The sequence below is a fragment of the Tamandua tetradactyla genome, chromosome 1 (genome assembly GCF_023851605.1).
Source record: "Tamandua tetradactyla isolate mTamTet1 chromosome 1, mTamTet1.pri, whole genome shotgun sequence".
In the NCBI taxonomy this organism is placed as follows: Eukaryota; Metazoa; Chordata; class Mammalia; order Pilosa; family Myrmecophagidae; genus Tamandua; species Tamandua tetradactyla.
Window position 1 is genome coordinate 93433328 of NC_135327.1, and position 491707 is coordinate 93925034.

General features: G+C 41.1%; 2 protein-coding genes, 2 long non-coding RNA genes, 1 other non-coding gene and 2 pseudogenes across 11 annotated transcripts; 4 read left to right on the top strand and 3 right to left on the bottom strand.

Moving 5' to 3' along the window:
* Window positions 1-65063: 65063 nt before the first annotated feature.
* LOC143653699 (small nucleolar RNA SNORA42/SNORA80 family) lies at window positions 65064-65194 on the top strand. Its single transcript, XR_013161486.1, has one exon. It is a non-coding gene; the product is annotated as a small nucleolar RNA SNORA42/SNORA80 family (small nucleolar RNA).
* A 406-nt stretch (window positions 65195-65600) lies between these two features.
* LOC143650264 (uncharacterized) lies at window positions 65601-89480 on the top strand. Of its 5 annotated transcripts, XR_013159482.1 has the most exons (7): window positions 65601-65822; window positions 68179-68338; window positions 68918-69012; window positions 82610-82700; window positions 87476-87589; window positions 87846-87932; window positions 89239-89480. It is a non-coding gene; the product is annotated as an uncharacterized LOC143650264 (long non-coding RNA). The 5 variants fall into 5 exon arrangements; XR_013159483.1 differs by lacking the exon at window positions 87846-87932 and having other exon boundaries at window positions 68921-69012; window positions 89239-89472; XR_013159481.1 differs by lacking the exon at window positions 87846-87932 and having other exon boundaries at window positions 89239-89471.
* PRR15 (proline rich 15) lies at window positions 89028-92121 on the bottom strand. Its single transcript, XM_077120837.1, has 2 exons — window positions 91830-92121; window positions 89028-90145 (listed from the first exon to the last, which is right to left on the bottom strand). The coding sequence occupies exon 2, from the start codon at window positions 90005-90007 to the stop codon at window positions 89618-89620; it is 390 nt and encodes a 129-aa protein (XP_076976952.1). The 5' UTR covers window positions 90008-90145; window positions 91830-92121; the 3' UTR covers window positions 89028-89617.
* Window positions 92122-92314: 193 nt separating this feature from the next.
* Window positions 92315-96100, top strand: LOC143650269 (uncharacterized). The gene is made up of 3 exons (XR_013159486.1): window positions 92315-92577; window positions 92726-92833; window positions 94771-96100. It is a non-coding gene; the product is annotated as an uncharacterized LOC143650269 (long non-coding RNA).
* A 24637-nt stretch (window positions 96101-120737) lies between these two features.
* CHN2 (chimerin 2) lies at window positions 120738-425099 on the bottom strand. Of its 3 annotated transcripts, none has more exons than XM_077120879.1 (13): window positions 424685-425099; window positions 271676-271714; window positions 258648-258703; window positions 235215-235246; window positions 231277-231390; window positions 229290-229575; window positions 146819-146896; window positions 134965-135049; window positions 131540-131713; window positions 127035-127112; window positions 124951-125088; window positions 123229-123334; window positions 120738-120987 (listed from the first exon to the last, which is right to left on the bottom strand). In XM_077120879.1, exons 1-13 carry the CDS (start codon window positions 424731-424733, stop codon window positions 120816-120818), a joined length of 1407 nt encoding a protein of 468 aa, XP_076976994.1. In that variant the 5' UTR covers window positions 424734-425099; the 3' UTR covers window positions 120738-120815. The 3 variants fall into 3 exon arrangements, with proteins under 3 accessions (XP_076976994.1, XP_076977000.1, XP_076977012.1); XM_077120885.1 differs by lacking the exon at window positions 424685-425099 and adding an exon at window positions 375256-376391; XM_077120897.1 differs by lacking the exons at window positions 229290-229575; window positions 231277-231390; window positions 235215-235246; ... (1 more) ...; window positions 271676-271714; window positions 424685-425099 and adding an exon at window positions 155443-158972.
* Window positions 281973-282718, top strand: LOC143685195 (ferritin light chain pseudogene; annotated as a pseudogene).
* Window positions 425100-450693: 25594 nt separating the features above from the next.
* Window positions 450694-455864, bottom strand: LOC143681030 (thioredoxin domain-containing protein 17 pseudogene; annotated as a pseudogene).
* Window positions 455865-491707: the final 35843 nt, after the last annotated feature.

The window sequence follows — 491707 nt, forward strand, 5'->3', positions numbered from 1 at the left end:
ACTTAGTTTTGCATCTAAAGCCTCCCAAGACCTGCCCCACGTCCCCATGAACACCTCGTCCTCAACACCCCATCCGTATCACACTGTGCTTTGCTGCCCCAATGGACCTGGAACTCCTTGGATTCAACATATGCTTTTGTGATTGGGCTTTCACAAAAGCTGTTTTCTTGACTTAGAATGCCTTTCCCCTCCTCTGTTCTTGGAGAATTATCTTCTTTTAATATCAAAGCTTGCCTACTGTTTTAGTTTGCTAAAGCTGTTGGAATGCAATATACCACAAATGAAACAACTTTGGAAAAGGGAGTTTATGACATTGCAAGTTTACAGTTCTAAAGCCATAGAAATGTCCAAACTATGGAATCCAGATAAAGATACCTTAACTACAAAGGAAGGGCCGATGACATTTGGAGTTTCTTTCTCAACTGGGAAGGCACATGGTGATGTCTACTAATTCTCTCTACCAGCTTCTCCTTGGCTTCTCCTTCAAAGAACTTCCCCAGGGGTATTTTCCTTCTGCATTTTCAAAGATCTCTGGCTGTGTGGGCTCTGTAAGTTCTAAAGCTTTTTCCAAAATGATTCTTTTTTTTTTTTTTAGTATTTTTATTGAGAAATTTTCACACACAAACAATCCATACATACTATACATTCAATGGCTCACAATATCATTACATAGTTGTGTATTCATCACCATGATCATTTTTAGAACATTTGCATCAATCCAAAAAAAGAAATAAAAGGGAAAAACTCATACATCCCATGCCCCTTACCTCTCATTGACCACTAGTATTTCAATCTACCAAAATGGTTCCCTCTTAAAGGGCTCCAGTAAGCGACCCCACCTTAAATGGGTGGAGACACATCTCCAGGAAACCACCTAAGCAAAAGGTACCATCTACAATTGGGTGGGTCACATCTGCATGGAAACAATAAAAAAGATCCCACCCAGCAATATTGAATAAGGAATAAAGGACAGGGTTTTTCTAGGGTACACAATAGCTTCAAACCGGTACATCTACTCTAAGAAATCTTTCTGAACCCTCAAGGTAGACTAGGGGCCGCTGTTGTGACTATTTAACACCCTTTGTCCGTCTTTGTACGGTAGTATGTACAGCATGATGTCACAGCCCTTGGCTTACTAACATACCTCTTAGGGCAGAATCAGTGTCACTGTTGCAGGACACCAGCACCCAGGACCTTTCAGGGGTCACATTGTAAGTGAGCTCTCAATAATTGATAAATTAACAACATCAAAAAAGGTATCTAGTCCTCTTTTCCTCACCTATCCATGGAAAATTCCTCCCCAGAAAGACCACAGCTGAGAAACAATTCAGTTAAAGCGCTTTATTTCTCTCTGGGTGAGAAATGACTCTGACCACATCCACATGTAAAATCACAGAGCAGTTTGTGACAAAATGAAAGAACTTTCTCAACAACTCCTGAGTCAGATCTCTACTTTGTTGCTTTGCTATTTTGTTTGAAGTGGTTCGAACCTTTGAACAACAGCCACACACATTTCAAATGTTAAAACATAAGTAGTCCAAGGTTAAGTACATGTGTGCTTTCACTCTATGTGCCACTTTGGGCTCTCTGCACTTCTACTCCCTAAAGGGACCTGCCATGTGCAAAGAGGATCAAGATGGGCATTTCTCCCAAGTCCTGGAGTTCTGCACATTAAGGTGATAACAAAGGTGTTAGGGGACATGGTGTTAAATTGCCACTTATTGGCATCAAAGGACTGTGATAGCCCTCTGTCTGAAAGCCAGATCAGCCAGGTGACATAGGAGAACTTAATCAGCCAATTCTCAAAAAAAGAGAAATCTTTGTCTTCCTTTTTCCAAATCTAAACTTTCTTCTTGTAAGAGGGATAACTCGATGGACCAAGTGCAAATATAACATTAGCTGTACTTCCCAGTCATTAAAAAGGCTGGCATATTCACTTTGAGACTGGTATTTTTTTAAATTTATTTTATTTATTAAACATACCAACATACAAACACAAACATTCTTACCATATGATCATTCCATTCTACATATATAATCAGTAATTCACAGTATCATCACATAGTTGTAGATTCATCATCATGATCATTCCTTAGGACATTTGAATCAATTCAGAAAAAGAAATTTAAAAAAAACAAAAAAATTCATACATACCATACCCCTTACCCCTCCCTTTCATTGATCACTAGCATTTCAATGTACTAAATTCATTTTAACATTTGTCCCCCCTGTTATTTATTTTTAATCCATATGTTTTACTCAGCTGTCAGTAAGATAGATAAAAGCAGCATCAGACACAAGGTTTTCACCATCACACAGTCACATTGTGAAAGCTATATCATTATACAATCATCCTCAAGAAACATGGCTACTGGAACACAACTCTACATTTTCAGGCAGTTCCCTCCAGCCTCTCCACTACACCTTAACTAAAAGGGTGATATCTATTTAATGCATAAGAATAACCTCCAGGATAACCTCTCGACTCTGTTTGGAATCTCTCAGCCATTGACACTTTATTTTGTAAGACTGATATTTCTTGATCCGAGACAACATAAAGATGAAGGGGGATACTGTGTTGTGGGGTAAAAATAGCATGCTTTCCTAATGGCCTTGCTGCCAGTTCCCTACAGCGTAGCAGGAATAAAAGACTGCGTCTTGAAAACTCGTGAAAAGAGATGATCATAAATCAAAGTACATCTTAATCAGCTTGAAGCATTTATACTTCTTCTTGGCTATTCAAGCAAAACAGTCAGGAAACATTCAGTGGAGTGGAAGGAAGGAATGACATTGGAAAAAGGTTGCTGAAGAATGAAACGCCACCATTGAGACCTATGTAATCCCAGTCCAGAAAAACACATCGGAATTTTAAGATATAGCTTCTGGCATTTCCCCCACATGCATTATAGCATAGAAAACAAACACAGGTGGAAAATATTCTTGGGAGCTCCTTTAGGACAATAAACAATTGCTCATTGCCTTGGATCCAGAGGAGAGGAACTGGAGGGGTAGGGGGAGACCAGAATCACTGAGCAATATTAATAATCGCTAACATTCATTAAACCATTCCTGTGGATATGCCAGGCACAGTGCTTCACTCGTGTCAGTGTGTTTCGTTCTCAGGATAACACCACCGAGTCTCACTCTCTGGCCTCAGTGCTTATCTGCCACCGCGCCTTTCTCTGAGACCAGACTTCCTGGCATGGGCTGTGCTTTCTTTTGCTTCAAACAGTAGAAAATGAATTTTGTCCAAGGTTTGTTTTATTTTGCTTTTAATGATGATAAAAATAATGCATGTTCCTTGGCTCTCTGTAGAGAATTTGGAAAATATAGAAAATTACCAATAAAAACATTTGCAAATCACCCGTAATTCCACGGATAACCATAGATAATATTTTGCTGTGTTTATCTGAAATATGAACACACGTACCATGTGTACACACGTGTTCTGCCCATTTCACTTACCATTACATATGAGCATTTTTCTGTGTCAGTAAATATTCCAGTGGTAAAAACGGAGGGACCTGGTTCACTTCTAATTTGACACATCACCCTGAGAATGACATCACACTTGAGAGCACCTTGGTTTCAAAGGCCAGTGTTTAACTGGACTTAGACTGAGGGTTAGCAGCCACTAATGAATGGAGAGTCTGCATCTGTAAAATGAAATGACGCTTCACTCAGGTTGAATCAGAAGTGACTACAGAGAGGAAAGCCATGGAGCTAGTTATGGCAGAATTGAACCAGCCCTGCTTTCTCTCCTGCTTGGGGCCAAACTGGAGCATGGACTTACCTTTCTCCCTTGGCCAGTGGATCCAAGGGGAAGGACTTAATAGGTTCTTGTTTTGTTCACCTCTGTCCTACACACTGAAAAGGCCCATTAACTTTTCCAGTTTCTATCTAAAGAGAGAAAAGCTTCCTAGGATTCTTAAATCAAGTCCTCTTTCAGAGAGAGAGAGGGAACAAAGGAGAAGGTGTGACTACTTTGGCATGTGGGAAATAACATGGTACATATGTTTCTCTTGTCTTTGTCGACCTAGTGAAATGCTTCTTTAAGTAGCTGGATTTCCTAGTGACAAACTTGCACTGTGAGTTTCCAAATATCACTTATCTTTGGAGACATATTATGTTAGCTGTCTCCTTCCTTGTTTCAGTTTGACAGATTCTTTCCCTCTACAATTTATCAGTGCATTTTGGCTCTTTTCTTCAACAGTTAAAATTGGATTTCTAAGGGCTCAGGGATCTAACTGACTGGTACTTGGTAAACCTTCCAGTGGCTCTTTTGTTCTAAAGCCTTTCCTATTGAATCAGTGAAACCCAAGCAGAAATTCCATTTGTGTGTGTCTGCTTCCGTGTGCACACATTTGCACGTGCATGCATACGTGTGTGTTTGCGTGTGCGTGCATATGTGTGTGTTTGCACGTGCATGCATACGTGTGTGTCTGCCTGCCTGATATGAAACGGCATTTCTCGTATGTGGTAAGATTGAGATAAATAGGCCTTGATCATAAAAACCTTGATTTCTAGAATCCATAGGATTAGTTCATAGAAGTATCATATTCCTAAAAAAGGTTAGATTAATCTAGATTAATGTATTTTATTTAATTTAATATTTTATTTCTCTAACTTCAATGAAGGATACCACTGAAAGAGTGTGGAAAATTTAGTAAAGGCAAAACAATGTGGATATTTGTTTTCAATTTTTAAAAATTGGTTGATTTTTAAGATCAAAGTGATCATATGCACAATTTTTAAATAGTGCTAAAAGGCTTATATGAAAATTAAAATTTCCTTTCTCCAGTTCTTCCTTCCTCCCTCTTCTTCAGGGGAAACCACTCTCTACTATTTATTGCTGTTTCTTTTGTCATCCACATTTTAAATCATACCTGTGAACTGCTATTTCTCGATTAGTTTATTTTAGACATTATCTTCTCACTTCCTATCATGGTAGAGGAGGATTTAGCTCTTGTAATTGTTTCATTTTTTTTAAACTTTTTTTATTGTGAAAAATAACGTATATACAAAAAAAGCTAGAGATTTCAAAATACATTGTAACAAATACTTGTAGAACAAATTTCAGTTTGCCGTGAGTTACAATTCCACAATTTTAGGTTCTTATTTCTAGCTCCTCTAAGGTACTGAAGACTAAAAGAAATTTCAATATACTGATTCAGCACTCATACTCATTTGTTAAACTCTACCTTCTTTGTATAACTCCACCATCACCTTAGATCTTTCTCCCACTCTTTAGGGGTATTTGGACTATGCCCCTGCTAACTGTTTCAGGTTGGAAGGGGCTGTCGATAATATGGGATGGAGGATGGAGCTAGATGACGTTCTGGAGAGGCTGGCACCTCTGCATTTCAGAAATTACCTGGCCCAGGGACCCACCTGGAAGTTGTAGCTTTCTGGAAAGTTACCCTAGTTCATGGAACATTCGTAGAATCTTATATAATGCCCTAGGTATTCTTTAGGCTTGGCAGGAATGATTTGGGTTGGGGGCTTTATTTTGTATTTGTTCACTTTTCTTTGTACCTCTTGCAGAGGTTTCTTACTCTATCCTACAGCTTCTCAATACAAATTTCAGGTAATCTATACATTCTGTCTTCCTACTCTAAACTGGGCTGGTTACTCCTGGGTCTGTAGACAGCTGCCTTGCTGGGAATTCTCTCTCCCTTCTCCCATGCCGACTGCTCTGTTCTTTGGATTGCATATTTTTCTCTGTCTTGGTTTCTTCCCAAATACATTCTTTATGGGCTGAGACGTTCCACACACTTGATTGCTAGTTTTGTAAGGCATGGAACCCCAGGATGCAAATCATTTTCCTCAGAATGTTGAAAGTGCTGTTCCACTGCCTTCCTGTGTCCAGTGGTGTGGTTGAGAAGTCCACTGACATTCTTAGCCCTGATCCGTGTTTGGTCAGTAGTCTGAAGTCTTATACGATGGGCTTTGGTAGGATCCTTTCTCATTCATTATGCTGGGTACTTGACAGTCCCATCAACCTGGAGACATAATTTCTTTGTACTAATTCTGAGTAATTTCCTCCTATCCATTTCCTATATTCATTCTTTGTAGACTTCCTTTAATCATAAATTGGACACCAGAACAAAGACTGCTAGTTGCCTACATCCCCCTTCAGATCCCAGCATCTGAAGATATTTTTCTCCAAGTCTATTATTTACACCTTCCCCTTCTTCCTTAGTAGAAAAATCCTTGCTGGCCAGGTGTGGTAAAGTACCCAGATAAAAGATTACCTTTCCCAGAACACGTACTTGCGTCTCAATGGGGTCAAAGGACTAAGTTCGTGCCAATGAAGTATAAATGTTGAGTAGGATTTCTTGGAAAACTGCTTTTGAAGCTGACTTAACTGGGAGGAGTACCCTCTGTTCTCCTTACCGCGCTCTTTCAGCGTGCTAGGATGCAGATTGGATGGTTGGAGCTCTAGCAGCTGTCATGGACATGATGTAAATTTGAGTATAGATGCCACACACTGAAGAAGGTAAAGCAAAAAGATAGAAGGTGTCTCACTGGAATTGCTATACAAATATTAGCTTGCCTACCTTCATTTATGAGAGAATGAACACTTGTACATTTAAGCCATTATTATTTTAGATTTTCTGTTCTATATAGCGAAATCTAAACTTATCTGATATATACTTCCTAGATTGTTACTGTGATTTTAATATTTTCTTTCTTATTTTCCTTTTCTTGAATTTTATTGGAGGTTATACCTGAAATTTTCTTTTTAATCTTGGCTTCCTTTTTATAATTTCTAAGAGCTCTTTCTTGTTCTGTGATTGTTATCACTTCATGGATGCAATATCTTCTCTTACTTCTGCACTTTGTTAGGGGAAGTGTTCTCCCATTTCTCGAACTGTTTCTGTTGTTTTCAGGTTCCTTGTTGTTATTTGTTCAGTTCTCTGTTTTTCATGTTAGAGGCTCTCTTTTTTTAGTGGTCTTTAGTGGTCAGTTATTTCTAAGAAACCATCCTCAGTTGGAAGCTCGATGAGGCTTATGGATTGGCAGATTCCTCTGGGGGTGAGGAAGTGGACTAGGAGGAGAAGTGGCTTGTGTACTGGATAATTCCCTGACCTCAGCATCTGATAATATTCTTCTCTAACTATATTGAGTTTTTCCAGAGAAAGGTCTTCCAATTTTTTGCATGATCATTATAAACCTGACTGGGAAATTCTGGGAGCTGGACAGGGGAAAGGAACTTCACTCTATGAAATTCACATTTACAGTTAATCCTGAAATTTTCAATCCCTCACCTTCTCCCTGACCCTGTTGTCCCCAGTGCTGCAATGTCTCTGACTTATTTGGTTACTTTTTATTAATTTTTTTTTTTTTTTTTTTGCATGGGCAAGTACCAGGAATCGAGCCTGGGTCTCTGGTATGGTAGGCAAGAACTCTGCCTACTGAGCCACCGTGACCCAGTTAGTTTTTTTAAAGGAAAAAATTAAATATTAGTGTCCTCTCTTGATCTGGCTCTGGAGGTTGGTGAACAATTCATTAAATGCCCAGCGTGTGCTTGGCTGGTAAAGTGCAGTAGCTTTTTTACCTCTGCAAAGAGATAAGCCTGAAAATAAGTAGACAGGAACCAAGGCACAGCAAAAGGCATCTGTGCCATCCCTCCCATCTGCTGTTGGCTCATGCAGGATGGGTTGAGAGCAGGTTGCCATCTTTCTCCTTCCATGTAACTGTGGTCTCAGCTATGCTCTCAACTTTTCTTTTGGGGTCGAGAGAAGGATAAGGAAGCCAAAGTTCCAGTTCTCACATTTCCTGTGATCAATACTACTGATTTTGCCATTGCAGCCAGCTGTCCCTTATGCCTGCTGGTGAAAGTAGGCTACGGTGTAGCGCTATACAGCTCACAGAAATGCAAATTGGGGGGAAATAATAATAAGAAATATAACTGATAGCTAATTGAGTGCTGGACCTTATATAAGCATTATCTCATTTACTCACCATAGGAAGACTGTGATGTACACACTATGATCACCACTTGACAGGTAAGAAAACTGAAGTACAAAGGGGTGAAATAATTTGCCCCAAATCGCACAGTGGGTAGTGGAGGAACTGGGATTTAAATCCAGATCTGTTTGTTTCCACTCATAACTCTTACATGAGGATGCTGCATGTTTTGTTTTCCATTAGGTTTTTCTTTTTAATCATGTGTCAGTTGTTAAAAAACTGGTGTGTATTTTCCCTTATGCATATACATTATTGACATGTTTTGAAATTAGGATATAATGTTTAAAAATAAAATAACCATATTTTGTAATTACTAACCAGAAATGCATTCATTCATTCAACAACAAAGGTTGACAGACAATCCTCTTTGACAGGCAACCAGAGTCTAAAACACCAAGTCTAAAAACTCAATGAACAACAAACCCCATAGATAAAGCCAGATTTTGTATAAATCAAAAGACAAGATGGGGAAGCAGGAAAGCAAAAGAAAACACCATTCAGGCTCAGAACACCAACTGGCTACATTCTCCTGGAGGAGCCAAATTTTCTTTCTTTGAAATTAACTGGGAGGAAAAACAGTGCTGCCTGATTTGATGTCTGCCCCCTGCTGTGACGTCCACCCCACCTTCAGGGTAGGAAGTATGTCCTGGTGTCCCTTTATGGACCTTTGAGATCACAGGAACTTGGTTGCACGTCAGGAGTAAGGAAAAAAGAATTTAAAAAGCTTGCCCTTCCTTTTTTTTTTCCTGGTGTCTTATTATCTTCCTTCCTCTGAGGACCTCGGCACAGGCTCCCAGCTCTAACATCCATCTTTATTTTGCTAATATCGCTGCTTGGACGCCCTTGGAAGATGGGATGTTGGCTCATTTTCAAAGTTTGAGTAATGACAGGATTCACCATTTCCCACCACACTAGTTTCCAGGAGCTTTTAAAGAAATCGTTACAGGTTAAAAAACCAAAGGCAAGGGCCTAAGTGCACTCTCGTTGGAGGCTGCTCTTTCTCCAGCCCCGGAACCAAACAGCACTTTCTTTCCCCTTCCCTACAAGTGCATTTGAGAATATTTTCTATGTGGTCAAGGAATGTCAAATTTTTATAACACCCTGAGAGAGGAGATGCAAAATAATCGATCTTTGCTCTAAAATTGAAAGCTTTTCAGATTTAGTAAACTTAAATAGAGCCCATGAAAAAATCTCTTCCCTTTCATTTTAAGCACTTGGAGCTGCCCAGGGAATGGTCCCTGAAGAAGCTTGATGGCCTGGCCAGCCCTACAGAAGAGGCCCCACTTCTGCTCTGTATTCACACAACAGCCTTAGAAAGGAAAAGGAAAACCCTCTTAAGAAACCCTCTTGCCGGTGGACTCAGGGGAAGTATCACGGGCCTTGGAATTGCAAGCCCTGAGTTCCTGCCCTGGCTGCCACCGACCTACTATGGGATCTCAGGTAAGTAGCTTCAACTTTGGATAAGTTTCCATTTCTTTATCTGGACTTCCGGGGATGATTGGCATAATGACACTTCCTAAGGCTGAGTATGAAACAAGTTAATGATTAAGAAGTCCCTTGAATACAGGAGGTGCCCAATTAAGGACCATGGCTATTATTATGATGGTTGTTTTGTCATTTGGCTGCCCTCTTAGCATCCATTTGGATGTTTAGTAAGCATCTCAAACATAGCATGTCTAAATTCTGCCCCCCTTCCATGTACCCTGCCCCAAACGATCCAATCTAGCCTTCTCTATCCTGGAAAATGGTGCCACCATACCACCAGGTGCTCAGAATTACCTTGGACTACTCTTAAAGTTCCACAAGTAATCCCAAGTCTAGCCCTGTTACTGCGCCCTGAATCTACCGCCTTGCCAACTCCACTGCAGCCACCCTGAGCCACCATTACCCTTGCTTGGATTACTGCAATGGCCTCCTAACAGGCTCCCTGCCTCCACTCTTGGTCTCACCATAGTCCATTCTCCACACAGCTGTAAAGGGGCTTTGAAGATCAGTCACTTCCCCTGTGTTAAACCCTCCAATGCCTTCCAAACTCTTTTCCACAGACCATAAGATCTTGCCTGATCTGGCTTTTGTGACTTTCCAACTGCATCTCCTACCCCCTGGCTCAGTTTGCCCATGTCACACTAGCCACACAAGGCATTTAATCTCATCTCAGGGACATTGCATGTGCTAGTCCTGTTCTCTGGAACATTATTCCCCAGCTCTTTGCATGCCTAGCTCATTCTTCTTATTCAGGACCCTGCTCAAATGTTGCCTACTCACAGAAGCCTTGCTAACTCCCCCATCTGAAGTCAACAGGGTGCTTCTCTATTTGTAACTTTATTTGTTTCCATAATATTTATCACTATCTGAAATAATAAAAATGTTATTGATAAAATTATTGTATCAAGGAGACATGCTGCAACATGGAAGAACCTTGAAAACCTTATGCTCAATGAAATAAGCAGGCAAACAGGCAAGAACATTGCATGACATTACTTCTGAGAGATAAGTTACCTCTGCAAATTCATAGCCATAGAAAGTAGATGAGGGGGTGTTATGGGTGCTTCAGTGGTAGAATGCTCGCCTGCATAGACAGGGGTTTGGTTCCTGGTTCATGCAAACCTCCACCCTCCCACCCCCACCCTCCCAAAAAAAGAAAAAAGAAAGTAGAGAGGTTACCAGGGAATGGGGAAAGGGGTGGGGGAAGGAGGAGTGCTCATTTGGGGAGAAAAGAGGCAGTTACCTATGTTTTCCTCATGTGTCTCTCCATTCTAGCATGTAAGCTTTGAGAGGGCACAGACCTTCCCTGTCTTATTCACAGCTCTATATTTAGCACCTAGAATAGTGCCTGAAAATATCTATTGTATGAACGAATGAAAGCATTATACTGAACTGTTCTGACGCCATCACTTGTCCCCTTTTTCCCCGGCTTCAAGCACAGAACCTGTACACAAGCTGTGAAAGGAGGCTGGGATTCAATATTGCCAAATTGTCCTTGGCAAACGATGCCCTTGGCTGAATGAGAAATGCATGTAACTGCGAGCAATGTTGCATTGTAAAGGCCACAGCAGGAGGGCTGGATGTCATGAAGGGGGAAGGATGAGACTCCATGCACACAAGTGAATAACCAAGCAAGATCGGTGTGAACAACGATCAAGGATAATTTACTAAATAAGATGATAATCATGAGCATTCATGCTTAATAAAGAGTAATTACAATAAAGACTACATTTAAATCTACAGTAATCCCTAGTATCTTCTACCAAAGAAACCCTTATGGTCACGAGAAGTCTGCCTTTTGCAGCCCCAGGGAGTGAATTCATTAGCCTGCATTGTTTGCTTCTTTTTTGATTTGCTCTGAAACTGGGGTCAGGAAGACCAACCTTGAGGAAACCTCAACAGCCAGAGATTTAAACTGAAGGGAAGGAAAGAAAGAAAAATGTGACAAAAAGAGGACCTTATTAAAGGCACATTTCTTTGAACCCCTACTTCCAGGTATCTTCATCTTCATAGGGGACTTTTGTGAAGATGTTTGAAACAAGTTACAACCCTTTCCAATACTGCATGAGGTACCAGTTGCCTCATATCTTTTATGAGTACCCACACTTGGTACTGTCAGTTTTGTAATTTTAGCCATTCTGGTGGGTGTTTAGAGGTTTCTCCCCGTGTCTTTAATTTACATTTCCTCTGATGACCTGTGATTTTGAGCACCTCTTCGTGTGCTTCTGGCCGTGTGGATATCCTCTTTTGTGAAGAGACTTTTCAAGGCATTTGACCACTTAAAAACTTTATTGTCTTTTAAAAGATAAATTAGGGGGTGCAAGGGTAGTTCAGTGGTAGAATTCTTGCTGCCATGCAAGAGACCTGGGTTTGATTCCCGACAAATGCACCCCCCACACACACACTAAATAAAATAAAATAAAATAAATTAGTTAGGGTCCTTTATCATTGCGAGATGTGAGTTCCTTGTCAGCCACTGGTGTTGCCCTCTCTGGGATTGCCTGTTAACCCCCTTAATAGTTTCCATTGATGGACAGAGGTTCTTACTATTAAAGAGAAATGTTTTATCACTTTTCTCCTTTTATGGTTAGTTTTTGTATGTGTGCTTTCCCCAAGGTCATAAAGGTCTCCTCCTCTATTTTCGTTGAGAAGCTCAATGATTTTGCTTTCACATTTAATTCTATGATCTGTTTCAAACACATTTTTCTCATTTAATTTTCCCTACCTCCCTTTTTAACACCTTCCAAATGACTGGAAAATATTCTGAAATCTTTTGGTTCATAGATTTAGACATTGCTTTTAAATTGAGATTTTCAGGGAGGATATATGCTATTTGTTTCATCTTGGTGGAGTTTCAGAAACACTCGAGGCAAGTTTCGAGACCCACACCAATGGGCAAGGAGCACCCTTCTCGGTCCCCCCACCCCCCATCCCTTTTTCTTGTTCACAGAAGTACCAGAAACAGAGGGTGATGGCAATAAACAGCCAGTCATTATGCTCTTTGATGCCTTGCTTGACCTTCCGGGATAAAGGTATTTTTAAAAACCTTTCATTGTAGAAATATATTTGTCCTGAGGTTGCATTTTTTTTTTTTACCAAGGACTTCAAACAGGGCTTGTAAGCAAACCTTTTGGGCTCTCTGGACCTTCTAGAGCTTTTCAGTCTAACACTGAGGGTACAGTCTAACCCTGAGTGTATTTTCCTGGGGATCTTAGAAGATGTGATGCTCTGCCACAGCTGCTCACCCAGGGCCTGCAGAGTGCCAGACCTTCAACTGGCCACAGCCAGGCCAGCAGGCAAGCCAGACAAGGCCCAGATGACTCGGACCCATGCACAGATCTCCCATTCCAATCAAGAATCATTCCTTTTGAAAGCCTCTGCAGTGTTCCAAAGTGGAATGATAGGATCTGGTCTGCCAGCATTGACAGAGAGCCTACTTGCTTTGCCCCACTGAATTCTTGACACAAGCCAAAGGATCACCAAATGTTACCACTTGAGAGAGGCTGAATAAGAGGCCTACATTCGTGATCCTGGTGAAGGCTGGGGGCTGGGATTTGAATCCAGACCTTCTCATGGACATCAAATGTCTTTTTCACCAAGCAGTGCCACCTCTCGTTTCTCTGCAGCCCTTGAACAGCACTCTTGCTCTGCATGCTTCTAGGTCGGTCATTTTTAATCAGTGGTTTGCTTTTCCTACTTCTGGGAAACCTGTGAACCCCTGAAATTTTTAGGAAATGACATTCATTTGTGTGACTGCTCTTCTTCTTTTTTCCTTCCTGGAAACTGAGGTCTGTGTTTCATCAGACTCGGACTATGAAAAGGTTCCATGAAATAAAAGCGTTTCCGAATGGTGGTGTTGGGTGGTGGGGCAGGAGGGGCCCCGTGGTGGCCTCGTGGCCTCTGCAGCCCCGCCCGGAGGCGGTGGAAGCGGTCCGTCTTGGTGAACGTGACAGTCCTGTTCCGGCTGTTTGTGAGCCCCCAGGGCTTCCCCAGCGCTCTGCAACTCTTCCTCGGCCTCAATTATATGCTTTCTTTTGTGATTTCAGGAAAGAAGAATAGCGCTCATAACAAATAATCAGCACAAAATAGTGAAACAAAATATCAAGCACAGAATGTTCTGAGCTTTTTTCTAATTCTCTTCTACGTGTTTCCCCTGTGTTGTACATGCGTCCCACAGCAGTGAGCAGCCTTCACTGTTTTAAAACTGTACACAGACGTTATTACTATAATTACAGAATCTCTGGGCAGCAAGAAACGCACGCTGCATTTGTTTAGTTAGGAGCCTAATGATAAGAACGGTAGTGAAGGTTATTTAACTGAGGCTGTTATGGGTCCAACAGAGGAGAAATAAAAAGTAGGGAGAAGAAGAGAGAGCAAAAGAGCTGAAATAAGAGGAAGCTCTGAGCCAGCAGGACAAGGCACGAGGCAGCAACCGAGATGGCAGATTTTTCTTGAGCAAGAAGGTTCCGGTAGGTGTAATGAGGGTAGATCCAGAGAGGACCTGTCCTGAAGCCAGCCCAGTAACTGTGGCCCCAGGAGAGGAGATAGAGCTGGCATCTGTTATAGCCAGAGGCATGTTTGGTTGAGTTTGCTCAACAAGATCACAACCCTGGACCAGCGGTCATTCTGTTACCTGGTAGTTTGTTAGAAAAGCAGACCCTCAAGCCCCACCCCAGCCTTACGGTATCAGGGTCTGCATGTCAGCAGGGCCCCCCAGAGATGCACCAGCATGTTAAACTGAGACTCACTGACCCAAGAGACAGCAGGGCAGGTGGCCGAGGGGTGGGTGATGTAGGTTTCAGTGAGACAACGAGAGCCGTCACCGGAAGAAATCAGAAAACGAAATGACTGGATAGATTCCATTGACAGAAAAAGCCAACAGTTTTAGTTGGCGTATCAGTCAGACACTGGAGGTTGTATTGATCTGTTTGCTCAGAGCATCTTAAAGGCACTTTACCCTTTAAAAGGACTGCAAAGTATTTTACTAAAGTAGATGTAGATTCTCACCATTCCAGCTCCTGAAGAAGGGCCAGTTATCTACAGCCTGAGGGAGAGGGGTGCAGATTAGTGTGCTTTAAATGTGGGGGACCAAAAATAGCAATCAGAACCAAGGAGAAGATAGGAGCAGCGAACAAGTATGAATTGAATGTCGCCTGGAATAAAGCATTGCCCCAGAGTAGAGAGAGCAAGTGCACCACCGGGTTGAGAAGAGGATGAGCTAAGGTGCCAAGCAAAGGGCTGGGTCAAATACGTGCAAGGATATTGAGTGTATGTGCAAATTCAGAGGACACTGAGTAGCTCCGTTTGGCCAGAGTGGTGTTGCAGGTGTTCAAGAAATCAGACGCCAGGTTGGACATTAGCATTACGACAAGGTCCCAACGTGAAAGCACCTTGCTTCCTGACTAGGGAACTTGGATATTGTTTTGTGTGAATTATGGACCCAGGGTTAGTTACACACCCAGTGAAAGCAAAGTTTTAGGAGGCTATAAAATTCAGGCGGTATAGCAGAGCGGATAGAAATAGTATACGGGTTCAAATCCCAGCCCTGCCACTCACCAGCTGTGTGGTCCTGGGCAGGAGACTTAAACTTTCTGGGTTTCAGAATCTTCATCTGTAAATCAGGGACTGTCACAGGGTGGTGGTAAGGTAACATGAGCTTCTCCATCCAGAGATCGGAGAACTGTGTCTGGAATGGCTAGTTGTGATGATCGGTCAGTGTTGTGATGGTCATTATCTGGCTACAGCCAGTAGACTGAGAGCAGAGGAACTGGAGCAAGGAAGGCAGTTTCCAAGTTTCAGGGAGAGCCAGATCGCGTTGGAAAGACAGCAAAGGCAGTCCTCTTTGGACCTTGCCCGAGTGTAAAAACAGCTGATTTCGTCCCTGTGGGAGCAGCTCTCCTGTGTAGCGAGAGCACTAATAATAACCAGCCCTCCCATCTGTTCCGCACCCCCCACCCCCGCCAGCTCATGAGCGCTGCCCCGTGGACATCTCCCCACCGCCTCCTTCCCAGCCACGGGCCCTGGATCGGGTCGAGCATGCCCTGGACAGGTGGGCAGGAGGATCAGCAGCAAAGCATGCGACCCCAACTCCAGGGGTCAGAGGGAGCCCTGGTTCTGCCCAGGCCCCTGAGACCACAGGCATTTCTTTGTCAAGCAGCTGCTCACCTGCTTAGACCAGCTGGATGTCTGGAGGCAAATCACGGGTCAACTCCAGCGCTCTCTGGCATTGGCCTGAGTTCCAAGCATCACTCAGTTCCTGCTTCCTACAGCTCAGTCTTGAATTTACAAGGATTTAAAATGAAATTTCAAATATCCGTGTGCTTTTTTTCCCACCAAAACCTCAAAGTGGCTTGTTTGACAGGAGGCCTCCATGTCGAATTCTCTAGTTGCATCCATAGATGGGCCCCTAAGAGTTGTGTCTTGGAGAAGCTAAGTGGAAGCCCATAGATGCGTAGGGAGGAAGCCACTGACAACAGAAGCTGGGAGCAATGGAATCGGGAATGAGAACCAGCAGACACCAGCCACGTGCCTTCGCAAGTGACAGGTGTCAGCACTTCCTGCATCAGGGTATCTTTCTTAAAACTTGTAACTTAATAAATTACCTTTTTAAAAAGCCACTCCATTTCTGGTATATTGCATTCTGGCAGCTTTAACAAGCCAATATAGTCCCCATCAGGACTGGTCTTTAGTGAGAGGGAAAGAAGAAAGAAGTGAGAGAGAGAGAAAGAGAAAGAGAGAGAGAGAAAGCCATGGAAGCAAGAAACTGAAATCAACAAAACCCAGAAGACAAGAGAGAGACCGGCAGATGCTGCCATGTGTCTTGCAGCAGAGGAACTGAGGATTGCCGGCAGCTGGTCTTTGGAAAGAAAGCATCACCCTGATGATGCCTTGACTTGGACATTTTTTCCTGCCTCAAAACCATGAGCAAATAAATTCTCACTGTTGAAGCTGACCCATTTCATGATATTTGCTTTGAGCAGCCTAGGAAACCGAAACACGTAAGAAGCAAAGTCAAATGTACCAAAAAAAAAAAAAAAAAAAAAAGGGCACACACCAAAAAAGGCTGACACTAAAAGAGCAGGAGGCAATGGCTGCAATGCCTGTTGTGGAGCACCCCTTCACTGAGCGCTCAGGCCCTAATGCAGTGTAGGGTGTGATAACCTTCAGCTCTGCCCTACGGTAGAGCCCACCGGAGCCAAGGAGGCAGATGGAAACCGCCCCGTGGAGGCCTCCCACAAGACTGGGAGCCTGTCTGGGGAGATGGAAAAGTTTTTGTGATGGATGGTGGTGATGGGAGCACAACGTTGCAAATGTAATTAATGCCACTGAATTGCACATTAAAAAGTGGTTAAAATGGGGGGTGGTGGTGCAAGGGTAGTCAAGTGGTAAAATTCTCGCCTGCCATGCAGGAGACCCGAGTTCAATTCCCAGCCCATGCACTTCCCAAACAAACAAACAAGCAAACAAACAAAAATTCAACAAATGGTGCTGCAATAAGGGGATACTCACATGGGAAAAAAATGAAATGTGATCCCCACCATACAGCACACACATACACACACACACAAAATGGTTAAAATGGTAAATTTTATATGATATATATGCTATGACAATACTTTTTTGTTTTGTTTTGCATGGGCAGGCACCAGGAAATGAACCCGGGTCCCCGGCATGGCAGGTGAGAACTCTGTCTGCTGAGCCACCGTGGCCCGCCCACACATTTTTAAAAGTATGCAACTACAGATGGAGACATTTAAAATCATATGGCAATACTATGAACGATTTTATGCCAATAAGTTTGAAAAAATTTTAAAGTATTCAAAAATAACATAGTCTAGGGAGTAAATCCACGGGATTCTATAGGCAAACTGTTAAAACACAGGAGAGGACTTAGTCGGATTACTGTCCATAAGATCAATATACAAAAAGATCAATAACTTTTCTATATACCCCAATAACCAATTAGAGAATATGTAAAAAAACAAAATGAGGGATGATATCAGTAAAAACTGTGAGCAAACTTGGAATAAGTTAGCAAAGATGTTCAGTAGTTTTATGGAGAAAACGAGAAGTGTTACTTAACAAACTTAGCAAAAGGCATTATCAAACAAATTGCATTGTTAGTGGATTAATGGACTCAATACTGCAAAGATACCACTTCTCCTAAACGAACTATAAAAATAAAGGCAATTCTGATAAAAATTCCAGTAAAATATCTCAAGCCACTAAAGCAACTCACTGTGAATTTATATGAAAAAGTAAAGATCCAAGAATAATCAAGAAATTTCTAGGCATAGAAGGAAGGAAAGTTGGAAAAAAACAGAGAGAGAATTTTCTTCCAGGGATGTTAAATCTAATAATAAGTTATAGTAATTAAAACATAAATTAAAAGCTAGGGAGCCTCCCACAAGATAGAGTGTGAGATGAAAGAAAGGTCTTGGGACAATTCCTTATCTTGCTGTATTTCTGAGCAGAACTCAGCGAATCCATCCGGGCTTAGTGCAGGCTCTGATTCAAAGCTTGTCCACAGGGCCCTGAGGATTTCTCCCACACTGCCAGGGGCCCACTGGGACATTCCTCACAGGAAAAAAAAAGAGGTTTATGACACTCGACCCCTAAAATAGCCCAAGAAAGCCTTATTGTTTTTAGAGTATTCCGATTAAGAAGGCAAAGGTAATAAGTTATATTTCTCAAAAGATTTTTTACCTAAGTGCTTAAATTTATAAAGTTTCATAGCTTAATTTACCTTTATAATAAAAAAAATCTGGCCAAGAAAGTTTCAATTTATAAAAATTTTAGTACTTACAGTAAGTCTAAAATAGTACGTTCCCTATTGCAGAATATCGTATTTCTTCTTCTCTGTTCAAGTTATGCTGAGCTTTATAACATTTCCCATAACTCATGAAGTTTTTCCTGACGGGTCTCTAAAATTTTGATTGGGTTTTTTCTTCCCACTGATACTGTTCTGGTTTAGGCTTTTATTTCCTTGCAATAAACCACTACCACTAAGACAACTGCAACAGATTGCTGAGGGAGTCAATCCAAATTGCGTATCACATCTTCTTTCCCTACTTCCCTACTAAGGAGTCCTGATTTGTTTGGGGAGACAATGTGCCCTCATAAAAAGCATTTGCTTCTCAGGGTGCCTTGTAGTGACAGTTCTGGTCAATTAGATGTAACCTGAGGATATCTGGGAAAACTTTTGCTCTCCTGCTACAGATGCCATCCCCTCATGGTTCCTCCTTTTTGTTGTCTTCCTTTCTGGAATGTGGTCACAATGCCTGGAAGTTCAGCAGCCATTTTGTGGCTAGCATGAAGATAAAGGTATAAACATTGAGAGGGCAGAGCAGAAAATGCAAAGGTCCTATGTTCCTGAAGGTGTTGTTGAGGTGCCACACCAGCCCTGGACTTCTTGTTGTATAAGATGAAAGTGTTTGTTACTTGGGTTTCTGTTGTTTGCATGTGAACACATTTTCCTAAGGTATACCTAAGTCCAAATAATGCCCATTGTAGTTGCTACTGGCAAACTGTCTTCCTAAAATTCACTCTCATCATATGACTTCCATACTCAAAAATTTCCCATTGTTCCTGGTGCCTAAAGCAGCACTGACAACTTTTCCAAAGTCGTTGGCTCTGGGAAGTTGAGCCATCCTCTTTGGTAGTTTGAGGGAAGAGGAAGTAGCTCAAAAATTTCCTTCCCTCCCTCCATTGTTTGAAGTACAATTGGTTAACAAGCATCTCTCTCTCTCTCTCTCTCTCTCTTTTTTCTGTACGCTGTATGGTGGGGTCACATTTCATTATTTTTCCAGCATTATTGCAGCATCATTTGTTGAATTTTTTGTTTGTTTTTTGGGAAGTGCATGGACTGGGAATCAAACCCAGGTCTCCCTGGGTAAGCAAAGGCAAGAGAGAGCATGGCGGTTTGGAGACCCCAATGTAGTATGGGCAGAATGCAGAGTGTGAAAGAGAAAGGAGTAGAGAAACAGCTAGAGAGGTAAGTAGGAAGCAGATCCTGCAAGGCCAAGAAAAGGGTGCCTGAACACTATTTTAATACTATTTGGGAGTCACTGAAAGGCTTTTAACAAGGAAGGATCTTTGCTGCATTTGATGGATGGATAGGGAGATGGCAAAGCTAAAATCAGGGTGATTTCCAGAAGGCTTGTTAGCCCTCAGGTGGGAGCTGACAGCAACCTGGACTAGGAAAGAGGAACTGGGAAAAAATGGAATGGATTCATGGGATGATTAGAACATAGAAGTCATACAACTTAGTACTTGAATGTAGAGCATGAAGAAGCAGGTGGAGGCAAAAATAATTTTTTTATCTTCTTTGGTCTGGGAAAATAAATACAGGGTTATATTGACTGAATTAGAGAACAATGGAGAAGGCAAGGTTTTGCAGGAAAATGATGAATTCTATTTTACCCATGTTGAATTTGAAATGCTTATCAAAATGTCTTTCTGTTGACAGACAATAGCATTTAGGAGGGCTTTTGCTTTTTCATCCCCCACAAAATTTAACAGACATTAATGTTTTCAGGAATTAAAAACTGCAAACAAGTCAAAGTTAACCTTCTTTTTATACTTTGAGGCAACCTATTTTTTTTTTTCTGGAAGTGTGTAGGGCTTTAAATTATATTTCTCATTCAAAAGTTTTGCCAAGCAACACAACAGAAAAAGATATAGAATGTTAATATAGAGAAAAAAAATAAAAGTAATAATAATAGTAAAAAAAAGTTTTGCCAAGACCTAGGTGTAGTTCTCTGGTCACTGACTATGGTCACTCATTATCATTTCTAGTCTGGGTTCTTTCGCTTTTTGTTTCAGTTGAGTATATCACTTTTGCTCAAGTTCTTACTTTCAAAACAGTTGCAGAATAAGTTTAAATATCCACCTTCTCTCTTTACTCTCTTCTTTCTCCAAAAAAAAGCTTAGTCAGGATTCAGGACTAATACTCAGGACTAATATTAGGAGCCCTGGGTGACAACTTCTATGGGGGTTAGACCTATACTGCTGGACTGTAGTTATGATTTTTCAGGCTGCATAATTAGAGTGGACATTCTTAAATACCAGCCCCAAGAAGGTGCATGGATGCTGGACGGACACCCAAGATTATAACTTTTGTTGCAGCAGCTGCAATAGGGGTCTGGTTGCATGCCCGGGAGTCACCTGCACCTCCTGAGTGACATTCCAGGAGGAAATAAAGAAATCATTTTCATCAAACCAGGGTAAATGCAGGCAGAGATGACATGCCCACCACCTACCAGTTCCATAGTCCAGATTTCTGAACCAAAAGACTGGGGCTAGCTGGATGCCGGACTGTAGATACTTAGGACTAAATAAGGAGGTGGTCGTAGAGCAGTGATGGAACTGTTTGTACTGCTCTCTGCACTTGGTACGTGCCTCTAGGTATTGTTAGATTTTGTTAGATATTGTTTCTGCTTCTTTGTGTTTCCATAGGAATAAGACCAAGTTTGCTTTTACGTAACAGGGCATGCTGCACATCTTTTACTATCCCATTGGAGGGGTATGTGAGCTCCTTAGAATTACAGTCTCAGTCTCTAGCATGACAGGAACCACTTACTGGGATTCAAATATTCCATTAGTGTGACGGCATCTTGGACATAGCTCCAACTAAGAAAAAGGGCGTCACTGCACTGCATGCTGAGACGATGCTGCCCACAGACAGCGGGGTCCCGAGTGAGGACGGATCCCAGAGTCCAGAGCCCCATGCCCCATTTCTTGAGGCAATACCTGGGAACGGCCCAAAGAGAGATGCCACAGCTTGTCGAAGACCCACTGCCGACCTTATGGCCCCAGGCGATGATGAGAGAGGCCCGGCACCTCACCTGCCTACTGGGATGCAGCACACCCCACCCAGACATTTCACAAAGCTTCCGTTATACTTCTCCAGACAGGCAGGCCTATTTAAGTGGTGCTTGCTCCTGCAAGAACCTGGAAGCAGTCTGGGGAGTGGTAAAACAATGTCTGCTCTTGGGCCCCTTATCTCCTTCAGGGCCCGAGAGATTACACGTGTTGGTGAGTGATCTCACAGATAATTGGAGTTTTTTGTTTTCCAGAGCCAAGTCTTTGAACCATTTTTATTTGCGAAAATGAGTTTGATATTAGATTGAAGGAAGGAAAGCACCAAGGTAAAAGAACAATCCCTTTGAGATTGCTTAGGCTTTCTGGGGGAAATAGGAAGGGACCCTGGCAGAACTCTTCACTGGCTCCTTAACTCAGCAGGGTGAAGGCTGAGGTCGAGAGCTGAAGGCCCTCCCTTCAGTGCCCTCCTGCCGCTGAGAGGCAGCGTTCGGACAGCATGCCTACCACAGGGTAAGTCCGGTCCTTTCTACAGAGAAGCGGAGGACCCTGGGGACCTGTCCACATCTTTTGCAACATCTTGGGGGCTTGTGTCCCAGCTCCTTCCCCTCCATCATTGAAAAGTGAAAATTAGAATATATAACTGGGGAGAAAAGAGAGAGGAATGTTCTGTTCTTGCTTTAATCTGGATGTAAATATCCTTTATTGAAATATCTTGGAAGAACCTCATCTCAACTTATGAAATATATTCAGTGTAATTTATAACTGGAGTTTTTGACAATGAGGCTTTGCTAGTATTTTCTGGTTTAAATGTTTGGGCTTTGGATTTCCCTCCACAGCTGTATAGTTTACCTCTGTTTCTGAGCTCTGGTAGGGAAAGATTGTCTCACTGAAGAAAGAAATGTGACTTTCTGACCTAATTAACATCCCATCTCATTCTCCTGAACTAGAATACCTATGAAGAGGGAAAATGCCAAGAAAATTCCATTATGAAATGGAGATGGCACATCCAATTGAAGGCCAAATCCAGTCCTCAAGGCCTCAGCCAAATCCGTGGGCAAATGGCTGCTGACCGGATAGGTATTTGCTGCCTTACCTGAGTGGCTGGTTCAAGGGAGCCTCGATGTCTCAATAGGAGAGCCTGTCTCAAGGCAGACAGGACTGACAGTTGCCGCCTTGGCTGCTCTGGAAAATGAGTAGAATTTTTGGTGGTGCTTCTAGCTCCATGGCCTTCTGTCCTGAGATTGATAGGTTCATGGTTTGTTACTACCTGGACCTACACAACCAGGTCGTAACAATCGCCTGCGCAGATGGTGTCAGTGCCAAATGGATGCAGAGGGTCACCATGAACCAGATCAAGTGGGATGCTGTGTGATGCCAGGACTGGTTTTTCTGAGAGGTAGGTAGGCTCTTCCCTGCTTTTCCTTGGGTCTAATACTACTTGTTTCCTCGGAGTGCCACATGATCATTTGAGATCACCCCAAATCCAAAGGTAGCAGCAACAACCTCAGCCTCTAGCACCAATGTCAGGAATTCCCTGGAGAGGACAAGGACAGTTTCAACCAATTTACCCATATTTTCCTCCCAAGTGCATGATACGCCATCTTCCAGTCACCCTAGGATGATGAAATCTCTTCTTGTCAAAGAGATCAACTTTTACTCCAGAGTTTAGGCATGTTGAATAACTACTTCCTCTGCATTGTTTATTAGTTGGTCAGCTCGTGTCTTCATAATGGCCAACATCTTCTACTGCTTCTGGACTAATATCTTTGGCTGAGTCTAGCCATATTTACAGCAGTTTAGGGGCCAGACAAATACTCCAGGTCACCTCTCAATCTGATCCTTGAGACTTTTTCCTCCTGCATTGGCCTGGGATCCGTGATGAAGCATTCTGGGAGGTCCTATGGGTCTTCATGAGGAGCTTCGTACTTGGGGGTCTCTCTGCTTATGAAGTGACTCTCCTCCAGTGGTGTCAGCAGATGCTGCAAATGCCACTAAAAATGCAATCAATTTCTGCCCGCAGTGGGTGGACTTATGTTTCATGAGTCCACACGGTCAGAGAGAAAAGCAGGGTTGTGTTGAATGATTCCAGAAACTCAGGCTGAGTGGTTGGGGGGAAACTGCTTGGTCCTTATGCCCCAATAGCTTATGCTTTATAGACAAGGTTGTCCCCACCTTTGCACTATGAGATGGGGTAGCAGAGAGGCAGAGTTCCTCCTCTGGACCATAAATCTGTGGTATGTCCAGCAGCCTTGCCTCTCTCCATGGGGTGATGATAGAACAGGGGACTGATGTTTCTTGCTAGTGTTGACATTTTAAAATTTCTCCTTATAAAGTCTGTTCATTGACCCAAACCACAGGGTGCTAGATATTTACCTTCATCCTATTGTTTTCCCTTTCCAACTGACTTGAAACATTCTTAGCCTAATTCTCAGAATTTAACATCTCTATCAACGGCGACCAGGATTCTTCCAGGTCAATCCCACAACTACTGGACATAGTTTCTAGGCACATTCAAAACTATACTTCCCAGGATGTGATGTGCCAATGCTGGTGTTTGCAACTTTCTGTGCTGTTGGTTTTCTTGGGGTTGCAATGCCAGATGCATTTAAAGGCTGGGTTGTGATGGGTAGGAAAGGCGTCCAGCACCCTCCCCATATCTAAACCCAGGAGAGGGGGCTACCTAGATCTTGTGGGGTCCCTGATCTGGTGCTTCTGGTTCTCAGGGGCATGGAAGGGACACTCCTTCTTTCAAGGTGGGCTGGCTTTGCTCTTTCATGCAGTGAAGCATAAGAAGGCAATTAAGAGCTTTTCTGATTACAGATTTTCCGTTATTTTCTGTAATTCGAGAATCATATTTTGGAAAATTGTTTTTCCTGGTGTAATGAGTTTTCACCTTTTCCTCTATCTTCACAGGCATTATAGCTGGAAATTTAGAAAGGCCTCATCAGAGACTGTCATATGGACGCCTATGGAAAAGGAGATGTCCCTTACTAGCTTTTCACGTGTACGTATTTTGTTTCTCAGATTACATTAGAATTTTTTTGAATCCCTTGTACAGAGCAGGTGTTTAATATATATATAATAGATATTCACTGATTAATTGACTGGCTATTGATTGACCATTTTTTATTGTAGATAATGTTTTTCAAGAAGCCTGACTGTTTTCCTAAGCGCAGTAAAGAATAGCAGGTTACAGGTAGATTTTAGGGTGGAAAAGAATCCAGTGCTTTCCCCAGTCTTCAGATACATTTGCACTATAACCAGCTCAACAATAAAAGCATTTCCTAGAGGAGTCTGTTTCCTATTTATTTTCTATGAGAACTTTGATTCTGGCATTGCGTTATTTAAAATTTCACAGCAATACCCTATGCCTAGCCCCTGAAAATATTCACAGAATTAATTTTCTAACTGTGCAACTCCATAATTTAGGCACTCTTGTTCTAAAGAAGTGCACGAAATATCTGTTCTCCGGAATGAAAGAGTTTTGTGACAGGTCCATCTGATTGCATGATTGAGCCCACGACTCAGTTGAGCATTGTGTAGGATTATGTTCTGCTTATGGAGCTCATTTAACTTTTTTCCAACTGTTGGAAACTAGCTTAACTTCTGTCCCTCAATTGGGAGAAGCCCTATGTGAAGTTCTATTTCAGTATCAGTTGTTCCTGAACTGTCAGAAAAATAGAAGTTTTATGGCCTAGAAATAAATATAATAAGTTTCCTTATTCAAAAATGTTAGAACAGATTTTGCACAAATGTTCCACCAAATTTACTGCATGACATTGGGTTTAGAAAGTTTGAGCACCCAGAATAATACCATGGAAACTCTGGGATATGAAAACAAGGGCTCAAATGGAAATTACTTCTTTTCCTTCCTTGTGCGGAGAGAGATAACATTAGCTCTGTGAACCAGCCAAGTGAAAAGCGAACATACACGGTGTCTCTGGATTCTTCATAGGACCAAAATAACACAACAGCAAAACCCAAAAACCAAGCGAAACAAAAACTTTCAGGAATGCAAAGGCGATTAATCTGCAGTTTTCCTTGGCCATTTCCCAAGCTTCCCAAGAAGAGCTTCTGTCCACATGCAGTCAGGCTCTCTCACTTACTATCACTATTCAAATTATTAGACCAGTGTCTAATAATAACAAAGTGCTTCAGGGTTTTAAAAAGTTTACAGAATACTGATCTAAACGAGGCTTTATAGGTTTTTTTTTTTTTTTTTTTTTAACTTCAGGACCTGATAATGAGCTCTTATGTGATATGAATCACTAACAGCAAGCTAAAGAATGCAGTTCGGGATTCCATTTTCCGGGAACATTGTGAACTAAACAGCCCGAAAAACCTTGCCTTTACAAAACACCTAGAAATTCTGTATATAATAACATAAATACACAACTGAGCAACATCAAGGAAATCCTCAGGGCAAATAGAAAAAGGAGACAGGACACTAGACCAGTGAACTTGTGTTGAGCCTACAGCTGAATTGGGAGCATTTTCCATCATGGAATCCAGTACTTTGTATTGATTAGTTGTGTGAGGGGCAGAGTTTGGGACTGAGACCCTTGCATTAAGTTTGTATCCTTAAATGGCTACTCTATTAGGTGAAAGTACAGACTAGAAACAATCCATTCAGAGAAAAGAAAGATGACAAGGAAATGTTTCTATCTTGATCTATGCTATGTATGTGGGAAAAAGTCTTCCATTGAATTTCTTAACCATAGATTGTTTTATCACCTGAGACAGCACAATGCAACAAACTGACTTTTGTTAGTGTAAGATTGGGGAGTCCTATGGTCTCTGGAATAAGCAAGTAAAATCCTTTCTGGGGTGATTCACTCTCTATTTCAGCCCTTCAGCATTCCCACATAGAAAGCCCACTGAATACGAGTTCAAAATCCAAAACTAGGAAAACACATAAGGAAACAATTATCATGAGTTGGTTGGGACACAGTGTCAAAGTTTTATCCCAAAGGATTTCAGATATTGGAATTATTGGATAATGAAACAGAAAATGAAAGTATTTAAATCACTTAAAGGGAGAAAGGAAAGACTCAAAAATCATGAGCAAGGTCTGAGATGCTCTAAAAAAAGAATGGGCAGATTTGAAAAAGAAAAATATATTATTTCTAAAAATAAGAAACATCATCATTGAAATTAGAAATTCTTTATTCAGATTAAATAGGAGATAAGACATTGCTAAAAACAGAATGGAAACTAGGCCAGAGAACTGAAGAAATGACTGAAATATCTGCAATGTAAAAGGACAGAAATATGGAGAGTTTAAAAGCAAGAATAGATTGTGCAGCTCTTACTGTGACCAATGGGCGATCCAGAAGTTGAGAAGAAGAATGAGCAGAGATAACAAATGAATAGATAATAAAAGGAAATAGTCAGAATTTATGGAAGAAATAGATTGATAGATTTAGGAATCACAATAGATCCTAATTATAATTAACAAAAAGAAATCGTGTCTAAACCTATTGTAATGAAACTACAAAGACAAAGAAAAGAGCTTTTTATCATGTCAGAGAAATGCCAATCAGACCAACACCATGAGAAAAGATTTTTCAACCCCAACATCAAATTTGGAAAAGAGTAGAATGTTGGGTGTTATGCTAGGAGAAAGTAACTGTTAGCTTAGAATTGAAAATTCAATCAAACTATAAAATAAAGAAATTTCCAGATAAACAAAACCCAAGAGTTTGCCACCAATAGATTTCACTAAAAAGATGTTATTTAGGAAAGGAAAACTGATTCCAAGAGGAAGGTCTGAACGGTGAGCAAAGAATTGGTTTCAAAATGTGGTAAATCTAAACAGACTTTGTACAAAATACCACTATTTGAAATATATATGCACTTATTATATAGATAGTACACATGTAATAGATCCATGTTATATATTTTTATATATTATGGATTATATACATCAACACCATTATATAGATAATAAAACAAGAGTAATGTATGCAGTGGGATGGAAGTAATTGGAGTTAAAGAGATTGCCATGGTTCCCAAAATTATTTGAGCCCAGACATCTAATCTGCAAGCACACTGTGGGGTTATTGTTGCCTGGAGACCTACTCTGTGTTTGGCTTGGCAGACACAGTTCAAGTGAGCCAGCATCTTAGCATCCTGGAGCTCAGATAGGGTAACTCGTGGTGCCAGGTTTGAACCCAGTCAGTGTGGCCCCAGAGCTGTGCTCTTCAGGACTCGTCACACCTGCTCTCAGTACATGGCTGACTGCTAAGCAATGGCCTGGCCTGAAGTGCTGGACAAAATGTAGGTGACAGCAACACAGGCAGATGCTAAACTTGAAGGCCCATTCTGGCTACATTTCCTCCGAGCTCTGCTTCAGGCAAGTTATATAGGTATCATCTCTCTGATTCACAGGCCCACATTTTTCAGCAAGTGGATTAAGGTAATTTGCTTTTTAAATGTACAAAGTACTTAATATTAAGGAAGTGGCAGAGTCAGGATAAAACTTGATTCAGATATACTGCATCAGCCATCTCACATCATGTTATGCATGCAAAAATACTTTGTAAATGGCACAGTTCTAGAGTGAGCATTTACTGGTCTTACCAGCATCTGTCCTCCCTCCTTCTGAACTAGCATCCCAGTTTTGCTTTGGGGAACGATCAGATATAGTTTTGTTGGCGCTATGTGTCAAGGTGCCAAGGTGCAGGCATGTGAATTCAATAGAGCCTTTTACCACGGAACGTGAGCCTTGGGTGTAGGATCACATCATCTCAAAATGATGGAAGCAGACTCACATTTAGGGAGATTCTGCAGCATTGATCTTTGTAGGTGCCAGGCCTGGCACCTGTCCTTTTTGAGGCCACAGCTTTCCTTGGATTGCATGACTACTCCATATGTTTTCAATAACTTATTTTATTAACTTAGCCCGAGTTTATTTCTGTTGCTTGCAACTGAAGAATCCTAAAGGTACAAAGTACTATATAAATGTTAATTATTGCTGTTAAATGTTAGTGCAAGTCATTTAATTTTTTCCCCACTTGTCTTGTACATTACAGAATTGTAGTATGCTGCAATGCTCTCATGGGGCAAGGCAGCTGAAGAGTCTACTTACATCCTATAGTGATCAAGAACTTAGGTTTCAAAAGCTGGTTGTTTCCTTTTTGCTGTGTGACAAGTAAATTATTGTTTCCTCTTCTAAGCCTTATAGTATTCCTGTGGGGATTTTGTGAAGTATTAGATGTAAAGTGCCCACACAGTGTCTGGCATGCGGTAAGTTAGCCATCATTTTCATCACAGTATCACCCCCATGATGAAGTCAGGACAGGAGACTGACCTAACAAGACACCAAGGTTCTTGTGAATCTCAGGCCACTGGTGAAATAAGGAGTGTATCTTCAGGCAGATGCCAGCGAAACATGTAGGCTTTTGTGGCTGTGGACCCTGAGAGTGAGTGTGCATTTTTCCCCTGGTGAGGCACAAAGGCTTCTCCTGGGGCAGCTGCCCGTGCACGGTTGCTGCTTTGGGCTGTGGGTCCCGAGCCAAGGGCGGCCGCCCCGTTCTGCAGAGCAGGGTAGGGGGTGAGGGCGGTCGGTCACTCTTGCCTCAGGGCAGCTCTCTCTGGGCTTGCTTTTGCTTTTTCAGCTTGGATCTCCAAACCTGGGTCCTCAAGTCCCAGAGGGTATCCAGGCAGACCTATCCCTTTAATGCCATCTGGCATTCTACAGAGGGGAAGGGTGATGAGGGAGTCGCAGAAATCCCTGGGGTGCCTGGCCCGTGCAATCTGTCAGCTGGGCTGAGTGGAATGATAATTACATTGTCCCAGCGGCACCTGTTAGGCATATTATATTCCAGGCCCATGTTTAATACTCGTACACCCTACGAATTAAGCATTGTCATTATCTTTCATTTCACAGGTGAAGAATCCAAGGTTCAGGGCTGTATCCACATAGCTGGGAAGAAGTAAAACTGACATGTGAACCGAGGAGCTCTCACCCTAGACCATGTGCAACAAGCCACGTGCTCTGTTGACTTATAGTCTCTCTCTCACTCGATCTTTACATTCGCGTCCGTGTCCGTGTCCATGCCCACGGTCATATTCGTTTTTATATCCTCGAGGGAACTTGTGGAACACAGTGGTCCCCTGGATCTGTGGCCAGGGTTTGAAGAGGGAGAAACACACCAGAATGATCCTTTCCTACTCCCCCATGAGGAAGGCAGCACGCTCTGCGTGAGGAAGTGCTAACGGGAGAGGTGAGGAGGGCAGAGGCAGAGAGGAGACAGTTTGACTGAGTCCTTTGTGAAGGCGGTTATCTATTTGGAAGGCTCTTCGCTTGATAACTAGCTCTTGAATCCGTTCAATAAGCACTCACCAAACACGACAGAGGCAGTGGCCCTGGACACCCTGCAAGTGAATTTGGGAAAGTTTCATAACATGTCCACATGTCAGTTTCCTTTAATAGCCCCTTCCTCACTTTGATGTGAGGATTCCATGAGTTAATTAATGTAAATATCTTAGAACAGTGACTTGCTGGCAGTCAGTGCCCCGGTAATGGTTAGTGGCACCTGTGCTGTTGTGGGGCCTGAATCTGGTAGGCCCCAGAAAAGCCATGCCCTTTGGTCCTCATTCAGTACTGCTGGGTGGGAGCATTTTGATTGTTTCCATGAAGATGTGACCCACCCAATTGGGGGTGGTAACTTTTGATTAGATGATTTCCATGGAGGTGTGTCTCTACCCACTGAAGGTGGAGTTGCTTGCTGGAATCCTTTAAAAGAGGAATTTAATAAGTTGCTAGTTTACAGCTCTAAGGCCGAGAAAATGTCCCAGTTAAAACAAGTCTATAGAAATGTCCAATCAAAGGCATCCAGGGAAAGATATCTTGGTTCAAGAAGGCTGACGAAGTTAGGGTTTCTCCCTCAAGTGGAATGACACATGGCAAGCACAGTCAGGGCTTCTCTCTCAGCTGGAAGGGCACATGGCAGACACAGCGTCATCTGCTAGCTTTCTCTCCTGGCTTCCTGTTTCATGAAGCTCCCCCGGAGGCGTTTTCCTTCTTCAGCTCCAAAGGTCGCTGGCTGATGGACTCTCTGCTTCATGGTGTTGCAGCATTCTCTGCTATCTGAATCTTTCTCCAAAATGTTTCCTCTTTTATAGGACTCCAGTAAACCAATCAAGACCCACCCAAATGGGTGGAGACAGGTCATCACCTAATCTAGTTTAACAACCACTCTTGACTAAATCACATTATCCAGGGAGACGATCTCATTACAGTTCCAAACATACATTATTGAACAGGGATTATTCTACTTTTCTGAAATGGGATTTTGATTAAAACATGGCTTTTCTAGGGGACATAATCCTTTCAAACCAGCACAGCTGTGTTCTGGGCACATGGTGAAATCTGGGCACATGGTGAATTAAGCAGTGCCTGACCTCAAGAAGTTCAAAGTCTAGTATGGAAGATGACAAATTAAGAACTGCACTGTGTGTAGTGCAATAGAGGTGTTCAGGGTGGGGTGAGCGCCTGCCGCAGAGACACCTGTGGGTGTCCTGGCAGGTGGGGTGTCACATTGGCTTTTGCAAGGCTGTTTTGTTTGGGCTGAACCTTGCAAGATAGGAAGTTAGCCAGGGGGAGCTGTGGTGATCCAGGGAGGGGAATGAGCATGGAGTTGAGCTAAAAACCATTTTGCACCTGTACGGTGCTAAGTCTAGCAAATAAAAGGACAGAATGCCCAGTTAAATTTGAATTTCAGACACAGCGAATAAATACCATGCAATATGTTTACTATAAGTATGTCCCAAACATCACACAACAACAAAAAGTATTCATTGTTTATCTGAAATTCACATTAACTGGGCACCCCGTATTTTACTGGCAATTTTATCCCTCCATGCCCAGGGAAGCGTGATGAGTTTCAGTCTTGCTGGAGAGATGGGGGAAGGAATGGAGAGTGGGTGACGCTGGGAGGCACACAGGAGTCAGATCATGTAAAACCTCATGCAATGTCAAGGGATTTGGCTTTTATCCTGCAATGACTGATGAGCCACCGTACAATTTTAATCCCAAGGACGATAAGCCACCAAGACAGCAGTGTTAAATGTGTCAGCAGGCAGGATGAAAGGGGTTAGTTTTCTATTGCTGCAAAACAAATTACCCCAACCTTATCATCTTAAAACAATAAACAGTTTTTTTTCATCTCACAGTTTCTGTGGGTCAAGAATCCAGAAATGACCTAGCTGGGTAGTTCTGGTTCAGGGTGAAGACCTCTACCACGGCTGCAGCCACCTGAAGGCTTGATGGAGGCTGGAGGAATTGTCTCCCAGGTGGCTCACTCTCACGGCTGGGGAACCAGGGCCGGCGTTGGCAGGAAAGCTGCTTGTTCTCACACGGACCCTCCATGGGACCACGGAGAGCCCTCACGGCACGGCAGCTGGTTCCGTGAGCCGAGAGAGGGCGAAGCGGGCCCCAAGGGACGGTACCGAGCCTGGAGAGTTGGAATGGCAGTGCCCGGCCGCCCTAGCTTTTCTGAGCCCAAGCTTGAAAGTTTCCATGGTGAAACAGGAAGCTAACGTGCTTAAGGAGAAATACATGGTAATCATTCAAGGAAACAGAATCACACACATTCAGTATTTATGAAGAAGGGATTTGCAATTAAGACAAAATCTATCTATTTTTAAATGGGGAGCCATAAACTCGTTAGCATACATAAAGGCATTTCCATAACCACCGTTCGCTTTGAGAAGCTAAACTCTGATAGAGACAAATCTGTAAGAAGAGCGCCCTCTGCTGCCACTTGTTCAAAACAGCGCTATCTGCTAAAACCAAGAAAAATAAGTCAAAAGTTTTTTGGGCTAAGTAGCTGCTCTCTATAATTTAAAAAAATAACAGGGAGGTGCAACAATGGCTCAGCAGGCAGAATTCTGACCTGCCATGCCAGAGACCTGGGTTCGATTCCCGGTGCCTGCCCATAAAGAAAAAAAAAGGAAAAAGTACCAAACTGAAATCATATTTAAATGAGTGGCTTTTGCCTCTTCAAATTTCCTTAAGATTTTTTCTGCTTTGTAGAAAGCTACATCTTTCTATTTCACTTTCTTCTTTCAATGATAATTGTAATGTAAATAAAGCTGTGAAACAGAGACTGAGGACTATGAGGCCATTTTCACTTTTTGTTTCTTTAAAATATCTAACTAAATAAAATAAATCTCTCTCTAGATGCAAAAATCCGTAGGTCAGACATCTGATCACCCCAATAGGAAAAGGTGATCCTAATGGGCAGGAGGAAATGCCTTTGTTTTCTCTCGAGTACCCAGGAAAAGAAAAGGAACTGACCTTGACAAAGTAGCCCTACAGACCTTTCCTGGGGAGAGCAGTCTGGGGATGGGAAGGAATGACCAATAATGGTCTACAACAATTCCATGGCAGCAATGACACAAGAAAATAAAGAATGTATTTGCTTGACATTCTGTGCTAAGGAGTGTATTAAAATGGATTGGTTTTGGGTCCTGATTGCACCACCCACACCTGGCCCATTTGGGCTGCTAAATGCAGGCATGGGTGACACTACTGTTCTAGGTTTTAACCCAGTAACTTCCATCCCTTCTATGTGTTCATCTTCCTAGTTTGCAGCTTTCCTGGCTCTGAGGACCAGATTCTGAGCTTCCTGCTTCCCTCTAACTCCCTCACTGCACCTGCCTTTTTCACTCTTGGCTCACTGCTTTATTTAGGAATTTCCATGGCTTTCTTGATTCTAAGATGCTTTAAACCTCAGGGAGCAGAAGTTTCATCTCAGACTCTTAGTGAGGAAAAGGAATTGGACATTGCTACATCTTTGAACAAGTAATTTTCTCCAAGCCCCAGTTTACTCATCTGTAAAATGGGTACAATAAAAAAGCCCACTTCATCAAAGTTTTGTGAGAATTATAAGTGATAAAATACTTAGTATAGTGCCTGAAATATAGTAAGTGATCAATAAATGCTAATTGTTTATTAACAATTGGCTATTATTATTTAGAGGTGTTATTGAATTTTTCTGAGCAGAGGACAAATAATAATGAAAGGACATCGAGGGGCTGCAAGGGTAGTTCAGGGGTAGAATTCTTGCCTGCCATGAGGGAGACCAGGGTTTTATTCCCAGTCTACGTACTTTCCAAAAAACAAATAAACAAGCAAACAAAAAACAAACAAAAATTCAACAAGTGGTGATGCAATAGTAGGATACTTACATGGAAAAATAATGAAATTTATTGGTGACTTTTTTCTTCTTTCTCTATTTTCCAAATTTTCTACAATGAGCATATAATACTTTTTATAATAGAAAATATGCATTTTTAATGTTTAAAAGCCATCATAGTTTCTTTTATTCATTAACTTTGCTTGCACAATTAATATACTTTCTCAATTTGAAACTTAGACATGAGACATAAAGCCAAAATTCCTCATGGATACACACACATGATGCAATTGTCACACTAAAGTCAGTCTCCTCCCAGAGGTACCATGGGTAATAGTTTGCTGTGCGCCCATCCACATATTTCCTATTCATTTACATGTTGCTGGTTCATCGATCAAGCACACTTTGTGGCATGATCAAACACTTTGATTCTTTTCCCATCGTTCCTTTAAAATTGGTTCAGTGGGGGAGGGAGTATTCAGCTGCAGCCCCTCTATGAAAAATCAGGCCATTCTCAACTCTTCTGACCATTCACAGTTAATAGACACTTCTATACTCACTGTGTATTAAAACAGAGGGTCAATTTGGAAATTTAAATTATCCGGTCTAAAATACACAACAAACATCTCCCATAACCAGAGGAAAATAATTGAACTTAATATAATCAAGCTCCAGATTAATGTTTTTCAATTTTGGTTATACGTTGAGATTGTTTTAGGAGTTTCAAAAGGTCCAATATCTCCGTTTTACCACCCCCCCCTCCCCCAGCATTTGTGATGTAATTTGGCTGGAATTGACCTGGCCTTTGGGATTTTTAGAAGCTCCTCAGGTAATTAGAAAGAGCTACCTTTTGAGAACCACTGCTCTAGATCTAGCTTCCAATATGCAGGAAATATTGGGAACAGAAGAACTAGTTAAATAGGACCGCAGGGATGCAACCAGCAAAGACCAGAACGTGGAACAAGAGCCAGTGCGTTTAACAAATAATTGTAAGGGGAAAAAAATAGTGGAAGAGGGGAGATGATTCTGCAGATTAAAAGAGACTCTGGAGAAATAGCAATTAGTTGCAATGTGTCATTCCTATTGGATCTTTATGTTAACAAAGACAATATACAAAAAATTTTATATGACACACAGGGAGACTTGAACATTCGGGAGATATTGAATGGCATTAAGAGATTATTTTAATTGTGAGGGTATGGTCATAATATTGTAGTTATGTTCAATTTTCAAAAAGAATTTTTATCTTTCAGATGTACATGTTGAAATATCTGTGCATGAAATCATATATCAGGATTTGCTTCAAAATAATCTGTGTGACTGGGGAGTGGATAAAGGTGCATGACGGAAAAAAAAAGAGATTGGCCATGTGTCAAAATTTTCCAAAGTAAGTTTTTAAAAACGCCCCATCAGCACTTTTATCTTCACTCAAATATAACATTTTTTCCCCCCACCAAGGCTTGTAGGTAGCGGCATCTGCTTTTGGGGGAAGAGGCACCACCCCCTGTCCTGTCCTCACCTAACTCCCTTTTCCCTCTTGCCTGCTCTGGCTTCTCAAGGCCAAGGTGGGAGGAGGGAGAACAGATGGGGGATTAGCTGGCTCTCACTCGCTGGGTGGCCTTGGGCTCTCTTGGCATGGCTGGTTTTCTTCCTGTATTATACTTGAAAGGTTTTCATCTATATTGCCAATAACTCTCTAAAGTGACTGCTTCAGCTTTATTCCCTCCTATTATTGGCCTCCCATCAGTAGGGTACTTCTACATCTCAATGTAATGCTTCTGATTGTTGTGGATGGATACTAATACCAATCAACCAACTGGATCAATGAATTCCTGTACCTTGAAATTGTTAACTGATGCTCAGGGTTCATTCCCTCCTCATTTCAGTGCACCTTCCAGTGCTGTAGAAATTGGATGGCTTTTAAAAACTACATCTGTACACTTCCCTGCAGATAAGGTTCTGGGTGCAAACTTACTTTCTGCCCAGGAGCTGCATTCATTGGAAATCTGAGGGTAGAAATGAGGTGGAGACAACTTCCTGTTGATTTAGGCTGTTTTCTGCTGTCAGATCTGGTCATGGAATGTGGGTTATGTTGCAGTTTTTGTTCTCTTTCAGAAGTCTTCCAGTGTCCAAGTCCCCGGATTTTGGATGGTGAGAAGCACTTACAGAGGTGCCTGGGACTCGTGGGAACCAGCTGCTTGGTCGTCAGTGGTAGCTGCATTGGCATTTGCTTGAACATAGCAATTGCAAGAGTCTCCTGGTTTTCCACCTTCCCGGCTGGGATAGATGTGACAGTTTCCCTGGCATGTCAGTTCTCAGAGTTCTAGGCCTCATTTCTGAGACCTGGCCTGGAGCCCACCCCAATTGAGTAAGCATCTAATTCCCTATATTGAACTCTGTTCTGAGGGAAATCCCTATAACTGTCTCTGTTTCTTAGACTTGAATGCTGGCTGATACAAGCTTGATACATAGTTTCTGATTTTACTTCTCAGTTGTAGGCAATGGCCCAATTAACCATGATTGATTGCCTCAGTTTCCTTGTTGGCAGACCAGGTAGAGAAACTCTTGGTATGTGGTACAATGTATTTCCACAGAAATTATTAAGCTCTTGTGCTGGTTTGAAAGGATGTATATACCCTAGAAAAGCCATGTTTTAATCTTAATCCCATTTTGTAAAAGTAGCCATTTCTTCTAATCCCTATTCAGTATTGTATGCTTGAAATTGTAATTAGATCATCTCCCCAGAGATGTAATTTAATCAAGAGTGGCTGTTAAACTGGATTAGCTGGACATGTGTCTCCACCCATTTGGGTGGGTCTTGATTAGTTTCTGAAGTCCTATAAAAGAGGAAACATTTTGGAGAATGAAGGAGATTCAGAGAGAGCAGAGCAGAATGACATAGCCACGAGAAGCAGAGTCTGCCAGTCAGCAACATTTGGAGATGAAGAAGGAAAATGCCTCCCAGGAAGCTTCATGAAACAGGAAGCCAGGAGAAGAAGCTAGCAAATGACACATGTTTACCATATGCCTTTCCAGATGAGAGAAGAACACTGACCGCGTTCACCATGTGCCTTTCCAGATGAGAGAGAAACTTTGACTGTGTTTGCCATGTGCCCTTCCACTTGAGAAAGAAACCCTGAACTTCATTGGCCTTCTTGAACCAAGGTATCTTTCTCTGGATGCCTTAGATTGGACATTTCTGTAGACTTTTTAAAATTGGGACATTTTCTTGGCCTTAGCCCTGCAAACTAGCAATTTATTAAATTCCCCTTTTTAAAAGCCATTCTGTTTCTGGTATACTGCATTCCAGCAGCTAGCAAACTAGAACAGCTCTTAAAGATAACACAAAATAGGCAATGTCATGCTGTAAGTAAAAAGAGCCCCTGGCGTAAATTCAGTATCCTGTGTTCTGATCTTGGCTCTGTTGCTTACCAGCTGATTGACTGTCATTAAATCTCTTCCCTTCTATGGAATTGAGATTCCCTGACTTTAAAATAAAGGATTGTAGATGAATTTTAAGGTCCATTTTAGCTCAAAGACTCTATGGTTCTATAAAATCATTATTCAAACATAAGCATGAAATGGTTAACTGGTAAATAACATCATATCCACTAAATATTCAAACCTTTGCAAATGACATGTTTACTCCCGTCCTCCTTGTTTTGTTAGTCAGTCTCAGGCCCTAAGGCTTCTCTATTCTGTCTGCTTTCCTTTCTTTGGTTTTCCATTAATAGTTGTGTAAAATTGCAGCTCTGGAGAATTAGAGGTGTTGCTATGGAAACAGCCTTGATTCATCGATGTAAACATCAAGCTGTTGATGCTAATTTCTGAGTGAGGTGTTGGTAAAAAGAAAAAATACAGAATAAATGTTATAGTAAGAATGACATCTTGGTCTCAGAGAAAAGGGGCTACTCTGAAGGTATATGTGGCACACTGTTGCAAAGACGTGAATATATTCCAGGTCAAATGATTCTCCCTGACTCACCCTGGTTCCTGGAATGAGACTGCAACATGGATGTCAGTCCTATCCCTGCACCTGTTTTACAAAAGAATCTTGGATTTCATTGCAATCAACATAAAATGAAAATACCTCCATTGCAGGCTTATTTGTTGTGGCCCTGTGAAATTTTATTTCTTCCTTTCAAACCATCTCATTTACTTTCAGAATTTAAGATTTTCTGTCCTTGGCCTTCTTTTCTTTTCTTTTCCTTTCTCCTTTCTTTCTTTCTTCCATGGAGGTTTAATTAACATACGCTGAAATTCACTCAGTTTAAGTGCAAGGTTTGATGAATTTTGATGATTGCATATGGTCAAATAACCTTCACCAAAATCAAGATATAGAAGAGCTCCATCATTCTAGAAAATTCAATCAGGTCCTTTTGCAATAGATCTCCTCCAGCCCCAGGCAACCACCAACCTGCTTTCTGTCACTATATATTTTTCTTTAATAGAATTTAATAGATATGGACTAAGACAGTGTGTAGCCTTCTGTGTTTGACATCTGTGCTAGTTTGAAACTGTTATGTACTCTAGAAAAGCCGTGTTCTTCTAATCTAGTCTTGTAGGGGCAGACTTATTACAGATGAGACCTTTTGATTAGGTTGTTTCCATGGAGAAGTGACCCTGCCACTTTCTTTCTCCAGGAAAGGGTCTTAATCCTTTCTTGGAGCCCTTTATGAGAGAACTGAGAGCTGACACAGAAAGCAGAAAGATGAAACCAGGGCACAGACGTTTAGAGATGCTAAGCTAAGAGATGAAATCCAGAGTTTACCCTGGAGAAGCTTAAGTGAGGACCCACAGATGCTTAGAGTGAAAGCCACTGGAAACAGGGGCTGAGAGAGCCGCGTGACACCAGAAGCTGGGAGAGAAGGACAGCAGACGTCACCATGTGCCTTCCCATGAGACAGAGAAACCCTGGACACCATTACCATCGGCCTTTCTTTAGAGTCAGGGCATCTTTTTCTGGATGCCTTAATTTGGACGTTTTCATGGCCTTAAGACTGTAAATTTGTAACTTAATAAACGTACCTATTGCATTCTGGCAGCTTTAGTAAACCTACACAATGTCTTTCATTTAAATAATGTTTTGATGCTCATCCATGTGGTTGTATATATTGATAATTCATTCCTTTTTATTAGCTGTATAGTATTCTATAACATGGATATACCACAGTTTATTCATTTATAAGTTGGTGGTCATTTGGATTATTTCTGGGTTTTGGCTATTATAAATGCAGGCGCTATATACAAGCTTTTGTGTGGACATGTTTTACTTCTCTTGAATAAATACTTGGAATTGGGATTGTTGGGTTATATGATAAGTGTATGTTTCATATCATAAGCTGCTACTGTACTGTTTTCCAAAGTGGCTGCCCCATTCTGCACTCCCACCAGCAATGAATGAGGATTCTGGTTGTGCCCCATCCTTGCCAACAGCAGATATCATCTCTCAATTTCTGTCCTTATCTCATTTGGACCAGCACCAATTTGTGCACCATACTTTGAGCTCTAAGCCATTTATAGGAATATGGCTGTGGCCACAAATGTAATAATGAAAAATCACAAGGCATCCAGCCAGAACAATAGGCACTAATGCAACACTCCCCCAGAACCAAGAAAATGAAAATTATGCAAGTCTAATTCTATAGCTTTTTATGGATCCTACTTTAAATACAAGCACTGGCATATACTTTTTCTTTGAGAAGCACTTTGAACTTAAAGAATGGGAAATAAACATAATATTTGTTAAATAAAAGGAATCTAAATCTAGCTCCAACATGAGTGGTGCTCTTGTAAACATGCCCAGTAGGATCATCTCTGATCTCTGTAGCACATTTGGATTTAGCTCAGATGAGCCAGACTAATGGACAGACACACAGCCAGCCTCAGGAACAGAGGCAGTGCCACAGGTCTTGGATGGGCGTGGACAGAATCACTGAAATGGCCTTGAGCTAGGGTGGGAGTGAAATCAAGTCGAACAGTAATTAGGATCCCTGGAGAGTGAAACATGATTCCAGAGCAAGTAGCTGAAGCAACTTTTTCAACTCTGGTGAGTTTCTTAACATTTGGTGGCAAAAGGGAGGAAACGTACCACTGATCAGAGAGGTAAGAGCAGCCTGTTTGCTTCCTTTATGTTCTGCCCCCTTAAAAGGCAAATTTGAGTCACTGCAAAAGCCAAGTGGTTCAACTGCCACAAATTATGTGTGTCACTTAAAATCTGGACCCATCAGCCCCAAGGGCAGGTTGATTCAGCTGCTTATTTATGACTGAAGAGTACATTAGAGTAAAATATTAAGTACTGCATTAAACTAGATTTATCTCTACTTCCTTGTAGAGAGTGGAATAAAGCTGAGCAGGGCTGCTCTGCTAAACAGCGGAGAGCAGTGCTGCTGCTAATGGTTTATTTTTGGCAAACTGGTCAATTACATGGGATGGGACACAATTACTGAAGTCATATGAGGAATTAGATTTGCATAGAAGAGAACACACCTTTTTTATGCGAAAAATAAAATTTTGGAGAAGTTTTTGTCAAAAAGCAGGTTTGGATAAAAGAAGCCATTAAGAAATAAAGTATATCATCATTTTGAATTTAGAAAGTCTTCTCTTTTTCCCCTATGATTTAATTAACCTTAAGTATTGACGGTGGCTGAAAGGATTCGAATGGGCTTATCTTTTAGGCAAAAACCTCAGGTAAGAAATCTGACGCTTATGAATAGTGAAGCAAAGTACCGTAAGGAATTTAGCAAATGCATCACGTAATCAATGGCTCTGCAGGTATGAAGTCCTCTGACTTGATTCAAGTGAAATAAATACTGTAAGTATGAAAATGTTACTGGACAGGTGGGTTAAGGAGGGCTGCTTGGCTGAAAGGTACCTGACTTACCATGACCTTCTCCAACATACACACGTCTAAACCTATTCATGAAATTAGAAGAAGGCAGGCAAATTGCAGCTGTCCTGAGGATTGAACACACTGATCAGCTCTCTGTCACATTCCAGAAGTTTTATTAACCCAAGTGTCTAAGAAGCCCTGATCTGGATGGTAGAGGAGGCACTTGGGCCTTCTTCGATGCGCAATCATCAATAACCCCTCTATTGCACAGGGACTGCCGTATGAAGTGGCCAAGGGCGTTCACCCCAAATCAGTACCCCTCTCTCTGTTCCTCCTCAGTGGCCGCAGTTTAAAGCAATGCAGCCCTCTTGGAGGTGGACAAGGCGGCCAGAGGCTCACTGCAGCCAAGAAGAAGAAGGCAATACAGATGTGAAACCAGGAAAGGCAAGGGGAGTAATGGTGGCCAGAGATTTTAACAAACTACTACAAATTATTCGGGAAGAAAGAATCCTCTGAATGGTCTAATGATGGTTCAGCAAACCCCTGTAGATGTAATTATACACTATCGTAGTCGTTGGCTAAGTAGTCAGGGAAAAAATAATTCAAAGCTTTATCTCATGTATACACCAAAATAAGTTACAGGTAAACTAAAGAATTAGATGCAAATTATAAAGCCATAAAACAAAGAAGAAAAAATAGTTGACTTTCTGAGTTTGGGATGGGAAAGGACTTTTTAAGCAATAATATCAATGGAAAAATATTACAAACAAAAATTTGTAGGTAGAATTCTCACTTGCCATGCAGGAGACCCGGGTTCAATCCCTGGTCCATTCATTTCCCAAAAAACAAACAAACAAACAAGCAAAAAACACAAAAATCCAACAAATGGTGCTGCACCATTACAGGATACTCACATGGAAAAAAAATGAAACGTGACCCTGCCATACAGCATACAAAAAAAAATTTGCAATAGATATGACCACATAAAACACGTATTTTTTCCTGTATATACTTTTTTTTTTTTTTTTTTTTTTTTAAAGGAAAGACAGAGAGAAGGAAGGAAGGAAGAAAGGGAAACATTTTTAAACATTTTCTTGTATTCTGTTTCTCCGTTTTTGTTACATGGGCTGGGGCCGGGAATCGAACCGAGGTCCTCCGGCATAGCAGGCAAGCACTTTGCCCGCTGAGCCACCGCGGCCCGCCCCCCTGTATATACTTTTAAGACCCACTACAAACAAAATAAAAATACAAAATTGAGGAAATATTTGCAACAGTTATTATAGAAGTGAATTTGTGGCCTTATTATAAAGATTTCATAAACGTTAGCAACCTCTCCCTGACAATTTCAATTAAACTGAAAAAAGGATATGAAAAGGCAATTCACAAATGTATTATTTTATGAAAACTGCAAATAACCTTAAAAATTTCAGTCTCACTAGGATTTAAACAAATCCAAATAAAACAAGATTGTTTCTATTTACTTGTTACATGACAAAAAAAAATTTTTTTAAAAAGGTTATATTCAATATAACTAGATACAGATTCTCTCACATTGTTGATGAGAGTGAATTTAAACAGCATGGAGCAATTTGGCCATATATTTGTCAAATTTATTTTACTTCAGTGAATCTGCCTCTATAGACTAATGAACTAGTCAGAAATTAGGATTTATGTATCAAGGTATTCATTCATTTGTCAAAAGTTTGAAATGACCCAAATGGCTAACACTAGAGAAATCTTGAACTATAGTGCAATCATACAAAATATTCTTTTTAAATTATTTAATTTTTAATTTAATGAAGGCCTGCACAGTAAAACACCAAATTTTTATCTTGCATGGCATGACAGACTGTTTATAATCTGACCTACCTGCCTCTCCTCCCTCTTCTTCCACCACCCCTTATTATGTATGCTACCAAACTTGACATTCCCTTCAAACTCTCTTGACTTTGAAACATTTTGTATCTCTGCTTAAAGCTTTTTTAAATGCAACTTTATTGAGATATAGAACATCTAACTTACTCCAAAAAATAAAAATAAAAAAGAATACCTAAAACATCCCAAACCCCTTATCTTCTTCTCTTGTTTATCTATTTTTTTTGTCTTTATTTTCTTACTCATCTGTCCATACACTGGGTAAAGGGAGTGTCAGTCACGAGGTTTTCATAATCACATGGTCGCACCATAAAAGCTCCTTAGCTATACAATCATCAAAAAGAACCAAGGTGGGCCATGGTGGCTCAGCAGGCAAGAATGCTTGCCTGCCATGCTAGAGGACCCGGGTTTGATTCCTGGTGCCTGCCCATGTAAAAAAAAAAAAAAGCAAAACCAAGGCTACTGGATTATAGTTGAACAGTTTCAGGTATTTCTGTCTAGCTATACTAGCGTGCTAGTAACTAGCAGGAATATCTATAAAATGCATAAGAATAACCTCCAGAATGACCACGTATGTTTATTTGAAATCTTAGACACTGAAACTTTACATTGTTTCATTTCTCTTCTCATTTTTGGTTAGGAAGGCTTTCTTAATCTCAGGACGGCAGGGCCAGGCTCATTCCTGGGAGTTACATCCCACCTTGCCAGGCAGATTTATACTTCTGGGAGTCATGTCCCACCTAGCGGGGAGGCTAGTGAGTTTATCTGAGAGAGTGTGCTCAAAGTTTTACCTTTACCTAGAACAGGGCTTCTCAACCCTACCTTGTCATTTGAATCACCTGGGGGAACATTTTTTTCCATTACATCTTATTATTTATTTTAAAAAATTCTTGAAATGACTTTAGATTTACAGATAAGTTGTGAAGATAGTACACAGAATCCCACTAAACCTTTCTCCAACTTTCCCTGGTCTTAACATCTTACGTAATCATGGTACATTTAACTGGTTTGGGTACAACACTAGTAACGAAACTACTGACTTCACCTGGAATTCACCAGTTTTCCTAATGGCCTTTGTCTATTCAAAGATCCAAACCAGTAACTCACATTGCATTTAGTTTTCATGTTCCGTGAGTCTTCCTCAATTGGTGAAAGCTTCTTTTTCCCTTGTTTATCAGAATCTTGACCTATTTAAAGAGAATTGGGGCAGTATTTTGTTGACTGCATCCCAGTCTACCTGTTTTCTGACGATTAAACTGGGGTTGTGGGTTTTTGTGAAGAATCCTACAGAAGTGAATGCCTTTCTCATTGCCTCATATCAGAAGGAACATGGATGGACACGACTTGTTGCTGATGCTGTTAAACCTCATCACTCAGTCAGGTAGGATCTGCTAGGTCTCTCCACCAAGAAGTCGCTTCTTTCACACTCTGGGCACCAGTTAGAAAATATTATGAACCCCAGAAAAGCCGTGTTTTAATCCTGACTTAGTCTTGTGGAGGCAGCTTTTTTCTTTTAATCCTGATTTAATAATGTAGGTTGGAATGTTTTGATTAGATTCTCTTCATGGAGATGTGACACACCCAACTGTGGGTATTAACTTTTGATTAGATGGAGCTTTGACCCCACCCCTTCCAGGTGGGTCTAGATTAGATTTCTAGAGTCTTTAAAAGGGGGAACACTGGAGAAACACCAGAAACGACAGAAGTCTCAGGGTCGACAGAAACTTCACAGCAGAGCTGACACAAATGAACAGGTGGAAAATAAAGACACAGATGTTTGGAGATGCTTGGAGCCCAGCAGATGTCGCCATGAGATGTTAGCAAGCCAGAACCTGGAGAGGCAAATGCCAGTCTCGTGACTACCCAGCTGACAGAGGTGCTCCTAACCCATGGACCTTTCTTGAATTAAGGTAACCTCTTGTTGGTGCCTTTATTTGGGTGTTTTCATTGCCTTAGAGATTAAAACTTGTAATGTATTAAATTCCCATTTTATAAAAGCCATTCCATTTCTGGTGTGTTAGCTTCCAAACTAGCACACTCTGTTACTCTATTTCCATACTCTATTAATCAGAAGCAAGTCTGTAAGAGCAACCCACACTCAAGGGCAGGGCAACTGAACACCACCTCTTGGACGAAGTATAACAAGTTTTGTGGTTAAAACTGCTACCATAATTAATAAATATTTGGGGATACATTTTATGAAAATATTCTGTTTTTCCTTAAAATGTGCCCACTGATTTAGCATTCATCTGTAGGTCTCACCTTCGGCAATTACTAGGGTGTTCTAAAGGTGATTTTCTATATCCCTCCTTCCCTTTACATTCATAAATTGAAAATCTTCTCTGAGAAAGATTTGTCCCTTCTCCGTCATTTATATATTTATTCAACCATGTATTTAATGTATTAAACTCATGAATATTTATTTTAAGCTTTGGATATTTATTTTATTCATGAGTCTGAGCTCATGAATATTTATTTTATGTTTCAGGTTTTAATCCAATACTATCCTTATATATTTTGTTCCAGCTCTGATGACTGGGAACTCTTTCAGGCTGGTTTTTATGCCTTTCTGATGTGGCCCCCAGGTCCCCGCGTTTCCTTTCTATTTTTCACTTGCTTACTTTCTAACACACATGGATTCATACTGTCTTTGGCTCTAATCTAGCACCACAGCTTCATTGTAACCTTCCCCTGGAGAGCATTTTTAAATGTCCTTCACTGGGCCCCAAACCAGCCCAATTAAATCAGAACCTCTAGAGGTTGGGCCTTCATTGGGTTTTGATTTTTGTAAAAAGTCCTCAAGTGATTTTAATGCTTAAGCAGGATCGAGAACCACTGGTCTAGAATGGCCTTTCCCAGCTTGTCCTCTGAGCAGGGCCTACTCTCCACGACTTAGCCGCTTCTATCTTCTAGACTCCAGTGACCTTTATCTCTGTCCTACTTAAAGCTCACTTAATTGCTTTGTTCCAGAATCTTCTGTAGCCCTTCCTACCTCGTCCTGTACTTGACTCTTACTCTTCAGGCAATGAGCCCCTCCAGAGCAGCTGATTGTCACCCAGGCTGGTGTGGTCTGGGAAGCTAGAATTACAGAAGCAAAAACTACGTACAAGCCCAAAGATCCAAACTTGTAATAAAAAGAGTTGTCATATTAAGGAGAAAGAGCTAGACATGCACTCTTTAGTTGTTGAATGCATAACATTCTTTGGATAAGAAATATTACTTTTAATGTATTTTTCTTTGCAAAATTTCTTCCTTCGCTTCTAATGTAATGAATTCCATATAATAAAACCCACTAAACCTTCAGAGGTTGCCTTGGCAATATCTGATTTAATGGATGAAGAGAGTTTTTGAACCTCTAAAGCGATCTTAAACAGATAAGGCAACGGTTGGCTTAAAGGAAAGAATGGTTAAGCAATAGAAACGTGGGCACCAGCAAGGAGGGAAGAGACTGTTTTTTGGTAATGGCGTTTTCCTTTACATGCCCACCACTGTCATTGAGCGCATTCTCAGAGAATGCAGTCAAAGAAAACGTAAAGCAGCACGTGGTAGGCGGGCCACGGTGGCTCAGTGGCAGTTCTTGCCTGCCGCGCGGGAGACCTGGGTTCATTACCGGTGCCTGTCCGTGTAAAAAAAGAAAAAACAAAACAAAACAGCATGCACTGACTTACAGAGACATACGCGAACAGTTTATGGACATGTAACATTTTAGGGAGTCTCGCTTGAATGGTGGCTAGAAATCTCCCACTGGAAATGCACGATTTCTACAGAATTTATATTTCTAATTAAATACCTGTGGACATAGCCATTCCACAGGATGATCAATATTTGGAGGAACAATAAAATAAGCAGACAAAGGAAAAGCAAGTGCCTTTTCAAGGATCCCCTATTTTGTGCATTTTTATTGATAGTTTTCTTTTGAAGGAATTCAGCCCCAGCCCTGCTAAGGTTGGCGACTGGGTATTTGTCTCTGACGTCCCCATTTCCACCACAGCACCTGGTACACAGCCAAGCGATTTTTTTCTAAAACTTTTTTATTGTATAGTATAACATACATATAAAGCAAGAAATAAAGCAATAGTATTCAAAGCACGCTTCAAAAAGTGGTTACAGGACAGATCGCACAAGTGAATTTTTAATATCTAAGATCCTAGCAGCACGTTTTGCAGTGAGTGTTGAATTTTTCGTTCCTTCTCCACACATAGAGGGGACAGAGACCCTGCGAGGTTAATGACCTTGCTTGAAATTATTGGAAAATCAATAGCAGGCCCAGGCACCGAAGGCATAATTTCTTCTCCCGCTCCTCAGTCATTCGCTTGCAGGAAATCATTAGCCAGATTTTCCTTAGGGATGGGCTGGTTCACCCCAGGAACTGAGTTTTCCATGAGGCCCGGCAAGCACAGCGCTCAGGGTCCAACAGCACATTTAGGGACCCACAAATATATTTTAATTTCTTCTAAAACCAGAAGGAAAAAAAATGTGTATGGTTCAGTTTGGATCATATTTATCTTGACATCAACACAATTGTAAAATATAATATTTTATTTTTTGTAATGAAAGAAGGGGCTCACCCAGGCAGAAGTTTTAGAGTCACAAAAGTCAAAATAAGGCCCTGCTGGCTCCTATTTCATTCCATACAACTCAGCAAGCAGACTGACGGGTCTCTCTGCAGGACTACTGGGATTGTGGTTTGAATTTGTCTCCAAAATATTCAGTCCATCGGGAACCTCAGAATGTGATATCATCTTGGATTGAAATCATCCTGGATATAGGGTGGGTCCTAATTCAATAACTGATGTTCCCATGCAGCATTCAGAACTTCAAATGTAGAACAGAATATAGGGCAAAACTACGTGCTGTACCAAAAATTTTGTCTCACCAGCAAATAAAATGTAGGCTATGCACTCAGTCACGTGAGGCACAAGTTCAGTTGTACATTAACCAGATGTTATGTTAAGCTCGAGAATATATGATGCTATCAGCTGTTGTCTCTGCAGCCTCATCCTTATCGCCCTAGACGAGGAGGCACTATGTCCCGTGTATTTTAAGGAATGTAATCTTAAAGGATGGAGTAAATAATGAGATAAGAAGCTATCGAAACTCTCCAGACCCCTGCTCAATGTTACTCAAGATGATTAACTTTTCTTGTTACCGGTGAAATAAACTCTTTCCCTTCCTAGCTGCATTTGGTGTGTCTGTAAATTTAGCCATGGAGATCAACGAACCCTGTTTTGGGTGTCTCACCTTTACTCATAAGAAGAGGAGAGGACCCGGGGAGACACAGAGAAGACGGCTGTGTGAAGACGGAGGCAGAGCTCAGAGCTGCATCTACAAGCTAAGGAATACCGGGAGCCAAGGAGGCTGGAAGTTGCAAGGAAGGAGTCTCCCCTAGAGCCTTCTGAGGCAGCGCGGCCTGGCGGGCACCTTGATTTCAGACTTCTGGCCTCCGGAACTGTGAGAAAATAGATTTCTGTTGTTTTAAGCCTTCTGGTTTGTGGTCATGTGTTACTAGCAGCCCTAGGAAGCTAAAAGAACTGGTGTAGGGCAGAGACAAATTTTGCAAAATTTGCAAACTAACACATTTGAATACCCCCCCACCCCACTTTCTTTTTAAATTCAGGCTTATGGTGGTCTAATTTATATGCAGTGAAATTCCCCCTTTTCATGTACAGTTCTATGAGTTTTGACAAACATAGGTAGTTGTGAAGCCACCACTATAATCAAGAAACCATTTCCCTCACCCCCAAATGTTCCCTATGCCCCTTTGTAGTCACCCCCGGCAACCACTGTTCCATCCTCTGTCTGTGCAGTTCTATCTTTTTCATAATACAGTATGAGTGGATTCATACATAGAGTATGTAGCCTTTTTAATTGATATATGTTATATTTTCACACACCATGTAATCATCCAAAGTGTACAATCAGTGGCTCACAATATCATCACATAGCTGTGCATTTATCATCACAACCATTTTTTTCTTTTTTATGAAAAATAATATATATACAGAAAAAGCAATAAATTTCAAAGCACATCACAAAATCAGTTGTAGAACAGATTTCAGCATTTGGTATGGGCTACAATTCCACAATTTTAGGTTTTTACTACCAGCTGCTTCAAGACAATGGAGACTAAGAGAAATATCAATACAATGATTCAGCACTCATACTCATTTCTTAAACCCTACCTTCTCTGTATAACTCCACCATTACCTTTCATCTTTCTCCCACTCTTGGGCTATATCCATTCTAACTTTTTCACGTTGGAAGGGGATGTCAATGATATGTTATAGGGGATGGAACTAGTTGATGTTCTGGAGAGGCTGGGCCCTCTACATTTCAGAACTTATCTGGTCTAGGGACCCATCTGGAAGCTGTAGGTTTCTGGAAAGTTACCCTAGTGCATGGAAACTTTGTAGAATCTTGTATAATGCCCCAGGTGTTTTTTAGGATTGGCTGGAATGGTTTTGGTGAGGGGTTGGCAAGCTATAATAGGTAGCAATGTCTAACTGAAGCTTGCGTTAAGAGTCACCCTTGCGTTAAGAGTCACCTCCAGAGTAGCCTCTTGACTCTATCTGAACTCTCTCAGCCACTGATACCTCATTTGCTACACTTCTTTCCCCCCCTTTTGGTCAGGATGGCAGTATGTAGCCTTCTGAGTCTGGCTTCTTTCATTCCACATAATGCATTTTAGATTCATCCATGTTGTTGAGTGCATGGATTGTTCATTCCTTTTAGTGCCGAGTAGCATTTCACTGTACTGATGTACCACAGCTTGTTTATCCATTCACCATTGAATGAACATTTGAGGGTTATTTCCAGTTTGGGGCAACTACAAATAAAGATGGTATAAACATTCACATACATGTTTTTATCTGAGCATAATTTTTATTCTCACTTGGGAAAGTACCTAAGAATGGGATTGCTGGCTACGGCAGGCAGAATGACGGTCCCCCAGCAATCTCCGTGTTCTAGTTGCTGGACCCTGTGAATATGTTACACGTTAAAAAGGAACTCAGGTTGCAGATGGAATTAAGTTGCTCATCAGCTGACCTTAAAATAGGGAGAACATCCTGGTTCAATCTAGTCACATAAGTTCTTCAAAGAACCATGCCTCCCTGTGGTCAGACAGAGACGTGACAGCAGAAGGAGGTTCAGAGAGACGTGATGTTACTGGCTTTGAAGATGAAAGGAGGCATCATGAGCCAAGGAAGATGGACAACTTCTAGGCACTAGAAAAGACAAGGGCATGGATTTCCTCCTAGAGCCTCGAAGGGGGCACCTTGATGTTAGTCCTAGCGAGACCGTTGTTGAACTTCTGACTTCCAGAACAATAAGATAATAAATTTGTGTTGTTTTAAGCCACTCAATTTAGCCATGATTGCAGAATGTGACTTTAATTTGCATGTTCCTAATGACTCATAATGTTAAGTGCCTATTTACCATCCATACAACTTCCTTGATCACGTCTCTATTCCAAGTTTTTGCCTGCTTAAAGAAAAAACTTTTTGTCTTTTTATCATTTTCTCTAAATCTGTGGCCTGTCTGAGCCTTGTCTTTTCATCTTCTTAATACTGTCTTCTGAAGAAAAAATATTTTTAACTCTGCAAAGACCAATTTATTGATTTTTCTTTTACAGATCATGCTTTTTTTTTTATTAATTAAAACTAATAAATCTTTGCCTAATCCAAGGTCATGAAGATTTCTCTTAAGTTTTCTTCTAGAAGTTTTATGGTTTAAGGTTTTCACAGGTTCCTTTCCAACTAAAGATCTCGAGAAGACTAACTTAAAAAAGATATTAAACTATAAGTACATATAGCAGCCAGATTAAAAATGTGTTGTTATAAACTTTTTCTGCCCCACCCTGCAATATGATTGACATCACCTCTCAGTGTTTGCCAAGCCTTGAGCACAACATGCAAAGAATTTATAACCATTATATGTAAGGCACTAACTGTTCACAAATCCGCTTCACGTACAAGGTCCCCAAGTTCCCCGAGACCAATGGCTGCTTGCCCCATATTCATACCCTGACCTGTCAATGGGGTAACCCACTCATCCTGAGAATTTCCCAATCTTGGCATTGAAACTCCCACATCCCAGGAGCTCCCTTAGTCTTAGGTACACTGGGATGGTTTTGCATCTTACTTGGTATACACCAACATTGATGAATGAATAAATGCCCAACAATAGACTGTGAACCATAGAAGATTCCTTAGAATGTCATTTCTGAGAGCAGGTTTTGCTTTAACCAGATAAATTCCCAAAGAGCTTCCACCAGTGAATCCAAGAATAAGGAGAAGGAAGTCCAGGTTATTTGAAGTAAGAAGAACATGCATTGCCCTGGCTTCTCTGGTGGTACAAATTTATTAGACAGATGCAACCTCTTTTTTGGCATGGGAAGGAGGGGTATTGAAAATATCATTTCAGAATTCAAGACCTAAAGCACATGTGGGGATTGAAGAAAGTGGAAACAGCACACCACACTAGATTTAGACTTGTGGGACAGCCTGGGGTTTATTTCTGGATAATGATCTTAAACTCTGGGCCTCCATTTCTTCACCTGGCAAGAAAAGACTGTGCATCCTTTGCCCGCTGAGAACTTACTGAGAACAAATGAAATCTTACACTCAAAAATGCTTTGGCAAGGGAAGAGGAAAGTATTTATCTTTCTTAGTTACCTTAAGTAACTTTTCCTTGCCTCAGTTTCCCCAACTACAAAGTGAGTGTTGATTCATTCATTCAACACATATGTATTGAGCATCTTCTATGAGTCAGCTGTCTTTTGGCACTGGGACACAAAAGTGAGTATAACAGACAAAATCCTTATTCTCACTGCAGTTACACTGTGGGACAGGAGACCATCAATAAACTAATAAATATATGCTGGGGGTGATAAATGCTAAGACAAAAATAAAATAGAGTAAGGGTGTGCAAGGGTAGTTTAGTGGTAGAATTCTTGCCTGCCATGCAGGAGACCCGGGTTCGCTTTCCAGACCACACACCCCAAAACGAATAAACAAGAAAAACAAGCAAACAAAAAATTCAACAAATGGTCTGAAATAATGGACTCACATGGAAAACCAATGAAACGTAACCCCCGCCATACAACATACCAAAAAAAAAAAAAAAGTAAAAAGAAGAACAAGAAGGATTAGAATGACTGGGAAGGTTCTGTCTTATTAGAGAGGGCAGTTTGGAAAGACGAGATTTGAGTAGACACTTTGGTGAACTGAGGGAGAGAACCATGAAGCTAATTGGAAGAGTGATTCAGGCAGAGGGAACAGCAAATTTTCTGCAAAGGCCCTGGGGTAGGGGGTGTTTGTTGTTGCCACTGAATGGAAGGAAGGCCGAGAGGAGCTGAAGTCAAAAGAGGAGGTATGGGATGAGACCAGGGAGTGAAAGCAGAGTGGGATGACTCATGACGGCTGTAGTGTGTGGTAAGAAGGACTTTGAATTTTAATTTAGCCAGATGGAAAGCTTTTGGAGAAGTTTGAGAAGAAGAGCAACATGAGTTGATTTTCCTTTAAAAAAAAAATCATGCCAGTCACTGTGAGGAGATGGATAGAGAGGGCAGGGCAGGAGCAAAGAGACCAGTTGGAAGACTTTGCAAATATTAGGTTAGATCAAGGTGGGAGAAGTGGAGGCAGTGGGAAATGGTGGGATTGGGGCTATAGGTGGAGCTACACAGAACTTGTCAATCGATTGGATTTGGGAAGGGTTGCCAGATAAAATACAGGACATCAGTTACATTTGAATTTCAGATGAACGACAAATAATGTTTTAATATAAGTATACCCCATATAATATTTGGGGCATATTTTTACTAAAAAATTAATCATTGTTTATCTGAAATTCAAATTTAGGTGGATGCTCCATATTTTTATTTGCTAAATTTGAAAACCCTAAATGTGGGGTCTGAGAGAAGACAGGAATAAAGGATGACTCCCACATTTTCAGCTTGAATAGTGGAAGTTGGATAATATTCAGCCTGAATAATGGAAGAAGAATGAATTTGCCCTTTCTGAGAGAGAGATTTAGTGGTGAGGGGCACACTTCAAGGGTTTGATTTTAGACAGCCTAGGTTTAAGATGCTTATTAGACATCTGAAGAGATATATTGAGTTGGCAGTTGGATAAGCAAGGCTGGAGTTTAAGGGACAGGCCTAGGAGGGAGATGCACATTTTATAATAATCAAGGTATAAATGATATTTGAGGCCAGAATATGGGATGAGCTCTGCTAGGAGCTGAGGATGGTTACAGAAGAGAAGAGGTTCAAGGACTGATCCGTGCGACCTAGCAGTGTTCAGAGAAATCAGCAAACGAAAGGGAAATAATAGATCTTGATTCATTTCAGGAGTAAATGAATTAATACAAATCGGTATAAGTTCTTAGAACTGGCTAGCACCTAGGAAGGGCTTTAAAACTGTGAGCCTTTAATTAATTAATTTCATATCACCTGGTTTCCCAAGGACCTAAGTACAACATAAAGCATGACATAATTATAAGATTCATTCATTCAACACGTATGCATCGAGTGCCTTCTGTCTGCTCTGCACTGTTCTGGGGGCTGGGGAGATGGCAGTGGCAAAACAGACAAAACTCTTTGCCCTCATGGAGCTCTTATTCTAGGAAGGACAGACAGACAACAAACAACATAAGTAAAATCTATAGTATATCAGACGGAGATGAGACATGCAATTGAAAGTAAAAGAAGAAAAGGAAATGGGACTGTTGGGGACCAGGGCTGGAGTAGAATGATTTCAAATATGATGCTCAGAAGAGACGTGACTGAGGTGATGACCTTTGGAAGTGAGAGAAAAGTGTGCATGGGGGAAGAGAATTCTGGGCAGTGGGGACAGCAAGTGCAAAGGCCCTGAGGTGGAAGCCTGCCTGGTGTGTTCAAGGGAGAGCAGGGAGCCAGAGTGACTTGAGTAGCACGGCTAAAGGGAAAGAGTAGCAAGAGATGAGGCAGAGGTGGGGGCATTGGCTTTGGCTTTGTTTTTTTGGTGAAATAGGTGCCGATAGAGGGTGAACTGATCTTTACCCCTTCCCATTTCTATAAGAATTTTTGCCATTTGCCAAATGTCCCTGTAAGGAAACCCTAACAGCAGCATGCAAGGCCACTAAAAGTAAATAATAGAATGCAATTTGGAATGTCGTTGCCCTAGGAAAATTTTCATTCATTCATTCTTTCATCCAACACACATCTATTGATTGCAGGAAATGCAAGCAGGCCTTACAATATTGTTTGATAAAAGTGATGGCATCAAGACTAAATATTTAATATTTACATAATAATTATAATACTCCATCCCAGATTAATCTCAGTTTAAAGTAGTACTGCCCTTTGGTGCTGAAGAAGTATGGAATGTGCAACAGGAGTGATTGTAAGCATTCAGAAATGGATACCACAATACTATCTGAGGGTAGTACAATAACATAAGCACTGAATGAAGTTGAATGTGAGTATGGTTGAGGGAGAAGGGCAGGGGGTATGTATGACCACCAGAAGGAAAGACAGAGGATAAAAACTGAAATGGTATAACTTAGGAATGCCTAGAGTGGACATGATGTGGATTGAATGTACAAATATAAGAATGTTTCTGCATGAGGGAGATCAAATGAATGTCAAAATTGCAAGGTGTTGAAAATGGGATGGTATACAGGAAAAAATACAACCAATGCAAGCTAGGGTCTATAGTTAACAGTAACGCTGCAGTATGCTTCCACTGAATGTAACAAAGGCAATATGCCAAAATTAAGTATCAATGAGCCGGGGTGGGGAGCTGGGGAGAGGGGTATGAGATTCTTTGTGGAAGAAAAGAGAATGTCCTCACTTAGATTGCTGGTGGTGAAGGCATGGCTATATGATTACCCCAGGAACCATTGATATTTTACTTAGGTTGGATTATACAGTGTGAATAAAACTGCTAAAAAATGAAAAAAAAAAAAAAACAAAAACCAAAAACTGTATTGCCCAAGTAGAAATTCCAATCCCTTCATGTTATAAAAGAGGAAGCTGAGACCAGAAATGACAGGCAGCATCCTCCAGGCCAGAGAATGGTGAAAGTGGTGCCAATGTCTCCAAGCCCCGGGACATCACCTCTTTTATTCTGTACCTCCAGCAGCCCCTGAAACAATGTTGGTAAAATAATACGGTTGAATTGAAAAAGGGCAGACAGATTCCCATAACGTTCTGCTATTAAAATAAAAAGTCAGCAGTGAATAGGCCATACCTTCCCCTTCTTCCCTTCCCCAGTATCAAAATGCAGGAAGTGGTTTCTGTAGGAATTTACCCCATTGTCACGGCACACAGAGCCATTCAGTTGTCTGGGTCAGCGCAACTCAAGGAGTGCCCCGCGCAAGTGCCAGCATCGTGCAAAGCCTGCTCAGCCATGGGCAGGTGATTTAATCCACTGACCTCTTTATCCACATCCTGAAAATGAAAGGATTTGAATAGATGATCTCTGAGGGTCTTTCCAGCTTAGAAATTCTAGGTTTCTGATGGGATTCACTGCACAAAAGAGACATAAGTAGAGAAAAAAAAAATTGCCCTTTTCTCTTGTTTTATTTCGTATGTGGCTAAATACGGTGTCTTTGATTCTTTAAAAACAAAACAAAACAACTCCCTCTCCTTTAACCTATCTCCTTCCTAATATCTTTTGTTTCCTCTGATTCACAGCCAATTTGGGTTTCTAATAAACTCTTCAAGAGCTTGAACCAAGCATTCTCATAAACTGGTGGGGAAGGGTTCTCATGGAAAGAAAGAAACGAAAAGAAAGGTTCCTGTTTCCATACAAACTGCCACAGATTGGCATCTGTCCTCAATTTTGGCAAAGCAAATGAGAGGGGAAAGGAGTTCTTATTGATTGGAAGAAAACAAAGCCAGCAGAGCCCAGAAGCTTCTCTGTGGTCTGCTCGCCATTGTGTCTCCCCGTCTTCCTGGCCTCCCGAGGGATAGACATCCGACGCTCCACGGAGTTTCTCAGGGCATTGGCAGTTGAGCTGGAAGCCCAGGCCTCGCTCCTGGGGGAGTTCTCACTGCTTTCCCACAGACTATCCAACCTGCAGCGAGTGTGGAAGGGAGAGGGCGCTTGCAGAGGGAATAAGGGCCAGGCTGTGACAGCAGGCGCTGCGGCCGGCAGTGAAACCAGAGAGCAGCTGGGCTGTCCAGTGCGTACAGACTTGCAGACACCCCGACTTACCACTATGCAGTTGGGGTGCTGGGCCCAGCCGGGGCGCTGCTGCATGTGGTCGCTCAGGGACTCCTCTCTCCTTAAAGTGGGGCTGGGAACACGGATGTCTCTGGCCTCTTGATGCTCTCCTCGCTTCTCCTTTTCTTTTTGTCTTCTTTCTCAGCAACCTCTCTCTTCACCTGCTTTCCCTTCCTCATACTCTCTTTTCCATCTTTCTTTTTTTGATTCACCCTTTCCCTCCCCCTTCCTTCACCCTGCCATTCTCTCACCCCCGGCCACCTTACGTTCTCCTCATCTCTCCCACCTTTCTCTGCTTATTCCATTTTCCTTTCCTTTTTCTCGCTGCAATTTCCTCTCCAGCATGATTCATGTGCTGAAGGGCTCCCCAACCAGCTACTGACAGACCAGGTGTCCAGGTGACCAGGTGTCCAGGTGGGTTTCCCCATCTCACTGAAGCTGTAGAGGATTGGAAGAGGGGCAAGATATTTTCTGTTCCTGCAAAGACATTTTTTTTTAATCTCATGAGTCAGCTACATTACTGACTTTGAGTATTCTCTCTTTCTCTCTCTCTAATCCCCTAGTTAATCTAAAGTGAAACACTGCTGGATCATTATTAAATAAGGACTGAATTTCACAGGGATTTAGGAAGTAGAAGTTTTCCTGTACCTCTGATTTCATTACTCAGGTAGGGAGTCCTAGAAAACTAGATCCCAAGAAAAGCCCATCTTAAAAGGAATTTTTTCCATAGCCAGTAAAAGAATCTACAAGTCTGGGTCTCTGGGCTCTGCTCTGAGGAGGACGTTTCTACCCACCAAGGCAGGAAAGAGACAGTTATAAATTCATACTACAGGGCCCAGGAGGTCTTGCTATGATGCTGGATGGAAGAAAGTACCATCTCAGCTCTGCCTGGACCTGGACTAATAAGTGTTACCCTGTTCGGAGCCACCCAGAGCTGCTGCTGCTTCTCCTTCTTTGCCATAAGACCATAAGAGAAATGGTCCTTGAGGCAAAGGGCTCAAGAGGTCAGGAGAGACACTGGAAATCTTAGAGTGTGCATTCTCAATCTCTTTCTTGTAGACAGGCCAGTTCCCTGGAACAGTGGTTCCTATGTTTGGCCCCAGGACTGCTATGTCCTTGGACTCTACCAGTTCCCTGTGTGAGGGTCTTCTGAGGTGGTCTCTACTTTTGCTCATGTAGATTTACATGAGAGACTTCTGCTGTCTACATTTAATAAGTGTCAATGGTATTTCATCAAAAGCAACCAACCTTCTTTTTCTTTTCTTTTTTTTTTTTTGCGGTTCTTTTGTCATATTTGTTGACATTTGAAATGAATAGCTTCAAGAAGCATGATGGTGGAGCTGGTGTTTTGTTTACACTGTTGATGATAAAAAGAGCTTAACACAGTTGTCGGAAGGGAAAATGTAAGCACTCTTCCTATTTGAAAATCTGAAGAATTAGGGGAGGTAGTCTCTATCACAAATAGTAGTGGCTCTTATAAAGTCTTGTTTAACAATGGAAATAGAAACCTGACAACCCAGCAGTGTACCTAAAACACATATTACTGCCTGACTTTTTAAGACAATGAAATCTTCCTCTTCCTCCATTTAAAATATCTTAGAATCTACTAAAAATTATGAATGAGTGAATATCACCCCCACTAAATTCTGGTGCCCAAGTCAGATAAACTGCATGTATGCACACCATTGTTTCTTTGGTGCATTGTAGAAAGAAGCCTTTGAAATCAGAAAGGCTTGGGTTAGAAACTCAACCCCACTCATTACAAAATCCATCAGTGCCTCACTTGGAGGGATGAAAATGTCTACATCACAGGTTGCTGTGAGGATTCAACAGGACAATGACCCAAAGTGTCTTGCAGGGCCCAGGCCTGCTGCCCTGTGGGTGAGCAATGCACTCACGCTCCCTACTCCCTTCTGCTGCTAAAGCTGGGAAGAACCCTGAGCCACAGGCCATACCCCTGAAAACCACTAGGTGGCACTGATTCTGGGACTCCTTTACCCTTCACCTCAAAGCATCCTAAATTTACCACCACCCCACCTCCTGAGTAACTTACCTGGGTGTGGATGATCCAAAGTGTGGATTCCACTCCTACTGGCTTAGGCCCAATCATTTAGGGATGAGTTATTTGGGTTGACTTTATTCTATCACGAAAGCACACATTGCGCCCAGCCCTGCAGGATAAATAACACAGAGGGTAGTCAATGGAAAGAGAGAAGTGGAAAGAGAAGAAAAGAAAGATAAGGGGAGTGAGAGAGAAGCAGTAAAGAAAGTGAGGGGCGAAGAAATGGGTGGAGAAGGACAGAATAAGAGCGAGGGTGACAGAGAGAAAAGGAGGTAAGTTAATATTTGACTAAAAAAAGGATGGCTATTTTTTAAGTGCTGAAAAGCCAAAAGAGATTGTGCCTCTCTTTTGGGAACCAAGAGGCTTTGAAAAGCATGCTGATGTATCTGGCTGCCCAGCCTATGAATTCCAGAGATAAAAAACTCTGGGCAAAAAATAGGCATACCACCTGGATATCTTCTCCTCCTTAAGTTAGAGAGGTAGGAATAAATGAGAACATAGCATAGGATTACTGAAAGGTCTAGTGTTTGAGGGAAGCTACCCACCATTGTTTTTCACTTTGATAATTCTGAGAAGACCTTCATGGGATGTGAGAATGTGTTTATGCAAAGGCTGATTCTTAAAGACTGAGCTGTCTTGGGCAAGAGGCAGGCAGAGGCACCTTTCCACCTAGGAGGATGCTGTTGGAGTGGGGTAGCTCTTGCCATCAGCAAAAGGGTCTCCTGGATGATCCGCAGGGTCCTTTCTGATGTTACCTGTTTCTCAAAAACACAAAAAGCAGGACAAGCCATGGTGGCTGCCTGACCTTCTTAACCCACAGCTTGCCCACTGCTGTGGTTTCAGCTGGGGGCTGCAGGGGGTCCTGCAAGAAGAGGCAGAGACCAGGGAAGGTAAAAGATAAACATTTCTGCTTCTTGTATCAACATTTGTTGATTTCACCCCCTCAGCCATTTCCTACTGGGAGTTGGAGAAGAGAGGAAGGGCTGGGTATGCCTTGGCCACGGAAGGGAAAAATAGAAAACTAGCAAACCTTCTGAGAACTTGCCGCTTTGAGAAAGTGATGTCCTAGAGACCATCTAATTAAATATTTGCAACTGACTCACTCTTAGAACATGGCAGTCCCACATTCTCCTGAAACTGAGGGCAACTGTAACACACTGTGTCAGAGCATGAGTGACCAAAGCTCTTCTTTCCTTCTCCAGTATCATCCCCTTGTGTAGAAGTTACTGTTTCGGGGTATCATTGTCATTGTGAAAGCCGGCACAGACATCAGGGAGGAACTTTCTGGAATGTTTATAAAGGAGCCTGAAGGCAGGCAGCTGGGTTTGCGTCTTGGCTTGGCGACTTCGGCTCTCTAAGTCTCAGTCCCTTCATCTGTTAGGTGGAGCCAATGTCAGTCCATGCCTCAGGGAGCACCATGAGAAGTGGGTGAGAGAATACAGAGCACTTAGCCCCCTGCCTGACACTGAGCTATCTGTGTTACGATTATTGTAAAATAGAAAGCTGCTAAGGAGGCTTGGTGAATATAGTAGTCCATGAACTGGTGTGGATTAATTCACGTGCTTTGTTGTGGAGATCAATTTACTACTGATTTTGAAGGGTAGTTTGCAAAAGAGAGATGGGAAATTGTAAAGTGTGATGTAAACAAACACAAGAATTACAAAAGTGTTGAGTTAGTTGGAAGCTAAAGCAGAGAAAAGAAGAGAAGAGGACGAGAAGAGGGAAGCGGGAAGAAGGAACTGCCACCTCATTGCAGCAGTAACCAGCACAGCCCACAGCCTGCAAACTGTTTTACAACCACCATGCTCTACGGGAAAGTCGCCATCTCTTCAGGAAAATATCTACTTAGCAGGATTCTGGTACCTCAATATCTGAGTAGGTTGGAACTAATAAAACACTTCTTAGATTGCAAGTCTGGTAATAATTTGAGGAAAACAAAGCACATTTTAAATCCTTTTTTTGGCACTATTTCCAACATTAAAACAAAATCTTGTGATAGAAGGTTTTGAATAATACTTTGTGAATTGACTTGGAAACTGAATGCACACTTTCCATCTTCTAGTCCAGCCGAGACAACTCATGAGAATACTTGTTGGTGGGAAACCTCCGAATGGTTATCTGTCGTTCAAGTTTATTATTAAAGATACATTTTCCAAGCCATCTAGAAAAGCAGGGTTCATTTTATTTTCAGTGGTTAGCGAATGCTTTCCACGTCAAGTTGTTTCACGGTCTCCTACATAATGTGCATGATTTTTGGCTTCCCAGCGGCTCTGTTTCCCTGTTTACCACTTTGGCTTGTATGCTCAGAGGAGGTGACAGGACACATAAAACCAAGCAAAAGCCTCCACAAGTCCCATTCCTCTGGTCTCTGTGGTTGACTCAGAGATGGTCAAATGACGGAGACAGGATGGCATCACTTGGAGATCTGGGAAAGATTGCTGACCCCTTCTGCTTCACTGTGTTGAATGATGAGAGCCAGAAGCCTCTGTGCCTGCCCTTCCACCCCTGTCATCCCCAGCCTTGGAGAGAGCTACTCCATGGAGGCTGAGTTAAGAGATGGCAAGAGAGTGGTTTCGTACTACAGCATTGGAGTCACTGCTTTCTTGGGACTTTTCATTTAAGTGAGACAATAGCTATTTTTTATGCTTTAATCCAGTTTGAGTTGGGTTTTCCATCACTTGCCACCAGGATATCAGCACCTACCACACAGGACTGTTGTGGAGAGTAAATGCACCAGTCCACAAGGAGACACACAGAGCGTGGCACAGGAATGCCCTATGAGTTTCATCTGTCTGTCTCAGTGATGGTGGGCACAGGTGCAGCGCTTTTAGCATTGTGCATTGGGATGCTGAAGGAAAGCTTTACAAAGGGTGCTGAGCTGGGTCTAAAGGTTTGGAAGGGCCTGGAAACATGGAAAGGAGGGGGAGAGAAGGGAAAAAAGGGGGTGAGGGCTAGGTAGAAATGTATAATGTGCACTTGGGGCATCTGAGAAGACCAATCAATAGAATAGAGGAAATTTACTGGGATTACTCCAAGTCTTGGGTGACGCTAAAGAACTTGGACTCTGCCCTACAAGGGGCTGGGAGATTCTGACTCTCTGGCTCAAGGTGACTAATCAGCATTAATCTGACATATCCCTGCAATAAAAGATGTTGCAAGGGAGGCCATTCCCGGGGCTTCTACCGTGATGCTGCTAGAGGTAGCGCAGGCCTGAACCAGAGGCTGGCAGAGCTACGGAGGGGAAGGCAGCGGCAGGTGTGAATATAATGGGCCCAGGCTCTTCTAAGCTTGACCTCTTCCTTTCAGGGGATGAAATATCAGCCCCAAAAGACCAGATTCCTGTTAGCCTTTGTCTCTGAGTAGGAATGGCGATTCTGTGGCATTTGCTTTATTTGGCTTGTTCAGTGATTATCCGTTTTCTATTTCTGCTCCCTCACCACACCCTCTGACTCACCTGTGTGCTAGAGGTGTGTACTGCCTTCAGAGCTGTATAATAAATGTCTTTTTAGTCTACAAAGATATCATTTTAAATAGTTTATATTGCTTAATACCTATTTTTTGTGAGATTGCAAAGTAGTTCTGGTAGACTCTTGCTCACTAAAGAAAAAAGGAATTAAGCAATTAGTTGTTAATTTGACATGCAGGTTTTGTGAAAATGCCAAAGACAGAACAAAGCAAAAGGTTACTTTTCATAGCTATTAACGTAGTATTGTGGAGGAATCCTGAATGAAAGCCAAGAGGCCTGAATTCTAGTATTATCTCCTCTCCCAACAGTCTTGTGGCCTTCCATATGTGTTTAAGTATTTCTCTTCTCGAATTTTCTCATTCATAAAATGAAATAGCTTTATTCAAGGATAAAGTGGATAGATAGCTTTATTCAAGGCTCTCTAAATTTCTTTCTGGATCTATCACTCAAAACATATTCCCTGATGGCCAGTAATTGGGTTCCATTCTCTAATGGAATAAGGCAAAGGACTTAGCTCTGTGGAGAATCTGAGCACCGCAGGTGCAGTTACACCAAATGAGCTAGCTTTCATGGTCTGCGGCAAAGGAGCCTTAATAGAACAAATCTTACCTTACTTTTTAGAAGCACTACATGTTTTTCAACTTTTATTGGGCGCAGATATAAAACAGAGCCCCCACTACATATTACTTCCAGAGGTAGGTAGGGACACAGTTTAAAGAGGCTTGATGGTATGCTGGAGGGAACCCCTAAGGAGTCATGGATAAGAACAGCTCCAGTTCCCACTCTGCTGCTTCCAGGCTGCACGAACTTGGAAAGACATTTAACTTCTATTGTAACTGGAGCGCTGCTGACAATAGAGCCAGCTGAACCCTGTTCCAGGTTCATGACTCTCATCACAGAAAGAATTCAGACAAGATGGGCCAGTAGGAACAAGTAGTAAAGTTTATTAAAGACAGAGGGAGTACATATTGAAGGGATAATGTGGACGTGCTCAGAGTCACGCACTGAATGGAGTGGGTGAGCTTGTTTCATAGGGAAGTCTTGTTGATGGCAGGTTTCCACAGTGACCTTTGAACACTAAAGGTTTACATGGTTTGCATTGTTTTAGGAGGAGATAGCTATTGGTGCTTGTGAAGTTCTGTCATGCTCTCAAAATTTGTCTTTGGGCAGATGTTTAACAATTTTTATGACCCTGCTTTCTGTCATTAACCAAGAATCCACTCTGGGTCCATGGCTTTATAAGCTGTGTGATTTGGGGAGGTGGGGTTTTAGGGGAAGTTCTTGCTTTAGGGAGTTTGCAGTTTGCTTTAATTCTTTTGGAGCTGAATAAGAAGCTAGGGATATGCAGTTGTCCATGAGCTCTTTAAGAGCTGTATAAGAAACCAGGGACTTGTAGATGTCTTATTCTATCTGGCTTTAATATGAGCCTTAATTTCTTAAGGGGATAATATTAAATATTAAATTCTAAGGGGATAATGAAATGGGGATAATAATACAAATCTCAATCATAATACAATACAAAGAGTACAAATATAAATATCTAATGATAAATATCTCTTTGAGGATCAAACGATTTTATTTAATGCTTAACATGTGGACACTTAGTGAGCACTCAATAATTAGTAACTAGGAAAAGCCATAGTCAAAACTGTTTATTTCACAGCCTTATCTGTTACATCCTTAGTTCAATCATGGAGCTGATCTAAATATTTACAACTCCTATAATCCACACACTAATTAAAAACTTTGATCAATTAGATAATAGTCATCTACGTGAAGCAAGGCAGTGGGCCCTGGGAACCTGGGGCTTGCCCTAGGATTTTCTTCAATACCTAAATTTGCACATGCAAAGATTTTTATGCAAGCTCCTGTATTTCTCATGTATCATGCGTCCTTCACATGTTTTCTTTGCATACTTCACATCCCAGGCCGCTTAAACTATTGCTAAAATCTTCTCTCTTATGTAATGGCAGGGTTTTTTTTCACAAAGAAGTACAATTTTTAAGAAATTTCAGCTGAAATGCTGATTATGCATCAGCAAGTAGCAAACAATAGAGTCACAGTGAGCTGTGAATGCTGGACAGTCACCCAATTCGTTCAGTAGCTGTGTTACATGCTCCCACACACCAGCTTGGCAGCAGATAATTCAAATTTATGCCTCAGTAAAATGACAACTATCTCTGTGTCATGTAGCATTGGGATAATTCAAAGGAAAAATGGAAACTATTAATATAAAATGCGCAAATGCCAAATCCATGGACCCCAAGACACTTAAACCATTGATGGGGCCCAGGACAGATGTCATGAAATCAGATAATAGACCCCTTCCAAAACAAAGGAAAAGAAGTCTTCATTTAAAATGCCTGGAAGTCCCTGATGCATTCTTGCTCCAGTTCCCATTAAAAAAACAACCAAAAGCTAAGTTCTAAAAATTAAGAATATGTTCTAGAATATGTACTAACTGCAAGGTCCATTGAGCTGTATTATCTGACCAGGGTAAAACCAGCCAGCCTAAAATGAAGCAGGAGGCACTTCCAGTCACATCTCTAGTCTTTGCCTCCAACTCAGAAAACCAGTTGGTACCAATGATAAATTCAGGGGACAGCTCTCTGTTGCACAGGTAGTACTTTAATAGATGAAAGCAAGTGTCAGAACCAGGGCAGTTAGTCAGAGGTCCAGTAGAACTCATAGGATATATATGTACAAGGAGCAGGAGCTGTGAACATCAATAACGAGCATCGGCAGCGACACCGAACAGGCCCACGCTCATCTCTAGTCTTATTCATTTGCAAATACCCGACCCAAGTAGATGTCTCATAGTTCATTGATAAATGAGCATGAAGATTGGAGGCCATGAAAACACACTGCAGCATAAGAAAAGAAAGCATATTTCTGAAGAGTCTGTAAAACAACTTTGCTTTGAAAGTAATACATGAAACAGGAGAAGATCCCAGAAAAATACTTGACAGGGTCCCTATGAGAGAGGGGTGGGAAAGTAGTGCAAAGAGAACTTGCCAAGATAAAAAGATAAAGAAGGAGATGAAAGGATAATAGGCTCCATTAATTGGGATAGGAAAGGATGGTATTTAAACAATATTTTTAATTAAAAAAACAAAAGTCTCTTTAAGGAGTAGAGCTGACAAGTTGGAAAACCAAACCAGTAATGGAAAGAATAAACTTGAGATGCTGTCTGATAATGAGGAGAAATCTCAATAGCATATGTGGGGAAACAGGGTGGCACTGCTTCCGATTGCTGGACAGCAGGTCCACAGGAGTAGCTCTGTTCTACATGTCTCTCATTCTTCTGGAGCCACCTGGCCACCTGGGACATGTTCTCACAAAGGTTGCCTAAATCTAAACTCCACCCAAGAACATTCCTAGGCCTTTGCCATGTGTCACATCTATTATCATCCCATTGGCCAAAGTGAGAGGTCACATGACTGAACCCAACATCAAAGGGGCACAAAAGTATGATATATCCCATAATGGGCAAGCAAGGGGAATGGATATTTGCTGAATAATCATCCAAAACATCCCATTCTAAAATCTTAAATGTGTTTCACCTGGTCCTGGTAGCCCCTCACCTGATTCCACTCCCCAAGTACACTCTGCATTCAGTCCAAGAGGCCCCCTTTCAGTCCACAAGGCACTCTTATACTTCTCAACTTAGGGCCTTTGTGGAGTCTGATCCATCTTCCAGGGATGCTCCCCGTTCTCTCTCCCCATCTCTTCCACCAATGGGTTCTTGTGGCACACTTAAGTTTCCTTCACAGTGCTCGTCACAGTTTGTTATTGCAGATCCATTTGATGGACACCTGTAGAAGCTGGGAGGGCAGAGATCACATCTGGATTGCCTGCTGTGGTTCTCCCAGCTCTTGGCAGTGTAGCAGGCACATCAGGGGGACAATAAATATTTTTTTGGATCCAGGGATAAATGAATGAATTGATAACTGCTGATAAAAGTGTAAATTGGTCAATATTCAGTAGCTTTATACGATCGTAGGTCATTGACCTCAAGTTTTTTTACTCTTAGGACTCTATCATGGAAAAATAATCAGAAGAAAACACAAAGATGTATGCAAAGTTCACTAAAATTTTTGAAGAATATCATTGCTTTTTGAGCTTCAAAAATAAACATGTTCACTATAAGATATTCAAAGAGCACATCAATGTAGAAAGCAAAAGGGATGCATGGGTTTAGATTTATGGCAGGCCTGTCCCCCTGGGTCTCTCATAGTGTCCCATGCCACAGCCAACTCTAACTCCAAACCATTGTTTGGCCTTATCCATAGGCTTTGGCACTGAAGGGGTTGCACAGTGCAAAAAAAAAAAAAAAAAAAAGGAAATAAAGAAAACAAAAGGTTCTCATATTCCCACTGCCCAGAAGATAATGTATCTGAATTGGCTGGCATAATTTTCACCAAATAGTTTTCTTTGCATATATTAACAATATGACTAACATAATAGTTTTTTTTGTTTACCAAAAAAAGAGATCATAGAAACATATCCCATTTAATCCACCTTAATAATGCTTTGAGATAACGTTATTTATCTCTCAGATACTATCTGAAATATACATAAACCCGTCACAGAACACCACGGTATGCTTTCCTCACACCCTGTACTGTTCCACGCCCTCAACCAATGAGCACGCTAGATTGTACATTCTTGGCCAATGAGAGTTTGCGCTTCATGTTGCCACAGCTCTAAGCCAATGAGAGTTCTATGGGCCGTTAACAATCGTTACTTTACATAGTACATACTGTTGGCTCCTGTGGCTGATCTTTATGCTACTTCGTTTGAATCCCGGCAGAAAGTTTAACCCCCTATTGGCTAGCAAAGAGTTTACAGGTGATGTTGTACCTGGTCCAAAGAAACAAAAGAAGAGAATCATGCTGGATATTAAAATTCAAGTTTTATGAAGACTCAAGGAAGTTTAATGAAAATGGTAAAGGAGGCAAAGGATAAAGATCGACAGGCAATTAGACGTTGTGGAAAATTTTTGACATTATCAAGGGCATCACAAATACCAATCTAAACTGGGGGAATGGACCTCCTTATAAGTAAACTGGGGCTGGAATCATTCCACTGATCCAAGAAATTTAAGAAGCAAGGACAATCCTTTGCCAATGTGGAATGTAAAAACTGTATGTCTGTGAGGGCAGGGGTGTGACAGCCTGTACTACTGGCTGACTCAGCGCGAGAGCTCCCATTTCCAGGACCAAATCAACCCCCACATTAACTGGTATAGGTGTGGAGAGTCCAAAGTATTTAACTCTTTTTTTTTTAATTTTGCAATATAGCAATGTGTTCTGGACATCATTCCATGTCAGTTCATATATAATCTAACTTATCCTTTATAAGGACTCCATAATATTCCTTTGTATTAATTTACCATAATTTATCTGATTAATCCCCAATTAATGGACATCAGGATTATTCCCAATTTTCAATATTACAAATAATACTGCAATTGCCATATTGCCTCATTCTGTCTTGAGGTGACTGTAATTTTTGATTGATGATCTGCTTTTTAAATGATAAATTTGTTACTGTAATAATAGGGTTTGGCTTGTTGTAGGTAGTTAGGCCAACTCAACATTGGGTAGAGGTGAATATCTTTATCGGAATTATTTGGGGTCTGTCATTTTCCAATAGCAAGAAGTTTGAGACACATGTATTATATTTCATGTAAGAATCATCTAATCCTCTATTATTAGAGTAGATGGACACATATGTCATTGTTTCCCGTTCCATTTGTTTATACAAAACTCTCCATTGTTTTCATTGAGTTTCTTTCAAAAGGTATGTGGGAGTAGGTGAAAGCAAGTTTGAATCACTGGTGTAGGTACAAATGATATTTAAAATATTTAGCAATTGGTGAAACAGGGGCACCAATCAATTGGAGGGATTCTTGCTGAACTTAGAGTCCCCTGGCTGGGCCAGATGGTCCTGGAGAGGACCAGGGCTCCAGGGAAAGGGGACAGATGGTGACTCCAGAGCAGTTGGTCTTTTACCAACCCAAATGGAAATATTTCAATATTTTAACAGCTAATAGGGCCATACCAGTGCATACCTGCTAAGCATCAGCCTTGGATGTAAAGATACAGAACCAAAGAATCCCCAAATTGGGAGATGCTGGAAGAGCTAAAGAAATGATCTAAGTGATGCTTCTATACCATGAGCTCCTCAAAGGCGAAGACCACTGTGCCTCATGGAGTGACTGCCCACTGCAGAACCCCTGTGCGTGACTGATGAGTGGGTGGGCCAGCACTTGCTGCCATGTACCTGACAAGTTGCCATCTGACCTTTCCCTACCATCTCAAGTGATAAGAAACTTATCATCACGCAAAACTGCTGATTTTGTTTGTGGATCCCTCTCATCTTGTGTAGGAAAAAAGTAACTTAGAGTAACTTTTTTTTTTCTTTTTTTAATTACATAGGCAGGTACCGGGAATCAAACCCGGGTCTCCAGCATGGCAGGTGAGAGCTCTGCCACTGAACCACCGTTGCCCAGTTGACTTCAAGTCATTTTAATTTTCTTTTCTTTTTTTTCTGATAAATGCCTCCATACACCAAAGATGCTGCTCTCTTTCTATATGTCTATTATATATGTTTTTTTTATATGAATTCAGCCTTTTCTTGGGCAATCTTCTCCTCTGTCACTACTCCTTAGTCTCAAAATCTTCCACTCTTCGTGCTTTAGCAATAGCAGATGAAAAATCAACATCTGGGAAATGGTGATGTGGATGCAAGAGACACAGTAAAAGCAAGAAGAGAGGAGGAACAGAGAGGAAGCCTCACTAGTAGTGGACACGCCTTCCCTTGGCCTGAGCTACGATCAGCTCTCTTTTTTGTGGAGTCATTTATGTGGATCTTGATATACACATAGACCAGAGCTCTGCAGAGGGTGGAGCAGCTTGCTCTTGGGACTTGCTCTTGGAATAGTGTCGGCTTTTGGCAGCGTTGAGTGCTCAGGGCACAAGTGTGCTGAAGGGATTAAGACCTGCCACTGGTTCAAGATTATGACAAGTTTCTGCAGAGACATACAAAGAAAAAAACATGTATTTTTCAAGGCAACAGATCAGAATCTAGTGTGACCAAGGGAGGTGTCTATTTTGTCAACTTGCCTTCAGATCTTATTTGGAATGGAACTTGATATATTATTCATATTTAATACAAATAGGATTGTCATGGAACCTATCAATGCTAATTAATGATAAAATGCAAAGTACTTAATATTATATTATTTCCACTTCTCACAACAACACTGTGAGGTGGACATACTTATTCTCATTTTACAGATGAAGATTGCATGAGGAGTAGAGCCAGGCAGTAAGGCGCTCTTACGTCCGTATACACATCCCTCTTCATTTGGATTCACACCAAGCAACGGGAACACAGGTCAACATGCTCAGCTGATAAGACCAAGGATCTTGCTCAACTCTGCACAACTCTTAACAGGTAGAGGAGGGTTTAAAGTTTCAGGTTTCCTTCTCCTTTCCAAAAGAGAAAACGTAGCGTTCTCATTTCAAGCTTATTGAAGAGAACAGGTTGGTCTTTGAAGACTCCAAGAGAAAATACAGGTATAAGAATCTGCAGGAATAGGATGAATGGAAAATTTGTAGCTGCCCAACCATCCAAAAACCCAGGGGACCTAAGTATTCCGCCTGTGGTATGTAGGAGCAACATGCTCTTGTTACATTTTAGAAATGACTTTGTGGCTGCAGTTAGCCACAGCTGTCAACATTGCTGGCCCAAACTTATTTGGTTTTCAGTGAAATGCACATATGCACACAACGATGCACACATATCGCATATAGTATGTGTGTATATGTATATTCATAGTATGCATGTGTATAGATGTGTGTGTGTGTGTATTTGTGGAGTGCCTTATTCTAATTCACTGAGGCCCTGAAAACTTAATTCTATATTATTCAGTGTTAAATGATACTTAGAACAAACTATTGCTGTTATATAAAATACCATTTCTTAAGTTAGAGTTGAAAGGTCCTATAATTAATCGATCTTTTGTTTGGTTAGCAGTGTTTCTGAGCACCAGTAATCTGACGACTCCGATGTGATAGGTTGCTCCACTGCTTCTCGGAAGAGTGGGAGAATGTGGTATATAATAATTTGTGAGTATTACTGCAAAACACTTACTTGGCTTGTGATTACATTCCAAGACGTATTTTCACTCCAGAAATCTATCCATGAGTTTGTTATCTAGTTGATAAATAGACTTTTGAACTTAACATTCTGTCCAAGTCTCTCTGACCATGTGAATTTAGCCAAAACATTTAACAACCTCAAACTGACTGAGGCAGAACCTCCCAAAGACGAATCTTACCTTCCTGCCAAAACTGAACCCAGACTCTCCCAGATCCATTCCCCACCCTGCTGCCGTGTGAGGGCACAGTAAGATGTCTGTCAGTCCCATTTATCTGGCTGCAGCATTTGCCTTCCAGAAGCTTCCCAGCAGTTCTCCATATTTGTCCAGGTCCACAGTTTCTGCACAACTTGAATTAAGGAAAGAAGTGAACAAAAATAAACAGTAAAAAACAAGAGAAAGTTGTTACTTCTTATTTGATCACCTCCATAATCAAATTATCTTAGGGAAAGCACCATGGTGTGACGGAAGGAACCCTAGACTGGTAACCAAATATTATTTCCATTTATAACATGTACTAGCTATGTCAGCTAGGCAAGCAGCTCAACTAGGCCTGAATTTCCTGTAAAGGTTAAAGTGGGACCAAATAGTGCTTAGAGTCTTTTAGGTGAGAAACTCTTTATACTTCTAGCTGGAATACTCAGGATAATCTTGAAGTTTTCTAGATCATCTCGACATTAGACTTCTTGAATGCTTTAAACCCCAAAAAGCATTAAAAGATGGCAAATCATATTTGATCTGACAAATATTCCCATCCAGTCCAGTTTGGCTGAAGAAATTGGATTTTGTCAATGTCATCCTCGGAGATGACTAATTTGTTACTCCTTGTATTCAACAAATATTATGGAGCCCCTGTGATATTCTAGGCACTTGATAAACAAGACATGGTCACTGCTTTAGTTTGTTAATGCTACCAGAATACAATATACCAGAAATGGATTGGCTTTAAAAAAAGGGGATGTATTAAGTTACAAGCTTACAGTTCTGAGGCCTTAAAAATGTCCAAACTCAGGCATCCAGAGACAGAAACTTTGACTCCGAAGAAAGGCAGTGTTTGTCACATGGGAAAACACGTCACTGGGGTCTGCTGGTCCTTTGCTCCCAGATTTCATTGCTTTCAGCTGCTGGTTCTAGTGGCCTTCTCTTTGAGCTTCTGTTTCCAAACATCTTCCAGTGTCTGTGTCTATGTCAGCTCTGACTTGTCTCTTTCTTTATGAGTTCTTTTAAGGACTCTAGTAAACTAACCAAGACCCACCTTAAAAAGACAGAGTCAAATAGCCATCCCATCAGAAAGTCACACCCACAATTGGGTGTGTCACTTCTCCAGGTAAACAATCTAACCCAAGATTCCACCCTAAACAATAGGTCCCCCCTGACAGGTGTGGATTAGGATGGAAAGATCATAGCTTTTCTGGGGTTTGTAACAGTTTAAAACCAGCACAGTCATCTATCCTTGGTTTAGACTAAGATACATGGGAGCACTGAGTTTGATGACGATTTGGTGCTCAAAGTAGCCTCTATCCTATCAAATAATATTCTTTTAAAATATGCTCAACATTTTTAAAAAATGAGAATGGTCAGCACCATAGAGAAATTTTTCCTAACGTATAGAACTAATTTACATTTTACCAACTAAGTGAGGAATTGTGTATGGAGACCTGAGTTATTTGGCATCATATTTTTTTTATTTATCGCAGAGATATTTTAAAGACTAAAAACTGTCCCCCTTCCCTATGGCAGCTGGTCCTGGCCTACCCCTGAACACTTGCGGAAGCTACAGACTTTTTTTTTTTTTTTACTTTTGGTAATGAATTATTAAATTAAATCAGAAAATATTTGTGACCTCCTGTGAAGTTATAGTTTCTTTTGCTCTGAGTTCCTAAATATTAACTTTTATTGCTTTTGTAATTTGTATAAACCCTTTGACATCTTTTGTGAAATAAGTTAAAGTAGAGGGTGGTGCGATGGTGGCTCAGTGGCAGAATTGCTGCCTGCCATGCTAGAGACCTGGGTTCAATTCCTGGTACCTGCCCATGTTAAAAAAAGAAAAAGAAAAGGTAGAAATTAATTATTAGCTTAATTAATTAACATCATGACATTTCTGTACATCAGTTTAGCTAAACACATCTAATACCACTTATATTTTACCCTAATTTTGGGAGGGGGAGCAAATGCTTCCAAATATATAATCTGCTATGAAAAATATTACTTACTTCATTTTATTAAATTTTATATCATCTCCATATATAAATCAATGCTTCGCAAAGTTGGTCCTATCTTTCCATTAGTTTTCATTAGAATGTCAAACTATTTTACTTTACTTAGAAATTATTGATAAATTATAAATTTATCTTCAATTTGTGGCCTCATTATCCTTATTTTGGTGTCTTCTCCACAGCTTCTTCTCTGAGCTGTTAATGGACTACACTTATGGTAGTCCAAATCTCAAAATATTTTCTATGAATCTTTTTGTGAAAAAGCAGGGGTTTTTTGGCATTAAAAATAATTTCTGTCTGTAAGCCATCTATTCAGTCACACTTTTCTTAACTCACAGTTCATTAAATTGGGAGATTCCTATAGATAAATGACTTTGGTAAGTGATATTTCTGGAGAGTTTTGAAATTCCAAACTTAAGATTTCACAATAGAAATATTTTAATATTTGGGAGAACAAAGCTATGTATCTGAGTAGGTTTGCTTCATGGAATAAAGTAAATAAAAACAGAAATTTTCTTAATAGTCAACATATGTTTTTTGTGTGAAATAAAATAAATTAGCTTTCCATAGAAATAACCTTTCTATGACTTATTTTTATCATTGAAATCTGTGGATTGGGGAAAAAAAAAGATGATAGAGTTCACTGTGAATCTGATTTCTTTCTTTTTATCCCCCATAGAAAGAAAGTTAATTTATCTTAAGTATATTTTCAGAATTAACCTACAGAAAATAAGATTTAACTAAACAATTTAGCTGATATTTTCCCCTCAGAAAGTCAATATTTTAAATCAAGCGTCCTTTACTGCAGTCTTGTATTATCTTAAAACTCAGTCATAATTAGCTTGCCTTTTCCTACTTAGTAGAAGAGCCAGCAATTCTTACAATAAGACCTTTGCCATTTCATACTGTGTTCAAACACAAGTTGAAGAATTCGTAAAGATAAGAGCCCGATTACAAGCTGTTCATCAGAAAGAATGTATCTGTTCTTGGGTAATTAAGGTGTGTTTGAAGATAAAATCATTTGTTCGAGGAAAGAAATGTTTAAAATACATTCAGTAGTCTTTGACCTTTACTGCATTGACTCAACAGAGTCCAGGAGTAACATCCAGTAATTATTTTTGCTCCTTTTCAAGAACTTCAGAGGTTTTGAGGAAAAAAATTCATTAGAAAGTCCAAGTGTATGTGTGGATGCTAAGTATCTTTTACTTTTATTACTTGTTATTGTTAGGAAGACAGGACACCAAAGAGAAGGAACTATGCTATGCTTCAGGTTGAGCCTTGTTAGAGGTTATGTGCTCAGAAATGTTAAATGTGGGAGAAGTTATTATAATAATTTTTTTGTTGTTATCAACCAGGTTCACCATTTCATGTGAGCCATGATTTTTTTAAAAATAATAATGATGATGATGATAATTGTTAACATTTATTAGGCACCTATTATGTGCCAAGCATGTGCTAGGAACCTGAGAAACAGTAGCTCGTAGATGAGGCACAGACCCTGACCTTGTTAGTGTAAGGCCAGTGGTGATGTACAGGCAAACCACTAGCTTTCACTTAGGCTGGCAGGGCCTGTGATGGGTGCTATAGAGCCATACAGGAGGGGTGCCTAATCCATATTTATGTTGGGACAGAACAGGAAAGTGCGTGTCACAAAAGTCTCCCTGGATGAAATGATGCTTAAACAGACCTAAAAGGATGAGATAGACACAGGGAGGCCAAGAGTATTCTCAGAGAAGAGCTGAGAGCAGAGAGCACAGAAATGGGAATGGCGAGACACAAATTTGGAAGGAAAGATTGGGCTGCTTATAAAAGTCACACTGAGGAGCTTAAACATAAGATCAGGGACTCTATGAATTTGTTTATTCTAATTATTTCATATTAGTGAATTCATATAAAGTTTGTCCTTTTGTGTCTGGCTTAGTTCACTCAACATGATGTCTTCAAGGTTCATCCATGTTGTCACATGTATCAAAACTGTGTTCCTTTTCATGGCTGCATAATATTCATTTTTACTTATCCATTCATCTGTTGCTGGACACCTAGGTTGCTTCCATCTTTTGGCAATTGTGAATAATGCCACTATGAACATTTTACTCCCTGCTTTCAATTTTTTTGAATATATATCTAGAAGTGGGATTGCCGGATCATATGGCAATTATGTATCTAACTTTCTGAGGGACCACCAAACTGCACCCTGGGAGTGGAAGGCACATTGGAGGAGGAGAGCATGAGTATGTATCCCTAGAAAAGGCTCACTGGGAGCCTCTAGACCAGATGATCTCAAGGTTCTTTATACACCCTAAGATTTTTTTTTTTTTCTCATGGGCAGGTGCCGGGAATCAAACCTTGGTATCTGGCATGGCAGGCGAGAACTCTGCCTGCTGAGCCACTGTGACCCGCCCCACCCTAAGATATTTTTAAAAATCTGTCATTACAAGTCAACTTCCTTAAGTCATCAAAAGAATCATACTTTTGCTCGTTTTCTTGCTACATTTTCTTTCATTTAACCAAAAAAGATACCGAATCCTTACTCTGTGCCAGACCACACTGGAGGCACTTAAGAGACAGCAGTGAATGAGAGAAGCGTTTTCACAATCTAGTGGGGAGGGTCAGATAATAAACACACAGATCAATAAAAATATCAGTTGGTAAGCCTCACTCAGAGAACTTCGACAGGACAAAGTGATAGCGGCGGGGTGGTGACTTATAAATTGAGGGTTCAACAAAGGCTGCTCTGAGGTCAGTACCTTTAAGTTGAGATGTGAAAGACAAGAAGGAACCTGCTATGCTAAGATCAAGGAAAGAGTATTTCAGGCAGAAGGGAAAAAATGGTGCAAGAGTCCTAAGATGGCATATAAACTGTTATGATTTTTGCCTCCATGTAAGGGAAACCCCAGATCCACCTTGTTCAAACAAATAAGGAAACATGTAACATAGTGTTACCAGAAGTGTTTTCAAGGACCAGCACTGCAACCACAGCAGTAAATCCTCTTAAGCTGGTGGGCAGAAAGCAGGTCCTCGTAGCAGCTGGGGCTGCATGATTTCTTGTCCTGGTCCATACAGTGAACACAGAGAGGCTTTCCTCGGACCATGGACTAAGGTGCGTGTGCTCATTCCTGAACCAGTCATAGTTATCTGGGAAGTATGCTCCATGACTTCGCTTTAACCTGGATTTCTGAACCAGTTATTGGCAAGGGTAATTAAGTTAGATTTTAATCTGGGCCCATCCCTTTATGTGGGGACATGGTCAACTTTCAGTGTTTTTTTTCTTTTAGCCTTTCAGATATGCTGTTCCATTATATCCTGGCTTGCATCTGCTCTATGAACTGTCAGCCATCACTCTTATCACTGTTCCCCTGTATGTAATGTCCGATATCAGAATATCTCTGGATTATATAAAGAGAATGAGCCCAGAATGCATGTTCAATAAGAAAGCCACAGCAATGAAATTTACTCTTATTCCTATTCTGGGTTCATTAATACACACATAGTCTTTGGGTTTTCTGGAAATCCATCATGATTTCTGGATGACAGATATATCTTTTCTTCTCCTTCTAACTACTATTATGAATTTATTCCCCCTTGTACTTCTTTACAGCCCCCCCCCCTTTTTTTTACATGGGCAGGCACAGGGAATCGAACCCGGGTCCTCAGGCCTGTCAGGCAAGCACTCTTACCTGCTGAGCCACCGTGGCCCACCCTACAGCCCTTCTTGCATGACTTTGGAGGAGATGGCAGATAAAATTGTTAGCTTCATCTATCATTTTTAGGCAGAAGTGTTAGATATTTCAAAAAGAAGCTTATTAAAAATAAAGGAGTACATGGACTTCCATTTCCAGTTAGAATGTAGAAGGATGTAAAAATACTTTTGCTTTCAAGGTAGCCAAAAAAATCTAGAAAAAAATTAAAATGGTAATTTTCTGCAAGGCTAAGGAAGAGTGACTGACATGAGGAATCCTTGATGAACTGATTCCAGAGAAAAATGAGACCTTTACAAATGAGCAGTAGCCACAACAGCTTCCATTAGGAGAGAATATATGAAAATCATATATTTATTAAAGGGATTGTACCCAGAATATATAAAGAACTTTTAAAACTCAATAATAAAAAACAAAGCCTAAAAAATTGGGAAAAAGATTTCAACAGACACTTCACCAAAGAAGATGTACAGATGGCAAATAAACACATAAATACATTCTCAACATTATTAGTCATTAGGTAAATGCAAATTAAACCAGAATGCAATTTACATACCTTTTAACTTAGCTATTATAAAAACTGAGAACAAAAATGGACAATACCAAAAACAACAACAACAAAAACAAATGGACAATACCAAGTGCTGACAATGCTACGTGCAGCATCTGGAACTCTCATTCGTTACTGATGGGAATGCAAAATGGTACAACTGCACTGGAAAAAAGCTTGGAAGTTTCTTATAAAGTTAAATGTATAATTTGCATGAGATGCTGCAATCTCACTCGATGCATTTGCCCTAGAGAAATGGAAATTTTTGTTCACCCCAAACCTTTATGCAAATATTTATAACAGCATTGCTGAAAATTGCAAAAATCTGGACACAACCCAAGTATTCTTCTTTGCGTACTTAAGGAGAATGGACAAGCAAACAGTGGTATACAACAGTTAAATGAAATACTATTCAGCAATGAAAAGAAATGAACTACTGATAACAATAACTATAACAACATAGATGCATCAAGATTCAAAAATTTACATACTGCGCTGTTTCATTTATACAGCACTAAGGAAAAAGCAACACCATAGGGACAGAAATACTATCAGCACTTGCTAGCATCCAACAGTGAGGGGACGGTTTTATTACAAAGGTACAGCCTGGGGGAAGTTTTTGGAACTTTTTGGAGTGAGGGAATTGTTCTGTAACCCGATTGTATAAGTTATTATGAGTTTGTCAAAACTCACAGACCTGTGCACCAAAATCAGGAATTTGGCCATATGTAAATTTAGAAACAATTTTTAAAAATCGTGGAAACGATCACAAATGAAAAATAATAAATGGAATTTATTCTAAAATGCCTAAAGATCCTCTGTGAAAATGATAAAAATTTCTAAATAAGACACTGAGAAAAATTTTAAAATATGAATGGGGAATGTGCGAGCAATGATGAGGTGGACAGGCAGAGGATGGCAAGCGGGTGGCCCAAAATGTTGTAAGCCGTCAGCCAGCCACCACTGCTCCCGCGTTGCATTAGGGGCGCGTTACTACCAGTTACCACTAGAGGCAGCACAGAGATGCCTAGAACCCTTCAAACCGAGAAGATACAACAGCAAATCAAGACCTCCTCCCGGCCTTTGGAATTTTTTCGGAAGGCACACTTTGCAATTCTGGATTATTTCCTTTGTTTAATTCACTTGTGATGTGGGTGGCAGGTCTAGTGGGGCGATGTGACCGCAGAAGCATTTCAAGTGGGTGCTTGAGGCGGCTTAAGTTTAGCGTGACTGCCCGGGAGGCCGGGGTGGTAGAATGGCCTGGGGGGTGGGGGGTGGGTAGGATGGGGGGACTCTCTTTAGGGCGGCCAGGGTGGGGATGGTGGAGCTGGGGATGCTGCTCAGGTTTCCAGCCCTCTCACTGGTGCCTGCAATTCGAAACCGGAAATGTGGGATGGGACGGAAAATTTGAACAGCACAAAAATGGAGTTGCTTAGTGAGGCAGAATGACTGAGGGGCCTGGGAGATGTTGAGCAAGACAGGCTGTGTGGAGAAAGGAAAGTAAAGAAACGCACAAAATGTCTCAGCAGAGGCTGACCCATTCTTACCTAATTTTTCTCTTTCCTAAATTTTTTTTTTTAATTCTAGTACCATATATACAACCTAAAATTTTCCCCTTGTAGCCACATTCATATATATAATTAGGTGCTATTAATTACATTCACGGTGTGTTTTTAACCATCACCACCAACCATTACCAAAACTTCTTCATCACTACAAATAGAAACTGTACAATTTAATATTAAGTCCCCATTTCCTATTCCACCCCCACCCTTGGGAACCTGAATTCTATGGATTTGCTGATTCTAAATAATTCTCTCATTTTATTTTGCTTTGTCTTTTCTTCCTCTTTCCCTTCTTTTCCTTACTCCTTTCTCTCAACCCCCTTTCTTCTGCTTTTCTGTGTCTCCTTTCCTTCTTCCTCCTCTCTCCCAACTTGTCAACTGATTAACATATATTTACTGAATGTCACAGAAGGGAGACATAATCATGTATCTCATGATTAAAGTGTAAATTTAACGAGTAACATGATAGAAAAATGGGCAAAGAATGTGAAGAAACGGTTCACACAGGAAGATACAGAAATGAAATGTTCCAAAAGATGACCAAGTTCACCCATAATAAGAGACATGGAAACTAAAAGTGCTTTGAGATATATTCCATTTCTTACCGACTCCGTGGCTAAAACCCTAGAGGATAAGTCTTTCGGTGAGGCAATGAGGAAACAGTCACTTCCCCACGTTATTGGTGAAGTGTAAATCGGCCAGCCCCTACAGAGGCCTATTCAACAGTATCTATAAAAAATTGTGAGGTATATATATCCTGTGACCCAGCTTGCCCACTTCTGGGGCTTTATTTTAGTTCCATATGCTAGTCTTGTGTCTACGCTAGATTTCTCTTGGTCGTATTTTATGTTATGACCTTAGTGAACTGTGGTATTCACTATTGCTTTACTTTCTATCTTTTTAGTAAGATTTATTGTGAAATTATTCTACATAGGATTGTCTTAAAGAGAAAAATATTGGGAATAAACCAAAGATTTCACAATAGGAGGCTGGGGGATATGATTGTTGCCGAACAAAGAGGTTCCTGTGGCCTGAAGCACCCGAGAAGTCTTCAGGGAGCTCCCAGGACTCAGGATCTCCCGTCCTTGCCCTTGTCCATCACTCTTCTCACAGAGGGTTCTTAACCTCAGTTTTGATGACAGTCTTTGGCATGGCCTGGAAAAGGTTGAGAAACCCTCGCTTTGAGGTGCATAGATAAAGGATTATATCGAAGCACATGCCTTCCTCACCCAGAGGCTGGCCTGAGACAGGAACATGCAGGAAGCTAATCTTTCACAGCCCGTGCAGGGCGGGGCATGAACCAAGAGCAGTGGGGGCCTCCTGCACTTGGGATAAACTCCGGATCTGTACCCTTCAGAGGAAGCATAGGTACATGCACACACATACTTACTCTAAAATCTACCCCCATTAGAATGTGATTTACCAAGAAGGGCCTCTCTAGAAATTGCCCCATTTTAATGTTATTCTGTTTTCAGAATCTGAGTCCATCTTTCCTGGGATAATGAAGAAAGCAAAGGATTTGAATTCAGAAGACTCAGCTCTTTAGGGTTTATAAGCCATAAAACCTTGAGACATCATGTAATTTCTTTGAGATTCAGTCTCTCATCTACAAAGTGGGGATAAAAGTGATATCTTCTAGATCAGTTGGACTTTGTTGCATAACGAATCGCCCAAAATGTAGTCACATTAAGCACAAAGAATTCATTTTCCTCATGATTCTCTAGGTCCCCATTTTGGTCTGGGCTCAGTGGGTGGTTCTGGTTTCATCCAGCTCATATCTACAATCCGCTGCCAGGTTGGCTAGTGGCTGGCTGGTCTCGATGGCTTCACATAGCAGCTCGTCATTGCTTTGTGTGGTCTCTCTCCTCCAGCACGCTAGCCCTGACTTGTCTCAAGTTGGAAGTAGAGTTCCAAGAGAGAGTGGAAACTCACAAAAGCCCATTGAAGTCTAGACTGGGACTTGAGTAGTATGCACACAATTTTTGTATGGATCACATACAATTCTGGACATGAAAGCACTTTTTAAACTTAAAGCCTTATGGAAATGTTGACTGTTGGTAGTATCCTGACCTGCTTTGTAGCAGCTGTGACTATTTCTTAGCTATTAGGTAATGTGATACGGTTATGTAGAAGTACCTGGATGGCACATTTCTCCCTGGGAGTTAGTAAATGCTGGTTTCTAATGATGAAACCCTATAATCCTTATAATTAATCAGAGAGGTAGTCATGGTTTAGGTAGCAACACTGTCTTTTGATTGCTAGAAAACCTGAAAGTAAATATTGGAATGCATATCCCACTCAGTGAGTGCAGGAAGAGGAAGTTTGGTGGCTGCATGAATAGTAGAAAAGAAGGATGCAAATCATGTTGGTTTAGTGATCATGGTCATCCACATGCATTACTTCCCTGAGATCCCAAGGGAAGAAGTAGGCTCTTGAATTAATGGGGGTACCACTGGGCAGGTAGATCTCTTCGCATTGAAAGAGCTGCCTGTGAATCTGAAAGTCTATGTCTGCCTTTCTTCTCCGTAGGCTGCCAACCAAAGGAAAAGCACATTATCACCTCCCCGATTATCTTCTGTTCTTGCAGAGACCTGCAAGCAGAATCCCCACTGACAGTTGTGATAAGGAGTGGTCATTCTGTACCAATAGATGGACTGGCCAGTTTGTGCTTCAGTTCCAACCGAGAATAAATTAAAAATTATACAGCATGGCACATTTTGACATCTGCCCATTGGTGGGGATAAACGTGGCACTCTGGTTTTAGGGTGGGGGCATAATGGTCCCCAGGCAGTGAATTGTATTAGATTTGTGCCTTGAGGCACTGAGGAGGTTGGGAGGAGAGGAATGAGTCTTGCTGAAAAGAAAATCCTGATTTGGGCATGAATGTTGGGCTTCCAGGGAGATCCCCTCTCCCATTTCTTGGTACCTAATAGTCAAATTGAATAATTAAAGCAATGACTGATGTCAATAAACATTTGTTGAATGAATGAATAAATAAGTAACTCAGTCAGGATTTAAATTTGTGAAGTGTGTGTGCAGCTCTAAAAACATCTGTGCCTTCCTCATGTTTTTGTCCCAAGGTGTTGCTGGGGGATGGGGATGGGGAGTGGGGCTTATATGTAATTTGTACCGAATAAATAATTGTTGATTTGCATTTAAGTTATACAGCCCAGAAATTAAATATGAAATTACAAAAATGAAACTGTTAGGTCTCCCCAAAATTAAATGGATATAATTCTATCTTCCATTCCTGGAAAGCCCTCGCTCTGTTTCCCTATAGATTGGAAAAAACTGCCTTCTCTCCAAAGACTCCTTGGGGCTTCTAGTCTTGGTTATGCCAGGGTCAGCATTAGTAACAGGCACCATTTTCTGACTGGAGGAGGTGTGGGATGCCAAACACTCCTGCAGAACTCTTATGCCTGTGGGGATCCTCCTCAAGCTACATTTTCTGTGTAGCTGCCTATTCCCCTGCCTCAACTTCTCCGTGTAATTCCTGACTGGCTATAGGAGAATTGGCCTCCGTGCAAAAGAAACTTAGTGGGTGTTCTAGGGTGAAGATGTGAGCAGCTGACTTCAGTCAAAACACATGCTTCTGCAAACTCAGTCTGAGACAGACTTTCTGGGACAGATAGTGCTCCCAAGCTCCTGGCTTTGAAACAATCCAATGAGCTGCCAATGAGCTACCTAAAGCCTGCCTCAACTTTTCACTGTTGTTGCCTCTGCAAAAGTTGTCCTAACGTCAGCCTCACACCCTTATTAATACAGAAGTGGACAGCATAAGCCATGTGGACTGGGGGGATGAAGCTGTTCCCTTGTCTTTCTCCTGTCCCTAAGGATCAGAAATGAAGAGAGAATGGTCATTCCCAGGCCTCTAGAGATTTTATTGGTGCCAAAGTGATGTCCTCATAAATTCCCTGAGCCAGGCTTAGGCATTCCTGAAACTCACCATTGCATTTCTCCACCAAGATAGTGGCTTCTCCATTTCCCTTTTTCACCCCCTCCTCCCATGCCCCCAGCCTCTTTGAGGGATCTGGAAACATTTTAAATGCAGTCACGAAATAATCCCAGGCTCAGGGTAAATTCTTGAACATAAAGATGAAGGACAGAGTCCCTCTCTCCTTTCTTGTCATTCCCTGCGCGTGGGAAACTTTCTTCTTCCCCCTCTCTTAGGCCCTCCCTCATGCCCACTTATCCTTGGGTGTTTGAAGCAAGAGCATAAAAAAAAGCAAACTTCTTGGGATCCTCAGGAAGTGGGGGCCTTCAATTTCAGTTTTTAAAGGAAACCACTGATTAATTCCTTCAGGCTGACCTCAAGCCATTACTCCATAATAAGAATTAAAAACAGCTAATGTTACTGAGTGCTTACTCTGAGCTGTACAGTTTATCCCTCTGAGAGATAAGTTTTGTGTGCACTTAGTTCACACAAAAACACCATGGACTGGTATCATCATCTCCATTTACCAACAAGGAAAGCTAAGTCAGAGAGGGAAGGTAATTTCACTGAAGTTCCATTGAAGTATGGTTGCTCAAGCAGCAGAAGTATCTTCAAAATCAATGAAGTCTGAAAAAAAAGGCAATCTAAAAGGTTCACCAAGCTTTTGGACTCTTAGAAAACTTGATCTTCTGATGGTTTCCAGGCAGGAGGCAGAATATATTCCAAGACCTGGAGGCAGAAGGGAAAATGATGTGCTCCATGAACTGAAACAACTCAGATTTGTCTGGAACAGATGGGGTTGGAGGCACATCAGGGAGAAGCCTGCAGAAACGGGTAGAGATGGATCAGCCAAGGCCCTCAAGGCACTTTTCATGATTTCAGACTTTATCTTGAAGGCATTGCCTCCCCGGAAGATTTTAAATGGGGAGCAGATTACATTGGGGATAAGAGTAAACACACAGAGAGAAAACAGCGAGTGATTGGGCTTGTCCAGGCAAGAGGAAATAGTGGTTTAGATTATATTTGTGGAAGAGAAGATGGAGAGAAGTGGGCAGATTTGAAATTTATTAAAAATATAGAACGAAGCTGATGGATTTGATGAGACCTGGGAGGGGTGAGAAAGAAAGAGGAGCCAAGAATTATGCCCTTTTTTTCTGGCTTAAGCAATTGGCTGCCCCAAACCCTTTCTTCTCTTCCATTCTTCATGCAGCTGTAATATTCTGATTTAAGGAATATGGGTTAATGATAGCAAGCAGGTGCCAAATTGTGAAAAGATATTAAAAAGCCCTTATCATAGAGTTTTCAAACAAACACACACACACTCTCATGCATATCATATATGCATAGAAAACTTACAGGATGAAAATATGCTCAAAAGTGCTTACTGAGGGTGATGGAGTTATGAGAAAATTTTATTTGGTATTTTCCAAAGGGTTGGTGATGAATTTGTATGAGGAGCATGATAAGAAAAACAAGTCAGCAGTTAAAAGAATATCACAACTTTGAAGACTGCAGTAGTAGAGCCGTAGTTGAATGCTAAGAACAACTTTTCCTTCTAGACAGGGAAGCTGAATTATATCTGTGATTTTTCTCATCTCTAAGGTGCAACAATTCTAAAAACTATGACTGTTCCAGATTACAGCCAACTATTAGAATGAATTGACCTGAGCTCCTTTGGATATGTAAAATATAGGTAAGGACTTGAATTTCTGAACTGCTTTTAGGATCTTCTCTAAAGTCATTTATGGGGCCTGAGGCAAACTGCATTTTACCTTCCCACTTCCTCCACACAAAACATTACCTTTAGTAGAAGTGAATTTTGATGGTAATAATAGCTAATATTTAAAGGTTTACCATGTATAGAGGGCAGTTTTGTGTACTTTCCATGCAATCTTCTTAACAAACCAACAAATCGGGTGCAATCATTTTTAAAGATGTGGAAATTAAAGCATAGCGAGGTTGCATAAGCCGCACAGGGTCACACAGATAGCAAATGGCAAAGCCAGGATTTAAATCTAATCATTCTAACTTCAGAGCCTTCTCTCTTAACTGCTATGCTATTACGCTTCTCCTGAAAGAAATGTGATTTAACTCCTCATTTGCTCAGTAAACATTTACTGAGTACCATATGCTAGGCACTGTCCTGGTTACAGGAGAACCAGCAGGGAAGTTCCTGCCTTTTCAGAGTTTCTTATCAGGTGGGGGAAAGAGGGACGGTACTGTCCCTAGAATAAGTCAGGAATCCTCGCCACAGACTGCAGAAGCACAGACAAGGGATACCTAACTCCCTCTTGGGGCTCTCTCTGGAGCAACTGTTTGTTAAAATATAAAGGAAAAGGAGTTATGAATTTTTGTAGTAAATACAAAGGAGAAATTTCAAGTTAGCTGGCAGACCTGGTATTGGCAGATCTGATCCCAGCCAGGAAAAATATCGAGCAAGGTCAGGGGGCACCATTTGAACGTGATCCTATTCTGGAATTTGTAGCATGTATTATTAGGGTCTGGGCTTTTTAATTATTATTATTTTCATTGTGGTAACACACATACATCACGATTTTTCGCATTTTACCCACTTCCATGTGCACAATTCAGTGATATCAATTACACTCACAGGGCTGTGTCATCATCACCACCATCCACTTCCAAACTTTTCCATCACCCCAGATGGAAACTTTGTATCTCATAAGTAATAACTCCCACTTCTTCTCTGCTCCACCCCCCGACACCTGGTAACACCTAATCTACTTTCCGTCTCTGTGAATTTACTTATTTTAGATATTTCGTATAAGTGAAGTCGTATAATATTTGTCCTTTTTGTGTCTGGCTTATTCCACTCAACATGATGTCTCCAAGATCCATCCATTCTGTGGTACATATCAGGACTTCACTCCTTATTATGGCTGAGTAATATTCCATAGAGTAGATATATCACATTTTATTTATCTCCTCACCTATTGATGGGGAACTGAATTGCATTCACTGTTTGGATATTGTGAATAACACTGGTGTGAACATTGGTGTACAGACATAGGTTCAAGTCCCTGTTTTCAATTGTTTGGGGTATATATCTCGTCTGTTTTTAAAAAAATATAATTTTGTAGACATTTACAAAGACATTAAAATAATTGAATTTTGGAAGTGAGTGTCTGAATTTATTTTAAAGGTGAAAAAAGGAAAGTGCATAGAAGGCAAGTGGTTTGCCTGAGCCTACAAAATTAGTGGTCAGAAAATGAGTCCAGAACCTGGTCTTATCTGTCAGCCTGTCCTTTGGTCCTTTCCTGAATCCCTTCAGCTTCAAGGCATGGTTCCTTCTATTCATGAACCCGAGAGTGCTGAATAAGGCTGTGTAGGTTGTTTTCTATACAAGGGACCTGCAATGGATGGGACAGAGGAGGCTGGGAAGTCTACTAAGAGGAACGGGCCCCTTTTCCTATCTTTCACAAAGGCAATTTCACAAGCAATTGCCCTCTTTGAACTGATATAGTCCATTCTGTAGAAACGCAAACTCCCACTCCCAAACTGTATTAAGATAGTGATGTTTCCTACGCTATTTTGCACTCATGAGGTTCAAACCACTTAGTATCAGTGTTGTGGTATCTGACTGGCATACAGTAGACAACACCAGAGGGTGAGTTTCTAGCAAGTTCCACAGCTTCTCTGCTGATCAGTGAGCCGTGGCCATGCCCTCTTCAGTAAGGCCTGGTTCTTAGCCCTGGGCACTTTAACTCAGCCCCTGTGGGCGTGGCTGCTCTGCATGTGCTGCTCCTACATTCTTTTGGGTTCATTTTACTTCCTACTAGTTAATCCCTTGTTAATCCAGTTCCCCATATAAGCAATGGTTCTTTATATTAAATGTTTCTGTTCAAATTACCATGTGGTTTCTCCCTCCCAATTGGACTCTGACTGATACACAACCCTCAGAAATTTTGCTATAAATCAGACAAGTCTGCTTAAGCCAGGGGAGGAAAGATTGAGGTCTTACCGAGAGCTACATTTTAGCTGTACCTGCTAAATAGGGGGTCTGCGGCCCTACTCATCTGAATACCCTTGTAGATTAGTGAGGATTTCATGAAAGTACACGGAGAATCTGAATTTCCCTGAGCTCCCTGACTAAAGAGACAAGTTATTTTAGTTTTCTAGGTTGCTCAGAGCAAATAATATGAAATTTGTTGTATTAAACAATGGGAATTTATTCACGCACAGTTTTGAGGCTGGGAAAATATCCAGATTAAGGCAGTGCTTTCTTCCTGAAGACTGGCTGCCAGTGAGCCTTGGCTCCTCTGCCACATGGCAAGGTACCTGATGGCGCCTGCTGGTCTCTCCCTTCTCTGCTGGGTTTTGTTGGTTTCAGCTTCTTGCTTCTGTGGTTTTCTCTCTTTTTGTCTGAATTTCATTCTTTTATAAAGTCTCCAGTAATAGGATTAAGACCCATCCTGAGTGAGGTGGACCATGTAACTGAAGTAGTGTCACCAAAGGGTACTACTTACAGTGGGTTTATGCCCACAGGAATGGATTAAATTTAAGAACATGTTGATCTGGGGTACATATACCTTCAAACCACCACACATGTAGCCACATATATAGAATATTTTCAGTGGTGGTGGACAACATAGCCTAATATGGCACTCATAGATGTGTCCCAACAGAGTGATCAGCTCTGTTTGGGGGTAGGAGACCCAAGACAATTCATGGGAAAAGACTCTTGAGTCCTACGGATTGATGAACAGCAGTAGTGTAGCAAAGTCAACAGGCATGGAAAGCATAGCCACTTTCACGAACCATAAACCATAAGGAATAGCTGGACATTGGATGGTAGGCATTGTGAAGTTGGAACTCATTTTCAGGTGATGGGGAGCTCTTACAGGGATTTAAACTGAGTATGGAGAAGTGCTAAGAAATGATCATCAAAACCTTCTAGACCAAAAGGGGGAAGAACGAAACGAGACAAAATAAAGTGTCAATGACTGAGAGATTCCAAACGGAGTCTAGAGGTTATCCTGGAGGTTATTCTTACGCATAATATGGATACCACCTTTTTAGTTAAGGTGTAATGGAGAGGCTGGTGGGAACTGCCTGAAAATGTAGAGCTGTGTTCCGGTAGCCATGTTTCTTGATGATGATTGGACAATGATATAGCTTTCACAGTGTGACTGTGTGATTGTGAAAACCTTGTGTCTGATGCTCCTTTTATCTACCTTATTGACAGACAAATAAAACATATGGATTAAAAATAAGTAAATAATAGGGGGAACAAATGTTAAAACAGATTTAGTAGATTGAAATACTAGTGACCAATGAGAGGGAGGGGTAAGGGGTATGGTATGTATGAATTTTTTTCTGTTTTCTTTTTATTTCTTTTTCTGAATTGATGCAAATGTTCTAAGAAATGAGTGTGATGATGAATACACAACTATGTGATGATATTGTGAATCACTGATTATATGTGTAGAATGGAATGATCATATGGTAAGAATATTCGTGTTTATATATTTAATAAATAAAATTTTAAAAAGCCTCATCTCCAGCTCCTAGAGGCACTTTCTGTTCATGTTTATTATTTCTTTATTTCAAAGCTCCAGAACTTTCTTCTGTGCATCTTAGGAAAAGAACTATTTCTGACAAACTTTCACCAAGGCTACTGTTCTTTAGGCTTATGGTAAAGATCTAAGGATTCAGCAAGGCCAGAGTTGCTAAGTTTTCATGATATGTTTCAAAACAGTACAAGTATTTCCAAGTATTCTAGTTTCCTAAGTGCATGAGCAAGACAGTCCCTGCTCTTGAAATACAAGTCAGAATGGGATGAACGATGAAGTGTGAGCACGGAGGCATGATCAGGTGACTGGCAACGAGGCGCTATTTAACCACTGACTTGGCTGAAAATCACTGAGGCCAAAGCTACTCTGTTTGTGTGTATAATTATTGTGCTTATTGAAGTATTTAGTGAGTACACCAGGAGGGTGTACCATACATAGTATTAAACTTCTCTCTAGTGTTTTCCAAATTTGTGAGTGCAATTTCATTTGTAAGGGGTTTACAGAAAACGAAAGTCTCTACCCTAATTAACTCCAGATTTAATTCAACATTTGCCTTTTAATTACCATAATTGATCTTGAGGTTTAAAATTTTTAAAAATCCGTATACAGGTAATGGGAATATAATTAATCATTGGTGAAGTACATAAAGCCCAGCAAGATACTTTATCAAGTTATCTTTGCCCACTTATCTTTTCTTACTCGTGGATATTTTTGTTCCACCAAATTGTTTGGTGTCCGATTTCAGCATGTTTGGATTAAATCAGTGCTTTAGAAACTATATAATTACAAACCACCACAGCAGACTGTTAATTGCATTCACTGTCAAAATTGTCCCTGGTGTGGTTTTATACTCTTTCAGAACAGTGGAGTAAAGGTGTCACGTTAGTAAATTCCACTACTATATTCCACTATTGATTATCTGCTGTAATTATAGATTTGAATCAGATCCAAAACTAGATGTGGAACGTGGGAAAATGCCAATGGATTGTGAATTTGAATAGATTTCTAAGGAAAAAAGTTCTTCAAAACAAGGGAATTGCAGACAAGAGTAAGTATAAGATTTTAAAATTATGCAATTGCAGGCTTAATTTTATACATGGGTGCAGTCCAATCTTTGGTATTCCAGGAAGAAAATATTTTTGGATAGTTAACCACTCTAATGTTTATTACTGTCTGCATAAGGAATTAAAATATTTTATGAAGGTATTTCAAAGCCTTGTTTGGCAACCACTGCTCTATAAACTCTCATTGTCCTGCCAGCCCACAATCCATCCCTTCACCATGAACATTTTCTTGCCTCAAAGTTCTCAACCGTCTTCTTCATCTGAGTGCAGAGATGGCAGACCCATTTAAAATGAATGTAAAGTCTTCCTCATCCTGGAAACACCCTGGTAAGATGCTTATTATGCACTTCCTGCTTCTGATACACAACCGAAAGGTCTTTTCATGAACAAAAAAGGACACCCATAAAACTTTCCCTTTTTATAATCCCTTTTCCCTTTTCATAATCCCCATGTAAGCACTTTTCTTTGGCACAAGCTTTTTGGTGTGTGGAACTCATGTATGGTAAACTCTTACATTCTGCTGCTACCCAAGCTAGGTCCTTGATTCACTAATTTAAATCCAGGTCAGCCATTCTAGGCTTCCGTGTGAAATTTCTCTAGACAATCTACATGTTTTACTATTTTACAAATAACTAATTTGAGAGAAACAAAAAACTGCCTCTCTCCCTATAGCAAATTCAGAACCTCCAATCAACTTCTTGGTTGTAATCATCTAAAAAAAAAAAGTGTTCACTTTTATCAACATAATTTCCCATCTATGCATTTCTGGGTGTTTATAAATGGACTGAATTTTGGTGGAAAAAGAGCCCAGTGCCTCTCAAGGACAACAATAACTCTCTTGTCATTTGCTGAAAGCAAGTGGTATTAGTTTACTCTTTTTCTTGAAGTTCATAGTAAAGGCAAACAGGTAGATTTTTGTTAAGAATCTTTAGGTTGGTAGATCTAAAGGCTTTGAAACTGGATAAATACCTACTTCAGCCTAAAGAAATAAGCTTTTCAAGCCAAAGTTTGGGGGGAAAGACGGCTTTTCACAAACCAATAGAGTTTAGTCCTGCTGTGTGAGTAAGTATTTCTGAGCAATTGTTAGTCACTAAGGAGATACCCTGAAAAGAATGTGTTTCTAGCACTGTGACTTATCTACTCTATGAAAATTCACTGGAGTAAATGGGAGAATTTAGGGATAATGAATTGGTACCTTATCCTCCCTGCCTCCAATTTGGATAGTAAATAGTGAAATTGGGCTAACTGGTTCCAGACTGCGTGTTTCAGGTTTCTGGAAACATCCTCTTCCTAGAAGCTTTCCAAGAGTAGATGTTATGTTTTGTGGCTAATGATTAACTCTGTCACCTCGGACTTTGCATGCCTGCTTTTAAGTATGATGGGTTTCAGTCTTGCAATGGAAAAAATACAAAAGTCACCTTAAGTCTTTTAGTGCAATATTTTTAATAGCCCACGCTAAAATGGGTGGTACAGTTTAGTAGTTCAACATAAAAGCAATGCTGTCTCAAATATTTCTACTTAAAAATGCTTCCATCTCTCCCCTAACCCTTCACTTAAGTCTAAGTCTACAGAAGTACTTCTAAAGTGCATTTTTCAGGCATTAAAAACAGCATTCTGATTTGCTTTCCAACAGTGAGTCCAGAATCAGAGCATGCCTTCCTCATCTGAGTGAATGTGCAATTCAAGTTCAGCTACAGGCTCTTAGAGAAGTACCCGTCACACTCCCAGAGGCCACAGAACAGCTCTTGGAAAAAAAAAATAATTATACCAACTTCCTCTGTGATGGGTATCTTCTCTTACCACAAATAAATATTTAATGCATCCTTGACTCATGAAATATTGAGAACTCAATTGATACTTCAATTTTCAGAAAAATTAAATAGTGGACGCTTTGGATGAACATTCTGAATTTGGTGGGATCAAACAACAAGTTCGGGGTGGGTGAGATTTCTCAGGCTTAGAACTGGAGGTGGGGTAGCAGTGGCGGGAGGAGAAAGTCCTGGAGCGCGGGGCTACTGCCTTTCCTCGCGGAGGTCACCAGGAATGCTGGCCTCCTCCGGGGATTTGTCCCCCTCAGGGAGTAGAGTGGCACGCACCTTCCTCTTCTCCTTGAAACGGCCGGAGCGCGAGATCTTCAAATTACGGCGGCTGTTGCCCGATTTCTCTCCGCATAACTTGTCTGGCTTAGGGGGCTCGCCCGAGCTCCCAAGGAGACTGGGGTGCTGGGTCTCCCGGGAAATGCTAGTCCAATCAGGGCTGGGCGGCGTGGCGGGCGTGGGCTCAGCCGGGGCAGGCTCGGCTGGAGGCTGCGCCCCCACGGGGGCTTCCTTGCTCTTCTTCCTGCTGTTGGTTAGTGATTTCCACCAGGAGCCCGAGCTGCCCGGGCCACCGCTGTCCGCCATGGTCTGCCTGCTGGAGGCGCCCTGGACGCCGTGGGTGAGGAAGGGCCTCGGCGGCAACGGCCCCTCTTTCCTCGTGGTTCTCTCCACCCTTTCCACGCGGGTGAGGGTGGGTGGGGGGAGCCGAGGCAGCGCCCTGTGCTGGGGGAAAAAAACAAAACCTGGTTACTGGGTTTGTCGAAATCACGTGCGGCCCAATTCCATTTCCTCTCCTGCGCTCCCGGCGCACTAGGGCGACTGGAGTCCAGGCGCAGGGAGCCGGGAGACGCACAGTCCCCGGAGGGCGCAGGCGGAGGAGTGGCCTCTAAGAGGGCACCCCCAGCCGGTGCCAAGGCTGCGCCCTGGAACTCCAGATCTCAACCTTTGCCTTGCCTCGAGGGGAAGTGCGGAGGTCAGCGCTCCAGAAGCAGTTGGAGGAGGTTATCAGTCATCTTAGATTAACTAGACCCCGAGAGGAAAAACGGCATGTCTTGTCCTCTCTGCCTGGCTGTACAATAGACGCCCAAAGGTGACCCATTGGACCCATACGGCCTCTCCTCGGATTGGCACCTGGGAACAGGGCGCTCCGACCTAAGCGTGTCCCAACTATATACAGGCAATCAATGAATAATAGATCACTGTCAAACATCCCTGAGATTTACCCCCAGAGGTTCATTACTGCATAGATTTCTGTCCCAGGATCTTTCCAAATGCAATACTTGGGGCAAATCAAAGGGACCATAGGGTTCACGGTGGTGTTTTGTTTTGAAACTCTGCTTTTAACGTAACTTCTGCCCCACGACTTTCAGAGAAGCATGTCTAGACTTGAATTTCCTGGAAAAGTGCCATCCTGCTCGTCTGTGGTCAGAGACCAACCTTGTGTCTCTACCAAACCACTCCCCGCCGACGGTTGCGATGCGGTTAAGTGGCAAAAGGACCCTTCACTTCGTTCTGTATTAAGATATGCACACAGTCTGTTTGTACCAAGCAAACGTCTTCTGCTTACAAGTTAAAAACTTTTAAACTTCCTCCGGAGGAGAAAAGGGCTCAACCAGGACCCTCAAACCACACGGATTTTAACTTGCTTCTTCCCCTACGTTTTAAAAATCCCTCCGAAAAGCGGAAGGACTGCTTATTAGCACTTAAGATACTAATATCGTTAAATGAGGCTTCTCCGTCCACGTTCTGTGCACTTTTTGCGCCCTAACATCACCAAGGCGCTTCACAGAGCTCCTTCCTATCCCACGCTCCCGGGATTTACGAGCTCGCCGGAGAGCTAAACTTCAGCGGCATTTGTTGTCTGAGGTTTTCCTCCCGGAACCACCAGGGAGAGGAAGTCCGAGCGCCTACCCGAGGCGGAACAGCGGCCTCGGCTGTACCGCGAAACCTCGGCCGGGGCACCTCCCCAGGACGCCTCGAGGGCATACTAGGGCTGCCTCCTGAAAACCACGGAGGAAGAAACAGCCAGAAGTTCTTTTGGCGCAGAAGGCACCCACGCCCCCAGGCTCAGTATGCAACTGCGTTTGCAAGTGTCCTGCTGCCTCCCACTTTGCAGCTCCGAAAAACATCTCCCAAGCTATTTACTGATTGGGGGGGGGGGGGGTGTCCGGATGCAGCTTTCTGTCTCTTCCCCACACTGAGCAGCGTGTGCGCGCGCGACGTTTTGTACGAATTGCGCAAAGTAAAGATCGTCTTCATTATCAAAATTACAGGTGCACAGTCCTGGAGCACCTTTCTTCTCACGCACCGGAGGCCGAGGACCGGGAGGCCCCCAGCAGCACCCTAGGTTGACACCCCGGCGCCAGGCTCTGTCACGGAGGACGCAGAACCACCCCCCGTCGCTCACCTGCTCGGGGTTCCCGGGACCCTGCGGCCCCGCGCGGTGCTCGCGACCGAGAACAGAGAGGGGGCGCGCTCCCGGCTCGGGGATAGACAGGAGCTGCGTCTCCCGGCACAGGCTGGGGAGGTCGGGCTTCTGGAAGGTGTGCCAGACGGCGGGTACTCCGAGGCGAGGAGGGAGCCGTGTGCGCCCCGCACAAACCGAGGGCTGCTGCTGTCTCTCCCCCGGCGCCGCCAACTTCCCGCGGAGCAGCTCGGCTCCGGCCGGAGGGCGGCGCGGTTCCGGAGCGCCTGGCCGGCTCCCCCAGGTGAAAGCCCACGCAGGCGCTAGCGCTTAGCAGCCCCTCGTTCTCGGGCGCGTCCCTCTTCCCTGCTTAGCGCTCGCGGGGGCCGCCAGAAGATGGGACCGGGACTGCCCACTCTGTCGCATTGGGCCTTCTTGCGCGTCGGGTCTCGGGGCGGGAAGGGACATCTGCCCACCTGCTGGTTGTTCGCCAAGTGCTTGGAGAAGCCAGAACCCCAGGGCAGCTGGGGGAAAAAAAAAACTATTCCTAGAGGCGGCCCCAGCTGCCACAGGTGCAGGTGGGAACTTCGCGTGCCCGCCCTCCGGAGGACGAGATTGGATCGGGTCGGAGACGTGGCGCCAGCCTTTGGGGCGTCTGATTGGAGAAAGGTTGTGTTGCGCCGCTCGCCAGACCTACTCCTGGAGGAGAAATCGTGGCGGAGACCCGAGGCAAAGGAGACCGAGATTTTAGGTGGGCTCCTCTGAATAAAAAAGTCGCCGCAGCAATCCCACTGCCGCCCACCTGGACTCCCCCCCCACCCCCACCCCCCGCTTCCCCGTCCCAACCCGGCTCGCGGGCTCCCAAGTTTTGCAACTCACAGGAACTGTTTAAAACCCAGGCAAAATGTGGCAGAGGTTCAGGAGCCCTTGGTCTGGAACGCTGAGACTTACAAGCTCGCCGTGTGCCAGCCAGGCTTTCCCTGGTCTCCTCACAGCCACCCTAGGAGGTAGGTCCTGCTATTAACTTGGGATTCCGTGTTAAGGTTCCCCGAAGTTGCAGGCTAGAAAGTGGCAGAGCCAGGACGTCTGCCTCCGGCTCCCAGGGTTTTAACCACCACGCTGTGCCGCTTCTCAGCCTGCCAGTCTACGGCTCTAAACGCGATTCTGTGAGCGTGTGAATTTCCTCCTTTCCTTCTGGCGGGTCTGGGAGTCCAGGGTTCTGCATCCCCCGGGTGTATAAATATAACCCTGCGCCGCTGCACGAAGTAAACCAGTGAGGCATCGAAGTTCAGAAAGCTTTTGTTCTCGGTGACATATTGGTGCCCTTTATTAGTTTGAAATAAATATGTTGACATAGGGCATGTTCCCTAAGGAAGGCAGAGGTGCAGCTTGCTTTGACTCCCAGGAAGCTCTCTTCTTTCCAAGGACTATTAGATCCCCGAGGAACTATTTTGATGTTCCCTGAATTCAGGTATGAGCGGAACTCTCCTGAAGGACTGCGCGTGGATCAGTCAGCTGATGTTTGAGCGTCTTTGTCTTGAGGCTTTCCGAAGTGTAATGCCTACCTCCGAATGCCCACAATGTATAATTAGTAGAAAAATTATCAACACTGTATTTCACTGCATGAAATATGATAAAATATGAATGCTTTGTATGGTTAGCATCTTAGTATGGGACTTTTTGAGATTTTATGAGATGCGTAGGATGTGTTTTCATATATTTTGAGAGAGCGTTTCTAGAGCAGAAATGTTGAATTATAGCATCAGGACTGAACAGAACCACCGCCTCTGAGGGGCGGAAGGGATAGGTCATGAGAATGCCACCATATTGAAGGTGAAGAAATTGGATCCAGGGGGAAGGTGGTTATAATAATTGAGGTATCTCACCACTAGGAAGTTGTGGAATGGGTTGCTATATTGTTGGCCTAATGGGTGAAAGAACAAAGAAAGTTAGAAAAAAATACACTGCCAAATGGGTCCTCCTTTAGAGTTATTTAACAAAGGGGCAGCATTTTCTCAGGAAATGAATCTCTTCTGAAAGCTGAAATAGAGAATTTATTCTCTTATTGCCTTCCCCCAATGTATATTCAACAATTTTGAATATTTCTGTTGTGTCATTGACTTAAGAACACCTTACAAATAACCCTTGCATGCATTGAAGACATTTAAATGGAGGTTGAAATTAGCCTGGAAGAGGGGAGGAGGGTGATGGTGGAGAATGGGGGAGCATTCCAGACAGGGGGATGGGGTGGGGAGGGGGGTGGGTTGCATGCCTCAAGGTAAATCTTGAGGTGTGAAGGAGCTTAGGATTTTTGAGGCACAAAGAGAAGGCCAATGTGATCAGAGCATAGAGAGTGAGCTGAAGCACTACAGGACTTTTAAGGTAGACTGATGGGTATGGCTGGACCACTCAGTGCCTTATAGGTCATAGTAGGGTTTCTGAATTTAATCCATGGAAGAGGGTGGAACATAGATTTGCATTTTAAGATAGCTCTGTAGTTATATGTGAAGAGTGGGTGGTATGGGGGACAGTATAGGGCTATGGTGAAATCAGAGCCTTTGGAGTGGTCAGGTGTGATAGTTTGATGGCTTGTATTACAGTGGTGGCATTGGAGAATGAAAAGCAGACAGGTTAAAAAGAGATTTTGGAGGTAGAATCAACAGGGTACTATTTCATTTAATTTATGCAAAAGAAGCAACTGAGTATAACTAGAGGTTTAAAAGGGAGATACTTTCACAACCTTCCTTGCAATTAGGAATGATCATGTGATCCAGTGCTTCCCTTTGGGGCAGTAAGGCAGACTTCTGGAAGTCCTCCTTCCCTAATTAAGGACAGAGTCTTCTGGAACAAGAATATCTTTAGCCACATTCCTGATTCTTGCATTTAAACACAAAGTGAAGATGTGATGTCTGGAGTTGCAACAGCCATTTTTTTTTTTTTGCAGGAATGAGGCAGAAGGCATGAGCCTAAAAGCCAACATGCTAAGATGATGATATGGGGGTGCGGTAAGTATCTGGGTCCTCAATGATCCCTATGAGTTCCTGAAAGAACCCTGACACTACCTACCTCCAGACGTCTAGTTCAGTGAGATAATACACAAACCTAGGAGTTGACTACAGTGGCTTGAGTTTTTCTGTTACTTGCAGCCAAAAACATTCCTACTTGATACAAATAATTATTGTTATATTAAAAATGATATTGTTCAAAAGTGGAAAAAGGTAGGATTATCATATTTTTTGACTGATACGAAAAGTTCTTCACAGTAAAAGTAGGATTTAGTGAAATGTTTAAATGATGGAAAGTTTCTAGAGGCAGGGAATACATATTTAAAATGAGGCACCTTTATTAAAATGGCTCAAAGTTAAGGGGATGAACAGATAAAGATATCTGTGCAGTGCCTGGATGAACAAGCTGGGATAAATCCAAAAGATGAGCATAATTAGATTATCTGAAATATCACAGCACATTGACTTTTAAAGATAGAATTTAAAATCAAAACAATTAAGATTTATTTCCTTCATTTTTGGTAAGTTAGGACTGTTATAATCTATAAAAAATTATCCTAACCTTCCCTGCAAAAAATAAAAAGGAAAATAAAAACCCACACAAAGAATGTTAGCTTTATGAATATAGTTGTGATCTGGAACTATTGATCCAGGTATCAGGCTACTTGGTCCTATAAGGGACATGGTGTGGTGGTCTACAGTTCTCACAGCTCTGTTGGTAAGCTGGACATCATACAGTAAAGATGTAGTTAAGAGTTGATTTAACTGTTGTTTCAGTTTGCTAAGTTGCCGGATTGCAATATACCAGAACTAGAACAGCTTTTAAAAAGGGAATTTATTAAGTTGGAAGTTTACAGTTCTAAGATCAGAGAAATGTCTAAATTAAGGCATCCAGAAAAAAGATACCTTAACTTCAGAGAAAGGGCCAATGATGTTCAGGGTTTCTCTCTCAGCTGGGAAGGCTCATGGCATCTGCTAGCTTTTTCTACCAGCTTCTTCGAACGGCTTTCCTGGGGGCGTTTTCTTTCTTCATCTCCAAAGGTCTCTGACTGTGTGGGCTCTCAAGCTTTTTACAAAATGGTTCCCTCTTAAAGGACTCTAGTAAGCAACCCCACCTTGAATGGGTACAGACACGTCTCCATGGAAACCACCTAAGCAAAGGGTACCACCCACAATTGGGTGAGTCACATCTCCATGGAAACAATTAAAAAGATCCCACCCAGCAATACTGAGTGAGGATTAAAGAACATGGCTTTTTGAACCAGCAAAACGATCTAATGAACTATTTAATTTTTATTATATTAAGTATTAATATAATTTAGCTGAATAGGTAATTTTACATTATAGAGTTTTAGTATTGATACTTAAACTGAACAATTCTTAACATTTGTTATTTTGTCATTTTTATTTTTCAAAAACGTGTTGATTTGGGTAAGGATGCTTTTTTTTCTTTTTAAATTAGATTGCTGTTTTTTTGTTTAATTGCAATAAATGGTCCCACTCAAAGACAATAGAGAATGAGGGCAAGAATTGAACACTAGAAATCAAAATTAGATCTTTAGAGGTTAAGCCAAGGCACTGCAACCCTAGCTCTTTTCTCATGGAGAACTGGGGCTCAAGGCCAAACGTCTCTCTGGGTGGCTGGGAAATTACCTTTCTTTTAAGCATTTGTGGTGGGAAGCGGGCAAAGGAAACAAAGTTAGGATGAGAAAATTTAAGAAATAGGACTAATCAAAGAGAAGAAAATAAAAGTGCCTTTATTCTTCTCACCTAGCGATAACCATAGTTAGTGTTTTGGTTAGGTAGTGCTTGCATTCTTTTTGGCCTTTGTTTCACATGTTGATTCCATTCAGCTTTTCTCTTCTCTTCCCTCCTTCTTTCCTTTCTTTTATGGACTCTTCTACCCTTTGATGCTTAGATATATATATCTACCATGGCCTTTTCCCCTTATAGTCACCTATGCACTTCTAGTTTACTATTTCTTTTCTTCTTTCTATATATTGATATTACTGATATTGGATTTCATTTTCATTTTTTAGAGTGGACATCATACCCATGCATGAAATTGAAGTCCTCTTTGTAGTGTCTCAACTTGTACCCTGCCAGGTTAACATGAATGTATATATCTAGACATAAAAAATATTATGGCCACAAAATTTCCCTGATAATTTTAATTTCACACATTTTCTCTCTGGACTGACCTAAGCAAGGCTGATTTGTATATAGTACAGCCTCTCTCTGCAATTCAGACAGCACAGCTGACTTTCCCTAACTTCCCACACCTGCCCCTTCTCCCATTAGCCCCTTTCAGTGAATCATAGGTTTGAAAGTCATCAAAATTTACCAATGACCCTCCTTCAACAAATGGTTGTTAAGTTTCTATGTGAGCACGAGGGATGAGGAACTCGCTATCTCAAGTCAGCTCATCCTACAGGAGAGCAGTAGGAGATACCTGTTGACAAAGCTTTCTTCCAGTACTAGTACTCCTTGACTCTTCTAGAGAATAACTGGCCTTTCTTCTCCCCTTGTTAGTCAAGCTCTCAAAAGTGTTGTCTGTACTTGCTGTCTCTATTTTCTTACTTCAATCTGGCATTTGCCTGCTTCTTCCTCAAATATGTCCTCTCTAAAATCACCAGATTTAGAAGACATTTTTCAATTCTCATCTTTTTTTTTTATTGTATGCTGTATGGTGGGGGTCACATTATATTCTTTTTCCATGTGAGTATTCCATTATTGTAGCACCATTTGTTGAATTTGTGGGGGGGGGGGGGGGGGGGGCGGGGGAGAAGTGCACAGACCAGGAATAGAACCGGGGTCTCCTGCATGGTGGGTGAGAATTCTACCACCGAACTACCCTTGTGCTCCTTAATCCTCATCTTTTTGACCTATCAGCAACATCAATATTGTTGACTCATTCTTAAAACATTCATAGTATTGTAGTTTTTCTTCTTTTTCTTTCTAGCTGTTCCTGCTGTGTCTTGTTGCTAGCTTATTCTTTTCTTCCTAGTTAGCATTGGCAAGACAAGTGTACATATTTTGAAGTGTTACAGAGGAGGCAAATAACACTCAGAGAGGGCAAAACAACTTGTGGCGGTAGAGCCAGGATTCAAAATCAGGGAATCTCATACCAGAGCCTGAGCTTTTAAAAATACTTTATGATGTTAGAGTTCTTGAGAGTTCTTGAGATACAGTCCTACGTCTTCTTGTGATTATCTTTGGCATGCCCTTTGCCTTAGGTACAATTTATAGGAAGATGACTTTTGAATTTACATCTTTAGCTCAGTCAGACCTCACCTCTGAATTTCACACTTGAATATTTAACCAATTTTTTTTTTTACATCTCTGCTGGGATATCTTAAAAGATACATCAAATTAAACAAGTATAAAGCATGATCTTCTCTAATCCTGTCTCCTGTTTTACCTTCCCTTATTCCAGGATCCTCTGACTCAGTGACTGGCACCACATATATACAGTAGCAAACTAGAAGCCAAGGTGTCCTCAATTCCTCCCTCCTGCTCACTATCATATCCAATGGGTCTCAAAGTCTGTCAACTTTATCTCCAAATGCCTTTTGAATCCATCGGCCACCCTCCATTTCCATTGTTCCACCAAAATCCAAGCTGTCATCATCTCTCAACTGGAAACCCAAGAACATCCTAACTGGTAACCCTCTCTGCACGCTTGCCCTGCTTCAGTTTATTCTCCATACCATATTCAGATAATTGTTTAAAAATCATCTCCCTACTTAAAACCCCACAGTAATGCACTTGGGATAAGGAGCTAAGCCCTGGTCTTGACCACAAGGTTCTGTATAATAGACTTCCTGACCTAGTTCTTCAGTCCTATCTCATTCGCCTTCCTTGTCATTCCTGCCCTTCAGCCAACTGGCTCTTGTCATCCTCTATGGGATCTTCCTGGACAATCCCTTCATCCCCAACGAAGCCATATTGTATTTTCAAAGCTCAATTATTTAAGATTGTTGTTTTATACAGTCAGTGGTTTGCATTTATTCTATTCTTTACTCTTTATTCCTTCTTGTGTCTTTGACTTTCTATTTAGGAACATGTTTCTCTGAAATATATTCTTTATATTCTTCTAATGAGGATCTGTTGGTGAACACTCTTAGTTTTTGTCTGGTATTTTAATTTGTACATTTAATCACCATCATTGTATAGTGTAGGCATTCCTAAATTATACCATTTCAGTCTTTATTGTCTGTCTTTCCTTCTGGTTTCATATGTGCCCCCAGCCCTTCTCTCTCTATCATTCTCACATTCAGCTTCATTTGGGTGTACTTACATTATTGTGCTACAGTCAGGTAGTATTGTGTATCCATTTCTGAATTTTGTCTGATATTTTGCTCTAATTTTTGTATAATATTTCTGCTGGATAGAGAATTTTAGATTGGCCATTTTTTTCTTTCAGCCCAATGAATATATGATTCTACTCTCTCTTAGTATTCGTTGTTTCTGTTGAGAAATCATCTGCTGGTCTTTTGAAAGTAACATGTCTTATTTTTTTCCTCTGTTGCTATTAAGATCTTTGTCTCTGGTTTCCTTCAGTATTATAGTGATGTGACTAAGCATGGATTTCTTTTTCTTTTTATCTTATTTGGACTTCTTAGTTTTAGACTAGTCTCAGCTATGATCTATTCAGGTATTGCCTCTGCTCATTCTTTCTTTTCTCTTTCTAGAACTCCAGTTAGGCCTTTTCAGTCTGTTCCACCATGATTCTTTCCCAGTGTTTTCCATTTTTTTCCCTCTGTGCTTCATTCTGGAGTATTCCTTTTGCTTTATATTACAGTTCATTCGTTTTCTCTTTTGCTGTTAAATCCCTCCATTAACCTTTACATTTCTGTCTTTTTCATTTCTAAATGCTTTACTTTGTTTTATTTCACATATGTTAGGTCATTTTCTATAGTTTTCTATTTCTGGAATATATTTTTAAACATATTTTTTTCTTTTTTAAATGTAATGAATGCAATTGTTTTATAATTGCTACCCTGATAACTTGAAAATCTACAATCTTTGCAGGTCTGTTTTTCTTATATGTTTTTTCTGTTGGTTCTCACTCATTGAATGAGATAGTGTTTCTCATTATCTTGGATATTATTGTGTGCTTCTAATTTTCTTTAAAAGATTATTTGTAGGAAACCTTAGGGCCTATGATAAAAGTTACTTACTCGAGAACAAATTTGCAAGAACTTAGGGACATTGTAAACTCAGTTCATCAGTTGAGGTTTTTTTGACAGCAAAACAAGAGCACTATGCGAATGTTAGCCCACAGTCCCAGGCTCCCAGGGACATGGCCATTAATTATTTCCCTCTTTATCTCTCAACACTTTACTGTGACTGTAATTTAACTGTCCATTTATACTTGTAGGGTAGACATGGGTAGAGTCTACTTGTGGTTTGCTCATACCTTGAGGGTAGGACTCTTTGGGGCTCCCACTTAATTAAGGGAGGGTCTCCTATTAATTGCTCTATTTTGGGTGAGCCGCAGGCTTAGAATTCTGTCCCTTTTGCTCCAGGAGACTTTTCAAAACTGATATTTTGCTTCTCAATTGTTTTTAGCAGGAGAATTAACCTAAATAACCTAACCTGGCATTGACAGAAGTGGGTGTCCTTTAGTTATACGGTAAATTGTTTGCTTGGTGTTTGTACCCTCAAGAGACTATCATTTTATTGTTTGCTATTGCCTAAGTCCCGCATTAGAACATGAGTTTTGCTTTATTTAACAATCACGTAAATAACCCTAAGTACTAGGTACAGTTCTGCTTTATAAATATTAACTCCTTTAATTTTCCCCCCAAATCCTGTGAAATAGGCACTATAATCATTATAGATGAGGAAACCAGGACACTAAGAGCTTAAGTTATTTAGCCAAGGTCAAGAAGCTAAGTATCGGAGCCAGAATTTGACTCCAGGTTCAGAGTCCAGGACCTAGTTACTATGCTATATACCACCATGGGACTAGGAGGTATCGCCGATGCATCTTTAGGGCTTAGCATGGTACCCAGCTAATCACTCAGAGTGATTATAGGATGCATAAATGTGTATGCCCTGTTGGTGATAATATTACTGACTGTAAAAACAAATATAATGAAAATGGCAATGAAGTAAAATCTTAAGTCCATTATTATATGTATTAACAGTCTGATTTTCTTTTAATTTTGATATGTGAGTAGAGTAGATAGGTCAAATTATCTGATGATTTTTGTTTTGTCATTGCTAAATTGGAAGGACACTATCACCTTGAACCACCCTTTGTAGGAGAAGGAGCTAGGTGGTAGGATAGGGGTGGGAAGGAATAATGAAATACCACAGCGTGACTGCATACGTTTTTTATTAAGTATTATGCTTACAGAATAATGGAATGATCCAGGACATGAAATCTTGGAACAAAGCTCCACAACACATCTTGACTCAGGAGACAAAGATAATTCAGCTTTGTTCTTTGTTAGAAAATCATTGACATAAATACAAGTCATGTGTTACTATCCGAAGTAACGTTCTCTGGCTGGCCACGTGGGTCCACGACAGGACTGGGGTAGAAGGTGAACTGCTCTCTGCTGTTGTTGCTTTCCCATTTTCAAAGAGTTGATTCAGTTATGTTCCGTTTGCCAGGTTAAGGATTGCTATATATTTTCTCTTGCGGTTTGTCAGTCTGTCAGCTCACTACATCATATGTGTACGAGGAGGAGGTGGTAGCTGAAGGAAGAGTAACACAGGTGCGGGAAGTGAATCTTTTAGTTTCGTCACCTGTATCAAAATCACTGTCAAACTCAAGGAGTTAGCCATCCATAGAAATAGCTGCTTTCACAAGTCATAGGCTCTTGGGGGAGGCACAGTAAAGTTTTGGCAGATCAGCTCTGCTCCGTGCTAATACAGGTAAATCCCACATGTATACTCTCCCTTGTGAATGAGCAAGCGTATGCATTTGATGCAATTTTATGTATGTCATAGAAGCTGCTTCAGCTGCAGCTATAAATTCTTTATAATAATAATGAATTTTGGATTTTTACTATGGACTTTTCATTTTTAATGGCCTGAGACATCCTGAGTGATGGGTTCTACAATTTCACCTTACAAAGTTGAAGCTATTTTCAAGGTCACCGGACAATAAGAGGTGGTGCTGCTTTGATTCAGTTTAAGTTACTCTCTCCCTAATACACTGTTCTAACATTGCTATTTAAATCTCATATTGCCATTTAGTTACTCATTAGATCAACAAACCTATGGGTACATCAAAAGAGACAGTCATATTTTTAAAATTCTAAATTTTCCTACTTAAAGCAATGTTAAATCTTATATGGTTGCTTAAGCACTTAAAGCCCTATGGAGTCACAAGCACTCAAAATAAAGCTCAAATTAACTCTGGGATCTGGAATTATATACATTTCTTGTGAAAAGCCTTGACGGTTGGTTTGAATTACTACCTATGAGGCTTTGGGAAAATTACTTAATATCTTTAGGCTTGGGTTTCCTCATATGTAGAGTGGGGATAATACTACCTATTTCTCTGTGTGGTTGCAAGGATTAAAGCAGACAGTACACTTATTAAAGCCTCTAGCACAGAACTCGACACGTAATAGGCACTCCGTAAATGTTAGTTTCTCCTTGACTAATTTCTTTCACTGGCTGTGTGGGAAAATAGTGTCAACAAACTCTACCAATCAATCAATTCTGAGTGCTTTTTGAAAGTAATATTAGAGAGTCCTTGGGACCACTGTCATCATTACTGGTTGGGGCTAGTTTTTCCTTTTCCCCAAGAATGTAATAATGAAATTTACTGGAGAATATTTAATATATAACAATTTGCTATGAACATAACTTTTTTTTTCAGGGACATACTTAATGTTTAAATCAAATCAAGCAGAAGTTTTTTGAGTGTGATTCAAGAATGTTCTTCATCCTTTCAGCACCCAAATTGCATTACCTGCAGTTGAAGGAGGAAGTGTGCTCAGTTAAGCTTGAAAATAATGTTACAAGAAAAGGATTAACAAATCATAAGGCAAAATCCTTAGAAGTAAGGTTAATACCAGACTGTGGATGAGGCACAAAGCAAGGAATATGCTTAACATGCCCTGCTCCATTAGTTCCTGGAATCTTCATATATAACTTGCATCACTGAGACCTGCAAGGCAGAGGATGGACAAAACAAGACATCCTATCTCTTATTTTAGACAATATAGCACTATTCCATCTCAAAAATTAGTTTTTATTTTATTAGGGTAATTAATATGTACACCTAGTTTAAAAGGCAAATGATTTTAGAGGGCTTGTAACAAATGCCAAGCCTCCTACATTTGTCCCCTTCTACATAAGAACCACTTCCTACAATTTTAGCTGTATCTTCCTGGCATTTACATATCTCCATATTAGTACACTAAATAATATGTGTATTATGCTCTCTTTGGATTTGTCAATATTAGGCATTTTTTTTTTCCTATTATGGTATCAGAGGATTTAGTTGTCTTATATTACCATGCCTTCTGTTTCCCCTCTCCTATCTTCTCCCTAGGGTCATATTATAGCTTCTGTTTAAATGACTATTCCAGTGTTTATGTTATTGTGCCTTTGCAAATATTGTTCAGGCTAGACATTGGAGTCTGCAGATGGTTGCATTTCTGTTGTGTTCTACTCATTCCGATGGCTTCTTGGTACCCGTTTCTACATATTCAGTCATATCAGTAACATATCTGTTCCTGGACACCTCCCTTCTTCTTCAGTGTGGACTGATTTTTCTTCAGCCTCCTGCAGAACTTCTTCCTGGGAATGTCGGGCCCCTCTCTCTCCAGTTGGATTCCCGAGTTCCTAGAAGTTTTAGTCTCCTTTCTTGGTCAATGTGCTTGTCTCAGTGGAGCCATGGTGCAGGTGGGGCAACAGCAGAAGGCACGGTGGTAGCCTGTCGGCCTCTTAGGGCACCAGCTCCAGCCTAGACGGGCGGGCCTCCCTCTAGTAGCTTCCTTCACCTTACTTTCTAGCTCATTTTCCCAGACCTACCTCTTAGTTAACGTCAATCTTTTGCTTACTCTGTATATTAAATATTTAATTTTACTCACTGTTTTTAAAATTTATGTTTGTTTTGGTCAATTCTGCCCCTCTCTGCCACAACTTTTATTCTTTTTGTATAGTTTTTTATTATTTTATTTCTTTAATCATTTTGATATGCCTATCTTTCAATGTATTAGATTATTGTTCCAATAACTTCAGTTCAGTGAGGGCCAGTCCTACTACTTACTGCATCTGTTTATTCTTGCTCGTTTTACATATTTTTCTTCCATGTAAATTTTCGTTGTTAGCTTATCTTCAGTGAGGCTTATTTTTCCTGTGGGAATTTTGTGTGGTGTAGATTATAAAGTATCCCTCCCTAGTGATTTGCATTTCTTTCTGCCGAAACCCAGAAATATCATCAGGTCAGAGATAATTCTTGTGTTTCTCCACTTGGGTTTTCCCCTACAAAATGTGCAGTATATTTGGACTTCATACCTACGCAAGTTACAAGTTTGATTTCATATGATGAAGAATTTTTATTTTTTTTAACTCACCTACTCCCTTGTCAGTGAATGAAGTTTCTCTGGTCTTCATTTACCTGATTAACAGTTCTTTTTGAAGGTCCTGGCCTTATGCAGCATGCTCAGTTCCATTTTCATACTTTGTACAAACCTAAGTCTCATCTATTAAAAACTAAGTTCTTAAGTCATTACTGGGTTCAGAACTGCCTGTCACCCCTCCCTGCTGCAGAGTCAGCACAGCTATCTTCCATTCTGAATTTTAGTTCCCCCTGGAATCTGGAGTTTTGCTTTCTTTCTTGTTAGAATTTTTAAAAATCTAGGGTGAGATTGTGGGAAGGTGGTAGAGTAGGAAGCTCCAGGAATCAGCCCCACCTACTGAACAGGCAGGAAATGTCTGAGCCAGTTATTTGGGGGAGGGGGTGGGAGGGTTGGGCAGTGCTGTCTGATTGTGGATGCACTGCCTTTGATTAGCAACTACGGAGGCTGGGGGCCCAGCTCTGAGGGTGTCCATCTTTCCAACCCATCCAGATAAAGGCAGCAGAGGAGACTTAAAGACAGTAGCTTCCTCAGAGCTGCAGAGGTCAGTTGAAGGGCTGCATATGCTGGGCAAGTGCCAAGTCAGGAAAGCATTGCTTTGGGAAGTCATGGAAGAAACTCGTAGCATCCTTCCTGGCCTCTCCTTCAGTCCCTCCCCAGGGCAGTTTGGAGCTGGCCAGCACTCCCTTTGTGGGTCCCTGGCCCTGTTCTGGGAAAGAGGGTCTTGGGAAATTCCTCTCTGGTGTGACCTCTCTTAGGATATGGCTTCAGGCAAAAGTAGCTTGAAACAGTGAAAGCAGTGTCAGAAACCATTGATTGAGTGGCCTAGAAAAGCTTACTTGCCCTGACTCCAGTGGTGGAACACCTGGGAAAGGGAGAAGAACTATTTCCTGGGAAGCAAAGGGGGCATTCAAACGCTTGTAATCTGAGGAACTCCCAAGGCTACTAGCAAGCACAAGCTCAGAACAAGACAGAGGCCCAGAAAAGACAGGGAGAACCCTGCACATTGCATTCACTTTGGGCTGATCTTCCTGATAGGAGGGCTGAACTCTGACAGAGAGCACCAGCCAGTGCAAGGCCCATTTGCAAAGATGGTGAAAGGTTGTTTTTGCTTAGGTTTGTTTGGTTTTATTAGCTATGACACTCAAGAAAATCTGTGATATCACAAGCTGGGTATAAACTCAGGAAAGAGACATCTAAAGGAATAAATCCCAGAATTAACATTTTAAAATATTAAAATATACAGTGTGTAGCAAAAGATTATATGACAACCAAAGAAACAGAAAAAAAAGGCCCATCCAAAGGAAGAGGGTAAAAATTCAGAAAATATCAGTGAAGAAGACCAAACTGTGGATGTACCAAAGACTTAAAAAAATGATTTTTCATATGTTCAAGGAGATGAAGGAAGATACAGAGAAAGAGCTAAAGGATATCAGAAAAATAATGAATGACCAATATGAGAATCTCAGTAAAGACATAGATATATTTTAAAGGAACCAAACAGTAATACTGGAATTGAAGTCCAAAATAACTAAAATGAAAAATTTCCAGGAGGGTTTCAACAGCAGATTGGAGCTAGCAAAAGAAAGAATCAGTGAACTTGGAGGCAAGACAATTGAAATGAGTCAGGTTGAGGAACAGAAAGAGTTATAAAAAGTGAAAATAGCCTAAGAGACCTCTGGGTCACTATCAAGTGTACTAATAAACACATTATGGAAATCTCAGAAGGAGATTCATAAGGAGAAGAAAGAAAGGGGAAGAAGGAATAGTCAAAGAAATAATGACAGGAAACTTACCAAACTAAGCAAAAGATGAGGATATTTCTTGGGCACATCTAAGAAGCCCAGAGAACACCAAGCAGGATAAACTTGAAGAAAAGAAAAGATCTCTGGTAAAGGTAACCATTTGGGTCATTATAAATGCCAATACTATTGTATTGTATTGTTTGGTATTTAATACCACTTCTTACTTCCCACAAGTGCTAAAATGCAAAAGTAATGATAAATCAATGGTTTGCAACATATAGTACACAAAGATGTAATTTAAGTACAGAAAAGGTGGGGGGACAGAGAAGTATAGGAAGAGTGTATATGTATGCTATTGAAGTCAAGTTCGTGTCAAATCAAATATGATTGTTATATATTTAGGATCTTAAATTTTAATCCCATAGGGAGAATAGATGAAAAAGATATCCAGATAGAGATGAGAAGGGACTCAATATGATACAATACAAAAAATCAAATAAATATGAATGTAGGCATTAATGGAAAAATTGAAGGTATAAGACTTACAAAGATTGTATAGGAAAATGACAGAAGAAAGTCTTGCATTATCAGTAGTAACGTTAAATGTAAATGGATTAAACCCTCTAGTCAAAAGGCAGATATTGGCAGAATGGATAAAAAAAGTCTGATCCAATTATACACTGTTTACAAGAGACTCACTCACCTTGAATTCAAAGATAGAAGTAGGTTGAAAGGGAAAGGATGGAAGAAAATATACCATATGGGTAGCAACCAGAAGAGAACTAGGATAACTATACTAGTATCAGATAAAATAGGCTTTATGTAAAAAGTTCTTATGAGGGACAAAGATGGTTGTTATATACTGATAAAGAAGTCAATTCAACAAGAAAACATAACTTAATTATAAAAATACACATACCAAACAGCAGAGCCCCCCAATATATGAAGCATATACCGACAGATTTGAAGGAAGAAACAGACAGTTCTATATTAATAGGAGACTTAAAAACACCACTTTCAACGATAGATAGATCTAGACAAAAGATCAATAAGGAAATGTAAGATTTGAACAATACTCTAAATCAACTGGACCTAACAGACAGATATAGAACATTCCACCCAACAAAAACAAAATACATGTTCTTCTGAAGTGCAGATGAATCATTTTCCAGAATAGACCATATCATAGATTATAAAATGAATCTCAATAAATAAAAAATATATAGAAATCATAGAATATATCTTCTTGGGCCACAATGGAATGAAGCTAGAAATCAGTAATAGAGGGAGAAATGGAAAAGTCACAAATATGTGGAAATTAAACAGCGTGCTCTTAAACAAACAGTGGGTTAAAGGGGAAATCACAAGGGAAATTAGGAAATATACTGAAGTGAATGAACATGAATATACAACATACGATAACTTATGGGATGCAGCAAAGGCAGTGCTGAGAGGGAATTTTATAGCTCTAAATGCTTACATTAAAAAATGAAGAAAGATTTCATATCCAAGACCTAAACTGTAAAGTAGGAGAACTAGAAAAAGAGGTACAATTTAACCCCCAAAGCTAGTAGGATGAAGGAAATAACAAAGATTAGAGTGGAGATAAATGAAATAGAGTATATATATAAATAAAAATCCCAACAAAACCAAAAGTTGGTTCTTTGAAAAGATCAATAAAATTGACTAGCATTTAGCTAGATAGATACAGAGAAAAGAGAGAGGACATAAATGACCAAAATCAGAAATGCAAAGGGGGACATTACTACCAACAGCCCTGAAATGAAAAGGACTATAAGAGGATACTATGAAAACTGTTTACCAACAAATTAGATGACCTAGATGAAATGGACAAATTCCTAAAACCACATAAACTACCAACACTCTACACTAACTCAAGAAGAAACAGAAGATCTCAAATCTTCTAACAAACTAATAACTAGTAAAAAGATTGAATCAGTAACCAAAAACTTCCCAACGAAGAAAAACCCAGGATCAGATGGCTTCACAGGGGAATTTTACCAAACATTTGAAGAAGAATTAGCAGCAGTTCTGCTCAGACGCTTCCAAGAAATTAAGGAGGAGGGAACACTACCTAATTCATTCTATGAGGTCAACATTATCCTCATACCAAAGCCAGATAAAGATACACAAGAAAAGAAAATTACAGACTAATATCTCTTATGACTATAGATGCAGAAATCCTCAATGAAATAGTATCAAACTGAATCTAAGAGCACATTAAAAAAATTATACATCATGATCAAGTGGGATTTATTTCAGGTATGCAAAGGTGGCTTAATATAAGAAAATCAATTAATGTAATACACCACATTAACAGAATGAAGGTTAAAAAAAAAACACCCCAACAGAAAACAGATGATCATCTCAATTGAAGCAGAAAAGGCATTGACAAAATCTAGCACCCCTTTTTTATAAATACATTAAAAAAAAAAAAACAGGAACTGGAGAGAAACTTTATCAACATGATAAAGGGCATATATGAAAACCCCACAGCTAACATGATATTTAATGGTGAAAGACTGAAATGAAAACTTTCTCTTTAAGATCAGGAATAAGACAAAGGTGCCCACTATCACATTATACAGAAAGTTCTAGCCAGAGCTATTAGGCAAGAAAAAGAAATAAAAAGCATCCAAATTGGAAAGGAAGAAGTAAAACTTTCTTTATATAGAGGTTATATTACCCTACATACAGAAAATCCTGAAAAATCCACAGCAGAACTCCTAGAACCAATAAATGAATTCAGTAAGTTGATGGGGTACAAGATCAACACTCCAAATCATTACTGTTTCTATACATTAGTAGTGAAGAAATCTAGAGAAAAGATCCGTTTAAAACAGCAACTAACATAATCATACACCTAGTCTTATCTAACAAAGGATGTAAAAGACTTGTGTGCAGAAAACTATAAAACACTGCTGAAAGAAATCAAATAATAAACAGAAGAACATTTGTGTTCATGAGTTGGAAGACTAAATATCAATGATGTCAATTCTACCCAAAATGATTTACACATTCAGCACAACCCCAGTCAAATTCCAGTAATCTTCTCTGCAGAAATGGAAAAACCAATAATCAAATTTATTTGGAAAGCTAAGGGGCCCTGCAGCTATCTTGAAAAAGTAGAACAAAGTCAGAGGATTCACAATTTCCCATCTTAAAGGTTATTATAAAGCCACAGCAATCAAAGTAGCGTGACATTTGCACAAGGACAGATACATAGAACAATGGATTTGAACTAAGAGTTCAGAAATCAGCCTTCACATTTATGGCCAATAGGTTTTTGACAAGAGGACAAAGACTACTCAACTGGGAAAGAATAGTCTCCTCAACAAATGGTGCTGGACAGACTGGCTTTCCATATGCAAAAGAATGAAGGAGGACCTCTACATAATACCACATATAAAAATCAACTCAGAATGGATTAAAGACTGGAATATAAGAGCTAAAACTCTCAGATTCCTAGAAGAAAATATAGGGAGGCATATAAGAACATGTGTTAGGCAATGGTTTTTTAGACTTCACACCCAAAGCACAAGCAACAAAAGAAAAAATAGATAAATGGAACTAATCAAGCTTAAAAACTTTGTACCTCAAAGGAATTTATTATGAAAGTAAAACAAAACCTACACAATGGGAGAAAATAATTGGAAACTACATATCTGATAATGGTTTAATATCTAGAATCTCTAAGGAAATCCTACAACTCAACCACAAAAAGACTAACAAACCTAATTAAAAAATGGGTTAAAGATTTGAATAGACGTTTCTGCAAAGAAGATAACCAAATGACTAAAGAGTGCATGAAAAGGTGTTTCACATCATTAGCTGTTAGGGAATGCAAATGAAAACCAAACTGAGATACCATTTCACACCCACTAGAATGGCTACAATTAAAAAAAAATTACAAGGTTTGGGTGGAGAATTAGGAATATTCATTCCTTGCTGTTGGGAATATAAAATGGTGTAGCTGCTGTTGAAGACAGTTTGGTGATTCCTCAGAGTTTAGTACCATATGACTCAGCAATCCCAATTCTAGGTGTATACCCCAAAGAATTGAAAGCAGGGTTCAAACAGATATTTGCACACTGATGTTCATAGTGACGTTATTCACAATTGCCAAAAGATGGAAGTAACCCAAATGTCCATCAACCGATGAATGGATAAACAAAATGTGGTATATACATACAATAAAATATTATTCATCCATAAAAAGGAATGAAGTTCTGACACATGCGACAATAAGAATGAAACGTGAGGACATGTTGAATGAAATAAGCCAGGCACAAAAGGACAAATACTGTATGATCTCAATGATGTGAAATATTAGAACAAGCCAACTCATAGAGTCAGAATCTAGAATATAGGTTACCAGAGGACAGAATGTGGGGAGGGGATAGGGAATTAAGAATTAACATTTCCAAAGGTTCCACTTTGGACAATGGAAAAGTTCTGGTAATGAATGGTGGTGATGGTAGCACAACATTGTGATGTAATTAATAGCATTGTATTATACATTTGAGTGTGGTCAAAAGGAGAAATTTTATGCTATGTATATGTTATTTAATAAAAATTAACAAAAAAATCCAAGGAATTGCAGAGCACAATGAAATCTAAATTAAATGGTATACTATAGTTCATAGTACTATTATTAAAATATCCTTTCATGGGCGGGCCGCGGTGGCTCAGCGGGCAAGAGTGCTTGCCTGCTATGCCGGAGGACCCCGGTTCGATTCCCGGCCCCAGCCCATGTAAGAAACAAACAAACAAACAAAATATAATAAAACAAGAAAATGTTTAAAGATGTCTCCCTTTCTTCCTCCCTTCCTTCCTTCCATCCTTCCTTCCTTCTCTCTGTCTTTCCTTCCCTTCCTCCCTCTCTCTTAAAAAAAAAAAAAAAAAAAAAAAAAAAATATCCTTTCATGAATTGTAACAAATGTACCACACCAATGCAAGGGGTTAATAATGGAGTGGTATGTGGGAAACCAGTTTTTATGCATGATTTTTCTGTAAATCCATGACTTCTCTAACTAGAAAAATTTTTAATTATATTTTAGATAACATGCTCCATGAACAAGCAGTTCTACTACCAGCACATGGAGCTTTGTTTTCAAAAGCATCTACCAGTAGCAAAAGGAATAAATACCTTAAAGTATGTTAGAACAGTTAAGTGGATGAAGGCTCTAAATGTTTTAATGTGGATGTATTTCAAAACCGTCATAGTGAGGAGAAAAAGGTGAGTTGTAGAAAGAAAGTGTAGAGTATGATACCATCTTTATAAAACATGGTATGCATTGAACTTAGGTAATGGGAGTATAAAAATGTGCCAAGGAGTGAGGAAGAAGAAAGAACAATGGAATCAAGGCTTTTAATTGATTATGAATTTTTTAATTGTTTTAATAGAATGCAGTACAGCAGACATGAAGATTTGAGAGAACTGAGTGATGGAATCCTGGGCATATTCATCAGGGACTTTGGCCATGGGCAGTCCGTCACATGCTGGCTAGTTTCAGCAGAAGAGGATTTATTACAGGGTATTAGGTAGCTTACTGAAGCGTAGGAATGATTTGGATTTGCTGACAGTATTGGAAGCCAGACAGCTGACAAGGTTGCCTAGGGAAAGAGAAAAGAGAAGGGGGAGAAGCCCCTCCAGGACCCGGGCAGTAGGTGTGGAGGTAGGGTGGCTCGGTGGAGGAGTCTGAGCAGAGGATGGAGAAAAGGCTGTCCTCCTAGCAGCCAAGAAAGAGGGGTTAGGGAGTAGTCAACTGTTTACTCTACAAAGAAGGCAGATAGATAACTGTACTGGTTGGAAGCTCTACATAACTCAGAAAAAAACATGTTCTGAGACCTAATCCATTCCTGTGGGTGTGAGCCCATTTTACTAGGACTTTTGATGAGGTGTGTCCCAGCTCATTCAGGATGGGTCTTAATCCTCTTAGTGGAGAAAGGAACAAGGTGGGGGGAGAGAGAGAGAGAGAGGGAGAGAGAGGGAGAGAGAGAGGGAGGGAGGGAGGGAGGAGAGAGAGAGAGGGAGAGAGGGAGAGAGAGGGAGAGAGAGGGAGAGAGAGAGAGAGAGAGAGAGAGAGAGAGAGAGAGAGAGAGAGAGAGAGAGGGAGACCAGCAGATACCACCATGTGCACCGTGTGCCTGGCCATGTGGCAGAGGAGCCAAGGATGGCTTTTCCCCACTCTCAAACCATAAACTGATACCTTCCTATTGTTTAGGCTGAACCTGTTTATTGTATGTGCTTTGAGCAGCCTAGGAAACGAAAACACCAAGCATGCAGAAACATGAAGCCAGGAGGAGGCTGCTGGTGACGGTGGGAAGAGCACCCGCGGGAAGTGTGGCCACAGAAGCCCAGCACGGTGGTGTAAGGTGTGGGACAGGGCTCCTCTTCTGCTCCCCTGCTGGGCTCAGCAATAACCCTGTGAGAGTGCTGGGGCAAGCAGGCAGTATTTTTCATGTTTCAAAGCTTCAGGCCCTGAGGCTCAGAGGTGTTGAAAGCCTAGCTCTGTGGCTGAGCCCGGCCTTGGGGCTCGGACCCAGTGCTCCCGTAGCGATACCCTGCTGCCTTTCCACTGTATCACCTGCACGTGACAGCTACGGCTCTGCATCCAAAGCTCCTTGGGCAGTAAACTGCTAAAATTGCCATGGCTCCCTTATTTGCTACTTCCTGATAAGCAATGGTGCCTTAAAATTGCTGAAACGTATACTAAGTGTCCAGGCAGTCTCATAAACATTTCCATAAACTGTTGATTTTTCTAAAAACATTTGCCTACTTAACTCTGTGCCCAAATGCTGTGCTGAGCGATTTATGTAGATTATCCCATTTAAGTCTCATAATAATTTCATAAAATAGGAGCTAGTATTACTTCATTTTAATGACAAGGAAATTGAAGCTTACGCAGTAAAATAACTGTCCTTAAATGACACTGTTACAAAGTGATGGAGCCAGGAATTAAGCAGGGGGGCTGTCTGGATACTGCATATGACCTCATATCTGCATTGCCCTAGATCCTAGACAAATAAAGTTAGCACTAGCTGAATAAACTTTAAAGTAAACCAAATTGAGTTATTTTAAGGATTCATCATTTCTGCAGGGTTTAAGGAGAAATAATATGGTGAAAATTAGGTGTGTTAAGGATCTTTACCTCCAAAGATGAAGTCCCTGCCTAAGGAAGAACCTTCAGTTACTGAGGGGAGTCTGATAGTGGGCATGGCTGCAAATGATTTATGAGAGTCCACATGCAGTTTCAGTCTATATTGCATTTCAGTCACTATGTCTCCACATTTGGGCACCTGAGTATTTGTAGAGGGATTATGTCATTGGTTTAGAACATTGAGGTGCCTATTGTGGGCTAGGCAATGAGCTGGTTAGGTGCTGGGGCAGAGTGAGGAGAATAGAGCAGATTCCTGCCATTGTGAAGCTGACAGTTTGGGCAATATTATATTAGGACATAGAGTAGGATATTAGGTTAGGATAGAGTTAATACAATGATCATAGGGGGTGAGATCTATGGAAACCGTGGTCACTGAGGGTCACATGGGGAGGGATTTATGGGTGTGGGGGGTCTCGTGCAGCCTCTGAGTGTTTGAACAACCTCCACAGTGCTGCAAAGTTGTTGCCTTCTGCTTTGCTATTAAATCCTGATTTTCTTCAGATATCCAAATATCTTGGAGAAGGTGCATTGCTCGCCAGCTCAGGCATAAATCCTGCTTAGTCTAACCCAGTTGGCGCAAACTGATGCTGCATCGGAGTCACCTGAAAGATTTGTTAAAAACAACAACAATAACAATATACAAACAGACTGTAGGGATCTACTTCCCGATTCAGTAAGTCAGACCCGAGTCTTTTCCTTTCAACAAGTCTCAGCTGAGGCTTTTGCTGGTCAAACGCCCACACCTGGCTAACTCCTGATCTAAACAAATCCTGGTAACCCATTTCCCTTGATAGTGAATGGTTTAGCTTTGAGGATGCACTGTGATTCTGGCCCATGAGATGTGAGGTGATGGGTAGTGGGGAACTCCTGGGGAGGCTTCCCTTGCTGTTAAATGGTACCCATAGAAGAGAGAAACACTGGCCTGCTTGTCCTGGAAACATCTTCTTGTAACCATGTGAGTCAAAACCTGAGGGAGATGCCAGTCAGCTGACGATGGTGGCATGGGAAGAAAGAACCAACCTTGGATTCGTCCTACATTTAGACTTGTGAGAATAAATGTCCTCATTGTTTAAACCTTTTGTGTCAGAGTTTTATGTTATGTGCAGCAGGAAATATCCTGACTCGTGCATTACCACTTCCTATGCTAATACTTGTCTCCTTATTGTTGTAAGCCATGCTGAAGAAGCATCTACGTGTGCTACTGGCATTATGTTGGCCTTGCCACACTGAGATTGTACTCGAACATTGTGGAAACGGGAGGAGTGGTCACCCTGACCCATTCAAGAGCTGTGAACCAGTTGGCTCAGGAATACACCAAGGATTTTAGCAAAATCCCTGGGAAAGAACGCTATTCGGTTTCCCCCTTCAAACACACATACGTTTCACCCATATATGTATGTGCATTCCTAGCTTCCCTCTTATTGTGTGCCACTGAAGTCTGGCCTTAGGAGGGCTCTTTTGGTCATGCCACAGGTCCTTTCTGCTTGGACTTTGGAGTCTGAACTTGCTTTCCTCAGTGGACTCTTACTTGACCCGATTCTCTGAACCCCATATTTCCTGATAGAAACCTTTCTGCTCCAATTCTTTGGCTTCCCATCCCCCAAACCTGCCGATGGACGGACTAAACTTGGCCTCCTTCATCTGACAGGGGATTGGTTTTGGAAGCATGGGTCTGTTAAGAATATTCAACATTTGTACATTACTGGGCAGTTTACACTGAGTTTTTTTCACATCTGGCTCTCAATTGATCATTACAAGAAGTCTGAGAGGGTAGGAGGGCAGGTGTTCTTGTGATTTCCATTTTCAGATTAGGGAACTAGAGCAAATTAAGACTGTAATTATTTTACATTTTAGGATATAGGAAAAAAATGGTATCATGCTTATCAACTACAGTGACCAGTTACAGTTATACTTGCTTAACTTTGAAGAAGGTTTTTAAGCATGAGATTTTACAAGAAAGTCTATAATTTTGGGGGGCAACAATGGAAATAATGAAAAATTTTCCCATAGATGATATACTATACATACGAAGTTATAAGCCTATGAAATGAGAGCTTCAAATCTTTTTCTTAGTCAGGCCTAATTATAGGTTCTATCTTTTTTTTTTCCTATTTTTTTCTCATCCCGTTCACCCGGGAGTGTTCAGCAATGTGTCCTTTTCACCACACGCTCTCCACTGAAATGCTTTCGCTAAATTACCAGTGATGTCTTATATTGCCACATATATAAGGAGCTCATCACCTGTCATCTTTCAGCAGCATTTGGCTGTGGCCCTCCAGCCCTGAAATTGGGTCTTTCCTGCTTTCACCTTACAGTTCCAACTTTCCTTCTCTGATCATTCCTGATCTTTAGGAAGTTCTCTAAGTTTGCCTGTTCCTTAGATTTTGTTCTTACTCAGGGACCTTCCTTGGTCCTTTCTGCTTTAACTGTCCTTATAATCTGACTGGGTCACAACCTCTCCACCTTATCCCTCTCCCTTGAGCTCTGAAATCACATGTCCAACAACCTACCAGACATTTCCACCTGGGTGAGCCAGTAGTACCTAACTCACTATGCAAAATGAATCCATAATTTTTCCCTGCTGCATCTGCTCCTCTTCCTATATTCTCTTACCTTCCTAAATATTAATTTAATTGCAAAAAACAAAACAAAGCAAACAACAGAAATACAGAGTCACCATGACTCTTGCTTCCTTCTAATCCTTACTTCAAGTCCATAAGTCCCAAAAACTTCCTAAATTCCTTTCACATCCATGCCTCTTCTCTTTCCCTCCTGTCATGGACCAAGTCCACACTCACTGCCTATAATAGCTTCCTGATTAGCCTCAGTGCCTCTAATTTTACATCATCTGGTTCCATCCTTCACATGCCACTAGACAGATCTTTCTATGTCTGAATGTTCTAAGTTTATACTTTTGCTCGGCACATAAAGTTTCTTATTCTCTTGCCCAGGCTTGCTTGTTTTGTCTCAACCAATTCTTTGCCCTTACACTCTGTATTCTGGTTTTACCAAACTTTCTAGTTTCCCAAGCCTGCTATGCTTCCCACCTTTAGCTTGTACCTGCTGTTTTCTGCCTGGGGAAGCCAGAGAGTCTCAAAAGGGAGGTAGCAGTTGAGACTTGCAGGATGGATCAGATTGCCTGACCAGTCTTTGGTCTCCAAGGTTCTTGATCTCAAGAAATCTGTTCTTTAGTGGGAGACATATATAAGCAATTGCAGTATTTTGTGATACCTGCTGTATTAGAAGCATGTATATATTATAGTAGGAAACAGGAAAGCAGGTTTTTGATATGATAAAAGTCTTTTCATTTCAACTTAGAAAACATAATGACACTGATTCATCTGACTAAGCAAACTCCTCCAAAGCCCAAGGTCTAAGGTGGTGCCTTGCATGTAGCAAAAGAAATCTAAGTGAAACCAGTAAATGGATTAGAAAATTTTGAAGTGGATCTGAAAAAAGGAAAGACTTTTTGAACTGCACTCATGAGATAGTCTATATTTTATATTAAAATGGACTTCATTTGCACTCTCCTCTTTCTCTTTCCCTTTCTCCAGAGATTATCTGAACCAGGCCTTTCCTGCGATTCTCTGTTCCAGGTTCCTGGGTAATCTTATTCAGTCTCATGGTTTCAACTGTTGTCTCCAGTGGGTCACTGCTAAGTCCTAATCTCCAGGCCTGGTCTGTTGATGCAGTTGCTCATAAAACACCTCTGCTTGGAAATTTCACAGGTACCTCATTTCATCATGTCTAAAATAGAACTTATCTTCCCTACCTCTTCCGCCCTTTCACAATAATCTCTAGCTTCTCTTTCCATGTTCTTCATTTCAGTAAATATTACCCAGTTGGCAAATTAAGCAACCTTGAAACCATCCTTGATTCCTTAATCCAATCCATAACCAAACTTTTTTTCAGTTCTACCACCTAAAGTATAACTCAATTCTGCTTATCTCTGTGCTGTTGCTACCCAAACTAGGCTACCATCATCTCAGTCCTCCATTACAGCAATAAACATCAACTTCCCACATGTACTCTCACTGCCCTCAATCCACCAACATATTTTCTGATCAATCCACAATCAAGCAAGCTATCCTTTAACAATGTAAATCAAATTGTGTCATACTGCCCCTTCAAAACTTCTAGTGTTCTGTGGTACCCGGATGTTATCCTGGACGAGAAAAAGAACCATCAGTTGGAAAACCAGTGAAATCTGAATAAAGTCTAGAGTTTAGCTAATAATAATGCACCAATTCTGGTTTCTTTATTTGACATATGTACTGCGTTTATGCAAACTTAACATTAGGAGAGCCTGGGTCGGGGTATATGGGAACTCTGTACTACCTTTGCAACTTTTCTACAGATCTAAAATTACTCCAAAATTATGTTTGTTTGAAAAGAACAAACCCAATAGTTCCTATTTCTCTTATGTTAGAGTCCAAAAATCTTAACATGATCAGCTTTCTCTTTCCAGCCAGACTAAACTTACTTTTTATTTCTTCCAGTGAGATAAGCCTCTTTCTTGACTCCACGTTTTCAGTGTCTGGCCCATTTATAAGTGCTTGACAAATATGTGTTGAAAAAGTAATACATATTAAAATTTTAAAACCAAAAGTTTTGGGATTGATAGCTCTTGAGAACTTATATGCCAACCAGGTTGGGATTGAAGTAGGAGTCAGGCAGCCTGTGCACACCAGCAACTGTATGGTATGTTTCTTTCCTGGGCTCTCATTGCTGCCCTTTCCTTGGCCTCATCTTCTCCCTCTGCCCTTCCAAGCTCCCGTTTGAAATTCTGCATGAACCTGCCAGCAACCCAGCTCCTTTCCCCTACAGAAATGTGCACGCTTATTTCCTGCTGGCTGTCCAGACTTCCTCATGTCTTCCAAACTGTTGAAACAGGTAAGGTGATCTGAGATGCCCATTTATGTTACGGGAGAAAGCAAAGGAGTTTTCTTTTTTCCTCACACTATCTTCTCCCACTTGCCTGCTCCTGTCGGCCCACCCTGCCCCCACCAAGCCTCTTGTGGATTTAACAGGGAATTTCTGAAAATAATGCTGTCACCTTTATGGTCTAATGACTAGTGTCATTCCAATGGCAGGATTTCAAGCCAAGTAAGAGTTGCTGTGTCAGGCTGCCAGATGGGGCAGGAGCTAGGTGTGGGTGAGCAGCCTCAGGCTACAGCAAGGCAGAGGGGATCAGATGCTGTGATCACATTGGAGCAAAGGAGTCAAGTGAACCTCACTCAACATTATAGAATGCTGTTACCATATCGCTCATTATTACTTGGACTTGGATTTAACCTGGGACAAACCCTTTCCTTCTCATGCGTCTTCCACCCCCTCCCCCAGGTTATAGCCCTTCCTTTCTAAGCCATCACTCTTAAAATAATGAGAAACAATGATTACTGATGAGTTCATAATTTAGTTCATAATTTCATCTCAGATATTACAATCAGGATATTAGCCGCAGCTTTTCAGATGCGGATACTCATAGCCAAGGCCATGTGCAGCTGGCAACACAGGCAGGGCTGGCCTTTCATGTCTGGGTCTCAAACTCTCACAGTTGTCCTAAAAATGGCCCGGTGGGATTTACTCAAACCCCACCCTCTCCAGGGAGGGCACAAATGCACTGGGCCTTACAGAAAGTGAGCCTGGAGCCTAAGACTCTTTGACTCTGTAGGAGGAAGCTGGTGGGGTGGTGACGTGGGGGCGGGCGCCTTTGGGGGTGCTTCTGTTACTCATGGTATTCTGGTAATGACAGAAAATCTGTTGTCAAAATCATCCTGGGAACAAAGTTTTGAAGATTCCTTCCCTACCCCCAATACCATTTTCATGTGCATTCTGCAAAGTAATAGGCAGAAGAATTTAATACATTTAATGCTCTTCCTTCCATTTACACCATCATAAATTACAAAGTATTGTGCACTTCACAAAATAAAACCATTTCCAGATAGTTTGTGACAGTATCAAGAAGTACATAAGCTACAACAAACAGTTCTGTACAGTGAGAAGAACAATCATAGCAGGGACCAAGGAGGACCATTTCCAAACCCTGGGGGCGATGGAGTCCATCGGTGGAGGCCCTGGGACGGGCTGGTCCAGGACGACGCACTTCCTCCTGTCAGCTCCACTTAACACACTCAGTAATTCTCTTCCGGTCACTCTGAAACAAGGCTAGCCAGTAATATATGAACCATCTCAGACAATCAGAGGAGGAGACATTGTACTTGGATTAAAAAAAAATCTAGATTTACAGCTTTTGATGTTTTAAATATTTTTCAACTGTGTTACAAAATATAGAAATTTTGGTGTGAAAAGGTCATGCCAAGATCAATACAACTAATAGGATGGAAATATAGTCACAAGAGCATATTAAATGATTATTCATATAGAACTACTTTCATTGAGGAGAAACAAATATTTGCTAAGAATCAAACTTTTAATTCTTTCTTTTAAAAATAGGCTGGTTTATAAAGTAAAAAGGAAAAAACATCTCAACAAAATTATTGTGCAGATTCACTTTTCATAAATACAGAAATGTGGCGAAGATACAACTTGCCATTACAGATGGATTCAGACAGTCTGCCCAAAGAGAAAAGAGGAAAAAAGTGCTAACTGTTTACACGGCTCAGATACATCCAGTGTCCCCAAATCATTTTAAGTGAAACGACCACATTCTCTATGTTCCAAGATATACTCAACGTGATATGGGAAGATTATGACCAATTCCAAAACATATGTTAGGAATTCACAAAAATTCTATGTAAAGAAAATACATGGACATTTCATACCATCCTGGAATTGCTATAAACAAATGCCGCTTGAAAGGAGAATGCCAGTGCATAGAGCCAAAACTATCAAAAGCGGGACACAAATGGCAGGTGAAATTTCCTTTGAAAGCATCGAGAAGGACAGAGGTATGTCAAGGTAATACTGCATTCATGGTAAACTTTTTCAGGGCATCACAGCAAGAACGCAGGACAAGGTACTCGGGTAATAATCAATGCACTGCATTGAGTTCTATTTGCTAAAATAAAATAACATTCTTGCAGGTAAAATAAAAATACATTTTACAATATAGGTTTCATTTACCATTTAACATATAGAATTGTTCTCTTGTAAGTGGAAAATGGGTAACTGAGTCAAGTACCTCTATGAATTAAATTTCCTTTTATTACTGATAGGACTGAAGTTGAAAGGTCTACATTGGCATTTAATAAGTTAAAGAAAGATTTCTTAATCACTCTCCCAGCAAAACAGACATACAGACGAGGCACAGCAAAAGACCCAAGGAGAGGGGCTTCTCTCACCCCCACCCCTTGTGGTTCTCACGTGGAGGAAGCACGTGACTACGAGACACAGGCCCCGACTTGGCAGTCCCCTGCAGTCCAGGAAATTCTGTCACTTGTTTGAAAAAAAACAAATCAAGTGTAAGAAATGTTTTTATTCCTTTAGCCTTATCAACCTTAGATGGGGCTGGGGCCATTCAGCTCATTTCCCTGATGGATTAAAACAAAACATCTTCGTTTTCTATTAAAATCTGCACAATCAGCTTTTGGTACCGCATGTCATGGAGTGTGGTGAGAGTGCTGTCTTCGGGGGGCCTCATTAGGGTGGGCCCAAACACAATCCCGAGATTTTCTGCATTCATGAAATTGTCCTTTTCATTCATAGTCACCCTGCAAAGCAAACACACACACACACACAGATTATATAGACATGTGGACAAAATTATATACTGGTGATGTACTTATGTCCCCTAAATGTTCTCTGGTTTGGGAAACTGCAAAATAAAATGAAAAAGTAGTGGGGCGGTGGGGGGGAGTAAGAATTATAAAAAAGTAGTAAAATGTCTTGTTGATTTGTTTTTCTTTTTAGATTGTTGACTCTGCCTTCAGCCAGAAGAAATAAATTACTAAGTGAACCTACTACATGCATGATCTTTAAAATTAGAAAATTAGTCCCTCTCACTAAATCAGCATGGAACTGACATTTAAGGAATACAGGTTTAAGGAGGCAGGGCAGCTGGCCCATGGTGTGCATGTATTTCAGCCCAGCTTGATATGGTAGTCTTTTTTTTTTTCTCACATTGCTGCTTCTTACCTGTCTGCCTGTTTGTTGGCAAGCAGGGAAGCTGGGGGCAGGTTCCCGGTCAGATGGCAGAGCTGGTGTCCGAAGGGAAGGGTTAAGGGTAGGCTGGAGCTGCTACAAGTTTAGGAATAGCCAGGCCATTATCAAGGAACAGGGAGTGGCTGGCATGGGGCCAAATGGGAAAACATTTGGACATTATTTCTAGCTCCCACAGGATGAGGTCTAGAGCAATAATTATTGTTGGAATTGAAAACCCTCATTTCAGCATCCACGTACAAATTGCAAAGCCTTTAAGACTGAAATGCAAATTCCAAAGTTGTTTTAATACCTTTCTAGTAGGAGTAAAGGTACAATCTAGGTTTTAGGAATTTAGGTTTTACAATGTTCATAATAGATCTAAAAGCAAGTAGGTTTTCCAAAGAAAAGCAAAATATAACTAAAATATGGTTAAGCTTTGCACAAAAGGCCATGTCTTTGTGTCTAGTTTTTTGGAGCAAATTAGGATTAGTCATTTAACATTACTTTAGGAAAGTCAATTCAGCCTATTATTTTCATGCTGTAAAGCTAAAAAGAAGTTAGGAAAGAGGATATTCTTTACTATCTAAGTGCTTACATTTCCCTATCAAGTTAGGCATTGCACTTGGCTCACTAACCCAGCATAATAAAAAGACTTTATCATTGTCATTTAGCATTCAGCTGGGAGGTGTTAGCACTTTTCCTAATAGTGGTACTTTGCTCTCCAAACTATAACAATTAGACATTCATCACAGTGAAAGAAAGAATTCAAAGCCAGGTTTGAAACTTATGGTCTATTAATTATCCAAAAAATTACTTCTGCACCTAAATCAACTAATCAAAAGGAGAATCTTCTGAGCTACATGTTGCCATCTCTGATCATCCTGAATCTAAGCAACAGTATTTGTATGTCTTAAAAGGCATATGAAAAATAAAAACCCCAACATCTCCTGTTTACACATTATTTGCATCTTCCTTCTTGTCATTTGCTGAATAGATCTGTAAATTGGGTAGTGTAGGCTATTTCTCTTTCATTTTATCTAAGAATAGGACACAGCTATGCATCTTCCAAAAACACAGAGGGAGGCGCATTGATGTTTGCTCCTCTCCAGACACCTCCAACAGTTCAAAGCAAAGGGAAGAGACCTAAGAGTTGGGGTGTTAATAGGATGCTCGCTCACATGCTCTCTCACATAACCACATACACATAAAGCCCAGTGGGGTGGGCACCCTCTGAGATAGCCCTCAAGGATCCCCCACCTTCTGGAATTTACACCATTGTGCAATCCCCTCCCTTAGTGGAACCCGATCTGGTGACTTGCTTTCTCATAAATAGGCAAGAACAATGGGATGTCATTTCTGAGATCCCATTTTGGAGCAATCTGTTACAATAGATTAGTCATGCACCTAAAAAAGATAAGAGACCAAGGAACATGCGTGCCCAGAGGAAGGCAGGATCAAGAGACTGGTATTGGGTGAGCTCTAGAACAGAACAGAATACAGGGCCTTTGTTGGAGGACAGAGACGGAGGCAGTGTGGACAGATGGTTGAGGTAGGGTGTGAACTCTGGATCAAACCCTCGAGCTTCAGCAGTCTCCTCTGGGACATGAGGGTGCGAGGGTACTCAGCACGTGGGAATGATGCCTGCTCTGTGCACGGAACAGGAATGAGTGGGGCTGGCCCAGAGAAGGCCATGCTGTGTGCTATAAAGGAGTGTCTGCTCTCTTAGTGGGCTGGGGAGGAAGGCTGTATAACTGTCCTAGTGTACTAACGGCCGCGGGGCAGGGAATGGGTCATGGCAGATATCAGCTTACTTCTTGAGGTGGATCATTAGGTATCGGAGGGTCTCATAGTGGGCAGGAGGCAGCAGCAGCAGCACCTCATGGACTGCTTCCAACCTCTCATCTGCATGGGAGATTTCTGCGGAGATCGCATATAATGAATTTTAGTACAGAGTTAAAACATCAAATTAAGGTTTTCAGAGAAGTAACAAGAAGTCTAGCTTGTTTTGGCTACAGATAGGGGGAAGTTCTAATAAATTTGTACAATTCTGAGTAAAATTTCATTTTTATCACTTTATTTGTGTCCCATCTCGTTCCATAAAGGATTTGAGATCTGAGTGCCACATTATAATTGAAAGTCGCTTGGACGAAATTCCCTCTGGGAATTTTGCAGTCCAGTCTAATGCTTAACAGTCTGGTGGCACACACACAGCCTGTGTCCTGCCCATCTTCCGAATGCTGAATTGACTAAAAATCTCACTGACAAAGCTTTAATTTAAACGTTATTGCACTTAGCAGTATTATCTGGAAGATGTCTCATAATGATCTCCCTGGCAGGCTTCCATAACTGAATATATTTTGCAACTGCAAGGCACGAGCAGCGGAGGCAGCCAGCTGAGCCCGCACTAACGGCACTCTGCACCGAGGGGCGGCATGCTTCGCCCTGGCGGACAGCCGGGTGAGGAAGCAGATACGGCACACACAGACAATGGGAGGAAGCCTGCATCCTTCTGCCCTCTGGGGCTCTGATAGCTACTGGCAGCCACTCAAAGCAAGCCCTCCTCACTCTTCCTCCTGAGGTGGAGGGGCCCCAGCTCCCAGAGCCATCACTGTCAGGCTCCCCAGGACCCATGAAAGAATGCCCTTAGCAGGGAGAAGGCCCCTCTCACACCACTCCTGGCCTGCCCGAGGCTCCCCTCCCCATCAGATATTGAATGACTCTGCCTAGCCGCATACACATAAATCTGTCAACCTTTAAACATTATTTCCTTTTTAAAAAAGCTTCCTCAAAGTGGCTGTGACTTCTGCACGCATCCCAGCATCTGAATTTCCCCTTCTGACAATAGCCTCTTCCTGGGCAGGGGTAGCCCTGGCTTCTCCTCCCATGAGGGCACAGGGCCTGACGGACTGAGCACCTGTGACCCGAGGGAGGACAAAGGCAGATGCTTATTCTTGGATGCATGGGCTCAGCTGTCCAAGCCTGGTCTTCCTCTTCTGTAAAGTGGGGATTGTAATATTTGCCTCGTGGGACAGATGCAGGGGTAAAACTGCAAGTCGTGTGGCGAAGGCTCCTCGACTAGTACTTGACAGCATCATCTTGGCATATGATCAATGGGCAAAACGTGGAGTGTGACTTCAATCAGTTGGCACTGAGAGTATGCCTAACAGGTGAAAGCTAACCTACACAGTCCTTATTAACACCATCTGATTTTTTACTACAGAAATATTCATGTTTTCAACATATAACTGAGTAGGTCTAACCGTGCCTGTTCCCAGCACATAACAGACGATGGGGAGAGACAGAACTGGCTGGCATGCAGTCTCAGCCCCGTCTGGTCAGCCTGGTACTGGCTTAACACCGCTGGAGAGCAAGGCCTGCTTTTCTGTTAACTGTGCCACTGCTGTGCTCTCATCTGGCAAAGCAAGCAGCCTCATGCAATATGTTAAACGGTTCAGAGTTCCCTAATTTTCTTGAGATCAAAAGCATTTTATGAAAAATTTGGTACAGTCGGAAAGTTAGTTCTCAGTACTTACTTGCCGCTTCTATGAATTTGGAATAGGTGTCATAGGTGATGACGGGAATGGGTAAGTCTCTGAAGTACAGCTTAAGGGCTCCCGTGATGATGTTTATGTCGGGATAGATACTGGCAGATATATCTGCCTTTTCACCATCTGAAAGAGAATCAATGATCCAATTTCTAATTAGTTCTTTATTTCACCCAGAAAACTATCCAACAATGAGTACCCTCTTACACCTCTCAGCTAACTACTCTGGCTTCTAACCACACTGAAGTGCAGGAGGTAAAAAAAGGAGTTTGATGAGAGTGAGGTTGGTTCTCATGGTCCATGTAGCCAAAAAGGGTGGCAAAATAGACTTGAAATAGTTCTTTGCATCCAAGCTCCTGGTCATTTGCTGAGTAGCAATTTAGTATAGTAATGTGTATTATAGACACAAAGGTCAGTAATAGGATAACAATCTCATTTGCAATGAAAAACTGTCAACAAATTCTTATATCTCCATTAGTATTCTTTGGACTTGGATTTGTAGGTCTCTGAAAAATAACTGTCAAATCTCTTTGTCTTTTTTAATTTTTTTATTTTTACATGGGCAGGCACTGGGAATCAAACCCGGGTCCTCGGGCATGGCAGGCAATCATTCTTAACTGCTGAGCCACCGTGGCCTGCCCTGTCAAATCTCTTTGGTTTCTATTCTCTTTCAGGCTCTTTGAGGTTTCTTTTTAACTTAACTCTTCCTCCTCAATCCCTAAGACTTAAATCTTAGGGAAACCTTCCCTCATGTGTAGGTGTATTTCTTAACATTTATACACTCATTCTCAAGACATTTTTGACCCTTTAACATCATTATTTAATATCAATCCAATTTAACTGTCACAGAGTATAGGGTTTTTTTGACTGAAAATGTTACAATCACAGAGGATGTATTAACATTGAAAGAATAAAATGTCTCAGCAGAAAACACTAAGTGGATAGCAGATATAAAATACTGATCCCATTATTTACCTACCTAACATTTATTGAGAATCTATCACATGCCAGGCACTGCTACGCCCTGGCGAATCAAAGAAGAAAAGAGATACTCCTTGTAAATAGCTCTAGTCATATTGGGAGTCAGGCATGCAAGTATACAATTACAAGGAAAGGGGAAGACCGCTGTACCTGCAGCATCTGAAAAGCCTGGGGAGATATGGGAAAAGGAAAGGAACTCTTAGATCAGCTCGGGGAGCTCAGGGAGCCTTCATGAAAGAGGCAAAACTGAGCTGACACCTGATTAATACGTGTTGCCATGCAGAGAGATGAACAAACCCCATATGGAAAGAATGATATGATCCCCAAACAGAGAAGGTATATTTCAGTGTTGCTGGAGGAACGGGTTGGGCATGAATACACAGCGAGGACCAAATTATCAAGACCTTGTCTAGTATGTGACAAAGTGGAGGCTTTATCCAGTGGACCAGGGGTTCCATCCTTTGACCGGCTACATCACAATTACTTAGGCTGTTCATTAGAAATTCAGGTCTTTGGGTTCACCCAACTCTACCGGTGATCTGTATTTTTAATGAGTTCCCAGGTTAGCTTATGATACCTTACCTAATAGACAAGCTGGCTTGTAGAATGCATGTCATGGTCACAGAGAACAAAAGGGGTTGCCTCCTAAACTTCTTCAGACTTCCCTACTTCAGTGCTGGGGTACTGCCCCATCCCTATGCTCTCTCATTTGGAGCTATAGAGGAAGGCAAGGAGTCAATGGGATCCTGAGATGGGGGTGCAAGAGTGTACCCAGTGTCGTATGCACTGGCCATGAATGTTGGACAACCAAGTCAAGAATCTTAAATGGCACCAATTCTGGCTGCCCATTCAAGTAGTAATTTGAACTCACCTCCCAGTGTGATTGGTTGTCCACAGCTTTGAAGGAAGCTCACAGAGAGGCAGAATTATAAGATTTTTAAACTATTATTCCTTAGCTTCCTTAAACTATTATTCCTTAGAACATCTGTCAGTAGCTGTGGAACGTCATGCAAGACCGTGAATAATATCTGGTTCCAAAAGAGAGGGTGCTAAGGATAAGTCAGGTGGCATTAAAAGAAGTGTAAGCCTACCTCTGTCAAATGCCATTTTGACATCTTCGATGTGTTCGGTGAACCCAGAGACTCTGTAAAGACCTTCTGACTTTAATCCTGTTTTTAAAAAAAGAGACATACTTCAACGTTAGCTGCCCCAAACATTTAAAAGACTCTAATTTCATATCTACACTGTATGTTATCAGGACATGAGAAAATATGGTCAGTGCTCTCATGAACTGTACAAGGTCATGTCAGAACTTGGACTCTGTTTCATTTTCAGGATAGTCTGTCTTCATTTGCTTGTATGGCCACCGATAGAGAGCCACTTCTTCCTGCCTGCTGTCTCAAAGCTAGCCGATGTTTAAGATACTCTTCAACCACAGTCTTCTGCTTTCTTTGCTCTTCAGGCTACCTGGACACACATTTTACTGCCACGGGCAGCAACCCAGCTTTCGCCCCCAAATCATCTTAGTACTTGTGTTATATGTAGTACTGTGCTAGGTACATGCACATATGCGCATGTGTAACACATATTATCTTGATTTTAGTGGAATAATCCAAATTTTACAACCTTTTATTTTATTTTATTTTTTGTATGCTGTATGGTGGGGTCACATTTCATTCTTTCTCCATGTGAGTATCTCATTATTGCAGCACCATTTGTTGAATTTTGTTTGTTTGCTTTTTCTTTCTGTTTGTTTTTGTTTTGGGGAAGTGCATGGGCTGGGATTAAACCTGGGTCTCCCACATGGTAGGTGAGACTTTTACCACTGAACTAACTTTGTACCCCCACAACCTTTTATTTTTATCATAAATAAGCCAATATGTTAAATGTTTAAATAATATTGTTGATTTATACTTTGAAACAGTTATACAAATCAGGAAAACAAAGTTCTGATTATTGATTTTGAAAACTTGATTGCTGCTTTTATTGGCTAAAACTATAACAACAACAACAACAACAACAACAACAAAACAAACCTGGTTTCTGTTCCTAGAGTTTACTGATTTGTTCATATATTCCTTCATACCAAGCCAGGTCTCAAAACCATCAGAAGGGACAGAGGCCCAGTGTTTAGAACTTTGGTGTCAAACATCAGCTCTTACCAAACTATGACTATCACAAAAATACGCAAAAGTAGCTGCTATTAAAACTATAACTATCACAAAGATAAGCAAACAACTCTTGTTGCTGCAGCTGTAGTATACTCTGTCACAGTCTTGACAACACTTGACTCTTAAAAACTAATGTGCGCTCTTGTTCTTTCATTTGGCAACCATTTATTGAGTGTATGATCTGCTATGTATAAGCGTCTGTACTACTAGGTCTGGAGCTGAGATGACATACATACACGGTATATATACTGCTCTCCTCTCTCCTGTGACCCTGACAGATACTCTTAACTGAGCTCCTCTCTCTTTCCTATTGAGCCCTACCAAGCCTCAGAAGTCGTCTCAGTCTAGTTGTCCAGGTCGCCACTACTGACCAGTTGGAGCTGGCCCACGAGATGAAGCCTGTGTGTCGTCAGCCCTGGAAGGCGGTGCACGTAAGGAAATGCAGTACAGCTGTGAACATGTACTGCAATTGACGCAGGTGCAGAGCAGTACATGGGAGGACAGACAAATACATGGGAGGACAGACAAATGAACAATTAACCCTGCTGTTGATAACAGAGAAGCTAGAACGGTCTGACTAAAGGGCTGGAAGGAAGGAAGTCATGAAGGATGGGCTGGAGTTTGCCAGAGTAGTAGAGGCTGCTAGTGTTTCTTCTAACATCTATTCTCCTTTTCTCCTGTGGTTATAGAACCTTCGATTTTTAGAATCTATTTCCTTGCATCCCAGTGTGATTAAATTCTGGCCAATGTGAAGAGAGTGGAAGTGATATGGACAACTCCTGCATTGTGCTCTTGTAGGGAAAGAGCATGCTCCCTCTCCCTTCCGTGTGTTCCCCTTTCTGTTGGTTGAATGCAGATGAGATAGTGGTGGCCATCTGGAGCCACGGAGACGAGGCAGCACTCTAGGATGATGAACAGCAAGGTGGCAGGGTCTGGGTTCCTGCTACTGGAGAACTGCTTGGCTCCTCTCTGGCATCTGCACTGCCACTTGAGAAAGGAGTAGATTTCTATCTTGTTGAAGACACTATCATTTGGGAGTCTCTGTGACAGCATCCAAACCAAGAGACTAAGTCCTACAGTTAGTCAGATTTAGAGGTGGAGTTAGGGGAGATGGTCACTCTCACAAAAGGTGAAAAGAAATAATGAAGGTTGAGCTCCACAGGGTGGGCACTTGTAGTGGCGTGGAGCTATGTACCCCAGAAAACCATGTCCTTAAACTCAATCCATTCCTGTGGGTATAAACCCATTGTCAGTAGGACCTTTTCATGAGGTTGCTTCAGTTACAGTGTGGCCCAACCAAATCGGAATGGATCTCAATCCTAGCTGAAGGCTTTATAGGGAATGAGGAGGAGGAGGAGGAAGAGGAAGGAGAGAGAGGCACAGGTGGAGGAGGCAGAAGCCAGAAGTCAACTAAACCTAGAAGAGAAGCCAGATGACTGTGTGCATTGCCAAGAGACGGAAAAGCCAAGGACCAACGACTGCTGGCAGTCAGCCCCAAAATGCCACAGTCTTCTGAGAGAAAGCCTCACCTTGATGGCGCTTTGATTTTGGACTTCTCCTAGCCTCAAAACCATGAGACAATAAATTGCTGTTATTTAACCAACTCATTGCATGGTATTTGCTTTTGCAGCCAGGAAACTAAAAGAGCACTCCACTAGGTCGTTTATATTATCAACTTGTTTTAACCCTCGCAACTGTTTTATGAGGTACAACTGATTCTGTTCACCTTATAAATGAGGAAACAGAGGTTGAAATGAGGTAAGTGAGTTCCCAAGGCCATAACTACAGCCAGAGAGACAGGGCTGGGATTCTAAATTCAAGTCCAGGATCTTTTCACTCTGCCATGTCATATAAAGACAAATAGGCATGAAAGGAATTTTCTATAAGACAGAGTACAATGTTGACAGTGGTGGCAATAAAGCTGGAAACGTAAGCATCATGTTCACTTTCTTCCAGCCCATTCTCTGCTTCTCCTCATGTCTTCAGGCCCCTAATGTCTCTAGCTCCAATCCCTTTGCTGTGACTCCCTGACATACATTCCTGATATGTGCTATTCTAACTCTTATGCTAGGCTTCCTTAACCCTGAACCCCCCAAGGAATTTGTCCCTAAATGTCAGACACAGCTGTGATCTTACCTGAATCAGTCCTTTCTGATAAGGATCAATATGGGCTGATCTCAGCCTTCCCAGAGAAGCCTAAGTCTTGTTCTTGGGCCTGATTTCAGGCTCTAAAGATGCTGCTGATGTGACCCTAAATTGAAGCACCCTCTAAACAACAGCACCCAGGGACACTTGTCCAGGTACCTTCTCATCTTACTCAGGTCTTTACTATCACTCAGATCCCAAAGCACCACTTAAGCTTTGACAGCCCAGCAGTCAAAAGATATAAGGTATTTCTTAGACTCTGAGATTAAATGAGCAAGTCCTAAGGTAACAGAATAGCTATAGCTTTCATCATCCATGGGAAAGGGAATAATTTCCTATCTATCAAAGGCTTAACAAGATATAATGTCCTCTTGTTTTCTATTGGAAAGATTAGAACAGTTGGCCAATGAACAAATAAATATAAAATAAGCTAATCTGTACCCATTAATGGATTCTAGGCATAGCAGAGTACATATGTGGCAAAAATGGGTTAACCCTTATACAGGCTTTTTCCATGGCCCCATTATCCCAGCTGTTTGCAGCAATCCAAGTTCTCCCCAACTAGACCCAGTCCACCACATCGCTGCACATTTTATACTGAACAGTGACCAAAAATGTTTAAATAGAGGAAAGATGGCTCAAGCATAATATAAAAAACTCCTTCTTTGAAATGTTTCTATCTTCTTTGCATCTTTGATTTTTCATAGCATAGGTCCTTTTAATCTTTTAACTACTCTGTGATATAAATGGAACCAATAATAGGAGTGAATTTTTACATGGCAAGAGATACATGTGTTGATCACCAATTTCTTTACTTATTTAATAGGAGCACTTTTTAAGACTCCATTCAAGCCTTACCTCTGCTATTAACCCTCAAATAAGATTACTATATCTTCCTCTGTGACTCCGTGGTGCTTTGAATATGCACACCTACAACCCTGACTTATTTCCCTTTTGACTCTTTACACTGCAGTATGAATTTCTTGAAGGTGAGTACTGTGACTTTTAAATCCTCAATGCCTAGCACGTCATAAATGCTAACTAAACATCTGTTGAATACATATATGCATAGCTTATGTAGGAAATGTAAAATGTTATAATTTAGTTGGACTTAGCTTATATGTAATCCATGTGTGTGCGTGTGTGTGTGCGTGTGTGTATGGGCCACTTTCTCAGCAACACTAGTGGAGAGTCAATTTAACAACTATAAGAAAGTATCCTTGACAACTGTAAGAATAAACAATAAAACAAATCCCTGTAGTGAGGAGCGTTTTCCAAACCTCTTGCTTCAATTTCCCGAATGCATATGTCTACCACCATGGGCCTCTGAGTGTTGTGAGCCTTCACGAGGGTTGTCAGGTCACAACAGTACACTTTCTTGATCCTCTTGAGATCAGGTTGGCAGTCATTGGGAACGTGCTTGGAACACTGTTTGTGTACATTCAACCCACAGTCTGCAAACAAAGAAGCCACATTAGCTTTGCCCAACACAAAAGTTCTATTACCAAAAATATAAATACCCCCCCCCCCAAGATTTTGATCTATTTCTCTGGAATATCCCATTCAGAGGCAGCACTTCCTACAAGATGAGTATGAAAAATCATCTTTACTCACTACACTCTTCTAGAATTCCATCTTTCTCATTAACCACCTCTGTTGTTGGACCGTGAGAATGGATCGGCTCACTGAGATTGCTTAGGTAATTAGCCAGGTTGTTATAATTTTTCCCTTTATGAACTGGAATCCATAAGTAGGCTTTTGGGTTTAGATCCCTACAGCAAGCCATGGCTGTAACGGGCGCCCTGGGACCTTCACTAGGGTGTTTTCCTTAAGCCCTTGAAGCTCCTTTTATGTGCCCATGGCCAGCCTCTCTTTAGGAATCTCCAGTCTTTGGTTCTGAGGGGCCCGTGATTATTGGCATCCTCTTGCCATTTCCTGGAGAGTTACCCCATAGTTTCCAATCCCTTCCTCCTCGTTGGGCAGTTCTAGGCAGGACAAATTCCTTTCCACTCATCTTATTTTGACACCTGTGAGATGGAGATAATACCTAACTGGACACCAGCGAGACTACCCGAGAGTTTACAATTTATAACAATGCTGTGTAATGTGATAATTAGAGTAATTATTTATAAAGCACATATCAAGATCCAAAGTTGAAAAGGTGCTTTTAAGTTCAATGAACACCTTAAAAGCCTTGTTAGCAGTTGGTATCCACTGACAGAATTTCTCTGACAATAACAAAGCACAGTCTATGTTCTGGGAAATGAAAATTTAATGCGGAAGTTGTTCACAGTAAATGTGCTGCCTACTCAAAGTTCAATCTAATATTGTATATCTCGGTATGAAAAATAATATTGTATGTATACACTACACACATACATATGAGACTGAATATTGTAGTAAGCTGCTTTACCAAAAAGCACTTAACCACGCCAACAGTTTTAGAGGTTCTAAACTTCTATAAAATCATCACTGGTGATTTCTAAATGACTTTAGTGCAATGTTTATTGGCTAAATGCTCTGTTTACTCTTCTTTCAAAGAAAATGCCAGTTCTAATTCATCTTTCTTTTACTGACTTGAGAAATTTAATAAGTTCAAGGAAACATCTATAGTATGGCTACAGATATATTTAGAGAATGATAATTTTGGTGAACTGGATAAATAAAATAGGCTCCTCTTTTACAAAAGGGGGACAGTAATAGCACCTACCTCCTGAGGTTTTTTACGAGGATCAGATAAGTTAATCTATGTAAATAGTATGTGAAATACTGTATAATGCTACATATACACTGAGGCAAATAAAAACACAAATACAGTGATAGATAAGGATACTTGGGCAACTATTCTTAAGTATTTATTATTAGTAATTCTGATTATGTTCACAAACTTTACCTTAAGATCTGAAGCAATAGTGTGTAAACATTAATACTTTATTGAAATGAAGATGTTTTATAATAAATATAAAAATATTCACTTTTTGCAAACTAATAGAACTCCATATGCTACAAATAAAGTTAGTTCATTTTAAAAACACATATAAGATATGGAAAGACAAGAGGCAAGGTGGTTCCTCCTAACCTTTAATAATCAGCTTGTAGCTTTCCTGTCACTTATAGGAAACACGAAAATAAGCAGTGGCCACTGGAGAATATTTATAATATAGCCTTAGAACATGTTTTATTTTAAAAAGCAAAAACTAACACAAAATAAACATTAAAAACCTCCTTCATCCCAGAGAAAATTCCTGCTCCCAGCTGATGAAAAGCTTACGGTTTTGTTCTAATTGTGAATTTGGATAAATCTCCTGCTGAAATCAAGTAATACCAACAATTAAGGATATTTTTGGTTGGTATGATATGGATGGCCAAATTAATGACCACTGGGTAATTCAGCTATGCTACCACTTTGCTCAGTGTTTGAGCTCTGGAATACAGTGTGACTGCCAGTGAATCAGTCTTTTAAGCTAATGGGGTACCTGGAACATTTCTGGAGAGGCTGCCTCCAAGCCTATGTTTATTCTTGTTTCATGGACTTGGGGTGGGAGCAGGTAAACAGCAAAACCCACAGAGTTACCCAATACCCTCGAGAATGACTTGACCATCCCCAGAACCCTGGGGATGGCTGTATCTGTACAACAGAAGTTTCAGAAGCTCCTTCCAGCCAAAGAGGAAACTGTAAGGCATCAAGGCCCTGGGAACCGACCTAGGCAGCATTGGATCACCTTAACGTAGTGCAATTAGCTTATTTTATCTCACAAGCTTCGTAAGACTTATTTTTAAAAAATCATACCCACTAGCAAGTTGGAAATCAGTCATGGATTTGGTAGAAACCTGATGAATTATCACAGAAGGCTGTTCTTGCTGTAGGCCCCAACTATTTGCCAGTAAAAACATGGCAAGATGAATTACGAAGCCGTTATACATTAAATTGGCAACTGTTTACTGTTTTATTAGATGTATCTCAAACAGATGTGTTGTCTGCTGTTGGTAATGGGTTTGTGTGTCTAGCTCTAGATGGAAAAATACCGAGGATTTCAAAACAGTTTGAAATATGTGATAACAAATCACGGTGTGTGGGTTCATTGCTAATCTGATAGTAGAAAAAACCAGTATGGACTCTAGGGACAGACTTCCTTTGAATCAATGTTCCACCATTTACTGTGCTGCCAAAGGCAATTAACAATGATCTCTAAGTTTCAGTTTCCTATGTATAATGGTAAGTATAATTGTACCAGGCCTGTTGGTAAGGTTAAATGGCATGATAAATATAAAGTGTTTAACTCAGAGTCTGGTAGATAATAAATGGTCATGGGGATTACTATTTTATGTTCTATCTTTTGTAGTAAGGTGAGCATGGGGAAGAACTGTAGTTTCTCTGCCTATGCAGTTCCATTGGAATTGATTTTTTTCTTTTAAGGAAAAGAAAGTACAGTATGTCTATTTTGGGATACAGGTAGATGCCTATGGAAATGTACTGGCTTGTTCTTTTTTTCTTTCCTTTCTTTGCATAAACATGAGATAATCCTTTTCATTCTTGCAAAACCTAGAACAGCATCCCCATTAAGCACAGAAATGTCTTGAGCCTTCTAGAAAGCTAAACTTTGGAGCTCCGCTGGGCATATTTCCCAGTTCTGGAGAGATGCCTCCACCTCAACATGGTGGCACTATATGCAACTGGGAAAGGTAAAGATGGTTCCACGTCTACCTGAGCACCGGACCCCTTGGGCGATGAGTCCCCACATGAAGTTAGCACAGTATTCACACCAGTGCGGCCCTCGGAACGTGTGGACCTGTCATCCAAAAGAAGAAAAACGTCAGCAAGCTGGGAATCATCAGAGGCAGGTGGCCTCGGGCATGAAGCCCAGAGATGAAGCTAAGAGACAAAGGCCTTAGCGGGGGTAAGCGTCCCTTACTGGGGCTTCCCTTCTCAGAGGCATGTAATAGGATGTAATAGATCCTAGCAAAACACAGATATGTTTTGATCTTTGAAAATCCTCCAGCGATCCACTGTGCCCCCCACCAGCGACAGAAAGGGATGCGGAGAAACAGTAAGATTATAGGGCAATGCTGAAGAATGAGCCTCTCACCATCTGAAATAAGGCACTGAGTGGAAAAACCTAAGTAGCCGGAGCCAGTCACTATAACCCAACATTTAGCTCAGCGAGTTCTAGAAGGCAGAGCTCAATTATTGTTGTCTTTTGACTGAGGTTGCCCCGTCTATGGAGTATCCAGACAGGTACAAATAAGATATGATCATGGGCTACTTAAAAGGTCCCAAGGCTTTAAGCTACTTCCAAAAGAGGCATTAAGAAAAACACTGGAGTTCGCTGAAAATGCAGGCACAAGTAGGGCCTTGTGGACTGGCTTTCCCCAGAGGCAAGGTCTCTGTCAGCAAGCCCTGGGGTGGCCTGCAGGTTTGTAGGCTGGAAGTCCCTGGGACTGGCCCAACCACCAGTCTTACTAGTCGGGCTCTAGCCAGTTGTTAAATAATTTTGAAAATTACCAAGTAAGGATTGTCTTATCTCTAACTATTCAGGTCATCTGGTGACAGGACCATGTATTAAGTCATAATTAAAAACAAACTAAAAACAATCCCAAAAAAACAAAACAAAATTACATATTCTCTGGCACAAAAGAACTCCAAGAAACAGAGCTAGAGGATTCCTTGCAAGCAAATGTGGTCATGATAGGAGAAAAATTATCATAAACAGTCTAATTTGAGGCATAAAAAATCTACATGGGAAGGGTTTAAATTTTTTGCAAAATTAAAATAAGATGTTATGTAAGGTCTTTCAAAATTTTAAACTTCCATCAATAAATTAAAGAAGTATAGGCAATAATTTTTTTTTAACAGACTGAGAGGACTGATACACTACTTTGATAAAAAACAAACAAACAAACAGGTCAACATATATGTCACACTTTGGGAAGAAGCAATTCAGTGTTCTACCTGAGTAAAAACAGTTTCATAGTTTCACTTTGAGTTCTTTCTTTATTCAGACATGCTAGAAATTGGGTATACATCAAGGGGCAGATAAAACAGACATGGATCCTACCAAATGGAACTCAAGTTTCACCAAAAAATGGAAAGAAAGTAAGCAAGTTAATAAATCAAAAAGAGCAATTAATGACCATGGCTTCTGTACAATAAAATGAATTAAGTTATAACAGTCTTTGGCATTTTAGCTTATCACATGCAAACCACCTGTTATATTATTTCTACTATGAAAAGCAATGGAAGTAACTCAAGTTTTCTTACTTAAATGGAGAAATGTGCTCAGGGGAATGATCCTAACACACAACAAAGCACTCCTTGTAGGAGTACAGGGAACACGGTCTCGGAGAGCACTTGGCATTCTTATATGGCCAAAATGCCAGGATTCATTTACAGGCCCACTCATATTGACTTGGTATGAATAGTACACTTCAGTATAGTGTACAATTAAAAGTCGAACATTTTGTAAAGTCAGCAACGTAGGTTTCTTAACATTTTACTGGAGATACTCTACAAGGGTCGTTGGTTAACTATGGCAGCAAAGTGAACTGTTAACATATTACTAAAACTGTAAGATCAATTAAATATAATAAAAAATAATATGTAAAATAATACAACTCAAAAAAAGTTGTGAAAAGGGTTACAGAGGAAAAAGATGAGGCTGCTACTGGAGAAAATAGGAGAGGCTTTGATGTTACACAGGATGGTTAGAAGGCCTTTCTTGGAAGGTGACCTCAAGTTGCCTGAAGGAAGAGTTGCCCTCTTTGGGGAGGGTGAGAACTTTTCAGGTAGAGGGAATGCATGGAGGCTTTTCAGGAGCAAAAGTGCTTGGTGTGACTGAGGAACTGGAGGGCCAAAAGAAAAAAAAGAAGCAATGAAAAAGTACACTAAATAAAGAAAATATGAAAAAAATCATTATAGCTTTAATAACAATAAATGTAAATGGCTATAACTCTTCAGATAAAAGACAGAGATTGTCAGATAAGATGTTAAAAATCTTTGCAAAGGAACACTCTAAAACATAATGTGATAGACATGTTGGAACTAAAAGAAAAGAAAAAGACGTACCCAACAAATGTTAGCCAATAAGACACATGCCATAACTATACTGATACTAAAATATATAAAATCAGCAAAAAGATAAGGTTGCCTGTTATCAAAGGATCTTGTAAGCACTATATTGCAAGTTTTAGTCAAAATAAAATGAGAAAATAGATACAAGATATAAAGATTGGAAGAAGAAACAAAAATGTCTTTATTCAGATATGATATAATTGTCTACTTCAAAAATACAACAGACTATATGGACAAACTCTTGGAACTAATAGAGGCCATCAAGTTTGTTTAATATAAGAGCAATCTGAAGAAATATATACAGTTTCCATACATAAGCAGTTAACTAATTTATTAAAATAACAAAAATTGAAGACTGCCTTCAAAATAGCAACAAAAATCTAAAGTAATTAAATAAAATATGTTTTCAGGGGAAATGAGAAAACTTTCCTGAAGGAAATACATAAGAGGAGAGATATATCATATTCATGGATGGGAATGTTCAAGATTGTAAAAATATCAATTATCTGACAGAAAAATCTATAAATCCAATGATAGTTCAATCAAAATTTCCACTGGGCTTTTCATAAAACTGGACAAGATGGTCTTAAAATTCATATGGAATAACAGAAGACCAAAGCACAGCTGGGAAAATTTTAAATATTGTAGGAAAACATGCTACCAAATATTAAGATTTATACAGTTACACAAAGTAGAATGCTATAGTAGTACGGAGTGGATTGATAAAAAAATCAAGTCATCCATTCATGGGAAGGATGATAAAGAGATTAATTATTTCCTATTTCATCCACCCATCCATCTCTTTGTTCATTATTTGATAATTATATGCTGATTGCCTATTTTGAACCTGGCACTACACTAGTCCTTGGATACATAGAGTTGATAAATATTGGAGGTGCACAGAACTCCCTGTACTCAAGAATCTCATTTTCTACAAGAATAAACAGACAACATAAGCAACCAATTATATGTCAGGTTTGTATCAGGTGATGCCCCAGAGCATGGGGGAGCTCCTATGGTAGTAGAATGAAGGGACTAATACATTCCTCCAGAGAAAGTTGAGGAAAATGATATTTGAACTGGGCTTTGAAGCATGGATAGGAGTTTACCAGATTGGGAAAGACTGAATTAGTGGGAAAGTGATGGTGTTGTTGACTAGGAGGACATTCCAAGAAGAGAGAACAGCATGAGTAAAGGCCCACTGAGGTGGGCCTGGTTTTGGAAAGGCATTCTTTATTTGTAGGTCATACAAAAGCATACAATTATGCTTTGAAACATCCAGTGGATAAAATAATCTCATGGGAAATCTCTCCATACTACAGTGTAAAAATGAAAATGCAATGCTCAGAAATTAGGAGAGTAGCAACCATGTTTACTCTACCCATGCTGGCAAAATAGAAAATGGCCTGGGGACTGCTTCAGGAAATACAGGAAATGCAAATCACAGAAATTTCACTTCTTTGCCAATAGTTAAACAAATAACTAAGCCCATCTGAACTGCATTTAATTTTCATTGGATCCGCCCATATTTACCAACATCTTTCCCCATAAAATATCCCCAATGCCTTTATTCTCATTTTCCCAGCTAAACAAAGGCAGGGAGACCTCTTCAAATAGCAAGTAATTCAGAGTGTCCCATAAACACACATTTCCACAGAAATAAAACAAAATGGGAACAAAAGAGAATGTAAAGTTGGTTAAACATTATTTTAGGCCCATTGCCTAATTTATTTTTTATGATGGGCCACTGTTTATTTTCATATACTATCCAATTTTCTTTTGCATCCACGAAGAAAATCTAAACTGTATGTAAATGTGGAGAGCACTCTCTGTATCCTTTTTATTTGGGGTTTTGAGTTACTATGTCTGCCCTCTCAATAACCATGCCCCCTATCCTGAAAAATCACTGATCCGCTTTTGCCATTCTCTTAAGTTTACTGATTTTCAAGAATATCTTTTCAGAGAAAGAACATTTTGCAAACTTTAGGGCAGTAACTAAAATACCCTAGACAGGAAGAAAATACACCAGACAGGAAGAGTGTCTGTCCAAGACTATTATACTGGGAATGGTCTGCCTGGAATTCAAAAACCACACCAAACAGAATACGATGATATTATAAGAGATAAGATATGTTTTACAAATAGCCCAGGAATGGCCACTTAGTACAAACAAGAGCAAGAAAAGTTGTCAGAGTAAAAACTCAGGCGTTCAGTATCGCCTGACTTGCATCTGTCTAAATGAGCAGGATGTTATTTGTCTCACATCTGCTGGATCTGGAAGGAAATATTCTCTGGTGGTTTTATAACCAATATGTTTTGATGGGTCAGTGTAGACACCACCCAAACGTACAACCGGCTCAGCCCTGATTCGAGACTTTAAGAAACAGAAAGTGCTATTTGTAATATGCTACAGTTGAAAATTTTTGCCTTTTTCTTATTCTAGACTAGAGTTTCTCAATATTTGCTCTCTCCTTTTTTTTTTCTTTTTTTTTTTACATGGGCAGGCACTAGGAAACAAACCTGGATCTCCGGCATGGCAGGCGAGAACTCTGCCTGCTGAGGCAAAAAGGCCCGTCCAATCTCTGCCCTCCTGACCTTTGGGCCAGATAGTTCTTTGTTGTGGGAGTTGTCCCATACACTGTAGAGTATTTAGCAGCATCCCTGGCTTCTACCCACTAGATACCAGTAGCACCCACCACCATGACAATCAAAAACTGTGTCCAGACATTGACAAATGATCCCAGTGGGGCAAAGCCATCCCTGTTGAGAGCCAGGAGTAGAGGAAGAGAGCATGTTCTTGTATTAACAGTGTCTCTTTTGCACTTGGCGGTCCCTGGCACATAACAGACTCCTGATCTGTACTTGCCGAGTCAAGGAATGAATGCCTAGTTTCCCTTGCTTACCCAACTAAAATGTGCAATGATCACTAGTGCTTTTTTCCCTTCTCACAAAAGGCATGTTACTCTGGACTAAAATCCCAGAATTAGGCATTTAGTGTTCTTGGGAATAAAACACCTTTGGTATGGCATTAATAGCTGCTAAGGACACCTTAATAGATGATTCACATCTGAGAAGGAACCTGGCCAGGCCACTTGGCTGGTGTGTCACAGTAAGGTTTGCTGTCAAAACCCATTCTCTCTCTACTGGGTTCTGCTGATTGGTGAAGGATTTACAATGACAAGAAACAGTCATATCAAACTATGCCAAGGATATAAAAGATAAGCATCATCTCCTTCACAATTTTTTTTTTTTTTTTTTTTTTTTTTTGCTTGGGCGGGCTCCAGGAATTGAACCCGGGTCTCTGGCATGGCAGGTGAGAATTCTGCTATTAAGCCACCATTGCATCATCCCACAATTTTGCTTTAAGTCAGACCCTTGTAGGCAGAGAAGTTCCCACCTATGCAAGGCCCCTTGTCCAAACATCATCGCCTCACTTGCCAGAAATCGGTGCTGGGAGTGTAATTCCTTTGGATGAAGACATCATTGGTATTAGGATTAAGGAGCCATTTAAAAACATGACTACTAGATTAATCTGTCATTTTCATGAACAAGCATTTTTAAAATTGAGTGTGCACTATATGTGGAGCAATATCAAATCTTGATGACTCACAGAGACCTAAGAAGGACTTGTGGCAATTTACTACACTGGTTTGTCTGAAAGCAGGTGATATTTCAAATTAACTGTGATGTGTTGCACATCTGCAGGATGGGACACCTTGAGGAATGAAGAGGAGAAGAAGGAGAAGCTAGTTCTAGAAATCAGGGCTGGTGGGTCTCAGTGGGGTGGTAACCCCACAGACAGGAGCAATGGCAGGGGGTGCATGGGGATCACTTCAGGGGTAGAGGGCAAAGGGTTTGCGAGAGATGAACCTTAGTTACTTCCCGATTTTGCTGAGGTCCAGTCCTCGCCCCATAAGGGGAAACCAGCAGTGCGTATACTTTATAAAAGACTGATGTGAAAGAACAGAGACTCCTTACACACAGGCAGATGGCAAAATGACCTGGACTGCAGCATACCCAGTTATTGTTAATATAAACATTTATATTTATTTATATTATTATCTATATTAATAATAACATTAACATCTAGGCTGAGAGTGGCAATGTGACTCCACAGCAGAACCCAGGGGAAAGAGAATGGACTTTGTCGTGAAACTTCAAGGGGAATCCTTTAAGACTCCGAGGGAAGGAATGTAGCTGAAGTTGCATACCTTCCCCGGAGGATTCCTTTCTTTCACTTGTCATCTGGTGTAGCCCATCCCCCAAGCAGCCCTGGCGCTCCACCTACTGGCCTAAGGGGTGAGCTCCGCGGCCACAGTTAACTGAAGCAGGAAAGAGACAATTCTGATGGTCTCTCTGGGAAATTTTGAACTGGGACTGTGTGGCTGCCTCTGTGACCTGTAAATGGGGAGCTACTGGCAGTATTCTATCCACCACACGGGCTAAGATGCTGTTGTTCAGGGAGAGAAAATGAAGTTGATACCTAGAGAGCAGGGCCAGTGGCTACAACTGCAGCAGCAGGAGAGGGAGAGAGGGGAGAGGAGGGATGGAGGAAAGAGGGAAGGAGTGAGGGAGGTAGAGAGGCTCAGAGGGAAGGAAGGAGATAAAAAGAGAGGAAAGGAGCAGCGTCTGAGAACCCGGATCCCCCAGGTGAACTTCCAGTGCCTGTTTTCTCCTGAGATCTGTGCAGTTCTGGGGGCACGATGAGACACTCCGGTATAGTAATCAATATAGTTTAAGACAGTTTCCAGGAGTTCTAATACTTGAAGGTAAGGAGTTTCTAATAATTATCATGGTGGAACCAGAGTTGAGTAGCAGGCAGATAAAAATGATCACTCTCCATAGCACTCTGGGAGCAAAGACTATATTTTCTTTAGAAACCCAATAATTTCAAGCATAATTATCCAGTCTCACACTGAGCCACTTTTTTTTCATATTCAAGGAGTGATTTATTTTTCCCCTTCCTTTGATGTGTACCTCATAGACTTGTTTCTGGTAGAAAGAGCCTTTTCTAATTATTTACCAAAACAATACAAAGAACTCAACCATTTCTGGAGTGGAGTCTGCTGTGCTGAAGTATTGTGCAGCTCCTCCCCCACCCGAGTCCCTGCTCCCCAGGGGCCAAGATGTGGGACCAGGATGATACAGACAGGGTGATGGGCAAATGCAAGCCCAACTGGAAGCCAAGTCCGACAAGAACTAGGGGAATGGTGGGGTTCAACCACTATTATGAGGTGAAGGAGGCTGATGAAGAGAGAGGGGCTTGCATGTGGGAAGCAGAAATGGCTAGTCCCAAAGCAAATCGCTAAGAAGACTGCTAATGGCAATGTCAGGGATAGAAACCCTAAATGAGCCACAAAACCCAAATGGTGAGATGCAGGTGCTGTCACAACCTGGACTGGCATTTTAGGGGCAGCGCTGTGACATAGACTCAGCCTCCTCAGCATCCTGCCTGCACCCCAGGAACGCTAGGGGATGGCGAGGCATGTTTGGGAGGAGCACACTGGCGAGGCATGTTTGGGAGGAGCACACTGCGAGCACTGGGAGGGAACAGGATGCTTAGACACAGCCTTGCTCCATGGGTAAGACAGGGAGCACTGAAGGCGTGAGCAGGCAGCCACTGAGCTTATGTCCAGATTGGGACATCTTGAGAATCACCACTCAGGATGCCGGCACAGAGGAGATTGGGGCATGTGGGTCCCCCCCCCACCCCGCGCATATAAACCGGGGGTTGCCCTGCATTGCCAGCACTCCTGGCCGAATGGAGAGTGAAGGTAACATACCTCATAGGGCCTTGGTCTCTCTGGCATGGTCTGATGACCCTGCACCTAAACCATGGATGAGGGCAGGTGGGTGCCAAGTGAGCGCAAGGCTCAGAAACTGCAATGTTAGGTGGACAGGGTTGCGTGAGGTCTGCTATGCATGATTTTAGCCAATATTCACTGACAATCTGCTGTGGGCCGGGCTGGGTTTTCTGCAGTAAGTAAAACAGATAGGAAGCCCTGCCCCAGGGAGTTCCAGCTATTCACAAGAAGTAACAGGTAGCATGTCAGCTTGTGCTCCAGACTGGAGGAAAGCAAATATGGAAGGGGTGTGGAATAGGGAGAAGAGGGTAGAGTGAAGTGGGGGCCTGATGAGGTGAGGGATGGCGAGTGTTGGGTGAGGTGGTGGGTGGCCCCTTGAGCCTCAGAGCTTTATGGCCCTCTGTTCTCCATCCAAATTCCAGACAGTGAGGGCAGGGTGTCTTTGAAGTGTCTGGGTGGACAGAGAGAATTAGGTAGAGGGAAAGTAATGCAGATACCCAAAGGGGGAGGCTAAGCAAAGGAGGGGCCCTGCTCAGAAGCCCACAGCATTGCTCAATCTCACCCCAGTTGATTATCTAAATGGGAAGTGCACCCCTCCTCTCTCCTAGAAGTCTCCTCTCTGCACCCCATTCACCCCAGCCTCCTCTCTGAGCCCAAGCTTTCACTCATGCCATCTGCACTGCCCAGCATGCCCTCTCCTCTGCAGAACCAAAGCTGACCATGCATTATCCAGGTTTGGCTGTCTTTCCACAATTAGAAAGGCCCCGTGCTTGGATTAATCCTCAAATCCTCTGTTGGTGCCGAATTGAAGTTCTTAATAATTTTTAAATACGAGTTCTCACATTTTTATTGTGTGCTGGGCCCCACAAATTTTTTGTCTGGTCTTGCATAACCATATGTATTAATGTTAACTAATACCTATATTATAAACTCAATTATAAAGTGTTCTGTAAATACTCTAAATTTGAATCAGCCAGAGTAAACAGATACTCCTTTCTTATTAAAAATGGAAGCTCAGCAGCCATTTTAAAGTTTTTTTTGATGCTCTTGCCACACCTCTTTTAATGAAGAAATAGTAAAGATAAGAGACCCAAAAGTGACTATATCTCATCATTTTCTGTCAAAGCAAGGAAGTTATTCTTGATCAGTGAAAACTTCTTTTTAAAGAAGTTGATTCAGTAGCCACGGAAGCTAGCAGGAACCTGGACCCTGGGACAGGCGGAGATGCATCCCTGAGCACGAGGCCCGAGAGCCTTCACATTGAAGGCTTATGAAAATTAAGTGCAGAGAGGGTCTCCCAAGGCATATTTGCTGACAAACATTCAAACGTGTTTATTTCTTCCTTTAACTGAACACTTACTCTAAACCATGCACACTATTCAAAGATAACCCAAATCACAAAGCAAGAATGTTTCCGGATAAAGCCTATTGGAAGTCAAAAATAACTAAAACTCGAATGTAAAATTACAATCTAAAACACAAATTCTAAGCAGCTGACAGAGGCCTTTGATAAGAGTTTTCTTCCTTCAGTTAGTCTGATGGCTTGTTTCTACAAACCCGCTGCTCTATTTATAGCACGGACCTCTTTTAGAATGCTTTTCCAAGACTATGTTAAGTTCCCAGCTAAAGTTAGTTGGTGGTGAGCAGAGGGCTGGCTGGGAGCAGAAGGGGCTATGAATGACAGGGTCCCCTCCCCCGCCACAACCCTCCAGCCACTTATTCTTAAGGACAGTGGCACGAGCAGTACCATTGACAGCCACAATCAGCTGCTGCAGCTACTCAAGTGGCTTCACCCTGATGCTCAACGATGTCTATTTAAATGCAGAAGAGAGACACTCCTGTCTGGCTGACATATTCCTCTCTCACAAATTGTACTAGTCTCTGACTTTCCTTCTATAAATGATCACACTGAATAGATATTGAGCTTTTAAGCAAACATTTCAAAAGCTGCTTATGTTTTTCTGTGATAAATAGCCATGTATCATGTTAGCCACAGTAATATTTAAGAAATAAGAGTCAACTATCTCTTTTCATTTTAAAATGTCTTAAGATTAATTGTCTATTCCAAGATCTAAAATTAAAAAGACTGAAATTAGTTTTAAAAGTATCAATCCAGCAAATCTGCGTGTGTGTTTTTACAGAAGTTTGTGATATGCACATAGAGAAGCCATTCCATGCAAACCCATATCATGGCAGGGCACAATCGCAATTGTTTCTTCAGGGCAAAAGTATTGGAATTTTCAAGAGGAAGGAAAAGAATTTGCAAATCCGAGGAGATTCATCTTCTCATCTATGTAAATACATCCACAGGATGCAAAAAATCTGGGATTTCTGCCAAAAGTCAGGAAAACACTGTCTTAAGGCAAAAAATAAATGAATAAAAACTAAACAAGAAAGAGAAAAAACATAAAGGCTTTTCATGTTCTAAATTAGAACTGTCACTATTCATGATGGGAGAAAAATCAAGAGCTCTGTCTTCAATGAGGACCTATATAATGCAGTATTTCACCCTAATCCTAAATAAGTAGAGCTGAAAAATTCCATTCCTCGGTTCAATTATAGCATGCAAATGCCAGAGCCGTCGACTTTCTAAAAACAGAAGCAGAACAAACAGATCAAACTAACATGAATGTTACTTGATAGAACTACATTAGTGCTTTTACGAAGGACTGGAAAGCAGCAGAATAAAACGTTTCCCTGTCTCCTCCGACTAGGGGTTATCTAGTGCCAATAGTCACTCGGGTTACTGGACCTAAAGGAAACTGAGTTTTAAAAAAGCTAACTCACAGTTTGCTTCCCCCACCGCTTCTCCTGGATCTTTCATCCCTGCTCTCCCCCTCACTTCCAAACTGCCAGCCCATTTGCTGGAGGAAAACCTCTAGCTCTCTCCTCCTCTCAACGGCATCTCAAGCAAGGTCATTCGAAAGCAGAATCCCCTCCCAGCCCTTCTCAGAAAGCACAGTAGGGCAAAGGAATGCAGACATAATTTTCTGACAGCAGATCATTCTTACAAGTGCTACTCTGAAATGAAGATAACGGTCTTTCCACTTTAAAAATACACACAGGAAAACCCACTTAAACTCCCACTAGACTTCCCTATCTTTTTTGTTTGGTCTCCTGAAGCAGGATCAAGGCTGTGACTGGCGGGAGCTTGGCAAACGGAAAGGGTGCTCCCTGCACCCAGAGCACAAACAAAAGCTACTGGATGGCATCTCTTGTCATCATTGGGTTTCACAGCTGTCTACCCGTAAATGAAACCAGTTAGCATCACTGCAAACAAAAGACAAAGCACTAAATTACTTTCACTTGCTCAGAGATAGCAATTATTTTTTACAGCCACCCTGAATGGAAAAGTACAGAAGATCTTGCAATGTGACAAATTGGACATGCTCTGTATTTCTTTCATTGGACCTGGGCAGACTAAGAGGAAATGAGCCCAATTCTCTAGAACTGAGTCAACATACAGAGAGGTATTTCTAGGCATATACATCAAGCAATCTGCTTTCTGAGGTCTCCAGTCTGAAGCGATACAAAGCAATGATTTTAAGCATGCAGCTAAATGTGGAAAGCAATTTGCTGTCTCTTTACTTGACGATCACAGGATCTTACACAGACCAGATGGAAACCATAAACTATACCTCCCCACCTGTCCTACGACAGAAGAAAGAACGCGGAGATCTGCTTACCTTAAAGTTGTGTGTCTTCTCATAGTTGAAGTGGTTGTCGTTGTGGGTGAGGGCGGCCCTGCGGACCAGGGAGGAGATCTGTGGACAGGCAAAGAGTTTGAGAGGGGGCCAAAGCCAGCCGCCTTTCACTCCCACCTTCACCCCCAGGGCTACGGCCAGCAGCTCTTGGCGTTTCCTGCCTTGCTTAGACTTCCGAACCACAGCACACTTTTTCTCATTTTCCAGCCACAGTTCTTCGGAGAACATAGTGCCCGGATTCCAGATCTTTCTGATTTCCTCTGCGGAGCCTGGGAAGCTCAGCGCTGTGGGGTTTTTCGAACCACTGCTAATGTAAGGCAGCAGATTTGAGGCAGCTGTGCCCTGTCTGCAGTGGCCTTGGGCATGTGACCTGGAAGGGCCTTTTGAGTGATGGAAGGGGCTCTGCATCTGAATAAGGAAGGGCCTGTTCGGTGCTAGTTCCTATAGCCGTCGTGTGCCTGGAACAATAGCACACATTCATATGCTCAGCAACCCCCAGAAGCCCTGTCCAGTCAGCCACTGAGGGTACTGGAGGAGCCAGGGATATAGAGGCAGACAGCTTTTTCTTCTTGCCACAACACTGCAAAGGAGAGATCTCTCCTACTTGTTAGCAGATTGCACACACACACACACACACTCACTCTCACCCCCACATCCCAACTAGCTCTGATGTTCAAAGCCTGATGCTGCATCCAATTATTCTGGGGCTCTGAACCCCATCCTGGGCTGGACTCTAGCAGATTAAACCCTGTAAACCCTGATGATTGCTTAATCTTACAGGGATAAAGCCTGCCTCTCCTTTTTTAAAATCTGCCCTTGCACTTAAAAGATTGATTTTCATTCTCTTACATGCCTTAAGTTAGAAAGTCTGAGCACTGAACGGGGCACTGAAGAAGCGTAAAGCATTTCAGCTCTCTGAATTCTATAGTCACAGTCTCAGTATAAGAGGCAGGATATCAAGCTCCCAGATATGCTGTCTCTTGTCTTCCCTCCCTACTGTAAACATCCTCCATCCTCAAACAAAACAAAACAAACAAACAAAAAACTCCACCACAAACAAGACAATATTCCTTAACTAAAAGCAAAATATATATCATAGTTACTTTTCTTTTAAATAAAACATCTTCAATGTCCATTCTGTTAATACCCAAGTCTATAAAAATGTTCTCCTTTCTCTCAAAAGCATCGTCTATTTGATGGTTATCCTGTGGGACCAACAGTCTTTTTGGCCCCAGCTCTTCCCGGTAATAGAAACAGGGACATCACGTGTCTTAGGAGTACTTGTGAGTTTTCAGAGAAGCTTAATGCAGTCCAGTCAATTCTGGTTTTGGAACTAGAATACAAGAATGCAGATGGTTGGGCCATTTCGTAGATGGAGACGCCGTGCATTTCACACTGTCTCCTATTTAGACGTGCCTCCCGTTTCACCTTCTACAAGTGAATTTGTGGTGAATAACAAAACGATAGATCCTTTCCTTGTGTCATTTTTTATTCCTGGCAATCACGGCATTCCAAGTTGGTTCAGTAGTCAGTCTTCCATTTCATCCTCTTGGTTGCCTTCCGTAACAATAACTGCCAGTTTTTATATCGAACTATTGAGCAGGATGTCTTTTGTTGAGCGGGGTGTTACTGAGAATATGTTAGATGTACCTACTCATCTAACCTTTTGAGAAGTGAACTTTTTTTTTTTTTTGGATGAAGAGTGTGAGGTACTGAGAAGTGAAGTAATATGCCCAACTGGTCTAAGGGGGAGAGCCAGGACAGAGCCCAAAGCAGCTGTGTCCAGAGCCCATGCTCCTAAACGCTATGTGCTGCTGCCTCTCTGAATAAGCTGGCATGACGCTGCACCCTGCTACCATGTCCCGCCAGGTGCTTCACCTAAAATATTAGCCAAGTCTGCCGCCTCCTAACCCATGAAAACTCACACCCTCATTATTTCTCAAATTTACCTTACACATGCCCAGTCACCACTCTCACTTCTGCTCAGAAAGCGTCAATGGTTTCCCACAGCTGAAACACATCCTGGCATGACAGATTATTCGTAGGCTAGTCCCACTTTATCTAGCTCATCTTATTTCCCTACACTGCCCTCCCTCCCCAAATCCTATAAAAACAACTTCTCTGACATACTCAACTTCTCACCTTGGAAGCTTGCTCTGTTCTTTAGAATATTCCACCATCATCTCAACATGTCTACATTTTCACCAACACTCACATTCAAACTCAATGCCACTCTATCCAAAAAGATTATTCCAAACTCCCAATGGAGGCAAACTCTCTCCTCTGAAATACCATAGCACTTTATCTACATTTTTTTTTTATTATTCCATTTATCATTTTCTCTCTTGTATTAGAGTGAGTTAACATGTCTTATTCCCCTGCCAGCCTGGGATCACTGCTTGCAATATGCTCTGTGTCTAATTTGCCTTTGTTTCCTCCTATAAGAGTGTCTAACAAAATCCCCTGCCATAGTGGCTGCTCAATAAATATCAACTTCCAGGGGTCTACACTTCCCCTAATGGGCTCCACAAGCCTCCTCAACCCTTCTTCCCACAGCCCATCCTTAAGGACAATTGCCACAAGCAGGGAAAGTGACTTGACATAACTTTCAAAAAGCTTTCAAATCTCAGCCTAAAGACAAAATGACAGAGTGGAGGGAAAAGGTCCTCTCCCAAACCTGTACTGCTAACAATCCAGAAAGACATTTTAATTTTTAAAAAATTATTTTAAATTGAGGTAAAATATACATAACATAAAAATCATTTTAACCATTTTAAATGGCCAATTCCTTGACATTAAGCACAGTGACAATTAATTATCTATAACTTTCACCCTATTTCCAGACCATTTTGATCATACCAAACCAAAATCACACTCATTTAGCAATAACTCCCCATTTCCCCCTTTCCCCGCCCCTGTAACTACTATTCTGCTTTCTGTGTCTATGAATTTGCTTATTGTAAGAATTCCATGTAATATAAATCATGCAATATCTATCCTTTTGTGTCTAGCTTATTTCACTCAATATAATGTGCTCAAGATTCATCCATGTTGTAACATTCTCACTACTTTTTTTTTTCGCATGGGGAGGCACTGGGAATCATCAAACCTGGGTCTCCTGCAACTTTGCTAGTGAGCCACTGTAGCCTGCCTACTTCCCTTCTTTTTATGGCTGAATAATATTCCATTGTAAGGATATATCACTTTTTGCTTAGCCGTTCATCTACTGATGGACACGGATTTCTTCCACATTTTGGCTGTTGTGAATAATGCTGCTTTGGACAATGGTGTACAAATATCTGTTTGAGTCCCTGCCTTCAGTTCCGTGGGTATACCTAGGAGTAGAATTGCTTAGTCATATGGTAATTCTATGTTTAATTTTCTGAGGAACTTCCAAACTGTTCTCCACAGTGGCTATACCATTTTCAATTACCACCGACAGTGTACGAGGGTTCCTATTTTTCTGCATCCTTACCATCACTTATTATTTTCAGCTTTTTAAATACTAGCCATGCCAGTGGTGTCAAGTGGTATCTCACTGTAGTTTTAATTTGCATTACTCTAATGGTTAATGATGCTGAGCATCTTTTCATATTCTTATTGACCATCTGAATATCTTCTTTGGAGAAGTCTATTCAAATCCTTGACCCATTTTTTTTTAACTGAGTTATCTTTTCTTGTTGAGTTGGAGGAGTTCTTTTATCTTCTGAATTTAAAAACCCTTATATAGTCTGGATATTAAACCCTTATCCAATATATGGTTTCTAAATACTTTCTCCCATTTTGGTACATTAATATGTCCCTTTGATGTGCCAAAGTTTTAAATTTTGAAGAAGAAAGACCATTTAATGGTGAGCCATTTTGTGAGAGAATAAATTCTGTGATTTCAATTAGACTAATTGTATGAACATATAAGTTGTAGAGTCAGATAAAATAACTGTTTAAATAGAAAATGGGCAAAAAAGGGGGACTTTATCCTTTGGTTTAAGGTTGGTTGAAGAGAGGAGATTTAATATTTTCTCTTGCGTATGTGCCTTTACTTATTATAACAAGTAATTTTTATTTCCATTTGTGACAGTGATTTCATTTTCAGACAGCCATTCAATAGAATTTACCCAAACACAAGACACATTCAGACATATGAAGGACCGCACACTGTTCCCTTAAGATGCTTCATCACAGGGAGTGTAAGTGCTGGCACTTGAGAGACCACTATTGTGCATCATGTAAATGACCCCAGATCCCCCTCACCCTCTTATTAAAGGAAAAATGACTATAAAAATCTCTTCTTTCAAAGTTCCCTCTTAAATTGTCCAAACTACACAGAGTTCTTCTCTAAGCGCAAGGACAGCCCCTTGGTTTCTTTTCAGTCCCCCACAGTGTCTAAGACAGTGTCTCTATACACAATAGTCATTTCATAATTTTGCTGCAGGCTTTTTCTAATAAAAATATTGGTGTGACCTATTTTTATCTGTACATTCAGTTGATGAAGCACATTTCTCTCCATGCTCTGTTGAATACAGAATTCCCACCCTTGGCACTCCTGGAGATTTGGGCTGGATAATTCTTTGTTGTGGGGTTTGTCCTGTGCACTGGAGGACGCCCAGTAGCACCCCTGGCCTCTTCCTCCACTGGCTGCTACGCTAGTAGCCACCTCCCCCGCTCTCAGCTGTAACAGCCAAAAATGTCTCCAGACATTTCCATATATCCTCAGAGGGTGAAAACTGCCTGACTGACAATAACTGGGTTCAATTAATGACAACTAATACTTTCAGAATGTTTACCATGTGCTGGGCATTGATTATACTAAGCACTTTGCATATCTCGGCTCATTTAAGACTCACAACAAACTTCCAAGGTTAGTCTTGCCCTACTTATTCCCATTTTACGATTGAGGAAACTGAGGCACTAAGAGTTTAATAATGTGCCTAAGGGCCCATAGTTGATAACTGGTGGTGCTGAGATTGGAACCCAGGCATGCCTACCTATGCTTTTAACCCCCCTGTGAACTGGCTCTTATCCAAATGATGTTCACATTTAAAAATACCCGGGAGGTCAAGGTCAGAATCACGCTCCCTTTGTTACCCTATTTCAGCTCACAGCACTGGTGTCCCATGGTCCAGCTTTTAAAGAGGAGACTTTTTACCCTCCCTGGGCCCTCTACCAAAGCAGGCACCACCGATAATATTTTTGGAAGTAGGTGGGATTATAAATAAATGATTTATTAATCACTTCCCTTTTTTTTTTTTTTAATAAATCAGGTTTGGGATTCTATTTTCTAAGTCTTCCTGCTATTTTCCTTCTTTCTCCCTATAACTTGACATATGGAACCAAAGAGGAATCACGTTACTAGAAGGTGATGATGATGTCAGGTGAAGACAAGGAGGCAAGGAAGAGTGAATAGACCGTAAACCATAGGAGAACTAAGTCCTCTGTGATACCTGTAGAGATGTAAATGCCCAGGAAAAAAGGACGGTGGGAAAGGAATATCACACCTAAAGGAATTATTAAAATGACTTTAACGATTTAGCATTGTAAGTCCATAAGGGACCTAGAAGTTCATCTAACTGATATCCCCTTCTCTACCACTTTTGGCCTCTGGGGACCATGACAATCTGCTCATTAGCACCCATCTCTAGAGAAGGTGATTTATCATCAAACCACAATTCTTCCTGGGACTTCAAGTAAATTCCAGTGCTGCACTTTAAGGAGGGTCTACTGTTCATGAATCACTGAACAGTCTCTCCCTGCTGCTCCAACCCCAATCCTCACGCTCCAGGCTGCTTTCGCTTCTCTCTCGTTTCTGAAGCCCCTTAGGTGTTGGTGGCCTGAGCGATCCACCTCATGTACACACTGCCCTGAAGATGCAGCCTTCTGCTTCCTTGTGACAATAGCTGAAATGAAAATCAGTTATTACTAATGCTGCTGAGGGTGCAGTGAGGAGAACTCTCTAACATGCTGCCAGTGTGGTGGTGAATTGGTTTGTGGCTGGAAAAAAAGTTGGCAATGTATCAAAAACCTTGAAAAAGTTCATGTGCCTTGATCCAATGAATCTATTTCTAGTATTCTCTTAAGGAGGTCTCCAGACAAAGATATACATAGATATAGAAATGTATCATAACTACAATATCAAGAAATAAGAAGAAGCTTCCACATTCAGGACAGGAGAAAGGCTAAATTATGATACAGATGTATTGAAGTATTATGTAGATAACTGAGAAGAGATGTTTAAAGTAACTTTTGGTGATAGGCGTATATGCATTTGATGTAATGTTAGGTGAGAAGTAGACTCCTGAACCTTCATATAATGTGATTCCCAGTTTTGTAATTATATGTGCCCTGAAAACAATGGAAGATAACACCAAAATGTCTCTAAACACATCGAACTGTCTAGACAAACAAGAGTTATCTCCAGGTGGAGAAATTTCAGTTGACGATCATTTTCTTCTTTATTCCTTTCTGTATTTTTCAAATTTCCTGTAATGACTATGCTCGAATTCCACTATATAAAATTAAAGACTTTTAAAAGATCAATATAAAAACTTTATTAGATTTGATTAGATGATAGATTCTTAATATCTGTTTTAGTTTCCCAGTTGCTAAAAACAAATACCATACAGTATGTTGGCTTATTGGCTCACAGTTTCAGAGGCTAGGAGGCGTGCTTCCTCCTGGGGTCGGTATCTTTCAGCCAGCTGGCAATTTTTTGGGTTCCTTGGTTTTTCCATCACATGGCAATGCACATAGTGGCATCTTCTCTTTTCTTTTCCAGGTCCCGTGGACGTCCTGCTTCAGCCTGCTCCCCAGGGTTCTCCTTCCTTGTGGGTCCTCTAGAAGACCTCCAGTAAATGGGACTCAGACCCACCCTAATTCAGTTGGACCAGACCTTAACTGAAGTAAGGGCATCAAAAAGTCCTATTTGCAATAATTCATACTCATTGGACTGGATTAAGATTAAGAACATGTTTTCCTGGGTATATAACTCTAAGTCATCACAACATCATTGTGCTGGGTTGAAATGATGTATGTCCCCTAGAAAAGCCATGTTTTAATCAAAATCCCATTTCATAAAGGCAGAATAATCCCTATTCAATACTGTATGTTGGAAACTGTAATCAGATCATCTCCCTGGAGATGTGATTTAATTAAGAGTGGTTGTTAAATTGGATTAGGTGACGACAGGTCTCCACCCATTTGGGTGGGTCTTGATAAGTTTCTGGAGTCCTATAAAAGAGGAAACATTTTGGAGAATGAAGGAGATTCGGAGAGAGCAGAGAATGCTGCAGTACCATGAAGCAGAGAGTCTACAGCCAGCGACCTTTGGAGATGAAGAAGGAAAACGCCTCCTAGGGAGCTTCATGAAACAGGAAGCCAGGAGAGAAAGCTAGCAGATGACACCGTGCTTGCCATGTGCCCTTCCACTTGAGAAAGAAACCGCGAACTTCATCGGCCTCCTCGAACCAAGGTATCTTTCCCTGGATGCCTTAGATTGGACACTTCCTCAGACTTGCTTTAATTGGGACATTTTCTGGCCTTAGAACTGTCAGCTAGCAACTTATTAAATTCCCCTTTTAAAAAGTCATTCCGATTCTGGTATATTGCGTTCTGGCAGCTAGCAAACTAGAACAATCCTCTATAAACTTTGAGCTCATTTAATCTCATTTGTCCTTTTTATGTAAAGAACCAGAGGACCTGAGAGACTCAGTGCTTTGCCTACTATCACAGCACTGTCCTGCAATCGGATCTAGAATCTGATCTAGACTCCAGGCTTCCTGCCTGCAATTCTCTAGAACCAGTGCTTCTCATACTTTAGGGGCCATCAGAATCACCTACAGGGGTGGTAAAACCATGGGGTCCCACACCCCATGGTTCTGGTTCAGTCAGTATGTTATCAGACCCAGGGATCTGCATTTCTAACAAATTAACACATGACCTTGATGTTACTGGTCCCAGGACCAAATGTTGAGAACTTTTGTTCTATGCTTTCCACCAAGTCAGTGGATCTCAACCTTGACTGCTGATTAGAATCACCTCGGGAATGTATCTCGAATAAACAGAGAAACACCCATGCCCACACTCCACCTTATACCAATGAATCCAAATTTCTGGAGATGAAACCCAGACCTTGGTATTAAAAAAAAAAATCTCCAGGAAGTTCTACTGTCCTCCTTCAATCAGGAGACACTGCAGTAATCTCAAGAACCTTGATTCAGTGGGACTGTGAGGGAAGAATGAGGTATAATGTGATAACTGCCATACAATATGATTCCCAGTTTTAAAATGGATGCACACAGAAAATATCAGAAGAAAACCCACCAAAATATCTCACACTCACTGAACTGTTGGGTATAAACAACAACTATCTCTTGATAGAAAATTTTTAGTTATTTATTTTCTCCTATACTCCTTTCTGATTTTTTGTTTTCTACAATGATTGTGTTCTAGTTCCATTAGATAAAAATAAACATTTTTTTCCCCAAACACACAAAAAATTGTATTTTTTCAAACATAAATGTAGTCATGTCTCTATTTATGCTCAGCCCCACTTCCCATCATGCCACTGAAAACCTTCCAGAGATTCTTAAGCTAAAGACAAAACTGCATACCATAGCCTGCAGGGGACTGTGTGGTCTGGTCTCTGATACCCTTCAACCTCACCTGCCACCACTTTCTTCTTGTCTCCTTGAAAATTTGTAACCATATATATCTCAGTGTGATTTTGAAGTTATTACCTATGACCCTGTTGGAATGTTAGCTTTATGAGATGAGGTACTGTGTGTGCTTTTCATCATAATTAAAATCCCAGTGTCATGCCTCAGCCTTGGTACAAAGTAGGTGCTTAGCAAATGTTTCTGACTCAATGGACGAATGTCCACAGCTATACAATATCTTGAGGTCAGAGGACTAGCCTAGAAGGTTGTCGTCATTGCTACCACTTACGTAGTAAATTTACTCACGTCAGCCTCCAATATAAAATCCAGGGGTTTCAGTGTTTCCAGGTTTCTGGCGTCACAACAGGGAACAGGTAGGACCGGGCTCTGGGGTCAGCCCCAGAGTCACATCCTAAGGGTCCTGGCCGGTTTGGGCACTAGAATAATATTTCAATGAACACCATATATTTGTGGGGTGCATTAGATGATACACTATCTTAACTTTATGAGGTAGACAGAGCAGGGGTTATTATTTGCACTTAACAGAGAAGGACACGGAGTTCCTAACAGAGCTGTCCTGGGGACTAGAATCAGGTTTCCTGATGTGCTTTCCGTGGAAATCCCTGGCATCCGAGTGGCAGTGGATCAGCAGTGGTGGCCCTAGCAGCCTCAGAGACGACTCACGCCTCTCTGTTCCTAGAATACTTTTTACAAACTGTTCAAGCGAAGCTCTACCCATAGTTCCTCCATGGACTCCATCTCCAGCGAACAGCATGAGGCCAACACTGGCTTGGCATTCATGAAAGTTCTGTTACATTAAAAATAGCACGCCCTCTTGTGGACAGTCTTTCTATTTTCCTGGCCTTCCATCAAAATCATCTCTAACTTGAAAAAGAGCATGCACTTTTTTTTTAGGCCATCAGTTCATTTCCCACACATAATATGGGCTTGGGAGATAACTCCGGACTACACAGTGTTTCCCCAAATCCATAAAACATTAAATCCTGCAGAGATCCAGAGATGCTTCACAAAGTGGTACATCAGTCAATCTAGGAGAGTGGTGGACAATCTGTTCATTCCTTTTGTTTTCAATCTCTGTGGGTCATGCTTAAATACTTTTAATGGGTGGTACTGGTATATTGAGTGTATGCTTACCACCTATTACTTCAGTGTCTACAAAAATTATATATATGAAGGGTTTACTATGCAGATTTTGAGGGGTTTGGTGAATAAGGAGGCAGAGGGATTCTCATTCAGGTTTGCAGTACAGCATCCTAGACTTGATTCTCTGTTTCTGTTGGCAAGTGGAAAATTAAAAAAAAAAAAGAAGAAAAAATGCTAACTGAAACAGTCCAAATTGCTGAATGACAATCAAATGGTTGATTTTCTTTTATAGATACTACTATACCTATCCTGTTTGATCCTATTTGTTCTGAACACGTTTTCCTACCGTCAAATGCATCTTCCTTTCCCTTCCTAGGAATTTCCCCATGAATGTTTGCTATATTCTTTACCTGTGGTTTTCAGTCCTGAAAGAGGAGGAAGGCAAAAAGAGGAAAGAACAAACTGTATTCTCATTGCTATGATAGCTAAAGAAATATGACAGAGCAGGGCAGGACCCTGGCGTCTTTCCAGTTAATGTGCTAGTTAAAGCTGTATAATCCTGGCTTTATTTGAGTCATCAGGTGTCAGTGGTTGACCTGGCTCACTCCTAAAATCCCCAGTGACCTCCAAACCTGCTGCTTTCTGGCCAGAAGTAGAGAGGCCTTTGTCTCCGATGGCACAACATGCCCAGTTGCTGCTCCGATTGTTCTCCAGGGGCAGATGGCTACCATGAGCACAATTCAGCAAAAGGGCTGAAGACTAGGTCCTTACTTCGTCACTTCATTCATTCACTCAGCATTTCCCTGAACCAAAGGGCTTGTGTGGGCTCCCAAAAACGGAGCAAAGTACTTCGTTTAGAAGCTATTAAACAATCTGATGTTTTTGGGGTCAACTGTAGAATGTTAAAATTGCTGCCCTTCCACTATAATTTATCCAGCTGTTTTTCTGAGACTGATGGCAATCTTTTGGCTAATTACCGACAGACTGCTTAGATGTTGAAAAAGAAGACACTCCACGTGATAGAGACTTTTTTAGGTTGCATTAAGAACGTGTCATTTATCTGACCACATGTAGTTGATGCTTATTTGCTGTTTGTTTTTTGTGTGCAGCTTTTGAAAGAACAACAAAAAAGTTGTGCATCAGAGAGAAATAATCCATTTCTTTAAACAAGAACCTTGAAAAAAATCTTAGATTTCTCAAATGCTGAGCTTAAGAAAGTGTGGCAGGGTTATTTTTGAGAGAATGGAAATTTGTCAAATTGAGCTGCTCAAAACTGCTTTGCAATATTTTAGGAAAACCTTAGCTAAGCTAAGATCCAAATAAACAATACAAATTTTAAGGAAGAAGTAACTATTACAAAGTTTCCAGCTGCTATTTTTCAAACTCTTTCTGTGTGTCATCACTCTCTTCTCGGATTTCCTAGTCATCTCCTTTTCTTACTATTTTCCTTGCTGTCACCTGCTTTCCTGTCTGTGGCCAAAGAAGTAAGTGCCAAACACATTCAACCTTCTGGTTTGTGCCATCTAACTCTACAGAATCCAAGTGTACTTCTCTCTTGCCCCTCCCAGCCACTGTCCATCACTTAGTGGAGCATGAGGAATCTCGGCCAGAAGCTCTAAGTTTGCCGAGTGGCATTTTGTGTCACACTGCACTGTGGAACAGTTTGCAAGCACCACTGGGAAGGCAACAAGCAGGGCATCGAGTAGCTTTTCTACCATGTTCTTTGGTCAGCAGTTGGTATAAGGTGCATCTTTACCTAAAGATAAAATCCAATTTAATCAGTTGTTTTCTGCATGCAAACTGTTCCAAGTTGGAAACCACATGCAACTTTCTAAATGCTTTTATTTTTTTAGATCTCAAGTCCCCTACTGTGCCTTTACAGTGAACAATCACGCAAACAAAATAATCCTTGATGCCATTCAACAGCTGTGCAGTTGATATTGCCCAAAATAGTTCTTGGAGAAATTTAAAAACTCAGTGGTTCTGACATATAGATACTTGCATATTCCAAATGTGAATCTAAATTTATTTCTGGTCTCCTGTGTGAGTGGTGACTTGGAATTTCAAACTTTACAACTGGACCTCATACTGGTGTATTGGGGAAACCAGCTTATGCCAAGAAAATGGCCCTGTTGCCCCTTCCCAGGTGGAATGGCTAAGCACCCTAACAGCCACCAAAGTCTCATTAGCATATTTCATTAGCAAATGCCCAGACTCTCATTCATTTGTGCTAACGTGTAGGCATGAATACTCTGGGGGAGATCCAATTTGGTCTGAACTGACTAATCCAATTTGACCTCAGGTCTGTTTTAATGCAGTAAGATTATTCTCAGACATGTTGCAAACATAAGCAGGGACTCCCCTCTCTCACTCCCTCCTCCTCTCTCTCCCTCCCTTCCTCTCTCTAGGGTCTACCCATCAGTTCCTCTTCCAGCAATATTTATCAAACATCTATTATTACCGGTCACCGAATTAAGCCGTCGGGACAAGCAGTAGACAACTGACAAAAATCTCTGCTCTTGGAGAGCAGACAATAAAGATGACTAATAAGTAAATCATATATGATTTTAGAAAAAATAGAAAGCAAGAACACAGGATGGGGAGTGACAGGGAGGGAGGTCACAACTTAAAATTGGGAGATCAGGAAAGAGTTCACTGAGAATGTGATATTTGGGCCAAGACTGACCGGAAGTGAGTCACAGTCACCTAGACAAGGGCGGTTTTCAGGAGGACTAGTGAGCAAGCTCGGGGTAGGTACTTTAAGAGAGAATAGGATGGGAGCAATTAGAGCAGAGGACTTAGAGGTACTACAGGAGGTCACTGGAGGGAAAGAGGGAGCAGGAAAAAAGGGGAAGGGAGGGGTGGGATCCAGGTAAAGAGTTTGTTCTTTTGTTTTCCCATTTAAGTAAGGAAGGCCGTGTCTGGGATTTCCTTTGCCCATCAGAGAACCGTACCCCATTATAATAAAATCTGACTCCATTTTCGAAGTTTGCTGACAGCTTTCAAGCTGATAAGGAGGCCCACAAACTCTCTCCATTGGTGCTAGTAAGAAATGCAAACCACCCAGACTGAACCCTCACTCCAGCCCCATTCCCTAAACTACCATTAAACCCCAAGCCAGTTGCCCTTCCTGGCCTTTCAAGCCATTTTTGGATCTGCTTGGGAGTCTGTCCTGCTTTCCCAAGAAAGCTTCTTTATGTGAGTGATAAAACTTTTCACATCCTCTTGGTGGGTGTGTGCTGTCATCAAATATCAACACTGAGCCACATTTTGAGTCGAGGAGAGTCCACTCTCTATTTTCGGGGTGACCACAACAGCCCGTTCGATATTGAAAGCACCTTTGATGTGTCTTCCTGCTCCCACACATTTCCTCAGTGCTCAGACTTCTACCCCATTCTGTGAACACATGACACTTTCATGAAGCCACATGCCTCTGCATACATGGTCCCTACTTCTAAAACTTATCAAGTGCATTGGAATCACATCAGCAACAAAACAATAAAATGAACCATTATCAAGTACATTAACCACTATCTCATTGAATCTGCACAACAATCTGGTAACACAGGTGTTATGGCCCCCATTTATTCACGAGGAAATTAAGGCTAAGTGAGCTTACATTAGCCAGCTAATACAGCTAATAACTAGGATTTGAATTCAGATTCAGCTGCCTCCAGAGTCCATCCTCTTAATCATCATGCGATACTGCCTCCATACATCTGTCCCCAACTAGGGGGTAATATCCTGAGAAAGGACCCTGAATTCACATTTTATGATTTCTCTGGTACCGAGCACCATAAAGAGTATTCAACAAGTAGTTTATAAATAAATGACCTAATCTCCCCATTTTACAAAATGCAGGAGGGCAAGTGACTTGCTCAGGTTCTCAAAGCCAGTTGGTAGCTGAGCCAGAACGAAAAGCCAGTTCTTGACCTTTTTGCTGAGGTCCAAATTCTCTCCACTGAGCACCAAAGGATCTGGTTAATAGCTGAGTTTTCCCAGACTGTGCAAGTCAAACAAGCCACACACACAGATGCATACACACATTAAAAAGTCTATCAACCACAGGCAGGAAATTGCCAGAGGATGTTCATTACTAAAATCATCTCACCAAGTAATGTAGCCACGTATATCAAGAGTTTCAAAATATGAATATCCTTTGAGATTCATTAACTCAATTTCTAGGAATCTATCCTGAGGAAATGATCCTAAATACAGAAAGTTCATGGCCACGTTATTTCTAATATAAAAAATGTAATATATTGTGCAAGTACTAACAGTAGGAAATGGCTAAATGATGCATTCTCATGTAACAATTTAGAATGATGCTTGTGCAGAGTATACAATAATATGGCTATAATATGCTTTTAATTGGAATGAAAAAAAGCAAAACTTCATTACAAAGAAACGAAACTTTTTTGTCTTTACTGTAGGGAAAAAATTAGAAAAGGTTTGAAAATAACTAGAAACCACATAAATCTGAAATATTAGAGGCTTCTGTGGTCTGGATTTCACAGAAGAGATATATTTATAAAAACAGATGTGCAAAACGTGGATGGAAGTGGAAATCTTCATCTAGCAGGTACTAAGGAAAATTTTCTTTCTAGGGGCCAAAACCATGCCATTCTATGGTCTCAACTGACAGAAATTAAAATCCCTCCAAAATATAAAAGAAATCATTATTTCATTAAAAATGTGACTTTGGTTAAATCCTTGAAAAGATTTTCACCTTGAGCCGAGAGCTAAAATTTTTCAAATGAAGATACTTTGTTCTATGCTGCTTTTATCATATATATATATATCAAAGTTTATAAGAGCCAGGAGATAGAAGAATAAAGAATAAGTATCATTATGTTCATCTAATACAGATCCCCTCCAAATAAATTTATCCAGACTCAGAAAATTATAACTTAATTTGTATAACAGGGCTATGAGAATTTTTAGCGTGTGCAATAAAGTATTTGGGAGGGAGGAACTTCTATTTTAAGTAACTTTTAAAACCCCAAGTTTTATAGTTCATTTTGTTTCCTTTAGTTTCATAATAATAAAAATGAAACATGGGTCAGTCTTTTATTTTTATCAGAAACCAAAGGTTTCTAACCATCACCTGAGGAGCTGTGTCAGAAGCTAACACTGTAATTGGCCATGTGCTATTTTAGTTGAAAATGCTGCATGCTTATTAAACCCTTGGTCCTGGAAATGGCAATTATACTCTAAAAATGGTGAAAGATTTTTGTTTGCTTAGAATTCCTTGCAAAGAGTGAGAACTCTGGACCCAAGCTGCCAGGATTCAAATTCCTGATCCAACCTTTTCCAGCTGGGTCATCTTGTGTCAAATTTTCTTCGACTGTGAAATGTGGATAATAATAGTTGCTACTCCATAGGGAATTAAATGTATAATTTAAGTTCTAAGTTGTAAATTGCTTAGACCCTTGCCTGATGCCCTTTTATATGTGCATATGTACGTGTAATTTAATGAATAGATTAATTCCAATGATTATCCAGGATGCTTTCAGAGTAAAGCCTAATCTTAGGAAGGTGTTGACATCTGAGTTTCAATAAGACTACCTTTGCTTTATGTGATATGGAAAAAATAATGCCCTTCTGACACACCTCAATTCAAAAACAAATGGTCATTTTAATTTGAATAGAACCGCCAGAGAGCTAAAAATCAGTTGGAAATACTTTAATTCCAAATGGCAATTCTTCAGAGGAAAATGGAGGAACGGATATGAAGTTGCATTAGACATATATAAATGCAGCAAAAGCAGGTTTGTCTTCTAAAAATACTTTGATCATATCAGAAGGAAAAAAGGTTTAGAGTGCAGATTTTTAAAAACAGACCAGTAGAATGAAGAGACTGGAGCTTGCATCAGGCCCAGGGGTGAGAACGTGGCCGGCAGTGCTCTTCCCGGGCTCTGGCTGCGTCTGGGGGAGTAGAAGGGCCTCCCAGACTTGGGGACATGCTGGACAGCAACAGGGCAGCCTGTGGAGGCCTGAGTGGGCTCAGGATGGGCTTCACGCTCAACCTGCTCACTCTTGCGCACGTATATGACTGGGGACTGGAAGCAGACAGAGCTCCTGCTCCTATTACACGGCAGGCTTTGTTTGGAGAACTGTGGAACGCATTGGTACATTTTGAAGAACAAACCATTAGCAGCTTTCAGGAGTCACTGAGCCCAGCCTAGTAGAGTCTGGGTAATGATTTTCGAAATGGTCACACCAAACCCAACTACGATGGTTTTAGACTTCAACCTATTTCCACGTGGTTCCTGGACTAGTCAAAGGTCCTGAAGCCTATTTTGTGCTGACCCACTTCTATGCCATCCTCTCAGGTTTCAAACTGATGTTCCCTAAAATACCAGTTCTCTCAGTTCTGTGAGGAAATAAATTTGGAAGTTTCAACATACATTGCTTTCTTGGATAACTACTATTTACAGCACTGTCTAGAAAAACCAGCATTTTCTAAACTTATTTGTAACCATGCTAAGTCTAGTGGGTTATCTAACAGTGCTAGTGTTTGGGAAACAGTGACTAAGACTTGGTTTATAACCTCAAGATTACTGACAGGATTAAAACCGAAGATCCATGTAGTTTGCAGTGCTCAATACTCAGTAAGGACCCAATAGAGGATAACTATAATCATTATCATCAGTTATAACCACTCTTTTAATAAGCTTAGGTAATGGTCCTGCTGTATCTCAAACGAGGCACACATCAGCCTGGTTCTAGTTCTCCCAGCTGGGCCTTGGTGATGTTGTGGGGAGGGGAGACAGCCTTTACATGTCCTTATCCTTCCACATGGAGAGGCGTGCAAGGCCAGTGGCCAAGGCGACATGAGTCAAAGGAAGCACAGCAGGATTCACTGGTCACAACTGATGGCTGAAGGTGCATCTTAGATATGTTGGTTCCAGGCAGGCAGGGCAGGAAGCACCACCTCATTCCCAGGTTTGCGCATTGACTGAGCACGGACACATCTCCGGTTCTTGTGGGTCCCTCAGAGTTGCTGTGATCCTTCACTGCACACAGCCCAGGGTGTCATCTGAATCCTGGCGTTCCACATCATGACCTCATCAGCCCCTTGGTGCCAGGGAGTCTGAAGTCCCAAGATCTGTCGGGCCCCAATCCAAGGTCCTGGCATCCACCCTCTTTGTTTTCCAAAGCCCCCTGACAGATAAGAAATAGTCTCTTAAAGGAGTCCTTTAGTCCCAAATGGCGTGTTTGAAACAATCTGAATCCATCTTGATTAAAAATTGGCCACACCTTAACTGAAATAACCTCAGTGAACGGTTTTATTTACCGAGTTCAGACCATCAATAATAGATTAAAATTAAGGACATGTTTTTCTGGGGTACATAATTCCAAGCCTCCATAGCATGCAAGCCTGGCTGCAGGCTGTTATTATTCTCTGTTCCACTGACCTGATCGCCCTGGACATGGGTTCTATTGTTACACTGGAAGGCTCCCTGCCACTGGCCAACAAGCAGCAGGTACCAGAGGAGGAATTCTTCCCTCAAAATTGGCATACTCCAAGACAGAGCCAAGTGCGGGAAAGGAGGGGAGAAGAGAATCTGCTTGCTTCCAGGGTGCCAGCACATTCCAGGCATGATGGGAAGCTGGAGATTTGATTCTACCCTTACAAAAGGTGAATAAAATATGACAACAAAAATGATGCTAGAAGAGTGATGAAATGCATTACAGTGATATTTCCTTCTGTTGGGATTCTGGAGCTCATTTTCTAAGAATTAGTGTGGTGTTTGGAAAATGGTGACAAAACCATCTTACATTCTTCCCATCAAGGTATGGAGTCTATGTCTCCTCCTCTTGAACCTGGGAGGGCTGGGTCAGAAAAGGCAATGTGGCTTCTGCCTTGCCCACTGAAACCTTGGGTTGTAAGAAGTTCCATCAGCCTGAGGCTGCCATGCTTTGAGGAAGCACAAACCACATGGAGTGGCCTCAGGTAGGCATTCTAACTCACAGTCCCAGCTGGGAGCAGCATTCAAATTATTCCAGTGTAGGTGCCAGATGTGTGAAGGAAGGAATCCCCAGGTGATTGTAATCTTGAGCATCACCTCACAGCAGCCTTTGACTCTTCCTAGGTGAGGACCCAGACAAGGGTGAAGCACAAACCAGCCATACCCACTGCAAACCATAATTCCCGACCCACAGAATCTGTAACCCTAATGCAACAGATGTTTCATATTACTAAGTTTTGAGGTGGTTTGCTATACACTTAAGAGTTTTGGTGACATGGCCTGTGGAAGCCCCTTCTACTTCCAAAGTGAAAAGGCTGATGTCCTTGAGGACCAAGCACATGCGTTTATGTCAAATCAGGAAGTTTTTAAAAAAGCATAGATGCTCAGCAGTGTTACATATGCAGCAGGTTTTAGGCATGCTGCATATGTTTCTTTGCATTTTGGTTTGTCTGCAAAAATAAAACCTATGTGAAACAATGGGTATATTTCTCCATTGAGAAAAATACCGTGTTTCAGGTACAACATTAAACTGGGTTAAATTAGTGGGGATTTTCAGGCATAAATGCTTTAGTGAATATGAGAAATAAATTATTTCTATACTGTAGGTCAAAAGAAATATATGGCTACTATTTATTATGTATATGTGTCAGACACTGTGCTTGGCCCTTTGCACAAATTTGAACTTGTTCCCAAGTTATGGCCAAGATCAGAGTTCAAGTAACTTGTCCAAGGCTATGGCAATTAAGAGGCAGAGTGGAATTCGAACTCAGCTCTGCTTTTCCCTCGATGCCACACTGTCCTCAATGCAATAGAAATCAAGTGGCTGTGGCAATGAAGGCAGCATCGTGACAGCTGAGTCCTCCATCTCACCTCTTGGTCTATAGAATGGGGGTCGGGGAACTCTTTGGTACTGTGCCACAAGTAACCAAGGCCTCCCTGGTTGAGAAATCAGTTAGAGCTTATTCCTCTTACTCCTTCCTTACATCCTTCCTTCTCTTAGTCATTGGAATCACATAGGCACATACACCATATTGAACTAATAGGCCCACAGGTGAAATAATATTCTATAAATACATCTGGCAAAAGATGGCTGCTGTTCTTGTCATAGCAACTCCGTTCTTTTTTGTCCTTTAAGAACAAGTTTCAATTTCACTTCATTCATGGAATCCTCCCCCAGTGATGTCAACTCACCGAGCTCTACTTTGAATCAACTTTCCATTCATGAGGAACCTGCTTGCATAAAGCACTGCATGGGAATCAAAGAAGAATAAGATCTATAGCAACCGCAGGAAGTTTCTATAGCAACCTCAGGAAACTTATATTTCTATTATTGATAAGTACATACTCCAATTATGCACTACACTTCCTGGTTTTTCCATCCACCCATCTACCAACCCATCCACACTCACTCTCTCCCATCCACCCACCTCTCCGTCCACCTGTTCAGGTGACCATCTATCCATCATCCATCCATCCATCCAATAAATCAACCAAACAATTAAACCACAAACTGATTGGCCAACCAACCAACATTAGATGAACACCTCATATGTGCTAGGTGTCGAAGTAGGCTCTGGGTCTGAAAAATCAAGTAAGACTCAAACCCAGTTCTTATTCAAGGCAGTGAAAAGACAAGCAAAGAGTCTACAGAGAGGAAGTTTGACAGGATTTGGCATTCTGTTACGTGCAGGATTTTGCTGTTCATCATTACTGTGTTCCATTCACACAAGTCTCTGTCCTTCTGGGCCTATTTCTTCATCTTTGGCTAATGGCCACCCTCGGCATTCTCCTGAGAATTCAAACCTTTATTGCCTGAATATTAAGACACTCTTCTGCTCAATACATAACTTAAGCTTGAAGTTTACAAATCTATATGCATGCAATCCTGATAAGCTAGGGCCATAACTGTGAACTTGAACCTCCTCAGAACACACTCCATCCCACCCACCATCATCCTTCTCTTTTGCTCACCTGGTAACTCCTATTCATCCTTCCAACCTCGTCTTCTTTCTCCAGGAAGCTTTCTACTGGGTATAGCTTCATGTCATCTTTTTCTTTTGACTCCATTTGATCCTAAGCTCTACAGGTCTGTCTGTCCTGCTCAGCACTGTATACAAATCATTAGCAAACTACCTGGCCGTGTAACATTCAATGAAGATTTTCTGAATGAATGAATGTATGAATAGATGAATGAGCAAATTAAGGGCAGGTCTTATAAATACTAGATTGGCTGCTTACATGGTTTCTCTTACAATTCATTACTATGGCCAGCAAAAGAGGGATGGGAGGAGTATGGTTTCAGGTGCTCTATAGGAGAAAAGAATCAACAATAATGATTTATTCTACAGCATAAAGTAGAGTAAATCATCATTATGACATGGAACAACACAGTGGAATTTGATCGATTACTGTTTCTGGTAAGTAGCTACCTGTGCAGCTCTCTCATCCTACAGAGGAGGAAACCAAAGCCCACCCAAATGAAGTAGCTTCTCCAGGGTCTCCAAACAAGTTGGTGGCAAAGTAGTGCCACCGGACACACCTTCCTAAATCCTAATGCATTGTTCCTTTTGCTTCCCCAGACATACGTAGCCAAAAAGAGGCTCTGCTCCCTGCTCTTACCAGCCAACAGCAGCTGTTTGCTTCCCTCTACTGTCAGGAGATGACTCAGTCCAAAACAGCCACAGCTGGAAAGGTTTTCAAATCGAAGAATTAACCATGCTCTAACAAAAAATCCTGAAGCCAAGATTATTACAAATCAGTTATTATTGCTCTTACAAAATAAATCAAATTGTGACATTTGAAAGTACAGGATGTCTCCCAGAGCTTCAGATGATCACATTTACATCCAAAAATACGGAAGGGAGAATAACAAAAGCAACTTACAAACCTGAAATTGAACAAAAAATTTCTGTTCAAAGTTTTTATTTCCAGTGCTCCCAACAGGAGAGACATGGTTCAGGTACACAAATCACCACTGGGGCTGGGCAGGGCTAAAGACCAACTCTCAATGATGCCCCTTTATACTGAAGTGAAACATCATAATGACAAGAATCACTGCTACAACTTAGACAAAAACATACAAGACGTGGGAAAATGAACACATAGGGATTATGGAAAAGGGCACAAGTGTCTGTCCTTAAGGCCGAGCAGCTGATGAACATTTTCAACCGTCATTTCCTTAAGCTGCATGCCACAATACTGATATTGATGACAAATGATAACAATAAAAGATTACATTTATTGAGACACTGCACTTTGCACTTTACATACATTATCTCATTCTACCTTCAAAACAACCCCATGAGGTAGGTATTGAAATGTGAAAACTGAAGCTCAGGGGGGTAAATAATTTGTTTAGCCTTACAACTACTAAGTGACAGACCTGGCATTTAAAACCAAGACAGGTCAGTCTGGTGTCCTTGTCTTTAAACACTACGATTTTTCACTTTTCGTAAACAGTTAGTGGCTCCAAAGTTTGCACAGAGGTTTTAATTCAATGTGAATGGGATGAGCTCCTGGGATTTTTGCTTCTTGCAACCCTGCCTTTTGAAAAGCATTTTCCTCATGTGTGAACAAGTGGCGCCTGTGAAACACCTGTAAAGGTGAAGAAGCAGTGAGCCATCGAACATAAAGATGGTTTACACTTAAATCACAAACAGCTGTTGCCTTTAGAAACCTGAGCTGAGTTTGCGAGTTAAAACATGTATGAAGGCATTAGTGCAGGGCATGGTACACAGTAGGTGCTCAATAAGTACTGGTTGGACTTCAATTGGCCCAAAGTTACTATTGTTACAAAGGATGATGGTTTCCCTGGAGGAAATGGAGCCTCTTGCAGATCTCCAAGACCTGTTCTGAGGGAATAGAGGGCACTGACCCTAGGTCTTACTTTGCTAATAATTCAATGGCTCCCAAATTTTGCTGCACATTAGAATCGCCTGGGGAGCTTTAAAAATGCAGATGTCTAGGTGGCACCCCAGATCAATAAAATCAGAAGGTCTTGGGGTGAAAACCAGGTATCAATTCTTTAATTAAAGATACATTAATTCCAATGTGCATGTGAAAAGGATAATTTGCCTTAAAAGACTAAGGGTCACAGTGAGATTGTGGCTGGTGGTATGGACAGGGGCAGCTGTAGTGACAGTATGCTGTGTTCCAGTGTGCCAGAGGGAGGAGGCTGGAGGACAGCTAAGGATGGACTGGTGCTCACCTGATCTGCTGACTGTGCTCTATTGTATTCATGGCTCCTTCCTCTCCTGTCTATCCATCCACTCCTTCCTTCCTGCCTCTTTCCACTGCTGCCACATTGGGTGCCTGTTTTCAACGGTAGCAGTAAAGTCTAAAACTTTGGAAAACAGGGTACACATGCTTCTAGAAGCTTCTCCTCCTCCATTTGTGGGTGTGCTGGAGGTTCATCCTTGATTTTCTGGATATCTATGAGTCTGACGCACAGAAAGGGAGGATGGGTGACAGGTGCTCCCCGGGCTGCAGCTGACATCACACTGGCCAGCAGAGCAGCTGTGCCGGGTGCTCAGCGAGGTTGGGTCAGCTCCTGGAATCGGCTGGTTGACTTCAGAAGAGAATCCTTTGTTCCCTCCCTGGACTGCACAATTAAACAGACATTTTATTGTGTCCTGAAACAATCTGGACCTCCCTGGCTGATGCAAAGAGGTCTCACGTACTGAAGTGCCCTGGTGGGAAGGTCAACAGGAAAAGTTCAATATGTGCTGGAAGATGGAGAAGGAAACCTAAAATTCACCCTGCTTTCTCTAAGGCTGCATTCCTCTTTTGATGGAGAAGGAAACCTAAAATTACAAATTTAATGAAAAACTAGGAAAAGGGGGTTACAGATTGAATCATGTCCCTCACAAAGACATACTCAAGTCCTAACCCTGGGACCTGGGATGTGAACTCATTAGTAATTAGGATCTTTGAAGACATTATTAGTTAAGGTGAAGCCAAAATGAGAAAGGGTGGGGCTTAATCCAATATGACCGGAGGAGCACTTATAAGTAGAGGAAATTTAGGTACAGCAGGAGAGAGGTGGGAGAGAGAAGGCTGTGAAATGGAAGCGAGGCTGAGTTATGGATTACCGGCAAGCCACCACCAGCACACTGGAACAGAGAAAGCATGGCCTTGCTCACACCTTGACTTCTAACTTCCAGCCTCCAGAACTGCAAAACAATAAATTTCTACTATCTGAGCCAACTCGTCTGCGGTGCTTTGTTACAGCAGCCCTGGCAAACAAAGACAATGAGGAATGAGAGTGAGAGAATCACGTGAGAAAGAAGTCAGGATAAAAACACATGAGGGAAGAAATACGACAATTCTTTCAAAATCCCTAAGCCTTTGAAAATAAATTTTTTTAATTAAAATGTATGGATCCAAGCCTTTCCAGGCCTGCAGAGAGAGAGAAAGAGAGAGAAAGAGAGAGAGAGAGAGAGAGAGAGAGAGAGAGAGAGAGAGAGAGAGAGAGAGAGAGAGAGAGAGAGAGAGAGAGAACCTGACCTTTAATCCACCGGGTTCCTGGTAATGAGCACCGTTATGGGAGGGGACACCAAGGATTCCTGAGAAAACCTGAACCTACATAAAAGAGGAAAAGGAACCATTCTCTTCTATTCAGTGTAACTTAATGCAAAAGCAGGAGATGCTTTTTTGTGAAAGAATCACTGTCCAATTCAAAGCAACAAAGTTCATAACTGGTTGAATTTCACAAATGAGTCTTCTAGGTATCACATTTGCCTGTTCCTGAATTCTGATATTTAGATCACACCATTGGATCATTACAAAAAGAACTTTACAAATGAGAATGGCAAAAGGGAAGGTCAGGGAAAAATGTCTTATTTTCTAGGGTGTATTTGCCATTTTCAAAACACACATATCCAGGTGATTGTGGGAAACTGAGAATTTTGATAGATATTTGATAAACATTTTGATTTGTTGAAAAGCTTCTGGTTATTACACATGACTTTAATTTCTCGCTCTGACTGTACAATCTTGTCCAAGGAATCTAATGTATTTGGGCCTTGGTTTATTTACTTCCAAAATGATGGCTGAGCTGAGACCACTTTTCCTCTTCAAATGTTCAACAAACATGAACGATTTCAGGCATTAGGAATACAGAGGCCCTTGAGAAGTCAAATGTTGGGTTGGGGGTGGGGGTAGGAGATGAGGAACCAGATAATTATATAATATTGGAACTATGGGAGAACAAAGGTGGGGCAACAAGTATTGGAATCCTTTATCTACTTGTGGTCTGGGGTGTGTGTGTGTGTGTGAGTATGTTTGTGTGTGTATATGTGTGATGTTATACAAACAGCTGCTATGGTATTCTCTTAGTAAACCTGTCCAGGTGTGGAACCCAAGAGAATCAATGTATCTGACTACTTCTAGAATCTTTACCACCTGAAAACTGAGATCTATGCTTCAATTATACAGCGAATTTCCTTAACCGTAGTCCGTGAAAACCACCAATTACTGTGTCTGCATTCCACTGGGAAACTTTGAAATTAATCACAAATGAAAAACGTATCATTGCTTTTTGTGATAAATAGACTCTAGAAAAATGAATGAGGGATCTATGAATATAGCACACTTAAAGTCTAAAAAAGAAGGGGTGCAATAGAAAGCATAGCATTACTACCATTTATTTGTAAACTTCAGGTAGAGTAGCATGTGAGAATTCAAAAATACATGCTATTTTATAAAACAAAGGCCACTGACTCACGGGCGAGCATTGCATTCAAATAGCTGCAGCGCTGAGCAAAAAGCTCGCTCTCGGAGAACAGTGGCACAATTCATTCTCTTGCGCTCTGAGTTCTCTCTGGGTGACCTAGCTGATTCCCACGCACAGAACTGGAAGCACACGCCTCAGGCAGGGATGTTCAAGCATTCCAAAGGCGGCCCCTCTCAACACTTGGTTTCTCCTCATAATTACTTCTGGTGTTTCCCTCCTGATACTCATTTAAATGCTAAATAAAGGGAGAGAGTTCTCTAAGGCTAGAGACTTCATAGTTGTAACCAAGAACTACCTCAGAGTAAAAATTTAAATCAATTATACCCCATCTCACTATAATTATAGCAACTTAATGAGTAGGAAGAGGAAGTGAAATCTCCTGGGATACAAATATACTTGGGTGCGTGAATGAGTGTGCTACGTACTCTGCAGCGCTTGTCAGATCCTTTCTAGAGTTTAATTCTGAGATGCTCTCGGGTGGGGCTTGCTGGGCATGTGGAGTGCTTGGAGGAAACCTCAGGGGTGATGAGAAGGCTGGGAACTCAGTCCTTTCCAGGAAAGTTACAACCGCTGTTATCACTCAGCTGCAAGGACAGAAGAGACTACACTATGCATATGGCAGCGTCAAGGGTTTGCGTCCTGTGACTCAAGGAGACTGAGCTACTCTGAGACCAGTGCAAGATCGCCGGCCCAGTGCTCCAACGGTGGCTCTGCACCGGCCTCCTGGGGCCTGGAGCCCAGGGTCCCTTTCCACATTCCTGAGCCATGAACCATGGCGAGTACAAGGATCTGCATGGCTATGCCAGGGCCCAGAAAAGAAAAGAACTAATTAGAATTGAAAATGTTCAGGAGATTTACCCCTAACGTGGTATAGGTTGGCCCAGTTTTCTGGAAAAAGTGGCATATCAGCGCTGCTTCTGTGTGACTGTGGCCCAAGTGGGCTGGGAAGTGTCTAGCCCGGGGGTCCGGGAGGCAAAGGGCTACTGCCCTAGGACTGCTGGTGCCCTGTGGTTATGATTTAGAGAAGCTGCATGCCGTGGAGCACCCTCTGCCATCCCGTTGGGAGCAGTGCTGGATTTGAGTCTGCACAGACCTCCCAGCTGCTCCCCTTTCCCTTTCTTCTGGAACCATCTGACCAGTCTTTTCCAGGTGGCCTCTGCAGACCTCCTGGATCAATTAAAATCACCTGGAGTACCTGTGAAAACACAGATTTCTCTGATATTTGCTACAATATGGATGAAACTAGAAAACATTATGCTGAGTGAGATAAAAAGACAAATATCGTATGATTCTACTGCTCATATGAAATATTTCAGATAAGCAAATTCATAGAGACAGAAAGTAGATTAGAGATTACCAGGGGATGGGGAGAAGGGGAAATGGTGGGGTGTCAATGCTTTAAGGGGTACAGAGAAAAGATTTTTTTAATGGATGATGGTAATGGTAGCACAGCATGGTGAATATAATGAACTAAATTATACACTTAAGAGTGGTTAAGGGGATGCAAGGGTACTTCAGGGGTAGAATCCTCACCTCATTTCCAGTCCATGCACTTCCCAAAAAACAAACAAACACAAATTCAACGAGTGGTGCTGCAGTAATGGGATACTCACATGGAAAAATAATGAATGTAATTCCACCATATAGCACACCAAAAGAAAAGATTAAAATGACAAATTTTATGTTGTACATATATAAGAATTTAAAAATGCATACTAATTCATGGACTACATAAAACTAAATAATAAATAACTAAAACTAAAACAACCATGAATCTCAGAATGGAGAGGGGCATGGAACAGGGCAGCAGGACTCTGCATTTTAAAAAAAGACCCCTTGGTGATGCTCACACAGAGTAAGATTGAAGCTTACTGCCCTGGTGTTCATCTACATAGTCATTTGGGGACTCAGCGTCTGAAAAGGGAATGAACATGACAAGAAACTCTTATGACCTTCCTTTCTCCCTCTACCTCCCCACCATCCTTTCTGTCCTCCTCTTCCCCCACCCTCTTCTTGTTGGTGTCTACTATGAGCCAGGAACTACGGTGGGGGTAGTCCACAGCTGGACCTTGATCTCCAGGACAAACCTGCAGTCTAGCCAAGGAAGCAGACATCTGAACAAATTAAAACACACTCTGCGATATGAGCTGCAGTAAAGGTAGGTTCAAAGTGTCCAGGGGGCAGGGCCGAAGGAATGATAGGGTCAGAGGGAGAATGGGGAGGTACTCCAAGGTCAGAAAACCTTCAAAGAGCACATGACATTGAGATGGGCCTTGAAGGAAGAGAACGGATTTGTTAGATTGAGAAAGTAGAAAAAGCAGTGGGGAGATCAGAAAGAGGCATGCAAGTCTGAGACACATTAGGTGACAAGTGTGTTTTGGTCCCCCAATAGTCATTATTATGATACAGTTATTGTCATCGGTTTTGTGTCTACGTTCAGAGCAGCAGAAGGGACTCATCCTTCCAAGGACTCTTCCCAAGTGCCCCAAAGCTTGGTTTAGACTGGGAAACACTTGATGCCCTTGCTTTCAACACTTGGTTCTTAATATGGGTGAATTGGGAAGTGGGGGCACCCCACGCCCAGGGAAGCCCAAACTGGCTCCTGTGTGGGTGGAGGGGTGAATGGCAATCCTCAAAGCATCATGTTACTCGATGTTTTCTTGAGGGCAAAATGCATTGTTTGGCTCCATAGCTATCAAATACCATATGACACCCTCCTCACCCCTCCCCTCCCCGCTACTTATTCAACATAGACTCAGGTTAGCAGAATGTTTCCCGTCTTAGAAAAATAATACTTACGAGATGGATATCAGAAAGTGGACTAGAAACAATGATACCTATTCAAAAACTGGAGCCCCACCGTTTCTGCAGTGATTAGGGAAACCACACACAGACTTTAAACAGGAAGTCAGGGAGCCAGGATTCTGGTTTCAGTTCTGCCACCAGCCACCTGGATGACATTGGGGCATATTTTCTCATTTTTGGGTGTCTTGATTATGAAAAGACCAGATGATCTCCAATGTTCTGTCTGGCTTTAAATTTATAATCCTTCTGGGATATTTTTCAAAACGGAAATATCTGCTTGGCACTATGATTACTGTTATTATTGTTCTTCTTATTATATTATCACTACTACGATTGTGTTACTAGAAAACTGAGAATTTGCACAGGGCAATCCAAGCACATCATGAGGACAGTCATTTCCTTGCTGCTTATTATAATGTCAAATTATAACACATTTTTAGTGGTGTGCTGAAGCTGGCTCTTAATGTGCACATCTCTTCTCAACTCGGACTAAGTGACATCACAATGGTAGCGGTGGGAGTATTTACACCACAGAAACAGGCAAATGCTAGGAATCAGAAACTTGACTGTTCTAGGAGGGAAAGCATTCCAGACTGTTAAATATTTAGCAGGAGACCACAGATTATGATTAAGGCATAAATTAATTTTTATAATGCAAATACAAATATGATTCATTAAGTGGCTAAACGAATTATGATTTAAATAATTTTTAAAAGTTACTACTTAAAAATGCACAGAAGTGTTTTAAAGGTCAAAATTACTGAGGCATAATTGACATACAGTAAAACTTATTCATTTTAAGCATACAGTTCTATCAGTTTTGACAAATGTAACCACCACTACAGTCAAGATATAGAAAATGTCCATCGTTCCTGAAAGTTCCCCCATGCCCTTTTGTAGTCAACACCTTCCCCTCCCTCTAACCCCTGACAACCTCAGAACTGATTACTGTTCCTATAGCTTTGTCTTTTCCAGAATGTCATACAAATTGAATCACACAGCCTTCTTTAATTTAGAATAATACTTTCGAGATTTACCGAATTTATTGTGCATGCCACTAACTGCATATTGTTGCATGGATCAGTAACAGATAACAATAAATTTGTAACATATGTACGTGTAGCCTTGGATTTTGCTGATTGGGTGGTCATTTTCTTTTTTCTTTTTTCTAATGTGGTGCTGTTCTTGGTAGCTCTGTCAAGTAGTTTTTAAGAAGCATCACTCTAATTAAATGATCGTTAGACCCCAAAACCTGAGTGGAATTCAGCCAATTGTAGCAATCAGTAGTGCTGTTCATCAAATATTTCTAGCTCTCTGCCTTTCAGGAACATAGTGGGAAAGTTTTCTTCGTGTTCCATTTGGTGTTAGGCATGGCCACGTGACTTCCTTTGGCCTAGGCACTGGAAGTGTTGATAGGTGTCACTTTGGAGTAGAGCTTTAAGCAATAATGAGCAGTTCACATGTTGGGGTCTGAATCATGTCTCGGAAAAGATGCATGTTCATGTCTTAACCTCAGGACCTAGGGGTGTGAGCCCATTTGTAAATAGCACCTTTGAAGATGTTATTGGTTAAGGTGTGGCCAAATGCAATGAGGGTGGACTTTAATCCAGTATGGCCGAAGTCCTTATATGCAAAAGAAATTGAACACAGATAGAGAAGCCACAGTGAGCAGCGAGAAGCTGGAGGTCAATGAAAGCCGGAAGAGAAAAGAGAAGACTGCTATGTGCATTGTTATGTGATGAAAAAGCCAAGGAACCCTAAATATTGCAGAAGACCAGCTCCGGGGAGAAGCAAGTCTTTTAGCCTCTGAAACTATGAGCCAATAAATTATTGTTGTTAAGCTTACCCATTGTATACTATTTATTTTAGCAGCTAGGAAACTAAGATACCATGTTCTCTCTTTTCCTCATGGGGAATGGTGATTTTCCAGGTAATGGCTGCCCATCCCTCTGGGTCATGGAGAAAGGACAATACTGGGCAAAGCTTGCAGCTGTCCTGAAAAGGGCATGTAGCATGGGCAAGAAATAAATATTTGATGCTTTAAGCCACTGAGATTTGAGGATTACTTGTTATCACAACATAACCTAGCCCATACCCACTGAAAAACTGATGATTGCCAATGAATGACAAAGCATGTGGGTCAACTGGTGACCCACAGAATCTAAAGGAAATCTAAACCTTTAAGCATACTACCCAAGGTCCTTTAGAGAAAGAACTCAAAAAAACTCTCCATTTTCATTTTCAGACCTCCCCCTCACTGTAGTCTGAACATACTGGGCTGTTTGAAATTCCTTGAAAATATAACAGCAACAACAACATTTATTGAGCAGCTCCTATGTGTCACACATGGTTCCAAACACATTACATGCATTATCTCATCTTTGTTCCCTATTTCCTCTACCTAGTATGTCTTGCTCTCCTTTATTTGCCCTAAGAACTCCTACTTATTCTTTATGATACAGTTCAAAAGCCATCTTCTTGTAGATGTCCCTTGACAGTACTTTCTGACAAAATTAATTGCTCACTGCTATACTCCTAGAGCGCTTTGTGCCAAATTTACATTTATTATGTAAATTTACCATTATCTGTCTATTTCTGCAATCCCCCCAACCCCTGCCACCGTCCCTGTAACTGGAGTGCGCCCCTGCCGAGGGCACTTACATAGGTGGGGGTTTCAGGCCAGGAGGGAGGTGGAAGATCACATCAGGATGGAAAGGATGAGGAAGGACAGCATTTTAGAGCGGGCAACGTCTCAGTATCAGTCACGGAAAAGAAGGTTCAAGGCTGGTTAAAAGAATCAACTGCAATTACAAGCCTGAAGGATTTGAGTGAATCTTTTAAAATAGTTGGAATTCTCTCAAAATAGTGCCTCAATGGATAGATTTAGCTTATGTAGACCCTGATCTCTCTATCAAATCTAAAACAATTACCAATACACCCTGAGTGCCCCCATTCACCTTTAACATTGAGGTTTGTACTGATGGCCTCTATTTCCAAAATTTAATGGTGCTCCTGCAATACAAGGAGCAGGATGGTCTGAACATGTGCCTGTGTGCGTATCCTGGACTGTCTGATTAAAGAGCTGTTAAAGCAGGGGTCCTAACGCTCTCTACCAGCTGGAGAGGCTGTGCCCAAGCTCCTCTTCCCATGTGACAAGTAGCTTCCACCCCACCCCACCCCGGCCACCCTGGGGTAACATTTCCTGAGTCCCAAGGTCCCCAGGGGCTGGGCAAATTACACTCCCAGACAATTCCTACGAACAGCTGGCACGTAAATCCAGATTGCCTGGTGCCAAAGTAATCTCATTATCTCCCCACTAACAGAATTGCTCTCACATTTGCCCTATAAAAAAGATTACCGGGGATAGGGTGAGGATGAGGGAGTGGGAGGTTGTGTGTGTGTGTGTGGGGGGGGTGGGTTTCCCCTCTAGACCACAAATCTGTTCAGCAGAGCATGTTGGCCTCAGCATGCCTTTTCACCATCTCTCATCTTGCTGACCCAGGCATTATAAATTTCTTCTTTTCCTCAAAACAAACAAACAAACAAAAAAGAAGCCTATTTCAAAGGCTTAACCCATATTGAATGATGTGGAATTCACCCCTAACCTTGGTATATGACAGGTGGCAACTTAGCATGGACCCATCTTGCAAAATAACTCCCCTCCAAAAACTGAATGGTATTGTCAACAAACAGCTGGAATTTTATACTTTGCAAAGCATGTTCAGGCACATTGATTCATTGGTTGCTCACAATAATCATGTATGAGAAAGAAAGATTTTTTAACAGGTGAGGAAACTGAGGCTGAGCAGGATGAAGTATCACCCAAGATTACGTGGCTAATAAACAGTGGCATCAGAACCAGAACCCAGGTTTTCTGGCTTTCTCGCCACTTGCTCTTTCTGTACATTGCACCGTCTCTTGCTCTGTGTGACACAATGACTGTGACCACCAGTGCCATCTACAATTTCACTGTCCCTATAAAATGTTTCATGGTATTGTTAACTCAGCCTTATATCAAGTTACATTTACACACCAGGCAACCATGGTAAGCCTTGTAGGAAAAGGAGACATACAATTCTGCTTCAAAAAAGACTGAACAAATAAAGAACACATTCAGAAAGACCTAAGGGAAAGTCAAGGGGGTAGGTTTCTGTAGGCCATCTGATCTGGATGATGAAATCCAATGACCAGAGAGGCACATACTAATTTCCAGAGAAAATGTCTCAAATTCTGTGAGAAAGCAGGAGAGAGCAGTGCACTGCAGGCACACTGCTGGGTGAGATTAGGGAGAGGCAATGAGGGAGCACAGTGAGCAATATTTAAGGGAGCACTAACTCTCAGGTGCTGACCTGCTTTTGCACAACCCTGAGAGAAAGGGCATCCTTAAATTTTCTAGGAGCAAATTTTTCTATGAGCAAACTTTGCTAGGAGCAATGCTGAAGGCTGTAACTATGAATGAAAGGAAGAGCAAACTAGCAAAAACATGAAGTGGAATCCAAATTGTCTTCCCCAGACAGGACCAACTACGTAGTTTGCAGAACCCAGTGTGAAGTGAAAATGTTTGTTAAAAGGATATTTAAAAATTAAAAAAATTTTTTAAAAAATATTTTAAAATTTAAGCAGATAGCAGAGCATTAAACCAAGGATGGGACCCTTCTAATCGCAGAGTCCCGTGCAACTGCCCAATGCCCACATCCTTGAAGTGGGCCCTGTGCCCGGACATCCTTTCTGTCTTGCTGGCCTCCTTAGGAAGCATGGAGTCATGTCAAGTCTTCCTCCTTTAGCTACTAAGGCCAGAGACAGGTCTATGAGTGCACTCTAGATTGCCTAAAAGATAGCACAAGGAAATCACTGAAAATTCTCATCAGGGGCTGTTGGACTTTCCTGGCTGCTAAAATAAATACCATGCAATGAGCTGGCTCAAACAAGGGGAATTTTTGAGGCTCATGGTTTTCAGGCTTGGAGAAGACAAAATAAAGGCATCTCCCAAAGACTTCGGAATTCTGAGACTGGCAGCCAGAGACCCTTGGTCCTTGGCTTTTCTGTCACATGGCAGGGCAGATAGTGCTGTCTTCTTTCTCTGTGGGGTTCAGTTGACTTCTGGTTTCTGGAGGCTCTCTGGGACTTTCTCTCTTTGTGGCCTTCCCTATAACGCCTTCAATAATAGGATGAAGACTCATTTTGATTAAGTTGAACCACACCTTAACTGAAGTGACTGCATCAAAAGGTCCTATTTACAATTGGTTCAAACTCATAGGAATGGATTAAGATTAAGAACATTTTTTTTGGGGATACACAGCTTTAAGTCACTACAATGGCTATTAAAATAGGAAGAAGATGGGATTCAGAAGAGGCAAGTCCTGGATAGGTCCTGGCTTGGATGCTCATTAGACTATAAAATCACAGGCAGATCATAGAATGCCTAAATGCCCCAATTTTCTTGACTGGGTGGGATAATAATTTCTGATCTTCAGGTTAAGGACTCCCAGGAAAGTACAATTATTATATATGGTAGAAGAACAGTCAATTTGGAATAAATATGGCTTCCAAAATTATTTGTCTCATCCTTACATATATGACCATTCCATAAGTTGGTATATAGAAAATCATTGTAAAAAATATTGAATTTACAGTAGCTTTTTATCAACTATGTCATTTATTCAATCAGTGGACAACAGTCCTAAAAAGTCATAGTTTCTGAAGGCTTCTGTATTTAACTTGCCATGGACAGGCAATAAAGAGTTCTCAAGCAGGCAGCTGTCTGCGGACCACACCTTGAGCAGCTCTGCTCTTAGGTATCCATGCCCTTGAATACGGTGGTCTGCTCCCCCTGCCATCAGCAGCCAGGAAAGTTCCCAGGCAGCTCAGTCCATCCCCAGGAAAGCTAGATATGTTCTAGACGCCATTCCTTCTACACTGTTTATTCCATCTGGGATCCTTAGATATTTTAAAAGAAGTCATGCCTCAACACTTTAGCTGAGTCTGAACTCCAAGATGCATCAGGCTCTGACCTTCCCAGCACAGCACAGTGTGGGTTTCCAGGGCTGTAAAGGTCAGTACTGGTCTCCTGCCTCAAGGACAGGCACTGCTGCCTGATGGCATTTACTGCATGGATGATGGAGCTTTGACAAGCAAAGGCCACCTGCTCAGCACCTCAGGGTCTGTGATTCCAAGCCCCCACATCTTACATGAGGAAAGCAAAATGTTAAAATTAAATTGAATTCGACTCCCGGAGCCTGCCCATGCCAAAACAAAACAAACAAACAAAAACAACAAAAAACAAAGAAAATACTAATTTGAGCAACTCGTTACAGATAAGTCTGTAAAGAATGGTTTCTTCCTAAAACATTTTGGTTCAATTGATGTCCTTATCTGTAGTATGGCTGAGGTTCAAAGTTTAGAGATTCTTAGATGACTAATCTGAACATTAAGGTCATAATTATGCTTAGGTCATTGACGTAGCTTTGAGAAATGTTTTACGTGCATTCAAAACTGATAATTACTGGACTTTGGTGGTATTATGGCACTATTAGGTTGCAAATTTCTGTCTTTCTAGGCTACAATTTTTTCTTACACCCAATTTCTACTGTTTTTTAAAAATTAAGTTAAAAATTATTCCATTGGATTTTGAGCCACACTGTCTGCTCCTTTTGGAAAATTATTTTCTAATTCTTCTCATAGAGTAGTGCTCTGAGAATACTGGGTGGTTAGCAGCCCTTGCTTTCTAAAATTTTCCCTTGGGGTAACTCAATTCATTCAACAACCTTTGCTGATGCTTCTGCTCTATCAGGCATCCTTGGGGCAATGCGGATACAGGAGGCGGTTCCTGCTCCCAAAGCTCACTGACTAATGTAGGAGACAGACACGCCAAAACCCGTGCTCCTACAGCAGCCACCACCATTTCTTTATGTGTTCCTACATACCAGGCACCATGCCATCAACTGCTTTGCATACATTTTCTCATTTAGTTTACACAAAAATTCTTCAGAGATGGTACTGTTAATCCATGTCGCAAGTGAGACATAGGACTTATTGCCCAAATTATTTAGCCAGCGAGTCTGAATACAAAGCCTGCCCTCTCTAAGTTATAGTTGCTTCAAAGGAAGTATTTATAAGATATTCAGGTAGTACAAAAGGAGGAGTAAAAGCATAAGATGGGAAACTGCTGACAGCAACGCCCCTTGGAGGTGATGATAGAAGATGCGTTTTGAAAGATGAATTAGATATGTTTTCTGCGCAAAGTCCCAAATTTAGGCCCAGTATTATTGTTTGAAATTCTCCATTTTCTTCCAATAATTTACCTTTGATCTGAAGTACTAAGAGCTTTTTAAAACGATGGTGCTAATCTTGGGTCCTGATATAATTATTAACTAACAATTAATTTGAAACTTTATTTGCCTTGAATTTATTGATTGATTCAATAACTATCTACTGAGCACCATACTATGTTCCAGGTGCACTGGGGAAAAAATGAACATAATAAACAAAAAATTTGTCCTCATGGAATTCATACAATGTAGGGAGAGGCAGACCGTAAACAGTAAGTAACTGTGTATAGTAGATGCTATATGCTATGGAGAAAAATTAAAAGGAGAAGGGAGAGGGCTAAATCATGACTCTCTGCCCAGCCACTGAGAGCTTCACTGATTTTCTTCATTTCCATGTTCCCCATGATCTCCATGTAGATTTATTTCCCTCTCTCAGGCTCTCTTCCATTCCCTATTTACCACTGTTCCCTATTCGTGTGGATAAAAAACAAGTAGGGGGCCCACTGTTTCTCTATCTCTAATTTATCATGGAGCGAAAAAGTAATGAAGTAACGCATATGCTAGTCTATGATGACTGTATCTGTACTCGTGTCCTGTGGCTGCTGTGACAAATGACCACAAACTCGGTGGCTTAAAACAACAGACATTTATTCTCTCACAGTTCTGGGGGCCAGAAGTCCAAAATCAGTATCACTGGGCCAAAACCAAGGCCATACTCCTTCTGGAGGCTCTCTGGGGAACATGCTTCTTTTATCTCCCAGCTTCTGGTGGCCACCGGCATTCCTTGACTGGTGACTGGATCCCTCCAGCATCTTCAAATATCTCTCTGCTCTACCTTCACATAGACTTTTCCTTTGGCCTGTCTGTGAAATCTCTCTGCTTCCTTCTTATGACACTTGTGATAGCATTTAGGGCCCACCCAGAGAATCCAGGATAATCTCTTCATTTCAAGATCCTATATTTAAGCAGATCTACAAAGACCCTTTTTCCAAATGAAGCAGCACTTCCAGGTTCCTGGGATTAGGACATGATATCTTTGGAGGGCCTTATTCTGCCTACCACAACACTTTTAAGAACCTACTCACCCTTACATGCTTTCTGCAGTGTTAACTCGAGCTTTCTTCCTTCTCGGGTTTCTGGCTCTTACTGAGGAGCTTGATGATTCAAGCTCCAATGCAAGCAAGCCTGGGCAATGCCAACAGAGGAAATGAACCTTACTTCTTGCCTGAAAGATACTACTCAAGTGGAAATAACATGCACACCCTGGATTTCTTAAACTTCTCCCATATCCGCTGGGGAAGATCCTGGAAGCTACTTCATGGAACTCTGAGTGAAACAGTGACCGTTCACAAATTGAGCTCAGCCCTAGGTCATTTTCTCCAGAGCTGAAGGTAGACAAAAGGAAGTGATGTAAAAACTCCCCAAGAGTGATTTTCTTTAGAGCAGAGTTAACAGCAAGTTACCACCCATGTGCAGTCCCTCTTTTCTCTTGACTTGGCCTTTGCCCAAACTACTGCACATGTAATGGACATTTGTGCTCCTGCTTTTTTTAGTTGGATCATGGACCCTGCCCTGGCTTTGCATGAAGCCACGAGCTTGCTCATCAGTGCTTGACTGCCATGGTATTAGTCACAGCCGATGTTTATTTGGTTACACTTGTGCCAGGCACTGTCATCATCATTTTACAGAGACCATAAATGATTCTAATAAATGTAAGTGAGCCATTCATTCTCTAGGCCAAACACAATAAAGTGTCAAAAGTAAATATTTTAGGCCATGCAGGCCATATGTTCTCTCTCTTTGTACTTGACTCTGCCATTATAGCCTGAAAATAGTCATAGTCTATACTTGAACAAATGGGTGTGGCTGTATGCCAGTAAATTTTATTCATAAAATAAAGTTTTTTATTCTTGTTCTAGGTGCTCAGGACAGATTCCGACTTATTTCCCAGCTATAATTAGTTTAACCACTCCTTCTTATTTAAGGACAACTTCAGATTTGTGTTCTATTATTACCTCTCCAAACTATATTTCCTGATACATTCAGGTACTCACTGGTTATATATATTTCTAATAAAAGATAATTTTTATATACTCCCATTTTCATGTAATTCTCAAGTTGTTTGCTTTGATCCCTGTGTGAAATAATGGGGAAATATTTCATACCACCACCCCCACCTCCCTACCCCTTGGCCTCTGAACTGGCAAAATCTCTACTTGGCAAAGTTATCAAGTGTCTCTTGTAGTATGAAGCACCTATGACTGAATTTCAGGGGGAACTGCCAGGACACTGGACTGGTGATTTTGTGTATCAAAAATGCTAGGTTTGATAAAGTTCTGGGTAGCACTACTTTTATAGTACATTCAAATCAACACATATTTACTGAGCATTTAGAATGGGCCAAGTACTGTGCTGGATGCTAGGACTGGTTCCTGACCTCGAGGAACTTACAGTCAAGTTGAGGACATGAGTTGACAGGCAATTATGTACAGGGACAAGTGCTAAAGTGGGATTGGTGTATTGTGTTCTGGGCACACAGAGCCTTCTTTGACTCCCCAAAGAAAGTGACAGCTCATCTGAGACCTGAAGGATGAGAAGGAGATTGCCAAGCAATGAGAAAGAGCCCAGGGAGAGTATTAAAGGCAAAGAGAACAGAATGTGGCAGACTTGGAAGCGAATTATAGAGTATGACACATTCATGAAAGCGAAAGTTCAGTAGAGCAAAGACAAGGGAATGAGTGATGATCCAATGAGATGGGCAAACATTTGATCATCTAGAATCATATAGGATATATTAGGGAAATTGAGTTACATCTAAAAACTTGGGGTGGCTGGGAAAGGACTGTAAGCAGGGAGGGACAAGCCACGAACATGCTAATGTATGAACTAACATAAGAATTCAGAGAAAGCTGTTGTAGGCTTCTGTGCTGGTTTGAAAGGATGTATGCCCCCCTAGAAAAGCCATGTTTTAATCAAAATCCCATTTCATAAAGGCAGAATTATCCCTATTCAATACTGTGTGTTTGAAACTGTAATCAGATCATCTCCCTGGATGATGTGATTTAGTCACGAGTGGTGTTAAACTGGATTAGGTGATGACAAGTCTCCACCCATTTGGGTGGGTCTCGACTGGTTTACTGGAGTTCTGTAAAAGAGGAAACATTTTGGAGAATGGGAGATTCAGAGAGAACAGAGAATGATGCAGCACCACGAAGTAGAGAGGTCCACCAGCCAGTGACCTTTGGAGAGGAAGAAGGAAAACGCCTCCCGGGGAGATAGATGAAACTGGAAGCCAGGAGAGAAAGCTAACAGATGACACTGTGTTTGCTATGTGCCCTTCCAGATGAGAGAGAAGTCCTGACTGTGTTCGCCATGTGTCTTCTCACTTGAGAGAGAAACCCTGAACTTCATCGGCCTTGTTGAACCAAGGTATCTTTCCCTAGATGGATGCCTTTGATTGGACATTTCTATAGACTTGTTTTAATTGGGACATTTTCTTGGCCTTAGAACTGTAAACTAGCAACTCATTAAATTCCCCCTTTTAAAAGCCATTCCGTTTCTGGTATATTGCATTCTGGCAGCTAGCAAACTAGAACAGCTTCTTTAAGGAGATTTTGGAATTCATCAGGTAATTCACTCTGGACTTGCCACACCAACAATATATTTCTAAGGAGTCACTTCTTAGAGGTAATAATCAAAGTGTCCAATTTGAGCATGATAATATAGAGCTCTGGGAATATTAGAAATTATTAATTTCTAAGAGAAAAAAAAGGAGAAAATTTAAAAAATAAGAGTGCTCAAAATCCCACCCTTCAATAAAATAAGGTATCATATGCTTTTGAACAAAAGACTATATATAGAAAACTCAGAACTCTGATATTAATGTTTATATCAAGGAGCCATACCCCTGAAATACAAAGCTACTCACTCAGACTAAAGGTCATTAAGTAGATTAGATTAATGGGGGAAGTTTTTGCAATTTCCTGTTTGCAGTGGTTCTAAAATCTGCTTGCCAAAAGGCATTGTCCTCCAAACTTTTAAAATATGGATGCCTGGGGTCTATTTCAAAATAACTGAACCAGAACCTCTGAGAATAGAGACTTGCTTTTTTATTTTTATTTTAATTTTATATTTCCTCCTGCTCATCTTTATTTTTTTTATCATCACAATCGACTTGTTTTTCCTTTTTTTGTGTGAAAAATAACATACACAAAAAAGCAATAAATTTCAAAACACATCACAACAAGTAGCTGTAGAACAGATTTCAGTGTTTGGTATGGGTTACAATTCTACATTTTTAGGTTTTTACTTTTAGCTGCTCTAAGACACTGGAGACTAAAAGAAATATCAAAATAATGATTTAGCAATCACACTTATTTGTTAAACCCGACCTTCTCTGTATAACTTCACCATCACCTTTGATCTTTCTTTCACTTTTGTAGGGGTATTTGGGCTATGCCCACTCTGACTTTTTCATTTTGGATGGGGCTGTCAATAATATGGGAGAGGGGGATAGAAATAGTTGATGTTCTGGAGAGGCCATCTGCATTTCAGGACTTCCCTGGTACAGGCCCATCTGGAGGTTGTAAGTTCCTGGAGAGTTACCCTAGAACATGCAACTTTTGTAGAATCTTACATAATGCCCCACACATTCTCTAGGATTGGTAGGAATGGTTTTGGTTAGGTAGCAATGTCTAACTGAAGCCTGCATAAGAGTGACCTCCAGAGTGTTCTCTTGATTCTCTCTGAACTCTCTCAGCCACTGACACCTTATTTGTTACACTTTTTTTTCCCTTTTTGTTCAGGATGGAATTGCTGATCCCACAGTGCCAGGGCCAGGCTCATCCCTGGGAGTCATCTTCCATGCTGCCAGGGAGACTTTCACCCCTGGATGTCATGTCCCATGTATGGGGAGGGCAATGGTTTCACTTGCAGAGTTGGGCTTAGAGAGGGAGAGGCCATATATGACCAACAAAAGAGGTCCTCTGGAAGTAAGAGGCTTGCATTTTTCACAAAGGTTTCCAGGTGATTCAAATGTGCAACACGGGTTGAATTATTCTTTTTAATTTTAATATAACAGCTTTATTGAGGTAAAATTGGCATATAATAAATGGCACATATTTAAAATATAGAATTTGATAGTTTCTACATATATATACACCTGGGAAACTACCATCACAATCAAGATAATAAACATATTGATTATCCCTGAAAGTTTCCTCATGCCCCTTGGTTATTCCCTCCTCCTTCCATTGATTTTGAGCAAATTAATTACGATGTGCCCCTGTATAGTTTTTGTGCTTGGGGTTTAAGATTCTTGGATCTCTGAGTTTATAGTCTTCATCAAACATGGAAAATTTCTGGCCATTATTTCTTCAAATATGTTCTGCTCTATTCTCTCTTATCTCACTGGAGAGTCCAAATAGATGCATACCAGACCACTTGAAATTGTCCCACACCTCACTGATGGTCTGTTTTGTTTTTAAAATCCTTTTAGGGTAGTTTATATTGCTGTTTTTAATCTCACCAATCTTTTTTTCTCTGCAATTTCTAGTCTACCATTAATCACTTCTAGTGTATTTATCATCTCAGACATTGCAATTTTTGCCTATAAAAGTTTGATTTGATTTTTGATGTTCCATATCTCTAACTTTTTGAGTCTATGAGATACAGTTATAACAACTGTTTTAATGTCCTTGCCTGCTCATTTTAATATCTCTGTCAATTCTGGTTGGTTTTGATTAGATTGTTTTGTTCCCCCTCACTATGGGTTGTGTTTCCCTGCTTCTTTGCACCTCTAGTAATCTTTGATTGGAAGCCAGACATTCTGAATTTCATCTTGTTGGATGGTGGATATTTTTGTATTTCTATAAATATTCTTGTGCTTTGTTCTGAGACACAGTTAAGTTACTTGGGAACAGTTTGATCCTTTTGTGGCTTGCTTTTATGATCTGTTAGGCAGGTTTAGAGCGCTCTATCCAAAGCCCTGTGCATCGTGAGGTTTTCAGTCTGGCTGGTGGAGGCAGGCACTCTTCCCGGCCCCGTGTGAGCACAGGCACTGTTCTCCTTAATCCTTCTGGATAGTTCTTTCCTGAGTCCCAGCTAGTGTCCTCACATGCTTGTACTCTGCGGGATACTTGAGAAGAGGCCTCTGCAGATCTCCGGGGTTTTCTCTCTGGGCAGCTCTCTGCTCCATTATTCTGCTTTGTGAGCTCTGACTGCTCTTGTCCTCCCAGAGTCTCAGAGCTATCTTTTCAACTCAGGAAGTCCTCTGGGCTCCTCCTGGGTTTGCCTTCCCTGCTCCTCTGCCTGGAAACTTTCTCAAGGCAGTAAGCTTGGGCAATCTAAGGGCTCATCTTGTTTGTCCTTGTTGTATCAGGGGTCACTGTCTTTTGTTGCCTGATGCCCAGTGTCTTAAAATTGTTGTTTCATATATATTTTTCCTTTTTTTTTTATTGTTTCATGCGGGAGAGTATATCTAATCCCTTTTGCTTCATCTTGGCTAGAAGGGTTAGTCTAGAATAGTTATTCTTAACCTTTGGGGTGTACATTGAAACCACCCACGCAGCTTTAATTAATACTATCTGTTCCTTTCCAACAGTTAAGGGCACAAATTCAATAGAATATGCTGAATAGTTTTAAACGATTAATTCAATAATGCACAACCGATTTTTTCTAATATTACTCTTGCTTCTCCCTAGGGTATTTTCTTTCTTAGCTTCTCTCAGCTCTCTCTCATAAAGGGCTCTAGGAAAAGATTAAGACTCACCTTGAATTGGGTAGGTCACATTTCCATAGAAACAGCCTAATCAGAAGGTCACACCCCACCACATCTGTCCCCACAAGGCTGGATTAGAAGAACTTGGCTTTTCTGGGGTACATAGCTGTTTCAAAGCAGCACAGGTGGGTTCTCAAAGATTATCATTGTTTTTTGCTTATCTGTATCTTCTTATTATTCAGTGAGCATATATCATATATTAATAGGATCAAAAAGTAAAATTTATTTTTATTATTAATTTTTACAAGAAGCAACTATCTGAAATCAAACTTTAGATTAAAGTGTTCTTCACTCCCCCCCCCCCCCCCCCCCAAAAAAATAGTTGGGATTGGGATACGATCCTTGAAGCACTGGGAATTCAATCTGAATGTGTTTTGGAGTCCAAAACCTAAGAACTGATTTCAGTTCATATTCATTTGAAATTAAATTGCATTTCAATAATCTCCTTCTGCCCACTGAAGAGAGAACTGGATGCCTTAGAAGTGTATTAGATTGTATAGATATAACTGCTTAATAAGTTTGGATAAAAGTGTTCTATATAGCGTTATTAGCCAGACTGCCTTCTGGACAACTAGGACACTTCCTTGGGGTGCCCTACACGGTGTGTCACCAGGCCCAACCCTGCTGACCATTTGATACCAAATGTGATTCAGCATCTGAAAGAAGAGCAGCCTCTTTTTATCCTGTGGTGACTCTCTTCACAGGGCAACAGGGGACACTTGGGGCCATGGAACTCTGAGGTCCAAATTCCACCTTCTCAAATGCTTGTTCAGTGTTTAAACATTAATAGCTTTTTTTTTTTAGGACTATCATATGAAACATAAATACAAATATATAAAAATTAATTTACCCACTTAAAAAATGTGTGGGTAAGTACTCTGGTCCTTATGATGCTGCCTGCCTTAATATCCAAAGGGGGGGTCCCTGGCCAGCAGCCTCAGCATCTCTGGGAGCTGGTTGGGATCTTGGCAACTCATTCAGAATTTGCTCTTTTGGGAGCTCTCCGGTGATTTGGGGGAATATGAAAGTTTGGGGCGCACTGCTCTAGAATTCTACAGCCTCTAACCCAGGGTCTCGCCATCAGGCTCATACACAGCAGCATTTGCTTTTGCAGTATAGATGCTAAGTCTTTAGGGCAAATAGAAGCTAGTGAGAGACCATTTCATTCTACACTTTAGTTAATGTGCTGGACTGATTGGCTCTAATCTAGAATTAACCAAGCCACCTTTCACTCCTCACCATTATCCAAATCATGGAAATATATGGGAGGCTCTGCTGGTAGGATTTAGAGAAGCTTGCATAAATTCTCTTAGCTTAACGATCTCCTAGAGTGCTGCAGTTTGCCTAGTCACTCCAGCTTAGACTGAGGCATGTCTCTGAATTCTTAGGCCACTGTTCTTTTTTTTTTTTAAACAAGCAAATGTTGTTTATTGTAAAATGTAACATAGGTACAAAGAGAAGAAAGAAAAAAACAAAAATATTCAAAGCACACTTTAACAAGTAGTTACAGAACAGATCCCAGAGTTCGTCATGGGCTACTGTCTCACCGCCTAAGATTTTTCCTTCTAGATATTAATATGGTGATTCAGCAGCCATATTCATCGGTTAAATCCCATTTTCTCTGTTATACCTCCTTCTTCTCCTTTAATTCTTCTCCTAAGCTATAGGAATCTTTGGGCAATGCCTGTTCTGACTTTTTCATATTGAGAAAGGGTGTCCACACTAAAGGATAAGGGGATGTAATTAATTGGTAATTTTGGAGAGGCTGGTCCCTCTGAGTTTCAGGATTTATCTTATTTAAGAACCCCCCAAGAATTATATGTTCCAGGAAGGCAAACCCAGTGCATGAAACCTTTAAAGAGTCTCAGTTCGAGCCCTAGGTATTCTTAAGAGTCAATAGGAGTGGGGCTGGTTGGGGTTTAGCAAACCATGACAATTAGCACTATTTAGATGAAACTTGGAAAAGAGTAGCCTCCAGAATAGCCTCTTGACCCTATTTGATCTCTCTTAGCCACTGAAGGCCACTGGTTCTTAACCTTTAGCTTGCACCAGAATCACCTGGGCATATTAAAATATGGGCCCTTCCCTAGAGTATCTAATTTAGCGGATTTGAGGTAGAGCTGGAGAATCTGCATTTCTAACAGGCTCCTAGGCAGTGCTGATGCTTTTAGTCCGAAAGCCATGTTTTGGAAACCAATTTCCTAGAGCATTCAGTTTTGGCTTCTCTGAAATGCCCTTAATTAAAAATAGACGGACAGATGGACTGTCAGACTGATATGCTTATTAGTTTATATTGTTGATTCTCTTGTTAAGGTTCTGTTTATATTTTCCAAATACTGTAAATGGAAAATTTCTGGAAGGGAGGGACTGTCTTTAAGGTGCTTGCATCTCCCAGGACAGAATATAAGCAACAGGTGCTCAGTAACTCTCAGGATGAAGATGAGGCACTGAGATGATCAGAACCACATTGGCAGTACAAGCTGACCAGGGTGGGGGTAAAGGGCAAAGAATAAAAACATTTAAGAAATGGGGTTCAACCATATCGCCTTTTCTGGTGAGAAAAAAGCTCTAGCTATTTCATTCTCTCAAGTGCATTCTTCAATTTATCAGGGAAAAATAACACCAGATTTGAATAAAGAGAAAAGATGGCCAAGAGGGAAGATTCTCAGCAGTGAGAAGGCTTGATACACGGGTGGAAAACCACGCTTTTCTTTTTAATGTGGTGTCAACAGAGAGTCCTAAAGGTGGCACTTAGTTTCCTTCTAAATCAGGAGAAACTACATCTGGGTTTGTCCAGGACACTTCTGGTTAACTTCTGTAAACTATGCCTTATTCTACTCTTAAAAGTCTACCTTTGGATATATTATATGGTTACCACAAGATAACTAATCATTTATGGTCAATACCAGGAAAATAACCTGCTACTTCCTGCTCTCATGCCTTTGGTACCTAACAACCCCCTTCAGTCCAGTCTTTTCAAAACCTATACTTGTTTCAAATCTCATTTCATACCTACGACTTTCCAGTCAAAGTCCTTTTTAGGGCTTCCAGACCTTATTTTTATCATCACAGAACATGAGTCAAATATTACCTGGAATTTTGCTTTGCTTTACTATGTGCACATTATTTCTTGACAGAGTACTTAAAAAAATGCACTCCCATAGTTCACAGCAGTGGGCATTTGGCACTATAAGTGCACAATATATATTTACTGACTTAAACAATGAATAGGAGAAATAGCCCTAAATACAAAACCTCTCCCAGTAAAGACTGGTTCCTCTGATGGAAAAACTATTTCTATACAAGGGCTGCAATTCTTGACCAGTTTTTGGATGTCTCTTTATAAACCAGGAGTTACAAAACTGTCAGCTAACAGAGGGATGTCAGAGCTCCAACCTACTTCCAGTAGCCAGTTCTGATTCCACATACTTTTTTCTTCTGGTTGCAAAAGCCAAATTATAGCTCAAGAAAAAAAAAACATAATTATTTTCCAAAAGGCCAGAAATACCTGCTGAAAATACCTCACTGTGAACAAAACAGCAAGGAGATAGAGTAGGATTACCCATGATGCATAGCTAATCCAAAATATTCTAGGGACTACTATAAAAATGATTTTACATTTATTGTCTTCTGTTCTCTGGCTTAAAAATATTAGCTTTATGTCAGTCTGGCTGATTGCAATGTATGGTTAAAGCTAACATATTTTTCTATGCATTTTACCCAGTGTTGGTTCCTACAACACATAAGCATGCCCCCATTCCTATTCCTACATTCACACAGATAGCCAGACCATTTCTTCTGGTAGCCTCCCCAGTCAAAGAGCAGAACTAATTCACCATTACGTGTTTGTATGCACAAGGATCTCAGAAAAATTCCTGCTGACTTATCTCCATTTTGGGTAAGGCATCAAGCTGTAATTATTGCTTAATTTATCTGATGGTAAGAGTTCAAGCAATGTCATCTATCTAAATCACATAGAAAAAAAAACCCAAGAGGTGATAGCCTCTCAGAAATGAAATGTACCACAGTCATGATTTAAGGGGTGAATAAAATGCAGACTTCTGACTTAGGGTCTTTTAATTAGATTGCTTTGGCTAGAGGAATAAAGATAATGAATCTGTGGGGAAAGAGCAGTGGTGGGTAGAGTTCACAGCTGACAGCAAAGAAAGTGGCAAAAACCACTGGGCTAAGAAAACTTATTAGCCTGGGGGCTGTTCACTGAAGGAACTTGCAGCCCTATGAAAACCCAAAGGCCTTTGTGATAATATGAGATTATATTACAACATATACGTCATGCTTCTGGGTCAAGGTCTTCTCGTTGAATGTTTCCCCTGAAGAACAGATATGGAATTTCCAAAGTGAGGTACGGCATCGAAGAGCAGAGAGTCAAAGGACCTAGTGATAACCAGTTTCAAGACGCTCAGATTCCACATTCACTAATCAACAGGGTAAGAAAAGGGAAAGTTGTTGAATATCAGGAAAAGATTCTTTAGGAGATTGGGGCCAACTCACTCGTGAACCCCAACCCCTGAAACGGGAGAGGTGGAGGGTGCGTCCTCCTTCACTCCATACAGAGTGAGGTGGACCTTCAGAGGCCCCTTTGAAGAGCAGCACGTGTACGTCCACCGTAACGGAGGCACGTCTGGTGTTGACGCAACCTAAGGAATCTCAAGGAGAGAACCTGTGGCTGAAGCAGATGAGAGGGCTGCTGGCATTTCCATACAAAGCAGGGCAAAAATAAGTACATGGAACCTGCAGACAAGAGACAAGTCATATAGGAGAGAGAACTGTCCAAGAGTTTTTCAAATTTGGGACCATCTGGAAAGTTAAGGGGATATGGAAAGATAATCCTTTACAAATGGGTTCACTGGAAAAACAGAGGCCGAGGGGGAAGTAAACACTGGAGGGACATGTGCATGGCAGGGGGAACCCTTCTCCCCACTACCCAGATGATCCCAGTACATGCCTGTTGCCCTGTTGAAATTATTAATAGTGTGCCGTTCACTATCACTTCCTGGATTGGATGATAAATTACATGGTCACCCTATGTATCACCCATGTCATAAGAACTACAATTAAAAAGGGGTCCAGTGGAGCAACCTCCTAAGAACCCACAAATACACTTGCCAGGCCCAAGAAGTGTGAAGCCTTCTGACAGTAACAGTCAATTAAGAATCCCCCCGCTCCGCCCCGCATTCCTACTCTATGGGTAGTGAGTTGGGGAACATGAGTGAAAATAGAGGGAAGAAATGATCCCAGTCCATTGCCAGGTAGCAGGTTCCTTCCTTTCTCTGTCAGCCACAGCTGGGGGAAGAGATATTTAACTCTATATCAAGTTTGGATATTTTAGTATTATTCAGGACTGGGAGTTCTAATGACCAAACTAAGCGGTATTTTCAGATTGCAATTAATGTATTAGCTATAAGTAGCCAGCAAAGGCAGGAAGCATGCCAGAGCTTTTATCCCAGTGGCAGAAGGGAAACTTCCCAAACTCTAAGAATGGTAATGGCACAGTGGTAGAAAAAAATGATGTTGCAATTTGATCATTTGAGCCATACTTGTTCCACATACCAGGTATATTTATATTGGTTACTCTTTGTGGCAGATCTAAATTCTGTGCTCCACATCCACTTTCCCTTCTTTGTCAATAGGACCCTGATTTGAAACCCAGACTTAAAGAACTGATTGAGACTCGTCAGAGTCAATTATGGCCCCCTTGCTCCCTTTTGTCAAATACCGGTCTACTGGAGGGCAGGCCAACCATTATTGGCTAATAAGATGTGATGGAAAGTCTGTTGGGGAGACTATCCTGGGGAGGAAGGAATGGAGAAGGCCCTTTTGCCATCAACTCTCTTGTCCTTTGGACACTGTCATTGATACTCTGCAAAAGAACAACCAATTTATTGAGCACTTATTGACCAGCCCAAGAGAGAAAGTCATGTGGGAGGTTATCAGAGGGAGAACGAAAAAATGAAAAAATTCCGGGTCCGTGGTGAAAGCACTGGTACCAGAGCCACCTGAAACCACCAACCTTGGCTTTGCAGTTAAGAAAACAAATGTCCTAACGGTCTAAATCTCTATTCTCAGAACTCTGCAATTTACAAAGAATTGCTACTTTTAAATACCAAGAAAATATTAAGCTACGAGTTACACACAAAGCATGATTTGTGTTAAGTACAATACAAGTGATTTTATAACATGGAGAGTCCTAAACATAGAATAACGTACTATGCTCCTTACCTAAGTCTTATACCCCCAATAAATCACATATAAAAGCAAAGATACAGCTATGAACCTTTACACAACTTACTAATTTTACATGGGTCCTTAGAACAAGATAGAGCATTTTTAGCACAAAAGCATAGCCATACTGTTAGATATACCTTTTTAAATGTGTATGCAAGATAAACATCTAAAATTAACCTAATCATAGCGAACCTAAAAATCAAATTTCTATCTTAAAATTTTGTCTAAGCCTAAACTAGTACAAACACCAAAGTCTTGCTCTTGCTCTCAAAGTTTTAGTGCTTTAAAACTTTGTAACTCATCTCAATTACACTCCAGACAACGGTGTAGGTGTCTGTCTCTCTGGATGTGTGTGTGTGTGTAACTCATGTTTTGTTTCAAAAAGTGTTAAGCTGGCTGACCTGTGAAGTAGTTTCCAAGGGCCATCAATTTCTCAACCAAAAAGCAGATTTTGTGAGGGGTTTAGGATATCAAAGCAAAAACCAAAGTAAATCAAAGGAAAACAAAGAGCCTCTCATTTTAGCCCCAGTGATCCTTCACTGTTGCTTTCAAAAGAGATCACAAATGTTTACAGAACATTTCATTTTTATTGTTTAATCACCTTATTGGGTTTGGTTCTAAAAAGACTCATAGCTCTTCTTTCACTCCTTTGGCTAAATGCACAGCTATTTCAGATAAGTCTCTGCCAGCTTCTAAACTACTGATGCAAAAAGGAGGCTTGTGTTACAATTCTGAAATTTTTGAAGTTGTCTGAGTACTTTTAGCCAAAGATTATTGCCCTTGAAAAACACAAAGAAAGACATTAAATACACTTATACCAGACAAAGTTCAATGGTGACCTCATCCATTTCCACCTACTCGTGCACACATGACCAGCAATGTTTCCAGCTTCCCTTAGTAGGTATGAGCGTGTGACCGAGTGCCACCTAATGAAATATGAGTGGAAACTATGACATTTTCCAGGACTGGTCCATGGAAACCTCCCCCACATGATCCTCCAGGCTCATTCTGCTAGCTGAATGGAAAAGTCTCTGAAAATCTATATGACTGGTCCAACGTTTGGTTTCAGAATACTTTTAAATTTAAGATTTCCAAAAACTTTTGCTTCTGTGGTTTATACCTATTGATATTTACCAAGAAAATTTTTGAATGTTCATTAATTTGTTAAAAATAATATAAATGATAAATCTTAAATAGTAACATAATATATTTATGAAAAATAGACATATTGCCCCAAATCAAAAATGGCATTATGTTTTTACAAATCTCTTTTATGTCTAGCTTAATAGAATACAGCTGGATTATCGCATCTGCTTCTGTATTCAATCTGTTGTGATATACTATTTTGGGTGAAATATAGGAAGAAAAGCAAGCATTTCACAGATATAGTTAGAAAAGGGGCGGCCTTGCAGACTCTGACATGGTCTCAGAGACCTCTGTGAAACTTGCATCATACTTTGATAGGCACTGATTTAGATAAAGGCACAGAGATTACAGTAAACCACAAGGATTTGGGGGGTATATGCCTTATAACAGTTAGCTTGATCCTAATTTTAACACTAACTCACTAGCAACTCTATGCCAGGGTCTATTCAAGCACTTACATATATTAACTCATACAATCCTCATACCCAGCCTATGAAGTTGCTTTTCATTCTCATTTTGTAGATGAGAAAACTGAGGCACAGAGAGGTTAAATGCTTTATGCAAAGTCATACAGCTAGTAAAGAAGTTTGGCTCCAGAGTTCTTATTCTTGATTATTTCACCATACTGCCTACTGAGCTTACCCAAACATTTCCCATCACCATCTTATACTTTATACTCCAGATAAGCAATGCAGTCATGAGCAAAAAATATCTATTTACACTGAAGATTTGCTTGCTTGGAACCGATATATTGGGTAGCAGCTAGGAGAGTGTGGTGGGCAAATTTCTAGATAGTCCCCATGATTGATGTCCCCTGATTACGTCACACTGTAAAAGCGATTTTGAAGATGCAATGAATCAGTTGAATTTAAAATCAGTTGAATTTAAAAAAAGGAAGCCTATCAGATAGGCCTAATCTAATCCACGAGCCCTTTAAAAGCAGAGAGGGTGCTAGTAGAAGCATAAGAAGGACTTAACACTCCAATGCTGGCTTTGCAGATGGAGATGGCCATCTGAGAAGGAATGCGGTGGACTCCGAGAGCAAAGACCAGATCCCGGCTGAGAGCCAGCAATGAAATGGGGCCCGCAGACCTACAAGTGCAAGGAACTGAATTCAGTCAATAACTTGAATGAGATTGGAAGTAGTTCTTCCCCAGAACTTTTAGATAAGAACCCGCCCGGAATATGCTGTGATTTTGGTCTTGTGATATTTGAGCAAAGAACCCAGACAAGTCTACCTGGACTTCTCATACAAAGAATAGTGAGTTGATAAATGGGTGTTTTTAAAATTTTGTTGAAAATATTTTTATTGACAAATCTTCACACACATACAGTCCATAATGGTGTACAATCAATGGCTCACAATATCATTACATAGTTGTGCATTAATCACCATGATCATTTTTAGAACATTTGCATCACTCCAGAAAAAGAAAAAGAAAAACCAAAAAACTCATACACATTCCATACTCCCTACCCCTCCCTGTCATTGACCACTAGTATGTCATTGACTGTTTACCCAATTTATTTTACCCCTTATATCCCTTATTATTTATCTATTTTTTAAATTCATTTGTCCATACTCTGGATAAAAGGAGTATCAGACACAAAGTTTTTGCAATCACACAGTCACACTGTAAAAGTTATATCATTATACAATTGTTTTCAAGAATCAAGGCTACTGGAACACAGCTACACAGTTTCAGGTACTTCCCTCCAGTCACTCCAATACACCATAAACTAAAAGGGAAATCTATATAACGCATAAAAATAACCTTCAGGATAACCTCTTTACTCTGAAATCTCCCGGCCACTGAAACTTTGTTTTGTCTCATTTCTCTCTTCCCCCTTTTTGTCAAGAAGGCTTTCTCGATCGCATGATGTCTGGTCCCAGCTTATCCTGAGAGTTCTGTTCCATGTTGCCAGGGAGATGTACACCACTGGGAGTCATGTCCCATAAAGGGGGGAGGGCAGTGAGTTCACCTACTGAGTTGGCTTAGAGAGAGGCCACACCTGAGCAATAAAAGAGATTCTCTAGGGGTGACTCTGACGCATAATTTTAAGTAGGCTTAGCGTGTTCTTTGAAGAAATAAGTTTCATAGGGGCGAAGATTGAGGGCTTATCCTATTTATTTGGTTTCCCAACTGCTTGCGAGAATTTCAGAAATTCTCCAGATGGGGAAGTTGAATATTTTCTCCTCTCTCCCCATCCCCCAAGGGGACTTTGCAAATACTTCTATTTTTCACTGCCCAAATTATTCAGGGATATATTGGAGCATTACACTAACCTGGACAAACCAATAAGCTCTCACACCCTATTCAAGATTTCGTGGACTTATGGTGTTCAACTAAACTGACCATACAATTTAAATTAGATAACACACTACCCAAAATATAAATTTTGCACCAAATAAACATCTCTTCTTTGAGTCTCAAACAGAAGTTGAAGTTTTAAAATATGGACGATATCATCCATCACCCTTTATTTCTGATCTACCCCAGTCCTATCCAGATCAGCTTCATTTATATCTCTAGTCAACATCTGATTCCTTTTTCAACTTTTTAAACTGTTGCTGTATGGGGTACTGCTGATTTTCATAGCTTCAGAGCTCTAACTCTGAGTCTCAGGTGTCACATAAATACCCAAAGTTTTAGGGAATGATCAGGTTATATACAAATAGCTCAGTATATTAGAATTTGGAAAATTCAGTTAGAATTCCTAAATACGTGTGATTGGTGTAAGAGTTTACAATCTAGGACCCTTTACAATAGGCCCCAACCTGATAACCCATGCTCTCGACTTCAGTTCACCGAGAGTTTATATTATACTTACTTTATATGAGTGAGGCACGATAATATTTGTCTTTTTGTTTCTGACATTTCATTCAACATACAAGCCCCTAAGGTTCATTCTCATAGCTGCATGCCTCACAACTTCATTCCTTCTTTCAGCTGCTCAGCAGTCTATTGTTAAGTACACACCATAGTCCTCCGTTCCATTCCTCAGTCGTTGGACCCTTAGGCCACCTACATCCATTGTGAATCGTGAACACGGCTGCCAGAAACACCAGTGTGCAAATGTCCATTCGTGTCCCCACACTCAGTTCCTCCAAGTATATGCTGAGCAACAGGGTTGCAGGATCACAAGGCAACCCCACCCCTAGCAGCCTGTGGAGCCACCACACTGCCCTCTAGAGGGAGCACCTCTCATTTCCCTACCAACAGTGAATAGGTGCACCTCTTTCTCTGCATTTTTTCTAGCACTTGATTCTCTCTGTTCACTTTTAAACAATTTTAAACATTAAAAATTAAACAATTTTATTCACACATCATACAATCCAATCTAAGAAAATTGACATGCTTTCACTACCGTAATACATGAAGACATTTCCTTTTCTTCCACAAAGAATCTGGATACCCATCCCTGATGCTCCCCACCTGCTGACATTTATTTTTGTCATAATGCCTTTGTTACATTCAGTGGAAGCATATTACATTGTTACTGTTGACTACAGACCCTAGCTTGCATTGATTGTACTTTTCCTGGTATACCATCCACTTTCAACACCTTGAAATGTTAACATTCATTTGTTCTCCTTCATGCAAAAATGATTTTTTATTTGTACATTTAATCGCCATCACTGTCTACTCTAGGCATTCCTAAATTACATCACCTCAGTCTTTATCCTCTGTCTTTCCTTCTGGTTTCATACGTGCCCCCAGCCTTTCTCCCTCAATCATACTCATAATCAGCTTCAGTCAGTGTACTTATATTATTGTGCTAAAATTAGGTAGTATTGTGCTATCCATTTCTGAATTTTTACAGTCAGTTTTGTTGCACAATCTGTATTCCTTCAGCACCAAATGCCTAACCTCCACCCTGTTTCTATCTCCTGATAATCTGTGTTCTTAACTTCAGCTCTCAAGGTTCACTCATTCAAGTTAGTTCATATTAGTGAGACCATACAGTATTTGTCCTTTTGTTTCAGGCAGCTTTACCCAGCATAATGTCCTCAAGGTTTATCCACATTGTTACATGCTTCATGACTTTATTCTGTCTTACAGTTGTGTAATACCCCATCTTATGTATATACCACAGCTTGTTTAGCCACTTGTCATTGATGGACATGTGGGCTGTTTCCATCTCTTGGCAATCATAAATAATGCCGCTACAAACACTGGTGTGCAAATGTCCATTTGTGTCCTTGCCTTCAGTTTCTCTGAATATATACCTAGTAACGGGACTGCTGGATCATATGTCAATTCTATACTCAGCTTCCTGAGGAACTGCCTAACTGCCTTCCAGAGCAGTTGTACCATTTTACATTCCCACCAACAGAAGATAAGTGTGCCACTTTCTCCATATTCTCTCCAGCACTTGCTGTTTTCTGTATTTTTGATAATGGCCATTTTAGTGGGTGTAAGATGATATCTCATTGTGGTTTTGATTTGCATTTCCCTAATAGCCAGTGAAGTTGACTATCTTTTCATACAAATGCCTTTTGGCCATTTGTATTTCCTCTTCTGAGAAGTATCTGCTCAAGTCTTTTGCCCATTTTTAAATTGGGTTGTTTGTCTTTTTGTGTTGAGTTTAGGAAACTCTTTATATACTCTGGCTACTAAACACTTATCTGATATGTGGCTTCCAAATATTGTCTCCCATTGCATAGGCTGCCTTTTTACTTTCCTGACAAAGTTCTTTGATGCACAAACGTGTTTGATTTTCAGGAGATCCCATTTATCTATTTCTTTTTTCAATGCTCATACTTGGAGTGTAAGGTCTAGGAAACTGCCTATTACAAGATTTATAAGATATTCCCCTAAGATTATGAGATTTATAAGATTTTCTTCTAAAAGTTTTATGGTCTTAGCTCTACTGCCTAGGTCCTTGATTGATTTTGAGTTAATTTTTGTATAGGGTGTGAGATATAGATTCTCTTTCACTCTTTTGCATATGGATATCCAGTTCTCCAAACACCATTTATTGAAGAGGCTGCTCTGTCCCAGGTGAGTTGGCTCAACTGCCTTATCAAAGATCAATTGCCCAAATATGATATGGTTCATTTCTGAACACTCAATTTGATTCCATTGGTCAGTGTATCTATTTTTATGCCAATACCATGTTGTTTTGATCACTGTAGCTTCATAATATGCTTTAAAATCACTTCATTTTTTTCTCAAGATATTTTTAGCTATCTGGCGCACATTGCCCTTACAAATAAATTTGGTTATTGGTTTTTCTGCTTCTGTAAAGTAAATTATTGGGATTTTAATTGGTATGACATTTAATCTATAAATCAACTTGGGTATAATTGACATCTTAACTATATTTACTCTTCCAATCCACAAACACAGTATGCCCTTCCATTTATTTAGGTCTTCCATGATTTCTTTAATAATTTCTTGTAGTTTTTTGTGTACAGGTCTTTTGTATCCTTAAATTTAATCCTAAATATTTGATTCTTTTAGTTGCTTTTGTAAATGGAATTTTTTTCCTTGATTTCCTCCTCATATTGCTCATCATTACTGTATACAAACATTATTGATTTCTGGATGTTGATCTTGGACCCTGCCACTATGCTGCACTCATTTATTAGTTTTAGTAGATTTGCTGTAGATTTTTCAGGATTTTTGACATATAGTATCATATTATCTGCTAACAGTGAGAGTTTTTTTTCTTCTTCCTTTCCAATTTGGATGCCATTTATTTCTTTATCTTATCTAATTCCTCTGGCTAGAACTTCCAGCATAATGTTGAAGAACAATGGTGACAGTAGGTATTCTTGTCTTGTTTCTGATCTTAGAAAGTTTTCAGTCTTTCCCCATTGAGGATGGTGTTAGCTGTGGATTTTTCATATATTCCCTTTATCATGTTGAGGAAGTTCCCTTCAATTCTTACCCTTTGAAGTGTTTTCATCAAGAAAGAATGTTGAATGTTGTCAAATGCATTTTCTGTATCAATCAAGATGATCATGTTTTTTTTTCTGCTTTGATTTGTTGATATGGTATATTACATTAATTTATTTTCTTATGTTGAACCATCGTTGCATACCTGGAATAAATTCTATTTGGTCATGGTGTATGATTATTTTAATGTGCTGCTGGATTTGATTTTCAAGTATTTTGTTAAGGATATTTTTGTCTATATTCATTAAAGAAATTGGTCTGGAATTGTCTTTTCTTGTAGTATCTTTGTTTGGCTTTGCTATTAAGGTGATGTTGGCCTCACAGAATGAGTTAGGTAGCTTTCCATCCTCTTCTTTTGTAGAGCTTGAACAGGACTGGCACTAATTCTTGAATGCTTGGTAGAATTCATATGTGAAGCCATCTGGTCCTGGACTTCTGTTTGGGCAGTTTCTTGATAAGCGATTCAATCTCTTTACTTGTGATTGGTTTGTTGAGGTCATCTATTTCTTCTCGAGTCAATGTTGGTTGTTCATGCCTTTCTAGGAAGTTGTCCATTTCATCTGTGTTGTTGTCTAGTTTATTAGCATAAAGTTGCTCATAATATTCTCTCATTACCTCCTTTATTTCTGCGAGTCAGTGGTTATGTCTCCTCTTACATTTCTGATTTTATTTGAATTCTCTCTCTTTTTTTGTTGACCTTACTAAGGGTCCATCGATTTTATTGATTTTCTCAAAGAATCAACTTCTGGTTTTGTTGACTTTCTTGATTGTTTTCATGTTCTCAATTTCATTTATTTCTGCTCTAAGCTTCATCATTTCTTTTGTTTTGTTTGCTTTGGGGTTAGTTTGCTGTTCTTTCTCTAGTTCTTCCAAGTGAACAGTTAATTCCTCAATTTTCACTCTTTCTTTTTGATATAGGCATTTAGGGCAATAATTTTCCCTCTCAACACTGCCTTTTCAGCATCCCATAAATACTGACATGTTGTGTTTTCATTTTCATTTGTCTCAAGATATTTATCGCTTTCTCTTGTAATTTCTTCATTGACATTGCTTAAGGGTGTGTTGTTTAGCCTCCATATATTTGTGAATTTTCTGGTTCTTTGCCTATTACCGATTTCCAACTTCATCCCATTATGGTACAATAAAGTGTTTTGTGTGATTTCAGTCTTTTAAATTTATTGAGACTTGCTTTATGAACCAGCATATGGTTTATCCTTGAGAATGATAATGAGCACTTGCGAAAAATGTGTACCCTGCCGTTGTGGCATGCAATGTTCTGTAAATGTCTGTTCAGTCTATTCCAATTTCGTATTGTTCAAAATCTCTGTTTCCTTATTGATCCTCTGTCTAGATGTTCTATCTACTGATGATAGTGGGGAAATGAAGTCTCCTACTATTGTAGTAGAGTGTCTACTTTTGCCTTCAGTGTTTGCCTCATGTATTTTGGCTTAATTCTGCCCTTGCCTGGGGTAGTGCTGGAGCCTGAGAGTGTTTCCAGTTCTATCTAATGAACTGTATAAGGAGTGAAAAAAAGTAAAAATGTCTTTTCAGAGCTGGACTCTGCTCATCGAGTTTGTCAATCAAGAGCTTGAGTTGGTATGTAGCTCTATGTATCTCCAGATACATATTTATGTACTCTGGCTCACTGTATAAATATTCATGATTGTTACATCTTCTTGTTGAATTATCCTTTTTGTTAGTACATAGTGACCTTTTCTCTTCCAAAAGTTTTACATTTGGGGTGCACGGGTGGTTCACTGGTAGAATGCTCGCGTTGGATATGGGAGACCTTGGTTTGATTCCTGGACCATTCACCATCCTCCAAAAAAAGTTTTATATTTAAAGTCTTATTTGTTGGATATTAGTATAAAAGAGCTACTCCTGCTCTTTTCTGATTGTGATTTGCATGAAATGTCTTTTCCCAACCTTTCACTTTCAACATGTTTTTTTTCCCTAGGGTCTAATGAATCTTCTATAGACAGCATATAGATGGGTCCTGTTTTTTAATCCATTCTGTTGGTTTATGCCTTTGGCTGCAGAGTTTAATCCATTAACATTTAATGTTATTACTGTAAAGGTAGTACTTCTTTTACGATTTTGTCTTTTGGTTTTGTGTCATATCTAATTTTTTTCTGGTTTTGACAGCGAGCTGAAGGCAGTTTCTGGGGAGAGCCACTGAAATTGGGACCTCACAAAACCAACAGGGCGAGCGAAGGGTGAATGCCATCTCAGTGCTGGCCCTGAATGCTGAAATCATGGCTGAAGAGTTCCTGGTTCTAGAGAAATCAAACTCCCACTAAGAAAACTCCAGGGAGAGAGATTCTAAACTCCATGAGGTCCAGAGTTTTTCCTGATTTTTTTTTTCATCACTGTGTTCCCAGAAACTTGAACAAGATTTGGCAAATAGAAGGTATTCAATAAAAATTTGCTAAATAAAAATTTGCTAAATTAATGTGATCAGTTTGTACGGAACTGATTCAAAATCTGTTTCTGCAGAAGGAGGACATGTGTTTAGGCTTTTTTTTCACCCAAGGATACTAAAAAAAAAAAATTATTCTTCAGGACATTTTACATAGCCCTAAAGCATTTGCTGTGAACCGAACCTACAGTGGTAAACAATAGAACTAGAATAACATGGTGCTTTTTTTGCCCCATAAAAATGATTTCTAGTAATAGCAAATTAGGCATCTGCATGCAGTCCCCACGTAGCCCAGACAGGGTAGTAAAGAGAGGCCCTTTCCTTCCCGTGCAGCTGCAAGTGACAACATAGGCACTGAGGAGGCTGGCCAGGAGGAAACAAGAGGACGCTGCCACAAAAGAGGGGTGGGCCACAAGCCAGAGAGAGGACGAGGTGTCACAGAGAATTCAGGCATGGAGAGGTGATGACTCCTGAGGTCCCACGGAAAGAAGATGTGACTCCGGGAGGAGAGGGGAGGGGGAAGTCTCGGAGCTGAACGAATTTACCCTGAATTGACAAAGATTAAGGCATGATCATGAGAGGGAAATTATAATCAATTAAAAAGAAAATAAAGTGACCACTTTCCTGCCCTTGGTTTGTAGCCTGGGAACTCCTACTGTCTGCAGTAGTTTTACATGTCAGGTGCCCTGGGAAGCAGACTCTGAGGTGGGTATATGGGGCAGGAAGGAAATTAACCAGGGGTCCCGTCAGGAGTGACACCTGTGGGAGGAGGGAAGGAAGCCCGATCCGGCAGAGGGAGATGCTGGGCTGGGGTGCAGATAACAACCTTCATAGCTCACGGAAACACTATGATTTCCAAAGTGTATACATGTGAAGCAAGCAGTTGAATAATTGGTTTTCTTTTTCTAAGTAAATGTCCCTTTACGACAACATCAGTAATGATGTGGACTATCCCCTTAGTTGCTTTCTTTTTTAATCTGTGCAGGAATATCTCAGCTGAGGCTATTTAATTGCATAATGACTGTAGCAACACCAGAGAGGCCATCTATTAGGGGCGGAAAAGACTTTAAACATTTTCCTTAACCATGCGGGTACTCTCACAGGCAGTTAGAGACTCCATCTTCTACGAAGATTCTGGACCTGTTCTGAATTAGCCGTCTCCTGGTGCCCGGGAATTACAGTGCACCTGCCAGCCGCTGCACCTGTGTGGCCTTTTCATCCATCCTGCGGCTGCGGAGGCTGAGGGAGGTAAATGGGCTGCCCCAGACCCCAGCCGGCGGGCAGAGCTCAGCCTGCACAGTACGGTTCCTGAACTCAAGCTTTTAGCCCTTCTATTCCACCCCCAATCTCCATGTACCCACCATTTTCTTAACACAGATCAATAATTGCAAGGAAGTGCTCAAATAATGCTTTAAATAAATCTGACAAACATAACTCCAGAGACAAAGCCACTTAAAAAGATCTTCGCTTGGGACACTAATACAAAAATTACATGAATTCCAACTTGTCATACGTGCTGATTTTTTAAAAAATCGAGTATAGATAATTTCAAAAGGAACTGTACACAATTTTCCCATACTAGTAGGGGATGTTATGCCCGTATGTGGTGTAAAAATATACCCATATTTTGGAGTCTCATGCTAATAGCCACCAGATATTTGACTGAAAATTCTATGTTTTGCTTGTATGATAGTGTTTTAGTTAAGAAAAAAAAGATGTTCATTTTTCCTGAAGGCACTGGAAAGAGAAGATAACAACTGGCAGGTCCTCACATAGCTCTGTTTACTTTTCCTTGTGGCCGTGGCAGGGGCCTGGACGAGAGGCGCTCCCCCACCGGCCAGCAGTCAGCCCCACGCCGGGCTCCCCTCCTCACTACCTTCCCCCAGCGATTTAGACTCCCAGGCAAGAACTTTCCTCACGGCATCTGCATTCATTCGATCCACAGTCACTCATAAGCACGTCTCTCTTTGGCTTTTTTCTTACACAGCAATTTTTTAAAATGTTCAGCTCTCCTTCTCTGAGCTAGAACGAACATTCCTGCCAAAACAAATCAGCAGGCGACTCCCCAGTGAGGAAAAGCAGAAGCGAAGCTGTGATGAGCACGGCCACTAAGGAGATGCTGCAGACAGGACGGTCACTTCTCTTCTGCGCGGTCAGGGCAGGGGGACTTGAAACCCAGTGATTCTCAGCCAGCAGCCTCAACTCCCCCCACGTACAGACCCTTTTCCCAGCACTGCTGTGACTTCCGCTTCCTTCTGGAACCCTTTCCCAGGTGACAATTCCTAAGGTCACTAAAGTAGCCCAGAGGCGGGAAGGTGAGGAGGAATTTATAACATGGGGTGCCTACCCCTGAACAGACTGAAGATCCCCGAACAGGTGCTGACCCTGCCGAGAGCCCTTGGATAAGCAGGCTTTGGGATGACAATTATCTATACAAGTGAAATACTCCCAGTTTGACCTTCATTGAAAGCACAGGCAAAGTGTTGGACCCATCTGCTTCTCTAGATAGAGTTTTAATCAGATAGTGGCTTCAGAACATTATGCTGGCTTCAGAGCTAACTAACCAGTCAAGTCACCTAGTAACAAACCAACCAACCCTCCATGTGTCTGGCCCTTAAAAGCTGATTTATGGTTCTTTATGGATTTGACACACAGGCACTCACACACACACACACACACACACACACACACACACAAGAATGGAATGGTAGCTGCCAGTGCTCACAAAATTTAACAAGAACCCCACCTAGTGCCCAGTGCCTGCTAATACACCGATCAAGCCTCCTGACTGGCCCCTGGGCATCCAGGATTTCAGTGGGTCAGGTCCCTCCTTAGCTTGCCAAAGACTATTCATAGTGAGTATCTGTCAAGCACCAGGCTGGGCTGGCAAAGCTTCTGGAGACATAAAATGCCAATCAGTACATCCTGTGTTTGTCAAATTTGCTTTTAAAGTACTTGGTTTTAAACACTTAAATTAGACACGCAAGTGTGTGTGTGGGGGGGGCGGGAAGCAGTATCGTTGCAGGTCTGTTTGTGGCACATTCCAGAATCAGCAAAGGAGACCACGCGTCCTTGGCCCTTGTTCTGTAGCTCCCTTGCTCTGCTCGCAAGGCAGAAGCAGAAGAGTTACTAGACCTCGATTTAGCACCCACGAAATCTTCCTTCATTGCTTCGGGAGAGTTGGCAGATGGGGTGTGTAAACACCTGGACAAAGGATAATGGCAAGGGGAGAGAAGGGATGAAGCTACAACCCAGGACATGCAGCTGGAAGGTGTTTATATTCTAATTAAGTCCAGAACCAGGATAAGCCGAGATTCTAGATTCCAGAAAAAAAAGAAAATAATTGGTTTCCTGGAGAGTCCCTCCTAACACAGGAACATGCATCTGCTTGGCTAACTATGGAGTTAAGATTTCTTTAAAGCATCCCAATTAAGGGAAAATCATACTATAAAAGTACTTTAGAGGTGTGACAATTCTCTCCAGAGCCTCCTCCCCAACTTTTTTCTGCAAACACTGAGAACTGGGAGCGTGGAACCCTTGTTTCCGCCACGTGCTTCCTTTTGCAGGGTTTATCAAGTCTTCACTCTTGATCTCTGCTTCTGAGATTGCTCACCATGACTTAAACTTACTTAATTAGCTACCCTTCTGCTCTAAAACACTTCCTGGGAGGGAAAAAAACATGAAATTTATGCACACAGGGTTTTCAATGAAAGAACAAAATGTCTGCATTTTCAACCAAAGAATGGATAAACAAAATATGGTACATACATGCAATGAAATAGTATCCAGCCTTAAAAAGGACACAGTCTGATAAATCCACAAATGGATGAATTTTGAAAACACGGTTAGTGAAATAAGCCAGGCCCAACGGGACAAATATTGTATGATTCCACTAGTCTGAAACATCTAGAATAGGCAAACTTATCAACACAGAAATTCGACTGGAGGTTAGCAGGGGTTCAGTGGAGGGGAATGGGCAGTTATTCCTTAACGGGTACAGCATTTTTGTTTGAGGCAATAAAAATTTTAGAAATTGATAGTGGTAATGACTATAAAATATTGTCCGAGTGTAATAATTGTTAGTGAATCATAAACTTAAAATGGTTAAAATTTTCTGTTATGTATATATATATATATTTTTTTTCACCACAATTGAAAAAATAATAACATGAAACGAAATGGAACAAAACAAAACACATCTGCTTTTAGAAGCCTGTCTGATCACATTGTTTTGCAAACATCACTTGCTCTAAAACCTATGAGATGGCCCAACAATCCTTCAGTCTCTCCACTTCACTTAGCCCTGTCCATATTATCTGGCACCCAGTCATCTGACAGAAGCGTGCGCTCTTCCCATTTATGTTTTTCAGAAACTACACTTCAAGTTAGTATACCTTTGTTCTAAGTAGCTGCTATCTTCAACCCAGGCCACTTGGAGGCGCCCTGCTCCAGCCTCCTGGGATTCCTCTGGGGCTAATGAAGCTAAGGAGGCAGGCTCTGGCTTCAGACTTCCTCACTTGCTTGGCACCTTCTAAGACTCTAGACATAATTTTGTATTAGTAATTGTTCCTAACAGAGATCTCCTAGACTGTATAACCTTCAAGCCCTGCCTGATCTGTAACCACTCCTAGGGGTCTGTGTTATAAAATTAAGAAATTTTGTTACACTTACCAGCTTTCAAAAGCACTCATATTACTATACAGATATGGGTGGAACCAAATGAAATTGTCTTTTTTGAAGATCAAATACTGCAAAATATCAATAATTTCCCATGGTTCAACCTAAATAATAAGGATGTTTCCTACCTCATGGATATTCCTCTAGCTTTTAAAATTATAGAAAACATATTATGCAGACAATGGCAACTTGGGAAAATTCCTTCCTTGACCAAAGTCACTAAGCTGTATGAAGTCCTGTGAGGTCACGGGATGGCATAAGGCTCAGCCCTTAACCTTGAGTGGTTCATAATCCAGTAGGGAAGATGGACAGGAAACAACACAGCAGAGTAAAGCCGGTGCTCCAGAGGCAGTACAGGTGAATGCTGAGGGGAGAGCAAAGGCAGGAGAGGGCATTAAGGAGAGCTTCGAGGATGGCTCAACAGTTGCCACCTTGGCTGCGAGCTTACGAGGTGCAGGCACTGCATGATGTTACAGGAATGCTGCGCCCTGAAGGATGTTTGTACCGGAGAGCTGGTGGGTGGGAGGCAGGTGCAGTTAGGAAGAGAAGGTATTTCTGGCCGAGGAGATCACAATGAGGAATGGCATGGAGGCCAGAAAGTGCATGGCATGTTGAGGGGTTGTGGGTGACTGGAGAAACAGACTTGAGTGCATTAACCGCTAGTCCTTCATCGTATGTCAAGTACTGCTCAAGAAGCTTTGCCTGTATTAATTTCCTCACTGTACACAACTTCCCTCTGAGGTAGTTACTATTGTTTTCGTGTAAGAAAGCAGACACAGAAGCCTTACTTGATTAGTCCAATTCTACAAAGCCAATGAGATGTGAACCCAGGTAGCCTGGCCCTGAAATCCACACCCTGAGCCACTGTGCTGTTACTTCCTCTGCAGGAGAGACCCCCCTTTAGCAGCCACTGAGCTTCATAACAGAAGGGAACATGTGATATAAGAAACAAGCTTCAGAGAATACCTACGATGCTATGTGCTTATATTCTAGGAAGTAAACAAAAAAGGCTGGGATATACATTTATAAAATGTTATTCATCAACTAGTAATTAATAGTCTGAGTCTGGTCCCTGGATTAACTGTATCAGCATCTCCTGGGAAGCCAGCGCCCACCCTGTATGTATTAGAAATTATGGGATTAGGGACTAGAAATGTGTGTTTTAATGAGGCCTCCAAGTGAGTCTCACGTGTGCTAAAATCTGAGATTCACTGACTTAGATAAAGCATGATTAGCAGCCTAAATATTGCTGACCTTTGTTAATTTTACCCCATTTTCAGCTATATATTTTCATTGTGGGAAGAAAACCTTTGCTTTCTTAAATAATCATCGTTTCCTTGTCAACATCTTTAAATTATTTGCTTGGTAAATCCCTTTTAAAAGTAAATATTAAAGGTTAAGACTTATGCAGTCCAAGTAAATAAGTAAGTATTTTTAATTTTATTACCAAATTCAACCTTGCTTATTTAAGAAATTCAAAGCTTTTCTAAGAAAAGCTTTACATCTCTTTCTCTGCAGGCCAAGTGTGGAATAAGAGAAGCATATAAATACATCAATTCATTAAACAAATATTTATTCTGAGTTTATGTTTAAGGGACACCGGCAGGGGCTTTGGAAAATGAAGCGTGTCTTTGACACATGAGCAGATCAAGAAAAACTTGTAAGAGACAATTTACCAAACTTAGTCCTTCTGAAATCGGGAAGATGAGGGTATTAATTATCTTTGGTAATAGTGCCATCATTTAAAGATGAAAAAGGTAGGCTTTTAAAAATTTGCTACAGCAACTAGATTTCAACATAAAAAAATATAGATGCCCCAGGATTACTGTATCTGTCTCTTAGCCTTGATCCAGTCTCTATCTTCTGCAGTTTATCCTCCACATCATTGTCAACGCATTTTTCTAAAACTTACATATTAGGAAGTTCCTCAAAGCTTTCAAGGTATAAAGTCCAAACTTCTCAGCCAGCTTTATGTGGCCTTTCTGAGGCACATTCACCAATCTCACCAGCCTCTTCTCCCCTTCCTTGATCCTATTTAACCCATCCTGTCACCCAGGCAGCTGCCTCCGCTACGCCTTTCTCTAGAAAGCCCTTCCGTCTCCACCCAATGGGTACCTGCTTTCTTTCAGAACTCTGCCTGTGCTCTTCTGGTTGCAGGAAACAGAAGCTCTACACAAATGAGCAGTAGGGGGAGAAAAGGCAGAGATGTATGGTAAATAAAACCATAGCTGGGTTGCTCAAATGATGCTCTTAGCCATCACTCTCAGCTTTACACACTCTCTATCTCTTGATTATGCTCTTCCGGGGCTTTGTTCTCAAACAGATGCTGCCCAAGTGCTGGTGTGGCCACCACCCTCAGCTCCATGTTTATAGTTTATTCCTAGCAAGTTCAGGCAGAAAGGGTGCCCTTACTTCTTAATCTTACAATAAAGTCCCAGAGTGTGACTTCTACTGGGTTACCAGCCCATTCCGAGGTAGCTATTCTAAATATGATAGGCCAGCGCCAGAGACAGCGTCTGGCACAGCTTAGGTGCTCACTCAATGAATATATTTATGTATTTTAATTTTAACTGCAGATTTTATTAAGATATATTCATATACCACATATTCTATCCAAAGTACAATGTCTCACAGTATCATCATCGAATTGTGCAATCATCACACTCAATTTTAGACCTTTTTTTTGTAAATATGGGCAGGCACTGGGAATCGAACCCAGGTCTCTGGCAGAGCAGGTGAGAACTCTGCCACTGAGTCACCATTGCCCACCCTAGACCATTTTTATTGCTCCAAAAAGAAAAGTGACAGACAGACATAAAACAGAAAACCCCAAACACCCCATATCCCTTACTGACCCCTAGTATTGGTGTGATGGACTTGTTACTGTTGATGAAAGAATATAACGATATTACTGTTAACTACAGTCTATAGTTTGCAATAGGTAACTTTTCCCCATATATCACTCTATTATTAACTTTGTACAAGTGGTGTATACTTGTACTAGTTCATGCAAGAACTTATTTATATATTTGTGGTGTTAGCCAGTGACATACTTGAAACGAAACAAGCCCTTTCAACCAAATTTACCTGAAATAGAGCACTATTACTCATAATCCTAACAACAACCTAACCTTACCTCTATCCATTTCCAAACATTTATGCTCAATATCTTTAAAATTTCTGTGCATATTAGGTAATCACTTTTCCTTCTCTAGCTTCTATATCTAGGTACCCTACATTCTACACTTTATGACTATGAGTTTACATATCCTAGTTGGTTCATATTTGTGAAATCATCCAACATCTGTTCTTTTGTGCCTGACATTTCACTTTGCATCATGTCCCTGAGGTTCGTCTATGTTGTCGCATGCTTCAGAACCTCATTCCTTCTTACTGATGAATACTACTCCATGATATGCATATACCGTATTTGTTTATCCACTAATCTGTTGATGGACACTCGGATTGTTTCCATCTTTTGGCAACTGTGAATAATGCTGCTGTGAACATCAGTGTACAAATATCTGTTCATGTCCCTGCTTTCAGATGTTCTGGGTATATACTGAGTAGAAGAATTGCTGGGTCATAGGGAAACTCAATATTTAGTTTTGTGAGGAACTGCAAAACTGTCTTGCACAGTGGCTGTACCATTTTACATTCCCATCAGCAGTGAACACATGTTCCTATTTCTCCACATCTTCTCCAACATTTGTAGTTTCCTGTTTTGTTATACAGGCTATTCTTATAGGGGTGGGGCAATATCTTATTATGGCTTTGATTTGCATTTCCCTAATAGCTAATGAAGATGAAGATCTTTTCATGCACTTTTTAGCCATTTGTATTTCCTCTTTGGATAAATACAAAAATGGCTGTTTGTCCTTTTATGGTTGAAGTTGTAGGATTTCTTCATATATTCTGAATATCAAATCTTTACCTGACATATGGTTACCAAATAATCTCTCCCATTGAGTTGGCTGCCTTTTCACCCTTTTGACATAGTCCTTCAAAGCACAGAAGTGTTCAACCTTGAGGTGTTCTGTTTATATATTTTTTCTTTCATCACTTGGGCTTTGGGTATAAAGTCTAAGAAGCTACCTCCTATCACTAGGTATTGAAGAGGTTTTCATATATTTTCTTCTAGGAGTTTTATGGTACTGGCTCTTATATTTAGGTCTTTGGTTTGCTGTAAGTTAATTTTTTGTATAGGGTGTGAGGTAGGGGTTCATTTTCATTCCTTTGGATATGGATTTACAATTTTCCCAGCACCATTTATTGAAGAGACTATTCTGTCCCAGTTCAGTGGGCTTGGGGGCCTTGTCAAAAATCATTTGATCAAATGTCTTTTTTGCCAGTACCATGCTGTTTTGACCAGTGTAGCTTTATAACAAGCTTTAAAATCAGGAAGTGTAGGTCTTCCCACTTAATTTTTTTTCCAGGAAGTTTTTGGCTATTCAAAGCCCCTTTCCATTCTAAATAAATTTGATAACTAACTTTTCCAATTCTGAAAAGTAGGTTGTTGAAATTTTGATTGGTATTGCATTGACTCTGTAGATCCATTTGGGTAGAACTGACATCTTAACGACATTTAGCCCTCCTATCCATGAACACAGAATGTCTTTTCACCTATTTAGGTCTTCCTTGATTTTTCTTTTGGCAGTACTTTGTAGTTTTCTGTGTTCAAGTCCTTAACATCCTTAGTTAAGCTTATTCCTAGATACTTGATTCTTTTAGTTGCTATTGTGAGTGGAATTTTTTTTTAATTGCCTCCTCGGTTAGCTCATAACTAGTGTATACAAATACAGCTGATTTTTGCTTGTTAATCTTGTATCCTGTCACTTTGCTGAATTTATTAGTTCATGTAGCTTTGTTATAGACTGCTAGGAGTTTTCCAAATATAGGATCATACCATCTGCAAAATAATGAGTTTTACTTTGTCCTTTGCAATTTGGATGCCTTCTATTTCTTTTTCTTGCCTAATTGCTCCAGCTAGAATTTCTAGCACAGTGTTGAATAGCAGTGGTGACAGTGGGCACTCTTATCTCATTCTTGATCTTAGAGGGAAAGCTTTCAGCCTCTCCCCTTTGAGTATGATGTTTGCTGTGGGTTTTTCATATATTTCCTTAGTCACATTGAGGAAGTTTCCTTCAATTCCTATCTTTTCAAGTGTTTCTATCCAGAAAGGATGCCAAATTTTGTCAAATGCCTTTTCAACATCAATTGAGGTGATCATGTGGTTTTTCCCATCTGATTTCTTAATATGTTGTATCATATTAATTGATTTTCTTGTGTTGAACCACCCTTGCAAGCTTGGGATAAACCCCACTTGGTTGGGGTATATAATTCTTTTAATATGTCATTGGATTTGACTTGCAAGTATTTTGTTGAAAATTTTTCCATCTCTACTCATTAGGGAGATTTGTCAATAATTTTCCTTTATTGTGGTATCTTTTTTTTTTTTTAAAGGAAAGACAGAGAGAAGGAAGGAAGGATAGAAGGAAGGAAGAGAGGAAGAAAGGGAAACATCTTTTAAACATTTTCTTGTTTTATTGTATTTTGTTTCTCCGTTTTCGTTACATGGGCTGGGGCCGGGAATCGAACCGAGGTCCTCCGGCGTAGCAGGCAAGCACTTTGCCCGCTGAGCCACCGCGGCCCGCCCCTATTGTGGTATCTTTATTAGTTTTTTTTATTAGAGTGATGTTAGCTTTATAGAATGAGTTAAGTAGTGTTTCCTTTTCTTCAATTTTTTTTTGTAAGAGTTTGAACAGGATTGATATTCTTGGAATAAATGATAAAATTCCACTGTGAAGTCATCTGGTCCCCGGCTTTTCTTTGTAGGGAAGTTTTTGCTGACTGGTTGAATTTCTTAATTTGTGATTGGTTTGTTGATGTCTCAATGAGTATTTGTTTTTTTAATTATTAATATCTTAGAATGAATGAATAAATGAATGAATCTTTTGGTGCAGTGTGGTAAAGTCAATGAGTTATGTCAAAGCGGAAGGAAGGCATACTCAACTTTTCTTGAGTAGGATTAGGGAAGATTTTACTGGGAATGAAATAAATACCTGTGCTTGGTCTTCAAAGATATGTAGGTGCTCCCTATGGCAGGGCAGGGGGCTGGGTGAAAGGAGGAGTGGATTCTGCAAAAAGTAGGATGAGCCTGTGTAAATGGCAAGAGGCATGAAACCAGCCTCCGTGCTCAGAAAACTTTGTTCAGATTTGCTGGCTGCTTGGACACACCTGAGAAGAGGAATCTGTAAGTCTCACACGGGTGTGCAAGGATTGGGGGTTGGAGGGCAGGTCATAAAAGACCCTGTATGCCACTTTAAGGACTTTACTCTCAGGTATCTGGGAGCCCCGGAAGAAACTTGAATCAAGATGCCAGGGCTTTGGTGTCCAGCTCACTTACTGGCTGGGAATAGTGACTAAATTACTTTAGCTACCTGAATTCTTCCCTCCTGGGACCATAGTGAGGGCTAATGAGATGACAAATTGAAAGCCCCTGCTACAGTTCCCGACATATGGCAGACACTTAGTGAATGACAGTGCTTCTTCTTTCATTGTGTCCCAGGTGAATTTTAGATTTAACTTACTAGCGGGAGGCAGAGGGTAGGGGAGTCAATGAATTAAAAACTTTCTGCATATCATTTTACAATTCCAGAGTTCAGTGGGTGCTCCAAAGCACCAGCGAGGGAGAACTGGGCCACACATTATTTCCTACCAATCATTAAGAAAACTAAAGTTTCAATTTCCTCTCATCCCAATTGATTCCACCATGATTGGAAGGAATAAGATGCATGCTTGCAGCTGAAGACATTCATTTCGTACCTGTTACCTTGGGATTTCGTAAAGGCACACAGAGCTTTAAAATACTGTCAGATCCTTTTAAAATTCAAATAGCTCAAGGCTAAAGTTGCACATAGGGATTTTCTTTTAGAAATCACAGTTAGGCATGTCTGTCTGTAATGAAACTTTTCTTCTTAAGGAATTCCCTTAGCCATACATGTTTGTTCATAAGAACAAATTAGTCAAGAGGAGAAGATGATTAAAAGCACACCACAGAGAGACCAAGGACTGATATCTGAAGAGTGAAATAATTCTCATTACGATGCTTTGTTGAGAAGCTTTAAAATTAGACACAAGGCAAACCTATTTACTTTGTCAGTGTGGTATAGTAGAAAGAGCAGCTAAAGGTAGACAAGCCACATTCTTGTTCCTAGGAGCTAGCTATATGCCTGGGAAAATCACTTGGCAGCTCCAGGACTCGGTACTCTTTTCTTCCTTTTTTTTACATGGGCAGGCACTGGGAATAAAACCTGGGTCTCCGGCATGGCAGGTGAGAACTCTGCCACTGAGCCACCGTGGCCAGCCCTAGGACTCAGTACTCTTGCTAGTAAAGAGGAGGAACTCTAAACTTACAAGATTGTAGGAGGCTAAAGGAAAAAATGTAGGATTATAATGGATCGAAAACTATGACATGCTTGATAAACATAAAGGTTATTGTTATTTTTAAAAACATCAGTTTCCTAAAATCATCTGAGACATAGAAATAATATAAGTCCTATATACCACGAATTATTTTACATGGAATTTATATATACAGTGGTAAGATCATATCTTTAAAATGTAACTGCACAGACATGTCATTGTGCGTCTTATTTTTGATTCTCAATTTGAGTATTGAAGGATCTGCTGCAAGTGACAGTGTTTTGACTTCTTACTTTTTTGAAACCACCAAATCATATGAGAACAATAAAAGTTGCATTTGTAAACTTTAGCTTATTCTTCTAAATGTTGAACTTTATTAGCTTCATAAGTGGACATGATGGACAAAGTGAAATATTAATTTTCTAGAAACTTCAAAGTGATTATGTGCAAAGACAGACAAAAGGAGTGGGGATATTTATAAATTATCATAATAAAACCCAGTCAGACATTTCATTATTGAGAAAAGAATAATGCAAGTTCTGCAACCTGCTCCAGGGGCAATGCAAAGAAACTAAAATATAGACTGGACAGTCTATTTTCCATTAATGCCAATGGAAATGACTTGAGAGACAAAGTCTTTCCTCTTCACCACAGTTCATCTGGGAAAAAAACCCCAAATCCTCACAGACTACACTTTGAATTCATAAGGACTACATGGGGTTTTTACTGTTGTTTAGCGTCAGTAAGTTTCTAACTTACATCTTCCGTTTCATTGATCACCTGGAGGAAAGTATATTTAACAGGGGGTTCTCTCTGCCCACGTGCAATGCTGCAGCTGGCCCACACTCCCTCCCATTTTCGTTAAAAAAGATGCCCTCCATGTAACAAGAGTAGATGTGAAGTGGCTTATCAGAGTTCACCAAGACTCTTCATGACATTGCCTTCATGTTATTTAAGTTCATAAAATTATTACAAGGTCTACAAATATCCTTCTTCTGAGCCAGGAGGCAAGGGACGGAGGAACACACTAAGAAGTGCTTTTGAGTTGTTTCCCTGGATCAACCTGGTAAAAATCCAGATACTACATTCCTACCCATTTCCGGAAGCATTAACTGTCCCCTTCACTGATTTAACATCACCATTTTACAGAAGGATCGTATGGATTATTTGACTGAAATTAAAAGGAACCTGAATTTGAATGTGACCTTTCTCAATGACAGCGACATGTATGGTGAGGAATGAATGCAGGATAAAAGAGGGGGCTGGGGAGCTGGCTGGGGTGGTATAAGTTACAGTTCTTCTGGTTATAAAGGCAGAATAGCCAACTTAAAATCAGCACAAACAGTACCCCACCACAAAGAAAGATGAGAATTCCTTGACTGACACATGTCTGAAATGTCCGGGAGAGCGGGGACTCCAGGCACAGATCTCTTACAGGCCTGGACCGTGGCCTCAGGACTTAGCTTCTCTCTCTCCATTTTCAGGTCCTTCTTTCTCAGGGCCCCATTCTCAGACTCTAGGTGGTGGTGGGGCGGCTGCAGAAGCCCAGGCCTGAATTCAGCAGGCAGGAAAAGGGCGAAAGGTCCCCTTCCCAGAATTCACAGTGAACATATACTGTGTGTCAGCGGTTCTAACTTGATAACATGTCCACGCTGATGCAATCACAGTGGTCGAGGAAACACACCTTTCCCCCATCAGCCTCAAACCACAGATCTATGCCTTCCCAGAATTCACAGTGAACACATACTGTGTGTCAGCGGTTCTAACCTGATAACATGTCCACGCTGATGCAATCACAGTGGTCGAGGAAACACACCTTTCCCCCCATCAGCCTCAAACCACACATCTATGTTTGGAATCAGGAGGGTGTATCTGACTCCACCAGGAGCAAATAAACTGAGAGTGGGAGTGGGGGAGGTCCAGGTGCACTTTCCAGAGGAGGGTAAATGAACTCCGGTTGGCAAAAGCGACAGCTGTTCACTATCCAGATGGCAATGAGAGGACCCCTGTGTCCTGGCTGAGTAGATACAAAGAACGATGGAAAGAGAAGAATGAGGGAAGAAAGAGGGTGACACCCTGGAGGAGGTCAAACAAAGGAAACAGTGGGAGTCACGAAAATTGAGTCATGTCCCATCAGTGTCTGAGTCGCTTTGTTACCTTGGGCCTGTTTCTCAAATGTACAGGGAGAGAGTAAGGGCAGTTCAGGGCTCTTTATTTGGAGTGTCCATCAGAATCACCTGGGAAGCTGTATTCAAATTATAAGGGCCCGGGATGAGTTCTGCTGCCAATCTGCAATTGAGAACCTTTGGGAAGAGCTTTGCCATCACAACCAGGGCAAACACCACGTGAGATGGGTCCAGGATAATGCTTACCCCACACCGCTGCACAGTCTCTGCAGGTGGACAACAGTTCTGGGTGGGACAATCATTTACCTCCTGCAGTCAACGGGGATAATAGTGGTACAGCCCCTCCCCGAAGGCGTGCAAATATAAACACCTCAAAAGAGTGCCCTTTCCAGCCTTCAAATGTCCACCTAGAGGAGTAGTTCTCAAAGTGAGTTCTATGGATCTTTGGGGGAACCCAAGACCCTTTCAGGGGGCCCATTATATAAAAAACTATTTTTATTAGTTGCCCTTTTCATTGGTTGACATTGCAACTAACCTTGAAGAAACTATCAGTTGTTAAGTTTGGGTCTGTATAAAAAAAATAATATCCACATTCGCCTGAAAAGGCTATTTAAAAAATCCTCTTTTTTCCCCCCCAATTACATATCTGAATTAGGCTGGATTTCCTTCATGTATTTCAACCAAACAACATATCACCACAAGGTGAATGCAGAAGCAGATGTGAAATTCCAGCTGTCTTCTATTAAACCAGACATTACAGAGATTTACAAAAATGTAAAATAATGCTGTTATTCTCATTATTTTTTTAATTTGGAAAAAAGGTTTTTTTAAATAAAAATGTGTTATTTGTACTATCACATTATTTATTACTATGATTTCTAGAGAAATAATACTATTTTAGAGGAATTATACTATTAATTTTAGAGGAATTAATATTTAAAATTTTTCTCAGTTTTATTTTCTCATACAGTAAAGGTCAGTAGACATAGTCCACATAAACAAAAACTCACTGGAGTCCCCAGTACTTTTAAAGAGTATAAAGGAGTCCTGAGACCAACAAGTTTGAGGCTCTCTGGACTAGATCACTGGGACTATTTTCTATTAAATCATCCCAGGCTTATGGAGCTGACATAGATAATTAGCACGAACTATAAAACTGACACCCTAACCATTGCATATCCTGATTTGTGCTATAAAACCTGAGGAAATAGGGACGATTCAATGGATTCATTGCTGAACATTTGTTCTTGCTCATTACTTCCACATCTGTCAGGTTTGGCCCTTTGAGAACGTTGCCAGTTTGCAACTCTCAGTTTAGCCATTAGATGGCACTACTTGTACAGAAAATACTATAGAAGCTACAGTATCTCTAGCTGATTCCTAGAGATTTTAGATGGGACAAATAAGGAGGGTTTGGTACATCTTAAAACAGCACACACTGAATTTATTATGGTACCTTTCTTTTTTGTGCTTGTATGGCTGTAACTTTGAAACCAGTGATAGTGAGAGATTGATAAAGATGCTTTCTGTTAGGAGACAGAATGGTCTCCTCTAATATTCCCTATGTTTTTTTTTTTTTTTTTTTTTTTGCATAGGAGGCACCGGGAATCGAACCCAGTCTCCTGCATGGCAGGTGAGAACTCTGCCACTGAGCCACTGTCGCACCACCCAAATTTTTTTGGTTTTTTTTTTTTTTTACTTAAATATTTTCTACAGCAGTGGTTCTCAACTTTGTCTGCACATCAGAGTGACCTAGAAGCTTCTAAAATTCAGACGTCAGGTCTTTCCCAAGCAATTACAACTGAGTCCCTGGGGATGAGGCCCAGGAATCACTATTTTTGAAAACTCCCCAGCAGATTGCAATGTGCAGATGATAGGTTGAGAATCATAGTCCTAGAAGCTGTGTCATTAAGAAACCACCCACTGCTGTTAAAAAACAGTTTGGGGGTTCCTTAAAAAGTTACACGTAGCATTTACCATATGATCCAGCTACTGCACTTCCAAGTATAAACCTCAAAGAACTGAAAGAAGGGATTCAAACATATATTTGTACTCTAGTGCTCATAGTGGTATCCACTATAGCCAAAAGGTGGAAGCAACCCAAGTGCCCCAAAACAGATAAAGGATAAACCAAATGTAAAAAGAAGTAGAGATGGTACATGCTACAACGTGGATGGTCCTGAAGATATCGTGTGAGGGAAATAAGCCAGACACAAAAGGACAGATATTGGATGAGTTTACTTATACAAAATTATCTAGAATATTCAACCCCACAGAGATAGAAAGTAAATTAGAGGTAGGAGGGGGCAGGGCAGAGGGAAAGCAGGGAAGTTAATGCTTACTGGGTGCCGAGCTTCTGTTTGGGATGATGGAAACACGGTAATGGATGGTGATAACAGTAGCACAATATTATCAATATAACTAATGCCACGGAATTGTATGTTTGAAAGTGGGTAAAATGAGAAATTTTATGTTGTATAAATCTTATAGCAATAAGGATAAAAATGGTTGAAATGGTGAATTTTTTGTCATGTCTGTCTATCTATCTATCTATCTATCTATCTATCTATCTATCTATCTATCTATCTATCTATCTATCTATCTATCTATCTATCTATCTATTTGGGGGCGGGGCAGTCAGGAAAAATAAAAGCCACCAAATGGTCCCGAGGAAAAGGCAATGACTTTTCCTTCTTCCTTCATTAAATTTTCTTAATTCTATTCCAGTGAATGGTTTCCAATCATTTAAACATCAGCCAGTACTGTGGGAAAAGGAGCCAGGAAGAAAGGATCAAAGCAAATCCCTGAACCAATGCAAGTAACATACTCAACAGAATTTACTATCTTAAAAATATTTTCATAGAGGACTTCATCGTATATGTAGAGGCAGAGAGAAACGCCAGAGTCTAAAAAAAGGACATGCCAGAGTCTTAGAAATGTAACAGGCATAAAGAAGAGTGGAACAGGTGTCCTTAAAAGAAAATGTTTCCCCAAATGTCTGATCATCTTTATTTCGCTGTCTGGCCTCTACTTTAACCCAGGCTCAAAACCCCTGGCTATGCTTTACAATCACTGGGGGAGCCTCCAAACATACAGGTGTCTGGACCTCACTGGTGGAGATTTTGATTCAATACATCAATTTGGGTACAACCTTAGTACTTTTTAAAAGCTCCCAGGATGATTCTAATGTGCAGCCAGTTTGAGAACCGCTGATCTAACCGAATCAGCTATTTTAAAAATTGCATGAGAAATCCCGCCCCATTAAGGGAATCTGTCTTAAAATAACACTTGGTAAAATCCAGTCTCATGAACAAATGTAATCTACGTTCAAACCCATCCTTACAGCTTTATGACTGTGAGTGCTGGGGCAGGAACATGGGCCATCAGAGTCATTACTGTACCTGCCACTTTTGCTAGCTAAGTTCCGCTCCTCTTCATTTATCCTTGACTCCCCAGGAAAGGCTGGAGTGTCAGTTACATATTATTTCCAGGTACCTCCTGCAGGGAAAATCTACAGGTTTTCCAGACTTTGTAATATAAGTGTATCGTCTGCAGTTCCTCTCTGTTTTCTACATTAACAATTCAGGCTCTTCCTTTGGCTCATGAATACTGTGTCTCTGCTTGGAGAAGGGCAATGAGCAACACTGATAATGGGTTTCAATCAACTGTCCTTGAAGTCACAAAGCCTCCTTCTCCTCCAGGGCCAAGAGTCCCTCTGTAATGGGGACGTGGGGCCCATCTGGGAAAAGGGCTTGCTCATCTTTCCCCGTTTCTCTGGAGCTGGTTAACTCTGCTCAGGCAAGTAGAAAAACACTAACACAAAGGGCAGTGGAGCCACAGTGCCCCAGGGTTGTGTCCCATTCTCCCCTTGTACCAGTTTCCTGTCTGCTACGCACCCTTACTCCCGATTCATTTTCCGCCCTGTTTTGTGTCTGGAGTGGACAGCAGGCTCCTTTGCTCTTTGGCTTCCAGATGAATTTGTCCAATGGGAGGGAAAGGCAGGAGATCCACGGGTGGGAGGAGAGAGAAGCCCAGTATTTCTTCCTGTTCTCTCCTCTTGGTGGTAATGCAGCATTCTGATCCCTGCTCCACGGTGGGAGCCCCCCTCCTATAGGAGACCACCCAAGGGGGAGATTCACCTCCTGTAGGAGACCCCCCCTATGGACAAACCCCTTCCTGTGCGAGACCCCTCCTGGGGGATCTCCCTCCTGTGAGAGCCCCCTTCCTCTGCAGCCCCCCTTCCTCTGGGAGACTCCCCTCCTGCAGGAGACTCCCCCGTCTTGTGCAAGACCTCGTTCTTCCGGGAGATAACCCTCTGTGTGAGCCCCCCTTCCTGTGAGAGCCCTCTGCTTTGGGAGAACTCCCCCCACCCTGTGTAAGAACGCCCTCCTGTGTGAACCCCTCTCCTGGGGGGAGTGCCTAATCCAGTGCTCATTTGGCTGCAGCAACCCTAGAGCCTTTTCCTTGCCATTCAGCCCTGCAGTGGTACTGCTTCCTTCTGCTGCAGCCCCTGGGAAGGATCCCTTCTTAAATTAAGTTCTCTTTAAAATCCAGGTTGAACGTGTCTTCTGCTTCCCACTGGGGCCCTGACTGCTGGGACACCTTCTAACCTAAGCTCTCTGAATTAATATTTTACTTTTCAGTTATTCACATTGGAATTATGTAGGTAAAACTTATATGCCTCAAAGATCCCAACTTAAAAAGAACCCCTAAGTACCAGGTTACTTTAAGGCATCTTGTTGTATATGAGCCTCCCTGTCATTCTACACATCTCCAAAACACCCTTTACACTAATGGGCAGGTGCTTCAGTATCCTGCTCCAGGAACCAAAGGGGTTGCACAAGACGATTCCCAAGGTTCCCTTCTCCAGGCTCGAGCTTCTTTCAACATTATGATGAGACCATGGGTAGATTTTAGCCCGGTGAGGAAGGAGCCTACCCAGAGAATGGGCAGGAGACACTTACACAGTGTCCTGGTGTATTTGAGAAATGCTGTTCTTTACAGTGAATGTGTGGCAGTCATTACACATTTTAAGTTATTAATCCATTCGTTACACAAGCGTTTACTGTACCAAATCCTCGATGTGCTCGGCTTCAGAGCTGGTAAGTAAACTGAGTTGTGACCTCAGCTTCAAACAGACCAGAGTCTGGGGAGGGGAAAGGCACCTAAGCCACAAGTTCCCAAACTTTGATGGGCATCAGAATCACTTGTTAAAACACAAATTTCGAGGCAAGACCGTCAGCGTTCTGACTCCGTAGGTCTGGGGTTCTGAGATTTGCCTTTCTACAAGCTCCCAGGTGCTGCTGCTTCTCGAGGATCAGGCCTTGAGACCCACTGATGCACCTTATCTAGGACACAGCTGCTAAACTAAGTAGAAGTTATGTACAAAATGCTGCGGGAGCTGTGAGATGGGAGCAATTCCATTCAGGCGGGTGGGGATCGGTGCATCTTGGCAGGTGTTACTAAGGAGAGGCCTTGGGGCTGGACTTCACAGGTGATCAGGAATCCACCAGTCACAGCAGGGAAGGCATTTCGGGCAGCGTCTGCAGTGTAAGGAGCATGGAGGGGTGTGAAAGCACATGGACTGTCTGAAAAATGGTCGTTGTGTGGTATGGCTGGCTGTGGACCCACCCCAGGCAGGAGAAGGAGGCCAGCAGCAGGAGATGCTGGGAAGGAGTGAGAGTAGCCTGTACTGGGTTTATTCCTGTTTCTTCTTGAATCCCCATCACAGCCTCTTGGCCCACGTTCTTCTCTAGACATCACTGTGGCCCCTGGCGTCTGCCAGCATGGCCTGACAGCACCTGTCCTCAGTGTGTCTTGCTGTCTTCCCGGGACTTCCCTGAACACCGCGGCCTGGGAGGCTCAAGGGCACCCACCTTGCTCTCAGCATGCATTGTCCGCAATGTATGCAAATGCATGCAATGATGCAAATGATACAATGATGCAAATGCATGCAAATGCATGCAATGATGCAATGATGCAAAGGACTTAGCAGCTTACAGGCAACCCTGGCCAATGGGGAGCAGGAGGTAGTGGATAAATCCAGTTACTCTCAGGATTGATTCTGCACGGGTCCTTCTCAGGCGACCAGCTCCATAAGGCATGCCTACCCTGGCTTCTCTCCTCCTCTCCCTCCTGCTCCCTGGGATGCCTTCCCAAAGGAAACCACCTGCACAGAGCCCGAATCTCAGGCTCTACTTTTCAGGGAACCCAGGCTCCTAGGCCACAAATGCCATGCTCGGGAGTTTGAAGTTTGTCCTGGAGACAAAGCACACCAAAACTTTTCCAGGATTAACAAAAGAAAAAAAAAAAACTCTGATAAAACTAAAAAGCACAAAGGGGGCACTAGTCATCAGGTACTATGGAGGAACTAAGCAGCCAGTCACAATGGACTCACTATAGAGTGAGGCTTCTGTTGGTGGCTATTCTAGGGCTGGTGGTAATGCCTTGGCAATGCCATTCCCTCCTGTTCAAGGACAGTGTAGGAAAATGTAGTAACTTTCCTAGGCAAAGCTATCTGTCCAGAGGCCAGTCCCTTCATATGGTGGGAACAGTGAAGTGAACAATGAAAGGATCATCCTCAATGTAAAGACTGGTAGCTGGAAAGGAAAATAATCACTCCAAAAAGAAAAGGAAAAAAAAGGAAGGGAGACTATTATTCTCTGGAATAGACATAGTTATAGGAGGACATCTGAGGAGGGTCAAAGCATTTCAATACGGAACAGAGAACTCTCCCTGGTCTCTTCCTCCTCTGACCCCTTGCCCCCACAACGGGTTCAATAAGGAAAGTAGAAACCAAAGGGGGCTCCATTGCTCAGAATAAGAAGAAAGTCTAAGGGGAGCAGAAAAGGAGTCTGTGGGTGGTCTCCTGATGTATATATACTTAGAAAGTGACTTCTGCTCTGTGCTATAATCACCTGCCATAGCCCCCAACATTTAGTCAAAGGCTGCTAAATGAGGACTTTTTATTAATTCCACACCATGGGGAAATAAAGAAAAAAAGGTGACATTAGCACCAGCGAAAAGACAAAACAGCCAGGTTCCAGGCCAGGTGACTCAAGGAGAGGGTGTGCTTCTTCCATCCCCAAGGAGCGCCAGAGATCTGTGGGGCAGACCACGGGGGCTGGGGGCGGTGGGCACAGCGGGGGCTCTAGTAAACATCCTGCCAGTACACAGAAGGAATGACACCAGAAGTCAGGGAACTCTGGGGACTTCTGTATTTCACTTAGACACAGTAAGTCAGCATGATGCTGGTGAAAGACCTACCCAAATGCAAGCGTGTCAGGCATGCTCCCTTTATTGAAACGGTGTGGCAGCTCACCACACCCGTGAGGGTTTGGAAATGCTGCGTGTGTATGGAGCTCTGAAAACGGCTCACTCAGCGCTTCTTTAACATGGAGGAATCTATGACGTATTGCATTCTTTTTTTCTTATCTAATATTTTGAATAGGATAAGGCATATTACATAGTTCAAAATTCAAAGAGTATAAAAATTAGCAGTGGGTGGGCCACGGTGGCTCCCTGGCAGAGTTCTGGCCTGCCATGCCGGAGACCCGGGTTCGATTCCCAGTGCCTGCCCATGCAAAACAAAGCAGCAGGGAAAAGTCTCCTCACATTTCTAACTCTAATACTCAGTTCACAACCAACGATCCTAGCTGGCTCTCGTATTTTTTGAGGGATATTTTATGATTTTACAAACAAAAACATGTACAAAATCCTTTTCTATCCTATTTTACACAAATTATACCATACTATACACATACTATTACAAATTATGTTTTTCACTTAATGATGCCGGGAGAACTTTCCGTATCTGCCCATATAATATATTCCATCTCTTTTCTATGTTTGCATGATATTCTTTTGCAAGGGAAATTCATTTAAGAAATCAGGACATTTAGGCTGTTTTCCAATTTTTGTTTTTATATAAAAATGAAATGAAAAAACCATTAAGATGTAATATATTCTTAAATGTGCTTTTATTACATCAAGAGTAGAGATGACTTCTTTCCAGTAAAACATGCATGCAAATGAATATGGTAAGCCAGAGTTATTTAATAACAATATGTTGTTGTGATATATATATATATTTATTATTTATTTCAGTAGGGTATAGTTTATAAAGAGGTTTGGTTATCATAGCTAGTAAAAGTGGTATGTTTTCGAAAACAGATCATGCAGATAATGACTGCTTTTTAGCAACCACTGGTTTAGAGAGTGAAAACCAGTGATGTTTACTTAAAGCAATAAGGAAGGCTATTTGCAAAATGCAGAATTAGCCCTGCCCCCTCAAGCAGGTTTTAAAGTTCTGAGCCTGGAGTTAGAAGTCTGGGCTTGATTCCTAACTGTGTCCTTGTGACCTTTTCAATAAAGTGGAAGGTGATGATTCCTGCCCTATCTGTACTGGCAAAGCTGCTATGATGATAAGTGGGAAATCACTGCACATCTGTGAAGTCCCTTTATAAACTAGAACCGTCTGTACCAATGTTAAATACTGTTGTGATTCTCGTTTTGCTTACATTGGCATTTTTGAAGGTCAGTATATAATCTGTGGAATAAATTCTGAAATACATTTCATAAAAGAAAATACACTGGGCATGGCCAATTTAATTAAACGTACTCATTGGTGGCCCTTATATATCATACTGTGTTTTAAAGCAATTAAATGAAGAATCAGAAAGGAAACAGATTGCTATTGGTTATGCTACCACCACTTAAAAAAAATAACTCTCCTCATCTCCCCACCTCATCTGCAGTTATTAAAATCAAGTTCACTCCTAACAACCCTGACAGGAGATAAATCTGGAAGCCACTCAAATCTGATGGTGTAGGTAACATCTTTTGGCCGATTCACAAACTGCCAATATTGTTTGATTCAAAAGCATCTGTAGTCTCTCTAGATTCATTTGGAAATGATCAACAAAACAAATGGGCGAACAAAATGTAAGTACTCTGGAAAATGAAATGCTTAGCTGTCTGGATTTGAGGAATATTAGGACACCTCCCCATTTCACTCATCAAAACCTCCAAGACACACCATTACCGAAGCAGACAGGTGCCCTGGGCCATACCGAGTCCGTCCATTCAAGCCTCCACTCCGGTCTCTTTTCTTTTCTCTGCCACCATGGCAACAGTCCACCCACCTGCCCTTAGGCGGAACAGGGCATCTAGAAAGACTGAGACTTTTAATAATTCCACTTGTCAATACAGGCCAGGGAGAAATGGATGGATTTGTACCAAGTTACCTAACAAACCTGGTAACAAATGGAGCGGACTCCAGCTAGCGAACAAACCCTGCATCCGGAGTGTCCCCCAGGAAAGCCAGACATCCCATCACCAGTGTCCGAGAAAACCTGCCCCACGACGCCTGTCCATCAGAACCCTTAATGAGGTTTGGACTTCTTCGCCAATATTTTACCTGTTCACCCTTTCCCAAAGACAAAACTGTACCGGGTGGCTCACTCAAAGTGATTATTAATCTGATTATTAATTTCCTCCAAAATTTAATTTTAGTAAATAAATACAACACTAGCTACCAGAAAGAACATGTTACACGAGTTTCTTTATAGGAATATTATCCAGAAATATCTGCTTCTATTTCTAAACTTCCCTCTGGAGGAGGATATGAGTCTAGAAAAATCAATTTCAAAACCCAGGATCTGAACTCTCATCGTAAACACAGAACAGATGCTCTTTCTACTTATCACTTTTCCTTGAAATGTTCTACCGCATAGCCTGTAGTTTGGAACAGATTGCCTTTTTGGTGGCAGTGCTCTCAGATTTGGAAATATAAATACTGTTTCAGAGATTTACTTTATAATTCATCTTCTGATTTGTCATGGCTGGGAAGGTCAGCTTCCAGATTTTCTAACCTAAATTACTTTTCAACAGATTCTGCAAACAGACTAAGGACTGGCGGTCACCTGGACCTGAACAAACTCTTCAAGCCCCCTCCCTCTCTTGTTAAAATGTAAACCGTCAGAAATCTCATAATGTCCCAAATCAATTATTTGAAAAAGAATAAGCAGGTGCTATGGAGATACTGGAGTTATAAAAAGAAAATGGTAATTTATTTTTTCATGGGCCAGCTGCTCAACTGATGTGATTCCGGGAAGCTTCTCCGAGGCCCTAAAGCTCAATTAGCAAATTGGTTAAGATCATCTTGCTCTGATGCTGAGAGGACCCCATGGCTGCCCTCCTCCACCCCCTTACTTCAGAGCTTTCCCAAGTGTCCCCATGGCCAACGCTGAATAATCTGGTCAATCGTAGGTTCCTTTAAGTTTCCACTAATGGTGGACAACAGGGTGGGGGGTGGGTTTCCGGTTTAATTAACAATTAGCAACCACCAGAAGGAGTGGTGCCCGCATATTTATATCTGTCCCAGTCCTCCCTGCTTTAGAGGCTGAGCTTAGTAGGGGCCGAATGGCATAGCTGGCTGTCACTTTCAGTGGAAAACAGACAGGACCAGGCAAAGCAGATGGTTCCTTAAGGGGCACATCCAAAAAAAGATCTGCTAGCAAATTCTGGAGGTGTCTTTAAAAAAAAAATGCAACTTACTGGAAAGGAAAATCGCTATATCCTACAACAACCCAGACATCTCCCAGAATCAACCACTTCGGAATTTTCTATTTTTGTGCAAGGCATCCTAAACTTCATCTGCAGGCTAAGGCAACCTGTCTTCCTAAGCCTCCTGGAGACAGCCATTGTTACCACTCATATTCCCTTACTTTTGGGTGAGTCTGTTTTCTAGGTAAGAACACCTTCAGAAGATATGCTGTGGCAATATGGAGGCTCACCAGTCCTAAAAGAAGAAAATACAAACGCCATCCCTTTGGTTTGTCGGATGGAACTACAGATGGAGAAAATAATACCTCAAATAGCAATTAACAGGTGACTATATTCATCATAAAATATTAATGGAGCTTTTTCCCTCCAAACTCCAAGTAAAATCTTGAAGATAATGAGTTTCTTGTGGACGTCCTGGCTCTGACTGTCCGAGTTTGGGCAAGTCATTCAACATATTTGGGTTTCAGTTTCCTCATCTATAAAATGAGATTTCTAAGGTCTCTATTAGCACCAAAATTCTAGACCTGTCCAGATGGGGTAGTTCTCCTCAAACATTTTGGCAAATCACATAGATAATTCATAACAGTTGTTCAGTGTGGATTAGAAATTGGAAGACCCACAGCTTACCTTTTCAACTGCTGCATGTTCTTCACTTGCAACGCTTGGTTTTCTTGACTCACTTTTAGACTTGCTCAGCCTTCTGGATACTTTCTCTCTGAGTAAGGTGGCATAACCAATGTGTTCGTAAATGGGGTTTGTTGTCATTTTTGAAATGTATTCGGAAGCTTTTGTTTCTATGTACAATGTGATCAAGCCATCTGTTACCAGATCGTGAATGGATTCGAACCTCTTCTCTCCAACAAAATGTTTCCCATCGTAGAAGAGCCTGTAGTTTAAGGTCTGGTTTCCAAACCTACCCATGACAGAATGAGAGATTACAACACTGTTAGAACTAATAACAGTCAATAACAATGAGAACAATAGCTAATGTTTGCTGAGCATGTACTGTATGCCAGGTACTAGGCCAGGCATTTCACGTGGTTTTATTTTTTTCATTTACTTATCATAGAGACCCTTTGAGCTGGTTATAATTACTATCCCTGTTTTAAGGCTGAGGAAACTGATATTTGAAGAGATGGGGATACCTGCTTGATGTTACACCAATGGAAAAAGAGGCAAAGGTAGGATTTGAGCCCAGGCAGTCCTAAGGGGTCATATGATTCTAGAAATCACTAAGGCCACTGGATCATTCTCATCCTCACTTATAAAATGAGAACAGTCAGAGAAGGGTAGTGACTGATTTACAAATATCTTACTTATAAACTTACTTAATAGGAACTAGCCACACCTCACAGCCCTTCTTCTATACTTGGCAATTGCCTCTGCGCGGGATGCCACCACCCCTTATGTCCCATATGATTGCATTTTTGACAGCCACCTGCAGAGCGCCTCACACCTCCATTCCAGCTGGTGTAGCCCTAAGGGACATACAGATTGCTGCCTAAAGCTCCCTGCTTGAGCCCACAGTGCCAGAGTCCCAGCAACCTGACCTATAGAGCCCTCCCTTAGGTGCTGCTTCTCCCCTCTTGGCCTTTGGTCCTGTATCTCACAATCACTGTGTGCCTCCCCCTGGGCCGGCCAGTTCCTACTGCTGGGGTACTGGGAACGTAGGAAAACCCTGAGCACTTGCATTCCTAGTTAGTACATTCCTAGAGCACTCGATAACTTTTGAAGTACTTTCTCATAATTATGTCATTTAAGAGAGGTTTGGACATTTCCAGTTGCAATTTGGAAAGCACCTCTCCATAGTCACATATCAAGATGGTGACCTGAAGACACCTTTGTGAGGGCCGGGGAAAGGTTTCCTTTCTGTGAGAAAAGACTTTCCCATTCCGAAGAGTTCACAAATGAACTTTTGGAAGACAACCCAATTCTTAAGTTGGATACCTTCCCCAAACCTTATGGGATTGCTGTGAGAATCAAATGAAATATAAAATTTGATCAAGGTTAGGAAAGTGCAGTAAATGCAACTGCCTGACTCGTGCTGTGATTCTCCACTGGTAAAGGCTCAGGAGAGCCCTGCTCTCACACCCTGTGGGCATGGGGTGTTGTGACTGCTATTTGGAGTTCTTTGGGTCACTGTGCCCTCTAAGGGAACCTCATGAACAAACTACACTATCCTTTCAGGCACACACATGGTGCATGAGGTAGATAACTACAGCAGGGCAGCTGGGAACTGAACCAGAGGTGTGTCTTCCCCAATTAGCTTTATATTCCATGGAGAAGCGGCTATAGGAACACCAACTTTTCAAATAATTCTTGAGTTTACTTTGTGTCCATAAACAGAGCCTGAGTGCCCACACATACAGATAACATCTGGGGCCGAGGAAATGTGTGTACAGCTTCTGATTTACTGCTGGTGCTTTGTGAACAAAGTGAAAATAACAATTGTCAAGTCACTTGCAAAAAGCAATTAAAATAGGGTGGGCCACGGTGGCTCAGCAGGCAGAGTTCTTGCCTGACATGTCAGAGACCCAGGTTCAATTTCCAGTGCCTGCCCATGTGGAAAAAAAAAAGAAAAAGCAATTAAAACAATGAACAAAATCAAGCTCACCTTAGAGCTAATGTGTAGCATCCTGGCTGGCGCTGGCTTTCTCTAAGGATGTATGCCCCCTCCACGCCTCCAAGAAGCTCATCTGCCTGCTCCCTGGAGATGATCCCGTGAAACCTATGGGGCAACAAGAGCTTGCTGCAATGAACAGATCTCATGCAAAGCATGGCCCACAAAGAGCTAGGACAAAAAGCACGGTGGGGCCACAGAATCTACAGCCCCAGCGGAATGGAGAGGGGCCCGATGACTGCACACCTTGAACATGGACATGGCCCCGCCTCTCAGCATGCACTCAAACAGGTAGTAAGACAAAAGGAAGGATGCCCAGTCCACCTGGCTTTCTGCGATTGTTTTACTCTCAAGCTGAAAATTAGCTGGAACTAAAAGCCAGGTATGACTCCCTTTTTAACCATGGGGAATATAACAAAAGGGCAATTGCCAATTTAGCCCTCACTCAAAGAGAACTATGTATTAACCTGATTGCAAATGAACACTTATTGATTATCAGCCCAACTTGCTGAAGGTGCAGGGTGTTTTTAGAGGTTCGTTGTCTGGAAAGAATTGTGAGCTGTTATCAACTTTCTTCCAATTCTTTAAATTTTAGGAGCAGCAGCTTAGGGAAATGTTTGGAAAATGCACCTGTTTTTCTTTTTGAAGATAAAGATTATTTTTTTTTCTATGACTCAAAAAGTACTACGTGTGCATGCAGACAACATGGTGTACCCTGGGGGTTGGAGGTGGGGGTTGGTCAGGGGCCGTTTTGCTCTGGAGGCAGATGTCAGAAGCCTAGAGAATGAAGCCAGGGAAGGAGAAGGTGAGGTGGGAGTTTGGGGTAGGGAACAGCCCACTTTCCCTGTTGCCTGTAGGTGAAGACAACTGCTCAACCCACCAGTGGCAGTGGCGGCCTGATCAGTCGGTGTTTGAGAGGAAGGTGAGGGAGCTGGGGTGGGAGGAAGGTCAGCGCCGAGAAAGCCCAGGCTCCTGGGGAAAGGGAGTCACACCACCTTCCTAGGATTACCCATAAGTCTTGGAGAACTTCAGGGAACAAATTAGAGAAGAAATTTTCTGGACAGAAAATTGAAAGGGGGAAGGGGCCAGGGAGGTTAGCTAGATTAAAAAAAAAAAAAATTAGCCCAAGAATGCAAAGGTTAAGTTAGAAGAGAAATGTAGCAAGATTTGTAAAAATATACCTACTACAACATTTATTTCCAATTCCCTTTCTTCCTAACAACTGAAAAAGTATACCTTCGAAATGAAGCTTTTGTCCCAGGAGGGCCAGAAAAAGCTGTGGTTTGGGGTTTCAACATCAGCTCTTAAAATTCTAAGGCCGTGATAGCTTGGGAGAAAGAGGTTTTCTGGCTTCTCCAATCTTGTTTTTAAATGTTGAGAGCCAAATTCTAGAAGGCTTAGAGCAGAACTTTTATGGAGTGAGGATAATGTGCCATGAAACAGGAGCAACTCTGTCCTCCAGTTATTAAGGGCGGGACATGTGGAGGGGTTTTGCCAGGCCTAGACCCCAGGGGTCTAATTGTGCCGCCCGCAGCATGGACAGGCTTGGATTTGGTGGATCAGTTTCTAAGGATCCCGGAGCAGAGTCATTTGGGGCTGTGCTGCTGAGTGTGGCCATGGGACCGGAGGCCTTTGTAGAGGAGCCTCCTGTGTGGCACTAGGCTGGGGGTGGGGGAATAATGGACAGAGACCAGGCCCTGTGAGTGTGTGCACATGCAGAGGGCATCTGAACACTTCCCATACTTGAGTAGGAAAGGACAAAGGTGGTGCCAGAAGAGGTTTGAGCCAGTATGTGCAGGTCTCAATCTGACAGTAGGCCAGAGCAGGGCAGGGGGTGACACGGTGGAGCTGAGGCTGGACGAGGTGAGCCTCATACGGGCTGGGGAGACACAGCCCAAGGAGGGCACAGGAACCTGAGGTCCCTGCCTCAGGTCACTCCAGGGTGAGAAGGAATGGGAAAAGGGGTGGAGGCAGTTAACCTTTAAGGGGCTAAGTTTTAAATCTCCAGAAATGGCAAGTTTAAGTGATCTCCATCAGCAGGGAAAGACAGTCAAGAACTAAGCTGAATTTAACTGTACACAAGAAGGGCCATGTGCCCATAGACCCAGTCTGTAGAGCATCAGTCCCTTTAAGCAGGCTTTAAAAAGTCTGAGTAGCTATGATAAATGTGTCTTTTGCTAACTTAAAAAGAAGTCATGCATAGACAAAAGACCAGAAGGAAATAGATGAAGGGGAAAAATCAATCATGATTCTTTTTCATGGTAGGACAGGATGAAAATCGACTCCCTTCGATTTTCCTATATTTTCCAGTTTTCCCATATTAGTGCATATATGTTTATTAAATTTTTTTAAAAATAAAAATAATATATATGCGCAGTGGGAAATTCAAAATTTTAAAGTCAAAAGGCACAAAATAAATAATAAAACTTTAAACAGCAGAGAAATAAAAATTATTTCTCCCTGAAGATAACCATTGCCAACAATTTCTTATGGTTTCTTCTAGGAAAAATAAATGTATAAGTATTTCCTGGATGTAGCATGCCTTAATTTTTGAAAGGAATAAAAGTACCATTCATATTTAATAAAAAGTAAAAGGGAAACACTGAATCTGAAGATTTTAAGCTAATTTTCCCTTAATATAAATGTTCCCCTTCTTTATGATTAAGAAAATGTTTCCTTGGCCTCCTCTGATTATGTATTTTGCATGAACCAGGGATTGGAAGACAAGAACTGGTTTATTCAATAAAACTTTAATGCAAAAAAGAAAACACATGATAAATAAAATGTCTTTTAGAATTAATGCAGATGAATGTTCCATTTGGAAAGTATAGAATAGGTTTTAATTTTCTCTTTTATTAATTGTATTCTCTGTAAGCAAAATGAAAATCAGTACACTTCGGGGAAAAAAAGTGATAATACAACAGAGATTAGACATTAGATATATGGGGATAGAATGAGAGATGAGGGCCAACTTTCCAGTGCAGAAATTGGAGATTCCGGCTGAATTCCCAAGGCCAGGCAAGGAAAACTCAGAAATGCATCCATTGCAATTAGGAAGGAGCTGCTGGGCTGGGACAAATGAGAGGGTCATTAATCAAGAAGATGAGGCTCTGATGGGTGAGGGAATAAGAGGAAGCAGGTTCAGGATTGACCAGGAGAGTATGGGAGGTGGACTTGAAAGAGACATTGGCTTCTTCCACCTCCAGACGGGACTTTGGAAGAAGACTGAGCTGTGCGTTCACTCTTTCCCTCTGGATTGTCCTGCCTGCCCTCTGTGAGTTGTTCCACATGCCACAGCCTTACACTGTGAATTATTTTTATTGTAATGCGTTTTTGCTTTGCAGTAGGTTTCTGAGAAAGTAAAACAAAACAAGAGTTGAACTTAAGAGGAAAATGGGGAGAAATAATAATTATGGTATTAAGGCAATTTGGCTAAATACTTCCAAGTCAAGGGAAATCATCATTTTGGTTTTATGGAACTGTGCGGAAATAGAATGGCTTTTCTGAGTACTGCATTTACTGAGGTGCATAGAAGTCAGTAATTCAGCTACGGTTTACAATCTTTGACACCCTAAATGTTTATATTGCATTTAGGTAGAAAAGAAAAGAAAATACTAACAGAATCTCAATTATAGAAAATGCTGCCTCACATTTCAAATACTTTCCAAGCACTCAATAGCTCCTCTTGCCGAGGGGAACAGCAGCATAAGACACTTTCCCTCCCACATTAATGGAGAAACCAAGCACCTCAGTATTATAAAGAAAATTTAATGCAAAGGGGTCTGATTGCATTTATTCTTATTATTAAACTCCTGCACAATGGACAGTTGATGAAGACCATATATTAGAGAATTTTTGCTATTTAATATTTAAATGACACATGAAGTGATTACTGATTAAATTATTAAAACAAAGAATAGCATAATACATACTCTCTTCCATAATATTTTGGTCTGTTTTCCACCTATATTAAAAAGAAGAAAAATATTAATAATGCATTTGAATTCAAATCAGCTAGATAAAAATACTATTCAAATAAACAGAGTGAGAGTCCTGCTAGTAATTTTATTATAGCTTTTATTCCCCAAATCAGAGATGCATGAAGCTAGAATTAACCCATTCATTTTCTAGCTTGGGTAGGAATGATGCAGAATTGCCACATTTCTCATTGCCCACCTGTTCCACTCTCCAATAAAAGGAAGTTTCAAAGGAAGCCAAGTGATGATTATCTAAATATGAAGAAATTTCTAAAGATATCATAAGGCTTCATTCTGAAGGCTAAAACAAATATTTCTAACATGAATAAAATATAAATATTCATTATAATCTTCATCTATTTGTTTCATTTTGTATTTATAATAAATATGAATAGCACACCTGTTTTGAAAAATAAAACAAGTTTCATTTGGCCTCTTTCCAAATAAAAGAGATATTCTAACATTCTTATGTTTCCAACAGATGGCCAAAGGGCTGAAATTCATTTGACACCAGAGGTACAATATTTAGAGGGACTGGATCTGTGATGACCAAAATCACAAATATTTCAGGAAAGACTTTTCAATCACTGCTTCAGTCTCCGATCTACTTCCATAAAAATTTTATTTTCTCATGGTGTTGTCACGGGTGAGAATTTGGCAGGAAGTTTTTGTTCTGGTATAACCACAGGGATCCTTAAAATAAAGTAGGGCCATATTATGCATGGATTTCCGTTAATGGTTATAAATAAGCCAGAAAGTTTATGTTTATTTAGTAGAGCAGAACACAAACCTTGCAACTGCTCCCTGTGCAGTCATTTCAATCTACAGGGCAGGTTTCTTAGCAGGGCTCGCAGGTAAACTCAGTGGTGGGATTTCTAGGAAATGGGCAGTCTCAGCCTGCCTCCACCCTCCAAAGGATGCAAAGAATCGGAGTGTGTGGTTGGATACTATGGACTAGGAGAAGAGGTTAAAAAAGGGGGAGGTGAGGCTTTGAGGACCACACTCCCAATCTTGCCCAGGACAGCCCAAACTGGAATAAAAGTAATCACTTAGACACTTAGAAATACATGTTTACTCCTCTACACATTTTATGCCTGAAAAGCCCTGAACCAAGAAGCACTCATAACTCTTCAACTTCAAGGACTGAAGCTTGCTGAGTGTCCATTTGTGAAAGAAGATCTAGATAATATCATTATGTAAAAGGATGCAAAAAGGCTACCTGATTTCCAGCTACCTGATCTCCTCTCCTTAAACGATGTATGTTACTATTCTACACCTAGTAAGCTTTTAAAACATGGATCGAACATTTTGTCATTTATATCATTCTATTGGCTCTCAAAGACTTTTCATATTTTTATGACACTGTAGATATGTAAATGCAATGCCTACATGCCATAGTAAAGTAATCATGTTAAAACACTGAATGAAGCTGCATCTGAGCTATAGGGTTTTTTTGTTTGTTTGTTTTTTACTATTATTACTACTTTTATTTCTTTTCTCTATATTAACATTTTATATCTTTTTCTGTTGTGTTGCTAGTTCCTCTAAACCAATGCAAATGTACTAAGAAACGATGATCATGCATCTATGTGATGATGTTAAGAATTACTGAGTGCATATGTAGAACGGTATGATTTCTAAATGTTGTGTTAATTTCTTTTTTTTTTCTTTCTTTCCGTTAATAAAAAAAATAAAAAAATAAAAAATAAAAAAAACAAACTTATTTACTCAAAAAAAAAAAAAAAAAAAAAGCCAATGGAAGTAGGGTGGTGCAACAATGGCTCAGTGGCAGAATTCTCGCCCGCCATGCCAGAGACCTGGGTTTGATTCCCGGAAACTGCCTATGCCAAAAAAAAAAAAAAAAAAGCCAATGGAAGTAGATAACACATAATGGGCAGGATATCTCTCCATTCTTTGAAAGTCAATATTCTAAAATTTGAAGTGATTCCCAACAAGAACAATCTTATTTCCATCTTTTTACCCAAGCTGTAATGTAAATTTGCAAGTCTGGGTATAACTCCCAATCCCTTCCCTTTCTCTATCCTTTTATCTTGCCCCAAAGGAAAGAGTAATTAATCTAACTCCACAGGCTGACAGCATGGTAGACAGAGCCTACTACTAACTCCTGGCATGCAGCTAAGTGTTTAATAAGTGTTGAATTTAATTGACTCTTAACAAGACAACAAATTGCTTTTAGTTCCTCAATCCATCATCAAAATGTATGGTGCATGTATCTTGCTCAGGGCTCCCTGTGCAGTCCTTTAATGTTTGTGAAGAGATGACCTCGCAGGTGCAGCGGAGGGAAGGTTTGAGGAGCTCAGTGGTGTCCTGTGCTTGCAGCTGGAGAGAGACACTTAAAAAGCAAAGAAACCCAGACCTCAAATCTGGGAGTTAATATTTACAGTGCCTTGAGGGATTCCTCATAAGATCCTCCAAAGGAGAGTTTGATCCAATTGAGGGGCAAATCTTCCACGTATAAAAACCACTGGACAATACAGCAAGGGCACTGAACTATGTGGTACAGACTCTATATGCAATGGGGCCTGGGAAAAGGGACATACACATGGTACATATGCAAAAAATGCCATCTATTGTTTATCTGAAACTCAAATTTAATTAGGCCTCTTGCTTCTATTTCTTTTTTCTTAAATCTGGCAGTCCTACTGAGGGGAAAAGGAAAGACGGAAGTAGAAGGGAGCAAAGACTGAGGATGTAGGCAGCCATCTCATCCTTGCTCCCCGATTGGGGCTCTTTTGACAGCAGCAGTCTGATCCAATCTCTCTTCTCCTTGTTGCCTCTGTAGCTCATTAAAAACAAAACAAAACAACATAGTTGTCCTTGTTAATGTTAAAGAGAGAGAGAGAGAGATAATGACTGGAATATAAAAACCAAACCAAACCAAAACTCCCCTCTCTTTCTAAACTTTTTGCTCATGGAATCTAAACACAGTGCCCATTTCTATACTTCACGGAGCTTTAAATCAGCTGAGAGTTTAATTTTCATTTTTTACCCTGAAAAAAATCATAGGACATTCACATTTTTTCCTCAAGCTGTATAATAATAGTGGATCCTCAGAACCCTATAAAATACAGTCAGCCCAGTGTCAAGGCTGCTGGGGACAAGGAACCCATCTAGAGAGACCAGTAAACTATGCTGTGACCCAGGAGTGCCCTCAAGAATGCTCACTTTCCAGGCACGATCCCTGCCAGCCCCTCAGGAGACTCAGGGCCCACCTCTGGAATGTGGATTTGGTTTATAAAAGAAGCTGTAGCACTGAATTTCAGTTTTGCATTGTATGAGATTCTTTGCAGTAATATCCATGAATGTGAGTGAGAGGACAGTTGGTTAATAAGGCAGCTCAGAAGCTCCTCTTGCATCCTCACTGGGAATTATGTTTGTTAAGTCAGGTAACTTGATTCAAACATGACGGAATAATGTAGGCTATCACATGGATTCAGGAAAGGACTGAAAAGATAATCTATCCCTGCCACTGGGACAGTGGCATATCTCAGGACAGTAGCTGGAGTTGGACAGCCCATCACCACGGTTGAATTTCTCAAAGTATGATATGGGATCTTTCAAAACAGAAATTCCAGGATGCTGGTTAAAGATTGCCGTTTCCTGAACCCCACGCTGGACCAACGGAGTCAGAATTACTGAAGGTGCAACTGCAATGTGCTATTTTATCAAACCCTGGGTGATTTTTAAGCAAGCTAAAGTTTCAGAATCATTGGTATATGGAAACATCTGCTTGTTCTTTGAGAGTGCATGTTATTTCAGCAAACAGGCAAAAGTTATTCAGAGCCAAGACCAGTAAATGGGGTAAGTGCTCAAATGAGAAAATATATTCGAGAAAAAAATGAGACATGGCCATAAGATAAGATTTTCACTGTGACTTGTTCCAAAGATATTTTAGAAGAGATATTCCCAACATACTCTGAGCAATGGGAACTTGGCAGAAATAAAAGAAAAGCTCCCAAAGATGACTGATTGGAGATAATACTCATGTAATGCATGTGTCATAGTAAATTTCATTTTATGACTTTATAGTTGTATCTCAAACATTATTAAATTGCCGGTACTGTGACAACCTCACCTATTGAAGATGATTTGAGTCCTGTCTCGTCCTGTCCATGCAAAACGCACACTGTGCTTCCATCAACGTGAAGCCAATGTCAATGCAATGCAGATGCAAATATTAAGGCTTCCAGCCTACTGGCCTCATCATCACATATTAATCCTAAACTACAACCAAGACAAATTACTTATAGTTTCAGAGGTGTAGCCCTTTTAACATGACCATAATTTTTCTTGGGTTCTGAACTCTCTGTCAATAAGGTCCAGATCATGTGATGGTTGGGAGGGGAGGTTCTGGGCTCAGACCACCTGGCTTTGAGGTCAAGTTTGGCCACTTATTAGCTGTGGGCTTTAAGAAAGTTTCCAATTCCCCTAAAAAAAAACAAGAAAGTTACCAATCTTTCTGGTCCTCAACTTCCTTATCTTTAAAGTGGGGGATGATGATAAAGGTACATGCCTCATTGCATTATTATAATAACTAAACGAGTCAATACATGTAATGTGTTTGCAACAGTGCTGAATCGCAGAGATAATCAATAACTGTTAGCTATTACTGCTATCCAGAGAAGGCCTTCACTGTATGCCTCAAAGCCCCTTTTACATATCTCTATTAGAAAACTTACTGTCACACCACGGTTGAAATGTTTACTTGCCAGCTATTTCTCTAACTACTCTATGAGATTTCAGAAGCGGCTGTCTCATCTCCATCATCACCACATTCCCAGTATCTTGCCCAATGCCTGATAAGCACAGGCACCCCTTAGCCGAACCTAATCCATGCTTGAAGACGTGTTAGGCAGCAAATTTTCAAATAGCAAGTGCTTATATTTAATTATTTAAAATGGAAACAATAAAAGTTCTTTCTTAGTGCATCTCCAAATATCATTTTCCAAAATATTATTAAAATGCTCTTTAAATAATTATATAACAATCTAATAAGAGTTTCTGCATAATATGAAACATTTAAAACACCAATTACCCAATTATTAAACATTTTATGGAGTAATTAGTAGGTGTGTTTGTGTGCAGTCCACAGCTAAATAGAACAGCAATTCCATTTTCCTTCTACACTAAACTTGTACTAAAATAAAAATAAACAAGGATATAATATTGCCATAGATATGAAAGTTGCTGGCTAAACTGCACCTGAATGGTAGTGTGCCCAGCTACCTGACATAAAAAAAAATATATATATATATATATCTAAGGGCTGACCGTCCAGGGAAAAGGTGGGCTAATGACAGATGTGATGTGCAATACACTTAACCATGGGGCCACAGGAGAAGAACACTGAGATATGAGAGAAGTCCCCCCTACACTGCTAGTCTAGTCTAGCAGAATCACCTTAGAACTTGTTTTAAAGGCACAACCTGCATTTTAATAAGATCCCTAGGGGATATGTATGTGTAGTAAAGCTTGAAAAGCATTGTCACACACATGAGAACTTGTGATAGCAGGTTTCTAACTGGGATGGTAAGTTTGGCTAAAACTTCCTTTAATATATTACAGCCAATATTTGGATAGTGAACATTCGGTTAGCAAAAGGGGCCTGCAGTCATCACACATCTGCAGAATGCGGGGAAGAACGTGGATTCAGAGCCTTGCCTGTCAATTCAATCGCTGTGTGGCCCTGAGTAGGCTACTTTCCTTGTTTACATCTCATATTCTTCAACTTTCAATAAAACTGGAGTTACACAATAATGTCCTATTATTAAGGATGTTTTAAAGTTTGGATGAGATAATGCATGCAAAAAAAGTGTGGGACTTGGGTTTATTAAGTTAGTACTTACTGAGTGGCAACTCAGTAATTTTCAGGAACTGTCCTTGGGGTTTCACATTTACTCTTATTTAATATTATCTCATTTAAGTCTCCAAACAACCCTACTGTGAGTGCTATTATTTTACAGACTTTACATACCCAGCTGAAGGGCACAGAGCTAGAAAGTGGCTGATCCTGGACTGGAGACCCAGATTGCAGGCTCCAGCACACACACTCAACCACCGTGCTCCACTCCCTCACTTGCAAATTCCAACCAACGTGGGTGCCTGCAGTGGCTGCCAAAGCTCTACAGTTTGTCTAAATATTAGGTTGCCTGCATTTCCCCTAATTATACTTTACCTGGACTGAACACCTTCTCTTTGGAATGAACTAAGTTTCATTGATGAGTTAACATATGAGAACCGGGGGCGCATTTTCCTAGATGAAGTGATGTGTTGGGTCTCTCAAATATATCCCTGTACTTCATCCAGAATGATACATTTTCTCAAGCTATATAGTTTACTTTTCAATTGATTTTTCTCATTTGAAGGAAGAATTTTCACCTCCTGCAAAGCTTGATAGAACCACAGTAGGGTGACAGCTGTGCAACGAGAAGCATGAGGCATGATCTTTAAATGAGTTTGCTTTATAGTTAGATTATCATTGCCTAGACAAACACGAGTTCTTTTATATTTAGCACAAAGACAATTAAAGAATATTGTGAGTCCTCTGTAAACAAGATTTCCAATTATTGAAAAAAAGAAAGCTTTTATAATCTCTCAGCAGTTGGTATACATTAAGGTTTTACCTAACAGAAATAATTTAAAAATCCAAATTTGCATCCTCTTACACAGAGCAGCTAGACAGCTAGATTTTTTTTTTTCAGATATAGATCAAGTGAGGGAGAAAAAGCTTTTCATGGAGGATCTGTATTGGTGATATTGAGGCAAATTCATCCCAGAAAAAGTAAATATGGGTAATTCCTTTCTAATTAGAAATTATAGATCTCTATTGAAAGGGAAAGAAAGGAATTGCAAGAACTGATGTTTACACCCTTTTAATCACTGTGGATAGTACAGAATGAAAATTAAGCAAACTAAAATTCTCTGTTTCTTTTCATCCAGAACCTAAAGCTTTATTTTTCCCATGGCATTACTTTAATGCTTCTAGAACTCTAATGAGGCGGATTCCTTCCAGTCTTAATTAGAATGTGTAATAAAAACCTCCTGGTCATTCAGTTTGCAATAAACCTCCTTAAAAGGTTACCAATAGGATGGGCTAAATTCTGGGAGTATATAAGTCATGCATTGCATGTCTTTGTCATCTGGGCACTTTGCACTGGGCCTAAACATTCTGCCAACTTATAGACGCATGCAAGTACATAAGGCTGGAGCTGCTCAGGACTAAAGCAATTTCCATTCATTTGGTTGCTTTTCTGCCTTCAATTTTTTCAGATTTTTTTCAGGAATTATGTCTTAAAAACCAGTTGAAAATAGTAGAGCAAATAATAAGTAAGGCAGTTCTTCAGATTAATTGTTCTCAAGTGGGAAGAGGGTGATTTTGCGTATCCCCGCAGGGGGAGATGTTGGGCAATATCTGGAGACAGTTTTGAATATCATGATTGGGAATAGGTGGAACTTGGCATTAAGTGGGTAGAGGCCAGGGATCCTGCTAAACATCTACAATGCACAGAGCAGCCCCCCACAAAGAATTATCTAGCCCCCAAAATCAATAGTGCAAAGGCTGAGAAGCTCTGCTTTAAATTAAACAACTTTGAATTCTATACTATTTTTAAGGAAGGTACTTATGTTTTTTAAAAACCAAAATGCAAACAAGTAACAAATACCTTAAATACCTGCGGTAAAATGGAGTAAAAGAAAGATCAGAGGAAATACCCTTTTTGAATAATACTGTTAATAATTTCATAATGTAGCCTCTATATAATGATAGTGCTTGTCTTTCCCAAGAACCCTGCCCCCCCAACCCCTGAAAATAATTTAAGCAATGCAAACTGTATAAAGATTAAGTTATTACTTGAGAATAATCAATTGCAATATGCATACATTTGAACTAATGTTTACATCCCTTACTGCTCTGGGACTCTGCACCTTACAGCATGTTGCTTTGAACTTTATCTTAATTACAGGGTTGGAAACAACTTCAACAGTTCACAGCATTCCCACAGCAGAGAATGCACCCAGGAGGTGGCTGAGGCATTACCTGGATAGCTCTCTATAGGGACCTCAGTGGGGCTCTGATTTCTTAGGTCCCATTATATAAACAGCTACACAAAATAAGCACCATAAAAGAAGGCGAATAGCCTAAATGACTTTGGATCTGAAAAGGAATGGAAAGGCACCTACACTCAGAGACACATTCACATAGATAAATGTCCAGGCCTCGTATACTATCCCTTCTGTTTCTGGTTCTGGGCTTCTCCTGGTTCGGTCCTACGGACAGTGAGGCAGAGCCCGCTAAGGGCAGAACCCGGGAGGAGTAGAGGAGGAGTCAATGCTTCATAAGGGCCTGCAGGGTGTGTGCTTGATTTTCCCAAGAAGCAAGACTCTGAGAGATTGTCATTCCCACTCTACAGATAAGGAGCGGAAAGCCGGCACTGTGAATGGTGGAGAGGAGACCCTGAGCAGGGCCTGACAGACGCCACAGCCCACAGTCTTCCCCTACACCAAGATGAAGGGAGACTGTCCAGGGGACAACAGAGATGGTGATGCACTCATGGAAGACGCTGATTGGGCTGCAATAGGTGGCTGGTTCATCCAACTGTTAGAACCTAAATGGGCTTGTCTTGGGCCCTTATTCCTTGTCTCTGGGCCTGGTACCACCCCGGGCATCACCCAGCCAGTACCCTCTCATCCCACATTCTTCCTTCTCTCCAACCCTACTTGGAATCTATCATGAAGTCCTGTCCGTTGTGTGCAATTCCTTAATTACTCCTAAAATTGACTCTTTCTCTCCATCTCCACTGTGTTATCCATTCACCTAGACCACTGAAATGGCTTTTCGCTGGTCTCTTGGCCTGAAGTTTTGTCATCCTCCAAACTAGATATTCTGTCACACTGAGGTCAGAAAATGCAAATCTCATCATGTTGCTCTTTCCCCATTGCCACACGCTCAAATCCAAGGACCTTAGTGGGGCCATCCCAGGCTACCCTACGTAAATTGCACCTCCTCCCCTTGGCACATTCTATCTCTCTTCTCTGGTTTATTTTTTCCATGACCTTTATAATCTTCCGAGATACTATATAGTTTACTTGTATGTTTTTTGTTTGTTTGTTTTTTTTGCCAATCTCTCACATTCAAACATAAACTCCACTATGGCAGGGATTTTTGTGGGTGTGTGTGTGTATGTTTAATGTTATATCTCCAAGGTCTACAATACAACTGGCACATAGCAGATGCTCAACAAATACTTACTGTATGAAAACATGAATGGCATACATTACCTTTCTACCATGATCCCTGTTTATGTGTCCAGAATTTTTCCTGAACTGCACACATACCTTTGCCCCTCATTTTTTATGTTCCTAATACATAGCTCCTTGTGGTTTCTGAAACATACCTTGGGTATTCATCTGTTCATCCTTTTGTGCCATTCCTTGATTATGTTAGTTCCTCTGTGTGGAATTTTAACACCTGCCCTTCAATTCCTCTACCTACTGGGTAGTGGTAAGGCAGAGCCAAATTATCTTCTTTGTCACCACCACCATCACCATCACCATCATCATCACTGCTAGTGGTTATGGAGAACTTATTCTGTCCTAGGCATTGTTCTAAGATCTCTAGCAAAATCTCACTGATCTTAAAAAATAAGAGCTAAAATGTTGCAGTCTTGGGATCATCATTCCTGACTGCCTCCAGCAGGCCTAAATATGGCTTCCTATATCTCCTCTGAGATTCATAAAAATCTGGCTTAGGGCCATGAACTCACTGAGATTTTGATTTTGACATTTTCACCCTGAATTTTGAGCTCCTTAAGGGAAGGGCTCCCGCTTTTTCATCTGTTTCCTCAGCTCCTAACAGCATACCTTGTACAGAACATATCTTCAATGGCAGTAACAGACTGACAGGTAAGATAGTTAAGACAGGTCTGCTTAACGCCCTAACGTCCCCTTTCTGGGGCTCACTGATATTTCAAAAGTTGCCTCCATGGGAAGGTTGGCAGTATTGACAGCAGATGTCTTGCTGCTTTATACTACCAACAAAACTTGTCCCCTCCTCACTTTCTGAATCTCTAGAGTGAAGACTGGAGCCACAGGGGGCAACCATGGCTTGTCATCATATTGATTCTGTGAATCAAGGCCTCACACTTCTCGACAAGGGGAGAACACGTCAATCAATTTAAGCAATTCTGATGCTCTATCCCTGCAACTTGCAACTGGAGCAGAAACCATTAGGAGAAACTCTTAGAGTTGATTCATATGCATGGCAGAGCCAAATTATCTTCTTTGTCACCACCACCATCACCATCACCATGATCATCACTGCCAGTGGTTATGGAGAACTTATTCTGTCCTAGGCATTGTTCTAAGCATTCTCTCTACATACATTGACTCATTTAATCCTTACCACTACCCAGTAGGTAAGATCTACTATAATTCTTTCCAAAAGACAAAGTGCAACACAGAGAAGCACAGTGTAAAACAGGTGGTGCTACCTGGGATCTCTGGCTCCCTACATACCCACTCCACATCCCAGAGGTGTGTCAGTCCTGCTTCCTGGATCTCTGGACATGCCCGACTTCACATCCCTCCCAAAGCCCTTCATTCAGCTTTTCTTTCCATTCAGTGAACTTTATCATATACTTCCAACAACTTCCCCATCCTCCCCCACTTTTTTTGGGCTAAATATATTCAGAATTGGTTTCTGTTACTCCCAACAGAACTCTAAGTGATATACCTATTAAATCAGAATCTGCAGCGCTGGAGCCAGTTTCCCAAGCTCCACAGGTGATTCTGGCACATACCCAGTTTTGGGAGGTAGACTTTAGGCAGCAGTTTCAAGGCAGTGAAATAATGAGCATATTCTTAGAAGGAAGGGACCTCGAAATGAATTTTGATCCACTCTCATGACAGGTTTCCAGGAACATCCAAGAGCCGACTATGGGTGGCACTAGCCTCTCCAGCTGGCCCCAATAATCTTCCCCAGAGCTCATTTTACTTCAATCTTCCTTGCTATGTCTTTCCTGGCACTGTGATTCCTTAGCATTCCATGATGGCTCCCAACACCCACTGTAGGCCCTCCTTGTCTGAACGACCCAATGAGGTATACTGTCCTCTGGCTCTGACCTGGCTTTTCCTTGGCCCATGCTTTGTACTCATCCTCTGGCATCCTGAAGCCACAGCTCAGATAAGTTGGGCTCTTTCCTTCCAATAAGCCAGGTCCCATGGGGCCACGTTGGCCAGGGTGGCTGGCTTGCCTCCTACCAGGGCAGGGGAATCGAATGTGATGAGTCAACCTGTCCATCTTTCTTAATTTCCTACAGAGATGAACCTTATTTTAAAGAAAAGAAATCCTGTAAAGTACAATCAAAATCCAGGATTTAATCATGGTCAGAAATTTCATCTTAATATCTAAGCGCATATTCAAAACATGCTTCTTACCTTCCTTTGGGGTTCAGCTGAGCCGAACGCCTGAGAACATCATCAGTAGAATAAGGCTTTAAACTCCATCTTTGTGCCCCTCATCATCTGTTCTTCCCCTAACTAAATAATACTTATTATAGACCCAATTTTCCAATCCTTAATTCATCTTGATTATTCTCCTGGAAATCTCTTTAAGTTCTCCACATACCTCTTAAGGAGAATAGAATCAAATCAAGGGAAAATTAATGCTGTTGTTAAATTTCAGGGGTGATGATGGGGGAAGGACTGGGTGAGCTTACTCATTCAATTCCTCATTCTTGTTAGTAAATTCCTTCCTTTGAAGCTGAATGGTATTTGGGTTGAGTGGCACTAAACGCACTTTGGAAAAGGCAAAACACACCCGTTATTCTCATTCTTCTCCCTAGAAGTTGACTTTTCTCCATCCCACCACCTGGAAATGTAAGAGTATTAAGTGTTCAAACTGATGGGTAAAATTAAACTACTTAAATAGAAAGAAAGGAGTACAGAACACAGGACATGGTAGAAATTAAAGACCAAAACTTCCATCTGGTACAGTGTTTCACATTCTTTTCTGCATTATCCACCCCATGGAATGTTTTTAGATATTTTTCCCTAATCCCCTTCCCCAATGAAATTTAAATACCACAGAGGTATTCTATACCTGTTTATGTTCTGTATGTATATCTGTGCTTCCTATACAAAGAGTAAGCTTTTTTTTTGTCATACTCCTGACCTCCACGAAGCATTTTTCATCTCTTTGGGGATGATATTGTTTCAATTGAGAAGCCACAGTCTAGTGAGATCTTCATGGCATTCAAAATGCTGTTCCATATATTCTGCCACCAGGAAGGTAGGTTATGTGTCTTTACCTCCTCCTTAATAGGCGAGGTAGCTGTGTATCAGAGCAATTAACTTGCTCATGGTCCCACCCAGGGCTAGGCAGATTTGGGTTTGAAACCCAGTCCCTGACTTCAGGTTTAGTACTCATTTCTCTATATCATAACGATGCTATAACATTAGAAAGCCTGTTTTCTGCTTAAGAAAAAAAACTAATTTAGCATTCTTGAAAACAGCCACCTCCCCCAAAATGATTCCCATCATGGCAGAAAATAAAAGAACAAAAGTGCTTTATTAATGCTTGTCCTTGTTTTCAACTGTTCTTTTTCTGAAAAATTGTCTATTTCACATTAAAAATTCTTGAGCAGACCCTACGGTGCCCCCCAGCAACTCTGCCATAGGAAAACCCTCAGGCCATTCAGGAGTGCGCACCCAAGAGGATGTTTTGTTCCCTGGACCAAAGTATACCCTGCCATTTCTCCTTTTGAACAAACAGACTTCATTTTTTCTTCCTGACATTTTATTATGAAAATGTTCAAATACAAAGAAAGGTTGAAAGAATTTTACAGTGAACACCCATATTCATCCCATGTAGATTCTATACCTAACATTTTCTCTATGCTTGTTTATGGCACATCTATTTTTCCACCCATCAATCCAGCATTTTTTGGATGTATTTCAAGGTAAGTTTCAGGCATAGCTCTCTTCCCCACAAATGCTTTAGCATGCAAATCATTAATTAAAATTTAATAACAGGGACACTTTTTGTCTGAGAAATTAAAGAAAGCAAGTTTAGTTTACATGTTCAGATGTTGTTACCAAACACGCAGATCCTACACTCCTTTAATCTCCTGTTCATGGAGCACCATGGCACCTCTTTCAAGAGGCCACCATTTCTTGATAGGGAGAGAGTGGCCAGGAGAATGCAGGTAAAAGAAGACCTGCTTCTTGTAAGTGCCTTGGCCTCTCCTATCAATTTACACTTGTTAAATATGAAGACCCAATGGGTTTTCAAGAGTGGGTTGGGATCAAATTCACCCTAAATGACTCCCTTATATTGGCTTAGGAGAAATCAAAGACCAATATTTCTCATATGTAACTGTCAGACACCGTTTTATGAGCTTTACACGTAATAACACATTCTTCATAATTACTTTTAGTCCAAGACCAAGGATCCACACTCTTTTTTTATGTCAAGGGCTAGACAGAAACTAGTTTAGGCTTCCTGAGGTATTCAACTTTACCACTGTGGCTTGAAAGCTGTCACAGACATGCTGACAAATGAGCATTACTGCGTTCTAATAAAACTTTATTTACAAAAATAGGTAGCAGGCCAAAATGGACTAACGTGAGAGTCCATTCTCAAAAATCGGTTTTAGGGCCTCTTATGGTTAGCTCAAATCACAGAGACTGCCAACACCTCAAAGCCCATTTTATTTCATGGTGGATCAAATCATCTCTAAATGTCCATGCCCTTCCATCTCTTACTACACTGGGAGGAGGGAATCATATTAATTTTTAAACTAGGGTATACTGATGCCAACTTAAAAAAAATCAGAATGGACTAAGGCACAAAGTAGTTCAGTAATATTTTTAAACTACTGAGAGTACTGAGGCACTAAGGGGTCTGCTCTGTGTTGCTGAATTGAACGGTACTGCTGAAGCAGCCTTAACATAGTTGTGAAAAATTATGGAATCCTGAGGGCCACACAGAGCAAAGGGACAACTGGAGAAGTGTGGTTACAGACTTTGTAGAAAGTAGGAAGACACAAGGACAATTCATCAAACAATCGATACGTAATCACCTAAAAGGGCACAAGGTGCTGGATGGCAACCAACACACCTGTGTTGGGCTGTGCCAAGGCTATTTAATTTCCTTCCACAGTAAATGGGAATATGACACTAGCCATGTAAATCAGGAGAAAGAAAGAGATAACATCACTAAAGCAAAGCTTGCTATTCTGTACAACAAGACAGGGAGCTATGATGTACTTGGAGGTAATGGTAAGCAAGGCTATGATTTGCTGAAGGACACAGCCTAAGGTGATCGATTGCCAATGGCTCATGTCAGCCTGACCCAATGCGTGGACTTGTAAACTGAGGCCAGGAGGCGCTAACCAATTCCCCTAAATCCAGGCTTGAGACATGCTCATTAATTCCACAGGTGCTCCTGGGAGCCAAGGAACTAGCACCCTGGAAAACAGAAATACAACTCAAAGTAATCTGAATATAATGCTACTGAATTTTATATTTTTTATTAATGCAGAGGTCCATTTATAGCAGGAAGAAATCTAATAAGGATTTTTGCGCAGTTACAGGATGGGGAAAATACTTTTTAAAACCTGGAGTTCCTACTACTATATACACTATATAAATGAACATGAATATGAATAGTTTCATTATTGTGAAATGCAAGCACAGCACTAAGAAGTAGTGTACCAGAAAAGCTAGAGGGTGGGAGGAGGAAAGTAGGCTAAATTAAGCACCAATCATATCCTTAAAAGAAGGACTCAAAATTGGCTTCTAGAACAGAAGAGAGTGTGACAAAGTCAGAGCCACGTGCTTTTTCAAGGAGGGGAAATAACACGATGCAGAAGTACATCCCCCCAATAAAGCTGTTCTGGGGTGATGACAGGTGATTTGAAATCTATGAAAAGTTTAGCACAGTGCTGGACAACCAGTGAATATTTTCAGGAGGCAAAAGTGTCATGGTTCTTTTTATTCTGAGGGCATAAGGATGGTATAGAAAGCAAAGACAGGAGAGCAAGGGTGCTTGGAACAATGAACCTCACACAGGTGGGCACCTAAACCACTGCAGGGCCTGTGAAAACACAGATTGCTGAATCCCCTCTCTGTAGTTTCTGAATCAGTGGGTATGGGGGTGGGCCCAAGAATCTGCATTTCTGACAAAGTTCTCAGGGGATGCCTTTGCTGCTGGACTTGGGAATCACAGGGTCAGAAGCCCAGTCTTGGATTCTGACTGAGTTTGAATCTGGCCTTTCTCCCTCCTGTGCTACTTGTCTTAAGCCTAATTTCCTCTTGTGTAAAATAGAAGACATAGTTAGAAATAGTACTTACTCCAAAGGATTGTTGTGAGGCAAAGCATACATAAAGCACTTAATCCAGTGGTCAGAGCACAATAAGTAAATAAGTACTCCATCTGTGTTAGTGTTAGACCTTGTTACTACTAAGGGGCTGACAAGCAAATCACTGTAACATCATTTAGGTGGTCATATTAAAATGGGGACTGAGATTGTTCCAATTATATCATTCTGATGGAAAACAGAATCAAGATTAGAAATCTGCTCTTTCATGGCTTGCTGGTTGGTTAACCAGGTCACATGTGCTGGTTTGAAATGACGTATGTACCCCAGAAAAGCCATGTTTAATCCTAATCCCATTTTGTAAAGGCAGCTGTTTCTTCTAATCCCTATTCAGTATTGAATGTTTGAAACTGTAATTAGATCATCTTCCTGGAGATGTGATTTAATCAAGAGTAGCTGTTAAACTGGATGAGCTAGAGGCATGTCTCCACCCATTTGGGTGGGTCTTGAGAAGTTTCTGGAGTCCTATAAAAGAGGAAACATTTTGGAGAATGAAGGAGATTCAGAGAGAGCAGAGCAGAACGACATAGCCACAAGAAGCAGAGTCCACCAGTCTGCAACCTTTGGAGATGAAGAAAGAAAATGCCTCCCGGAGAGCTTCATGAAACAGGAAGCCAGGAGAAGAAGCTAGCAGATGACACCATGCTCGCCATGTGCCCTTCCAGATGAGAGAGAAACCCTGACTGTGTTCACTATGTGTCCTTCCACTTGAGAGAGAAACCCTGAACTTCATCGGCCTTCTTGAACCAAGGTATCTTTCCCTGGATGCCTTAGATTGGACATTTCTATAGAATTGTTCAATTGGGACATTTTCTTGGCTTTAGAATTGTAAACTAGCAACTTATTAAATTTCCCTTTTAAAAGCCATCCCATCTCCGGTATATTGCTTTCTGGCAGCTAGCAGACTAGAACATCATGCTACCCTAGGGGGCATGGCTTGCCTGGGGGGCAAAGTGTAATTTGCCTTTATTAGCACTAGTTCTCAGTTAAAGTTTAAGCAGGTGAGCAAAACGTGAAGCTTGTCTTAAAAACCTCCCCGGTGAACCCAGGGTTAGGAATCGCTCCCTTTCCTGGATGATCTTGGCCACACCTGGCACTTTTTGGATCTGACTTCCTGGAAACACAGAGCAGGCACAACTGTAAGTGACTCTAGGTGGTACCTGCTGTGAAGGGGCAACACTTGCTTTCTGTTTGAATTTGCAAGACTGGCCTTTCAAAAGCAAGTGACTTCCTTAAAACCACTGCATCCACACTTTGGGACACTCCATTCTTTTGGCACACCAATGAGTAATGCCATCTTCGGTGATGCCTGTCAGCAAACAGGCTAGATGAGGATAACAGCCCATACATTGTAACACATGATGCTATTGGTTATTCTTTGTTTCTAAACTAACTACATAATGTAGTATTTCATCTCTGATAATTATATAAAGGAATGCACATTCTCAAGTTAGATTTTAAGGAATAAAATCGCCCATAGAGATTAAGGAACATTCTCAGAAAAGTACCTATTTTCATCACTCTCATGACTTTAGAAACATACCTTGTCTAGGTGACTTGAATCAGTAGAGATTTTTCCATTTATTCACAAAGACATAATCATGCTTGCTCTCACCTGGGGCTTCCTGGTTCTTTTTAAGGAGAAACCTCCCACTTTGGGCTCAACTTATGTTTTGGGAGGTTTACTGTGCCTCAGTGGCTCCATCCAGCTCACCCCACCTGCTTCTGCGGGCTCTGAGCTGTTAAGTGCAGGCAGCTTGTCCTCAAGAGCCCGTACCCACTGCTTATGATATTACCTTGGAAAAGACTAAATATTTTCTAGGAGCAAACTTGTAGAGTCTGTATTGGGTTACAAGAAATTCCAAGTATCCCAAAGGGAGTGAATTCTTTCTTGGGGAATGTATATTTTTATAGAACATAGCATTTGTCAATGTGAAAGAAAACTTTTATTTTTAAAAGTACAAGACTTTCGATGCTATCTTTGGAAAACATAACAAGCATATGTCTAAATCTTTTTTTCTAACACTGGTTTTACTTGGAGCTTCTCCCCTTATACTTCAGCAGGTCTAAAACCAAAGCTCTGGACAAAACTGCATTAAAAGAAAAGCCTGACTGCATTAGTGAGAGCGATGAGAGTCTGGGAAGAATAATGATGCAAAAGACCTTTATTCTGGGTTGTGACAATATTAAGGGGAAATAAAGGAGACCAGTGGAGAAAGGCTAGGATGAAAAGAATAGAAATATTTCTCACTAGGGAAGAAATTGCCTTCTGATTACTACCCAAAAGCCAATTAAAAGGTAATGGGATTGATTTTTGTTTGTGGCTTGTAGAATCAAACTCATTACTTTAGAGATGGACCTTGATTAGGTGTCTTGAACCAGTAGAGTTTTCCCATTTCCCAAATGCAAATTTATTTATAAACATTTATATTCAACAAATAAATGAACAGTAGAATGGAACAGTAGAAAACCTCTCTGAGTTTATTTAAAATCTGTGATTAGAAGTGTATTGAGTTAGTTGAGAATGATATGGTCAATCAATCTGGCTGGGTAAGATGTTTCAGGCATGTATAATACAAGATAAATGCCTAAAGCTACAAGACTGTGGAAATCTAGGTAGGATTAATAAAAATTTAAAAAGCATAATGATAAAATGAAATGTTTTTAAGCTTAAAATAACACAGTTTTACAAATAAAGGTAGAAGAGGGTGAAGTGGGTAGATATTTGTAAAAAGAAATGCATAAAAAGCGGGGTTTCAAGCTGTTTAAAAAGTGAATATAATTCACTAGTGAGATGTTACTGCAATTTCATATGGGCAGCTGTCACCCACACCGGGCACAACCACAGACAATCAAGACAAAAGCTGATTCTGATCAAGAATGCTAGAAGCCTTGGTTCAACAATTAATTTTCATATATTTCTTTAAAAATAATTCTCCAGAAATAGATAATTCCATAACAAGGGAGAGAGGAAATGAAGCTGCAGAAAAATAGAGAACAATTTGAAATAATAGCATGTAATTTTATTTCCCGTTTTCGAAATTGCTTTTTATAATCTCATATTCACTACAGCAATTTCAAAAAAGACAAGCGACACCAATCATTTATAGTCACAAAAGAGTTTCTACTTATTGTTCATCCTTTAGGTAATTCTAGTGGAATTTGACTTTAGTCATGCAAGTAAATTGATGTTTGGGCTTTTTGGAAAGGCCAAAAAGAAATTAGGATTAGTCCAGGAAAAAAATTCAGTCTGTGTCCAAGCACCTTAATGACTACCAAAAGTCCAACTCACAACCCTAATAACAGCATTGAGTAAATCTGAGGTGCTATTAGTAACAGTTGGAGAATTAATTGTTCCTTACACTATCTCCTATTTGTCCTTCCACTATTTATTAACTGACTGACCATGATGCTTGCACTCTGCTCAATTCTATAGCTGTTCCATTACTAAAACAGATGACGTTTCTACAGCTTGTATTCTACCAGAGGGAGACAGACAACCAACAGTTAAATAATTCAATATGATAATTAGAACATATATTAAATATATAAGCAGAATGAACAGGGTGACAGGATGCAAGATCTGAGGTTTGAGGAGATGCTAAATTTTATGGGTGGTTCAAGAATCAACCTATTCTTGAATCAAATGCGGTCTGCAACCTGGACCTGCAGAGAACCTAGGGATGGGAACTCCAGGCAAAGGTCAAGCGCAAAGTCCCCCTGGTAGCAACATTTTGTTTTGTGCGATGAATGCGAATGGAGGCTAGTGGAACTGAAAGGTAGCATTTCAAGATGAATCATACAGACAGGGTAGAGACGAATGTAAGAGGCATACTCAAGCTTGTAGGCATAGGAAGAAGTTTTGGTTTTATTCTATGAGCAATGGAAAGCTACTGAAGGGCCCAATTTATATTTAACAATGATTATTTGGGTTGCTGTTTGGAGAATGGACTGTATGTGCATGTGTGTGAAAATGCAGCCTGGAGGGAGGGTGCCAAGAGTGGAAGTAGAAAGATTATTGCTGACTTATAATAATCAAGGCAAGAAATGATGATAGCCTGAATGACGTGATGGTCATGGAGATGGAGAGAAGAAGGCAAATGCGTGATATATTTGGATGTAAATTCACACTCGTTATGCAATGGGAGAGAGGGGTAAAGGAGAGAAAGAGAGGAGTCCAGTGCGGAGCGAGCTACCATTTAATGGATTGGGAACAAGTTCTATTTTGACCTTCAGGCTGAAGTTGGCCAGTCACACATTTTGTTGAAGTTGTCAAGAGAGCAGATGAATCAAGGTGTTGGGAGCCCAGGGAGAAGTCTTAGCTAGAGACATAAATTTGGGAGTCAATATGCTACACGGTTCCTGGCAGAACATGCAGGAACACATTTGGCGATTAATAAATGTTTATGAAATGACTAATAAATGACAGAAAGGGCAAGTGAGAGGTTTGCACAGCAAAGATGTTTTGAATCTCCTGGCAAGGTGCACTCAGGAAATGCCAGTAGAGCACCAGGTGCCAGCGGCTGCTCAATAAATATTAATTTACAGTGACGAATCTCAAGAAAGCAATGGACTGTTATTTCAGTAACTGACCCTGCCTGGTTTAACTGGTGCTAGAGCCGCTGTTCAGCTGCTTGTACCTTCTGTTCTTCAACCTCAGTTCTTTCTTCCCGGCAGCTTGATTCCTAACCTGGGCATCTTGTTCTGTTCTGATCCCTGCCTTTTTGCCTGCACATTCAGAGAACTCTGTCATCACTCCTACTCCATCCCTAATGAATGTCTCAAAGCCTGCTCTTCAATGGTCCCAAATCTGCTATGAATCATTAGCTTTAACTGAGCACCTATTATGTGCCATACTAGACACTCGACACATAAATCCCCTTTACAGCAATCTTGCAAAGCAGATGTTCACCCTCAGGCTAGACCTTAATCTCCCTGAGAGAGTGAGCGGTGGACTCTATGTCATGTAGCTCGGAAGCGGTAGAGCAAGGATTCAAAACAGTTTCAGGTGTCTTTGTAGAGAGGTTTCCCTGCCTCGTGGGTTTGCTAAACTTGTTGGACTTGGCCAGCCTGTTCAGATTTTTGCCTTCTGGCTGCAGATACCAACCATGCATTCATGTCAGGTTCTGGGTCTGTATCCTTGAATGCCAGTGCTCTCTGCTGGACATCATTTTCTCTGTAACTGTGGACTTCACTTGGTGTTCTGATGCGAATATTTACCATGATGAACTGGAGGCTCCTACCCTGGGTGAGGTTATTGGGTTTCACTTCCCAATAGCCTGGGAAGTTACTAGCCATCAGTGAAGAAGCAGAGACAGAGCTACCCCAGGGGCAGGCCTGTCAGTGACGAGGGAAGCGGGGCTGGGAGGAGACAGATTGGAGACTAGGAGGAGGGGATCAGGGTTGTGTATCAAAGTTAGCAGTTATGGTTAACAGCTAACTAATGAAGCAGATGGCAAAGTCAGAGAAAAAAAATCACAACTTAAATGCTCAAAAGAAATAGCCTTTATGGTTTTATGTAAATGTGCTAATAAAACTTTGTCTCTCTGGCCACACGTTCAAACTGAAAGGCTTTCTGTCTTCGTTAGGCATGTCCCCCCAGCGTGCAGGTGTGTTACAAGACATCTGACTAAATGCTGTCTTTAGCAGGAGCAGCCGGTTTCACCAGCATCCAAGAGGAAGCAGAGCCTCTGCTCATAGGAGACAAAGTCCTGAGAGGCCCAGCCATTTGGGCAGGAATCATTTGCAGTTAACACTGCACAGGAGGACAAAGTGAACGGAAGCTACTCCTGCTGGCACTTATCTAAACAGCATCTGTTCCTTCTGCACACTTGATCCTTTATCACCCGACACCTGCCTGGTCAAATATGGGCATCCTGGGTGCCCCACCCCGCACCCCACTACCTGCTGAGGAAATGGAGCTGATGAATATCCACTTCTTGTTAGGTTTCAGGGGAGAAATGTCATGTGGACTTTCTAGATGTAAGCTGCATATGAAATCAAGCATTGACCAGGTGAAACTTATTAATGAACCAAAGACAGGGAATCCTGCCCCCACCCCATATCCTTTTGTTATGGTAGATGGTGGCGGTTTGTGGCAAACGATTGTGCTCTGCTAAAGCATATGCAGCATATCCCTCAGATGCAAGAGCAACACTGAAAAGCTACACGGTGGACTTTCAACTAACAGAGTTTCAGCTGAACCCTGGGGAGAGTTTCTATGAACTCATCTGTATCTTCACTACTTAAAATGACACCTGATTTAAAGGGAAAATTGACATGATTCAAAGGATTTTGAGAAACAAAGAATCTCTCTTTTTTTTTTTTTTTTTTTAACATGGGCAGGCACCAGGAATTGAACCCAAGTCTCCAGCCTGGCAGGTGAGAACTCTGCCAGTGAACTTATCACAGGTGAAGTCTTAAATATATCTTTACATTATTTCTTTCTCTTAATATGCTATACAAAATGCCAATATGCAAGTTCTTTACAGTATTCCCAACACTGAGATCAAGGCAGTACAGAGTAGAACTTGATAGTGATATTTATTTGCTGATAAATAAACCAAAGAATGAATATATACTCACTCCTTGGATTTCAAGAGTTGGTACCTGATTGTGTATGGCCATCCCCCCCCTTTTTTTTTAATTTGAGAGACCTTTATTAGAATTATTATAGGAGAACCTGTTTATGTTGTCATTTGACAGCCAAGGCTAAAGAATCTTGGAGAATGTGGCTTCTGTGGATCTCATGTTGCATACAGTGTTTGGGATGGGCCTCGCTGGGGCTGACTGAGCCATAACAATGTCTGGCCACTTTTTATTAATTAATAATATTATTTATTATTATTTATAAATATTTGTAGTTATTGAGATGTACTTAGGTAGAAATATTTGAAGGCATGTTGTTCTGTGTTGCAGTTTTCTAATTACACTTTTCTTTTTTCTTTTTGGCACAGATTTGTGTCTAGACACAGATTTGACTCATCCTGGATTTTTCTTTAAGGATCAGGTATTTTCTAATCTCAGGCCACATTCCTGAGATGAGAGAGTCAATTCTGATTTAAAATTAAGATTACTCAATGTAGTTCAATGCCCTTAAACAGAAATAAAGTTTATGTAGAAAAATTTATTCAAATCAGTGGGTCTGGTCTGTGTGTGGATATGCGCATTACCTAAGTCTTTGAGACAGGTTCAAAACCAAATCCAGTCAATCAAGCAGAGAGTACCAATGTTCAAGCATACATCTCAAGAGTGTGGGAATTGAAGTCTTTTCCCTTTGATAAGGCAGACATGATGCTTTCAAAGATATTTGCTACTCCATATTTAATCAAAGTAATAATAACAAAAATAAGTTAGAGCCCATGGGTGTTCAACTTGAGGCATATTAGTTTGGCTATTTAAAAAACTGGTCTGAATAAAAAGGAAAAATAGAGCCTTAGTCTTCCTTTTCAAAGCTTGTTGGTATCCCTGGCGATAAGACACCTGATTAATGAAAGAGGGTTAGGGAAAGTTCTGGAGGCTGGTAAGCATTTTTATGAGTTAATATATTTTTAAGCTTATCTTCAAGAATAAAAACAATCACTTTTTTTGGTGGGGCTCTTTTCCAATATCAAGTAAATATAGCAAATATGAGTGCTGAGAATTCTTGGATACTTATTCTCTGTACTGTCTCTGTATGAAATATTTCATAGTTAAAACATTTTACAAAAAACATGGAAAACAAGTAGAATATACATTTGGGGGATTCAGAAAGAATGCTCAATTTGCCTCTGCAATGGGCATGAGACATCTGATCCAACTTAGTTTGTCAGTATTCTTAAAATAATAGCTGGTTTCAAAATACACATTATTCAGATGTTACATCTGGTGCCATCCTAACAAATGTTGATAGAAGTCAACTCCTGGAAAACCTGAAAGTCCTCAAATATTAACATAGTGCTGACAATTCATCATATTTAACAAGGTGTATTGGAAAGAGCTGAGTACTGACCTCCCGAGGACAAATAATCCTCTTGGGACGAGGTGCCTCTTGCTGTAACTGATACACTGCCAAAAAGAAAAAAGAAAATTATAATTAGAAAACTGCAACACAGAACAACATGCCTTCAAATATTTCCACCTCAGTACATCTCAAAAACTACAAATACTTAAAACAAACCAAAAAAAGAAGATGCAGGCACATTTTTAGACTGGATAGTCAGATCATTTATATGGAAATTAGTCACTGTGAATGTAAACTGGAAAAATTGATTTTTTCATTCTTATAAGGCCAATTTAGTTCCGTAATTGTTACTGGCATTGTTCATTTCAGGGCTTTCTTGGAAGACTAGATATGACTGAAATTCTTCTGAATATTTTAAAGATGAAATTCTCCTTGTAAGTAGTGCAAGTAGTGAGATAGTATAATAGGATTTCTGAATTTAAATGCTGATATTTCTTGACATACCAGGGAAAGATTGGCATTAGAAGATGAGTGTCATTCTCTGGAATATTACAGTTATGCACAGAGACACAACTGAATCTACGAGTGAATTAAACACCAAGTCATTTCTCTTTTCAGTGTTCTGTTTTTTTTCCATATGTCACCTGGATTCGCATCCATTTAACTATTCTCCCTCCATCGTTATTCCTAGATTATGGGCTCATATTCATATATATCTCAAATAATGATAACTGTCTTTTAACCTGTTTTAAAGATAGTCTTTCAGGCTTGGGCATGGAGGAAAGCAGGTGAATGTATACCGAAATACAATCTGTCAGGCTATTATTTATGATTTTTCAGACTAAAAAGTGTGATTTTTCTGTTGTTTAGTTAGTCTGCTTCTCTTAGAGGGAAAGCTACACTGTGCAGGTACCTTTGGGTTCTGCTTTCATGAAACAGACATTGAAAATACACCAAATTGATGTTAGCTTCAGAATCTTGAGGAAGGAAAAATTAATTTTAGATAGAATAGATCTACAAGAAGTTAAAAAGTTAATCATATAAAGTCTTTCTAGAAAATGTAATAAGATAAGCAAAAACATCTGATTTATCCTTAAGTTTTAAAAATTTAAAAAAGAAATTTTAATTCAAGGACACATGGTCACATGGAAACAGTTGAAAATAATGGAACGTATTATGTAATTACGGCTCTCCAATGCCTTCAGCTCAACATGGTTATTTTCTTGCCCAATTAAATGTAGAGTCCCCAGCTTTAACACAGAGAAGAAACCATCTAAGCCTCTTACAGATATTGCAATGTATTACATTTCTAGCTTATGCTTCCTATAATAACCATGATGCACGTGTTATTTAAGGTCAACGCTCCCCGCATATGAAAGGGAAGAAAAGCAGAGCTCAACATAGTCTTTCAGCTCAGAAGGACATCAAAAATGACAGACAGATTAAAGGAAAACCTCTACACATTTGTCTCCCTATGGAGAAAGCCTGCAGATTCGAATGGACCAAAATCTAGACGGTGGCACTGGGTGGAGGAAAGAGGAGCTGCCTTGCACAGTAGATCATCGTCAGCTGGCCCATATTACTTAGTACTATGCATTAGTACTAAATGCATCGTACTATGCATTTCCACTGGTTTCCATGGCACCCCCTTTTCCTGTTTTTCTTCCTTCTATCTTGGCTTCCTCTTTCCTTTCTCCATTGCTGATGCCCCCTCCTTTTCCTAACCATTAAGCTTTGGAGATACCCAAGGCTTGTCCTAGACTCTCTTCAGGATCTCACTCTATCCTCTTTCACATCTAACACTTCACTTATTACCTACACACTAAGGACTCCCACAGCCCCACTCAGAACTCTCCTCTAAGCTCCAGGCTTTCTATCTAACTGCCCCCTAGAGATTTCTTCCTGAATTTCTCAAAAGGACCTCGATTTCAACATGCTAAAATTTGAACTTAGGATCTTTTCCTCCAAATCTGGATCTCTCCCAGCGTTCTTAATATCAGTGAAAGAGCCACCATCCATGTTGTTTCACAATCTGGCATCCTAGAGGTCATCCATAACACCTATTTCACCTTCATCAAGTATGGCCAGTTCATCATCAGGCTTGTAAAAATATTTTGCTTCTGTCCATTTCTCTCATCTCTACCACTAATACTCTAGTCTAAGCTGTGGATCTTGCCGCTCTCCAGGCTGGTCTCCATCTGGCAGCAAGAGTGACTGTTTTAAAACATCAATTCCCCCTTCTTAAAAGCCGTCATGGTCTCCCACCACCATTTGGATTAAGACCAAAGTCTCCAACATGGCTCCACAACCCTGCCTGGTCTTATCTCTGCCCACCTCTACAACTTCACGATGAGTCAGGCTCTCTGCTCCAGCCACATTGACCTCCTCTTCCTCTCCTAAATGAACAGTTCTCCCTTCAATCCTGGGGTCTTTGCACATGCTATTCCTTCTCTCTGTGGGGTCCTCTTCCTCTCCCCCTTCCCTCTAGTGATCTATCCCTCATCTTCTTGACCTCAATTTGAACAGCAACTGCATGTAGGAGTCTTTTTTGACCTCTTCTATTCCAGATTAGAAGAAATGACTCTCTTTTATGATCTCAAAATTCTGTGTACTATCCTTCATATCACTATCACAATTATAATTCTGTATTTCTAGGGGGAGTTTTGAAAACAATGTTCTCTCTCCCCACTGCAATAAGTTTGTGAGGTAAGGATCATATATTTTTTTCTTAGTCTTGTATCCCCAATATTTGTTGAGGAGCTGGCAATATAAACACAAATATACCCATAGCTTCTACTTTCTAGGATCCTATTGACTTCTGGGGGAGACAGGTTAGAAATATCTTTATGAAATAGTGCAGGAAGTATAGAAGCTGGTGAAGTATCACCTACTCAAGACAGTGGGTTACAAATACCCATCAGAGGGGGGTGGTTAACTGAACTATGGTACAACTACCAATAGAATATCATGCCCTTGTAATAAAGATCAAAGGATTTCTCTCTATTGACATAGAAAGATCTCCAGGATATTCTGTTAAGTGAAAAAAAGCAAGATGTGTATGTGTATACTTTCATTTTAAGAAAGGGAGTAAAATAATAATAATATATGTCCATTTTTGCTTGCAACTCTGGAAGGATACATAAGGGAGTAACAAAATCAATTATCTTTAGGGATAGAGAAAGTGGGCCAGACAAGGACAGAAGTGGGAGAAAGACTCCTCAATGTAGAACTTATATTGCTTTGACTGTTGAATTATATGTATGTGCTGCTTATTCAAAAAGAGAAAACGAAATGACTACAAGAGGTAGGATCAAAGAAGACTCCTTGTAAAACAAAAAACATGAAGGAGAGTTGAATGATTAATCATAGAGAATTGGAAAGGGAGAGAACATTCCAGGCAGGGGACAAACATGTGCAAAGAACCTGGAGAGAAAGAGCAGAGCAATCGCCAGGGAGGGCAAGTTGCTCGATGTGGCAGCAGCACAGGCAGTCTGACCAATTCTTGAGGTCAGGCTTGGATGTTATCCTGGAAACCTCTGGAGGGCTGCCCTCGCAGACAGAAGGCACAACAATAATCAGGGTGATTGGTAAGAAGGCTATTGAGACACCTCAACTAAGATGTGGTGAAATAAGGCAGTGGCAATGAAAGAAATCAGACCGTGCCCTTGTAAAATGCTTGCAGTGCCCTGGTTATTGAGGCACATCAATGAGAAAATGAACCCCAGCTATTAATAATTGTGACCATTTCACTGATTATTCCAGTCCTGCCCACAGCCTCCTGAAGTCACAAAGGAGGTGGCATGAAGTGCCTTTATTACTTTCGAATCAATGCCGATACCTACCAAGCTCTTTTTCAGCTGCTAATAGGTATAAGCAGAAGAAGAGGAGCCATCGCCGAGAGTAGCCTTTAGTTTTAGATCTAGAGGGAACTGCAGACCCACACGAAGAGGAGGCTGTCCACTGTTCCTTCCCCATTGCCAACACCCCGTTGACGCTAACTGTCACATGCAGCATGCACGACTAGAACGGTTTTGTGAACACCATTCTCAACATCTCCCTTGGTGGTGGAAAAGGAAGAACACCTACTAATAGTGAGAAACATTTCTACTCAAGCAGTTGTGGTGACTTGGAGTGATGCACTCCAGAAAAACACGTTCTTAGTTTTAATCCATCCCTGTGGGTGTGAACCCACTGTAAACAGGACCTCTAGAAGATGCACTATTTTTAGTTAAGATGCAGCCCAATTGCATCAGGATGGGTCAGTCCTATTACTGAAGGTCTATGTAGAAAGCCGGAGAGAGAAAGCCATGAGAAGCGAGAAGCTGGAAATCAACAGAACTTTCCAAGAGAAAGGAGAGGAAAGTACCATATGACAGAAAAGCCAAGGAATCCTAAGGATTGCAGACAGCCAGTCCCAGAATGCCTCAGTCCTCAGGGCGAAAGCATCACCTTGCTGACACCTCAGTCTTGAACTTCTCCTAGCCTCAAAACCAGGAGTCAATAAATTCCTCTTGTTAAGTCAACCCATTGTATGGTATTTGCTTTAGTAACCAGGAAACAAAAACAGGGCTCCTTTGCAATTCAGATCAGCAAATACATGAGCATCTGCTATGCATCAGATACCACAGTCCGTGTTTCATGGAGGCTTTGAAATGAAAGGAGAGAAAGGGAGAAAAGAAGAGGACCAGCATATTGAGTGTCTGCCATGTGCTGGAAATATTTTACTGAATATTCACAAGAACCCAGAAAAATCTGTATCAGTAATATTCCCTTTTTCAAAAGAGGAAACAAAGGCAGAGCAGTTAAATATTTGCTCCACGGCATACGGCTAAGTTATCCTTCTGATTTCAAATTCCTGGTTTATTTTGCCTATGCCTCAGGGCCTTCACACTTGCTGTTACGATCACCTGGACTTATCTTCTCGCAGATATCCTTATGCCCCCCTCCCTGCCTTCATTCAGGTCTCTGCTCAAATCTTGTCTTACGAGAGAGGCTTTCTCTGACCAGTCTGGATGAAATTCCTCCCTTTCGTTCCATTCCTTTACACTGCATTTTTTTTCTTCACAGCACTCATCACCATAACACACTTGTATTTTACTTATTTACTTTGTGCATTGTCCTCCTAGATTAAAACATAAGCCCTCCAAGGACAGGGACACGGTTCTGTCCCCCATACCTAGAATAATGCTTGGCACACAGTAGGTGCTTAATGCATATCTGGTGAAAGAACGACTGAGTCTTAACTGTCCATAGATCACCCTCCTTGCCTTCTAGGAGACTGACCCAGTGAGGGAGATATCTGTGGGCACACAAAACCAGGTAGGCCAAGTGCTTGAATAAGTGGAAGAGGAGGAAGCAGCCCACTGTAATTCACATGGTCTGGATGTCTTCTAGAGGGGAGGGGCCAGGAGTTGACCTTGAAGGACCTGAGGGGTTTGAACAGTTAAAGAAGGGACAGGGGGTTACAGATGGATTAAGAGCTGAAGCAGGGATAGGGAATGACGGTGTTTTCATTTCTAAGGGCACATAGCAAAGTACCACAAACTGAGTGACTTCTAACAACAGAAATGCAGTCTACCACAATTCTGCAGGCTACAAGTCTGAATTCGAGTTGTTAGTGGGGCTGTGCTCCCTCTGAAGCCTCAAGGAGACGATTCTTCCTCACCTCTTTCAGCTTCTGGTAGCCCCTGACAATCCTTGGCTTGCGGCAGCATCCCTCCACTCTCTGCCTCCACCTTCACTGGCTGCTCTCCTTCTACGTCTGTGTCTCTGTGGCCAAATTTCCCTCTCCTTTATGGACAGCAGTCATATTGGGCTTAGCGCCCTCCCCCAATCCAGTTTGACCTCTTTTTAACTTAACTGATTTTATCTGCAAAGATACTATTCCCAAACATGATCACATTCTGAGGTTCTGGGGGGACATGGATTTTGGGGAGATGCCGTTCAACCCACTATGGATGGACTGACTGAGAAGTAGTCCAATACGGCTGTCAAGCCAAGAATGAGCATGCGGGAGGGGAATATCCATCCGGATCTTCAACGCCATGCCAAGGAACCTGGAAGGTCACTCTGTCTGTAATGGGGAGGGAGTGGTGTATTTTGAAAATGGAGGATGATAAAGGTAAATAAAATAAGACTCAGCAGAATAACAGAAAGCAGCATTTTCTGGATACCAATTACATGCCTAACTCCTGACATGCAGCTTCTCGTTTTCTCTTCCCAGTGAGCTTCCAAGGTAGTCATTACTTCCCTTCACTGACAAAATGATGGAGATGCTGGGCTTTGAAGAATCTTGCTCAAGGTCATACAGATAATACGATAAATCAAGACTCAAAGCCTAGATTTGCAGATCCCAAAGCCTGTGTTTTTTCACTCTCGCCCAGAGGTTTCCTGAAGCCGATGGTGGCGTGACCCCTGTGGGGCTGGCTGCAGGAGAACCACTGAGGAGCTCTTAGAAAACACAGATCCCCAGACACCACCCTGGCAATGCTGACCCCCTCAGGCTGGCAAGAGCTTCTGAAATCTGTTCTTTTTAGAGCTTTCAGGACATTCTAAGGCACATCCAGGAGTGCAGACTACTGTCCTTTTGAAGAATCAGAGTCAGGGAAGCTTGGAGACAGGGAACCCAGAGAGATTACCTCAGTTGTACACGAAAGGAATCATGAAGGTCTGAGTTAAGGTAGCCTGGTGGGAATGCAGAGGAGAAGGCCCAGGTGATTGCAAAGGAAGACAGACAGGACTTGCTTACTTGTTTAACTGTATGGAGGGAAGAACCCTGAAAGACTGGGAAATGGAGATGCCATTCCCAAAAACAGAGGATATAGGTAAAGAAACATCTCTGGCCAGTTTAGTTTCTGTTCGGTATCAAGAGGCTAAATCCTGTCTCCTCCAGGGACCCAATGAGCTCTAGTAAAGAGAAACACAACAGTTCACAAATCTTACAACTAGGAACAGTTTGAGCCAGGGGCAATTTGGAAAATAAGCCAGGGACAACACTCCTTCTTCCTGGTCCCCTGGTGGCAGGCAACATTAACCCATGGCTATTTCTCAGTGAGCAGGTCCCAGAATCCGCGACACCTGCTCTGGGCTATTCTGAGCCCCGGAAGTCAGCAAATGGGCACAGAGGCCTATTTGCCATCTGGATTATGTGTCTGTCTATAAAGATAATGAGATGGCAATGGAATGCAGTGATAGCAATATAAACAGTGGGCCCTATCTCCTACCTAAGTCTTGAGTCAGGGCCCAAGCCCGTCCTTTTCAAGGTTAGCTATAACAAAACAGACATCCACGGAAAAAACCTCTGCAACAGGTTTAATTTAACTGAAACCTGCCACACCATCTGAAAACTGTCACTTCTTGAATTTCTATTGTTCACCAAACCCGTTATGCGCAAAATGCAATAATGTGTGTCACTTCTTGAGGTGGTTCTACAGACAGAGAAGAGACGTGATGGAATCCGCTTCAACAGCAGTATGTCCTATATATGTCCCAGGCACTCCCCACACCTGGGGTCTCAAGAGAACATGAGAAAATTCTTAGTGCCAGAAAAGCTGTTTAGCAGGACTGGTGGCTGCTGGGAGAAATGGATGTAGAGAAGGAGATTGCCTTCTCACTAAGAAATCTAAAGCAGACAGAGGGACCCAGAATTCACTTTTTCTTAATTAGAAAGCTTGTCCCACCCTCCCTCTGTAAACAAAATCAACCTGTTGCCTGCGGATGGCATCTGTCATCTGTGTGAAAGCCCACGGCCGACATGAACTGGAAACCCACTCCAGACCCACTGAAGCTGGAGAGGACAGCCTCTAAGGGCCCACTTCTCCCTAAAAGCGTCACACACAGCCAGGAGCCACAACTGGTCGTCGGACTGTGACACAGCCGGCGCCACGTCTTCTCACTGTTCATGTCTTTCCAGCTTTCTTGGACAAAATCATGGCTATGAATAGGCTGGAGGAGCTTTTGAGGTCTTCTTTGGCTTAACCACACATTTCATCAGGCCATCTTCAGGCCTTGCCTTGCTAACAGAACACCAAGTCTTAACAGAGTTTTGACCGTCTCTTGTCTAATGGCACCAGTTGTGAAAAACCTGAGATAAGGCTTATGGAGCATCAAACTAAGGGGTCTCAAACATAAGTGTGCATAGGAAAACCTGGAGGGGGTGTTGATAAAATGCAGATCTCCCTACTTTTCTGATTCAGAGATCTGGGGTGGGGCTGTGAAATCATGATGAGAAATCTTTCCCCAGGTGATTCTGATGTGCTGCTTTAGGAAAACAGGCACAAGCTGTGACAGCTTGACCTACTGCCCGGGAGCATCTCTGGGGAGAGCTGTCAGCAGTAGCATCTGCCACCTAATTGGCACTTGGCCTCTTAAAAAATAAAGTCTTTCAGAGTATACCCATGGTGGTTGGTTTTTGAACTTGTCTGCTCAGGGCATCCAGCTCACACAGTTCTGGCTTATAGTTGAACATGGCTTTTTTTCTTTTTAAGTGAACTTGAAACCTGCTTTTCTATTAGGACACTGCAACCAATGCTTTCATTTTTTGGGGGTCCAACTTGAGGCAGAGACTTAATATGTGTTTGCTGGATGAATGAATAAATTCATGAGCACTCTACTTTATATAAAATACTGAGGGAGTTGATTTCTAAGTTTCTTAGACTTCTAAATTTCCATGTCAGACATTTGTGGTTGCCTCTTCAGCATCCATTCCAATCTTCCTCCTTCTCAAATTATACAAATTTCCCTAATTGTGTGAATTGTGTAGGTGTGAGCTCTCCTACAGTTCCAATGGTGGGCCCTGATTGGTTGAAGACAGTTAACATATCCCACCTCTGACACAGTGACGAAGTTGGGAATGGAGAACCCAGGCCAGTGAGGGCTAAAACGCAGTTCTGAGACTTTGCTCAAAGTGCCAGGAAAGCAGACCATCTCTTTGCCTGCTGCTGTTGAATGAAGGGGCAGTAACTCTGGTGCTGTTGGTAGCTCTCTGGGAATCCCAAACAAAGAGATTACTAAAAGTGGAGACAAAACTTGAGAACATGGAGGCAAGAAAGGAAGAGGTACAAACTGGGTCTTGGTAGTATCTGTGAGTTTCAAGAACAAGTCATATCTGAAGCCAGTGTCTCTGACTTTTTCTTCTTAAGTCAGTTAATGGGATTGAGTTGAGTATTCTGTTACTAGCAATCAAGCATATTGCAAAGAAAACTTAAAACCAGCTTCCTAATGTGAATCATTATTTACTGATAATACGATCGTAATTATTTTATTTAAAAAATCACAATTGGGGATTAATGCTTCATAACAAGAATCTGACATCAAATAAGTGATAGTGGTGGCCAATAATAGGCAATGAAAGCAAATACACAGCGATGTGCTTCTATTATCATTGGAAATCATGAATTTATAATTCAAATCCTCTAATATGTCAAAACTATACCCTGTAAACATATGAGAGATTTTAAAGTACCAAATCATCACTAGAGGTTTTAAAAAAGTATGTGACTGAAGAATGTGGATTCCATACCATAAGTGACTTGCTAATGAATCTTACATCAGTATCTAAAATTAATCTCTCACAGAATGGTTTGTGAGCATTTCACAGAGAAGGACTTGTTGATTCTTGAGGTCCAGAATGGGTTTATGAACAGGTTACATCAGACTGAACAAATTTGATACTGTGAAAGGTTTGGTAGGCTTTCAGATCAAGAAAATGCTAGAGTTTTAGTATATTTGGATTTGTCAAAGTATCTCATGAAGGTCTGCACAGCCCTCAGATTCCTTCTCCTATTAGTCCTTCAAGATCCATAAGCAAATTATTTAACCACCTCCATAAAGTCTTCTCCAATCCACAGCAGGGAGGAGAGTGGCACTCGGTTACTAGCACCCATTTGGCATTTTAACTTAGTTGGTTTGCATCTGTCTCCCTTTACTAGACTGTAAGGGAGAAGAAAGTACAGACCACATCTTATTCTTTGTTGATTCCTAACATTTTTTATCCACTGACACTCAGAGGTGTTCAATGTGTGTTTGTTGAAAGATTAAATGAATGGATTATAAACTTGGAGAAGATGGGGTAGCATCAGCTTGATAATACTATTGTTAGGTTAGTTTATAACTGGTCCAACACCCTGTTCTAGTTTGCTAGCTGCCAGAATGCAATATATCAGAAATGGAATGGCTTTTTAAAAGGGGGACTTAATAAGTTGCAAGTGAACAGCTTTTAGGCTGTGGAAATGTCCCAATTAAAGCAAGTCTATAGAAATGTCCAATCTAAGGCATCCAGGGAAAGATATCTTGATTCAAGGAGGCCGATGAAGTTCAGGCTTTCTTGCTCAAGTGGAAGGGCACATGGTGAACACGGTCAGGGCGTCTCTCTCATCTGGAAAGGCACATGGTGGACACAGTCAGGGTTTTTTTCTTGGCTGGAAGGGCACATGGCAAACACTGTGCCATCTGTGAGCTTCCTCTCCCGCTCCCCGGGAAGCATTTTCCTTCATCTCCAAAAGTCGCTGGCTGGTGGACTCTCTGCTTTGTGATGCTGTGGCATTCTCTACTCTCTCAGATTCTTGTGACTTTCTGTCTTGCTGTTCTCTGACTTTTTCCAAAGTGCTTCTTCTTTTAAAGGATTCTGGTAAAACCAATCAAGACCCACCTGAATGGGCGGAGACACGTCTTCACCTAATCCAGTTTAACAACCACTCTTGATTGAGTCATATCTCAAGGAAGATGATTTAATTACAGTTTCCAACATACAGTACCGAATAGGGATTAGAAGAAATGGCTGCCTTTACAAAATGGGATTAGGATTAAAACATGGCTTTTCTAGGGGATATACATCCTCTCAAACCGGCACACACCCCAAATCAAAGAATTCATGGATCGGTGATTGCAGAATGAGGTCTTTGTCGGGCATGTTCTGTAGGGTTTGGGTCACTGCACTGTGATGCACAGGTGGCACGCCCCCCTCAGTTGCGGAATTCTACAACACTAGAGGTCCTCAAACAAAGCCTGAATGACCATCATTTGGGGTTAATAAAGAGGGAGCTCATATATTCCACTAGGTTTGTATTAAATGGCCTCACCTTTCTCTCTGCATCACAAGTTCTGTGATTCTAGCTCAAATAATAATTTCAAAAAACAACTTGATTATATCCAAAAGCCAAGCTTGAAACTAATATGCTAGGTAAAACTGATATTGTGAGTTAGCCACACCTTTCCTAACTTCCTTAGGACACAGAAGTGCTTTTAAAAGAAATATGGGGAGGTCCAAGGACTCTTAGAAAAAGATAAAATGAATTTGAGCCCATATCATCTTTTTTGCTTCAGCGCAGCTCTGTGCAGTGGCATTCACTCAGTAAATATTTATCAGGTAGTTAATGCATGCAAGGCCATGTGCTAGGTGGTGTGTGCAGCATAGTAAGTCACGGAACACAGATAACCATCCCAATACCTCTCACTACAGATATTTCATTGATTTACTGTCGGAGCACTTCACACCCCATTAGGAAACAAACAAACAAAAACATCTAATTACTAAGTCATTAGCACTGCTTTTTAAAATAAATTGGAATAGAGAACAATAGATTGGAAGAGTCTTTAGAGACCCAGTGCAACCCCTTTATTTCACAGATGGAAGAACAGACTCGTGTGATAAAGAATGAGGTGCCTTTAGATGTGCTGACATGGGAAGATATTTGTGAAGTGAAACAAGCAAGTTCAAGGGCACCAACCACAGGATTTTTTGCAAAGCCAAGCTACAACTAAACAAACCCCTTAATGTTAGCCATGTGGAAGGATATGCTTTCTAAAATTGACAGGAGTCAACTATTGTGAAGGGGGAAGCAAGAGTGGAATATGGGATGGGGCTGGTTTGGTGATTACGGGAAATTTTTACTTTTGGCTTTGTGCATTTTTCTATCTCTGTCTTTTACATAACTTGTTATTGCTTTTGTAATCAGAGTATACATCCATATATACATACAATTGTATGTGAATGCATATATGAAGTTACATATGAATACTCATATGTGTGTATATATAGATGTCATTTATTTTTGCATGGGCGGGCACCGGGAATCGAACCCTGATCTCCGGCATGGCAGGTGAGAACTCTGCCTGCTGAGCCACCGTGGCCCACCTTAGATGCAATTTTAAATAGAAAGAAAATGTCTTGGAGACTTGCATGCTGTGGAGCCAGGCTTGCTTTAGGGATCCACTCTCAATGTCCCCACCACTTATTATGACACCTTGGCCAAGTTACTTAACCGGCCTGAGCCTGGATCTCCGTGTCTTTGAAATTGGGACACTCACAGTCCCCATTCGTCAGGGCCGTGGGGAGAACATGAGAATGCAGCTGCGCGGTGGCCGGCGCACTGCAGGCTCCCGACGGGCGGTAGCAGGAATGACAGCATCAGTAACGAGAACAATATTTCAGTATTCCTGCTGCCCAGAGCAGAGGCTGAACAAGAACCCGTGTCCCCAGCTCTCGGCACAGTGGGGTTCCATCACGCCACACTGCTTCCCTCTCTCACCGGAGAACTGCTTAGTTAGGCATATGATAATAAGGGAAAAGGAAACAAGTTTGAGGTGTTGGAAACTGACGGCCTTCACCAGGGGCGCCCGAATTGATGACTGATTATCAGATTCGATCTCTGTTTTTAAGGAGTCACCCTATGAGACCCAACATTACTCTTTGCTCTCTGTTCATTTTTCAGTAGTGAATGTCATACGATATTACAGCAACCGGCCAAGAACATAGTTCATGGAAATCAACAAATTCATCCTTGCTGACCAACTGTGGAAAAATGCTAAAAGCCCCAAACCCAGAAGGCAGAGAGTCAGAAGGTACACACTGTTTTTCTAAGCATTCTTGGGCTGGGTCACCGGCAGCAGCAGGCTCCTGGGGCCCCTGGCCGGGAGAGGGGCTCTGGGGGCCTCCCTGAGTGACACCGCGGCCGAACCAGGATTTGGGCTTTCGGGGCCGCTGGTGCGGGACTGCTCATGTACACTCTACCAACGGGGAGGGTGTTCAAACAGGCAGGCTACAGACTGCTGAGGAGATTTTCATTTCAGATACTCACAATATGATTTCCAGATCGGAGGCTGGTATTCTTCAGCATCTAGAATAAAAAAAAAAAACAGAAATCAATCTGTCAGCCTGCACGTCAAACTGTGTCTTCTCTGGAGGAACAATAGTCTGCCAGCAGCACAGGCGTTCAGAGCCCGAGGGGGGGACTCTTCATTTAGAGGACAGTTCCAGGCAGGAGGGAGGGGCCAGGCACTGCAACACTTGTGGACTCAGCGGCAATTTCTGCAGAGCCCGTACCATGATAGAATCAATTGCTTAACCCTTTTCAGAAAGCCCAGTCAATAAAACAAAAAAGATTTTTAAAGTAATTAACTTGATTGCACCCTCCACTAACCCTTTTAAACAGTATTTACTTAACTTGGCATAATAAACATATAATTTATTTATGAGTTTCCAACAAGAACCTTAGCCCATATATCAAGATTTGAGGACAAGATGCAAAGCAGTAAGTATGCAGTATTAAATCTGGGAAGTCACGCAGTTCAACCAACTGGTCTGCCGAAATAATAGGTCTGACAGCAGAGACACCACGATTCCATTGGGATCACATTATCTCCTTGAACTTACTCCAATGTATGACTTTGAAATTTTCCAGAAAACCTCTTGGCAATCAGAAGTGTTAGACTGAAAGAGGTACAACAAAATGTAGAGGCTGGAATTTTTATTCATCAATCTGGAAAATAGACATTGGGAGAAAATCTGCTTATCTAGTTGAATCAATCTCAAGGCTGACAGCCGAATTTATAATTCTGACGTAGTCATTCGAGTCCGGCTGAGCTTGTAGCCATAAGGATTTGGTAAAACACACTCTAGCTTCAACAGCCATGGTTAAGAATCTTTTTCCCCCAAATTCCAGGAGGCTGAGCTGGAGGGCAACGTAAGAGTTCTCTGGTTCACCACCCTTAGATAAGGAAAGGTTTATTCTCTGGCACACTCCATAGCATCACACGCGCTGGCCTTATACTGCCCTGGTCCTTGTACTCCTGCCACTTCCAACTTTCATACAAAGGAACAGAAGTTTTTCTAAAACTCCATGTATTAAGATGATTGAGTCAACTTAGGAGAAACTTTTCCCTTGAGAAACAAAGATGCTATTTATAAAGGAAAACTAACTCAAGAGTGGCGAACTTCCCCAAATCCTATTAAATTACATTTGTGCAACTTCAATTAAATTCTTTCACAATTAGTGTCTTGCTCTCTGGGGCCTACCCCATCACAGGGCTCAATTAATTGCCTCCAAACGTAGTTTCATATGAATGAATCTGTATGTTCAGACCTTACTCTCCTTAGGAACCCACACCTGGATGACTACCTAGGCACACTTACAAACACAGTGCAGCAGTGGTGCCGTATGTTGTTATTCAGACTTAGTTTGCTGGATAATAGTGGGCCAGGGACCCTTAATGCTTATGTCAGAGTAGGAGAAATGCATCTTCTCACAGTGAGCTTTTAACCTAAATAAGCAATTCATTTTATCCTATATGTGACATAAACCAATTTATAAAGAGCATTCAAATGAAATAAAGCAAATTGTTGAGCTTACAGTAAAATTCTAGAACCATCCAACCAATGCCACCTCACGGTAATGCTAGGCCCTGTGTGTTAAACTGTGGATGGCATCCTCAAAAGTATTTTTATCAAAGACAAAGATTTTTAAAAAACATTAGGCAGACTGTGTAGAAACATAAATCACTGAGCTACCATGTGCTGTATCCTATGATACTACGTTATGAACTCCAGAAAAGCCATGTTCTTTCAATCCAGTCTTGTGGGGACAGACCTATTATTGGGTGGGATCTTTCGATTTGGTTGTTTCCATGGAGATGCGACCCCGCCCATTCAAAGTGGGTCTTAACCCTTCCCTGGGGCCCTTCATGAGAGAGAACTCAGAGTCACAAAGTGGGGAGAGAGATGAAACGAGAGACACAAACATTTGGAGATGCAGAAGGGCGCCCCAGGAGACCAGAAGGGGACCAGCAGATGGCGCTACCTGCCTTCCCACGTGACACAGAAACACTGGTCATAATCGGCTTTTCTTGAATGAAGGTATCCTCTTGTTCATGTCTTAATTTGAACATTTTCACGGCCTTAGAAGTGTGAATTTGTAAACTCATAAATCCCCTGTGTAAAAGCCAATCCATTGCTGGTATATTGCATTCTGGAAGCTTTAGCAAACAAACACACTTATATACCCAAAACTGCAATGTCTTGTTATTTGCGGTGGAACTTATTCTATGAGACAAGCACAGCCCCCTTACCAAGAAGGAGTCAGGAATGTTCAGCACCAAGAATGCAACTTTCCATATATTGAGGGAAGATTCCAAGAAAGAGGAGGATGGTCTCTTTTATGCATGCCTTTAATTAAATATAGTCCAAATGCTTTTATAATGTGACTATGTGATCATGAAAACCTTGTGTTTGATGCTCCTTTTATCTAGGGTACAGGCAGATGAGTAAAAACATGGGTTAAAAATAAACAAATAATAGGGGGGACAAAGTTTAAAATTCATTGGGTAGATGGAAATACTAGTGGTCAATGAGAGGAGGGGTAAGGGGTATGGTATGTATGAGTTTTTTTATTTATTTATTTTTCTTTCTTTTTCTGGAGTGATTCAAATGTTCAAAAAAAATATGGTGATGAATTCACATCTATGTGATGATATTCTGAACCATTAATTGTATACCACATATGGAATGTTTGTATGTTAAGTTTTATCAATAAAAATATTTAGAAATAAATATATAGCCCAGATGCTCCACTTGGGTCTCCTAAGATTTTCCTACCTCAGGTCAGAAGTTTTTATTAGATGGCCTCTCACTGTCTACTTGTTGTTCAGTAACAAATCTACAATTTCATTTCCTCTGAAATACCAGCCCCTAATATATTTTGCCTTTCTTTAAGCATCGCTGCATGCTGCATAAGCAACGTCCCCCTTTTTGATCGCTCGTTGTTGGCACTCTAACGCAGAGGTGATGAAAGCCCCCTGAAGATAACACCTTCTTGTTTAAAAACCTTCGATGTCTTCCCTTGAATGCGCTCGGTATAAAACATACACGTCTTCTGTGGCCTTCGAGGTCCTTCTCTCCTGGTCCATCCCACTTCTTTAATGCTATTGCAGACATTTTTCCATTTTCACTTATTCAGCCCTGCTGGCCTTTTCTCTGCTCCTAGATTCATCCAAACTCTTTCAAGCCCACTGGCCTTTGCCCTTGTGGATCCTCCAAGTAAAATGTCTTCCCCCGGCTCTCCGCACGGCCGACTTGCTCCATCATGTACGATGATGACAAATGTCAGCCTCCCGGGGCTTTCTCTGACAACCATTATGGAAAGTGCCAGTCCCTCTCCCAACACACTGCTTATTTTTCTCCACCATATCACCATCTGAAATTATATGCTGCTCTGTTAGCTTGTTATTACTGGTCTTTGCCCCGCATCCCCCCCGCCCCCGCCACGATTAGCCAAATTCCTTAAAGCAGGAATTGTGCCTCTATTCCTTCTGCATCGCCAGCCCGTACCATGGTGCCTGCCAGGTGTTGAAAATACATGTGCTAAATAAATGAACAAACTCTCAGGATTCCAGTCCTATCTCTGACAATTGCTGGCTGAATCACCTAAGGCAGGTTGCTGACCTGTTCTAAGAGCCTCACAATACTCATCTTTGTAAAACAGAAATGATAAAAGCACCTATTTTTAATGCAGCTCTTTGGGTTATGGTGGGGCATGTGGCAAGTGGTGCATTCTCAAGAACCACTCAGGACTTCTGTTGCATTGTTCTTACAGCACCTGTGCTGGCTCTTCCTGAAGTGGGCTCATGCTCTCCTCTCCCTCGACTGCAGCCAGTGACATCTCTATTCCTGCCCCCAATTTCTGGAGCCTGTAATTAAGTCCTAGTGCTGTTGTCACTGGAGGTTTTTCTTTCCCATAAAAGAACTCAAAGTGAGAGACCATTTGTCATGCTTCAGTGGAAAAACCATAATTACATTGGCCTTAGAGACACTTATCACAACCCACTAAGGCACACTGTTAGAAGGCCTGGGTCAAGTGACAAGGCATAAAATATTTTTAATATGCTGAAACAAATTTTTAGTTGTCTCCAGCACCACCCCATCAACACACACACTAGTTGCCCCAATTACAGATGATTCTTCTCAAATGTCTATTCCACTTTCGAATAGCCTGGCAACCATTTAAAAAAATAAAAAATAAAACCTAGAATGGGTTTTCAAGGTTATTCAGTCCACCTTTCTTATTTGGCAAGTGAAGAAACTGAAATGCAGAATAACTAAGTTGCTCTTCAAGGTTATACAACAAGTTAGAGGAGCAGTGGAATTAAAGCGTGAAGGTCTGCCTTTCAGACCTCTGATATATCCTTCAGCCATACAGTAATTTGCATATATTAAAATCAGGTAAACAAAATTATTACATAGTAGAGTTGTTACTTGAATTCCTGTGGATCTTAAAAGAAAAAATAAAATAGAGAAAAGAAAAAAATTGGTAGTTTGAAAAACTGACGAGTCGAATGGTGGCACAGTATTACATCTATCCCCATGTCCCCATCTAATAATTCAAGACAAGGAGACACAAGACTATGAAAGTCCTGACAACATAAGCCATAATGCTTTTTGAAAATGCACTGTTTTGTTAAACATTTTAGAGAAGTGCGCATAATGCAGGAGGGGAAGTAGAATGAAAGAAACTCCCTAATCTAAGAAAAACAATTATTGAGCCCCGAATAATTATACATTTTTAGAAAGGAACAATATAAGGACCAGAGTGGTTTTGAAAACATATTGTTTAAAAGAATTGACTGATAGATACTTAATCTTTGAAAAGTGTGCAAACCCTTTGACTCATTAATTCTATTCATGGGAATTCACCTAAGGTAATAATAGAACATATAAACAAAGACATATGAATAAGATGTTCATTGCTTCTTTGTTTATATATGGACAAGATGTTCATTGCTTCTTTGTTTATATAGGGAAAACTGGAAGCAATGTAAAAGCCATATAAGAGCAGAGTGTTTAAATAAATTATCACATCCTACAGCCTTGAAAATGATGATCCGGATCAAAACCTCACTGTGTCATTTACTAGCTGTGTAACCTTAAGAAAATTATTTACTCTCTCTTTGCCTTCATTTGTCTGTGTATAAAATGGGAATGAAATAATACCATACTCATAGCATTGTTGTGAGGACTGGATGGGCTACTATGAATAAATTGCTGAGATGTGGGCCTGGCACACAGTAAGCTCTGTATTTTCTGTTATTATCTATCTTTAATGACATGGAAATTTGTTTGTGCTACATTATTAAGGATTAACAACTCAGGTTACAAAATACATTGTTAAATACTAACAAATCGGGTTACAAAACAATTTATTAAATATGAACCCATTTTTGAAAAAGATAAATATTTATATACACAGAAATTATCTAGAAGATTGCAAACTCAATCCTTATAAGTTGCTATACCTGACAGTGAAAATACAGATGATTCCTATTCTCATTTTCCTTACCTGTGCTTTATTATTTTGTCTGAATATTGCTTGCATAAAAATTAAATTAAAATGAATGAGAAATAAATCAGTGGGAGTATTAGGTGTTTTCTTTTCTTTTTTTAGCACACTGACTAAATAAATCACCATCTTGAAAATAAGTAGGTGTAAAAACACCCAACAAAAACAGTTCTTATAATAACATGCAGCCTGAACAGGTTCTGATGGTATCTGTGTAAGAAGAGCTAAGGGTGATGATGAGAACAAAAAGACATGAGTTTCTGTAGCAAAAGGCCATGCCCAGTTCCTATGGTCTTCCTTTCAAAATGCTGTGAAATGCATGTTAAAGGGCAGCTCTAAGCAGGCCAAGAAACAGGCAACTCCTCTCATTACAGAGGTGGTTAAAGGGGGATAAATATATACAGATGCTTAGAAAACTATCAAAACCTTACAAAAATAGGTAAAAAAAAAAGACTGCTTGAATGAAAAAAACCATAGAAGAAGAGGGGGGCTGACAGAGGGAGGAAGGAAGGAAGGGAGGGAAGGGAAGGGAAAACCTCATCAAAGGGGCATAGAGAGCATGGTTAATATAAGAACAATCTTGAGAAACCTTCCTGTGCTAAAGTCACTAAATCCTCAGAAGACAGCTCTGCAGTCAGACCCTCAGAGGGAAGATGAAGAGTTCTGGAATTAGCCTACGGTGTCAGCAACAGGGAAAGCGTGTCAGTGTCTGAGACAAGAGGGTAATATAAAAAGTCTTCTTTCTAGATCAAGATTGTGATGAAAATAATTTAATTCCTCTATGGTTTTTACTAAACTTTAAAGGAATACATGCTTAGTGCTAAAAAACAGAAGAAGTCCAACCATTCAAAAGCGTATGCCTTAGAAAGCTCCTCACCTCAAGAAAAGGGCACAATTCACTGATTTCTGTGAAATCTTCCAGACTTCTCCCTGTTAGTAGCCAGCATAAAGATTTGCAAAGGTATTCTCATATCATATATAATGCACTGCAATTGGCTTTGAACTTATGATACTTTTTTTTTAGGACTCTTTCCACATCAGCATACATACATTTACATTATCTTTTTTTAACTGCTGCTTGCTACTCCATTGCATGATCTACCAAAACCTCATTTAATTCATTTTATAATCATTTTCAGCTGATGTCCGACTATTTTCAATTTTTTTGTTACTATAAACAATGCTGTGATCACATGTTGCATGTGTAGGGTTGATTCTAGAAAGTTGAACAGCTGGATGAGGTATCTCTGTATTTTTTATTTTAATAGCTGTTGTTGAAATGGTCTTCAAAAGAGCAATGCCCAATAATGCTGAGTGAAATATGTCAGATACAAAAAGACAGATATTGTATGATTTCACTAATATGAACTAACTAGAATATGTAAACTGATAGTCATAAAACGTAGAATATAGATTACCTAGAGACTGATAGCAGCTGGAGAATGGGGACTGTTTGCCTAAAATGTACAGAATTTTTAGCGAGGTTAAACGTAAATATTTGGAATGGATAGAGGTGAGGGTTGCTCGTTATTGGGAGTATAAAATAGTGCTGAATTGTAGATGAATTTGGTTGAAAGGGGTTGGTTGGAGTCACGTATGTCACTGATTAACCACACAAATACAAATAAGTTCTTTCATGAACTACTACAAAGGTATATACATTTCTACAAAGAGTTAATAATAGAGTGATATATGGGGGAAGTTATCTATTGCAAGCTACAGACTATTTAACAAAAATATCTTAATATACTTTTATCAATAGTAGCACGTATATCAGACTGATTCTATGGGTCAACAATGGGGTGGGGGGGATAAGGGGTAACAGGCATTTTGGATTTTCTTTTTTTACATCTACCTGTTGTTTTTCTTTTTGGAGCTATGAAAATGGTCTAAATTTGAGGGTGATGACTGCACAGCTAGGTGAGGATACTATGAGACACTGTACTTTAGGTGGATTACATGGTATGTGAATATATCTCAATAACATTTGCAGTTAAAAAACACCCTTCTTGGAACAAGGAATCAAAGGCAAAACACACACAAAAATAACAAGAGCAGTGTTCAGTGGAACTTCCAACTATGTACAAGAACACCTGTTTCCCCACATCCTCATCAATACTATTATCAATACGCATTTCACTTTTTGATGGCTTCAAGATTCAATTAGAAAACACACAGATTAGATGAAATATACACTTGGTTGGTTGCAAATGGAGGCACAGAATGCTCCTGGGAGTGAACCTGTGGAAACACACGGTAAAGTGAAAACATGCTAATCCTGCTTGAGTTGGCAGCGGCGGCAGCTGGAAGATTATATCCCTCTGGGCATTTTTAGCTCCAGAAATATGTTGATTCGTTGGAATCACCTGAGGAGCAAGTGTAAAGGAATTTGGAGACTGATTAATGAAGAAAAATTAAAGAATGCCATCTGCTCCATTTGGGTAAGTGATAACTAAAGAGGAAATACTTGTAAACATCCAGGAGTGCCAGATTCCTTTGCTTGGCTCAGTGGAGTATGACTAGACTAACAGGAAAATCCATGTGGGTGCTTTGGAAAATGAGAGGCATGAAAGAGTTGCCACTGAGAATGATCTACCAAGGAAGTTGGAGATGACCTGACTTTTAGAATATTTCAAGTAAAGCTGCATATAGTGCATCAGGGAGTTCATTTGGGAAACTGAGGGTAGAAAGATTGGGACCCCCATCTCCTCTACCTCTAGAAAAGGTGCCTTGGCTGCCACTTTTGATTGATCAATGCACACATTTGCAAATGGGCTGCAGTGAGCTTTTTCCAGAGAAGCTGGATGAAAACAGATTTCTTAATCAGGCCCGGGACAGCCTCACAATGAAATGACAGTTCAGAATTTGTTGGGTGATTAGCTAAATGGGCCTGGAATGGGGTGGGATCCAAATGAGAGCGAACAACAGTGGCACAGGCAGTACGTTATGTGTGCACACTCTGCAATATGTCCTCAATACACACACCATGCCTGAGCTTTGGTCCTCAGAAATACGTGAGGGACCAGAGCGTGCCGCCTGCAGCTAAGCTTCTTGTCTGGCCATTGCAGCCAAACAGTGTAGACTGGAGCCTGGACGTTACCTGGAGATCCTCCAACCACCACAAAACATTGAGATGGGAAAGCTGTTCGGCTGGTTAAAAGAACCCATAGAAATGCATTCTAATGGTTATTTATCACCTGTACAGGTCCCCTGCATTCCCTTGAGGAATTAGACATTCATGGATTCTTTTTGGAAATTGATGCTTGGGTTTAAAAAAAAAATGACAGTTTGATGTGCTCTCTTTTCTCCTCCAGACTAGGGAATCTCAAGTCAGGAATTTCTGTGACTAATTTACTCCTATTGCAAAGAACAGTTAATAAGACAAGTTCCAGAAACTGCCACTGGACCCTCAGGCTGGGCCCAAAAGAAAAAACTAAGCTGAGATTTTCATAGGCCGATGCAGCCATCAAAGGTCTTAGGCTGAAGACTGTGGTCACTAGAGGGCACTCGGGTCACACAAGCTCTGTCCTGGCTCCCTCTCCTGCACCCAGAGGCACGATGAGATTTTTCCACTCAACGGTATTTACTGAATAGGGACAATGAGCCAGGCCCTGGGCATGCCGCGGTGAGCAAGGCAGGCAGGCTTTGGCAGCAGTGAATGATCTGGCTCCTGCCTGACTCTCCCTGCTCATCTCATTTGTCTCTCCTTTTGCCCACTGTTCTTCAACCACTGGGGCCTTCATTCTAGTCTTTGAGGACATCAAGACTGTTTCAGTCTTCGAGATTCTGCACTGGCTCTTCCCTCCTTTATCCACATGGCCAGCCTCCAGGTTTCAGCTTAAATGTTCTGGCTACCCAGAGAGGCATAATTATCTGTAGAACCCAATTGCTATCTGAAATGTTTTACTGTGTGTTTATATCTGTATTTAATTCCCGTCTCCCTCACATGAGTCAGAAAGCACCGTGAGAGCAGGCACCTCACTTATCTTGTTCTCTGATGTCTGGGTCACCCTCAGCCTATAGGACACATTTTGTGAATTAGGAAAAGGTGCCACGTTCAGGCAGGTGTACATGTTGGCAATCGGACTCCACAGAGGAGTGAAGAAGATGTCTGCTCTGGGAGATACTCCTGGACCCGAGCTCATTGCCTGGAAAGCAGAGCCCAGACTGGGTTTGGGCTCCCACTCATCTCTCGGCTGGGTACATAATGCACAACTGAAATGGCCCTGATCGCTGTAGCACAAAACACAATAAAGGGTGAATGAGGGAAAGACAGACATTGCTCCCACACTCAAAACTTGCATTCTATTGATGGATGCAAACAAGTAAAGATGAAATCATAACACAGCAAAGCAAGAGGATGTGTAGAAGGAGTTTCTATGGCAGAACTCCTCAACCTTTGGAAGTCTGGGTGGGGCCCAGGGCAGCTGGACCCTCCACATGCCTTGGTGTCACCTCTGGCCTTGAACATCAGTGTCTAGAGCTCCTTTAAGAGCAACCATGGCCAAGTAGGGTCTAACAGTAAGGCCGAAGTTTCCCAAAGACAGAGTGGAAGAGAAGCATAAGTGACTTCTTGTGTCATAGCACACTGAACCTGGTCAAAGAGGCACTCTATCGCAGCACGCCTGGTGGTCCCACGGATCTGTCTCTTGCTTCAACAGTGTTTGAACGGAACAGACCCGGGGGGACTCTCCCCCCACCTCTCCGGTCTCGACCACCCTCCAACTGCCTCTCCCGCTGCACCCTCTGGGACCAACTTCTGGCCCCTGCCTCTGGGACCAGCTAACAGGTTTTTTGTGGTTAGCTCCTCATTGTCGACCAACCATGAGCTCCCAGATCCGCCAGAGTTATACCGCCTATGTGGAGGCCTCTGTAAACCGCCTGGTCAACTGGTATCTGCGGGCCTCCTACACCTACCTCTCTCTGGGCTTCTATTTCGACCACGACGATGTGGCCCTGAAGGGCGTGGACCACTTCTTACGCGAGTTGGCTAAGGAAAAGCGCGAGGGGGCCGAGCATCTCTTGAAGATGCAAAACCAGCGTGGCGGCCGCGCGCTTTTCCAGGACATGCAAAAGCCGTCCCAAGATGAGTGGGGCACAACCCTGGATGCCACGGAAGCTGCCCTGGTTCTCGAGAAGAGCCTGAACCAGGCCCTTTTGGAACTGCATGCCCTGGGTTCTGCCAACTCGGACCCTCATCTCTGTGACTTCCTGGAGAACCATTTCCTAGATGAGGAGGTGAAACTCATCAAGAAGATGGGCGACCACCTGACCAACCTCCGCAGGCTGGCCAGCCCGCAGGCCGGGCTGGGCGAGTATCTCTTTGAAAGGCTCACCCTCAAGCATGACCACTAGGAGCCTCCAGAGCCCAGAGGCATTTATGGGGCGCCCCTCTACATTCCCCTGGCATCCAGGCTTCTGCCTGAGCCCCTCCCTCCAGCCAGGAGGTTCTCTTTAACCAGCTGCCCTGCCACCCTCTAACAAGGCTTGAACCAAGTGTGAACAATAAAGCTTTTTGCAGCCAAAAAAAAAAAAAGAGGCACTCTATCACCTAGAAAGCTACTACAGCACCAATGGCAAGAGATGCCACAACCTGCTGTGGACTGATGGGTTTATGGAGCATGGTACCCAGGGTGTGCCCTGTCAGGACCAGAGGCAAGACAAAACAAGGCATGAAGAGGTTTGGCCTTCTGGATGAAACAAAGACTATGGTGGAGGCAGAGGGGGTACAGCGAGTGGAGAGAAGGTTTCACGCTAGGGATTAAGGTAAGTAGAGGCCAGATAATTAAGGATTTGTAAACCATACCAAAGGGTTTATCTATGCTCTAGTGGGAAAGAGAAATGTAAAACAGGATCCAATTTGTATTTTAGAATGATCATTCCAGTTACAGTGTATAAAATGGATTGGAGAAGGAGAAGATGTGAGGAAAGGAAGATCAGAGGTGGGGAGGCCAATCAGGAGGGCAGGTGGTAACCTAGGCAGGTGACACTAATGGTCTGAACTCACATGGCGGCAGGAAGATGCAGTAAGTGGGGTGGATTTGAAAGACATTGAGAAGATAGAATCAACAGGACTTGGGATGAATTGGATATGAGTGGGGAATAAGAGGAAGGAAAATGACTTCTGGAGTAGGCAGAAGAAGATGAATGGTTTTGGGTTTAAGCAACTGGATAGACTGTGCCATCCACAGAAATAGGGCAGACTAGATGAGAGGCAGGCTTGGCAGATGATGACGCACTTTGTTTTCCCCTGTGGGAAGGAGACTTGATTGAACAATCAAGTGAACATATGTAAGAGGCAGTAGGATACATGACTTGGAGTTCAAAAGACAGAACTGGATTGGAGGTATAGAAAAATCTGACATAGAGATGGTGACCATAGCCATTAAGGTAGATGATTTGACCTAGGATGAGTATTCAGAGTAAGGAGAAGGCCTTTGACAGGAACCCTGAGGAGCACCAACATGTAAGGGAAGAGAAGACGAGGTAAACAAGCAGAGGTCAGATAAATAAGAAATGAATCATGAGATGGGGTGACATGAAAAGCAAGGTAGGAGGAATTTAGAAAGGAGGAAGTGGTCAACTATATGAGAAGCGTTCAAGTGAGATGAGTGTGAGAAAGACCCATTGCTTCAGTAACAAGGGTTTTCTATGACACTGCAGCGGGCATGGGTAGAAGCCACAGGTAAGCGAGATCATGTTGAGAAAATAGAACTTGTGAGCGTAAACAATTCTTTCAAGTGGTATGGAAGTGAAGAGTGGCATTAAAAGGGGACAAGGGGTTAAGGGAGATAAAATCCTTAAGAATTCTAATTTGGCCATCATCATTGTCTTTTACCAAACCAGAGAGTCATATCCGTAGTCACCCTCTCTTCCATGGCCCTCTCCTACTTCCTGGTCCTAGGTTTCTACAAAATGTTGATTCCTCCAAGATAAAAGGGTTGCTTTCCTCTTGGATATTTTCTTCCTTTATCACTCATACAGTCGACTAAGTTATTTCCTTAGCTACAACCACACAATCACCACTTCATTTAGTCTAGAGATCTGTCTTTTTGCCCAGAGCGAGTCTCCTTTCCAGCATTTACCTACTTCTTTACAAATTCCTTTCATCACAGGAATGTCCTCCTGGCATTCCTCCAAAAACCCTTCTGGGCATTCATTTATTCATCCAACAAATATTTATCTAAAACTTACAGCCTACTTAGCACAAAATATTGCTAGACACTAGGATTGCTATAAAGGCAAGATGCAAAATTTAACCACAAAGAATCAATTAGAAGATGAAATAAAGACATCTTTTCATTCATTTATTCATTCATTCAGCAAACATCAGGTGACTGCCCGCTCGCCATCAGACCCCTATCCACATGTTCTGTTAACTGTAACAACATACAGAAAGTGGTATGTTCTCTAGCAAGGTTAGACCTAGAAGTACCATTGGACTGGAAAGGAAAGAGAAATTATTTTACTGGATATTATTTCTTGAGTTGTTCCTTTACTCAGCTCTTTCTTGAAGAGGTTGGCTGTTAGATATGAAGACTATTTAGTTGTACCCCAACCAGCTCTCTACCCTGCCATTTAGAATACCCATCTTCTATTTCTGTGTGTCTTGAGTTCACTGTGGGCATTTGTGTCTTTTCAGATATATACAGGCAGTGGCAGTGGTAGACTAAATTCTCATGAAAGCCGCCCACAAATCATGGCCCTGGCAATGTGATTTCTGGAAAGTAAAAAAGGACTTTTTTTGCCACGTTATATTCAGAGTCCAATAGAAAAAGTCTTTAAATGCAGAGATAAAAGAGGAAGCAAGGTCTTCCATCAAAAGTGGAAAGGCATTTTTAAGTACCTAGTATATTGCAGATTTGGGGGTAGGTCCCCTACACACACTATCTCTAATATTGGTAATTTTCCTGAATCATCTCTCCACCTATTCTTCCATCTATTTACTCACCCACACCCTCTCACCCATCCACCCACCCACCCATCCATCCATCCAAACCTGCGTACATATATACACACATCCTTTTAGCAAACACTTATGTGCCAGATATTGTGCTACATGATAAGGGTACAGCCATGAGCAAGACAGAGTCAGCCCCTATTTTCAGCACAGCGGGGAAGGCAAACAAACATTAAATAGCCGATTCCTATACACTATGAAAACTGCTGCATGATAGACAAAAGTTCAGGGTGCTAAGGAAGCATATAGGATGGGTTCTGTGAGGTGGGTATTTTTTCTCCTATGGATGATGACACTGAAGCTCAAAGAGATTAAATCATGTGTCCCACATCACATGGTGATTGGAAAAGTGGGATTCAAATCCAGATCCGTCTTGTTTCAGAGCTAATTGATTTCTGTTCCCTTGGCCCTTAGTCCCAACAGAAGAATCAGCTACAGTCAGATTTTCTGTTCTTTCTGATTTCTGCTTGGCTTCAATGATAAAACCATGGCTTGTCATTGTAGAGAACAGTTACTAGAGAAATAAGAAAATGGATGACAGGATTCCATTTTCTGCCATCTGTTAGGATAACAAAGTGAAGTCTTACTAGCTGAAATCCCTCCCCCCTCCCTTTGTCTCTCCCTGTTCTCCTTACTCAGGCGGCCTCTATGCACCAGATATTATGTGACCCTCTCCCTGAAATTTCATTATTGATAGAAATATCCAGTCCACACCTAGGCTGGCTTGCAACCAGATACCAGCCTGAAAACGAAGGGGCTCCTGGTTTAACAGTCATTCCTCACAACTGGCACAGTTTGTAACAACTGGCAGAATTAACATGACTGCAGTAATTCGTATCAACGTGGATATGCCAGCAGCCACTCATTTTTGCCTGGTCATTGTCATACAGGCTGAAAACAGACACTGCTGCAATGGAACTTGACTCGAAGAGGTTCACTGTGTACACTTCCATACATAAAGGAGAGAATTAGTCTGGTGAAATGAAGAACTTGGGGAATTCTAATGATAGGAGTGGCAGGCAAGGAAACAATACCGTGTTCTGCAACCAGGTTTTGGCTCCACTGACAATCTACTAGCTGAGTTCCCACCAATCCTTCAACCTCAACCCAGATGGGCCTCCGTGTTCTCGTATGTAAAGATAGGCATGGCGCTGCATGACCTTAAGTGCCCTTCTACCGGACAGCTCTGCCACTCCTTTAAATCATCAGCTAAGGAGCAAAGCCAGCCTCCCTTCTCCAGGCCACTCTGATCACAGCTGTTCAATATGCCTGAAGGTTCAGAAGGCGGCATTCTGATCTCAGCAGTTCTGGTGAAGCCATCTTTCCAGCCCAAGAGAACAAATGGACCCTTCACAGGCTAGGGAATTATCTATTTGCCTCATATATTGGTGAGAATAAACTTAAGTGAGTATACATTTATGCCCAAATACATGGGGTTAATGGGGAAGGCTTCCTGACTACTCCTGATCCAGTCTGTCCTGTGAAGTAAACTCAATTAGTGAACTCCTGGTCTCTCTGTGACCCTGTGCCCTGTGGTGTGCCTGTGGAGTGCCTGTTGGGAGATGGACCAATTTGTCTCTTTGCTTTCTGCCCGCGCTCGGGGCACTGCCGCACTGGGGTGGGGGTGGGGGTGGGGGGCTGTCCGGTGGTCTTGCTCTGCAGTGCCTGGAGGACAAGTAAGCCTCCTTAATTCAGGGGTCAGTGCGCGGCAGGCCCAGCTGGCTAACAACCCAGCTGTCTGTCCTTGGAGGGAAAGGTGGCATTTTAACCTATGCCTGCTCTACTATGTTTAACTTCTCTACATTCAGAACAGGGCTGCTAAATATTGGGGGCCCTCTAAACAATCCCAAGCAGAAGGCAGCTTCTATTTTCCCAAGGAGATGATTTCTGCCTCCCCCCAAAAGTGTTTAAATCTATAAGCTTTTAAGAATATGAAATCGAATTATCAATACCTATTGGCAATATTTAATTCATCAATTCAGCTATGTACGCATTTTTTAACATCATGTATAAAATAATGCATGGATTTAGAACTATTGTCTTCTTTATATAATTCATGGAATAAATCTGGTTCAACTCTCTAGGTGTGTCTTTGACACCTTCTCAGTCACCTAAGACACATTCCCAAAGCACATCATGCTTGCTTCTTTCTTGGCCCTTTGAAAGAAAATAATTTAAAAATCCATGACAGTGCTGCCAGCAGACATTTCACCCCAGCCACAGCCTACACCCACCTAACACACACACGCTGGCCCTTCATATGTCCCGGGCACAGTCTCCACACTTAACCACTGGCTGCACTGCTTTAAAAGTGATCTTTAAAAAGTCTACTTGTGGACTACTATCAAGTTGCAAAACGGAATGAGGCATTCATACATGCTGACATGGAAATCTCTCCGAGAAGTTCACTTTCAGAAAGGAAGGAGAGCACAGCGTTTGCAGTACCCAGAGGGCTCTGGAAGAAACACTGCCAGTGGATGAGGTTTCTTTGTCAGGAGCAGAGACCTGGGTGGCTGAGGGCAGGGGAGGACAAGAGGCTTGGTTTTCACTGTATACCCTTTTATATCATTTGAATTTAAAAAATCAATTTAAAAAAAATTCAAAAAAGTGTATGTATGATTACATTTGGCATGTGTAATTGTGACAATAGCTTGGTAAAATTTCTTTGCCTCTTTTGGTTTTTAATGATTTCATTCAGTGGCCTCTACAAGGGGGCAATACTAGATCATTGCTTAAGGTAATTTCAGATTGATGTGGCTTTTCGAAAAAGTAATTGGAAGTTCAAATAAAGTAAGTGAGAGAGAAACCCAATAATGGAAGACACTCTGTATAAAATAAAATTTAAGGTGACACCTTACTTTCTGAAAGATAATTTCAGCATATGTCATCAATACAGATATATTTTAATACCTATCGACAGCCTTTCATCACACTATTTTGTTAGCTGTTTCAAATGCAGTGTAGTGTCTTATCTAATACCCCAAACAAGATTGCAAATTACATATTATTAGTCCCATTGTACAGCTGAATAATTAACTAAATACTTAATTAAAGTAATTAAGGCATAGAAAGTTTGCCCAGGGTCACACATTAAGAAGTAGTAGAGCTGAGTGGTGAAATACAAATTTGTCCAACTCTGAAAAACATGCTTTTTCCTTTATAAAATCTTGCTTTTCATACTGAGTCCTGCTATCTTCTGGAACTTCACATATATAATTACACTGGATCTCAAAACAGCACAATGAGGTTGGTAGTATTATCCCGTTTTATACATGGGGAAACTGAGGCCCAAACAGGACTGTACCTTGCCAAAACAGGCCAACTAGTTTGTACTCCAAAAGAATAAATTATGGCCATACTATGGACAGCCAAATGTCCTCTTGGGAAGGCTGACCCATCATATTTTATCACAAGAACTGCATTTACTCCAAAAGTATTAAACCTGTTTCCTTGGGTCTCTCACAGAGTATGTTGATTTTGCCACCTAACCAGTCTAAATCCTACACATTACAGTAAAACTAGATGGGGCTCAGTAGTGGTCCAGCTGGGGAGTCACTGGCTCTGATGCTTGAAGTTTCTGAAGTGCCCACACCTCTCGCTTTGTTTCCCCACCGCGTTTCAGTGCTCTGTGGTTTCTTATCACTTGCTTTAAAAACAATTGCTTATAGAGAAAATATATCTAAAGACCACAAACATATGCACTAGCAACACCTACGACACATCACCAACTCCACCACAAAACAAAAAGGCATCACAGGAAGGACGTCTGTGTTATACAGAAAGGAAAAACAAGGGTAAAGACTCAACAGTCGAAGCCTTCCCTCATAACCAGCCAAGATGCTAATTTAAAGTGCAACACGAAACTCGACATTCACATGTATTTATCACTTTTATTCTGAATGTATGCAAGAAGGAGAGGGTGAGTGACAACATCATCAGGTCTATAATTAAACAATTAAGAACAAGGCAGACAAGTGGTCTGAATGATTTCTGCAAGAGAAAGTATTTATGTGGCATAACAGAGGGAGAAGAATAGACCCCTTCTCTGTCCCCCCTACTGTCATCTTGGTGTTGCATGTCTTTGTAGGGCTCGGGACAGCTGTACTACGTGCTGGCAGGAGAGCCATAGCCTCTCGCTGTTTGCACAGCAGTGTCTCATCTTTCTGATCACAGTATGTGAGAGTCCCTGCTTCTTCTACCAGAGTCAGAAGCCAAATACTGAAACAAGTCTTTCCTTAATATTATGCTCCTGTCTGATGCTGTTTGTACTTGTAATCTCTGTGCATCAATTTTGGTGGCATTGTCATAGGAGAAATAGCATATTTCCACAACAGTGTCTTCATAAAAGACGGTCTGTTTCCCACTTTGTCCAGTTTACCAACATTTACCAGCCGCTATATTCCTGATTCCACGTTAGGCAGCTAGGTGCGCCAAGGTGAATAAGACAAAGTTCTTTCCCACAAGCAACTCCTACTTCTGGAGGGGATAGAGTTGAGGGAAATCCATGGCAGGGATGAGTGCAAGTGCCTTGGACACGCAGAGACAGGAGCTGGGCCCCTGCCAGGGGTGAATGAGAAGGTGACAAGGAAGGCTTCACAGAGGAGGTAACACTGCGGCTGGGTGCTGAAGAATGAGTAGGAGTTTGCCAGGCTGTGGGTATGCAGAGAGGGAGGAAGGCGGAGGTAAAGGGGAAATATTGAGAAATCTTTTCACATAAAGCATTCTGAGAAGCAAGGAGACTTCTTGATTTACATGTTGAGCATTTCCTATGGAATGTTCTCTCACAAAGGCTAATTACTGCCATTTCCATTTGGAATCTGTTTCTTAACAAAAAAAAACCCATCTTTTCCTGCCTGTAGTGCCTAGCAAATAGAAGAAGGACTAGAAAACTTTGAATTTAAGGGTTGCTTGAGATCTTTCAAGGGACAAGGGGAGGGAGTGTCACAAAGGAAATTCTTCAGGAACAGCCTGCTGTCTAACCTTCTCTTCCAGGCGAATGGCCTAGCAGCTCTGGCTGATCAGGGGAGAGCCCCTGCCACAACTGCTCTGTGTGGAAAGAAAGCGAGATGAGGATCCCTGCAGAAAGCCAGCCCAGTGGAGTTATCGGCGGATCCCAAAGACCTCAGGCCTTTCCTGCAGCTTTACAATCTCCAGCCCTTCCCAAAGCAGAGCCAAAGGCTCACTACACATCAGGTGCTAAATAAATGCCTGTTTGACTGACTGAGTGAACCACTATCAAAGTTGAGGAAAAAAATCAGTTAGGCTCTCCTTAGATATCTCTATCAGCTATGAATGCTAGTTTTTCAGTGTGAGTTACAAGCCAGGCAAAGTGCCTTCACTGTTTACAATGTCAAGACTTGTCACCAGCTGGCTGAACTGATTAAAATGGCACACAACAATCGAGCATACTAGAGGTCCTCCCAGGCCAGGATTTTCAGTGCTTTTCCCAATACAAGCAGACACTAATATAGACTAGGAAATAATGAGGCTAGGAGTTGATCAGAACCCCAAAATTCAAAAAGGAAAAGGCAAAGAAAACAGCCAGAAATGACTGGGTTTGGAAAAAAAATCACAGTGCACTGTCATTTATTTCCAGTACCCGAATCCATTCAAGAAGTCTTCCCGGGGGCTTCCCATGCCCACAGTTTTGTTCCTGCTGTCAGAAATGGGTGTTCCTTTCTGGGCACTAACAGACCTCTTGCACCAAAGCAATAATAATGTGCTTAGAAAAGAGACCCAGCCTTCAGTGGGAACTGCATGCAGACCTCTGGTATACAACCTTTGGCTTTTTAGGAGATATTCTCATATTCAGAATTAATCTGTTACACTGCAAAAGGATTTTCTCTTGGCCCAACCATCATGACAGAGAAGAGGCTCCCTTGTGCCACCCTTGTGAACTCTGCACTAAGTAAGTGACTACCACTGAAATTCATACTTGGAATTTTAGAGGCCTTTACTAAATGCAGCTTTATAGCACCAATATTTTGAGAGCTATTAAACTCAAACTATTCCAAAGATAAAGATTGATTCTGATAACTTATCTCTTACACATAGTAGATGACTCTTTCCAAGTATCAATAATGCCTTAGAAACAACACAAACAATGCGGGCACAGATACACCCAACAGCCTTCCTGTACACACACAGAGGGGTACTTCTGTATTTGACTTCCTCAATCCATTCAAGTCCTTTGACCCTAATCCTTACACTTAAGGGGCAGAAACACGATAAGCATGGAATCTGATGGGCATTTTCTAGAGCCATTTCTTCTCAAATAGAATGACAAGGAGAATGTTGCTAATTTCTCACTGCCATGGCTTTGTGATGTCTATTTGCCCTGGGTCTACCAGCCTTTTCCAAACTCACCTTGAATGATAGTGGTAAGCTTGAATTTATTTATCAAATGGCTTTTTAGATGTATTTTAATCATTTCTTATAGCGGGTAGTCAAATCTACTGATTGTCAGAGGCAGGTAATCTTCGAAATGTCAAGGACTTGCCAGATCCCATAGAACAGTGTGCTTTTAATCATCTAGCCCTTTCTCACTAGCTCTTGCACACTCAATTCTTCCCTGACTCTTATCCATTACCGTTAAAGATTGCTCATACAAAAGACACTCTTTCTGTTAGCTGCTGGCCTGTCTGTGGGTTTGGGGGTGAGGGAGGAACACGCGGTCATCAACTGGAAAACCAGAAAGAAGTTTGAGGTTGGAGAAGAAATCAGCCAGGAAAATGTTAGCGGCAGGAATAGAACATGTTAAATACGAAACTGTGCCATGATTTCATGAATTTAGAGCAGTCTGCCCCTAATTCCCAAGTCTGCTTGTGTCTTTATGTTCATCCACCTGCTCCTAGTTTTTGTCTTAAAAACTGTCCAAATATCACGTAAAGCCAGCTAACCTAAAGGACTCAACACCATCTTTTGATTGCTTTACTGATTCCCTTTTTCTCAAGTCACCCCAGTTTCTTCTCGATCTGCTCTAACCTGCTCGTATCTCTCCCACCCATTGTGTCATCTCTTCTCCAAAGAGTGGCCATTTCCATTTTCTCAGAATAAGATTGGGAAACACTTTTCCATAGTAGCCCTGGTGTTAGGTTATAGAGGCAGTGAGTGGGCTGGGGAAAGGCTGGGTCGGGGCTAGTGGCACAGCCACCCTCCAATGCTCACAGGGGGATGAGAGGGCAGAATGGGTACAGAGAACCAGGATACGTCTCCCCTGGTCCACACTCCCAGGCCCAGACCTATCTGGGCAGGAATTTAGCGCCACATTCTTCTTTAGTTAGTTGCTCTGCTTCTTATTCCCAGCCCCATAGGCTCCAACATCAGAGAGACAATCCAGCCTCTAAGCTTTGAGAACGAAGGGAAGAGCGGATGCTTCTCAGCATATGGCAACTGTGCTCCCTTTGAATAAACATAAATACCCCCGCCCTTTCCTCGTGCACATTCTGACTCCCTGTGAAGAGAGATGGGCACATCCACAAAGGACCCTGAGCCCAGTCGAACCTCCCTCTCTGCAGTTCGTATTAGCACCTAGCAGCTGTGTTTATTGAGTGCTGACTACATTCCAGGATAAGCTCTTGACAATCATCTCTTCATTTCAGTGTCCCATGAACCCCACGGTGTGGGCATGATAATTAGATCTACTTTAAAAATGAGGAGACAGAGTCTCGGATAGAACATTTCCCCAGACAGCCCATCTGAGAAGGGGCTGAGCTGGGTTCAAACTCAGATCTCCTAACCCAGTGCAAGCGTTATTAACCACTACTCTCTGGGGCTGTTTTAAATTTTTGTCCTTTTTATAAAATTAAACTACACTATAATATTAACCATTTTTCTCAGATCAGACAAGCCAACACTTACAACCCCAGTTCTGATTTTACCTCTCTTAGGGGGACATTTTACTTTCCTTCTTTTCACTACTTCTTGCCCTCGTTGCCACTTGGGTAAAAAAAACAACAACACTGTGTTGACACCCCCAGATGTGGAAGGAAAGAATTGAGTGACGGGTGGTCTCTGCTTCTCCCACAGGCTGGAGAGCTGCTCTCTCCTGATGGCATTACTTAGGCTCCCTTGCCTGTGGATGCCAGTTTAGGTTCAGCCGGTGGGAAGCAAGCAGGAAATGAGAGGGCTGGAGGAGAGAGATGCCAGGGTATTTGTTCTTCTCCTCTCTACCTGCTCTCCTCCAGCAGATGAGACCCTCCTTGACGACCACTCTTGGTGGCTCCTCTCCTTGGCTGTAGCTCTCCCCAGGCTCTGGTAACATGATTTTCTTGGTTGCTTCGGGCCAAGGCATGGTAATGGATTTTGATGGTTGGCAACCCTGGGTGCTCCAGAACCCTGTGTTCCCTGACCTACCCATACTTCTGTAAACAGTCCCTTTGTAAACTTCCCTTCAGCGTCCCAGCTGAGCATGCCTCCTGTCCCCTGCCAGAACCCTCAGTCATATCCCAGACCACAGGAAAGCCCCAAGACCCTGAAATAAGTCTTGAACATGACAAAGGCCATTTGTTTTCACAGGGGCTTTTTACTCATTTTTTTGTAAACTGGAGTCAAATACATTGCCCAAAACAAGAGGAGGGGGCTTGGATATCCTTGCACAGTTTCACCAGCTCTGCCTCTGATCCACCCAGCAACACAGAAGGTCAGGCCCACAAGTCAAAATAGCAAATTCACTTTCAATTGCAAAGTCTACATGTTGGTGGGTTAAATTTAGAATATGAATAAACATTCAACCTTGATTCATACTGCATAATTTCACATCTGCTATACCATACTCCACTTCTGAACTGACTCAATGTAAGGAAACTCTCATCTAAGTGCCTGAATTTTCTAAAAATTATGGCAAGAATAATATCATCAACACTTTCCCCCCATTTTAGACTTCTGTGATGAATTCTGAGCATAAGCAAGGCCTCAAAGTTCAGCGGGCTATTTTTCTTTTCTTCATATAATATGCACACCACAAACTTGCAATCTTGGGGTTTCTAAGAATGTAAATGATAAGTCCTAGATACTAAGTTGATTCCTTTGTTTTTCTAAAACACATGCATACACACACAAACGCATATTAACACACACACCATCCAAGAACTTGAGTTTGTGACTTGAAGGTCTATCAATGGCCAAAATTAAATTCTAAAACCAGGCCATCTTCATTAGCCATTTATTAATTATAATAAATATGCACCTATGAGGGGGCACACTCTTGTTTCTCATGTTCTCCAAGTGACAGGTTCTTGGTATGGTAACAGCAATTCACAATTACATTTGCTCAGAAATTATCCCATCTTGCCCTGTATACTGGGATGACACTCATTCAATCTCTTAACACTGGTTCAAACTGGGCTTATTAGGTACAATACCCAGACCACCTTATTTCCCTAGGGCATAGTGCTTTATTCCAAACACTGTGCTGAATGAGTCCAGAGTGATTTTAGAAAAGAGACTAGAAATAGACTAAATTTCAAGATGACTTAGTGATATTGAACTAGGATGAGATGAGCTCACTGTTTTAATAAGAGATGGGTTAGATCACTGAATGTGGTTTAATATAAAATCCTGTTACGACAACATGACAAGTTAACTGGTTTAAGTAGGCACTTTTGAGGAATGAAGAAACATAGAACATGATGCTTTCCTTCAAGAAGTTTATAGTCTGGTCAGGTGAGGTCATAAGAAAAGAATTAGTGGCACATGAAAGTGGACACTGAGAGGTGCTAAACAAGTACAGACAGGGAGAGTTTGGGGACTTCAAAAGAGAAGCCTCACAGGAAACTGCTACCAAATTTCTCAAGTCAATTATTTCTCTTTCTAAAGACAACAGTTCTTATTTCAAAAATTGAGAGGAACCTTTAAATTGCCTAACTCAATCAAAAATCATGTTTTTTTTTGTTTGTAGAGGTTTGCCGGCTAAATACTGCAATATTAAAATGCTTTTGGATCATCAAACAATGACTAAATGCATTTAATTCTTGATAAGATTCTGCAGATTAAGTACACGCTATACATTAATAATTACCGAGCTGGCAGGAAGTATGCACAATACAAGGATAGTTGGCTTTCAGAGAAGTGAGGATGGTGAAATTATATTCTCTTCCCTCACCACTTTTCTATTGATCTTTTTAGAGCAATTTCAAAAATGTTGCAAACAAATAATTTACACCCAGTAAGAAAAGACAGGTCCAGAGAAGACAGGTGATCAGAAAAATGAGAAAATATCTCTGGCCAAACCATTTTCTATTATAAGGTGCATGCCATCCCAACAGCTGACCATTTTTCTTGCCTTATCTGAAGGCTGAATGCCAATGCGGAAGATGAGGAGGAGTTAAACTCTTCTTTTCTGTTGGCTGTCAACCCTCACGATTTGCCAGACAGACTCCTCTATTACCACACTGAAGGGCTTAGGAAATTGCCATTAACCTTGGCGGTTGTTCCAGAAATAGAAGCCATCCTTGGCTTCTGCCAGCACTGAAGTGCAAGGATGGAGTCTCTTTTTCCCTCACAGCCTATCTCTTAGAGTCTAATTCATTTCTACTTATTTGAATTTGAAAAGGAAACACTTCTCAGTCTGCAGCGAATAACCCCAGACAGCTGTAAAGTTAGACCAACTCCTAAAAGGATCCACGTGGCTCTCTTAAGTGCAAAAATTGTTTCCAGGTAATTCATAATTAGTTAATGGTGCCCCCAAATGATTTTAAGCTGTCGTAAGCACCACCATTACTGTCTTTCGAAGAATTTAGAGACCTTGCTTCAGAAATGACAGCAGCTGTGAGCTTTATTGCAAAACTTTTCTTTCCATTAGCAGATGGTGGGATTTCTTTTTTAGTTCCAATTATGAAAACATGTCTCAACGTGTTCGTTCAGGCTACTGTACGCATTCGACCTCCAGCATAAGGCACGGGGCGAAACAGGCCTGTTTATTTGAGACTCAGTTTATAAATCAGTGCGTTGCTTCAGGGTCTGCATGATCCCTATTCTGTTGTTCTTTGCTTTTTCTGTTTTTAATTCGGTAGTAGTATGTGCTAAAATGTCAGGAAATGTTAATAAAAGGGTGGAGGTTTTCCCCTGCTCAGTAAAATATGCTCTGCTATTAAAGATACAATATGTAAAATAAAAACGATGGTTATTTAGTATTTTAAATGTTTTCCTTCATGCCACACTATTGGTATTAAAACTTCGTGTGAACACATTTTTGATTATCTTCAACATTTACATCCTTCTCCCACCCCCACCCCTAGCTCAATTCCCTCCTGGTCAAACTCTCCAAAGAAATGCTTTCCCAGTATCTTTATCTGTGTCTTTTTTTGTCCTCTGCTTCAGATTAAGGAGAGAGAAAAAAGACTTGACACTAGAGTGAAAAGAACTACCCTGTACTCTTGGAAATCTAACCTAAAATGAGTGTGTACATAAGGCAAGCAGTCTTGCCTAAAAAAGGAAGTGTTTGCTTAAACTGAATAAAGAATGACCATGTAAAAACCACTTTTCAGACTTCTGGGGTCCTGAATAGCAAAGGGAGGACCACTGTGACAAAGCTGAGCAGGAATGGAAATGCTGCCTATGAAGAGCTATCGTTACAGATTCGCAGCTTAGAATCTCAAAGAACCAGCAGTATCCATCACAGGCACTAACGTCCTGAGCGCCTACATCTGTGCAAAATTTCTATACAATCCATGTCCGATAATCAGACATTATGCTTTGGAGAGCTTATTTTTTTTTCAGAAGATCCTGATCTCCTAAACATTTCTTCATACCCCCTTTCTTGGGAAGGCTGAATGAAGCACTAAAAAAAGAAAATCCACGTTAAAAAATGAACAGAAAATAAAGAGCAAATACCAAGCTGTTAAATTAAACTTTACAACTCAGGGAAGAAATTTAAAATGTGTCAAGTTGTAGGCGGTATTTAAGACCATAAACTGGTTATTATCCTACAGTATTTATATGGCACTCTGGGCTCCAGACTCACGTCAGCCACTAATTACACATCTCTCTGGCTATCCCAGTGAGGGAGTACGGCGTCATTAACCACATTTTATAGGCGAAGAATCAGGAGTTAAGTGATGGGCCTCAGGTTACAGACTAAACAGAAGGGAGAAAGAAGGAATCTGATACTTACTGTCTCTTGGTCCAAGCAAACATTTTGTCCAGCCTTGTCTTAAAAATATCAAAGAGCTAAATAGCGGTGTAGATTTAGAACTTACGTTTCAACGGTGAGAAAATCAGAAGTGTCACCACTACTCAGAGTCAAAATTTGAGACACTGAAGTTGGTCCACAGAAGTGGTTCTGAGACCTACCTGTGGGTGAGAATCCCCTGGAGGGCTTGTTAAAACAAAAAGCTCCTGCACCACCGCTCCTCATTCAGGAGAGCTGGGGGGAAACCTGGGGGGGGGGGTTTGCACCTTTGACAGGTTCTCAGGTGAGGGTGATGCTGGGTGCTCTGGGGGACTCACTTTACCACACATCAAAGACCTTTCTCACACACCTTGGAATCATACCTCTCTCTCTCCAGGTATTATCTTTGAATCGGCACTCTGCTTCCTGTTTTTTTCCTTGGCCTTGTTTTCCAGCTTTCTATTCCCCGGACCTCAATCAGTCAGTATGCCCATCACAGAGAAACAACAGGCCTTATAACAAAGACATTAAGAGCCTTGGTTCTGAAATCAGATTGCCTCCATTCAACACAAGTCTTATCATCCCCATTGCTTCCTCTGTAAAATGGGGATAAAAATATACAGATAGCTTTCATTTAAGGGTGAAGCGAGGTAATCCACATAAAGCATAGGTATTGAATAAGAACTCATAAATAATTATCATTACTATCATTACTACATATATATCAAACAAGCATTTGTTGAATGCTTACTCTACTTTAGTCTTTATGAAAGGAAATGGAGATATAATGACGGGTCATGATTCCTTCTCTCAAGAAGCTTTATATTTAATTTTTGAGTGAGTTGGGGGCTTCAAAATCATCTATTCTATTACATGATATGGACATTTACTAAGATACAGTCAAAAACCAAAACAAAAACAACACAAATCAAAGTTCGGTGAATAACAGCTTATGTGGAAGACCAACAGGTAAATGCCAAGTTGCTCTGGTTGAAAAGGAAGAAGGCAGGACAGGAAGTTCTTCTCATTTTCCATTTTTCCATCCTCCTTCATACCCCTATCCTGCTTTTCCCCAGCCTCTGGGAGCCTTTCTCGTTTAGAGAACTGCACAATTAGTCAGGGCTCTTTCTTTAAAAACTAGGAAACTAAGACCCAAAGAGGTAAGGTAACTTGCTTATAGGACACAGAACCACCTATACGGGTAAAGACGAGAGTGGATTAGGAGAAAGCGTCACAGAATCACATGTCAGGAACAACTCTACAGATGATCTAAAGTTGATCCAGCTTTCTCATTTTATAGATAAGGAAACAGAGGCCCAGGGAGACTATGTGATTGTTCAAAGTCTCAGAGCCTGTTAAGAAGCAGATTTTGTGATTATGGCTCAGGTTTCCTAACTTCGAATCCAAGTTTCTTTCTGTTATACTTCTTTTCCCTTTAGTCCCTGCAAACAATACTCCAGGAATCAGTCATCCCCAGAAACAAAGCAGGCTTTGACTCCTCTCAGTGGCACCAGGTACAGTGCCCGTGATGGTCCAATGTTTCAGCCCAGCCAAAAGTGAGCAGCTAAGGGTCTCTTCCTTTAAAACCATCCTCATCACCACTGACCACACAGACTGAACTGCAGGTGGTTGCACTGCAAACTGATCCTGGGAATTACAAAGGGATGGATTTGTAAAGGGAATCGAGGATGGTGGTACCCTAGCAGCCAAGTCAGTCCCACTAGGAACAACTCAAGTCATACCAATATCAGTCATTTCTTTCCAGGATAAGACTGGGCGATCAGGAAAAACAAAGCACACACAAGGGACTTCAGAAAAGCAAAGATTTTGGACAAGGTCACAAAATGTCATTAGGTAGATTAATAATTTGATTTAAGGCACTAATTAGTTGATAGAGAAATATTTCTTGGCCTTATGCGAAGCAATATTTGATTAAAGATTTAACCAAAAACTGAGAACATTCTAATCAAAACTATCCACATATCATGGATTGAATTAAACTTTACTATATCTGAAAAAATTATACTATACTTTTCAGGAATAAAGACCCAGTCACATGTATTACCATCTGGGAGGGGTAGATAATATAGTAAATAGTAGAATATGAATTTTAAAAGATCTCAACAGTCTGGAACTATAAGCCAAATTCAGTGATGTTAAATATAAGAGGGATACACATAACTTTTTGTCAAAAATCTTAAAAAATTTTTTAATCATTGTCAATCTTGGAGAGACTCAACCTAGCAGACATAATGTATGATACAGATGTAGAAATTGTGACAGAGTGTAACCTCAATAGGAGTTATAAATATGACACAATTACCAAAAGACTCTGTGATCTTAGGCTGCTGACAGAATGCGAGGGTGGCCTTCCTTCTTTGTAAGCTGTGTATGGTGTGGGGGCCACCCTCTAAGAGATTAGGGAAGGACTTGAGTATGTCTGGAAGAGAGTGAGTAGACTGTTGAGAGCATTCAAAGCCTCATCACACAAGACCCGGTTGAAAGAGCTTGGTTTAGCAATGTCTCTGAGCAGGCACGGGATGTGCCGTCAAATATGTGAAAGGCGAGAGAGGTGGGCATGTTCTGTGTAGGTCCCAGGTCCAATTAACACCACACTAGGAAGCACTTTCTCATGGTTCCAGTGGTTGCTTAGAAAGGCTGGAAGTTCTTCATCATGGGAGGTTTTTCAAGAACGGCAGGAGAGGGCTTCTCAAACTGGGGTACACCTATCATCTAACTTGAGGCTGTCCTCTGACTTGACAGTGCTAGCTTGACTATGTTTGCAGTAAATATCCCTTTCTGGAATAAAGGTCTGGGACCAGGTACTCCCAGCTGGCAAGCCTACTTCTATGAGCCACAGAACCGTATTGAATTCCCAGTAAAGCCAGTTTAATGATACCTTGTGATTATATAGAGCTTTCCTCTGAAGAGCTTAGGGCGTTTTCACATCAATTATTGCCTTTTAACTTCACAATACTCCCACTAGATAAAGAGGAGGAAGTGAGTCTTCTTTTGCCCATTTTTTAGCTGGAGAAGCTTGGAGAGATCTGGCAAAGGCTGTTCCAGACATAGGGATTGGAATTCGTCATCTGGTCCTTTACCAATCTTGGCTGTAATGGGAAAAGGCCACATTCTACCTTCCTGAAGGACACTGTTTCCCTCTCCTATACCTCTCCTATGAAAGCAGCAACAATCAGGGACTGAGTTCGAAGTTTTGGCTCCAGGGAGGGAAGGCACCCACTGGTAGAGACAAGCAGGGCTGTTAGAAAACAGCATGAGAAAAGCAATTTGACCCTTATTAGTAGTGAATCACAAGGAAAAGATGGCTTGGATAGAATCCTTCATCTCACCTTACCTAATTTTCCTCAATTATCTAAAGGGTTGATAATTTTCTGGAATGGAAGGCAGATCCAAAAACTGGCTTTTAACATCACACATAAATAACCAGGACTTAAAAGCACTTTATTTTATATTTCTACTGTGGAATTTAACACAGCATGCATTAAATTAGATTGGCAAATGTCTCTCTGACTAATCCATTAAATCTCTAATGGAAGTGTTAAACACCCCATTTCCTTAGAGGGGGGAAGGTTACAGAGGAGTGGGTGCAAACACAGTCTCTGAATCTAGACCATCTGAGTTCAAATCCCAGGTCTGCCACCCATGAGCTGTGTGACCTTGGGGAAGTGCCTTTAGCTGCTCTGTGCCTGGGAGTTTCCATCCATGAAATGGGGATGATAATAGTCCCTCCCTCCCTCACAGGGCAGTTATGAAAAACAGAGGAGTTAATTACATAGGAACTGCAGTGTGGTATTCTCCTGAGCATAAAAAACCTTTCGTATGGTATCGAAATCAATCTGCTCTGTATTCACCTAAAGTAAGATCTTTGCTGTCCACACCAGGAGGGCAATATTCAGAAAACACACATAAATGAAAGGCAGAGAACCCAGAAATCTAATTTCTGCCAAAAGTTTCAACTATCTTCCCCCAGTGAGCCTCTGTGCCAGAGTTGCTAACTGGCTGTAAAGGTTCCAGTTAAATCTCTTCCCTACATTGTTTTGTAGAAGAGAGAATGAAATTTTAAAGAAATCTCATTATGAGGCAGGTTTTAAAATAAGTCACTTTTGGAAGAATCACGAGGGAGAAATTTACCTAACTGCTCCCAGCATTCAGTCTAATTTTAAATGATTTAGATTCAAGTGCAGATGGGACCAATGGTCTTTCTACGCTGCAGCAGATGCATCTCAACAAGGAGGACATGAGGTGACAGAACAAGGGGATGCTTTTTTAGAAGAGTGGAGGGAAAGGAGCAGATCACGACAACTCTTCAGCACAAGGGTTTCCCTCAGCCTGGAAGGAGCCAATCAGAGTCTGGGAGAAAGAGAAAGACCCAAGGGAAACGGACATCTAGGTGTAGCAAGACAGTTTGGATTACAAGTTAAGATTCTGGAACAGTCATTAATATGAATCTTCCAATTTGGGTCTGGGTTCAAACTGGCTGTTAGATGTTAGTGAGGAAAGATGCTGTCCTAAAAGCTGCTCTGTTAGTTTTGATGTTTCTTTAATGTTTGTCTTTCACTTTTGCAATAAAGAGAATTTTTTAAAATAAAGGAGCAGAAGATGTACAGTCACAAATCTATGGGGACGCTGGCAAAAAACCACCTTGGTAAATCTTCATGGGGACTTCCCTGTCATCCAGAATAGCACGTTCTGTCACCCCTGGTTGGCAGTATGTCTAAACGCAGTATGTGTGTGTGATAATTTCCCTTGAGACTGAAACTGCAAAAATCAGAAGCCACATTTTGATGGTTCTAGGACTCGAATCTCCAGCATCTAACGTTCGTTTTGCGGCTGGGCATGGTCGCTGAGATCTCTGCTTCTGGTCTCAGAGACAAGATATGGTTCTAATCCAGCTGTTATCACTTCCTGAATGTGAAACTGGACAAATTATTTAACTTCTCGAAATCTTAGTTTATTCCTCTTTAACAGAGAAATCCATAGGACTGACCCCTTATGGAAATCAAGAGGACCCCAAGAGCTAATGTGTGCAAAGCTCCGAGCACAGTTTATCACTAAATTTTGGTGACTCATCAGTCATGCTCATCAGTCCTCTACGTTACTCTCTAACGGACAGTGACAAAAACATAGGAATAACCAAACACCAGGGCCCAGTGGTAGGGCATTAAGGGGGGGGGGGGGAGTTGTCCAAAGAAAAGGGGCATTGCGACCACAGCTCATTCATCCTGAAAAGCAAGACTGAGCAATGAAAGGCCCAGTGTCACCCAGTTCCATAGTAAACAACCACCCAGGTAAGCGAGGGCCCTGAAAGAAAGCCTCAACACTACAGTATTGGGAACAGACAGCTTCAGGCACTCTCAGGACCTGAGAGAAATGCTGAAAATGAACGTAGTTCTGTAACCTTTCCAATACAAAAAATTTAGAATTGCCATAGCCCAAACAACCCTAAAGAGAGGTATGAAAAGATCAAAGGTGATGGTGGAGTCATACAGTGAAGACAGGATTTAACAAATGAATATGAATGCTGAATCACTAAATTGGTATCTCTTTTAGTTTCCAGTATTTTAGAGTAGCTAGAAGTGAAAATCAAAAATTGTGAAATGGTAACCCATGTCAAACTGAAATATGTTCTACGACCAATTGTGGTTCTGCGCTTTGAAATTTATAGCTTTTTTGTATGTATGTTATTTTTCACAAAAAAGAAGGAAAAAAAGTCGATTGTGATGATAAAAATATTTGAGCCCTCTAGCCTCCTATATTCTGGAGCAGCTAGAAGGAAAAATAGGAGAGGATGGTATGGTAGCCCATGACAAACTCTGGGATCTGTCCTGTAGCCACTTGTTGAAGAGTGCTTTGAAAACTATTGCTTTTTTATTTCTTTGCTTTGTATATATGTTATAATACACAATTAAAAAAGTTAAAAAAAAAAAGTAGTTCTGTAGAAACGGAGACCGGACCCAGTGCCTATATCTGACCCTGCAATCTCCTGCGAAACCAGTACTATCTTTAAGGTTTATCAAAAGAATTTCTGAAGCTTCTCAGAATGTGAGGACATCATATCTAAAGATATGCCTGAACTGTCCAAAAAGGACATTAAATTAGAGGAGTCTGTGAAGGCACCACCGCAGTACCTAGAATCAGAGAAACCCCAAAGACTTCCCACGCGAGTGTGAAAATCAGGTGATCTGTGAGTCTGCACCTGACCTTGAAGGGGCTGCGCTGTCTTCGAACTGCAGACCCACTGCCTCAGCCCCACCCCAACACCCGGAGAGCCCCCCACCTCACCTCGGAGCCCACAACTTAATGCTGACAAATAAAGGTGGGCTGAGAGCAGATGCCTGAATCCTCTTTCCCTTTTGGTAATCCCATTAAAACCGGTTTCACGCACAAAGCTCTATACATAACCCCTCACAAGTACGTAAGAGTTTAAATTTGCAGAGTTCACGCAGAGTTCCACGTTTATGCCCTAAACTCTATTTCCTGCTCACACAGCATCCTGGACCCCTCGCAATGTTCTTCTCTCTTACCCTCTTCTATGTGGCTGGGGGAGCAGCAGGCTCCGAAGGACAAAGGGTGGAGAACAGATGACTTCTTGTCACAGTATTTCAGGGCCCTAGAGAGGGGGCAGGCTATGGGGTGAGGGAGGGATTGGGTGGGAGCTGGAGGCATCTCTCCACAGCCCCTGCAGTCACAGGAGTAGGACAAAAGGAATTCACTAGGAAACTCATTTTTTCCTTTCTATTTCATGAAAAAATGAGATTTTCCTCTGTTGTGAAGCCAAAACGATTGTGCTACCTGCAGCTTTTACTTAAGGCTAATGGTTATTTGTTCCCATACTGAATCTGTTAAATTGTTAGGAGGATAAATTACATACAAGACGGATCACTGAATTAGTGCGAGTTTCTTAGCTTAATAACTTTTCAAGTGCCAAGGTCAAAAAAAAAAAAGAAAGAAAGAAAGGACTGCTGTAAGAGCTAACAGCAAACAATGCATTTGAATGGGCAGGGAAGCTACTTGAGGTGTAAAAAGGGCATGTGAAGCGGTGCCTCCCTCCGCGCCCTGCCCTGCACCCTCGTCTCTTCTCATTGCACACCCTTCCTCCCAGAATGTTCTCACCCGCCCCCTTGGCTGCTAGGAATTCCACACTGTTGTCTCCAGGCTGGACTTATCCACTATGGTCTAGGACAGGAGTTAGCCAGCTTCTTCTGTAAATGGCCAGAGAATAAATATTTTAGATGTTGCGGGGTACACTACTCAACTCTGGGCTCATAGCCTAAAAGCCACCATACAGACAATGCACAAATAAATGAGAAAGTTCTGGTAAAATTTTATTTACAAAAACAGGCAAGGGCAGGTATTGGTCTGTCCGGCTGTAGTTTGCCAATCCCTGCTCTCGACATATACCCCAGCAAATTCCACAGCTGCCTTAAAAGCTGACATTCTAAAAACCAGGGTTATTTTCATGTACCCCTAATCTGCTGTAAACGTACCACCAATATTCTTGTGTCCAGGACTTAATCCTGGGGCACCCTCCACATTCCCCCCTGGCACCCCACAGTTAAGCACTGATCCTAGTCATTCTAATTTTTAAATGTATCTCATATGTACCATTCCAGTTATGTGTTCCTTGAGTGAGGGACCATGTCTTAACTCCTATTTGTAACCGTCTCCCCCTTTTGATGTCTGACACAGGGAAGGGGTTCAAAAATGTCTGTTGAATGAATGAATGAATGAATGCAGAAGTGTTATGGAAACTCTAGGGCATTACATTTTGAACTTCAGTGTGCATATCTATCACTAGGTGGCTTTGTTAATTGCACTTTCTGATTCAGTAGCCCTGGAGTCGGGCCTGAGACTCTGCATTTCTATCACACTCCCAAAGGAGACAGACGCTGCTGGCCCACGTGACACTCAGAGTAGCAAGATTCGAGAAAATACCATTTGGTTCCCAAATGCCTATTCACAAACAGATTTCCTCCCCAATTTGTGATGCATATGCCAATCAATTTTTTTCATGGTAATTTCATTAATACATTACTTGCACTTACTCAAAACTCCAGAGAAAATTAATAAAACAGTTGATGGCACCAAATGGCTTTTAAATTTGCAGAATTTACACACATTTCCATTTCTACAGCTCAGACTATTTGCTGCTTCAATTACATCCCCCTTCTTATCTAGTCCTATTCCTTGGTGCCCACTTAATTTAATTTAAATATAACTATGCTCATTATCTGTGTAGTGTTCCTTCTACAGATGCTCTGTCAATGCAGGGCTTTCTTATCAAGATGTGTAACTTATCAAGATTGTGCAAATGTCTTAAACATATTATTATTGTTTGGTAATTCAAAAGAACAGTCCCTTTTCCCAGAACTGTAATACAATGTCCAAATCGAAACCTACTTTCAATCTACTTACTCCCCCTTTTTATAGCAACAAAAACACTTTTTATCAGCAGAGCAAATAATTGCACTCAGAGCTGCAGGGATCACATCATTTACAAGGAAAAAAAAGGGGGAATATACCCAGATTATCTGGAAGAACTCCATAGTCCACAAAAGCTGAAATATTTGCCTTAGCAAGTTAAAAATGTAACCCTAGCATTGTAGCAAGAGCCACATTTCTTTATGCAAATTCAGTAAAGTAGAGGCAGTGCAATGGTGGCAGAATTCCTGCCTGCCACGCCAGAGACCCAGGTTCAATTGCCGGTGCCTGCCCATGCCCCCCCCCACCCCCCCAAAAATGCAGTAAAGTTAGATATCACATCTGGGGCAGTAGCTCTGGCTATGCTCAACTCTGCCTGGAAACTGGCTTTTAGTATAAAGGTGCCAGGAATCCATAACGTGTACTCTAGTTTACATCTAATAATTGCAGCATTTGGGATAATTACATCTCCTCTGACAATTGCTTAGGACTTACACGATACTGAATTGTGTCAGAAAATAGGTGTCATAGTGAATATGTGATTCTAACCAGGCTTTTCCACTACAAAATTGTAGTAAAATGTACCATAATCAACTCATACTATATAAATTACTCTCTCCCTATACTTATCTCCAATGAAGGGAATCAAATTGCCTTACCTGAAATTACAGAAAAAAATGATTACAAAGTATGACAGGTTTATAACTGATAAGCAACTTACAATATCTGATTTTAATATGAATTATATATGACAAGAACTCCTATTTATCCAGAATCTAAATGAGCAGAAACCTCAAATAGAATGTTTAATAACTACTGGTTTTCCTATCGAAAACTCTGGGCATTGCAAGATTCTGAAGTGTCTTGTAAATCATCAAAAAGACATTAATACTAACAGGATTTTAGAGCCGAAAAAGATCTGGAGCTCATGTGGTCTGATTCACTCATTTTATAGCTGGGAGCTAAGGCTCAGAGCAAGGAAAAACTTGTCTCAAGAATTAGTGGCAAAGCCAGGCCTAGAGCCCAGTTTGCCTCATACTCCCCCAAACGGCCTTTGTGCAATACTGATTCAGTGGTGTTAAATATCATACTTTTCGATGTTTCCTAATTCTGTGAAAATTCAGGATTCATGTATGTGTGAGGCCTGCTTTAAGCACCTGTAGCAAATTTCAACACCCACTCTGATTTCATAGCGTCCCGCTTTAACTTTCCTCCTTAGCATTTATCACAATTTTACATATTAGATATTTTACCTATTATTTAAATCATCTAGCTTTCCTATTAGAATATAAGATTCCTGAGGACAAAGACTTTTTTCTTTTATTCACTGATAAACCACCTAGAATAGGTCGGGTACAAAATGAGAAGCTGATAAATATTTGTTGAATAGGGAAAAATGAGTTGGACGTGGTGCCACTCAAATACTCAAATTGTATATCATCTAGTTAACATTTTTCTTGAACCTCCATTGTGCCAGGCATTTTATAAGGTTCAGCAAACCTCAGAGAACTAGGCTTATTTTATTCATTCAGGAAACTGAATTTAGGGTGATCCTATTATTGTAACCTCCTAATGCAATGTCATCTCTTATCAGCTTAATTCTGCAGACTGTAGTTATATGTTATCCCCTGAAGGGATTATTTCACCTTCAGTCTGAATTTAGGACTTATGATTCAGCAATATGCTTCCTAGGATCATACGGGGGAAAATTGCAATCTTTGTGCTAGTCTGCTAAAGTTGGGGAAGACAGAGCAGATCAGAATAAGCAGGCTTTGGTCAGGCAATTTTGACATATCCTCTTGTCTCAGATATAACCATTCCAAAGTAATACATTTCATGGCTATGGACAGATTATTGTACTAGAAGCATACACGGTATTAGGTATCTCATCTATTATCTTTGTTCATGCAGGAGATGCAAAAAATAGAAGTGAATGAACAGTTCTGTTTTCCAGGAATATGATAAAAATCTTAATTTCATAAGAATTCAGGAAACTGTACACTTTCAGGATTGAGTGTGTTAAATTATAGTAAGGTTAACTGTTCTACATTGAGGATCCTGGCAGGTTTTTTTTTTTTAATTATTATTATTTTTTTTGCATGGGCAGGCACCAGAAATTGAACCTGGGTCTCTGGCATGGCAGGCAAGAACTCTGCCTGCTGAGCCATCGTGGCCTGCTCGGGTCCTGGTGTTTAAAGTAGAATTAGCTCTGAGGGATTTGGTGGCATTTAAAATCCTCTTGCCCTCATTCAGCTACAGTGTTGATGTCATCAAGAGGCACTTTATAGAGGGGGTACCTAGAATTATTACATCACAGATGAGAGACACCAGACAAATAAGAGAAGTAAAGTCTTAATTATTCACTCTTCAGTGCAGACAGAGGTAATTTTAAAATGTGTTTCTATTTAGCAATAGATTCCAGACTTCCAGGAAGGTGGCCAAATAGAGCAGCTCAAGCTTAATCCTGTTCCACGAAAAAGTTAGAGAAGAGGCAAGAAGGTGACTGAAGTGGCGATTCAGAAGTGCAGCTGACCTGGGAGAGCCTTCTGCACCAGATAGGGTGGCCCTGGTTGCAGAGGCCGAGGAACAGAGAGGCAGAAAGCTGGAGCCTAGCACAGAGGCACGGAGGCTGCAGGAGTGCATGGACAGGAGCCAGGGATGAGGAAGTAAGCCAGTCCATGTTCCTTGGGCGTGCTACCCTCACCAGTGCGGCCCTGTGACCAGAGACTCACCCCACACCCCACGTACATGAACCTCGTCGTCCGCTCCCATTCCACATGCTCCAGGCACCCCCACCTCACCAGCCCCCAGTGCACATACCTGCCCCACACCCCGACCCCAAGTGCAGCCCCCCTCACCTCTCCTGCACCCCTCCTGAGCACTACTTCCCCTCCCCTGTTCCCTGCAGGCTGTTGCCAATGCACAAAGGCTGCCAGTACTAACCTCCATACCTAGGCTACCCCTGCACCCCTGCCCATAGTGTCACACAGCCTCACCCCACCCCTCCCTAAGCTCTGCCCATCAGTTTATGGCATTCCTAGACCCACACATGCACACGAACCCCAATCACGTCACTCACTTCTGGGGACCTCAGTTTACAGCAGTCCAAGAACCACGCATGCGCACAGCCCTCAGCCACACTTCCCAGCTCTGAGAAAGTGCCGACCTTCACAGCTAGGTCACATCTGCCCTCAATCCACAAAGGTGTAACACTGACCTGCTGCCACAGCTCTACACATGTGCACAAAGGGCCCTGTGCCTTAGACCAGGGTTAAAACCTCCCGTCTGGTGCACCCGCACAGCTGCATCCTCCCTGGCCACTGGGCGCCCACGTTCACAAACATCAGCATAACATCCCCAACCTGCGCCCATACCTGCCCTGAAACAAACCACTGCACTGAATGCCCCATCCCATACCCTGCACCCTGCTTGTACAACCATCCCGCAAACACAAGGCCTTAGACTACTGAAAGAAATCAACTCCCAAAGTAAATTAATCAAAATATTTACATGCCACAAAGACAGCAGAAGATCACAATGCAGACAGATACAGTCCTGCCTAATGACCAAATTAAAACATGAGAGGAGACACAGATGTTGGAAAAACTAATCAGACATGTTCATATAACTCTACTTAATAAAATAAGTGGGATGGCAAATGACATAAAGGAGATCAAGAAGAGAGCAGAAGAGCATAAAGAGGAATTTAAAGGAACAAATGGAAAAATAGCGGATATCACAGAGATTAAAAACTCTGTTGACCAAATAAAAAACATACTAGAGGCACACAACAGCAGATTTGAAGAGACAAAAGAAAGAATAAGTGATATAGAGGACAGGATAACTGACTTTAAAGACTCAAAACAGCAAATGGCAAAAAAGATGGAAAAAATTGAATTGGATCTTAGGGAAATGATGGACAAAACAAAGTGCACAAATATAAGAATTATTGGTGACCCAGAAGGAGAAGAGAGGAGGAAAAGGCTAGGAAGAGTAGTTGAGGAAATAATGGGGGGAAACTTTCCCAACCCTTATAAAGGACATAAATATACAAGTCAAAGAAGCCCAAAGAACTCCAAACAGAATAAATCCAAATAGACCTTCCCCAAGACACATACCAATCAGTCTGTCAAATGTTGAAAAGAAGCAGAAAATCCTGAAAGTGGCAAGAAAAAAAACAATCTACTACATACAAGGGAAACCAAATAGGACTGAATTGAGACTACTCAACTAGCACCCTGGAGGTGAGAAGGCAGTGGTTTGATATACTCAAGATCCGGAAAGAGAAAGACTTCCAGCCAAGAAGTCTGTACCCAGCCAAATTGTCCTTCAAAATTCAGGGACAGATTAAAGTTTTCACAGGCAAACAAGTCCTGAAAGAATTTGTAAACAAGAGCCTTGCCCTATAAGAAATACTAAAAGGAGTTCTGCTGGCTGAAAAAAAAAAAACAGGAGTGGGAGGTCTGGAGGAGGGCACAGAATTGAAGAGTACCCCTAAGGGTAATTTAAAGAATACAAAGAGAAAGAGGGAAAAGAATATATAGGCCCGACAAATAAAATAAAAAAGATAAGATGGTGGATTCAGAAAATGCCTTTTCAGTAATAACTTTGAATGTTAAACTTACCAATTAAAAGATACAGATTGGCAGAATGGATTAAGTAGCATAATCCAGCTATATGCTGCTTATAAGAGACTCATGTTAGACACAAAGATACAAATAGATTGAAAGTGAAATGATGAAAAATGATTTTCCATGCAAGTTGTAACCAAAAGAAAGCAGGAGTAGCTATACTAATATCGGGCAAAATAGACTTTAAATGTAAAGACATCATAAGCTTCAAAGAAGGACACTATATACTAATTAAAGGGTCAATTCACCAAGAAGATGTAACAATCATAAGTGTTTATGTTCCCAATCAAGGAGCTCCAAAGTACATGAGACAGACATTGACAAAATTGAAGGGAGCAACAGATGTTTCAAAAATAATAGTAGGAGACTTCAATACACCACTCTCCTCTACAGATAGAACAACCAACAGAAGATCTACAAGGAAATACAGAAGTTAAACAACTTGATAAATGAGTTAGATCTAATAGACATATATAGGTCACTGAACCCCAAAACACAGGATATACATTCTTCTCTAGTGCTCATGGAACATTTTCCAGGATAGATCATCTGCTGGGGCAAAAAAGGTCTTTATAAAGTTCAAAACATTGAAATTATTCAAAATACTTTCTCTGATCACAATGGGATGAAGCTGGATCTCAATAACCACAAAAGAACGAGAACATTCACAAATACATGGAGATTAAATAACACACTCTTAAACAACCAGTGGGTCAAAAAAGAAATTGCTAGAGAAATCAGTAGCTATCTGGAGATGAATGAAAATGAGAACAGAATTTATCAGAACTTACAGGATGTGGCAAAGGCCATGCTGAGAGGGAAATTTATTGTTGGAATTTTGATTGGTACTGTGTTGAATTTGTAGATCAGTTTGGGGAGAATTGACATCTTAACTATATTTAACCTTCCTATCCATGAGCAGGGAATGTCTTCCACCTACTTAGATCTCTTTTGATTTCTTTTAGCAATGTCATGTAGTTTTCTGTGTAAGTCTGAAATATGTTCGACAACTAATTGTGGTGCTGTGCTCTGTTGGTCATTTGAGTGTAGAGTCACTCTGTCAGTGTATTCTTGGAATGCTTCTTTTTCATCTCCTATCTCTTGTGCTTATCAGTATCTAAGCTCATGTTAACAACCTTGGAAAGAGAAATGGAAAGTTAACACCAGCAAAAGAAAATTCAAAGAATTCTCCATCATCAATTACTTCTCAGTGCTTATGGTACACCTGAGCTGAGAGCCAAGAGGGATAATAAAGACAAACACAACATGGTTCTTGTCCTCAAGGAGATGTTGGTATGGTACAGGAGATAAATCATGCACAGAATGTTAATTAAATGGAAATCTCAAAGAGAAAGCATGTACTTTAGGTTGGACTGGAGCATTTGAGGTGAGCTGAGAAGGGTAGGTAGGAATCTATTTTTTAACTTTTTTTATTGTATAGTATAACATATATACAAAGCAAAGAAATAAAAAAGCAATAACTTTCAAAGCACTCTTCAACAAGTAGTTACAGGAAACATCCCAGAGTTTGTCATGGGCTACCATATGATTCTCTCAGATTTTTCCTTCTAGCTGATCCAGAATATAGGAGGCTAGAAAGCTTAAACATTTTTTTATCAGCACAATTAACTTTTTTCCTTCTTTTTTTATGAAAAGCAACATATATACAAAAAAGTTGGATGTTTTTCCATACTGGATGGAAGGCTGAGACCGTGACTCTGAGGCAGTTCTTGTAATGTGTACAGTTTATATATGGGATAAACACCCGGTGAGTTCCGCTCATGAGCTACCTGAAGACTCCATCACTGCCCAGGAGGCATGGACCTGCGCAGATGGATATGAAGAGTGAGGGGAGAGGGAGAAGAAAACACCAATGAACGTATCACTGAGTATCATGGAAGATTTTCCCAAGCGAGTATAGTAGAAATGAATGAGTTCAGGTTTTAGAAACGGGGTTTCTGCTTCCTGGATGGGCCAGGAAATACTTTATTCTAAGGCTACCATTGCTCCAAGTGACATGCTGTCCCCAATGGAGAGCCCACCTCGCCACACGGGCCAGAGCTCCACAGGGAGCAGTGTGGCCTCAGGTAGGACTCAGGGGTACCCTATATTTTTCGAGTGAACTGACAACCTCTGGGATCTCAACCATGCAAATACCTGCCTGACCTACTTGGGGAAGGTTTCCTCACTATTTCAGAGTTCTCTATTTCAGAGAATCCTCCCAGTTTGAGTTCACATTCACCAATGTGAATCCTTTCTAAAATGAGGCAATTGGTGAGAACTCAGAGACTTCCTGGGATACAGGAATGCCAACTATATGTTTGTACAGCATTCTACAAAAAGAATCTTTGCCAAAAGTAGGTAATGTTGTGGAAATCTGGGTTATGTGATTGTTCAAGATAGAGGGAAACTGCGGAGACTTTCTATGGTCATGCTATGGCCATTAGAATCTAATGTAGGATCTGAGGAATGAGTAATTTGCCTTCATGGAGATGGTGTATGGCGAGGAGAAAAATCAAAAAATAATATATTGTGATGGTGCATTTTTAAGCTAGTGTTTTGCAAGTATAATAGGTGATTTCTATTCCTATAAGATACCATTTACTTCAAAATATTGCCATTATTTGGGGATAGTCTGATTTCTTAATACTTCAATTTCATTTTAATGAATGAGACCCCAGAAAAAAATGCATTCTTCAAGCAGAAGCAAATTTTTTCAATGTTCCTCTCTATACACAGCGGCAACAGCATGTTGTAGAAGAGAATGTTCTTGTACTAGTTCGTTATTAGTTAGGCAACCTTAGACAATTAGTCCTTCTAAATCTCTGCTTTGTCATTAATACAGTGGAAATAACATCTGCCCTATGAGGTTTTCCTGACCCCGAAAGTTAACTCTTTTTCCTTTAATGTGTGCCCAAATGAAACCTGTAGCACCTGGAGACAGACGTTTTGGTCAGATTAATTCCTCTCCATTCCTACCATACAATTACAAACAAAAAATCATATTGTGCTTTGTGAGTTTTATTCAAATGTTAAAAATTACAATTTGGCAAGGGATGTATAGAAAAAAGGAAAGTAAGAAGAAAGGGAGGCAGAGAGTGTGGGAGGAAGCAGCAGGAGGTACTGAAATGGTTTCAACCAGAGAACAGGGGAAGTAAAGCAGAGAAGAATGAAAAAGATGAGCAAGAAAGAAGAGCATAAGAAAGGAGGAACAGCTATGTTTTCAGATATATATTGCTTTTTCAAGAAACATATTTCAAAGTATTAAGAAATATCAGGCAGTGTGCATGGATAGTTCAGTGGTAGAATGCCCGGCTTTCACATGGGAGACTGGGTTTGATTCCCGGACCATGCACAAAAAAAAAAAATAAAATAAAAAAAAAATCAGGCAGTCAGCATTTGACTACTAAGATTCTCTATCTTGGATCAGTTATGGAGCTCTGATATGACAAATGAAGGATCTATATTAATTTGAAGTAGTGTGGTTGCCTCAAATATACCCAAATTTAAAATAAGAGATTTATAAGGTAAGCCAGTGAAGCATAGCTATATAAGTAAAAATGTCGTCTAAATGAAACCTGAATCTTTTACCCATTCCCTGATGTTTTCACTAGAATCTAAGTCACTTTGCCTCTCTCCCAAGGGCAAGAACCTTTTCTGTTTTGTTACTTATGCATCTCAGGTTAGAATAACACATGGTATATGGTTGATGCTTAATAATTATTGACTGAATAAATAATCACTCAACCAATATTTATTATGAGATCACTAAATACCAGGCACTGTGCTCAGCACCAAAGAAATAAAGGCAAATTTAAACATGTTTCCTACTCTACAATCTGGGGAGGGGGGAAGAGACATGTGAGACATTGGAAGGCCACATAAGAGGGTGCAGCAGTACACAGATATGCTAGCTGGAGCCACCTTGCCTGGGTTTGAACTCCACTCTGCTAACCCCTCCTTAATTACTTACCCTCTCTGTGCCTAGTGTTCTCGCTTGGAAAGTGGGGCCATAGCCCCGACAGGGATATTATGAGGATGACCTGAGTTAATATGCTTGTGTAAAGTACCTGGCACGAAGCAAGATGTGTGACAAAGATTTAAAGGTGCCGTGAGAAAGTTCAGAGAAAAGAGTGAGAAATAAAGAAGGGTCGGTTCTGGGGACAGTAGTGGGTACTGACAGGAAAGACTCCAAGAGAACATGTGACCCTTGGGCTGAGTTTTGTAAGATGGGTCTCCTTCGCCAGCTGGTTAGTGAAGAGGATGGCAGCAGCAACCAACACTGCGAACAAAGGCTTGGAGGCAAGACGCCCATTAAAAGGTGACAAAACAACAGTAACAAATGGGCTACACCAATACCAGGGGTCAATAATGGGGAGGGGGGAAGGGGTATGGGAGGATTTAGGGTTCCTTTTTCATTTTGACTTCTCTTCTGGAGTAATGAAAATGTTCTAAAATTGAACATGGGGTTGTATGCACAACCATGTGATGACACTGTGAGCCAGCGACTGTACCCTTTGGATGGTCCGTGTAGTGCGGGAATATATTTCAATAAAACTGCATTAAAAAAAGTGACGAAAAGCTAAACGAAGGAAATGAGAATATGATGAAAGGATTGGATTCAAGATGGGCTAAGAAGGCAGAACCTACAGGGCTTGGTCACTTATTGTGATGTTGGAGAGAAAGAGAGGACAAGAATAGAGTTCAAAAAAACAGGTTATTGGGCTTTTTTATTGTAATTACTTATTTCCTCAGCCTCCCTTTCCTCTTGTTTTAATTAACTTGTTTTGTTCTTTAAGTCTTAGCTCAATATTCCTCTTTTTATAAACAAGTATTTATTTGAACATTCATCGCCTAAGTTTTAAAATAACATTTTAGATTTTTTTCCCTTTTCAAAAGAAATATGTAAACTGTGACCTAATACATTCACATTGTTTACCCCCCAGAAAAAGAAACATGTGATTACAGAAAATTTGAAAAACACTGTTACTCACTAATAAAAGAAAAATAATCTAGAATCTTATTAATTCAAGTAACTACAACAATGTGATATTTATCCTTTCCATTGTATCAGTATATTATATATGTTTAATTACTAAGACTGGGATCATACTGTGTCCACTTTAGTCTGATTTTTTTTGATAACATGATTACATGTCCTTTAATATTCTTCTACACAATCAATTTTAATGACTTTCAAGCATTTCACTATACGGATGTATCATAATTTATTTTTATCTACTCCCTTATGTGAATGTTTAAGCTGGGATGTTTTTCCTTTTTTTTTTTTTTTGCTATCGTTGAACATTTTTTTTAATAAACCTTTGCACACATCCATGATTTTAGTGCTCATTTTAATGTATTTCACCTGCAGAACAAAATTGAAGTGAGGAAAGGGAAGTGAATAAATGCACCATGTAGTTACAAGAATAAACCCAAACAAGGGTCCTTGGCCCCCCACCCAGGAATGCCATGTGCCTTCCCCATGCCACAAGAATGGGGTGGGAGAAGTTCATTTGAGGAAGACAGGTAAGGGGGTGCTGCCTGGCCACTGATACCAGGGAAAACACACCCCAGCCCCTCAACCTGCTGCATCCCATCAAGCCTCAGCCAAATGGGACCCAAGCAAGAGCCGAAGCAGCGCCAAGGAACCCTGTTCACCTTTGTTTCCACCTCCAGAAGCCTTGGAAGCAGCCCAGTGTTCAAGATGACAAAGCATAGCAGGCCAGAGCATTCCTCCATGGGTCCCTAAAAGCGGGAAGGGAAGCCTCACTGGGTGACAAGGCCAGAAGCTTCTCGCATCCGTCCCTGAGACTGATCTTAAAGAACCAATAGACTAACATCAAACAAAACCATGCAAATTCCACAACTGGGATTCCATTAACCACTGCTGGTTTCCCTTGTTACCCCGTCGTTGGGTTGGCCATCCCTCTTCTCATGCTGCCCCTTACTACGTGAGGGAGAACACAGCATCATTCCCAATCTCGTCACATCCAAAGACCCCTTTTAATTATTCTCCCCTGAGCTCTACATTTTGGAAAATTTGATCTGCAAAGCAAACTGAATTTACTGTTTAATGACATATATAATGGTTCCCATTTAGGTTTTTTATTAAGCATTTCAAGGAGGTTAAAAGAGGTTACAGACAAATAAAACTATTTGGAAAGATTCAGATTGGGAACCACTAGACTGAGCTTAGAAAACTGGGCTTCTCAGAACTTAGTTCCCTAGGTCTGGCCCATGGATATAGCTGAAGGGGAAACAGTGAACACTGACACGGTGTATCTGGGCAGGACCCTCCTGCTGGGGGCTTGGGACTATCCTCTTAAAAATGTCACCCACAAGAAAATTATATTCTTAAGACTAAGGGGGCTTGGGCATTACCAAACACATCTGAAACACAGAGGACTAATTATTACGCAAGTTTCACAGCTCTGGAGTGAAATGCTCATTATGCATTCCTGTGCTCAAGGACAGGAATCTGGCAGTTCCACAGAATGCAAAATACCCACAGCCATTCACTTTAGCTCTGCTGATTACATTCCTAAATCATCCCTAAAGAATACTAACAAAGCTACTGGGATGTGAGAGAGTTTGTAGTCATTTTTACATATTGATTACACTGGATTAAGGGATCTGCCACAACATTTAAATAATAAACAGGACACTTGAAAAATCACCTTGGACACAAAATTCCCTGGACATTTGCTCTTGGAGGGTGAATGTATCACAGGTCAAGGACATAGCAGTTCCCTCAGCATCTGCTCTGCCACTTTACTCTTTCTTTTAGCCCTCACAATCTCCTTTTCTTGCTCTGTTCCCTCCACTGATTCTCGCCTTTTGGCCAAAGGCATTCTCTCAAATGGTGCATCATAGAGGAAAGAAAAGATTTTGCCTTCCCGTCACTACCCTTCCTTCTACATTTTTTTGCTTTGTAGGTCTTTTTTATTATTTATTAAGCAAGCTACTTAATCAGAACATTCCCCTTTCTTTTACATGATGCCAGTACTTCCATTTTCAGGAGATAGCAATAATTAACTCCCCAGGAAATGCTTACCTTGACTGCAGTTTTTAAGCTTGAAAAACCCTCCCAGGAAATTGATAAAGCAATATGAGGCTTTCGAGTCTGCTTCTTAAGATAGAACCAGTTTAGGGACTAAAGATTTATCAGCTCACATGGTAAACTATTGACTAAATCACTGAATACTCACATATTAGTTTCCATAAGAAATCCTACGGGTTCTGATCTGGGTTTGAATCTGTTGTGTACCCCAGAAAAGCCAAGCTCTTTAATCTTCCTTCAATATGGCTGGGTGGGAGTTTTTTGACTGTTTCCATGGAGATGTGACCCACCCAATCGCAGGTGGTAACTTTTGATTAGATGGTTTCCATGGACATGTGTCTCCACCCATTCAAGGTGGGGGTTGCTTACTGGAGCCCTTTAAGAGGGATCCATTTTGGAAAAAGCTACAGAGCAACCAAAGCCACCAGAACCGACAGAGCCAACAGTACAGACAGAGCCCCGGGAAGCCGCTGGAGAAGCCTGGAGAGAAAGCTAGCAGACATCGCCATGTGCCTTTCCAGTTGAGAGAGAAACCCCGAACATCATCAGCCTTCTTGAACTAAGGTATCTTTTCTTGGATGCCTTAATTTGGACATTTCTATAGCCTTGCTTTAATCTGGACATTTGTATGGCCTTGAACTGTAAACTTGAAACTTAAAAAATTCCCCTTTTTAAAAGCTGCTCTGTTTCAGTCATATTATATTCTGGCAGCTTGCAAACTAGAACACAGTCTAACTCACAATGGGACAAAAAGCAAATTATAGTACCAGGAATATTTGGAGTGAGTTATCTGCCTGACCCTGATTCTGCATTTTGCCCATCTAGAAATGAACCTTCAGGACATGGAATACAGAAATCTAACGTGCAAATAAAGATTCAAGCAAGGATAGTTAGGGAGTAAGGGATAGAGAGGGAGAAAGAAAGACATAGAAAACCAGAGAGAGAGAAAGAGAGAGATCCACATATAATGTGAATATGCATAGTTATTCAAAAGTATTATTTTGGCTTCAAGAGTCATTTTCTGGGCAGCTGTTATGGCTTTCTATGCAAGCAAATTTTATCACACTTTTCACTTGTAGCAGTGCATAGCAAATAGCTAACTCTACCCGTAAGTGAAACAACTGCTTTGATTACTCAGTTTCTAAAAATTATTCAGCTATTGGCAAAACCTTTAATTTTATCATGCCTGTAAGATTTAACACACACAACTTTTTCTTACAAATCACAAGCTTTATAATAAATCAGGATAGATATCAAAACTAAAAAACAAAATTTATCTTTTATCATAGGAAAGAATATCCCTGTTGAAAATCTAGGTATTGAATAATTATTTTATGATTTAATCATACAGAATACAAACAGCACATAAAGGTATGCTCTTTCTATGCCATTTCTGTTCCTGAAACCTAACAGGTTGGCCTGGCATAGTAAGAGCTTACAAATATTTGTTGGATAAGGACATTTTAGATCTCTTTATATATATATACATATATATATATATACAGTGTGCGAATATATATGTTGAACAAACAAAATGTATGGGCTTTAAGCAACTTTATATTGTCTCTCACTGTTTCCTTAAACTGATTCTGTGAGATTAAGTATACCCCTCTCCCTGAAAGAAATTTAGGGCAAATCCCATGTCTTCCAATTACTTTCAGATAATAAAAAGTCTTTTGTAACTCAACTCACAACACACAAAGTGCAGCAATTAATATATGTTCAGTCCAGTGGAATAACCACATTTTAAACTTGATTCAAAGTTACAGCTTCTCCCCCTTGCCCAGCTCAGCCTGCTTGAGACCAGGTGACTTAGGCGGGAGAACTCTCTTTCCCTCCCTTGCCTGTTTATCCTTTTCCCCATCTTGCCAGCTACAGTTTGAGCCCACAGGAGAAAAGGGGGCAGGAAAGGTCTTATCTGATTAGCGCTGCTATAAGATGGCACAGGTGCTCCCCCAGCAACTATTTACAGCTGACGCTTCTTCTACTAGGGTGATTTCAAGGGTTCCTCAGAGAATCCCCTCTCTGCTCTGCCGTCCCCCCAAGCCTCCCCACCGCCCCCACAATCACTGGGGAGCTCCTCACCTGTAGTTTCCTCAACGCAGGCAGATGCTGTTGGCTTACAGCTCCTTCCTCAGCCACCGAACCTGAAGGCTCACCCTCCCTTTAGTGTCACTTGCCCTCAAGTGTCCCTCTTGGGATCTAAGTTGACTCCAAGCCAGCTATTTCTGGGGTCTGTCTCACATCTAGCTCATGGGAAAAAGCCATATTCTCAGTTCTGATAAATTCTAAATACTCCAGTGGCTCCCAAAGCAGTAATTCAAGAGCAAGCTGCCCTTTAAATCTTCCAGGTGTGGTGTGAGTCAGTCTCAGTTCACTGAGTCCCTCAAAATTCAGAGGACACTTGCAAGCCCTCCAAGAGGCCCGGGTGAAACCTCTGTCTCTGGGCTTGAGGGAAGAGGCAAGTACAACCAGTTACTTCTGTTTTGGGGAGGATGGGACTGAAAGCATAATGTACAGTTTGCTCCAATGTTGTACCTCTCTAGCTTGTTATACCCTTAAAGTGGGCGAGGGGTTATGGGTCACAATACCAGATTTTGTGCATGTCTTTTGCCCGCCTGCACAGTGGTCTCACACCACATTTTGAAATGGAGCATTCAATATATTGAGCACTCAGATAAAAGTAAGATTAAAATAGTTTCATTTCAACACAGTATTGTCTTATTCCATTCTACTCTAAGACACGAACATTTAGTTGTCCAAAGCAGGTTAAGATAGTTACTGTTCATGTGACCCCATTTTACACTTTTCCCCACAGTTTGGTTATAGGGTATCATTTCTTACCAATTGGCTAAGCCTCTCTGAATATGCTTTTTAATTTAACTTTTTAATTTAACTGAGAGCAGTTATTATTTGGCCCCTGTTCCCTGTGATTTTTGCCCCATATAATCAGGTATGACGGTCACTTTCACTGCTTTACAGAGAAGGGATAATGATGCAGAGCAATGGCAAAAACCAAAGTAACAGATTCTTTTCTTTTTCAGAATCTTGGACCCTGGCAGGGGCTAAATATTTGGAAAGACTGGAACTAAGTAAGCCTAGGCTCCAAGGAAAAGCCCATGCAATGTGAGAAGCTAACAGAAACCGTGGAGGGCTGTGGGAAGGTATCAGAGGTGGAGAGCCCTGGGAAGCAGCCCTAAATCCCACCTATCTCCAGGCAGAGCTGCATGTAGGACTGGAGACTCCTAGGACAGAGTTCACTAGGGAGCACAAGAAGAATCCAGAGTGAAAGTGTCAGCATGATGTGCCCAAAGCAAATGGCTGAGACAACCCCAGAGAGGCCCCAAAGCCCCAACATATCTGAAGTACAGACAAATGATGCCCATGTGCCTCAAACATACCTCTGGAATGGGGACAGGCCTTATGCAACCTGCCAACTTTCCTTCTAGAGAGAAGAAGAATCTGCATGCATCAGGTGGATCATGGAAGTAACTGAGAGAGAGCCAGACCTGAAACTGCCCTACGGTAGGGAAAAGGACCAACACAGCAATGACTTCGGGAGGAACTGGAAAACAGATGCCCGCACCCATGCATGACACAGCAAGGACCGATGACCTGTTGCCCCTGTTATGAGGTGCTGATTGAGGCCCCTGATGGGAAGGGGGGGTCAGGGATCCAAGCAGTGTGGCCCAGGGCTAGCGTCTGCCCACCAGGCACACCAGCTCTCCACACACAGCACTCAGCAGGAGCAGAGTGACATGTGAGAGAGTCGGGGTCCAAGGAGTCTGATCCAGGCAGGAGGAAGCCACGGGTGCCCTGGCCACCTGGAATTTTCACCTGACTGGAGGCCTGAGTGAGCAGTGAGGTCGATCTGGAGCTTTGCTTTGAAAAAGAGGTCAGTTTTAGAGTTCATGTGGGTACTAAGTGTGGCACCAAGCAGAATACTCGCTTCTGAGGGAAGCTCCCAGATGCTCCCGTCTTTCTGTGGGGTCCTCCACTGCAATGACCCAGAACCTTCCCAGGGTTCGTCCCTTCTCTGAAAGGAGAGCATGGTACACTGAAAAGGGCAACTGATCTGGACTCAGAACACTGGACTTTAGTTCCCCCTCATGCCCTCACTTGGCTGGGTAGCCTTGAGCAAGTTGCTTACACTTGCTGTGCCTCATCTCATCTCAATATGAACTATACTACTTGTCCTACTTAATTTCAAAGAATTGCAGTAATATGAGAACACTATTTGAGTTACTATGTACTGTACGGAAGTAAGTTATTATTATCACCATATCTGTAAATTTTCCCCTCCCTCCCTTTTTCTTCAATAAGATCCTATTTTGAGTTTTCTGTTTAGGAAACAAATTGATAAAATACCACACCTAAAAATATGTCTGCAGGGACTCAGACAGACACGTGTACATGAATATTTACAGCAGCACTAGTCACAATTGCCAAAAGGTGGGAATAACCCAACTGCTCATCAACTAGATGAATGGTTAAGCAAAATGTTCATGGAATATCATCTGCTGTGAAAAGCAATAAGGCGCTGATACATATTATAGCATGGACGAACCTTGAAAACATGCTAAGTAAATAAGCCAGACACAAAAGGACAAAATTGTATGATTCCACTCATATGAAATCTCTATAATAAGCAAATTCTAAAGCAACATACAGTGGATTTGTGGTGACCAGGGCCCAGGAGGAGGGGAGAATGGAGATAGAATGCTTAATGGGTACAGAGTTTCTGTTTGGGATAATGAAGAGAGTTTTGGTGATGGTAGCACAAAATTGCAAATGTTATTAATGCTTTATATATGCCTCCAATATTTTTATTGAAACTATCTGGCAACAGTAGCTAGACTGGAACTGGTTGGTTAATTTAAGGGATAAGGAGGTAAAACATCACCCCATCCACCTGTGGCAGCAGAAGTTTGAGAGACGCAGTTCCTCTCGGGGCACAGGAGCCTAACCAGGGCAATGCTGAGGAAGTTACAGGCTGGGGGGCTCCAAGCATAATGACACATGATCTGTTCCAAACAAGCATCGCTGCTGCCCCAGAAGCTCTCTCTCAGAGAATCGTCAGCAGTGCTACAGTTTGGTAGAGAGCAATTTTTGAAAGTACCTTATAGAACACAACTAGGAACCGTCAGAAAAAACATAAAATGATTAAATTTACTTCTTTTAAGAGTCATAAAGGAAGTCATTGTTTAGAACAGATCTGACGCCTTTCTTATCACAAGACTTTTAAGAAAAAATGACCATGTCCTTTCTGGACTCTGTATCTGTTAGCGACTATACAAGTGACAGTGATCAAAACAATTAGCACATTTTAAGACTGTCAGCTATCCATTTAATAAAAAAAATGACAGCTTTAATTCTCAAAATCAATAATGGAAAATGGAAATACAATCTCATTCAACTTCTTAGAATTTTTATATTATGGCTATTTCACACACATAAATAAGCATTTAAAAATATTGTAGGTGGTAATATGTAGTTCAAAGGAATACCAGGTTTTATGTGATAAGTGTGTTCCTGTGCTTTATCAAATCCCCACAAGTAAAGGCCATTTTAAATAGGTGACAACTAGGTGCACCTGTCATTTAGACATTTAGACATTTTAGACATAAAGAAACCCTAAGATTTTGGAAAACATTTTTTTTTTTTTGTTATTCTAATAACCACCGACTAATTTATCGGCATCAGTAATTCAGAGTTTCACGTTTTGGCATTTTTTGAAAAGAGGAAACTCCTCAAGTCTGTAAAATGAATCACCACTTTCTTTTTTTGTCTTTAAATCTACTGATTTGACCTATCATGATTTTCTTGGTTCACAGTATTATGCTGCATCTCTAGCTATTTTGGGCACAATCAAAAGTAAAAAATAACTTCATTCAAAATTGAGAAAGAGAGCAGGCCACAGTGGCTCAGCAGGTTCTCATCTGCCATGCTGGAGACCCAAGTTTGATTTCCGGTGCCTGCCTGTGCAAAAAAAAAAATTGAGAAAGAATATAACAGGGCAGTGTTTTTCCGAGGTTGGCCACTCAGAAGCCAGTGTTAAAGGGCTGGGATGGGGGAGGGGCACATCCCCTGCCCTAATAAACCCCTGACCCCTCTCCCTTCCTCTCACCAGTTTAGCTTTGTTTCCCATATTCCATTAATGATCAATTCCGTTCTCTTCTTCTTTTATGGGATTTCCTGCCTCATCTGTCTCTCTGTTCTCTCTGGAATGTCCTAGTTCAAGTCTTTATCACCTTTTGTTTGGTTTATTATCTGGAGTCTCTAGACCTATGCACTGCTTACCATCGCCTATCTTATGAAGTCCACACTACTCAGTCTGACATGCAAGATTTTCTGAGCTCTGATCCCAATCTCTCTTCCCAGTCTAATTCACACTCTTTCTTATGTGCCCACGGTTAAGTACAAATCTACTCTCTCGGGGTTCCTCTCTCCCAGTCTTCCTTCTGTGCTATTTTCTCAGTCTGAAATACCTTTTCTCTTACAAATTTCCACTCCTCACAGCAATGGTTCCTCCTCCACCAAGCTTTTCCTGATTCTCCAACTTGGAAACTCCATTCTTTCATCTGTACTCTCACTAGAGTTATCCATCTGTCTCTTAAAATGCGTGTCACTTTCTACCCCATGCTTCAGATATGTGAGCTTATGTCTTAATCCCACCTAATTTCTACCTTAGAGAACCTCAGTGAAAACACAGAACCAGAGATAACAGGCAGTATCAGTAACCTCATTTCATAACAATCTCGATTCTTTATAAGAAGTCAGGGTTTTGATTTACATGCCTTGTTATCGTTGCGTGAAACAGGGACAAGGTTGCAAGTCTCCCAGAACGTTCCACGGAAACAGAACAAACTGGCCCTGAAGTTTCAGGACATAGGTTTTTATTCACCCATGGCCATAGGACCCAGCAAAGTAGCCTCTGAAAGTCTGAGCCCCAAACAAAAGGTTAACATCAGTTTTTATAGACAGGACAACATGTTAAAGACAAGGTAAACAATTGGCTGGTTTAAATCGGGAAGGGTGCAAAGTTGGGTTTACAGACGCGGATGAGTGGTGAGGGAGCAGGGGGCTTCACAGGGACTTCTCTTATCCTGCCTATTGACCATCCTTGGTGCCTGGGAGATTTTTCAAATAGGGAATGTTCCAAGTAAACAGGAGTATGTCTGCTGCAACAGGAAGTGGCTTTAACAACCAGGGGCTGCCTGCAACATTATTAGTAGTATATTACATACTTCTTATGTTTCCATTGTCTATTATTGCAAGACCCTGAAAAAAAGAGACATTCCCATCAATCTTCTTATGAAGACAATGAAGAACAGAGCTAGCAAGAAACAAAGACTGTGGTGCTGTATCAAGGAACAGAATGCCTAAAAGTGATAGAAGAGCATAAAAAACATTCACAAAAATGAAGTTCAACCTGTGTTTGCAAACCAGACAGTATGACCTATGGGTTCTGGAATGTCTTGATATATGTGAATCATCACAAATACACGATAAACAAGACTTTGGATGAGACGAAAGAGTTTGCACATTCTCTTATGACAACAGAAATCATCATACATCAATACTGGTAATATTCTTTAGGACAAATTGCCTTTCTTAATCCCAAGGAGCCAATATGAGGCAATCCCCCTAGGTTTCTGTTCTCAGTTGCAAATTCTCCCCTCCAGGTAGGATCCTGTATCAGGTCATGGAGGCAACTTTGGGTCTGAAATCAGGCTAGTGGTAACGTATCCCAAGGAGTGTTTCCCTTCTGTCAAGTCACTGCAGAGCAGCAAAACAATTTACAATAAGTTCATTCAATGCCTGGCTTAGCTATGCCTTTCTGGACTGCTACTTGGATTTAAAGTGCTTAAAAATCTCCACTGCTCCTCACTTTTTCAATGGCTTACATACATGTAAACCATTTCAAAGAAGCATCTTTTTTTTTAAGCATACAATGGAAAGAAACCTGGCCCCATATGCAAATTTGTAGACAAATGCAGGTGGAAGCTGGAAGAGTCCACTATGTAAATAATCTCTCGAGAAAATTTATCACCCCTAGTGTGTCTCTAATATTTTCCTCCACACCAGTCAGAAAATGCAAGTTATCGACCCAACATCACAGGAAATCCTTACAAAGAGAGGTTTTAGCATATGCTTACTAAAACACATTTGATATAGCTAGATCTTTTGTTGAAAGGTGATTGAACATGTGGGCCTAGCTTCCCCCAAATTTTTAAGTGTAATTCTGGCTAAGGGCATCTCAGCTGGAGCACCAAGTTTCTTCAGCACGGACTGTTTCTAGCTTAACTGCAAAGCCCGTGCCAACAACTCCCCTTCCTTCGGAACCCAGCCCCGGCCATCCATCAGGCCTCCCACAAGATCCCGCTGGCTCAAGGCCCTTTGCCAATGTGCCTAATCCTCTCTTCTGGCAGAGGCCAGGGTGTCGCTGAGGCCGGGCCTGCATTATTAAGTCAGGAATCTACCCATCAGGGACTCACTTAGAATCTTTCAAAGCATTTTCCAGGTCTTCCTAACAAATGTTACGAAAATAGGTGAGTACATGAGCTCAACAGCCAGGCATAACTGGGATTCACCTATGCAACCAGGAGAAACATTGGTGAAAAAGCCTGACTGACACAATGAATCGACTGCCTTTTGGTTTCAGATGTCATTCGACTTTTTTTTTTTTTTTTTCTAATGTTTTTATTAACAGATCTTCACACACATATATTCCATACATGGTGTCTAATTGATGGTTCACAGTATCATCATGGTGATGTGTATTCACCACCGTGATCATTTTTGAGAACACTTGCATCACTCCAGAAAAAGAAATAAAAAGGAAAAAGAAAAAGCACATACATCCCATACCCCTCCTTCTCACTGACTGCTAGTATTTCCATCTGCCCAATTTATTTTACCCCTTATTCCCCCTCTCTTGACTCTTGCAATTTGTACTGATTGTACTGTCCAATTCTGGTAGAGAACTGGCAATGAGAGAAGCAATATTATACCAAGAACCTCAGTTGAGGATTTCAAAAAACCAGAGGCTGAAATCAAGCTCTGCATTGAGGGATAATCTCATGTAAATTGCTTAACCCATTTCTTCCCCTGCCAACAAGAACAGGATAACCACTGCTAAGCTCCCTGTGCTGCTGCGTCGGGAGAGCAGACGCATCTGGGGGCACCTGAGAAAACTCACAGCCCCGTATGAAGCAGCTCACCTCTGTTCCCAGGATTGAGTAGGAGACTTTGGAGAGGTGCACACATAGTTTCTCTTCCAAATGTCTAAGCTGAGTGTAGCAGCTGTCCAATAGTCACAAAACAGGAGAAAAAGAAAAGTAACCAGCCAGAGAGAAATTTATCTGTTAAGAAAAACTGTGCACATTTTATGACAAATCTAATTATACTGAGTACCTCAGTGTCCAAGGCATTTTCTAGATGCTTAGAAACACCAAGACACGTAAGATACAGTCTCTGCCCTCATTGAGCTTATAACTGCATGTCTGTCTGTCTGTGTGTTCATAGCTAAACAAGGGTTTACTGTGGCTTGCTATTCTAAGGAGCAGGGTCGACGGGGAATTCATGCTTGTTGGCAAGGATCTGGGAAGGCTTAACAGACAAACTTGCAAGTATACTGGGCTTGGACTGGAAGGAGGCTTCAGCAAGAACAATCAAAGGAGAAAGGATTTTTGAAGAAAGAAGAAAACATTTGAGAAAAGCAGAGAAGGGATAGTAGGAGGGATGTGTCATGTACATCTGATGTGCTGATGTGCTTGGGGAATATGAAGTGGTAACCTGAGAGGTCCCTACCCAGATAGAAGGCATCAAAAATGGGCATAGGGGATTTGCAACATTTTCAGCAGTCTCTCAAGTCTGCATTTATAATGTCTCCAAATCAAAATATGCCACATTAAAGGGAAGACATCAGCTGCTTCTCTCCAGTTCTGCTTGTCATTCAGTTTGGCACAAAAATGGCACAATCTCCTGGATACATGACAGACCCTGAGGATTAAACTCAGAATTCAGAGTTCTGGAGCAGTGTTTCAGTGTATGCAGAAAGACTGCCAAAATACATGGCATTTCACCTTTCCAACCCCCCTTGTTTTTCCCAAAGTGTATAAGAACACTATGCATTTTTCATATTCCTATAAAGTACAAGACTCAAATGGTTCCACTGAACTGTCTCTATAAGCACTTTACTAAAAATATCAAGAATAGTCATCATCAGCCATTTGTTCACTTAACAAATAATTAGTGAGCACCCATCATGCACCAGGCACTATTTTGGGCAATGGGGAAATGGCAGAGAACACAGCCATAGACATCCCCACTCTCAGGAGCTTACAGCCTAGTGGTAAAGACTGGCAACAGATAAAATAAATAAGTAAAATAGACAGTAAGTGAGATGGTGAGGTTTGCTATGGAGGAAAGGAGCAGGGAAAAGGAGTAGGTAGCACCTGTGACATTTGAGCAAATACTTGCAGGAAGGGACAGGTGATGAGCCCTGTAGATATCTAGGAGGAGACCATCCTTGGTGGGAGGAACAGCAAGTGCAAAGGCCCTGAGGTAGAAACATGCTTGACAGGGCTGAGGAGCTGCAAAGAAACCAAGATGTCTGGAGTGGACAGCGGGAAAGGAGAGTAGGGTAACAGGAACCAGGAGTGTGAAGTAGGATGAAAATCAGTACAGTGCAGTTTGTGGAAGCAAAGACAAGAAAACGTTTCCAGGTACGTGAGAGATCAAGCAGGATGAGGACTAAGAATGGGTGCCTGGAGTCAACAGTGTGGAAGCCACTGGTTGACTGTGGCAAGAAAAGCTTAGGTGGCATGGTGGGGGCAAAGATCTGTAGTGAATTCATGAAAGAGAGGGGGAAAAAAATGGACGGCAAAGAGCTTTGCTGTAAAGGGAGCAGAGAAACGGGTGGGTAATTGGAGGAGAAAATGCCATCAAGCAAGATTGCGTGTGTGTGTTTTAATGAAGGGAAAACCCCTGCCTATCTGTATGTCTTCAGAAATGGATCCACAAGAGGGAAAAATGATGACGTAGGAGTGCAAAGGGGAACTGCTGAAATGCACTGGAGAAATAGGTGGAAGGGGAGCTTAGGGAGCAGCAGGGATCCTCACCAGCAGGCAAAGAAGGGAGAGCAGAGCACCTGGGCTGCCAGGAAGGCAGAGGCCCATGAGAGCTGGGTGCTCCTGGACATCCTCTTCGGACAGCCTCTGTCTGCTCAGTAAAGCAGCAGGACAGGGCCTGGGGTGGAGGGGAAGGTGAGGGCCAGTCGTGTAGGAGCTGAAGCCTCGACCCTGAGTGAAAAGAGGCTACAGGCGGGTTTGGAACCTGCTCTCTCTGGCTTCTGCATTCAGAATAGACGGAAGGGAGAAAGGGTGGAAAGAGAGTGGCCAGTAAAAGCATTTTTGCAATAATCCGGGATAGAGACTAGTCCTCCCTTAGACATGAATGACAGCAATGGAGGGGAAAAAATGATCCAATTCTGAATATATTTTGAATACAGTTAATCACAGAAGTCAGGGTATTGTTTTTTTTTCCCCAAAACTAATAAACACAATCAAGAGATGCTATTACAACATTTAAGCCAAAAAATCAATAACACTTCAGCTGTTTCACTGACAATAATCCAGTTTTTAACTAGCAAAGATTATTCCAGAGCTGTGGCAATATCAATAACTGATGCCAGTGAAAACATAAAAATCCAATGGCATTGTAAAGCATTATATAAATTGAAGCTGTAGTTAAATGCTAGGCATCTGTGTCTGGTCCAATAAGCCAACTGGCAGGAATGAATCAATAAATCACAAAACTAGTGTGAAAAAATATTTCAAGCTTTCTAAGATCAAAGAATGGACAGTAAAATATTAACTTGATGCCCTTTTAACTTTCTTTTCTCAATATTTATTAGTGTTTGACCTCCCTTGAAATGAGTGCTCCATTATAAGCTCTTTTGATAAATGGATTGAAAGTTGTCTCACAGCATGCCAGCTTCTCTATGCATCTTCTATTCTCCTGTGAAATATTATCAGTCTGCACTTTACAGTAACTCTCTTCAGTATATCAAAAACATGATTTCTATTCAACACAAGGAAGAAGAATTAAAGCGACTGTCCTTCCGCTCCCTCCTCTCCTCATTTCATAAATACTTGTAGATATTCTTAAATAGAGGAGACATGCAAATTTGCACATCATGGTAAAATTGTCATTATAAAAATGTGCATTCCTGATAATTCATGAAACCTACCTTAAACACACTATAATATTTATGGTTTGGACCAACTAAATACATGAGCAGCCCAATCCTTCTCTTCAAATTTGTAACTGGGAGCTGTTGCACACAAAACTTTTCAGAGAGTAGAGGGCAGGAGGAATCCCTTCCTCCTCCCTTCCTATCTTGGTTTTGTTTGAGAAGTATTAGTTGTGAATATTTGCCACCCAGATGATCTGTGCTGTACTAAATGGCATATAACACAGACACTACGAATCACTGCAGTTTGTGACCAAACAAACTTCTAGAATTTAATACTAAAAAACAATTGATGATGCACAAACATAGGTTTAGCTGCAAAAATATTCACTGCATAGGGTTTATCAGAAAAAACAACAACCTGGAATCAGCTCAAATGTTTAGCAATAAGGGACCGATTACAAGATGTAAGTTCCATCCATGCAATTGAATTATGCATAGCCATTTAAAATGATGGTAAATACTTAAAGGCATGGAACTATGTTCTTGGTGGATTGGGAAATGGAATTAATATGAACAGTCTAACCCCACTGATGTAAAAAGAAAACAGATGTTCACACACACACACATATAAATAGAGAGAGAAAAGAAATTGAAAGTGTATCAAAGATTAAAATAATTACCTCTAAATGCAAGCTTTGAGGGGACGCTGTTCTTTTTGCTTATCTATATTTTGTCTAATTTTTCCAGAAATATCATTTTATTACTTGTATAACTGAGAACACGTTACCCTGTTCCCTTACCGGACAGGTGGTTGGTTGTCTCTTGAATTTAAGCCTTAATGCAGCCCAGTGGATCTGTGACAATCTGCTCAGCAATCTGAGTGTCTGTTCTTCAGATTTCAAGTGTAAGGGAACTTGAATGTGAGGCCTAAGACTCTTGAGAAAACAGCAGCAGATATTCAAATACCCACAGAACCCCAAAGAACTGGGCTTTGAACACAGGCTTCAAGCGGGACGTTACACGATGTGGGTTACCTTGGTGTAAAACAACAGAGACTTGAAAGACAGCCTACAGAGTGGAAGAAAATAATTGCAAATCATATATCTGATAAGAGTGTGATATCAATGATATATTAAGAACTTCTGCCACTCAACAATAAAAAGCACAAACATGGGCCAAGGACATTTCTCCAAAGAAGTTATAAAAATGGCCAACGAGCATATGAAAAGATGTGCAACATCACTAGCCATTAGGGAATGCAATTAAAATCTCAGTAAGATATCACTTCACACCTACTAGGTCAGCTATTATTTAGCAAAAAGGAAAATAATGAGTATTGGGGAGGATACTGAAACAGGAACCTTTATGCAACACGAGTGAGAATGTAAAAGGGTATAGCCACGGTGGAAAATAGTGTGGTGGGTCCTCAAAAAAAGTTAACTATACAATTACCATATGACCAGGCAATTCTACTTCTAGAACTAAAAACAGGGACCCAGATAGTACACCAACATTCATAGCAGCACTATTCACAATAGTCAAAAAGTGAAAACAGCACAAGTATCATCAATAGATAAATGGCTAAACAAATGTGATATATCCATACAATGGAGTATTTTTCAGGCATTAAAAAGGAATGAAATTCCGATACATTCTACAACTTGGATGAACCTCAATAACGTTATTGTTAAGTGAAAAAAGCCAGACACAAAAGGATAAATAGATGATTTTATTTATATGAAATGCCGACGATAGGCAAATTCATGGAAACATAAAGTAGATTACATGTTACCAGGAGATATAGAAGGGGGAAAGAGGAGTTATTGCTTAATGGGTGTCATGGTCAGGTTTATGTGTTAACTTGGCCAAGTGGTGGTACCTGTTTGCCTGGTTGGGCAAGTGCTGACTTGTCTTTTGCGATGAGGACATTTCATAGAATTAAATCATGATCATGTCAGCTGTATCCACAGCTGATTCCATTTGTAATCAGCCAAAGGGGAGTGTCTTCTACAATGAGTGATGCTTAATCTGATCACCCGAAGCCTTTTAAGGAGGATTCAGAAGAGACAGGCTCTTCTTTCTGCTTCTGCCAGTAAGCATCTCCTGTGGAGTTTGTCCAGACCCTCCATCGGAATCATCGGCTTTACAGGCTGCCCTGAGGATTTTGGACTCTGCGTCCCCCCAGTTATGTGAGACACTTTTATAAATTTTATATTTGTGAGTGTTTCTTGTTGATTCTGTGTCTCTAGAGAACCCTAACTAATACAATGGGTACAGAGTTTCTGCTTGGGGCAATGACAAAGTTTTGACAATGGATGGTGACAGTAGCACAATTTTGTGAATGTAAAAAATTATATACTTGAAATAATTTAAATAATTATATACTTAAAATAGCAACTTTTATATTGTATATATATTAACATTCACACACACATACAATCAACAGGGACAGTCCGGAGATAAACTGCAGGCAGGATAACCATGAGGGGTAAAGAGGTGGGGGAGACAGGGGGGAGAACAGCAAGACCCCAGAAAGAGAACATGAATCCAGCACCTGTTTGCTTAAGTAGGCCTGTGCTAAAACAAAACAAAACAAAACAAAACAAAACAAAACAAATGCACAATTATGAAATTTCCAGGTAATTTCAGAAAAAAGGCATACAATGCAAGGCCCAAGCAATTTACAGACATTCCTTTAAATTAAGAATGAAATCTCCAAAGAACTAAATTCTAAAACCTTGAACTTCAAACAAACTGCTTTAAAAGAAACACTAAAAACATCAAACGGGAAGTGGATTAAGTGCCTGCTCCATCTGTAAGAGCTTTCTTACCACAAACTTAATTGCTTGTTACAAAATGAGATACAGGTTTGTTTGGATTTATTGATAAGCTTACCCTGATAAATGAGAATGACAGATCTAAGGGGAGAAAGCTTCGGTTCTCTTTCTTGGTAACACTCAAAACCAAACCTCTGGGTAAATGCATAAACAAGCAGCTTACGTTTTGCAAAGCAAAACAGTGCAGTATCTTTAGGCAAAGCAACTCTAGCACTGACTTTTATCTTTTCTGGCATCTATTTGAATAATCGAAAGTGCTAGGGCATATTCGTCTTTGAAAATGGTCAGGTTTTCCCCTGGGATAATGTTTGCTCCAAATGAGTATTTTCTCTCTGCCATACCCTCTGCTCCAATGTAGAATTTGCTCTTATCCAATTTTGGCCTATTTTCCAGTTCTGTGCTGAGGGCAAAAGCACGTGTGCCTCATTCTCAAGTTAGCTCACTCATGCCTAATCCACCGTCATGCTGGTCTTTGTGACGCTGCCAGCATCCTTCACTCCGAGACATCTGTTGCCTTGCTTAAACCAAGAAGCCTCCTAAGCACGTGACTGGGTCGCCCAGAACTGGAGAGTGCCACCTCCAACAAGAGGCGTATGTCCACCTTGCCTCTCCCCTGTCATTTCCTCCTCTAGCCTCGGCCTCAACAAGTGGCCAAGCTTCACACAAGCTGTCAGGGACAGATGCTATGTGAAAAGAGGAAATTGGACTCAAAGACGCTACAGCTTTTTTAATTAAGTCTGACCTAAAAGCCAAATAGAGAGGCATGAAATGAATACTTACTTGCAAATAAGCACCATGTTTCAAAAACAAATTCAAGGGTTAGGGTTAATAAGCAACTTATAAGCTTTCTCAAATGCTACACCGTGCCTTCTTTCAACACCTTATATATTCGCCTCTGCAGTGGAAAATGCAGCTTGAATTAGTACATCAGTATCCTGAGTTTTCTTTTGACGTTCCCTCCACCGCTGTCCCTGAGCTAGTTGGGTTGGCAGGACCAAGTGTGCCCTCGCACAGCCAAATGCTCACGCTCATCTATTCATCACGACCCCCTTGACTCTCTCACTCCTCAAACACCCACCCAGGGCCCACCACCTACCAGGCCTGGCTTTAAATCCTAAGGAAAAAAGAACAACACAGCTCTGGCTTCCCTCTTCACAGCTCCCTGAGCTAATTCTAGTCATTTGCTTTGTCTTCCATTTCTTTGTCCTCATTTTCTCTAGTTTACTATTTGAGTTCCTTATTGTTCCTCTCTGTGTGCTGTCTGCTAATTAAGGCTGACTAAAAGCCCTCTGCCACTACTCCCAGCTTACATGGCCAAGATTTGGGTTGATTATAAAGGATGGTGAGGACTTAGGGAAAAGGACATGTGGATTTTTTTCTGACAGAAGAAAATAGAAACAATACAAAAAAAAACAAAAAAAACCCCTCAGAGACAGAAAGAAAATGGCAGAGAGTAGTCTAAAAGTACAAAGAGCAAATTCTAAGATAACCACAAAATGTAGATGGGTCAAACTAAGATTTTCATTTTGTCTAATTTCCTGTCCACCATTTTAACCACAAAGAAAACTAAATATATTATTTAAGGTGCTTAAGAAAGTTTTTTATGTTTAAAGACATATAAAGAGGGAACCTTAGATCTTTTCTTGCCTGTTTTATAGACCAGGAAACCAAGGAGAACTGACTTTCCCAAGATCATACAGCTGGATATTGCTGAACCAAATCTAGAAACTAGAGTCCCACTCACAGCCCTAAACAACTACCCCACTCACCATCTGACGTCTTGTTGTTATATCATCATTTAAAAAATTTGCATGAATTGAGGAGGCAAAGCATACGTTTGTTATAAAAAACTATTTACAATATTAAAAATTTACATAGCTCAATGCAGCAATATAATTATGAAATGCAGTATTTCTTTAGGACATTCTGAAAACCACATTTTGAACAAATGTAAGCAAACAGATGAGAAAGGGAAGGAAATTAGCCTGTTCCGGGATTATGCTCATCACGGGATAACTCATCTGACTTTGAGTTATCTTTGTTTTAGATTCATTAAGGAATACAAAACTTAAAGCTGAATAGGAGTTTGAGTTTATGGAGTCTACCAGTTAGGACTCTTCAGATAAAGTGACAAAAAACATAACCCAAATTGTCTCACGAGAAAAAGAGAATTTATAATTTTTACAATGCAAAAATCTAAGAGCAGAACTTATTTTAAATACCACTTGATGTAGGGGATCCAATGGTGACAAGCACTTGTATGGTGCATATCAAATGCTGGGTACTGTTCTAGGTTTTTCACATTTGTTGTCTCAACCAGTCCTCACAACAACCCTATGAGTACACACTATTACGATTCCCATTTTACGGATGAGGAGACCGAAGCATAGAACTAACTTGCCCAATGCAACCCCAATAGGAAATGGCAAAGCAATTAAAACCCAAGTTTTAATCAGCCTGGCTCCAGAGTTTGGATTTCAGTCTCTGCCTTCTCATGTTACCAGACTATAGTTTTTCTCTCTCAGCTCCACTTCTTCTGAGTTGGTCCTATTTTCTTTCAGATTCTTCTCTTCTGAGAGCAAGAGAGCTGAAACAGCTTGAGTCTTACATCCAGACAAGCCTGGCATAAATTACCAAGGGTCTCTTCCAGAAGTCACGGCAAAAGTCTCTCCGCATCTCACTGGCTTGAACCAAACCATGGTGAAATCTAATGTTCTGGCTGGGCAGACTCGGGTCACACAGCCCCCATGGACTGAAAGTAGGAAGAAGCACCGATCCCTCCCACTAAGAAAAACCACAGTAGTTATCAGAAGGTGGTGACTGAATATGGAGTAATAAAAAGAGTTGAGTACTATATAGTAAAATTTCACCACTGTAATTAAAATACTGCTTTTTTGATTATCCAAGAGAAGCTATTGGTCTTCAGGTATGATGGATATCCTGTAAGACCCACACAACTTTCAGTTTTATAAAATGAATATGAATGAAAGAGGAAGGTGTTAGAAAAGAAATAAAAACAAAATGGAACTACTATAGTTATGAGATTTAAAATGGAGTGGGGAGGCCAGTCAGGAAGTTACTCTCATGTTGGTGTCAGCCAGCTATCACAAACTGCCCACATATGCAAAACCAAAAGGAACAATGTTTCTGAGGACAAGTGGACTCCATGAAACAAGTACAAGATAAAGAAATCAGTAAACCATCTACATTGAAGGACATTTGGGAAGCCCCAAACATCTACTAATCATCATTTTTTACAAACAATTTATATCATCTTTTTCTTTAAAAACCCTGCTTAGTAGCCCCAAGATGGGGCACAGTTTGGGTTGCTACCTGTATCGGTGCTCCCCAAATTGCAAGCCTAAGACCCCAAATAAATGTTTTTATTGCTTCACAGCTCAGTTTGTTATTTCTTGGTCGAGAGGTATATGAAGAAATGAATCAGAATCAGGATAATTGTGACTCATTTATAATCATGGACCACCTTCACCAAGCCTACTCATTATCAGTTTTATGATCCCTCAATGAACTGTGGAATCACAGAATTTTCAATTTAGGAGCAACGTAGGGGCTCACCTATACCAAGATGCCGCCAGGGATGACAGTCCCCACTTTACAAGGGACATCCTCCATCTCCCCTTGCCCTTCTTTAATGTAAGGCCTGGCTGGCAGAGAAAGAGCAAAAAGGAAGATGAAAAATGAAGGTGCACAGGACAGCTGCATTTACCTAAGCCCTGTGGAAACCTCGAAATCATACGCAGCCATATCCCTTCATCTCCTTCCCCTTTCCATCCCCACGTACAGACCACACCCTTAACCCACCCCCCCCCCCCCCCGCCCCTCACCCTGCAACCTGCCTTGCTTTTCATACCAGAGCCCTGACCCCAGGAAAGACTCCCTTTGGGAAGATTTTCTCCTCTGAGATAGAGATAAGTCCTACCTCAATCTTTAAGGTACCCCAAGATTCACTATTATACCCTAAATAGTCCTTATCTTTTCCCCTTGGAGTCTGAGTGGTAAAAACAACAACAACAACAACAAATACAGAGAACAGGATTGTGAGAGAAAATGTTGTTTATCTAAGAGGGGAAAACAAATTATACATGGGTGGGTTTGATGAGCATCCCAGAAAAGACACGATGAAGTGCTTGTGAGTACACAGTTGGAGCTGTGGTAACCTCTTAGCTCTGGGGGTCACAGGAGGAGGTCAGGGAGTTGGCCTTGACTTCAGGAACTATTTCCTTATACTTCTCATGGTACCCCCGTGAGTGGACTGACTGCCTTTAGATGATACAGCTGGTTGGATTGGTAACTGTTAGAAGAACACAAACCCCGGGAGCAGGTCCTCAGTTTGGTGCCAGAAGGCTCTGACCTCAGCCCTACTCAGTTCCAAGCTTCTGTTAATCACTCCTGTGAGAATATTTATGAAGCACTGATCAAATTGAGAGTAGACGTGATGCTGGGAAAAAAGGGCAATATTGGTGGATGACACAATGAGGATCAAAAAAAGATATGTACCAGATGTCTGATGAAATCTAATTGTGATGACTGTTACCCTGTTATTGAGTTAACCCACATACACAAGCACAAGTACCTGATTGTAGAGACATACCTCAGCATCCCATGTGTAAAAAAAGCAGTTTAAGTGTGGAATGAGTCAACATCATGCTGTGGCTGCCAAAATGCTAATGTGGTCTAAAGCTACATTGATGGAGACAGAACATTCATACTCTGGTTTGAGTTAGGCTTGCTTTATTCACATGAAACAGACCACACCTCGAGTTGTGTACTTAGTTCCTAAACTCTCACTCTAAGAGAAGCATAGGCAAGTTGAAGTTCAGTACAAGCGTGACCATTAGGGTGAAGGAAATGGAAACTTCTCTGAGGGCATAGAGAAGAGAAGGTCTTCCTGGAAAATAGAAGGCTCCATGTGAACCACAAGAACTGTTTCCAATGATATGCTAAGCTGTCCTGAGGAAGAAGGGTTACATTTGTTCTTCATATTACCTACGGCTAGAATTAGACAAAAAGTGAGAACTGCTGAAAGACAGATCTTATTGCAAGGGAAAGATATTCCACAGGAATGGCCCCAAAATGGAAAGGAATATTTGGGGAGGCATTCAAAGAACAGTGAGGCAATGGCAGGGATGTTACAGAGGGAAATGTAAACAACAGCTGGGTCATTGGATCAGACCAGTGGTTCTCAAACTGTGTTCCTGAGAGGTGACTCAGGGAGGGTCTACCAAAAACAAAGGAGGAACAGCTGAGAGGGTGGGGCATTATTCTATAGCTCTTCCTGCTCCCATACCCATCTTCTACCAGGACAGCTCTCCCGACCTGTTCATAAGTTGGGCTTCTGCTGTGAAGGAAAGGTTTTAAGTCACTGGACTATATGTGCTTAAAGGATCTCCTTCAAATCTGCAATGCTAAAGTTTAGTGATTTTGAGATGATTAGTCCTAAGAGGCAGATTAGAGTCATGATAAAGCTCATAACCTCTACAGCCAAAATGAAGAGGCTTCAATCCTAGCATTTGCTTTCTACTGCCACATAAATTAATGGAAACTTAGAGGTTTAAAACAACACCCATTTATTAGCTCACAGATTCTGTAGGTCAAAAGTCTGGGTTTTTCTGCTCAGGATCTCACAAAGCTGAGATCATGGAGTCGGCTGGATTATGTTCCTTTCTGGAGCTTGGGGACTTCTAAGCACCATGTGGTTGTTGGCAGAATTCATTTCCTCGGGGCTGATGACTGAAGTCTTCGTTTTCTTGCTAGCTGTTGGCCAGAAACCATGCTAAGCTGCTAGAAGCTGCTCTCAGTTCCTTGCCTTGTGGTCCCCTCCATAGGCTGTTCACAAGGGCTGTTTGCTTCTTTAAGGTCAGTGGAAGTATATTTCTTCAATTCTATTCAGGGAAGGCCTGGACCCTCTTTTTAAAATATTTTTTATTGTGAAATATAACATATAGGCATAAAAGCAATATAATTAATATATAGTTTAACTAGTAATTATAGAGCAAGTTCCAAAGCATGGCATGGGCTACAGTTCCACAATTTCAGGCATTTCCTTCTGATTATTTTAATACACTAGAGACTAATAAGAAATACCAATATAGTGATTCAGTAATCATTTATTAAATCCTATTTTCTCCGTTACAACTTCTCCCTCTCATTTGATCCTTATCCCAACCCTCAGGGAATTTGGACAATGACTATTCTACCTTTTTCATGTTGAAAAGAGGTGTCAAGGTTCTGGGGTAGGGTGCTGTTAATGTTCCTGGAGAAACTGGTGCCTCTGGGTTTCAGGGCCTATCTGGCATAGGACCAATCTGGAAGTTTCTGAAAAATAAATTTAATGAGTGAAACTTTTATAGAGTCTCAGATAGAGCCTTGGGTATTCTTTGGGGTTTTCAGGAATACTGTTGGTTAGAACTCAGCATACTGTGGCAATTATAAATATCTAGCTGAAGCCTGCATAAGAGTAACCTCCAGAACAGTCTCTCAACTCTATTTGAAATCTCTTAGCCACTGAAGCCTTGTTTTGTTATATTTCTTTTCCCCCTTTTGGTCAGGTAGGTATTGTCAATCCTACCATGCCAGGGAGACTTATACCCCTCAGAGGTATAAGAGGTCCCATGTAGAGGGAGAGGGTCATGATTTTACTTGCATAGCTGGGCTTAGAGAAAGAGAGAGAAGCCACATCTGAGCAACAAAAGAGGTTCTCTGGAAGTGACTCTTAGGTATAATTATAGGTAAGCTTAGCATCCCGATTACAGAAATAAGCTTCATAAGAGCAAGCCTCAAGATCGAGGGCTTGGCCTATTAACTTGGGAGTTCCTAATATTTGTGTATCAGGAGTTTTCCAGGTGAGAAAGTTTATAGTCCCATATTTTTTTTCCAGCCCTTCAAGGAACTTTGCCAATAGTTTTTAATTATCTGCCCAACATAGTCTGGAATGTATTATATTAAGCTATATAGAATTAAAAGATTTCATTCCCAATGCTAGACTCCATGTGTTTAGGTTGTTTAAATGGCAAGATAGCTTAAGTTAGATCGTGGGCTATGGAAAATTTAAGTTTTGGACAAAATAGACATCTCTTCCTTTAGTGTCATATGTTAAGTGAAGTTCTAAAATACAGGCAACATCATCCTCTACCTTGTATTCTGATTTACCTTAGTCCCAACCTGAACAGCTTTATTCTTATCTCTAATTGAAGTATGATCTCTTTTTCAGCTTCTTTAACAGTTGCTTTGGAGCAATTCTGACTTTCAGGGAAATACAAGGTAATACACATGCAGCATATCATCTCAGAATTTAGAAATAAGACTTAAAGCTCAGGAATAAATGTGACAGCTATATGAGCTTACAATCTAGGCCCTAATTTTCTTATAAGTATTTTCTAACAGAGACCATGCAATATTCGTCCTTTTGTTTCTGGCTTATTCTGCTCAACATAATGTCCTCAAGGTTCATTCACCTTGTTGGATGCCTCATGACTTTCTTCCTTTCTGTAGCCACACAGTACTCCATTGTATTTATAGACCACTGTTTGCCCTTCTGCTTCTCAGTTGATGTACTCTTTGGCTCCTCTGCTAGACCCTCTTTTATATGGCTCATCAATTAGATCAGGCCCACCCAGAATACTCTTCCCTTTAGTTAAGTCATAGCCATTGGCTAGGGACCTTACCTCTGCAAAATCCCTTCCCCTTTGCCATATAATGTAACCTAACCAAAGTGGTGAAATTCTATTGTATTTACAAGCCTTGCCTCCAATCCAGGGAGGAGATGATACAAGGCATATACACCAGCAGGCAACCCTCCTGGAGGCCATCTCAGAATTCTGCTGGCTGTACCTAGCTTTTCCACTCATAGCTTCTGGTGCTGCCTGAGCTGTTCAGGCTCTGTAACTCAATTACCTCATAAAGTAACCATAAAGTGGGGATAGTGATTCCTAGAGCAGTGACTAAGAGGGTTAAATGAATGAACACATAAGGCAAGCATTCAGCAAAAGTTTTATGGTATTCTTAGGCAGGAATACATGATAGTCTCAGGTATCACTGAATCCAGTTGACAGCAGACATCCCGTGGTCAAAGTGCACTCAGGCAGGAGATTCACAAATGGGTCAGATGCACAGCTTCATGGCAGAGGTGGCTTTGTGCCTAGCTTTCCTCTTTGCTGTCCCCGTCACCATTTGCCTTTAATCTCCTCCGCACTTTCAGGTATCTACCACCAGCTGTGAGCCTTCATTTTCTCTCCTTCTTTTTTTTTTCCAGGCTTTTTCTTCTTTCTCTGTTGCTTCTCTAATGATTCTTGATTTTTACACTGGCAAGATTTGGTATTATTAGCCATCACCAGCAAATTAGGTGATTTTTTCCTTTCAGATCAGCAAACATTTTCACATGCAATTTTCATGACATTGTTTCTTTGTGTTAGCATCCACTGCTTGTAGGTACTTAAAAATATCTTTTTAAAAAGTCTTTGTTTAGTATTATTTCAGATGCCTGGAGTTTATTAAAATTTGACTTATTTTCCCTTTAGATAAAAATTCTCCTTTACCAAACAGATAAATCAACAAATAATGTTTCACCTTTCAAAACAATTCAACATTAGACCATCCCTTTAATAGAAAAATCCCTCAGTATAGTTAAAACATTATTCATTGTATAACAAATCATTTTCAAGAACAATTTTCAGGAACCCTTCTATTGCGCAAAGTGAATCACCCTTGATTTTCAATCCAGCTCACCAATAAAAAATATAATGAGAGGCTAGCAATGGAAAAAGGCAAAGCAATTCCAGTCTGCCAACACAGCTGCAGCTGTCAGCAATATTTAAAAAACATTTCCCCATTGCGTCCTACCCACAGTAGGTGCTCAGGAGAACATTTTTTACTTGAATTGAGGAGATGTCTTGGTAGCAATCTAATGAATTGAATTAAGGAGCTGTCAAAGTAAGAAACAACCATGAATCCACCTAATTAGTGCTCTTTCTTCCACCTAATACCAAACTCCAATGTGAAAGAGTTTACGAAGCATACAGAAGAACCAGGAGAAATGAATACGCAGACAGCTTGTACGGACAAATGAGCTGACATGCGTTATCAGTTACATCTTCAGGTGAGGTCACAGTTCCCATTCTGACCTGTTCCATCCTGCTGCTGCTGAGCCAACAAGGCTGTCTCAGGTAGGAGATGTAGGAAACCTAAGAAAAACGGGCACTTCCCCACCACTCTGGGCATCCCCCAGTGCTCAGGCAGCAGAAGCTTGGTAGAACTTGTTTAAAATGCCATCAAGGAAAATTTGGCAATAATCATTAAAATTATAAATGCACCCCTATTCGGTGCAGCAATCCCACTTCAAGGGATCTATTCTATGGATATACTTGCATATGTGGAACGATGCAGGATGGTTTATACTAGGAGAATACGAGAAACCACATAAATGACCATATATAGGAGACTGCTTAAATACAAATTGTATGCTACAAATTTCACAAATACTAACAAAACCAGGATCATACAGAGATTACCCTATAAGAGCACACAAGAAAAACGGTAACACTGGTGGATTCTGCCAAGAGACTGGGGGGCTGGAGACAGGGTGGAAGGGAGATTTTTCACTATTTACCCTTTCATGGCTTTTGAATTTTATGGTAACTGAATGTATTGTCATTCAAAAATGTACAGTTTTTAAAAGCACAGGAAGTTGTCAATGTAAGTATTTAATTAGATGATGTGACAAAGATACAAAGGTATCGACAAGCTGCAATCCCTACACATGCCTTAGTTATTGCTATGGTTTTATAATCTACATTTCTTCTAAATGAGGGTAAGCGACTTGCCCACGATCACACAAGTGACATCTGACATGGAAAACATGTCTGCACCAAGTCTAACTGCCTTGTACTTAGTTAGACGCTTGGTGAGTAAATTAATAAAGGAACAAACGAATGAAGTGTCATATCCAAACAGTAGGAGTAATGCCATGGTCCCAGGCTATTTAAAGCAGACAGCAGCTCCTCTAAGGGTATATGGAAATTATGTCCTATTTGAATCAGGTTTTACCAGGCCTCTGTAGTGTAGCACACCCCAGCATGTCCATAAGGGATCTACCTGGAAAGACTGTGGGCTCTGGGGGCTCCTCCTCTGCTCTCTGCACCGTAAATGTTGGTGCTCCCTAGGGTTCTGCTTTAGATCTGACCCCTTCCCTTCTCTCTCACACACTCACCCTGGGCTAGCTCATTCACATCCAGGGATTTAATTACCGCCTATATATCATGCTTACTTCCAATTCTCTCTCATGAATTTCACATTACCCGCCATCTATTAGAGAACTCCAACTGTAGGGTTTTCAGACTCTTCAAACTCAACAGGACTAAAACTCACTCATTTACTTCCTCCTCCCCTAAAACTCTACCCCTTCTGTATTTTTAATTTTTAAAAAACCACTTCTCACTCATCTTTATTCCACAGAATTTTATTGCTTAAGTGTAATTATACCTTCCTGTTCCTTTCCATCCTAGCTTACACTTTCTTATTTAAGGGTCTCTTTATTTTTACAACATCCTAATAGGGCACCTGCTTTCTTCCTTGCCTCCCAACCCCTCATATCAGGATCCACACTGCTACCAGAAACACCTTTTACAAACAGAAGCTTGATTATCTTATTTACCTATTGAAAAGCCAGTCTTTCAGGTGGTGCAATGGTGGCTCGGTGGGAGAATTCTTGCCTGCCATGCCGGAGACCCAGGTTCAATTCCCAGAGCCTGCCCATGCCAAAAAGCAAGCAAACAAACAAAGAAAAAGCCAGTCTTTCGTTGGTCATGTCACTCATAGAGGAAAGGTGGAACTCCTAGGCAGGTTTACAAATCCTCTCACTTCTCCAGGCTCAGCTCTCTCCACTCTCCGCAGTGGAAGATCACACACTCCAGCCGCATGTCTGCAAGCACTCCTGCCTTCGACATGCTGGTCTCCCCCACCCCCCCAGCAATACCTTTCCTCCTGATTTCCACCTGGGATAAAAACCCACTCAACCACACTTACTCTCACCCACTCTGAGAAAACTCCCCTGAAGCCTCTGGCTTCCACTTCAGTCTCTCACACTCACAGACCTGTGTGCAAGCCTCTATTATAGCACTTTGCATATGGTTTTGCCATTATCTACATACTGGTCTCTCTCTTGTGTGGTCAGGAGGCATTTCTTATATCCCTGACACGTGGAGCAAATTAGGGTCTCAATAAATGTTTGCTGAGCAAACTCCTTCCAGCATATAAACAACTAACTTAAAACATACTTCGTGTATACAAACTCTTAATATCTTGAGTACTACTCATGTTAAAGATTCTCTTTCAGTCCAGCATTTCTGTGGTGACTTCATACCCCATTACTAAGGAAAGTTTACATGTGAGGACAGATAAGGAAGGTATGCTTTGATTTTTGATATTTTTGGGGCATTGAGGCCTAATTCCAAACACTACAAGCAATTAAGCAGCTTTATTTTTGGGGTTGTTCATTTGTCTTTGTAAAATATCACAACCCACAATTTGAGAAATGCTACATTAGTATTTCATAAAGAAAAGCTGATTGATATATTGAATCCCTTAGGTGAAAATGAAGTTGTCACTCAAGCTCGTGAACAAGGCATGCATCCAAGGCCAGTGGGAAAGGAAGTGGGGCCTGGGGGAGGAGTAGGTGGGACTGACCTGGGGTGGGGGGGGGGAGGGCAGCCAGCCAGAGAGGTGTGCTCACACAGAGGCAGGCTTCCTTATCAAACAGGTGGCAGCCCTATGGGTTCAGCTAATCCCTCTAATTACACAGGACCTGGCTGCTGATCAAGACCAAGGGGGGCAATTTTAACTCCTCATGGAGAAGGGCTAGCAAGCCAGATAGGCCCCCCACCAAACAGGTGGTGGTTCATGGCAGGATTTCAGGCCCAGTAGGAAACTGGGGTCCTTGACAAATGAAGACGCCCTGGTAGAAGCCCCGTCATAGAGATGAGGCCAGCGCCACATCACTGAGCCTGCAGGAAGGCAGTGGCTTGAAGGGCATGAGGGGTTTTGGGGGTGGGCAAGACTCTCCTGAGACCCAACAGACACCAGGTCTACAGAAGCAGGACTAATGCTAATCGTACTGGCACTGGGATAGACCCTACTAATGAGTCGCCTGCCTTGATCAGTGGTTGGCAAACTGTGGCCCATGGGTCACATTTGGCCTACCACCTGTTTTTGTAAAGTTCTTCTGGAACACAGCCACACTCACTTATTTACATACTGTCTATGGCCACTTTCACTCTTCAATAGCAGAGCTGAGCAGCTGCAACAGACACACTATGGCCCACAAAGCCTAATAACTATCAACTCCTTTGCAGAAAAAGTCTGCCAACCCTTGGTCTAGAAAATGCGAGGCTGCATGTCAGACCAATTTGAATCAGAATCTCTGGTGGTGAGGCCCAGGTACGGGTACTTTTTAAAACTTCCCAGGTGGTTTCAATGTGCAGCCAAAGTTGCAAAACACAGGTCCAGCCTGATGCACCAACTCCAAGCACACATGAGTAAGTCATAGACTAAGTCTCCATCTCAGCTGATTAAGTCATATTGCAGAGTGGTCCAGAGCATGAACTTTGGAGAAAGACAGACTTAACTTTTATCCTCACTCTACAACTTATTAGCACTATAACCCCAGACAATCCAACCCTCCACACTTCAGTGTCTCCATCTGTGAAATGGGATAAGAGAACTACATCACGGGGTAGGTTGGTGGGAGGATTAAAGGAGAGAACGTGTGTAGCACTCTAAATGACACCAAAACAGACGGTGGTCAAGATGTGGGCTGAGACTGCCATTTTCATTGCCTACAGCTGGGAGGAACCAGAACATTCTCAGGGTTGGCACATGTAGGGCCCAAAGATAGATGTTCGTGCCAGAGGCTGAGCTGCATCTTGAAGATGCTGCAGGGAAAAGCCATTGTACATGCACCATAACCAAACTGCCAACCTTGAGTATGGTTCAAAACAGCTTGAAAGACAACCCATGGCTACACGCTACCCACAGCCTCTCATTCTTGACTGAGTTCCCAGCTTTTGGCTTTCTCCTGGGATCACAACTGTTTATTTTCTTGTTAGGTTATGGAGGCTCCTGGCAAATGCTTGTTAGAGGCCTTGATGCCTAAGCCCAAATCATGATGATTGGATCACAAACTGGGGCAGAGCTACAGGTGTGGGTATTAACAGCTAAACTGTGGACCTTTGCTTCCCTCCCACCTGGGTATCAGTTTGGATTTCCTATCAGCGTGTCAAACTCACACCCAGGTAACACAAGGAGGGCTCTGGTCTGCTATACGCAGTAGGACTTCTCCCTTGGGCAATCTGGCCTCTAGAGATGCTCCAGTAATATCCATGGCTCAACCATTCAACTAACAAGTGAAGGGCATGCTACAAAATTCTTAGGGATTCTTGTTCAGCTAATGGCCTACATAGGGCCAGGAGATCCCTGCATTTCACAGACAGGCCCTGGTCTTACTCCGAGTTCTCCAATCTGGTGTAAAGATAGGTGGCCCCTTAAATGCAATGCCACAGTTCTTATGAACACTGGCAGGGTCTGGTGATCCACCAAATCCAGAGATGGTAAACCCCAACCCTTACCACCTGAGCCAGAGACATGACTCTGATTGCAGTAGGCCATTCTTGCACACTGGTTTAAGGCTGGGGCTAGAACAGAATCAACCTGAGTGGCCAGTTCTGAAAAAGTCAGGCCAATACCATCCTGAATTTAGGCAATACATCTGTAAGGAAGGAAGGCTCAGCACTATACCGGGCCCTTAACCCATGGGGCCTGCACCTAAAACGAACATATGATGATCTAAAAGAGCCAGGGTCAAGCCCTACAGCCAAGGTGAGGACCATGACACAACCGGAAAGTCCAGGAACCAGCCAATGGGAAGATTTAATTATAATGAAAATAATGGCGTCCATTTATTGCGGGTCTACTAAGTAAACGCTAAAGGATTTATTTACATGCTATTCCTTATTTAATCTGTATGAACACCTAAGAAGATGCAGATGAATAAGTACTTGCATCATCACATAGCTTTAAGTGGAAGAACTGGGAATAGAATCTGGGTTTGCCTGGTCCTAAAGCTGGCACTTTGTATTACCAGGTTATGCAGCCTCCGTAGAAATAGCCTTAGACCTATGCAAGGAAATATGATCCATACCCCATGGGAAACCTGTCAATCAACTGGTGAAAATATACATCCCTCTAGCCCCAACAGATCTATCCCATGACTGGAGCTCTCCCCCTGGATTATATATACCCTTTGAAACTCTTTTCTAGGTTCTCAGTGTCACCAGAAACTCCTTGTGGATTTCTGTTCCAGGCTCCTCCTTACTCTGTCCCACTCAGCTGCTCCTTGGAGAACTCTCAGAGTATGGATGTGACCTTCCCCATCTCAAGAATCCATTTTTGGTTCAACTTCTGAGTGGTATCTGGTCAATAATTTATTCATCAAAAAGCAGTCACCTCTTCCCCCCAATAGTGATGACAAAATACCAAGTTTTATCTCATCTGAAGAGAATATAAAATCTAATTCACTCACAGCACAACTTTGCAACCGGCTGAGCACAGCAGGGATGTAGCCCCCTTCCACTTCCCTCTGGGCTACTCGCCCTGCTATGCACCATTTAAAAGCACTGACTGGGAAACAGCCTTCCTGGGTGCAATACCTGGCCCTGCCATGTGCTAAGAATCCTGGGCAAACTAGCAACCTCATTTCCTTATTTTCAAACTGGCACCTTCTTCAAATGTTGTGGGTAAGAAGCGAGGCAACATAATGCATACAAGGTACTTGGCTCCCGTACTGGCACAAGATAAACATTCACCAAATATTAGCTATTGTTATTACTAGTTGTGATTATACTGCAGTTTCTGCTGTTATTGCTGCTGTATATTCATTTAATCAAATTTAACTGCTCTGCTTTCAAAATGGTGCAGAAAATTATGCATTGCTGCTCATGGACTGGAGTCCTACATGTGGAAAATACACAGATTCAAAAATGGAATTTTTTTGTGGATGTGCTCCCAACATATAGTCTATTATTTTTAATGGTACTTAACATTTTCTCCAAAAAACTCCCGCCCACCCACATAGCTCTAACTTACTCCTCACTCTAAGCTTGAAAACTACTTTGCAGATTAGAAATCCAAGGTTAAAGCATGCCAATAACGATGGCAAACATGTCATTTGTGCCTCCCACGTACTATACATTGTTTTTAAGAAGTTCATGTGTATTCTATCTTTTGACTTTCAAAACAATCCTGTGACATATTGTCACACCTGTTTATAAATGGGTAAACAGATCCAGAGAGGTTAAGTAACCACCCAAGGTCACAGGATCACAGAGATAAAACTGGCCTTCCAATTCCCCAGTGTAGTGGTGGCTGAATGCTGTGACTGGGTCTGGCAGGAGTGAAGAAAGACAAGCCGCATGGCCCTTGCTGTGGCGGCATCATCCTCACCCTGCCCCCCACCCACGCCCACCCCACATACACTACTCACACAGAGACACTACACTCACACACACACACACACACACACATACATACACCCATCCCTCCAAATTGGGTCATCTCTAACTCTCCTTCTTACTATAAAATTCTATGATTGTCAGAGACTCCACAGAGACCATCTTCTGCCAGTTTCAGAGAAGCCAGAGCACTGATGCATGTGGTTCCCTCAAAGGACAGAGGATGAAGCTGAATATTTTCCTAGCCACATTAAAAATTATGTTCTTTAGAGCAACATAAAAATGCGGTGTTTTTAGTTTTTTTAAAGCCTTTCTTGGGTCTGCACATTGGCCACAGACTCACTGGCTGCATCTCCCATCATTCCACACTGGGCAGACCTGGCCCTGAAAGGAACTAGATGACGAGCCTCATCAATCATGGCTTTCCATTCATGCTCATCTTGCTAGTGTCAAAGCTCTGTCACTGTTTTGATGAGTGCAGGAAAAAGGGAGTTATGATTAAGTGAGATGATTCTGTGGTCAGAAAATACCAGATGAGTCAAGTAAACGGCTCAGTTATTGATCAATCGTAAAGCAGATTTAAGTTGTCATTGGGTCCTGGAATTGTGAAGCTGGGAGAGGTCATGGAAGAGCTGCTTCACTCATAAACCTTTTGGTAATTTTGAGGTGGAAAATGGATGCATTGTCCAGACTAAGTGGGGTTGGTTCAGTTTGAGAGTCACATTTTGGAAAGCCTGGAAAGGAGACTGCCTCATTCTCTGGATTATTTTGTTTGCCAGCCAATGAGCAAGAGCTTGGCCACATTGCCCAACAGGACATTCACAGTCAATCTTATTCCAGCCTGCTACTTTAGGCTTTCTGTAATGTTCACATGCGCTGTTGAGACTGCAGAAACCACAGAAAGAATCATCTGGTTGGCTTACAGGACACACCTTCTGCTAATTCAGACACGTCATAATATGTGATTGCGAACAGAAACAAGTTTCTGGGAGCTTACACCTGGAGAAGGTTCTCAAAGGATGGTCTGGGGACCCCTGGGAGTCTCCAAGAAGTCAAAGCTATCTTCATCTTATTAAAAACACATTATTTGACTTGTTTTCTTTCGTTCTTTCTCAAGTGTTCAGTGGGGTTTTCCATAGGCTACATGATGTGTGATGCAGCAGCAGAATGGATGCAGAAGCAATCAAGAATTCAGCATTCTTGATTCTGCCATTAAGCAAGACATTCAAGAGATCTGCAGCAAGATAAAACAATGACACTATTCTGACTATTTTTGGAAGATACAGTTTTTTATTAAAAGAAAGCTATGATGTTAACATAATAGTTTATATTTTATTCTAAATAAATTGATGTCATTTTTTAATTTCTCAGTTTTAATTTCTAATATGCTTGATACTGATAGATATAAACCCATTACGAGGAAAAAATAATAATTTTTGAGAGTATGAAGAGGTCCTAAACCTAAAACATTTGAGAAGCACTGACCTAGAAGGAACTGACTTTTTTTTTCCTTTTAAACCCAGTGGAAGCAATTCCTTCCTCCTCTAGCTCACCATCCAAGACTCACCATTTTCTTTGTCTTGGCCCAGGTTCTCCCCTTAGTAGCCTTATGATCCACGTTGCCCTAAACCCTTACTATTGCATTCCCTTTATTCTGCACATGACACTGGTCCAGGAGGTTCTCAGTTGTTATTCCTCCCGACAAGGCTGAGAAAATAGCCTTCCTCTACCTCTCCCCTCTCCATCGGCCACTTCACTTCAACCCAGGCCATCAGCAAGGAACATCACAATAGAGGCTGGGGAGGTAAATTAACTTCCACGTTTGACAAGGGGAGGGAGGTGAGCCTAGATGATGGGGAATCAAAGATGACCCTGAGTCTGGGCTACAGAGACTGTGAAGGAGCCCCATGTCTGCAGTGCAGGGGGCTGAAAAAGCCAGCTCCTCAGTCAGTAGCAGGAAGTTACAAATAAAGTGGCCCCTCCGGGTGTTTTTTTTTGAAAAGTATTATGACTAACACTGAAGCCACAGGCAGAACCATTTTCTCTGCAAGTACCAGGGAGCTGAGAACTTCTCTTTGCAAACGAAACTAGAGATCTAGCTCCATTTCTCTCTCCTGAGAATCACAGTACAATATTCAACTCACTCTAATTCACCTATAAACAACCATTAAGCTCCTTCTAGACATTTACATGAAGTGCTGGTGGGGAGAAGTGCAAATAAGAAATGCTTCCTCCCTGCTCTCAAGGAAAAGGAACAAACGTTTAATGGAGCTAGTCATTGGCAAAATGACCAGACTTGAATTTTAACGCATGTATTACATTAACCGGTTTTTAGAAAGAGGGTAAAGTAAAGAAGGCACAGCCACTACAGAAAGCAGGGAAACAAAAACCCTAAATAACACTGCATAATCAACACCTGAAATCTAAGTATTGATTCTGTAAAAGAAGTCACTCTGTTTCATTTTTCTAAGGGCTATTTCTTAACCTCAAATTCAGCCATGGGGATGGACAAAAATAAACTGATTTACTGCCAAAAACTCTTGCATCTGACCTGGTTATAGGTAGGTTCCCAGGCAGGATTCACTCAAGAGCTCTTAGGAGGCACGCAGCCAAAGGGACACCCAGCCCAGAGGGCTTCTAGGGACTGGAGAGGACTCAAACATTTTTGAATTGCAGAACTCTTCACCTATAGCATAGGCTAAGGAATTATAAAGTAACGTGTTAAAAAAAAAGAGGAGGGGGGTGCTGCTGGTGAAACAGATCATTATCCGTCACTGAACAAGGCCAGGGGCACACAAACAACCAGGTGGGCCTGGCAAAGAGAGGCTTGAACTTCCATCAAGGACCTACCGCAGCCAAAGGTAGAATGCACCTGACCCTTCAAGCCAAGGAAGAAGATGAAATGGAGAGGTGTTCATGAAAGCATGTTTCTGAAACCATCAGCTTCCCCCTTTGCATTCAACTTCTTCTCACCTCTTCCATCCCCACCGTAATTTTAATCATTTAAATCAGAAAAGGTTTGAGATCCTGGGAAACGTCTCACTCAAAGACTCTTCTAACCTTTTATAAAGATTATCGAAATTAGGTACTTCTAAATCTCCACTATGTACATCCAAAGCCCATTAACCAATTAATTATATGCTTTTAAGGCTTATCTGTATGTGAATATTAGATGAGATTTATCAATACAAAGACATGTCATAAAACCACTATCCCTATCACACCCCCAAATACCTCATTTTCTCCCAATCATGCATTTTCTCTTTCTCTCTTCCTCCCCTCCCCCCAATCCCCATCCTTCTCTCCAGCTCTCTCTCTCTCTCTTTGCTCAATAATCACAGTCGCCTACAATCATTTCTGGTCCTATGGTGCACATTAAAAAAATGATCCTACAATTGACAAAACTTTAAATCCTTAAAAAGTGAATAAAATCATTGAAAATGCTGATTGAAATCACTGAAAATGCTGAATGCAGCTTCTTCATTTAGAAAGCAGCTTAAAGGTAAGTGCATGGACTTCTTATGGGACAAAGGTGGTTTCAAATCTAAGTCCCACTTGTGTGAACCAACCCTACAAGGTGATTGTAATGATTAAATAAAATAATGCCAGTAAATAATTTAGCTTGGTGAATGGCACATATGAGGTGCTCAAGATTATTATTATTATTAGGAAATATGTACAATTTAGGCCATAATTCAGAATGGGCAAAGAATCACAAGACTAACAAATATTAGATGGTTTCCTAATCCATCTGTGCATTACATTTACATTAGTTTTACACTGGACAAAGCACTTTCTAATACTAATCTCTCTGGCTCCTTAGAACACCCCTGGATGCCATAGGTAGATCAGGTAAAATCATCCCATTTGATAAACCATGGGGCAAGAGCAGCTCAGAGAGCACTTGAGATGGTTTCCGTGCACGGTTACAACAGTCATTAAGTGAACGAGCTGGGGGTAGAGCAGGAGACACACAGGTGCAAAAAGGGACTGCTCTCTATTTGGCTGAAACCCTCTGTTACTTCACGGTCCTCCTCATATTAAGAATTGGTCACTAAACAATTTAAGTGAAAAAGTCAATGCAATAAAACGCTAACCCTCAACTATCCAACCACGGCCCATCTGAATGAAGGCCTCTCCTTCCACCTACCGGGCCCAAATCACAGGATCCATTCCCTCAGCAGGGCAGTTCACAGGGCGCTGGGGGGATGGGGTCCCTGCAGATGGTGGCAGGAGGAGAGCCGTGCCATGGGCAGGGTATAGCTCCTAGCAGCCCGGCTGTTATGTTGCCTACTGTGGCCCCAGCTCCAATTTAGCACAGAAGATTACAGACTGGCAGCTGCCAATTATCCAAGCCAAATTAACTCCCCAAGGCACTCCACATCTGGAAAAGCCTTCCCTTGGGATTTGGTACAGAAGCATTTTTGCTGGGCCCCATTCTCACTTCTATTATTATCTTCAAAGTTACCTAAACAGTATTAGCTACCAAAGGCAAAAATTAAGAGACGTTAAAAAGACAACAAAAATTTTTTAAATGTATTTAAAAAAACACTCTTTAGCAAGTGCAGGTGCCCAGGAAAATACTATTTTTTTTCCTAGTGCCATAAAATACAACACACAGGAAAAAAATACTGAAAATGACTAATTCACTATCAAATAATTTATATTTCCTTTTATGTGATCTGAAATGGATGACTTTTTTCAGCCTGCCACACACTGAATATGGATAGTTTTCTCCCCAATTAATTTCCAGGGATTTAACTATGCAAATAAAACAAGAGATAACCAAGAGGACTTGTGTCCCATAACACAGATAGAACAAATTGGCTGCGTTCTAGGAAGAATAAGGCTTTAACACAAAATGTTTAGCCTTCTCCATAGAAAAGAACCTTCTACAAATACAAATCAATAAATCAGGCTGCTCCCTTTTACCCTGCATAACTGGGGATTTAGTTAATATAAAATCTGATTATATTATCAGCAGGAAGCTGATTTGGCTGTCCTGCACCAAAGAGAGTCATCCAAACTACAGATCAGCCAAAACGCTGGCTGGGGCAATCTTGGCATGTACACATGGAACGCTTTGAAGTCTCTCCTTGTCCTGTGGTGTGAGGATTCTACAGCACAGAGAACAGCCTGATTCCACTTAAATTGTTCATGTTAGGTGACAAATCCCAGAACATGTTCTAATGAATTCCCAAGTCATGGAAAAATAGAAGAGAGAAAAAAAAAACAACTCAAAAAGGCAGCAATGACTGGCTCTGGGTTCCAAGATCTTCATCTCTCAAGTTCCTCCTTATAGAAAAGGAGTTTGTCTTCTGTACCTTTTAATAGGCCAACAGAAGGCACACATTTAGTGTCTGACGTGCCAATGGCCCTAGCCTGGGCACTGTAGAGATACAGGGAAGTTTATCCTGATGGTATGCCTGCCAGGGAGAAACAAAGGAGGGGTCCTAAGGCACTTAGTGATAAACGCCAAATGAGAAAAATAATTCTAGGTGCTAAGGGGTGGGGTGGGGCCAGAGACAAATAAGGAAAAGCACCAAAGGGAAAGTAGGAATTTCACCCATGCTGATTCCTTCCATTAAAAGATGGGCAGGACCAACAGAAAATAACCTTAGCTTCTCACCGTAAACAGAAATTGGGGCCAATTGCATGTTATCTGCTTATTTCCAAAAGTTGATCAGTGAAGTCCAGGCCAGGTTTGCGGGATGTCACTGCAGGAGGAAATGGAAACCTTCTGGAAAAAGTCTGATCCCCATTGCCGGCTGTGAGTGTGTATCAGCAATTTGGACAGGAAGGGATGAGTAGGAAGACGAAAGGAGGAGTGTCACAGCCAGCCTGTTGATCACACTGAAGATGTGACAGAGTGGAGAGTTTCAGGGAGTGGGCTTAACACCCTGCTCCATTCTCTCTGACAGACAGTGGGTACCTCGGGTAAATTGTTGTCCTTTCCTTACCTCTATTCCCTCAACTGTACAATGTAGTAATGCCTGCTATCCATGTTAGGTGGCTCATCGACATTAAATAATGCATTTAAAACTTGGAACACAATATCTTGTACACAAATGGTCAATAATTGGCGATTCCACCCTACTCTCTTCCTGCCATCTTGCTGCCGCTGGAACAACAATTACTAGGCCCCGGGCCATGGATTTTTCCAAGAGAGGCCTAATTTCAAAAACTCATATCTTCTTGGTTCAGGTGACAGATGATACGGTCAATTTGTGATTTCACAAATGCATTTTCTCCATTACAGAGTCAGTATCACCCACTTAGAGTCAGATTATCCATTCTTTGGATACTTCTTTTTGGGGGTGGTGAGAGGGGTTGGTGATAATAGAACAATAGAAGAGAGGATTGAAATATCTACTAAAGTTGTGCCCCTTCTGTGGGGAAGACTTCTGGGGGTACTTGGTGAGTAAGGCCTGACCATAACCCAGTTCCTGGGAAATTCCTCTTGGAAACCTGACATCCTAAGTGTGCAGCCAGTGTGCTCTGGAGGGGACACACTCATCCTGGCAGTGATCAGGGTAATATGTCTGCAGCCAGTGGCATGAATGACAGTGGAACTGGGTCTTTTAAGATGATCTTCATTTATGTGGAAGTCAAGTTTTTACTATTTAAAATAGACTTCTTTATTAGCCGATTCAAAGGTAAACTTTTCCCTTCTCATTACACTCACCCACCAAGAAAATAGAGCTTTCCTTGCATTCTGTTCATGGGAGGACTGAATCCCTCCTTCTTTATTCCTCAGCTGTAACCACCACCCAGGCGGCAGGTTACTCCTCTCTGCATGCTAGTGGGGGTGCTGCCCCCTGAGCCAGCTTTCCTGGACCCGCCTGCCTCCCCAGCTCGCATCTCTCAGGAAGCCACCCCTACCTCCTTCAATGCAGGGACTGACAATACAAGGGCATCCATCCTCACTGCAGAAAATGTTTATTTAATCATTTCATCTTCCCTCCAAGAGGGGTATATGTCTACCCAAATTTCTTAAGCAGCTCACAAAAAGATCTGTCAGTTAATTAGGAGCCCCTTTAGCTTCAGAGAGGCCTCGCCTTACAGTGAAGATTTTGAAGGAGACACAAGTAAAACCCAGAACAGGTAAAGGTTTCATTACAGCGAGTTTGGTCAGTTAAATCTAGAAGATCTGAATCCCTTTCCTTTACACTGGGATTCAAATCAGAGTCCACTGGTGCTGCTGCCTCCTCTTCTGGGGACAAAAATGGGTGGTTTCCTGGTGTTGTTTTCAAGCATTACCTCGTGCCCTAGTCACTTCGCTGCTCTTATTTTTGCTGCTCTTTAGTCAAAGCGGAATCTTGATTAATTTCTAAGTCATTTTTTTTTTTGTAAGAGCAGTACTACTCGGCAAATTCTGTCACATCACCTTAGTTTACAGCCTTTACTTATGAACTTCACCTAAAACTATCTGTGAGTTAAAAGAAGAACAACCAACGTCAGTTAGGAACCCAAAAATGCAAAAACAAGACAAAACTAATTTAACAGTGCAAACGCTAGCGTGCTCTGTGACAGTGCTAAGTCTGAAAGGAAAGCTCTGGCTCGTGAACAGCCCAACTTCTCAAGGAGAGAGAGTAAGGAAATCAGAGGGGGACCAAGGGCACCCAGATGAAACAAGACAGAGGCCGGACAGTTGGGAGGCAGACTTGGAGCCTTCAGAAATCTTGCAGCTGAGTAAATGGGTGAAGGTGCTTTCAGAGTCAGGAGATGGCAAAGAAATAGAGGCAGCTATGAACCATGCAGGCAAAGTAGCCAATCACTCCCAGGAGAACGGCGGAGGCACCCAGAGCCCCAGGATGGGAGAGGGATCTTCAAGGTTCTTTGAAAGGAGAGGCCAGTTCATTGTATGTTTTGTGACACAGACAGCACTCAAGAAATGTTGCTGAATCAAAACTCCTAAAACCCAATGGGATGGGAAAAACTAAGTTTGGCACCAACTAAGTTCTAGGCTCTTTTCTGAGTGTGTTACATGTATTAGCTCATTTAAGTCTATTTTCTAAGTGAGTTATGTGTATTACTCACTTAATTCTATGAAGTCAGCATCAAATGACGATTACCTTATAAGCTGGGGAAATCAAGGTACAGTTGGTAAACTAACTTGCCTAGGAGACAGACAGTCAATAGGGGAGTCTGAATTATAATTCAGGCAGTCTGGTTCTGGAACCTGTGATTTCAAACACCACACCACCCACACCACAGGAAATGCAGTCTTCTGAGGAATTTTTTGAGCACTTTTTAAAAGATATCCTATCCCGGGCAGGCCACAATGGCTCAGTGGCAGAGTTCTCACCTGCCATGCAGGAGACCCGGGTTCGTTTCCCAGGGCCTGCCCATGCAGATAAAAAAAAATACCCCACCCCAAATGAAAGTACATTCAGGAAGTTTGTTGGCCCTTAAATTAGAGCTTTATCAAATACATGATTTAAAATTTTTTTTGTCTAGGAAATAAACAAGGGGGTAAAGGAAAGTTATATTCTAATTATTATGAACTGAAATTGGTAGGGATAGGGCTTTTGTGGGTGTGTTTTTTGTCTCTGCTTGTGAAATTCTCCACAAGAGTTACTTTTTACCATCCTATTTTCAGTATAATTTGAGAGAAATGATTAGCTCCGAAATCATTTTCCAATAGTTTGAATTTTTACTCAGAAATAACAGATCTCTTTGTAAATGGTCAATTATTTATTCTACCTAAATCTAGTTACTTTTTTGTAAGGAAGCTTCCTTTTAATGGACAAAAAGAAGAAGACAGGAGGCCAAATGAAGTCAACTCAAAGAAAACAATTATATTTAATCTATTAATTCTGGATGATTTAAAAATCATCCAGATCCTTGTCATCTAAATTGACAGTCTGATCCTGATATAATTCAACTGCCTTTATGGAGGTATAAACATATCTTATCCCAGTGAAGAGGAAATACTTTAAAGTATTTACCAAGGGAGTTACTTTTGTGACTGGCACAAAGTAAGATTAACGCTTGTTTTTGAAATGTATCGAAAACAAACACCTGTATTTGGTATATGAAGTATTTTACATAGTACCAATTCTAAACATCTGAAGCTTATCAAGAATCTCATCAGACTAATACTGTGACAAACAGAATATACCTTCCATGCAGTTGGGCAGACATTTTAATGGCTCTCCAACCCTGGCTGCAGACTAGAATCACTTTGTTTGTAGCTTTTAACAAACAAAGTGCTTAGACCCCATGCCCAGGCTTTTGGTCCAATTGGCCTGAAGTACAGCTCCTAATCCTTTGTACTTTTTACACTTCCCCAAAGAGCCCGATGTGCAGCTAAGGAGGGATCCTAGCGTTTAAGGGGGATGATGTGGGTTGAATATCAATCTGAAGCCATGGAGTGCATAAGCAAAGAGCAGTGACTGCAGCCACTTTATTTTTCTTAATCAGGAGACCATTTTGAGATTCTGATGAAATTATGGATCAGCTCTTAGAAATACGTACCTTACCCTCACACACTTATGACCTATACATTCCACTGCAAGGGCCCGTAAGCCATTAGAAACCCACCTCTGCATGCTGAACGCAGTGTAAGAAGAGACAATACAGTCAAGGAGGAAATCCCCAAGAATACCAACACCCAGCTGAGGGAAAGGAGCCAGCCCAGGAGATTAAGACAGCACAGCCCAAGAGGTGGGAGGAGAGCCAATAGAAGCCAAGACATTGGAGTTTCAAGGGAAGAGGGTAGTTCATGGCATCAAATTGTGCAAATGGGTCAAATCATGGAGTTGGAGATGTTTCAAGAGTGGAGCAGCAGAAGACACGAAATAGCCGGAGATACTCTGTTAGAAGACAGGCTGGGGAGGCTGGGGTCAGGGCTTGGGGTGGGGAATGTCATAGGAGAACACAGAGTGGGGATTAGCCACTATCAGTACTAGTGGGATCAGCGTCAGGCTTCCTCCCTCGGATTTCATCCTTCTCCTGCTCATGCCTACCTGACTGCCTCAGTTCCCTATTGTATCCAAGGTATACACTCCCCACATCCAGACTTCAAAACAAAAGCCATCCCTCTCTCTCTAACCCCAATATTTAATCCTGGTTCTCGTTAACCTGGCTCCCATCACCACTTCTCCAAATATCTATATCCTGCCCATCCCACCACAGACCAAGCCTCACCCATAAATAACTTCTCTTTAAGTCCATAGCACTCCAGCTATAAGCTTCTTAAAGCTAAAAATCTCCTCTTAGTGTGAGATGTGGGCCTGCCAAACTTTCCTGGGGCAGAATGTATTTTTCAAAATAAGCCACAACAATATTTTTCATCCCACGTGATTCTCTATGTGTATGATTTTGACACATCTCCCATGAAGAGCTGTAGGATCCAGGTCCCCTCCCCCTGAATCTGGACAGACTTCTGACTTGTCTGTAACCAATGGATGGGAGATGTAGCAATGGGCAGTCATGGTCAGAAAAGGGCTGGTCGTAAAAAGGTGCAGCTTCCACCTGTTCAATGGAACTGTTGTGCTTGGAGACGTCAGCCACCAGGTAAGAAGTCAGACTCTCAAGGCCTGCAGGCTATGAGAGAGCCCAGGCCCTTCCAGCCACCAGCCCTTTCAGCCTTCCCAGCTAAGGGCCCAGACCACACGGCTTAGACCAAAATTGTCCCCTCTGCTCCTTTCCAGAGTCCCTGACCCCAGAATCCATGAACCGAAAAAAAGGGTTGTTTTATGCCTCTAAATTTGGGGAGGTTTATTTTGCAGCAGTGGTAGCTGTTACACAGAAGTTACTGAGTTCACTGTTTAGAAATATTGTTCTTTTTCATTCTCACATTTTATGAAATTCTTTTATTACACTCTTGAACATCTTTTTCCACAGTGCCTCATTCATAGACCACTTTTTGAATCATCCAAAAGATTTCTGGAGTGCACTGTCCTCACATCCATTCACACAGTTTGAGAGAAAGCATTTTGAAATCTGGGTATGATACTCTCACAGGAAATTCTATCCCAGTGACATCTATGCATTAATATACCATCAGACCAGTTTTTATTTGATAGATGTGTATTCATGAGCACCACAAAGTAAGTGATCACCATTTACTTTATTGCTTTTTAAAATGATCTAAAGAGGTTTGTGTACAATGACATCTAATGTGCACTTTAGTGAGGGCAGAGCCCATAAATAATCACTGAAACTGTGTAAATTTGCCTTTTTAAACTCATTCTATTAGGTGACCTCTATAAGCATCCAACACTGGGATTCATTTGAAGTAATTTCAGGCTAATGCATCCTGCCCAAACCATCCCTTTTGGTTCAAAGTAAATAACTGATTACCCATAATACTAGTTAAGACAAGAGACTTTGTAGGACTCAAATTTAAGGCAGGCGGGCCGCGGTGGCTCAGCGGGCAAAGTGCTTGCCTGCTATGCCGGAGGACCTCGGTTCGATTCCCGGCCCCAGCCCATGTAACAAACAAACAAAATACAATAAAACAAGAAAATGTTTAAAGATGTTTCCCTTTCTTCCTCCCTTCCTTCCTTCCATCCTTCCTTCCTTCTCTCTGTCTTTCCTTCCCTTCCTCCCTCTCTCTTTAAAAAAAAAAAAAAAAAAAAATTTAAGGCAAACCCTTATTCTCTGAAGAATCTCTTTTTTTTAGAAAAAAAATTCATCTTATACTTAGACAGATATTCAAAAAATGTGTTTATGGAGGAACAATCCTTGAGGTCCTGCAGGGAGACTGATCTCTACACTGTAACAGGTTAGAAGACGGAAGGAGGTATCCAGAGACAGAATCCTGCTGGGAGGAAATTGCAGTGCTCTAGGTGAGAGGTAATGACAATCTTCACCACCTGCTCTCAGTGGGTTTGGAAATGACATAAAAGAGACTCGGGAAGAGGAAAGTTACAGAGTTTGGCCAAGTTAGGGAAGCAGTGGATTATAATGCAAATGCCAGCTCTACTGAAGGACCTGTGTGCCTAGACTCCAGGCCTGTCATCAAGTGCGCAATGTGCCCTCACACAAGTTAGTAAACCTCTCTGAGCCTCAGTTTTCTCCTCCCTAAAGAACTTTTTGAGATAATGAGGTGTCATATCAAACACCAAGCAAAAAATAAATAGGGGGATAGAGAGTTCCCGAAGACACTTCACCACGGATATCTATTAGACTGATCATCACTGTACAAGGGGGATGAGGAAGAGGATTCATAATCAACTGCAGTTTCTTTTAGAACTGGTCCATTCCCAGATGTCTGCATGAAAAATCATGTTCTAACTCCCTGCCCTCCCTACCCCACACAAGAGCTGAAGTGTGTTGGAAAGAATGTAGAATGCAATGGCAAAGTGGCATTCTTAATCCATAATCAAGGATTATTTCTAAATAACATTCTCAAAGAGTGGCAAATTACATTTGTCAGAATGAAAATGTGATGAGTGGAACGAAGGGAAGGATCTTGTTCCTCTCTGCCTCTACTATTGGGAGAAACCACCCTATACTTTACATTAGAAAACAAGTTTGGGGTCCAGAAATGCCAGGCTGGGGAGCCACTGCTGAATAAACCTGAGCTACAAACTCCTGAAGGCCAAGGGCAGTAAGAGGAAAACACGGAGACAAGGAGCCAACAAATGTCTGAGCTTCTTGCAAGGAAAACCGGCTGCAGAGCAACATTCAGGGATAGACAATCACTGGGAACCCTGAGCACCCATGGCATCACCCCTTCTCCAGATTCCCTCACCACCCCTGCACACAATGCACCTTCACTCAGGGACCAAAAGAGACTCCCAAAGCATAACTCTCATGCTCCTCTCCAGATGGTTACTTGGATCCATAAATCAAAGCATGGAAATACTGCCAGTGAGTGGAAACAAAATTAATCCCATTGCAAACTACTTTATAAAATAAAGTTCTTAAATGTTTTAATTTTATTTAAAATAATGCCTTTAAATCCAAAACTAGATAGGAAAATATACATAGAAAAGTCTTGCTTCCACTCCTGTTCCCTAAGGGTAACTTTTTTTTTATTAATTTTGATTTACACTTTCATGGTTTCTCTTTGCAAATAGTACTATATATAGAATGTGTGTATATATATGATGTACGTATATATAATGATAAACGTGTATATGTATATAGAGATATAGGTATATATAAATACCTCTATAAGCACATATACATTCTTCTCCCCCATGCCATTTTACACAAATCGTAGCACACAATATTCATTGTTCTATAGCTTGCTTTTCCCCCCATTTTGTATAATCTATATATCTCTCCATGTTCATACAAAGAGATTTTCCTCATTCTTTTTTACAGCTATACAGTACTCCACAGAATGCTTATCACAGTCTATTCAACTACTTCCCTACTACGAGACACTTGGTTGCTTCCCATCTTTTGGAATTACAAACTGCCACAAGCAATAACCTCATACTGATATCATTTCATACTTATGCAGGTAGAATCAGGATTGCATTTGTACTTCTTAGATAATGACAAATTCCCCTTTGCAAAGGTTGTATAATCATTAGTACAACAAAGTTCTGATTTCCATTTTGGAAGTTTTAAGTTGCATTGTAATCTTTTCCTTGTGTATTATTTTGCGGATCTCTCCTTTACAGCAGAAATATTTATGGAGAGGCTGACCAGAGACTTTATCCTCATTACTACAGAAATAAAATAAGAGCACCTTATTCCACCACTTGTGTCAAATTAATTGTCCAGAGAGCAAGTGCTGCATTACTCTGGAGGACTACACATCCCGGTGAGATCAGGCCATCTTAGAAGAGTTTATAGGAGAAAAAGGACTTGGCCAGACTCTTGAAGAAAACAGAGCAGTATGCAGAGAGAGACTTTCAGATTTCACAATACGGTGTACCAAGAATGAAGAGCTAGTTGACTGGAGTAAAATATTGTGTCTGAATTACTGAAAACAGAGTTTACAAATGCAGCAGGAGTCTGATTGTATAAAACCTTAAATTCCAGGGGGGAAAGTCTGACCTTCATTATTTAGGTTCTATGAAGTGTGACCACAAGCCTTGGTTTGCCCAGGTGTATGCCTGCTGTCCTAGCGTCTCCTTCACTTTCAAAAGAGTGTCAATTTGGATGATAAATTATATAGTCAGTCACCCTAGCTATAGGGACCACCACAGATCTTTGGGAAAGAGAGAGAGATAATGAAAGCAATGTTTCAGCAGAATTAAATTTGACATGAGTAGAGAGAATGGATGAAGGGATAAACGCTGGAGGCAGGAAGCCGGGGTATCACTGGGAAGGAGAGCCAGAATATGGGACTAGGAAGAAGGGACACCAAGCCTGACTATGCTCAGGGTTTAAAACCATATTTGGCCCCTCTAGAATTACCATTTCCTCAACTGTAAAATGAAGATATTGGATTAGATGCAAAAGGGCTTTTCCAGTTCTAATATTCAAGGGTGCAAGAGATTATTGCTACAAATGCAGGTTCAGTGAAATGTGGAAGGGAAAAGAAAAAAAAGACAGATGAAGGGATGGTAGAGTTGAGCGTGAGTGACAAGGAGAACAGAGCTGTTGCCACTGACACACAAAAGGAGTGAAAACAATTGAGCTGAACTGGGATACAGTCCATGAGCTTAGTTGACACGTGCTGTGTTTGAAATGGCAGCAGGCCACTGAAGTGGTGATTTAAAGACATACATAAGAGGAAACAGCGGTGTGGGTAGGCCAAATGGAAATCAAGGCTGGGCTGGAACACAATTAGAGAACTCTGGCAGATGGTCTCAGAGAGAAAGGTGGCAGCCACTCAGTGTTCAGGTGTGGTCAAAGCAGATGGGTGCAAAGACAATAGGTAAGTAAACAAAGGCTGGGAGTGTGAAAAAAGTGGGAAGGTTTTTAATGGCAAGGCCAGTTGAGAGCCCCAGTCTTCTCTCCAAGGGCTCGAAAAGAAATCTATTACTCTTATGCAGGTTGTAGTTAAGGAAACCCCATGTCAACCTGGATGGCTTTAAGTCCAAGAAAGCATCATGACTATCCCTTTGGGTTTGCTTCCCAAGGTCAAAAGGAATTTTCAGCCAGAACTCCTTGTAATTATGGGGTCTTTGGTCAACGGGCAGTCCTACAGGTTGAGGGATGGGCGATCTTAGCTCTTCGCCACACAACATAGGTCCGGCTCCCCAGTCAGCTCAAGTTTTCTAACCCAGGAGTTCACGAAGCCAGGCTGTAATGCACAAGGAGCATCCATGCCAGACAGCTTGGATGCAGCTATATGTCATGTTCAATAGAAAAGGAGCTTTAAAATAATTCCTTGAACAAGTGATTCACAAGCACTAGTCTCTGACAGAAGACACTGTGGAAGGAAAAGATTTTCCCCTCTGGCTTCCACCACTTTTGTGTGATGAGATCAGAAACAGATAATTAAATCACCTAGAGGCATTGCTGTACAACATAAATTCAAAACCACAAGGCAGAAGTTAAAATATGTAAATGTGAAAGAATGGGAAATGTGCTTTTCCTTTTTTCTGAGTGCTCACGTGCGAACTTTTTTTGTCTTAACAAAGAACATTTTCAACTGACTAAAGAAACACTAAATCATGTGGGGATGAGTCATCAAACTCCAGATTTATTAGAGATAAAGTGTTCTTACTTTACAACTTGATCCTGTGATTCTGAAACAGACTGAGAGGTCGACTGGAGCTTAAAGGCAGGGCTGTGTCTCCTTCCCTCACTCAACAAACATCTGCACGGCCTAGGCACTTCAACAGCGATCCTTGTAACGCAGCAGCATCCCCCTGTGCTTGGCATTGACTGTAACACCAGTTTAAGCACACTGTCACACCTGACCAGGATGTTAATGTGAAGTGTAAGACAAAAGAAAGAACAGACACCTTTACAAGCCAAAGTGCTCTGAGAAATGTCCACTCCAGCTGTCAGGAACTTAAAATACCAAAGGAAAGGTAGATTGAATTAGGCTACTAGAAGAGAGTTTCAGTAAGAGGCTTGGTAACTTCTGATTACACGTAATGGCTTTAAACTGAATCAGTTTCTAGAAGATAGTTTTTGCATAGATACAAATTGCATTTATAGATTCCATCCTTATGGAAGGTATACCTGAGTAAAGGACTGAGATGAATTCAGCCCACAAAGAAATAAATTATACCAGTAAATCAGTCAAATCCTCCACAATGCCTATAAACAAAGAATAAATAAAAGGTGATAGGGAGTACCAATAAATCACAGCTATATATGTGTGTGTGTGTGTGTGTGTGTGTGTGTGTGTGTGTGTATACACACTCCAGGACCACACACCAAAAAAAGAACCCACTAATACATATATATATAATATGTATATATATATATATATATATACATCCTTTCTGAACCTGAATTAACCAGCTTACCACCTTGGCTGATGACAAGATCATTTCCTACTAATTGCTCAATTGTCCCACTGCCTATATCACACAGTTTATAACACAGAAACTCGAAATGAAAAGAAAAGTAAAGGAAGAAAGAAAAGGAACATCCTCAACAAAATTGTTTTGTTTATGTTTTTTTTTTTTAACATCACTCAACTCCCTCTTCCAACCTCAAAACCTCAGGGAGGTGCTAACAAAGGGCTCTTTAGCATACAGGGTGCTCCATCTCCTTCTTGCCTCCTTCCCATGCCCTCAATTTTAGGACTGGCTAAAGGCACAGTGCACAGCTGCCACGTAAGCTCCTCCCTTGCCGTGCTGGCTCTGCCGGGAAGGTGCTGGCTGGGCAGTGAGTGAAGCGAGCATGCTGGTGCTGCCTGGAGCCACGCCTCTGCCTGCAGCTGAGCACTGGGGCAGCGTCCAGGCAAAGAGAAAGGCAGAAGCAAGTCTCCATCTGCGCACAACGTACCTATGCCCAGGAACAACTACCCTCACCCCCTCTTTCCCTCCTCTGCATCCTTCCATCACTAACCCATTTCCAGTACCGCAAGCTTTCCCTGAAGACCCCCGGAGCATACGGGCCTGAACTCCTCACTACGGTCCTCTGGTCTTCCAGAGACTCTCCCTAACAGGAAACCTCACCACATTTAGGAGAGGTCATGTGACCCGGTTCTTGGCCAACAAAGAATTAAAGCCTAATGTGCTGGGAATTTCTGGAAAAGTTCTGCTTCCCTAATCAAGGTTCCCCCTTCTTCCTGCTGGAACAAGGATGTGAGGCTGGAGGTGGTCAACTATCTACAGGAAGCAAGGACGAAAACCACAGGCCAAGGATGGCAGAGCAAAAAGAGGGAAGGAGCCTGGGCTCCCTGGCGGCATCCTGGGGCTTCTTCACCAAGCTCTGGAGGCTTAGCTCAGGACCTTTCATTATGTAAGCAATGTTTTGATTAATTCTTACTTGATAAAGCCACTGTAGTTAAGTTCTGCTATATTCAGTGAAAGAGAATACCAGAATATAATTGACAGACTGTCCTTAATACTCTGATGACTAAGACTCTGCTTAAGTCTTTCCTACCATGAGAAATTGCCCTATAAGATACCATTTATATTTTTGGATGGTCACATTAAAAAAAAAGGTTGTTCCACTCCCTAAGCTGAAATCTCACTCAGTACAATGGGTATCTCTGAGGTGCATAGGAACATAACTTAAAATTCAAATAAAACCATCTAAACGTACCAAATACTTGTAAACAGAAATGCATTCCTCATGTGATCCTGCGCGGCAGGTCTTATTTCACCCACTTTGAGGACAGAAAATAGTACATCTGAGAGTTGAAGTGTATCTTTGATAAGCGGCAGAGCCTTTACACAAACTTAGGTTTTCTGTTCCAAACTCAGGGCCTTTCTATAGCTGCCTGGGGGTTAAAGAAAACGAACTTGTATCTAATCTTGTACATATAGCATGCACAATCGTTCAGATGGATATAAAATTAAAAGCACCTTCGAAAAGCTAATAGAACAAACTGCTGTCATCCTGATTTTAATTTTTTGGAGCTTTAAAATCAATGCCATGTGCCAAGTGTTATCATAAGCCTTGAATTATATATAATTCAGGGTTTTTTTCTATGATGAAACCTTAGCTGCTCCAAATATGGCATCACTTTCATAGTAAAAAATAAACATTCACAGTTTACATTTGCTGATACATTTCCCTTCATTTGAATCTTAGAACACTATGTTAGGGAAGGAAAGTGAGATATTTGTTTATCCAAACATTACTAACAGGTCTGGATTGTTTTAACTCCCTCTCTCTGAAATTCTGTACATATGTTATACAAATTTACCTTTAAAGTACTAACTAGAATTTACGCAGCCCTCATTGTACTAATGCTTTACATACGCTGGTTCTAATCCCTATAACAACCCTAAAAAAGGGTCCTCATAATAAGGAGTTCAGTGACTTGCTTGAGGCTGCACAGAGAATACGGAGAGGCATCTGAACCCTGAGCCCCGGCTCTGCACTTAAAAAGGTCCAAAGGATCCTTGAGCACACGGGACCAGAGGCCCAGGGAGACGCACTCACATGAAAAGCACGCCTGCTCCCTCCCAATCCAGAAACATGGCTACGGGGCCCAGACACACAAAGTGAAAACAGTCCCCGTATGAGAATATCTCTGAAAACCAGAAGGCACCCACTTTTCTCCCCATCCCGGTACACACGGGGCTCCTGCACAGACATATCCCAGCTACATGACAACAACTGGACAGGAAGGAAAAACTAGCTAAATCTGTACCTTAGAAAAGAAATATTGTTCATTTGAAAATTCCCTGGAAAGAATCTTTGCTTTACGTAGTGTTCTCATGTTCACTGGGGAATATGAGAAGTTAAACTGAAGAAAGAAGCTCAGGAAACCTGAAAGTAATGGCAAGTCAATAGGGACATTCTGAAGACAGTGAGGCAACTGTGCGTCACAACATTCTCGAATGGCATGCAGTAAAATTCTGGTAAACTGCGGTCAGGTTTAGCTCCCCTTGACCACAACCACGTAGACCAGCTCCGCTGCTACAATTCATTCATTCATCTGTTCATTCATTCATTCACCAAATATTTATTTAGTGCTCACTCTCTGGCAAGCTCTGTTTTAAGCACATGGGATACATTAGTGCATAAAACAGACACAAATCCCTACCTTTATGGAGCTTATGTTCTTATCAAAATGGATAGAAAAATAAAATAATCATAATGAATAAAAAAATGATATAGAATGCTAGAAGGTGATAAGTTCTATGGAAAAATCTAGAATAGGGTTGGCAGGCTGGGAGTGCTGAGGGAGAGACTGCCAATTGAATGGGGTGGTCAGGGAGGTCTTAAGGAGAGGTTTGCAAGGTTTGAAGGAGATAAGGAAGGGGGCCCAGGGGGAAGCTGGGAAAAGCACCAGAGCCCAGGGCCCAGGCAGGACTCCTTAAGGAAACCAGTGTCACTTTGGCTTTTTTCTCAGACAGAAGTGGAGCAGGGGAGGCACTGGAGAGTTTTGAGCAGAGGAGGGAAATTAATGGGAATGGTTTATCACTCTGGCAGCTGTGTTTTGGAAACCCAAAAGGCAAGGCAGATCTTACCTTTCTTCTTTTATATCAATCTTACAAGCGGCTCCCACACTCCTTACTTTTTTTCCTGCTTGCCCCTGCTCTCTCTGTTCACGCTGAGCTCCACCTCCCACTGAGCTCTTTCACCTTCAGTGCTGGAGTCACATGTTTGACACGTAGGGTCTTCTCTGACCTATCGTAATGTCTCCTCAAAGGTGTGCATCTCATTAAATCCCAACCCCTTGTCGTATTCTGCCTTGCATGGTATATATACAACGGATGTTTGTTATATATATTTTAGTACTTTCATTCAATTTTGCCACCCTTGCCTATAATTACTATATGAGAGAAATACTACTAAATTGTAAAGAAGTTTCAAGTATACAAAAAAAGGGAAATATCTTCATTCTAGTTGTGGCATGCCATGTATGGCACTGGACACAAGTAGGAAGCATCTTAAGGATTTAACATATTTAATTATTTGTATCTGTGATGGTTAATTTCATATATCAATTTGGCTAAGTTATGATGTCCAGTTGTTTAGACAAGCAAGAACTAGACTGCTTATTACTATAAGGGTATTTCATAGATAAGATTTGTAATATAATCAACTGACTGCATCTACAAGCATTGATTGCATCTATATTTAACAAAGGAAACTGCCCTCAGCAATGAGCACACTGCTAATCAAATCAGTTTAGAGGTCTTAAAAGCCAGAACTATGCATTTCAGAGGTCAGAAGAATTTTGGCATCCCTTTCAACACTGGCTCTTGCCCTGATTTCTAGCCAGTCAGCTTCCCTTTGGGAATTAGGACTAAAGATTTCAGTATTATCCTTAGCAGGTTTCTAGCTTGTGACTTGCCATACAGGGTTCAGATGTGCCAGTCCTACAGACACATGAGCCCACTTCTTCATTTTATATATTTATATACCAACAGGTTGGTGGTTCTGTTTTCCTTAATACAGTATCTTTATATTCTTTAACAAGTTATGCCATAATTCATGCCAGTCTCAGTCTTTTTCACATTCCTGAATCAGAAATGTTCATCGGTATTGCCCAATTTCCTGTAATATGCACTCTTTATACTGAAGCATAATTAGGTTAGCCTCTTATCAGTAACATTTTGAAAGATAAAAAATAATTTAACTTTTTCATAGAATTATCAAAGAAGAACCTTTTGGTCACTTAAGAATTAGGAAGAAAGCACCTCTAATCCAATAAACTCCATATCTAATTTTAGTAATGGATATATAATTTCATTTTTGCAATATAGATAAAAGGACATTAAAAAATGAGAATGTATCAATATAGGTATTACTACAAAAGCTATAAACAGCACTCTTGGTATCTTTCACCTCAGAGAATGTCATAAACTATGCCTGTTAAAAGAAATCAGAGCTAATTGATATTTTTATGGTAGTGAACAAAAGCAAATATAATAAGCAAAATAGTTGCAGATGAACAATAAAATAATAAGCTTTATATTTTAAATGTAAAGGACCTTATTGGCAAGGTCTTGGTATTATAATAATGTTCAGAAGCCTTACACTCTCTTTACAAGGTAGGACAGTGTAAACAAAGATAATTCTTATACATAGTTTTACAACAAAAAGTGTTATTTGTTTGAATTCACACTTCTAAATTAAAAAAATAAAAGTGGGGGGGAGGGGTGGATGAGCCTGGCCCTGGCATCGTGGGATTGAGAAAGCCTTCTTAACCAAAAGCAGGGAAAGAAATGAAACAAAATAAAGTTTCAGTGGCTGAGAGATTTCAAATACAGTCAAGAGGTCATTCTGGAGGTTATTCTAATGCAGTTTTATCCCTTTTCCAGTTTTTGGTGTATTGGAGTAGCTAGAGGGAAGTACCTGAAACTGCTGCACCATGTTCCAATAGCCTTGATTCTTGAAGATGACTGTATAACTATATAGCTTTTACGGTGTGACTGTGTGACTGTAAGAACCCTGTGACTCACACTCCCTTTATCCAATGTATGGGTAGATGAGTAAGAAAATAAAGACAATAAATAAATAAATAATAGGGGGGCTAAGGGGTGTTTTGGGTATTCTTTTTTACTTTAATTTTAATTTTTTACCTTTTTTTGAGTAATAAAAATGCTCAAAGATCGACTGCGATGATGAATGCACAGCTATATAATGACACTCTGAACCACTGATTGTACACATTGGATGATTATAATGTATGTGAATATATATCTCAATAAAATGACATTAAATAAAGGGGGGAGTTGATTACAGGCATTTATACTACTATTAATCCTGAGACATCTTCCTCATTTCTCTAGTGGAGGTAAAATTTCACAAAAGTAAATGTAATATCTATATGTTATATTTGATTATTGGGTTGCATAATGTCTTTCACACTGGAGTGGCCATTAAGTGTAAGTCGTTTCTTGGAAGCCACAACATATACATGGATGAATAAAATACAGTCCCTACACAGTGGGACCTTCAATCACACAGGGGAAAGATGAGTGGCTTAGAGCAGAAGGGGCCTTGGGACCAATGTACGGGATAGAAGAGGAAATCATTTTGGGCTGCCGGGACCATGGAACGCTTCCAGGAGGAAGTAACATCTGATCTGGACATTAGAACAGACGGCTCCTTTGATGACAGAGAGCACACAGGAGACAGGAACTCACTGCAGAGTAATGTGTCCAGAGTTTGAAACATGAGTATCTTGATCCCCAACCTCAATTTACTGGTGTGTGTTTGTGCCAGTTTGAAAGGATTTATGTACCCTAAAAAAAGCCATGTCTTAATCCTAATCAATCTTGTGGGAGCAACTGTTTCTTCTAAACCCGTTTCAGACTGCAGGTTGGACACCTGATTAGGTCATCTCGAAGGAGATGCGACTCACCCACTCATGGATATTGACCTGGGATTAGGGGAAGATGTGAGTCCACCCATTCCAGGTGGGTCTTGATTACTTTACCAGAATCCTTTAAAAGAGGAAGCATTTTGGAGAAAGCTTGAGAATGATGAGCGCCTCGACAGAATGATGAGAGAACCACAGAAGCCACCAGCCAGTGACATTTGGAGATGGAGAAGGAGAACACCCCCAGGGAGCTTCATGGAGCAAGAGGCCACCAGCCAGCGACATCTGGAGATGGAGGAGGAGAACACCCCCAGGGAGCTTCATGGAGCAAGAGGCCACCAGCCAGCGACATCTGGAGATGGAGGAGGAGAACACCCCCAGGGAGCTTCATGGAGCAAGAGGCCTGGAGAGGAAGCTAGCAGACATTGCTGTGTTCACCACATGCCTCTCCAGTTAAAAGAGAAACCCTGAACTTCATCAGCCTTTCATAAGTGAAGGTAATCTCTTGCTGGTGCCTTAATTTGGACATTTTTATAGACTTGCTTTAATTTGGACATTTTCTCGGCCTTAAAACTGAAAACTACAAATTTATTAAATTTCCCTTTGTAAAAGCCATTCTGTTCCTGGTGTATCGCATTCCAGCAGCTAGCAAACTAGAACAGTGTTCTTCAAGGAGCAGCCGGAGACACTATGTTTAAGAAGCTCCTCCAAAGATTTTTCTGAGGCCTCTGATTTGGGAAGCACTGGGCTAACAGATAAACAGGAGTCTATGAGAACTACTCAGAGAACAAGAGATGATTCAGTATTCCTGGCAGAGAATGCAATGGGGAGTGATGTGAGAGGCCAGTCAGGCTGCTGGAGGCCTTGAAATGCGAGGCCTAAGAGTGTGGGAATCACTGTGGAGCTGGGCGTAGGGGAACACGGGAGCAGAATCGCATTTCAGGTAAAGATATCTGGTCCAAGAGGCGGACCTGATGGGGAGAGACCTCAGGCAAGGAATTCATCACTAGGCCAACAATCATGATCTGGACGAGATGCAGGGCCTGCACCGAAGTCACAAGGCCAAAGCGGAAGAAGGAATGGATGTGGGAGAGAAATGAGAAGGCTCAGTTAAAGAGACAAAGGCAGAATGGAGATGCAGATAGGCAGGTGAGCAGGAAGGGCATGTGACTGCAGGGCCTGGTCTCCCAGGTGGCCATTCTAGAGTTCAGGTCTCTAGGTAGAGGTCAGATGTCACATAGGTCACCACCAGCTGCCAGGGCTTCCTGCTACAGGGCTTCCCCTCCAGGCTCTCTGGACCTCACCCTCCAGCTGCTGGCCCCGACTTCCACCCATCAGCCATCCAAGGACTGTGCTCTACTGAGACAGGCAGGGTCTACTTTCCAAGCCCCAGACACCCTCCAACCGGCACCAGTTAGGTGGTGGTGTCTGAGCTCTACTTCCACATAAGTGAACTGGCCCCTCTCGGGCAGGAAAATTGAACAAAACAGAACAAACACATAGTTCCACACTCAGTTATGCCTTCTCTATAAAAGCAATGCCTTCACTTAAAGAAAAAGAAACAATATAACACCGACCACCTGAGAATTAACAGTACGGGAGGATTTTGGATGAGTTTACATTTGCTTTTGCTTTGTTTTTGTTTTTTGTTTTTTATTTTTAATTAGAAAGCAAAGCTGCAGAAAGGGAAAGCTGGCAGAGGAAACAATACAACAGTCTCAACTGTTCTTGTTGAAACAATCAGGCTGTGAAACAACAAAGGCCAAGACTGGCTATTCAAAGGTCAAGTCTTAGAATGCACCACCAGGAACAACAAGGGTTTTTTGTTTTTGTTTTCTGTGACGGGGAAGCTGGCAATCTTGGGAGGTGGGGATGTGCACAGAAAACTTCAGTCCTTCTAGGTCACGGCACGCGCCCTGCAGGGTGCCAGGTGGTCCACGCACATAGTACCCCTGCAGCTGCACAGCCCAGAGGCCTGCATCCTTCTAGAAGCTTAGCTCAGAGGGCAGGTCAGCAAAGCTGAGGCTGAAAGGCTTGGGGGAGAGTGCAATTGCAGGACAAATGGGCACTTGCTTCTCTGGAGGGTTTTGGGCAGCAGCTTTCATAAATGTCGGGGAGGAAGGCAGGCAGTGCCAACAGGGGCCTATGCATCAGATGGAGCAGCTAGGAGATGCCTGTTCTGGCATATTTGGAAGACGGTGGTGTTCACATAAATATCAGTAAGATTTGAATCAGAACATCTAAAATGTGGGGTTCTTACCGTACCTCGGATGTGTACTCCCCAAGCAACCCCCAGACTGCTTGCTCTCTTAACTTGTTCTTATCTTCACACTCGCTGGTCCCTCTTCCTGGGGTGCCTGCCTCCCCACTCTGCTCTTTCTTAGCCTGATAAAACCTCACTCATTTTTCTCAAGTTTCTGCAAAAAATGTCAATGAAATTTTCTCTGACACTTCTAAGGCATGGTAGATTGTCCCTTCCCCTGGTGTCTAACAACATTATGTACACAACTCCATCATGACCTCCACACGATGTGTGACATTGTACTTATGTTTTTAACTATCATTGTGTCTTACTTGCCTTTGAATCCACAGATCCTGCAAGCAGCTGCTCAAAGACCCGAGTGAACAATGTCTAGATCATGCATCAAACTCACCACTTACTAATACCAAGATCAACAAAGATAAACTCAGTCAACAAGGTACTTACTTTAACCCTTTGCTCTTGGAAATGTAAAGGGAATAGGCTCTGTCTTAGTTTGCCAGGGTTGCTATGACAAATACCACAGAACTGGTTGGCTTAACCAATAAGAATTTACCATCTCCCAGTTTCAGAGGCTTTAAGTCCCAAACGAAGTTGTTGGCAGAATCAGGCTTTCTCCAGTCTGTAGCGTGCTGGTGGCTGCTCACACACAATCAATGTCTGCCTCCATCACAAGACAAAACTGACATCCTTCTTCTCCTGTGGCTTCTACCAAGTGATCGTATCTGAATCTCCTCTGCTTTTCAGAGCTTCAATAATATAGAATGAAGGCCTATCCTGCTTCAATTTGGCTTCATCCAAACAGGTTCTTCAAAGTTCCTACTTACAAATGTGTCCACAACCACAGGACCAGGGGTTAGGACTTAAACATGTCTCTGCAGGGGACATGAACCAATCGGCCACAGGCTCTGCCACTCTTCCAGAAGCCCAGCTTGGTTTAGTAACTCATAGCAATAAGCTCCCCTCAACTTTCTCAGGTCCACCCAGCGACTATCTCCCCATGCCCCTCAAAGCTATGCGGACCAGGACTCGGAAGGGGACAACAGAACTCTGGCAGCCTCTCTGCTTCTGCCCAAGGCAAGAAGTAATTCTCTCTGTGCCACATAAACCCTAGGTCATGACCTCATCATGGTGTCACCACTGTCTCTTCTCCTGTAAAGCAGGAAAAAGTTGTTTCAACACTGGGACAGACTTCCCCTATCTATTAACAGTGCCTTGCCCAGTGCTTGATCCATACACTCTGTGCTCAGTAAGTATCTGTTGAATGAAACAGAATTCTCCAGGCATTTCTCATTAGATGTTCTCATTTCACCCTTAAAACCTTCCTAATGGAAAAAAGAGATGAGGCTGGCCTTAATGTATTCGTTTTACATTTGTGTACGAAGCCCCCCATTATCCAGGGCCCAGCTGGGAGAGGGAGAAAGCATATCCAGAATGGGGAGGCAGGAAAGGCTTCAGGAAGGACATGTCATCCAAGATATATATGAAGCTCAGAAAGCATTATCACATCCGAGATGTGTGCAAGGGCAGAGCTTTCCTGGGGGCCTGAACAGCACAGGCAAAGGCTTAGAGACAAGAAAACAGTATGCTCAGGGCACAGCCAACCCCTCCTTTGCATATGACCCCTACGAGGAAGGCAGTGTGACATGCTGCAGTTAACACAGTTTTGAAGGCAGTTCTCTACTTCGTAGCTACATGGCCTTGGGCAAATCTCTTGAGCTCTCTTGAGCCTCAATTTCCTCATCATTAAAATGGGATAATAGTACTTACCTTGCTGGGTTGTTCTAAGCATTGTAGGATAACTGTAAAAGGGATGGCAAAGAATATGCATTAAATAAATGGAAGTGGTAGTGCTAGAAGTGGTAGTAAGAGTAGTAATAGTATGCCATAAACTCCTTGAAGACAGAGACTATCCCGTGTCCCCTGCAAATCTGTCCCCACTGCATCCTGTCTTGACCAAATTCAAGAGGTACTGACTAAGTATATGTGGACTTAAGTGATTCTCCTTGCCACTTCATTTCTATCATTGTTCCTTGATTTTTGTTTTCCTCTTTAAGAAATTTTCGCTGTAGTTTGTTAGCCTTGTAAGACATTGAAAAGTGTTCACGGACAGTGAATGAATGAAACACAAACCCTGCCCACCACAAATTTACAAATTAGTTGAGGCCAATCTGAAGAACACATACTAAGTTGTAACAGACTGTAGAAAATTGCTGACCGCACAAGGGAAGAAGTCCTGTAAGGCCCAGAGCCTGAAAAAATGGGTAGGATTTTAATAAGGAGAGATGCGAGGAAGGCAGACAGCATTCCATGGAGAGAGATGACTAACAAAAAGAGACCAAGGCAGGAAAGTGAGGAACATGCTCAAGAAACCAGGGAAAATTCAGCCTGGCTGGTAAGTGTAGGATACTGAAGAGATGACCTGAAAGGAGAATAAAGTCAGATACAGAGAGATGCAGAGATGAACATATATTGTTATCTTATGAACAACGGACAGCTACGAGGATTTGTGACATGGCCTATGCAAGGAATCTGAGAGCTGGAAATTAATGTAGTCCACTCCCCTCTGAGAGACCAGGAAACCAAGTCCAAGGGAAATTAACTTGCTCCAAATTACACTGCTTAATGGACAGGAGTGGGCTGAAAACCCTGGCTTCTTAATTTTTAGTCAAGAACTGTGCCCCACCCCCAACACACACCTAAAACCAGAGATATGACAAATATGACACATACACGACTTACCCCTCACTCACCCAAGTCAGGCATTTCTAATTCAGCGGACACTCTTTCCTAGCAAGTCCAAAGCCAGCCTCAGCATCCTTCTCAACACAGCATTCCAGTCCCTGCCAAGACACTGTGCTGCTCCTGGAGCCTTTCATTCCTCCTGCCCTCAGCTTTGCTGTCTTAAGTACAAGAATGCTTATTTTAAAATTCTTAAAGAGAATAGTGGGAATGGTGGAGGGAGGGCCTAGCGATGTTAAGAGCCACTCAGTTAGAGAATCCCTCTGTGTGGGAGGTAAATTGTGTCCTTCGTGATCTCAGAGGCTTCCTCACAGCCAATGAGCGTGGCTAACTATGGCCACCTCTGCTCTGGATGCTACCTTCTCTCCCCAACAGTTTCCCTTCTATATCAAAATTACAAGCAAGAAGGAGAAGAGGAAATCCCAGACTTGGAAATGAAAGTACGAGAGCATAATAAGTAAACACAGCAGTTAAAATGACGGTGGGGAAAGTGGGGAGGGGAAGCGGGTGTGGGGAAAGAAAAGAGAATACTAAACCAGAGACTTAAAACTAAGCACTATTCAGTGCTTCCTTTTTCGCTGAGAAACCATGAAATAAAAACGAAGAAAAAAATCAGGAAGTTCCCTCCTTGATATTAACAATAGAACAATCCAGGGTGCTGTTACACTGGGCAACTTCTTTTTCAAAGAGAGGCACTGCACGTTCAGATCCTGCCGGACTCCAAGGGGGTAGCTCAACTTGGGTGCCCTTTCGGTGTCTAAAAATAGATTTGTGATAAAGATGAACAGTAATTAACTTCAGACTTATTTAAATTCTGTAATTTAGATCGAAAGATAGACTGGCAAGCACGCTACCAACAGACCGTGGGAATTTTGGATTATCGTCCATCTATAGCCTCGAGTCTTGACGGGCTAGGCCAAATTAATTCTTCTCTCTCTGGCTAATTTGTTCCACCCTCAAAAGGGATAACCCATACTTTGCAGGAAAATTTCTGGGGTATCTTAAGATCTTACAAACACAGGCTTTGTATAACAAATGTAAATGAAATTGTGATTTAAAAATACAAAAAAAATGCAAATGAAATTTGCATTTAAAAAAGCAGGCAAAGTTATTGCTTTTTTCTTTCTTTGCTTTGTATATATGTTATATAATACAATAAAAGATATTGTACAATATATATACTGAGATGTTTTCAGTTACAAAGTGTTATTTATTTCCCCAAAGCATGCCCTGTAAAAATCCTTTTTCAGAAGAAGAGTTCTTTTTATGTGAGTGCATTTTAAATGATTTAACCTAGAAAACTCTGACTTATATACAGCTTTCAGGATTACACCTGTGGGCCAAAGCGAAGTGCATCTCTACTAGGCAGACCACAATGGTCCCAGGTTGGTGGAAAATGCCAGAAATGGAATTTTTTCTATGAAAAATGAAATATAAGAACAGAAGAAGGATATTGTATTTTTAAAAGGTTACTCTTTTCTTCTTGGCTTTTCTCCAAATTAAAAAAAAAAAGAAATGTTAATCTTATTTTCTGAAAGCTAAATTCTTCCCATACATATTCTTAAAACTTAGTAATTAACTTACTAGACTAAAATGAAATTGGAATATAACTAAGTCACCTCACAAAAATACACGAACTACATCTATTTTAAATTTTTAACATTAGTCCCCTCAGTGATATCTATTTTCCTACTTGTTTGTTAATTATATAAATAACAGAGACATGAATAAAAATGAATTTGTTTCCCTGCACATGGGAATATTTCTTAACACGTGAGGAAGAATTGAAATTCACTTCCCCCCAAAAAAGTTGTCATAATATGAAAAGGCAAGCCTTCACCCTGAGAAATGCAATAACAGTTTTCCTTATACAAATACCATGTGAATCTTTCTATTTTTTTTTTTTTTTTCAGAAGACCTGCAGATTTTTCCAGACTGCAACCAAAGAGTTACACTTAGGATTTCAGCATTTACACTTGTGTCTTGGGCAGGCTCCAGTGCCTCAGTGGCAGAGTTCTCGCCTGCTATGCAGGAGACCTGGGTTCGATTCCCAGTGCCTACCCATGCAAAAAAAAAAAAAAAAAAAAGATATTAAACTTGTGCCTCTATTTTTCTAAGGCTGCTCTTAACCGATGTATAATAAGCATCAAAGAGAAACTGCAGCGCTTTCTGAACATAATGAATCCGTATTCTATTTAAAGAGTCTACCCACCTGAACCCAGGCCTCCAGAGTTCTATAAAGAAAAGTTATCTAAAGAACTTGAGAGGCACATTCTGTTTCCACCAAGACAGATCGCTGACTGCCTTGGGAAAATCTGCTGCGGGCTGCACTATTTCATATAAACACTGTAGAGAGGGTCACAGCCAGCAACGTGCAGGGAGCAGCCAAAGTTAAATGGGCAGTTCCCACTGGCCTTTGAATGGGCAGATTCTCTGACAATTTGCATTTATAATTGTTACCCTCAACAACGCCAAGGGATGGTTTTATACAAACGCCCATTCTCTGCTTATTGGATGTTTGCAATCTGTCTGCCTTCCAAAATCTTTGGGGAGAAGGAGTGTGACATGGCAGACATCACTGAATAACAGTCAAATTCACGGACTATAGAGGCAGTCTGTCTAGGTTCTTCATCTGGTTCTGGGACTTACAAGCTGTATGATCTTGGGCAGGTCATTTAACTTACTCATGAGCATCTCCATCATGGGGGCAGTTTGAGAACTAAATAAGTTATATAAATACTACGTATAAGAAGGCCTTAAAACAAGCACAGAGTACACACCATGTAATTGCTTGGTGTTTTCATGTCTTATATGTATGGCAAGAAGTCTCTAGGTAATTATGATGGTTACTTTAAACTAAACTTTTTAAGTTTCTTTAGATTGATGGTGGTTGTCCCCTTAGCAAAAACGATGGGGGAGGAAACAGGACTTTTACATTTGTTTTAGTGCCTCAAACCAGGATATACTTGCCACAGCAGCCCTCTGGTTATGATGGGAAGAAATTAGTACCTCTTTCCTCTTCTTTGACAAGGCTTATCATGATTTGGTCCCTGATACCCTCTTCCCAATCTCCAACCACACCCCATTTTACCCTTGCCTGCATTCAAGCTCCCACAATGATAAGATTAACTGTTCCTGAACTTTGCACATATTAATTCCTTTTTTCTAGAATGCTTGTCTTGATGGTCTACCTGGCAGACCCCTCTTCATTTCAAAACTTGGCTTAGCAATCACCACCTCCAAAACGTCTTGCATGACCCTCCTCCTACTCTCTCACTTTGCTCTGGGGCATCTCTTTCTTGCTGCTCTTTCCGCTCTGCTATAATTTGTTTCTTTTCATGTGTGTCTCCTCTACCAGGCTGTGAATGTCTTCGGAGCAGACTGTGTTATATCTTTTTTTATGCACACAGGGCACATAGCAAAATAGCTGGCTTTTCACAGGGGTTCAATATATGAACATAGAAAATATATAGTTTCTTCTACTTGGCCTGAGACTAATTTTCTCCCTTAAGTTGTCATTCAGCTACTATTCTGCAATCTTTTTTAGCATCAAGCACTTAAGACAGAGGTGCTGATTTAATATCCTCTACCTGTCTCACCTTAGATATGAGATCAATATTCATTCTGTGTTTGAAATAAGATACAATACAAGGAGAGAAGAGAATGAAGGAGGAAAGGAGGGCAAAAATGTTATTCAGAGTGGTCCTGGAGAGGTGTCCCATCACCCTTTTCAGAGAAGCAGGGCCTTTAGGGACCGGGTTGGGGCAAGGGTCCTCCCCAGGGCAGTATAAATAAATGCCTTCAGGCTGCACTGTGGGAAGCCAAGGGGATAATCCAATAGGTACTACCCAGGGGGGCCAATCCCAAAACCTAATTGGTCAGCCTGTCCAACAGGGTCATCAGTGGTAAAAAGCTGTCCGCCTGCAGACTGAATTTGGCCCTCAGATATATTTTATTTGGTCACGGAGTCTTGAGAAATGTTTGAGTTACTTGCCAGCATTTAAAAATTAGGAGGCTGCCTGCAAATCTCAATTTCTGGTTTAAATTAACTGGCAGCAATGGGTCACCCTCCCTCTTAGAGCATTCAGCCGGAGCTGAACAGTGCTGCCCTCCTTGGGTGGCGTATGTGCTCTGCAGTTCACCACACTTTTCACCTCTTTAAATTACTTCAGCTGCTGAGCACAAGGCAAACTGATTTTGCAAGCCCCTGGTTAGGATCAACAAAAGGATCCAAGCATGACCAAGGAGACGGGAACTAAGGTAATTCAACCAGAATGTGGAAATAATCCCCGAACCAAGGGGACAAGAGCTTTTTATAAGACTTTTGCTACTTGGGCCAAGGGGAAGAAAATGTTCTCAAGGATGGGGACTTGACACATACAAGTAGGGGCTAGCTTTTAGGATGGTTTTTCAAAAGTGTGATGGCAGATTGAGTACTTTATCTCTAGCTGGGAACACTCCTCTAAATTCCAGCCCCATACATCCAAATGCCTACTTGACATGTTTAATGGGTATCTCAAACCGAACATGTCCAAACTGAACCCATGGTGGTTCCCTGCAAACTTGCCTCTCCTGCCATCTTTCCCATCTCAGTTAGCAGCATCTCCATTCATTTTTCCAGTAGGCCAAGAGCTAAGTCACCTTGAATACCCACATTCTCTCTTCCCACATCCAGCCCATCTGCCAATCTTGCTGCAGCTATCTTCAAAATATACCACACTGCCCACAATCTCGTCCAAGCCATCATTGCTCCCTGGATTACTGGAGTATCCTTCTAAACACTGTGCCTAATTCTGCTCATGTCCCCTGCAGCCCATTCTCAACACAGTAATCAGAACGATCCTGTGAAAGCGTAAGTGGAACACATCAACTTATGCTTTTGTACAACACCTGCCAATGACTTCCCCTTCACACAGAGTCCCTGCTATTCTATAAGATCTCCCCAGTCTATGAACGACCCACACCCACACAGGTCACCTTCATCTCTTAACTACTCCCCCACCCCAGCCTCGCTCCCTCTGCTCCAGTGGCACTGGTTCCTGCTGTTCTTCGAACACTCCAGACCTGTTCCTACCTCCAGGCCTTCATACTTGCTGTCACCTGCATAGGATGTTCTTCTCCCCAGACATTCACTTAACTACTCCCTGATCTCATTCAGACTTTACTAAAAAAGTCCCTTTCTCAGTATGCCCCCCTGTCACTCTATATCAAAATCAACTCTCCTCATTATTTTACATACTCATTCTTACTCTAGTTTTATAGAGCAAATAAAAATAATTACTTCTCTAAATTTTATTTATTTTCATTGTTGTCTGTCAATCCCAGCTACAATTTAAGCTCTTCAAGGGTGGGACTTCTACGTTTTTTGTTAATTACTGTATTCTTGGTGCTCAGAAAAATTCTTAACATATAGACGATGAGCCATAAATATTTGTTAAATAAATGAATTAATATATATTTTTTCAAGATCATAAATAAATACTCATATTATCATTCCCAATGAGAAGCCGGCCTGACAATATTAAACAGGAGGATCATACACATATTAGGCTGAAACGTGTCATTTAAAAAGGATGGCTGTCAAAGAGTGAGTGTCAGATTCAAATGAAGTGACAGAAACTTACAACACAACATAACACAATGTTGTTCTCTGCAACGGTAAAGATCAAGCCTGTTCTTCTTAGATCCTGCCTGGCCCCTTGAAAGCACATACAAAAGATACTGTGGCTTCAATTATTCATTTGCAGGATGTGTCCTCTCTGCACTCACATCTTTTTCAACCCTCTTTTTTTTCCCAAGGGCCCCTTATCTGCACCACTCTCCTCTCTGGCTTTGAAACCTCCCTGTGTCTGGCCCTGAGGCCTCCAGTCCATTGTCCAATCTCCTGGCTGATGTCCTGTCTCAAAACCAGGTGGGCTTCTTCCTGCTTACTTCTCTGTTTCAGCCTGGAAGGCAGATGTTGGACAGAAAGGATCCTAGGAAAATTTATGATACGGGCTCTTGCTCCATTGAGAAGCTTTCTTTTTTCTTCTTTTAACGTTCTCATTTTGACTTTTGAAGTTATCTGGAAAAACTGTAAAACTTTGTGATAATTCCTAGCTATGAAAACATAGAATTGAAATCTTCAGAACAGCTTTAGATAAACATACATTAAAAAGGTATGTGCTTTTGTCCAAAAAAAAAGGTATGTGCTTTTAAAAGACAGTGGGATGAAAAAAAAAAAGACAGTGGGATGAAGAGCTACTGAAACGGTCAGGAATCTGAAGAGGAATTTACAAACCTGCAAAGGCATGGCAGACATCCTGGAAATCTGTACCAACTCTCCCCACTGAGCCAAATGTTGAGATAAGACACTGCTACTTCTGATCATGTTAAAGCATTTTGTATCATGTACATTATAATGGAAAATGGGCCATTTCAAAGGTTATAAATGTTCAATTTGCTCCACATCTGGGTGGGTTTGGGCCTTGAGTCCTTTTAGCAGAGTACTTTGGAAGGTTTGGTGGGGTCATCTCCGATGTCCTGTGGTAGGCAGTATAATGGCCCCCAAAGATGTTTGCACCCTAATCCCTAGACCCTGTGAATATGTTACCTTACATGGCAAAAAGGACTTTGCAGATGTGATTAAGTTAAGTCTCTTGAGGTAGAGAGATCAGCCTGGATTAACTGGGTGGGCCTAATGGCACACAAGATTCCTTATTAGAGAGAGGCCAGGAGGGTCAGAGAAAGGAAATGAGACAACGGAAGCAGAGTTTGGAGGGATGAGGAGGCAGGATCCAAGGAATGCAGACAGCCTCTAAGCTGGAAAAGTCAAGGAAACAAATTCTCCCCCAAAGCCTCCAGAAAAAAAATGCATCCCTGCCAACCCATTTAGGTAAGATGGTAAATTTCTTTTGTTCCAAGCCAAGTTCATGATAATGTGTTAAAGTAACAACAGGAAACTAATACCAACATTTCTCTCATCCCGTATCCAGTCCACCGGTCCACCGGCACATTCAGTCTGGGAATGTCTTAAGTGGTCCAGCAACCCACAAGCTAAGGCAGAAGATACTGAAAGCGTGAAATCAACAACTCATTTAGTGGCAGCTCTTAATTGTCTCCAAAGGGACACTTCACAAGCAGCCCTGGTTTATCGGCACGCAAAGGCCTGCGGGAAATGCCATAGACAATAGCCAAATGAGTCACAAAGATGGGCTTCAAACCAGGTCTGGGCTGATCACACTGATTGTCTGTACCCATCCCATAGCCCCTCTGGCACTCATTTAGTGTTTGGGCAAAAAAAAAGTCTGGATCCACTGGACGAGAAATCCAAGAGGAGAGAAATTTTAGTCACGGGTCCCATGATGCTCTTATCTTCCTTTCTCATATCCCAGAGATCTTATTTTACCCCCTGAGGCTGTGTTGTATTTCCAACTTCATGCCCTCCCCCAGGGAAACCTTATCTTCAGGACAAGATCTGATAAACTCACTTATTATAAAGTGTACAATAAGTGCAACATTTAAATCATATCTCCAAGGGATATGTGCTTTTTAACAAAGATAATAATAAGATTGTAAGCTCCTGGAGAACAAGAACTCCTCCGGTTTCTTCATTCTTGGCTTCCCTCATTCCATTTAGTTGGCTTTGAGAAGGCTTGTTGAATGAATGAATGTTGTCATATCAATAAACAGCACACTTATTCCATGTCTTCTAAATGTCAACATTCCATACGACAGGAGATAAAAGACCTATTTTCATGACTGCTCTAAACCAAACAAGACCTTGGAAATAAGATAAATGAAAAATAACCATTATTTTAATAATATATTAGCTTTCAATTACTTTTTAATACACCAATTGAATTATTACAATATGATAAATCTTTCTTAAAAATAGGGCATATGAGAACAGAAGGGACACATGACTTGGGACATAGCATGCCTACTTAGACTGAGAAAAAGAAAACAAGATTTTTAACTTTCAATCTGATGAAAAGGGGTTCAAACCTCTAAATTACTTGGTAGCTTTGAAGAGTATTCACAGATTTGAGCTACTCAGGAGAACCTCAAAGCACTAAATCAATCTGACAGCAGTGAATGCTTCTAGATTCATCATTAAAACCTTGTTCTTTCACAAAAGGGTAGATACTATATGACTTTTCTTTTATGACCATGATAAAGGTAAACTCAGAGGCTTATAATACAAAATATAGGGGACCTATATCTATGCACAGAAGCCAGAGATGGGTGAACGGTAGCTAATGAGGTTGAACTTAAATGTAAGGGGATGGATAGACGTGAAGGCAGTTCATTAGTGGGTCTATAAGTAATATTGCCATATTGAAGGTGAACACAATTGAAAAGGGTTGTATAGACCCAATGCATCCCACTGATTAACACTACAAATATAAATAAGTTCTTGCATGAACTACTTCAAAGGTATGAATCTTGTACAAAGAGTGTATAATATCAGGGTATAGGGGTAAAACTGCTCTTGCCTACTATGGGCTATGTTTAACAGGAAGACATCAACAGCACCACACCAATACCAGGTAAATAATAGGGGATGAGAGGAGGTTGAGATTTGCTATTTGGTGAGGGTGTGTTTATCAGTTATTTTTCTCTTGGGAGCAATGAAAATTGTCTAAAACTGAGAGTGTTGATGGACTGTTGACTTTGGATATTATACATGATGCCCAATGGATACAGGAGGCTGAAGGATAAATTGATTGGGAAGCAAAATGACAAACAGTGGTGTACCTATGATTGAATATTGTGCTACTACAGAAAGGAATGAAGTTTTGAGGCATTCAACATTGTGAATGTTCTTGTGGGACATTTTGTGATGCAAAATAAGCCAGAAACAAAAGAACAAATATTGTATGGTCTCATTTGGAAAATACTTACAAGAAAATTGGGGCCTAGATTGCAAATTTTTATAGCAGTCACATTTAGCCCAGAGCAATAACTGGTATTTCTAGATATTGAGAGGCTGTGCTATGTATGTATAACCTGGTATTTCCCTGGAACTTTTGTCATCTGGGTGACACCTAAGGCACAGAGAAAGAGTTCTGAAGTTCTGAAGGTCAGCATTGCCACATACAAACAACTGTTAAAGAAATTGAAAAAGAGATCAGACTTCAATTAGCGATAACAACAAAGCTTATCAGGTTGGGATTAAGGTAATTCACAATACAGGGGTAAGGAAGAGGGCCTATATTTTAGAACTTCACCTACTCTATGAGACAAAGGAAGAAAGGCTCGTTTTATTTAGAATGTAAATTTTCTATAGCACAAATCTAACAACATAACCTGTCAGGATAGATCATTTAAACAACCCAAACACAGGGAGCCCAGAATGGGCATGAGGGCCTGTAATCCTTTACAGCTTAATGTAATTCCCAGATATATCCCAGAGGGTGTTAAGCTGATAATCAGAAACTATTGGCAAAGTCCCTTGAAGGATAGGAGAAAAATATGGAACTATTAAACTTTACCACCAGGGAAAACCCTAATACTGTCTCAAACTACAGGAATTCCCAAGTCAATAGCCAAGCCCTTGATCTCAAAGTTCACTCTTGTGAACCTTATGTATGTAGTGGAAAAGCTCAGCCTATCTATAGTTAATGCCTGAGAATTACTTCTGGAGGACCTCTTTTGTTGCTCAGGCATAGCCTCACTCTCTCTAAGCCCAACTCTGCTAGTGGAATTATTACCCTCCCCGCTATGTGGGACATGACATCCAGGGGTGAAAGTTTCCTTGGCAGCGTGAGATATGACTCCCAGGGATGAGCCTGGCCCTGGTACCATGGGATCAACAATTTCATCCTGGCCAAAAGGGGGGAAATAAGTATAGAAAATAAAATATCAGTGGCTGAGAGAGTTCAAATAGAGTCGAGAGACTACTCTAGAGGCTATTCTTATTCAAGCTTCAGCTAGACATTGCTATCTATCATAGTTTGCAAACCCCAACCAAAACCACCTGTCAACCCTAAAGAACACCCAGGGTATTATCTGAGGTTCCATGCACCATGATTATGTTCCAGAAACCTACAACCTCCAAATGGCTTTCTAGGCCAGATAAGTCCTGAAACCCAGACGGGCCAGCCTCTCAGAACATCAACTAGTTCCATCCTCCTATTCCATATTATTGACAGCCCCCTCAAGTATGAAAAAGTCAGAATGGGCATAGCCCAAATAACCCTAAAGTTTGGAAGAAAGATCAAAGAGGATGGTGGAGTTATACAGGGAAGGTAGGGTTTAACAAATGAGTGTATTTGCTTAATCATTAAATTGATATTCCTTTTCATCTCCAGTGTTTTGGAGCAGCTAAAAGTAAAAACTTAAAATTGTGGAATTGTAACTCATACTAAACTCCAAAATATATTCTACAACTAATTGTTGCAGTGTGCTTTGAAATTTATAGTTTTTTTATATATATGTTATTTTTCACAATAAAAAATATATCTATATATAAATCCTGTCATTGATTTTAGCCTTATGAAAACCTAGGATTATAATCTGGTGTCAACAGAGGGCTTCACTGAGGTTTGTAAAATCCCCATTAAATTCCACGCAAAAATTTATGTGCATATGAGCTATGTTAAAGGAGTCTGACAAAGGAAGGCTTAGAACCCATTGCTTTATGAAACTGTTTCAACTGTTGTCTTGTTAACATAATGAAAGCCTGTCTTTTTGGGTTTTTATGGTCTCAGACAATTTTTAATCTTTTCATTCGAGCAGTTGAGCTCTGTATTAGTTTTCTAATATCTCTGTAACAAATTATCATATATTTGGTGGCTTAAAAACCACACAAATGTATTATCTTACCGTTCTGAAGGTCAGAGTCTGAAATGGGTCCCATGGGGCTAAAATCAAGATGTTGGCAGGGCCATCATCTCGAAGGACAATCTTTTTCCAGCTTTGCAAGGCTGCGCACAGTCCTTAGCTGAGCCTTCTTCCATCTTCAAGGCAAGCAGCAGCCAGTCGGGTCTTACCCACATCACTCAGACACCAATTCTTCTGCTTCCTTCTCCCACTTTCAAAGGTCGCTTGTGGTTACATTGGACCCACCCTGTTAATCCAGGACAAATGCCCCATCTCAAAGTCAGATGATTGGCAATCTTAATCCCACTGGCACCTCAACTGTCCCTTGACATGTAACATAACATATTCACAAGTTCCAGAAATTATATGTGGACACCTTGGGAGGCCGTTATTCTGCCTACCACATACTTAACATATTCTTTGAGCGCGCACTTCTATTATGATATTTTGTAAGAGATTCTGAAAAGAAAATAGTCTATAGTCTTCAGAAGACAGCAATAAGGGTGATGATAACAGTTCTTTTTTATTGAGCCAAGCTCAACAGACACGCATGCCAGACTTCAGTCTAAAAAGATCACGTGACTTTGTGTAAAAGATCCTTTAATCTTTTACAGTCACCCTCAGAGTTAGGTAATATTATTATCACCATTTTAATGACTAGGAAACTGAGGAACAAAGAGACTATACTTCTACACAAGGTCACACAACCAGTCTGGTGGTGGAGTGGGGATATGAACACAGCACCCAGGCTCTGGAAGCTGAACTCGGAGGTACTGAGCATTTAGAGAGTTCATTCTTCAATCGGCAAGGATTAAAGAAAAAAGACATCAATTGGGTAAATAAAAATGATATAAACTGCAGAAATAATGTAAATCCTCAAGGTAGAAAAGGATAATGGAAATTACAATAAATGAGTCAGATCAGGGATGTTAAAAGATTGGACCTTCCAATAAGTACATGAGGACAGGCGAATAAAAACAATCGATGAATAGTCATTGTCACCGCCATTTCTTTAAAATAATGTCTGTCATAAAAATAACTGAAGTTTTCATTGGGGGAGTATAAAAAGCAGTTTAGAAAGAAGCCTGCAAAATTTAATGGCCTTCTGCATTCAATGGGCACTGGGCAACTCTAAAATATGTGCGTGCACACAGAGGGGATACAATCAGCTCAGAACAGAAAGAAAAGGCATCAACCAGGCCCCAACACTGTTCAGAAAGATGCACCTCTGTTCCTGGATTGAAGCAGATATCAAGTTGCTCATGTTGTTTTCAGGTTTAAAGCTAGCAGAATGAAATTAAGTCTGTAAAATTTAAGGGTGATGGCTTTTTACGCATGGAAACTGTATCTGTTGAATGCGACTCTTCAGGAAAAAAAGGGAGAGCTGTAGTATATTGTTTCTCAAAGGGAGAAAGCAGCTGCGGCTCTAGGAGGGTAATGATTTAGTAAGGCTTCCTGGATGTGGACATAAAAAGATGAGAAGAAATCTGACAAGATGAGAATAAGAGCTGGTCACTAAACAAGAGCAAAGGCTAGGGACATACAAAGGGATATTGTTTTTCTTCTGAAGGTAGCTTTTAAAGGAAAACGGGAAGAAAGGCTGAGAAAAATAGAAATTTCTATTTTGGAGTTCCATTCTGCACTGATTCTAACTATGAAAATGACAGAATAAGGCCCCGAATCTTTTCTCCCAATGATGTCCTCAGTTTACAATCTTGTTTACAAATTAAAAGATGCATTTCCTCACTGGTCTCCAACCACAGCCCAGAGCTTCAGTCATCAGTCTGCCCTTTTTGCCCCTTGCAGAATCAAGAGGAATTATATCATTCAGAAACAAAGACACTGGACGGAAAAGTTGCGGCTGTTCGGTGTGAAGTAAAATCGTGTAGGCTTCAAGTGACTGTGAGTTCTCTAATATTAGACTTAATACATAAAAGGTAATAATTTAAATAGTAATAGCTTGAAGACACAATGAGAAATGAGTAAGACAACCTATTCATACAGGAATCATGATCTTACATGATGATAATGGCAAGCAACAAGTAAAACACAACCAAAAAAGGAAATGCTGTCGAATTTAACTAAAAATTTGGAATGTTCAAGAAGAAGCCATCGCCTTTATCCACTGGAACCAATAATCTAAAGTGCTAATGATAGTATAAGAGCTATAATTTGGTCCCAAAAGAAACATCTAAGAGGCTGAAATAAATAAGTGGGAAAAAATCCACCCCCAAAAGTACAGTAACAATTTTTTTCATATTTCCATATCAGTTCCCCTATGCTTTCTGTGGGCTCTGCTGAGAACGACATATTATTATTAAGGAGATAGCCTTGTTTCTGTTGCTTAACATTTTCATTAATGACTCTGAGAGAAGAATTTTATGTTAACACCCCATGGTGATAAGAAAAGAGGCCAGCAGAGAGTATTTCCACAGACAGACTCCAAAGATCAAAGTGATGTTTGGCAAATCAGACTTCTACATTCAGCACATCAGAAGACGAAAAACAAATGGTACAACAAAGAACACGGGGATGGGCTGACAATGAGTGATACAAAAAAAGATATTTAGATAATATTGCCATTTGAACATAAAAATGGAGCCTTGAGCAACCCCTCCTAAAGCACATACCTTTTTGTCCTACTGGTGATGATTTTTTGCTAATTTAACCACACTGTCTCCCAGTTCTGCTAACGGATAAACTGCTGCAACTGAAGAACACAGTGACAATGTTTGAATAGTGAATCTAGGACACAGGTTGCATTGGAGTCATATGCAATCCACTTTGAGCCAAAGTTGCTACACAATGCACATGTGCAATGATGGACGGGACTTTCCCCGCCAGAGGGCACAGTATCGGCCTGGACTCACACAGTGGAGCTTAGGGAGCTACGAAGCATCTTCCAACCAGGCTCATCACAAAGCACTCGGCAGTGGGATATGACTACAAGAGGTCTGCTATTTACAGGCTGTGTAACCACAGGCAAGATACTGCACTTTGCTGAATTTCACTGCTCAATGGGTATAACAAAAAATATTTGCTGGCCTCACAAGGTGTTTTGAGACACAAACCGTTCATACATCAGAGTGCACCTTGTAATAGGTACGTATTATCAGAGTACAATGTCCAGTTGTACTTAATTACAAATGAAGAACTGTTGTTACAGGGAATGAAAAAGGTTTTCATACTTCAAGAGCTGGGAATGCTAAAAGAGATGGAATTTATTCCGTGGGAAAAAAAACAAATGCAAAAATTGGGACATTTAATAGTCTTTAAACATATGAAAGGCTTTTATTAAGCAGCTGGTGATGGAAACAACTGCACTAAAGATGAAAGGATGGAAACTAGGTTTACACTGTACATGAAGGATTCAGAAAATTATTTCCACAAAGAATTTCTGTTAGTAAAAGTTAGGATTCAGTGAAATATAAAATTCAGACTATACCATCCCCATCCCTAGAAATCTTTACTAACTGGGCAAATCTTTATCTTTCTGAGGGAACAAAATGCAATCAATCCAGAAAATAGACAAATTAATTTAGATAACCTTTTAATGCAGGAGTCAGTAAACCTTCTCTGTAAAAGGCCAGAGAGTAAATGTTTTAGGCTTTGCAGGCCATGAGGTCTCTGCCACAACGAGTCAACTCTGCTGGGGTAGTGTGAGAGCAGTCATAGGCGACAGGTAAACAAATGAACATGACTATATTTTAACAAAACTTTATTTACAAAAACAGACAATGGGCTGGACTTAGCCTGTAAGCTGTAGTCTGCCAACTCCAAATTTAATGGTGCCTTCTACTCCTAAAATTCTACTATACAAAACACAGCAGTAGCAAATAGCGGCAATCAAACCAATCAAAAATACCTTCGTACTCACTATTGCAGCGAAGTAGGGTGTCAGCGGAACAGTTGCCATTCTTTCTGTCTAGTTCTTGGGAAAAAACAACTAACTGATCTCTGTAATCAGTTCACCAGAATAATATATCATCAGTGATTTCTTTTTTCTTTTTAGCAAAACATAAAAATGTTTACATATGTTTACGGCTGTAATCTCCAGACTTTATGATCCAAATGTATAATATTACAATCTGGTGTGCTAGTAAGCAGATGCCATATGTTCGGCTTCTTCAGCTTTTCTGGCAAGGGGACACATCTTTCGATAAGGTAAAGGCCTATATGGGAAGAGACTACCTTTGCTCTTTTTTGGTCTGCTACTCTTTCCTCTTGCATCCAACCTTCTTCCCTACTCCTACCCCACTCCTGCAAAGAAGGTTGAAGGCACCACGGGCCTGGGGATGAGGTAAAGAACAGGCAGGAGCTAATGAGAGCAGGTGAGGGGGCCAGAGGCAGGCCAATCCTGTAATGCTGTTGCGCTGGTCTGAATCTGTTATGCACCCCCAGAAAAGCCTATGTTCTTTTAATCCAATCTTGTGGGGGCAGACCTACTGTCATGTTGGGTGAGACCTCTGATTCAGATGTTTCTGTGGAGATGTGACCCCAGCCATTCAAGATGGGTCTTAATTCATGTGCTGTACTCCTTTAAGGGCGACACATTTTTGGAGCAAGCTCAAGGCCAAGAGAAGCTAAGAGAGAAAGGAAACGCCCACAGAGACATTTTGGAGAGAAGGACCAGCAGACATCACCATGTGCGCTCCCAGGGAACAGAGGAACCCCAAATGCCAGCAGCCTTTTCTCCGAGAAGTATCCCCTGGTTGATGTCTTAATTTGGACATTTTCACGGCCTTAGAATTGTAACTAAACAAATTCCCTTTGTTCAAATCCATTTCTGGCAAATTTCATTCTGGTAGCTTTAGCAAACCAAAATACCTATCCCAGGGAGTTTTAAGGGTTAAAACTGGAAAGCAGTTCCATCTTTGAGTCTATGAGCCAGAAATAAGAGCAGAACACTATGCCCAGAAATCAGGCCAAACTGGAAGACAGTGGGGGTAAAAGGAAGAGTGGGCGTAAAACGAGAGTTCAGGAAGGAGCATCAAGCTCCAGTACCGGAGGCCCATTTTTTTGGCACTCTGCCCTGAGGTGTGTGGGTGGACTGGCCTCCTTGAAACCTCAGAGTCACAGGAGACAACAAGCCCCCCTTTTGCTACTATGCCTGCAGCCAAATCATCTTGGACTTTGATCATATCACGTTCTCTACCTTGGTGTATTTATTTTCTGATATTGCCCAATGGAAAGGTTTTGTGTGTGCGTGTGTGCACATATTTAACCTAACAAGTGAACTGAATCAAACAGTGTTGGCCTTGTCATTTTAATATATGTATGTATATATGCATATACACATATATACTTACACATGTGTGTTATACACATATATGTATATACACTTATAAGTACACAGACATACCAATATTTTTAAGGTAGTTTCCCCGTAATTAGAAGCAATAATTTGTAGATATCCTGTTTTTTACATTACTTGATATCAAGTTTAGGATCTAAAAAATATACAGAGCTGGGAACTTATTTTGCTCTACATCCCAAGGCCTCAAATTTAACCATGGGCCTGTTGGATGCCAGCATGTACAGATGAAGATATATTAGTAGGAACACCCAGGATAAAACAAGAAAAGAGTGAAGTTCTTTTGAGGTTAGACTGTGGATACTTGGCTTATATCCTCAGGTTTATTTCTGCTGCAAGTGACAGATGGCAGATGACCCAATTACAACTGGTTTAAGCTAAACAACAAAAAAACTGGGCTAGCCATAAGGTCAGGAGTAGAACTTAAGCCATGGCTGGATTGCATGAAGTAGACTGTGTACAAGTATTTTGTACATTTAGATGGAAAAAGTGGGCACCCATGTGAAAATCAGGCGCTTTTACCATGAGAAGAAGTGGTGCCAGACCACAAACAAACCTTTATCAAGGAACACAGGGCAAGCATTTCCATGGAACAAAGAACAACGTAATGGAGAGCAGGTAGCTAATGGCAGAAAAGAGATCACTGAGTTAGGAAAGTATCTCTAAGTCAGAAAAGTATGAAAATGGAAAAGCAATAGTTTGATGGGGGCTGCAGTACCCAGCAAGGCAAGCAGACATCGTCTCAAGAAATTAGAAGTTTGCCACTGGAGTTCACTGTTGTGATAGCAGGAGACTCTGCCAAAACCTAGCTATAAACTGCGGTAATGCTAAACTAAATTGTGAAGTAGTACAGCTCTAGAATATCCTGACAGTATGGCACCATCAAGTCACATCTCACAGAGGTCAAGCAGCCCCTATTACTTCTTTCATAAGCATAATGGGACCAGTAACTTGTGTATTTATACACATTATCCCTTCCTTTGGAAACATGGCAGTTTTCTACATGGATCACAGCTTCAGGCAGGCATTTACATTCTCCATTTTGTAGATGGGAAAAGGGAAAAAACAGCTTAAGAGACTAACTGTATGGGGAACAAAGAAAAAGAAATTTATTTTTAAAGTCTTTTTTCTGCCCTTACAATAAAATTATTTTCTCAACACTAATTATTTGGGGCACCCATCAAGAAAGTTAAGAGCAAAATAAAAACCACCAGGATAATTTCAAAGAAAACTTGAAACTTCAGATCACAGGTGAATTTTTATAAATTTGATTCATATCTGGAAACATTGATTTTTTTTTATATAAGCAGTATAAATGGGACAATTGTTCATCTCTCCACTTTGCTTTGCTTAAGAACACATGACATTATATCCAAGATCTTAAAATACACCAGCCTAAGCTGATACTGTGGCTACTGTGCACGGTAAGTAAACAGGATAAGGCTCTAGGAAGTTTCCAAGGAGGAACTAAGACAGCAGCTGTCTTCATGTCAGGAAATATTGTCTATTTTTCTTTTTTTAAAACTCACATTAGATGAGTTTTAAACTCACACTAGTTGACTATAAAAACCAGTGACTCATGTTTTATGCCACCATGCTCGGTGGGCTGGACTATCCCAAGACATACCTCAAGTTCAGCTCACATCATGGAAGTTTCCAAAAAATCTAAACACTGCAGTTCATTTTCCCCATCACAATAGTAGATTTCTTTTATGTGTGTATATATATGTATGTATACATATATATATATACACACATATATATCAAAGGGGTTTTATCAGAATGTGGCAAAACAATTTCTTAAAAAGGAGGAGTATATTTCATAACACTGTCTTCCTCCTCAGGAAAGACTTTGAACTTATTCACTTAATCTTTACATTCTTCATTATAGTTTTATGCTTATTTCCTAGTTAATACTTAAATTTCTGATCAACTTGTTTCAAATATATATACATATATACATATACATATATTACAATTATATTCCTAACTCATTATTATGTCTGTAAAGGAAAGCTACTAAGTTTGTGTACCCTTATTTATATCTAGCTATTTTAATTTGTTGTGCCAATTTTAAAATTCTGCAGTTAAGTATTTTGGATTTTTAAAATATATAGTCATATCTAGAAAGTCAATTTCCCAACATTTATACCATTTCACTTTCTATTTTAATGCATTATCTACAACAGTGGTCTTCAAACTGAAGTACACATACCTTTGAGATACACAAAAACTTTGCCTGTGGTGTATGGGCAGGATGGCTTTCTGAGTCTCTAGTTCCTCAGCTTATGTATGTTCCCTTTCCTAAAATCCTTTTATACAATCTTCCTGGGACTCAGTTTCTTGCACTATAAAACGAGGAATGGGTCAGATAACCAGAGTATGTCTACTACGAGAAAGTTTAACTACAACCATAATAACAGATTCCTAAAGGATCATTTTAAAATGTCAAATTTCCCTTCATTTTTCAAAGCGTTTGGAATGCCACAGGCAATCAATTGAAGAAACACAGTTCATTGTTCTATGTTTTTCCTCCCACAGAGAATTAATGCTTCAAAAGATATTTTCTAAAGGAGGAAGGTTATTTAATATGTCTCCGTGGCCAGCCAAGAAACTGTTATAAATTCAAAATTCATTCTTGTACAATGTTCTTAATTATAAGATAAGTAATCTTTCTGTGTTAGCTCAATTTTGTCCTATTTATTTTGTCAAGTGGAATGACACATTGCAAATATCATTTGGGGAGTTTTATTAATAAAGGCCTAATCCCATGGCTTGTAGTACACATCTCAGAATAACGTTTTACCTACAGGGAAGCTCAGGGACTGTAATAGCCTCTCAGTTATTATAATCACGCTACCCCAACCCCATGTGAGGAACATCACCTTTTCCAGTGTGCTTAGTGGCAATCCCTCAAAATTCTGGTCCAAAAGTGTCCAAAGCACTTGGTCTTCTGCCTTAGAGATGCACACAGCAAGGATTACAAGCTTTAATGCACACCCCAACTAGTGTGACCACATCACGTGAAACCAGGATAGGAAATCAAGAAACTACACACAAATGTTGAATAGAATCTAACTCAGCTTTACAAAGAAAGTCTTTGGAGATTTAGCTCCAAACATTTCCAAACAGATGAATGTGAGAAGATGTGCACACACATGGACGCAGCACAGGTAGTCTTTATATATTGGCTTTGGTAGACTGATCTGGGAACTTAATCAGAAATATATGATATCTCTCCCAGACATTATATTCCAACCGCCAAACAAGTACTCTACAACAAGGTTTCGTATCTGGTAGCTAACAGATATCACTGGGCTAATTCGTGTCCAGATATAACAAGACAGTGTTATAATTAGGTCATATTTTCCTCTTCTTGATTTAAACAAATTATGGAATAATTTCAAAAACTTGCAAAACATGTGAGGACAATCAGGAAAGACGTTCACATTCTTACTTCATCTGCTTCAAATCTAAGGAGATTGAAAAGGGTTTGGCTTCAGAGTTTCAGAGCTCTGGCTTCAGCAAGCTACAACTAAAAGCAATCTTGTGATTGAAAATGAAGGTGTCAACTCAGGCAGGCTACAAATTGCCAACAGAGAGAACAGCCATTTTAAATTACTTCCAAATCCCAGATAAATTCTCCCAAATGGAAATCTGCCTTTATTCTTATTTTCTATCTCCAGGAGATGATATGTGTTTTACTCATTATGAATCATTCTCTTCATTCCTTTCTCCGAAGGCAAAGCAGACGGAGCAAAATGTACCTATAGACTGAACCCCACAGGGTTCTCCTTACGGTTTAAAATGCATAACAAATATGATTATCCACTGATTTATCATATGGAAAGAAACATACCTTATGTTTGAATAGCACTTTATGAAGTTATTTTAAATTACATAAATGAAAGAAATGAATGTTAGAAGCTTATATGGATTAGCTGTTTGAGGCTATTTCAATTGCTCCTCACAATAATCTTTCTGGCAAACAGCGTAGATAGAATATTTCATATTTTTTACAGATATGATATTAAGTAAGACAAAGCTATTAAGGGACTAGGGCCACATGGTAATGGCAAAAACAGCCTCCGGATCCTCCACTTCTGACTTTTCCCCTGTGATCTCTCCTTAAACAATGCAAAGTTTTAGAAATGTGCATTCAACAAACACAGGAGAAACGTGGTTATGAGACTGCTTCTCATCGTTCAAGCACTACAGTTAAAGTTTGGTATTATCTGACCAAGGCCTAAAAAGCCTCCCCTTTCAGCCTTACTTACTGTGTGCGCACATAATGTGGCTTTCTCAGAAAGCTTTTCATAACTGGGGCATTTCCGGGGAGAATAATTAAGCTTTAAGGATAAAGAAGCAAGGGCTTCTTACACGGGCAGCAACACTTCCTCACTGACCCACACTCACTGAGTGGCCCCAAGGCTGGCTGACTTTGAACAGCACCTGGGCCTCTATCTCCTGCCACGTTCACTCGCTGCTGTGTTACCGCAGGGTTACAAGAGTTTGGTCAAATGTAATTGCCTTCCCCTTGATGAAAAGCTTCCTATTCTTGAAATAGCCAAAGAACTGAAATTTACTGCTATTGTTTAAGAGAGGCAAGCCAAAAGATTTACTTTAACATTTTTATTATGAACTATATATACAAAAAAAGCAATAAATTTCAAAGTACACTGAAACAAGTAGTTATAGAACAGATTTCAGAGTTTCGTATGGGTTACTGTTCCACAATTTTAGGTTTTTTCCTTCTAACTGCTCCAAGACACCGGTGTCTAAAAGAATATTGATATAATGATTTAGCAGTTATACTCATTTGTTAAGTCCTATCTTCTCTGTTATAACTCCTCCTCCTTTGATTCTTCTCCCAATCTTTAGGAGAATTTGGGCTTTGCCCTTTCTATCTTTTTCATGTTGAAAAGAGGGTGTCGATATTATGGGACACAGGGGATGGAACTGGAGAGGCTGGATTTGTGGATTTATGGCCTAGGAACTCATCTAGAGGTTGTAGGTTTCTGGAAGTAATCTTTGCACATGAAACTTCTGTAGAATCTCAGATAAAGCCCTAAGCATTCTTTAGGGTTAACAGGAATGGTTTGGTTGGGGGTTGGCAAATGTGGCAATTAGCAATATCTAGCTAAAGCTTGCATAAGAGTAGCCTCCAGAATAACCTCATTTTGAACTCTCAGCCACTCATACCTTATTCTGTTACATTTCTTTCCCCCCTTTTGGTCAGGAAGGCGTTGTCAATTCCATGGTGCTAGGACCAGGCTCATCCCTGTGACTCATGTACCACATTGCCAAGGAGACTTTCAACTCAGGATGTTATGTCCCATGTCAGGGGGGTGGGGGTAATGATTTTAATTGCAGAGTTGAAGCCAAAAGATTTTTAAGCCAATAAAAAATGAGGCATGGGCACAAAATAGCTATGTCCTTACTGAATTTTCATAAATTGCTGAAAAGAAATGTAAAATGGTAAAATTACTTCAGAAAATTGTTTGGTAGTATCTTGTAAAGCTGAGTATATATATACGCCATGACTCAGCAATTCTGCATGTAGGTGAACACCTAACAGAAATGTGTGTATATATATGCACCTACAAGAATGTTCTTAGCAATATTTTTTAATAGTCCCAAATCACTAACATCCCAAAAGTCCATCAAGTATACAGAGATAAGTATGTACTAATTGGAATACTTTACAACAGTGAAAAAGAATGAACTGTTTAGTCACAATATAAAGATTCAATCTCAAGATATAATGCTAAGGAAAAAAAACCAGATACAAAAGAATGTATACTATACAGTTCCATGCAAATAATGTTCAGAAACAGGCAAAACTAATCCATGGGGATAAAGTCAAAACAATAGTTACTTTGGGGAGTGGTGGTAACAAAGAAAACTCACTGTTCTGTTGGAAAATCTGAGCAGGTTGGTAACATCTGCCTGGAAGATTTCAGAAGGCTATGCGCAAAGGCAAGATTAAATCAACAGAGATGACACAGGATGTCATAGCCAAGAAACTGGAAGAAGAGATTATTTTACAGGGTTCTAACCACAAGGGCAGAGAGAACAGACAGAATTCTTTTCTCAAGTCACCAAACATCTAAATTAACAGTTATAACAGTGTCCATCTTTTTAACTTTAACCATTCTGTTAGGTATGTAATGGTATCTCATTACTATGCTTTACTTGCATTTCTCTGGTGACAATGATGCTTAGCACCTTTTTATATGTTTATTGCCAATTGTGATATTCTCTTCTGTGAAGGGCCTATTAAGTATTTTGCCCAACTTTAAATTGTGTTAGCTATATTTATTCAATTGCTTTGCAGGGTCTTTGTATATTACGGATGCAAGCACTCTGTCAGACATACATATATCTGTAACTGTAATATCTGTAAATATTATTTCTGGATATTGTATTCCTTTACTATATTCATGTATTCCTCAGCAAATACCATAACATCTTAATTACTATAGTGTTAGAGTAAATCTTAATGTTTGGCAGTGCAAGTTCTCCGTGATGTTCTGCTATGCTGCCTTATCTATTCTTGGTCTTCTTCATTTTCATGTCAATTTTGTAGCTTTGACAATTTCTCTAATTTTTATTGAGATTGCACTGAATCTGTACATCAAGTTGGGGAGAACTTTCATCTCAATAAATGCACGTCATTTATTTAAGCACTCCTTAATTTTAATCAATAATATTTTGTAGTTTTCTCTATAGAGGTTTGATGTATCTCTCATTGGATTTATTGCTAGGCATTTGATTTTTTAACATTACTAGAAATAGTATTTTTTTTATTTCATTTTCTAATTATTTGTTACTAGTATATAGAGACAAATGATTTTTTTTACATTAACCTTGTATCCAGAAACCTTGTTAAATTGACCTATTATTTCCAATAGGCGCTTTATAGATTCTTTTGGATTTTCTATGTACACAATGATGTTATCTGTAGAAAACAGTTTTACTTCTTGCTTTCCAATCTTCATGATCATTATTTATTTTAGTTGCCTTATTGCATTGGCTATACTCTCCAGTGCAATAGAAGTGGTGATAGTGGATACCATTGTCTTTTTCCTAATCTCAGAGAGAAACATTTATTATCTTATCTTTAGGATATATCTACCTACCATACAATTGTAAAACTTCCCTTCTATTAGTGTTTGCTGAGACTTTTTAAAACTTTTTTTAATTGTATAATATATATACAAAACAAAGGAAGAAAAAAGCAATAGTTTTCAAAGTACTCTTTAACAAGCAGTTACAGGACAGATCCCAGAGTTTGTCATGAGCTACTATACCATTTTCTCAGATTTTTCCTTCCAGTTGCTTCAGAACATTGGAGCTAGAAGGAATGAATCTTTTTTTTATCATCACAATCAACTTTTTTTCTTTTTTTGTGAAAAATAGCATATATACAAAAAAGCAATAAATTTCAAAGCACAGAGCAACAATTAGTAATAGAACAGATTTCAGAGTTTGGTATGGGTTACAGTTCCACAATTTAGGTTTTTACTTCTAGCTGCTCTAAGATACCGGATACTAAAAGAAATATCAATGTAATGATTCAGCAATCATATTCATTTGTTAAATCCTACCTTCTCTGTATAATTTCACCATCAACTTTGATCTTTCTCCCATTCTTTAGCAGTATCTGGGTTATGGCCATCCTAACTCTTTCATGTTGGAAGGGGCTGTCAATAATATGGGGACCTGTAACTGTGACCCTTTCTTTTCTCCCTGATATTCCTAATTTGTAATTGTGACCCCTTCTTTTCTTCCTAATATTTCTAACTTGTTTTTTCTTTTTTCCCTTGTATTGATTTTCTAGAGGGTCATCAATTATAGTAACTCTTTCAAAGCAACACTTTTTGCTTTGTCATTTTTTTATATTGCATGTCTCTTTCTATTTCTTTGATTTCCGTTTTTTTGTTGTTTGTTTGTTTTTGTCTTTTCCCTTTTCTGCTTTGTTTGGGCTTAATTTGCTATTTACTTCTAGTTTCTTGAGTTGGAAGTTTAAATCATTTTGCTTTCAACTTTTTACCTTTTCTAACATATACATTTGGAGGTATAAATTTCCCTCTATGTATTACCTTTGTTCTATCTCACAAGTCTTGTTTGTTTGTTTGTTTTGGGGGGGGACAGGCACTGGGAATTCAAACCCAGGTCTCTGGCACGGCAGGCAAGATCTCTGCCACTGAGCCACCATTGCCCGTCCCCTCCCAAGTTTTTATATTTTGCATTTTTGTTATCTTTATCACTCACTTCAAAATATTTTCGTATTTTTTTGTAATTTCTTCTATGATGAATGGGTTATTTAGACATGTTTTTGCTTAATTTCCAGATATTTGTTAATTGTCCAGGTATCTTTCTGTTATTGAGTCCTAATTTTTATACTGATCAGAATATATTCACTGATTCTAGACTTTTGATATTCGTTGAGACATAGTCTATGGCAAAGAAATAGTTTATTTTGTTAACTATTACATGAGTATGTAAAAAGTAGGACCCATGAACATTAGAGAAAAGAATGCAGGGGATGTAGTGTTCTGTGTTTGTCAATTACAGCAGGTTTGTTCATAACATTTTTCAAATTTTCTATGTCTTAACTGATTCTGGTCTCCTGAAAATCTCCAGCTGTGATTCCTGGATTTGCCTAATTCTCTTTTGAGTTCTGCCAATGCTTACTTAATATAGTTCGACATTTGAAGATCAAGCCCCTACAAATTAAGGATTGTTATAATTTCTTCACTGCATGGCCTCTGAAAACTCTGATCTTCTCTCCAGCCTCCCCACGATTGTTCTCTGCTAAGCTGTCCTGTCTCTTGCCCTGCCCATGCACAACTTATGCATCGGCCAAAAATTCTACAAGAATTTTAAGCAGACTTTAGGGCTCCTTCTTTACAGCTCCCTCTTCTCTGCTACCCTGGCCCCCAAATCTTTGATGACTTCAAATTCTGAACTCTAGTTGCTCTGCCTAGAGAGACTGCATTCGGGTTCTATTTTTGCCGCAGCCTTTGAAAAAATAGCCTCAGAGAGAAAACCAAAGTGCATGTGGGGTCTTCTAGAGAACTCACCACTCTTTGCTAATGATTGTAGTTCTAGTTTTGGTTGCTATCCAATTCCTGAAAATAGCCATTTATATGTTTATTCAGCTTTTATAGCTGTTTTTGGCAGGAGGGTAACTTCAACACCAGCTACACCAAAAATGGAAATATTTTCTTTGGTGTTTAAATATGGATAATACCTTACAATAGACAGAATATTATAACATGCTTTTTTCATTTAACTACTCCAATATAAGCAATTTCCTAAATCATCAAAAGCTCTTCCTAAACTTAAGTAGTGAAATTCTGTTGCATGATGGTTTTCTTTACTTAACCATGGCCCTAGTCACCCTGTGTTCTTGATCTTATTTTCCTCTCATTTACTTAAGGGCCTTTAATAAGTGCCTCAAACTTTACAGGGCATAAGAACTATTTGGGAACCTCATTAAAACTCAGATTCTGATCCAGGAGGGAATGGTCTGAGATTGTATATTTTTATCACGCTGGCAGATGATGCAGGCATTAGGGTTCACCCATTGAATGTGCAAGGCCCTAGGTGACACGTGACTATTCCCAAGTATTGCCTGGCAGTACCTCTAAGAGATTCTAGTCCTTTAGGTATGGAGTGTGGCCTGAGCTGCTATATTTCCAAAAACCAACGATGGCAATTCAGGATTTAGAACCACTAGATCAGTCTCTTACAGAGCGTGCCCTCATCAAAAACAACCTAAAATCCGTGTCTGTATTAAAACTTAATTTTAAAAAGCATATCTTAATAGAATAAAGCTTTTAAAACAGATTGATATTGTTCCACCACTCCTCATGCCTACCTTCCCTAAGCATGACTTCTGCTGCCTAGTATTTATGGTTACAAAACAATTTTAAGAAGGAAAGGAAGCCAGCGCAGGAACTGAGGACAGAAGATGCTGCTATGCTAAGGGGTAGGGGTGGGCGGGGTTGTCAAATCCCAAATAAGACTAAAATCACTCAGGGCCCTTTCAGCTTTGTAATTAATTCATTGCTTCCTTTGCACTTTTTTTTTTTTTAATACAAGATTAAAGAGGATTAAAACTACAGGCTAAGTCTACTTTTATTAATGTCTGAACTCTGTTAGTCAACTTCACGTTTTAAACAAAAATTCAATGTCTTCTAATAAAACTACAGGCTAAGACTACTTTTATTAATATCTGAACACTGTTAGTCAATTTCATGTTTTAAACAAAAATTCAATGTCTTCTAATTGCATGTTAGCTAATCAGGATGACACACCGTCAGGGTATCCTGATTAAATTGCTTTACTGTCAGTTCCTTCAAATCCAGGAAGAGACACACACCTTCGTGCACATGCGCACTGGTTCACACTCAGGGTGAGCTTGTTGCATTCCAGCCTGCTGCCCAAGAGATAATTCTAATATAGTAGATTATCGGGAGAAAGTATCTTTTATTCAGATATCTTGGGAGCATGCTCATACTCTAAAGGCAATTGCTATTTATTTGCTCTAAGCCACCAAAGAAAAAACCAGAATTAAAACAAATCCTAAGGACCTTAGGGCCTTAAAAACATCCTGGAACCTATACTCCAATTAAATATTTATACTCATATAAAAAGCATTGTCAGGATTCATTCCATTTGAGTGCTAATTTTCTCTTTTAATTAAAAATATCTGATATACAACAGTTTTTGAGACATTTTAGGTTAACAGAAGTGCCGGAGGCTTTTATTTCTGCAATGGCCCTACCAGTCTATAAATGTTGCCACTAGTCATAATTCAAGGTTTCTTATCCACTCATACTGAAAGACTGTTAAAGGGCACTTAAGTTGCCTCCAGATAGACTGGCTACTGAAGTCAGGAATGTTAGCACACATATAGTTAGTTTAAAACATGCTGAGTCTTATATAATTACCGCGTTGAAGAAAAGGCAGTGGTCGAGCAATAGGTCAGATAACTATTGCGGTTTGCTCTTTGCAAGGCACAGCCTGAGATAATATAAAAATAATTATATGCACAAACCAGATTTTCCAAACTGCCTATTTAGTTTTCTAGGTCAATATAGCCAGTCAAATAACTCTGAAAATTAAGTTTTCCAGTTGGCCACAAACGGTTAGCTCACTTACATTATTTCTGTAAAAGTACTGCATACATTTAGAAGAAGTTCAAGGCATTGTGTTGTTTAGTCCTCATTCTCTGGAGGGTTCCCCCCGCCCCAATAAGTACTGTTAGGTTGGGGAGAAAGTGCAGACTAAAAGTGACACTACTATAAAAGTTAAACACGGTCTTCAACATGACATAATGAAAACACGAGGTGCATGCAAACAAGACCCACACTGCTTAAAACTGAATCTACCCAATAAAGTAAAGTTAGCATCTGCATGCTAAAATAAGTACTATTTTCATAAGTACAGCCAGATTTATAAGAATGTTAATTTTCCTTCTGTTCCAATTGATGCTGTCCTCAATAATTTACACCAAAAAAAAAAATGCATGCCTATTATTTTGCCTTTTATTGAGAAAAAAGTTGCCACATCACCCAAGCCTCGTGATTCAAGGCTCCTTCAGTGGTCTCAGATATTTCAAATATCCACTATCTAAAACCAACAAGGATTTGAACCAGCATGCTGAGATGCTGATTGTTAGGGGAGGGAAAGGAGAGATGACATGATGTGAGTACAAAGAACAGGGATCAAAACAGCCAAAGTGAAAAGCTAAAAGCCTACAAAAAAAAAAAAAACTCTGTGATAACAGATCTTATTTGAAGATTTCCATAAAAAGACAATAGACAGTTTTGGTCAGTGAGTTTCAAAATGGGCACATTTGCCCCATTAAGAAGAGACAGAGCTAGATACACTTTTTGGCAGGCTTCCAGACTTGTCAATTATCTCAATCCTAGAGCAGGATTTAATCCTGGTGGGATTTTTCACCTACCCCAGGGTCCTTTACCAATTTCCCCAATCCTAATTGTCTTTTCCTTTCCTCCAGATATACTGCAGAGTCTCTGTGTCTCTGGAAATTAATCACTATTTGAGAGATTAATTGGAATTTTAAGGCTATTAATTGTAATTTTCTCTTCCTCTTGCTTTTTTAATTTTGAGGGAAATGTACAAGGACTCTTTCAGCAACAAAAATGGCTATTCAAAGAAAAAAATGAAATTCCCACCCCAAAAAACTTAACTGCTTCCCTGACATTCTGACTCTAATGCTTTTTGGTCATTTGCCTAGAGAATTACTAGGGCCTATTTACAAGCCCCCCTAGGGATTTTTAAAAATTGGTTTACATAACCAACAGATTAATTATATATAATCATTAGAATATTAAATGATATACTTTTCACTCTCTAAAAGAACTCTTTTATATTCAGAATCAGCCATTCTTAAGCAAAGGGAGTCAATAATTTAAAACCAAAAGAAAAGAAAAAACTAAACATTTGTCCCATGGATTATGGTCTTCCGAAAGTTTTCTTTCCCCTGGCAAGTGAATGTGCCTTATACTGAGATACACACATGGCCACATTCCACAGAGAGAGAGACACGCACACTGCCACACACCAACCCAGACAGAAAGGGGCATCTATATGTGCACACACGCACCAACACATGCATACACCCTGGCGCACACATAAACCCAGACATTCACATCCAGGCACACAAACACCGTGACACACACACACAAGCATACCTACATTCGGAAACACACACAAACTGAAGACAACCTTCCAAAGAACAAATCCTTATTTCTGGAACGATACAGCATCAAGCATTTTTGATTCGTAACCAGTCATATTTGCCTCATGGCACAGAATAAACATGAAATTGTAACTCGGATAGAAGAAAAAATCTTAGGAAACAGACTCAGTCGGTGCTGGTTACTCATGTGCTGGGTTGAAAGAAAGCGCTTTCCTCACGGGAAGGAGTTACTACTACAGCCCTGGCTCCAGGCTAAACAGCAACCTTAACCGGGACATCCAAGAGGCCTCCCTAGACTACGACTTTTACAGAACCAGAAAGAATGAGAAACTGTGAGTGCTTCATAAAGCCAGACCTATATATGCCAGAAATCCTGGGTGGAAAATAAAGTGAGCAGCTTCCCCTTTCAGTCCAGGGGCCATACCCGTGCCACCTACCATTTGCAAGGATTCCCTGTAGAACTTCTGCTGGCATCTAGGAGGGGATAAAAGGCTCAGAAGGCAGTGGTTGGGGGGGGGGGGGGGGGTAAAGACTTAGCAGAAGAGTTTTGAACTATAAATATTTATGATTGAAAATGACTCCACAAGTACAACTCAGCGCCGTTGAGTCTACACTCACTCACGTTGGACTGTGGGCTTCTTTATGGCGAGGTTCATGTCTCTATTCGTTTTCTCATTCATCCAAAATACATTTTTAAGAAATTTAAAATTTATTTCTGTGAGTGCCCCTGCCTTCAGGAAGTGACTAGCCCACTGAACAAACTGTGATAAGTAGGCTGCTTCATGTCTCTTTATGCCCCCCAGGGCCAAGCATGGTGGCTGGCACCAATATGCACATAATTTTGTGGAAGCAAGAGGGGGAAAACGGGAAGGAAAAAGAAAGGATGGGAAGAATGAAGCTCAGAGTATTGCTACCTCCCTCCTAATTTTCACAGATAAAATATTTGAGTAATTAAGCAAATAATAGGTACTCAACACGGGATTAGCATATACCATATTCTCAAAGATAAAAGAAATGTATTTATCCATCTCTTTAGAAACTGCTGAAATCATGATTACTGAACATATTCAGAAATGATAATATTTTCAGTCATGTAGCCCATAGCACATCAGGCTCTAGGCAATAAGATTTTGGTGGCAACTACAGCAGATAGCACAGGAAGGCAAGCTGCCCATTTTACTGATGAAGGATGACTAGCTAACGAAATAGAAGGAGCGAAATCTGCTCTGTACAAAATGAGATCAATACTGATCTAGAAAGGCTTTCCATCCTGGTACAGATGAGGCTTCCCAGAAAAATCAGGGCTTAATGAGGATGCAACATATGGCCAAGAGAGTGAGGAGCCACAGGGCCAAGGAGAGGTTATTCCAACCTCCCGGTTAGAAAAGGTAAAAGAACATCAACGAAAACGTGGGGGCCCTTGTGTGCGAAGGATCGATTCGAAGTCATGGGAGTGACACAAAGCTGAATAAGGTCCAGCAAACCCTCTCAAGACATTCACAACTGATCAGACAAAAGCTACCAAAAAGGAGGCCAATCATCAGTAGAAATGAAAGCACAAAACGAAAACAGGGTTGAACGGGCTCATTTTCGGAGATGAGAAACTATTTCTTCCATGGGGGCTTTGGCAGTTTCCAGAAACACTATCTTCAGAATGGGGCATGGGACAGCACGGCCACAGCGTCATTTCACAAAGGTCACTGGGTTTCCCTCCTCAGACGACTGAGCAAGGACACTGCTGGTGACTTAAACGGGGGGATTATTGTATGTGTGTGTGTGTGTGTGTGTGTGCATACATAATCATGGTTATGTGGTATATTTAAAAACGCAAAGAGTCCTTATCTTTCAGAGATACCAAATAAAATGTTTACAGATGAAATGATACCAGGCCTGGAATTTGCTTTAAAATAATCCAAGGGATGGGATGAAGTACAGATAGGAAACTTGGCCATGAATTGTTCATGGAGTTAGGTAATGGGGGGTTATTATTCTATTTGCTTTAAATGTATTTGAAACGCTCTATAGAAAACGCCATTTAAAGTCATAATAGGAATGCTGAAACTTTTAAATGATCATTCAATAAAAGACGGCTGCTCAGCACAGTAAATTGAAAGTGAACATAGGTTCTGTGAAAACTATTATTAGAGTGCTGCGATGGTGGCTCAGCGGCAGAATTCTCACCTGCCATGCCCGAGTCAAGGGTTTGATTCCTGGTGCCTGCCCATGTGAAAAAAAAAACAAAACTATTATTAAATATAAATACAAGGCCTCCAGAGGCTAATGTTTATACCACAACCATGCCTTGAACAAGAAAACTGGTGGGGATCTTAGGCTAATTTATAACCTGTCTTTAAAACTGCCAATCACCGCCCTAGAGTGGATCCTGAAATCAGTTTGTGGGTTCAGATCAGTGTTTAGATGAATGAATTAGAATACAATAGGAAAGAAAGTAGAACACATCACACATGGTGGAACTTGTGTTTCTGGTCACACACGTGTGTGAGTGCACAGTGTGTGAATTCCATCCACTCCCAATATAATAGCCAGAGTGGTTCTGGTAAAACCTAAGTCAGATCATCTAAATTTCTTTTTGAAACTCTCCAGGGACAGCCCACCTCATTCAGAGGAAAAACCAAAGTCCTGAAAGTGGCCTACAAAGCCCACCATGTTCTGCCCATCCCCCTTCTTCTCAGTCCTTCCCGCCCCCTTACTCACCCCAGCCACATCAGCCTTGTTTCTGTGCCTTGAACACCCAGTATGCCCCCACATCAGGGCTTCTGCAACTGTTCCTCCCTCTGTCTGGAAAGCTCTTTCTCCAAAAATCTGCAAGGCTCACCTCCTCACCATCATATGTCACCTTCTCAGTGAGGCCTCCACTGACCACACAATTTAAAACGCATAACCCCCTACACCAGCATTTCCTATCTCTCTGGGTGCTTTATTTTTCTCTATAGAGCATGTCACCTTCTAATATACCATGGAAATCACTCCTTTATTTAGCTCACTCACTATTTAGAAAGTAAACTCCCTGAAGTCTGGAATTTCTGTCTGTGTTGTTCACTGCAGCAGTATCTCTAACACCTAGAAAATGGTAAACAATAAATACTCATTGAATGGATTAGGTGTGTGTGCGTGGGGTGTGTGGGTATATGTGTGCATGTACTAGGCTGTGATATAAAATAAATGTTTTAGTGTGGGTCACATTCAAAAAAGTTTGCATAGCTCTGTGCTGGAGCACACCTGAAAAATCTCTGGGGTCCCTTAGAGGATGACTGAGAAGCAAGTGTAGCACTGGCACCTGACAGTTATCCACGGCTTGCACACTGGGTGCCTGGAGCAAGAGGTGCCACGGTAACTGCTTTGTGAAGTATGCATGTGCTATGCATTGTGTGCATTGTGTGGGGTAGGGTTGTTCCCTTGGGGGTCACCAGCAAGTCACCATTTAACTGGCAAAGGGAAACAGGCAGAGTCAGAAAGATCAGCAATTTTTCAAGCCCCTCAGAGATGATCTGGCCTGACCTAATAATTCTACAGATGAGCATAAAAGTTACAAAATGATAATGTAATTTGCCCAAAGCTATGAGAAGAGTAAATGCTGATAGAACCAGGGGAGACACGGGTCACATGACTCCTTCTCCAAGGATCTTGGCACACCCTAGCCTGCCACATAAATGAGAAGCAGGAACTTACTCTCCAAAAGCTTTCTGCCTGTTTCTCTTTTCTTTGTTAACTGCCTGAGATTCCTTCTCCAATTATGTGCCAATCATCTCTTCCACTGGAGCCTTGACAATTTGCAGGCCTTTCTGTTTTAAAAACAAAGAGCTGCTAATAATCACTATTTTTAATAAATCAAATCTTTAAAAATTCCTCACCATAGCAACCAGGAGTGGTGGAATCATCTATCATTATTCCCCGACTTTCTAATAATAATTCCAATTTACCCCAGGCCTAGGGATGTTAAAGTCTGTCAAGAACCATAACCTTCTACAATCGCTCTTCAACCTACGCTGCTCTGCTTTTCTTTAGAGCTAAAGAATCTATCCTGTTTAGCAACAACTCGATTTATAGTTTTTCATAACCATAAAACAAAATACTTCGAACCATAAAGCACTAACAAGTGAAAACAACGCATCAGTAAAAAAGGTCAGTCTTACCTTAATTTGGAAGAGAAGCAGAAACACTTCTGTCAAGGAATGCATATTGCTACAAAATGAATAGTTGCATTAACTGATTCTCAACTAGACTATAATAAGACTTTGAGAGAGGGAGGTCGTCTGTCCTAGGACCCTGGGTGTTTCTGTGCAGGCCTTAGAGATCCAAAGGCTGAAGACTTTCATGACGTACCTGTGGCAGACACTCTCCAGTCCTCCTCCCTCCTCCTTAAGGGAACAGACGTCCCTAGGCTTCAGTAGCAGCTGCCTCCATTCCCATCCCAGGAAGGATCAAGTGATTGGACTAAGGGCTTGTGGGCATTCTAATCCCCTCACCAGTGATTGGCTCACGTATGAGCATGTGACAAACCCGTGGCCAATGAGGGAAGAGAAAGTCTACTGGGAGGCAGGGTGCTTCTAAGAGATGTTTTCTTAAAAGGGCCAAGTGGAAGAGATTACTCCTTTCCTGTTTCTAGATGTCACTCCAAGACCTGCTGCTGTCACCTTGACACCACCACGTCATTCCGAGATGATGGGATGAAGAATGTATTTACCCAAGAAACATGGGATTAGAGATGTTCTTTAGAAAAGCATTTTTTTTTTTTGCCTCAATTGCCACTGCCCTGCTTCTCTTAATATTTTTCCTTCATTATGTTCCTGTTATTCAACTGTATGTCTTCATATATGTTGACGTGAGCATGAGAAAAGGTTTGAGTGAACAGCGGGTCTCAGAGAATCTTTTATTAAAGAAAGCTGGGGCTATGACATTAGCAAATAGAGGACAAGGTATAAAATCAACACTGAGAGGGAGATGTCAGGGCAGCTGCAGTAGTCAGCACAAGGCACGACACCTTCCCCGGGTGTGCTGTTATACAGGATTTCACCCAGGGAGGACACAGAAAAACACATCCGCTGGAGTCCACACTCACCTCTGCCTAGGGATGCAGGAAAATACTGTGAATCAAAAACCTAAAGGGAAAAACTAAGGAAGTTTCACCACCTGTTTTGCCTTCACACTTCCATGAGTGGGCATTTAGTCATACTCTGTGCTACACGTGGGTACCTATCTCAGTGGTGCCATGGGAAAGAAGGAGGACGGGCCACCAGCTGCTTGAAGGGGAGCAGGCCATCCTGTGACCAGGTCACTGAAGGCTGAGGCCTGCCAAGGAAGTGGCTACCCAGGGACTTTGTTCCCCAAAGGTACCAACTTTATATCCTATAAGCTCCACACCAGAGCCAGATTTTCCTCCAACCAACAGAAAGCATATCTTGCTAGTGGAGCTCCTAAACCCCTCTCAGAAATTTACTTGGGGGAGAGGAGGACTTCTGGACCAATCCGGCACCCAAAACCATGGTATTAGAAAATGAGACCTTACATGGAACAATTAACCTGATTTCTTCACAAGTCAGTGCTATTAAAAAAAGGGGGTGGGGTGGGGACTGGACTAGATTAAGTGAGACTAAGTGATATGTCAAGCAGATTGGATTCTAGGGTGGGACAAACAACTATAAAGAACAATCTGGGGATAAATGTAGAAAAGAGAAAATTATCTGCATATTACATGAGATACAAATTTACAGAAACAAAACTTTACCAAAGTAGAAAAAATTTTGGCTGAATGAAAAAAGGTAACAAGTGTATCCAGAATGATTTCACGTTTAAAAAATCTACATGCGGGCGGGCCGCGGTGGCTCAGCGGGCAAAGTGCTTGCCTGCTATGCCGGAGGACCTCGGTTCGATTCCCGGCCCCAGCCCATGTAACAAAAACAAAATACAATAAAACAAGAAAATGTTTAAAGATGTTTCCCTTTCTTCCTCCCTTCCTTCCTTCTATCCTTCCTTCCTTCTCTCTGTCTTTCCTTTAAAAAAAAAAAAAAAAAAAAAAAAAAAAAAATCTACATGCATAGAAAAGATTCTGGAAGGATATACATTAATCCCTGGGATTAATGTTTTATTTACTCATTTCTATTTGTATTTTTCTGATGTTCTAAAATATCATGTCCTGCTTCTATAATAAGTTGTTAAAGCAAAAAGTCCACAATGTCTTCCTACTGCCTTAGAATAAACCCAAGCATTGTTACCTGGCCTGGGGAAAAAAGAAAAAAACATGGTATTCACAGTAATTATTTTTAAAATGCTTATTGCTTGGATTCATTATGGCAGACTATACATGGTTCTAGAAAATTTTATATTCATAATATTCACAATTTAGATATGAACCGGTTAAATGCATTTTTTCCTCCTTGGTTGGGGCAAAAGTAAACACTATCAGAACATCAGAGACAGCCACACTTGTGTCACATTTACCTCTCTAACAAAGTCTTTACAGGAGTATACTGTGATCTGATGTGATCAAAGGGTGTCAGCTCTTTGATTAGAAACAACATAAGAGGCGGCAGGTGATGTCCTTGGAAATGTCTGCACAGGCACCCATCAAGTGGAGGCGCACACAGCAAGCAACAGACGTGTGGCTGTGCTTATATTCAGAAGCGCCGGGTACACGGGGGAAATGAGGTTCTGAGACAATCACTTTCCACTTGCAGGGCAGAAGAGTTGTGCCCAGGGCTTGAAAAGCTGTAGGAAAATCAAATTAGCCAGTCATGAGAAGTGCACCGATGGCCTTGGCCAGCATCAGCAGAGGAGACCTGCTGCTCTATCATTCTCCAGCCAGAGGCAGGAAGGACGCTGTGTCCTTTCCTGGACACAGGGGAAAGGTGGCATACACCTGGCGGAGGTGGCACCAACCCTACCCACCAGCCGCAAGAGCAGGTCCCCAAAGGACCTTCTGAGGAAGTTGGGGGCTCGTAGTAGAAAAAGATGAATGTGGGAATAAAAACAGGACAGGAAAGGGCACCCCTGGGTCTAGACCAAGTTATCAGTGAATATGGAATGAATGTTCCTATCTGATGACAAGCTTCTGTTTATGCTTTTTTTATTGTGAAATACAACATATATACAAAAAAGCAATAAATTTCCAAGTACATTTTAACATGTTTATGCTTTTTTTCTGTTTACCCACTTTAAGTTTCTTTTAGGCTTCTCATTCTTACTATATCACTTTGTGTCTTTTTAAAAATAACTCTACTGAGATACAATTCTTATACTCTACCATTCACCCATTTAAAAATATACAATTCAGAGGGTTTTAGTATGTTCAAGTTATGCTGCTGTCACCACGATCAATTTTAGAACATTTTTGTTACATCCCCCTCAAAAAAAACACAAAAACAGTACCCATTAGCAGTCACTCTCCATTTCCTTCCAATTCTCCCAGCCCTCAGCAACCTACTTTCTATCTCTAATCTACTTTCTGTCTTTATGATTTGCTTATTCTGGAAATTCATACAAATGTAATTATAAGATATATGGGCCTCTGTAACTGGTTTTTTTCACTTAGCAAAATGTTTTTAAGGTTCATCCCTGTTGCAATATGTATGGATATCACTTTCAAAATATTTCTCCATCCTTTCCATGTTTAACTCTAGTTTTCTTACTTGTAGTTCCTAAGTGCCACTACTCACCCCTGAAACGTGCTCATGGCCTGCAAATCAAGTTTAAGAAGAAGACCTGACTCAGAAAAGTCCAAGTGATTTTGTTGGGAGTCTCCTATTGCAATAAAGTGCAAATAATCATGAGTTTATAAAAAGCTAATTTTCTGAAAAGCATGTGGTTAATGTGAGCTGGTGGTGGGTCCTCACAAAACGGATTCGTATATGAGATAAAGGTGAGACCACGACAGCACTTCTTTGATAGACTGCTTGAATACAGGCATAGTCATTCATTCAACAATGAGTGATTGAGTGCCTACTGCATGCAACACATGGTTCTAGGCACTGGGGATATAGCAGTGAACAAAATTACTTTGTTTTATTTTGTATGCTATATGGCGGGGACACATTTCATTATTTATCCATGTGAGTATCTTGTTATTGCAGCACCATTAACGTTTGCTTATTTGTTTTTTGTTTGTTTGTTTTCTTTTTTTGCTTTTTTTTAGGGGGAAGTACATGAACTGGGAATTGAACCCAGGTCTCCTGCATAGCAGGCACCCTCAAAATTACTTTTGAAAAGAAAGAAAAAGGGGGGGAGAGAGAAAAGGAGGGAAAGAGAGAAGGAGAAAGGAAGAGAGAGTGAAAGGAAGAAAGGGAGGAAGAAAGGGAGGGAGGGAGAGGGAAAGGGTAAGGGAGTGATAGGCATAAAATTCAGGGTAGTGGTTACCTCTGGGGAGAGGGAATGAAAGAGGATGAGAAGGAGGGAGGAGAGTAGAAAATAAGATGCAAAGATAGGTATCGTCCTAGTTTCTAAAATGGATGCTAGCTTCTTTTTATGAGAGTTTTATTATTGTGCTTCATAATTTGCATGTCTTTTACATATATTCTTTGCATATATCAAATATTTCATAAACAGCAACTTAGAAAAGGGCAATCCTCTGGATTGGACAATCTAAACAGTGGTGGCCCTTAGGATGAAGGGTTTGTCTGGGCTCATTTAAAATGTTGGCAACATTTTACAATGCACAGTGGAGTCTTACTGGAAGGACTACTCTTCGAAGCTTCAAAGGCTTTTGAACAAGAGCAAGGTAAAAATTTAGGGGAAAATTTTCTAGTTACCTTAGAAGATCATGAGCTCTGCGTGATCACTTAGCACTCAGGACCCTTAGGGCCACCTTACTGGAATGTGAATTTCCTGAGACCAGGGATCTTTATATTTTATTCTCAAGTTTTCAATTTTCAAGCTTTCTGCACAGACATTATCTCACTTGATAGTCACCACAAGCATGATTAGTCCCATTTTATGGATGAGAAAATGGAAACTCAGAAAGGTCCAAGTTGAGACAGGCAGTTGTGCTGGTATTTGGACCAGACCCCTGATTTCCCATTGACCAGGCCAGCGCTGCGTTCAAGTCCATATGCTGAATGAACTCAGATTTATTGTTTAAAGGAAGAATGTCTGCTAGAAATAAGTTTCAAATAATTAAATTTAAAGCAATACAAAGAAATACCAATCTACTCTATGGGTAGAAAATGAAAGGAACTCATTACCACGAGAAGGAGCACAAGCTGACACTGTATGTGGATTCAGAACCATGTTTACATGAATTCCCGAATGACAGATTTACCCTCTGCTATTTATGAAAAGGAAGATGTCTGCAGGGCATCTCTACCCTGAAAGGTTGCTGCATCTTTTCACAAAATACCCCTTGCATACTATCACTGGGGTAGAATATGGAGTCAAAAGGTGCTGAGGCAATTATCATGTTCTTACAACAAATTACACATTGCCCAACTCAAAATCATATATTATATTTGTAATTGTCTAGGATTTGCTATGGCTATGTTCCTAATCTTAATCTGATATTAATTATTTCGAGGGAGCTTACACAACACCTATAAGTTTCTTTTTGCTCTGCATATTCATATTCAGAAGAATAAGAAAAAGGCTTATGAGACAGTTCAGTTGCATAAAACAAGCATAGGGCTCACTCACGACCAAAGTTCAACCCTGGGGAGTATTACATCACATAAAAGGAGGATTTCTGTGTCCTGGTCACACTTCAACCGCGGACACTGATCACAAGGGAGATAAAAGAGGGGACACATGGGCGGGCCGCGGTGGCTCAGCGGGCAAGAGTGCTTGCCTGCCATGCCGGAGGACCCCGGTTCGATTCCCGGCCCCAGCCCATGTAACAAACAAACAAACAAACAAAAAATAATAAAATAAAAAAATACTTTAAAAAAAAAAAAAAAAAAAAAAAAAAAAAAGAGGGGACACGTGCTTGGGAATAACCAGATCCCTAACCGGAAACCAACAACTCGACAAGTCCTGAAGCACTAAGCATGCTAGTGTTCTCTTTGCATAAGAAGTCGGCAAAATAACATTATTTACCTAATAAACATAGTTTAATGGTCTTACTGTCTACCGGGGCAAACACTGTAAAACAAAATGGCTAAATTTTCTATAATAAAGTGAATGTGAATGAGCAACTTAAATCAATATTAGGCAGCCAAATTATGCGTATTAATATCTACACATCATTAGCAAAATCCCAAGTGTATTCTTTCATTATTAAAAGTAAGCCTACATCTTGACTTTTCATTTCCCTTGATAGTAGCTTATATATTATATAAATTTGTTTGAGAATAACTTGGAAACCTAACCCACTTCTGCTTTCTGTATGTGTATATATATGTATGCATATATATATATATATATATATATAAACACACACAGACATATACCATCTACACACGGGTGTGCACACATACGTCCATATTCATTGCAGTAAGCCTCAAGGCTATCCAACAAGAATTTTCTACACAGGTAGAGAGAAAAATAAGTCCTTTATTCTCTCAGCTTCAGTTTCCAACTTTATAACATGGCAGATTTTCTGTGGAAGGATGGGAGTATATAAATTGCCAGTCTAGAATTATAGTGAAGCAAAAGCAAAAACAAGCAAACCAAAAACCTCTCTCAACAAGTTTCTGATAAAAGTCCCAAGCTGTCCCTCTCTATAGTATTTCATTTTAAAAACACTGTCCAGGTTTTTAGGGAAATGAAGGACATCTGTCCATGTCTGAGACTCAAAGTGAACCAGCGAAAACGCACCTGAGACGCCTTGGTGGACCGAGGGTAAATTTTGGGTTCGGGTGCTCCTGTGGGAGCCGCTGAGCAGTGAAGCAGCAGGTTTTGTAGGGAAGAACCTCTGATAAAGGCTAGAACATTCTCAATGGAGTCATCCAGACCACTGCTGTCCAATACAAATTTAATGTGAACTGCACATGTATCTTTAAATATTCTATTAGCCGCATTAAAAGTTTTAAATAAGTTGTTGAAATTAATTAAAAAATTATAGTGTATTTAATCTAGTAGATCAAAAATATTATCATTTCAACATAGAATCAAAATTAAAAGTTATTGAGTTGTTTTATTTTATTTTTTGAATAGTCTCCGGTCTACTTTACATTTACTGCACATCTCAATTCAGACTAGTCACATTTCAAGGGCTCAGTGGCCACATGTGGCTACTATATTGGACAGCACAGGTATAGAACTTGAAAATAATCAAATCCCTATAGGTCAATGTTGCAGACCTCACACTCTGATGGATGCTCCCTGCTTCCCTACTGTCTCAATACTGGTCTCCAGGATTTATTCCTTGCCTTGGATGCAAGATTATTCTTTAAAAGGCACTTAACATTGCTGGCATTATTATTTGTGAAATCATTATGTAAAATAAGAAGGAAGTGCTAGGTTTCATTTCCTTCATGAAATTGTATTGGATCCGCCAATACTGAGGGTACAAAGAGCAGTGATAGGGTGGGAAGAAATCCAGGAACTGGGCCTTTGATGAGAAAAGAGTTGCATAAGGTTATCACTCAAGTGTTTCTGTGATTCGTACTGCCCTAAATCCATGAGTGAGTTATGTCAATAGAGTACAAGGCATGCCACGGTCCCCTGACTATTATGATATCCAAGTCCAATGGCCTCAACAACCACCTCTTTCTTGGCAGTTGCTTGACAATTTAAAGATGCCTTCCACCTTTTCACTTTTCTTGCACTTGAAAATGGTAACAGAAATGCCAGGAAGAGAGCTGTTCCCTTTTCTTAGAAACTGTCATGTTCCTACATCTTATTTGCATGCATTTTCCCCCAATCAAATGTGCTGAAAATTCAAAAAGCTGACTTCATTTTCTAAAAACCAATGCATTTACTTTGCCCTTGCGTGAGTCTTTTGCAGAAGCAAAGCACTTCTAAGTGGATGATTTACTGATGGCCAGGTTGGCAGAAAAGCTCCTTTAAATAGCGTAGCCACCTCATGATACACATTGACAATTTTCCCATTTTCTTTATGATGTTTGGAAGAGACACAATTATAAGATGCAAACCTTTTCTGGACATGAACTTTCTTTTTCCCTCTTTGAGGGTGAAATTACAACTCACTTTGGGCTTCATTCAGAAAGAAATGGGGTTTCTATTAGGGAAACCACAGTCCATTTCTATTTTCAAAGCTTGACTCAAATACCAGGACTAGAGGAGTTTGCCAATCTTTTCATTGCTGTCCTCAGCATCATCCCCCAGCTGTCATTCCACAGTTTCCCTCAAAGCTGTGCATGTGTGTGTGTGTGCGTGTGTGTCAAAATTAGTGAATATAAACCAAACAGCACCAGGAGTAAATAACAAAATGGGAGACTGTTCTATCAAATTTTCTACTCTTAGCTTATACATTTTACATTAATTAGACCCTTGTCTTGGAAATACCCATCCTCTATACCAGTTCTGTCCAAAAAAACTTTCTGTGACAATGAAAATGTTCTATATCTGTCCTGTCCAATATGGTAGCCGCCAGCCAAGTATGCTATCAGGCTCTTGAAATGTGGCCAGTGTGACTGAAGAACTGAGTATATTTTCATTTAAATTTAGATAGCAGCAGGTGGCTAGTGCTCATCCCATTGGACAGGACAGCTATATATATATATATATATATATATATCAATCGGTCACTTAAGTCTTTGTGCCTCTATAGGCAGAAAAGTTTTGACATTTAAGGCCACATTAAAATAAAGCACTTCATGACTTCTTTTTTAAGATTACTAAATAACTGAATAGAAGAGCCTCTGTGAAACCAGACAGAAAAGTCTGGAAGAAATTCTCTAGGGATGATGCTACTCCTCAGGATGAGCCAGGAACAGGGATGGAAAGTTGCTGCTACTAGGGGGCTTGGATTCTAGACTGTGTTCCCAGCTCTAACTCCACCGTCAACTAGCTGAGTAGCACTGGAGATTCCTGGAGCTTTTTGGACCCTGATTTCCACATCTATTTAATATCAGAACCAGTTAAGCAACTTCCAAAGTCCCTCTTCCCTCTGAACCTAAAATGAAGCATAAAGTCAATCCAGCTCATGGTAAACTCATTAGAGAAAATAAAAATGTTTTTCCAGATAGAAATTATGTCCAATCTACCTAAACTTCTTCTGTAACTTCATTTCCTTTACTTAATTCTATTTTCACTTCAGGAATAAGTTAATAAATACATGTTCTGCCATCAGAGAATCTGGGGGTTTCATGAGGTGGTGACAAGGCTTGATATACTCACATAGGATGAAATGCTTTTAGAATTCCAAAGGGAGAAAATCAACCGAATGCAAATAGTACTTTTTTCTGTTTCTTTTCTTTAAATTACAAAATGTTCAAACCTTCAGAATAACACAATGAATACCTAAACAGACTTCACCCTGCAGTCTTATTCTTAGGTGTATGGACACTCACAACCCAATTCCCTAGGTATATTCAGCAGAATAATGGCTTGGTGCCTCCTCCATTCATATCCAGGTAGCACAGCCTCTGGCCATGAAGGAGGGGGTGTCTGGATGCCTGCTAAGGGCAACAAAGTAAAGCTTACCACGGGACAGTATTTCCTGTTACCAATGAGGATATGTTTCAGCTTTAACCTTTAATATCAGAAACTTCTTTGACAGATGCAGAAACGGTTCCAGTGGAACCACCCCTAACATTTCAAGAGGGAAAATACGATCTTTGAAATTAGGTAGTCTTTGATCCAAATCCCAGCACCCCAAATTCAAGCCATGTACCCTCTCTGAACCAATTTCTCTGTTTGCAAAATGGGACATAATAATGTCTGTTTCACAGAAATACTGAGAATTACATGAGATGATGCAAATAGGATAACACAGAGCAGCCATTCGATATTGTTGATTGCTTTTACAGTTTACAAAGCTTTTTTCCAGAAAGTATTTCAGGAATATTAACCCCATGAGATAAAATGGTCAGATATCTCTATTCAAGTTTACAGCCAACGAAATGAGTATCAGAGGGTTAAGGGAAAGTGAGGGGGACAGATGAAATCAACATGTACTGAACAGATATGATGACCAAGTCTATGGGAGACGATGCTTATATCACCACTTGTAATACCTGCTTCAGCTCCGTGAGACTGGTTGTGATATGGCCAATCTACAGCCAGGTGTTAAGACTCAGAGACATAACGCTACCCAAGGCTGTGTGATCGGCTAGTGGCAGAGCTGGGTAAAGTGTCTGCTTTAAGGGCCTCCCTTAAGAGTTTGAGCTCCCTGGTTAAGAGTCTAATCTAAGGACGCTGCCTCAGGGTTTAAGGCCCTGGTTAAGGGTTAAGGACCCTGCATAAAGCTTTAAGAACCTTGGCTACGGGTTTAGGAACCCTGGTTAAGGGTTGAAGAGCTCTGGTTAGGGTTTAAGTTCCAGATCTTCTAATTCAAAATCTTGGTCCCTTCCTACTACCTCTTATGAGGACACATCTCCCAACCCTGAGGAAGCAGACTATTTCTCCAGACCTAGCTAATCCTATCAGGGAACTCCAGCATCCAGCCCCCTTGAAAGCGTGCCCTCTGCAGCAGGTTCCTACAAGGCAGGAGGTAGACACAGCCTGCACACTGAGCAGGCGATGCCTCAACTCCAGGAATCCAATTGATGTAACCACTGACCAAAGGGGATTAGGATATTTTAAATAAGCCTATTAATAAAACATACTTATTGGGGAATGTCTATGGAAACTCCTGCATCACTTGGTTTAAATAACACTTTATAGTGCTGACATTATATTGTGAATGGGCCAAGGTTAGACGACTCACAGGCCAAACTGCTGAAGCAAAGCAATGCTATAATTAAGACTATAGCTTAAAGATTATATTCAAAGATTAGCCCCCACAAACGTGTATGATTCATTATAAATGAGGGGAAAAGCAGGTTATTTACATGAGCAGCTGGTTTCAGGCTCACCCTGGGTGCACAGCTGAACAAGTTTTATTGTCCCTTGGCCGCACACATATCCCAGGTCTTTGGCCTCCGACCCAGTGGACGGCACAGAGGTGCCTGCCTGCCCTGGCAGTGCGGATTGTCCTGGGGCCAGCACACTCCTAACTGGGTTCTCCTCTAGCCACACTGACTTTAAACAAACCCCTGCATGTATCAGTAGCACCGGGACATAGCTGCATGTTCTGGCTCACCACCCAGACTGCACCGGAGATAAAAATGCCCATCGCGGCCCTCCTACCAGCAACCACGTGGGAGACGGACACGAACTTCCTTTCCCATGGACCAAACTGAAGGAGAAGCAGGAAGGTGCACAGAGGATTTGGAAACTATTAGCAGTAAACCAAATGCTGGATTGTACGAAAAACATCTCTAAACAGAAATCTGACCGATAGAACAACAGGTGAGAAAAGAGAAAGAGAGACAAGGAAGGAAGGAGGAAGGGAGGGAGAGGTTGGGGGAAGGAAAAATGCCATACATTTGAAAACTAAGTTACACATTTCAGGAGCCATGAAATACGAATTCTTTCATGTAAGATAAAGGATTGGTGGGTGATGGATGGATGCTATTGCTCATACTTCCATCTATCACTTGGTCTACTTCTCTGCATCTATCTTGGCAGGCATCTAGATCTTCTGACAACAAACCCTTTCCAAAACATGCCACTGTCACACTGCTCGGGTATAGTTTTTCCACACCAAATGTCCGGTTATTTTTCCCCACAGTTCAGGGACAGGAGACGCGGCAGAGCAGCAGAAGCCTTCAGCAGGACTGACGCGCCGGCCAGGCCCAGGTGGCAGCTCAGAGAACCCACTGTCCGGTCAACCCCACACAGACGGCCCTCGGAAAAGAACCGGGGCTCGCGTTCAACTTTTTAAAACTAACAGAGTCATTCTACACCCTTCATGGGTTTCACTGGAGGAGGCTGGCAAGGTATAAAGTTCAGCGAACCCCATGTCAAACCTGCAGACAGGCAGGTATGCTTCTCAGGACTTTCCTTATCCCCCGGATTCTGTGTCTGTAGGTTCATGGGGTTACTGCAAATGGAAAGGAAACATCCAATAACCGAAAATGAAGCAGTGAAAGAAAAACAGCAAGGAGCAATAACCCGCATCTGAGTGAATGATTTTAGCTTTGGGGGGGAGGGAAGATCCAAAAAGAGACTTCTCAATGTGCATGTCTATTTCAGTAAAAATAACCTCTTTCGTACTTTTAGATCCGTGAGGTTTCTATTTACATATACAAGTCTTGGCAGCATTATTCGTACTTTTAGATCCGTGAGGTTTCTATTTACATATACAAGTCTTGGCAGCATTATTACAGTCCAGTTTTGCCTTCTGCATCTGGGAATACGGAAGACTGGTATATGTCACTAGTTGTGACAAATTAAATTCTCATTCATCATTTCTAGGATTAAGAATCAACATGAAAGTAAAATAGCAGTGTTTACCTGGCCCACATCACTAGTATGTAGAATCTGGAGAAAGAAACACCGCAATCTGTTCAGGAATGTTCTTTTGTCAATTAAGGTTTTGATGACTCCGCACATAATATTGATTTTTACTTTTTTCCATTCGAATTTTAATTAAAATAAGTCTATGTTGATTTTGTTTTTATAATACACTACGTTTATATTTTCAAAATCTTAACAACTTCTTTTCACAGGGGCGGCTTTAATATTTAATTTTTACTTTGTTCCGTTACTAGAAAACACGTCACAGCTCCTTTATTTATTATTTTACTTGGTTTTATATTTTCTTGACTCTGAAATTACCCACTTGGCAATGACATTATTAATATGTAAAAGTTCTCATTTCAATTATAAAAGCAAATGTAACCCATGATTATTAAGGAAACTGTTTTTCAAATCAACTATTGTTTGTTTCAGAATATAATCAAGTACCCCAGGCTGGATTAAAAGTTTAAAGATAAGGATATTTTTTTCTTGTGATTTAAAATAATAAAGGTAATCAAACCTTTCTACCAATCTAGGTGATTGTGAATTTAATTACCAGTAGATATCATTAAAACAAAGGCAAGCAATTTCTTTTACACATAATTGAATATTCCTAAAGAAAATTTCTGAACAGTTCTCCAAAACGTCTTTAAAAATTAATTTAACCTGATTGTTTCATTTGCTATGTCTCAGTTGTTAACAGAGACTAAATGACACATGGGGGAAATGTGCTCCAACAGCAGCAAGGAAAAGCACAGTCTTGAGAAAACCAGACAACCTTGAGCTTAATAGGGAGTAAATTATTAGGTCTTTATTCTTTGCACAAGCACCACCAAACCTAAATCTCCCCAAGATGCTTCTCTCAGACAGGTCTCACCCATGTTATTTGAGCTCACCCTCTAAGTGCGCGCCACTTCAGAACTGAAGATTCATTTTCTAGTACTCTACTGCGCAAATATGTCCTAAAGGTTTCTAGAGCTGTTCTAGCAAACCCACAGCTACCTGAACAGGAAGAAAACCTCCCACATCAGCCGCAACAAGTGATCTGGGCGCCCGGCACATGGTACCGCCGAGGGCCTGTAAGTATAGCTGTCCAAGGAAGAACAAGCATAGAGGAAAGGATTAACAGCCCTAAGGAAAAAAAAGCTGAAAATTAGACCATGGACTTCCCCATCTCCAGATCCAACCTAAGGTCTTCCCATTTCCCAAAATGCTTTTCCCTGTCTCTGCTCTCTGGAAAAAGCCCACCCACCCTTCAAGGTCCAATTTATATGTCACCTCCAATGACTCCCCTAAAGTGAGTTAATTATTCTCCTCCCTGCACTCCCCTCCACATAACTCATTTGATCAGACTGGTATTTGGTATTTGCTTGTCTGTCTCCATCTACTACTGGATGGGGAGGAAAGGACCTTAATTCATCTTTCTGTACCAAATATATGGCACTAGGCCTAAATCCTAGAAGATACTCAATAAATGTTTGCTTACTGGAACTCAAACCTCAAAGGCAAATTTAACACACGATGTAAGAGGCAGATTTTAGGTGCTAGACTTATTTCCACAGCTAAAGTCTTAAACCAATGAGTGTCTTTTTTTTCATTCCTCAAAGGAACAAAAATTTATCACACCAAGCATTTATTAAGTGCCAGGTCCCTGGTTAAGTGTCTACACGTATTATCTCATTTAACCCCCACAACACTCCTATGAAGTAGGTCCTATGATTATTATTAGCCCCACTTTACAGGTGAAGAATCCGAGAGGATTTCTTGGAGAGGATATCTCTTCCCAGGCCACCCAGCTGGTCAGTGGCAGAGTCAGAATATAGACAACAATCCCATAACATCTTTCTTATTTAATCTCCTTGAAGCTGAGCTTTCTAACTGACTGCCTGACACATAGTAGGCCCTCAGAAATGATGATTAGTAGATCGCTGGAGTGCCCTAATTTCTCACAGTCTGGCCTTTGCCTGGGAGAACCAGCTGCCACCAGAAACAGGCTCTATTCATTCCTGCCCAACACCTCTCACAGGTGTGAATTGCTTGTGTGGTCTGAATTATTCATGATCTAGACACAATGCTAAGTGTGCTTAAAAAGAGAACTACAGTTGCAGTTTTCAAGACAAAGTGCCTGATTAACTGGTGAAATTAGGCAATATGAGTTTATAGGCCGGGTTGACTTCACACCCAATAATATATCCATGCCCACTTTTTGAATTTAGGCCTTCAAGTAATTTCCCAGTTTCTACTAGAACTAGAAATGTGGGAAACACAGCTGGAAAGAGAACCATCATAAACATTTCAATCCTATCTGTAAAGCAATTACCATCATCTAAAGCTTAGACTGTACTGATTCAAACCAATGCATTCTTCCTACGGCTGAGTTAGGCTTTTCCATCAGGTTTCCTAAGCTACATCAAGACCTGAAAATTGAGATGCCACAGCATCTGTAATTTATGTCATTGGTAAATCTTGTGACAATGCAGCCTTCTTGTTCTCTCTCTATTCATCTTTCTGTTTGTCACCTCTCCCATCAAATCATTTTCTGGTGGGCAGTTCTGTTGTTTTTTACTTTTTTCCTGAGAGGAATAGCCATATCCTAATAGTAAGCCAACATCACTGTATTCTAAATTCGATGTTAGTCAACCAAAATGAATTGAACAGCAGCATCAGTGGTTTGAGGGTACTAAAAATAAACAGTAGCATTTGCTGAGTTCTCAGAATTAAAACCACAGGCGGTCAACTTGTTGCTGCTCTTAATAAGATATGACTGCTCTGCCCCATTGGCTGCTACTACTACAAACTTGAACTGTAGCATATGCCTAACAACACTGTGCTTTTGATCAGTTGAGAGTGATCAAGAAAAGAAGTGCCACTTCCCTGGAACTAAATCTGCCAAAAAAGGTAACAGACGCCTTTCAGGTGATCTCTTTGTGCCACATCACGACTGCACCTTAGTCAAATTCACCTCGCATTTATGATTCAATTAGTCACACATCTACAGATATGGTTCCCTTTATGCCTGGTGCGCTGTCCAATGCCTCCAACACAATGTTTCTTTCCTGGAGTTTAATTTTTGGTCACTTAAAAAACACACACACACACAATAGGAACTGGTGACATAATAATATATTGAGCATTCCATTAAGATTCCTAGACCTCTTTGACCTCTGAATACTATACACTACACTAAATGTCTTAGCCACTATTCCTTTAGGGTTTGTCATTCAAGTTTTCAGTGACCAGAGAGGTAGAGGAATTCTTCTACCTAATGCATCATTCTTATTAGAAACCTGTCATACTCAGAAACCAGTGGGTCTGCTTCTATTGATTCCTACTCCTTCAGACTCATTAGCAATTTTTTCCTCTTCAATTAGACGCGCTGATCAACCATAGAAAAGCTGAAAGATCACTGCACCCAGTCACACTAAAAAGGGGGGGGGGGGGGAATGCCTGGAAAGTAAAATTACAAAGAGAGAGAGAAAGAGAGAGTGTGTGTGCGCGCGCGTGTGTATATGTTTAATGTCCAAGGAAACACACTGGCAGATTTGTAAACGGCAGAGTCAAGTCAGAGGATGGGCTGGACCTCCCTTCCCCTATCTAATCCGCTTCGATCAGGACCAGAAAGAATCCCTTCACTCCTTCTAGCTCAATCAAACCCATGCTCCAAGTCTGTATCTCCATGGAGCTAATTTCGGAAACAAACAAAGAAAATCAAGTCTGCGAGAAGCGAGGCTTTGCTCCTCTTTCCTTTGGATTTGGGCTTTGGGGGTGGCGGGAACCGACGCGGCGCGCAAGCAGGCTGGGGCGCCCCGCTTCACCCTGTCCGCCCCTCCAGCCGCGGCTTCAGCGGCGCCAGAAAGTGCGCGCCGGCCCTGCTCCTTTCGCTCCTCGCCTGCGGCGCCCCGAGTCCCTAGAATATCCGCGTCCCCACAGTAAGGGCGCCACCGCTCTCCCACCTCTGCGCTGTCAGATGGCAGGAGCGGAGAGGCTGTGGACGCCGAGGTGCTGACAACCCAAACAAGTGTCACACCGGACGCCCCGACCCACCCACCCCTCACTCGGAGAGAGCGGGCGGAACCGCTACAGGTAGGCTTTATCCATCCCAGGGCGCAAGTGCACCGGGTGCGAGACCCAGCAGGGCAGCCGCGCCCGACGGGCTGAAACTCACCAGAGGAGACCGAGGAGCCGGACAGGCTGGAGTTGCTGGACGCTGCCATCTCCGCGCGCCCAGAGCGTCGCTGCTCGCTCAGCCCCGGTGCGGGCGCCGCCGTCGCTGCCCTCGCCCGGCCGCTCGCAGCCTCCGCGGCCCCCAGCCCATGGCAAAGTCCTGGGGACGCGCAGAAAGCACAAGCCTTCGGACTCTGCCTGCACTTCCTGCTCCACCAGATGACGCGCTGCCGCCGCCGCTATTTATTTGTGGTTTCCGTCCCTCTCGGCGCCTTTGCACGCCTTGCTCCGGGTTTCGGGGGTACGTGGGGGCAGAGGGAGGCCGAGAGCAGCCGGGGCGGGCTGGTCGGGGCTGCGGCCAAGCCCCAGCTGCCTTCCGCGCTCCCCCGCGCGCTCCTGGGACGAAAACGCCCGGGCGGACCCGAGCCGCCCTGCCAGCAAACCGCACCCTCCCCTGGGCTCCGGCCTCCCCTGGGCTCCGGCCTCCCCCGCGGCACTTTGAGCTGCCTGGGCAAAGGCGGCGGGAGACAGACAGACAGAGCGACCTCCCCTTTCTCCCTCCGCCCCAACTCGGCTCGCACGCACACAAAGGAAGAAGAGGAGACGCGGAATCTCGCGGGCTGCTTCAGCTGCCGCGGGCCTGACAGCTCCTGCGACTGGGACTGGAGGAGGAGGCTGGGGACTGGAGGGCGGGGGAGACTGGACGGGGAAGTGGGACCCAGAGGTGCAGAGGAGGCCGCCGGGGGGCGCGGGGCAAAGGCGCTGCGATGCGCAGCGCTGCTCCAAGGTTTCGAAGGCTACTGGCGAGTAGTGGCTGAGAGGGGAAGGTGATGGGGCTCCAGGTTCCCGGCCGGATCCAGAGCAGTGAGATCGCGGGGGTGGGACATCCAAAGGGGGAAAGCGAGATCACTGGGGAAATGTGCTAGGTAGAAGGGGGCCTGGGATGCCAGAGCAGCTGTGGCGTACCCCTTCCGCCTCCCCGCCAAATTGTCCTTTGTTGCTCTGGAGCTGAGGATGGCCCGTGGCCTGGGTGGGAGATGCTGTCCAAAAAACACACTCAAAAACACCCAGAAAGCCAATCCAGCTGCACTCAAGTACCCCAGCCATGGACAGTGCCCGAGGGTCCATTGGGCTTTTGAGGTTGGCCCTCAAAGAAATAGAGACGTTCCAAATGTGTCATCAGGCCCACACAAAGCCGGTGTGAAAGAGAAAGAGGTTCTGACTGTGCCTTGCAAAGGAGGCTCACAAAAGACGTGAGACTTGGCAGGAGGTCTGGCTGGGCCCTTTTCAGGATAAGGAACTGCTTAGGTGTGGGAAAGAGACCTGAGCACAAAGGTGTGTGCCTTCCCCCTGTATTTAAACCTAAATTAATTTCACTGGGAGGAAACATCCAGAGGATTTTTTTTGAGTCTATTTCACGCTCCCAGCAGGGTAATCAGTTCACTCAGTCCTGAAGCAACAGAAAACTGTGAAATTTGAACAGAAATTGTTAGATCAAAGGAAAAAGCAAACATTAAAAGGAATGAAAGTACTCTCATTATATAGCAAAATGAAAAGTGTTCACATTGGGGTAGTTCAATTTTAAGAAACATGGTTAAAAGGACATCGTTAATTTAAAAATTATCAAGAGTGACATAGGAATAGCAGCCAGGTCCCAGGGGGTCCACACCAACCGAGCACCTAATAGTCAATGAATAATAAGTGATAAATAATGACAAGATGCACCCACACCACATTTTCTAGTTGATTTCAACTTTTTAAAATTCCCTTTAGGATGACATCCCGATGTGTATTCCAACAAGGCTGGGTTTTTTTTGTTTTTGTTTTTGTAACGCAGCTTGCTGAATAGTTAAGGGCTTATGAGCACTCTCCAGCCACAGGAGACGGTGTTGCCCTGACCCTTATTTGCAGGGACCTTAAAACATCTATGGCTGGTATGACAGCCACCCCTTATTCCCCAATTTTTCTTCTTTTTGTGCAGAGAAGCCTTGATATTGCCTAAGCTCAAACACTTCAGGGACGTGCCCCCACCACACCCTGGCCTCCCCATCATACGTGCAATTTCCTGTTCTCCCAGAGTTGTTTTTTTTTTTTTTTATTGGAGGCAACTTCTACTTGTTTAATTATTAATCTGTGTATCCCTCCAGATCTTTACATGGTGGACTGACTTGCCTATGCTACCTAGTAGGATGGGTAAAGCAGGATGATGGTTAAATCTGGATTCAGACTCTGGTACTATCACTTATTAACTGTGACCTTGAGCAAATTACTCTCACAGAACCTCGATTTCTCTACCTGCAACACAAACCCTGATCCCCATTTGTAGGGTGTTATGAACATTAAATGGGAAGATATGTGTCAAGTCACAGTGTCCCTGGTATAACATTCACATTCATAAATTATTGTAAATTTTCGACTTGAAAGATCAAATCTCTGATCTGTAAAACTTTCACTTTTTCTGTTACAGCCAATCAGCGATGCCTTGTTCTACCAACAGAGATGTTTAATCTTCTGCCCAAGACACATTGTCTTTCTGGTCTCAAGTTGAGCAGTAGCAGCAGTTTCATTCCTCATCTCTGAAGTCTCAAAAATTTCTAATGTTTGCATAATATTTACCTTCACAGAGATTCACAATATTAATTAGAGGAACATGGTTCTATGAAGTAGATTATTTTTTTGATTACCCCAAATTGACAGATGATAAAAGTGAGAGGGCCACTTGCCATGAAGGTACCACCCTAAGGTCATTCTGTACAAAAGCAGAAAATGATGGAGGCCTATTTTTCCCCATTGGATCCTGAGTCTAGAAGGATTCCAGGCCAACCAACATGCTTGCTGAATAAAGAAATGTCGACTAGGGAGGCTTAACCTGTTGGTAAAAGAAGGTAATTACTGTGAAGCCTGTTATCTTAAAGAACAAATAGAATGCTGCAGGTTCAGAACTAAAATCTGCAAGTTGGTTCATAATTTGGACTGTTAAACCCATAACCAGTGGAGAAAACTCAGCAGGCATGATTGCTCAGTATCATTTTTCTTAGATTCAGCAGCCTAAAGGCTTGCTGCCCCTTGCAAAACTTTAAATAACAGTAAATTAGAGGGAGGTGGCTGAAACAGGGAGCTAACCCCCTCCTCAGTAGGTCCAGTCACCTTTCTATAAATCCACCAAAGAACTTCTCCAAATGAAACCATAAGGAAATCAGTTCATGTATTGTATCCATCCCAGTAATGGTGTTAATTCTGAGTAAATCCCAGTAGCCCAGTGGAAGAGAGACTATTGATTGCTACCACCATCTTAGATCTATTTGAAAATTAGGATTTTAATTTTAGGCATTTCTACTGCCTTCAAATATGAAAAGACTTATGGAGGAAAGGAAACTTGTTTAAAATTTAGTCTATTTAGGATTAATAATTACCATTTTGTTTTTACTTCCCTCTCACCTAACACCCAAAGCCATGCAATCTTCCCTTTTCAGACTTATTTCCTTCACAAATGTGACCTCTTCGTGCTATCCTCTGTCCCCCTTTGAGCTGGCAGCACCGCCCTTCCCTGTGTCTTCTCTACGGCGTGCCTCACGCATGTTAAGGTTCAACTAGAATACCATCTGTTTTGGGAGAATATTCCTTGATTCCCAAGCCAGTAACAAGCTCTCCTTCTTTTAAATTCTTCTAGTCCTTCCTCTGTCCTCTCAACTGGTGGATCTCGTACTCACTCATGATTTAATGGTGATATGGGTACATAGTTAATCTCCCACTCCATCAAAAGCTCCCTGCTCTAGGACCCATGTCTGCCCAGCCCTGTGTCCTCTGCCAGGCTTTGCACACAATAGATGTTCAATAGATATTTGTGGAATAAATGAGCAAATGGACAAACGAATGAATCCATAAATTCACGTAAGTCAATTAATTGTCACACCAATAGCTGTGCCCGTTGAGTAACAAGACGATGAGCAGCTCATCTGGAGCACAAAAAGAAGCTGATGGATGTGACACAGCACCATCTTCACTGTGAACCAGAACAAATGAAATGGATTAAGCATAAGAAAAAAATTTTAATGGAGCAAATGTTTGCAGTGCTCCCCTCCCCCATCACCGGCTGTTACAACTCGTGTAATTTATTGTTTACCGGGTAGTTCTTACGTTGCTGTAATTTGTTTATTTTGCTTTACTGTTCCTTTGAAGTTTGAAAGCAGACATGAAAACACTGCAGGGTGAACATAACTGTCGCGGTTGGAGCTGTGCTCTCTCACTTTCAGGCACTCTGGGGTGTTTCTTTATGAAGGTCATTCTCCTCTGCACTAAGCATAGAATGAAATATTTCTTACTTTCAAGATTAATCCAGCGGCCTGTATTCATGGGAGAGTAGTGGAGCTATTTGTCAACCAGCTTTAAATATTTTATGGCAAATGCTCTACTGTACCCTGAAAATTGGTCCTTTTGCCATCAATTTCTCAACATCAACATATTCTTTGTGGTAGTGAAAAGTACTTCCCTCGGTAGCTTAAGCCCCATTTCTAATATAAAGTTACCTAGCCCTGTTACAGAGAAATCATTGATTCTTCTGAGGGTAAACCCAGCCATAACCTTGAAGCAGAAGCTGAGAAACGCTCTGTTTCCTCAGAAGAGGCGCACAGGCAGCCTGGCGTGAGGTGCCTGAGCAGACAGCTGAGATGCTGCAGGTAGTAGTTCTGCTTGGAACAAAGAGTCCACACCTGGGGTGCAGACAAAGGGAGGCAGCCTCAGCTCCCAATTCCCAGTTCACATCGCCTGCTGCTGGTGACCCCTAGCGGCGACACAAGCCACAGGCACAGGTGTTCCTGGATATTCTCACTGAGCTGCGGCCAGTCGGGGGTATTTTGGCATCAGTTTCCTTTTTGACCATTTAGCATTGGAGGATCACACGCACACACACACACACACACACATACACACACGCTCATGCCACACTGTCAGCTCCATCTTCTTTGACTGAGAGAGAGAAAGAGAGGAAGGGAGGAGGGATAAATGAGGACATCTCTCTCCCTGAAAACAAAATAGACAGTTGATATAATTCAGAAACCTATTGCATATGCTGTCTTCTGCATATCACACCTTCTTGTTACTCCCTGAGATTTTAGATCACACAATTCTTGTCTGCCCTCACTGTCCTTAGAGAAATCCAGAATAAACTAGTGAGACGAGTTCTAAGCGTGCTCTTGGAGAGTGTGGACTGAGTTGGTTTATCGTGTCTTCTGAGGTCCCTATGACTTTATGCTATCAAAATTGGCTTTCAGAAGTGTATCCAATGGATTTATTATCAGCTAAATATCTATTCATTCATTCACGTACTCGTTCATTCCCTCTGTTTGCGGGGCAGTCACTGTGTCCTAGCCTGGGAATGCACATGAAGAAAATTACAGCCTTGTTCTCAGGGAACCTAAAGCAGAATCCCTGCATTTCTCCCTGGGACATTTACATTTCAGCTGAGAGGAGGCCTAGAGCTACAGGAATAACCTCTTATTGGGAATGAGAGGAATCATGTATGTTAGGGATGACTTGGTTTTCAGCAGCTTTTGGAAACAAAATCTCCAAAATCAGGTCTCAAAGGCTATTTCTAGATAACTAACCTGTTTCTAGTCTGCTGTTTTAGCTTGTCAGACTCTGAGCCAAGCAGAGATTGGACTCTGTTCTGTGCCCTCAGCCTCCTCCGGAGACAGTTCTGAATCAACACTTTCATTTCTTTCCCTGTGGCAGCTAGAAAGTTCAACAATGATACAGAAACAACCTTATTTTTTAAGGAGGTAGGGTAAATGAGTATCAGAGCGAAACTAACAGACACAACATCTGGGGGAAAAAAATTCTTTTGCAAATATTCCAGACTATAAAATGAAACTTGAGAAAGTGAGACTGGAAAAAATTAATATCTATTATTGGAATTGGACTTTGAATCCCAATTTGTCATCTATTAGCTGTGTGACCTTAGGCAAGTCCATTAACCTTAGTCATCCCCATTTTCCATGTGGGGAAACTGAGGCCAGAAAAGTAAGTAGCATCTTAGTCAAAACGCATAACAATCTTAGCAGTAGGAATTATCATCCTTATGTCTTTGTTGTCATCATTACAAAGTGACGAAAATGAGAGAGTATACATAATTTATCAAGGTTACACGGAGCAATTTGAACTAGCTTTGGCTGCTTGTTTTTCAGATTATACTAAAATAAAATTTACCTGTTAGTTTTTGTTTGAAGTTTCTTTCTTGGCTTTTTTTTTTCTTTTTCTTTTCTTTTTTGGTAAATAGCTTCCTCAGGTGAGAAATTAACTCTTTAAAATGTTTTCTTTGCTTTAAAAACTCACATTTTTCTATTTAAACCTAAGAAGATGTTGTCATTTTCCTTACCTAAAACACAAGCCTTTGGGCAAGTCAGGCTCCAAAGAAGTCACAGGACTTGTGTTTCTGTCTGTAAGGGTCCAGGCCCCAGGGCTTAGGCCGGTTCAGAAGGTGTTTTTCCAAATGAGGGAATTTCAAGAAACCAGGAATTCTCTCTCATCAAAAACTCCATCCTACACAGCTTCCAATGATTGAGGTACCATAGTTTAGAACTTTCACCCCTTTAACTTAATGGAACAGTGCTGTGAACACCTGTTATAATTCCACACCTCTGGGGGTCCTAAGACATTAAACCAAATGACCATTTCATCTGAATGAGGGTCTGCTGGAACATCCATGCGGACCGCAGTTTAAATCGCAAGTGTTTCTCAACCCTGGTCGCACATTAGAATCACCCAGAAGGCCTTTCAAAATCCCAGTGTCCAGGCTGCACCCCAGAACAATCAAATCAGAACCTGGGGCGATGGGAGGGACTGGATTTAGAGGAGGTGGGCGGTTTTACTGAGGAAGAGGTCAGCTGGGAATGAGGAGGGCTAGTGTTACTTAAGTATTTTACCAGAGTGGTGACATCCTCTTAGAAGGCTTATCACCAGGGGTGCGAGGGTAGCTCAGTGGTAGAATTCTCGCCTACCATGCGGGAGAACCGGGTTCAATTCCCGACCAATTCGCCTCCCAAACAAATGAACGAAAAGCCAAACAAAAATTCAGCAAATGGTGCTGCAATAAGGGGATACTCAAATGGAAAAAGAAGGAAATGTGACCCTGCCATACAGCCTACAAAAAAAAAAGGAGAGAAAGAAAAAAAGACTAACCACGGCCATCATGACATGAAAAGATAGAATATGAGCTAACGTTAGCACTAAATTGTGTGATCAGCCTGGAGGCTGTTCTACAAATTTCTGTCCATGTTATGATTTTTAAAATATACCTCTCAATGAGTAAGTAAACAATATGCACTTACTTTAGAGCCCCTCCCACAAGGGCGACCAGCTGTCAGTGAGGCAGATGTTTCCTGGCAAATCCACTCTATCATTTCTCAATCAGAAAGAAGATTAGAAATGGGATTTTCAGCTCAGATAGGGTTGAAGGGTGACGTTCGTGCCAGAGAAATACTTCACGCCACAGCTAGAAAAATTGCTTTGGGAGAAAAAACATCTCAAGCTCTTATGTGTTCTGAATATATGAAAATGAAACCCTCAGCTTGGAAAGAGGCAGCATCATAGGTGAATGCACCTGCCTTCCACTTCCAAAGGTGGGAACAGCAGAGAGAAAAAAGGATTTTAGCTGGCCCTTTATACCCAAAGGATTTATCCTCATCCAAAAAAACTCCCATTCCCCAGGGCTAAAATCGAAAGGATGGCAAGTTAAATAAATCAAAATATTTACACTGGTTACACCAGGGTGATTTTTTTCACCTTTTGAATTCTTCCAGATTTTTTTTTTAATTTCATTTTTTATATTAATTAAAAAAAGAATTAACAAAACAATTAGAAATCATTCCAATCTACATGTACAATCAGTAATTCTTAATAACATCACATAGTTGCATATTCATCATTTCTTAGTACATTTGCATCGATTTAGAAAAAGAAATAAAAAGACAACAGAATAAGAATTAAAACAATAATAGAAAGAAAAAAAAAAAAACCTATACCTCACATGCAGCTTCATTCAGTGTTTTAACATAATTGCATTGCAATTGGGTAGTATTGTGCTGTCCATTTCTGAGTTTTTATATCCAGTCCCGTTGTACAGTCTGTATCCCTTCAGCTCCAATTACCCGTTCTCTTTTTTTTTTTTTTAATTAATGGAAAAAAAGAAATTAACCCAACATTTAGAGATCATACCATTCTACATATGCAATCAGTAATTCTTAACATCATCACATAGATGCATGATCATCATTTCTTAGTACATTTGCATTGGTTTAGAAGAACTAGCAACATAACCGAAAAAGATATAGAATGTTAATATAGAGAAAAAAATAAAAGTAATAATAGTAAAATCAAAACAAAACAAAACAAAACAAAACAAAAACCTATAGCTCAGATGCAGCTTCATTCAGTGTTTTAACCTGATTACTTTACAATTAGGTATTATTGTGCTGTCCATTTTTGAGTTTTTGTATCTAGTCCTGTTACACTGTCTGTATCCCTTCAACTCCAATTGGCCATTATCTTACCCTGTTTCTACCTCCTGCTGGACTCTGATATCAAGGACATATTCCAAATTTATTCTCGAATGTCTGTTCACATCAGTGGGACCATACAGTATTTGTCCTTTAGTTTTTGGCTAGACTCACTCAGCATAATGTTCTCTAGGTCCATCCATGTTATTACATGCTTCATAAGTTTATCCTGTCTTAAAGCTGCATAGTATTCCATCGTATGTATATACCACAGTTTGTTTAGCCACTCTTCTGTTGATGGAGATTTCGGCTGTTTCCATCTCTTTGCAATTGTAAATCTTCCAGATTTTTAAGTTTTTCTGTGATGAGCATGTATACTCATTGATAAAAATATATGTTAAATATATTTAAATATGTTAAAAAGGTTTAACATAAACAAAAGAAAGGATTATGCCCGCTAATATCACAAGCTCTGCACTTCAGAACAATGCTTCTAAAACTTTACAGTACATAAAAATTACCTGGAGAGCTGGTTATATCTGAGATTCTTGGGTTCCCACCTCCGAGATGCGGATTCAGCAGGTGTGGGAGTGGGACGTGACGTCTGCATTTCTAACCAGCAACCTGGTCATGCTGGAGCCACTCTCCATGGATTCTGCTTTGAGTAGGGAGTTGTGAGGGCTCTGCAAAGTGATCCCAGCCCTTTTCTGGGGGAGGCTATCATTTAATCTCCCCTTGTTTATATATCCAATACAGCACTTGAAAAAAAGTTCTGAATGTTTTGCAGTTGTCTTCTGTTTGCTTCTCTCATGCGCTGGTAAGATTCAGGAAGAGAGCGAGGGTGTTTTACCATTTTTGTAACTCCCTTCCCTAACCCAAGAACCTTTCCTATAATAGAATCTCAAAAAATGTTTGTAGAATCCATTTGAGTGTTTCAATTTTGTTCTGGTTTCCAAGCCATTTAGAGGCACTAGGCTGCACAGATTTTCCACATGAAAAGACAGCAGCAAGATTAACACAATAGGACCCTGTCTCTTCTGCAATGCCCAGTAAATTTAATTTTCTATAAGCCTAGCTCCATTCCTCCTTGGAATGGTTACACTCAAGAACCTAAATACTGCATATCCTCTTGTGACTCGAGGCTTTGTCTGTTGGACACTGAAAACCTGAAGGGACAAGGCGCTCCCTCAAGTTGTATTTCCAGATGTGGATTTATGCAACTGTGTAGCCAAAGTGTTTGAGATTTGAATTGACTATTACAGTTTTGATCCAGTTTGTGATCTTGGATAAAAATACCTTAGGGTTATAGTTGGGTAATATTGACTCAACTTGTCAAGTAGTTGAATTAGATGATCTGGCAAGAATTATGAGGAAATCTGAACAACAGTACAGCTCCATGCATTTCATTTTGAGTGTCCTCATCCCCATTCCGTGACACCCAATGTGTCATGCCACAATGACTAGCTTTCATTTCTTAATGTTGTTTGTGTTCTTATTTTATTATTGTTAGAACACTAACAGCTGAATGCAATTCCTTTAAGGCATTCAGAATAGAAACTTTACACCACTGCTAACCATCCCCTGCCCTCCTATTTTTCAAATTGTATCGTTACCTTCTCCTTTGTAGAGTATCCTGTCACAATCTCATAATAGAAGTTCAGCTTGTTTGCATATGCATTCGCATGTCTTCATTAAGAGGAAGACAGCAAAGTGATTAATGTGTGTTATTTCTCATTTTGCAAAAGGAATCCTGACTATTTTTTTACATGCTGTATTCAAAGCGCTGAAAAACATGGTCATAAGTAAGCTTAATATCCAATCATTTACAGGGTTTGCATTTTAATTTTTTTCTTATAAAGTAAGTCATGCTTACTGCAGACATGTTAGATGTAAAAAGAGATGGGTAAAAGAAAAATATCTACATCCCCACCATCACAAATAAGTACTTCAGTATTTTCATTGTATAAAAAGCAGTTTAGCAGTGGTTATCTTAAAATGTTGGTATTATTAGTGTCTTTATTTAATTTTTCTGTATTTCTACATCTTAAAATGAGTGCGGTTTACTTTTACAATTGGAAACAATAATAAAGCTAATTTTGTTTGGGATGGAGTTGAATGAATAGTTCTCCATATAATTGCATATTCTTGACATAATTTTTAATGGCTGTGTAAAATTCCATTGTATGAATCTGTAATACTTTATTTAATCATTCCTCTTCTGATTGACATTTGTTGTTTCACATTTTTGCTGTTTGTGAATTATGCGGGGATAAAAATCCTTGCTCATAAAGCTGTGTGTACCTTTCAATTTATTTTCTTAGACTTGATTGTAAATTGAACAACTTAGTGGCACGGCCTCCAGCGACCCAACTGTAGAGGGCACCAGACACAGCATATTCTACGTAAACGGGGCTCCCAGGATGCCAAATCCAAAACATAATGGGATTGGGGCCTGCTGAAGGGAAACCAGGGCTGGAGCCTTGGCAAAGGCTATTAAAATGATTAAAGCCCTTGATAAATATTGCCAAATGGTTTCAGAAAATTTGTGTCATTCTGTGTTCATTCCAGAATTCACCCACACCCTCATCAAAACTGAGAATTAGGATATATTCTAAATTCAAATTTTTTAGAAGAAAAATGGTATCCTGGTGCCATTTTAATTTGTATGATTTCCAGTGAGATGAAACTTTTTGTTTATATCTTTATGCCATTTGTATTTCTTCTTTTGCAAATTGCCTATTCGTATCTTTTGCCAAATTTTTCTTTAAAAAATAACAAAACCTAGTAAGTAAGTACTGAGCCTCACTCATTGAACAAAGAATTTCACATGTATGATCAAACTCTTCTCAATTACACCATATATAGTTATTTTTATTATCTCTGTATTGCTAATGCTAAAACGCTTAGAGAATTACTGACCTTGCCCAAGATCACACAGCAAGAGACAGTGTTCAGAAGTGAGCCCAGCTGAGGGAGTGTTCTTCTTATTAGTTAGTAAAAAAAAGTAATTCTAATAACCTTTACAAATTTGGTCAAATTTGTGGCAAAGGTGTTTTTATTGGCTCATGAACTTTAACTTGATATTCATAGAGGTTTAAATCCTCATTTTATTTTATGTGACACTTTTTATATTAATGATATTAGCCCTCTGTCACCTTTTAAAAAACATTTTTAATTTGATTCATGACATTTTTGATGTTCATGGATTTTATTTAAATGATATTACTAATATGTTTGGTGTGAAAAGATATTTTCCTTTCTAATAAAAAAGCTATTTAACAGAAATGAAATACTCACTGACTTTGGGAAATTAAGAATTGAATACATATAACAACAGTATGTGAAAATATGAAAGTAAAATTATCTGCATCATTAATGAAGGGACATCTTAATTGTTAGTAATGTTTCCACTGTCTTTGCAGGGAAAAATAACAACTTAAACATATAAGATGAATAAGAAGAATAAATCAAATACTTAGCAATGTAAGTTATTTCACTGCTTTCAAAAAAAAGATGATATTAGTTTAAATTTGTAACACAGGAGTTAATTTACTGGAAATAACAAATCCTCACACGCACGAAGGCATTGAAGGTCTTGCAAAGAAAAGAAAAATAACAACCAAAAAAACAACCAGACATGAACATAATGAGTATTAAGTAGTTCAAGCAAATGGCCAGTTCTTAACTATGTTTTGCATTTATAAGATTAGACTAGCCATTGAGTAGCTCCCAATTTGAGAAATAAACACATCACGATTATTAATAGTCCCTCCACCTAGCAAAGGAGAGTATACACATATCAGAATAATTTTATTTTGCAAAGGATACCTATCAAAAAAATCTGTTGAGAGATGAATGTCTGCCTTGCTCTTACTGCTGAGAAAGACTTAGGAAAAGAGTGACAGAAATTCTCCCCTCCCATCCCAAGATTTTGTGCTGATTGCTGGGTTCCTTAACACTTGAGAATGGTCAAAAAACTCACACTACAAAACTGCTCTGAGGTTTCATAGCATGCAGGAAGCACCTGTCCCCCAAGGGTGACTGAGAGGCGGATGCTGGGTGGGAGGGAAGGGGAAAGTGATTTACTATAGAGTGAAGAGTGCAAACTTTCCCACGACTTGGAGTTGGTGAGGTTTCTGAATATGACAAGCCATGCCCACCATCACACAGGGCTCCGACAAGGGATAAAACCTCCTGCAGGGGACCTCCCAAAGGCCAGTTTGACTTACACAACTAGCCTCCTTCCCAGGCTGGGTGAAAAGGAAGTGCTCGCTCTGAAAGGACCACGACAACTTTAAGAGTGCAAACACGAGATTGAAGGACCTTTTCCTATTTTCTGCTACCATGAAAGTCCCCTGGATCCTCTGCACTCCTAAGGCGGCAGAAGGCTGAGAAACCATGATCAAGTGGTAGAAATTCTTCATAGTTCTCATAGGTGGGGTCCCAGCAAGATTATCTGATTGTTAAAAATAAAATAGTATTGCCACTTTTCACCCCAAATTGTGGGATTTATTAATGCCAAATAGATAGTCATTCAATAATTATGTATTGCACTCTTACCATATGCTAGGCATAGTTATAGACACTGAGGATATAATAGGGAGAAAAAAAAAACACCTTGCCCTCAAGAGGTATATGTTCTAGTAGGAGACAAAGGCAATTATCAACAACAACAAAAAAGGGATAACATCAAATACTGAAAACTGTGTGGATGAACATAAAACTGTCTATTGTAATAGAGTGATAAGGGCAGGGGAGACTTGTTAAAGTGCCCAGAGAAGGTGTCTCTGAGGATGTGACATGCCAGCATAGACCTGAACTTGCAGGTCTGGCAAAGGAGGCAGCCCATCCAGAGGCCTGAGTCAGTCCCAGCTGGGCACGTGGGAGGAACAGAAAGAAGGCCAGCGGAGCAGGAGAGGAATGGATGAAATGGGGAGCAGAGGATGATTGGGTTAGGTTAGAGAACTGAGCGGAGCCAGATCATGAGCGCCATTTAGGTCCCAGCAAAGACCGCCTCGTCTCTACACACAATGGGAAGCCACAAGGCTTTAAGAACGTGGTGGCATGCTCTGATTCACAGTTTGAAAAAAGTTATTCTGGCTGTTGTGGAGAAAGGATATGAGAACAAGAGAAGAAGTGGTCAGGAGGCTAGTGCACTGGTTAAGAGGAAAGAGTTTGATGGCGTTTACAGAGAATGATGTAAACCAGTGGAGATGGTGAAACACGGTCAGACCTGAGACATAACTTGCAGGTGGAGCTGATTTGTTAAGATGGGATGTGGGATATGAGGGAGAGAATCCCCAAGATGACTCCCAGTTTTTTGGCTGAGCAACTGTGATAGGTGGTGCCATTTGTTGTGATGTTGAAGACTTGGTGTGGGGTGAAATCAGTAGCTCTGCGTGGACGCGTGAAATTTGAGGTGCTTAATGAATATCCAGGGAGATATCAGTAGCATTGTTTGGGGTAGGTCTGGTTTGGATATACAGATTTGGGTTTTAAAGATGGATGGGTGGAGGAACGGATGACTAGATAAATAGATGCTTGATTAGATGAATAGATGTTTAGAAGGAAGGAGGGTGGGGGCAGTAGGATAATTAGACAGACAGACAGACAGACAGACAGATAGATATAGATGGATGGATGGATGGATGGATGGATGGATGGATGGATGGATGGATAGATAGATAGACAGATAAAGTAGAAGGGAGAGAAATGGAAGAAGGGAGAGAGAGAGAAAATGGAGGAAAAGAAGAAACCAGTCAATTCAAGAAGGAATAAGAGCTTCTATATGAGTATAAATATGTGATCTGAAGATTAGGAAGGAATACATTTCCCGGTGAACACATTTTCTTAATGCCCTTTTGCTAGAAGTCAATGTTAACTAAGCTAAAAATATTTCACTTTAAGGAGATAGTTTTTGTATTTCTTTCTCCTTTCTATGACTTTTTTTATTCTTGCTATCTTTTGCATTGATTTTTCTCAATCTATTTTTCCTCTGTAGTCATTTAAAAGTTATAATCATTACTTCTCTTCATTTAAAATTTTTCCTAGTATATTGGAGTGGCTGGGAGAGAATACCTGAAACTGTTGAGCTGTGTTCCAGTAGCCTTGATTTTTTTTTTGTAATGTTTTTATTGACAAATCTTCATACACATACAGTCCATACATGGTGTACAATCAATACCTCACAGCATCATTACTTAGTTGTGTATTCATCACCACGATCATTTTTAGAATATTTGCATCACTCCAGGAAAAGAAATAAAAAGAAAGAAAAAAGTCATATATCCTATGGCCCTTACCCCTCCCTTTCATTGACCACTAGTATTTCCATCTACCCAGTTTATTTTACCCCTTAATCCCCCTATTATTTATTTATTTTTTATCCTTACTTTTTTTCTCATTTGTCCATATCCTGGATAAAAGGAGCATCAGACATAAGATTTTCACAATCACGCAGTCACATTGTAAAAGCTATATCATTATGCGATTGTCTTCAAGAATCAAGGCTACTGGAACACTGTTCAACAGTTTCAGGTACTTCCCTCCAGCCACTCCAATACACCATAAACTAAAAAGGGATGTCTGTATAATGCATAAGAATAACCTCCAGGATAACCTCTCGACTCTGTTTGAAATCTCTCAGCCACTGACATTTAATTTTGTCTCATTTCTCTCTTCCCCCTTTTGGTCAAGAAGGCTTTCTCAATCCAATGATGCTGGGTCCCAATGAACCCAGGAGTTCTGTCCCATATTGCCACGTAGATTTACACCCCTGGGAGTCATGTCCCACATAAGGGGGTGGGAGGCCAGTGCGTTCACCTGCCTCGTTTGCTTGGAGAGAGGCGCCACATTTGAGTAACAAAAGAGGTTCTCTGGAGGTGACTCTTAGGCATAATTTTAAATAGTCTTAGCCTATCCTTTGCAGGAATAAGTTTAACAGGGGTAAACTTCAAGGTTGAGGGCTCAGCCTATTTATATGGTTGTCCCCACTGCCGGCGAGAATATCAGAAATTCTCCAAATGGGGAAGTTGGATATTTCCTCCTTTCTTCCCAGTTCCCCAAGTATCTGCAAGTGTTTCTTGCAAATACTTCTTTTTCCACTACCCAAAATACTTTGGGATATACCAGGGTATCACACTGACCTGGACAAACTAACAAAATGCCCTATTCAAGGTTTTATGTACTTATGGTGTTCCACTAAACTGGCCATAAAAATTGAATTAGATAATGTGGTACACAAAATATGAATTTTGCACCAACTAAACATCTCTTCCTCTGGTCTCACCCAGAAGTTAAAGTTTTAAAATATGGACGATATCATCCTTTACCCTGTATTCTGGTTTATCCCAGTCCTATCAAGATCAGCTTCATTCATATCTCTGTAATCAAAGTTTAATCCCTTTTTCAACTTTTTAAACAGTTCCTGCATGTGGTACTCCTGACTTTCATAGCTTCAGGGCTCTAACTCTGAGTCTCAGGTGTCACATAAGTACCAGAAGTTTCTGGAAACGACCAGGTTATATACAAACAGCTCAGAATTTAGAAATAAAAGTTACAACTTCTGAATATATGTGACTGTCATAAGAGCTTACAATCTAGGACCCTCTACAATAGGCCCCAACCTGAAAACCCAGGCTCTCAACTTCAGTTCACTGAGTTTTTATATTATAGTCAGTCCATCTGAGTAAGGCATGATAATATTTGTCTTTTTGTTTCTGACATTTCATTCAACACAGTCTTTGAGGTTCATTCACCTAGCTACAAGCCTCACAACTTCATTCCTTCTTGCAGTTGCTCAGTAGTCCATTGTATGTATACACCACAGCTCCCGCTTTCCTCAATCATTGTACCCTAAGCCACCTCCTTCCATTATGAATAGTGAACACTGCCATAAACACCAGTGTGCAAATAAATGTCCATTTGCGTCCCCATACTCAGTTCTCCAGGTATAAATTAAGCAATGGGGTTTCAGTATCATATGGCAACCCCACCCCTCGCCTCCTGTGGAGCCACCACAACTGCCCTCCAAGGGTCTGCTCCTCTCATTTCCCTACCAATGGAGAATAGGTGCATCTCTTTTAGCCACACTTTCTCTAGCACTTGTTCCTCTCTGTTCATTTTTAAACAATTATATTCACACATCATATAATTCAACTTAAGTAAATAGACATGCCTTCGCCACCATAATCTATACGAAGAATTTCCTTTTCTTCCACAAAGAATCCATATCCTCCCCCATGGCCCCCCTCCCCGTGGACATTTCATTTTGATACGATGCCTTTGTTAGATTCAGTGGAAGTGTATTACAATGTTATTGGTGACTATAGACCCTAGCTTGCATCGAGTGTTCTTTTTCCTGTATACCATCCATTTTCAATACCTTGCAATGTTGAAATTCATTTGCTCTCTCTCCTGCAAGAATGTTCTTATATTTGTGCATTTAATCACCATCATTGTCCACTCTAGGCATTCCTAAGTTATACTGTATTGGACTTTATCCTCTTACCTTTCCTTCTGGTTTCATATGTGCTCCCAGCCCTTCTCCCTCTATCATACTCACAATCAACTTCATTCAGTATACTTATATTATTGTGCTACAGTCGGGTAGTATTGTGCTGTTCATTTCTGAATTTTTACAATCAGTCCTGTTGCACAATCTGTATTCCTTCAGCACCAAATGCCCAATCTCTACCTTATTTCTATCACTTAATAACCTGTGTTCTTAACATCAATTCTCAAAGTTCACTCATTAATGTTTATTCGTATTAGTGAGACTGTACAGTATTTGTCCTTTTGTTTCTGGCTAATTTCCCTCAATATAATGTCCTCAAGTTTCATCCATGTTGTTAAATGCTTCCTGACTTTATTCTGTGTCACAGCTTTGTATATTCCATCATATGCATAAACCCACACTTTTTTTTAGCCACTCCTCCATTGATGGGCATTTGTGCTGTTTCCATTTCTTGGCAATCATAAGTAATGCCGCTATAAACATTGGTGTGCAAATGTCCATTTATGTCCCTGCCTTCAGAAACTCTGAATATATACCTAGCAATACTGCTGAATCATATGGCAATTCTATACTCAACTTCTTGTGGAACAGTCAAACTGCCTTACAGAGCAGTTGTACCATTTTACATTCCCACCAGCAATGGGTAAGTGTGGCTCTTTCCCCACATCCTCTCCAGCACTTGTAGTTTCCTGTTTTTTTCTTTATAATGGCCATTCTAGTGGGTGTGTTCATATCTTTTGCCCATTTTTAAGTTGGGTTGTTTGTCTTTTTGTTGTCAAGTTGAAGAATATCTTTATATATTCTGGATACTAAACCCTTATCTGATATGTGGTTTCCAAGTATTGTCTCCCACTGCACAGGCTGCCTTTTTACTTTCCTAACAAAGTTCTTTGATGCACAAAAGTGTTTAATTTTGAGGAGATCCTAATTTATCTATTTCTTTCAATGCTCATGTTTTGGTTGTAAAGTCTGGGAAACTGCCTACTGTTACAAGATTTATAAAATATTTCCTTATATTTTCTTCCAGTAGTTTTATGTTCTTAGTTCTAATATATAAGTCTTTGATCCATTTTGAGTTAATTTTTGTATAGAGTGTGAGATATGGATTCTCTTTCATTTTTTTGATCATGGATACTACTCAAAACAGTACTCCAAACACCATTTATTGATGAGGCTGTTCTGTCCCAGGTGGGTTGGCGTAACAGCTTTATCAAGTATCAATTGTCCATAGACGAGAAGGTCCATTTCTGACCACTCAGTTCTAGTCCATTGGTTAGTATGTCTATCTTTACACTAACACCATGCTGTTTTGACCAGTCTAGTTTGTAATATGCTTTAAAGTCAGGTAGTGTGAGACCTCCCACTTCATTTTTCTTTCTCAATATATTTTTAGCTATTTAGGGCACACTGCCCTTTCAAATAAATTTGGTTATTGGTTTTTTATTTCTCTAAAGTAAGTTTTTGAGATTTTAATTGGTATTGCATTGACTCTATAACTCAATTTGGGTAGAATTGACATCTTAACTACATTTCGTCTTCCAATCCATGAACATAGTCTGCCCTTCCATTTATATAGGTCTTCCATGATTTCTTTTAGCAATTTCTTGTAGTTTTCTATGTAGAAGTCTTTTGAATCCTTGGTTAAATTCCTTCCTAAATATTTGATTCTTTTGTAAGGGAATTTTTTTCTTGATTTCCTCCTCAAATTGCTCATCATTAGTGTATAGAGACACTACTGATTTCTGGGTGTCGATCTTGTAAACTGCCAGTTCGCTGTACTCATTTATTAGCTCGGGTAGCTTTGCTGTAGATTTTTAAGGATTTTCAACATATAATATCATATCATCTGCAAACAGTGAGAGTTTTACTTTTTCCTTTCCAATTTGGGTGCCTTTTCTTTTTTTTCTTTTTCTTGTCTAATTGCTCTGGCTAGAACTTCCAGCACCATGTTGAATACCAGTGGTGATAGTGGGCATCCTCGTCTTGTTCCTGATCTTAGGGGGAAAGCTTTCAGTCTTTTTTCAGTCTTTCCCCATTGATGATGATGTTACCTGTGGGTTTTTCATATACTCTATCATTTTGAGGAATTTCCCTTCTAATCCTATCTTTTGAAATGTTTTCATCAAGAAAGGATGTCGAATTTAGTCAAATGCCTTTTCTGCAACAATTGAGATGATCATGTGTTTTTCTGCTTTGATTTGTTGATATAGTGTATTACATTAATTGATTTTCTTATCTTGAACTAGCCTTGCATACCTGGAATAAATCCTCTTGGTTGTGATGTATAATTCTTTTAATATGCTGCTGGATTAAATTTTGTTGAGGATTTTTCCATCTACACTCATTGAAGAGATTGGTCTGTAATTGTCTTTTAGTATCTTTGTCTAGCTTTGCTATTAGGGTGATGTTGGCTCCATAGAATGAGTTAGGTCGCTTTGAGGACTGGTACTAATTCTTTCTTGAATGTTTGGTAGAATTCACATGTGAATCCATCTGGTCCTGTACTTTTCTTTTGGCAGAGCTTCTTGATGACTGAATCAATTTCTTGTGTTTGGGTTGTGAAGGTCGTCTGTTTCTTCTCCAGTCAATGTTGGCTAGTCTTGCCTTTCTAGGAAGTTGCCCATTTCATCCATGTTGTCTAGTTTATTAGTATATAGTTGCTCATAGAATCCTCTCATTACCACCTTTATTTTTGCAGAGTCAGTGGTTATGTCTCCTCTTCTATTTCTGATTTTATTTATTTGCATCTTCTCTCGCATTCTTTTTTATTTTTTTGTCGACCTAGCTAAGGGGCCATTGATTTTATTGATTTTCTCAAAGGACCATCTTCTGGTTTTGTTGATTTTCTCAGTTGTATTCATGTTCTCAATTTCATTTATTTCTGCTCTAAGCATCACTATTTCTTTCTTTTTGTTTGCTTTGGGGTTAGTTTGCTATTCTTTCTCTAGTTCTTCCAAGTGAACAGTTAATTCCTCAATTTTTGCTCTTTCTTCTTTTTTGATATAGGCATTTGAGGCAATAAATTTCCCTCTCAGCACTGCCTTTGCTGCACCCCATAAATTTTGTTATATTGTGTTTTCTATTTTCACTTGCCTCGAGATACTTACTGATTTCTCTTGTAATTTCTTCCTTGACCCACTGGTTGTTTAAGAGTATGTTGCTTAGCCTCATATATTTGTGAATGTTCTGGTCCTTTGCCTGTTATGGATTTTCAGCTTAATTCCACTATGATCAGAGAAAATGTTTTGTATGATTTCAATCTTTTTAAATTTATTGAGACTTGCTTTGTGACCCAGCATATGGTCTATCCTTCAGAATGATCCATGAGCACTTGGGAAAAATGTGTATCTTGCTGTTGTGGGGTGTACTGTTCTGCAAATACCTGTTTAGTTCATTTTTAAACTTTTTCTTCTTTGTATGCTGTATGGCAAGGATCACATTTCATTCTTTTCCATGTGAGTATCCCCTTATTGCAGCACCATTTGTTGAATTTTTTTGTTTTTGTTTGTTTGCTTGTTTGTCTGTTTTTTGTGATGTGCATGGGCCGGGAATCAAACCCAGGGTCTCCCACATGGCAGGCAGAAATTCTATCACTGAACTACCCTTGCACCCCCTTAGTCTAGTTCAATTTTTTATTATTCAAAATCTCTGTTTCCTTAGTGATCCTCTGTCTAGATGTTCTATCTATTTATGAGAATTGGAGTCTCCAACTATTACGGTAGAGGTGTTGAGTTCTCCCTTCAGTGTTTGCCTCATGTATTTTGGAGCACTCTGGCTCAGTGCATAAATATTTATGATTGTTATGTCTTCTTGTTGCATTGTTCCTTTTCTTAATACATAGTGTCCCTCTTTGTCTCTCTTAACCATTTTATATTTGAAGTCTAATTTGCCAGATATTAGTATAGCTACTCCTACTCTTTTCTGATTGTTGTTTGAATGAAATATCTTTTCCTGACCTTTCACTTTCAACCCATTTTTGTCCCTGGGTCTAAAATGAGTCTCCTGTAGATAGCATATAGATGGGTCCTGTTTTTTAATTTATTCTGCCAGTCATGTCTTTTGACTGGGGAGTTTAATCTATTAATATTTAATGCTATTTTTGTAAAAGCAGTACTTTCTTCTACCATTTTGTCTTTTGGATTTTATATGCTGTATCTTATTTTTTTTCTCTTTTTACCTTTACTAATAGTTTTCATTTCTACACTCTTCTCCAGACCTCTCTCTCCTGCCTTTTCCTATCTGCCTGTAGTCTTCCCTTTAGTATTTCTGGCAGAGCTGGACTCTTAGTCACAAATTCTCCAGTGACTGTCTGGAAATATTTTAATATCCCTCTCATTTTGAAGGACAGTTTTGCTTGGTAATAAGTTATTGGTTGGCAGTTTTTCTCTTTTAGAATTTTAAATATGTCATACCACTGCCTTCTCGACACCACTGTTTCTGCTGAGAAATCCACACATTGTCTTATTGGGCTTCCCTTGTATGTGATGGATTGCTTTTATCTTGCTGCTTTCAAAATTCTCTCTATCTTTGACATTTGACAGTATGATTCTTATTTAAGTTAACAAAGCCTAAATCTTTACTGTTTTGACCAACAATATAAGGACATGAGATTGCTCTAATTCTAGTTAGCTGGCTTCCTATTTATTTGTTCTTCTTTATAGTATTTGAGTTCAATTTTGTCTTCTTAATACAAGCATTTATACATCATCATTGTTTTATACTGTCAGTGTGTTTCTTTATGTTTAAATATGTTTCCATTTTCTTTGCTTATAATTCTTATAATTCTTTCTTGTGTTCCAGCCCTTTCTTCTATGTTCTTTTTTTCTTCAAAAATATTCTTTTAAAGTTTCTTTATGATGTTCTGTTAGTAGTACTCTCTTTCAATTTTTGTCTAAAAATGTCTTTAGTTTGTCCTTCCCTTTGAATAAAAATTTAGCTTTGTATAGAATTCAAGCTGACAGTTAATTTCTTTCAGCACTTTGAAGATATTATTCCATTGTGTTCTGACATGTTTTCTTGCCAAAAAGAAGTCCAGTATTAGTCCAATTATTGTTCATTTTAGGTAATCTTTTGTGTTTTGTTGCTTTTCAATTTTTTTCTCTGTTCGATGTTGTGTTGGAGGGTGGTTCTGAAATTTTCCTACAGTGTGTCTCTGCATAGTTTTATTTTTCTTTATCCTGCCTGGACTCCTTGGCTTTCTCAATCTCAGGAATCATTGTCTTTTTAAAATCTGGAAAATAGTCACTATCTATTTGATTATCGCCTTTTCTCTCCTTACGAAACCTCAAGGAGTTAGACATATTTTAAACCTTTACAGTTAATGTTTCCTTTCTTTTAAAAAATTTCCCTTGCTTTCTTTTATTAGAAGAGCTGTAGGTTCACAGAAAAATCATGAATAAAATTTACAGTTCCCATATACTATCCTATCATTAAAACCTTATCTCAGTGTGGTACATTTGTTACAATTCCTGAAAGTCATTAGATATTTCTCAACCTCTCTTTCCTATTTTTCATTTATTTGTTTCTCTTGGCTCTATTATGGTTAATTTATCTTCCAATTCACTAATTTCCTCTTTTGCTGTTTAACTATCAACTAAATATCAATTTATCTACTCAGCTATTTGCCAAATAAATTGAGAGTATAATTTCCACTAAAAAGTTTTCAATTTTAGAATTTTATTTGATTATTTTTCAAGTCTATTGGATCGTTTTTCATATCCTCGTGTTCCTTGATCATATTTTTTATTTTCTTTCACAATTCTTTAATCATTGTGCTGGGAATCTTCTTTCTGCCTCTTTCAAATCTACTCTCTGCCCTCATCCACCCAACTCTATGCAACAAGAAGCTGACTGGCTTGGTCCATATGGATGGATTACCTTGTCCCTCTAGGTTTTTGGCTCTCCCCCAGTAGAAGCCGACCTCCTTTTGTTCTGATGCAGCCTCCAATTCCTGGAGGTTGTATTGCCTTTCCCTAGGAGACAGATGGCTTTAGCTTCTGTCCTTTCCCCAGAAACAGTATATATCTTTGCCTGGATGCTAACTACAGGAAGAAAAGTTTCCAGTTCCTCCTTCAGAGGCAGATAGCTGTGCGTCCACCCTTCTTTGGCAGCCCTGGGGGCCACAGGGGTTGCCACTTCTTCCTCAATGCATTGGCTTCATATGAGAGGAGCATCAGGGCACTATGGCAGCCAAGGCCAGCTGCCTGGATCCTGTACCAGAATGGGGTTCTTGCCAATCTTTGACCTGCCCCCTGTTTTTCTCAGGAGCATCCAGTAAAGACCACAGGTGTCTGAGTACAAACTCCCCTTGTGTCTGGAGTTCCAGTTCCCAGTTATTGTAACTAACATGCTACCGTACACTCAGTCATTGGGAATTCTATTTTTATTTTTTTAAATTTCTTCTTATCCATTTCCTCCCAAGCTCTGCCAAAGGTCAAACAGTTCACATGTCCTAGTTCTCTTTGGAGGGCGTTCTTACTCTTCGAAATTCACCTTCCTGGTTACTTGTGACCTTAGCCCTCTCATGAGTTCATGGAACATGATTTTTTTTATACAGTATTCGGCTTTCTCTTGTTGTTAGAATGGGAGCAACATTCTGTTATGGCTTTCTACATCCTGAGCAGGAGGAGAATTCCCAATATAAAATTCACAACACCACCTTTCACTTCACAAGCATGCTCATTTGGAGGATCAATTATACGGCTGCCGAAGGTAAGGCCCAAGCTCGAGGCTACCAGCACCTGGCAGATGCCCTCAGGACTACGCCAGTCGCAGGGCCCACTTCCTGTCTGGATTCCTGCTGTCATCTGTTTCAGGGCTTGGAGGATTTCCCTTACTTCCCTGTAAGCTCAGGTGTGCATTTTAGAAAGATGTTTTAAAATCCATTTTTTCTTTTCTTTTTTTTTTTTTTCCACATGGGCGGGCACCGGGGATCGAACCCATATCTCCGGCATGGCAGGCAAGAAGTCTGCTTGCTGAGCCACCGTGACCCATCCTTACAACCTATATTATCCAGCATTTTTAGGTATGTAGCAAGGAGTTTCCTCCAGATATCTAGTGAGTCATATGCCAGAAGAAGAAGTTGAAAACACTGTTTTATAATGTTAAAATTTTAATGGTTTGCTTTTTACTTTATTAATATTAATGATTCTTGAAATTATTGAAGAAATGGCTGCATAAGTCAAAAAACAATGCTTAATGTGAAGGGATATTTTTAAATTTAATCAGTTAATGTGAATGAATGAGCTTACTGAGCTTCTTTTAAAGGTACATTGCATTCAAATACTCTAAAGTTCAATTTATCTGGAGGGTATTAACATGAATAATTTGAAATTCATTTTCCGAATGCAAGAGAAGTAAAATTGATTCTGTTGGTTTTCTTGAATGCGAAAGATTGGTTATTTGTAATATCTTTGTCAAGTGATGAATGAATAGCTACATGATAGGGGGAGACAGAGAGAGAGAGAGAGAGAGAGAGAGAGAGAGAGAATGTTATTATTATATTGTCCCACAGATAAACTTTAGACACTAAGGTTATTTTAACCCAGCTTGGGCCCAAGTTTAGAATTCAGAGAATTACTGGGTCAGAAAGTTAATCAGCTAGTTAATCAACTAACCAACTGATCAATCAACTAACCAGCTGGTCAATCAACTGGTTAATCAACTAACATCAGCTGAGATGCCTACAGCTTCTATGCTGCCAAAACTGACAGGACCTGGATGCTGGAGAGAAGGCTAAAATGACTTTTAATGACCTATAATAATATGTCTCATTAAAGGACTGGATCATTGTGGGAATCCTTCCAAATAAGGAAACCAGGTGTTTCTTGCATTCCCTTTAAGTGGCAAAGTTATTCAAGCATATTGACATAACATCAGATTAACATACATCTGATTTGGCTGATCAGGCTGGCTGGATGAGTGTCTTCTTTCTCCTTCACCATTCCAAGAGTTTTCCTCTACCTCCACTGACTGCACTGCAGATTGGGCACTCTGTTGAGGACAACCTTTTCGGAGAGAGCTCGATTACTCTTCAGAGTCAAGAATATAGGAATTGGGGGCTTCCCTCTACAACAGCCTTAGGTTCCATTTGTGTTTTAGTTTCCTAGGATGCTCCAGCAAATACCATGAAATTAGTCGGCTTAAACAATGGGAATTTATTAGCCTACAGTTTTGAGGCCAGGAATATATCTATATCAAGGCATCATCATCAAGGTGAAGTTTTCTCCCCAAGACTTTGGCTTTCTGGAGCTAGCTGCTGGTGATCCATGGTCCTGACTCACATGGCACATAGCAGTGGCCCCCGGTTTCTTCCTTCTTTTTCGTGTTCCTCTTCAGCTTCTTGCTTTCTGTGGCTCTCTGTCTCTCTGTCTAAATTTATTTTGTTATAAAGGATTCCAGTAATAGGACTAGAACCCATCCTGGACCATGTCTTAACTGAAGTAACTTCATCAAGACGTCCTACTTCCAATGGCTTCACACCCACAGGTATGGATTAGATTTAAGAACATACTTTTTTGGGAGTACATACAGCTTCAAACCACCACAATTTGTAAGAATCTATATATGAAGACATATCTGACAGTTTCAATGACAATTTCATTCCTTAAAAAGCAATAGACTCCTGCCATGCTGGAGACCTGGGTTCAATTCCCAGTGCTGCCCATGTGAAAAAAAAAAAAGGATTATGAAGAGAATGAAAATAAAAGTGACAGACTGGGAGAAAATATTTGCAAACATGTATCTGATAAAGGACTTGTATTCAAAATATTAAAATAACTTTTTTAACATCACCATTATTTATTGCTAACATGAATTCAAACAATTATGCAGTTTTGCTTATACTATAGCAAAGTCAGGAAATCAAAGTACGATTGCCATCATCAAATCTTTTCTTTTTTTTTTTTTTACATGGGCAGACACGGGGAATCGAACCCGGGTCTCCGGCATAGCAGGCGGGAGCTCTACCAATGGAACATCGTGACCCACCACCATCATCAAATCTTAATCTTCAGAGAACAGCATCTCCACAAGGCTAGGCTGAAGACACTCAGACTCTACCAGTCTTTGAGGAGTCCCATATTTTAGTAGTGTAGACACTGCGGTTAGTTTCAGTTTTTTTCTGAAATCATTATTTGGTTCTTTCCAATAAGGTCTTTCTCCTACTTGGCAGTAGATGAATATATATCCTCCACCGGTGGATTCCAGCCCCTCTCCTACAACTGGTTCAGCCTGTACAGAGTCTGGGAACCAGCTTTTCCCTCGAGCCTCCTTAGAACCAGCAAAGTAGGTGAAAATGCTCTTGCTGCTGTGTTGCTCCAAGGCCTGGGTGAAGTCTTGGAAGCTGGACATGTGTACCTCCTCCTCGGGATTTTGCGTGAAAGGTGAGAGAAGTCCTTGGGCTTGGCAGCTGCGACGCTGGGCTCCACATGGGCTGAAATAACTCTTAGAAGCCAAGAATAAGTAAATGAGCAACCCAATTACAAAATGGACAAAAGATTTGAATAGACTACCCACCAAAGAAAATCTGCAGATGGCAAATAAGTATATGAAAAGATGTTCAACATTATTTGTTATTAGCAAGTTGCAAATAGAAACAACAGTAAAATACCACCACATACCTAATTGAATGACTAAAATCCAGATTTTAGCCACTGACAACAACAAATGGTGGCAAAAATACAGAATAACAGGAGCTGTCATTCATTACTGTTGGGAATGCAATATGATACACCCACTTTGGAAGATATTTGGGCAGTTTCTTACAAAGCTAAACAGAGATCATGCTCTTAGGTGTCAGGTTCCCCATTGAGTTGAAAATTGATGTCCACAAAAAAAAAATGTGCTTATAGCAGCTTTATTTATAATTGCCCCAAATTAGAAGCAACTAAGATGCCCTTCAATAGGTGAATGTATAAACTAACTGTGGTATATCCATAAAAACTCAAAGGTTAAAAAAAAAGGGAACAATCAAACTACAAAAAGAAATGGAGGAAACAAATGCATTTTAAATGAAAAAAGCCAATCTAAAAAGTCTACGTAGTATATAATTCCATTTACATGACATTCTGGAAAAGGCAAAATTATAGAGACAATAAAAAGTCAGCAGTTGCCAGAGATTTGAAAAGAGAGGAGGAGGGATAAATAGGTAAAGCACAGGGGGATTTTTACAGCAATAAAGCTATTCTATATGGCACCCTAATGGTGAACACATGATATGCATTTGTCAAAACGTTTAGAACTTTCACAACGCAGAGTGAAACTTAATGGACGCAAATTAAAACAATCATTTCAGAGTTCAGAGATTCCAAAAAAGAATTCAGACTGGAACCAGAAAATACAACTATAACTAATGTAGGAAACAACCTCACCGAAGGAGGTGGGGGGAAAAGTGCTGACCTAAATAACTTTGGAAATGAATGGTGTATGTAAGGAACTGCCCATAAGCACTATACTCTAAAAGCTGTTTCCCTTGGGGTTGTGAGTTAACAATTCTGATACTGTCATATGTACACTGTCATGGAACAAGAAAGTAAATGGATGATGGATAGTTGGAGTTAGGTTTCTCACTGTTAAAGTGGAAATTTACAGGCCAGCAAGGGAAAGAAGTTAGAATGATCTATGTGGTAATGGATTAGAATTGAAAACATTGGTAAAAACTCATGTTTAACTTAGTTTAAACCTACGTAAAGAAATATTTACAGATACAAGTATATACATAGATTAATATCTTAGTTTTCTAGATGGCTCAAGCAAATACCATGAATTGGGCTGACTTAAACAATGGGAATTTATTAACTTATAATTTTGAGACTAAAAGAAAGTCAAAATCAAGGCGACATCAAGGCAATAGTTTCTCCCTGAAGATTGTGGCATTCTGGGGCTGGCGAACACAGGGCCATGTCAGGCAAACCTGACCAGTAAGGATGTGGGAAGAAAGTATGTTTCTCCTCTTGAGATGGAAAGCCAAGACAGAGACTGTGCAAACCTGGTGTTTCTAAGAGAGATTTTTCCCACAAAGAGAAGAGAATCTGCCTGAGAATAAGGACACTTGAGAAAGCTCCGAAGAAAACAAAGCTAGGAGATGCTGAGCATGGTCAGCCACCCAGGCCCAGCTGTACCTGAAACAAATTTTCCCCTCAACTTTTTAGTTATTTAATTTAAAATAAAATTTTGAAAACGCTTTTTTTCAATGTTCGGCTATATTCCACGCCGCTGAGAGACCTGACTAATAAAATAGCAGTGTCCGTAGACTGCTGGGGTATTGGTGGACTGATAATTATGGCCCAGGAACAATGTCTGGAACATAATAGGCCTCAAATTACTAGTTTTCTTTATCCTTCATTCCTTCCCAAGGTAAACCTCAGGCTTGAGGTGTTTCCCTCCCCACCCCTTCCCGAACTTCCAGCTCCTAGGACTCTGAAAGGAGACATGTAGCCATGGAAAATCTGATGAGATGATAATGTTGATTGATGGGTTCATGAGTCACCTTTCCCATTAAAACCGCTGGAGATGTAATTCCCCGGCTTCTGAGAGGGTATAGTGGAATTTCAGGCGCTGTGTTTTGCAAACAGAAGGAACATTTTGGACTGGGGGAACTTTTTTGGCATCCCTTAAATCATACTTCAAATGACAACCTCCCCATTCCTTCAGGAGACTGGTTCTCATGATACATCTGTATCTTAAAACAAACAAATAGGCAAAACACCACCTTATAACTGTGACTAGGAATGGATTAACAGAAGTTTGCTATTCTGAACTATCTGTTTACAGAATCTATTTGTTTTCTTGTCTTTTTGTCACACTCTATACACTGGAGATAAAGACCAGATGAGAAAAAGAACCATAATTTCATTTCCCAGGTCAATAAATGACCATCTTTAAAATAATAATATTGACATTTTTAACTTGACACTGGCTTAAGAATAAATCTAATTCTCTTTGGCACAGCTTCATTATGTACAAATGAAAACATGTTACTTGGAGATATACTGGTAAGTTTCTTAATTATGTCACACATCTGAATTCAGCCCACAGCAAATGCTCTGCTCTCAATTGTTTCCTGGCAGGTATTTCATTTGTGAAATTTGAGCCGATAGTGTTCCCTAAGGTTATAGAGTTTATAGGTTTATCTTCCCTGTTCATACGTGGAAGAAATATTTTAAAAGTCTCTGACCTTACAGTGTTAATAGTGTGGAATATGGGAACCCTGTATTTTGTGCATGATTGTTCTGTGACCACAACTTCTCCAATTAAAAAAAGCCTTCTGACCTTAAATTCTGTACACAGTACACGCCTGATAATACACCCCGGGCCCAACTGAGGAGGATTATGGGTAGATTCTCCTCACTTTCGAGTCCCCACCCTATTAGCTTATTCCAGGCATGGTGCTTTTTCTTCTGACAAGCATGGCCTGAGGGCTCTGACCTGGCTAACGCTGTATATTATTCCATTATGGTGTATTATGTTGGTTTACACTCCCACGGAATAACCAAACCCAATTATCAAATTCTTCTTCTTAACAGACATGCGAAATGCCCTGGGTACCCCAAAGAGCTTTTTGAATTTCACAGAATGTGGCAGAAAGAATGTGCTGGGAAGCTTCTAAGGTGGTGCCACAGTCCATTCTTTCATATGCATATATAAATAGTGGTAGGACTATGCAATAAAGAGTTAGAATTGGGAAGATTATCACACTCATCTTCTTTCATCTTGACTGACACATCTTATAAATAGTCATTTTCCATGAGAGATGTGTGTGAGCGTATCCATTAGAGAAATGCGTCCACTGAGTCACAGACCAGTGTAAGTTCGTTTTTGGTCAAGGTTAGTTATTACAGAAAGTCATTCAGACCCATTCCATGGAGTTTAGGAACAAAGATACTAGAAATAAATTTATCATGTAATGGTTTTTCTTTCTCTAAAATACTCACTAAATATGCAAAAACTGTTATAAAATGAGAATAGTTGCAAACTACTTAAATGAGCCACCCAGGTGAACAATTGAAGAAAATATGAAAGATGGCGGGAAAAACACAGTATTTCCAGATTCCAAAATTAATTAAAGGAAGGACAAATCTCTGGATCAAATGGAGCCAATGGTTTATTAGGGATACAGATGAAAGGAATATTGGTAGGACGGATCACTGGGATATTAAAGTCTTACATGTGAAGATTTTGCTGCCCACTAAAATCGCTCTGGTAATGGAGATTGGAAAGAAATATGTCAGATATTAAAATGAAGGAAAAGTTTCATTAGCATCCTCAGTAATCTATTTGTCAACCTAACACAGCAAAGGAAACAGGTCCAGGACCTCAGAGAAGCCTCTCTATTCTGGATTCTTTGCAGTAGAACTCCAGGGAAGGGACTTTGACTGGAAATCTAGGAGCATCTAGATTGGCCAAGAAAGTTAAATACAAAAATCCAACACACACAACGTTAGCCCTGCTGGACAGGCCCATCTCCTGAGCAAGCAGCATTCTGAGAGAAGGGAGCAGCCTTTCTCCATCAAATGTGTCAAGCAGGCCCTAAGTATAAGAGACAGAGCTGAGGACGATGACAGCTGACATGAAGGACATGGAAAGGCAGAAACCAAAGGGGAATAGCCAGAAAAAAAAAAAGTGGTCATGTGCTTGGCTTTCCAGTATTCTGTGATAGAATATCAGCTATTTATTCTCCCAGTTTCCATTTTAAAGTGAAAGAAAATATAACAAGACAGCCATACTGTCTTTTGGTTGACAGAAAATATGTTTTTTATTGATAGAAAAATGTGGTATATAGGCATTTATATAAAAACAATAGAAGGCGGGGCAAGATGGAGGTGTAGTGAGATGTGGAATTTAGTTCGTCTTCTAGGGCAGCTCGTAAGTAGCTGGGAACTGTATGGAACAGCTGTTTGAGGGACTCGGGGCTGGACACACATTGGACAGTGGTCTCGAGCAGCGGAACAGCCAAGATCCCACACGGAACCGCAAGTCTCCCAACCCGTAGAGGCTGGCTCTTCTCCCCTCCACCCACGGCAGGCTGGTTCCCTGAGGGAATGAGAAACCCCACTCCACCCACTAAGACCAGCTCCAGCAACCACCACTGCACCGCCCCATGCCATCTTGCTCAGCCGGTTACTACAGTCAGGAAGAGGCGGGACGAAGGGGAAGAGGTGGCTCAGGAGCGCCATCTGTTGGGAAGCCTCAAGTAGGACTTGATCCTTTCCATGAGATCAGAACTTTGGTTTGGCCAGTAATTAACTGACAAACCGAGTCCAAAGAGGGATTTTCAGTGCAAACCCAAGCAAATACAAAATCATAGATGAGTCAAGGAAACCAACTTGAAAAATAACCTCATCAATATAAACAAATGCCCAGAACACAAAAGAAAATCATAAAACATATGAAGATTCAGGCAGGTATGGACCAGCCAAATGACAAAATTAAAACACCAGAGCGGGTACGGAATTTGAAACAGCCGATCAGGGATGTTCATAACAACATAAAAGATATCAAAAAGACACTGGAGGCGCATAGAGAAGAACTTAGAATAAATTTAAAAAATAGGTTCTCACAAAGGTGAAAGATTCTGTAGATCAATTTTAAAATATACTAGAGATACACAGAAACAGATTTGAAGAGACAGACAGACTAAGCAAGGTAGAAGACAGGACGATTGAACTCAAATTGCCAAGAGAACAAATGACAAGAAAGATGGAAAAAATGGAAAAGAATTTGAGGAAATAATGGGCAACATGAAGAGCACAAATATAAGAATCATTGGTGTCCCAGAAAGAGAAAAGAAGAGTAAAGGGCTAGGAATGTTAGTTTGGAGAAAGGATGAGGAAAACTTCTTATTTTAGTTTGGAAATGCTGCCAGAATGCTATATACCAGAAATGGGTTGGTTTTTATAAAGGAAATTTAATAAGTTACAAGTTTACAGTTCTGAGGCCATAAAAATGCCTGCACTAAGGCATCCAGAGAAAGATACCTTGACTCAAGAAAGGCCAATATGGCAAAGCACGTGGCTGGTATCTGCTGGTCCTTTGGCTTCTCATTCCAAACAGCTTCCCCAGGGACACTTTCTTTCTGCATTTTCAAATGTCTGGGTCTCATGTTGGCTCTGAAGCTTCTTCCAAAATGGTTCTTCTTAAAAGACTCCAGTAAGCAACCCATCTTGAATGGGTGGAGACACAGCTCCATGGAAACCACCTAATCAAAAAGATCTCATTCAATAATATTGAGTGAGGATTAAAGAACATGGCTTTTCTGGGGTACACAGCAGTCTCAAATCAGCATACTTACCAACTCTTATGAAAGATATTAATATGCTAATCAAAGAATTCCAACAATCCCAAATAGAATAAATCCAAATAGGCATGCTCCAAGACAAGACTGTCAAATGTTGAAGTAAAGTAGAAAGTCCTGAAAGCAGTATATGAAAAGCAATTCACTATATACAAGGGAAACCAAACAAAACAGTTTGGACTACTCAGCAGGCACCTGGAGGTGAGAAGGTAGTGATATATTTAAGATCCTAAGTGATAAAGAATCCAGTCAAAAATTCTTTATCAAGTCAGGTTATCCTTCAAAATTGAGGGAGAAATTAATATCTTCTCAGACAAACAAAGACTGAGAGAATTTGTCAACAAGAAATTTGCTCTACAAGTCGTTCTATAGGAAGATATGTCAGCTAAAAAATAAAGACAGGAGAGGGGGGTCTGGAGGAGGGCATGGAATTGAAGAGTATCAGTAAAGGTAACTTAAAGGATAAAAAGAGAGAACAGGAAAAATATGTAGATCTGACAAATAAAACTTAAAGGATAAGATGATAGATTCAAGAACTGCCTTTACAGTAATAAGAATAGTGGACTAAACTCACCAATTAAAAGATACCAATTGGCAGAATGTATTAAAAATATGATCCAACTGTATGCTGTTTACAAGAGACTCATCTTAGACACAAGGATATAAATAAATTGAAAGTGAAAGGATGGAAAAAAATCTTCTATGCAAGCTGTAGCCAAGAGGAAGAAGGAGCAGCTATACCAGTATCAGATAAAATAGGCTTTAAATGTAAAAATGCATAAGAGACAAGGAAGGACACTACATATTAATAAAAGGGACAATTCTCCAAGAAAAAATGACAATCATAAATTGTTTATGCTCCCAATCAAGGAGCTCCAAAGTACATGAGATAGACATTGGCAAAACTGAAGGAAGCAATAGACATTTCAACAATAATAGTGGGAGGCTTCAATACACCACTCTCCTCTATAGACAGAACAACCAAGTTGAGGAGCAAAAAAGAAATAGGGAAGTTGAACAATGTGATAAATTAACTGGACCTGACAGACATATATAGATCACTACACTCCACAACACCAGGATATATATTCTTCATGGAACATTCTCCAGGAGAGAGCATTTGCTGGACACAAAACAGGACTTCATAAATTTAATAAGATTGAACTTATTCAAAGCACTTTCTCTGACCACAAAGGAATGCAGCTGGAAATCAATAACCACCAAAGAACCAGAGCTTTCACAAATACATGGAGATTAAACAACACTCTCTTAAACAATCAGAAGAAATTGCTAGAGAATTAGGTAAATATCTGGAGATGAATGAAAATACAGCATATTTGAACTCATGGGATGTGGCAAAGGCAGTGCTAAGAGGGAAATTTATTGCTCTACATGTCTATATTAAAAAAGAAGAATGAGCAAAATCCAGGACTTAACTTCTCACCTAGAAGAAATAGAGAAAGAACTGTAAACTAATCCCAAAGCAAACAGGAGGAGAGAAATGACAAAGATTAAAGCAGAAATAAATGAACTGGAGAACAAAACTATGATAGAAAGAATCAACAAAACCAAAAGTTGGCTCTGTAAGAAAATCAGTAAAATTGATGGACCCCTACCTAGGCTGACAAAGGGAAAAAAAGAGAGAACTTAAATAAACAAAATCAGCAATGAGAGGGAGGTCATTACCATGGATCCTAATGAAATTTTTAAAACATAAAACAATACAAGGAACAACTATATGCCAATAAACTAGATAACTTAGATGATGTGTCAGTTTTGCACCCCCAAAAAGCCCTTTTCTTTAATCCTGATTTAATGTTGTAGAGTGGGACCTTTTGGTTGGATTGTTTCCATGGAGATGCAACATGCTTAATTATTGGTGTGATCTTTTCATTAGATGGAGATGTGACTCTGCCCTTTAAGGTGTGTCTTGATTAGTTTACTGGAGTACTTTAAAGGGGAAACATTTTGGAGACTGCTCAGGGCTGGAAGAGACACAGGTATTTGGATATTCTCGGGGTGCCAATAGAGACAGCAGATCCCTAGACCCAGATGTTTGGAGATGCAAAGGCCAGAAAACATCGCCATGTGACTTCCCATGAGATGCCAACAAGCCAGAACCCAGAACTGTGTCCTGGAGGAGCTCTGTGAAGGTCCACAGATGCTTAGAGAGTAGATGAACAAAATGTGGTGTATACATATGTGCTAGTTTGAAAGAACGTGTGTACCCTAGAAAAGCCATGTTTTAACCCTAGTCCCATTTTATAAAGACAGCCAATTCTTCTAATCTCTATTCAGTACTGTGTGTTTGAATCTGTAATTAGATCATCTTCCTGGAGATGTGACTCAAACAAGAGTGGTTGTTAAGCTGGATTAGGTGGAGACGTGTCTCCACCCACTTGGGTGGGTCTCAATTAGTTTACTGAACTCCTATAAAAGAGGAAACATTTTGGAGAATGTGGGAGATTCGGAGACAGCAGAGAATGACACAGCCATGAGAAGCAGCAAGTCTACCAGCCAGTGACCTTTGGAGATGAAGAAGGAAAATGCGTCCCAGGGATTTTCATGAAACAGGAAGTCAGGAGAGAAAGCTAGCAGATGATGCCGTGTTTACCATGTGACTTTCCAGATGAGAGAGAAACCCTAAACTTCATCGGCCTTCTTGAACCAAAGTATCTTTCCCTGAATGCCTTTGATTGGACATTTCTATAGACTTGTTTTAATTGGGACATTTTCTCAGCCTTAGAACTGTAAACTAGCAACTTATTAAGTTCCTCTTTTTAAAAGCAATTCCATTTCTGGCCTATCACATTCTGGCAGCTAGCAAATGAAAACGACATGCAATTGAGTATTATGCAGCAGCAACATAAACTGAGGTCTGATTCATACGATAACATGGATGAAACTGGAGGACATAATGCTGAGTGAAATAAGCCAGACACAGAAGGATTGATACTGATGATTTCACTATTATGACTCTGGTCAAGGTAAACTCAGAGGCTTACCATGTAAATTATGGGGGCTTAGAGGTACACGGAACTAGAGATGGGTGATTGGTTACCTAATGAGGGTGAACTTCAATGTAAAGGAATGGATAGAAGTGATGGTAGTTTATTTGTGGAGTAACAAGTAACATTGCCATATTGAAGGTGAATATGATTGAAAGGGTTGTATAGAGTCATGTATCCCACCAATTAACCTTACGATTAAATAAATTCTCACATGAACTACTTCAAAGGTTTGCGCAGGTACAAAGAGTCAATAATAGAGGAGTATGGGGGAAAAACCAATATTGCATGCTATGACCTATAATTAACAAGGAGACATCAACAGTACCACAGCAACACCAGGGGTAAATAATTGTGGGGGAGTGACAAGAGATAGGGCAAGGATTAGATTTGATACTTGGTGAGGCTGTGTTTTTCAGTTCTTTATCTCTTTGGACCAATAAAAACTGTTTAAGATTAAGAGTGCTGTGATCCATGAAACTTAAACCCACAAAAGATAGGTCAAGTCTACTTAAAATTTAGGCCTAAGAGTCACCCACAAGAGAGCCTCTTTTGTTGCTCCGATGTGGCCTCTCTCTCTAGCCAATATGATGAGCAGTCTCACCACCACCCTCCCCCTCTCTGCATGGGACATGACTCCCAGGGGTGTGGACCTTCCTGGCAACATGGGACAAAGATCCTGGAATGAGCTGAGACTCAGCATAAAAGGACAGAGAAAAACCCTAGAATGAGCTGAGAATTAACATCAAGAGACTGAGAGAACCTTCTCGACCAAGAGGGGGAAGAGTAAAATGAGGCAAAGTGTCAATGGCTGAGAGATTCCAAACAGAGTCGAGAGGTTATCCTGGAGGTTATTCTTACGCATTAAGTAGATATCACCTTGTTGTTCAAGATGTAGTGGAGAGGCTGGAGGGAATTGCCTGAAAATGTAGTGCTGTGTTCCAGTAGCCATGTTTCCTGATGATGATTGAACAATGATATAGCTTTCACAATGAGACTCTGTGAATGTGAAAACCTTATGTCTGATGCTCCTTTTAGCTACTATATCAACAGAAGAGTAGAACATATGGAATAAAAATAAATAACAGGGGGAACAGATGTTAAAATAAATTCAGTGTGAAATAGTGGTAGGTGAAGGCGAGGGGTAAGGGGTATGGTACATATAGTTTTTTGGGTTTTTTTCTCTCTATTATCGTTTTATTTCTTTTTCTGTTGTCTTTTTATTTCTTTTTCTAAATCAATGCAAATGTACTAAGAAATGATGAATATGCAACTATGTGATGATATTAAGAATTACTGATTGTATACGTAGATTGGAATGATTTCTAAATGTTTTGTTGGTTAATTTTTTTTAATTAATAAAAAAAAAGAGTGCTGTGATCAATTACACTAACTAAGGTTGTAAGACATGGATTGTTTATTTTGGACATTATCCATGATGCCCATAGATGGAGGGGGCTGAAGGGTACACTGGCTGAAAAACAGAATGGGGAACTGGTGTATATATACTATGGAATATTGTGCAACTACAAAAAGGAACAAAGTTGTGAGGCACAGAATGAAATGAATGAATCTTGGGGACATTGTATTCTGCAAAATAAGCCAGAAACAAAAGAATAAATATGGTATGGTGTCTTTCAGAAAATACTTATAAGAAAACTGGAGCTTGGACTGTAAGCTCCTGTGGCAATCTCTCCTAGTCCAGAGTTATAAGTTTATTTCTACGTTCTGAGATGCTGTGCTGTATGTGTATAAGCAGATTTCCCTGGAAGGTTGGGTACCTAATAGCCAAAGCTGAAATTCTGCAGCTCTGAAAGTCAGCATTGCTACACACAACAACTGTTAAAGCTACCAGAAAAGAGATCAGGCTTCAATTAGAGATAAAAACAGCTGATCTGGTTAGGACTAAGGTAAATCAAGATACAGGGCAAAGAATAATAGTGAGTGTTTTCTAGAGCTTCACCTATTGCACGGGACCAAAGGAAGACTGGTTTATTGTGTCTAGAACCTAATTTTTAGTAACACACAATCTATATGATCCTGCCCACATAGCTCATTTAAACAACCTAAATGCATGGGGCCCAGGATGAGAATGAGGTCTTGTCATTCCATACGGCCTAATGTAATACCCAAAGACATCCCAGACTATGGTGGGCTGATAATTTAAAAGTATTGGTAAAATTCCTTGTGGAACTGGAGAAAAAATATGGGACTATCAAATTTTCCCATATGGGAAACACCTGGTACATTCTCAAACTTTAGGGACTCCCAAGAAAATTGGCCAAGCCCTTGGTTTTTGAGGCTTGCCCTTATAGAATTTATTTCTGCAATGGAGAAGCTAAGACTACTTAAAATTTTGCCTAAGAGTTTCTTCCAGGAAACCTCTTTAATTGTTCATATGTGGCCTCTCTTCTCTAAGCCCAACCCTGAATGGAAAATTTATACTCTTCCCCTTATGTGGGACATGATATTCAGAGGTGAAAGTCTCCTTGACAATGTGGGAAATGTCTCCCAGGGATGAGCTCGACCCTGGCACTATGAGATCGACAATGCCTTCTGGATAAAAAAGGGGGAAAAGAAATGTAACAAAATAAATTATCAGTGGCTAAGAGAGCTCAAATGGAGTTGGGTAGCTAATTCCATCCCCCATCCTATATTGTTGATACCCCTTCTCAACATGAAAAAATTAGAATGAGCATAACCCAAAGACCCCTATAGATTGCGAGTAGGATCAAAGGAGAAGGAGGAGTTGTAACAGAGGATATAGGATTTAACAGAGGAGTATGGCTGCTGAATCACTGTAATGAGATTTCTTTTGGCTTCCCGTATTTTGGAGCAGCTAGCAGGCAAAACTTGAAGTTATGGAATGGCAACCCATATCAGATTTTGAAATCTATTCTGTAATTACTGCTAAAATGTACTCTGAAAATTATTGCTTTTTAAAAATTATTTTTTACTTTTTGTATATGTGTTTTATTTCACAATTTAAAAATGTTAAAAAGTTGTATAACAGAATGCAAAATGAAATTGTTAAATTCTGAAATTTAACAAAGTATACAATATGAATACCTTTGAATAAGTGATTCACTACAAGACCTAGGATGATACATTTTAAAGTCATGAATGATAGAATATTCTTTTCATGTTCTTCTATATTGATAACAACAGCCTAGGCTTTATCCACGCGCAGTACAGCAGTGCTGAACATACAATGCACAGACTACCTGGAGTGGGTATTGTTTTAATTTCCTTGGCTGCTCAAGCATATACTATGTAATGTGTTGGTTTAAACAATGGGAATGTATTTGTTCACAGTTTTGAGGCTAAGAGAAAGGTCAAATCAAGGCATTATCAAGGCCATGCTTTCTTTCTATAGTATGGTGCTGGCTGCTGGTCCAGCCCTGGGTCCCTCCTTCACAAGTAGGGCACATTGTGGCCTCTTCTAGCCTCTCCATTCTCTTTCAGGTTCTCTTGAAAGTCAACTTCTTGCTTCCTTTGGCTTTCTCTGTCTGCTTCAATTTCTCCTGTTTATAAAGGACTCCAGTAACAGGATTAAAACTCATCCTAATTGAGGTGGGCAACACCTTAACTGAAGTAAGCTCACCAAAAGGTCCTTCTTGAAGAATTCTTGCCTGCCATGCAGGAGACCCGGGTTCGATTCCCGGCCCGTGCATTTCTCCCCCAAGACAAAACAAAACAAGTAATAAAAGAAAGATTCAAGAAACAAATAAAAAGTCAACAAATGGTGCTGCAATAGTGGGATCCTCCCATGGAAAAAGAATGAAATGTGACCCTGCCATATGTGTGCTGGTTTGAAAGGAAGTATGCCCCCTAAGAAAAGTCATGTTTTAATATAAATCCCATTTCTTAAAGGTAGAATAGTCTCTATTCAATGCTGTGTATTTGGGACTGTGATGGGATCATCTCCCTGGTTGATGAGATTTAGTTAAGAACGGTTGTTAAACTGGATTAGGGGATGATATGTCTCCACCCATCTGAGTGGGTCTTGATTAGTTTCTGAAGTCCTATAAAAGAGGAAACATTTTGGAGAATGAGAGACTCGGAGAGAGCAGAGAATGCTGCAGCACCACGAAGCAGAGAGTCCACCAGCCAGCGACCTTTGGAGATGAAGAAGGGAAATGCCTCCCGGGGAGCTTTATGAAACCAGAAGCCAGGAGAGTAAGCTAGCAGATGACGCCGTGTCTGCCATGTGCCCTTCCAGCCGAGAGAGAAGCCCTGACTGCGTTCGCCATGTGCCTTTCCAGATGAGAGAGAAACCCTGAACTTCATCAGCCTTCTTGAACCAAGGTATCTTTCCCTGGATGCCTTTGATTGGACTTTTCTATAGACTTGTTTTAATTCTCGGCCTTAGAACTGTAAACTAGCAACTCATTAAATTCCCCTTGTTAAAAGCCATTCCGTTTCTGGTATATTGCATTCCAGCAGCTAGCAAACTAGAACAATATGCATACAAACAAAACAAAACAAGCATTCTTCTTACAATGGACTCACAGCCACAGGAATGGATTGAGTCTAAGAACATGTTTTTCTGAGGTACATAGAGTTCCAAACACCCAAGGTTTTAAAGACTAAAAGTGAAATGAACAGAACAGTTTAATCCCACATTTTTCTCCACAGCATAAGTTTTTTCTTATAGCCCTTAGAACTACCTATAAAAATCAAACCATCACTTGAGTTTGTTTTCCTCACGATGTCCTGACAATCACCAGGTCTTTCATTCTCATCAAACAGACTTTATTATACATTTACTTCTGAATCACATTTGGCTGGCCATTATTTCAAACCAGGCAAATAGGTACTGTTTGTACCTTTAGAAAGTTAAAAACTAAAATAGACAGTGGTAAAATACACATACACACATGTAAAAAACATAGAAGCGTAAAACATACCTACCTAGTGGTAAGAATTTAACAACAGGAATATATGCTAACCTAACCTAAATGATTTCCACGACTTTTAATATAATATAATGGAAAGGGAAAGAAGGGGAAGTAATGGAAGGAGAGTGGGAGGGAGGGAGGGAAACAAGAAAGAAAGAAGGAAGGAAAGAGGGAAGGAAGAAAGGAGAGAAAGAAGGAAGGAAGGAAGAAGGAAGGAGGAAAGGAAGACGGGAGGAAGGAAGGAAAGAAAAAGTGTAGCTGGTTAGCTGAAACAGACACTCCCTGGAAGCCTCCGCCTTCAGTTTGAGGGAAAGGAAGAAAAGCTTTCAGTCTCTGCAGGTTGGGAGATGATTGGGACAGAGACCCCTACACAAAGTTGGGCATCCAAAGAGCAATTTTCTCAGTGAGAGAACTTAAAGAAAGAAAAGAAAAGAAAAAAGGGAGACAATGGGACGACTTACCTGTCTTGACTCATTTCTAACTGAACACTTTCTCTTTCTTTGAGTTTCACTTTCTTATAAAGGACTCCAGTGAAGGACTAAGAACCATTCTGACTGAGGTGTGTAACACTTTAACTGCAGTAACCTCATCAGAATGGGTTCACACCTATAGGAAAAGATGAACTTTGAGGACAGGTTTCTCTGTGGCACAAACAGCCTCAAACCACCACATTCCTCCCTCTGTCCCTGCACAAAAAAGGTGTCTTTACATGTGCAAAATACATTCATTCCATCACAAAGCCTTAAGTCATTTCAGTAACATTGCTAAGTACAAAGTCTCATCCAAATCAGTTATGGGTGGGTCTGTCTTGGGGCTCAGTTTCCCTCTGTGTGTGGACCTGGGAAACTAGAGAACAAGTGATCTGCTTCTGATATAGAATGGAGGGATGGGCATGGGATGAACATTCCCATTCGCATCCAGAGAAATTGGAAGGCAAACAGCGGTCATGGCTCCCAAAACAATCCTGAAACCCAGCAGGACATACTCCATTAAATTTTCAAGGTGAAGGCTCCACCTTCTCCATGCGTTGGGGTGGCAGCCAGACTCACTGCCATTCTAGGGCACAGGCTCTGCTCTTTCAGAACAATGGAGTGTCATTGTGGTAGTTAGATTCAGGTGTCAACTTGGCCAGGTGAATGTGCCTCATTCTATTGCTGTGGACCTGAACCAATGGCACGTGAACCTCATCTGTTCCTGATTACATCTGCAGTCGGCTAGGAGGCTGCCTGTTGGAATGATGTTTGATTTTAATTGGCTGGTGCTTAAATGAGAGAGCTCAACGTAGCACAGCCCAAGCAGCTCGGTATTCCTCATCTCAGCACTCGCAGCTCAGCCCAGGCCTTTGGAGATCCAGAAAGGAATCACCCCAGGGAAAGTTGTTGGAACCCAGAGGTCTGGAGAGAAGGCCAGCAGAGATGGCCCTTTGCTTCCCATGGAAGAAAGAACCTTAGTTGAAAGTTAACTGCCTTTCCTCTGAAGAACTATATGTCAACTAATAAATCCCCTTTTTTTGAAAGCCAATCCATCTCTGGTGTGTTGCATTCCAGCAGCTAGCAAACTGCAACATTCATCAAGCTTCCTGAATGATGGGGCAGTAGGCCTGCCTTCCCCAAGGGCCAGGGCAGTCTCACCCTTTGCACACACACATGAGTGCCTGCTCTCTTGGCCTGAGAAGATCTTTCACTCCAGACCTTACCTTCCATGGTTCTACCCTGAAGTAATTTTACCTTCAGCCTGTCCCTTTTCTGTCCCTTATAGTCCAGGCTGGCAGTAATTCTGTACACACAAGATCTCACAAAAAATCTTGTTGGTTTTGTATGTAGTGCACATGAATCCATCAAACAAAAGAACGTTCTACAGGTTCTTCCTGGATAACTGCATTTCCAATCTTGACTTCCATGGAAATTGCTGACTGGTTCCATGTCCAGTTAAACCCTTACATGGAGCACTAGTCTCTGGGGACTCTCTTTATGGAGGTTCAGAATTTTCGAAACCACCAATTTCTGGTTTCTTTCTGCCCAGAAGTACAGTTCTCATTTTATTCCTTTCCTTTCGCATTTTACTATAAGCTACAAAGAGAAATCAGGCTACACTTTCCACATTTAGCTTGGAGATCTCCTCAGCTAAATATCCAAATTCATCATTTCCAAGTTCTGCCTTCCATCTGACATCAGATCTCAATCTTTTCGATTTCTTTGCCACTTTTAAACGTGGGTCACCTTTTCTTCAGTTTCTAAATAACACATTCATCTTTTCCACTAAGTCCTCATCAGAAGTAACTTTAGTGCCCATATTTTACCAACAGTCTCCTCAAAGCAATCTAGACCTTTTCTATCAAGGCCAGCACAATTCTTTCAGCTTCTACCTAATACCCAGTTCCAAAGCTGTTTGGATTAATAGCATTAAGACCAATCCTGATTGGGGTGGGTCACACTCTAATTGAAGTAGCCTCATCAAAAGTCCTACTTACAATGGTTCATTCTTAGGAATGGGTTAACTTTAAGAACATGTTTTTTTCTGGGGTACATGCAGCTTCAAACCTCCACTCATGGTACTTTTGGAGTGTGGAGTGGTATCTCATAGTATTTTTAACTTGCATTTCCCTAATGGTTAGGGATGTTGAGCGCACTTCGTGTGCCTACTTGCCAACCATATATCTTTGGTTAAATGTCTGTCCAAGTCTTTTGCTCATTTTCTAATTGGATTGATTTTTTTTTCTCACTCTTGAACTTAGAGATATGAGTCCTTTATGATATGAAGTCAGTATTTTATGTTTTCATACTTTTAACAGGGTCTTTTGCAGAGTGAAAGCTTTTGATTTTTTGAGTATCAGTTTTTCTATTCAAATTGCATTCAGCTGAAATTTCAGTTTGTCAGCCACACTAGACAGATTTCAAGTACTCATGTGGAGTTTGTGACTAACTGTTGAAAGGCGTAGGCTTAGAAGATGGGGAAATTTGATAAAGCATCATTCCAGGTGAGGGGTAAATGCAAACAAGACCTGAATGTCGTGACTGGGTAAGAAGATTCAAAGGTGAATAAGCAAGCCCAATGTCGTAAAGTTGGTATTCAGAATAAGTGGAGGGTTTCACCTGAAAGGTGAGTTGGGCTGGATTGTGAAGGATGATGAAAGCCAAGTAAGATTTGGGACATCTTAAACCAGCTATAGAAATCCTTGAGACTCTCCGAGTAGAGGCAGGACATGGCACACAGACAGTGTTTTAGGAATATACCCTGCTAGTGCTGCTCAAAGTGGACTGAAAAAGGACCCCCCTGCTCTCCTCTCCTGCCCCCTATTTTCCTTTTTGTCGTTCATTTTGTCTGCATAGCCCTCAAATTCTCAGTCATGGGAGACCAGTCAAGACTATTTGAAAGGATTTCAAAGTTTTTCCTCAAACTTGAGCACAGAGATAAGGTAGAAAGAAGGGGTTTAAGATAGTATCTGGTAAGAAGTTAGGCAGCTTAAAGGTATTATTGCACAGAAAAAAAAAACTTTGAAAGGAAGGGTGAGAAAATAAAGTTTTTTTAAAAATAAGAAAAATTCTATGATAGAGGAGAGGCTCAATGAAATGAAGCCTTTTCTTCATATTATCTCAGGATTTACAGACAGTAGAAATAAAACTAGTCTATGGTTTTTCACACTAATCAACAAATAGAAAAGATGTCAGATCTGGTAACGGTGACTATGAGATATTATCTTTTTTAAAAAATGCAATTTTATTGAGACCTATTCATTTATCAAGTAATCATCCAAAGTGTACGATTGACAGTTCACAGTATCCTCATGTAGCTGAGCATTCATCACAATCAATTTTTGAACATTTTAATTACTCCAACAAAAACAAAAATAAGAATTAAAAAAAAGTAAAAAAGAACACCCACAACATCCTCTATCCCCCATACTCTCTATTATTTATCTATTTTTTGTCTTTATTTTCTTACTCATCTTACTATACTAGATAAAAGGAGTGTCAGTCACAAGGTTTTCATCCTTACACAGTCACACCGTAGAAGTTATATAGCTATACAATCATCTTCAAGATTCAAGGCTACTGGATTGAAGTTCAATAATTTCAGGCATGTCCCTCCCAGCTACTCCAGAGATTTTATCACTTGAATAGGATACATAAGTCAGGAGGTAGTGTGATCTCAGAGTGGATTTCTTGGCTCACCAATGTCATTAAGAACCTAATTTCCTTCTGTCCTTCCTCTCTGTCATTCTCAGTGCATATGTGAGATTTTTCCTCATGGTTACAAGATGACTACCACAGCACCAGAAAACACATTCTCACATGACACTGTTCAAACTGGGAATGGAAGGGTTGGGGCAAGGGATTATTGCACTCTTATGTTTTAACAGGGAGAAAATCTTTCCCAGGTCCTCCATTAGAATTCTCATTACATTTCACTGACCAGGGCTGGATTACATGCCCATTTTAGACCCATCACTGGCAAAGGGCCAACTAAGGTCAAACGAGACTCAGCTGCTGGGCACGTTGTTGCCCAAGCTAAATAGAGATAACAAGTGAAGAATGACTGATGAATAAGCAAGCAGCACAGTCTGACATAGAAAAATGTGGAACAATTGATAGGGAGAATATCAGGGTATTAGAGAAACTTCATGGGGCACTAGTCTGGCAAGTTCCAGGACTCCCTGCCAATGTCTGTCACCACTGACTGCAACTTTGCATGTTATGGGTGCTCAATATGTGCATTAGTACAAATTAGCTTCCTAGGGCTGCTGTAACAAAGGACCTGGGTGTCTTAAAAAAAACAACTGGGTGGCTTAAAAAAAAACAGAAATTTATTGTCTCAGTTCTGGAGGCTAGAAGTCCAAAATCAAAGTTATGTTGAATTAGTGGCCCACCTACTCCAGTATGGCATCATCTTGACTAGTTCCATCTGCAATGACTTTATTTCCAAATTAGGTCACATTCACAGGACCTGGGGTTAGGATATCAACATCTGTTCAGAGGACCCAGTGAAACCCATCACAGGCGGTCAGGGTAGTTTTCACCGAGAAAGTGACACACAAAAGAAGTGAAGGAAATAGCCATGAAGATACTTGTAGAAAGATGTCAGACAGAGGAGCTGGCCTGTGCAAAGGCCCTGAGGAAGTGTTCTTGGATAGTGGGAGTTATGGCAAGGAGGCCAGTGTAGCTGCAGCAGGGTAAGTCATATGGACATGATTAGATGAGGTCAGGAAAGGAGAAAGAGTTCAACCCACGAGGAACTTGAAGGCCATTTACTCACATGAAAGGGGAACCATGGAAGGGTCTTTGCAGAGCAGTGGTATGATTTGTCTTATGTTTTCAAAAGATCACCCTGGATGCTGGGTTGGAAATAGACTGGGGAAGGGCAGTGGGAGATGTAGGGAGGCCAAGAATTCAATACTGTACAAGTGATAGTGAGGCAGATGAAGGTGCTAGCAGTGGAGTGGTGAGCACGCCAAAGGTCTGAGCCTGAGCAGCCAGAGGAATGTCTTACTGTTCACCAAGATAGAGAGTCTGTAGGTAGAGTAGGTTTTAGGAGATAGATTAGGGGCTGAGACTTGAATATGTGAGGTTTGAGATGGCTATGATATATCCATGCACAGAAGTAAAGTAACCTTTGAGTGGGTGAGCTGGAGATAAAAACTGGGGCCTACTAGCCTATGAATCATGCTTGAAACCATGAGGCTGGATGATGTCACCAAAGAAGAGGAGGACTTGGAGAGGAATTCATAGGGTTTTCCTGCAAAAGGTATCAAAAAGGTTGTTTGGAATGGGTGGGGAAAGTAAGTTCAAGGTAGTTTTTTTAAATTGGAGAAATGATAGCACTTATTCAAAACCTGATAAATATTTATTGAGCACCCACTAGGTGCCAAACATTATGCTGGATGCTTAGGGTGCCTAATGAATAGAATACACAAAAACAAAATTAAGCTGAAAAACCAAAGCAACAGGAAAAGCTCTTATGTTCCGATGGGGAGAAGATGGACGACAAACATCATTAAGGAAATTATATTGTGTGTCAGAAGATGATGAATGCTGGTAAAAGCAAAATATAGACCAGGATAAGAAAGACTGGGAATGGAAGGGTATGTGTAATGTCTGGAAGCTGGGGGCATAATCCAGTTAGGAAGGACAAGGTGATGGTGCAGGAGAGAGAGAGAAGGACTGCTTGGGTGATGGAGCAAGCAAGGGACTGAGTCATGCTCATGAGGAGGAATTGGCTCTCTAGAGGATCAAGTTAGTTCCACTATAGCAGGTGTGTGAAAACGGGGAGGTTTGAAGAAAGTGGAGAAGGTCTGAAATAGTCATCTAGGTGAATGCATGAGTGAACGGATAAGGAAAAGGCAATACATTGCCAGCAGCACTCAGAGAGCACTTGCAGTTTGTGGTCATGAATTTAAAGGGAGCCCTGTTTCCTCCAGGCACATTCGGGGGCATGAATGTAGGTGCGCAGTGGGTGAAGAGCTAGATTCAACCTGTGTCGTGGTTTAGTTGAACGTGTATAATGAAGCAAGAGATAGGCAAGAAAGTTGAGATGAAGAGAAGTGGGAGGGCAACTGATGGGTAGGTCAAAGGTGAGAGGATAAAGAGATTGGGGGTCCAGGTGGAAAGATGGTGAGAATCAGGGTAATATGAAAATGGACCTGGGTCAGAGAGGGATGCATGAAATTAAGACTAATCTAAAAGTATAATACTTTCAAAATGTGACCCTGGGTAAGTCTGCTGTCATGTAATTATTAACACTTAGAGACTGACACCCCCCCCCCACCCCGCTTTGGTTTAGGGTTGATAGGTATAGAGTAGGTGAGTGGAAAAGGTCAGCATTCCAAGAAGAAGCAACATTACAGGCAAAGAAAAACCACAAATACAGAGTGATCTAATCTGGCAGGTACATAGGATACCTAACAGAGAGTAGAAGGACAGAGGATTTTCAAAGTAGACTGGAACCAAGCAGTCTTCCTTCTATAGGCAATGGGGAGCCACTGCAGGTTTGGGGTGCTATGGGGCTATACTTTGAAGGCTTGAGCTGGGAATAGGATGACTGAAAGGGGCAGAGACTAAAGACAGACCAATCAGGAGGCACTTGCAGCAGTTGAGGCAAGGTGGGGCCTGTCCCCAGTGGTGGCAGAGGGGACCAGAAGAAAATGAGCACAAAGCCGGATTCTGCAGGGTCACTGTCAGACTGCAGGCCCCAACTACTATGATGTGTTACTTCCTAGGACTTCAAAGTAGCGGCACTGATATGATACAAGTTACCTGGATCCCCAGCAGGTAGGGTTTGCTTTTCATATCAACACCCATTTCTCCACTCTACACAGAGACTTTGCATTTCTTGACAACGCCCGTATCTCCAGTGCTCTGGAAACATTGCATGCCTCCCCGTCCCCAGCCATTCCCCGAGACAGATCAATGTTTCAGGGGAGAGAGCTGTTGCTTCTCTCTGAAACAAAACCTCCGTTCCCATTGATATGGATTTCATCCTTCATCGCCATTTCATATTTGATGCCAAATGTAGTATTCACATTAAAGTAATTAAGGATGAGTTGCCTTGATTTTATCATTGCTTGTTACTATTACATTAATATGTTCCTTATATGTGATGCTTACTTGTGACAACTGTAATCTGGACAATGCCATCAGATCGACTAGTCCTTGACAAGTAAGCTGAACGAATGTACCATATTCAACGTTTGGATACATGATAAATTATGGAAAATTTTAGAAAATCTTTATGAAATTGTCAGGATCCTACCTCAGTGTTCTGGAAGGGAGATTTGTGAATTATAGAGGAAAGGAGAACGGTTTTTTTCAGAGAGTTCTCTGCTCCCCTTCCAGTTGTGCCACTTATTGGCTGGGTGACTTGAGGTAAACTCAATGTCCTCAGTTTCCTTTTCTATAAAATAAGGGGCTGGACTAGCTAATGTGCTTCATCCTTACCAGGATCCAACATCTTTTTTACATTTTTTTTTTTAATTAGAGAAGTTGTAAGTTTACAGAAAAATCATGCACAAAATACAGAGTTCCCATATAACCATCCCCAATTTTAACATTTTTCATTAGTGTAATACCTTTGATACAAGTGATATTCTTATAATATACTTTAGCTATAGTCCATAGTTTACTTTAGGGTTCACTGTTTTTGTTGTACAATCCTATGTTTTTTTCCAACGCTTTGTTCTAGCATCATATATTCCACCTTAAATTTCCATTTTTAACCACATTCAGATAAATAATTCAGTGGTGTAAACTACGTTCACAATGTTGTGCTGCCGTCACCTCCATCCATGACCAACATTTTTCTGTCACCCCAGACAGAACCTCTGCACCAATTAAAGCTCAACTCCCCATTCCCTCGCCCTCCCAGTAGCCTCTATTCTAGTTTTTGACTGTACGAATTTGCATATTCTAATTATTCCGTATCAGGAGATCATACAATACATGTCCTTTTGTGTCTGGCTTATGTTGCTCTACACGTTGCCTTCAAGGGTCATCCATGTTGTCGCACATATCAGAACTTCATTTCATTTCATGGCTGGACAATATTCCATTTTATGTGCATACCACACTTTGGTTATTCACTCTTCTGTTGAGAGATACTTGATTGTTTCCATTTTTTGGCATTTGTTAATGATACCACTATGAACCTTGGTGTGCAAATATGAGTCTATATGATTTGTCTCATCAAACCATCACAGATTCCATTTTCCCCTTTCTTTTTGAAGGATATATTTATTGTGGCCAAAATTGCATTTTCAGAAGAGTTGAACTGATAATTTTGACGTATCTTGCTTTCCGAATGGTTGGTCTTGGGGTAGCGATCATTGACAGTTTGTTCTCATAAAACACAGATGAAAGTCATATTACACCACCATTGAATCCTACTTCAATGGTAGTACATAGTACATCATAGATTAAAACACAATTCAAATGCTCTACTTTTAAAAAAGAATAGATTTAGGGGGTGGGAGTATAGTTCAGTGGTAGAATTCTTGCCTGCCATGCGGGAGTCCCAGGTTCGATTCCCAGCCTGTGCATTTCCCAAAACAAACAAAAGAAACCAACAAAAACAAACACACAAACAAAAAATTCAACAAAATCAGGCTGGAATAACAGGATACTGACATGGAAAAAGAATGAAATGTGACCCTGAAATGAAATGTACAACATACAAAGAGAAAGAATAGGTTTATTATTTCATCCTGTTTCAGTTTGCTAAAGCTGCTGAAATGCAATACATCAGAAATAGATAGACTTTTATAAAATTGTTTTATTAAGTTACAAGTTACAATTCTAAGTTGGTGATAATGTCCCAATTAAGGCACCAAAAAGAAGATTCTTTCTCAGAGAAAAGGTAGCAGGCATGGGGTCTCTCTGTCACATGGGAAGGCACATAGTGTGGCATCACTGTCCTTCTCTCCTGGCTTCTGGTTTTGAACAGCTTTCTCAAGCTTCTGGCATTTTTCATATCTCCACACATCTGTGTTCTCTCCAAAACATCTCTCCCTTAAAGGACTCTAGCAAGCGGATTAAGACCCACCTTCAATGGGCTGGGTCATATCTCCATGGAAACAACCTAATCAAAAGGTCCCACCCAACAATAGGTCTGTCCCCATAAGATTGGATTAAAAGGACATGGCTTTTCTGGGGTACATAGTTTCAAACCAGCATATATCCCAAGCACCTACCCACCAGGTAATTTTCTATTTCCACCATCCAAAATACATATGTCTAGAATAATTCTCCCAGCCTTCAGTTCCATGTCAGCTCTGGGATTCAGGATGCTGCAGGGATTTGAATTTTAATGGTGACTCTGCCTCTAACCACCTGTGGGTCTTGGAAAAACATGTCATCTCTTCCATCCTCAGTTTCCTTTCTGGCAAATTGAAGAAGTTGAAGAGGATGATGCCCAAGGCCCATCTTAGGTATAAACTTCATGAATTTCCTAGATTTGCTTATAGGAGACCTCAGGAGGGTCTCCCACCTGCACTGGGAGGGCTCGTGGTGCTCTCCAGCCCAGCAGGAACAGGAAGCGCAGAGACACTGAAGAGCCTCCTGATGACTTAATGGGCTTTAATATGGGTGGCTTGGTTTTAATTTTCTCTTACAGCAGATCCCCTGGGGTAAAGTGTACTTCACGGTGGAATAACAACCATACGGATATTCCAATTGCTGCAGGGTATCTTATTTAGAAATCAGATTTAAGTCACATTCCTCTGGTAGTTTTTGCTATCAGAACAAATAAATGCCCCCAAAGGGATTCTTATACTTAGAGCTTACATCTGTTGGAATGCCAAAAGTATCTTCCTAGGAGTTAAGGATCCATAAATATGTAAAGCAGAGTGAAATCACAAATACTCCTAATCATCATCTCTTTCAAGTTTGAATAGAAGCCAAAAGGAACAAGCAAAATCCCTGGGAACGCTTTTCTATTAGACTGTTAACTTAATGGTCACATCTAATGACAAATTATAAACAGGGAACTGGGAATTTCAGGTGGCACATATAAGAAAAATGCATAAATTGTCCAAAGAAGCTCACAATCAACTTTACACATGTGAAAATCGTTCATGTAGAGGTTGCTAAACAGTCATTTTTTTCTCGCTAGTAAACTTTAATAGTAATGCTACTACCTGAAGACTAGTCCAAGCAATAAAATAAAGTTTTCAGCCCACATTTTCAGGACTTGGCTGCCCCTGCTACTTATGCATAATATATTTTCATATCACTTTATCTTTCTTTGATTATGAACCAGGCATTGTGTTAGATGTTTTATACACATCGCCTTATTGAATCTTTTCAACAGCTCTGAAAAGGCACAATTGTTTGCTCTGCTGTACAATGATGAAACCTGAATTCCAAGAGGTTATGGGTGTGCTGCAAACTGCTTTTCTTCAGAGGCCAAAGAACACCGAAGGGGGACAGTCGTTGATCACAGTAATTCATTCATTCAATCATTCATTCAGGAGCGCGTCCTATTTTTAAGATACTCTACTCTATTCCTATAAATCCAGCCCACTCCTCTCTTCCTATTCAATTTTCAGTGGCGATGGGAACTCAGAGAAATGATTAGCTCAATTGTGACTTTGTAACCACTCTCTGATTACCCCTCCATCTTGCTTTTTCCAGGTTAAATGATAATATTTCCTTTCTGGTTCTCTTCTGAACCATTTTTCAAAAGCCATCCTTTCATTTAGGAGTGGAATCACAAATGAGATGCCGTATTTTAGTAAGGAAGAGTAAAACAAAGATTTCCAGCGTTTTACATTAGCACCATGACATTTCTAATAATCTGCATAGGAGGATTTTTTTTTTAAGCATCCTTGTAAGTGCCTCTTGAAAACCTCTGTGACAGGAGATAGCTACTGACTAATTTGTTCTGGCAGAAAAATGAATTCAGTATTACTAAAAATATGTTTTCTATTACCAGATCTTATTCAGGTCATTGAGTGGCTTTTCATTGTAGGAAGGAGTAGAATTTACTTCCAATGAAACATTATAAAGAAGAGAGAGAGTTAAAATACTTCCTTTGTATTGTCTGGTACTATGACCGGCACCAACATTAGCAAAAAACATTAGCAAAATGCAAATCATAGTCGATTTTTCAGGAGGTGCTATTTCAATATTTTGCATCTCTAAAGTTGTGCATCAATCCGAATTTTTTTTTAAAAAACAAGGTTAATAAAAGGTACATGACACAGACTGCTACGAAACAACTGTGAAAAACTAACTTTAAGCAGCTTTCAGCTTAGTGGCTGAAACAATGCCATTTCTCTAGAGACGTTCTAAATATAGAGAAATAATGGATAGCCATTTACCACAAGCTGTGCAGCTCCCTAAATCAGCAGGGGCTGAACAGTGAATGGGGAAAGTCTGTGGGGTCCCTACAGCGATTCCAGAGCGTGATTAGGTTTGCAGTATTGATAGTTTCCCATGGGTGAGGCAGGCTGGTGGGGGGGGGGCTGGATCACATCTCATTCTTGTTTTCCTTTCTTCCCACGCAGAGGTGTGGTAGCTGCAGCATAAACTGCAGATGTGGGTGATTAGGGTAAGTGGGAGAAAAGAAAGCTCTTCATTACTCTTCTGGAAAAATAAGAAGGATGAAATTCAGCAATCATCAAGCCTTTCACTTCCCTACAATGTCAGCATGGTTAGGGAACTGGCTTCCTTTCCAGGGATGAAATAACTTCCTGCTGACGTCAGGAGGGGCAGGATGGACTGACGGGTGAAAATGAAAATTAAACTCTGAGGGTAGCTTTTGTTTTCGTGCTTGCTAGAAGTCCTTTCTTGTGTTAAAATGAGATGTATTGGGTACTAGCAGCCACAGGATTTTCACATTGAGAATGCAGGGCAGCATGCTCTAGACACATCCCCAGCTACATAAAACATTTGTCGCTTTTGATAACAAATTTATGACGTCTTGGACTTCGTTTTTAATCATGCAGAACAGAAAAACATGATAATTTAGCAAAATGTCCTGTGTAGGTTCTGCCAGGGAGTAATAGTCAATTCCATGCTAATGAAAAGCTCCCTGGTCAAAATGCATACTTAATTAGAGTTTATAGACATCTAAAGAGAAAGAAAATCAAAGGTTGTGCCATAGATGACCTCCGTCAGATGTGCGAGCTTAGGCCTGAGGGTAAAAATTCAACCCAAATGGAATGAGATGAGGGGGGTCTGATTATTTAACAAGATCATCGTCTTTAGTTAGAATTTTAATTGTTTCAGAGTTAGGTCTATATAGAGATTTCGGAGGTGGCTTGGTGGCACAGCAGCTTAGATTTAGATCTTTCTGATTAAAATGTATCCCTTATATCATTTAAAGGAGTGACGAGCTTAACCACAGCATTTAATCATTGAACTTTATTTTGACCTTTCTAGAATATGGGGACCGATACTGCGATGTGATTCGTTTGCACCAGGGCAGTGGCCTGTCTCATGGGGAGTCCAGGTGGGGAAAGGGAAGATCGAAGAGACCTCGACGTAAAAAAAAAAAAAACTCTGCCTGACGTCTTGGAATAATTTTGCACACGTTGACTCAACTTATCCCCATCCCATCATGCTTTGCTGGCCTAACCTGCAGCCCCTTTTAGATTTAAGAGGAGAAAAACAAGGTGGAAGGTAAAAGTAAGTTTGGTAACTGATAGCCCAAGGCTATAAGTGCCCAGCCATTGTGTAGGGCACAACAGGAGTGCTGTCTCCAGTTGTCTGCACCTCCATCCTTCCACCTGCCTAGAAGAAAATCCGCCACAAATATGAGATTTATCAACTACCCACCTCCAGCCAGCCTACCCTCTCAGCCCCAAATGAGGAACCATGACCCATGCTGACCCTGTAAATGAGACAGGATTGAAAAATCAGGGACACAAGGATGTGAATAATCCAGTGCTTTTTCTAAGTATAGCAGTGGAGGTGGCTGGGCACAGATGGGGGAAGAAAAAGGATTTGAATATTAAACGGTCCTAAGTGTGAGTTCCGGTTCTGACACTTAGCAGCTCTTTCACTTGGACAAATTATTTAACATCTCTGTCCTTTAGTTTCCTCTGGAAAATGGAGAATGTAATACTAACCTTTTATGGTTACAGTGAGAATTAAATGAGATAATGTATGTAATACGCGTCACGTGGCTTTTGGCTAATAGTAAAGGCTCAATACCTTTTACTTTCTTTCTCTTCTCTGGCCTTTGCCTTCCCTTCTAGCCTGGGAAAGACCTTTATTTTCTTGATAACTGCTTTTTACATAGGCTGTTAAAATGTACTTGCTTTCCCCAGAATGGTCTAAACTAACCCAGTTTAGATGATAATAATAATACTTTACCAATTGGTCAGGTGTGAACGGATTTGAGGTATAAGAAATGTCAGATGTTTTTATACTTTGAGGGCAAAATCCCAAGTTGGGCCCACACTTACTGAGTTTGGCGAGAGAACCCCGAATGATCGTTTAGGGGGACAGGGAGGAAGGCTGGGGATTGCTGCTTCTCCCAAGCAAGCCTGCTGGGGATTCCCACAATGTATGCGAATGGAGGGCCTGATCTGCAGCAGTCACAGGCTCTGTGCCCGCAGTGCATAGCTGACCACAGCTGCTCTTCTCCCGGCTGTGCTGCTCCAGGCTGTTTACAGAGGTGGCCCTCACTGCCCTCCTCACCACGGACCACAGGGACAGTCACAGAGGCTCCCAAGCCTCATTTCAGGTGGAGCCTCTTCTAGAACCCGTGCTGCAATTCCCATACCATGTCTCATGACTTCAGGTGTTGTGAGACTGAGAGATCCATTACCCTCCTCCCTATGTGGGACAGTAAGAATAAGCTCGGTTATGGTGTAGTAGCAGCCCCCAGATATTACTGGCTTAGATCAGTAAAGCTTTATTTTCTTCCAAGTCTGCCCTTTTGTGAGGGGCCTGTACCAAGAGTACAATTCAAGGACCACATCCTTTCTATCTAAATATTTAAAATGTAGAAACCAAAATAACAAACTATTAAATGAAATATGTTCTACCCTCTTACCTTGAAAAATATGCCTTCATAACAACGTTGAAATATACACCTTTATAGCAACCTTGGAAAATAAACCTTTATAACAATCTGGAAAAGCAGGCTTGGACTTAGAATTCAGAAACTCCTTGAAGTTCTGTGCTGGGGTAGCGGGACAAACAGCCCCTTTTTGGCCCATCCCATCCCTGGACACCCCACCCACATATCCAAGCTTTGTACCCATGTCCCTTGGCCACTGCTCAGGTAGAGGGTGAATCTGGAAAAGAGTACCATGGGGCTCTGGAAGCAGGCCTTGGGCACTAAGGCTAGAAATTCTGAGGTCTGAACATCCAAACCATGGTCTAAAGAGAATGGAATCTCCATTTTGACTCCTTTGGTCCTGTGACTCCTCACGCCATGGGAACAGACACAGCCAGAGGCGGGCTAGTAAAGATCTTCTTGAAGGGTGGAGGCCTTGGCAAAGACTCATCTCTTCTAGGTCTAAGGCGGTGCTTGTTTTGGTTTGCTAAACCTAGCAAAATGCAACATACCAGAAATGGACTGGCTTTTAACAATGAAGACTTATTAGCTCACAAGTTTACAGTTCTAAGGCCATGAAAATGTCCAAATCAAGGCTTCAATAAGACGATATCTACTTTCTGAAGACAGGTTGCTGGTTATCTGGACTCCTCTGTCATGTGGGAAAGCACATGGCAGCTTTCAGCTTCTGGCTGCCCTCTCTTTGGCTTTCTTGCTGAGCATCTGTGTGTTTCTCTCTTTTAGCTTCTGTCTCTCTTAGCTGCACAGTCCTTTCTTTCTCAGCTTGTCTGGCTTTTCCTGTGAACTTCTCTGGATGTTTTCTCTGTCTTTTGTTTCTCTTATAAAGGATTCCAGTAAGACGATTAAGATCCATCCTGGATGAGATGGGCTACATCTCAACTTAAGATCTTGCTCACAGAAAGATCCAACTTACAATGGGTCCACAGCCACGTAAAGGAGTAGCTTTAAAACCATTATCTTTTCTGGGGTACACATAGCTTCAAACTACCACAGTACTATTTCTCAGTCGGGCAAAATCTCCTATAGGTTTTGCTCCAGGGCAGCTGTCCTCTGTGCTGAAACTTAGTGATCCAGGTTGGCCAAAATTCCACCATCCAGGAGCTGCACCATTTGGAACACGTGCTATCCCACACTGATGAAACAGGGAACACGTGCTATCCCACACTGATGAAACAGGGAACACGTGCTATCCCACACTGAGGAAACAGGGAAGAGAGCATAGAGAATGGCTCTCTGGCTTTTGTATTGTTCTACCTCATTTAGGACATGTTATTTCTGCTTAAATTTCATTTGCCAAGGCAAGTTGTATAGTCAGAGCTAACTTCAAGAGTGTATCTGAAAGCCTTTTTATTTTGCCTTCATCTCTGAATGATATTTACACTGGGTATAGACTTCTAGGTAGAATAGAATGTTCTTTCGGTACTTAAACAAGGTTGCTATTCTATATCCTTGCTTGTAGTGTTTTGGATAAGAAATATATTTTAATCTTTATCTTTGTTCTGTACAGAACGTACCCTTTTTCCTCTGGTTGTTTTAAAGATTTTCTCTCTATCTTGTTTTGAGGAATTTGATTATGAATGCATTTTGATATTGTTACTCCATGATTCATGTGCTTGGGTCATGGAGCTCCTTGGATCTGTGGGTTTAAAATTTTGATCGAACTTGGAAAAGTTTTGGTCATTACTCCCCCAAACATTTTTCGTTTAATGATTTTTTTTTCAAATCCTTTTTTCTCTCCATGATTCATTTTTGATAGATTCAAGTTTACGGATACATTCTTCTACCATCTGATTCCCCTTAAATCCACCAGTCTAAAGCAAGACATTTCCACCTTCTGTGCCAAGCCCTTCCTGAGTACTCTGCCCAAAGCCCCGTGAACTATGAGAGGCTTCCCAATCTGACTGGTGGTGGGAACAAGCACTGTTCTTGACCTGCTTTGAGCACCAGGCACCTTTTCCACTAGTTATTTCAGATGGTTCTTTTCTCTCTGTCTTAGTTAGTTTCCTCACATCATATACTATCTGACTTTGCTTGGTATTGGAAGGGCACCCTCTGCAAAGATCCAATTTCTGTCTCTGCAGCTCTCTCTTCTCTGGTACCCTTTAGGGTAACTCTAGCCACCATGTTCTCCCTAGAATTTCAGCTCCATCTTCGAGAATCAGGGAGTCTATGAGGCTCCAGCTAGGTTCCCCATCTTTGAACCACAGCCTGGAAACTCTCTTCTTCCCATTTCATAGGATCTACCTATGCTTTGTTGCCTAACATCCACTGTCTTGAAAACTGCTATTTTATCTATTTCATTTGGGTCTTTGGTTATTTGAGGCAGAAGGGTAAATCTGGCCCTGTTACTCTATTTTGGCTGGAAAATGAAGCCATATTATTTATTTATTTTAATAATTTCCCTTCTTGGTTGTTGTGATACACGCTGTCACCTAGAGTACTGCATTGGTGATCTTCTAAGTGGTTGTTCTATTTTCCTATAATGCATTCTCCACCTAGCACTCAGAGTAATGGCTCATTTCAAACATGAGCCAACTCACAAGAGTCCCGCGCTTCGATCCTGCTTGGTTTTCCACCACATAAAGAATGACTTCCAACTCCTTGCAGGGGTGTTGAAGGCCCTGCCAGCTCACACCTACTTCCAATCCATTCTCAGACCTCTTTCTTTGTCCTTCATCCAGCTACAGTGTTCACATGCCTCCTCTAGTCTTTAAACAAGCCTCTCTTTTTCCCTAAAGCCATTGCACTCGCGATTCCTTCTGACTACAAAGTGCTCCCTAGCTCTCAACATGGCCAGTTTCCTCTCATCTTTTTCAGGCACAGCCTGAGTGTCACCTCCTCAGAGAAACTCTCCTGACTGCCTTCTCCCCACAGCTTCTCTTAATCACCATGTTCATAGCATGGGACACAATTTCAAGTGATAGTTGTTCCTCAATTTGTTTATTTACTAACTCTCTGGCTCTCTTTCCAAGAAAGAGAGAGCCGTGGCTTCAGGACTGTGCCTGCCGTGAGTCCGAGCATCTGGACTAGTGCATGGGGTCTTGTGAGAGCTCAAAAGATGTTGGTTAAATGAATGAACAAAGAAGAAAGGGGTGAGGAAGGGAGACTGAGAGAAACAAATGGTTCTCTTGATCAAGAGGAAGGAGTTACGGAGCATGGGATTTAATTGCAAAAGTTATATGTTTTATTTATTTATTGACTGACAATTTCCTGAGGGAAATTAACAATTGGGTTTTCAGAAAGAGAAAAAGCAGGATTACTAATTTTTCTAAGTATCCTGGCACAAAAATCTCAGAAAGTGAGAATCCAGTGTTAAACTACTCTTTAAGGTGGGAAGGAACAATTCCCTTCCCATTCTTTTGCTGAATGTTGTCTGACTGGGGAAAGGGGAAACATACTCAACACGGACAATTCCGTGTCCTTGGGGATTGCTGTGCCCCAGACGACATGCACTGTACAATTCACCTGGTGCAGTCACAGTCCTCAGCTCATTTAGCTTTCACATCAGCACTCTCTGGGGTAGAGGAAGAGTTCGTAGCAACCCAATTTTCAGATGAAGGGTCCAAGAATGAGAACTAGGCTGTGCCCAGGGACAGAAAATAGGAAAGAAGAGACCTGGGCGGTTGCCCTGGTGAATCCTCTCTGACCAAATACTGTGTGCTGGTAAATAGCCATCTCAGATCCAAGGGAGAGTCCTTCAATCTATAAATTAGCCAGGCGAGAGTTCTGAGTAGTTTAGAATGAGCTGCCATGCAGAAACATAAATATTTTTTGCAATTGCTTAACTAATCTTCACCTGTTTAAATTTATATTCCCTTATTTGGTGATGATATATGGTTCTGGAAGTTCTTGAAAGCCCCTAAGAAGCTGCAAAACCAAAAAGATGGAGAATCACTATTCTAGATCAACCCTGCTTTGAATCATGCAATGAATCAAAGGCATGATATATTAGTAAGTAAAGCACCTAGACTGTACAGTATTTCCATTAGAGGAAAATAAAGCCTGAATCAAAGAAAAAGAGACACCAAATGCCATTTCATTTGATTGATTTCTTTGATCTTTGTTTGTCATTTATAAACTTCTTTGCTTGAACAAATAAATAGCCTGCGTTTTATAACCCAGGCACTATGCTAACAGCTCCACAAGCAATTGCATTATATCCTCTGATCAGCCATGTAGGGTTGGTGTTGTCCTCCTTTCATATATGAGAAGTCAAGGCTGAGAGGTTAATTAGCATGGCGAAGGTCACAGTACTAATAAGTGGCCTAGCTGAGACTCAAATCCCCATCAGCTCACTCCTAAGGCTGCACCCTTAATCAGATATTATACCGAGCTCACCGGCAGGCTCATCATAATATCAATATACGTCTTGTGGGGCCCGTATGAGAATTAAAAGACATGATATATATGATAAAGTGTTTGGCAAACCACACAGGTTCATGGTGATTATTTCTCATGGTTTTAGACAGGGCCAGCTCTGCTGTCCTCAGTGGCCAAGTCTATATTAATCTCATAATTCATCCTGAAACCACCAAAGTCTTGTTTGCCTGGCTTTTTCTATAGCCAAAAAGAAACTGGAAATAATGCCTTTTGTACAGAAGGCTTAACACCTGCTGCCAAAGGGTGCTAAACCATCTGGATCATCAGAGAAGTATAGACCTGCTTACAAAAGCCTTCGATTAATTTGGACATTGTTTCCCTACATAAACCAGGCATAAGGAGGCAAGCAACCAAGGGAAGGATAATCACGCTGAGAGTGGAAGCACTTATTATAAATAATTACCATGTAATTATCCACAACTCCCCTGGTGTCTGTAACCTCCGGCTTGTCTTAGGAGGTTCCCCTTCTTTACCAATTTTAAGGAGAATGAAGCGCTTCGATAACTTTATCAGGGTACGTGTCTGTGTCTTCTGCCTGGGTTGCCACCATCTGGGCCTCCTTCTCATGTAATGAAGCCTTCAAAGCTTATAGCCAAGGTGCAAAGCAGCTGGGGTGATGCTTCAGCTGGCTGCCCTCCCCACCGTTTGCAAAAGCACAATGCCTGTTTTTCACGTGCAAATGATTTCTCTTCTGAAGCAAAGGATGTGTTGAGCAAATGAATGTACCAGGCAGGCTGTAGCATTTCACTTTTTGGTGTGCCGCTGAGCTGAGTTTTCAAGCTGTGATGCGGCCCACTGAGATTATTCAACATCATGTCAAAGGACCAATGGTAGAAAACTTGACAAGCGCAGGCAGACAGACACTCAGACACTTCCAAGAGGGCATGAAGGTCTGCAAGGTTAATCAATTTCCCTTGTTTTCATCCCACGACTGCATTTATCTCGGTGGCAGCAGCAAGGGATGTGAAGTCACACCTCCAGACCTAATAGTTGGAATTGTATTTACCTGCTCAAGATGTGTAAACAAGCTCTTCTCTGTGTCTCCTGAATTGAAATTTAAGGAGCCTTGCAAAGCGCTGGCTGTAGGTCAGTGAGAGGCATGCTTTTTGGTGGTGTCCAGAGAGAAGTAAAGGAAAACTTTAAGGAAGAAGACACAATTCAGTGTTTTGAATGAGACAGTTGAAAAAAATTGCAGTCCAGAACTGGAATCTGTGACTGCCATCATCATCATCACCATCATTGTTATTCTGACTCCCATCCATTGAGCTCTTTCTAAATAGCAACCACTTTCTGTGCACTACCTTATCTTATATAATTTGCCATTTTATATATACATATCTACAATTATACATATATAATTTGCCACTTGAACCATATTTAGTTGTATCATTCAGTGGCATGAATTGCATTTACAATGTCATGTGGCTTTCATCACCATCCATCACCAAAACATGTTCATCATCACCCCAAGTAGAAACCCTGTGCCCATTAAGCAAGTAACTCCCCATTCCTCTCTCTTCCCAGCCCCTGGTAACCTCTTATGTACTTTGTATCTCCATGAGTTTGCTTGTTGTAGATATTTTGGATAAATGGAATAAAAAAATATTCGTGCTTTTGTGTTTGGCTTATTTCACTAAAATGAGATTGTGAAGGTTCATCCATGCTGTAGTAGTATCAGAACTTTTTATGGCTAAATATTTAATTTTATATCACATTTTGTTTCTCCATTCATCTGTTGATGAACATTTGGGCTGTTTTCATCTTTTGGCAATTGACAATATGCTGCTATGAACTTCAGTCTACACATACCTGTTTGAATCTCTTCTTTCAGTTCTTTAGGGAATACACTTAGGGGGTAGAACTGCTGGGTCACTCCCTTAATAACACTGTGAAGGGACTATTATTTTCACCAGGTATGGATGAGAAAACTGAGACTAGGTAATTTGCTAGAGGTCACCAGTGGCAGGTTCTACATTCAAGCCCCAGTTCGACTAATGCTCTGAATTCCAGAGCTGACCAAACCAGAACCTGTCTATAGCATGGAGGTACACAATGTAAGGGCTTGGGGCAACCCTGAAACATCTGTTCTGATCAATTGCCAATTGAAAATCTTTGTTTTCAGAAAAGCCAATCAGAGAAGACAGCCTCCCAAATTCCCTTACAAATCCATTCCCCCCCCCACACACACCTTTTAATACTCTTGATACAAGGGAGGAGCTGACAATATTATCTGCAGCAGTTTGATTCTCGTCCATGAATTAAATATTTTGGTTCTTCAACTAAGTTCATTGTAGTGATGGTCATCTGGAGTAAAATAAAGTTTAAAATATTTTTTAAAACACTAGGAATATTTTTCCAACTAGACTAAAAAATGCTAGTAAGTAATGTAGAGGAATCCACGATACACTGATCTCTGAGGAAAGTCCTGCATCGCTATCATCAGTCTGCCACACCACCTGCAGATTATTCCTCCATGATGCGGACATCACGTCCTGAAGATGGCCTCCTCTGCATGACCATGGCTTCCAAATGGAATTTGCTCATGGAATTCACCAGATGTGACTTGTCTGATGCCACAGTCCATTGCAGAATGGATCTTAAGAAAAACAGGGTAGGTATTATTTAATGAAAACACACAGTCTCATTCCTTGTGCCAGTTTGAAGCTGTTATGTATCCCAGAAGAGCTATATTTTAATCCTGTTCCAATCTTGTGGGGGGTAGTAGTTTATTTTAATCCTGATCCGATATTGTAGGGGGGAACCTTCTGATCAGATTATCTCCACAGAGATGTGGCACACCCAGTGTGGGTGTGATGACCTTTTGATTAGTTGGAGATGTGACTCTGCCCATTCAAGGTGGTCTCAATTAGTTTACTTGATTACTTTAAAAGGGGAAATATTTAGGAGAAACCTTAGAGCAGACGCAGACCCAGACCCAGACCCAGACGAGACCCAGACCCAGACCCAGACCCAGACCCAGACCCAGACGAGACCCAGACCCAGACCCAGACGAGACCCAGACCCAGACCCAGACCCAGACGAGACCCAGACCCAGACCCAGACCCAGACCCAGACACAGACCCAGACCCAGACCCAGACGAGACCCAGACCCAGACCCAGACCCAGACGAGACCCAGACGAGACCCAGACCCAGACGAGACCCAGACCCAGACCCAGACCCAGACCCAGACCCAGACCCAGACCCAGACCCAGACCCAGACCCAGACGAGACCCAGACCCAGACCCAGACCCAGACGAGACCCAGACCCAGACCCAGACCCAGACCCAGACCCAGACCCAGACCCAGACCCAGACCCAGACGAGACCCAGACCCAGACCCAGACCCAGACCCAGACCCAGACCCAGACCCAGACCCAGACCCAGACCCAGACCCAGACGAGACCCAGACCCAGACCCAGACCCAGACCCAGACCCAGACGAGACCCAGACCCAGACCCAGACCCAGACCCAGACCCAGACCCAGACCCAGACCCAGACCCAGACGAGACCCAGACCCAGACCCAGACGAGACCCAGACCCAGACCCAGACCCAGACGAGACCCAGACCCAGACCCAGACCCAGACGAGACCCAGACCCAGACGAGACCCAGACCCAGACGAGACCCAGACCCAGACGAGACCCAGACCCAGACCCAGACCCAGACGAGACCCAGACCCAGACGAGACCCAGACGAGACCCAGACCCAGACCCAGACCCAGACGAGACCCAGACGAGACCCAGACGAGACCCAGACCCAGACCCAGACCCAGACGAGACCCAGACCCAGACGAGACCCAGACCCAGACGAGACCCAGACCCAGACCCAGACCCAGACCCAGACCCAGACCCAGACCCAGACCCAGACCCAGACCCAGACGAGACCCAGACCCAGACCCAGACCCAGACCCAGACCCAGACCCAGACCCAGACCCAGACCCAGACGAGACCCAGACCCAGACCCAGACCCAGACGAGACCCAGACCCAGACCCAGACCCAGACGAGACCCAGACCCAGACGAGACCCAGACCCAGACGAGACCCAGACCCAGACGAGACCCAGACCCAGACGAGACCCAGACGAGACCCAGACCCAGACGAGACCCAGACCCAGACGAGACCCAGACGAGACCCAGACCCAGACCCAGACCCAGACGAGACCCAGACGAGACCCAGACGAGACCCAGACCCAGACCCAGACCCAGACGAGACCCAGACCCAGACGAGACCCAGACCCAGACGAGACCCAGACCCAGACCCAGACCCAGACCCAGACCCAGACCCAGACCCAGACCCAGACCCAGACCCAGACGAGACCCAGACCCAGACCCAGACCCAGACCCAGACCCAGACCCAGACCCAGACCCAGACCCAGACGAGACCCAGACCCAGACCCAGACCCAGACGAGACCCAGACCCAGACCCAGACCCAGACGAGACCCAGACCCAGACGAGACCCAGACCCAGACGAGACCCAGACCCAGACGAGACCCAGACCCAGACGAGACCCAGACGAGACCCAGACCCAGACGAGACCCAGACCCAGACGAGACCCAGACGAGACCCAGACCCAGACCCAGACCCAGACGAGACCCAGACGAGACCCAGACGAGACCCAGACCCAGACCCAGACCCAGACGAGACCCAGACCCAGACGAGACCCAGACCCAGACGAGACCCAGACCCAGACCCAGACCCAGACCCAGACCCAGACCCAGACCCAGACCCAGACCCAGACCCAGACGAGACCCAGACCCAGACCCAGACCCAGACCCAGACCCAGACGAGACCCAGACCCAGACCCAGACCCAGACGAGACCCAGACCCAGACCCAGACCCAGACCCAGACCCAGACGAGACCCAGACCCAGACCCAGACGAGACCCAGACCCAGACCCAGACCCAGACCCAGACCCAGACCCAGACGAGACCCAGACCCAGACCCAGACCCAGACCCAGACCCAGACCCAGACCCAGACCCAGACGAGACCCAGACCCAGACCCAGACCCAGACGAGACCCAGACCCAGACCCAGACCCAGACCCAGACCCAGACCCAGACCCAGACGAGACCCAGACCCAGACCCAGACCCAGACCCAGACCCAGACGAGACCCAGACCCAGACCCAGACCCAGACCCAGACCCAGACCCAGACCCAGACCCAGACCCAGACGAGACCCAGACCCAGACCCAGACCCAGACCCAGACCCAGACCCAGACCCAGACCCAGACCCAGACGAGACCCAGACCCAGACCCAGACGAGACCCAGACCCAGACCCAGACCCAGACGAGACCCAGACCCAGACCCAGACCCAGACCCAGACCCAGACCCAGACGAGACCCAGACCCAGACCCAGACCCAGACGAGACCCAGACCCAGACCCAGACCCAGACGAGACCCAGACCCAGACGAGACCCAGACCCAGACGAGACCCAGACCCAGACGAGACCCAGACCCAGACCCAGACCCAGACCCAGACCCAGACCCAGACGAGACCCAGACCCAGACCCAGACCCAGACGAGACCCAGACCCAGACGAGACCCAGACCCAGACGAGACCCAGACCCAGACGAGACCCAGACCCAGACCCAGACCCAGACCCAGACCCAGACCCAGACCCAGACCCAGACCCAGACGAGACCCAGACCCAGACCCAGACCCAGACCCAGACCCAGACCCAGACCCAGACCCAGACCCAGACGAGACCCAGACCCAGACCCAGACCCAGACGAGACCCAGACCCAGACCCAGACCCAGACCCAGACCCAGACCCAGACCCAGACGAGACCCAGACCCAGACCCAGACCCAGACCCAGACCCAGACGAGACCCAGACCCAGACCCAGACCCAGACCCAGACGAGACCCAGACCCAGACCCAGACCCAGACAGATGTTCGGAAGAGCCGATGCAGATGCTCGGAGAGCAGAAGTGAAAAAGCCCACACAGCCAGTGACCTTTGGAGATGAAGAAAGAAAACTCCCCCGGGGGAACCGAAACCAGAAGCCAAAGACTCCAGCAGGAAGGAGTCTTCCCTGCTGACAGAGCTGTTCTAGACCCATTGGCCTTTCTTGAATCAAGGTATCTTTTCCTGGATGCCTTAGTTTGGACATTTTAATAGGCTTAGAAATGTAAAATTGCAACTTATTAAATTCCCTTTTTAAAAGCCATTCCATTTCTGGTATATTGCTTTCTGGGAGCATCAATAGACTAATACATTCCTCTTAGTTCATCCCATGTTTAGCTATTACCAAGTCCTCTCGATTTCTCAATTTTTCAAAGTTGGCCCCTCTTCTTCATAGAGACTACCACACTTAGTCTAAGCCTTCATCACCATTTGCAGGGATCATTTTTACTGTACTCTGCCAGTTCAGTGCTCTCCCACAGGTACTCCTACACACCTCCTACCTCATCCCAACGTGTTTAACTTTGCCAATGGAGTTACCTTCCTCAAACCAGGATAACCTTCCAAAGACCATCTGATTCAGTAATTGTTTTCCATATTTCTTACTAAGGAAATAATCAGATACACATACATTTTTTGGCATTAGAAAATGTTTTTTAGTGAATTAATAATAAGAAAAAATTGGAAGCAACCCAAAAGGCTGAATGTTGGAAAATGGGTGAATAAATTATAATATATTCATATGATTACACATCATGCAGCCATTAAAATGGTATTTTTTGAATTATGAACTTGTGAAAATAGTTGTGATTAATTCAAACTGTTAAAAGCAGAATAAATAACTACATATAATATTATTCCAATTGTTCTAATTTCTATTCTCTGAGGAGTGACAATTGGATTTTTATCTGCCTTTCCTAGGATTTCTATAATAATCATGCATTATGCTCATCGTAAGAAAAGCAAGCAATGCATCTTATTTGAAAGATTCAGAGGCTCTCCAGAGCAGTGGCTTTCAAGCTATTTTGACCACATCACATAGTAGGAATTAATCTTGCATTATGACTGTGGTAAGCCTAGTAACATTCTCTCCCAAGGATGTCTACACCCTAATCACTGCCAGAATCTATCTGGTGAAAGAGACTTTGCAGGTGTAGCTAAGTAAAGGATCTTGAGACTAGGCTATGATAGTGGATTATCTGAGTGGGCCCAATGTGGTCATAACGGTCCTTATGAGAAAGAGGCAGGAGGGTCAGAGTTAGCAGTAGGAGGGGTGATGAAAGAAGCGAGAGGTTGGAATGATGCAAGGAACAGACCATCAGCCAAAGAATGCAAGCTGCCTCTGGGGGCTGAAAAAGGCAAGGGAATGATTCTCCCCTGCAGCCTCCAGAAGGAACTGACCTTGCTGAGGCCTTGATTTCTTCCTCCACAACTGTAAAGAATAAATCTGTGTTATTTTAAGCTACTAAGTTTGTGGTAATTTGTTACAGCAGTCAAAGGAAACTAATGCAGCCACGTGACACACTCATATGCACACACCCTAAAATACAAAGTTTCACAAACATATTTACTCTTCCTATGATATTTTCTTACTCTGAATATCTTAACTCTGATACTTTCTTTCCTACTCTATTGTATTTTATTCCATTAAGAAAAGTATTTTCCAATCTACTAGTCCTGAATGATGTCATACTCCATAACCCAGTATTGGAGCCTGAACTCTTTCTGTGCTGGTTCTGATTGCATTTCCTAAACTTGGTTTCAGCCAACTCCTGACTCTGCCCCAGATACGTCAACTTGCTGAATGTGGCATCAGGTCACACATGGTAGGCCCTTTGCTTGTCTTATTTCCCTTTCCCTTCACTGTCTATTCATCCAGCTTTGAGCTGCCTCCTCTAGACAGATTTCCCTGGCTCCGTAAGCAGCTTCCTGGTCTCTGTTCTCTCTTCCCATAGCACTTTGTCTAGTTCCCTCTTACAGCACTTGCCGTATCATATTATTGGGTACATTAATG

Coding starts and splice junctions, on each gene's coding strand:
- PRR15 (XM_077120837.1), bottom strand. CDS start 90,007: ATGGCGGACAGCGGTGGCCCGGGCAGCTCGGGCTCCTGGTGGAAATCA.
- CHN2 (XM_077120879.1), bottom strand. CDS start 424,733: ATGGCAGCGTCCAGCAACTCCAGCCTGTCCGGCTCCTCGGTCTCCTCT. Junction 271,715..424,684: donor CGGCTCCTCGGTCTCCTCTG/GTGAGTTTCAGC, acceptor TTTTTATTCTAG/ATGCTGAAGAATACCAGCCT. Junction 120,988..123,228: donor CTAATGATCCACCTCAAGAA/GTAAGCTGATAT, acceptor TTTGCTTTGCAG/GGTGACTATGAATGAAAAGG.